Source organism: Sturnira hondurensis, unplaced genomic scaffold (assembly GCF_014824575.4).
Source record: "Sturnira hondurensis isolate 20B ecotype Veracruz unplaced genomic scaffold, ASM1482457v3 Scaffold0022201, whole genome shotgun sequence".
NCBI classification, from domain to species: domain Eukaryota; kingdom Metazoa; phylum Chordata; class Mammalia; order Chiroptera; family Phyllostomidae; genus Sturnira; species Sturnira hondurensis.
Window position 1 is genome coordinate 9,120,155 of NW_028094832.1, and position 576,716 is coordinate 9,696,870.

The 576,716-nt window shown below is 40.0% G+C and overlaps 1 protein-coding gene and 1 long non-coding RNA gene across 3 annotated transcripts; one reads left to right on the forward strand and one right to left on the reverse strand.

Annotated features, from left to right (window-relative positions):
• Positions 1 to 2,352: 2,352 nt before the first annotated feature.
• KLF12 (KLF transcription factor 12) lies at positions 2,353 to 426,790 on the reverse strand. 2 transcript variants are annotated; one of them, XM_037034842.1, is made up of 8 exons: positions 426,363 to 426,790; positions 299,499 to 299,562; positions 241,583 to 241,672; positions 153,193 to 153,739; positions 123,965 to 124,100; positions 75,141 to 75,203; positions 30,128 to 30,285; positions 2,353 to 11,988 (listed from the first exon to the last, which is right to left on the reverse strand). In XM_037034842.1, the coding sequence occupies exons 2-8, from the start codon at positions 299,529 to 299,531 to the stop codon at positions 11,807 to 11,809; spliced, it is 1,209 nt and encodes a 402-aa protein (XP_036890737.1). In that variant the 5' UTR covers positions 299,532 to 299,562; positions 426,363 to 426,790; the 3' UTR covers positions 2,353 to 11,806. The 2 variants fall into 2 exon arrangements, with proteins under 2 accessions (XP_036890737.1, XP_036890738.1); XM_037034843.1 differs by lacking the exon at positions 426,363 to 426,790 and adding an exon at positions 426,106 to 426,198.
• A 139,796-nt stretch (positions 426,791 to 566,586) lies between these two features.
• On the forward strand, positions 566,587 to 573,588 carry LOC118978982 (uncharacterized). The gene is made up of 3 exons (XR_005064819.1): positions 566,587 to 566,707; positions 566,942 to 567,044; positions 573,027 to 573,588. It is a non-coding gene; the product is annotated as an uncharacterized LOC118978982 (long non-coding RNA).
• Positions 573,589 to 576,716: the final 3,128 nt, after the last annotated feature.

The following is a 576,716-nucleotide window of genomic DNA, read 5'->3' on the forward strand; positions in this document are numbered from 1 at the left end:
TTCAGAAACAGACAATCGCTCAAGTGTATGGGCTGTGTAGGCGTTCATTGGTGAATTTAGACTAAACAGGAAGTGATGTAAATTATACTTATTACACTGCTGGGAGAGAAATGTATTAAATCCAGACAGTGCTCAGACAAAGCACAAGGAACTCATTGTGTTGAGGAGAACATGCAGCTTTGGTGGGAAGACAATGCACTATATGGTATGAAAATCATCAGTGGCCATTTGGGACTCCCTAAAATAATTTTTTTAGGGAGTATAATTTTGTTCTAGCACTGAAATATTTTCTCTGTGTGATAAAGCCCCAAGGTATTCTAATCTTAAACACATTGCTGCTTCTGTGCTTTTAACTATTTCATGCTGTTGTCTTGGACTCATTAAATCGGAGAGAATCAGAAACAATGAAGCCATCAGTAGTGAGATTAGAAATCATGACTCCAGCAAAATGCCCGGAGTAAAGGTGAGGACTGAGGAGGTTACGGAATTACGTAGCACCCACACACTTGCCTATCATTGAAGTACCTGGGAGTCAACTGGTAGGAGAAATATTGACAAGTATTCACCTGGAGAGTGAGACAGTGTTGTAACCTATCCCATGACACAGTCGCATTAGTCTGTCCTTATGACAAAACCTCTTGTGGTGAATTGGAAAAACAAACAAACAAACAAACAAACAAAACAAAGCTGGAGAGCTGGTTTGGCTACTTGTATGGCCTAAAGGGAACTGTCAGAAAATCAGGTCAAAGACATACATCTGACACCCACTTTATCATTTCGTTACAAAGTCACATCGAAAATGAAGTCATCGAATGAATTAGGTTCAGCCCTAATTCATTACCGTGAAGTAATGAATTACTTCCGTGCTCCCGAAGTAATGAAGTAACTTCCGGAGTAATGAAGTTACTACCATGCTTCACCAGAGTGTAGAACAAGAGGGACTTTAATAATTTATTGGCCTCTACCTTCAGGGGATATTTCTAAAATGGCACAAGTAAAGTCTTCACAAATAATTTAGTAAAAACGTACTGATGGTTCATTGCCTTAATTTTCAAACAATCTCATACTCTTTTAGTGAATGACTTCTTTGATCCAGTGGGCGCTGTGGGAGCCACAAAGGGAGCTCCCTCTCTCAGGGAGAGAGGAACCACTCACCAGGACCCTTTTCCTCGAGCTCCTGGAAGTCAAAGCCCCGGGCGCTGATCCTCCCGAACTGGGCGGGGCTGCGTGCTTGATGGGATGGTGCAGGGCATGCAGCCAGAGGCTCCGTCCCCACGGCGTCCTTGATGGAACAGGAGGAGTTCACGGGACTCAATATCCTTTGGATTTGACCAGTGATCGACACAGCCAAAATTACTTTCAGTCTCTGATTTTTAAGAGTTATTAAACTACACTATGGTTTGCTGGGTTGCAAATGAAGGATGGCAATTTGATTGGTTTATTTATATTTTCTTGTATATACAGAGTCAAAAGTATTTGTTGAAAATTTGTATGGTACTTGTGGCTAGGAACTCTCTCTTTCCCCTTCATCCCTGCTCCCCTCTTCCATCCTTTTTCCACCATTTAATCCATAGCCCTTTAGTGGTTAAGACACCAACACTTGAACCAGACTGACTAGGAAAGTTGCCCAAACTCAGTGCCTCACGTTCCACCTGCAACGTAACTCAAGATTTTTGTGATGAATTACAGGACAAATTCAATGCGTAGAACACATCCTGGAACCCAGGAAGCACTCAAACATTATTTTAATTACCATCTATCACGTGTCCTCATTCTCTGTGATTGTTAGTATTTACTACCATTCTCTTTGTCAGAATGGATTTTGCTAGCAGATCTTCAGTAGAAGAACAATATATAGGAAGACACTTAAACTGATTTTTCAAGTGACTATTTTAGCAACTATTTAACATTCTACTCATTAATGGTCATATTTTCAAAGGCCTCTATAATCCAGTTTTCTTTAAAAGTTAGAAATCCTCTAGCCTTGGCTTGTGCGTGATGGATTCTTCTACATTCAAATGACAACACAGCATTTGAAAAACACTGTAACTCATGGAGACCCAATTGTAGTCTGTGAAAGATGTATTTTTTATGTCACTTCATACTTCTGGACCTCTTTTTAACTGTACATTCATTAAAGTATTAAGTTAGGAATCCCTCTTTGGGTGCTGGCTGTTATGAAATAAAAACCCAGTGCCTTTTTAAATATAGAGTCTAGTTCTGTGTTTTAAATTACTACACAGAAAGGGTAAAACTTTTCATAACAAAGGTTTAATTAGGACGGTTAATCACTGTGATTTCCAAAGTGTCTGCGTCAGCCTTAATAATAATTAGGGAGTTTTGTTCCATACAAAATGCTTTATTTAACCTTCATGCCTTCATTCAGATAATTATACAAATGCATACAGGTAAAGGTTTAAACTCTATTCAGTTCACAGCTCAATTCATAGGAAAGTTGAATACAGAAAAGCAATGCACCAACAGAGTATGTCTGAGACACCATTAAAAACGATAACACTTGTTCATTTAAATCTCTGAGAATAGACTGGGATAATCACCCTCTGAGAGAATCTCATTAGGAGGGTCTCCCCTTTACATTATCATAGGGCAAAAAAAAAAATCACCATTTTACAGTAAAAGGAAAAAGGCTCTGAGTATATTTACAATACATACACTATACATAAATACAAGAACAACACTTACATAATATTAATAAACTTATAATAGGGTCTGCCTACACACTACTGAGTATATAAATGCAGAGGAAACGATTGGGAAATTAGATCTTTAGATAAGCTGGAGAAACAAATTCATTTGTAATGAAAACTCTGAACAGAAAACCAAATGAAGGTCTAAGAAACAAACACATTTGCTTGCCAGCATCCATCACTGGGGGGTTTTACTCTTTCATGTGCAGGCCCTCCTCTGGGCACTTGAACCCTCTGGGGCCAGAGACCCGAAGAGTCTTTTGGAAAACGACATCCGCCAAGTGAATCAGACGCAGCACATCTATTCAATTTGCTGCTCAAGGGCTTCAGGCCAGGAACAACTGTTTTGTAACCTAAAGGATGTTTTTGTACTTTTACACAGATAGATTTTATAATCCAATCACCATGTATAATGAGCTAAGTGTTAAGGAAAAGGAAAAAGATGCCTGCTTGATTGGGCCAAAGATGATGTTTTTCTTTATTCCCACATATTTTTTTCAAATGCGACCGATTTTTTTTTCAAAAGAATATGACATTTGAGTTGACCCCCCCCCACCCCCCTTACACACACCGAAAGCAACGTCTAGACTACTACTAATTATAACTAAGTCATTTTAAGTGGCAGGTGGGTATCTTAAAGGTGGTCTGCTCTCATTGTTGCACAACACAGAAAGTTCTGAATACATTCTTCTATGGACAAACATGAATTTGCTGGTTTCTCCTGTTTGAAAAATGAACGTGTTATGATGCACATAATTGCATTAATGATGCAGGGTGACATAATACAGAAGACGATGTTTTCAAGCTGGTTTTGTGAGTAGCTACCTCCCTTCCACAGAGGCGGTCTGCCGTGTGATGCAATGCGTCCCACAGACATGAACAAAACAAGACAGCCAACACTCCGTGGGGGGATGGGGGCTTTTACACATGAATTTTAAACACAACGAATTGTGGACAGACAAGTTGATAGGAAAGAGCCTTGAATGTAGGCACCAGTGCCCCAGTTCAACAACACCCATCCAATGTAATAAAGTTTGAGGAACAAAACATATACTAAAGCCTGGATGTAATTACAAAACTCTGCTCTGGGAAAACTAAAAGCACAAGTAGGCCAAAAGCATTTTCTATATAATGGTTTATGCTGCATCTTTGGAGCATGAAATTAGCAGAAAGGAAAGATGTTGGTAGGTCTTTAAAATATCTTACTTTGAGATTACTTGGGCACTTTTACTAGAATTTTACCCAAATACTACTACCCTTCTATTCTCCCTCATTTCTCAACAACAACACAAAACCAATCTCTGTAAAAGTCCCGGTAAGCCTGCTTTGGAGAAGCAAGATACAATAATTCATACAAAGAGTCAGTGATTCTCGCTTTACGCAAAGAGCAGGCTCTCTTGTCTCAAACATTTTGAATTTCTAGAGCTGAAGTCCAGAATGAACAAAGTACTGAAGTGACTATTTCCACTATTCGTCTCTTTTCATCTCCCTGGAAGTCGTGGTTTTGTTGTCCAGAAATTATTGCTTGTGAAACCCAATTAACTGAGAAGAGAACCCTTTTCCGAAGTGGGCTGTGTGCACAGAACACCGGCGTTCAGCACAGAAGGAATTTGTTTACGTGGGCTTGACCTCTTCTCTCAGCCAAGTAACAGGAGAAAGATCATAATTCAGGAGACTCATTTTCAGCAAAAGAAACACCATGAGGAATGATATTCTCTTAATGTTTTCTAAGTCCATTAGTACTTCTATGAATCAATACTGTCAGAGACCTTGTTCTACACAGAAAAGGAGGAGGGCATTTCATCTCTCTAATGTTGGACAGCTTCTCACCCAAAATTCAATTAAACTAACAATACTATAAACAAATTATTTATAAGATGATTTAAAACATTCCATGGCGGTGCCGTGAGGTGGGAAATCTGAAAAGGACTGATCTGTTATCTCCTTGCTCCTCGCCTGAACACTGGTGGCCGCCCCATTGACAACCGCCAGGAATGGGCTCTGTTCCTAGCGACCAGCTCCGTGGAGGTCAAAGTGTCAAATGTACTGTCAGCAGAGTCCAGCGTAAGTGGAAAGGCTTTCAGTACACCCAAAGAAATACACAGAATCACAAAAACCCACTCTGGCTAAAATGCTACGAAATAGGGAAGAGTTGTGATGACTGGATCTTCAGGCCAAACATTTAGGAGGACAGTGGTGCGAGGACACAGTGCCCAGTTCAGGGAGACACCTGCTCATTGCAAGTCCCTTGTAGTGACCCTTCACGTGTGAGTTCTGAGGAGAAGACAGGTTTCAAATACTCTGGACCACTGTCCAGTCACGTGCTACATCAGGTCCCTGTATCTTACTCGGAAACTGTGATGACTATGCATCCCCAATAAAAACTACCAACGAGTCCGTTGTGGAAAGCTGGCTGCTGGGAACACACGTGCAGCGTGGGAAGAATACAGGCTTCAGAGGCAGTGACAGGTAGCCCCACGTAGCCATTCGCTATCTCTGTGTCGGGGGACAACTCCGCCACTCTCTCTGTGCCTCAGTCTCCCAGCTGTAATAGGTAGAACTGTCGTACACCTGCGAGGTAATGTGTCTCAGAATCCCCCAGTACAGTGCTTGGCACATGGTACGCATTTGAGAACAGCCATTATTTCATGGCTTGTTGACTTTGGGACCTTTCAGGTTCCTTTCGTTCTTCCCGACAGCTCCCAGAGAGCAGCCCGGTCAGGAGACCTGACTTCAGTGAGCTGAAGGAACCCCAGGAGCTTTCCTTTGACACTTACTCGGTTCCTTCACACCCCACTCCGGCCCATGTCCTTCTCCTTTCTGAAACCTGGAGGAGGGAAGGGTGGATGGCTTTCTTGGCCTGTGGTCTGGTTCTGGAGAGCACTGTCCACCCTGATTGTCCCCACTGTCTACAGCCCGAGTGTTTAATTACCATTATACTTTCTAAATTGCTCTGACCAAATGTTTGGCTCTGAAGGAGTATAATTTTGCCGAGAGCCCTTCGTAGCTTGTTTGGGTGGGTGTTTGCTGAGGTGGCAGGGCCGGAGAAATCTCCAGGGCTCTCATCTATGCATAAACTCTCGTCATATATTTCTATTCATGACTCCAGTTTTAGCAGTAAATAATTATAAGAAAAAGCTGTTGGGTTCTAAACATGTCTCTAGAAATTTCCAGAGCTGACTGCAACCTTGGGTTAAAGGTTGGCTTACTAAATGTCAGTTACACTCCTATAGATGTCTGAGGGTTAAACGACTGTGTTGATACTCATTCCAAAATGGCTCCTAGATGAAAACAGAAAATATCAGGGACACGGGGAGCAAAGATGGATTCATGCATTTGATATGAGTGGGGAAAATAAAGACAAACAAATGTCTCTCTAGTGTTTTACTCTAAACACATTGGCTTTTGTTAACTAAGCAAAACTTTTTGAGGCCTACTCAGTGCTTCTTCCTAAGTCTTCGGCAAATCACAGTGAGGTTTCTATCTCAAAATTGTAACTGCCATACGTCCTAGTGTATGTTGAAGGTAATTTTCCTATTCAGATTGGCATCCTTACGTGCTGTACGTAGGGTTAAATTCATACATGCTCACGTATACAAGATGGGGCATACTTCCAAAGACACGAGAGTATTTTTGTGGGCGTGTGAACGGATCCAATTCACGATGTGCATATGCGCACGGGTTCCCAAATGTAGAGGAAAAACCCAGTCGGATGAGGGGTTATTGCTGTGTAAAAGTATAGGGATATCTCATTGGTCGTAATGTTCACTGACAGGCACTTTCAGCTTTCAACTCATTTCTGGAAATGGGCATTAGCTTATTACTGTTGCCAGTACAGATTCCTTTAAACACGTGGCCGTGTCCATAACACCGAATCTTGTCAACACTCAGTTACTCCTAAAACTATGCCCCCTGGAATTAGATGAGAATAAACACTGTACAGTTTTTTCTTGTTTGTTTTGTTTTTGTTTTTTTCCATCAAGAACTACTTGGCTAAGGAGGAAGATAACTGAGGAAAGAGAACAATTGCTAGATGCTTCTCTTAAGCACAAGTAAAATCCTGTGCAGTGGTTTCCGCTTCCTCCTTTTCAGGTAAAGACATTTTGAGTTTGGAATCAGCTGATTGCAACTTAAAATGACTTCACTGTGTTTTAAACCATCCTGGCTGACTTGAGACGAGTGGCCACTCCAGTCTGCCAACACACGACACGTGTGCTGCGACAGGGTGGGCCTGGGTTCCCGCGGCAATGCCGCGGACTGTGTCTGAGACAGACAAGGCATATCTGAACAGGTTTCCTTTTTTTATTGTGATGAAAACTAGAAGCTCTTTTCCCCAACATTCTTCGTCAAACTATTTACAACCTCTGAAAAATTTGTGAGTTTGAAAATACTTTTTCCATTATCACATATGTTATGAATACAGTAAAATAGCTTCACTCTATTTTTTTAAAGATGCAGTATCCTCAATTTCATTTTCTTATGAAAATCTGAATTTCTATCACAATTGCACAGTATTTAGCATATTTAAAGTACCAATGGACATGGGTTGCTAAACAGGCATTACCCGATAATGAACCTGTGAAAATATAGCATTTAAAATCTTTATGTACACTTCTGAACTATAAAATGCAGGCAAAGTCAGATACAGCATTTTAAGCTGATTCCCTAATAAGGTAAATAACTTACACTTGTAGACAGCATGGATTATTACAAATTCATTCTCTTAAAAAAGGGTGGTTGTGGATATTCAGGAGCCCTCTGGCTGCTGCATATACAGGTGTGCGTCCAGGTGAGCACGTACTGGCGGTGTCTGGGACGGCCAGTAGGCGGCAGTGTGGGGATGAGCAGAAATGCAATATGGAAGACGCCACTTACCAAACCTTGTTCTTAAACAAAACCAAATCAAAGTGAAAGATTTTTGTAATGAGATGCACTACCTCAGAAAAACTGACAGAAGAGAGCTGGTCAATGAAGTTGAAGAACACATTTACTTCCTAAATCTAAAGACATTAGATTAGTAAAAAGCAAAATCTGAGATTGGATTATGGACTATGAGTATTAAGGCTTCCTGGGCCTCTTTATGATTCGTGAGAGTTACCTCATGTTCAGTTTTTTATATGAAGGCTATAACTCAATATATCATGGATGCTGGTATTCTTAACACTGCTTAAACTCTGTCAATCCTTACTATAAATGTTAAAACACCTTTATAACAACATTATGGCTACATTTCTAAGCAGTCATAACAATATAGCAAAGGCGTATTAATACATTTGAAGGCCTCACCTCACCAGATTTATTCAACTGCAGCTTTGGTAAGTATAATAAATAAAGTACAGAATAAGGAATACTGCACCTTTATCCATATACATGTTATCATTCTAATGAACCAATTTCAAAGTGCGGAATTACACTTATGTTGAAAACACAAATGGCAATTTGAAGTTAAAAAATGTTGCATAAAAATGACCACAAGCTTTGCGTGAGCTATTCAAATTTCAACCATTGAGAGAATGGCCTTTCTAACCTGGAACTGGCACTGTAAACACTGCAGCTTTTTGTAAGATTTTCTTCCCTTGCAATCCTCTTCCTAGTTTCCACTTAAACTTTTAAGTGAAAAAAGTGCTTTTTTTCCCCCAATGTGGTTTACGTTACTGTTATCCAACTATTTAAAAAAACAAAACAAATATCCTATAGTGTTTTGCAGAAGTGATGCCAGGCAGTACAGTGTGATCTTCATGGTGAAGCCATCAGGAATTTCAGAACTCAAGACACGTTCTCCAGCAGGATTCTCCGAATGCACACACAATTGACAGGATGGGGCTGGAGGCTGACGGGAAAGTGCAAATGTTTCTCTAACACCTTCAGATCAGGCAATCTAGGTAAATCACAAAGCCTGAACCTTGTAACTTTTCAGATAATATTAACCCCCTTGAGCCCAAATCTCCACAATGCAAAGAGATAGGCCTCCTGCAGCTACTCAAGCCATTCCGCCCCATGGGCGGAAGTTCCCCAACACGCACATGTGTCCCGCTGCAACCGAAGAGCTGCAACTTTAAAAACAAAGAATGCTGCTAGTTAGGGAACATCTGACGAGTCCTCTGGATTCTCCTGCTTGGCTGTTGTTCATCATCTACTGTGCTTTTGAAAATGAGGCCACAACGGACACAGGACAAAACGGAGGGGGCTTTTCTATGCCTACAGATATTCCCACTTAAGAATCCAATTCTTTCTCTCCCAAACTACTCTCCTTTCCATGGGAAAACATCTGTAGAAAACTTGACAAAGAGCATTTGTTACGTCCCGAGACAAGCCCCAAGCAAGTTTCAGTCCTGAGGCTAGATCAGCAAGGCATTCACTCCTTGTGCTTGGGTCCCGCCTTAGAAGTAGGGACCAGTCAAAGGGGGAAACACCGACAGGATTTCTCAGCTAACAAACCGTCTCAGCCTGGTTTCCACTTTCAGAGGACGAAGTTCGAGAAAAACTCACTTTCCTGAATCTTTCCTAGGTTATTACAGAGGAGCAGCTCATGGAGTTCGGTGCTAAATTTAAATCAGGCTGCCACTCAGGAAGCTCTCACTGCCTGTCAGCTCTGTGAATTCTACAAACCTTTTCAACCTGTGACACTCTCAAGACATCTCTCAGCACAGAACTGGCCCCTCTTATGAGCAGACAGAATTAAACCAAGTCTGTAGTTCACCTGAGCAATTCCCCTACTGCCTGCCAGCTAGGTTCTGGGGCTAGCGGAGAGGGTTCCGTGGCCGTGTGCACCACCCTGTTCCATGCTGCTGACCGATAACCAATGCCGGCTTGCATCAAGAAACCTTTTTTTTTTTCATTCCCAATGGTCACAGGCCATGAGAAGTAGGAGTTCCATACAGTACAGATAAAAAAAACCTTTCCAGTTGGTAAAAAAAAAAAAAAATCCCAGTGCTTGGTGGATAGTAGATTGTGTAGCTAAAGAAGCTATTTATCAATCGAATTGCAGCCCTTGTTGGAGAAAAAATTGCCTGATGAATTTTTCAGACCTGGCAGAAAATGTAGAGCACATATTTCTGAAGACAGAATTTGACCTGAAAATTACTATGCTGTTGCTTGAATGATAAAAAAAATTTTTCTTGTAATACCATCCAACACAAATTGTCTTTGTTTCAAGGTTTATAGTTCTTGCTTCATCAGAGTAAGATTATTGAATTAGAAGATGATTCTAAAAAGGACGATTCTGCAACTGTAAATTATTTCAGAATATTCAAACGCTTAAAACTGAGCTAGTAATATTCTGAGGTTAACTTGTGCGATTCCCCAAATCAAGTGTTTATAATTAAAGTATATTGCAAAGGTCTAGCTATATGCTGGTAACATTTATATCTAAGCTATAAAAAATCTTAACAACAATAACTAAAAACCTCACCAAGCCCCTTAGCCACATAAAGCTGAAAAAAACAGCTTTTAGTGGGGAAAATAATATGATAATTTTTCTGAGAGAATGCTTGTTGGTGATGTATTGCTTTGTTTACTGTATAATTTGCTACCTGCCAAAAGGCTCTTATTTTTCGGGGGTTGACGGGACTGTAATTCCCTCTCACCCTCAGCCTGGGATGAGGGGGCTCAACATCCCTGCAGAGGCCGACACAGAACCACTGGGCCCTGGTACAGTTTAGAAAATGAAATCTGTGTAGAGGAACCTACTGTAGAGTCCGTGATCCTTGGCTCTCCAAGTGAAGAAACTAGCACCGTGTCAGGCTTTCCTCGGGGAGCACTCCCTCTCCACTGACTTGGTTCCAAGGGAGGGCTGACCCATTAACCCCCGAGTTAATTCCCTGCCCTGCCTCCCTGGCCTTTCTAGCCGCCAAATAACCATTTTCAAACAAGCAAAGGGGAGCATAATCTTTAATTGTGGTAGTCGACCAAGCAGGACAACAAACAGCAGAAAGATGACCTCAGTGCTGTAAATGTAACCAAGACATCTAAAATGTTGGGGTGTTTCTTACAATCCCTTTAGTAAGTATGAAAATTGGTAACGTGAGTCCTCAGTGAGGTTATTGTAGGAAAGTCCTTTTATTCATTATTGCTTTTCTCCTCAAGAGGCGCATTATTTCCATCTCTGCTTTGTCTGATTTTTCATGTTCACTGACTTTGCCTGGGCAGCCCCTCCTCTTCTTACCTTGGTGCCAGTGTGTCTAAGAAAGTTTTTTTTCCCCCCCCTGATTCCTTGTAATCAAATACTGGGGCCAGGAAGAGATGATGCCTAGGTGACAGAACACTGCAATTTGAAGTGGGGCAGTAGTTTTTTTAGACAGGCTCTTCCTATTCAACCACAGAACAGCTCTGTGCCAGTCCGTGCCAGGGCGGACACCGGGACTGGACTCCAAGCGAAATGTCGCTGCCCCTCTGCTCGAACAGATGGACAAAACAGAATCGAAACAAAACAGAAACAATCAACAACAAACAAATGAAAGGTTCAATGTTGGTTTTCTCCAGGGCATGGCATAATGACAAGCTGTGGGCGATACCTAGCTGCTGCCATCGCTATTGCAAAGGGCTACCCGGGTGCCCCTTTACATCAGGTAATGGAACCTCTCCGACACCTTCTTCTTTCCTACGTTCACGCTGCTTGCTGGTAACAGACTGGAGGTGCATTCTGTCTTACTCAGATGGGAACTAAAATTTCTGTAAAAAGGGGTTCGGGGGTGGGACGATGGGAGAATAATCCCAATTTACAAGGTCTTGCTCTAGCCATCAATTTGTGGTAGATGACCCTTAAAGTATCAATAACAAAATGTCTGACAGCTCAGAAAATGTACAAGCTACAAACATCTTTAAATGGCAGAGTACACAGCACGGAAAACTATGCCTGTCTCTTCAGCATTTGTGACACCGATCTCCCAGGCCAGGGTGGAGCCGATTCTCGTGGAGTCACGATGGGGTTTACCTTCAGACCGTAAGGAGAAGTGTTCCTTCGGTTTCCTGCTCTGGTTTCAGACATCGTGGGATGGTGATGCCCTTTTGCGTTAACACTGTGAAGGGGATTCAGCCCTGCTGAACTGGGTGCCGCTAAGAGATCCAGCCCTTCCACTCAGCTGGACAGGCAGCATTCCTCACACCAGCATATGCCTCCGGCGGTGCAGTGCCAAGTGATCTGACCGGGAAAAGCTGCGGTCACAGTCTGCGCACTTGAATGGCTTCACTCCCGTGTGTTTGCGGTAATGCCTGGTCAGTTCATCCGAACGAGCGAACTTCCAGGTGCAGCCCTCCCAGGTGCACTTGTAGGGTTTCTCCCCTGGAAGAAACAAAGGGACACGTGCTTTGGTGCTGCATCACTTTTCTGTAATGACCACGCCAGAACACTATGTTGGGAAGTGGCTGTTTTCAACAGGTTTTCCCTTTGGTAACCCTTTGGTAAGGGCAAGCCTTTGGTAAGCCTGACCATCCCATCAGTGCGTTTGGGGTGAGAGACACGAGGGTTTCAATCTCATCTCTCTTGCCGTGACATCTGGCAACTTAGTTAATACTTGCATCCTCACTTACAGGTATATTACTCTGCAGTCAAAGTATCAAAAGGCACAGACCCCATGGCTCCTGGAAAAAACAGGACCTCCAGTAGCCTGCAGTGGGACATTAAAGCTCTAGTCAGGTTGATTTGGCCCAATCAATAAATTAATTCATTATGTTTGGTTTTAATACTCCAAACGGGGATCACTGAGATGGTTAAGGGTATTTTAGGGTACAATGTCCATTTATCAGTCACAGCAAATATGCACACAATTTTATTAAAATGTCAAGCACCCCCCCCCAAAATGAAGTAGTGAGTACATATTATTCATAAACATCTACTTTTTGCCCATCTATTGGGAAGAAATCCGAGCTATCTGAATGGTGTAAAGTTTAAATACCTCTTCCAGCAACAGGAATTAGGGCGAGCCCTGAGGAATCAATCACTGGGTTGGTTCTAGGGGAGAAGCTTGGAGTAAAAAGCAGTCTGAAGAAGTATGTAACTTGACCGGGTCCCTCAGTTGCCTTGTAAGGACAGTAAAATATGCAAAGGCTTTGCCGGGAAAAGATACGCTACCCATTGTCCGAATGTGCTCCCCGGGGGAGCGGGACAATAGCTGACCCAGGTGAGCTTTTTCCTGGCTCCCATTCAGAATGGGGGGCCCTGTCCCCAGGCAACCCCACAAACTCTGAGCTCTTCTCCGTGCCTTCCATCCGACAATCAGCAACACGCTGCTGGGCCGCACGTGCCACCCGGTGAAAAGGGCCGGAGAAGGGAAGAGAGCTGTTTGTTGATTCGTGCTGTGAGAGCTCCAAATTGTGTATCATTCACCCCACTTGACAGATGAGAAAGCTGAGGCTCAGTGCAGTAAAGTAACTTGCCCAAGGCCAGAAAAAAGATGCATTTGGCTCCAAATCTAGTGCTTTTAACAGTGGTGACCGTTCAAGGGGCAATTCTCTCATCTAAACTTTGTCACACCTTCAGACAGTCAGTGCTCCTTTCTTAGGTACTCCCAAATTATTCACTTCCTACCTCCACTAAATCACCGATCACAACAGATCACACAGATTTTGTTTAGGTGTCTCTCTCCGCCACCAGTTTCTGAACACCGGGAGGTCAAAGGGCAGGTCTCCCCCATCAGAGTGCCTGCAATAGCTAGAATCTGTGCCGCCCATGTGCCCATGTGAGTTACTGAAACTGGAACACACACACACACAGGAAACTAACAAGCTCTGGTGAGATGGACAAGTGATGCCCACGTGCAAACACTGGACCGAACTGGACTCAACACTTTTCATGCAACCATTAAACAAATGCTGGTCGTAGCAAATGGCCCTTTCAGCAGGGAGTGAATAGTTCAGACCCATGAAACGTGAAACAATGATGCACTTCATTGTGGCCGCCAACCGACAGCTCCAGGTTACTTGGAAGCCTACTGACTGAACGATCCCCAACTCCTGACCCCCTCTGGGTGTCCTATGGAGACAAGAGTCTTTTGCAGGTATCTATTGACCAGAATCAGAAGAACAAAAAATCAGCAAAATCCCTGACTTAAAAGACTGGGAGGGCAGGACTACTTTACAGTGCATCGATGGCAACTGTTGACATGCTGTTATTTACATGTCATCCCTTTATGCTTTTTAAATTTAGATCACGAACATGGGTTCTCATAAGTTCAGCTTGGTATAAACCACGTTTTCATCCTTGGAGCACTGAGCTCAGGCAGCTGATTCTTTGTCACCAACAGGCATCTCCTGGCTTTCGCCTCTGTTACTATGGAAGCAGCTGCAGAGAGCACAAGGCCTAAGAACAGGGTTTTCTGAATCAGGAAAAGCATCTCTCAGTTGTGTGGTAGGAGGGTGGGTGTGTCTAGTGGGGCTGAGGAAGTGTCACGTGAGCTCGACCGGGGTCAGATAAACTGCTGGACCCTCACCTGACCATTCTGGGTCAAGTGCAAGGAAGAGGCTCCGTAACTAGGATGGGCCTTACTGGAAGGGCAAAGAGAAGGAGACAAGAGCTTCCTGCTACATCCCAAGAAGGGCCTTAGAGGTTGGTAGGGACCGCCATAGGGACACTTTATTGTCTCAGGTGCTCTGTGGATGTCCTTGTATACCTAGTTAGGCACTTAATATGCTCTAATTTCGTCCTCAGAAGTTACAGCAGTCTGCTTTTGTTTTGCTTGTTTAATAATGGCATATATGTCCTTTCTGCTTCAAACTCTACTGTGGCCCAGGGCAATCCAGTCTATGGCTTGGTTTTTTTTTTTTTTGGTTCAACATGCAAACCAAGAATGATCTTTTAAATTTTTAAATGGTTAAAAAAGATCAAAAGAGGACTATTCTGTGGCAGATGAAAATTACATTAATTCAAATTTCAGCATCCGTTCATTAGTTTTTTAAAGAAGATTTTTATTTATTTATTTTTAGAGAGAGGGGAAGGGAAGGAGAAAAAAGGGAGGGGAACATCAATGTGTGGTTGCCTCTGACATGGCCCATAGTGGGGACCTGGCGTGCAACCCAGGGATGTGTCCTGACTGGGAATCGAACCAGCGACCCTTTGGTTTGCAGGCAGGTGCTCAATCCACTGAGCTACAGCAGCCGGGCATAGTTTTTATCACAACAAAACCACTTCAATTTATTTACATATTGTTGATGGCAGCTTTCTAGTGGTGGCAGAATTGAGAGTTGCCATAGAGAATATACAGCCTGCAATGCCTAAAATATTTTCTGACATCTTATAGAAACTCCACTGAGCCTCTGCTTTTTGTAGTCATATTGTTAGTTTGGGATGGGTGGGTGAAGGGATATTTTGGCTACAGAACGATCACTTATTCTCACCCTAGGGCCTCCGTTAAAATTCTAACGGTCTTCTCAGAAATAAAACACACACTATTTCACACCAAATACTCTGAAATGAGAGTTCTCGGCCTCAGAAAATGAGCGATTCCTTGAGAAGGCTCACCCGAATCCATCAGAGTTGAAAAAATATTGTCACGATCTTTTCTGCTCCTTAAAAAGGGAAGGTCTTCCCTCTGAGCGTGAGGGTGAGGATGCAGGGGCGTCCAGAACACAATCGTGTTACAACAGCCCCTCTGAATGATGACAAGTTACTGTTCCACTGAGTCTGGGAAAGGGGGCACACAGAGGGAAGAGTCAGGAAGGAGGAGCTTACACGTTTGGCAATGTTTCTGAGATAGATATTTTACAGGGAAGGAGCAGGGAAGGCAACAAGTCAGGGCAAGGATTCCTGCCAAGCACACACATGCGGGCGGAGGAAATAGTGCAAAGTCTGAAATGTGTCCTGCGAGGTGGAATCAAGCGCAGTAAACGATCATGAAAGACAAAGGTGGTAAACGGGGTGAAGGTGGTCAAAGGTGTAGTGAGCCTCTCCTTATAAGGCATGGGGCTGTAACATACAGCATGGTAGGAATACAGTTAATAAGGATGCTGTCCTGTGTATCTGAAAGTTGCTGAGAGATCTTACAAGGTCTTAACACTCCTTTCCTTTAAAATCCTGCTAGACAACAGAGAGCTGAATTTAATGTTAAAAAGTCAGTGAAGCCTGGCTGGCATGGCTCAGTGGATTGAGCGCCGGCCTGTGAAGCAGGGGGTTGCAGGTTCGATTCCCAGTCAGGGCACATGCCTGGGTTGCAAGCCAGGTCCCCAGTGGGGGACACATGAGAGGCAGCCACACATTGATGTTTCCCTCCCACTCTTTCTCCTTCCCTTCCCCTCTCTCTAAAAATAAGTAAAATAAAATAAAATAATAAAATAGAAAAGAATGTTTAAAAAAAAAGTCAGTGAAAAACACAGAATGGTAGGTAAGTTTCTCATGAAAATCTTCCGATACAAAGAGTTACTTGGGCAATAAAAGGAGGCAGGCAACTTCCGGGGCCCACGCTTTAACCGCTCACGGCTGCTCTGCATCTGGCTGAATGATGGTGATAGCAACCATGCTTTCTAGTAATTTCTTCAAGAATAGTGAACTGTCCTTAAACTCATTTGAACCAGAATCCTGCAAATGTATTACTCAAAACTGTTTTCTCTAGAAATACGCAAAAAGGGGAACTAGCCTGCCCTCCTCCTTTACTCTTTCATCTAACCCACGAGTGAACTCAGAGTCCCTGTGGCTGTACCTTCGAAAATACATGTTGCATTTTCCAAAATACTTGAAAGTTTTGATTGCCCCAACAGATTGTCTTTGATTTTTCCTATATTAATCCTATGGAATAATGCAATGATAGCAAATGGCATGGTGTATGTCTTTACTGATAAGTTTTAGTGAGTGATTTTTGTTGTTTACGTTGAAACATTAAGTTGCTGCTGTTCAAGGAAAATGCAAGGTCAAGAGCGGAGTGATTGGGAGCTTAACCTGACCCCCACCCCTCCCACCAGGGGGGTGGCTATTAACTTCCCAGTCTTCAATTCTGAAGTGAAGGTCTCCATGTCCTGTGACAAATCCATAAGCCATTTCTACTTTCTGTATTTCACAAAAAGAATCTGACCATTTTGCAGCCCAATTTCTGTCCTCCTTCAGTTCCTTAAAACAAAAACCTGGGCTAAACTGTGGAAACCGCTGAAAAATAAAAAAGGTTAACTAAAACTAACAGCAAGAGTTTCTATTTACTAAAGTTAAACAGTTTTGTAAAGATTAAAATAAGAACATACCCCCCCCCCCAAAGAGGCTTTGTTCATCNTCCTGTGACAAATCCATAAGCCATTTCTACTTTCTGTATTTCACAAAAAGAATCTGACCATTTTGCAGCCCAATTTCTGTCCTCCTTCAGTTCCTTAAAACAAAAACCTGGGCTAAACTGTGGAAACCGCTGAAAAATAAAAAAGGTTAACTAAAGTTAAACAGTTTTGTAAAGATTAAAATAAGAACATACCCCCCCCCCAAAGAGGCTTTGTTCATCTTCCTTCTAAAATGTTCTTTTTAAGTCCACATTTGGGGTTTACAGTAAATATAATTCGCTCTGCATAGAAGCCTGTGTGTGCGCGCATTCACAGGCATCATTAAAACAGAATTCTAACGAAGAGTCCTGGGAAGATGAAAACTCACATCAGGGTTGTTTTTTTGAAACAGTCCACACACTGATTTATTAAGAGAACTGCTGTCTCTTTCAATTTTAGTTGAAGAAAAGGATTAAGAGTCACTAAACACATTTCCATGACATTTACCCAGCCGAAGGCATAAGAAAGTCTAAAGAAAACACCAGGCATTGAATGGATTCCCCAAACTCACGAAACAAAAATAACTTTTTCAGGTACCTCCCATCTCACCGTCTAACATGCTGAAAGGTAAATTTGTCCTGAGACAAAAGACAGGTGCCCTTTCGTATTAAAATGATGTGTGAGCAACACACGGAGGAGGAATGTGCCCTTGGGAAGAGCTCGGGTCAGCAGAACACCCATGTTCTCACACCAGCTTTGCTGTTACGTTCTCAGGCAACTGAGAAGGAACACCTTTTCCAACAGGAAACAGGCATTTTCTTTGGTTCAGAAGTACATTTCTGAAATGATTCCCTGTTTAGCTTTTATCGAAAGGGGCCCCCGACACTGACAAATGAACTTCATCACACTTGGGGCCGGACATATTTGCAGCGACAATCTGTTCCGCTTGAGGAATGGTATTTGCATATAAGGGAGAAAGAAAAAACAGAACTGAGATTCCTATCTTGTCTTCTGGTTTCTGTTGCCTTAGTTCATCAAAGTTCAAAGAATTTTAGATCTGGGGGAAAAAAATTTGGTACTTTTAAATGAGAAAACAGGAGGCCAGAGCTGAGAACACAAGGCCCCCAATGCGGCTAGGGGCGGATTGGGCTGCTTCCCCTCCCGGTGGGGTGAGGTGGCACAGAGCAGTGCCGGCTTTGCCATTAGGCAGAGTGGGTGGGTCACCACAGGCTCTGCCGATTGACAATTCGATCTCGGGCTAGGGAGGTGGGCTTTCTGAAACACAGGTCCCCCACCTGTACACAGGAACCCTATTCTGACAGCACTGTGGCCAAACTGAGAAATACAGAGGCCAGGTGCCTGGCAAATGACAGGTCCCCAAAAAGAGTATTCAATTTTAAAGTTACGACATTCAAAACTTTTGCCTTTGTGAAGGAATATAAGTAAAAACTTAAAAATAGCCCTGGCTGGCATAGCTCAATGGATTGAGCGCAGGCCTGCGAACCACACGATCGCGGTTCGATTCACAGTCAGGGCACATGCCTGGGTTGCAGGCCAGTTCCCAGCGGGGGACTCACAAGACACAACCATACATTGATACTTCTCTCCTTCCCTTCTAAAGATAAATAAATAAAATCTTTAAAAAAACTTAAAAATAGATCCTTTTTTCTATGTATAAATGAGTTATAACTATGAAATGAATTAAGGTTTTCAGGTAATTAGATGCCTATGCTAATCTCGATTTTCCTAACATTTTAAATACAAAACTACTTTGGAGGACAAAGGGAACCATCTGCTCTATAATTTGTTTGATCCACTTGGTTTTGTCAATTCAATCAAACAAATATTCAATGTTAGTTTTTGCCCCACTGAATTGTCTGGACTGAATGAATTGATCATCTTTTTTATTACGTGGGACACGGCCTTCCCCATGCAACTCTGTATAATGGATCTCTTTGATAAAAACTGCACTGCATTTGTTAAAGCAGAGAGCGCTTTCCACTCACGACACGTGTCTCGAAGTGCTTTCCGGATCTGGGCTCATTTCACTTTGACAACTTCCTGACGAAGTAGCTGGAGTAACCAGCCCCGCTTCACCTGAAGTTAGTATGTGGCAGAGGCAGGATTTGAACCCTGGGAGACTCACACCAAAGTTCACAATCTTAATACTCTATAATGCCTCTCAACACTTGAAATCACTGCTTTAGTAAATCAGGATCCCTGGTCAGAACTGAAAAAACAGACTGAGAATGTGAATTAGTTGACTATTTCAGGACAATGTGCTAACATAACACAGAGGCTTAGCTCCTCTCACCTAGAAATCAAATATAAACAGAAGTATCATATAATACACGTTATTCAAAGCAAAAAGTTCAAGGTCTAAGACAGCACTTTACTTAGCTGTTCTGAGTTTATTTCCATGTGTTAACAATATTTATTTTCCTATGTTTCTGGTTACTTTTTCCTCAGTTTCTTTTGCAGAGACCTCTTCCTTGACTTGTTACCTAAATGTCTTCCAAGATTTTGACTTTGGCTTCTCATCTGCCTAAGTTTTCCCTGGCTCCCACCACAACTTATAAGGGAAAGATTCTGAAGTATCTACGCCCCAGTATCTCTCCGAAGCACCACAGGGAACATAAGAAATTTGTAACCGACAGCCTGAAAGCAACCTCATGACAAAACTTCACGCAGCATCTACCACTTAAAAGAGATATGTTCCTCGTGCTTTTCCACCTGGGAAAAAAAAGCAACCTCATCTACTGAAGTATCAAGTCATAATTATCTCCACCTGGAGAGATATCTTGGCCTCCTTCCTATCTGTTACTCCCTACCTGCCTGAGCCTGATGATTGCATCTGTCAGTTCTGCCTTCCAAATACCTGTCTACTTCCCTCTCCGGTTCGCCCCCACTCTGGTGGTCCGCCTTCCTCTAGGCTCCGCCGTCCTCTCTCCAATACCCACTCCTAATGGTTCTGCTTCCCTGCCTTCTGTCCAGCCCTGTCCAGTTTATTATCTGCACTGCACTGAAGGACACCTCCCTGAAAGGCAGTCTGCCCATGTCTCTCGTCGGCACCCTGGCACACCTGTGTTAGAACTGTCATCACACCTCCCTGTCACTGGCGGTTTTCCGATCACGTCTGCCCGCCCCACTCAGCAGCGTGGAATGAGGTCGGTTTTGAGCTTTGTCCATCACTGTGTCCCCAGGACCTACCTTAGTGCTCTGTGCTAAGAAATGCTTACTGATGAAACTTAAATAAGCATTTAAGTTTCAATGAAACTTACACTCAAATACTTCTTATTCTTCAAAAGTAGAATACATAAGAGACAACCTGAGTAATCTGTTTTTTGAAACAAAGAGTATTGCTTTCATTCTTCCTATTCTACAATTTTATCCTATTTTAGTGAGTTAGAATTCCTATTTTTGAGGGAGGTAGGGGAGGCAGAAAAGGGAAAGGAGGTCAAATACATGGAAGGAGACTTGACTTTGGAGGGTGCACACACAGTGCGATATACAGACGATGGATTACAGAATTGTACACTGGAAACCTGTATAATTCCAGCGTCACTCTAAGAAATTAATAAAACTAAAAATAATAAAAATAGTCAAACCTAAAAAAAAGGGCTCAAACCATGGAAAGACATCGGGGAATCTTAGATGCATACTGTTAAGTGAACGACGCCAGTCGGCAAAGCCTACATACTCAATGATTCCAACTAGATGACATCCTGGAAAAGACAAAACTATGAAGACAGTGAAAAGATCAGGGTTTCCCAGTGATTTATGAGAGCGGAGGGATGGCGAAAAGATGGAGGGAGGGGTGAATAAGCTGAATTTGGGGGCCATTGGGACTATTCTGTCGTACAGGCATGGTGGGTGTGTGTCCTTATATATTGGTCAAAATCCATAGAACGTGCACCACCAAGCGTGAACCCATCGTAAACGATGGACTTCAGTGAATAACAACATGCCTTTATCGGCTCATCAGCTGTAACCGAATGGATCGCACGAACCTGGGATGTTGATAATAAAGGACACCAGGCAGCGGGGGAGGAGGGAGCATGGGGACGCGCCCTAAACTTTCTGCTCACTTTTCTGTAAACCCAAAACTGCTCAAAAAATAACATCTGCTCATTTTAAATTACATGTATATTTGTTTTCCTTCTGGATATACATGTGTTTGAAAAGGAAAATAAATTTGCAAGGCTTTTATTTAAAACTAGAGGCACTTAAAGGTCTAGCCTGCAAACAAATACCTCTATCTGTTTAACCTTTTGAAATTAGCAACACAGTGTATGATTGATATATTTACTCTACAATTATTCTTATTCTTAGTTATCAGGATTTTCACTGAATTACCTTAAGTTATAAATAAACATTACTTTTATATATTCTTTAGTGGGGAAGACATTTTCTACAAAAACAGTCCCTCGTTATTGTTAATAATTCCATTAAGACCACAGACTTTAGGTAAATAATAGTTAATGTTGCCATTCAAAATAACAGAGCCAACAAATACAACCTAGTCCCTCTTTGGCAGAGCATGAGAAAGTACAAGGGCTGGGGACATCATCACCCCGCTCCTCCTTACAACACAGTCTTGGTGACGATGTGGATAAAATAAAACCGAAAAGCAAAGGAAGAAAAAGGGGGAGCATGGTCATAACTTTAACTCGCCACCGTCACTGATGATGTACGTGCTAATGACAAACAGATTTAAGGATTGGTAGGCTGTTTTACAAGCCTTTACTTCTAAACGTATAAAAAAGATAAACTTACTTTTTAAAAAATAAATAGGGTACCTACAGCACCAGGACCTACATTCTGGTGAGTGTACATCCCAGGTTCAGTGTGTTCTAAAGAGTAACTCCCTCTGACAAATTACAATAACTCCCTGTCCATAAACGAAAACAAATGCAATACTTCCACAGCATTTTGTTGTCCATCCAGATTTTTCGGTTTCCTTTTTAGAGATGGCACTTTGGTGCTTGTGCGGTTGGGGAGGTGAGGTTCGCCAGATCCAGGTAGCCAGAACCAACGACCCGTTTGGTGCTGCTGTAGCCACGTGTATTGCGGGGCTTTCCTATTACACTCTGCATGGTGGATATTTGAGGATGTGGCTGTCTTCCGACCAGACTCAGAACTGCCGGCTGCCTTCCTCTTTACGTCACACCCATTACTGTTCCCGGAGCCGATGTCCAGCAAGCCCTCCAGAGCTGCCTGTTTGATTTAGTTATCGATGCTTCTGGCCCTGGTCTTCCCACTGGCTTTCTCACAAAGTAAAAGTGCAGTACACTGGGAAGCAAGACCGGTCCAAATGAATGAGAAGCCTTAAAAATAGACCATTAAACGTGCTTCTGTTCTATTACTTCGAAGCACTCTGATGACCAACTCTGAAGAGGTAGGCACTGCAGGCTAGACAGGCAGAGGAGTGTGGCCCTGGTGGGGAGGAGACTGGCAGGTTACGAGCAAGCGTGTCTGAGAGCAGGTGTCACGACAACAGGACTGGTTCCAGAAGCCGTGATTTGGATCTCAGCTGCCCCACCTGTCTACTGTGTGACAGGGGCTCTAGCCTTTCAAGGGATTCACAGATGCGACTCAACTGTGGAAAGCACGAGCAGAGCTGAGCACTGCACAGGGGACCTGCCTGGTTCGACGGAAGCACCTGCTGTCTCCCACCTGTGGGGTCCCTGTCTCTTCACAGCATTCCGCACTCCTGACCACACACAGCAGAGAGCTTCAAAGTTCTGCGGGTAGGGTTCCCCCCCACCTTTGTGTCCAATCTGACATCATGCCCGTTGTTTCTGCCGCTCCAGTATATCCCACATACCTTCCTTTCTAGGCACCAAACTGCTGCACCAGGGACATTTCCAAGTGCTTTAGGGTCATGGAGGATGGAATGCTGCCTGCCTAGGGGGGCGGTCAGAGACAAGGTGGCAAGGAGGCAGTTTCAAAAAAACAAATCGTTTCCCAAGGCAAGAAGAAAGGGGACACTTAGGCCATTTCAGGTAGGGGGAAGAATGCGCCCCATCCAGGGGACACACCTGGACATTTGTTCCTCTGTGTGGCTGCAGAATGGGGGGCTCTAGGCTCAGCAAATGATGCTGAACAGATGAACAGGATGAGAAGGGCTTGCACGTCCAGCTTGGGCAGGTGTCCCCAAACGCCCTGGCCATAACAGGCAGCTCCCATTGCATCATTTTGTCATTTTGCTTGTACTTCTACTAGAGTCTTTCGCACATTTGGCCTTTGTTATGACTATTTTGACAAGTCTAATTGAGTACAGTCATGGACAAGTTCATTGATGGTAGGGGCTATGCTCCTTCCTGCCTTTTCCAAGAAAAAAATCTATACTGCCTCAGGCCTGGAAAGCTCTCAACGTATATTTGTCTTGTCGAATTTGTCTATGAATGGGTCCTTTGGAAAGTTTGACTGTTTGAAATATATTCTTTAAAATATCATCAACACTCTCATTTTGTCAAAATAATGGTAAAAGGGCTTATTAAACAATGGTTACCTTTACTCCAACTTTTTCTAAATTATATAAATTCTAAATCAGTAGAGTCTGAACTAAAGAGAGAGGTGACTGTGCTAAGTACATACTGTACTATCTAAACTCTTTTCTTGAACCTACTGCTCACAATAATAACACATATCTGTATTAATACCCATCCATAGACAACTTCCATCCGACAAGTAATTATCAAGCCTCGCAATGCGTTAGTCACTGTATTTACTGGGAATATAAAAATAACATTGCCCCCTGTGATAATCATGCAACAAAACATGCTACGTTTATGTTCAAAGTTAAAACAAAAGAAGACCCGAGATTCACAGAAGAGCCTACCTTAGTTTACTGATCACTTAGGGATCAAGGACAGATTCAAACTTTTGTCTCCTGACTTTGCATTTAGTGCTATTTCTTTTACAGTTTTTTATTTCTCAACGTTTCCTGATATGGCTCATAGTTGTGAGCTGCTTCGCTAGGATTTACAACCTATACAGAGGGGATTTTTACCCGAAAAATGTCAGCTTGCTCTTACACGATTAATTATCTTGGGATCACTAAGCCCTATGCTTTACCTGACAATGACTCCAGACAGAGGGTCCAACATGGAGCTTTACATGGAACGAATGACTCAATTAACAAAGAGAGATGTGAACGTCTAGGCAGCACCCCTACCCGCCGAAGGTGAGACCCAGCAACCTCTGGGTTTGTGAATAAAAGGCCACCAAGATTCAGAGCCGTCACAAAGCCCCGGCTTTTCTTTGTAGGAGTGCTATCAAACCATTTCAGAATTTGATGCCGTAAAGTAAGATGTCAAACGGGAAGGAAGACATACAGGAAGAGCAGAGAGAAGGAATGAGGCAAGTGGAAAAGTGAAACAGGCAGTAAGCATCCCGGATTGATTCCATATGCATAATCATGATCAGGTATTAATCAGAGCACATGATATGAATTACAGAGGCTTCACTCTTTACGGGAAGAGCTAAATAATGCATCATTTCCTCCATTTGTAAAAGCAGGAAAGGACCTGTCTTAGAGACTTTTAAACTGAAATTTGTTCCTATTTTAAAAGCATCTGTATGAGTTAATCTCCTTGATGTGTAAAATTCATATATGAAAACACTTTGATCAAGCCAGACAGATGAAGTGAGTTATGTTTACTAATTTAAAAAATTTGAGTGTGCAGTTTTTAAGTGAATTAAAATGAATATTGGGTAAGACTGGTTAAAGGAGCCTCAGAGATTTATTAGACAACAGGCTATCAAGTTGGAACGTAAAATACTTCCAGATTCATTTGAAACTCAATAGTTTCATGTTGAAATTACTTTATTGAACTTCTGGTTTTAAATTCATCGTTATCTTGCCTTTTCTTTGTCCATTATTGAATTGTAAAATTCTGTGCAACACTGACAATAACTTCCTGTCGGACACACCACTAGAGGGTTCCGGCTGACTCAGACCGGCTCAGACTAAACCCACCCAACAGCTGGTTGTAGTGCGCCATCTAGTGGCTTGGGAATCACTGATGCCTGAGTGTTACTTGCTGACTGCAGTGCATTAATGGGAATTCTAAACAGCAATGCCAAACTCATAAAAACATTTTCTTCTAAAGTTCATACTTAATTAATTTAACAGTGAAATTACGATGAAAGGAGAGAAATTCACAGTACATAGTAGTTGTGGATAGCCCAGTTTAAATGACCATTAATTTACATATACTGCATATTCATTTAAATATGCTATACAATGCTTCATGGAGATGAACTGCAAACAGTTTAGACCAGTGAATAGGAACAATGTACCTGTTGATGGTCACGTGTATGTGATTGCTGAGATACATATTTCTCCTCCTTTATAACATGCTTTAAACAGTTTGCCCCTGGCATATGTTAGTAAAGGCATTTAAAATATTTGGTCAATTCTTTATGTTATTATCTAAACTGCACATTCATGAAAGTATACTTTATTTTATTATTCTTTACGAGTGGACATCCCTATATATTCCAACATTTTGCAATTCAATCACATTGTAAGGGAGCAAGGTAGACCACAGTTATAAATCTGCAAATTGTTGTTGAAATAGATAGGTCAAGGCAGCCTACTCTCAGCTCTGCTTCTCTTAGAGAAAGGGCTGTGACTCTTATCCTGACAAATAATCTTTGAGATTTAACCAAGGGCACAAGCTTGGCAGCTCTTGGAGAACAGATTTCAACAAGGCCAGGAAGATGAGCTGCTTCTGAGCAACAAGAAGTGTGTACGCAGTCTCACCAGGGTGTACTGTTTGGAAAGGGAGAATTCTGATGATCGATGTACGCTTGCTCTGGGCACACTTTTTTCAGTTCAGATGTTAAGGTGTCCTTTCTAAGCACACCTTAAGAAATGTCCTTAGACATACCCTTCTAAGGTATTTTATTGGGCCATGTGTATCCATCAGACATAGATTAAATGATATATTTTGTAAGACTCCTAAAAAAGAGGCATTTTCAGCATTTCTTTTTTTACTCTAAATTCCTTGTTAATATCTAGAAAATGTTCCTCTTTCATACTCCTATAAATATTTACTTTACTGTGTAAGTCCTAAAGAGAGGACTTGATCATGAACTAATGAAGCAAAAAAAGATTGTGTTAAAGATAAAATTACTGTGACTTTCTCCCAGAACGTTTCTCATTGCTACTTCCTTATCTCCCATAGCGTGTGTAGTTCTCATAAGTCATTTGTTACAATCCTAAACCTTGTATTACTTATTGGTCACACATACATAACTTGCTCAACATGCCTGAAGCAAAGGTAAGGCTAGGGACGTGCTTCTTAGAAGCAAAGCAAGCCAACCTGAATCCCAACAGAATGAGTGTTGATTTTGTTTTGAACACACAGTTATGAAATCTTGAAAATAATTATAAATGAGGAATCAGTATGGGCTCACTTTGAACCAGTGGCGGCCAATAAACCAAATGTCATTCTTTCTTGGAAAACGATGCCTTGCACAGCAGAGAGTAAGAATCTCTCTGCTAAGGGGATGAATGGATTTGGCACACGGTTTGGAGCAGGAATTTCACACAGACTTTTTGATGTACCTGTGGGATGGAGAAACATGGACTAGATGTGGGGCCATTAGGTGGATTTTTAATTACCCGTTAAAGAATTAAGACCCACTTGGATGGAAGGCTCTAGGATCACCTCTCAAGGCTTTTTCCTTGAATCTATCCCATGTGGTATTTGAGAAAAATGGAGGAGCTGAAGGGGAGAGATGCAGGGTGGACAGGAGGGTTCAAAGTTGTTTTAGTTTAAGAGAAAATGGGCCCAAATCAATAAAATAGCTATAGAATAATTATCTTCCAGAATTGAAAGGGCATGTGCAGCCTTCCTAACAATGATTCTGCCGTGTGTCTCCCACAAGAGATCATCAGAGCCTGTGGTCAAACGCTTCTGTGGTTCGCACACCCAGCAGGGGCATGCCTCGTTTTATTGCCCCTCACTGCATAGCACTTGACAGGTGTTGCATGCTTTAAAAATCGAAGGCAAGACTCTATCAGCAGAAAGGTCACGACCTGCTTTCCTACAAGGCGGTCTGGAGCCCAATCTGCAGGATCTCCAAGGTCTGGAGCCCAATCTGCAGGATCTCCAAGGCCCACTCGTACTCCTGAGGGAGTGAGCCATCAGGTGAAGGACAGGTCCAACTGAAAATATAACACTGCATGTTTAGGTTTAAAAAAAATGAGTTGCAGGTACAAGGGATGGACAGGACCTAGTTTTCAGCTTTTTTTTTTAACTTAGATGACCTAACAGGGTCACCTGTTAAAAAAACTTAACATTATCTTTGCTTCTGCTGAACAACACCACTAACAAGACCTGTTTCCTCCATCTGTGGTGCAGGAAACTTAAAAAGACACCTCGATAACTTGGAGCGTGTCTAGAAGAATGTGGCTGTGAGCTGAGGCTGCCGGGGGGATGGAGATGCTCATGGATCACGGTGGTGGTATGAGGGGCCCCGGGGCCAGGAGCTGAAAATCACAGCGTGATGGGCTAGCCCAGTCAACTAGAAGGGACTGGGAGCCAAACACGACTGTAAGAAACAATCGACGTGGCAAGAGGGGAGAGGTTAAAGGTGTAAACTTGCAACTAGTACACAGGTTCTGGAGATCTCATGCGCAGCATGGCGATTATAATCAACAAAAGGTATTGTGGACTTCAAAGCTGCTAAGAGACTACATCTTAATTGTTCTTACTACAAAAAAAGAAATGACCATCACAGGACATGTTCGAGGTGTTAGCTGAGCCACGGCAGTATCAATACACTGGACATCTTAAATTACACACTGTTATGTGTCAATTACATCTCAACTGAAAAAACACAAGGTATCAGTCTAGCTGTTGTCTCTTCACTGAATTTTAAACCCAAGTGTCTAACTATCTACTGTATGAAGACTCTGCCCCCCCCAATTTCACCAAACTCGTTTGCAGGAAAATAAGCTCTCTGACACCCACACTGTTTACAGAGAGGTGGGAAAACGACTGCTGTGTGAAGACGGCTTGATCAGGAACCAGACTTGCGCACACAGGAGGTCATAACAGCTACAGCCACCAGGTGTGAAGATCAAATGCACGACGTGTGACTGCAGAGCTCTGCATAGCAGTGGCTTGATCTCTGTGAGAGATGACACCCAAGGGATCCCTCTAGTCAGGAACCAAACTGGATTCTGAACCATTTGGACCCTAGGAGCCCTATGGTTTCATCTTATTAGTAAGCCAAACTAATTAACTCCACTTTAGCAAACGTGGCTCATGTTACTTTGAATTATAACGTGTACCTCATGTCTGCCCTACTCCCACAGCACGTGGGAAAACTTGCAAGATGCAGCTCTGTAACACCACGGAGTTGGATCTTTAAACAGGACCAAATTAACCCTTTCCTCTCCACCACCGTTCACCACTTCAATAAATGGAATAGAGGTGTCTGTGCGAAAATGAGGTTATTACGTATTTTTACAAAGTACAAGGAAAATAGGAATAACCCAAAATTTATGATGATTCACTGAGGAGAGGTCATTCTTTTATTTTTTAAACAGAAAGGATGCTATAAAAGTAATACGCCTCCACCATGCTCGTTACTATGAGTTGCGCTCACTATCTCCTGATAGAACGCAACATGCTTATTCAACTCTCGTGTCTATCCTAATTCTTTGCCTCCTTGATGAAGAAATGTACTCAAACATAGTGCCTAAGAAACAGAAGGAAGCTTTTCCTGGGGAAGTTCAGAATTCATGGAGAGGGAAGAAACTGGAATTAAGTGGGAAAAGGGAAGGGGCAGGGGGCAGGGAAGAAAAACGGAAGAGGCGGCTTGCAAAATGTGTTGGTGATCTTAGAAGTATCCCAATGAGAAAGCATTAAATAAGCAAAAAAGTCAACTCCAGATTCTATACAATGGTTCTCTGACTCAGGCAAGGGTTCTCCTGGGCCACAACGTCCTCACACACGCAAGACCACGCCCTGCCTCAACGTGCGGAGTCATGGGGCAGTCTTGGCCAAGCAGCTCTGGAAGGGTTCTCATGGAAGGACATGATGAAATAACGGCAAAGAATGCCAATATAAATGATTTTGCTGCCTCAGCTGGGAAACGGGAAATATCATGTGGTTACTTTTAATACCCTGGAGATGGGAGGGCTCTTTACACAGCCCTCTGGAAATAAGTTACACCTGAGGTTTTCGGTTCCGCGTGGGTGCTGGGGTCTGAATCCTGCTGAGGACGGTCACCGGACTTGGCTTGTTTCATCTGCAGCCCCTTGCTCCCCAGAATGCGTGTGAATACATTTCTCTATGATACCTGTTTCTTCGCACTTCACCTGTTACAGGCACCAGTCACTTTTCCTAGGAAAGGGAACTATGGGGTCCTCCTCCCACCTTCTTTCCCTTCTCAGAGCATCCCACTGGCAGCATGAGACAGGATCCAGAAGCCAAGGAAGCCAGAGGATGTCGGTGCAGGGACACACGGGGCAGAGGATAAATGGGGTAGATAAGGGGCTCGGTGAAGAGTCATCAGTTTATTTCCTAGGTGGGTGGGTGAGTGAATGGGTGGAGAAATGGATGGGTGGGTTGATGGGTGGGGGATGGATGGATGGATGGATAATGACAAAGGCCATGAATCACCTGTGTTCTCAGTTTTCTTCTCTGTAAACTATGAACACTTATACGCCTCTCATATACAAAAGAAAAACACCAATGAGAGTCAAATGGAATAATGTAGAAATATGTGAAACTCCCCACAAAGCTATGTATATGCCAATTTCATCATCATCACCATCATTATTATTATAACTTCCTTTCTCTGGTTACTTGGGATCACTCCCCTTGAGATCAAAGGGAGAAATGCATGATCTAAGTGGTGGTTAAAAGGCTGACTTTAAAAGTAGAGAATAATTTTGTCCAACTTGTTGCTTGATGGACATATAAAATCTGATAAAGTGGACAATGATTAAGAGGTAATGCTGCGTATGAAAAAAGACTAGCTCACTGTGTGTATACCATTTTAACTTCTAAAGACATGGAAGAATAACTTCACTGTTTGCTGACATTCAGTAAGACTTCAGCCTTTTTCAACCGAGGAGAGGAAAATCATTCTGCTCAGAAAGAAACTAAACTGAACATGTACCCTCAATGACGCCATCCCAGCACGCTCACGGCTCCGGAGTTGAGCAGCTGGCCCTTCTGGACTCTGACTGACCCTCAGGGGAGAGCCCTGCGGAGCTGTACCTGTATGTGTCCTCCGGTGAGCCTTCAGGTGAGAACTTTTCGTGTACACTTTGTTGCATCCCTCGAAATCACATCTGTGAATACGCCGTTTTCTGGAGTCTGGGGATTCAGACCGTCTCTGGCGTCTTGTGCTCTCAATACTAAATGGTGAAATTGAACTGGAAAGAGAAAAAGTGGAGTTACACAGTGAGAAACACAGCTGTCTGGTTTGGTCTCGTGGCCTGAGAACTCCGTCTCACGGCCTGTGGCTTCACACAGATGCAAGGCCCCGTGTCTCCATTTCCCAGACACCTTTCACTCTTAGCTGGAAGGCAAGCAGCTTGTTCTCTTTCTGGTGAGACACGCCTAGGGAGAGAAAGGCAGGCTTAAAATAAAAACGACAAAACAACAAGCAAATGAGCACAGTGGTAAATGAGTAGATCCTTGTTGACAAATACGAAAGAAGCTGCTGGTGTTAAAATTATCCTTCGACATTTTGAACTTCTGGATATATTTACAGAGAATATTCTGGGAAGCCCTGCTCTAAATAAGTGACAAAAATGAAAGCATTTACTAGGGAACATGAGGGCCTGAATTGCATGTGACAACACATAAAATTGTGCAAAATCACAAGGTACATTTCAAAACAAACAAGGTTGAGCTGAACGAAGCAGCATCAGTACATCCATTACATGACTCACGACAAGCTATTTCTGTTCGTTAAAATGCACCTGACATTTAACTTTTACAGTTGGTGGTTTTGCATGGGGAGGAATAAAGCTCATTGTCTTTAAAGATTAGCTGTACCACGAATGAGAGAAAGAAGTTTAACTCCGAATTTTGGCCCTGACTTGCACGTTGTTTAATCTTAATGCCACAGCAGAAAAACAGGATTAGTTTGTAACGCCAGGTAATTGATTAACATGCACGTCTTCAAATCTTAAGCTCTTGTGATTGAGACAGAAATGAAGCACATGACTCATGTTTTAGTCATTTATGAAGTTAAAGAAATTACAGCAACACATACTTAAATACTTCTCTCAATACTGTACCATACTTCTAGTAGAGAAAGTTTACTGCTATTAGTATTTTGACATGTTTTCTCCCAGCTGTCCCACATTTCGATACAAAGTAAGCACTTTGGGCCCTGGCTGGTGTGGCTCAGTGGACTGAGTGCTGGTCTCTGAGTCAATGGGTGGCCCGTTCCATCCCCAGTCAGGGCCCAGGTCTGGGTTGTGGGCCCGGTTCCCAGGGGGCGTCTTGCACAAGAGGCAACCACACATCGATGTTTCTCTCCCTTTCTTTCTCCCTCCCTCCCCCTTCCTCTGAAAATAAATACACAAAACCTTTAAAGAAATTATAGGTGAACAAACTTAAGAAAAGTATTTTGTATTAATGATTCACCTTTTAAAAAAATCTTGAACATTACAGACACAGATAATCTCTCTTTGTCTTTCATAATCACCCTGACCCTTCCTCCTCCCAGGGAAAAACTTCTGTTATCAGTTTTCTTTAAATCCTTCCAATTCTTTTAAATTATGCTTATCTATCCATATCTGCATTTATAGAAACTCGCAATATTGCTTTGTGTTTTTTAAGAGACAAAATAATATACTGTTCACATCATTCAAATTGTTTGTCACTCAACATAAGCATCTGAGATCTGTCCATGTTGATACAAACACTGTAGTCTATTCATTTGAAATGTTATGTACCACAATTAATTCTAAGATGAATTGCTTTCCTATTTTAATGTTGCTAAAATTAGGAGTCTTACAATTGATGGCTTGTCATCGTTTCATTGGCATACTACATTTTCTTTATTAGTGGTACCTAAGCTAATGGTGCATTTTACAGTAGATGGTATTTTAACTTAGACCAGAGGTTGGTGCACTTTTTCTTTACAGGGCTAGATGGTAAATATACTATTTGGACTTTTGAGAGTCATACAGTCTATAAGGTAACAAATCAACTCTGAAACTGTAGCATGAAAGTAGCGACGAAAAAAATATAAACAAATGAGTGTGCTCTGTTTCAGTGAAACTTTATTTAGGAAACAAATAGTGGGCTGTAACTGGCTGATACCTGACTTAGATGAAATATGGTGATAGTCCAATGAATATTCATCCAGAGATTTAAATGCCATTTCCTAAGTGATGGATATATAAGATATTCCTTATATTTCATTATAATATTGCTCCCACCAACTTTAAAAAATGTCTTCTCTATATATGTGCCTTTCAAGTTTCCAATGTCTCTTTTCACTTGTACAAATAAGGGTTCAGTAGCCAAACCTTTACATTACTAGGTAAGATCAAATATAAATGACATTTATCTACTTGAGTTTCAAACAGTTTCATGCAAGACCTCTGTTAGTAGAATGAAAAAAAAAAACACATGGAACATCTAAGCCACATTTCCCAACCTTCTTATCAGTCAATGTGGATTTGCGGTTTCCCACATAACTGACTCAGTTGCAGGAACTAGAGCCTGTCTTGTAAAGACTCAAGACAGTGTCCTGACCCGCCCACGAAAGAACAGCGTTAGTCAGCCCTGGAAGGGCGAGGTTCTTGGGCACACATGAGACGTGTGTGGAAACAGGGAAAGAGCAATTTATTTCTTGAGTATTCAGACATGACAATAAATATAGATCTTGGCCCTGGGGACCTCAAAAATAGAAACTTCTGTGTTGTGATATGTTTGAAGTCCTTTAAATTATGAAAATGACATGGTATTTGTTTACTTCACATTGTAACTTAAAGTCTGCAATAAGAACACTTGGTTTTGTGCAGTACTGTATCCATACGAATGTGCAGAAGTCTAAATGTAACTATACATAATCTGTGGTTGATGTTGGCTATTTATCTTGCTGTGTAGTCATGTATATAGAGAAAAGTGAACAAGAAATCCGAAGTCAAAACCAAGTAGCTACTGAGCAGGCCTTTAAGGGACCAATGAAGCAACGCAGCCACACACAGTCCATCGGCCACCGAACCACGTGGCTGGCAAAGGGAGGAACGCAAAGGCTACGGAACGGCGTGAAATTACTTCACTAACAGTTTTTAATTTACATTAAAATAAAGATGTTAGGTGGATGTCTGTAATGCCACAAAACTTTGCACCCTTGTTTTCTTCATTTTAAAGATAAATGTTTTAGGACATTATGGAGAAAAACCATTTAAAAAGTTACCAGGGCAATTAAAGTAATTTTTTTTTTAGAAAGGTGAATGCGATACAGCTGCACCCAGCAAAGCTGGCTCTGGAGTGGCATTCGATGGGTAAGAGTTCTCTTCGGCTCCCCTTTTCAAATGGCGGAGTCATCCTCAGACGTCAAAGAGACTTCGGCCAGGCTGTACCTTTTAGAACTACTTATCTGACCCCTTGGTGGAAAGGCAGGAAAGTAAATGGGGCTGAGATAAAAGGGAGTTGAAAGTGCAGAAGAACTTAAAGAACACAGGGAAGAGGAGAGGACAGTTCAAGTGCATAGAGGTGGCTGGGGCCCACAGTGGGCAGGCACGGCTGTCAGAGGACAACCATGGGTGGGGAGTTTAGCCAAGCCAGCGCCATGGCGGATAACTGACAGTCAAGGTGCTGGTACCAAGAGCCTATTGCGGACATTCAAGAAATGTTTGTTCAACAGGATGAACGAATGAATGAATGAATGGACGGAGGGGTGTATTAAGACAGACACTCCTAATTTTTAATTTAATATAATCAATTGATTAACCCCTTTGATTAACTTATTCTTACTAGGATCCTTTGATTACAAATCTTCAGATAATGGTCACTCAATTCCTTGCTCTTACTCTTTCTCATTTCCCTAAGTTTCATATTCTAAATGTTTTACAAAATAGCTACTGCATACCAGGGATTGAGAATAACCATTTAAACTACATGTATAGAAGAGCAAGAGAGCAAGGGATTCAGAACCTATTTGAAGAAATAATAACAGAAAACTTCCCTAACCTGGTGAAAGAGACATACAAGTCTAAGAAACACAGATAGTCCCAAACACGATGAACCCAAAGATGCCCACAATAATACACATTAAGTTAAAATGCCCAAGGTTAAAGACAAAGAGAGAATCTTAAAATCAGCAAGAGAAAAGCAATTAGTTACTGTGTAGAACTGGCAGCTGATTTCTCAACAGAAACTTTGCAGGCCAGCCCTGGCTGGTGTAGCTCAGTGGATTGAGCGTGGGCCTGCGAACCACACGATCGAGGTTCAATTCCCAGTCAGGGCACATGCCTGGGTTGCGGGCCAGTTCCCAGCAGGGGACTCACGAGAGGCAATCATACATTGATATTTCTTACCTTCTCTCCTTCCTTTCCTCTCTAAAGATAAATAAATAAAATCTTAAAAAAAAAGAAACTTTGCAGGCCAGAAGGAACTAGCAAGAAATATCCAAAGTGATGAAAAGGAAGGACCTACAACCAAGATTACTCTATTCAGCAAAGCTCTCATTTTGACTCTAAGAATAGTTAAGAGTATCTCAGACACGAAAAAGCTAAAGGAGTTCATCATCAACAAACCAGTATTCTAAGAAGTGATAAAAAGTCTTCTTTAAGAAGAGGGAAAAAAGATAAAAAACATGTATAATAAAATGAAAACAAGTACGTATCTATCAATAATTGCTTTAAATACAAATGGATTAAAGGCTTCAATCAGGAGACACAGGGCAACTGAATGGAGGAAAAAACAAGACGCTTACTTATGCTGCCCACAAGTGACTCACTTCAAATCAAAGACACACACAGACTAAAAGTAGAAGGATGGGAAAAGTACTTCACAAAACTGGAAACAAACAAACAAAAAAGCTGGGATAGCAATACTTAGACAAAAGAGATTTTTTAAAAAATATTTTATTGATTATGCCATTACAGTTGTCCCACTCCCCCCCTTCACTCCCCTCCACCCTGCACACCCCTCCCCCACCATTCCCCCCTTTCGTTCATGTCCATGTGACACAAGCTCTTTAGATTCTGTATTGCCCATAGTATTCCTGCCCTCCCCCCGTCTACTTTCTACCTACCGTCTATGCTACTTATTCTCTATACCTTCTCCCCCCTTCTCCTCCTCTCACTCCCCTGTTGCTAACCCTCCATGTGATCTCCATTTCTTTGGTTCCACTCCTGATCTAGCTGTCCTCTTAGTTTGCTTTTGTTTTAGGTGTGATTGTTGATAACTGTGAGTTTGCTGTCCTTTCACTGTTCATATTTTTATCTTCTTTTTCTTAGATAAGCCCCTTTAACATTTCATATAATAAGGGCTTGGTGATGATGAACTCCTTGAATTTGACCTTATCTGAGAAACACTTTATCTGCCCTTCCATTCTAAATGAAAGCTTTGCTGGACAGAGCAATCTTGGATGTAGATCTTTGGATTTCATGATTTGGAATACTTCTTTCCAGCCCCTTCTTGCCTGTATGGTCTTTTTTGAGAAATCCGGATTTTAAAATGAAGGTTATAACAGGAGACAAAGAGAACCCAGAAATTTCACTTCTGGGCATTCATCTGAAGACACCCAAAACACTGCACTGAAAAGACATCTGCATCTATATGTCCATTGCAGCAGCATTTACAATAGCCAAGATATGGATGCAGCCTAAGTGACTACCAGATGATCAATGGATAAAGAAAAAATGGTATGTATATACAATGGAATACCACTCAGGCATAACAAAGAATAAAATCTTGCCACCCGTAGCAACATGCTTGGACCTGGAGGGTATTGTGCTGAATAAGTAAGTGGGTCAGAGAAAGACAAACAGACTATGATTCCACTCATATGTGAGATTCAAAAAATAAACAAGCAGAAGAGAAACCAACTCAATGACACAGGGAATATTCTGATGGTTGCCAGATGGCAAGAGGTTTGGGTGAAAAAGATGAAGGGATTAAGAAGGACAAGCTGGTAGTGACAGAATGGTCGTGAGGATGTGAAGTACAGCACAGGGTAACAATATGGTAATAATTATGTATGGTGTGAGACGGCTTCTAGTTTTATCAAGATGATCAAGTTATATAAATATCTAATCACTGGTTTGTACACCTGAAACAAACATAATATTGTACATGTCAACGGTAATTGAAAAATAAAAATGATTATTTAAAAACCCCACATATACATAATAAGTGCCTCAGGTCTTTGCTCCAAGTTCCAGAGAAGGGCATTCTAAAGCATTGCTCACAATTAACATCCTCAGTGGATGAGATCCCACTGAACATACACAGGATGCGGGTGAATCAAATAAAAGTCTTCCCTCTCATCCTACTAAGCATCCAGTGAGTGGGAAAGGGTGAAGGAATGATCCTTACTCTCAGTAATACCATCCTGCCTTGTCTCACTCAGGCACTCATGAGTGTGGGCATTTGGTAACAACATAGCTATAATTACACGTTGGGTATTTCTATTCTGCCCAAGCTTTCTAGGCAATGTGCCGTTTGTCTAGAAGGCACATAAGATACCCACAACTGCATGGAAACTGTCTTCTGCGCTTCAAATCAGGCCTTGTTCTAAAAGCAAGGGGAAGCGTGGGGAAGTACTTCTTCCAATCATCCTTAGTAATGAGCTTGGTGGGATGAAAACAGTGGACAGTTGCTAGTGTGCTCCCAGAAAGTGTACTGAAACACATCTATCTGGTTCAAAGAAACAGCCTGTCAAGGCCCACTCCCTGCCCCAGAAGGTTAGCCCATTTGGAGTAGGGAACTGACGCCTGAGGGGGCCTCTCAGGCACCGAGGAGGTAATGATGAGATCCAGAGAGAACAAATGAGTGAATCATGACTTCAGTTGCACAAGGGTCCCAGTTGGAATGGCAAGTTAAATTGGAATTAAACCCAGAGAGGCTTGAAAAGTCACATCCAGGAACAGCTCTATTTAAATGGAAGGCACCGCATGACTGCCATGGAAGAAATTAAGGTTAACTGTAATCAGCAGGTCATGAAAGACCATTTGTCACGTGTGACCTTAGTGTGATGAGATGCCCTTCACTGAAATTGGACTTTCCACAGGAGTTAAAAAAAAAAAAGCCAGGCCATTCTTTTAAGGTTGGAAAGAGAGCACACTCATCCCCAATTTTAAAGCCAGAGCAGCAATCAGCGGCAAAGAAGGAACTCCAGCAGACTCACACCGACAATCTCACAGAATGCCAAGGGTCGTGGTGGAGGTTAACAATGACAGCTGACGTTTGCAGAATGCTCACGAGTGCCAGGCGCTGCTCTAAATGCTTTGGGCTTCAACTGACTCTCCGAGGTCATTACTACTACCCCTGGTTTACAGACGAGGAAGCTAAGGCACAGAGAAGTTAAGACCAAGGCCAAGGCCAAACCGAATTGGGGCCACACCAGCATTTATTTGAACCCAAGTGATTGACTCTACTAGACTCAATCTTAGTTATTCTATTCTGCTGACTCAGACAGGTAACACAGGAGACAAACCAACATGTGATAAAACATGACAACATAACAAAATAATCTGTATCGTTTACATGTTCCCTCTAACCCATTCTAGGAAACAGCACATAAAAGCATTTTAAATGTATCCCACTATAAGAAGGTAGACACTTTTCTCTTGGGAATTTGAAGGTAAACTCTTAAATTAATGCTGCCAGAAGAAGGAGGTGCTCAGCATAATTATTTAAACGAATCTACCTATGAAAAATACTCTCCTAAGGTTGTTGTAAACACACACATTTAATTCCAGGGTGATGTTTCCGGAAGGTGGGTCAGGCAGTGGTGTGTGGCTGTGTGTTCTTTCCCACTGAGGCTGCGGGAACCAGTTTTCTTCCCTGCGAGTCTGGCTTATTTACAATTGTGCCAAAAAGGATTTCCAGTTGGCTGTACAGCCGAAATACCTTAAGGGTAGGGGGACCATTCGGTTTTACAACTATAGTTTAAAGGGTTTTCCAAAGTTCACTTGAAAGTGATTTTGATTAAAACATCAAACATCACCTGCTGGAATTCTGGATTGGTTTCCGACCTGTAAATAAAGAACTGCTTCCTCTCTGGTAGGTCAAACACCGCACTGGGACTTCTGAATTATCAAGGGGAACAAAAGACTTTGATTTAACCAAAGGCTCCCTTCCTTTTGGATTATAATAGGGTTCTATTCACATGGCCCAGCCAGACATTTCCATCTTTTTGCAGGCGTTCTCTTAGCTAGCAGACGGTTCTCCGAAGCTGGGATCTTTGTATTTATCTTCCATACCATAACAGACTCTACTGAGCTCCCGTCAAACCATGTCAATTTCTTTCCTATGATATTAATTGGGGAAAAGGTGCCATTTAGGTACACTCACTATCTAATCCCCAGAGGCTACCTCCAAGGTCGTGTTGAGTCATCAGAATGAAGTCTGCTTTCGTAGGATGACTATTGAAAAGTAGTTTTGGAAACGACTTTGAACAGGCTGAAATGATAAGATTAGTAGCTACCAACCTTTCCAGGAGATGTGACTAAAGCACTATACCACTCCATGTTCAAATGTGGATTCAATAAAAATAAAATAATTTTCACAATATGCATAAATCAAGAACAATACAATTGCTAAAATGTGTTTAAAAGCTAATTATTAGCATATATTCAACTAGAACTTCGTACTTTTTTCATATGGACAGGCCGTGTATTTCTAATTATTGTTTTACCTTAATTAATGAAATTTCCTATTAATGAAAAGATAATGGGTTTACAACGGAGCCTTTACTGGGGGTGAGTCTGTAGGCAGATTCACAGTGTATCATGATTTTACTGAAATGTAACAGCTGCTACTAAGTATTTTCATCACTTTTAGACTATCAAAATACTCAGAATTGTCACAAAATAAAAGATTGTTTTTTCCTGCGCTGTTCTTTTTTTTTTTTTTTAAAGATTTTATTTATTTTTCTTTAGAGGGGAAGGGAAGGAGAGAACGAGAGAACTATCAATGTATGGTTGCTTCTCGTGAGTCCCCTGCTGGGAACTGGCCTGCAACCCAGGCATGTGCCCTGACTGGGAATCGAACCGCGATCGTGTGGTTCACAGGCCCGCGCTCAATCCACTAAGCTACACCAGCCAGGGCTTTCCTGCTCTGTTCTAATTCACATTTTAGCATGTAAATTCATAAGCTGTATTAAGTAAAAGGTTCAAAGACAAAACAAAAAAAAATGAATCATTACTGGCATTAGCTGCATTTGGTGTTATTATCAAACTTCATGATGGAGTTACATCACAAATCAAGAGACGTTTGTTTGCTAACAAAGAAGATTGATTTGACCTGTTTGAAGTTGTTACTTTGGGGGCAGGCACTGTATGCATTTGAAAGACCGACCCCAAAAAAGCAACGCATAAGCAAGGAGGAAACGAGGCTCCGGAATGAGTGAGGATCCCTGAGTTACACTGGACATTTAAATGGAGGGCACACAATACACTGAAATATTTAAGGTGAACTTTTCCACAGGATTTCTTCAGAAAACAGTGGGGTTTCCATTCTTATTCCAGGAGCTGTGCCTTCACGGATTGTTTGAAAAGTTTTTCTAGGTCCAAACTGGATAATTTTAATCTGGATGATATTAAGGCAGCCCCCCGCCAGGGGGGGTTGCCCCCCCGCCCCCACGCCAGGCCCACATGAGAGCTACCACCCCCCACTGCCTTAAGAGGGCAGCACTGCACCCTTATCCTACCCATGTGGCCCTGGAACCCCTGACTTTGAGACTCCATTCAACTGTGCTAAGCTAGAAAAAGAAGTTCTCCTTATGCTATTAGAGATACACTCTCAACCCCTCACGAATGAAGATCTGGTTTTATGCACGCCTCTTGAGAAATTGGCATATCTATAGCTACTTGAAAGAGTGAAGGGTAAGAAATGGAAGAAGCAGCCTGGGGAACGTCAGCCTTGTGAGGACTTACCACGTGCATTCGCTGGAGTCTTACCGCAGCACTGCACCAGGGCAGCATTGGCTACAAAGAGGTTAACTTTTCTCTGTCAGAAGGATCTTATTATACGGCAGAATTGCTAATAAGATAGTCCTATAGCTGTAACCCAGGCAAGGACAGTGCACAGTAAGACTGTGTTTTAAATATTAAAAAAATATATAAAATGTTCCAACTATGTACTTCTAATGAGATATTGTCATGTAACCATAAATAAACTTTTGAAGTGACCATCAAAACAGGCCTCTGCCTATTTTATGCTGATCATTAACCAGGTCTATGTCACACTAGAGATTTGTTTTATTAAAGAGCACTAAAATGATATCAGTTGGCTATCTGGTACTTGGGCTTACATGAATTATTGAAACAGTTTTTATTGCTTGTATGGGGCATATAAATAACAAGAGCAAGTAGAACTCACTGGTAGTGTTCCACTTTGTGCAACATGAGTTTCTGTGGGCCAGGAGAGCTATCTGGTGCCATAGATAAGCATTTCTCAAAATGTACACATATTTGAATTTTGAAGAAAAATAAAAAATCTTCCCATCTATTGGAGGAAATACCCTGTTTTTTATTTCCCTTCTTGAAAACTTGATTTAACTTTTCAAATACGCTGCCAAACTAATGTTGGGTAAGTGAGAATGCACAGTCATGTCTCCAAACTCATATTTAAAAGACATTGAGAAGATGAGGAAATTGAGGCTCAGAAAGTTAATTCAGTTCATTGCTGTGCTAAGGCGACATCACTGAGTAGCAGAGTTGAAACCAGATGCCATTCCCTGACCCCTGGAACTAGGAATCCTCTTCTCTCCAATAAGGTTGTAGAAAGGCTGTGATTTTTACTTGAAAAGAAAATCGGATTTTTTACTTATGGAAAATCTGCTTGGCAATGCAGATTTTTTTTCTTTCTTTCCTTCCTTCTTTCTCTCCTTCTTTCCTTCTTTCCTTCCTCCCTTCCTCCCTCCTTCCCTCACCCCCCTTCATCTGACAGTTAGACCCAAAATCTCTAACCTATTCCCTTTTCTGCTTTTGCGGCCAGGAAACATAGCAACAAACAGCCTGAGATTTGGTGTGTTTATTTTCCACTCAAACTCCCAACCCCAAACTATATAATTTTAATTTTAAATAGCAAGTTTTAAATGTACATTGCAGGAAATTCTTTCTGAATTAAAGGATTAATGATAAGTATGAAAAAAAAATACAAAAGCAAAAACCAGAACATGCTGCTCTTAAAAATGGAGAAAGATAATGTGAATTTTAAATCTGGGTTTGAATATGCAAACTTCTAAATTAAAGTTTGTGATTAAGAAACTCGTATTATTTTCTTGAAGGAAAAGAAACTTACGAGATTTCTATTTTTTTGTTGCTGTCCCTGAAGAAAAAGCATAGCTATAATCTGAAAATCTAGACATGAATTATGGCTCAGTGTAATTTATTAGCTATGGCATCCTAAACATTTAATCTTTGACTTCCAGATTTGTGTGTTTTAAATGTGGAGCTACAGAAGAGAGGAAGATTAGGCTAGAGGAAAGTAAACCTGACTGTGACTCAATGTCCAATACACCTCCAACACTTCTTAACCTCCGGCCCCTTCTTCCACTATTGGTTAACAACTTTATTAAGATATTCATATACCACAAAATTCACCCTGTAAACTCTACAATGCAGTAGCATACATTATGTTCACAGTGTTGTGGTACTATCACATCTATCTAGTTCCAAAACATTGTCATCACCCCAGAAGGCAACTCAATCCTTATAAGCAGTCATTCTATCTTCCCCCTAACCGTTTACAACTGCTAATCTACCTTCTGTCTCTATGAGTGTGACTAGTCTGGACAGTTACTAAAAAGAGAATCATACAAGTGTGTGGCTTTTTGTGTCTGGCTCCTTACATTTGGCATAAGGTTTTCAAGGTTAATTCATGTTATGGTGTGTATCAATAATTCATTCCATTATATACATGAATAATATTCTGTCGTGTATATATATCCATCTATTTATTCATTAGTCAACAGACATTTGGGTTATTATACTTTTTGACTATTATGGTTGATGTTGCTATAAACATTTATACAAGATTTTATGTGGACTTTTGTTTTAAATTCTCTTGGGTATACACCTGGGAGTAGAATTACTATGGTAGTTTTATGTTTAATATTTCGAGAAAATTTCAAACTGTTTTTCAAAGTGGGTACAACATTTTATGATTTCACCAGCACTGTAAGAAGTTGTCATTTCTTCTTGTCCTCACCAACACATTATGTTTTTCTGATTTGTCATCATAGTGCATGTCAAATGTCATCTCCCTGTGCTTTGTATTTGTAATTCACCTAATGACTAATGAAGTCCAGCATCCTTTAATGAGCTCAAAGACTATTTGCATGTCCTCTTCAATCATCTATTCAAACACTGTACTGATTTTTAAACTGTGTTGTTTTCATAGTCAGTTGTATACTTTTTGTATATGAGGTCTGTCCAGAAGGTATCCAGCCATATAATATAAAAATAAGACATTTATTAAAGAAGATACAAAATACAAGAAACATCATACATAGGACAGTGATGCGTCAGTCCCCTTCAAAGTAGGCACCTTGGAACCTCAACAGTTCTCTTAATCCCCATCAGCTGCCCTGTCATATTTTCCTCAATCTCATCAGTGGTCTAAAATTTCTTCCCTTTCAAAGGTGATTTTAGTTTTGGGAAAAGCCAGAAGTCACAGGGCACCAAATTTGGGCTGTAGTGGGGCTGAGTCACCTGAGTGATTTGATGTTTCACCAAAAAACTCTGCATGAGGTGTGAGTGATACATGAGCGGATGTGTTGTAGTGATGAAGCTGCCAATCACCAGTTGCCCAGGGCGTTGGCCTTCTGAATCATCCAAATAGTTTCTATGGAGTAGTGTTCAAGGTCAACACAACATTGGATGCAGATTTGTTGTTCCACTCGCTCAGTCATTTTGTTTTGTCTTTTAACCCCCCTTGATATCTCTAAAAGATTTTTATTTATTTATTTTTTAGAGAGAGGGGAAGGGGAGGAGAAAGAAAAGGAGGGAAACATCAATGTGTGGTTGCCTCTCACATGGCCCCCAGTGGGGACCTGGCCTGCAACCCAGGCATGTGCTCGGACCAGGAACCAAACTGGCAACCCTTTGGTTCACAGGCCCACGCTCAATCCATTGAGCTACACCAGCCAGGGCTTGCTTAGTCAGTTTGAATGCAACAGTTACATCTACATGTGCTCACTCAGTGGTGACCACCACCCCCACTGACCTGTTCAGTGAAGTCATCATGGTTCATGCATGCACATTCCAGTTCACTCTCTTTAGCTGCTAGGTTCTCTTTATATTAACAATGGCTGGAATTTTCTAGACAGGCCCCATATACTGGATACTCCTTATCAGATATATAAGTTCTTAAGTTTTTCCCAATATGTGGGTTGTCTTTTTATTTTCTTGATTGTGTCCATAAAGCTTTACACAGTTGTCCCAGCATTATTTGTTGAAAAAATCATTTTCTTCATTGAATTGTCTTGGTACCCTTGTGAAAAGTCAATTGACCATAAATATGAGTTTATTTCTGGACTTTCACTTTTACTCCACTGTTCTTTCTATATGTGTATACTTGTCACAGTGTCATAATGTCCTGATTTTATAGCTCTGAGGTAAATTTTGAAACTGGAAAGTGTTAGTCCTCCAGATTTGTTCCTTTTTTTTAAAATTCCCATACAAATAGAATTTCAGATCAGTCTGTAACTTTCTGCAAAGAAAAGGTAGAATTTTTGTAGGAGATGCACTGAATTTATGTACCATTTTGTGGGAATTTTTTTGGCATCTTACCAACATTAAGTCTTTAAATCCATGAATGTGGGATGTCTTTCCACTAAGAGTTCTCTCTTTCTTTCTTTCTTATTTATTTTATTTATTTTTAAATAATGATATTTTGCCCTGACTGGTGTGGCTCAGTGGATTGGGTATTGTCCTGCAAACGGAAAGGTCAGTGGTTTGATTCCCAGTCAGGGCATATGCTTGGGTTGTGGGCCAGGTTCCCAGTTGGGTCTGTGCGACGGGCATCTGACTGATGTATCCCTCACACATTGATGTTTCTCTCCCTCTCTTTCTTCCCCGCTTTCCCTCTCTCTAAATAAATAAATCAATTCTTTATAGAAAATGATGTTTTATGGTTTTCAGTGTTCACATTTTGTACTCCTTTTGTTACATGTACTCCTAGATATCTTCTCCATTTTCATGCTATTGTAAATAAAATTATTTTCTTAATTTCATCTTCAAATTGTTCATTATTAGTGGACAGAAATACAATTGATATTTGTATACTGTTCTTGTGTCCAGCAACCGTGTTTAATTCATTCATTAGTTCTAACAGTTTTTAGGGGAGAAATTTGTTAGCATTTTCTATATACATGATCATATCAACTATAAATGGAGATAATTTTACTTCTTTTTTTACAACAATTTCTTTTACTTTTTTCCTAGTTGTCCTGGTTACAATGTTGGATAAAAGTGGCGAACATGGACATTTTTGTCTTGTTCCTGATCTTAAAGAAAGTATTCAGTCTTTCATCATTAAATATGTTAGGTTTGGGGTTTTTATAGAAATTCTTTATTAGGATGAAGACATCCCCTTCTATCCCTAATTTGTTTTTTATCATACAAAGATGTTGCATTTTTCCAAATGCCTTTTCTGCATCTATTGAGATAATTAAGTGGTCTCATTTTTAGTATGCTAATATAATGTAATATATTGATTGATTTTCATGTATAGCTGAGAAATGGCTGAGGAAAAAAAGTAGCCCAGAAGGGTTAGGTACTTGAGAAATGGAACACATGGATCCTCCCTACAGAAAGATGGAAAAAATTTAAATATATCAAGATGATAATACTAAATTTTCTGTACCATATTTATTGATGATTAAATATCAGTTGCACTGCTGTTCTTTTTTAACTTGGCTTCTTCCTGCTAAGAAAATCACTACGATGAGAGAGTTAAAAGTGAGAGTAGTCAGTTGTATAAGTGTTTTTCATATTAACACTAGTGATTCAGTAAAATAAAACAGATACTTTCTGGGAGTTTATCACGGCAAAGCAAGGGGCACACAACGGCATCTTCGGAGCATTTATAGTCTGGTGGAATGTAAGATTTGGATATTGATTAACCTCAAATAGGTGAAAAAACACTGGAATCTTTGCCAATTCTATGCCGTGTGGAAATCTAGACCCCGCTGTGGAAAGATGCATGTAAATTTCTGGGAGGTGTATATTCTCAGGGCTACCCTGGGCAAGCAGCATATTCCTCGATTTCAAGAACGACCAACCCCATAAACTCATCTGAGCATTCAGTAGCCCTTTCCACCATGGCCACTGAAGGACTCCTGGAGCCTCAGCCTCCCGGCGTTCCCTGTGTCTGTGAGATGCCTTTGCCGACCTCTGAGCTGCTCCCTAGTCCAGTCCAGCCTCAGGCAGCTCTTCATCCTGCCGGAATCCTCTCTGTCCTTCATCTCTCCTCTGATTTCTTCTCCCACCCCCACTTCATCTTTATTCAGGAGAAAAAAACCAAATTCCTTCCCCTGGCACCAGCAGAGCTGCGTTCCTCTACCAAAAGCCCTGGGGCTCAGGTTGTATCCAAGCCCCTGGCTGGGAGGTGGGAGTGGGGCTCGGCTGACAGTCTACCTCCAGGCGTTTCTAAAGGTGTACTTTCCACATCAAGAGAGTTTGTTCTAAAGGAACTTGGTGCCAGCTGTTAGGATAATAAAAATTTCTCCAGCTTTTTAATGCAAATCATAATTATAGAAGCCATAAAAATGATGTGCTAAAGAGAGGAATAATAAAGTGTTATGGGAGTAAAGGGAGAGAGTATCTAACTGTTTGAGACGATCAGGACAAGCTGAACGTAGGACACCCACAAGTCCGTCTTAAAGGACACGGGTGTGCAGAAATGTGAGCGGTAAAGAGAAAGCAGAAAAAAGAGGGCCAGGGCCAGATAGCATGGACTTGGGGTGTTCCTTAATAGAAAACTTCATTTCGTAGGTCCTGGAAGTGTCATGATGTTTTTCTTTTTCTTTTTCTTTTCTTTAAGATGTAGGAGGAAAATTCTGGCTTATGTAAGTAGAACTCACTGATGAGGATGTGATTAATGTCAAGGCCTTTATCAAGTAGTGAGCTATTTATTGCCATCAGCTAAGCAGCCAATTCTGCCTGGACCAAATCTGAATCAGAGGAGACCAATTCAGGGCATTTCAGAAGTAGATCTATCAGTTCTTTGTGGCTGATTAAATAATGGTGGATAAGGGAGGGGAAGGAGTGAGAGGAGACCCGAGCATCTTAGCCTGGGTGGCCAGAATAATGGTAATGTCCTTATCCAACCTAGAGTAGCAAGATCAGAGAAGCTAATGATTACAATTCATGTCCAGATAAACAATAGATTTATGTTTAAAAGACAACAGAGTGGTACTTTCTTTTCACTTGTTAGGCAAGCAATAATTTAAAAGGGTAGTTAGAAACCAGGTAACAAAGTATTTTCAGGGATAACCTGAATGCGTTTTATAAAAGAAACCTCATAAAATAAATTTAATTTAATGGTAATGGAATTTCATTAAGTGCTATCCAGTCTGTAACTCTAAAGGCCAGGTACTTGGTAGATAACATTAGCATAAAAATGCATAGTTTTTGTTTATTCAGTCAATTAACATTCATTACATTCATTTAGGGAGATTACTAAGTTTATAGTTGGCAGTTTATGTACTTGATGACACAGGCGATTGCTTTTCCGATTGGTTTTAATTATAGGAGTTTGTTTTCCAGGACCTCAAAGAGCCCCACTTAAATGGAGGGGAGGATGAAGGGATAAAAGAAACACATTCTGAAGCACTAACTACTGCCTTAGGCAGCTTGCTGAGTGCTTTACCTATTAGAATAGCTTGAAATAAATAGTGGATGGACTGAACGATGTGAGTTCAGAACTACCAGAGTAAGAATCTTGCCCTTAAGTTTTTAGCTGTGTCTTCGAAAAAATGATTAGCTCCATTAAACCTTTTTCTATACAACAATCGTACTTATCTTGCAGAACTATACAAAGGATTAGGGTTATGAAAGTAAAATACATTGTAGGAACAGGTGGAGTTTCAGGAAATGACTGAAGTGACTGTTGCTTCTTCCCTTTGTGCTAACCTGATTATTAACCCCATTTTACAGGTCAGGAATCTGGGATTCAGTCAAGCTCAGGAGCTCGCTCAAGAGCCTAGAATTACGAAATGGGTGCTGCCTTTTTTACGGAATTGGTATCCCACTCCCCTGAAACGGAGCCAGACGAGGCAGTGCTGACTGGAAGTTTGCTGAGTAGGAATGGCAAGCACCTCACATCCAGGTTCTCTCTCTCCTCTGGATGTCTGAATGCGGGGGCAGGGTGGGGGTCCACCCACTTGGTCCTCTGAACACTCCTCTGTCTCAGCTCCTTCCCTGGGCGATCACGGTCATTCCCGTGCTTCCTCGAGTGTGCTTCATCTTTTTGTATGTTGCCATTTATAATTCGTTTTTAAGATTAATTATTTTTAAAATTTAATCTTTATTTTTTTTCCATTACCATCTAGTCCCCTTCCACCTGTTCCCCACAGCAATCCCCACACTGTTGTCCAGCCCACGAGCCCTTTTTCCTTTCGGCTCAGCCCGTTTTTACTTCTATGGCTCTTCTTCCCTGAGCCCCATGCTCACGTATCTTTTCACCTTCTACTTGGTGTTAGATGTCTCTAATTTCACATGTTGAGAGCCAAACATGTGATAGTGTCCCTCAAACGCATTCCTTTCCAAGTTTTCTCTGTCTCAGGAGATGGCCACTGCCCTCTTGGTAGCTCAGAATAAAAAAAGGGAGTCTATTGTGATTATTTTCTTCCACTTACCATCTGTCAACAGGACGCAATGGCTCCACTTTTCACAATGTATCATGATTCTGAATAGTGCTCACTACTGTCACAGTTATCCTGCTCTTTCATCTGGTTTCCTGCCAAAAGCATCTAACTGGAATTTCTGCTTCTAAACCCTTCCCCCTACCCACAGTCTTTTTGTTTTTTTGTTACAGTAAAAATACGTAACATAAAAATTTACTCCTACAATCATTTTTAAGTGTACCGTTCAGTGGCATTAAGTAAATTCACACTGTTGTGCAGCCCTTACCATGTCCACTTCCAGAACTTTCCACTGTCCTAAACAGAAACTCTGGTCCCTTACACAGTAATTCCTCACCCGCCCCTTCTCTCAGTCCCTGGTGACGTCTACCGCATGTTTCTGGTCCTCTGAACTGGACTGCTCTTGACATCTCATACAGGTGGAACCATGCAGTATTCGTCCTTTTGTGTCTGACTTATTTCATGTAGCATGATGTTTTAAAGCTTTACCCACTTTGCGGCAGGTATCAGAATTTCATTCATTTTGACAAGCCCAATGCTGTTCCATTGTGTGGAGGTGACACAATTTGTTTGTCCATTCATCCCCTGGTGCACACTTGGCTTGCTCCACCTTCCTTTGCCGTTGTGAACAACGCTGCTATGCACACTGCTGTACAAGTGTCTCTGTGTGCAATTGTTTGGGCACTTCCCCAAAGGTGGGATTGCCCCGATCACAGGATCACCCTGTGTTTAAATTTTGAGGGAGTGCTAATCCGCTTTGCACAGCAGCTTTGCCATTTTACATTCCCAAGAGCAATATACGAGGGTTCTGAAACTGCAGTGTCCTCACTAATACTTCTTATTTTCCACATTTTTAAAATCCTCACCTGAGGACTGAACCTGCCACCCAGGTACATGCCCTGGCCAGAATTGAACTTCCACCCTTTTGGTGTCTCGGACAATACTCCAACCAACTGGGCTACCGGGCCAGGGCTTTCCCACTTCTTAATAATAGCCATCTTGACAGCTGTGAAGAGGTTCCTCATTGTCTCCTGAATAAAATAAACCATGCCCCGTTAAACACCAGTGTTTCCCTTTTACTTCTAAGTCTTTATTGTCACCTACCAGGCCTGTTTTGGAACCCTCGGACCTCATCATTCTTCCTCTAGCTTACTCTGCTCCAGCCACGTGGCCACCTAGCTCTTCTTGGAATAAATCAAATGTGTTCCGATGCATAGCCTTCGATTTTGCTACCCCTTTGCCTAGAACTGCTCCTCACCACTGTCATCTGGTCTCACACTCACATATGTAGTCAAATGTCGCTTTTTCAGAGGGCACGTCCCCAGCGCCCAGTCCATGTGACGTCTCCCATCCTCTTCGTCTGCACCCTCTCTCCACCTTTTGCTTTGTTTTTCTTCATATCCTTTATCACTCCTAACATCATACAGTACATTTACTTGCTCATCATCTCTCTCTCTCAGCAGAATGTAAATTCCTGGTGGGTGGTGACTTTTCCTTATTCATTTTTTCTAATCCAAAGTTCTTAAAACTGCCAGGCAAATCAGAGATGCTAATTATTGACAGAATGCATGGCTACATGTTTATAAAGGCTTACTAGGTGGTAATATTTAAGATCTTAATTTATTATTTCATTTTCATCAGAGAGTGACAAAATGTTTAAATTTAAAACATATATATGTATGTATACTTCTCTTCTTAGTGGCTGCTACTCTCTATTGTTCAGTTAAGAAGTAGCTGAAAAAGAAAACCACCAGTAAGCATTTACTGGTGCCCAGGCACTGTTCTTGGTGTTTGACACACATCGCTACTATTTAAAAAGCATTCTATAGGATATTTTCATTTCACAGATGAGAAAATAAGGCTCAGGAAAGGTAAACTGCCTACGATCACACAGTAAGTAAGTGGCAGGCCAGGGACTCCAGCCAGGCTCTATCTGGCTCCGAACCTCACTGCTTATTCTACCACGTCACTCTGCAAGACGCACTTGGCTGTCTGGAAGCCACAGAGAATTACCTCCCACCATCTCTACCTTGAGGAACATGCTAAATATTTAGTTCTTACCACGATAAGGCGCATTTCTACACACATAATTTGAAAGGCACATAACAACAGAAGGGACGATGAACTGGTGTTTCAGTGACTGTGCGCATAGAGAAACCCATCAGAGAGGGAGAGCCCCTGGGGCGGTGGTGGTTGGGAAGTCACCCTGGACGAGGCAGGACGGAGAAGGGCCCTGACTGGGTGGGAATTAGGTAAGGGAGGTGTGTGTGTGTGGGGGGGGGGGTGTTGTGAGNTGGGGGTGGGGTGTGGAGAGGGGTGGAGAGGGTCACACTCCACCTGGGTGAATCGCCTGAGCGTGGGCCTAAGACAAAAGCGAATGAGACACTGAGTCAAAGACAGCCAACACAGCCTACTGGAAAGTCCAAGTTTGCCTCTGGTTGAGTACAGGAGGAGAGGAACAGCGTGTGCTTATTCAGCACTAAATAGAACAATGTCAAGCGCTGTGCCATATGCTATGTAAGAAATGTCTATTCAGTTTTAAGAACAACCCTATGAGATTGATACTATTATTGCCATTTAACAGAGGGAAAACTGAGACTAAGGAAAAGACAGGAATGCATGGGTAAGAAACAAGGGTGCACAGGCATCTGGGTAAAGATTTTAGATGCTGTGAGAAATTACTTGGCTTGCCCTGTGTGCACTGATTCCTGTCTCCCTGCCCCACTCTCAACTTGAGGTTTTCTAACATTGTAATAATAGACAGGGGGCCACCTAGGTATGACCTCAACACTCCTATCACCCCCCTTCCCAAGACAAGTCTACTAGCCTCCATTCATTCTGGCGTCTCACCCTTAAGCCTTAATAACTGAAATCCTTTAGTTCCTCCTAACATACTCCCTGGTTCCTCCACACAAGGACCTACCTTCCAGCCATCAAAATCTACATAATATAATTCATTTATAGGGAATATGGATGTGCAGTTTGAGAACTGATTTGTAGACTAGCGACAATAATTTAGGGTATTGTCTCCAGACATCTAGAAGTTTCTCTGATACAATTTATTCTTCCCAACTCAGAGAGCTAATCATCAATATAATAAATATTTTATTCTTCCAGCTGTCATTATAAACTACAGTACTTTAAGACTATCTAACTCCAAGAGTCAGTAAAATGATTCCGAGATTAGAAAATCCAATATTTTATGGTCTTCCCCCATTATCTTATAATTGGCACAAGTTTACACATATTAAGTGAAGTCATATCTTAATGTTAAAAATCATATTGTCAAGCAGGAGCTTCAAGTTATCACCACGCATTTGTGGGGCTTTGGTGACAGGTAACGTGCTGGTCTCCACGTGATGTGTATGATGGCTCCTGAAGAACAACACAGAGGTGGGTTGCTGCCACGAGGATTGATGAGCGACGCCGTGACCCTCTTCTCTGTTCAAGCACGGTTGACGCCACTGGTGCAAGTTGACGTTCATTCACAGAGCAGGTAGTGCAGGAAAATGAATGATCGGCGCTTATTCTGGTAGCGAGGGACCAAAAAACAAAAGGGTTGCACAGGGGAAAAACGGATACTAATAAACACCCTCCAACACACAACGTGTATCGATCATCCAGTGTCAGAGGGAGAGGGTTGGGGGGGGCGGGGTGAAGAGGTGAAAAAGGTGCAGGGATTAAGCAGCACAAACTGGTGGCTGCGGAACAGCCACAGAGACGGGAGCTGCAGCGCGGAGAGTACGGTCCACGGTGTGAGACAGCGGGGTTTGGGGCCGGGTGGGTGCCGGAGCAGCGGGGGGCGGGGGCGGCGTTGTAGACAGACTGCGCGGTTTTCTGGCCACTTCGCCATAGCATCTGAGACCGGTGTGGAAATACACTGAATGTCAACTGTGGTTGAAACATTTCTTTAGAAAGCAGCATGGCTCAGAAGTTCGAGAGCATGTTCTTGAACTGAACAGCCCTTCAATCCCCATTCCAGTATTCATTAGCTGTATGACCCTAAGGAGGTTACTGCAAGTCTCCCGGCTTCCTGTTCTGTGCAATGAAGCTAATGACAGAACCCGCCCCTGGATACGTCGGCAGAATAAGGTGAGTCAGCACATGGAGATGCTCAGGGCAGTGACTGCCATGTGAGTATCTGTCATTAGCTTTTCTTATACAATATAATCTCAAGTACTGATGTATGGAAAGAGAACTTAGAATAATCTACAATAAAATTTATCGCTAAAAATAAAAATAAATAATGTGAGAGCAGTAAATGACACATTGTTTGATTTGTAGTTCTCTCTATTATATACTGAATTCTAAAAATAAATTGATGCTTTACTCTAAGTGATTATGTACTACTGATTTCTGAGACTTTCCCCCCTATTTTCCAATCAAAGCGAGCTGTTTTTCTTTTGTCTATTATCTAGACTACCTGAGGACAACTTCTGAGGCTCTTCAAAAAAGCTGGTTTCCTCCCAAACCCAGCAAGTCAGTATGAAGCTTAATGTATTCCATGTATTACTAGCAATGATGCCAATACGAGTTACCAGAAAAGATCTGTGAATCAGATTCAAAGTCCATACTAACTACCAGTTGAACGTGGACTAGAAAGGCTTTTACTTTTTCTAATTCTCTGCAAGAATATTATGTATTTGAGAAAATACATGAAGTTTTATCTGAAATCTATTTTTTCTGCAGCAAAGAGATGAAAGAAAATGTGCACTATTCACGAGAGCTAATTAAGCATCTTCTTTAGAACAATTCCTGTATCTCACAAGATGACCAAACTGGGTTTAATTTGTTATTTGTTATTTCAAAGCAACTAGTTAGCTTTTCCTTGCCCGACCAGAGAAGGCGTTGTTGGTGGACACACCATCTGCGGGTCCGGAGGGGAGGCACGCTGCGCTCTAGCGTGTGCGGAGTGTGAGTGGCTCCGCCGCGGGGCAGCGTAGGTGGGCGCTGGTGCGTTTTCGGAAAACGCAGAAGCAGCTGAGCCCTGGGCTCTGCCAGTCAATGAGCGAATCAAAACCTCCCCTGGCGTTAGTGTGCTGTGCACGCACGTCCATAAGAGAGGCCCGAGTATTCCAGGAGGAGAAGCAACACGCAAGGACTAAAAATGGGACGGCCTCAAAGAGCTAACAGCATTTTTACGTATCCGATTTTGTAAAAAGTAACTCCTTCCATTCCTATAGCATCTTTCCTCTGAAAAGTTTAACTTCCCCTAAAAATGTTTTGCCCGTTTTTAAAGTTCCAAGTCATTCTGAAAATATTTCTACAGTACAGAAAGAAATTTTCTTGCATTTTATAGAAAACCCGAAGTCCAACTAGACAAAAGATGTCAATGTGACCACTACCAGGGAATAAGGGATCCTGCGTGCTGGGCAGCTCGCCGTGCCCCTCCAGGGATCCTTCCATGGTTGTCCCCACATCTCGGGGAGGGCTGCACCGGCAAGTCCTCCGAAGGCCCATAAAAGCTTCGGCTTGGCCATATACAGATGTGATTTCAAAGCCATAAACTCCAGCTTTGCCGCAGGACAAGAACCCTGCGTTCAGATTTATAGAGAATAACAGCAAAGACTTTTATTGCGATCCATAGGACTTCAGTTATTCATACGGTTCTCAGGCCAACAACATATTCTCTTTTAAATCCATGACAGTTGCCTTAAGCTGTGTACAATAGGTCCTTCAATACTTAAGGGTCACTACTTTTAATTAATTCAATTTAAGGTATAGCAGGCTATGATAATAAGATTATAACTCTCATCTTTGACTCCCAATTACAAATTTCATTTATCAACATCTCTATCACTCTCAATGGTTGGCTTTAAAACAATAAATTAACCTAAATATATAGAAAATATATTTATACTAATCAGATACTACTTTTAACACTTTAAATATTCCATGTAAGGTTTATTTATTTAAAGATTTTATTTATTTTTAGGGAATGGGGAAGGAAGGGAGAAAGAGAGAGAAACATCGATCAGTTGACTCTTGCACCTCCCCACCCCCCCAGTGAGGACCTGGTCCACAACCCAGGCCTGTGCCCTGACTGGGAACCAAGCAGGCAACCTTTCAGTTTGCAGACTGGCACTCAACCCACTGAGCCACACCAGCCAGGGCTATTCCATGTATGCTTTAGTTTTTAAAAAAATATCTGTTGCTTTTGAAAAATCTCAAGAAGATATTGTGAGGTCTGTCACTTATTTAGTATTTGATAAACATTTACTGAGTGCCTGGGAAGTGTGAGCACAGCACTGAGCTCTGGGGGGTCTGCAGTGAGTGTGGCAGTGACGGTCCCTGCCCACGCCTGCTCCACAAGCAATACAGGCCACCAGTGACAGGAGACTCCACGTCACTGCAGCCCCGCTGACCTCTTAGAAGAGGTTGGGAAGCCTACTGATGTGGTGCCTTTGAGGCCCAACCTGCTGAGTCTTCTCCTGTTTTGTGGCTGGTAGTAAGCAGAGCTCCCAGTCGATTTAATAAAATGCTGGGTATTTAGGGACCTAAGTAAAGAAAAAAAAACGTTGGAAGAAGAGGGCACTACTTACTATTTATTTATTTATTTTTTGTTTTTTTATTTATCTTTACAGGGGAAGGGAAGGAGAGAGGGAGAGAAGTATCAATGTATGGTTGCCTCTCATGCGTCTCCTGCTGGGGACCTGGCCTGCAATCCAGGCATGTGCCCTGACTGGGAATCGAACCACGATCCTCTGCTTCGCAGGCCCATGCTCAACCCACTGAGCTACACCAGCCAGGCCTACTTATGATTTCTGATTCTTGCTATAGGCATTAAACTTGGGGAAGATTACTGAATATTTCTGGGATTCTGTGAAACACACATGTTTCACTCGGAAAAGCAGAAAATTTTAAGCACTGAACCAAGTCTTAAACTTGATCCAAGGAGCATATTGAAAAATCATTTTGGAAATAGTCTGCTTCAGAACCACCAGTGTATTTCCAGAGTCATCACCTTATTGTAAAGTTTTATGGTGTTTGTGATAAAAGCACAGCAGGTTTCTAAGAAAGCTGTGATGTCCCCGAGAAGGAGAAAGATCACCTGACTGGCAAGTATACTGAGGATTCTTAGAATCTCTAGTTCCTGGAGGCAAGATTCCATTTCAAACATTCCAAAGATAAACTAATCTATACCTCTAAAAAGGTTTTGAAAAGCAGTTCCAAGAACCTCAGTAACCTTTCATGTTTATCTGGAAATTCTTCCTTCCCCCATCTACAAAATATTTTTCCATACTTCAAACAAAACCAAAAGTCCAGCTCTATGGCGTCTTCGTACTGAAATAAATTACAGCTCGTATGTCTGCGGTAAAATTCTCCTTCCACAAACAAGAGGTGGTGCCCGGCTTTGGGTGGCCTCGGTTCGGAGACCCCACGCTGCGTTTGGGATGAGACATTCTTCAGAGAACACATCCCTGAGTCTCTCTGTTCGCGATGTCTGACTGCATCACTGATAACGTGGGGTCAGGAACGCCTATGCTAATGTCTCAAAGGTTGGCTGGGATATTCCCAGGAGAGAATTTTTGAAAGATGGGGGTAGGGCCCTTCTACTAGGGATCTTTCCAAGACAGGTCTTTTATGGAACCCTTCTGACAAGTCAGTGGTAAGAGCAGAGAACAAGCGACAGGGGTCTTGGTGGTGGACATCCTGGATCCTGGGTCAGCTACACGGGAGCAGGACTAGGGTGAGGAGGGAGATGGCAGCAATGGCCATCTGTGCAGAGTGGGGGACACAGGAAAACCTGCTGTGGCACCCAGGGTGGCAAGAGCAGCAACAGGGTCCCCCAAGAGCAATGCAAGGAAGGCCAGCGAGCAGCAGGTGCTGCTGAGGGCAGCCTGCGGATACCATGCCACTCACCTGCGGAATCTCTATGAGGATTTTAAGGAATCAAACCACAGGGTGAGAGAGGCAGAACTATGCACACACAGGTGAGTGTCCGTGTGTGGCTGCTGTACTCCATCAGAATTCATTATTTTCTGAGTGTAGCCAGCTGGGTTGACCTTCCACGAGAGTTGGTGTTGCAGAAATGAAGACGCCACCCCAGATGCAGCTGGGTGTTAAATCCTGAAGTGATGGCTGTGCCTACAGATGTAGAACCTTCTAGCTTTAGCCAGGTATACCCTGTGGATGAAGGCTGCTTACCGAATCGGTTGTTTTTATGAGTACCTAAAATTATAGCTATTATTTATCTATTAGAATAAACAATTTATTCATTTATTACTTACGAGACGTTGTAGTTAATGTCTTCGTGTTCATTTTTAAAATAGGGCTCATCACCACGCACCATCTTCAGTGTGGGGTGACTTTTGTCCGTGTGCTCTTTGACTTCTGGGGACATACGAGAATGCGCACTGCAAATGCATGCTCATTTAAAGGGCACGCTTCATGTAGGAAAGAGGTGACGGGACTCTTACCCAGCTGGGACCAGCATCGCGAAGCTGCGAAAGGGCTCACCATGAAAGACACCATGCCAACAGCCTGGGAGCAGGCTCTGGATTTCCTCCTCTGTGCATGCTACATCATGTGGCACTTGGGTCACGTAGAATGAGAGCTGAGGGACATACGCCAACCAATACAATCCTAGCTATGGGGACTTATCGATGGTCGACGTAATTACTACGACCCACAACACGTGTCTAACAGAGGTCATGTTATACCCAGATTGTGACAAGGACTGGTTTCAGAGTTTGTGAAATACCATGTGCAAGCATCACTATATTTCACATACTAAGTCAGAGCACCTAGAAGAAGAAACAGGAAACGCACCTTGCCAACATTTGTTATTGGACAGCACAACCATACTGCCTAAACCCACTCATGAGCATCAATTTGCAAAAGCAAGGCACCATTTCAGACAGTGTTGATCACTTAGCACCATGATTGTGCCACTACGCAACGGACTCAATGATGGTGGAAAAACATTAGTGCCTTGTAGTCACGTGATAAATGATGTTCTCATTTCTGTATTTCAAGGAAAGTGATATTCTGTTAGGTAGCACATGCTGTCAACATCAGACAAAAAACTATCACTGATGCCTTCAGAATGGGTGTCTAAACCCAGAGAAAAATGCGCTTTCTAGTGACATTTCGTAGAGGCCTCGCATCAGGCTGCTCGAGACCAACCAACCAATGGCAAGACTGCATCACCACAGTTTGGAGTGTGTCTAGGTGCACGCGGCAATCAATGACCTATCACAGCATGAGGACTGTACGAGTTCAATTGTTTTTCAGGTTACACACCTGGCAAACCACTAGGGGAAGCCCTAAAGGGGCAAAGGCAATGGAACGAGACTCATTTGTTTAAAAAATGTAAATAACTTCTATTCATGAATTCCATTATCTCAAGCAATGCTAGCTCCAGGCCTATGCATGAGTTAGTGCCTAAAAACATTAAATTGGTGAGGCAGAGAAAGCCCTGCCTGTGACACAGAGGTGACATTATCTTCAGAGAGAACCATCAACACAACTTTGCCAACTCACGGAGTGCCAAAGAATACTTACATTCCCAGTATTAGCACAGTGCCTGGCAAACGGCAGGTGCTCGAAATATGCTGGACTTCCAATTAGCAAATCATTTCATTGACATAAGCTTGGGAAAAAAATGTTAGAATAGTCCAGAATTTCAGAAAAGACTGCAAAAAAAATTAGAAGACTTCAGTTTAAAGCTTTGCCCAATCCTTTTCTTCCCTCACTCTTCAAGTATTTCTTGAGTCCCTACTAAGTATGCGCCAGGCGTTCTGCAAGGTGCTGGGAACTGAGTCTAAAAGACAGAGGCCCCCACACACAGGCACACGCTCAGAGGTTGGGACAGAAATTCTTCATGAGGGCCCGGAGGAGGAGGTGATCAGCCATGCAAAAGAGTGGGGGCTTGAGCTCTGGAGAAGGCTGTTGCCTTTGAGAGAGATTATGCAAAATGGGACGGAATATTGGAGAACACGAACATGAACACGGAACAGGGAAGAAAAGAGGACAGGAGGGACACAGCAGAAATGTCAAGGTCAACAAAATCAATCATGATGCAGGATTCAGTTGACCCAGAGTCAAAACGCTCTCCAGACATTAATGAGATAATATTCCGCTATATATATTACGTATGGCCCCACAAAACTAGCTTTGTGCCCCTTTATAACAACCAACATTTACTGAGTATCCTAACACCACCCTAGGGATTTATATGTCTCAGCACATTTAATCCTCATAATAACCTTGGGACAGGAATAAACAGCAAGCCCCATTTTACAGATTAGGAAACTACGGCACGGAGATGCGGAACGATTTTCCTAAGGTTACAGAGATGATCGTTTGTGGAGAGTGGAATATGGAAATGAACACTCTATTCTGCCTCTCCTCATGTTTGAGACATCTCAGGGAATGGGTATGAGGGACAAATCATACGTATGAATCTGTGTGAAGCTATAAAAAGCTTAACGATGTCAAATGGCATTGAAAGGTGGTTCTCACAAAGTACGCTGTCCATGTCCCGAGGGGATCAGGCTTCACCGCTTCCCCCTGCAGAGAAGTGTTTAAACATGAACGGTGTGTGGGGCATCATTCTGGAGACCCCCTGTAGCACCAGAGGATAAATTATTTACAGGCAATAGAACCAGGCCTGCCCGGGGGGCCAATGATTAATTTCAGGGCCCATTTCCAAGGCTGTATCTGGTTCCCTCCGTCACCAGGTAGCACGTAACCCACACAGAGGGTAAAGTCAGACACAAACATGTTTACAGGACTGTCTTTGAGAGAGCAGATAATTGGGAGTTAGCCTTTTAATCAAAATAATAGCTAACATACACGACCCTGTTCTTCCCAGACCTTTAACCTGAATTAGCACATTTGAATTTTAATCTGAGAAGCTCCAGAAAAGAGAGGATTTTGCTGTTGCCCCAGGAAAAAAAATGGTGGTCAGGAGATAGACGCTCCCTTGAGGCCAGACAGGCAGGAAGTGCAGCAGGCGGGGTTTGAACTAGCAACCCCTGGCCTCAAGCCTGTGCTTTTCCCACAGAGTTGCTTAGACTTCAGCTTTTGCTACATATTTGCCCGGGGTCCGTTTTAAAAGTCTTAAAGAAATCACTGAGGAGTGAAAATCTACATTCAGTACTTCAGGGGCTACATCTCCCTCCGTGGCCAATCACAGCACTAGATTCGCTTTGATGGACATCTCCTTCTTGCCTTATTATCACCAGGAGACGCTTTGGGGCGTGCCCTCTGGGACCATGGACCCATAGCCGCCCTGCTCTGGGGAGGCCCGGCTTCTCCCGAGAAAGATAATGATATAACTCTCTACACCAACACGGGCTGACAGCGCACAGCGCCACTTCAAGTTCAGGACTTGTTGAGCTGGTTGATAAAGATTAAAAAGAAAAAGATGCTTATTTATTTTTTTCATCTGAGAATGCCATGGGTCTTGAGCCTGTTGAACCACAGATCCAGGTTTAAATCTTGCTCCAAATCCTGTTTCCAGAGTCGTGGTATTTGTGAGCACTTGTGTTTTTGAAGGGGTGGCACTAAAAACTAGAAGGCTGACTTTCAAATCCAAAATAAGCCATCAAATTAGCATACCCAAAAGACAAAGAATCAAAAAAAAACAACAAACAACCCCTACCCCCAGAAAGCCCATCCAGCAGGTGACTCTTTTTTACTGNCTGAGAATGCCATGGGTCTTGAGCCTGTTGAACCACAGATCCAGGTTTAAATCTTGCTCCAAATCCTGTTTCCAGAGTCGTGGTATTTGTGAGCACTTGTGTTTTTGAAGGGGTGGCACTAAAAACTAGAAGGCTGACTTTCAAATCCAAAATAAGCCATCAAATTACCATACCCAAAAGACAAAGAATCAAAAAAAAAAACACAAAAAAAACCCTACCCCCAGAAAGCCCATCCAGCAGGTGACTCTTTTTTACTGAACTAATTATAAGGAAATATAAAAGGGTAAGCTTTTATTAATCAAGCTCTTTCCACCTAGCAATGAACTGCTAGGCAGGAAGAAAGCAAAGACACAGGGTGTTGATATAAGTCTGATCATTAAATTAAGAATCAAGTGGATCAGAAGGAAAGGCATAAATAGGAGAGTCAGGGGCAGGTACGAATTGGAGTCCTAATCTTTTGTAGAAACAAGAGAAAAGGGAAGCTATCAAATATATACATTTAAAAACATCAATAGAAGAGGCTACATTTAATAGAAAGTAAACTGTGACAAATAATACCACAGAGGCATTTTGTAGCATCTTGGCTTCCTCAGAATGCAGTATATTCCTATATAATTTCCTCCGCTTCTTTTCATATCATTCCTGTGAAATACAGTATGTAGGGAAGGGTAGGCATGTGGGAATCAATCTTGCCCCAGACCACGTAATGAAGAGAGCGCCGGAACAGGCCCAGAAGCTCTGAAATTCAGGTCAATAGTCCCTCATTGTTGGATTTTGTTGTGTATAACAGCTATCAGCAGAGGAAGAGTGAGGATAATGGAACCCACGTTTCAAGATGTTTCTAACATGAAAAAACTCTTGTTGTCCTCGAGATCTGAATGTTTCTACTTTTCTTAAAATACTGAGTAAGGAATAGGGAAAACCTGAAAAAGTGGTGGGGAAACTACCAAAGTCAGGAGATTCAAGTTCTAATTCTAGCTCTAATTTGCAAACTCAGAGAAAATCATGGAACTCTCTGGGCCTTGGTTTTCCCACCACCAACATTAGAATCTTGAAAGAAGTCACTCATTTCATTGATCAACGTGCTCTGGGCTTGCTGTACCATGTGCTGTTCGAAGCCGGGAAATGACAGTTCTCACCATGAGGGTCTCCATCTGGAGGAGAGAGGGCGGGGGGAAGACCACCGCACACAGGCAAATGATGACCATAAATGGTGAGGAGGGGAATGATTTGGTTCATGGGCTCAGTGTCACTGAATCAGAGAGAAAGAAGAGGCTGATGGGACAGAGGATTGTAGGGAAGACTGCACAGAAGAGACGCCTTCCACAGAGTCCTTCAGAATCAGTTTCCTTGGCGATCAAGGTGTTTGGGAAAACATAAGTTGAGCATGGCTGGGAACGCCCGGCCCAGGGAAGATGGGAAAAACTTAAGTGAGTAGGAAAAGAGGAAAAGAATTGTCTTGAAAAGGTCTCCTGAGTTGTGCTAACGGCTCTAGACTCCTACAGGACAGCAAAGTCAGGGAGAGCTGTCAAGAGAGGAGTGATCTCATTTGCATTTTGCAAACATCCCTGTAGACAAGGTGAAGAGTGAGTGGGTGGGAGGAGCAGAAGAATTCTGCATCCTAAGAGGCCAGTGAGGAGCTGAGGCTGGTATTTCAGGGAGGAGATGATGAGGGCATGTGGAATAGAGAGGAGCCAACACTGACAAGGAACAGTTAGAAGGAATCCCACACTGAATGATCAAATGGATGCTGATTTTGACAGAGCTAAAGTCACTGCGAGGCTTCTGGCTGGGGTGGGGGCGTGGATGGGTGATAGGAAGAAAACGAGCTTGGAGGATATGAACAGACAGATCATTTTCCAGTGCTAACGTCTTTTCCTGTTAGAAAGGGGTCAGGGTACGTGGTGTTTTGGGGAAAGGTGCTTTACTGTATTAAGATCTATTTATTCAGTGTGGGTGCCAGGGCGTGTACTGGGGTAGGCAGCATCATTTTATGATGGGTTGTTGACAGTGTGCAGAGGCAGGGCAAAGAAACGGACAGACTGGTGCTCCTTTGCTCCCCGAGGACAGTCAGCCACCCCCTGGGGCACCGTCACTGCTTCCATCTGGCTGATCCACCGCTGCACTTTGGAGCTACCAGTTCACAGTCTGCAACATTTTTATTTTCGGATTTCCTTCATCTCATAAACGTTTCTGTCCCTCATCAGCAAATGCAGACACACGCCTCCCACTGAGTGAGTATTACTCATAGGCCATCAGCTCCCACTTCTGTGTCTATAGACCTGCCCCGTCCCCTAAGCTCCTGACCACAATCACAGGTTGCTCAGACTGAAACTAGGGGTCCTCCGTGATCCTTCTCTTCGTTTCTGTCCATCAGCAAACAAGCTGACACTGCCTTCAAATCATACTGTAATCCCATCCATGTCTCTTTCCACTGGAGCCACTCTGGTCTGAGCTCCCATCTTCTTTTTCCTCAACCAACACCCAGGCCTCCTCATTCATCCTCTCATTCTGCTTCCACTCTTCTAGCCCTTCCTCCACAGAGGAGCCAGACTGCGCCTTAAAGTACATGCATCTGACCACTTCCTCCTCCCACAGCTCCCGTTACCCCTAGACCGCAGCCTGGGCGCTCCAGTCCCGGCCAACCTCTCTGACTGTGCCCTGTTTCTCCCGCCCCTCACTCACTCTTTCACGTTCTGAATTTGTTGCCCTCCCATGGCCTTTGTGCGAGCTGTTCCTAGCAGCTGGAAGAACTTGCTCCACATCCTCATGCAGCTGGTTCGTGCTCCTTCAGCTCCCAACTTCTGCGTCACATCCTTTCGGGGGGTGTTTTCTGACCGGCCCCTTGGATGGCTGTGTAGTCACCTCCCATCACCCCTGTTATGTGTCCATCAGAGCTGTTATTATTAGTTGTCACTCTTAGCTTTGTGGGAGCAGGGCTTGTCTGTCTCATTAAATACAGTGTCCCCAGAAAAGGGACCAGAGCATTGTGGGTACTGTGGGTTTACCGAGTAAGGGAACAAATGAATGGACACGCAGCTTCTAGAAAAAGTGATAATGCTCTTGATTAAGAGTAAAAAATAGCCCTGGCTGGCGTAGCTCAGTGGATTGAGCACGGGCCTGCGAACCAGACGATCGCGGTTCGATTCCCAGTCAGGGCACATGCCTGGGTTGCAGGCTGGTTCCTTGCAGGCTAACTACCAGCAGGGGATGAACAAAAGGCAACCATACATTGATGTTTCTCTCCCTCTCTCCTTCCCCTCTAAAGATAAATAAATAAAATCTTTAAAAAAAAAAGAGTAAAAAATAATAATCTCTGGCAATTTCAAAAGTGACCAGGTTGCTAAGTGACACAGAATGTAAACCCTTAAATTGTAACTTAAGATTAAGTACAGGACAGGAAAAAGAACAAGAGCACAAGCAAGCGAGGCTAGGCGGGGGAAAGATTCGGCTCATGCATTCTTAAGGAAGCACTAGGGTGTCCATAGGCAAGGAACACTGTCTGCTATCCTCACTTCCTGAGAGGCATTACTGATACCTCCTGGTATGTCTGAAGTCCCTTTTCCCCAGAAAACCATCACCACAATCGACCAGGTTCCATCCATCCCGTCTCTCAGCCAGGAAGAGAAGAGGGGGGCAGACGTGTACTCTCACACTCACATCCTCTTCCTCTTTCCTCACTTGTTCACGCCAAAGTGTTTTGCTTCAGTGCCCAGTTCGTGCCCTTCAGGAGGACTACGCTGTGCACACTGCCCCCTGGGGTTGTGCATGAGGGCAGCAGTCCTGAAAGGAGAGGCCTGCAAGCCAGATGGGGCAGCACAGCGTATCTGCCTGCCAGGGCTTTTTTATGAGGGAGGCTTTGCCATCAAAACTGTCCTGGCAGGAACCACTTTAGAAATGTCAGGGCTGGGGTGAGTCAGGGCTGCATACATATGTCAGGGCTACATACGGTGAGTGAAAATGGGCCAAATGGCACATTATTCTTGGGCTGATACTGCACTGACTTCAGGTTTTTGCAGAACTCCAGTGAGTCTCAGGGACCCTCCTCCTCCTCCTTTTTGGTGGAAACAAAAAGTAATGTATTCAACATTTATACCTTCCACTGAAAGGTGTCCCCAGGACTCTCTGCTCTCACCTCACTGGTTTCCCTGCTTTCTGTGCCTCCTGTGAAACAAGAGCACCAGGCACAACGGAAGGATGTGGCCTGCAGGCACAGGGACAGCCTGGATCACGGGAAGGACGTTCTCCGTTAGCCGGAGTCACACAAACCTCCCAAATGAGCGGACTGCATTATACAAGAGGTAGATGTCCAATGGCCTAGCATGAGTTTTTCACAAGGCTGCTGGTCCACAAAAATTGAAACGCCCACCAAGGTCAGAAAATGCTCTTATGGAATATTGGCACAATACCAACATAGAAAGCGGTGGGGTAAGTCCAGTCCCACTCGGGTAGAGACTGAGTCAACAGGCTGCCCTTCGTTTTATGATGACGGGACCTCAAGGTTTCACCATCATTTCGGGACAGGACTCTCAAAATTTCTCAAGTTTTACCTCTAGGTGGCAGCAAGTTTCTTCTGTTCTCAACACGGTTGCCTTTGCTCTTTGTTTCCCACCTCCAATATAAACCCACACTTCCTTCTCTTTCCCAAATAAACACTTCTCGGCCTGTAAAGTTTGGGGAGGATCACTCTAAGCCACTTTTTACTATAAGAGAGCAGTCAGTCTCATGCTGGAGCTACCAGGTTTTTCAAAAAGCATAAAATAATTCAAGTCTAAAGTGAAAAATAATAGAAAGGTATTTTCCTTCTTTCCCTCTGCCTACTAACTGCAAAGTCTGAGGAGAGCTCTGTTTCATTTTCTTTACAGACCTCTGAGGGAAAAAGGCAATGAGTAGAGAAATGGGAAAATAGATGGCACTGGAGAGATTTCTATTTTATAGTAAGAAAAATGTAGCCCTACGGGCGATGTCAATCATCACTTTCTACAGGATGTAATCCGATACGTTCATTCATGAAGGTGTTCCAGGTAAATGACAGGACAGAAGAGAGGATTTAACCACCACAATCACGATCAAGTGGGTAACACACAGAGAGGTACCCTTCTGGCTTATTTGGTTTTCACAGAAGCTCAGGTAAACTGGCTACACCCACGTCCTAACAAGCCACCACTTCTGCTTGGCTGTAACATGTGCCCCTTTGGGAGCCTACACTTACCCAATGTGTGGCACCCCAGACCCCACACATACCCACTGGCTCAGGATTCTAAGCTGTTCGAGTTAAGAAGGACCCAAGAGAGCTGAAGGAAATGACAACTTCATTTGAGGCTACAATAAAGCTGGGTACATCAATGAGTCAGCCAGGTGGTGGTAAAGAGATTCTTTTTATGTCAAGTTAAAATTTGTGGGCTAGTACCCACAGTTTGTGAAGCATTTTCTTTCAAGGTGATATTATAAAGAGGATTATCTGTTTTGCACTCTTCCCAAGATCTAGTTTGAAGAGTTTGGGTCAGACGCCATTCATTCATTCATTTGACAGAAATGCAGAAATACAGGGAGTATAAAGACTCACTTGGTAGATGTGAAAAACTGACATCAGAATCCGAGTCTGCAGACTACAGCTTTGTGCATCTCGGAGGAGGTCCCCTGTTTTGACTATCTTGGATATACAGTTACAATTATGCATGTTTGGTTTTAAAGGCTGCATTTTAAAGTATGCGATGTAAAGTAGGAAATCTGGGAAAGGAAGGGTTTGAGGGGATTAGGATTAAAAACTGTAAGTTTAAAGGAGAATGGAGTCTATCTACCTGGACATCCTTCTTATGCTTTGGCCACTGGATAACCAAGAGTAAGAACCTCCAAGAATCCGTTTATTTTAGTCACTACTTGCAGAGCACCTTATCACCCAAAATACAAGAAATGATGGCCTCCAGGGAAACACATTAAAGCTCATTAACTAACTTTAGTGACAGTTTCTAGTTCACTGAACAGTAGGGACAACCAATGGTGCTGGTTTATGACGAGCAGTTCTTCCTACCGTTTTTTTCCGTATCAGGACTTCCTACTCCTTTGGGAAACCACCCCCTCCTCTATTTTTAAAGATTTTATTTATTTATCTTTAGAGAGGAAGGGAAGAAGAGAAGGAGAGAAATATCAATGTATGGTTGCCTCTCGTGAGTCCCCTGCTGGGAACTGGCCTGCAACCCAGGCATGTGCCCTGACTGGGAATCGAACCACGAACGTGTGGTTCGCAGACCCGCGCTCAATCCACTGAGCTACACCGGCCAGACTCTATTGAGATTTTTAAAGAGGTGACTTCAAGGAGCAGCCCTGTTCAGTAAATCCTGCTCCCTGGACCCCTCCGCCCTACTTCCTGTGTTTGCTGAGGCCCCACCCACTGTTCTCCTTTGACTCTGTAACTGGCCTCTTGTCCTTCTGCAAAACCGCCTTTAGCTAAGTCGGCCAGACTCAGTCAGTTTCCACTACTTTCAACCAAAGAACCCCACCTGCTAAAGGAGACTACAGTGAGTGAAAATGTAGAGGAGGAAATGGCTACAAGCAGACCACAGATTCCAGCAGGTCCTCAGCCCTCCAGCTACTGTGCTCACGGCGGGCTTATGCTGAGTGGCTGTAACTATGTTGAAGCCTGGGTGATAGTGGGTTGGTTTTCATTTTTGGATTGCTGTATCACACACTATCTATTGCTCTCCTAAAACAGATGAAAAGAGATGTACTAATTATGAGTATAGTTCTAAAATATACTAAATAGACTTCAGGTAATCTAGTGCTATACTAAGAAATGTAATAAATAGCCAGTTTTAAGAAAATTACTAAACCTAGGGGTCAGCTGAGAACAAATTATAGCAAGGTGAGAATATGCAATTTTAAAATTGCGAGTGCACTGTCCATGTGTACACAGACAAATCTCTCTCAGCAAGAGAGATGACAACTGCAATTATGACTGATAGATAAAAACAAAAACACAACTGCTGGTGTACCTGGCACTTTCACAGGGAAAGGGACCCCCTTCATCTGGACCCCGTTCAGCTGTATTGTCCAGAGCAGCACTCTCGGCATGTTCACAACACATTAGGACCTTTCATTGGGTCCCCACATCGGTCATTATTCTTTCAAATATATAGTATTTAGAAGACAGCTAGGATCAGCCAATTTCTCGTCCTAAACATATCCATTAAAAAGCACTATGAAACACAGGAAAGAATGCGGCTTCTCTGGGTATATGATTACACACACACATACACACACATGATCTTTTTAATTTGACTGATATGTTAATTATGACATGACTCGTGCTTCCACAGATACATATTCTTTCATAGTGGGACACAGTTTTTTCCTGCATTAGTCATTAATGACTCCCTGTATCCCCTTATTCATCATGTTTCTTTACAACATGACCATTATTTTAAAGTTCTGCACCTGACTGAATTTAACAGGGAAGGGATGTGATGGAAAAGAATGCCTACCACACAATTTATAACTCTATAAAATACTGTAGTTTAAATAGCTGTCCCAGAGTCAGTCATCAATCATGAGTCTGTAATTTTAAGTATCCTTAATTGGATAAAACCTACCTAGAAAAATAGCAATTACACAAAAAAGATCCCACGAATCCCAGAACTACCAACGATTCATTTTATTTTTTTTCTTCTGCTTACTTTGGCTTTCATTTGCGCTTCTTTTTTGTGGTTTCCTAAAGTGGAAACTAAGATTATTAGTTTGAAATCTTTTCTCTTTCCTAATATATACATTCATGCTAGAGATTTTCTTCAAAGTGCTGCTTGTGATGCATCTCACAAATTTTAGTAAGTTGTATGCAAATTTTCATCCAGCAAAAAATATTTTAACATTTCTCTTGCAATTTGTTCTTTGACCCAGGCGCTATTTGGAAGCATGTTGTTCAGCTTCCACGTGTTTTAGATTGCCCCAAACAATCCCGTTCTGAATACTGAACTGCTGTCTCTAGGTCAGGCCAAAGTTAGTCAACCCACAGCGGTGTTTTATTTCAGGAGAGTACCGCACCTAGCTGCAGCGCTGAGAAGACGCCAGGAGTCAGCAACGCATCCCCTGGACAGGCCTGCGGGTTCTTTGTCGCATTTCCAGTAAGACACTGCAGTGCTTCTGAGCGGCAGGTTGGTGGGGACAACACACTCAGGGACTTGCAATACAGAGCGTCTCAGAAGTAGTGATCTTTATAGCTCAACCTCATCTTATAGCCCCAATACTCCTAAAATTAAAGAAATAGTTGCAGAAAATAACCTGCCAACTTTCCTCCAACCATCTTTATTGTGACTGAAGCAATACTAGACACAAAAATCATGTATTGCTAATAGGAATGTGAACCATTTTTATCATGAGGTTTCTTGCTGAAATTCTGGGTAAAGAGAATTAAGGAAAATCAGACCAAAAGTCTTTACTGAGGTCAATCGGAAAGATGGTACACAATTTTAAAATCTACGTAACTGTCACCGAGCTAAATTTGAGGACACGGTGGAAGTAGTTAAAGAAGTTAATAGGGGTTGGGGGGGGGGGAGTAAAAAAAAGAAGTTAATAGCAAATCCTGGATGGCAACATTAAGAGAAAAAAAGTGAATTTGGAGAGATTTAAAGTGTAACAACATCCTGGAGGCCCAATTTCATGGTGACTCAGTGTGTATGCAGAGAACACAATTCATGGTAATGCGAATGACGCCCGTTTTCCAAATCTGTTATCAAACACTAGAGAGCGCATGCTTCCAAATGCCACCAGAAGGCAATGTGCTGTGACATGCTCATCAACACGTATGGATTAAAGAAACCATGAAGGTCAGGCAATTTGGGGTCTGGAAACTTTACGTATGCAAGTCCATACAAACTATCATAATTTTTGCCCTGTAAGTCAAAAAGCTAAGCAGTGGAATGCTCTGGTAATTAAAGTTAACATATGCAATATTATCTATAAATAATGAGTGTGTGAGACCCACACCACGATGACTAAACATGTCAGCAGGGAGTAACTGCCCCAACAGTGGCGTGGGCAGTAGTGTCTTCATTAGGCCTCTCCTTCCTCTCCCCATCCCATCAGTATCAGGAGAATTTCCCAGACAAAAGCCTTCTGCTCAGCTCCTAATGAATTAAACATCTATCTTATTTAATCTTTAGCATTTCTCCCGCAGTAGCTAATTGCTGCAAAGAGGAAAGATGACCAAACAGGTGTGCAGAGACCTGGGTTTGTGCCCTCAGCTGACATGTTGCATTTTGGAAAGGGAGGAGTTGAACTGAACCTGGTGATGCTGACATTTGTCTTAAAACTCTGAAATTGATAACTACTACATTTGGAAGTGCTCTGGCCCCCCTTCAAAGGCAAGATGTGCCTCAGCTTCCTGAGAGGTTTCCGGTATCCACAACTTCAGGGCTTTCCTTGTCTAGGGCAAAGATTTAAACAAGAATGATTGCTCTTCTCTTCCTGACAAAGATCTATACCAGCCAGATTCTCTGGAAGGGTTCTATGAAGTCGTGCCTAACATTTGCAATTGTGTGCATGTAAACATTTAGGCTTACTGTAGCTCTCTATCTCCAACAATAAAACATCAGTGTGAAAAGGCTCTTCCCGCTCTCCACAACAACGTGTGACCCAGAACTTTACCACATCCAAATGTGAAATGTGGTTCACACCCAGAATGTGTGAGAATTTGCATAGATGCTCTATCCAAAACCGGCGGCCTCTTTGTATATACAGCTGCACACCATCTCAGGCACGTGGAAGAAATAAATCGTAATTGAGACTGATGGAGGCAGCATCCAATCGGGTAGAGAAAATTACTTCAATTTTACTGACGAACTTCCTTACCAACAACACTTTATTTTCTATGTCATCATATAAATAACCCATAAAGCTTCTGTCATGTGACACCCACTAACTACCACTGTTACTTAATAGCTCTAGGTGGCTGTTTTGAGCACGAGGTATAACCACTACCACAGTCATCATCAATGAACAATAATATACGCCCAAGTCCTTGAAAACTTCAGGGGGACAGGAGAAGTGGGGAGAAGAGAAGAAAGGGTAAAAGCTAACAATGAGCCCATGCTAATGCGTATGTCCTCAGAACACTCACACGGATCCTAGAAAGTTCTGGAGCCTTATGTCACCTTCGATGTTCAGTGCAGAGGTATTCCCCACCTAGCCCCTCCCTGTCTTGCTCCCAACATGGGGTCTAGATTTCTGTGATATCTTTGGGACTAAAACAGCCAAAGATGACTTGGAAATAGCCACTTCCCATGGATTTCAACTAAAAAAGTAACAGCCTCATGCAAAAAAGGTCTGTAAAGGACACAAAGTCTACCTGCACATTCAACCCTTTGATACGGTTTGCCCCACTCCCCACAGTTTGCCCAAAATGGAGCCAAATATTTTCCTGGCATCATCCTGATACAGGGTGCAGCCAAGGGGGGCCCAGAAAAGATTTGGAATGGTGTCCAGAACTCAAAGTGTACAGGAATATTGGAGGAAATATTAAGATATCCTCACCCCACCCCAAGGTGTCAGTTGGGGGAAGGGACACATAGACCAGGAACATGCAGGGCTGTTTTGTAAAGCCACAGCCTTGCAGCTAATCCATGGCCTGGTCATTTAACATATCTATAGCCTTTGGCGGGTCACTTGGATATGTTAAATGGCTATGACCATGCTTGGAGCTAGGGGAATGAAGTCACTTCCCCCCAAGATGTGACTGGGGGGCAGATCCCCTGAGTTACAGCGCCTGCGTGGGGGCTTGGAGGAGATTGGCTCTAGGACATGGGACCATACCTGCCCAGACTAACAATGGCAGCCCAGTAAACTTATAATAATACAGAAATACTGGCAGGTGTAACTGATCGTGGGAGGAGTCGGAAATAGGGGTACAGAGGAAGATGGGCACCGGGGGATTTAAACCCAGACACGGCAGCCATTAGGGGGAGAGACATGAGGTTTCAGCAGAGTGAGGACCCCCTGTAGCCATTAGGAGAGAGAGCCACACAGGTCTCAGCAGGGTGCAGACCCCCTCTTGGCCAGGTGAAAGGGAAAACCACGCAAATTTGCCAGAATGGAGATCCCTGCAGCTAGGCGAAGAAGAAAGACGTGCGCTTTGGGTGGAGTGCGGCTTTGGTAGAAGAGGCCCACGCAGCTTTGGCGTGCTCCCTTTGGCTGAGTGGCCTGGAAAGCGGGAGAGACTTTGACTAGGACTTGGTACAAAGAACTCTTGCCAGTGAAAGGTGCTGCATGACTTTGGATTAATTGGAGATCCTGCCTGGACAGGCAGGCGACACAGCTCACAGTGCCAGCGACCTGAAAAACAGACGTGTGCTCTTTTCCTGATTTACGGTACCCGGAGTTGGGACAGTGGGAGAAGGGAGTGCTGTGTGTGTGTGTGTGTAGGTGTATACCCTTAAAGACTTTAATATTTTAAGGAAGGCATTAGGCCTGAATAGCATTAAATAAACATTTTGTTTCCTTTTCACAAATCTCTGGCATTGAGAGATGTGTTTCCAATTGGCGGCGGACAGAAGAGCCCTATAGATATTAGTGTATCGTCCTTGGGAGGGGCCCCTGTTTTCTGTAGCAGTTTTTGGCATCCCTCGGTGGGCCAAGTATTGCCCCCCCCTCGGACCCTTTGTTCGGTAATAATCCTAGGCAAGAAAGAGTGGCAAAAGTTCTAGAAAAAGTCTACATAGTTATCAGACAAAGGAAGGCGTGCTCACCTGTTACAGCCAACGGTGAAGGAAGAGGGGAGACATGACGACTCATGAAATAAAGAAGGAAGCTCATATGCTGAACTTTAAAGGCTTTATTGATACTCAAATCATCAAATATCACTATAGTGAGGTGGCCATGAGGAGAGGGCCATAGTGACCGTGTGTTCGTGTCTGGCCTGGATTGCTACCTTTGATTAATTGTAGTCATACCATGACCTCCTGTTCTTTATTGGGGTACAAGAAGTTCTTATTACCACTTTTTAATCCCTGGGAGTTAGCAGATAGTTACATGTAGCTATCTGGCTCCCTCCTAACACCTGTCACTGCACCTCTGACCTTTTCGGGCTTTCATCTTGTCCCTGGATACGCACATTTGTTACCCCATTTCCTTTCCATTCCAGAAGGTTTGTTCACCTTGAACAGAAATTCTCTTCCATACATTTCTTCATCTCAAGAGGAAATGCTGCTGCAGGAATGAGGCCAGTGGCCGCCACCTCTCATAGTAACATTATGCAAAGCAAAACACTGCTTAAAATTTTAAACCATCTTTAACTCAGCGATCAACACAGGTCTGACCGCTGCACCACGGGCACTGGCATTTATGACCCACCAATTGTCATGCGTTTTTATCCATAACTCATAAACCCCAGCCTTTGCATCTTTTACTGAGGTTTAATTGCTGCTCTGATGAACAATCTTTTTTACCTGATTGAAGCATTTGCTAACCCGACTTCACAAAACCACCCAACATCACACACATGAAGAATTCGCAGATCTAACTCACTCCTGAGCCAAGCTGGGGTTGAACTTCACATCTAATTCTATAAATTACCCCACACTTCTTCTTGGGGGAGAGCAAATATCACTTTCCCTTCATCTCCATTGCTAGCATGAGTGGTTCAACTTCCTGGATGTTCAAAGCCAATATTTCAAAAAGAAATAGTGAATGTTTATCACTTAATCAGACGTAGGTGCTGGGTGATTCACTGGGCTGCTTCTGAGCCAGGCGATTTATCTGATTTATTTCCATATACCAGCCTCACAGTGTTTACTTAAGGAAAATTCAAGGTAGTGCATACAATAAGAATTTTAACTGACTCATGACCAAATAAAGCACATGTAATAAATCCATGTACACTCCTGCTACAGTTAATTTAGCAACGTCTCCAAGTCCTTGCATATGTCTTTCAGCCTGTAAAGAAAGTACCACCACAACACTCTGCTTTTCTTACTGGTTCTGGGTCGTTACCCAAAATCCTCCTCCGCAATGGGTTCGCTGATTGTATTCTTCCTTTGTACTTTCTCGTTTCTCTACTACTTACTCTCAACTACTACTTGGTCTTAAATAGAATTGATAACATTTTCCTTTGAACATTATATTGGGTTAGCCAAAAAGTTAGTTTGGTTTTTTTTTTTTCTGTAAGATGGCTCTTGTAGTACTTACTTGTCTTTAGCTTCAGTTGAAACAATTTTATTAGACTGTGTTGCGACAGCTGTCATATTAGCGTGCATTTAAAAAATGTCAAAGTTGGTGAATTTTTGTACAGCCATTTTCACATTGAAGATGGAAGAAAATAAGTGACATTTTCGGCATATTATGTTTTATTATTTCAAGAAAGGTAAAATGCAACTGAAACACACACAAAAATATTTTATACAGGGTAGAGAAGAAAGTGGTTTGTGGAGTTTCATGCGGGAGATTTCTCGCAGGACAATGCTCCACAGTTGGGTAGACCAGTTGAAGTGGATAGAGATCAAATAGAGACATTAATTGAGAACAATCAACATTTTACCACGTGGGAGAGAGCCAATACACTGAAAATATCCAAATCAAGTTATTGGTGAAAATGGAAAGTGCATCTTTTATTTTGTGGAAAAAACTAAAGGAACTTTTTGGCCAACTCAATACTATAAATATATCTGCTTACAGTACCATCTACATTTTATATATAAGTAGTGCATATGACACTACAAATATTGTATATTATATGTACAACATCACAAAGACACACACCCCCCTTCAAGACAGTGAGCCCTTTGAGAACAGAAACTGTGTTTTATTTATCTTTCTAATCCACTGTTTTCCACAGGGCCAAGGACAGTAAATAAATAATGCTGAATAAATAAAAGTCGAATTTTGTCAAGGCTAACAGTGAAAATCCTTCTTCTTTCTCACTTCTCAAGAGATAAAAGTGGTTTAAACGTCTTAATCAAATAATGTGCAATACAGTACGTAGGAACCAGTTATTGTTACTCTACTATTCAGGAAAGGAAAAGTGAAGAAAAGGATATTTGCTATCTACTCAGTGTTGCACATTTAGCCACAGAAAAATGCGCTGCCGAAACCGGATCTCATGAACAGCATGGCTGTACTGTGCCCCTTAACTGAGGCTGCTCACTTGAGCATCTCAGCCTGCAAGGCCACTCAGTCAGGAGAGGACCTGATCACTCCCTGTCCTTTTATGCAGCGGCCGCCAGCGTTCTCATTCCCTCAGCCTTCCCGGGGTGACGGGGGCCAATATGCTTTAGTGACTAGGGGAACCATGAAGGATGCCCCAGCTTTAGACAGTGAGTTAGAAAACAGCTGTATCATCTGTACTGCATTTCCCTCTCTGAGAAAAGAGAGAAGCATAATATTTAACAACATCGCCCAGCTATTCTGAGGTAGTTAATTAGATTTAATGGGGGAAGGGAGGTGAGCTGATGAGGCACTATTCAAAATCAAAGAGTCATTATTTTGTGTCTAAAAATAACCCTGATTTAGGAACAAAATTAATTTGGAAGCCCAATCTTTGGTAATCATCTTCTCATACTTTAAAAAAAGCAATTTTTTAATCAAAATCCCATTCTAAGCACAATTCAATGAAGTAAAAATGGAGATCTGTTGATTTCCATTAACCTTGAAATAAACAGGACACAGTTCGAGTTCATCTTTTCTTCCTTTTTAAAAAAGATACAATGTGTGTAGAAAGGCTAATTTTGTGTAATGGAGTGATTAATGTAAACAAAATGGATTTTAAATGCATATTAATTATGTTTTGTTTCACATAAAACACTTATAGAACATCTTAAATTGCTTCTTTATAGAATCAATAATAAGTGTTTTGTGGTTGAACTAATTTTTTCAGGTCATTTATGATAACTTCCCATCTGTATTTTTGTTCAAGAACTAGTCAGTGAAAGAAGATATTTGTATCCCCCAAATTTAAAAATAAAATCCCTCCCTAGCTGGTGTGGCCCAGTGGACCTGCAAAGCAAAGGGTTGCTGGTCAGGGAAGGTGCCTGGGTTGTGCGCCAGGTCCCCAGTAGGGGGCGTGTGAGAGGCAACCACACTTGGATGTTTCTTTCCCTCTCCTCCCTCAGTTCCCCTCGCTCTAAAATTAAACCCATAGAACCTTACAAAAATAAAATCCCTGGATATTTACTGCTCAGTCTGAAAAAAATTGAAATAGTAAACCTCAAAATTAATATATTACTTTACTATGAAAACCCCCATGAGAAGTGGAAATTGGTACCTGAGAAAAAATCTGAATTGTTGCCTACATCTAACTAAGAAACTTCCAGTATTTAAAAAGGGGGGGGGGCATCCTTTAAAAATGTAACAGTTAACAATCCTGGGAAATATACCATATCTGTTAGCAAAAATATGTACGTGCAGGGAGTGAAGAGTTTGGGCTGTAGAGAGATCTCCCAAAGGACAGCGAGACAACATAGTTCACTGCGCAGAAACACCTTCTCTATGGAGAAGCAGGCGTGATTTTCCTTTGCTCTCACACAGCCCCATTACAACTGCCCGCAAGACTTGAACATTCTCATAATTTAGACTGGGTACTCACCAAGCAAACTTCTGGTTATTCATTCGATTTCCCCGGACCCTTGAAACTGGGGACGGATGTACCCTGTAGGTAGACGAGAGTAACCCAGTCACTGAAAAAGCATACTCCTGATTACAGATGAACATACTAAAAGGAACCTGGTTTATAAATGATCTCTTTTAGATTTGCTTAGTATAGAATTCCCTAGAACTGGAGCACCTCTTAGTAAATGAATGCAGTTAAATTCCTCTGCTTGCAAGCGCGCACAATATGTCTTTTTCCTTCTGTACCACTTGTGACGTAACAAGAGTTTGTCTCACATGCTCACTATGAAGAATGCTCACTCACCTTCCCCCCCACCCCCCAAAGCAGGACCATCAGTTTCAATCAACTGGCTTCATTCAGTCAGTCCAACAAAGAGTGTGACCTATTCCTTGCCAGGTTTAGGAGTGGTTGAAAATAATGTAAAGTGTAGTATTTGCCTTCAATGAGCCCCTTGTGCTACCTCTTCCCACTGGGGTGCATAACAGTCTAAGTGCATGCTTCCTCAGTTAACTTCCAGACTTAAAACAGCAAGATGATAAAGGGGATGGGATATGCCACCCCAAATATGCTACTCTGCATGAGGATTGTTTTGAGCTAATGGTAACTGAGAAATAGCACACACAGGGAGAGGTCTGTACCTGCTCTTCAAAGGCCCAATAGCAGGGCAGACACTTATCTTTTGTAAAGAACATTTTCACTTGTAACGGTGTCCCCCTCACTCATTCCAGGAAGGGTAACCTAATGTATAACTCTTACCACCAGAGATGGTACTGAAATGGGTCTGCATAACCGCCCCCCATTTACCATTATTTTCCCTACACATTTGCTAGTCATCTTCTGTATTTACCTTCCTAGAAGTTCAGATCCCTTTTCTTTTGACTAGTCCTTTCTCCACAGTTTATTACCCCTTGTTAAAATGGTATAGAAGCTCCCAATTCTAATCACCTTTTGAGTTACTTATCACTGGGTACTTCTGCAGGTATGCATGCCACGCACATAAATAAACTGTTTTTTTCCCTCTTGCTAATCTGTCTTTTGTCAGTTTCATTTGCAGCCTCCCCCACTCGTCTCCTCCAGACACTGAACCTGAGAGGCAAAGTTTTTCATTCCTCCCCTACAACAATTTCCTCCCAGTGTCCTGGAGCAGAATCTGCCGGCATGGAGGAGAAAGGGCAGGTGGACAGTTCCTGCCAGGAAAAAGACCTTCTCGATGTGATGCTCTGCAGCTTTGGGCTTTGAGGTAGGCAAAGTCAATTCAAAATATGAGTTAAATAATCGGGGAGTAAAGACTGTACTGTTTTTTTAAGGTTTCAGGACTGGAGTTGTCCACTGGCTATAGTTTACATTTCCTGGAACCGAAGCTATCTCCCAATCTCCAGCTAACTGCCGAACCCTCGACCTCTTGCTGGGTCACTCACTGGCAACACAATATGCCCTACTTCCTGCTTCCCTGTGGCCAGCTTCCTGCTTTGTTCGGTCTTTACTAGGACTTGTGAGATCTAGGCAGGGTTTTGGCTTGTGTGTCTGTACTCTTTCTATCCCAGACATAACTCTTATTTACAAGACAAGAAAGAAAACAGGGTTTTTGAAAACCCCTGTTAAAGCCCAGTTAGAACCCAAAGCTCCCATGTTCACTAGAACCCCAGTTCTCCAAAGGTGTCTGGCAAAGTGCAAACCATTTCAAAACAGATAATCCAGTTCTAGCCCCTCAGAAGGGCCAATTGCCGTCTCTCAGTAACTCCAGAGCCAGAAGGCTTATTTCTTCCAACATCCCTCATTAACATTCTTTTCCTCATGGCGCTTCTCAATGGCCGCTGCAGCTGAGCTGCTCAGCACAGATTTTCTGCTCGGCATGGGGGAGGGACGTTAATTATGCAGGAAAATGGAGAGAAGCCAGACAGCCCCTCTGGTGAACTGTCTCATTCAAGCAAGGCCCACTTCCTGCTGTTTTGCAGCTTCAAGGATCACCTGTTGGTCTTGGCATCTGGCCAAACTGGGGCCTAGCGGAAATGACAGACTCAGATAGAAATGAGAGCCTGCTCGCACTCCAGTAACCCAACCTGGGGGTGGGGGGGGGGGGGCGAGAAACACACGCAATAAAAGCGCAGGAGAATTTTACAAAAGGTAGGAGAGAGAACTCATTTCTTCTTCTCTTTTTCCTTTTTTCTTTCACCCTCTCTCCTTAAAATCCAATCATCAAAATGGAACTGTGAGCCAAAACCTGCCTCCCAGTTAGAGCCCCTGACCCTCCTGAACCTCGCTGACATCCCCACTGGGTGTCACGGTCATTCTGCCTCAACCAAGGCATAGTCCGAACACAGCTGTAAAAAGAAATAGTCCACAGAGTTATTTAATTCAGCCTACAGTCTTTAAATGTTTACCTCTGTTATTCCTTCCTCCTTAACTCTGATATTTCAATTTATCATGATAATTCCACCAGCTGAAGTTTGATAATAGATACATTCTCTTATTGGTGGTTCTCACTGCACACAGCAGTGGAGAAAACTAGGACTGTTTAACCTACAATTACAATATTCTGTAGATATTCAGTGATCCAGACACATATCAAATACTAGAAGCAGACAATTTCCGTTAACAGTTTGTCTTCAAAGAATTCCTGATTGTGTGTGACCCCATAATTACAAAGTTTCTTAAATTAAAACAGTAAAACAGGAAAGTTTTTTTCCTTTCCCCAAATTAGTACATTGATAAGTTAGAGTTCACATTATCTGATAAAGTATACCACAAAGATTTACATTTCAGCTGCCTCCCCAATTTTATTTCTTCAAAAGGACAGACAGTGTTTGTTTATGCAAGCTGAGTCTTTAAATGGTGACGGTTTTTGCCAAGGCCCAACTTCTTTCCACATCCAGCAGCCAGGCAGGTAGCAAAGGCAAAGCCCCAGTAGGAGGAACCAGCACCTAATCCGCATGTCATGCATTATTCATGGCCCCCTGATGCCTGCACCTGCATCCAGGCAGGAAGCTTGCAGGGAACTTTCATTATTCTCCCCTCAGCCTCACACAGGCCTGACGACTGCTAAGCCACTTCCTTCTGTAACTAAGGGTTTCAGGCCTCGGCACTAACTGCTGGATATGGAAAGAAAAAAGAATCACCGTGTGGAAGAAAAGGGCCATCCCGGTTGTTGTGTACCATGCATCGGAGCCTACAACGTGCTCTTCCGAGACGGACAGCCTGTGTCAGGTGGAAAGGCTCACATGCACAATTGGCATTACACAGAGAAGGAAGCTATATGATCGAGGACACGTATACCGACTGTTCTCTTTACCTACACTCAGCTCGAGCATCCGAGGCAGAGAGCGTGCTTATGATTTTACCCAACACTGGGTTTTGTTTTGTTTTCCTGCTAAGCATTTGAAAACTTCTTTAGCTTAATTCAGAAATGACTCTTCCTTCTTTGGATATAAGCGCAAAAAGACTTAACCTTCTAATCTTCTATTTTAATGATTAATACGTATAGTTCTGAGATGAAGATCACTGTTTTCCAAAGTTTTCACGAAGCTACCCAAATGGCTGGTGGTTGGAGGTGGGATGTGACACCTGGACACCAGGGGGCGGGGGGGGGCACACTGGCCACTGAGGGTACCTACCCATCCTGCCTTTTTACTCACCCCCCCGGAGACAAGCAGTGACAACTTAAATTCCACCCTGCAGCCCCCAGTGAATCAGGGTGAAGTGATTGCAGAGGACACACTGTGTCTCCAGCCTGCCTGGGTTGGAGTTCCAGCCCCACCAGTAACTAACAGTGTCACCCCAGGGCAAGTGGCTTAACCTCTCAGGGCCTCAGTTCTCTCGCCTGCGCAAATGGAGGCAATGACAGCGGCCACCTCCCTGAGCTGGGAGATTTCAGTGAGTTCATAGTCGTCAGGTGTTTCTCTGGAGCGGTGCGTGGTACCCAGGAAGGGGATGATACATGTTAGCTATTCTCACTAGCAGCGCTGACTACATGGGAAGGGACGGGAAGATGGAGCCAGAGTGGCCAGCTCCTTCCAGGCGACTGAGGTCACAAATGTGCTCTGACAGAGGCTGCAACCGTAACCACTCAGCTTATGTGACTTTACTGGAGACAAGGTAACAGAGAGAAATGAACACAGAGAGTAATGTGAACCAAACACTGGTTTCTAAGGCATGTCTTACTCTCCGCTACCTCATTGTTCTGCTGTGTATTAAAAGAGCCATCTTCTGTTTACCAAATTGCATAGCATCTCAGTTATACCCCATTCAAGAACAAGTCAATAATCATACAATACAAAAATCACTCCCATTTACTAAGACCTTACTATGTGCCAGACACCCTACTTAACGTTACACTATCTAATGCTATGCTTTATTACCCAATACTTATTATCCACATTCTAGCTTTGACAAAAACAGGTACAGAAGAGTTAGGTAACTTGCCAGGGTATAGAACTAGTGAAGAGCAAAATCAGCACCTGAACACAGGTATACCTGACCCGATTGACTTCAGGTCACCTTCCGTTCCTGTGAGCACCTCAACAGGGCCGGGCAAAAGTAGGTTTACAGTTGACTGTATGGGAAACACCATAATGAGTAAGTAATACGAGACTGAGCTCTGTGCTTCACATCCTCACAGCTGCAAGCCTGCTTTTGCCCACACCAACCCCTCCACACCACCCTAGAGGACGCAATAGAACAGATTAACACTAAGGGCTTCAATGAGAGATTTAGCGTTGATTTGTGCTTTCCCAGAAAGCAAGTTTTTTTAGAGTCCTATTGTGCTTTCTATAGTCTAAATAGATTCAGAGTGAAAATACAGGTTTTCTTGGCCTAAAGTTGGCACTAGACTAAATAGCAAGCTTGTGGGTACTCATTAGAAATATATTCATAGTAATACGTAATATACTGTGTTCTTCCCTGTGTTTATGAAAATTCCTTCACACTGGTATTGCCACTGAACACAAAATGCGCAGCACATGGAAGTTTTAGATGGTAGAATGAATTCTCACTGCATCCACGTCCTCGTTTCCCACTTGTTTCTAGGACACAATCCAGTGTGTGCCCACAGCCCTCTGGTGCGATCACCCTCGTCATCCTCCTCAGCGGCCTCCACGTTTTCACACCGAATGGCTCATCCTCAGTCCCGAGCTTCTTAAATTCTCAGCAGCACCTTCCGTCACTGACTACTCCATCCTTGAAAAGCTTTCTTTAACTCAGCACCCGTGACATTCTCTGGCTTGCTGCCTCTGCTTTTTCTCCTTTGCTTTGAACCTCCTTCTCTCATTCTTTTGACTTCTAAATGTTGGCATGGCCGGAGGGTCTCCTTCCCATGATCTTTCTCTCCCCAATTTCAACTTACTCCCTAGGCCACCAGCGTCTCTGACACAGCCAGACTCACACCCTCGATGTTACCATCCCAGCCAAAGGCCTTACGTACCACCCACATTCTAGTGATGCCCAAATTTCTATCTCTACCTACCCCTGTATCTTCTCTGAGTACTGGACTCAAGTTCTTCAATCCTAACTTTCCCTTCAAGAATTTTTTTAAAGCGATTCCTTTCCATATCTTCTCAGTTTAGAAAACTGGAATCATTCACCCAGTTGCACCCTTGGAATAATACTTGTCCTTTCAAGCTCATACATTAGACAGGCTGCTTAATACTGAGGAAAGTCAAAATAAACTCTAAGTCACAGACCAATAAGACACTTATTGTAAGAAATTACACAGATAATAAGATTAGAGATTTTCATTAGCAAGATCGTGAGAAATCATTATGTACAAATATTTTCTATTTTTCTTTTCTTTTGTGTTGTTTTTTTTCCATTACCATTTATTCCCCTTATACCCTACATCCCTTCAATACCACTCTGTTGTCCATGAGTCCTTTTTAATGCTTTCTATTCTTAAGTCCATTTTTATGTTGTATATTAAAATTATTACCCATACTTCCATCCATAATTTTTTTAAATTATTCCACATAATACATACTTTAGCAACTCAGTTTACTCTATTTGTGGAAGATTAATCAAGAAATACTTCCATAATTATTTTTTAAATTATTTTTTATTGATTATGCTATTATAGTTGTTTCAATTTTTTTCCCCTTTGCTCCCCTCTACCCAGCACCCTCCCCATATCCACAGTTCATGTCCATGGGTCATGCGTGTAAGTTCTTTGGCTACTCCATTTCCTATGCTGTACTTTCTATCCCCAAAGCTATTCTGTAACTCCTATTTGTACTTCTTAATTCCCTCACCTCTTCACCCATTCCCCGACACTGACAATTATTCTTAAATATAAGTATTTTCCTGTGCAGAATCACATGAAAGATACTCTTAAAGTCATTCTTGGTATTGCTTCCTTCTTACACATAGCTGCACTGAATACAAATTCTCATGATTATTCAGGTGGGCATGGATGTTTTTATAATATACATACATTATACCTGACCAAATCAAAAGTGTGATCAGTGTTTAAATTAAGTGGGACCCTTTTATTCTCTGCTTTTATCAAGCCAATGATTAGATGACCATGAGTGTCATATGCATTTTTAAAGTTCTCTCTCCTCCTTGTTATACTTGTCTTTTTTGTCTCATTCAAAGCTATTGAGGTTATTTTCAGAACAGTGGGCTGAACTGAAACATCATATAGACTTAATAAAATATTTTTTTCACTGTCTCCTCTAACAGTATACATTCTGTTAAGATAAGAACACAGTATTCTGAAGGAAGTAACATGTATTCATTCCTGCCACGCGTTATCAAAATGAGGAATTCTACAAGGAGCAAGTACATGAATCCCAGCCTCTTCTCCTAACTTCCCCTCATGCTCACTGTGTGGCAGTGACACCAAAGTCCCCTCCCTCCCTTGTCAACTGGTCAGCAGAGGCGCACCTCTAAGCAGCCTCCCTGACCTCTAGCGCTAGGTCAACTCATTCCCAGCACGGGGTGCTCAGCACTCGTTAATGGAAGATTGTATCTGTTTGCATGTTTAGTTTATTTTCTCTGTCTCTTCAGCCAGACAGCATGCCTCAAGGGGACAAGGGACCTTTTCTTAGCTCACTTTCTTATCCTCGTTACTTGCCATAAAGGGGGCATTCAGTAAGTAACTGTGGTAAGCTCGGCCCTATTTTCCTGTCACGCTGTAACTTCCAATGGCTGGATGGGTGACAATGGCTTTGCCTGAGTCACCATGTCCTCCTCAGAGATTAGCGCAATAAGCACGCAATAAACATCTGTCAAGCGATGAGATGCAGAAAAAAGACAAAAAGTTCTAGATTTAGAAATTTGCGCTATTTCACTGAAAGACTTACTGAATACCTCCAGAGCACCTACAGCTTCAGTACCAAACGACATTCATTAAACCCAACAAACTTTACTCAACAGCTACTTTCCACGAAGTCTTGCACGGAGGAGTAGGACAGAAGCTCCGTTCTCAAGAAGCTTACCGTCTAGTTGAGATACACGAGTAGCAACCACCATAAAACAGGGCAGAAAAATTAAAGGACATTTCAAGTTTTATCGGAGTGAAGGACTCAGAATGAACTCACACTGTGAAATAACAGAAAAGGTTCAAGGAAGAGACCTGTAAGCTGGGAAAAATGAAGGATAAGTGAAACTTTCAGAATCAGAAGTGAATGATGGTAGGAAGATACTTCAAGAAGAGGAGCTAAGTTAGTCATTTAAATAAGAGAGTGCACTGTGGTGTGAGGGTAAAATTCTTTAGAAACATCAGGGGGAAATGAGCTAGAATGTTAATACAGAGTTAGAATGCAGATCAACAAATAAATGTCTGAATAAGGAGTTAGTAATTGGGGCAGTCAGCCATGAGGATAATATCAATCTTCCCTATGTTGCTCAGAGAAATATATGTGTCACTTCCATCTTTAATTAAAACAACATTTATTGCATATCTGTTATTTATTAATTCATCGACTTCATTCATTAATGAAATAAATTCATAATTTATTCATTCATTATTCATAAATATTAATCAAACATCCATTGTGCCAGACACTGTCCAAGGCTCACAAGTACCAGGTGCTGTGCTGGGGGACGGAACATTACACCTGTTAAAACAGGGTTCCTGACCTCAGGAAGCCTAAGGTATGACGTGTGTTCAGGCAAACGGCTGGCCACCATGATGCAATGGGACCAATGACCATAAGAGCAGATAAAAGGAACACCTTGCTTAAGCGTTACAGTTGGCCTGAAAGTTTCTCTAGGACCACATGGAGACGTAGATGTGTCCAGTAGCAAACCTACACATTGTTCCGGGCGACTACAGTAAAAGGTCTGGCGGGCCTGGCGGGGCAGGGGATTGTGTAATAACAAGGTTCTGATCCCGGAAGATCTTGTATATTGCGCTAAGTAGTGAACTCAAAGAGAGTGAAAGGACCACCACCAACGGCTTTTTTAAGGCTGGGACTGACACAAGCAGATCTGTGAAAAATCACCCGGGCAGCAGTGTAGAGGGTGGCCTGCAGAGAATGCATAATTACACAGGGAATATCGTTAGAAGGAAATATGCTGCAGAACAGGGTCTAAAACGGCAGTAGCGGGAATGTGGAGGCATGGGGGAGGAGTACGTGGAGGATGAATACATAATAAATAAGGTGTGTGGGCAGGCAAGGCAGAGTGAAGAGAACAATTTTTGGATAACACCCGGGGTTCTGAAACGGGCGATCAGAAGAGCCAGTATAAGGAGTAAGATTGTATCTGGGACCAGAAAGAGTACCGTGGGTTTCTGACAGGTGCATACACAGATCTGGGGTTCAGCAGAGAATTTTAGGAAGAGAGCTGGAGATACGAGCATCCTTGTCACATAGTGAGCCCTGAGTTGCACAGAGTCAGAACTTAAGTGAGAAGACCTGTGGAGCGAGGCCAGGATACCCGGAATCACCCCATCCTCTGGGAGAACTTTAAAACTCTCTTCCTACCCACCCAGGGAACGCCAGAGATCCTCACTTATTAATGAGAAGTTGGAGTTTCGTGACTGAGTTTAGGCTCAGATGATCTCACGATCAATATTATTAAGAGGTAAGACAGGATCTTCTCTACCCTTCCTTTGATGCCAAAAAAGCCAAAAATAGATTAATCTGTTTTCCTTCAGTGCTGCCTTGGCAGCAAATGGCACTGATATCAAGTCTGTAAACAACCCAGAAACACAGGAAGCATCCTTCACTGAACTTCACTCTCCATATCTAACCCATTTCAGTCCCCTACTCTGTCTCCATTCTATCCACTTCCAGAGTCACTAACTTGTTTTAATTCATCCCTCTCTTTTACCTGCACTGATCCCAAAACCTTCTCCTCCAATCCAAATGCTGCCCTAGATCACAGTGTTATTTTTAAAAGGCAAATTTTGGGCATGGGCTGGTAGAAGGGGGTAAAGGGAGAAAAGCGGTGATGGAAGGAGACTTGACTTGGGATGGTAGTCCCGATCTCCTTTCAGTTTCTCTCAGCTCATTACCTTTGTATGTTATTCCTTTTTTTTGAGATTTTTAAATTTATTTTTATATAGGGGAGAGAGGAAGAGAGGGAGAGAAACATCAGTGTGTGGTTGCCTCTCACGTGCCCCCTACTGGGGACCTGGTCTGCAACCCAGGCATGCGACCTGGCTGGGAACTGACCTGACTGGGAATTGAACCGACAGCCCTTTGGTTCGCAGGCGGGTGCTCAGGTTCTGCGGACCCATGCCAGCCAGGACAATTCCTTTTCTACAGAACCCCAATAGGCCCTTTGCTCCTTCTCTTAGGTAACTTATCCCCAGCTCTCAGCTCACATATCACTTCACTCTGCACGACTCACCAAAAAGGATTCTGTCTCTATATTATAAACTCTCATTACTCTCTTCATTGTCCTCCATAAAACTCATCAGGCTTGCAGTTATATAGAGACAGGATAATTCAGTGAAGAGCAGAAACTATTTCTTCTAAGCTCTTTACTACGTGCCCAGTATTAGACCCTATGTCTGGCACAAGGTAGGCACACATTAAGCACTGCTCTGTAAACAAAAGGAGATGATAAGCACGCATAATAGTAGCCTTTTATTTTTCCTATGGTTTATTCTTGCAGTACTCTGGAAAAGTAAATCAGTAAGTATAAATAACAATTTAATACATATATTTAATATTGACTATATTTAATATATACTAAAGATAAAGTACAAAGTGGAAGAGAAGGTGAGTAAAAAGTGATGGGGCCCAGGTGCTGTCCAAGAAAAGCTTTGGCTGTACAGAGATCAATTCTGTGGACTCACATCAGCCTGCATGCCTCCCGCCCAGTCTGCACATGAGACCAGGGCACCAAAGCAGACACGCCTGCCACTTCCTCACCTCTGCAGAACTTTGTGGACAATTAGTGGCCAGTATGGAGAGATGGGTGAAATTCATATCGGGTCTGTAGTTAGATTAACAGTGTTGAACCAATGATAATTTCTTGGTTTGAAAAATTATATTATGATAATGTGTAATAGAAACATGAGGGAAAGTGAGCAAAGGGTATCCATGAACACTGTACAGTATTTTTGCAATTTTAAAATCCTATAATTATTATTTTTAAAATATATTTTTATCGATTATGCTATTATAATTGTCCCATTTCCCTTATTTATTCCCCCCTCCACCTTGCACACCTCCCACCAGCATTTCCCCCCTCTTAGTTCATGTCCATGGGTCGTACATATAAGTTCTTTGGCTTCTCCATTTCCTACACTGTAATTAACGCTCCCCCCGTCTATTTTATACCTACCATTTATGCTTCTTATTCCCTGTACCTTTACCCCTACTCTCCCCCTCTCGATTCCCTCTGATAACCCTCCATGTGATCTCCATTTCTATGATTCTGTCCCTGTTCTACTTGTTTGCTTTGTTTTTGTTTTCCTAGGTTCAGTTGTTGATAGTTGTGAGTCTATTGTCATTTTAATATTCATATTTTTAACTCCTTTTTTTAGATAAGTCCCTTTAACATTTCATATAATAAGGGTTTGGTGATGATGAACTTCTTTAGCTTTACCTTGTCAGGACGCATTTTATCTGCCCTTCCATTCTACATGCTAGCTTTGCTGGACAAAGTAATTTTGGATGTAGGTCCTTGCCTTTTGTGACTTGGAATACTTCTTTCCAGCCCCTTCTTGCCCGTAAGGTTTCTTCTGAGAAATCAGCCGATAGTCTTATGGGAACTCCTTTATAGGTAACTGTCTCCTTGTTGCTTGCTGCTTTTGAGATTCTTGGGTAACATAATTGTGATGTGTCTTGGTGTGTGCTTCCTTGGGTTCAACTTCTTTGGGACTCTCTGAGCCTCCTGGACAACTGTTTCTTTTGCCAGATTGGGGAAGTTCTCCTGTATTATTTTTTTCAAATAAGTTTTTAGTTTCTTACTCTTCCTCCTCTTTTCCTTCTGGCACCCTTAAGATTTGAATGTTGGAATGTTTATAGATGTCCTGGAGATTCCTAAGCCTCTCCTTATTTATTTGAATTCTTGTTTCTTCCTTCTGTTCAGAATGTTTACTTCTTCCTTCTGCTCCAAATTGTTGATTTAAGTCCTGGTTTCCTTCCCTTCACTGTTGGTTCCCTGTATATTTTTCTTTATCTCCCTTACCATGGCCTTCACCTTTACCTGTATTTTGCCATCATACTCAGTCATTACTATGAGCATCCTGATTACCAGTGTTTTGAACTGTGCAACTGATAGGTTGGCTATCTCTTCATTGCTCAGGTTCTATTTTTGGAGTTTTGATCTGTTCTTTCCTTTGGGCCATATTTCTTTGTCTCAGTGTGCCTGTTTAAGGGGCAGAACCTTCCCCACATACAGCACCAAAAACCTTAGGTATTTGCCAGGGTGGGGCAACGCAGGTTGCTGTGTTGTGGTGCTGTATGTAGGGAAGGTATCTGAAATGGAACAATGCCGCTTGCTTGTCTGGCTTTCAGTCACTTCTCCTCCTACGTACAAGCAATTTGGGCCTTTCTGGTGCTGAGTCTTGGTTGGGTGGGTTGGTGTATGTTCTAGGACCCTATGGGTCTTGCCAATGAACTCCTCTGTGAGGCTGGAGGTCTCTATTCTGTTGCAACCCCCACAGGTTTTTACAGCCAGAAGTTTTGAGGCTTTATTTTCCTGTGCTGGAACCCTGGGTTGTGCCATCTGTCTTGCTCCCCAGTTGTTCTTCCCTGTGTATCTGCACACAGATGTGGGACCACCGGGTCTACCAGCTGCCACCTTGCTGTGAGTCCTCCCCACCTCAGCTGCCAGTCTCTGCCCTTCCTACTGGTCTGGATGAATGTTTCTTCTCTAACTCTTTGGTTGTTGGACTTCTGTACAGTTTGACTTTATGGCAGTTCTGGTTATTTTTTGTTTTTAAATTTGTTACTGTCCTTCTTCCAGTTGTGTGAGGAGGCAAAGTATATCTACCTATGCCTCCATCTTGGCTGCAAGTAAATCCTATTATTCTATTAAAATAAAGCATTTTTAAAGTACTATACCTTAGCTGAGATAAAGAATATAAGCAATATAGTCCAGTCAAAATAGAGATGTAGGTAGACACTCTTAGCTTCCTTGTGCAACTACAAAAAGAATTACAACTAAATCTCAAAACAAATAACATGCAGAACTCTCAGAAAATTGAAGTGTATGGAAGTCTGACAACCAAGGATTTAAAGAAGCCACATTTACCCAGAAGGGCACCTTTTACAGGGAGTCAAAGCAGCTCTACCCAATGTATAGAGACAAACACAGGGAGATAGCCAAATTGAGGAGACAAAAAAATATGGGCCAAATAAAAGAACAGAACAAAACCCCACAAAAAGAACTAAATGAAATGGAGATAGTCAACCTATCAGATGCAAAGTTCAAAGTACTGGTGACCAGGATGCTCAAAGAACTCATTGAGTATGGCAACAACATAAAGGAAGAAATGAAGGCTATACTAAGTCAGTAAAGTTGGTTCCCTAAGAAAAATCCACAGGCAACCAACGTTGAAGGGAAATAAATTGGGATTCCCTGGGACATCTCCACATATGCCAACATCCAGATCATAGGGGTGCCAGAAGGAGAAGAGGAAGAGCAAGAAATTGAAAACTTATTTGAAAAAATAATGAAAGAAAATTCCCCCAATCTGGGTAAGGAAATAGAGATACAAGTCCAGAAAGCACAGAGAGTGCCAAACAAGTTGGACCCAAAGAGGACCACACCAAGACACATCATAATTAAAATGCCAAAGATTAAAGATAAAGAGACAGTCTTAAAAGCAGCAAGAGAAAAGCAGAGAGTTACCTACAAAGGAGTTCCTGTAAGGCTATCAGCTCATTTCTCAAAAGAAACTTTGCAGGCAAGAAGAGACTGGCAAGAAGGATTCAAAGTGATGAAAAGCATAGACCTACATCCAAGACAACTCTATCCAGCAAAGCTATCATTTAGAATGGAAGGGCAGATAAAGTGCTTCCCAACAAGGTAAAGCTAAAGGAGTTCATCATTACCAAGCCATTATTACATTAAATGTTAGAGAGACTTATTTAAGAAAAAGAAGAGGGTCAAACTATGAACATTAAAAAGGCAAAAATAAAACAAAACCCTAAGCAAATGACCAGAACAGGAACAGTATCTTAGGTATGGATATCATTTAAAGGGTTATCAGTTGGGAGGGGGAAGAATGAGAATGGGGGAAAGGTACAGGTTTAAAAAGCATAACTGGTAGGTACAAAATTGACATGGAGATGTTAAGAATAATACAGGAAATGGAGAATCCAAAGAACTCATATATATGAACCAGGGCGGGGGGAATGCTGGAAGGAAGGTGGGTATCGGGTGGAGGGGGTAAAGGGGGAAAAATTGGGACACTGTAATAATATAACCAATAAACATGGTTAAAAATAATAATGAAAATTATAGTGAAATCTCAAGAAAAGGATTTATGCAATATAGACTTTCTAGAAACTACTTTTTTGTTTTAATTAGTGGCATACTTTTTAATTCTATATAAATATATAGTATATTATATATTATAATTATAAATATATAGTTTATAAATATAGAGTATATAGTACATTCTCTCTAGCAAACTTTTCTTTAAGTAAATAAACTCATCAGTAAATTCTATTACTTTCACCATCATGGTTTTTTTTAAGGCACTGGGTACAGAATTACTAATAACAATATGTAGAACAGTAATAGAAAGAAAGGAGTAAAAGAAAAGAGAAAGATGTTTTGAAGGGTCAATAAAAAGCAAGGCTATGGTGAGAGTTTCTGGGGGGAAAATTTAACTCATGTCTGCAGAGCGACAACTTGTATTGTGGGACCTGACCTTTACCCAGTCAGTATGGACCCCAAATTCCTGCTCTGACCTGAGATGCTCTGGTAATTGCTTCAACTCTGCACTTCCTTTTGCATGTTTGTAAGTCTGATGTATTATTTTTATTGTTCAGTGTACAGTGCATTAAGGTACCTGTCCTTTGATACATGTACTGGAGTACTTTGATTCAGTCATTAGTGTGGACTGAGTTGGAGGAATTTCATGAATTGAGAGGCATTCTGATTGGTACTTGTTCCATTAGTCACACTGGTAATGCTTTTTATTTGGTGCGCTCGGTCGAGAAAGAATAGTAAGTCGTTGAAAAATTACCTCAAATGCTTTTATTGCCTCTGGCTGCATTAATTTTGAGATGCTTCATTTAGGTCAAAAAAAGAGGCAATGTTAAAATATGTAATACGGGCTTTCCGTCACCCCAAAATGGATCTATAACAGTACAGTATTCGCTCAAGAAGGTGTTGTAGCTCACTAGGCTGTTCCATTATTCCTCTGAGAAGGACAAAATTTTACATCATTTAGTTCAAGGCATAACGAAAATGGCAAAACTAGACTTTAAAGATGATAAGCTATATTTGAGGAGGAAATATAGCATGCATTTCACTTCAAAAAATTTTCAAATGTTAGAAAAACTCCAACCTGGTAGTTAGATGTAATGACTATCTTTAATTATTTCTAATAATGCATTTAAAATAAATGAATTTATGTATTTTGTGTGTGTGTGAATCCTGGTTTGTTTGTTTGTTAGTGGACACCATTTAAATCAAAGAGAATGGGCCCTGGTCAGTATGGCAGAATTAGCTGGACTCCTGTTGCATGGACTGAAAGGCTGCGGGTTCAATTCCTGGTGAGGGCATGTGCTAGGCTGCAGGTTCAGGTCCCAGCCGGGGTGCATGTAGAAGGCATCCAATCAATGTTTCTCTCTTCACACTGATGTTTTTCTTTCTTCCTCTTCTCTCTTTAAAATCAGTATGTGTATCCTCGAGTGACAATTAAAAATCAATGGAAGAAAAAGGCATCCAAGAGACGGATTCAGTACTGAATCACAGAGAATCTGATCAGTAGAGGGCCAGAGGCAGTCTTCTCGTTGCCCAAACTGATGGCCAAGAAGCTTGGAGGACTTCAGGGCAAAGGGGCCAGAAACTAATCTACTAGCTTATGCAGACACAGTTTATTTCAGAACTTGGCTCCTGAGCCAAGAGCTGCCAAAACAGCAGTCAGTATCCACAGAGCTAAAGGCGTTTGTGGAGAATGGCAAGGAGTATAAGAAGGATCACACACCAGTTCACCAATAGACTGGACAAACAGCAACACACCCACTGCATAAGCACTTACAAAATGCACCAGGCCCTCCACAACTGATTAACATCGTGTATGCTAGTTGGGTTCAAGTTCACCGCTCCCTCCTCTGCCCCGCTGTCAGCCCCAGGATTCCTTCTCTGCTGCACGTAGCACCAATCTAAGAAGTTATAGGTTTATCCTGTAAAAGTATATACTGCTTATTACATTAACAAAACAGGCAAATCAAAGCACAGCTGGTTTAGATATTTTGCTTATTTCTGAATTTGATACAGATAACTACACTGGTGTTCTGGTTGCTTACTAAGCACCACACCATTATTGTGATTAAAAAAAAAAAACATAAACAGAGAGAATTGGTTAAAATGTATTATGTACAAGGGGGTTGGGTGGCAAAGGTAAAGGGGTTAGGCAAAAAACTAATACATACATACAAAAAACAACTCACAGACACAGAGAACAGCATGGTGATTGCCACAAGGATAGGGGGTAGGGGAGGTGGAGGATGGTATGGGGGATAAATGGTGATGGAAGGAGATTTGACTCGGGGTGGTGAACACACAATACAATATACAGATGATGTATTACAGAACTGTTTACCTGAAACCTATACAATTTTATTAACCGATGTGACCCCAATAAACTCAATACAAAAGGAAAAAATGTATTAAGTGCTACCATGTTCCAAGCACCTGCTATCCAATGTAGGTAATATTAAAGCTACGTAATAACAATATGAGACTGAGAACACCAGTTCTCCAGATAGAAGGGTTGTCATGGGAGAGTGAATAACAAAAACATGGAAACACTATTATGTCAAGAGGCCAGAGGACACAGAGGTCACTCCAAGATAAATGGTGTGAGATTTGGGTTGTGTCCCTCGGGATACAGCTCCTGAGCAGGCATGGAGAACAGCCAGCACGCAGGTGTGCAGGTGAGGACAAAATGACAAGCAAACAGGAAGAAATGGAAAGATGAGCAGAGCATGTGGCCACCTTAGTTGGAAGGAGTTCACCAAAGGGGGTGCAGCCCCGAAAGTGGAATGTCTTTGATGACAGGCGATAGATGCTTTGAAATTTTTCTCTCAAGAGAGTACAGAGCTGCCGGGAGCTCATTTCTGAGGAGTGACGTTACCACGTAAGTATTCCTCTGCAGGCGGTGTGCAGAGGATCGGAAAAGATCATCCCGGTAACACTGCAGTAGTTCGGGTGTAAGGAGGCAAAGTATAAACAGAAGAGGTCCTGAGGGATGGGAGGGAAGAGAAGAGGCGAGATAACAAGAGGAACTGGCAAAACCTGTGGACCCTGGGTAGAGGGAAGGAAAGGGAACAGAGTCCTGAAATTCTGAAAGATTAGCACAAGGGTGGGGCACACGGATTTGATTTCAGGCAGCTGGCCACGAACGACGGCCATTCAGGAGGGAGGGCAGACTTACAGAAATGGATCTCCGTTCCTTAGACATAGAGGAGAAAGGTGCAGCTGAGAAAGCAGGTGAGGTTTCTAAAGAAAAACAGCCAAGCCAGGAGTGCAGGGGAGGTGACTATGACAGGCCTCGCAGTGGGGCCGAGGGGAACAGGATGAAGGGAGTGAAGGGGAAAGTCAGCAGCAGAAGAGGAAAAGGCATCATCAGAAGTCAACACAATCACTTTGTCAAATTTTCTAAACGGGAGGACAGTGAGAAAGAACAATTATATGTGTCCATTAGCGGCGATCCTAAGAACAGGTTTTTGGTAAAGTGACAAAAAAGCTTTACAGTGTCGCTCTTTGGAGTGGGGATGAGAGAATGCTGGGCAACAACATCTGTGTGAGAATCGTTTCCATAAAAGAAGAGAAATATTTGGAATTCCAGACAAAAGTCATTTGGTTTTTCTTTTTTCTCAAGAAAATGGAAGCTCTGATTCTGTGTGTTGGAGGGAACAGGCAACTGAAAAGAACACTTAAAATACTGGAAGGAGAAGGGAAAGCCGAGGAGCGGATCCAAGAGGGGCCAGGTAGGTGTGAAAATTTTGTCGGACATTCAGCAGCTACGTATGCCCAAATACTTTCTTAACAATGGGAGCTTACGGTGAACTTCCTACCGCGCTTAGGGTTTCACCAGAAAGTCTCTCTGATCCACACAACCATCTGTGAGGCAGGTACCGTCATTCCCACTTCGTAAATGAGAAGAGCAAGCTTTGAGAGGCTGGCACTCTTTATACCAAGCTCAAGATCACACACCGGAGCTGAGACTCAAGACCTGACAGACAACGATGCCAGTCTTAAAAAATGTCCCACTCTGATTATTTTATGAACAAAGAAGTAAACCTATATTTTTAAAAAAGAATATTAAGGGGAGATTAGCTAGAGTAGTAGAATATGTAGCAACATTTAATTACTTATACTTTCATTTTACCAAGGGATATTGATTGCAATACAGAATTATGTGTATACATTATTCCTGAACTTGTCTGAGATCTTTAAGTGACCCTCTAACTTTATACATCAAAATACTGCCTGTAATACACACACATCAATCTGCATGTCCATGGTCTAATAAAAAACATGTATTTGGTGTTTGCCCCAGGTTCCTGGTACAGAGTTCCTAAAACTCTTGGAATTGCTGAGGAATAGCAGTGTCTTTTGTTATTCATAACAAACCCGTTTCGACTGAACCTGAGTTTATGTTAGTGAGGTGACCCATGGGAAGGGCCCCTAGATAGCCACCAGGAAGACCAAGCATGTGATTGGAGGGTTTGAACATCCAGCCCCACCCCTGAGCAGGGGAGAGGGGCTGGAGATCGAGCGCCTGGGTCATGAAACTTCTCTAAACGCCCCCCGAGAAACAGGATTTGGACAGCCACTGAGTTGGTGAACATGTCGGTCGGCATGTTGGGAGGGTAGCACGCCTGGAGAGGGCATGGAGGCCCCGCATCCCTCTCCCCCAAACCTTGCCTTAGGCATCCCTTCCATTTGGCTGTTTCTGAATTGCATCCTTTATAATAAATTGGTAATTGTAAGTAAAATTTGTCCTAAATTCTGTGAGTCACTGAATTATTAAATGGGAGAAGGGGTTCATGGGAACCCTCAATTCTGTAGTTGGCCAGACAGGAGTGTGGGTACTGTGGGTGGCATCCAAAGTGAGGCATGCCTGGAGGACGCGGCCCTTGCCTATGGGGTCTGTGCTAACCGCACAGTCCATGTCTGATTTGAGGCTGAACTGTCGGACACCTGTGGGTGTCACAGGGTGGAGATCTGGCTGGTGTGTGGAAAACCAACCACATAATCTGTTACTGAAATAATTCTATATTGGGCTTTTATAATACTCCTATTGCCCCTGTGGCCTGGCCAAACACAGGAATAATGCACGTAACACCACTGTCAACAACAGAGATGATGATTTGTGATGTTTGTAAAGTTAAACCATCTTCAAAAAATTCTGCAAAGCTGTTGTTGCGACTATGTTCCCCTCAATCATCATTATTAGAAAATGTGGAAGGAATGCCCATGAAACAGAATCAACCCATAGCTAAATCTACCGATCCTGATAACTCTCTTATAAATAATCAAGACAAACTAAATTTACTAAATATGATTAGAACCATTTGAATTTGTAGTCCTTGATTAAATACAGATGTTTGCAAAACAGGCTGGGTCTGCAAATTGCCCACAAAAGCAACCTTATTATTTAGCATTGTTTTTGCTTTGGAAAAAAGTAAGACTCTTCCGAATCCCAGAAACATCTGGAAGAATCAACCTAGGAATAAACAGAATAAAAAGCCTCATATGTATTAAACAATACCACAAAGCATAGGCCTAAAAACTGCCTACTACCAAGCAGTAAAATAGACACACTGTGGTTTTTATTAAAAATTAATAAAATTAAAATAGAATCAATTGATGTTTTCTTTCTTATAAGTCCCAGAGCCCTGGAGATTTGAGAAAGAAAGCAATATGATTCAGTGGTTGTACAAGGGATAACATTACAATTCAATATCTGAAAATAATAATTAATGAATTGGAATGCTTTCTTAGTTTCTACTGTTTGCCCGGCCCGGTGCTAGACGGTGGAGATGGAAAGGTGCCTAAAATACAGTGCCCACCCTAAAGGCAAGACAAGAGAGTTCAAATGCCATACAAATTTCACGGAAGGGCTACACCATGCCTGGTTCACTCACCAGCAGGTCCACCGCTTACTGGCTGTCTTGTAAGACACTGACTCTTTATGCCTCAGTCTTCCCGTCTGTACTGTGAGGGTAGCAGTTACATCCCCTCATTCAGAGCAATGCCTGGAGCAAAAGCATGTGCTTATGAAAGTCTCAGCTGCCGTGACGATCCTGTGCTTGCCCACTTCAGTCCCACGCTGCAGTGGTGACATCTGCTCGGGGCCACCCTGTGTCTCTGGGCTGCGTTTTCCTCTCAAACAAAGGCAATAACTAAGAGGACTCTCTGTCCCTGTGTACTGAGCACAGGCTGAATGCTAAAAGGTTACAAAAAGGACCGTCATGAAATAGCCAGCACATAACCAGGGATATTCACCATGAAGAAATATAAAAGCTTAATTGTTCCAATAAAAAAGTAACCAGGGCAAGGCAACATTCTGTTAAAAAGCAAGACAAACTCATCATTGTCGCTGCAGAGGCTCCGTTCTATGAGACTAAGAGTAAGCAGCATTTTGGAAACTGAATGTTAAACTTACTACACAAGTTATGTACTGATTAGGAAGTATGACCGAGTGGTAGCAAGGTGATTTCAGTTTATTTTTAGTTTTCTATACATTTAAAAATTTGGTTTAGATTTAATACCAGATGAGTAGCTGGCATGAGAATCAAGAAAGTTTACTGGGACCATGAGTGTGGGGGCTGATTCGGGCCTGGGGGGAAAAGATGAAGAGATTAAGAAGCAGTAATGATAGTTTCAGAACACTGACAGCAATGTAAGGTAAAGCAATGGAAATACAGTCAACAGTGTTGTGATATCTATGTATGGTGCCCAGTGGGCACCTGAAATATTGGGGGGAGGGGTAATACTTTGTAAAGCGTATGATGGTCTAACCACCACGCTGTACAATTGAAACCAATAAAAAATAATGTTGCATTCAAACTGTAATTGAAACATAAAGTTTATAAATAAGCAAAACAGGGGGAGAAAGTTTCCTGTAAAGAGGTTGTCCCACCAGGGGCCCCCACCCACCCATCCGACTCCTAACCGTGGCTGTGCTCACAAACCCATCGGCTGGGCAGCGCAGAACCAGTGGGTCAGTCAGATGGACTTACCCCAGTCCGGACACAGAGCGGTACTGGACAGGGCAGAACCTGGAAATTCCATTCTGCTCATGCATGCACAGTCCCACTCAACACACGCCTGCTCCTCTCTCTGAATCCATGCAAAGCAAATCATGGGCGGATGAAATCATGGCCCTTTTAGGTAAGAGCATGACCGACATAAAGGTTCCAGGGTTTTAAGGACAAGATATGTCTGCTTTACTTCTGTGAATTACTACAGAAGGTCTGTGTGGCTTCGCAAGGGTCTGGATATTCCCTACGTTTTCACTTGGACCATGAATTTACCCACCAGTATGCAATTCAGAAATATATTTGCACAATACTAAATTTAAATTATGCCGTTCTCTTCTTCCAACTGTCTTTTATAAAAATATAACATCTTCATGAGCTTTAATATGCTTTGCTTTGTAAACCACGAAATTGTCTAACCCAGACACTGCCCGGATACCATGTTAAATTTCAACGTGCAAAGGGCCTGCTAATTCTAAACCACCTTCAAGAGCAAGCTCGCAGAACACAACTGAATTTGGAATCCCAACAGGATTTTAAAAACTGGCATCAGCATTTTTATTTTTGACAAGAAATGCCTGATTTAAATCACCCGTGTCTATTAATTTTTTTCCTGGACCCCCCCAGAATAGAAAATAGACAGAATAACCTTTTTTATTTAAAAAAAAAAGGAAAACAAATCACAATTTCTGTTGTCTCCTTCACAGCTTAACCTCTGCCATGGAAGGTCACCAACTGGCCACAGGGCCGCTCGCACCCAGTGACCGCTGAGGGCGGGTCTGTGGGGGGCGGTCTGCGCCAGGCGAGCAGAGACCACTTTCACGCTCCTGTGTCGCACACACATCGGGGTCCCTTGGTCTACATCTTAGCTTTCTAGTTTTGTTTCAAAAGATTTTGTTCCACGAAATTGTTTTTATGTCTTTTTTTGTTTCAGAACATTTCAACTTTATATGTTAAATTTCAAATTAAGTAACCAGCTGGCAAAATGGAAATTCTCTGCAATTAATTTTTCCTATAAAGTGTGAAACTTGCACCTACACATTCTGCTAATTATTACATGCGTAAAAGTCACAGCCAGTGAAAGATGGTTTTTGTGTCTCGACGGTCGATGCTACACCTACTGTCTCTGCAAACTGCCAAGTTCCTTCTAGAGAAAATTTCGCACTCTCTGCACATTTCAACATGGTTTGCTACTATTTCGGAAGGTTATTAAGACTCCATTTCCCTAGAACTGTCACAGTTTGGAGTCATTAATAAAACTCAAAACCACTGAGAAAGACTTTCATTTCACTAGGGTGAGTGAAAAACATAAAGCTCTGTGTACCACACAACGGTTTCCTATGCTGTGTATAAGGAGAAGGTTTGTGCGCCTTTGTTTTTCTACAAATATTTTCAATCACTGGCCCTTCGGGGAGATTATGCCTGGGACCACGCGATACTCTCTATTCGGGAAGTACGCAGAGGGCACAGAACACCTTCTCACGTGTCATCTCGTGGGATCCTCGTGAAAGTCCAGCAGCAGGAACAGAGGCAGGACTCGCTCTGCATTCTCTAAGAAGCACCCTAAGGGGCTGGGGGCTTGCTGGGCATCTCAACAGTACCAGTCAGACAGAAGCCAGCACCGATTCGAGACATCAACCCTGACAGAAGCCAGAGCCAGGAATAATTCTGGACACGACCTGGTGCGTGCCCTCCTCACTCCTGACCTGACAGAGGATAACACTGCTCCACTGGCCCAGCATCCCTGAGTCTGAGTTGGGCCTCCCTTGTTCCTCCAGAATGGGATGGAAAGGAAGGTTTCACAGTCAGACAGAGCGAGGTTCGGACCACAGTTCCAAAGACACTATTTATGATCTGGTGCAAGTCATAAATTCACTCAACTTTGGGTTCCTCATCCCTGGGTGGGAATATTAATACGACCAACTGCCGCTGTGAGGATGAAAAGAAATCGGGATGCAGGGTGTCTGGCTTGTGACGATTACCCAGCATGCACTGATTTTCCCCCCCTTCATTCCAAATCTCTGTTTACATGATGGTACCTAGCAGCTTCCAAATTTCATTTCATAAACTAAAAACACTTCAGCCATTCACAGTTGCTTACAAAAAGAGGTTTTAAATGGATGGTTTCTGATTTTCACAGGTACTCCTTACATTTTGTTTAATTAATTATTCCAACTTTTTATTATAAATAGTCCTGTCCACTAAAATACTAGGCCAAACAGTAAAGCTTACTATTCTTATTATAATTTAAGGTTTGAAAATGTAAGTCAAACCCACACGAGTCTGCTCTGGCCAACTCATTTGTTATATGTTTATTTTTGTAATTTCTTTTTAAAATGAGCCACTTTTGATCCAAATGGAAGTTAATCCTTCCAATTAGCAAATATTTTGAGACGTGACCCCTGCTGACACTATTTTGCGGCAATAACAGCCGATATTCTCCAGGGTGGCGGGAGGCAACATGAAGTACCAGAGACACATGTGATTAAACACTGCCTTCTCCGTACTGCAGTACAGGTGGCCATGATGCTGTGGTCACACAAAGCCCCCCGAGAGAAGTTTCATGGAGTGCCAGGGCACACTCAGGACCACCTTCACAAAGAAGCAGAACCCTCAGCTCATTCCGATGCTTCCCTCCTCCTCCCCGTCTTAACAGTGAGGGCCCAGGGGGCAATCTTGTCTCCATTTTGCTGCAGTGAGTGCTGGGGCCGGGCAACTCGCCACAACCCACAGAGCAAACAGGTGGAACCAAAATGCAAAGGACACCCAGCCCCTGGGCCTCCCCTCAATCACATTCTCTCTTCCACCAAAGTCCTTTCTCTTCTTCCAGAAAATAAAAAGAACACATTGTGTGGTTAAAGTTTTTTTTCCTATTCTGATTTGAAATTTTTGATGAAAAGGGGGAATTGCCCCTTGGAACATGCAGTCAAATTCACCAGAAATCAATTTTAAAAGAATTCATTTTCATTCTTCTCAAGGTCTTTAAAACAGCCCAATTTCACTTTGTTTTTTAAAGTTATCTGAAAATTAAATAAACACAAAATACGATCACCAGAGTGAGTAGATATGTATAAACTTTGATAAAGCCAGAGCAGAAATTTTTATTAGATTTAATTCATGCAATTGCACACTCATGTGTCTGCTCACATGTGATAGAAGTTACAATTTATTATTGCACTACTATCTAATGATGCAGTTCAAATGAAAGTATTTTTATACAAATAAGTGATATTGTAGCATTACTTCAATGTAAGTTTTCATACCTCCTCACTCAATAATTTTTTCTGCCATATTAACTGTCATTCCAAATAAGCTGGCAGGTCTAAAACATTCATAGCCTTCTTTAGGGTGATATTTTGTCGCTATTCTCCTAGAAGTTACCTTCAGGTATATACGGCTGACACAAGCATCCTGCCTCTATTTACTATGTGGAACCACAGACCCTGCATATCTAAGTATTAACAGTTTCTTAACTATATCTAATAGTTCTTGCATTATTTTTCCTTCAACGTGATTTGTTTGCCTGGTTGTTAATTTTTCAATTACACAATACTAGATACATTTATGTAAATTATCATGAAATTTCTTTTGAAATGGGAAAAGGAATAAGCAAAGAAACAAAACATTCAACCCTGCGTCAGATCCAGTGTGAAGGCTACTGTATAGCAGAGTACAGAACTGGAATTAGGACCCTTGTGGACAAGAGGACGCAATCATCAGAGCAGGCTTCACACCCCAGGTATCTTGCCGGAGCAGTGAGAAGGTGTCCCCACCATCTGCACCCCTGGGGGGTGGAAGGCACCAAGCATGGCAAGCCACTGACCCATATCAGCTGTTTCCACTTGCTTTTCTCCCCATGGTTATAGACCTGTCATCCCCAGGTGTCATACAGACACAGGCGAACAGACATAAAGAAACCCAGATTTTAAGGTCCCTCACTCACCATGGCGAAGGGACAGACAGCAGATCATATGACAGTTCCAACCCTACTCTTTCACTAGTATGATTCCAACATCCTAGTGAGCCCTAACACACCCACGTGTATCCATTTCTTAGATGAAAACTCCCAGTGCTAGGAGCCTTTTTACAATGACATTGTACATAGAATCCCAAAGTATAAAGGAGATAAAGGCAATAGTTATAAAAATTATTTTATAAATGGAAATCCTTAATAATTACTATGAAGTAAACAGGAAAAGAACAATGATGTACTTTCGTAAATATTAATCTCTGCTGGTTTCTGTATTATCAATGGTGGCATCCAAACTATCTCACACTTTGTTTCCGTTAGAGAGTACAAGAGAATCTGCGTCTACTGAAGTCCATAGTTACAGATGGTCAGAGTGTTTCATAGGCCATCTCCCACTAGAACAGTTTAGATGAGCTTTGGGAGAAGTACTAAAATAATCTGGATCATTACTGGGTGGAGCAAATAACTTTTTGAGTTATTCAAAATATTCTACATCGCAAGCTATATGAAGGTCCCATGAATGTACTCTGCTATACACGTAAGATCTCTATATGTAACAGTGTTATGGAATCCACTGTAGTAGAAAAACCATGACGCAGAGGCGTGAAAAACAGTAATGGGAATTTTTGTTTCCAAGTTCATTAATAAAAATCGATAACAAATGTATGCATTGTTTATCATTATTTTTAAAGTGAAAAAAGCAGCACCAGAAATATTTCCAATATATCATCATCTTGGCCACATACACGAAACATCCATGAGTCCTTACACAAGTGACTGTGGGGCACACGCTTCACACACGTGCCGCCTCCGCTGGCCGCCTAAGTGGGTCTGGCACGTGTGCTTTCCCTACGTGCTCAGCTGTGCGATTTTATGTGAGTGGACATCTGTGGACACACATTTGTGAAGAACCAGTGCAAAGTGACAACTTTTATATGTAATAAAAAGTGATAACAGGAAGCAGCAATGACGGACATTGATGGAGATTTTACCATATTAGAGGCACTCTGCTAAGTCCTTGCGTTCACTGCACGAATTACATTTACAGAAATTTTAAACTCATGAATGGAGATGGTTGGATCTGTTTTGTGATCTGCCCCCCAAATAAGACAATCTGCTAGTTTACATGAACACACTTAGAGGCTTCAAGTTTGTAAAAATGTCAGTAGGCAACACACTTATATGTAATTCTGAGATAACTGCCATTTAAAAAGTAATTAAAATTCATTAAAATGGACCCTGAACACTTATAACCTAGTATTCTATAGGTGCTATCTTGAAAAGACTCATTCAAAGCAACTTTTTGATACCAGATGTTATCCTCTCATTCTCGGAGTTTCTAGCTGACAAACTCCTCATTAGCCCACGGCAACAGTTAACAAGCCTGGAGCCTCGATGCAAATGACTTTCCTGGATCAGGGCTCCTTCCTGAATAACCACTCACCTCATGATCAATACTTTTCATATGTAAAGTTCCTGATACTTATTACTGTACCTCTCACAAATGGTCCATATCATTGAGTTAAATCTTCTCTGACAGTTTTATTTCTAAACTTCTAAATTCCAAACACTCGATTACTTAAATTGAAGTAACTGATTATTAAAAAACAAATACATAAATGTGGCTCAGACTGTGCTAAACCGCAATATTCCCTCTCTCCTCCTCAAGGTGAAGCTGTCATTTTAGATGTAGTTGTCATGCATCACAACAGAGAAGAAACACAAACCGGGAACCACAAGATTGAGTGGTAAAAGATAACAGAGGGTTACCGGAAGTTATATTTAGTGAAAAGGGCCTTTCGAGCACATTAGTAAATCACCAGTTTTGTACATAATAGACTCGAGAGGCAATTTAGTCCAAACTCCCTGTTTTCTGTTTGGGAGAAAAGAAAGGTCCACCAAGGTTAGGCAACTTGTTCCAGGTTCACTGCTCGGCAGGAGCAAACAGGCAGGCTCCTCGACCCACCTTCGAAAATAGAATTCTTTGTCACATGTTGGAATAATCCTTTTAAAAGTTGCAAGTACATAGCTGTACAGATCTCCGAATATATCCCAGTAAAGAAAACATACAATGTTTTTATGTGGATCTTCTTTCTTTACATTTAAACAGTTAAACTCCGCTTGTTGTCTGATGCCATTTTATTTACATGTAACTTTGAAAACACCCTTAGGTTCCCCTTTTGCTCCTGACGAAACACCTTCAAAGCTGCAACTCCACGCTGTCAGTGTGACATTCGGACTTCCCATAGTCTTCCTCAAAGGGTGTTACAAGGAGAGTGCAAGAATCACGAAGGAATGTGTTGATTCATCTGCCCTGTGCGGGGTTCACCTTCACTTTAACTAGCTCACAATGTGAAGAAACCACTAGATTAATACATTTATTAGATAAGGATAATTTACCTACCTAACTGCACTCTTCTCTTCATAATAGACATCTTTGTACTCTCCCAGCTAGACTCAGATTATTGCTGCCTGCCTCTATTTCTTTTCTTTTTTAAAACATTGATTTGAGAGAGAGAGAAAAACACAATTTCTTGTTCCACTTATTTATGGGTTCATCGGTTGCTTCTTGAACCCTCAACCTTGGCCCATCAGGATGATTCTTTAACTGCCTGCCCAACCTGGCCAGGGCCTCCTCCATTTCTTTATCTCTGGTTTCAAAATCAGCAAAGTCTGGTTTTATAAGCATCCAACTTGCTAACAAGAAAGCATGGATGCTTCTTTCCCTCCTAAATTGGGAAGACATGTGAGACAATCTCGAATCTTTCTCCCCCCGGATAAAGATTGTCTGACCCACTGCACATTCCACAATGACTGGTGACCTCTTGGCATTTAGTCAATGCTCAATAAATGTGCCTGTCCATGAACGGTGACATGCATTACTGCAATGGCGAAGCTTTAATACACTGGTGCTCTTCTTCGAATACAAGTATCCCAGGTATCACGGTGGACAGAAAACGAAATCTTTCTTGGCATGTGAAACACGATATTCTCTCCCTGTCTCCTCCTCAAAGCCTACTTAGCATGGTGTTTTACATAGGCGGGTATTCAATAAGCACTGGATGAATAAAGTGTAAGAATGAAGTAATTCCCTTCTGATGTTTGATGTGTCACTACGTAGAACAATTCAGTCACTCAAAGTGATCGGGTAGGAGTACCTGCATGAACCAGTCATTTTATCTGTGATTGGATTTTATGACCTAAGTTCCGTGCAATCTAACAAAGTAACACTGCAGTTCCCGGCCACTCGACAAGCACAGAAATCTGGAAAGAAACAAATGTTTCAGACTGTAAGATGCACCAGACTATAAGATGCACCTAGGTTTTAGAGGAGGAAAACAGGAAAAAAATGGGAAGCCAAAAATGTGGTAAATATTTAATAACCTAATAACATAGGCTGCCCCCCAGCAAGCCAGCTAAACTACTTTTGGACTGTAAGATGGACCCCCATTCTCCTCCCACATTTGCGGGGGGGTGCACCTTATAGTCTGAAAAATACAGTGCTTAAGAGATTCTTGTATCTCTAATTGATAAGAAATGGGAAGGTTAGGGTGTTATAAAGTATTACAGGGCTAGCAAATGGAAGGGCTACTACTCAAAGAAAAGAATCTTATTTTCTCATCGGAATGAACCAAGACTCAACCTACCTTTTGGGTTTAAGTTTACAAATACTTATTCATGTTTTAAGTTAAGAGATCAAAGAAGGGAAGGAGAATTTCAAAGTTCATATGGCTAAGAAGACAAAGATGTTCCTAGAATGAAAATGGAGAGAAGATAAAAATGGCCTCTGGCATATCCTGGGCCTTTAACAAGTATATTCTGAAGTACTATCTGGACACAGACAATGATTAAATAAATAAAATATAATGAAATATAAATATATAACTACATTCCTACATTTCTTTCCACAAATACAGGTTCCTAGCCTTTCAACACTCACAGTCCCTCCTAGTGACCTGCTGCGTCCAGGCTTACATGTCATTCTTACAATCCAACTAGGTCTGCACTGCCTCCACTTCATTTTCTGCTAAATTGAATAGACTTCTCATTTTTCACCCTCCTGGAACCTCAGAGGGACAGGATCTGGCTGAAAGTCACTCCTCCCTGTTTTCTTGACGTTTCTCTGAGCCCCTCTGTCCCTGACTGACTTTGTTTCATCTGCCTCCTCACTGCCGGCCTTTCTCTAAAACTGGGTCTTTGGCATCCCGTTCTTCGCTGTGAAAAATTGAATAGATCCTATTTCAAGGATTAAACAATCATTAGAATGCCTTTAAAAAAAGACTATTGGTACAAAAGGTAGTTGGGGATGAGGAGCGACCAGACCTCCGACACACGGCTGGTAGGAATGTAAACGGCTACCACTACTGAGGAAACAGTTGGGTGATTTCCTATAAAGACAGACATGCATCTACCTTTGACCCAGCACTTCCTCCCCTAGGTATGTACCTAAGAGAAATGACAACATACGTCCATGGAAGAGCTGCATGTGAATATTCATGTGGCCTTGTTTTCTCATATAACAGCCCCAAATCAGAAACAACGCATGTTCATGGAGAAGTGAATGGATAAATAAGTAGTGTTAAAACCAGACAGTGGAAGACTGCTTAGCAATGGAGCAACATGCAAGAATCCCACAAACATGCTGAGAGAAAGAAGAAAATATGATACACAGTACAATATATGACTCCATAAATGAAGGACCAGAACTGTTCTCTGGAGACACCCGAAAGTGGCCTTTTGGGGGCTGGGAGCAGGCAGTGAACTTACTGGGGTTGGTGGGGGCTGGGGAACAAGGCAACTTTCTGGGTGATGGAGATGTTCTGTATCCTCATTTGGGGAGCAGTTACATGAGTATAACAACTGTTAAACCCTTTGAACTGTACCCTTCAAACAAGTGTATGTTATTATATATAAATAAAACATTGAAAAACAAAAAGAAATAAACCTCATTAATTGTTCTTAGGCCAATGTCCCCCCCTCTACAGTACCAGTCCTCTCCAATCAGTTTCAGATCCACAAATACCACCAGGACGGTTCCATCTGGATCTTTCGCCCTGTGTCACACCCCTCTACCCACCCCTCAATTACTACAGCACTCAGTTCAAAGGCAGGACCACTCCCTCTTCCTCCACTTTTCCCTTTAGAATACAGTTAGCACTAAAACGATCAATTATTTCTTTAAAATCCAAACCATAAATCCTTTGTCTTCATGACGGCACGCAGGAAAGAGCACTTTATCACGTCGTAGAAAATTCGATTTGACTGGGCACCATTAAATCATTCCTTATTAGTTCTACAATGCCAACTAAGTCACTTAATTTCCCTGAGTCTTATTGTTCTTATCTTAAAAATGAGATAGTTCCGTCATCATTGTATTAAGGAATGTCGTGAGATACATACATAAAAATAGGCTGATAATTACAAAGCTCTCCATTTTTATTTAATGCAACACTCAGGGCTGTTGTTACTGATTCATAGTCAAAGGCGCCGCACCAGCTCTGGCCCCAGCCCAACGCGCCTCCTGCCTGAACTACTTCAATAACTTCCGACACGTTCTTCCTGAGGTTTTAGGCACATGACCAAACTGTTACTCATTTTCATGACTAATAATTTACCACGCAATCCCTTTTAAAACACTATTGTATCATCTTGATCTTTTAAAGATATATGTAGCAAGATTTATAAAAACCCACATTTGTTTCAAAGTAGCTATAAATTTAGAAACAAGGTGAAAATGTCAGAGTAAAAAGCCACAGCTATAAATACATTTAAAATATGGTTGATTTTAGTACGTAAAGACACTGCATGCTGTTAAATCAGTAACTGTTTTGCTTTCTTGAACAGTTTCTAATTTTGTTGGATATTCCCACATTGTAAAACCTTGACTGGTCCTGACTTTACTTGGATAATAAGCTTCGTGAAAAAGCTACAGTGAAAAGTAGTATTTTAACCACACAATCTAGTCTGCCCAACACAACATGACAAGGAGGTATTTTAATGTCCTGGTTACAAAAGTCATTATTTTTTAAATAAATTTTCTTCTTTGCATTCTCATATTAAATACTAGGAAGATTTTTCTAAATGTGTAATTTAAAATGTTTTACATTTGCAGTAAGAAATGGGAACCACAGAATCAATTCTATATACGCTCACATTTGTAATAGTGCTTTACACATGTGGAGCAAGGAACAGAATGGATGCAGGCGTGAAGACCAAAATACTTTTTGTTTAAAGGTCAGGAAGTTTTACCTCAAAGATTTTATTTTCCATTCACACACAATTATTTGAATACCTCTCTCAAATGTGTAATGGCTTCAATTTTACGTTTTATTTGTGTTTTGTCACTGTTATAGCCTCCAGCTATATAATTTCAGAAATCGGGGAGAAAAGGCACAAGAGCTGATGTTACTTTTTGTCAATCTGTGCACCGTAAGAGATTAATCAATGTTCATTTGAGTGTAGAGACTAAACATAACCATATTTCAAAGATTTTTTAAAATTTTTATTTATTTATCTTTAGAGGAGAAGGGAAGGGAAGGAGAGGGGGGGAGAGAGAGAGAGAGAGAGAGAGATCAATGTATGGTTGCTTCTTGTGTGTCCTCTGCTGGGAACTGGCCCCTGCTGGGAAATGGCCTGCAACCCAGGCATGTGCCCTGACTGGGAATCGAACCCCGATCTTTTGGTTCACAGGCCCGTGCTCAATCCACTGAGCTACACTAGCCAGGTCAAAGATTTTTTTATTCAGCTTGAACTGGCCTTTGGCTGGCTCTCTATATTTTAGAAATGCAAAAATATTTGGTGAAACAAAACATTTCTGACAGTAAAACCCTGGAGATAGGAATTTACACTAAGAAATTCAAATATCAAGACACAAGAAATGTACTAGTGATTACAATTTAAAAATACATCATTAAGTGAATCTAGGAGGAAGAAATTTATGAGCTCTAGCACAATCATCTAGAAATTTTATAAAAGAACATGATTAAAACCATCTAGAAATTTTATAAAAGAACATGATGAAAATTTGCTAAAACTTTGAGAAAATTAGATTTTAAAAATAGTTGTATTACATAATTTCAATTGCTTCCACAAACAACAGCCTTTCTTTTCCAAAACACTACATTGTTCACCACTTTCCTAAAGTTCCCCATCTCCCTCCCACTGGGGCAGGTCACAGGGACTTGGTCATGTGACTTGTGTTAGCCAATGGGGTGTTGGCAGATATGGCAAACACTTAAAATGTGTTTGTAGGCTCCAGCCATTGCCATGAGAAACACGTGCCCTAGGATGTCTGTTGGGTTTAGAAAAAATGAGAGACATGAACAGTACAGCCCAATAGCCTGTAGACCTGCCCTAGCCGACTAGTGGATGCATGACGAGAAGTGAGTGTTTTATGATAGTATACCACTGGTTTTGAAAGGGTTGGTTATATAGCATTACTGTGGCAGCCGATGACCGATTTTATTATTGCTATTTTTTAACTATTTTAACATTTGTTTCAAGTTTTCAGCCTCTGCGCAACCCCCCCAGCCCGCCCCCTTCCCACAGTCAACCGCCACACAGATAGATGTCCATGTCCACAGGTCATGCCGTATGCTCTCTGACTAATCCCTTCACCTGACTGCAACCTGTCCCCACCTCCCCGCTCCACAGCTGTCAGTCTGCTCCATGTTTCTGTGCCTCTCTAGTTTGCTCATTAGTGTATTTTGTTCATTAGATTCCAGTTATAAGTGAGATCATGTCGTTTTTGTCTTTTATTGACTGGCTTACTTCACTTAGCATGAAAGTCTCCAGTTCCATCCACGCTGGCAAAAAGGAAAGAATTCCGTCCTTTTTACTGCTACATAGTATCCCACTGTGTAAATATACCGCAGTTTTTTTATGCTTTCATCTACAGTTGGGCGTTTAGGCTGTTTCCAAACCTTGGCGATTGTAAACAGCACTGCTGTGAACACGGGACTGTGTATCTGCTTTTGAATTGGTGTTTCAGGATTGATGACAGATTTTAAATACCTTTGGTATTGGACTTGGGGAGATGCCATGTATTTTTTTTTAAGTTTTATTAAATTAAATTTTAATTTTGAAGCAGCTTTCATTGGTTAACTGACTTAGCTCCTGCCCATATTTTTGTTTTCCTTAGCTCTGTTCCAATAACTGGAACCACTTAAAGGACTTTGGGCCAATAAACTATATGCAAATGTCATAGGGTGGTGCTCCTGGGAAAGCTCTGTAACCATGGTGGGCCTGTCTGTCCCTCCGGCTAATGAGTTGGTTCTGCCTCTACCCCTCCCGTCCTGACTAGAATAAGGGCAAGAAACCTGGAGATAGAGCAGACTTCACATAACCCCTGGTAAGAAAGCCACACGTGAAGGACATCAAAACAGAAAGGGAAAAGAGCCTTAAGGACATTCCAAGCACCTCCACCAGCCTGTCCTGACGATGGCAGACTTTCCGTGACACTATAAAGGTCATTCTGTTTCCCCACATGCGTAATTTGGGACGAGTAGACAGGAACATTCTCCCCATTTGCTGGCATGTTATTACGCTATATGCACGTGGTTTGGGGTTTCGATTTCTGGACGGGCTGCGATCCAGATTTCTCCAGGGCGGAGGCCCTCGGGTGGGTGACTGTGAAGGCAGACGGCAAAGCATCACGGGGAGGTTCACCCTGGCCCCGGCTCTCTTTTATCGATAGCAGATTTCTCCACGTAGCAGCAGGTTCTCCAGGAAAACATATCCTTCGACCCTTTACTTCCATTTGATGCATGTAAGTAAACCTATCTGACGAGATTCGAGTGAAGGAGAATTGTGGTATGCTGGCTGTAACGTACGAAGTGTAGTGCGGAGAGAGTGTCTAGAGCATCGGACTGAAAATAAGGGATTATATCCCGGTGAACCGAGTTAATTTCAATTTTATTACAGTATGGTTTTTTATCATGTGTACTCTTTCTGACTATATTAATAAATGAAATAGTGATGAAAAGTTCCTGGAACTTGTAGAAAGCATTAATATTTCAACATGATCACTGAGTATCTATGTCAACACACATCGAAAATGCATGAGAAATGACTACCTATACTCGCTTCTTACACCCATTGAGGATATTTATGAGAAATACAAATTGCGTACATAAATTTATAATATGATTGTAAGTAGGGCATACAGCAAGAAAAAAGCTACATGACTATCTCACACAGAGAAATATGTCAAACAATTGAAACCAAATAAATACTTGCAATCAGTTTGGAATATACGGTATGACCACATGAAATACCATTATATCTAGAATTATGAGTTACCTTACAAATAACTGCCACTAGATCATTTTAAAAAATAATTTAAAAGTAGTAAAAATAAATAGCTATTCTAAAATAAAGGTGGCTCCTTAATTCTATCCATGAGGTAATTTTGGAATCCTTTACTTAGAAAAAGAAAAAGTTTGTATTTAAAATGTTTAATTTCTATTTATATGGTGATCACCAAGAAATAATCCATTCTCATGAGACTGAGGTATGGCACTTTATAAAAAACACACGAACACTCAGTTAACCCAGTAGTTCTCAAATATTTAGGGAGGCTAGAAACAGTCTGTTTACGTACCTGGGGACCCTCAGAAGAAGATGACCATTCAGTTGCGGTGGGTGCATGTCAAAATGATAGTTTAGCCTTATGCAGAGGAAAAAAATGCCCTGCACAGAGACGGCAAATGAAAACATTCTCGGAACTACAGCATCTTTGTAGTAGCTTTCATATATTATACCTTTTAATTTGTAATGATCCAAGACATTTATGCACCCAAAATTCATTCTAAGCATAAGCTCACACACAGAACTATAGTTACATCATTTTTAGGGACAAAAGTAGTCAATGCCGCTAGAAGATACAGTAATACTATGTAACACATTTTTTTCCTAGGATAATAGATATTTTTAATTTATCAGGGGATACATTTCAAGATCCCAGAGCAAAATTTAAAAAAAAAAAGTAGGTATAAAGTAAGCAAATGTTTTGGAAAAAAATTTTTTTACATGTTTGTTTTTTCATTTTTTTGTTTTGGTTAAACAACTGTTTGCAGATTCCCTTAGAGAAAGAGAATTTTTGCAACACCATAGAGGAAAAAGTACACGTGAAAACACAAATTCAGTCCTGGCTCTCTCTGTCTAGGAATGTGATACCAGAACAATTAATTGTTCTCTGTGGAGCTGTTGTCTTCTGTAACACTAAGAAATCCTAATTAGTGTTCTCTAGTTGGTCAGTAAGTTTGTTTTTTAATTTAGTCATTCCAGAACTTTCCTGCCTCAGGGTCTCGGGATTTGTTATTCCCACTGCCTGGAATGCTCTTCCTTTCGAAATCCTTGTGACTTGACGTTATACCTCTTCAGGGCCCCCTAAGGCACAGTCTCATGGGAGGTCCTCCCTGAATACCTCACACGAACTAGCAAACTCTGCCTACTACCTCGGCACTGCCGAGCACCCGAATCCTCTTTCCTGTATCTCCACAGCACTTCCCTAGAAATGTATGCTTCCAGTCCTTTTGCTCCCTCCTGCTCCCTCGAATATAGACACCACAAGATCAATGATTCTGCCTAATTTATTGAATGATTTAAAAAGTGCCTTCCCAGGCACCATGGTAGCCCTGGAGGCACGAGGATGGCAAGGACATGTTATGTGCCCTCTGTGTACCTCAACATACAGCAGGGATATATGGGTGTGTACATATATGTGTATATAGATATTCATTGGGATGTACAGTGCTCAGTCTGCACAGCCATACCCAGCCTCAAGACTGATACCAGTAAAACACAAACTGAGCATGCACTCCCCACGTACAGCCTATCGATGGCTCCCACTGTCTCCTGAATACACTCATCCTTCCTGATGGGGCGCCTCACTGCCCCTCCAAGCAGCTTCATCTCCCATCCCTCCTCCACACTCACTCAAGCACCAGTAATTAGGAACTTGCACACCCCCGCCACATGCCAATGTTCTTATCTGTTCCAGTCCGAGTTACGTGACCACCCACAATGCTCTCTCACTTCTGTCCTTCGTGTGTTTCCCCCCAGTGTGCTTTACTTTATTTCATAGATTTTGATGCTGAACTCCTTGCTGTCAAGTACTATGAATCATTCATAACCCCAGCATGTAACATAGGGCTGAATAAATAAATGAATTACTCACCACATGATTATATGAGTTAATTTGATAATTCGGTAAATAATTCAAATGCCTGAACAGTCCCAAGATGGGAAAGGAGTAGATGGAAACGACACTAACCTCCTCCCAGGACCAATATGGAATTACAATTAAACTGTAGAGAAATCACCCAGCATGACCCACTGAACACTAGCCGGGGAGAAGCCTTATAACCACAGACAGAAGAAACCACTTCACCACAGTGGCAGGGAGACGGGCAGGGAGTGTGGAGGAGGGTTGGCTGGGTTCCCAAGGGCAGCAGATGAAATCTTGGAGGATATTTCTGTGGTCAGAGAGTTCTTCCTTGTGAAGTGTGGGGTCTAAACTCCAAGCTGGGCTCCCCAGTCTCCAGCACCAGAGCAGGAAAGGAACCCAGATAACACCCAGCTGTGAAAAGCAGCAGGGTTTATGTCGGCTGGGGAGAGCGAGCCTCTTAAAGGACCAAAGCACAAAATTTTATTTGCAGTTACTTACCCTGGGCTCCAGTAGAGAGGGGGCTGAGCAGACTAGGGACTCTTGAGGAGAGTCTGGGGTTGGTGGCTCTGAGGAGAGAACTGAAGGAATAGCCACCAGGATCGCCATGCTGAGTCATTCCCCATGCTGCAGAAACCATCTGTCTCAGGCAGAGCACTCTTCCCCAAGTGGCATCCGTTTGAAGGGAAGCAGTAGCCCCGCCCACAGGAATTCCTCTGCCTCACCCTGTGGTGCATAAGTCCCACCGCTGATTACAGCTTGAGGCTATAATCACTGTTCAGTTTAACAAAAAAGGTGGAAAAAACAAACCAGCAGCCAAAATAGGAAGACAAAGAAACAGACTTCAAATGAAAGAACAAGAAAATTCTCCAGAAGAAGAACTAGATGATATGGAGCAATTTGTCAGATTCGGAGTTTCGAGTAATGACTATAAGGATACTCAACAGCATGTAAAAAAACATGGAAATAATAAAAAAGGCCCAATCAGGAATAAAGAATGCAATATCTGAAATAAATAGTACACTGGAAGGAAAAGACAGTAGGTTTGATGAAGCTGAGGGCTGAATCAGTGATTTGGAAGATAAGGTGGAAAAAAATACCCACACAGAGTGGCAAGAAGAAAAAAAAACACAAAATGAGGAGAGCTTAAGAAACATTTTGGACAACATGAAGCATAATGACATCCGTATCATGGGAATACCAGGAAAAGAGGGCAAGCAAGGGATCAAAAACATATATGAAGAAATAATGACCCCCAAATTCCCCAACCTGGTGAAGTCCAGACACAGAAGTCTAGCAAGCTAACAAAGTCCCAAACAAGTCGGACCCAAAGAGGCCTACACTGAGACACATCATAATTAAAATGACAAGGCTTAAAGATAAGGAGAAAAATCCCCAAAGCCATAAGAGAAACGTAGGTAGCTACACGCAAGGGAGCACCAATTAGACTGCCACCTGATCTTCCAACAAAACATTTCAAGCCAGAAGAAAGTGGGGCATGAAATATTCGAGGTGATGAAAAGCAAAGACCCACAACCAAGGCAACTTTAGCCAGCAAGGCTATCATTTCAAATCCAAGGAGAAATAAGGAGATTCCCAGAGAAGAAAAAGCTAAAAGAGTTTGTGAACACAAAACCAGTACTGCAACAAATGTTAAACAGCTTGGAGGGAGGAAGGAGGAGGAGGAAGGAGGGAGGAGGAGGAGGAGGAGAAGAAAAACAGAGGAAAATAGTCTAACAATAAAATGACACTAAATACGTATCTACCAATAATCAACTTAAATGGCTTAAATGCTCCAGCTGAAAGACACAGTGTAGCTGAATGGGTAAGAAATCAGGCTCCATGTGTGTGCTGCCTCTGAGAGACCCATCTCAGTTTGAAAGATACACACAGACTAAAAGTAAAGGGATTGAGAAAGACAATATATGCAAGGGGAAAGGAAGAAAAAGCTGGGTTGGCAGGACTTATATCTGACAAAATAGACTTTAAAACCTGGGCTATCCTAAGAGACAAAGAAGGACACTACATCATGATGAAGGGATCAATTCAACAAGAGGATATCAACCTAGTAAACACTTACCCGGCCAACGTAGGAGCACCTAAATATGTGAGGCAAATCTTGATGGACACAAAGGGAGAGACAGACAAAAATACTGTCATAGTCAGGGATTTTAACACCCCATTGACTTTAATGGATAGATTTTCCACACAGAAAATCAACAAGGACAGAGCAGCCTTAAATGACACACTAGATCAAATGGATTTAATTGGCATCTTCAGAGTATTTTACCCCAAAGCAGCAGAATATACATCCTTTCCAAGTGCACATGGAACATTTTTTTAGGATAGATCCCATGTTAGAACACAAAACAAGTCTCATTAAATTTAAGAATATTGAAAACATATGAAGCATCTTCTCTGAGCATAATGGTATGACCTAGAAATCAATCACAAGATGAACACTGAAAAACACACAAACACATGAAAGCTATTAAACAATAAATAACATATTATTAAACAATGAATGGGTCAACAAGAAGATCAAGGAAGAAATCAAAAGATACCTTGAAACAAATGAAAATGAGGACACAATAATCCAAAATCTGTGGAACTTTAAAAAGAACAACAAACAAAGTAAGTAGAAGAAAAGAAATAATAAAGATCACAGCAGAAATAAATGAAATAGAGTCCAAAAAATATTACAAAAGATCAATGAATCCAAGAGCGGATTCTTTGAAGAGACAAAGAAGACTGAGAAACCTTTAATCAGACCTATCAAGAAAAAAAGAGAAAGGATCCAAATAAACAAAATTAGAAATGAAAGAGGAGAAATAGCAATGGACACCAAAGAATAAAAAGGATTGTAGGAAAATATTATGATAATTATATGCCAGAAAACTGGACAACCTGGATGAAATGGATAAATTCCTAGAAACATACAATCTTCCAAAAATAAATCAGGAAGAACCAGAGAATCTGCATAGACAGATTACATCTAGTGAAACTGAAGCAGTCATGGAAAAAAACTCCCAACACACCAAAGCTCTGGACTGGATGGCTCACAGGTGAATTTTACCAACCACTCCAAGAAGAACTAACACCTTTCCTTCTACAACTATTTAATAAAATGCAAGAGAAGGGAAGGCCCCCACACTCATTTTACAAGGCCAACATTATCCTAATTCCAAAACCTGATAAAGACACTATAAAGAAACAGAATTATAGGTCAATATCCTGATAAATATGGATGCTAAAATCCTCAACAAAGTATTAGCAAACTGAATACAGCAATGCACCAAACAGATCATACACCATGATCAAGTGGGATTCATTATGGGATTGCAAGGTCTGTGCAACATTCACAAATCAATAAATGTGATATACCACATAAATAACATGAAGGATAAAAACCATATGATTCTATCAACAGATGTAGAAAAAGCATTTGATAAAATCCAGCACCAATTTATGATAAAAAAACTCTCAGCAAAGTGGGAATAGAGGGAATGTACCTCAACATAATAAAGGCCATATATGACAAATGCACTGCCTGTATCATAATCAACAGACAAAAATGACAAGCATTTCCCATAAGATCAGGACCAAGACTGGGTTGTTCCCTTTTACCCCTCTTATTCAGCACAGCACTGAAAGTGCTAGCCACAGCAAACAGACAAGAAGAAGACATAAAAGGCATCCAAATTTGAATGGATGAAGTCATGTGGTCATTATTTGCAGATGACATAATACTATACATAGAAAACCCCAAAGATTCCGCCAAGAAACTACTAGAACTGATAAATGAATTCTGTAAAGTAGCAGGATACAAAATTAATATCCAGAAATCAGTTGCATTTTTATACTCCAATAACAAACTAACAGAAAGGGAAATTAAGAAAACAAGCCCATGCACAACTGCTACCAAAAGAATAAAATACCTAGGAATAAACCTAACCAAGGAGGTGAAAGACCTGTACTCAGAAAATTATAAGTCACTGAAGAAAGAAATAAAAGACCACACAAATAAGTGAAAGCACATACAGTGTTCATGGACAGGAAGAATCAACATCATTAAAACAACCATGCTACCCAAAGCAATTATGGATTCAACAAAATTCCTATAAAAATTCCAATGATGTATTTTATAGAACTAAACTCTGCAAAAAGTTACATGGACTCACAAAGGCCCTTCATAACAACAGCAATCCTAAGAAAGTGGAACAAAATTGGAGGAATTATGCTACTTAATATCAAACTATATTATAAGGCTGTAGTAATTAAAACAGCCTGGTAATGGCATTAAAACAGACACAGAAATCAATGGAACAGAATAGGAAGCTCAGAAACAAAACTGCACCTTTATAGGTAGTTAATATCTGACAGAGGAAGCAAGCACATACAGTGGGCTAAAGGCAGTCTATTAAATAAATGGTTGGAAAAATTGGACAGATACCTGCAAAAAAAATGAAATTAGATCCCCTTCTTATACCATACACAAGAATAAGTTCAAAATGGATCAAAGATTTAAATGTTCGACCTGAAACCATACAAATCATAGAAGAAATCATAGGCAGCAAAATCTCGGACATTGTTCATAGAAATATTATATCATATTATTTATATATATATCATATATATATATATCCCCAGGCAAAGGAAACAACAGAAAAAATAAATGGGATTACATCAAATACAATTTTTTTGCACAGCAAAGGAAATTATCAACAAAATAAAAAGATGACCCACAGAATGGGAGAACATATTCACTGATACTTCTGATAAGCAGTTAATACCCCAAATTTAAAGGAACTTACAAAATTCAACAACAAAGAAACAAACTACCAAATTAAAAAATGGGCAAAGGACCTGAACAGACACTTCTCCAAAAAAAACACACAGATGGCCAATAGACGTAAGAAATGATTAGGGTCACTAATCATCAGAGAAATGCAAATTAAAACTATAATGGATATCATCTCCCACCTGTCAGAATGACTATCATCAATAAATCAACAAACAAGTGCTGGCGAGGGTGTGGAGAAGGGGGAACCCTTTCACTGTTGGTGGAAATGCAGACCGGTGCAGCCACTGTGGAAAGCAATATGAAGTTTCCTCAAAAAATTAAGAATGGATCTGCCTTTTCACCCAGCTATTCCACTTCTGGGAATATATCCAAAGGAACCCACAACACTAATTTGAAAGAACCTAAGCACCCCTATGTTCACTGCAGCATTGTTTGCAATCACCAAGATCTGAAAGCAGCCCAAATGTCCATCAGTAGATGAGTGGATAAAATAAACTATGGGACATTTACACAAGGGAATACTACTTGGCCATAAAAAAAATAAGGAAGTTTTACCCTTTGGGACAGTATAGATGGACCTAGAGAACACTGTGCTAAGTGATATAAGCCAGTAAGAGAAAGACAAGTACCATATGATTTTACTCATGTGGAATCTAATGAACAAACTGAATAAGAAAAATGGGGACAGGCTCATAGATGGAGAGCAGATGACAGCTAATGGTAGGGGGAAGGAAGGGGAGGGATTGAGCAAAAGGGGAAAAAGACTCATGCATGTGGACAACAGTGTGGTGACTGCTGGGGTGTGGGGGTTATAAGGGCACTAAATGGTAATGGAAAAAATACAATAAAGATTAAATTTAAAAATTCTAAAGAACCAACTAACAACAACAACCACCACAAAAATCCCATAAATTACTGCCCAAACTTGGTATACTTTTCTTAACTTAAAAAGAGACCACCACTGTCCACCAAAGCAGATAAGAGGAACTCTGTATAAACTACAATCTCCATTTGCTACTAAATCCAAAGACTGATTTATTCAGTTTTTGCTATTTTTAATTTCTTTTTTTTTTTGGCTTGAAAGACTGTTGGGCTAATGAAAGCTAAGCATCTATGTTAGCTTTTATATGCATCCATTCACAGTTATTCAGTAGCTTTTTCTGACCTCCTTCAAAAGAAGCGCAAACTAACAAAGTCGTAATTATTTCCCCAGGCAACACAGTGAAGCCTCTCAGATTTTATCATTCAGCCACGAGGACAGTCACTCTGAGAGAACTGGGCTTCCGTCTCAAGGTCTGAATCAAAGGTGAGACATAAAATAGGAATTTGAAGGTGTCCCAAACATGTTAGGCTTATTCAATAAAGACATAAGTTCTCTTAACAAGACACTGCTCTGGGAAGGATCTAAGAGGAGAAGTGGGAAGCACTGGACACGCTGTGTTCTCTGACGTTTTCTCTGGGCACCGTCAGCTCAGCTGGGTTTTTTCTAATCAGCAGATGAGGGGAATGACACGACATCTTTCAGTCCAGGGGTGTACAGTACGACAACACAGTGCCACTTCAGCACTTGGACAGACTTTCCTGTTTAAAGGCTGACAGTGGTTCTAACAGGGACGTTCACGCTTTGGCTTTGGGGATGTCAGCCCTCATATTTACACGGAATAGTGCCTGAAACCACATTTTCCCTGCAGTAACCACTTTAAGTGAAATAACAGTAACAGTGAGGTTGATCTAAAAAACACTGTAATCGATTTGTATTTTATTTCCTCACATTTCAATAAAAAACCTGCAGTTTGCTATGTCACTGTGAGGGAACGGTACCTATATTCAATTAGGCGTTTTGGCTGCCTATGTGCTTTCTAAGGTAACGTGCATCTATCCCAAAGCAGCCTTTTAATCAACTTCTTCAGTACAAATTACATATGTTTTTATCATTTTCCTGGGGGTATGAATGTTTTGGATTTTAAAAAGCTATCTGGGCTATTACACAGAAAACTTGCTTAACCCTTTAATTATCACTGAATTTTGGGCAGGGTTAACAGTTAAACTCCTATCAATTACTAGATTTAAGTAACTAGATTCATATTGGCCAATACCAGGGTGTATTCAATGAATGTCACTGTTTTGAATTGAGAATTAATGTTTAACATTCTCATTATGTTTAAAGTGCTTGATATAATTTATAAAACTATTTAGTTTTGATATTTCTTTAAATTTAAAATAAAGTTTATACTTAAAATGTCAAAAGAACCTGTTTATGATTTACAGAAGAGAAAGGCCTTTAAAAATTTCTCTGAAGGCATTTGAAAGAATCATTTTCTCCTAAATCAGATTATACTTAAAGTAACAATGAGTTTGAAGATAAAAGAAATCTGGAATTAGTTCCTAAATGTTCTCTTACTTTTTAAGACTCAAGAAGTTTTGCTGATTTTGGATAGTTGTTTTGGATAGGATTACAGATTTTAAAGGCACAGCATAAAAATGGGAGCTACCTCCATGCGGGAATATGGGTTTACAGTCAGACAAACTTGGGTTTAAATATGAACTCCGCTAATCACCAGTGGTAGGACCTCTGGGAACAGAATTAACCTCTCTGAGCTTCTGTCGTTTTCTCTGTAGGATCATAGGGCAAATTAAAGAAAAACTGAAAAGTTTCATAGAATCCGCCAAAAAGTAGATTCTCACAAACGACCCTTTCTTTTTTTCTCATTTCCTCGCCTCTAGTACTATTTCCTGCTGTAATTTAAAGACATTAGCACAATTGTAAATAAGGAGATTACCAGGAGGTATATGTTCAAGAAGTTTGAAATGAGAAAAATGAAGAAAATAAATAATCACCCCCTCAAGATTTCTGACTTTCTTTGGTCATTAAATGCAACTTTCTAAATTAAGAACTGTGATGTCTGATCGTTCTTAATTTTGAAGGAAACAATCCCATATCAAACTTGCTACCTATCTATTCTTTCAAAGAGCATTTAAGTGAAAATCCACTAAAGATAAGACTATCTACTTTCAGTAATTCACCATGGTTTTTCATCAAGAGACCACTTCACATGAACAACACACAGCAGACTCTTGAACAGCTGGGGGGGGGGGGGGGTGTCCTGACTCCTGTGCACTCGAAAACCTACTGTGACTTTTGACTCCCCTCCAAAATTAACTACTAATAGCCTACTGATGACTACAAGGCTCACGGATACTATGAACAGTCAATGAACACATTCTGTATGTTGTATGAATTATGAACTATATTCTTAGAATAAAGAAAACATGTTATTGAGAAAATCATAAGGGAAGTACATTTACAATATTTATTGAAAAAATCCACATATAAGTGAGCCTGGGTAAGGCAAAGGTCAACTGTAATAAAAACAGGAGGAAAACAGTGAAGTGTTTTAATTAGCTGAAATGTAATCAACAATGAACCATTTACAAATATCCTTTTAACAGGTGCAGGTATCAGAGATGCTAGCCAAAGCAAAAAGTTATTAACACTACATTTATGCTGCTTTTATTCCCCTCTGAGAGTTATAGTTAAAATCGGAGGGTAGACTGCTCAGATACGGTGTGAGTTAAACTGTAATGTGAACTTACCGATTCTGAAAGGGCCGAAACTGAGACACACAGGTGTACATCCTTAGCATTTTCATCCGCTTTCTCCACCCACCACGCTACCATTTCCCATTTCGCTCTTACTGAAAGTATTGTATCTATAGCCTTATTCTTTCAGGTTAATGCTTGCTCCTGGTGAAGCAGAAATTTCTCTGAACAGGGCCCTATCTCAGATATTATGATTCATTTACACTCTAACTTGAAGGAAGCTGATTATTCTAATCACATCAACAAATGAGGATTATGAATGTTTGGAATTAGAAAAAAAAGAAGTAAATGGGGTACAGAGATTAGAGGTTCTGGATAACAAAGCCAGACTTTGCCTATTTAAAAAATATTGTTGTTTTGCCTAGGGTAAGAGTTAATTATAATAATTTGCTCTAATCATGAGCCTGTACCTCTCTTTTCCCAAATGCTTATTTCATAATTATGTTTGTCAAGTTGTTAAGGGTAATGACCCTATTATACCATCAGGAGTAAAAAAAAAGAAAAAGAAAAACAGGTCAAAACAAAACAGATGTTCTATGAATTGCTGGGAGTTGGCTTTGTCAGAATTACTGAGCACATGGTTTCTGACTCGGACAGCATCTCTACAACTGAACTAAGAAAAGGGTAGAGCTGGTCCATGGGCCTCTCTGTGGCCATTTCTTCCAATTTATCTGAAACTCACTGATGCTGGGCTGATAAACAGGAATCACGTGAATCGATGAAAGTGGTTGAAATGATTCATCCTAGCACAGATCGGCAGCCTCATTAGATAAATCTATATAAATCGAGGTAACCTCAGGTTTCTGCTCTAGCCGGCAAGCAATGTTCTTTTTTATTTAAAGATAAGTATGTGAATATTTGTTGCGGGGCAGGGGATGCAATTCCAACCAACAACTTCTGCATTTCAAACCAAAGGAAACATTTCTTAAACTGAAGCTTTAATAACAGCTCATTTGGAAAAACCAGTAAACAGTAAAATGCATAGTATATTAGCCATTCAGAAAACATTTATTAGCATATTAACTTTTATGCCATTAAATATAATATCAATAAAGCACCAAATTAAAAATTCAAACTATAATGATTATTGCCTGTGACATGACTATGACCCTGAATGGGAAAGGAGAGCTTCAGCTGGAGAAATTCACCCTGCATACTGGCCTCCTGTTTTAAGGGCTGGTCCAGGACAAGGCAGTTACATCTCTCTCTAGTGTCAGTCTTCCCTAGCATCCTCCTTTCTCATCTTCCTCCTTCTCTTCTCTGCCACTCTCGTGGTGGCCACTGAATAAGAGGCCAGCCTTCAACCCCCTCCTAAACCATGGCTTTTTTTTGGTCTCTAGTTGGAAAGACAAAAGTGAACTGGTTGCCCGGGTCCTTTAAAATGTGTTACCACTACTGTGCACAAATCTTTCATGTCATCACCTCTCTACCTTCAAACATTCTTCTCAATCTAACTCTTTCAGGGAAGTTCAGCAAGGGCAGGAGACAGATCCGCGGACGCCTTTCAAAATCATCTCATCTCGATCATGCCAAGCTGTTGTTTCAGTTTTTTATTAGTTAATGCATTCGTTTATTGATCACAATATCTTAGAATTTTTTTTTCTGTTTGTGTGACAGCTTATGAGTTAACAGAAGACATCAGGATCTAAAGACACACAGAAGGAAAGGAAAGAGCGATTAACAATGACACAGAGATGTGCAAAAAAGGACAGAAGAGCAGACAGACGTCACGATTGTGTACACTGAAAGTTAACTTTGGGTGGACCCAGGTCCAGTTTTTATTTCTTAATTCTCTAGGAAGGATTATATACTTATTTGTGCCAGAGCAAAACTTTCTGAATAATATATTCTAGCCATATATTATTGCAAGTTTTGAAATAGAGCTACATTGAAGAGGTCTCTGAAAAACAATCTCTCTGCTTCGTCTGCTAGTACCTCCGCACTCTCCAGTGGTGGCACACACACGCTCAGGGGAAGGATGGCTGCTGAACTACTGATGGGTCCTGGCATTCGAGGGCTTCCCAGGTGACAGCTTGGTATTCTTTATTACTCGTTTAATGAAAACACTTCCATGAATAATGAATCTGGCATTTTCCTAGGTACACATGTGACTTTTGTAACAGTAATAAAGGCAGGCATGGGCACACGTATACAAAATATTGTGGCTTGAAAATGTCTTCACACAACAAATCAGGAGCATTATGTTGAAGAAGAATATCTGGTTTCTGAGGTTATTACAAGTTTCACAATAATATTCATTATTATATTATAAGAATGTAATACTGGAAGCATAAAATGGTTATGTTTAAGAAATTAATACAATTCCTTGCTATATAAGCCCCAAATGGAGTGAGCATAACTTAGATTTGAGTAATCACAGTCCCAAAATCAAAAGTTTGAATTAAAAGAAACACACGTCTATAAACATGTATACACAGATATATACATACGCATACATATATGTATGCAGGACAGCAATGTGATTAAACCATCTGTGAAATTTATTACTCATCTCAGCACTGACACCTGACATCACTTAGTCTAATTTTACAGATGAGATCATGGAATCTCCGACAATAGGACTCAGCCCACGCAAACCTGGGACCACTGTCCTGGTCTCTGAACTAGTGACGAGGTACCCTGGTGTACCATCATTCTAAGTCCAACTCCAGTAACCCCTTCGACTCAGTGCCCATCCTGGTCCATGCTGGCATTTGCTTTGGATAAACTAGGTTACTGTAACCAGTTATTTAAACAAATTTGAAGAAAATGCTTTTATAAATGTTTAAGCAGAAGGATATTATGGAAAGAGACATTAGGGGATCTTTTAGAAGACTGGCTTTCGGAGTCAGAAGTCTAAAACTTTGTCTTGTTAACATTTATTATGTGACTCTGGACAAGTCATTTAACTTCTCTGGTCCTCTTCACTTGTCCAGTCAGAACAATGGTACATCAGACACTTGTTTATTTCCTAGTTGTCATGTACTCACACCACATACTATTGCTACCATTACCACTACACATTATAACACTACTTCCACCATTACTCAAAGCTTACTATGGGCTCAAACTCTGTGACGTGCTTTTCATGCCTTTAACTGTATCATGCCTTCTCAACAGTCTGGTAAACTAAGTGTTCTGATTTTCTCACTAAGGATAAAGACACATCTGAGTCGTTAAATAACTTGCCAAAATCACACAGATATTAAGAGCCTGAATGTGAGTTGGAATCCAGAGATGGTACTTAATTTCATTTTTGATCCACTATATACTGATTTCCTCTAATATATCATATATATTTGTATATATACATATATAATGTAAATAATATATTACATAGAGATACATTACTCATTTTATACGCTCACATATATACAAATGTTTTAAATTCTAAAATGTTATACTAATTTTTTTTTCATTTCAAGGTCTAATATGTGGCACACAGTAGGTACTTGGGAAAGAAGGAATTCATATATGAGACGTAACTGAAATCATTTTGAGTAAACTGTCAATCAGCATGCATGTCAGCAATGACTGTGGCTATTAAATCCTCATCTTCTTCAAGATTATGTTATTAAAAATTACTCTAGAGAAACACATATCGACAGACTAGCCATAGGTTCGATTCTAAATACAGAATTGGCAATGGCAGAAAAACAGCTGCTTTCAATCAACAAGGGCTGGAATCTAACCCTATGGTCTGGACAAAAGGAAAGAGAAAGGATCCTTTTAAAAATTACATATGGGCCCTGGCTGGTGTAGCTCAGTAGATTGAGCGAGGGCCTGCGAACCAGATGATCGTGGTTCATTTCCCAGTCAGGGTACATTCCTGGGTTGCAGGCCAGTTCCCGGCAGGGGACACACGAGAGGCAACCATACATTGATATTTCCCTCCCTCTCTCCTTCCCTTCCCCTCTAAAGATAAATGAATCAAATCTTTATTAAAAAAATTACATATGGTTCTGATTTTTCAAGTGCTAACATATTGTCTCCCAAGTTTGAAATTTCAAAAAAGCTATACTGTGCTTTCCTATCAAATCAAAACAATAATACTTGCTATATTTATTTCTCTTTACTCTTGTACATGAGTAATAACAATGAGGATGAGAATGGGATAGTGACACTCAGAAGGAAGAAACTTTTTTTTAGAGGTAAGGAGAAGGGGCAGGAGGTGTCAGCAAAGATGCATAGAACTCTCATTTCTAATCAAAACACAAATTTTCAGCTACGTAGAACGCCCCCCGGCTGTCCCCTCGTCTCCTCCCGAAGAACAGCAGGCTGAATGGAAAGATGCTGACACGCGTGCCAGTGCAGGGCTAGAATGACAGGTCTGGGGACAGGAGATGCCGCTATTTCCATTATCCACTGAACACCTTGGCAAATCTTATTTCATCCTGAGAATGTGATACTTACTCTTGAACTGCTCTGGCTATGGAAAGGGCCGTAGATCCAGTTTCATTAACGCTATCTAAGGTCACATTTGGCAGGTCATCATCATCACTGTCACTTTTACTTTGTCTGGGAGATAGGCCTCGGGGGTCCATTTGTGCTGGGAAGAAAAGGCATATATATGAATTAAAATTAGTGCGCAGTAAGTTAACCTCGTCCTGGACCAACATCAAGCATGGAAGGTCTCTTCTGTGTATATCACACCCACTGAATTCTCTAGAAATCCCAGGGATTAGTGCAAGCAATGTAATTCATGTACTGAGTACTCACTGACTCTTCTCCCTCGTGCATTCGATTTCCCAAACCTCCACGGCTCTCAGTAGTTTCAGGGTATGACTGCAGAATAGAAACTGTAAAACCCAGGACAACTTCTCCTGAGCGGTGGGAAGCTGAGCAGGGAGCTCCTAGGTTACCGTTCGACCCTCTGGCTCCTCCTTGTTTCTGCTGCTAGAGTCCTGGCCATCCCACTGCCCTTGCGTAAGCTCTCACGATAAGCTTAAAAGAAGAGCAGGGTTCACAAAACTTAAATCAAGTTTTAGGTGGTTTTTCACACTTCAGTGAATGATGATCTTGCAGTTCATCACTGCAATCTGACAGGAGCAAAGGACAGAAGTAGTAGTAGTAGCATTTTGCCTATGTGTTTATAAGTACTCTTCAAAAAGACATTTCCAGATAAAATTCCCCGCCCACTGCGAACTTGCCAAAGCAAGAGACGGACAGCCTGATGATTGCAGCCCTGCTGACCATCAGATCCCTTCAAACAAGAGACTGGCAGTCAACATTTTACACCTGAATGAACTCGTATTTGTAAAAATCAGATTGCAGTTCCGCCTCCTTCTCTCTACGAGCAGCTCTGATAACCCCTGTGTGGGATTTCCACCGGCCCTGACGTCACGCACAGAACACACACCTTCCAAATACAAGTCCCACACTCGCTGCACAACTGTGTGGTTAGAACATGTGGCTTTGGCGCCAGCCAGCTCCAACCAGACCGCTGCTCCTCAAACCTGCCCACACAACATTTCTAAAGCTACCATGGATTGTTAAAAACAAAACAAAACAAAACAAAAAACCCCAGCAAATCCACTTAGAATCATGGTTACAATGACATCTGAGCACATTTCAATTTTCTTTTTTAATACTTCACCTTTTTTTTACCCACGAACAGATAAATGTTTATGATTCTGCCTAACATTTACAGTATGAATAGAAAAACTGTACCTGGAGAGTTTCAACATGTTTGTGATGACACTCGGTTAGGAAGGAGTGTGTACCTGTTGAACCTACTGGCCTGCTGGGTCTGCCACGCATTATTCCTGTAAGTATGCACATACTAGCATGCAGTATGAACACTGAAAGTGCTTGGTAATTGTTGGTTCCATTAAGGAGAAAATAACTCAAATAATCTAAACTAGGGGTCCTCAAACAAGAGAAAATTTTCCCCAGGAGACACTCGGCCATGTCTGGAGACAGTTGGATTTGTCACAGCTTGGGAGGGAGGTGTTACTGGCATCTTTTTAAAAAGATGTTTTCATCCTCCCCAAAGACATTTTTTCACTGCTTTTAGAGAGAGAGGAAGGGAGCCAGAGGAACATCGATGACAGAGAGATAGAGACATTGACTGGCTACTTCGCTCATGTGCCTGGACCAGGGATCAAACTCTCAATCCAGGCACGCATCCTGACTGGGAATCAAACCCGCAACCCTTTGGCTCTGGGACAGCGCTCCAACCCACTGAGCCACACCAACCAGGGCTGTTACTGGCATTTTCAGTGATACTCCTAGACATCCCACAATACCCAGGACAGCTGGTCCCCATGTCAAAGAACTAACTAGTCTAAAATGTCCAGAGTGGCAGGCTGAGAAACTCTGAGCTACATATTTTAGAGTTTGGATATAGAAAGATGTTACATCTTACGACTTTCGATTGCATAACTATGCTCTAGTTTCAGTCACTAGCAAAGAAATTAAATCATATATTAGAGATTATCTGTATTTTCTGGCCCTCAAATAAAACAGTTCGCCGTCACGTGACTCAGCCCTCACCAGTTCCTGAAATACAGCATTCACTTCCTCAAATGCGATAAGTATCAGTGTTGAATGTCTTCCTTGCCCTGCATTTGATGGGACAAAAAGACTTCCCATTTCATCTGTAGAGAAAATTTGCTAGAAGAGGGATGTCAGAGAAACTCTTTGTGGAAGAAAGGAACAAGTTCCACAACCATCTGATAACAGGGCTACTTCAGCTCAGGCACTCCAAAGGCACTGAAGGTCCCCTATCATTCAAGATTGAACAGCACGTCCTGGAAAAGACACTGACCGGCTCACAGCATGTGAGGTTAAGATGCACACACAGCACTTCTCCAGCACAGAACACGGAGATGCTACAGGCATTGCAACCAGGAATTCCCAGACAGTTTTGGGCAATCTGTTCTAGAATGATTCAGTGAACAATCAGTCAAAACTACTCAACCTCAGCCAAGAAAATGAGTAACAGATCCATCGAGGCTTCCAAATTACATATTGTGTGGTATTACGTTGCCTGTAAATGTCAACAATTGAAAGTTGTTGAAACATGATGTACTAAGACTCCCTTGCCAAGATGCCAAAATCAACAAACAGCTGAAGATAAGGGAATAATTTTGGTGATCCCATCAGGTCCAAGACAACTGGAGCTCTCACAGGTAAGTAATACAACTCAACGAAGATGTGGGCAAGGAACTATTAAGCAACCTGACTGAAAGTTCAAGTCCGGCCAAGCAAAAGACTTCAAATAACTGGGGCGAGAGTTGATCATCTAAATTATGTTATGTTTATATCTCAATGAGAGTTTAAAATATGTTAAGTATGATATTTTTGATGTACTTTTCAGGAACATTATAATTGAGGATTTCTTTCCAATATTTTCAATCAATATTATGAACTACATCTGCTCCATCCCGCTGAGAAAGTCTTTTTACCGTACCTTCAGCCAAATTGAGGAAGTAATTAGAAGGATTTTGAAAATCTGCATTGCTGATTAGGTCAGATGATTGCATACTTGCATAATTCCGCACTCCCCTTGTTCAATGGGGGATGGGGGCATCTACCCTAGTGAACCCTCGTTAGTCTTCCCGTCTCTCAGCTCATTTAGGAAGCACCCATTCTCTGGAGTGCCCCTTCGGAGGAAGTGGAACAGTAACCTGGGCACCGGAAGCAACAACGCATCACATCCCTGCACGAGAGGGCAGTAGATGATCTGTGTGCATCAATTTACATTTGAGAGTTTGTTCCTCCTAAATGAAGACGGGATCCAACCGTGCTGGGGGTGCCCGCTCACTGCCGGCCGAGGTGCCACCCCTGAGTCAGAGGTCCTGCGGAACACCGTGAACGTCACTCAGTGGGACAAACTCCCCAGGAAGATAACCGCAGAACGCCAACACCTTAAGTGGAACCTGTTCACTCTGTCTTTCAAACAAGCACCTACGGCAAGGCGCTCCTGTGAAGATCACCTCGATTAATGATGGTACATGATTTGTGACACATCTGCTGTTTTTACCACCTTGCCGCCATGTGAAGAAGCCCAGGAAGCCACAGAGCCACAGTGCTCACGGGGCAGCCAACCCCAACTGATGGAAGCAAGCCACGCTAGGCTGACCAGCCACACCGCAGCCACCTATGCCCATGTAGGTGACTATCACAGGGATTTCCTGGCTGAACTTGAACCCATTCCAAATATCTGACTAACAAAACTCTGAGCAAATAAAACAGCTGCTATTTTAATCTCCTAAGTTTTGGCGTGACTGGTTATGCAGCAATACACAATCAATGCACCATGTTACTTCTCCAGCTCCCTCCAGAGATTTTCTAGCCAAGATGTGGACAAACTGCAGCTACAGTCACAGCCAGACCATCGCACAACTTTCTACTCCCCTCCTAAGAGGAAGCCTGGCCCTGCCTGGCATACATTTAAGTGGGCTACTAATATAGGAAAAGAAAATAAGAGCCACATATTATATCCTACATTATTTCCTTCTCAAGCCAAAATATGCAAATGTATTTACAGGGGCTTTGGCTTTAGAAGCATCTTCTATGATCCTTCACTGCGCCTCTGGTAGGTTTCTACCGGAAGGGGCCAGGGGCTGGCATTGCTGCTCAGGAGAGCACACTTTCCGGCCCAAGCTCAGGGTTGACAGGGGGCTCACTCCACTGGATCCTCCAAAAGCTCCATTCCACGCCTGCCTCTCTTTCACTCCCAGAAGACACATAAACTTGACTTCTCCCCGTGTAACGGTGGGCTGACACCAACACTGTGGCATCAGTGTGCTTTCTTCCCTCCCCTTCCTAGGCACCACCAAAGGATTAAATGCCCTTCTAACTTCCTTAGAAATAAACTGGCCTATTCAGCCATACTTAAAGGAAAAGAAGTTTTCCCATCAGCCACCCTATTAAATGTGCACAAGATAACAATCTAGGAACACACTGAAACCCAGAGATGAACTTTTCCTAACCAGGATGAATCACAGAAGAAATTATTCAGGCCTTTTCACCTCCACCCATCAGGGCTGCAGGGCAGAGGAGCGAACGCAGGTGGGTAAAAGGGGGGGGGGGTGAGGCAGCCAGCAGCTGCTGCGGCTGGGGTGTCCTCAGCCTGCCCCACCCTCCTTCCCCCACGGACAGGCTGCCTGCTCCCCGCAGATGCCCTCGTTGTTTGCCCTGCCCAGGCTGAAACATGCCCCAGTGAGGAAGCCTTGGCTTCTGGGAGGCCTGCTGCTCTCCAGGAGAAGGAAGGGCGGTGGGGGAAGGAGGGAGGGCAGAGAGAATGGACACATGGGGAGAAGTCACAGCACCCAGGACTCAGAGAGTGAGTGCAAGCATCCTCCTCGGCCTGGCTCGGCTGGTGCAGGAATTGCTCCAAAAAGGACAGTCACAGCGTTTCTCTAGGATAAAACCATGGCTCTGGCTTTAGAGAACAAGAGTGTGACTTCGGCCATCACTTGCGGCCATCTGACCTCAGGCACTTGATTTCTCATTGCTCATCCTTGGTGGGTAAATGAACTAACCTACGCAAAACATTCTGGGCCCTGCCCAGCCCTTCTCGGTGGATCTTCAATCTGTCTCACCCTGACTGCGCACTTACTGCTTCTGCAGCCGTCCCTTACACGACACCATCTCCGGGTCTCTCCCCTTCTCCGGGACAAATCCAAACGAGGCAGTTTTCTTTTTAAATGTGCCTAAACCACTACAGACTATATACTGGATGACATATAAAACTGTCGCGTCCCTTGACCCAAACATTCATTTACGGATTCAGTTAACAGATATTTACCCGGCACTTGTGAGGTACCAAGCCCTCTACGGGGTGCTGGGGAGAAAGGAGAGAAGGAGGCAGATTCAAACTCCTGCTTCTGGCAAAGGCCAGAAAACAAACAGAGAAGTAAAACCACGTACTCCGTCAGGCACATGGCATGGAGAAAGACAGAACAGGGATGAGGAGTAGGGGCTGCGAGAGGCAGGCAGAGCATCTCAGAGAGGGAAGTCAGGAGAGGCCTCCCAAAGAAGACGCATCCCAGCAAGGCCTGGAGGCGCTGAGGAGGGCTTGCTGACCCGATTTAGTTTGTGGAGGTGGAGTAATGGCAGTAAACATAGGAACCAAGGCTCTGAGGTGGGGTGGGTTCCATGTGTCTGAGGCCTGCCAAGGTGGCCATACCTGTTGCCAGGAAAAGGACAGCAAAGTGGAGGGGCACAGACAGAAAGGGCTAGTGACAATGGAAGGACGTCGGGTTCTGTTCTGGTTGGGAAGGAAGGCCACCGGAGGGCACGGAGCACAAGAACGACCTGATCTGAATTGTGTCACCTGATAAGGATCACCCTGGCTATCTGAGCCAGGAGCACGGGGGTGAGGCGTCGGGGAGACCCAGCCGGAGACAGAAGCACGAGAATCATCAGTGACATGAATATTGATACTCTGTAAAAACTGCACTGGCTTTGCTCTTTGCTCACCTCAAGCTGTCTGTACATATTATAACTCAGGACTTTATTACCTGCAGGGTGATCAAGCGTGCTCTTCATAATATATTTGCACAACTGACGTTCTGATCTCATTTGGCTTCAGAATAGCAGTTGCTCAAATACGTGCCTAATTCTTCTAGCATGCTGACATACACGATGAGAGAAAAATACAGAAGTAAATAAAGCCTGACTCAAAATATGGTGAACTCTGAGATTGCAACCCGCTCTCCCAGGGTTCTATTCTGGTTACTGATGTTTCCACCATCCTCTGTTTCTTACTTTCTTTACTTCTGTTACTGCTAACGAGACTGTATGCCTCACAGTAGCAACTGTGATTGATATAACCCCAAATGAAGACTTAAAAATGCAATCAGTTATGTAAATCTCAGATGTTGCTACTGTGCAGATATAATATGCAATTTATTCATTTTTCTCCCAATTCCTATCTGCATGCTTGACAGTGTAATGGCTTCTGCTCCCATTATCTTAAAAAATAACCTCATAATGTCCTGGTAATTCCCCTGCACAAAGTCCACTTCTCAGTTATAATGCCACTGCGCCTTCCTCCAGACTGCGGTCATCTCTCACTTTCACTCCCAGCCCCTCCTTAAAACCCTCTCCTCCCCTGGTTATAGGGACTGGGCACACTAGGGCCTGTGGGCCTTGACATCGGCTTTTTGTGAATAAAGTTTTATTCAACCGTGCTCCTCTATTCTGTCTCTGGTGGCTTTAGTGCTCCAATGGCAGAGTTGAGTAGTTGTCACAGAAACTACATGGCTTGCCGTAAACTACCATCTGGCCTTCTATTTTTTTTACTGAAATTTTTTAGGTTGATAAAATTATGTAGGTTTCAAGTGTACAATTCTATGATACATCATCCATATATTGTGCTTTGTGCTCACCACCCAATGTCACATCTCCTTCTGTCACCGTGTCACCTTCTGTCTCCTTCTGACCCCTTTACCCTTTATTGTAACCCCTCCCTTCGGTGACCGCCACACTGCTGTCTGTGTCTGAGTGTGTTTGTCTTGTTTGTTCTTCGTTGCTTTGTTTTGCCTTCCCACATATGAGTATAATCATGTGGTTCTTGACTTTTTTTAAACTTTATTTTCTTTTTTTAAAGTCTATTTTACTGATTATGCCATTTTTCTCCCCTTTATCCCCCCCTGCCCTGCACCCCCTCTCCAACCAGCACTCCTTCCACCCTTAGTGCGTGTCCATGGGTTGTACGTGTAAGTTCTTTGGCTTCTCCATTTCCTATACTATTTTGAATATCCCCCTGTCTATTTTGTACCTACCATTTATGCTTCTTATTCCCTACACCTCTTCCCCATTCTTCCCCACCCACACACCAATAACCCTCCATGTGATCTCCATTTCTTTGATTCTGTTCCTGTTCTAGATGTTTGCTTAGTTTGTTTTTGTTTTTTTAGGTTCAGTTGCTGATAGTTGTGAGTTTCTTGTCATTTTAATGTTCATAGTTTTGATCTTCTTTTTCTTAGATAAATCCCTTTAACATTTCACATAGTAAGGGCTTGGTGATGATGAACTCCTTTAACTTGACCTTACCTGGGAAGCACTTTAATCTGCCCTTCCATTCTAAATGATAGCTTTGCTGTATAGAGCAATCTTGGATGTAGGTTCTTGCCTTTTGTGACTTTGAATACTTCTTTCCAGCCCCTTCTTGCCTGTAAGTTCTCTTTTGAGAAATCAGCTGATAGTCTTATGGGAACTCCTTTGTAGGTAACTGTCTCCTTTTCTCTTGCTGCTTTTAAGATTCTTCCCCTATCTTTAATCTTGGGTAATTTAATTACGACGTGTCTTGTTGTGCTCCTGTTTGGGCCCAATCTGGGGAAGGAAAGAGACTTCAAAGAAGTCCAGGAAGCTCAGAAAGTTCCAGAGAAATTGGTTCTTGACTTCTTCTGTGTGACTTATTTTACTTAGCATTTGGATTTAGTTTCGAGGAAGTATTTGTAGACTCTGTTATACATTACTTAATTTGCTTGCGTCTCTCCTTCTCACTCTATTGCTTCCCCCTCTCTCCCCCACTCCCTCTCCCTTATCCTCCCTTCCTTCCTTTTACCCCCCTCTTTATTTCTTCTCTGTGAATACACCTAAATGTTCATTTCCCTCTTCAGATTCCACTACCTACCTACCCTCTTCTTTCTGCCGTTATTGGCGAGCTTCTCAAAAATGCTACCCAATGCCACGATCTCTATAGTTTTAGCTACTCTCTCAGAGGAGAGGAATACCAAATCCCCATTTCCAGCTCCAACCTCCCCCATAAACTCTAGCCTTGTATTTTCCACATCCTTCTCCACCTGAATGTCCAAAAGTCTTTTCAAACTTGAGTCCTACTCTTTCAAGCCTCAGTTCACAGAACCATCCCTCTCCTGATTACCTATGTTCAAAACTCTCATTCATGTCATTTGTCTCACTTATTAAATCCGCTGCTAGTTTGTATTGCTTTTATATCACAATTCTTCTGGAGCTCTTCATTTCTCTTCATACTGCTTCTGAATGAACCTCCTCCAAGTACTGCTACAGACATCCATCCCATATGGGACTTCTCAGTAACTCCATGAAAGAAAAACTTCCCTCAAAAACATTACTCATTGGAAAACCTTGGATTTTTCCCACCATCTAACAAATAAGGCTTAGCAGCTCTCCCCAAGGATTCCACAATTCATTTTTTATTGGGAATTCTAATGCATCTTATCCCCAAAGCCCCTAATCCAACTGGATCTGGCTATTCCCTCCCATCTGCAATTCAGTTAAAAAAACCCCACCCTTCCTACAAAGCAGTACCTTAGTCAAGAACATTCCTTTCATTTCTAACAAAATGCAATGTCTCCTTTTCAAAAAACACCCATATACATAGGTATTCTTGCGCTTTTCCATTTTGAATTATACTTAGGCATATACTCATTATAGATCACTGATTATTCTGTCTATTCCTTGAGGAGAGACTGTATCAATTATACTCCCTTATACACAGTAAAATGTAACATTTACTGATGAAAATGATGGTAATAAATGCAGGTGTCTACTTAAAATGATCACAATGGTTCCCAGTTGGCAAAAGATTCTGCAATATAATGATAAAAGTGTCTACTTCTCATTTTATTTTAAAAACTACATTCTGGCTTATATTCTAATATTAGCATTTGTGGGGAGAAGTCACAATTATTAAATTTCTATTGCTCTATAAAGTCTTAATTATATTTTTAGCTTAAACAGCCCATGGGATTGACATGGGAAGAAAATGTTCATAATTTCTATCCATTTTTTAGATATATCACATGAAACAGGCTTTTTCTTTCAGAAAAAATACTTTAGATACTTCAACATACCTATTATTTCTATGAGTTAGTGCTCAGAGACGATAATGAAGTAATTCAGTCATTTAAAAATACAGCTTAAAAATTAATGTTTGTTGAGATTACCACAAAGGCTACTAGGATTTCATTTTTCTAAAGAGCCGTAACTAAAACTACTTTTCGTATTTGTAGAAGGAAAGCAAATAGAGATTTAGCCTTGTGTCCACTGGAAGTATATCTTCAAAGGCAAAAGGCCTTGGTAATTAAAAAAAGTTCCTAACATTTTCCTGTAATAAGTGGACTTTTACACTATGCGTGGCAACACCATACAGGGCGCTCCAGAGTCAGCCGAGAGCCCTGAACTCCAGCAGCCCTCGGAGGAGATTCAGGACACTGCTGTTTCCCGTGAGCTTCCGCTCTGTCGGTTCCTTGCAACAGCTCCAAACCCTGGCCAACCAGCTCCAACTGATTTATTCAAAACTCTATCCACTTTACATGGAGATGGTTTAAAATACTTAATGATAAAGTCATTTTGTGGTGAGTACATAGAGAGAATAATGAGATCACTGAACTAATGTTCATCTGTAATGCAAAGAGAAAAAGATTTTAGGGCATTCATTTATGGTCTTTTTATTCACTTTTTATTTCACTTAATTGGTCCTTTTGCTCCATCTATATTTTCTGGTTTGTGGACTGAGTAGAACTGAATGTTTCAAGAAATACATTGAGATTTGCTACAATAATTTTTCCCCAAGTAAGCCTTTTCATCTCAGCGCAAACCTCAGTCACACGTCCTTCACTGCACAGTCCTAACACTTCCCCTCAAGTTCCAGAGCATCAGAAGCAAAGGCCAGGATGGTGCGTGCTCCTAGAGGTAGCTTCCAAATACCTCCTCCAGACTGACCTCCAAACAGTTTAGTTCTCGTCTAACAGGGGACAAAAAAGCCCACGTGACAAAAATAATGAAGAATAACAATCAAAATTTAGTTAAGACAGTCCTGGGCTGGTGGTTTGATTTGTCGGACCATCGTCTCATTCACCAAACGGCTGTGGGTTTGATCCCCAGTCAGGGCACATGCCTAGGTTGGGGGTTTGATCCCCAGTTGGGGTGTCTATGGATGGCAACTGATTGGTGTTTCTGTCTCACACTGACATTTCTCTGTCTAGCTGTCCCTTCCTCTCTCCCGAAAACCAGTAAGCACATCCGCCGGGTGAGGATTAAACAATAACAATAATAAAGAAAGTTTAGTTAAGACACTATCCAGGTACCTATACAATTCTTTACAACTTAGCTATAAATTCTATATTTCATTGTGCATGTATGGTGAGTTGTGATTTCCCTTTGTACTTTTCAGAATTTGTTGCCTTAGCCTCCATCTTTTTTTAATATGACAATTTTATGTACCAGTGAATCATGGTCTTTGTCTTACGTGCTTTAGATATAAGAAATACTTAAGAAAGGGCAGAGGAATGTGCCTGGGACCAACAGTCCTGCTTCCATGTCAGCTATGCTATGTACAGAGGGCATGTGAGTAACTTGTCATAGGAAGGTTCTTTGCTGGTTTAGCTGTAGGAAGGTCAATGGAAACAGGAACCACTGTGGTGCATTTCCAATCAGTCCTGCCGCCGCCCTCCAACCCCTCCAAATGGTTTTGCTCTCTGTGCTCACTTACACGTACGCCTGCCGGAGTAATAGCAATTTCTGATACGTAATTGGGATTTCACTCGTCCTCTTAGACACACAACAGACCCTCCGAATTCCTGAAGACATGTTCTGAAACCGTCCACGTGATTCTGGCATGTTATTGGATTTCTCTGTGGCTTTCAGGAGTGTTGATGATCTCCTTTCAATGTCACATCTGGCCTCTTAAAACTCTGCTTCCGGAACAGGCACACTGGTCCCTACACCCCATTCATATTTCCACCAAGAATTATATGTTTCTTACGCACATCCTCGCAGAACATTTAAACAATTTTTCATAAGTTTCCTTTCCCATTGGTAATTTACAGGAATTTGTGAGAATCACTGGGTGGGCCACAAGCAGAGAGCACAGGGCACCGTGGAAACCAGCCCTACGGTGGAGGCGGCTCACTCATGAACTGATGGCCTGTGTTCACGTGACTCTAACATGAAACTCAGGAAAGCAGAAGTGGTACGTAAGACTTCTGGCGCACTTTTGTGAAAAGCAGAAAGATGTTACATCTGTGCCTGGGTCTACTGCCTTACACGTAACTTGCCTTTGTGAGGGAAACGTAGCAGCCGGCTCTTCTCTCTGCAGCGCCATGGGAGCACTGCCCTATCTGGAGCCGAACGGCTTTTCAAAGATGATCAGTGAATATCTTTGGGTCAAAACGCAAATATTGTTACATTGTTTCTTCTGTTTCGATCTAGGTCGAAGGACGTGGGGGTTCAAGTGTTCAGAGAAAAATTTACACGTAAAACTGGACATGCAGGTGTTTCTCATATTAATTCTATGAGTGGTATATTTTTATCAGAAAGGACAAGTCCATTAGTTTCCATTGAGTCAATGAGAAGCATGTACGCTATGTATTTCGGGTTGTTTTTAAAGACATTATTTTGATAATATGCCAAAAGCCCCACCTGGAGATGACACATTATCTAGCCTCCAAGGAGCCAGTGAGACCCCTGCCACCTGTAAGTGAAGTTAGGACTTCCTTCGGCTTCAGACACGACCGCTGCATTGGGGCTGCCTTACTCAGGCCCCTCCTGAGCCTCTCTGACTTGGAAAGGAAAGCAGCCCACGCAGTAGGTGCCACCGTCTCCAGAAACGACTCTGGAACAAGCAAGCCATCAAAGCTGTGATTCTGCCAAGAAGACAGGTGAGGGGAAACAGGTGTTCTGAGGACACTGCTATAATGTATGCCATATTGAGGGAGGGCAGAGAAGGCACACAGTAGTCACTTTTGGTGTCCTAACTTTAAACAGGGTTTGCACTAACTTCTTTATGAAAGCCCATCTGGGTTCTCCTAAGTTCCTGAAGGAAAATACAAGGGCTCTCTGATGGAAGCTGCGGTCTTGGGCTTTCCTAGGAAAAGTTTGGGTATATTTAGGTGTTAAATACAAAAGTTTGATAGTATTTTCTTTGAATATAAAAATAAAGATAAATGTAATTTTTACTGGTAACAACCACTAACATTTACGTTTGAATAAACTTCTGAAATTTATAGTTTGCTACTAATATGCACTCTGATCATCCTCTATTCTGGTTTCCTTAACTAAAGCTGCAGGTCCCTGCAGCACTGAGCACTGGCTGTCCCTGAGCCCATGCAGGGGTCTGGGAGGCCCTGCTGGCTCGTTACACGCCATGCATGTTCACGTGCTAGTAAAGGGCTTCTTCCTCTGTGTCCACCACACTTACGCCATCAACTAACCACATCGGGATTCCTAGTCCTGCTTCTCCTTCAACTACCCCACACTCTGAAAACGGCGGCTTCCCAGAGTCTCTCACACCCCACAATCCTGCATGAAAAAGATGGATAAAGACCAGCCATTTAACATATGAGCCAGCACTTGCTTCCACAAACTTGCTTATAAAATTCAAATCCTTTTAGAGGTTCTATAGACACGTGCGATGACCCCCTATTTATTCTCCCAAATGATCACACAACTTTAACATCTGCGGCAGTTCCTTCAGATCATTAAAAAAGTGAAACATCACAGAAATAGTTGGTTCTTTGTATTTTTTTCCTACCTTGTTTCTTGCTTCCGTATTATCCTGGTGTGTACCCTTCTGTGCACGTTTTAGGCTTTTTCTACATGTGTGTCAATGAACAACCCGCCACCGGTACAGTTTTGCTCTTTTAAAAACCACATTTAATGACAGCATATTCTATGATGTGGTTATTTTCACTTAACATTACATTTGAGACATCCTCTTCTTTTACTTTAGGTGTTGTGTCTAGTATGTCACTCTGTAAATACACCACTATTATTTATCTGTTCTTATGGTGACAGGAAATTAAGTTGTTCATCATGCACACTGTGAGAACGGCTAGTGCAAGCCTGCGTGTAGTCTGCACCTGGTCGTAGGGTTACAGGGTATGCAGATCATCGGTTCAATGAGATACTGCCAAACTGCTCCCCCAAACAGGTGAATCAATTCACACTCCCACTGACGTAGAAACGTGCCCATTTCTCCATAATATAAGGCTTCGTCCAGTCAGATTCTCAGTTTTCTCTACAGTCATCTTGCATATCTAGTCTCCTCCAAAACGCAAGAAGGATTGAGCATGCCGTAACTCCCAATGAACATTTCCACCTTCTCTAGGTTCTTTTTCCTTAGAGTCTGGAAATCTGGCTCATGGTTTAATGTTGAGTTAATTAAAATTTGTCTCTCTATATAAGTATTAATCTATATCTTAAAAATCAGCTCTAAACTCACCTTTCCTTCTGGTTCTTTTACCTCTTTCAGTAATGTATCCTTTACATCTTCCTTCTGGTTCTTTTACCTCTTTCAGTAATGTATCCTTTACATCTTTCAGCAAATTTGTGTGGGTGATAAGTTCTTATTATATCTATGTCTGGATTTTAAAAAATTGTTACTGTTGCCCTGGCTGGTAGGGCTCAATTGATTGGGCATTGTCCCACACACCGAAAGGTCACAGGTTCGATTCCTGGTCACGGCATGTAGCAAAGGCAACCAACTGATGTTTCTCTCCCTCCCTTCCCCCCTCTCTAAAATTAATAAGCATATTTTTGGATAAGGATAAAAAATTGTACTGTCAACTGAATTTACGTCAGCTGAGAACAGAATTCTGGGAAACCTCAGCCCTCTGAAGAGTCCCCTGCATTATCTGCGGCATTTGTTGCTGTGCCGGTTTTTGTCCTTCTTTAATTCTTCAGTAGATAAGCCTTTGAATTGTCTTTATGAATCATGCTTGACATTCTCACTGCTATGTGTCCTGATGTGGATTTATTTTTACATATTTGTTTATACTCTAAGGTTCACGACTTCCTTTAATTTTTCACCATTACTAGACATTTCTCTGAATATTGCACTGTATCTACTCTTATTTTATAGAAATCCTTTTAGATAAATACTGAAACGCTTCAATTGATGTCTCTTAACTTTTCCTTCATGTTTTTGTCAACTGTCCCACTTTGCATTGTTTTCTGGGTAAAATTCTCAGTATGACTTTCCAATTCATATATTCGTCCATTGACCTTTCTCAACATTTCAGTTGCCAAAACAAGAACCATCCTACATTCACTTCCGCCCCTCTCTATTTTTAGTATCTATTTGGGCAATAAGTACTGTCCGTCAGATTTCCATTCATCCTGCTCTACAGAGGCCTTTAGGGATTCTCACCTGACTTCCTAAAATAGCCTCCTAATCTTCCTCTCTTCCTTTATTTTCACTACATTCGGTCCTTCATCATCCACAGATTTGAATGTTACCAGGTTACTCCCCACCTACTTTCAACTGTTTTGTGTCTCCCTGCAGCACCAGTAAAGATAGACTCCTTAGCTTGACACACAATACTTTTGATGACGAGATTTACGAATACCCCCTGCAGCCTCATTTCCATTTCTTATCAACACCCTTTATTTCAACCAAACCAACCTATCTACTTGTACAGTCTAGCATCTAGAGGATGCACTATGCTCTTGCACGCCTCCAGAACGCCGAATCTTTTAAAATTGCCTTTCCTTTTTCATATGATATGGATATGCAACCAACACATTCCCCTGAGAAACAACTTTTCCCCAAGCCGGAACCACCCTCTCCTAACCACTGAAACCTACCTCTGTGGGTCTACACATGTCTGTATCACAGAGTTCTTCTCAGTAGAGTTGCTCTGTCCCTTTATTCACTCGACTATGAGCTCCTTGTGAGCACTGCCTGTGCATTGCTCATCTGACAGAATCGCAAATGTATTAATCAAATGAATGAGTGAATGGAAAGAAATACATCGGATAATTCCTGGGTAGGATGAGCAGTTAAAAATGGGGCTTAAAATTTTTTTAAATATAGAAGTCTTAATATTTTTCATCTGACGGTGCAAATTTTGTTTCTTTTTAAGACTAAGAAAGAAAGAAATAAAATAAATTGGTGCTATAATCATGTTCACTTAAATAATAATCATGAAGAATTTTGGCCCATTATAATGGAACAACATAAGAAACAAAATTCAGTATGTTTATAATAAGTCTGCTAACTTCATTTACTTTATAAAGTATAACAGGTTCTAGGTAGTATTTTTATTTGTTATTTTAGTATTTTTAAATCCTCACTTGAGGGTATATTAACTGATTTTTTTCAGAGAGGAAGGAAGGTAGAGAGCGCAACAGAGAGAAACATCAATGTGAAAGAGAAACACTGATTGGTTTCCTCCAGTACATGCCCCAACCGGGGATCGAACCTGTGACCTTTTTTGGTGTGCAGAATGATGCTCCAACCAACCGAGCCGCCTGTCCAGGGCTCTAGGTAGTATTTGTAAAATATGAATATACAGTACCTCTGGGTGTGTTCACGTGTTTTTGTGTGTATTATACACCATGCACACATAAGGTGCACTGCCCAGCTCCTCTGGGAGCACGTTTGAACACAGCCTAACGTGAGGCGGTCTTGGCACCCCGCACCACACAAACACACGGCCTCTCCGCGTAAACTGCCCGTGGGAGGCCTGGAAATGACGTGGCTGCGAGCCTTGTATCTGCTCTGTGATGGAGTATGGAATACGTGATGTTAACAAGTAGAGGCTGAATCTCTGATAGCTTACTCTTTGCTAACTTACTCTAATCATCAGTAAAAATGACTCTATTCTCAATGTTAATCACAGTTACAAATACAGAGCACAACACTAAAAATGGCTGCGAACCACTCAGTGGCTTATTTAGACTCATAAATGGCAAAGGCTGTAATCTTCCGCTTAAATCATATCATATGAAATTATATAGTTAAAATTGGTATTTTATAGTTAAAAGTTAAGTGTAAGGGGCTAACTATTATAATTAACACAAAAAATGATCACAACTGGTCACAAAAGGAATGAAGTGGGCCTCTTCATAGTTGTCACAGTTGCAAAATGGGTAACAAGGTAAAGCACACCCTGGAGGTCACACTACCTTGATGACTGTGGACCACACCCATGGGCACAGTGACACCGCTAAGCAGTGCCTGTGTCAGTGCTGGACTGTCGGAGGACAGATGGGCTGTGTCCCTGCACAACCGGGACTTGGAGAATGTGTGGGAAGACACTTGCGACCACACGTCAAAACACCGCTCAGTTTTGGACAGCATACAAGCTATTTTACTCTTTGATGAACTTACTAAAATAAAGGGGGCCACAAAAACAGAAAACATACTACACGAGACTGAAGAAACACGGAAATAAAACCCAGAAAATGTCAGAGCTTACTATGCAGCTATTTTCTGTGACCAAATGCACATTTTATGGAATTTAGCTTCCAATTTTGAGGAAGGCGTTTCAGAACATCTGCTTATATAAGCTAAGATAATTCCAAATCTGGAATGTTATCATCATTTGTAGCTATTGGCTACTGCTCGGAATTTTATTGAACTCATTAATCTAAGAAAAATAAATGTAATTATAACAGTAATAATACATGTTGGCTGCATTTTTATTTTGTACTTTCCCCTTTGTTTTTCAGAAAATAATCACGACCGGAATGAGGAGAGGCTGAACCGGCAGGTCTGGCCAACGGGTTCCATGCTCAAGAGCTCCAGGCAGGGGCCAGATATGTCTCAAAATGACACAGATGTCGGTCTCTGAAATTCAGTGAACCGCACTGTGACAAAATTTCTCTGAACCTTGAAATGTTAACCTACAGCTCGAGGCTGTTGTTTTTAATGTTTTGAGATGCTGGAGAAATGGGAACACTGAACATGGTACCATAATGCTAACATTTAGCAACACGGACTTCATGCAATTCATATATATATATGTATATGCAATTTTATTATACACAGTGTGGGGCAAAGTAGGTTTATACTTGTGAGTAGGAAAAACCGCTTATTCTTGTATTATTAGTTACTATATTATTTTTCACATGAACTATAAACCCACTTTTGCCCCCACCTTGTATATAGTAGATGTCACATGTAAAAAATTTTAATGTTCACAGAAAATAAATGATTTAAAAATAAATATCTTATTCAGGAAATATAGGATAGGGCTATTTAATATCAACAAATTCTCTAGAAAGCTAAAGCATACCTTACTAAGCATCAGGCCCAAGTATAGGAAAGTGGCTTGGGGGTATAAAATAGTTTTGATTTTTTTTCAAGTCGGTACCACTCATAAGCTGTGACCTTTAAGGAGTAGAGGCAGTTACATGAGTCTCAGTTTTCTTATCTGTAAAACACAGACAGGCCGTAACACCCATATACCAACACCTTACATACATAAGACTTACAGATAATACCTATAAAGCATGAACAACATACAAGTGTTCATGTAGGTTAATTACTGAAATAATTTTTAATAAATATCTATATAAGATTAGTTACATACTTTGTTGTTTACCTCAAAAGGACTGACTATAATGTACCCTTTCTTTCATTATCCTGGTCATGATTTCAAAAGCAGTTATTATGCTGTGATAAAGTACTATCTCCAGGGACTGGAGAGCTGTTTAAGCCTATTGACTCCAATCTCAAAAGACCTTGCTGTGATTTTTTCAAGTTCTTATTTTAATAACAATTTTGACACTGTCTTTGTCGGCTGCCCCCTTTCACCTCAGTGTACTTACAGATAAAAGGAGCTGATAGAAAAGAGCCTTGGAGGGCAGTAGACTGGGAAAATGCAACTCAGTAGGTCTGTTTCCCTCACTAAGGAAAGCGACAGAACGTGAAATGCTACAAAATCTTTGTGGCTCCTGGGACTATTCTACAAAATCTATTGAGAAGACCTTTTCGGAGACCCAGGTAACAAAAATAAAAATCGAGAGCTATTCCTCTCATTATTTTGTCCTTGTCCATTTGTGGTCACCGTGCCCTCTCTCTGCACAGCTGGAAAATCACATATGCCACGAAGCGAATGCCCACGCACAGTCCACGGGCCGTTCTTTCAGGGGAGAAACGCAGCTGCTCCCCTACAGGTAATCCAGAGTATCCATCAAACATGTGATACATGATTTACAACCTACCGCAACAGGTGTGCGAGTGCATTATAACCCACAGTTCAGAAAAACTATACCATTCTTTTTTTTCTTACGTGCCCTTCATTCTCTGGCCTCATTGTTAGCTCTTTGCCTGGGCTGGAGTACTGCTCCCCATGACGAGAAGCACAGCCTTATGCTTCTTTAACTCTCACCTCAAATGCCACCTACTCTACCTTCATTATAACACATGACTTCCTCCAGAGTCTAATTCATGTTCTTGGGGGATTTACAACCTAGGTCTCTAGAAGGCTTCCTCTGTTTTAAAGGGCTCTGTGTTTATAGGGACTGATTTAAAACATCCACTTCTGACAAAGGCCACACTGGAGACAACTGGGTAGTCCTTGGCTTCAGCACAGAAGAGACAAAAATTCAATCACCAAATCGACAATGCCTTCTAAACACTGAAGATTTCAAACAACTCACACAAAGCTGTTTTAGATTTGTGCTTGGGTCTGCTTAATACACCTTTAAGATTAGAGATCTGTGGAAGGAACCCAAATCCTTGTTTTATGGCGGCAACAAATGGGCCCACCACGGTAAATATGTCATTTACCGCATAGTGCATTCACTGCAAAATGCAAATAAAAGTAGCATTTTCCTTCTACTTAAGGTTCGTTAGATGAAATTTATGCTTTTAAAATGCACTGCAAACGCCAAAAACTGATTGTACCGTTATCAGCTTTTAAATCAAAACAGCCTGCTCTGTGGTAAGGACAGGGAAACTGGTCGATTTATTTCATAAAACTTTATGTACAAAGAGACAGTGTCTATGAACTTAATGGAGAGAATATAGAGTCCGGAGGGGTAATTTTTATTACAATTTATAGTGGGATTATCCATACTCTGCAGTCCTCGTATTTTACTGAGATTTTATAGCACTCGGATACTGACACAGTTACTGCAGCAGGCAGGAGGCATAATTTGTTTCCCCCCGACTGGGAAATGAAATGGGCATTCCTGTTATATAAGAGACCGAGCACACACTATTAATTGCTTGGATCCAATCAAAAGCACTATTTATCCTGGTTTCACAGGTCAAAATATTTTACCTAAGACTAGAAGAGTAAATAAGAACTGACTATAACTCATAATTTTCATACAGCAGTATCTTTTCATTATGAACATTTGGAAGCCATAAAAATAGTTTTCGCCCACAGGGGTTCAACTCCAGAAACTATTAAAACCTAAATAAACACTTGTTGTTTACTGTATGCCAGACGATGGAAAAGGCACTCATGACACAGATATCATTATAATTACATACAGTAAATATGTTAGACTTGAGCCAAATATATTGAGCTAAGAGATTATCTATATAAAATACATTGGTTTATAGTTTCTTCTTCTTTCTAGAAGAAGAAATTGGAACGAGGTCTTCACCGGAGGAAGAAGGCTTCCCAGGAAGAGGAAATTGCATGGTAACGGCAGAGGCGTCAATCTGAAAATGCACGGGCATGGGGGCTGGGACAGGGCATCTGTTGGGTGGAACGGCGACACACTGGGGTGGAATGGTGGTAGGAAGGAGCCCTGCGGGTGATCATTTTGTGGTGCTGTTTCTCCTACGTTACCCTACAAGGGACGGTTCCCTTTATGGTTAGGGTTTAGGACTGCAGACCACCACCAGCCACAGCACTCTCAGGCATCCTGAACAGAACACTGGGCCGCCATTAATCCATTCTTTGTTCACTCATCTCTTCATGTAATACATAACTATTGAGCCTTTCCTAGGATTGGGCACAATGCAATGTATTGCAGAAACAGTAGCTAATGAGGCTTAGACAGATTCTAAGAGTTACCAACCTACGTTACCCTAGGAGTGAGGGTTGATAACACGCACCTCATTGTACAAGCATCCACAGTTTTTGCAACAGAGGAGCTTATTCTTCTGGTAGGTCACTTGAGTCCCACTAGGCTTTTTTCAACCCCAGGAAACTGAGAAATCCATACACTGTGGGATTATCTTTCTAATTCTACTCTGCTTCTACTGAACTTTTCCTAAGCCCCCAGCCATTCAGAAAGCACTTCTCCGATGAATCCTCCAAGGGCTATTCCCAGTTATCTCAGCTATACCAAGGTCTCCTATTTTCTGTCTTCCTGAGTCCTTGCCATCCCAAGACATACCTCTTCCCTTTCCTTTCATACAAATATGCAGGATTGGGGAGGGGGGACAAGGAGGAAGTGATGCTTTTTCTTTCTGGACCAAGATAGTTGTCTTTTTTTTAGAGCTCTTAAACACAGTGGATAAGTTAAGTTTCAAGTTCAAGTTTTATTTTAAAAGGGTATATACACTGTACTCCCTGACTGACAACCAACCCTAAACTAACTGGAAAAATCCAGGAGCAATCACAGAATAAATTAATCTATATGGAGTTCTCTCTCAGTTCACAGTTTTTACAATTCTACCACTAGATGGCAGTACAAAGACTGTAATTTTCAATAAGGATCACCTCGTTCCATAATAATTATTTCTGGGGATAGGTGATTTGGTTAGATAGGGAAGAGAAAGAAAAATCAAGATTCAGGAAAAGGGAGCATGGTGAGAGGGGTGGAGGGAGATGGAGAAGGACAACTGGGAGAAGGAAGAGGAGAGGGGAATGGAGAGAAAATGGAAAGAGACAAGGCAGAGAAAAGAAGGTGGAATAGCCAAGGAGGCTCCCTTGAGAAGGAGATGCCAGAAAGGATGGTGCAGGTGGACCTGGAGATTATTACACTAGGTGAAAGTCAGACAGAGAAAGACAAATACCATGAGATTTCCCTTAGATGTGGAATCTAATAAAATATAAACAAACAGAATAGGAACAGACTCATAGATACAGAGAACAGACTGGCAGCTGTTCAGCTGGGTGAAAAACGGGAAGGGACTAAGCAGTCCAAATTGGTAGTCCCGCAGCAGTCACAGGGATGTAAAGCCATGGGGAATACAGCCAATGACATTGTGATAAATATGTGTGATACGAGCCAGGGGCTACTGGATGCAGAGAGGGGGCCACTCTGTGAAGCACATCATTTTCTAACCACTTTGCTGAACATCTGAAACTAATTCAGAATAATACTGAATGTAAACTGTAATTGAAAATTAAAATAAATAAATAATAAATAAATAAACAAACAAGTAAAATAAAAAGAGAGAGAGAGAAGGACAGAGGAAAGGGACTGAATTAAAGGTCGGAGAATGCCAGTGTGGTCTCCTTCCAGCATCTTGGACAGAAACCACAGTAAGACATATGAATTTCACTATGGCTCAGCACACACACACACACACATACACACACACACACACACACACACACAGAACCTGTATGCATGTATATGAATAGACTGAGGAACAGGGTTTCAGAAGGCACTCATATTTGGGTGATACTATCAAGTATTTTAAAATCTACTTCATGCTTTAATTCTCAAACTTGCTGATTATGAGCTACTAAATTAATTTCAAAATTCACCAACAGAAAAAATGAGCCACAGGGTCAACAATATCGTTTTAGTAATCTGTACAACAGAGCTGGCTTTTAAGAGGAAGTATTTTTAAATTCATCATCGTGTGGAGTAGTAGACATCCTGGCCATATAATCCACCATAAAACATTTGTTGAATAAATGAACTAATTAATTGAAGAAAAAAGATGGTGATGCCACCTGGTCATGAATAACACATTTAATTGGCCAGAGATCAAAGTAGCATTTCCCCAACATGATGGTGGCTGGAGGAAAAATAGAGTATGTGATGATTACTCTGTAAATTAGTAGCTGTTCTTTTATTTATTGGATAGACAAATGTCAACATGTTCTTTTCTAAAGAACAGAAAGCGGAATACCAGTGAACAAGTTCTCCACTAAGAGGGGAAAAACAAGCAGAGAGAAAGAGCTGAGAAAATAGTAACAGTTTAGAACAGAAAAAAATTAATATTAAGGAAATAAGAAAAATATAGGGAAGAAACCACAACCAAAGACTTGTACATAATTAAAGAACTAATAAAAACAATGGTGGCAATGATTCTAAGACCAAGTTTCCCTCCTGGATCTTACACGCTTCTTTATTTAATTAGTTCCTTCCAAGTATTAAGAGTTATTGAGCAAAATGCCCATTTACTAAATATATGTGTATGTATGTATTTCCTGTACTCCGAGGTTTTTTGTAGTGAGTATGTATGTCCAGCTGTCATCAAAGTAATCCTGTAAACGCCTATAATCTAATGTGTAAAATAATAATTTTCTAGTAGCATAACAGTTCCTTTATGCTTTGAAATTAGAGGCTTTACATTTGAGAGAGAAATTATTCTTAAAAATTAAACCACAAAAAAACAAAGACATTATATTTCAAAACCCAACACGGAATCTTCAATGAGTTAAATGTTATCAGAGAAAACTTTAAGGTGTGGTAAAAATGAAGGTTTTTACTACATTAGGATATAATATTAGTTGCATTTCTCATTTAAGCCTGCACTGATATTTATGTAAATAAAATTTTGATTTTTGAACTATAGGAGAAACTTGCCTCAACAAATTGAAATGGTATGACACATATCACTTTATAATGGAGTAAGCATAAAGTCCTTTTTTATTAACCTCTTGCTTTAGCTACTTTATCTAATAAATGGATTTGTTTCCTGTCTATATCTTCCCTTCCTGAAGTAGTATCTACCAATGAATGAAACATCGTCTCTCTCTTAATGTGATCCCTTCTGGTGTCCATACTTTCCTTTTGGCCTTTGTACTTTTATTTACTATTTAACTGTGTGGGAGGAAAGCTAATCAGACTCACTCCTTGACATTTTACAGTTTCCAAGGAGCTCACCCATTGTTCTCTCTTTTCTGCATATTCTTTTAGAAAAATATAGACAATTTCTGTCTCTGAGCCAGTGATTATTATCAGATCTTCAAACCAACCTAGTCTATGTGCAATGAAACCAAGGAATCAATAGATTCAAGGTATTTTAGAAAAACAAAAGCATAAGAAGCCAATTTTTGGTGGATTCTATTTAAATTCTTGTGCATGACCAGAAGTGAAAAAATAGAGGTAAGTTTTCACTCTATGTCGAAAATCAGGTAAAAACAAATAATGAGTGATCATTGTATCTATAAAAATACAATTTTCCAAACTATTTAAATTCAATTTTTCATAAATATTTGGCTGACTGCTTTTCTCATTATTTAACAAGTTCCTGTCTTTGTTATATAATGAAAGAAGTGAAACACTCAAGTCCTACCAAAGTCTATTTTTAAGAATAATAAACAAGACCTTGGCTGATGTGGCTCAGTGGGTTGAGTGTGGGCCTGGGAACTGAAAGGCTGCTGGTTCGATTCCCAGTCAGGGCACAAGCCTGGGTTGCAGGTTGGGGGTGTGCGAGAGGCAACCAATTGCCTCTCTCAATTGTCATCGCTCACATGACAATGTTTCTCTCCCTCTCCCCTCTCCCTTGCCCCCTCTCTTAAAAAAAAAAGAATAATAAACCAAAAGTAACCAATTCTCCAGTTTGACTTCCCAATGAGCAACATTAAAAAAATTAAAGAACATAACAAGGTGGTCTGTCAGTATCAATAAAATCTATATCTAGTAGTTAATCACACTCAGGCATCAGTATAAAGAATAAATTCACCAAAGGAAGGGGTGGTAGCTGAACACTCAGGAAGCAAAGACAACCGAACACATAAGCAAAGATCAGCTGTCCCGGACTATCTAGTCACATGGACAGACGACCCCAGGATTCCAGGGAACAAAAAGAGGCCAGTCACGTGTAAGGGAGACAGAGGAAGTGAGACAGGGACAGAATGAACTGCGATCTTAAGTAAGACATCATTAACATCCAGGGGGAAAGCTACAGGCAGAAGAAAACGTGAAACAAATTGGGTCTGCAATGGGGGTTTCCTGGGAGCAAAACTACAGCTGCACTCAGTGGTCAGAAGCCACCTCCAGCCGGCTTGGCAACGATCCCAGTGACAGCCATGTTCCCTTCACAGATGTAAGTGGCATCGGGCTAAAAATACACGGGTGGCTTCTTCCTGTCGGTGGCTGAGAAAAGCAACAGCCTGCAGGAAGAAAATAGGGTGTATCTCAAATTTGTTCCTGACCACACCCCTCTGAAAGTCCTGAATGAGTGCCATGAAAATAAGGCATATTTGTGGAGGGTTTTTCAGTTCATCTAAAGATAACAAGGAAACAACACTCTTTTAAAGGAAATAACCAAAGAAATTACATGCCCAAGGTGGGGGGGGGGGGGGTGGTTTCCGGATGGCAGTATCAACATACTCTTGTCAGATATTTTGGGAAAAAATGTAATTCATAGTCAAGGACCCTACTCTTCCATCAACGCAATAACAAAGCCAAGAACCATTTGCTTGTGATCTAAGGCCTTCTGTGCTTTTTGCTACTAAATATCTGTAAAAACTGATGAAAATCTGTAAACTCTACCCCAAACTTCCCCAGGCTGACGTGAAATTCCTTTATGAGCTAAAATAATCCCTTAGGGTCTTATTTGTAAATAACATATTTCAGGTTACCTGGGAACAAAACAGGGGCCAGTCTAGGGGTCTGGTAACAGTCTATCGGCTGTGCCTTCTGCATGGAGTCTTCTACCTTTCAGCACTATCGCTCGGAGGGACTATCTCTACTTTGTCCTTTTGGTATCAAGCAAAGAAAAGGAAAAAAAATGCCTTCCTTGGCGGAGTTTCTCTGAGATGTGTTGGTACCCTGGGCTAGCTAACAACTTGCCCTTTTTTTTCAGGGATGTCAAACTCATTTTCACTGGGGGCCACATCAGCCTTGTGGTTGCCTGCAAAGGGCCAAATGTACTTTTAGGACTATAGCCATGTAACTACTCCTTAACAGTTAAGCGACAGCTCGGTGCTGCCGCTGGGTAGAAACAAGGTGCTGGGCCAGATAAAACAAGGTGGAGGGCTGTGTTCTGCCCTTGGGCTTTGTGTTTGCCACCTGTGTTTTAGACTAATGTTTTTTAAATACTTGGATTGGCCAAAATACTGTCATTTCACATTCTTGTTGTTAGTCAAGCACACCCATGTGGAGGTTTCACCCAACATCCCCAAACTATAACCACCCCTTCTGAGCGTCACAGTAAAAACATGTCCTCCAACCATATAAACACCCTCCATGAAAATACTTTGTCAAATACTACTTTCTCTATCTGCAATTAAAGTTAAACTCTGCTCTGGGCAAGTCTATGGCTAGTTTATGGTTTCATCCAACTCTGTCTATAATTACCAGTTATTTGTACAATTTGTTGTTTAATATCCCTGTTTAATATCGCTGTTCAGATAGAAACAGCGTCTGTTTTGTTCAACACTCTATCCCTGGTGCCAGTAAAATGCCTCACACACGATAGATGGGCATGAGTGCCGGTCAACAAATGTTCAAGTCACGCACTGCGCTACCTTAGACACGATGTGCACCCTGATGGCCCTTTGTGTAACGGGACAGGTAGCGATCCACTTCTCTACCAGAGACCAGGTATGTTACACCAACTCTAATCGTCTACATTTCTATGAGTGAGTTTTCTACTTTTATTACCAGCATTTTGAAAACCCACCTCCTTTCTCGTGCTTCCTTTTGCTCAGCCAAACCAGATACTCAGGTCCTAAGTGGGAACGGAAATAGGGGCTCCCTCTATCACTCAGCCATTTCACTGCTGGCCTAGTGCCCAGCCACATGCATGCAGCACAGAGACTTGAGGAGTCACTGAAATGCTCTTTCCTGTATCCGTTCTGGGAGGTAGGCAAACCTCCTCCGCTAGACACTTTTACCGTCATCTAATCAATCAGTGAAACAATTAGAAAACTTGTAAAATGCCGTAAGCAATATTTGTAGAATATAGTGATTATAAAAACTTAATATACACTAATAAAAGTAGAAAATATGGGATGTTTCCAGGCCGTTTCTCACACTAAATTCTCATCCCTTACAATTTGTTGTAGTAACAAATTTGAGAGGCATTTCTATGTTATTGGGATCAGTTTTTCATTTTTAAATTCAGTAAGTTTATTCCCTCCAGCTTTCTGTTTTTACAAGACAGAAAAAAATTCTGAACATTATTGCTTCATGTATTTGGAGGGTAGATAATAATTCTAAATAACTGCAAATATTTATGGATAGTTAATCAACGCTAGACATTTATACATAAGCTCTTACTTAATCTTCCTAAGAATCTCCAAAGATCAGCCCGTGTTTTTAATCCCATTTTACTACTGAAGTCAACAAAGATTAGTGAGATTAAATAACTTTCCCAAATCCAAAGGGGCAAACGAAAGAACTGAACTCTAACTCACACATTCTTGATTCCAAATCTCAGGATTCTAATGGCCACATCTCAGTCCAGTATGTTCACGATTATAGGAATATTTATTTTTGATATGAAAAATGCTGAGTAAAAAACACTGCATGTAACTAATAAATATACTCATGTAGAGAACAAATAAGATCCCGAGTTTTAACAAATTCTTCTGCAAAGATGTATTTTCCAGGAAATTAAATGTTGGCGATATATTTTATATGTTACATACTTTAAATAAAAACAATCTCTCTGCCCTGGCTAGTGTGGCTCAGCAGACTGAGCACCAGCCTGGGAACCAAAGGGTCGCTGGTTCAATTCCCAGTCAGAGCACACGCCTGGACCGCGGGCTGGGTCCACCGTTGGGGGCATGCAAGAGGCAACCGACTGACGTTTGCCTCCCTATTCCTCTCTGTAAAAATAAATAAATAAAACCTTTAAAAATAATCTCTCCTATAAAAATGATAATAACAAATAAAAGGTGCATCTCTTTTTTCCTTCATTAGTGCATCAAAATTATTTTAAAAAGACATGAACAATGTTAAAATCCTTATCAATCAATTTCATGATTTTATCATGAAATCAATTTCATGATAAAAGTATTATTTCCTCCCTTAAGTGGTATTTCACAAAGACTGAATTCTATGGTATACATATATACAACATATAAAATAATGTAACATGCAAGGTTATATTCTTGCTATTTGCTAATTCCTACTTCTCGAAAAATTTATAGAAACATCTACAATTACTATGCTGCACATCTGAAACTAATACAAAATAATATTACATGTAAAAACTGTAATTTTAGACATTTTAAAAAGAAAAACAGAATAGAAGGAATTAAAGTAGAATTTTCATGGGTATGGAATACGTTGGGGGAAAATAAAGTCCAAAATGGAATATAACCAAAACATCTATAATTATAAAGAAAATAAATACCGAAGATGTCATCAGTTATGTTGTTATTCAAATCGATTAGCTCACTTTGATCAGAAGTAGTAGAATACAAAGAGAGTTCAGCTCCAGTAAAAATCTGTGAAGAGGCCCCTCCCTCCCTCTTTTTCTTCAACCTATTCACAAAGAGCGTGATGCACCAGCTCCTGGCCATCGCCCAGAACAGCACAAAAGAGAAATTGTCAGGTAAACATGGTGTCTACTTCTCAAGAGTGCAGTCTGAAATTGGACCACTGTGAGTCAAGAAACAGTTCACTCGGTAAAACTGGGAAGGTGAAATTTACTGCCTGTGCTACAAAAAAACTCATACTGCTACTCATCAACACTACTTTGTCAAATAGGAATGTGCAATTTTGTAGTATATGTTTGCAAAAATTTCTCTAAATACATAAGCAAACGTTTTTCCTTTGTGTTGAAGCAATCCTGCACTGAACCTAAATAACCATGTGTACCGGCATTCTATGAGACGGCAGTGTTTTATGTATTCACAAATCATATTTTAATTATGGGCCTCAGTAGTAACATGGTTCTCAAAGCAAAAAGTAATACAACATAAAGTCTTAACCCTTCATCATTTCTAAGGTCTCAAGACAAAAATGCATACTATGTATTCAGTTTTAAAGAGAATGAATTACCGATCATGGGATCATGGACAGTTTATATTTCTTCTATAGAAGGGGGGCTTACTTTCCAGATTCATGGGAAAGAAAGAAAACAAAACATGGTTCTGTTCCAAGTTCCTTCTAGTATATTGGGGGAAAAAAGAACTTAGAAGTAAATAAATAACTTCATGATCAACTATAAACCATCATACATAATTAACTACCTACCTAGGTATTATTAAATATTCCCTTCTAAGCCCTAGAAGAGAATATTAATATTGCATGTTGCAATATTTCCATCATACTGACCCATCCAGCTATTTAAAATAACAATTTAAAACTTATGTGAAGAACTTAAGCTACATCATATTTTTGTAGCTGAACACTTAACTTGAAAATTATTTCAATGGCCAATTAACTTACAAGTTACTTAAAAGTGAATGATCAGATTTTAAGCATTACAACTTCATGACATTTCATATCACTGTCATCCATGTAAGTTCAAATCTGAACCATTGTAAGAACAAGCATTATCAATTCACTTTTTAAAATTTCATAAGGGATCATTTCTATGAGGGATTTATGCATTTATACTTACAAGCAGTTACATTAACTATAGATTACCCTTCCCATCTGGGTATTTGAAGGTAAACATTATTTTGCAAATTTAGGTATCTGAATTCTGACATTAAATGACTTTATACATAAAATAGAGACTAAGTAATTGTGAATCATATACCTATAGTTTAGCTCCTACTTTCAATGGCTCTGTGTTGATGGGCGTAGAACCTATTTGCATGTAGTGTATTCGCACACAATTTAGGGTCCACTCACTGAATGAAAGAACAGTTACTTCTAGTGCTGAAATAAATCAAGGCTTTCCTCGTGTCTCTTACCTTTGCCATGACTTCTCCCATCCTCCAAAAGCGGCACCACAATAGTGTTGTTCACATTTCCAGGTGACCGCACAGCTGTGTAGACAACAGGCACCGACTGTACCACCACGGGGATGCGGTGAACGTGACTCAGTTTGTTAGACTGTAAATTCATGGGACTTGAAGGCGGTACAGGATGGATAATGTGCAAAAACTGCTGGCCTCCCACACCAGATGCAGAGGCAACAAGGGGCCCTGGAGTTAATACTGTCGACGAAGATGATGCTGAAGATACTGATGTTATAACAGTTGGGGATGAGGCTGGACGACTAGAAGACGATGAGGAGGTTGAAGTTGAAGAAGGTGAGGAGGCAGACGCTGTCATGGAAACCGGGGAGGATGAAACAGCGGTGGGGGATGTCCTTGCTTTGTTGATGGACAAGTCCACTGGCTCAGTTTGTGTTTGGAAGTGATCTACAGACAACGAGTCCTCCGGGGGCTCCCCTTTCACATTATTTAACAACAGAGGAACAGCTTCCATATCGGGGTAGTTGTGGACGTTTGGAGACTGTGGGGAGAAAAATGGAACACGTATTTATCTTTGTTAATATCACATCTTAATAGGCACAAGGTTTATCACTGGAACGATCATTAATTTTTCTCTTATTGCTACGAGACATTAATTTGGTCCTCAAATATGTTGAGGATTGCGGTGTGACTATCATCACGACTGAAGCTGAGAGGATGAAAGTACAAAACGGAGTGAGAAACGGCCTCTGCTCTCAAGACACACTCACCCTGTTGGGAGAGATAGGCACTGTTGTTAAAGTCCAGTGGTAAAAACCTATAAAGAGGTAAAAACCTGTAAAGCTCAGTGGTGGACAGGCACTGTTGTTAAAGTCCAGTGGTACCACTGAATGGTAATAGAAACAAATACAATGTGAAAATATTAAACCATGAAGTGAGCAACTACACCATTGAAGAGATACAATAAAACCCAGTGAAATAAGGGCACTATGAGGGAGTAAGGATGCCCCAGGAACCTAACAATGAACAGTAATTTTATAGGAAATTTTCTAGAAGTTCAGTATGTAAAGCATTATCTACTTAAAACTGTATACATGCAATCTGTTTAGTTAAAAACATTCATTTCGTGGGTTGGACTAACCCTTGATTTAGGAGTCTCACTTTCCAAAGTCACAAACTAACAAAAATTCTGATTAGATGACCTTAAACACTGTTCCAGGTCTAGGTTCTACAATTTTATACTCTGACCCTTACTCAACATCATCACAATCTGAAGGCACAATGTTACCTAGCAACGGTACTGGAAAACCTTTATATTTGGGCAAAGCGCTACCGTACAATTCTCCTGAGTATTAACAACGGAGACAGAGTTCTTGCACTTCCCACCACACCTGCCCACTATTTGTATTTATACAAATCATTTCTAATCATTGGATTGTAACTTAACTCTTAATGATGACAATTTTTTTCTCAAAATAACATACAGAACTAGCACAATATACCTTTCAGAAAAAACTTTTTTCTGGAAATTTTAAATTGCCTATGACTGTTCGGTTTACTTTAAGATGATGATAATGGTTTTGACCAAGTTCAATTTCATTCTTTTTAGTTGTAATGAGTAAAACATACTATTACTACCACTATGAACAATCAAGGTTCTACCCAGAATAATGGGTTCAGCATTTTATTACTGGGCATTAATATCAATTATTCTTAACTATTCACTTGTAAATTCAACACGTTATTTTTTGAGTGCCTACTTCCGAAGCCCAAATTGGCTCAAGAATTCACTTAGCAAGTGTCAGCCTTGACAGAAAGGGTGAGACTGTGGCAGGTCATTTTGGTTATGTCTCATTTGACCAGGCTAACAAAGACATCATTGTTCTAGTACATATAAAAACCAAAAACATTTTTTTAGCTTCGTTATGGTATCAGAACAACAATGCCTAAAATTATATTGAATTGCTACATTTTATCTTTGTTCAATAAAAAATTTTGGTTTGCTATCCCCTAAAAAAAACTGGAACATACACTTGGACAAAAACATGTCTCTCAAAATCTTTCGTTATAGAATATAAATTATAGCTCCATTCAAAACACACAATGGGCAGTAATGTAAGGGAATTTTATCCACAACAATGAGAAGAGAAAGAAACTAAGTCAACAATGGTACCAGATCAACTGAAAAGGGAAATGAGTTGATGTTTTATTGTATTTTTTGCTTCTATGATAAAATGATTACCGACCCACAAAAACATAAAATTAGAAAATATAAAAATGAATCATCCAAACATCTCCTGCAGGAAATTCTAAATAACAAGATTTCAATTATGTGCTGCAATTGAGAAACGTTTTTTAATCTTCTCAGACATTAAGAAACCCAAAAAAGAGAAACGAACACCACAACTACTTTTATAAAAAGCTGTTATCATTATCCAGTCTTGAATCTAAATAATATTTCAATTGGTTCCCAACATTATTATCTAATTTCTTTATCAAATATTTTATTAAAGGTTGCTGTCATAAATATCTCAACTGGCTTATCATCAAAACTATAAAATATGTCATTAAGCCTATGTTATCAAACACTGTTTGATGACAGATATCATCTTTATTAATTTCTCTTTGTACTTCATTAGACATGTCCAAAGTTCTAATTTTGGAAATAGTAACTACCGTATTTTTCAGACTATAAGAAGCCCCTTCCCCCCTTTTGGGAGGAATAATGGTTGTCAACGCTGCTGTTGAGTTCTGTTTACATTTAATTGGTGAAATATTATGTTATTTATATCATTAAATATTTTACCACATTTTTTGCTTCAAACTTTTTTTTCTTATTTTCTTCCTCTAAAACCTAGGTGTATCTTGTGGTCCAAAAAATACGATACTTCCATCTCAAATTTTTCTTCTCCTTTTTATACCATTCATCTGGTACACTTTGTACCTACTTCGGTACAAGTTTTCTACACAGGTTTACACCCCAAGGGCTGAGATGTAACTCACCATTGTAGAAACATTTACAATGGAACAAAAGACGACTTGAGCAGATTATGACAATACAGAAGGTGATAACTATGGAGCTTATTTGCAAAGAGGTGGCTTCTGAGGCATCAAGCTTCCCTGAGCTTTGCAACCTGCTCAGAACTCCTTAGGTTATGAACAGGAGTCCACCTTCAAGGAGGTGTCTGCTTAGGGCATCATTAAGAAAAATATTCACTCCTGAAGCAGTGAATATTTCTGTTTTACAAAAAACAGAACAGTGTTCCTCTTATAATTCTATGGCAAGAGTATATTAGTTAGCCCCTGGGAGTTTTCAGAGTATGGATAACTATAGCTTTTGCATGAGCTCACACCAAAATATACAAAGTGCTCCTAAAAATTAGGAGGGCAAACCAAGCCTTTGGACTACAGATTATCTTCTTTGGAACCATGGGCACACTATGCATGAATACATAAGCATGGACACCACAGAGGCACAGGCTGGTTCCTTTTGCATATGTAGCAGCTGAAATGCAGGCAGCAGGTCCAAAAATAACACCTTATCAGTATAAAAAGGACAAAATGCCCTTTGTACCATTCATCTGCTTATATTGTTGACATAATATCATATCCTCACAGTCCACACTAATCACTTCCGCTGTGATAACGAGGCAGGTAAAGCCACCCCTACTTCCAGCGTCAGGCCGCCCATGCACACACGTTCAGTCAGCAGTACTGCAGAAATACGGGTTCAACACAGCGACAGCACACTTTTGCCCCTCCTTGTGGGCAAGAGAAAAGATCTGAAAGGATTGGTCCTGAAACCAGCACTAAGAATCCATTGCTTCACCTTTGGAAAGTGGAACACAGCGATGCGTTGGTTCGCGAATGGGAGGCAATAGTGAGGTGATGAGCGCTCAGGAGGTAATGAGAGCCAAGGGGAGCCCAGGGCAAGCCCCAAACAGGCAAGCACTTAGCGCAGTTCCAAGTGAAATAAAAGGACTGCTGTATCTGAGAAAGTGAGAGATGATGTGGGGGTGTGACCAGGAAACTGAGGGGCAGGACGCTGAAAAGATCAGAAACAATAAAGAAAACTTGCAGGTTGTAAGCACCATGAGGAAGAGATGCTTCTGTAAAAGGAATAAAGAAAGCACTCCTTGGGGAAACTTCACCCTTTGCTACTGGCAGTGCGATTCCTCACACAACACTGATGGGTTGGCACCAGCTGAACGTTGTTGCTTGTGTTGTTGGTTTTAAATAAAAGCCCATCAAGAATTCTGCCTGGGAATGATAGCTCGAGCTGCCTTTTTGCTGTTGATTAAACACTAAATTCAACATTATCGTTTTTAAAAAAAACCACTCTTTCTAAAGATATAAAGATTGTAAGGAAACATTGGATTTTTGTCAAAGAGAATCAGAGTAATTTGATTTTCCAAGAGATTATATAGTATCACTTGAAAGGGCTGACAAGTAATTTTTTAAATAAAATATCTTAAGAAATAATTACATAAATACACAAAAGTGCCGCAAGGTAAATGATAACAATACAATTCTTAAAAATGTGTATGTGAAAACCTAAACATAAATATAAACAAGATTATTCTGTCACATTATCACTTTCTTCAAAAGTTTTAACCATAATATAAATATTATGCAAAATATTCTACTGAACATATCCCTCTCAGTGATCTTGGGATTATGCGTGAGCTTTTCTAATCACATCATCATTTTCATGAACAAACATTGAAAAATGTAACTTTACTTTTTGGCACTTACTGAATGAATGGAAAAATGAATCTAATGTTGGAGCACCCCTGTGTCCAACATGCTGTTAACTGTTAGCCCAGACTTATAAGCTTTTTGTTTTGACCTTCCCAACATCAGGGGTTTTAGAAGGTGGCGTATGTGAGCACATGCGTGTGTGCACATCATGCGCATGTGTGTGCACATCATGCGCATGCATGTGCATGTCACATACACACACACACAAACACCCCCAACTATCTACCCATCCATCTGCTTAGCTGGTATTTAAATAGATTTTGTTTAATTTGGTCTTTGTAAATTTTGAGATATAATCTCATAGCAGTTTTTAGAAAATATTATAAAGTAATGCCTAACATTACATAGCAACTGGCTCAACTGTTACAAGACTCTTTGCTTTACAGCCTGCTGTGTGGTTATTACAAAAAGAAAATTTGATTTGGACTCGAAAGACCTGAATTCATTTATCTGCTGTGCAAGCTTGGTAGCATCATTAAAATTCTCCAGGTTTGCATTTATCCACCTATAAAAGAGTGCTATTAATTCCAAACTCACACAAGTGTTGTAATGATTGAATTAAGGGTATTGAGTGCTTTTAAGCAATACAGAGATCTATGGAAGACAAGCACCTGAATTTCCCCTTTCAGAACTAGAAATTCCAAACACAACCTAATCTATTACTATAGCTCTCCGAAGTGACTTCATTTACTGAATTCAGCATAAGATATATTCTGAGGCCAGATTGCATAACTCAGCCTGTAGAGGGACGGCGTTTGCTAAACAACCAAAGAGACATGGACTATAAAAGCAGCTGATCAAGTCAGGATATTGGGAGCATATTTAGGGTCCACATATAATTTTGAACAAACGCATTTTCTCTTAAAATGTAGAAAAAATATCTGAAACGTTCATTTTTTCTCTAGTTTTAGCTTAATTAGATTGGTCTACAGAAAGACTGTGTAACATATGATGGAAAATACTTTAATTGGTCTGATTTCTTAATTCTATAATATGAATAACATATATCAACCCATAGTTCAGTTTGTGCCCATTATAATAAGATGTAAATACATTATTTACATAATTGTTATGGGATGTTGACCATTCATTAACATTCTTACCAAGGGATAAAAACAGCACAACACTATTTGTTTTTTTCGTGTGTCTCAGGAGAAAACTAGTTTTATGTAAGTTTCACTCTCTGACCTTGGGATTTTTTTAATCAAAGTTATTGGGGTGACACTGGTTAACAAAATTATACAGGTCTTAGGGGCACAATTCTACAACACATCATCTGTACACTGTATTGTGTGATCACCACCCCAGTCAAGTCTCTGTCCATCACCATTTATACCCCCATACCCTCTACCATCCTCCCCTCCCCAACAGCTGGCATTCACTGCATTGTTGTGTCCTGAGTTCTATCTCTCTGTTTTTCTTTTTTGCTCAACCCCACCACCCACTCCAGTCCCCCACATCCCTGACAGCTGTCCTCTTGCTCTCTATTCATGAGGGACTTTGTAATTAATTGTACATATGCCTTTAATGGGAGGTGCTTAAAGGAATTTGTGCACTTCATGTAAGAAAAAGGAAATAAACTAAATCTATGATTCTGTATTTGTGATCATTTGAGCATTAAAGTTTTATGGTATGATTTTAAGTGGAAGTACATTTTAATTAAAGAGCTGAATTCTTCAGTTTTTTTACAGAAAATGCATAGTAGTTATATGAATTAGTTTTCATGCCTTCCTTTCTCTCATTAGTAAATAAAATTATAAAGATATGAGCACCAGGCTAAAGCAAGCAACCTGCAACTCTGTACATTCTTGCTCTAAGTATACAAGTCACAAAAAATCCATCTGTAAATAGAGCCTGCACTTCACATTCTACTATTTTATTTTACTAAAAAAGAAAGCCTATTTTTCAAGATTTGTCTTGCATGGGCCCTCATGGTTATCATTTTCCTTGTTTTCAGAGTGGTGATGTTTCTTCTTTACATGTTCCAGGGCAATCAGTGATGTGTAAGTGTGAATTTATAAAACTAAGAAAAAATTAAAGCCAAGTATAGTAAAGAATGAGAGATAAATGATAGCTTTCCTGAAAGTACAGGTGAAAGAAGTAAAGAAAACAAGCAGAAATATCCTACACCAACAATTCTGGAACTTGCTTTCAAAAGTATTGAATGAGTTATCTACTTACTGCCTGTAATGGGAAGTTATTTGAATGAGTATTTAAGTCAATTGCTTTATATCAATTTCTCAAGCGTTAGTTTAAGAAATGTTTGATTCCTTGAGAAAATTCAGAACACATACATAACAGAAGGACTCTTTATGATTTTACACTTACGTTTTTATGCTTTCACAAGCATAAAATGTTTGTGAACTAAAAACACTAGCCTTAAATAAGGGTTCAATGCACACATGAATTTATTACAAATTTTCCCTGCTCACTAGTCGTCATGTTTTTCCACGACCTATTCAGTTCCCAGGACGGTCATGGACTATATTACTGACGCAAAGCAGGCAGAATCTACGTTGACAGTTGACTGCAGATCTGAAACTGGTCTAGCACGTGCGTGTGGGGGTAATGGGAGGTGAGATGGAGTCTCCTATATTGTGGTGGAAGATAAAAGGGGTTCTACTCATGCAGTTTGTAAATCAATAGCAGACATTCCTAACCAATGCAAATACTGACAAACACGTTTGGGTATGAACACAATGTGTTATATATCACATGTAAATATATGAATATTTAACAAATTAATATTGCATAATATCATTGGTGACTACTGAATCACACAAGAACATTGCGCTCAAGATATAAACCATTAAATTCTCCTCTACCGGTCAAATGAGATAAAGAAGTAGCATCACCAAATAAAATAAAAAGTCTAGGAAGTTAGTTTTGCTCCTGTTTTCTTACAACTGCTACCAAACTGAATCTTACAAAATATGCACAGGTGTCCTACAAATAAATTTGATGTTTCCAACTATATGACATTTTGGAAAGGCAAAACTATAGAGGCAGTAAAAATCTCAAAGGTGGCCAGGGGCTGAGGGAAGGGAGGGGGAGATGAATAATGAGCACAGGGTATTTTCAGGGCAGTGAAACTCTTGTGTGTGTTAGTGCAACGATGTTTACATGTCACAATGCATTTGTCAAAACCCACAGAACTGTACAACACAAAGAATAAGCCTTAATGTAAACCATGGACCCTATTTAATAATAATGTACCAATACAGGTTCTTGAACTCATCAGATGTAGCAAATGTGCTACACTTATGCAAGGCTTTAACAATACGGGAAACTTATTTAAAGCACTGAGGTAGGGTGAGAGTCTCAGTTACAATCTGCCAAATAATTCTGTAAGTCTACATTTGTACTAAGAGAATAAATCACTAATTGTTTTTCAAAAAATAAACTGAATTCAATATTAATGCTAGTGATGAGATCCAATTCTGTCCATTACTTTGTCTACCACTCTTTGTAAAATTAATAATCTAAAACTGTTCTGACATTTATAAATTACAAAAAAGAGGTAACTGTTATTAGCTCATCTTTTCTAACTTATGATCAAAATTTTGTTATTTTGGTTTTGTTATCATTCAGTGCCTGATAACTCAAAATACTGAAGTTTCACTGTACATGAGAGAAAAACATGCCTACAGAGATGGAGAGTTCACTCACCATAGGCCACAGACAGCCTCACTCAGTGCCTAAGGCAATGTTCTGTTCTGCTATTTCGACACATGCAATAGTGTACATCACCCGATTAATCTTTGCTACCAGATGAAACCTACTTTTGACTTCATAAAATGTTCACCATTAATAAGAGTTATCTTTATAATTATATCTCTCAGTAGTGAGGTATATAAAATTTCAGAGACAAGAACACCTAACCTCAGAGAGGCTGAGATAACCAATTTTATTGAGATACAGTGAATAAATAATATTGTATTAGTTTCAGGTGTACAATATATTGATTCGGTATTTTTATATTTTGTGAAATTGTAAGGGTTGGCACTATAAAGAAGCTTCCAAAAGATGGTGGTTCTGTGAGAAAGAACATATATTTAGTATATTTCAACCATCTCGGTATCATGCAAATAGTACTCTAGAGGACTTGGAAAAAATCCCAGGGGCAACATCATGACTGATTTAAACAAGGGTCATATCTCCAGCACATCATACAAGAATTGACATGATGTGTCCTAGAAAACTGTGAGATCACTGTAAAAAGTGACTCTAGTGAGGACACACCTGATGCTACAGCCGCACGTACAGACACTGAAGTAAGTTACATAAGATTTGAGAATAGGAAACCATTAGTATTTGAAAGCTTACACCTTACTCTGTTTTGTAAAAATTGATTTTAGAGGAGGAGGGGGGGAGGGAGGGAGGAAAGGAGTGAAGGAGAGAGGTTGAGATACAGAGAGAGAGAGACACTGATTTGTGGTTGCACTTACTTACCCATTTATTGGTTAATTCTTGCATGTGCTCAGAATGGGGATCCAACCCACAGCCTTGGCGTACTGAGACAATGCCCTGACCACCTGAGCTACCTGGCCAGTGCCTCCATTGTTTTTTTTATAAAATGTGATTCTCAATTTGTTTTGCAACTAATTTAATATATTAAAATAGTGTAACCATTAGAGTTAAATTTTCTACAAGTTCAATATTCAACTTGGCTATAAAATTTCCTCCTGGAAAGATAAGGGGCAACTGAACACAGGGACTTGCATTTGGACATATATGACAATTTGGGATTTTAACAAAGTATACACAAATATTGAACCCTGCCTATTTTAGGAATAAAAATGACAAATAACGAAGTGGGTGTAAACACAGGAGTAAGTGTAGAATGATGGTTTTGACCCCAGCTATGAACGGCAATCACCTATGACACACCTCACAGGCTTGCAGGTCAGACCCGCAGTGGAGGCTTAAAAACGTGATTTCAGGCATCAGCCCAGTTTGAAAAATAACAGTGAACAGCACAAGAAAGTACTATCTACATAATATTAAGTTTAAAATCTTAGGAGGTAAAACTGGGTATAGAGAATAAGCTTAATTTTGCCCCCTCAATACTTTTATATATATATATATATATATATATATATATATACACACATACATATATATATATAAATGGGGAAAATGGCTAGCAAAAGTATTCTAGAATTTTTAAAAATATTTTATTTATTTATTTTTAGAGAGAGGGGAAGGGAAGGAGAAAGAGAGGGAGAGAAACATCAATGTGTGGTTGCCTCTCATGTGTCACCCACCAGGGACCTGGCCTGCAACCCAGGCACGTGCCCTGACTGGGAATCGAACCAGTGACCTTTTGCTTCACAGGCCCGTGCTCAAACCACTGAGCTACACCAACCAGGGCATATTCTAGACTATTAATAGTGATTTCTGCATTTGGTGAATTTTGGAATGATCTGTATTTCCTTTTTTACTTTTTTGTAATTTTTTTCATGTTTTCTACGGTGAACCTGTGTTAGTTTTAAAGTAAGAAGAAATGTGTTGTATTTTCAGAAAGATACAAATAGGAGTAGCATCCAAGGTATATATTTTTAAAACCAACAAAAGTTACAAAGATGTTTATAATTTTTAATCCGGCTTTTCTGTTCCTAGATTCTAATGAACCATATGTTATTAGAAGAAAATTACTCCACTATGCCCAGTTAGGAGAAAACAACAAATGCTATAAAAAGCTCCATTTGCCATGGGCATTACTAATATCAGGTTTAGGTGGGTGGCATGGTTATTCTACAGGACTTAATGTATCTTTCCATATAACTTAGAACTAAACTACAGAAAAGAGCTAAACATAAATGATAATTCAAGGTAAGCAATTCCAGTTCCACCATTGGATTAAAACTATGACCTCCTCTGGAAATTCCAAGCCACTGCATTAGTTCATTGGGTAAACATTTTCATACTTGAGAAATTAATGTAAAAAATCATATCCCAATGTATGGAAACTACAAAATTTTTTGTGTTTTTGATTTAAAAAACTTTCACTCAATCAACATATATTTAAGGGACATCATTACTGAATATGTAATCAGCAATGCACTGTGATAAATCTGAGGATGCTGCAAAAAGACTTTTAATCCCTGCCCTGATCGAAGTAACTCTTCCTCTGCTCCCAGTCACCGGGGATTTAATGAGAGTCTCATCATTTTTTTAATGAACTACACTCATTCAGTAAACATGAAATGTATAAGCAATGGAAATGTTTCTACTCTGTGCTATAAAAATTGGAGGGCATTAAAAATGAATTTGAGGAAACAGAGTTGTGCCTCTTAAATCAACTTCAGAGTGTACATATACAAGTAAATACACAAATAAGTGTTACAGGTACCACTTAATTATTATATATTAATAATTAAATCACAATGATGATTAAAATGCAGAAAGTGAACATGTATACTTAACATTTACTGCAACCTTATATAGTAGAATTTCCCTCTCCTATTTTATAAATGAAGAAACACAGTCCCATAAAAGTTGAAAGAATCACCCAGGGCCACAGTGGAATGTAGATCTGTGTATAATTCTGAAGACTGAATTTACTCCCCCCACCCCCAGCTGCCCTCAGCAGCTCTGGAAGATGGAGGGAGATAATTTGCATTTATATATGAGAAACCTTTTCACATAGCTCACCTGCAGTTAGTATCTGGCACTGTCCAATGGAAGAGTGTAAAAATGACCACTGCTCAGACAGCTGTCTGGCAGGCACCAACTCACTCCTCCAATACACCTCGCACATAACAAGTTCAATGGCATGAGGCAGGCAGCACTGTAATGTACTTCTTATTTAATTCCCGTCTGTTCTCACATTAAGCTTTAGGATAACAGCAACTAGAAAAATCATTCTTAATGTAGGAATAGCATTCACGTTTCATGCCCTGGCCATGCTCTAAGTGACGTGTTTGAAAGAAACGCACACAGATGAGAGAATAAAACAGGACAACCGAAAGCCTAATTTGATTTGTAGTAGAACAATTAAAAATCTAAGTAGAAAAATCAGCTTGCTTATCATCTATTTTAAGTCAAACACTCAGAAATGACCAAAATATATACACTGTCTATTTTTGACTAATGAGGTGAATATACTCCTTGATAAAAGCAGCATAATAAAGTATAACTTTTGTAAATAGAACAATGAGCGACAGGCAATGTGGTTTTGTAAAAAGCGTACTTCCCTGAGTTCTAGTTTAGGTTCTGTTTTATAGGACCAGTTTACTCATTGCCTCATTAGTTTCTAAATGAAAGTGACCTCAATTATGCTTTAGCACAGCCAGGTGTCTATTATCAGCTCCCGCCTTACCAGATTCCACCTGTCCTGAGTTAGGTATCGCACTTCTGGGCTTCCAAAGCACTCAGGCTGGTGTGTCTTTCTCTAACGAGGCTCTCAGCCCAGCACCTACCACAGTTCTTAGTATGAAGTAAACACTTAATTAAAGCTCATTACTTAAGCTACAATTGATCCCTAAAGCCCTTATTAACTCTAAAATTGAATAACTCTGTGAAATCACTCCATGTCTGAAACTTAACAATAAATATATTTATTAACTTGATTATAGCATTAACGTTAGAGGTGAAAGTTTCCATCAGCTCATTCACTCATTAAAAAAGCTTAGTTTATTAATTGCCATTAAAATTTTCTCTCACTACAGAACTTTAAGTGACTAGTTTCCATATATTACAAGATAATTATTTAAAGAAGGGATAAAGGAACACTTCTAATGGGTCTAAAACCTAACATATAAGTCACATTTTATATATTTGTTCATTTGAAGTGTTTTGCTTTTTAAATAAATAGAAAATGCATAAATAGAATTGCTAAGTATATCTCAGTAATAAAATGTTACAAGATGTTTTCTGCTTCCAAAATTTAGTTTTAATGTCTATCAGATTTAAACTAAAGTAAGTTATGATTCTGTATTTTTTGTCTGTCATTTAGTAAATAACACATGGAAGAGATTATAAATTTTATAATTAAATATAGTGATAAACGTATGTCTGATCACTGTTAATTTTCTACTCCGGGGTAACAAAAAGAAACACTCTCTCTGCCCTCCTGTGTGGGGTGCCCTGTACCAGCATCCTGAGCTTATCCCCCGCTTTCTTCCAAACTCTACTGCATGCCTTCTGTGTACTTTACTCTACTTCCCACTCTCCTCTTATCCTATTTGCTCACTGTGCTCAGCAAATAGGATAAGAGGAGAAATTGACTAGAAATTGTGCCCCTCTACACGCCATGGTCTCCAATTTCATCTACACATCTGACATATCTGATTATCACAACTCAGAGCAAGGGTGATAAGACAGCGTCCGTAACAAAGACAAAAGATCAACAGTGCCAAACTGGAGAAACCTGGCACTACGCTAGGAGCCCTTTCCTCCTCCCTCTTTCCATCTACACTGCTTTACCCCATCTTTAAAAAAACTTTTTAGGTTTTTTTTTATTTCCTCCATGTTTTTCTCCTCGACTTCCTCCCTATTTAACTGTATCTATACAATGCAACATCAGTATGGGCATCTCTGCAGATGTGTGGTATGGCTTATGTATTGGTATGAAGGCTAGTTAGGATGGACACGTTCTTGGGACTTCTTAGCATAAAGTACTTAAAAATTACGGGAGGAATGTGTTAGTAAGAATATGCACACAAATTAACTTGTCTTTATGATCTATTTATGCAGATGTATTTGTATGTCTACGTGACCTCGTTTTGTTAGTTTTCATTCTTGTGCTTAAATGCATGAGTAGAAGGGTGCATATATTTATATATATGCATAAATATACATATATATTTAATACCAGTCAAGGTGAGCTCAGTTTAAGTTAAAGAGCTTAAGTCACAAGTAAGCATATGCCTTTCCATTAAGAATTCTGGATATTAGCCCAGAGGATGCCAAATACCAGTTAAACCCAGCATCAAACCTGAATAAACTGCACCACATAGAAAGGTGTAACAGCAGGTATACGTAATACTTATAGCCACGTGGAGATGCATATGGTATGTTCATTTAATCCTCACAGCATCCCCATATAGGAAAGTACTGTTCATCACATTTTACAGATGGAAAACAGAGACTTGGGACAAGTTAGGAAATATGCCAGTGGCCCTGCAGGTGTAAGTGGCAATGTCAAGATATAATTCCTAGTGATCTCTATTGACAAGCCCATGGCCTCAACTATAGGATGTCTACAACTGACTCCATGCTGTCTGCACCCAGTTGATGAAGAGAGACTGAAGTGACTTAACCACTCCCCAAACAATTTTTTCTTCCATTTCATGCAATTTAGGAAAGACTATAATGTTTAATGAACAGTGGGTCAAAAAGGTTACATGAAAGCTTTCATGGACTTCACAGATATATCTTAGCAGAGTCATTTTCCTCTCTTAGTTTTCTCTATAACACCTCTAAGAAAAAAACAATTGTGCATTATTCAACTATTTATTATTGAATAAATAAGAACAAGAATAGAATCAAGCACATTAATCCCTCTTTGATCCAAATAATAGAATGTTGATTCCCATGAGAAAAACAGTTTATCTGTGTTTTTTAGCTTTAAATGATCTCTGTGATGAAACCCCAAATCAAATATTAAATAAGCAAAGTCACATTTACAGAGTTCATTCTCTGCTTAGCATCAATACTTCCACAGCTGCCATAAAAATAGCCAACATTCAATTATCTACAGTCTTACAAGGGATCATAGTACAAGTAATCCCAAGTGACAGATAATCCAAAAAGCATTTATGTTGGGTTTTAAAATTCATTATATGATCCAGCAGATTTATTGCCATAATTGTATTCTTTTTCGCAGGCTCATATTGAAATGCATTTGTATTCCTTGAGTAGAAGCCAAGCAACAGCAGAGGAAAAGATCCCAGATACCTGCTGGACGCCAGAAGAAAAGCTGGTTTGCTGTTAGTGTTTTTTCCCCACAGATAATTGGTAGGAAGATAGGCAAGATTTATTGTGAAACTGCATTTCATATTTATTAAGTGCCAGATGTCATTAATTAAAAGAATATATTACAAAACTATAGCAGAGGTTGGAAGGGCCTGAACTAGGGACCCTCAGACTTAGGGTGTGACCCTGGCTCTGACCTAGTTCAGTGACCACAGCAAGTTGCTTATCTTGCTCAGTTTCAATTCCTCACTTAGATAAGGGTTCAGTTACTAGTCTCTCCATTTGAAGGCAGTTGTAAAGATTAATTAATTGAATCCTACCACCTAACACAAAGTATTAAATCAAAGTAACCTTTGGTTGTTACTTTTTTGTAGCTATTATTTCATCTATTTTACTGTGGTGCTAAAACTACAATACTAGAGTTGACAGTTTGCATGAGTTTAGCTTCCATAAAAAGACACAGCCTTTGATTCTTCAATACATTATACACTGCACCGCAGAGTCGAATGTTAAAATTTGTTTTTCATTTGCTAGAGCAGAAGACAGTTGGGCCTATTTGCAACATAACTATCAAAACAAACTAGAAAATACTAGAGATGCACGATTTTTTATATTAAACACCCGAGACCATAGTACTTTCATAATTCTAAATTTTGGGGTGTTTTGGAAGGTGGTAGCACTCGGCCGAGAGCAGGTGGAAGTGCGCACTGAGACACTTCGGTGTTTCTGCGGCAACACAACAATGAGCGTGTGCACTGAGTGTTGCAGATCGAGACCATACACACCTGCACTGGAGCTCTGCTCAGGTGTTAACTCTCCATAGGCTTTTTTAATGTTAATTTCTCAGAACTTTTAAGAACTTTAGAATTCCAGGTAAGAGATTCTGAAACTGGATTAAATGAAATGACACCACCATGAATATCAGATTCCCATTAATACTGTACTACATATCACGGAATTATGGGGTAAGATAATGAGGAAGAAAAATGTTTTCTTAGCTCACATAAAATGGTTTTGGAAAATTCCTTGTCAACTCAATTCTAAACAGTAACTCAAGCTTAAGCAATTACTCCTTAACTTAAAAAAACATGCAACAAATCTGTAGACGATGGCATGTAGTTAGCATTATTCTTCCCCCTCCCATGATCCAATTAGGTTTCTTTCTTAACTATATTTTACTGGTGAGCTGGATTAAGTTATCATATTTCACTTTTAATAAACTATTAAACTTTTGATGCTTTCACTGGTCAATAAATGAGATAGAATGTCAAACAATATGACAGAAAAAGGGGGCTGGATTCTTAGAAAAAAATACACTGATTTATACCGTATTTGCCCAGAAATACACACAAATTATACAGGTTGTAAATATTCTCCAAGATGAAGCAAAAGATAGTATTTTGATGTACACTCGTAGAAGAGTAAAGGGTGTACACCATTCACTGACACATGGATACTCTTAGTATGAGGAAAGGAAAACATTTTTCCCAATATTTTCTGTAAGTCCAATATATAAATCTAATATATCCAATCAGAAGGGTTGTAAGTTACAGAGGAGTTCATTGGTTAGTCTGACTGCCAAGGCAGAAAATTCTGTTCAACAGGACCGTCCGTCCAACAAAGTTCATCATTCAGGCTGGGCCAAATAATATCTGACATGAGATATTCACAGAGTAATGATAAAAGACTTGTGCAATAAAAGTGATATATAAAGTAAGTCCTTAAAAATAAGGATTTTGTACAAGACTTAATGGTGGCAACTCCAAATAAGAGCAATAGGATTTCAATCTAAAATCAAGGAGTAATTAAGAATGAACAGGTTTAAAAACTTCAACTACCCAAGTACATATATAGGGACAACCCTGATAGGAAGTGTATGATGAAATACATATATGCCATTACATAATAATTAAAAATAGAGAATGAAGGCAAAAGGGGGGAACCTATAAAATAAGGCAAATACTAAGGTCAACTTGATAGATGAACTTTAAACATGACTTTGTGCTTCTTCTTAGGATAAAAAACATGCGAATAACTTTTTAGATCACGACCTCAAAAAAGAACCATATATATATATATATTTTTTTTCACCACTGTTTCTAAACATGCATTAAACCGCAGGACTTTCCATAAAAGGCTTTGTGGGCAGAATCCAAAATGGTGGGAAAAAGTACAAGTCAGCTAATTTACTGCAGATAAAATGTGGAAAAAGGAAGGGCTACATTTCATCTCAGCTAAGGCACAGTCATCTGTCAGATGAACTCTCCTGCTAAGAACACCAGGAAAATGGATTAAACTTCAAAATGTGCATTTTTAAATATACTTTATTGATTATGTTACTGCAGTTGTGCCCAATTTTTTCTTTCCCCTATCCCTCCTCCACCCTGCACCCCCCAACCTCTAGTATTCTCCTTCCACTTAGTTCAAGTCCATGGGTCATACATACAAGTTCTCTGGCTTCTCTATTTCCTATACTATTCTTAACCTTCCCATCTATTTTGTGCCTACCCATTATGCTTCTTATACCCTGTGCCTCCCCCACCCCACTGATAACGCTCCATGTGATCTCCATTTCTGTGATTCTATTCCTGTTCTAGTTGTTTGCTTAGTTTTCATTTTTCAGGTGTAGTCATTGATAGTTGTGAGTTTGTTGCCATTTTACTGTTCATATTTTTGATCTTCTTCTATTTTTTGGATAAGTCCCTTATCCAAGAAACATTTCATATACTTATGAAGATCAAATATCCTTAACATTTCATATACTAATGGCTTGGTAACGATGAGCTCCTTTAACTTGACTTTACCTGGGAAGCACTTTATTTGCCCTTTCGTTCTAAATGAGAGCTTTGCTGGATAGAGAAATCTTGGATGTAGGTCCTTGCTTTTCAGGACTTTGACTATTTCTTTCCAGCACCTTCTTGCCTTTGCAATTTTAAGACACTGGGGATCAACTAAAGCAACCAAGACTTGAGGTACAAGATCCAGAAAAGAAATAAACACACTGAGAAGAGCTTTTGCTCTATAACTAATTTATTTTTTGAGGCACAATCACACTGTTTGGAATTAATTAAATATAAAAATTATTCTAGGAGACTATTTCAAATTACTTAAAACTAGGAGAGAAATAGCCAATATAGTTACCAAGTGATTCAGAATTTTTAGAATTATCAAACATGGACTTTCAAATGGCTGTAGTAACACACTTAATGAAACAGGTTAAGAGTGAAATTTTACACTAAAGCCAGAATCTACTGAAAAAAAGAGAAATATAAATCCAAAAGAAAAAAATACAAAACCTGGCATTGAAAACTTGGTACCTGTTGTGTATCATCAGAATAGACACAGCAGAAGAATGGACTAATGAACTGAAAGATGAATGAGCAGAAATTGGCCAGAATGAAGCCTGCAATGGAGGGCTGGGTAAGAAGCAAGACACTTCAAAAAGCAGGAGACAAAGGAGAAAGTCTTCTGTGCTTAGACCTGGAGGCCCACACAAAGGAAAAAAAGAGAAAAGGACATAGGGCAGAAGTAACATAAAAAATGTAATTCCCAAGAATTTTTAACCTGATGAAAGACATTAAGATGGAAATTCAAAAATCTCCATGGACCTCAAGCAATATAAATTCAAAGGGAACTACCTAGTCCAAAGCAGTCAGTGAATGAATGACCTTCAAAAGAGTTACTGTTCAATCAAAGAAACGACTCTTCAATAAAAATGGGGAAAACCAGAAGACAACAAATGAAAATTTTTCAATTGTTGAAAGAAAAAAAAATACATATATACAAAAATATTGACAACTTCAATACTTTTCTACCAAGGATCAAGACAAAATAAAGACAAAGAAGGAGAGGAATATATAAAGTTAAAATGTCCTGAGATTTTTGCATTTTTTACTTACTTACATTTTTTTTACATATATAGGGACAACCCTGATAGGAAGTGTATGATGAAATACATATATGCCATTACATAATAATTAAATAGAAAAGTTCTAATCTATGTTAGACATTAATAGTCAAAGTGGAAATACAATGTCTAGGAGAAGCCATTAAAATTAATTAAATAAAATTTATACTGAAAAACTAAAATACATTAATAAAAGGAAAAAACAGAAAAAAATATTAATATGGAAAAGCAGAGATGAGTAATAAAATACAGAACAGACTGGACAAACAAAAACATAAAGGCATTATATTTAAAATATACGCATTCTGCAATTAAGTAGTCTATATTTTACAGTTTTTAATTTTTTTAGACTTCAATTTTTAACAACTTCAAGTGGCAAATCCTGACTATAACACAAATTGAAACTCAAAACTATGAGAAAAAGTCAAATATCAAGCAAAAGAAGGATGCAATATAATAGCTATATAGAAAGGAACAGCAGAAACAGTAGACTGTTACCTAGAATAATTACCATGAATGAAGAAGGATATTTATTATGATAAAATGGCCTCTCTAATAAGGATATACACATATTTATACATATTTATGTGTATTTCTCAATCTGTATCCACCTCAAACATAGTCTTCACAAGCAATAAATAGAGAACTAAAACAAGAAAGACAAAATAAAAATTAAAACTATACTACTTTAATCGACCTATGTCAATAACTGATAGGCAAGGAGCCAAAAAGTAGTAGGGGGCTATGGAATGGGAAAACAAACCCAACACATTTATCTTAGTTAACCTATTTAGAATAACGTACTTGGTCCCTGCCCGATAAACAGAGTGTTTTAAGTACTCATGTACTCTTTATCAGAATTTGACTATAGGGAGAGCAATAAAGTCAAGTCTTAACAAGTCCAAAGAGATAAAATTATTCAGCATATATTCTCTAACCTGACTAGATATCAATTATAAAAAGATAACTAGAAAATTCCCAAATACTTAGAAATTAAGCAGTATACCTTGAAGTCAACCAAGGGATTGAAAAGTTATCAATTTAAAACAAAATTAGAAAATATTTTGAATCGAATAAGAAAATATTGTATGTGAAATGTGAACAATATAGCTCAAGGTGGAGCAGATAAAAATGTATGCCCTTAAAACATATGAGGCCTGTCCAGAAAGTATCCAGTCATGTACTATGAAAGAGACATGTTTATTTTTTAAAAAGATACAAGAAACATTGTACATAGGACAAGGACACCTCAGTACCCTTCAAAGTACGCATCTCATACAGTTTTCCCATTTGCCATCAGCTGCCCTGTTGTATTTTCCCGAATCTCACTGATGGTCTGAAATCTCTTCCCTCCCATAAGGTGATTTTAAGTTTTGGGAGAATCCAGAAGTCGCAGGGCACCAAATCTTGGTTGTAGAGCGACTGAGTCACCTGGTTATTTGATTTTTCACCAAAAAAACCTCTGCACAAGACATTATGCAAGAGCAGCAGTGTTGTTGTGATGAAGCTGCCAATCACCAGTTGCCAATAGCAGCAGCCTTCTGAATCACCTGAGTAGTTTCCACAGAGGCATGTTCAAGCTTAATCCGAAGTTCAATGCAGATTCATGGCTCCACGGACTCAGCCATTTTGAGTGAGATGGCCCCACAGTGCACACACTCACTCAACAATATCTACAGCCCCGCTGGCTAGTACAGTGAAGTGTCACTGTTTACACATGCACATTGCAGTCCATTCACCTCGGCTGCCAGGTTACATCAATGTCATGCAAATCATTCTTGCTATATTAGCAATGGCTGCAGTTTTTCTGGACAGACCTCTTATATTAAAAAAGAAAACTGATAATCTTATCTAAATATATGTCTAAAAAAGTTAGAAAAGAAAAGCCAATTAATCCTAAATTGGGATGAGAAGAAAATAATAAACATAAAGTGGAATGAATTTACAAAACAAACACAGAGAACCTCAACAAACCCTAAAACTTGTTGGACAGACTAATAAACTTGTAGCAAAACTAATAGAGAGAGAGAGAGAGAGAGAACAGCCATTACCCAATTAGGATTGAGAAGCAGGGATTTCCACCTACAGACATTAAACACATAATAAGAGAATGTGATAAACAGATTTATAACAAATTTTAAAATTCTGATAAAATAGAGGAATTGTTTAAAAAGTACTATTTCCTAAAACTTACACAAGAAAAAGTGGAAAATCTGAAGAGTCCTATATATATATCTATATAACAAATTGATTTAACCTCTTGACCAGAAAAGAAACCCCAGGCTTGGCAGAGGGCCTCAGCGGTCAGAGCCTCGCCCACACACCAAAGCCAAAAGGCTGTATCTTCCATCCCTGGTCGGGGCACACACTTAGGTTGCGGGTTTGCTCTCACATAGTTTTCTCTGTCTTTTCTGTCTGTATGTTTCTCTCTCTCTGTTTCTCTTTCTTTCTCTCTCCTTTCCTCTATCTCTAAGATCAACAAATATATCCTTGGGTAGGATTAAAAAAAAAGAAAAAAACTCTAAGCCAAGATTTGTTTCATAAATGTCTTCAAACATATTATTATGAAATAATTAAGAAACAACCTAAAGCCCACACAAAATCTTGCAGAGTATAAAAAAAGGAACACATTCTAAATGTTTTTATGAGGCTGGCATTCTTGTTATCAAAGCTTGACAAAATTCAGGACGTATCAATATACATATATGCAGTGCATTTAGCACATAACATAGCTCCCAGTACTTTGATTTTGCTGGTACCCGTGAAGCACCATTCAATGAAGGAATGCACTCAGTGATAAATCAGACAGTCTCTCAACAATTCCTCTTCCATCGAAGACGTCAATTTCCTCTTTAAAAAGTTTGGTAGTCCCCTTTTTCTAAAAGTTAAAGGACTGCTCTTTGACAGAACGAATACTGAACAGTTGTATCTCTTCTCTGTCCCTGAATAACTTACCTAATTCAAAATGTAAAAGAAAACCCTCCCATTACAGCCTCACCGTTTCATTTGATTCATTTACATGAAGCACAATTACCCAGCTAGGTAACTCCATAGAAACTCTAATTTATTTTGAACAAACAGTATTTTTTTTACTGTCTGCAGAACTATACAAAGTCGGATTTTCTAAGTCACCCTTCCACTACTAAGTCTAGCTTTTCTTCCTTTACATTTACAAACTGCAATATAAATTTCATTTCTCTCCAGGTGCCATCACCAAGATCACCAAGATCACCAAGCAGTTCTTCCTTCTTACTCAGAGCCTAATCAGAACATCATCGGTTTCACCTCATTGCTTCCTCTTTTATCTGGCAAAAAAATAAATAAATAACTGTAGCTAGCGAGATTCACCAGATAGCCAAACACTATACTCAAATACTAGTTTCATTATGTGATTAAACAGCTGTTTACACATATTTCACTGATTTTTGTAATTACATTGTAAAACACGTGTCACCACAAACTTGGTTCCACTGCATAGTTATCACTTTCTAAACGTTCCTGGTTTTGAAGTCCATAGCTTGCTCTTTGTTCTCCTATAGAGGAAACATATTCTTGAAAGTACTTCGGCACTGGCCAGAAGGCATGTGTGTATAGACAGTGATCTTAAATACATTCCTTTTTTGTCTTGTTTTTAAGCATCACCTGAGGATATGTTTTTATTAATTTCAGAGAAAGAGGAAGGGGAGAGATGTGGAAGAGAGACACAAAAAAGAGAGAGAAACATTGATGTAAGAAACACTGGTTGGTTGCCCAGCAGACATGCCTAGACTGGGGCTCGAACCCACAACCTAGATATGTGTCCTAAGAGGCAATCGGATCTGCACTATTTGGGGGTACAGGACGATGCTCAACTAACTAATCCACCCGGCCAGGACTAAATATGTTTTTGAAGTAATACTTCGTCCTCATGCCTATCTGGTCATTCAGCTTTAGAATATCCACAATGCCAGAACATTTGCCTACCGACCCTGGATGAGATTTAAGTAGAGAAAAACAGAAGGTTAGAGTGGAAATTGGTGAATTAGTGTAAAGGACTGATCATTGAAAACAACCCAAAATTTGCTACAATGATGATTTCCCTCTAAACCTTGCCATGACCTCTGTGTCCTTCTAATGTTCTATTTTTTTTTAACTCTCTGTCCCAGCTGGAGTCTCTTTATTCTCCAGACTTCTTTTCACTCATAGCAATGTCTTTTTAAAATTTCTGGTCACCTTCACATCAAAGGTAGGTTCTTTAGGGGATGGGGGAAATCATACTTAGCATTTTTCAAAATACGTAAAGAAGAATGGAGCATTCTACTAGACACAATATATAGATACAATTCCCTTTCTCCCTTGACTGGATCACATAAACATCTAATTCACTAAATAAAATTCCCGTCTGCTTGAAATTCCACTCAAATTTTTATCGTGGTTACTGTTTCCTGTATTATACTCTAACTGACATAATGGTTAGAAAGTTGGATAACAGGTCACATGAATACGCATGAGAAATGTAAAGGGGAGGAGCAAAGTGCAGTTACCCGTCACTGAGCACGTGCATTCCACAGTCTGAACCTGAACTTCCACGGCCCCACGCCCACCTCTCACACCCTCCCCCGCCTCACACTGCAGGTGGCTTCCTTACATTCTTGACCCTTCTGGGCCCCTCATACATTCTGTTACCTTTAAACAGGGGTACACAATTCACTCCCACACACTCTTCCACTTTTTCCTAACTCCTAAACATTTTAAAGGTGCACTCAGATATCCCCCCTCTCCCAGGAAGCTTTCTCTGTTACTCCAGGCCAACGAGAAGCTTTCCTCTGGAACCCCATTAATTCACTGGGTCCATACAATTTTTCTACTTCCCAGGCAGTAATAAAGTTATCTGTCCATGTTCTTAGAAAACGTGAGCTTCTTGCAATGTGAAACCATAGTCAATGAATGTGAATAAGTGAAGAAATGAGAGATGATTTTGTATTTTTTCATTGCTCCATCTGCCTGAAGACACTAATTACATTAGTTAAAAATATATATCCCCCATTTGATATGGCGGAAGGTTAGATTTTTGTAGGGTTTAGTTTTCAAAGGGACTGAAGAGAAGCTCATGGAACTGATCACACCAAGTCATGAGCCAATGTAAGATTTCCTAGAGAAACTTTTGCTTCTCCTTGTGAGCTCTTTATGGGCTTAAGTCCTGCGCCCTCTAGAAAGGAAAGTGATTCGGACACTTCCTATTCATGGTGAATGATGAGAATTTTTCGTCTGGATTTTCATTTGTGTGTGGCCTCTTACACTACAAATATATTTCAAAATTTAATCTGTATACCTATATGCCAATACCATCTACCTACACCTGGTATAAAATGACTTAGTGTCAGGTTTCTCATTTCGGTTTTCTAAACCCTTTCAATATGAAAGCAAATCTGGGAGCACCAGGAAGACACTGGCCACGACTGAACATGAACTTCTGATTAGTACAGACTTTAGTTTTTATTCATCTGGCCAGAATCCTTTCTGACTGATCGATGATGGGTCATGGTTCCACCTGCCGGTAAACAGTTTCAACACCTCACTTGGCTCAGACAGCCTCGTAAGGGGGTGTGTAAGTAAAAGTGGAACTGACGGAAGGAATCAGGTATAATCTCATGATTTTTGAAACACTCTGGCAAATGCAGTCAAGCTTTGTAGGAGTGGGGGGTCCCAAGGATCAATCAGGTTCTCTTGTTGGAGACAAGGCCGTCAGACAGAGAAGAAATAAATGAAACTTCATGAGAGTGGAGATTTTTATTTCCTCCACTGCTATACCCCCAATACTTAGCATGTTTGAGGAATAAATGACCAAAATGACGCTGGGGCTGTTATGGGACCTCTATCCTCTCCGCTTAGCTCTCTCTTGTTGATCTCCTTTGGTCATGGAATTGAGCATTGCATATACCGTACTTGTATGGTTTTAAGCCTAAAGTAAGAATTTTCATGGTCAGGTTTGTGTGTTTGTGTGCATATGCACATGCATGTGTAATGACCAGTGAAAGCGGAATCACATTTAAACTCAAAGGTGAAAAACTAATCACATAATTTAGCCAGAAAATATTCTTAATGGATTCAGCAACTGGCATAAATGAGTAATTTCATTACCCTTCACCACTTGATAATAGCCTGTTAAAACAGCCTAATCAATAATCAATTTGACCTGTTTTGCTCTCCTCTCAGGTTCTCTGATAAGTGAGAACTTCAATAAGTAGTCAGAGAAATCACTTTAGTTGATTAAACTTCCAAAAATAAACAAAAAGGAGAATGAGCCTACATGAAATGAACCCAGAGAATCATCTGTCAGATACAAGGAAGAGACCCTTCCTGACAAAGCTTCATTCAATAGACTCAGATTTCTACTGTTTTATTATTAGCCTAATTTTACACAGAGGGAAATTCTCAGAATCCCATTGGTCAAACATTTTCTTGCTTCTGTTTTGTTGTGGCGGTTGTATTTTTTTATGTTTGGAGACAAACATCAACTTACTTACAACACAGGTTATATAATAAACCAGAATTAAATGTTATAACCAAAGCACTGAGGAATTAGTTTCCAAAACCCCACTTTATATGTTTTTGTGGATTTTTCTGAAAACTCTGCAATCTTTTGCTCAGCCTGAACTCCTCAATGCACTATTTTTTTAAAAATTGTGACAGTAATAATAATAGTAATACATAAACCTGACTGTGTTTTGCTCCAAGTAAAAATATGTGGAATGAAAAGATTTAAATATACTGTTCTCAGATTAAAGAAAATGTAGGCTCATGAAGTATCAGTAATACAGGGTGTGGCAAAAGTAGGTTTGCAGTTGTTCATATAGAAAGAACACTCATTAATAAATAACAACATAGGAATGAACTTTGTGTTTCTCGTACTCACAACTGTAAACCTACTTTTACCCCACCCCGTATGTATTAATGTTTCAAAATATCTAAAAATAATTCACAGTGAAGATGTATTCCAAAGCCCTGCTACGGTGCTCTAAATTAAGAAGGCACTCAGAATTTATAATGTGAATAGTAAGCATATGGCACCACTCAAAACAAGGCACTGAAGCAAATAATTCATTAAAAATGCAAATTAACACAAGTGAACTTGGTTAGAAAAAGGAAGTCAAGGAACCAAAGGCTACTAAGGCAGAGGAAAAGGCAAGGCTGGGAGGCCTGCTCAGCTGGGAGAATTCTGATGAGGCGGATACAGTTCCCGGGGCTGTGCACCACCTCACTCAGGAGGAGGCAGTTCTGAATTTTTATTACTGGGCTTTGCTCACACTGTGATGATTTCAGATGAGGTATTTATAAACTGTGTGAATATGTGACCTTGGGACTATTTTACAGATATTAGACACTTGTTTTTTACAAGGAAAATAGGCAGTACTATAAAGGTAAATGATTCGGATTATCAGAAGAAATGGAGGGAGACATGTCCTCTGAAACATTCCATGCCTGTTCAATAAGTTAAAGCAATTACGCACTACAGTAAATTAGAACGGATTGTAAATCAGTCAATCTTACTAAAAGCTGTATAATCATCTAAAATAAGTGATGCCTTTCTTTTACAATAAAATTTAGTGCTGGTGAGTTCAGTTGTTTAAGAAAACGTCACTGCAGCAATACCAGTCCATTCTGACTTATAATCCTCTCAATAATGGGCTTTTATTTTCTTTAGCACAGAGCACCGATTATACACCAATGCAAAGCAATGCAAAGGAAGTACTTGTCCTGGCTTGGGAATCGGACAGGCTTTGTTTTTTTTGGGAAATGTTTGTTCTGCCCCAAACATTTCCTTTTATGGTTCATTGTTTGATGTATGGATAGACACAGATTTTTCTAAAATATCTCCTAAGCTCTCAACCAGGAATGACTCTAAACACTCCTTTGTTTATCCACTCCTTCATGAACTTCACCTTGGTACTCCTTATCCTGTGCCCCTGAAGGAGTCAGGGGGCCTCAGAGGGTGAGTGCAACTGTTAACTTGATATAAAATGAATGATAAATCCTTTCCTGATCTGGAGTATTTTCTCCTCAAACAGATACTTGTCAGTTAATAAATTCTTATCACCTGTAATTTAGTTGCTACTTTTTTTAGTATTTTAGCTTTCACAAAGGACTTCAGGATAAAATAGTAATAACTCTACTGGCATTTTCTCTTGACCTTCAGGTCTGAAAAGGTGTTAATGGATCTCTCTCATGAATCTCAGACTCTGCATGAATCATAACAAGTTACACTGACTTTATGCTCGGTTTTAGAAAAGCATAAACTCAAAGTAAATTTAATTAAATTACTTACTCCACAACCTCTCTATATAATTATGTTCTATATGGATAAGCACATAAAATTATACAAAGGCTAATAAAAAAAAGGGACAAATCTTTTTTCATTTTCCTATAGGCACCAAACAGACATAAAATTTAACCTTAGATATTTGATGTTTCTTAAATAAAAATAGATTTTCTCATTTGGACATGCTGTGCGAGCTCTTCTAAGTAAGCAAAATTTTAAAAGAAATGAAGAATAATAAAAACATTAAGAAGGCACAAAAATTCTATTAATTATTTTTAAATGTTCTGGCCTAAAATATCCAGAATTTGTTCTGTGCTAGACACTCCATCCTGCAGCCGAGGTTCTTGTTCTCATGTAATCCATGGTCCTTACCTGTTTCGCAGTCCAACTTCTACAGTGGCATCAAACTTAACCTTTTAAAAGGCAGCATTTCTAGCAACAATAAGTAAGGCAGGATAGGGTGCGAGGCTACTCTGGAAGAAGAGTCTATTTAGATGGGGTGTTTGTAGACGGCTTGTCTGATAACACGAGATTGGATCTGAAACCTGGATGAACTCAGGGGGCTATCCTCAAGGGGAGTGCTCCAGAGGACCAGTGAGCGCCATCAAGGGGAAGTATGATGGGTATACGTGTACTTGAGAAATTCCTGGGAGGTCCATGGAGGCAGAACAGGAAACATGGGAGAAACTGAGTTCAGACAAGGGAGTAAGAAGCCAGGTCGCCTCGAATCTTTTAGAAGGTGACAAGGATTCTTACTCTATTTTTTGAGAAGGAAAGTCCTCAAACAGAGGTGTGATATGATCTGAGGTATGTTTCAAAAGATCATTCGACTGTGATGAAGATAACAGACTCTGAAGAAGAGCAAGAACTTTCCACAGGCCGCAAGACGAATCCAAACCACTGAAAATGTCAACAAGGCACTTCAACACAGGACAAAGACCTGCGTCCTCCAGGTTTCCTGGCGTTCTAGAGTCCCTGATGTTCTGTGAGTACTGCACTGCCTTTCACATCTCTTTACTTCTGCTAATGCTATGTCTTATAGCCAAAATATCATTCCCTTTTTTTCATTGCCGGGCAAATTCTACTTATCCCTCAGAAGCGAGCTCAAATTTTACTATTTGACAAAGCCTACCTCTGTGAGCCTGGGTCGTCAATGTGCTTGCCTGCTACTCTCTACTGTGACATTCTGAATGTGAACCAAATTTGGAAGACAAAACAAAAGGGCACAAGATACGAAAGTAACGAGATATGGTAGGTAATTACTATATATACATATATGTACGTGCATATATATAAATATACCGCATTTTTTGGACCATAAGACACACCTCGGTTTTAGAGGAGGAAATAGAAAAAAAATTTTTGAAGAAAAAAATGTGGTAAAATATTTAATAATACAAATAAGATAATATTTTCCCAATGTAAATGTAAACAGAACTCAACAGCAGCATTAACAACCATTATTCCTCCCAAATTGGGGGGTGTGTGTCTTATAGTCTGAAACATAAGGTGTATATACACACACATATATAATATATATATATATGCTAATAAATGTTAAAATCTCCATAACAGAAAGCAAATATCAGATATTAAAACACACAGTAAAACTATAATACTTAAAATTCAGAAAGAAAATGTTTTGAAGAGGAGGTACATAAAAGTTTTCCATAATTCTACGTATACTATACCAATCAGATCAATCCCACAAAGACATTAACAAAAGCAACAAGAAATGTATTCAAAGCAGTAGACAGCCAAGGCGCTAACACAACCAGGGGTCTGGTAAGCTGGAGCTCCAGGCCAGATCAACAGGACAAGGTTTGTACACTGTAAGCAGGGAACACAGCCACACCCAGCATTTACATATTGTCTGTGGCTGTATTTTGTAGCACAATGGCAAAGTGGAGCCATGGCATCAGCCCATATGGTCCTTAAGGCTCTTTGCCCTTTATGGAAAAAAAATTGTTGACTCTACTCTATCTCACTTCACCAGAAACTCCTTAACCAACTGGGGCTCTTGCACTTTGTTCCTGTGATTTTCACTGCTAATGCACACCCTTCTGCCTGGGGCATGCCTGGTTCCTCCCGCCCTCTGCCCAGGTAAACCCACTCCTCCTTCAGACTCCACTCAGGCCACCTTGAATGACACTCCCTGTCCGGTGTGCTCAGAGTCCTCCTCTCAGGTGTACCTCAACTCGTGAACACCTGGAACTTCACACCTGGCTCTCAAGATTTTAATTATTTATTTCTTCACCACCCTAATTAAATGTCAGCTGGCTAAGAGAAGGAAAAGTTTTGTGGGCTTTGCACTGCTTTTCCAAATGAAGACATATTAAACTTGTCAACCTCCGAAGTCAGCATGAAAGCCAGACGAAGAAAGAGTTAATTGAGTCACAAGGAAATTCAATTTTAGTTCACCGGCTGCCTCATACTGCAAGTCAGCACGGTAAACTGTTTACACGCCATACGTTTAGGGAAGGAGTTTATAAAGAATTATTCCTATAAAATGTATCTGCAGGGTCTTTGGTTCTTCTGAGGAACTGCTTCCAACCTGTGATGAAGTTTCCTCTACCACCTCCAGCTACTTCCAGCTGCTTCCAGCCATGACTCACCATTCCCTTCCTAATTTGCTGCTTCAAAACTACTTTTAGAGCTGGAACACAGAACAAACATGTGGTAAAACTGGTGTCTAAAATTAGAATAAATAGGCATTTAAGGACCGATGGGATTTTTCTTTCACAGGTGCGTGAACAGGGCTGCTTTTCCAAAGATCTTTTTTCTGAATTCCAGATTCTTGGCCGTGTTCTTAATGGGTGTTTTTCTTGAATCAGAAACTTGGTACAATTTAGCTGAACTATTATGGAATGGAAAGCTACACTCTGACCTGTTTAAAGAAGAAAAATCTATAAAGACCTTCTGTCTTTAAAAAGAACAGACTTGATGTTAGCAAATGGATGTTATATTATTATGTTAAAAAATAAAACATGCACCCAGATTTCAACCTGCCTGATACCTTCAAATGTTAAAATAGGTTAGAGCTCTTTTATGCATTTATTTACAAGAATTAATTTCTGAGCATGCTCTCAACAGATGAGAGTCAAACTTCAGAAGTCATTACCAAGTGAATATTAAACAGAAGTTAAGGGCACACAGTTTGGGAAATAAAAGGTAAACTACAGAAAAATAATCTGTTTTATAACTCAGATATAAAATGATTTACAAATTTTTATAAATCATTTCAATAAGCAAACTATGTTTTTTCAATTTGTGCTATTTACAGATACAGCTAAAAAGTACACGCTGCATACAAGACTTACTTAATTCTGACAAACTGAAAACAATTCCTCACATTGGCTTTCCCTCTCCAAAGTCACTGATACCTTTAGAAATCTGGTCCTAGTCCCAGCCCAGGTCATGAATTTTCTTCTTCCATTTTATCTTTACAGTGGCTAACAGAGGACTGAAATGACAATAAATCTAACTCCAGTAACATGGCATTATGTTATCTATCTGACATTCATAAAATTTATTATAAGAAAAATCAGGCAACCAGGTTTCTCACTTCAGTACAACTAGAAATAAACAGTCTGAATTGTGGCTTGGCCTAAAAAGTACATAGAAATTCAAAACTAGAAGCTTGTGGAGTGCCACGTTGGATCACTAAGCCCCACCTCCACGACATTTTAAAGGACAAAGTGAGAGGGCGTTACGCTTGATAATGACCATGCCAGCTTAGCTCTCCTTGTCTTTGACCTGGTCAGCCTTTCTCATTCCTGCCCCCTACACGCCCAATCACAGGCCTTACAGATCCTGACTTCTGCAGACAAGCCCTGCAATTTAAAAACTCCTGTTCTTTAGCATATGAAAGAGGTGCTCTTTTTGGAGTTTTCAGAGTTATATTTTTTCCAGTTATACTGAAAGATGATTGACACAGAACACTATTAGACATATGGATATGTTGCAAAATCATCATCACGAAAAGGTTAGTTACCATCCATCACCTCACATAGATACCATCTTTTTTCTTGTGATGATAACTTGTAAAATCCACTCTCTTCGCAACTTGCCAGTATACAATACAGTCTTGTTAGCTATAGACACCCCGCTGAACATTACAGCCCCAGAGCTTACTTACCTTTTAACTGAAAGTTGGCACCTTTGGACCACCTTTCACCATTCTGCCCGTCTCGCACCCCCGCCTCAGGCAATCACACTCTGTTCTATGTTTCTATGTTTCGGTTTCCTAAGTTCCACACATAAGTCACGCAAGGTTTGCGTCTTTCTCTGTCTGGTATATTTCATTTAACATAATACCCTGAAACTCCATTCACATGGCAGCAATGGTAGGACTTCTTTTATGTGACATATTTTCTCAGCACTGTGTCTTTCTAAGCCATTTTCACTCTGGTCATTTTTTTACTTTCACCCAAATTATGGCCCAACAGAATATATTGACATAGAGAGAGCAATAGACTATAGTAAAATAGAGAAAGACATTTGTACTTAAATTTTAATTCATTATAGCAAATAGATATGGATTTTAAAAAAGTAAATAATTCTGAACTTCAAAAGAAGTAAATAAATTTAATGAATAAACAAAAAGATGTTTAAATCATTAATAAATAACTTTTGTTTTGAAAATGTCTATGAGACATGTTAAGTGTAAAAATGAACTGTATAGGATTTGAATTTTTGTTTTACTAAGGATATTTAAATATTCAGCTTCTACCAACCCATATTTTACTGCTACGAAATGATATAAATAAAAATTATAGTATTTGAACCATCATAGCATAATGTTTTGATTCTGAGCCAGAGCCAAAACACATACATCCAATGTTTTGATATTTTGTCTGATAATCATTTTCAAAGAACTTCCTATGTTCCTAACCAGACAGTTCATCATTTACATATCATAAATCAAATTATGGAAGATGACATGTAAGATCAAATATGGCCTGGTTTACGGAACTATCTCATGCTCAGGCAAATGAAAATTGTGTCAGGAGTCACATTCATTCCTTAATTTTCTTTTCATTCTATTGTTACATTAGGGTCTTTGTAAACTGTCTTCTGTGAAATAAAAACATCCATCCCTGAATACAAAATTTATTAATCTCGTAATTATAAGAATGACTGCTAAATTAAGACTATCTTCTCTCAATAAGCACTACAGCTAACATCAACATTATATTGTGTCCTGTTCCTTACACACTCTGAAGCTTGTCATTAGCTGTTATGTAAAGTAAAAGAGTATGCCTTATTAGACATCTTTTTATTAACAGCCAACTTTAATGAGAACAGCAGTAAGTTCATTAAAACTAACAGTCATCTGCATGAGAACAAAACGAGTGACTCTATCAAAGTCTCACAAGTCTCTGTCTGATGAAAAGGACAAAGCACCGATTCCTACCACATAAGCCTTACAAGGTGCAGCATAACACGCTAGAGGACAAATCCTTCTACCTGTCCTCACTGGATTGGTGGCTTGCCTCACAGAAGCAGAATGACATTCAGTTGGGAAGACCCACATGGTAGTATCGCTGGAATTTTATTTTTGTAAATGGGAGAGATGTGACGGGGGAGGGCACCAGAAGATCAACAGAAAAGCAAAGTAGATCATCGAGAGAGAGAGGATACTGCTCACCTGAAACTGATGCAGCAGCAGTAACACAGTAGTTACTGTAATTCAACATCCCGTCTGATCTACTCGACATCTAATTATTTGCAAAGCTGTGTGGAGGGCACTCCAGGGAAAAGCAAATATGTACCCACCTTTACCCCACAGAGCTTAGAACCCTTGTGGTGTGAAATGGCATGTACACAGTCCATTCAATGATTAGGCACAAGGTAACAAAAGGTAGGACATTTGCTTCTAATAGAGAGTTGATAAAATAACTCAGATTTCAACAAAGTGCTATTTTTTGGTAGAAAAGTTAAATTCAGCACATGTGCTCTGTGAAAATGTGTGAGATGAACCACATTCCTGTTCTACACTGAGTGGCTATTTTCCTATAAAGGACGAACGCTGCTGAAACAGAGGGGAGGCCAACTTAACTGGTGATGCAAGTTACTGGAAACAGCACCAGCCTTTCTAGAGGGCAACCTTCACCTACATTAATATTAAAATCAGTAAAAAAAAAAAAAAAACACAAAAAAACCAAAGTCCTTCTTGGGCACTATGTTAAAGCTTTAACTCCTTTTCTTGGTTTTTAGAGGTCTACAGAAAAAAATCTCAGTTTACCTGTGAGTCTCATTTGTCTAAAGAACATTGAACTATTTTTTTCACCTGGAAAATGAGGGTACTAACAGTACCTAACTGTCTAAAGTTGTTCTGAGGATTATACGTGTTGATATGTCTAAAACACAACTTTATCTGTATTTTTATTTTCCTCCAGCTGAGGGGCATGTCAATACTGTCTTGAGGATGTGAATCTTTTTTATCTTCAGTCTTGCATAAGGACACCTATTGAACAAAATTTTCCCAGGCAACGCAAACCTTTATAATCATCTCCTCCAGTATTCTTGACCTCTCAAAGATGTCACTGCACGAAACAATTTAACATTTACAGTCCATAAAAGAAAAGACCTGTGATAATCACGTTCGTGGGCTTCAAAACCAGAGTGGATGTCTCCATGTCCTCCATCTTCTGGACCACTCCAAACATGCTTTCATCCTCACTACTCTGCCAAGACAGCATCATCCCCTTTAGATCAGAGATGCGGGAGCCAGGGTCGCCAAGGGTTCTGCTCCGGTTTTCCTCTGGCCACGCCCCTCCCCACAGGGAGAAAAGTCTGCCGGGCCAAGAGAAGGTGTGGCCACTTGGAGCTACACTGACTTCTGGAATAACACTAGCCAAAGACCTTTCTGCAGTGCTAGCAATGCTCAATACCTGCACCATCCAATACAGTAGTCACCGGCCCCAGGTGGCTGTCATACATGTGAAATATGACTACTGTGACTAATACATTTTTAATATCATAATCTGAATTAACACATACTTAAACTTAAATAGCTGCATGAGATTATGCCATAATATTGGCCACTGAGAATTATCTTATTAAGGCCACCAATGACTCCCTTGCTCCCAATCCATTACTGACCTTTTTATTTTCATCTTCTTTGATGTTTCTGTAACATTCAACACTGCTGAGCAATCACTTCTTCATTACGTCCTGGCTTCTTTTGACCTTCTTTTGTACCACACCTCCCTGTTTTTTTGTCTATATCCCTGGCAGTCTCCTTGGTCTTCTCTGCTGACTCTACTCGGACTCCCCCCAGTACTGAGATGCCTCAGGGCCTGGTCCTGCATCCTCCACTCTATCCACACCCTCTTCAGTGATCTAGCATGTCAGTACGGCAATTTCTAAGAAAACCTCCATCTCCAAACACAGATTCCCATCGCCAATGGTGTATTTGAAATCTTCACTTAGTATTTAAATGTAACAAATGCATAGCCACCCTCTTAACTTCTCTCCTCTGCAAAAAGCCACCTCCTCTTAGCCTTCCTCACATCATTAGAGCATCAACATCTACCTAGTACCTCAAGGAAGAATGAAAGGGGTTATTCTTGATTCCTCTCTCTTTCATTGGCCCCCACTGTAATCCAGTCCTTAAGTGAGAACCTTGAGCTAAATCTCCAAACACATCACAAAAATTGGTTTGCATACATTATCTCCAATATCACAAACCTACTCCTAGTCACCCCCACCTGCTCTGGACCATTACCGAAGTCTCCAGACTCGTCTTCTCACGTCCATTCTTGCTCTCATCACCACTCATCTGCTGCAGAGCTTCGCCAGAGGAAGCAACCACTCTCTCCCATAGGTGGTAATGGAAGGGTTTACTGACAGTGAGCATTTCAATCAAGACTGGAAATAAGAGCGAAGTGGAAAGCTGCTGAAATGTTTTAAGTTTGGAAGAGAAACCTGCCAAGTGGAGAATGGATCGAAGAGGGTGAGAATAGAAATGAGAGTAATATGTCTGAGCCTATTAGTGTCGTTTGTGTGAACACATAGGAAGGTGGAGATTAATTTGGATAAAAGCATATTTAGAAGTTAAGAATCTGCTGTGGGAGGTGAAGGAAGGAAGGGCATCGAAGACAATGCCTATGATTTTAGCTTAAGAAACTCAGTGGAGGTTGATGCTACCTACTGAGATAAGAGGGGAACACTAAGAAACTGGCCCTTTGGATAGATGTGGAGGGAGGTTTGGGTGGGTTTCCACAAAGAAGGATTCCAAAGAGGGACAAAGGTCATCAGATAGCAATCAATGGAAGTGCTACAAAGATGAGTCTTTGAAATTCTAGTCTTCAGGTGCCATTTACTCCCAATATGCCATTGATATTCTGGATATGAGAGGTTTGTCATCCTTACTAGATAGTTAAATAGAGAGGTCTAACAGCTATACACACAGTAGGTCTGTCCAGAAAATGTCCAGTCATTGTTAATATTAGAAGGGTTTGCGCAACATCAGTGTAACCTGGCAGCCAAGGAGAGTGGACTGGAATAATGACTTCACTGTACTAGTCAGTGGGGGTGGTAGATGTCGCTGAGTGAGCATGTTTACTGTGTGGCCATCACATTCAAAATGACTGAGCGAGTAGAGCAACAAATTTGCAAAAACTTTGCATTAAGCTTGAACATTCCTCCATAGAAACCATTCAACATGATTCAGAAGACTTTCAGGGATGATGCAATGAGGGCAGTGCAGATAAGAGTGTGGCACAAACACTTCCAAGATGGTCAAAAACCCATTGAAAGTGGTCTGTGTTCTGGAAGACCTACAAGCAAAACACCTGAGAATGTTGAACATGTACCAGCTGCAATCAACGAAGATCGGTGACAGTGCAAGAACTAGAAGCTGATTGGGGATTCCGAAAACTACTCTATCCGAGATTTTGATGCAGGATCTTGGCATGAAATGTATCCTGGCAAAATTTATTCCGCAGCTTCTGTTACAGAGCAGAAGGAACATCATGCTGCAGTTGCTAATGTCTTGATGACATTACCCTCTACCAATGAACCAGATTTTCTCAAGAAGGTCCTAACTGAAGATGAATGGTGGGTCTATGGCTGTGATCTGGAAAGGAAGGCACAGTCATCCCAATGGTTCTCTGTGCCCAAACAAAGTGCAACCAAGCTCCGGCAAGATCAAGACTGTGTTAACTGTGTTGTTTGACTGGGAAGGTATTGTCCATCTTGAGTGCACCCCTCCAGGCCAAACAATTAATAAGGAGTACTACCTCTGAGTTCTTCTTCAGTTGAGAGATGCAATATGAAGAAAATGGCTGCCGCTATGAGCAAGTGGTGACTGGCAGCTTCATCATGATAACACACCTGTTCATGTATCACGTCTTGTGCAGACATTTTTGGCAAAACATCAAATCACCCAGGTGACTCAGCCCCACTACAGCCCAGATTTGGTGCCCTGTGACTTCTGGCTTTTCCAAAAACTAAAATCACCTTTGAAAGGGAAGATATTTCAGACTGTCGGTGAGATTCAGGAAAATAAAATGAGGAGGCAGCTGATGGCATTTCCAACGAAGTATTTTGCTGAATGTTTTGAACAGTGGAAGAGATGCTGGGAGAACTGTGTGAGGTCCCAGGATGCCTGTTTTGAAGGGGACTGAGGCGTCATTGTCCTATGTACAATGTTTCTTCTATCTTGTATCTTCCTCAAGCCTCTCGTATCTGTATATGTATGTGTACACACAAACACATGTATTAGAAGTATATTTCCACTTTATTACTCTATGTATTTCCTCCACAGTGATGTACGGCATCAGGAGTCTAGAGTTCAATTTCCACAAAGGAGCAGCAATAGCCCAGTCTTTGAACACCTGGGGAGGCACCTGTGCAATGGAATAGCTCAGTGCCTACGACGTGGAAGTCGTTCTGTCTGCTTCGCACATCCAGAAACTGGAAACCTGAGGTTAACTTCCTTTTAATTTCTCACCATATACACTTGGAATTCAAGCGATTATTCTTTGTTTTTCTTGATATTCAAGTGCTGGGACTTTAACACAGGATCCAGCATAAATAACGCCCCTTTATTATCACAAAATCTTCACTTACAAAATCATAAGCATGGAATTCTGTAACATAGCAATATCACATTCATGCACACCATATGACATGTTAGGTGAAATGTTCAAACTGAAACTATAAATTATTCCCATATTATTACCCTACCAGCCACACTCATGCAGGCGTTACTTCTGCCGGACTTTGCAGTTGACCGCAAAACATACTTTTAGAAAACCCAACAACAGATGTACGGTTTAAACTTTAACACCAAGGAGTGTGTTCATTTTTTTTAGGTCTCTCTCATGCATAATAAGGTATACATGTTAATAAACATGTTTGCTTTTCCTTGTTAAAAATGCAGACACATTTAAAAATTATGCTTGAGGACTACCCTTCATCCAGGAGAACCCAAAAGTATTATTATATTTCTGAGGCATTTTATATATTTAGAAAATATCAGTAAAGACAGTGTTACAGATGAAGTTAAAACAGTAAAATTATCTAAAGATGTTGTATCAAGAGAAAAAAATTTTAAATATTTACACAAAATGTTGCTGTTACTACTTTTGTTTAGACTACTGCAAGATAAAAGCAATTATAAATATAATCACACTTTTCAAATAGTAGGTTGTGAGGGAACCTTTCTAATATAAAACATTTTGCATTTTTTTGCAATAAAAATATAAAAAGTGAATTAAAATAATGAAACTCTAGTCCTACTTTTTATAGGATTTCCTCTAAATAATGGTCTATAGGACTAAATTAAGAGTATAATTATGATAAAATAAGCCGATGTATCAGACATATGTTGACTTTAAGCATATCTGAAGCAGGAACACACAAGGACTTTGTCTTTAAGCATGTCATAGTGGGGTATTATCTAGTCTTATTTGTAGCTTATTATCAGATAAGTAATGATAAATTTCCTTTGACTCATTCCCACCAACTGTTTTATCATCTGCCTCGTATACATGTCCAGGGTCAGAGACTTGACAAGCTTCACTTTGGGCTGTATTAAAAAAATTATCACCAAAAATGCCTCTTTATATCAAGCAATAAGAAGTTAACCTTATAGAATTTCTACAGGTTTGCTTAAACTTTTTGACTGTCAGCCCCAAACACACTTCGCATAAAAACAGGGAAAATATTCAGTCGATATCAGAATTTTCCCATAATTGAAAATTAACCCTTTTAACCTCTTTAAGAGTTAGTCCTGGCCAGGTAGCTCAGTTGGTTAGAGCATCGTCCTGATAGGCCAAGGTGTGGGTTTGATCCTCCGTCAGGGCACATACCAAAATCAACCCAAGACCATACAGTTAAGTAGAACAACACACCGATGTTTTGCGCTCTTTTCCTCTCCCTCTAAAAGCAAATAAATAATTAATTAAAAAATAAGTTTATATACTTTTAAGTGGAGTTGTTTTCGGTTCATTTTAAACAACGATGACTGAAAGCTTTGATTTTCTAGCGAAAGCTTTAAAAAGTAATGGACACATACTTTAATAGATTTTAACCATGTATGATCCAGCGGTTTTAATTTTAATTTTCTAGTGAAAGCTTTAGCAAATTAATGGACACTTAGTTTAATAGATTTTTAACAATGTCCCATCTAATGGTTGATCCTAAAGAACAAAATTCAAAGGAAACTAGTAATTTCACACTTTTAAAGACAATGCAAATGAAGAGCTGGTTGACAGCTAGTGGGGGGAGGGAGTTAGAGGGTGAAGGGATTCAACAAAAGGGAACAAGCACTCATGGACATGGACATGGACATCAGTGTGGTGATTCTTGGGGACAGCAGGGTATGAGGGGGCTACGTGGTAATGGAAAAAATACAATGAAGGGTACATTTTTAAGAATAAAGGCAATGTAAATGTTGAAGATGGAAATAAAGAAAATAGACATCTTTTTCGAACGTGCTCAAAATCCTTGCAACCATCTCAAAAAATTTGCATTCCAACGTTTTAGCTGCAATACCAAAATATGTAATGCATTTTCCTAGGCTATTCCAACACTTCTTTTCACATGAATAATGACAAAAAGTAAGAGGACAAAAAACAAAACTATTTCCAAAGAAAGCTGAAAGCAGAAAACACTGTGCTACGGTCTTCCACCCTTTTGAGAAATACGCACATATATTCAAATACATTTTCAAGGGTATAGGTAAGTTGGGTAAGATCACAAGAATAAACTTCAGCCAAAAGATTTACATTTTTACATTAAAAATCAAATGTTACTTAAAATATCTTTTTATGTATTTCAGAAAATGCAGATTGCCTCTCACACTGTTGCTATAGAAGGGTAGAAATCCCACTTGTGTAGAACAGCCTAGAATAAGAGCCATCTCCTCTCCTCTGAACAGCTGAATACATTAAAGTTGGGACAAATAAAGGTCATCACTTCAATGATATTTTTACATGGAAACCTGCAGCAACTGAATTGCTTCTGCCTTAAAAATGAAACTTAAAATGGAAATGAAGGTCCAGAAGTATAGCTTTCCAGAACCATGGGAAATGATGTGTTCTAGACAAGTACACTTTCAAAATAATTATAATGAAAGCTGGTTTAAGAAGAAAATGTTTCTAAGATAATTATGTATCTTACACCTTGTTCACCAGAAAGAACATACTATAGTCTTCTCCTGGATACAGCCTACCTATACGCACTGACTTCTGTCTGCTTCTAAAGATGTAGTTGCTGTTGAACATGTAGACGATGAGAAGACAGAAACTAGTAAACTCTATACTTTTCCTACAACATGTATTTCTAAAAAAGTTTTTCTTATTAGACTGCATTTTTGGATCATTTATCTCTCTTATGAGTGAGGCAGAGTAACTTTGTTCAAACTCCTAAACGATGTAATATGGTTATCTTCCAACAAAAACTTAAAATACTGATTTACTGAATTAAAATATTAAATCAAAATCCAAAGTAATAATTTATTATGTAGTTGTCAAACTTCTAGAACACGATTTCCTCAGTAAATGCTATTATGCTCCATTTCTCAATAGTATTCATCCACAATATGATATTTCTGTGTTACCAAAAGAAACAAGTCTGTGACAAGAATTTATCTTGCTGCCCAGTGTGTTGTTTTAATGGTATGAACTTATGAATTCAAATGCTTTGGATTTTGGTACTTTATAAACCTTTATTTGAAAATCTACACATTCTTCTTCTTCATCAGAAATCTCTTCTGAATTGTCTTATAATGTAAATATTACTCTGGCATTAACCTGTAAAAATCATAAGACAACAATGGAAGACAAAGAATAAAACCATTAGGAAACAGTGACGTCACTTCAGGATGAACTCAAGCTCCTTCCAGCAACAGAAAAATAGTCTTCCTCTTCTCAAGTAAGAAAACTGATTTTGAAAAGAACTTTCAGCAAAGATTTTAAAAGATGCCAGAATCCAATGCCCACATATATACTCAGGAGTATTTGAAAGCTGTACAAATTTCATAGCCACAAATGTTTTTATCTATTCCAGCAGACCAGATGTTTATATAAAAATAAGAACACTATAAACCCACGGCAAAACCCCCATGAAACAGTCAAACTCTCCTTATTTTATTTAAAGTTGTCCTCTGCTAGGACAGAGGCAATTGCCACAAACCAGTACCCATCAGAAAGAAATCTGACAAGCAAGCCAGCCAATATCCGTACCATGGAGTACTATTTAGCTATTAAAATGAATGGCATAGCACTGCAGACTGCTAGACCAATGTCTAGGTTACATACTCTCTTTAGCAACGAACAAGTGGAAATTAGTATACATTCTAAGATATAACCTCCCTATTCTTAATACACGTGCAGGCCACTGTGGGGGTACAGTGTACCATCCACCCTGGTTACATCTTTGTGGATGAGATGAGGGGGGTGAGGCCCTACTTTATAACCACGATTTTCACTGAATTAATATTCTGCTTTTGTTAAAATAAAAAACACAGAAATATCAGAAATCATTCGCTTTTGCTGACAAAATAAATAACATCTCGGTCATGCACTATGTTCAGAAGACAGAGCTTTGAAAGTAAAAACCAAGAACTCTAGTTTCCTACTTTGCCAACTGCTTATCAGCCCCAAGGCTGACTTCCTGACGCCTTATTTTGGAAAGGCACTTGTACATCACATCCACGCCCCCGCCCTCTGCTCACTCTCCCATCTGGCCTTCCAGCCTCCTTTCTAATGACTAAACACAATCCATGCGATCTAATTTAATTATGTGTGAGGCAGATCTTTAGATTCATTTTAGTTGACTGAATATAGTTTGACCAGTTAATTTTCCCTCAGCTTCATTGTTTCAGAATGCATTCAATCAACAATACTGAGTGTTTGCTCTATGCCCGATATTGTTCTATGTAACTTTTAAAAGTACATAAAAACAAAACACAATAGTGTGTTTATGTAAATCAGGGTCAAGCCAAGCAACTAGTACCATAATGGGTATTTTAAAAGGAGATTTAATTAATATGGGCGACAAGAGAGCTGAGAAGTCGAAAAGGGAACAGGAAAGTAACCCAGACAGGCAACAGCAAAAAGCCAAAAATTCACTGTTATTCTTAAAACTGGAAAAACAAAGGGTGAATAAGATGTTATAAGAATCCAGGGGAGCTTAGAACCACAGCCGGGGCTGCCTCAGGAGCTGAGTAACAAGAGCCACATCCACTGTGGAAAAATGCTACCCAAGTAAGAGACAGACTGGAGACAGAAGTGGAGATAGAACAGAGCCCTGGTTTCTCCCCTCCTTTAACCTGCCCAGCTGTCGCCCCAAACCTCCCAATGGCTGAACTTCCTGAGCAGTCAGTGGGCAAGAGAAATTTGGAAAGCGTGGCTTGCGGGAGAATGGATAATGCAAAGAGTCAATGAGATTTCTATAATGATTAATTAGCACTTAAATGTCTCAAAATCTCTAAAAATTTTCACTTCCCAGATAGATGCCTACAACACGCATTGCACACACGTGTGGTGCACACCCTGCACATAAGAGCACACCCAAGGCCAGCCACACCAGCACCGAAGTGCATGCACCTAGAGGATGCAGAAAGTAAGGTGTTTAAAACCCCCAAGGAGCTAAGAGACACACTTGACCTCTCTTTCTCATTTCCTTTCTCATTTTTAAAGTTTATTCTTAGGTCAGTTCATTAGAAGATGCCGCCATAAATGCCACTGTCCTTTGAACTTAGTTATTAATGAAGCACAGATATGCTATTTACTTCAGCACCTTTACTGAAGTGAAGTCATTTAATTCTAACCACGTATTTCTTTAGCTTGAGGCACTCAGTCCGCTGCTCCTAAAACGATACACTTTTTATCTAGGTTTGTCTAGTGCTACTCTTTGTAGTCTCTGCACACAGTGAGCAGATTCTCCAAAACACTAATATAGTTACGATCGTGCTAGCAGATTGTTTTTTTTTTTTTTAATTTTCTGATTTTAACAGAAACTTTCTTGTTAAATATTCTGCTATTGGTCAGAAGACACACCTATTCCAATATTGAATAAGTCCTAATTTTTGGTATTTTTATAGAGAATGGTTACTGCGTCCTATCAAATGTCAGAATTCATTGAAAAGAGTACAGAATTAAGAGTTTAACAAAGGATTTCCTTTCTATTCATTCTTTTCTTTCCTGTTCCTCTTAATCTCCCTACAGCTCTTTATTATAACAGAGCCAGCCAACAAAAGTCTTCCTTTCTTTGTGGTCATGTCCCTGTGTATGAACCACACAGTCACAGCCCAAGCACTATCGGGGGTTCTTCATCATTTCTCCACTAGTTTCGTCACTGCTGATACACAAAGCTGCTGCTTGTCTCTTTATTCAGTTTCCAGATTCTAGATAGCTGAGGTTAACTTAAAGCCTACATACTGTGTCATGAAGGAATTTATTTCTATAAGTCCTTGAACTGCTGGAGAACTTAGCAAAGTTTTTCTCTCATTACACAGGTAAGACAAAAATCAAATCACGAAAACCCAAAGAGTTAAGCAATATTTCCAATGGCATGCAAAAGTGTGTAGTGATCTTAGGTCAAGATCTCAGTCTGCCCACCAGGGAATATTTTTTCACACACCACAATTTTTCTCTTGTCCATTTAGTTTGGGTAATTGCACATTTCCCATATGAGATTATAGTTAAGACTTGAAACATGAGGAAAGGAAATTAGGTGCTTTAATCTATGCCAGCCATCCTAATATCCTCATAGTGGCTGGTCAGTAATGCTGATATTGAAGGGAAAGGTTACAGAGTGAGTTATGAGCCGTGTTTCAAAGAGAGGATGGCAGTAGCTGGGGCACCGGAGGAAGATGAGGGGTACTCTGGGGAGAAATGAATGGTGGGGAACAATAAAAGACCACCCTAACTGGGACGGAGGAAGCAGACAGTAAGACAGTTTGATGTTAGGTTAAAGTCTTGCTGCCCTGGATCTGAAATCCGACTATCACGAATAGGTCAAAGACAAATCACCAAAGGATTCCGTGCGTGGGAAGAATACAAAGTACCTCAGCAGATGATGAGTTTTTGAGGAATCATATTCCAGGCATTCTTCACATTAAAAAAAAGTTAACGTCAAAATTATTTGCTGTAAGACAAGAAATGCTACCTCCTTTACATTCATTATAACCCAGAGCGCAGCTTATGTTGAACAAATAGTTCCCATGAACTGATTTTACATTTTGGGGTGAGAAACAGTTTATGGAGAAATCAAACTGCCACACTGAGAAATAAATTTTTTTCAAAAGCAATGCAAATGCGTGGGAAGGAAATTAATGCTTTTTGAAAGTCTGTATGCCAAGCAATATGCTGAGCAAGACTGCTGAAACCTGCTACAGAGTCGGGGGGCCTCCAAGGCTTTGACGGAGACATCACTAAAAACGGACAGTAAAAGTGTGGTCTATTCGTCTTAATCTATGGAAGAGTAGTTCGTATAGAAAGCATTAGAGCATTTTATAGGAGTTTTCCTCCCCACCTAAAACCCACATCTTTCTTGAAGCATTTTAACATCTAATAATTTTTTTTCCCTAAATCTGGGCACTCTTCTTTAGAAGAGTTCTTTGGTTCTTTACCCTAAAACCTAAAAATGCTTTCTGTTCAGGGAGACTCATGAAACTCACATGTATGGATCCTACATACGGGACCCACACTGTCTCTTCCTGCAATACAATTGCGATTGGCTGGTTTCCTCCAAGGGAATAACAGAGTGAAGCATTTCTAATTGTGAAGATTTTCACTTTATCATTTCTGTGTTTTATCATGTTAAAAACTCTAAACTCATAATACAAAATGTTCTTTTCCTGAGCAAATGCTTTTATCATAGTTCACATCCCATCTTGAATGGCAACAGGCCTGCAAAATCAGTGATGATGTTCAGACCTAGCATATCTGGCTCTGACTTGGCAGTCACATTCATGGACACTCACATGTAGGCTCCCAATGTGTTTCCTGCAGCCAAAATTACCTTAAAATTCCTGACTTACGCAAGAATGATGGAATTGCAAATTTATAGCATATTAAAACATCTAATAAATCCTCTTTAGGGTGGGTGGAAGGAAACCGCCTCACATGAAAATGGACTTTATTAGCCCTGCAATATGTCGGTAAGAACAGTGGCCCTTTATTCTTATTTTGAATGAAGAAAGAGCTTTGGTGATGAATTCAGATTTCCAAGCACAGTCTGTCTTTGATGGCCTGTTATCTCCTCATAGCTCAAATGCCTATTTGACATCTTTGTGATTATGACCCTTGGGCACTTCAGAACCCTCATCATGTAAAACCTAATCTACCATCCTCCTAATCAGGTCTTCCTCCTTCCAGTGTTCTCCATCCCAGTACAGACCAGTATCAAATTGCCCAGCATCCCAGGGCAAAATGTGTGCCTCATTCTTTATGCCTCCCTCTCCTCTCCTTCACCCCCCCACATGCCACTGGTCTTCACACGCTGACTACCTCACCGCCCGTCCTGCTCTCTAATTTGTCTATTTTACTTACCAGCTCTACTACCTTGTCCACCATCATATCCCACGTGCATTGCTGCTGTAGCTGTTTAACCTCCCTACTTTCCACTTGCCCTCTTCAATCTATTATCTCTCAAGACACCAGCAATCATTTAAAAATACAAATCTCACGATGCCCAGCCATTACTTAACATGTTTCATCATCTTTCTAATTCTTTTAGGATAATTTTCAAACCCTTCTCATGAACTGGTTTCTGTTGACTTCTCTACAATCACAGAGAAGTTAGGATCTTATACTTAAAGACCGCGTCCATCAGCCCCTCTGCCCAAGCTCTAGCTACTTTAGACCTTCCGTTTTTCAAGGTTCCATGTTCTCTCTTCATCCTGGTGCCTTGTAAAGATCATTATTGCTGCCAGGGAACACCCTTCTCTCCTGTTCCTGTCACTTGCCCAATTTTTCCTTTGGTCAGCTACTTAGATTTCACTTCCTCCAGGAGACCTGACCTCCAACATCTGGGTTAAGCAGCCCTCTGTATTGTGCAAGGTCTGTCGGGAAAAAGTCCAACCATTGTTAACATAATGAGAATGGTTTCCACGATATTGAGGTAACCGGGCAGCCAAGGAGAGTGGCCTGGAATTGCGTATGCATGAACAACGATGACTTCACTATATTAGTCAGTGGGGACAGTAGATGCTGTTGAGTGAGCATGTGTACTGTGTAGACACCGTATTCAAAATGACTGAGTAGAGCAATAAATCTGCATCAAATTTTGCATTAAGCTTGAACATTCCTCCATGGAAACTATTTCAGTGATTCAGAAGGCCACAACTACGGGCAACTGGGGACTGGCAGCTTCACCATGACAACATGCCCACACATGCATCATGTCTCGTGCAGAATTTTTAAGGTGGAAAATCAAATCACCCAGGTGACTCAGGCCTTCTACAGCCCAGATTTAGCACCATGAGACTTCCAGCTTTTCCCCAAACTAAAATCACCTTAAAAAGGGAAGAGATTTCAGATCATTGATGAAGTTCAGGAAAATACGACAGGGCAGCTGATGGGGATTAGAAAAACTGTGTGAGGTCCCAAGGTGCTACATTGAGGGGGACTAAGGCATCACTGTCCTATGTATAATGTTTCTTGCATTTTGTATCTTCTTCAATAAATGTTTCTCTTTTCCATCGTAGGTGGCTGGATACTTTCTGGACAGACTTTGCACGCTTCCTATTAAAGCAGTTTTCTCCCACTCAATAAAAACCTCTCTCCCATTTTACATGATCCATGCTTGACACACAATAAACTCCTAAAAAATGTTCAAAGAGTGGATTACCCTGTGTTAAAAAGTGATCATCAGGTTAATAATTTGCAGGCACAAAGAGCAGCAATACATATTTTTTTCCCTGCCCTCTTCCTCTCTTCTTTCTTTCTTAAAGAAAACCTTATTATTGGATACGTCTAAGATGCTTTCTACTGCACTTGATTCGTCCACTGCCCTAAAGCTAAGGACAAAGAGAGAGAAACCACTTCCTATTTACAGAGAGTGATAAATACCTAGGGCCAGGCAGTTCCCTCAGGGCTTTCTAAAATGTGGCTGGAAAAGACCAGGGAGAAAAAGGAGAGAACCACGGAGTCATGTATACTTTGCCTGGGTTGCCAGGATAGAAAGAGGATGGGGATTTGGTGTTTTCTCTAACCAAAGGTTAGGGGACAGAGAGCAACAGCATCTATCATAAATATTGCAGTACTTGCAAGAAGAGGAAATTTTATATCTCAAACCTTGGTTGAACATGCACATAGGCAACTCACTTAGAGATTACCCTCTACCTACCCAATGACGGGGAAAAGAAATGAGAGACCAGCGAGGAACAAAGGTGGAGGCATGAGCGCATAGCCTACGTTCTACCCTTTGGTATTATAACATGTGGCAGGCCCATGAATTACAGAAGGAAGCTGAGCCCGTACCTCAAAAAAGTTATCCAGTCGTGCATGGCAACTGAGGAAAAAGAAGCCAGGAGATGTGCTTCTGATGGTAACAGCTGACAGTGATGAGGTTAAAAAGGTCATGCTCCTATCACACAACGGAGCTGCCCAGGTGACCACCAGCCGGGGTGCCCTGCCCCAAGGGGTACCAGAAGCTTGTACCAGACAGAAAGGAAACCTGGCCACCCTGCTGCAGCAGGTCTTCTGAAGAGGTGGAATAGAGCTGATCATCAGCTGGATGGAGAATAATGAAGGCATCACCGAGAGCAGCGGATGCTCTCTTGAGCAAAGCACTAGCCCAAGCCAGATGAAACCAGAGAATACCTCTCATCACCGCCTCATCTCCCTTCTTCCCCGCCACTCCCACCCATTACAAAAGGGATGAAAATGACCCAAAGGCCAACCCTGCCACCCCCTTCCCCACAGCACAGTCCAAGGTGGTGAATAAGCCAATGAAGTAAAAGAGCACAATTTACTTTCTTCCTGAGACCTGTTTGCAAAAGAAGAGCTTAAAGTAGGACGTGAAGTCTGAAAGAGAACTGAAAGCTTTCTTCTTTAAATAACCAAGTCACTAATAGTCTATAGACAACATTTGAGGTGAGATGTCAATTAAGGTATAAGGAATGAGAACCTAGGAGACAGAAAAAATATAAAATCACTTTGTGTTTATACTTTTCCAAAGTCAGATGGCTTGATAAACTGATTCGAGATCTAATCATCATAAAGGGTTTAGCACAGGCATGAGAGCAAAACTATCCGAGTAAGACAACAATTTGCCAAAGGGCTGGCACCAGCTCAGACCTCTGCATATTAAAGACAAATTTATCTATGCTATTCCACAATATTCAGTAGACAAATTGATTTCATTCCTAATGACCTCTCTTTTCAGTAAGTTTTATTAATTGCTGGTCATGATAACTCCAAAAACGGTATCCATAAAATATAAGAATACATCTTAAACCTCTTAATACATTTTTTCAGTATAACACATTAGTGCATCATTTTAAACTTCAGTGGAATTCATTTATTCATGGTTCTACATCTAATGGCATGACTACATGGTTTCTAAATAAGGTCTTATGCAATGACATCATTAGTCCTGAAAAATCTCACTCCATACACAGATTAATGATGCTGAAACTACCAGTTTCTAACTTCTAAGGAAACCCAATCATACATAGTAAGAAACTGGCTTTTGCCAACATTACAATTTAAATCTCACTTTTGTAAAAAAAATGAAGACAATTCAAGGGTGCTGCCAAAATTAGTCAAAGATCTGTATGTTCTTCTGACAGTAAGAACATTGTATGGGTCTGGTAGATGTACCATTCGTGACTACAAACGTGAGCATGCAAACCACCACTCCACATATATCTGAGTCAGAACGAACTTTTTGTTGGCCCATCTGCTTTCAATTTTATGCCAAGAACCAAGAAAAATCTTGGAAGTCTGAGACCTCGTTGTAAAAACAGAAGATAAATTCTGAATCCTAGACTTAGCCTGGAAAAACACGCCAATGACAACTTGATTCATTCAAAAGCAGTTTTGACGGAAGTCTTTTCCCATAAAAGAAGTAACAGACTTCTCTTAAACAGCCTAAGTGCATCCCACTACAATCATGTAACCGAGGCCGCTCCCTCTGTGGCTGAGTTGCCTGTTCAAAAACTGTGCATGCACTCAGCAAACACCCTGTAATTAGCTATGGCTTCACCTACAGAGACGAGCAGCACAATGATCTCAGGTTCTTAATATTTCTTTGAAATTGATTTCAAAGCTGCGCTCAACAAATCGGTCAGAAAGCTTCAGCTAAGCAGTCCACCCACGTTCAACAACCTTTCTCCACCTAATGATAATTACAGTCTGTAGAACAGGCAGCCTCTCTAATAAACAGCATCAGCTTAAGAAGACAGATATCTGTAGGGGCCTTTCTGTTGCCATAGAAATATTTTAAGGCCACCTTGTCCTCAGCATGAAACATTACCTTCACATTAACCTGCTATTAAGGGTGTTTGTGTGCGTATGTATGTGCTGGGCTCAGGTGGGGGTGGGTATTAGCCCCGATTATAGGATAACTCACTCTGTGCTGATGGTTACAAATGATATGTGGTCCTTAGTTCTAAAACATTCCCCCAAATGGAAAACACAAATCTTCTCAGTGACAGCAGCCCCTGACTAATGGGTTCTTGCTCCCTTGGCTCAATTGGAAAACTTTCCTATTGCGGCAAAGCAATAAACATCAGCAAAGAATTCTCCATATTCCTTCTCTTCATTCTGAGCAAGGGGTGTTTAGGGGTCAGTGATGTCCTGAAGTGAAGGTATCCTCCTCAGTCTTAAATAGGAAAATAAATCCCATCTCGTCAACCCAAACACGAGAAACATTTTAAGAATCATGAACTGGGGATGAGAAGCTGGAATACTCTTTTTCTTAATTATTTTAAAGGTTGTTTTTAAAAGAATTCAATGAACTTCCCTGAGGCAAGTTCATTTGTATTAGTTTCACTAAGGGCTAAAAAACACAAATTCATTTTACACATCTGTAAATCCTTTCAGGGGAAGTTCCTAGCATAGCATGTGGAACCACAGGTACCAAAGAGAACTTATCTATCGGGCATATATTTTAATGTCCTTGTTTTTAAGGCCCTTTAAGTATAAGATCCTACCTAAACAGAAAGGATAACTTAAAAAGTAAAATAACAAAAATGTAATTATTTGGACTTTTATTATTGCAAAAGCTTCCGGTATGTCAGGGAGCAGGTAAGGAGGGAAGGAATGGAGAGGAGTGTTAGAAGGCTAAGAGATTCACAAACAGGTGGGGGATAAAAATCTTTAATACTCAACTACTTTGAGATAGGTGCTGTGTTTCAGTCACTTTCGCTACCTAAAGTGTTTAATTCAAGGTTGCCAGGCCCTGTATTAGTCCCTTCGACATATGTTGTGTTAATTATTTCTAAAACACGGCCATGGGAAGAGGCAGAAGTAGAGCATCTTATCATTCCCACAGAAGCAGACACCAAAGTTCAGGAAGATGAAGTGACTTGCCCAAGTTCAGAGATGTGCTCCCAGAGCTCACAGGAAGTGAAAACAATGCTAACTCCACAGCATCTGCTCTTGTCAGGACTGCGTTATGGTATTACTTCAGGTGCCCCTTTATTCAGCATAGTAGCCCTATGTTCCATGTGGGGCTACATTGTTTGTTCTTTAAACAAACAATGAAGAAACACTCTCAACGTACGGTAAGAATTCACTGGGAAATCCAAAAACAGCAAAGCTTTCTTTTTTCTATTCTTTTCATGTTATTCTCAAAGACAATTCCTAATTGTATAAGTGATAAAAATTCACTCCCTCAATAGCCCTATGTCCCTTCGTGGAATTCTAACACAAGGACAAATCTAAAAATAACTGTTGTCCCACACTGTGACCTGAGTTTTGTTTTGGTTTTCCTTAATGCATTTCTTTTAGAGAATCTGAAGGCATCTCTCTGTATAATCTCCATTAGTTTAGTGGGATACAGCTGCTTTATTCAGATCAGATCCTCTGCATGTGCCACTGAAAAATGATTTTTATAATATTTTAAACAAAAAAGTTGGTCCATAATAAATCAAGACATTAAACTTTTTCATCCATGCTGACAAGAGTTTGTAAGTACCATGATCTAAAAGACGGTATCGTCTCACTTGGCTGAAGTCTAATTGATACATTTATTTTTAAAGCAATACAATTTTTGAAAGAGAGACACTGTCTGTATGTGGCCTTTGAGTGTGCCAGAACATGCTGAGACAGTGATGAAGTGATCTTCACGTTAAGAGACAGGCAGTAAGCACTAAAGTTAACCACAGAACCCGAAAAGTCTTATTAATTGTGGCATCGCACAATACATGATAAGCCTGGAACTAGAGCAGCACAGGAAAGTAAAAGGGAATGATAAATTTGACATAACATTTGAAAATATTCTAAAAGAATAAAAATGTGGCCATCTTTCTCAGGTTTTCACGTTAGTATGAAGAATAATAGGGCTTGTACCTAAAGTCAAATTCAAGAAAAGGACTGTGTAATTATTTTGAAAAGTTTCACCAACCACACACGCAGTCATACAATTCTCAAATAGACAGATCAATCAAATTTTTAACAACTGAGTGCGTGGGAAAGTTAATGCTCAGAAGTTTCAAAATCTACTGCTATTGGGTTCCATCTACAAGGTCAAGCTAACACTAAACATATACTAGTGAATATAAGCAAATGGTCTATAGCCAGGTATCTTTAAACAACAATGACAACGGAGGCTTTCAACAACCTTCAAGCAAACCTCTGGACATCTGCTTTAAATACAGATTCCATAAATAAAAAATAAGCGATCAGCCCTGGCTGGCGTAGCACGAGCCTGTGAAGCAAAGGGTTGCCGGTTGGATTCCCAATCAGGGCACATGCTTGGGTTGCAGGCCAGGTCCCCAGTAGGGAACACATGAGAGGCAACCACACGTTGATGTTTCTCTCCCACTCTTTCTCCTTCCCATCCCCTCTCTTTAAAAATAAATAAATACAATATTTAAAATAAATAAATAAAATCTTGAAAAAAATAAGCGATCAAAATAATCTCAACTATTGATTTCAGAAAAAAGTCCCAGTCTTGTTTAAAAGTTGTACATGTTAATTACAGCTATTAAGGATCATTGACAAAACCTGCTATCCTACAATTCCTCCTCATGCAAATGAGACAAATTTTTTTTCTGAGTTGTGCGGGTTGGTTTGTGTAACAATCACTTCCCCAAAATCTCTGAAGTTGTTCCCTTGGGTCATTCAAAAGATAGCAAATTTTCCCTGGCTGGTGTAGCTCAGTGGATTGAGCGCGGGCCTGCGAACCAGAGGATCGTGGTTCGATTCCCAGTCAGGGCACATGCCTGGGTTGCAGGCTGGTTCCCTGCAGGCCAACTCCCAGCAGGGGATGCACGAACAGCAACCATACATTGATGTTTCTCTCTCTCTCTCCTTCCCCTCTAAAGATAAATAAATAAATCTTTTTTAAAAAAATATAGCAAATTTTCATTCAGGAAGGAAGAAAAATGGGCTGTTTAAATTTATCAACCTTACTAACAGATAGAAAGGTCATTTCTCATGTGTATTTTATTTATTACTCAGTTTATTTAAGTTTGATTCCATTAGCACAATTTAAAATTTGGGCCCAAACAGGCCAAAACACACGTCAGAAATCCCAGCTATTTCTGAGAAAATTATGTCACTTCCATTTAGTGATCTTCAAAATTACTATAATTATATTCCGGATCATTTTATTACAAGACTGGCATGTGATTTCAGTACTTGCGTTTACTGTTTTGCTTGCAAGATGTTGAGATGGAACTTGAACACCCTGGGCTAATTTGGTGGGAGAAGAGTGGAGGTGGATTTAACCGTGATGCCTGGGAGCCAAGCGTAGGCCAAGGGGCAGCGCTGGGAGCATAGTGGCAGCTTCCCAGCAGTTTCAGACCGAGAATGCAGCAGGAATCCACAGCACCAGCAGGCCAGGGCTGTCAGACTCAAAAAACACCCATGCTTCTCTGCAATCAGTAGCCATTCACAGGGACAGACGTTTACACTCGGCAAACAGGCATCATCCATCACAGGCTGATATTAATCTGAATTGCGTAGATTTCTAAAATGTTGATTCTATTTAATTGGCCTATCTGTAGCTGTTTTGTTTGTGCAGCTACAGAGACCTAGTACACAATCATGTTAAGCCTGTCCTTAATATATTCTTATTTAATGCAATAGTATAATCATACACAATTTTAAAGGTATTCAAGATTTTTTCCTCTTTACAAAGAATCCATTTATTACTCATATTTAATCTGCAGTTCTGCAATTCACCATTACTCTTCTGTTATCCAGTCACCTCTGACTTTCAAATTAATTGTTTCACTTGTGCAAGTGAAAGGCTTTTGGTCTGTTCTGCCTAGCTGAAATCTGAGGCAGTGCTTAGCTTTTTCAATTTTCATGAGGCTTTGTGAAAATACGTTCTTGTCATGGCTAAACACTCCATTGCTAAATGGGTCACCTGGGTAGGTAACAGTACAATAGCTTTAGAAATACACAACTAGGAGTGAAACCAACATATGTGTCCAAGACCAAGAAGTTCTTGGTTCTACTAATGCTTGTAGAACCAAGAAATTCTACAAGCATTAGTTCCTATACTCTTGCCATTGCGAATTTATGTCAATAGGAAAATTTCAGTTCCAGGGATTTAACTGCCAGTTAATTTAGTAGCTGAACTTTTATCATATTGTCCTTTTTCATTATATCATGTAATACAGAGATGCAGGGAACATGCTAAAATACTACACTAAAGTGATATCTATGCGTGTGTGTGTGTATATATACAAATGTATATACATATATACACACACAATTACATACATACATATATTTGATTGATTTTTAATGAGGAGGGGGAGACAGACAGACAGACAGACAGACATTGACTATTGTTCCACTTCCCTATGCACTCATTGTTTGATTCTTGTATGTTCCCTGACAGGGAATCCAACCCATGACTTTGGTGTATATTTTTAACTCTAGATATATAACAAAATGGAACTTTGTGGTTGTGTAGTGCATTTTTCTTCAGACCAAACTTAAGAAAATATTTAAATGTGCACAGGGATAGGTTCTCTCGTGAACTTTTTACTTCAATATGCCTCCACGCCCCCAAATTTAATTAACCTATCTAAAAACCCAACATCTTTCCCCCATAATTATTTCATCTCAACTCTCCAGCTTTTCTCAACTCTTATGTTCTAGTCGTAAAATCCAGAATATATTTGATGTCTGAACTGCTCTTTTCCTTCACTCTCATACCAGCTCATTCATTTCTCCCATTGGATTCTGATTCAAACTGTGTACTGATCACCTCTTCATCATTACATTATATCATTAATTCAAGCCATCTTTCCACACCATAATGATGGTAATCAAACTCTTAGCTGATGTCACCAGCTCCAGGTTTTAGTGCCCAAATGCTCCCAAAATAGAAAATGAATGCATATTTTTCTTACAAATATTGCTGTATGATTATCTGCATTTACCCTACTTGGGATATTTTGTACAACCTGAGTCTTTACATTCATGTGTCTGACCAGGTTTAAAAATTATTAGCCAACATGTTTTCAAGTAGTAACTCTCCTTTATTCTCTCTCACTTTGCGAAGTCTGAGAACATGGACATTCTCCATTTAGATGTTTTTGTGTTTCTACTTCCTTTTCTCTCTGTATTGTTTTCTGACTAAGTCTTATACACATTTCCAGTTTACTCTCTTCAGCTCCGATTTACCTTACTTCTTAACTTTTCTAAACATTTTCATATTTCAACAGTGTTTTCCATTTTTAGATATCTTTCATTTAATTTTTCCACTCATTCCCAATAGTCTTTTGTTACTTCTTCACTTTTATGTTCCATCCTTCATTTCTTTAAACATATGCACAAAGCCATTCTATTTTATATATTTGATAACTCCAATATCTTAACTCCTTAAATGTTCGGTTCCATTACTTTAGCTAACTTTCACTCAGAATAGCTCGCCTGCTCATAAAGCTGGTGAGCAGTGACTGCAACCTGCTTGATCTGAACCTGCTAACATCCCACAAACCCGTACAAGGCTTGCGAGAGGACTTCTGCATCCTTCAGCTGAGAGCCAGGCTGCTAATGGCCCTGAGACGTCTTAGCCCACCTCAAAAGTCCTAATTGAACGAGCATCTCAAGCTGACAACCTCTCTCCTTATTGCCTGCACGAGTCTTGAAATGCAGATGGCACTGTTTATATACATTTGCCATCAGAGCGATCGGCATTCCAGTTCTCACGTTTGCTCCTTTGTTCGATTTCAGTAAGGGCAGTGGAAAAGAGGCCCGTGTTAGAGACTGTCCACTACTTAATCCCTTCTGATGCACCAAAAACTATAGTTATCAAGGATGTTGTTGGTTTGAAATAAAATATTTCTCCCTGGAAGCAAAATCCATATTATTTTCTGCAAATGCCGCATCAACCTGTTAGTTTTTTCTCTGAAATATTTGATGGCTCTTTACTCCTTGGAGGACATTGGTCTTCCCTGCCTGGTGTTCAATATATTCACATCCTGTATCTAACTAACAATTCCTCCAGGAGCTTCCTGCCACCCTAATCATACCAGGCTCTTTAAGGCCCCCCAAGCCTCCCAGGCCCAGCACGTGTTCTGCTTCCGGTCACACAGCGTTCTCCTCTCTGAGCTACCCTATCCTCTTTGCTCTACTGGTTTAAAATCTGCCCATCTTTAAAGGGCACCTCAGACATGCTTCCCTTCGTTAAACTTTATTTACGCTAATATTTCTCTACTCTCTTCAATTTCCACAGTCTTTTTAACTGAAAATTTAACATGGAATGCTACTTAATCAAGGAATTTTAAAAATATAAAGATCCATATATATGACTCACCTTTTTCATTTTCTTGTTTACTATCCTCACATGAGGACACATTTATTGATTTGAGAGAGACAGAAAGAGAGGAAAACATTTACATGGGGGAAACATCCATAAGTTGCTTCCCATACATGCCCTGTGCCCCAAATGGGGATCGCACAGGCAACCTAGGTTATATGCTCTGACCTGGGACTGAACCTGCAACCTTTTTGGTGTTTGGGACGACGCTCTATTCAACTGAGCCACCTGGCCAGGGCAATCTATTTCATCCTTACAATTACAATCAATCATCACAAAGAGTGGTTAAGGACACAGAGGTGCTACAAAGCAAAGACCATACGAACACCTGGTTCCTCATCACCAGTCCAGGCTCTTGCACTTGGCTGGTCTTCAATACCAAGATCACTACCTTCACGGCTCCCCCAGAGAATAAAGGCCAAAGTCATGACAGTGACCCACACAGTGTGCCCTCCCTTCCTCTGACCAACCACCAACCTCTCTAGTCACATCACTTCCCACATCTCTCTGTTTTTTCTGCCTCAGACCCGATGGCCTCTTTACTGTTCCTTGAACACAAAAGCACACGCCTTCAGACCTCTGTACTAGCTTCCAACCTGAATGGGATGGTTTTAGTCTAGAAGTCTGCTTGGCTTACTCTGCCCCACCCTTCAGGTCTTGGCACAAGTCTCCTATCAGAAAGCCCCAAGCATCTTAATTTATAATCACCCCTCCTGCCTCACTTTAACCCCCTTAAATGTTTTCATTTTTCTCTATAGAACTTCCCACCTGATATTTGGTTAGTGATAGTCTTCCCCACTCCCCAAGTAACTAAGTGTATCACTGTATGTTTACTTCACTGCTTTAATCCCACAGGCTGAAACAATGCCTAGGGTACGCTAGCAATGCAACTTAACATACTGACTAAATAAACAAATAAACAAACAGCAACAGCAGATGCTGTTGTTTAAGTTGTGTCAGCACTGTAGCCATGACAGCGTGTAAGACTGTACAGCCTTAGACAGAGCTCACCGTGCAAGGGAAAACAAACCCGTCATGAGTACTTGAGCGGTACACTCAGAATTTGTATGTGAGATCTTTCACGGAATTATAAAATCTTTGGAAGATAAACTTAAAAAATTATCTTCAACCTCCAAATAAAATTTGTGCAAAGAAAGGTTCCAAAAATATCATTGAAAGAGCGCAAAGCTCTTGTCAGAAAGAGGGTCTCATTCTTTAAACGATTCTACTATTACTACTGTTTTCTCATGTATACCAATCCTGTCCTTCTCTTAATGTCCAAAGTGTGTTCTAATACTGCCTTCTGAACTACTTATAATAAAACATAGATCATCTATGATAATCTCTCAAAAATGTGAAAATCAGTTGAGTCTGCATACGCCTGTTCCTCTGTGGTCTAAATACTCTATTATTTCATTTATGCTTAAAAGCAATAATATTCAACTCCCTCACCATCCTAACCACTTGCATCTGAACAGACCCCATTTTTTCAAAGTGTACTGCCTTAATGTGTATTTTCAAAGCAAAGTCAAGAAAGTTTAAGACTTGTCATATCCAGTCAACTGTCTGTCCTCTACCTGCAGGTAGTGACCATCCATTGGGTCCTGGACAGGACCTACTTCTGTAAAGGAAGAAAATCTTTGAACATTAAATGGTTTATGAATTTACTTAGTGTTACTCCGATTCAGTCCACATTTTCCCATCTTATCTATGTGACTTAAAGGCAAGTTTCTTTTTTTGTTTTCCTCGATGGCTTGTTGAAATCAAAAAGTCTTTTGTTTTTCTTTGATCTATTTATTTCAAGAATCTTCTCCGGTTATTTTGTATGTCATTACCCTACACTTGTACAGTTCTTTATAGTTGATAATTTTTTTAATTTAAAATTTTCAAAATGTATTCCTCTGGCTATATCCAATGGCTCAGTAACGTGAGGAGAAAAGCAGTTGTTATAAACAGATAAGAGGGAACTCACAGAGGTTACAGTGTGTTAGGTGTATGGCTGGTATCAAATATCATGTTTTTCTCTTGCCTCATTTGTACTAGGTCTCCTCCACAATGCTCGACTTCTAAGTATCCTATTTTAAAGAAAATATCCCTGTTCACTCCACATTAACACAACCTATTTAATATTATTCTAAAAAAAACTGGAGGTGGGGGTAGGGAGATTAACAACTACTACTTATACTCTGTAGTTTTTGAAATGGAATCCTTGTATTTGTCCTACAATAAAAATTAGAACATTTGATAGAACTAAAAGCAGATTTAATACTGATTTTAGTCCTCATATGTTCTAATGGACATATACCTAAATATATTGGGCCAAATTCTGTAATCAAAATACAAACGTAGTCCTGGCCTATGTGGATCAGTTGGGTGGAGCATCCCATAGACCAAAGGGTCACGGTTTGATTTCTGGCCAGGACACATTCCAAGCTGTGGTCTGATCCCTGGTCAGGGTACCAGAAGGCAGCCAACTAATGATTCTGTCTCACATTGATGTCTGTCTGTCTTTCTCCCCTTCCTCTCTCTAAAAGCAATGAAGCAAATGTCCTTGGGTGAGGGGGAAAATAATACACTAAATTTTATTTAATTAAAAACAAACAAAATACCCCACAGGTGTAACATTATTTAATAAACCACAGCTACAGATCTTTTTACTTGCATTAAGGGCAATATGAATATTAGCCACAAAACTTTTAGCTAATGGGAATATTGAACTACACAACAATGAATTCAAACTCTTGATTTAAAACATCCCTTATAATAGTTAATAAGAGACAAGAAGATAAGATATAGTGGTGTGTCGATAAATGAGAAATTTTTTAATCTCTTGGCTTACTAAAATTAAAAAGTTATATTAGGAAGCTATTTCAGCATCATAAAGTCAGTATAAGATGATAGGAAGGAAGTAATGACCACAGTCTAACCTTTAACCAGACTCATCAAGATAAAAAAGAGAGGACCCTAGTAAATAAAATCAGAAATGAAAAAGAAATAACTGACATCAAAGAAATACAAAGGATTGTAAGAAAATATTACAAGCAACTATATGCCATCAAGTTGGACAATCAAAAGAAACGGATAAATTCCTAGAAACATACAGTCTTCCAAAACTGAATCGGGAGGAATTAGAGAATTTAACAGACAGATTACAAATAGTGAAATTGAAGCAAAAAAAAAAAACCTCCCAACAAACAAATGTCCTAGACTGATGACTCCACAGGTAAATTGTACTAAACATTCAAAAGGACTGTAGCACCTTTGCTTCTCAAACTATTCCAAAATATTCAAGGGCAGGGAAGACTCCCAAGCTCATTTTAGGAGTCCAGCACCAACCTAATTCCAAAACCAGATAAAGACACAACAAAGAAAGAAAGAAAGTTATAGACCAATAACCCTGAACATAGATGTTAAAATCCTCAACAAAGTGTCAGCAAACCAGATCCAACAACACATTAAAAAGGTCATATGGCACGAGCATGTGGGTTTTTTTCTGGGGAGGCCAGGTTGGTTGGTACAATATCCACAACTCAATAAATGTGATACATCCCAGAAACAAAATGATGGCTAAAAACCACATGGTCATATCAATTGATACAGAAAAAGCATCTGATAAAATCCAGCACCTGTTATGATAAAAACTCTAAGCAAAGTGGGAACCGAGGGAACATACTTCAATGTACTAAAGACCATAAATGACAAACCCACAGGCAACATCATATTCAATGGACAAAAACTAAAACCATTTCTCTGAAGATCAGGAAAAAGACAGGGATGCCCACTTTCACCAGTCTTATTCAATATAATACTGGAAGTCCCAGCCACAGCAACCAGACAAGAATATATAAAATACACCCAAATTGGAAAGAAAGAAAGAAGTAAAATGTCATTGTTTGTAGATGACAAGATACCGTATGTTCAGAACCGTAAAGATTCTGGTTCTGTACATACTAAAGAGCACTAAAAAACTGCTCGAACTGATAAATGAATTCAGTAAAGTAGCAGGATACAAAATAAATATCTAGAAGTCAGCTGCATTTTTACTCACCAATAATAAGCTATCAGAAAGGGAAGCTAAGCAAACAATCCCATTTACAATTATTTTAGTGTTCTCTTCCTAAATTCATGAAATTGAAGTCTTCCCATTTTTCTTTGACATGGCCTGAGAGAAATTCACCATGCTAACCAACACATGAGCACAGGTTTCCACTAAGTGGCGTACTTTTAATCAAGTCCCAGGGAAAATATAAACTTAAATATTCCGTTATGGATACTGTGTTAGGTTGAACTGTGTCCCCCAAACTGGTATGTTGAAGTACATCAACACATTTTCCAGTGCCTCAGATTGTGACCTTATTTGTAACTGGGGTCATGGTAGGTGTCATTAAAGAAGTCACACTGGAGTAGAGTGGGACACCAATCCAGAATGACTAGTGTCCTTAAAAGAAGGAAGAACCTCAGAGACAAAAATACAGAAAAGACAGAGATAGGGATTAGCATAATGCATCTCACAAGCCCTGGAACATCAAAGATTCCTTCCCAGCAACCACCAGAAGCTGGGAGAAACAGGAAGGATTCTCCCGTGCAGGTTTCAGAAGGAGCATGGCCCTGCCAACCCTTGAATTTCAGACTTCCGACCTCCAGCACTGGGAGAGAATAAATCTCTGTAGTTCTAAGACACAAAGTTTGCAGTAATCCTTTAGGACCACACTAGGAAACTAACACATACCCTGACACACCACACCTTCTTCTTAACTCAATCTTTTCTCTCTTCTGTGTTTTATTGTTGTCCTCCTGTGATGGATGTCAAACTGATGGATGTCCTACTGCCCTCACCACAACATACAGCTTTGTGCTTCCTCCTCTTTGCTTGTGACATTCTTTCTCTTCAATAGCCTTCTCCTACTTCTTCACTTCATTAACTTACTTGAAACTCACGTGTTACCTTCTCCAAGAACCCTTCCCTAATCTCCTTCCCAAGCATATCCTACGCTTCTGTGACATGTTTGTCTGCCCCATCAGACTGTGCCCTCTTACACAGTGGCTGTTTCTCATCATCGTCCTCCTGGAATGAAACGTAATGTGAGGATCACAGTATTGGCTGCACGGCTGAATTGCTCCTACCTTGCATTTCCATGGACTTTTCTTTCTTCTTCATATCACCTCTTTATTTTGCCCTGATGCATCAATGAATCATTGGTTTTAAATATAACAAGAAATGTTAGGGCTTTTTTTCCTTTGAGAAAAGTCTTAGGTATGAAAAACCTAAGAATTTTTGAGAAAAACCAACTGAGGCAACACTTGAGAGCCACAGCCCAGCCAGTTAAGGAGCCTGGGTTGTTCCTCATATTTGCCGTAATGTCGTAATGTAACCTTCACCTGTAAATCAAGGTCTGCATTCATTCACCTAGTCTGCCTAGACGGGTGGTCAGCGAGCAGGCTAGCAGAGGCCTCATTCTGTGGGTCTGAGCATGAAGAGGAGTACCTTTTCCTTCCGCTGGTCTAAGTGATCATGAGAGAATTCTCACCCTCTGACTCTCACAGAGAAAAAAAAAGGGGTGGGGGGGACACCCAACTAGAGGGGTCAAGAAAGAAAAGAAAGCATTGATGTTAATGATGAGAAAAATACAAGATTTGAACTCAGGGGAGGACATACATGTTTTTCATACATTTAAAAGAAAACTGCTTAAAATGTTTATATTTAGAAAGCACTTTGATGTATAAATTAATATTACCTACAATATATTTTCACCTGATACTGTTTTAATTGTCCAATATAAGCAGCGTATGCCAAATTTCTAAACATGGCAAGTCCAACTTTTAATTGCATTTCAAACAGCTATATGAACATTTTTGCTAAAAGAAAACAGGTAAAAAAAGAGAAGGTCCTGTTCACTGTTTTGTAAGAAACCATTTACATCGAATATCTATGAATTCAGTAAATTTAATTTTAATCTTTGCCTGTCTCTGGCTGGCCCAGCCCTGAGTCTTCAAGCTGCCGGGCTTGCTTCCGCCAAGGTCATTCCCTGGCCCACAGCACCTTCCCTTTCACACCCTGTACCCCAAACTACCTCACTCTGATCTACTTCACCCCATTTCTGACCTACTTCTGACTTCTGCTTCCCATCCCTTGAATTTCCCATTTCAGGCCCTTCTCTTGCCTTATGATTTTCTGAGGCCCGCCACATAAACCCCTGGCTTGCACCTCGAACAAACCCACTCTCCCCACACAGGCGGGGCTGCAGGTCATTCTGCTGCGAGGCCCAGCAACCACGAGGGGACCAATCCACTTGTTCTCAGGGACCTCGAGTCTAATGTGGCCCCTCACTACCGGAGAGCCATGGAGTACGTCCCAGCCCCAGGAGCTGCACTAAAGAATGAGACATGCTCATGAACTTCTACCCCCACCATGCTTAGAAAAGGACACATAATAGCATACAATTAAATAGTATTTACATTGAATGAGCAGATGAATTTTTCTTCAATAAAAATGAGTATAAAGTTACAGGTATCAAAATATAAAATTATTTGGCTGGCTTTTAACAATAAAGCATGAATCTGGAAAATCAAAACAAGGTTGGAAGAAATCACTCTGAATAACCTCTTTGTGTCATTCCTCAAGGGGAAAATGCAGGAGATTCAGGGTAATCTTCAGGGTAATCTGAATCTTACACACTGTCTCATGACCTCCTCTATGCCACTTTGGGGTGACTTTTACTCTGAAATAATTTTAAAGGGACATAAAAAATGCAACAAGGTATAAAACCTCCTGTATAGCCTTTTACCTGGATTTCAAATTGTTGCCCTATTTACATGTATTTGTACATGATCACGTCCATATGCTTGATCACACATCTCTTGGTATATTTATCTAAATGCATCTGCACACATGTGAACATATAAACATGTATACACACAATTACATACATGTATAGAAACATACCCATTTTCTCTTGAATATTTCCAAGTAAATTTCAAACACATTGCCCCTTTATTCTCAATACTTCAGCACGTACACACTACACACACGTATACTCTGTCAGACCTAGTCACTTCATGCTCAGAAATCTTACTTTTAAATACCCAGTTTTTTCGTACCTGCCCATCATATACACAGATGAAAGCAACACACAGGGTTCAAGAGCCAGGCTCTTGGTTTATACCAGACACCGAGTTAAACTCCGTCACTTACTTTAGTTACTTCAATGATTGCCATGTGTTTCATGGGACTGAGTTTCTTTAAGGAAAAGGAGAATAAGAACATCTAGATTTGCCAGAACAATTAAATGAAATAATGAATGTAAAATGCTAAATCTAGCCAGTAAGGAACGAGAGCACATCAGCTAATGTCATTCCTCCTACTGCAATCTCAGGCTACCTCTGAGCATGAGCTCCTCACGTCGGAGACGATGTCTTGTGCCATTCGTGTCCCAGCACCGCACAGGACAGTGCCTGCATGTGACAGGTCATCGGAAAGCAATTTTGAAAAATAATTTAAAGCTTTTGTTGCTGTTTTACGTTATTTTTTATTTTTCTCAATTTTTCAATTACAGTTGACGTACCATATATTGTTTTCAGGTGTAAAACAGTGATTACACATTTATTCAACTTATGAAAAGATCGCCATGATAAATCTAGAACCCATTTGACATGTATGTAGTCATTAAAATATTATTGACTATATTCCCTATGACTTTATCCCTGTGACTATAATAGAAGGCATTTTTAAATGAAATTGAATAAAAAATGTTAATGGCACAACATTTATTCAGCTCTTTCATTGCCAAGTCACAGTGAAAAACAAAAAATATATCATTTCTGACCTTTCTCAGTCCTTAAGGGCTTCAGTCTAGTTAAAAAGCTTGGCTGAGTTAAAGAGTAGCTAATCCTTAAGTGCTCACAGTCTAGTTAAGAAGATATATGTACATGTGTTTTGCTCGCAGACCGAGTCTGAAGGAGCAGCACAAACGTGGTGCTGACTTGGCAAACACAAGTGTGAATGACTTAAACTTAAAGCTTATTTTCCATCCTTGACGTTTTTCCAAATACACTTTCCTCTGCAATTTCTCTTATTTCTTTTTACTCCCACTCAAATATTTGTTTCCATGGCAATATGTTTCCACCTTGAAATTCCATCACTGGAATGTCTACATTCAGTCTACAACTATTTCTCCAGCTCTCTTTCAACTTGCTCCTGCAAAATTCCAATTCTCTACTCTGTGATGTAGATGAACCACAACTTAAGGCATAGATCTCTTCTCGTCCTTCCATGCTGTACAGGAGTTCTTACAAAGGATCATTCTAAGTACATTTTCATATGTGATAATAAAAAAATAAACTCAAAAAGAATCGTGCATACTCTGTGATGTGAACTACATAGGATTCAAGCTTTTTACCCAATGCAAAGAAAACATTTGGAGAGCTACTTAACAATTAAAACCAGAAAAAGGAAGACTTCCAGTAAAAGAAAGATCCAACCAGGACTTATTTCCTACCACCTGACCCTGGGTTTGGCTAGACATTGGGTTTCTCCTGGCAGGAGAAACCTGAGACTTGTAAGGGAACCCTAACTGCCCTTGAGGTTTTCCACCAGTGCGCTCTCAGTCTTACTCCTGTCGACTCTCTGGGGTTGCTGCACTTACTCGAAATCCCTCAGATCTGAGTGGTACTGCCCAGGTCCTGAAGATCCAGAACATGCCATTACCTCCAAATCGATGGTCAACTTGACTGTTCTGACCAATCAGACTGTGGAGAACACCTGCCATACCCCACGTGCTAAATAAATAGGTGTCCTGTAAACAGACTGTTGGTACTAACACACAGAGCAGTCCTCCTCTCGGCCTCCGAGAGCCAATGGAAGTCTTTACAACTAACCCCGGGATGAAGGAGCCGGGATGAAGGAGCCGGGATGAACGAGGCCCCCAGAAGCCAAAGGATCACTTTCAGGAAAACTTCAAAGTTGACAGAGGACTCGTGGATTAAGTTCCAGTGTTTCTTCAAGAATTCTAATGTGGAAAGCTCCCAACTAAGCAAAATTTACCATTGAAATGGCCAGAATTGTTATCTACCAATAGGATTAATACCCTAGAAAAATTTCTGATCTCATGACAGAATGTTGATTGTTATGGTAAGACCTAACACTGACCATACCATGATGACCTATGTGTATGACCTCTCTAGATGGAACAGAAGCAACCTGAATTTTCTCTGTTGACACTCCTTAGCCTCTTTTTTTTTTAAAGAGAGATAAAGGGAGAGAGAGAGAGAGAGAGAGAGTGAGAGAGAAACATTAGTGTGAGAGAGAACATGGATTGGTTGACTCTTGTAGGTACTCCAACCAGGGATCAAACCCGCAACGAAGCATGTGCCCTGACAGGGAATGGAACCCACAACATTTTGATGCCTGGGACAACACTCCAACCAACTAAGTCACCCAGCCAAGGCACCATACTTATCTTGGTATTAGGAAAAAAGCTGTCTCTCTAAATCTTAAATCCAGAACAGAGTCACCAGAGAACTAAACAAACCTTTTTAAATGTAAATTCCATAAACATTTAAAATTCCCTCAGCAAATTAAAATTGGCTGTATCACTTTGTATTTTGCCCTAATGGGCCAAATGACCCGGTTTATCTTATTATTGCATTTTACTCAACTTTCGTTTATAACTACATTATTAACATAAATACTCCATACTGTCCTGAATTAATCCTTAACATTTCATTTGAAGGGATCTAGAGTCCTGGGCATCATAATCAATACACCACAAAAAGCAAAACAGCTCCCCAAAGACCTGTGACATTGGACAGCATCTGATGTCATTCCTCCCACGAGGCACCATCGGGATGCCCTCCAACAAATGTGGAAATCTCCTTTGAGTCTACACCTCTACCTAAGAGTCAGCCAAGCTGGTCGCTACGATCACTGCAAATCTTTCTCCATTAACTTTCCTCAATATGGGGCAAGAACAGGCGCCCAGCCAGCAAGAGCAGTTACCCCAGACAGCACTGAGAGTGCCCTGTCCCGACAGAACCCGTCCCCTGCCAGGGGCCCCACTGTTGGCACCTTTCTCCTCAAATTCAGAAAAAGGTAAAGTAGTTCGAAAAGCCTTTTCTTCACAATGTGGCGCTGTCAATACTGTGGATAGTATTAGTGTTGTGCAGACATACAGAATTCTTTATGCATAAAACAATGCATGTATGAATTATATGAATGTACATATGCACAAACACAACATATTCATATATCTATAGTTCCTGTTTACATATATTAATGGATATATGTAGATATATAATATGCACTTAAATAGATATAACTACATGTGTATATGCAGTGTGTGTGCATGGGTGCCTATTTACTGATTAAAACACACTGTAATCTAAGTGGAGGTGAGCTGCCTTGTGGGCCAGGCAGAACAATGTGTCACAAGGAAATTCCAGTCCAGTGTTCAATACATAAATCAGATGTTTAGTGAAGTCTCTCAAACAAACAAATGCGATTGTAACACACAAGCTTCTAAAATGCTCTTTTCCCCATTTTTCAAAATCTCAAACACTTGGCAGATCTACCCCTCCGCATCCGCCAAACTTTGTAGCTCTCCATCGAAACTTGCCAAAGGTCCCTCCAGCTCTTATGCTCAACCTCCCTACCCCATCCCTCCCTGCGCACTCCTTCAAAATCAATTATCCTCTCCCTCAGCAAACCGCTCTCCGCCCTTTCAGAACAAAGCAAAGATTTCCTGCTGTTGCACTTCTACTCCCAGCACCACTCTCCAAAGGCATCTTCCTGGTGGTTTTCCAGATTCTGTACAACAAAGGCCCACAACCGAAAGGAGCTGGCGAAACGGAGCAGCTATGAATACCTATGCAGGAACATGTCCCCCTACCTCACATGTGTACCAGAACACTCCAGATAACACTTTCCTGCCTGTGTGCAGTGGGAAGAACACAGTTGGTTAAGTTTGGGCATCAGACGGACACATGTTCTGAGGTGTAACTGCTTGACTGAAAATGTTGTAAACAGAATGAAATGTCATCCAAATGTTAAAAGACTATAACTAATCTGCTAGTAAACACAGGTCTCACCTGCCCCGTCAATTCCATAGTATCTTACATTAAGTCAGGTTTTTTAGCCTGATAAGTTTCAAAGTAACTCAAGTATTTCCAAAGTACCACCTAAATAACACACATATTGAACAGCCATGCAGCAGGATTCCTGGCCACCGTGTCTGTCACAGTCATTTCAGTTGTCCTCTCTACCCTACTCCCAGGAGGAAGGAAGTGTCCTCTTGATTTGTTAAGAATAAAAAAAAATTGAACCTCTATTATCACATCTAGATGTTGTTTTACAAAAAGGAGCTTCAGGATCTGTGAATTTCCTCCTAAGTGTTTCATAGGTCCAATAATTAGAATTCTGTTTTTAACTGGGCAACTCCTTTTATTCGTGGAGAAGTTGTATGCTTTGGGAAATGCAAAGAATCTGAGGGATTTCTACTGTTGCATAAAGTTTTTTTTTTTATACCGAGTTTTCATTTAACTGAATGGATTTGTTGCCCAGTTTCAATTGAATCATTTTCCATTTATATTGATGTAACAACCATCAAGGAGTAAAACCTTAATATTCTCCATATATCGGGAATTACTGTGTTCTTGCCACTCTCTGTCTCAACCGTTTCCCATATGAATTGAGGGTTAAAGTTGCGTCCTTTCTTCCTTCCCCCCTTCGGTGGTGTGTATGTTGGAAATCCTACGGATACTCTCCTGGTGCCATAAATAGATCAGTTGTGTATTTCAACTACACTATAGGACAGAAGGTGAGCTAACTTCTCTGTAACCACAGAGAAGACCAGCCAAACCCAGAGGTTAGCCTACTGTAAACACGGTTTGCAGTGTTTGATTAACAAAGATGTTGCCAAGTTTTTTCCTCAGTGATTCTAACTTCCTAAAACAATGGAGACCACAGAATTACTACCCACCTTGAGATGGTTTCAGCCCGCCATAACACCACCAGTGACAGAAATCACAAGCAATTTTTGCTAATTCTCAAACAAGGTAAACAGTTCACCAGTTTTCCCATACCTCCAGAGATTTCACAAGTTCGGTTTGTGGCTAAACGTAAAGGTACTTGCCAGGGATAAAAAGAAAAAGTAAAGTAGAGAACTAAGTTATTGTTGATATTATTTCTATTTTAGAAAACTTAAGTTAAAACTATCTTCTACCCTGGCTGGTGTAGCTCAGTGGATTGAGCACAGGCCTGTGAACCAGAGGATCGCGGTTTGATTCCCAGTCAGGGCACATGCCTGGGTTGTAAGCTGGTTCCCTGCCGGCCAACTCCCAGCAGGGGAGGTACGAAAGGCAACCATACATTGATGTTTCTCTCCGTCTCTCCTTCCCCTCTAAAGAGAAATAAATAAATAAAATCTTTTAAAAAATAAATAAAAAAATAAAACTATCATCTTCTCAGTAGTTCGGACAGAAACATATATTTTTTAAAAAACATTACTTAAATATTTAAATAAATATTACTCTTTTAGTTAGACTCCTTCTCTTTCTCCCTCTCACACACGCACACATTTATGAGACAATTTTTTCCATCTTAAAAAAATAAAATGTCACCTAAAGAAATTACTCCCTGGAGTCTTTGCCTTGATTCTTAGCTAACATTCTAACATTCACTTTCACACTCAGCTCTGATTGCTAAGGAGCGACAATGGCAGAGAAATGGTGCAGCGGAGGGAAATTAGACATGGGTTAGAAAAACGAGGGGGGAACTGGGCGAGAGAATAGTGCTACGTGGGTCTCGGAAGATTTGATGGAATTTGCTCGTTTTTTGTTTGGTTTGGTTTGGTTTGGTTTGGTTTGGTTCAGGGTGGGGAGAGGCAATCCATCTTTCGTTACAGCCAGGAGAAAGCAGGACTCTTCGCTCCATCGGCGTCAGAGGTCAAAGCACTGGGGTTCTACAGAGCAACTTCTTGATACTATGCTATGGGAATATAAACAAAGAATCTCAGATTTCTATCAGGTTGAATAAATGTTTAAAAAATAAACATTTGTTGAGAACCCACTTTATGCACTGTCATAGAAACTGTGTAGACTTCAGCTCACCCAAAAGGCCTCTGTTAAAACTGAAAAAAAAAAAAAAAAGACACCTCTTTCAGTGAGTAATTAGGGCTCCTGATGGGCCAGGAGAGCAGAGAGACTATTGAACCCAGTTCCCCTCTGCAGGGGGACACTCTGTGTGGCTCAGCAGCCTGCTGACAGGCTTGCAGAGGTGAATCAGAATCCAACATCACAGTTTCACTGCAGTAACGAGTATCATTCTGTACAAAAAAAGAGGAATCTTTGGAGACATCATTTAAATACCAATTTCCATGCCTCCTCTTCTGAGTTATGGCACTTACAACATCAATATTTTAAAACAGTTCAAGTTTTTTTTTAACTTCTAAATGAGTCACTTGTGCTCTTAGCAGAGAAGAGGTAAAATAAAATGTCAATGACCAAAATGTGAACTACTTCAAAGACAAGAGGTAAGTACATTTCTCAGGATTCGGTGGTAATTGGCTTAGAACTTGCAAACACGAAGCTGCAGCTGACAGTGGAAATTCGGTGGGCTCCATGGGATTCAAAGGCTTCTGGGAAAGCGGGCCCACCATTAGCAGCATCACACTAACTCCGCTAGTTCTGCGATTTCCTCCTGACTCTCACTGAGCTGTTAAAGGAATTATTCGTACCCCTCAGAATTTGCACGCATCTGCTCATCAATTCAGGTACTAAAAATTCCTAAGGTGCCCCCAGACTGCCCACTGACTCCTCTGACAAGCTCAGCACCACAGCCAGTACAGACTTCCCATGAGCGCCACAGCAGCTGTGGGCGACCTGCCATCGCCCCACCACAGGAGTGGGGCCCCGTGATTTAGATGGTAGCACCTTAGAAGTCGAAGTCACAGGAGCCAAACAAACCAGAGCCCCTATTACCTCACTCGGAATCAGCTTCTCCAAAAGGCTGTGGGCATGAGAGTGGCAAAGGAAATTTGCTGAACGCCCAGGTTATTTTTTCCTCTTCCCAGAGATTCTGATTTGGCGGGTCTGGTCAAAAACCCAAGAGATTTTACGACCATGGTCAGCAGACCACAACGGGGGAAATGCTGCTTTCCACGCCCCAGGTTCCCACGTCCTGAAATGAACATTCCGTCACACCAATTCCATGTCGCTCCCACCTGTCACCACTGTCGTGCTAGAACACCTGCACTCCCTGGCCATCCCTTAGGAACAATTAGCAAACTAAGTCACACTTAAGTAAGACTTGATTACTCAGTTTTCCAATGTGAAAAATGAAAAATCACTATACCTGTTCTGTTGCATCTAACTCATTGAACTGATACAAACATCAAATCATAATGCACAGGAAGGCTCTGAAGCATGCCAAGGATGTCTACAGGTGTACAGTGGAACTCAGGTACAGATAACATGGCCAACTCTTCAAATAATAAAGCACATCAGTATACAGCAAAGTGTAATATCCTTAAAGTTGAATAATGCACATCATTTCATCTATTCAGGGTTCTCCCATGTATATCTGTTCAACACCCCTCCCCTTCATTTTTTTAAATGGCCAAATAAATAAATGAATACCTGAGAACTAAAAAGGTGTTCTAGAAGGATAACTTATTTTGCAAAACTAATCAGACTAAGTCATTCTAACTAATGAAAGACAGAAAATAAATGGTTTGGTTTTAGCTCATGTGCTTTCTCAGCTTGAATTTCCCAAGTCATTGGAGCTATGCAGAACCAGGCTACATTCACAGCACACCTGTAGGACTCATGATTTCAGGAAAATGGAGAGTGTTGAGAATCACAATCACACCACAGTAAGACTCTAACTGAGAATATGACAGAGCAGCACTCAAATAATTCTCCAGGTCTTTAGAAACAACGGCCCCAATGTAATCCATGGATTATGCTCACAGTCTTACACACACCGTAATGAATTTATATTAGACAAATGAAACGGCACACAACATTGGAAAGGGCGTGAAGCATGAAACTCAAATGTCTAACCACTTTCATTTAACACAGCTTTCATTTGTTAACAAATATCAAGAATTCCAAATTTACCTAAATGATGCTGGAACAGCCCAACAGGCTTGAAAATTCAGCACCGCAGAAAGAACTGAGGAATGACACAACCGAGGAGGGGAACGCAAGGAGAGAAGTCTGTCATATTCCAAGCAGAAGAGTTCCACTGTCCAAACAAAAGGCTGACTTACGCCATCTTTTATTCTGAAAAATCTGCTCTCAGATGGCAGCCTAGGTAACAGTAAGCCCCATTCCCACCAAGGTTTTTCTACACCACCTCCGATGACCCAAGAACATCCTTTCATGTTCTTTATACTTCCCCTCCAAACTCAGACACCAAGATTTGGTCTCATCTGCTTCTACATCCGGTCAGTACTTCCTGGGACCGACACTCACATACACTGCTTACATCCACGATGCCTTCTGGGGATCTTGTCTGTCCCCAGTTCCACTGGAAATCCTGACCTATATACATATTGGCGGTTGAAATATGTGGACTGTGAAAGTGTTAGAAGTCTTGGATAATACTCTCATGAGCAACTGCTACTTACTATCTCTAGGATTTAGACAAGTGACTGCATTATTATGTCCCCAATTTTTCATATGAAAAATGGTGATCACAGCATGCGGTTCTCACTGAATTTACGTAAGCACTGAATAGCACATAAGGAGGAACTCTGAATTATGCAAGGGATACGCAACGAGCAAGGCAGTACTGTTGCTATCATTTTCTTCAGACTTCAAACTCTGAAAAAGCCAGAAGTACATATCCAACACCTGGAAAATGCAAGGCTAGATTATCCAGAAAGAGATTATTTCAATAAATATTTTTTCAGAGGCAGTGATAATAAAATGATGAGGATGATTCTTTTTTTATTTATTTATTTTCATTTAACTTTTGTTCAAGTACAGTTTTCTTTCTTGTATTCCCAGCCCTGGCCCCCCCAGTGCTCCCCACCCCCCTCCCATCCCCGCCCCCCGTCTTAGTTATTGTCCATGTGTCCTTCACACTTATCCATGTGAGTCAAGGATGATTCTTCTAGACCTGTAATATCAATGATTTTCCATGATTCTTTTATTTAAAGTATTTCTAGCATTTATTCAACAGCGGCTTACTATCACAGAAAACTTTTTTTTTTTTTTAGTTCAAACACAACTGGTTCTAACCCTGAGAAGCTGTGTGACCTTGGGAATTTACTTAACCACTGTTACTCACAACTGTCCTCATGGTGAAGCAGAGAGGATCATCACAGGATTACCAGGAATGTTAGATGCGATGATGATATAAATGACCAGGCATGTGAAAGTGTCCATACATGGTATACTTCATGCTGTTCTTATTGGGAAATTTACCATTATGATCATCTTCCAAATTAACTGTGAGGCCCCTTCAAGTAAGAATATTGCCTATCTTGATCCCTAACAACCTGCACAATAAATTGTTCTTTTGAGACTAAATTAACAAATGAATTTACTGGAAACCAAGCTGAGAGTTAACACACATAATGCAATTTGAGCTCAAGTAAGTGCTAAATTGGGTGGGTAGTGATTATACATAGATTCAATAAAAGTGCAGAGAAGAGAGGGATCAATCAGAATGCTTTCTAGATGAGTGATTTCTGTCCTGGGACTTGCAGGATAACCATGACCTTGGAGGTAAACAAACTATAGGAGGAGGCAGGAAGACAGAGGGCGTTAGGAGGAAGCAACAGCCAGCAACCAATAAATATTATACACATATATTCCTTTATCTTCATGAGGTAGGTACTATTATAATCCCCTTTTTTACAGATAAAGAAACAGACAGAGAGAGATGAAGTAGCTTGCTCAGGTCATAGAAAAAAAAGCTGGAGCCAGGACATAAATACAGTTTAGCTCCAGGATTCATAATGCTTAACTACAGAGAGTCATCAAGGTGAGTATGGCTATAGCCTGAATATATTTAAGCAGTACACTGAGTATATACCACTGTGTCCATTGTAAACAACAGAATCTTCTCACTAGTTTAAGAGGATATATACATATACACCTAATTTTTAAATACCCGTTCAGAGAATCTTTTGGTAGGTCAGAGAACCAAGCTTGAATACCACTTAGCCAGAAAATATATGGGTGGAAGAAAGCCAAATCACACCACAGATATCTTCCTACAAAAATGCCACTACTACTATCTTCCAGTGTTTGTTGCCACAAAAACTGTCACAACCTCTTCTCAAGAGTCAGAAGTTGCTGATACTGCACTTAACTGAAGAGCAGACTTTTCATGAGCAAGCAGCTTTGCACTGCTCCCTTTTCCTCACCCTAGTGCTAAGTGCAACTGACTGGCAACAAGTCCATACCCTAGCTGCAAGAGAGTCTATAAAATGTAGGGGGTTTTTGTTTGGTTTGCTTTTTTTAAAAGATTTTATCTACAGGAGATTGGAATCACAATATGGAAAGCTAACACAAAGTCAGAATGATAAAAGATCACGAAGTCCACTACACACACAGATTAATAGGTAGGCTGAGAAGTTTGGGTGAATAATACCATCCACATAAAGTAGGAGCAGATCATGTTGGTACAACCTCACTTCACTTGGAAATAATTTATTCTATTTAACAAAGGCCATAGTTATAACACTGAGACATTTTCAAGCATAAAGATGCTAATTAATGTAATTCAAAAACTAAGAATATCAATTACTTGGTGACTTTTCCCCCTACTTCAAAATATTATAGCATAGCAAGATGCATTGTTTTTCCTGTAAGAACAAGCAAAAGATATTCATTTAGGATGCTGGCCATATGTTGGGTTGGTTTTTTCCATCAAATAAAAGACACGTTTTTAATTTTCACCAAAAACTTAATTAATTTGGATATTTTGAGTATGTTGGCTATCTCCGAATATTGGCTTCTCGTGGGTAGAGGCCAGGAGTGCTGCTAAACATCTTCCAGTGCATAAGACAGCCCCACAGCAAACAATAATTTGGCAAAAATGTCAATAGTACCAAGAAATTTTGCAAACCACTCTTGACATGTTCAATCAGTCACAGTACCTACTCCACAAATCTTTTTTTTTTGCATTTCAGTTGCATTTTTACCTTTCTTGAAATAATAAAGCACAATATGCCAAAATCATTGTGTGCCTTCTTCCACCTTCAATATTAAAATGGCTGCACAAATATTCAACAATTCCGTTAGTTTTTTTTTAATGCATGCTGATAGGACAGCTGTCACAATACAATTAAAAATCATTTTGAATAAAGTTAAAGTAACATGTCTATTGGACATCTATATGTCCTCTTTGGAGAACTGTCTACTGTATTCAGGTTCTTTACCCATTTTTAAATTGGGCTCGGGTTATTTTTTGGGGTGGGGTGGGGTTGGTGCTGAGTTTGCAAGTTCTTTATAAATTGTGGATATTAACCCGTTATCAGATGCATTGGCAAATATATTCTCCCATTCTGTGGGTTGTATTTTTATTTTGTTGATGATTTCCTCTCCTGTGCAAAAACTTTTTAGTTTGATGTAGTCCCATATGTTTATTGCTTTCTTTTGTTTCCCTTGCGTAGGGAGATATATCCAATAAAATATTGCCACAAACAATGTCCAAGACTTTTCTGCCAGTGTTTCTTCTATGATTTTTACTGTTTGGGGTCAAACATTTAAGGCTTTGATCCATTTTGAATTTATCCTTGTGTGTGGCATAAGAAGATGGTCTAGTTTCATTTTTCTACACCTATCTGTCCAATTTTCCCAACACCATGTATTGAATAAACTGTATTTAGCCCATTGTTGGTGCTTGCTTACTTTATCAAATATTAATTGACTACAGAGTTGTAGGTTGAAACTTTTGAATGGTGGCAATATATGTTTGTGGTAATAAAATGCAAAATAAAGTGTTTTTGTTTCTAGATCCTTATGTTTTAGGAAATTAGCTACATATGATAGAATACAAGTGTTTCTGAATAAAGTCTAAGAATACAGACATAAAGACACATTTCTAAATGTGAATTATGGGTAAAACAGGTATATTATAATAGAATATTAATACATACTATTTCTAGTGTGGAACCATAGACTGACAGAACCATTTTAAAACTGAGAGTAGAATCATATGGAATAGCATAATTTTGGAGCATCATTAATGCTCAACTTTTTTTTCAAGACCTATGTGAATTTACTGTAATTTACATACACATAATATTTTATGTTATGAAATAAGGAAAATTCAGATCAATAATAACAAAAGAGCAGGTGCTTTTTATTGGTTGCTTAATACACAGCACACTATGCTAAGCATTATATATATCACTTATTCTAGGTGAATTCTATACCCTTTACTTACCTGAATTTAAATACGGAAAAATATTTCACATCCTCCTCAGAAACGTTTCTGTAGTTCCAAAATGCTGCATAAAAATGTGAGCATACCCCAAGGATAATAATCCCAAGAGGATAAAGGTAAAATCCCCGCTTATGTGTATTCATGAAACCTCAGTGTGGAAATCAGAAGGTGGGTGGCAGAGGAACCTGGGTGGACAATGACCGCAAACAGTCACGCCATGTGAATGGACAGAGAGAATGTCCTCCTTATCTATTTCATGACTAAATAACACTGTGGACATTCAGGGTTCTGCTGTATTGTTGATATTTATTTACCATTTAATAATCATGACAGTTATGAAAACTATTTCTTTTGCAAGATAGTTGATTGTAAAACACTGAAATTTTCAGCAAGATCTGTAAGCTTTTAATGAGTACAATATTGACTGGGGAAAATACATGGATGATCTTGTGTTGGAAGGAGGCCCTATATATGGGGCTAAAAATAATGCCCAGACTCTCCTTAAAACACACCAGTATCCACTGCATTGCTCACAGAAAACACTTGGCCACTTTATTGGTTTTAATAAATAAAATAATATACTGATGATCCATTTTTAAATGGCTGAATATTCATCTTTCTACAAGGCCAAACTTGAAGGGACCCCGGAGACTTGGTCTACCACCTGTTACAGCTCTCTTAGCAAAGGGAGCGGGAGGTTTAAACCCACAGTTGCATTAATTTCTTTCGAGTTGAAAATTAAAGGAGAATATAAGTAAAGTTTAAAAAAACCTTAAAAAATTACATTTTTATCTTGCTTTTAAATAATAAGATTGCCTTATTTACCAGACATAAGCTTTAAGACGGAAAAATAGTCACCATCATGGCTTTATTGAAAAAGACATAATTAGTTATGACAAGAACATAGCAATGGAATTAAAGTTTGAGAGTTGGAAACTGTATTGGTCATGGGAACTATGAGTCACCTGAACATCCAAGTTCATTAACAATTGCTGAGAAGTACATAGTTCTTCACTAAGAATATCTCTGACAATACTTCCTTAAAAGAAAAAGGGCTGACCAGTGGATCAGAGACAGATTCATTTTCCTCCCCAGGTCACAGAAATGACCACTCGGCGAGACATCAAACTGACCCACCTTGCCTCCAGCTTGAAGGTACCTTGCTAACAAGTGATGCATTTTCCTCAGTGATAATGCTGACATAATTTGTAAAGCAATAAAAAAAAGCAATTTTTGGCATCTTCATGTTATTACATATTTATGAAATTCTTGGTCTCAAAATACTGTGGCAGAGAGACAGGGAAGTTTCCTAGAAGGTGAATCTAACACGTCGCTGTCAACTTTGCTCCATCTGTTGATGCCCGAAATTGATAGACACAGAGTAAAATAAAATTTTCTCTATGTGACCTCCAGGGAATATCTTTGCACATTTTTACCTATTTTTAAATAATTTAAAACATTGTATATTAAACAAACATATCTTATGTAATAAGATGTTTTTTAAACACGCCATGTACTTTGGATAGAAGAGAGGTTTTTGCAAAGTTCTCACTGCAGGCTAGAGTGGGCAACAGCCCCTCTACTTCTACAGGTAAAGTTGCATTTATTGGAATACTGAACTTAAAAATCTTCATATGATCTGCTTAAATCCTTCTTAAACATTCGCATTTTAGTGGGATCTCATTTGATACTAGATCGTTTCCAGTGTGATCATCAATTATAATAACTACCCTAAATGAGCAACAAAGAGAGTCATTCGATCGCAGTTGCAATAGCAAAAAGATTCGGATTTGGAATGGAACCCAGCTCTGTCCGTTACTTACCGGTGGCGTGATACTGGAAGTGCAATTTCTCTGCAATTTTCTTTACTAATGGAAATAAAATTACACCTCCTCAAGAGTATACGAAGGTACAAAAGCATTTAGGACTCTTCCATCATCTTAATGAATTGACCCTTACCACAGGAACTGTTCCATTTTAATCTCTGGTTATACTTCTTTTTCTAAAGTCTTTTTTTGGTCAACTATTATTAATGCAAGCGCCACAGTTTTGTTTTTGTTGTTATTTCGTGTATACATGATACACCTTCTTCTATCCTTTCCCTTTTTGTATGAAAGAATGTTCATTACAGATTTATTATGTTCCTGAAAGAGAATATTCTTTTCTTTTTTTTTTCTGAAAGAGAATTTTCTAAACCAGTAACAGCTTTTAGTACAAAGTAATACGAGCGTGCCTTTTATTCTCTACTTGGCGAGTTTTTAAAATATATTTAAACTTTTTAATAACAATGATTTTATCAAGTATAAGAACCCCAGTTTCTGATCTGGATGAGGACAAGCCTTGTGCACAGGCAGTCGACAGGATTAGAATGACTACACACAAATAACCTCATCTTTTGTACCACACCCCTTCCTCCAGAGTGAGAGGAAGAGTACTGTCAAAGTCAACGTTCATTTAAGAAATGTCCACAGTATGTAAAAATCAGGGCCACTGACCGACACACGGTTGCTGCTGTAACCACCTTCTTCCCATGGGAACTATCTGAAGCAGCTTCTGCTGAAGTTATACTAATCTACACAAGCCTTCTAGTACAGTTATAAGTCATCAGTTTCCTGGTTTTCTTTTTTTTAAACTGTGGTAATGAATATATAATCTAAAAGTCATCCCCTTAACCATTTTATACGGGCAGTTCAGTAGTGTCGGCTCTACTTACAATCTCTACAATGGCTTCTTCTTGTAAAACTGCAACTGAATAGCCACTAGAGAACTCAACATTTCCTTATCCATTTCATGATTTTGACTACTCTTGATTCTATATTTTGGCTTTTAACCTACCGGTACTTTTATATTTAAAGGAAGTTTCTTATGGATAGAGTTTAGTTTTGCTTTTATTTCCAATCTGATAATCTGTCTTTTAATCAAAGTGCTTACACCATCTGCATTTCACATAAATCAACACATTGTGTCTAAGTGCACTATCTTGCTTGGTTTTCTATTTCTCCTGTTCACTGTTCATTTTGCCTGCCTTCCTTCAGGCAAAATTGGAGTGTTTTTAAAAAATGATTTCAGTTCATTTCCACAGTTGGTTTATGAACTATATCTGTTTTTTTATTTTGTGTGTGGTTGCTATAGGATTTACAATATACACCTTTCACTTAACACAGTCTACCTTCAATTAACACCATACCTCATGGTGTTCACAGCAGTAGTCTTTGTCCATTCCCCTGCCTCTGCTTCATGGTTTCTCATTTCATTCAATACATGCTATAAACGCCATAATATAAGTTATTATGTTTGCTTTGAGCAATTTTCTTTAAAACCATTTTAATCTTTTTATTTATTTATTTTTATAGTATTTTTCTTGATTATACTATTACAGTTTTCCCAAGTTTTCCTCCTTTAACCCCCCTCTGCCCTGCCCCCTCCAGCATTCCCCGCCTTAGTTCATGTGCATGGCTTGTACATTTAAATTCTGTTTCCTATACCATTTTTTTAAAAGATTTTATTTATTTATTTTTAGAGGAGAAGGGAAGGAGAGAGGGAGAGAAATATCAATGTATGGTTGCTTCTTGTGGGTCCCCTGCTAGGAACTGGCCTGCAACCCAGGCATGTGCCCTGACTGGAATCAAACCACGGTTATTTGGTCCACAGGCCTGTGCTCAATCCACTGAGCTACACATGCCAGGGCTGTTTCCTATACCATTTTTACCTCTCCCCATCTATTTTATGCCACTAATTATGCTTCTTCTTCCCTGTACCTTTCCCCCCGTTCCTCCCTTCTCCCTCCCCACTGAAATCCCTCCATGTGAGGTCCATTTCTCTAATTCTGTTCCTGTTCTAGTTGCTTGCTTAGTTTTTGTTTTGTTTTTCTTTTCTTTTAGGTTCATTTGTTGACAATTGTTTGTTGTCATTTTACTGTTTATATTTTTAAATATATTTTGATTATACCATTACAGTTGTTCTATTCCCTCCTTCATTCCCCTCTACCCTGCACACCCCCCCCCACCATTCCCCCTTAGTTTATAACCACGTGTCTCAAGTTCTTTAGATTCTATATTTCCCCTACTATTCTTGCCCTCCCCCCTATCTATTTTCTACCTACTCTCTATGCTATTTTCTGTACCTTCTCCCCCCTTCTCCTCCTCCCACTCCCCTGTTGCTAACCCTCTATGTGTTCTTCATTTCTATGGTTCCACTCCTGATCTAGCTGTCCTCTTGGTTTGCTTTTGTTTTAGGTGTGGTTGTTAATAACTGTGAGTTTGCTGTCCTTTCACTATTCATATTTTTCATCTTCTTTTTCTTATATAAGTCCCTTTAACATTTCCTATAATAAGTGCTTGGTGATGATGAACTCCTTGAATTTGATCTTATCTGAGAAGCACTTTATCTGTCCTTCCATTCTAAATGAAAGTTTTGCGGGATAAAGCAATCTTGGATGTAGGTCTTTGGATTTCATGACTGGTTAATTATAGTCACAAATTAGAGGAACATATGAAGGCTAAACTAATTAAAATGAAGGGAAATGCACAGGAAACCAATAGTGATGGAAAGGAAACTGGGACTCAAATCAATCGAGTGGACCAGAAGGAAGAACGAAACATCCAACCAGAAAAGAATGAACAAGAATTCAAAAAAATGAGGAGAGGCTTAGGAACCTCCAGGACATCTTTAAGCATTCCAACATCTGAATTATAGGGGTACCAGAAGGGGAAAAGCAACAGCCACGAGTGGAAAACTTATTTGAACAAATAATAAAGGAGAACTTCCCCAGTCTGGCAAAGGAAATAGACTTCCAGGAAATCCAGGAAGCTCAGAGAGTCCCAAAGAAGTTGGACCCAAGAAGGAACACACCAAGGCACATCACAATTACATTAGCCAAGATTAAAATGAAGGACAGAATCCTAGAAGCAGCAAGAGATAAGGGGACAGTCACCTACAAAGGAGTTCCCATCAGACTGTCAGCGGATTTCTCAAAAGAGACCTTATTGTTTATATTTTTGACCATCTTCTTTTTCTTAGTAAGTCCCTTTAACATTTCATATAATAAGGGCTTGGTGATGATGAACTACTTCAACTTGACCTTATCTGGAAGCACTTTATCTACCCTTCCATTCTAAATGAAAGCTTTAGATAGATTAATCTTGGATGTAGGTTCTGGCCTTTCATGACTTCAGATACTTCTTTCCAGCCCTTCTTGACTGCAAGGTTTCTTTTGAGAAATCAGCTGATAGCCTTATGGGAACTCTTTTGTAAGTAACTCTTTCCTCTTGCTGCTTTTAAGATTCTCTCCTTATCTTTACTCTTGGGTAACTTAATGATGTTGTGCCTTGGTGTGTTCCTCTTTGGGTCCAACTTTTTTGGAACTCTCTGCGCTTCCTGGACTTCCTGGAAATCTACTTCCTTCACCAGTTTGGGGAAGTTTTCCTTCATTATTTGTTCAAATAAGTTTTCAATTTCTTGCTGTTGTTCTCCTTCTGGTACCCCTATAATTCAAATATTGGAATATTTCAGGTTGTCCCAGAGGTTTGTAAGAGTCTCTTTACTTTTTCAAATTCTTGTTTCTTCATTTGATCTGGATGGATGTTTATTTTTTCCTTTTGTTCCAGAACATTGCTTTGAGTCCTGGTTTTCTTCCTGTCACTGTTGGTTCCCTGAACATTCAGCTTTATTTTCCTTTGAGTATCCTTCATTTGTTCTTTCATTTTTTGGCCAAGCTCAATCAGATCTGTGAGCATTTTGATTACAGGGCTTTAAAGTCTCCATCAGATAGGTTGGCAATCTCCTCCTCACTTAGTTCTCTTTCTGGAGTTTTGCTCTGTTCTTTCCTTTGGGCCACATAATCTTTTATATTTGCCTAGATATTTACCATTTTGAGTGCTCTTCATTTCCTATGATGCAAATTTCTAGTGTCCTTTTTCTTCTACCTAAAGAAGTTCTTTCCCAGATTGTGTCTGATATCAAGTGTGAACCCTGTCCCTCCATGTGTCAGGTGCGCCCCCCTTCTCCCCAGGCTGCTTTTAAATCTACTCTTCATTACTGGTTTTTGGTAATTTGATTATTATATGCGTTGATGTGGTTTCTTCTGCCTGGGACTTAGTGAACATCTCGAATTTGTGGGCTTAGACCTTTGGATCATGCCTAGCCATGAAGAATTCAAATGCTTTTTCTGACCTCCCGCAATATTTCTGAGAGTCCAACTGTGCGTGTATTCGATGACTGGAGATACAGGTTGCTGAGGCTCTGTTCATTTTTTCTAGTTTTTTTCCTCTGTCTGATCAATTTGATCAATTTTGATCAATGGCCAGACATTGTGACTTATATTACTGAGGGCCAAATCTTGCTGCCTTCCTTTAGGCTGTGGGTTTTAGTCCTGGCACGATGACGTGACTTATAGATCAGTTTAACTGTTTCCGGGCTTGCTCCTCCAGCCTGTCACAGGGAAGGCCACATGAGACTGCTCTGGTACAACCACAGCCCCTGACTGAGCCCTGACTCTTCTGAGACCTCCACCAAATGCCCCGGGTATGAAGTCCGTTCTCCATCGTGGTTTGTGCGAGCTTTATGTGAACTTGAAGAATTGTTCAGCCTATCACATTCCTTGTTCCTTCTTTGCCTTTCTCCACACACAGGCAGATCACGACACAGCCAAGCCCTTAAGGGGACTACTCTAACAATTTACAAGAGCCCTCTCTTGTACAACCCCTTCCTCTCTGTTACGGTTCCCCTTAAACTTAGTTGCCTTACCTACTCCAAATGCTAGTCCCTGTCCACTTAACTCCTTGGCTTCTCCCTCCCTGCTCTGCCTTCAAGCAATAGTCTCAGGTCAGCATGAAGTTTACCTCCTTTTTTTGTCCTACTCCCAGGAATCATAGTCCTTAACCGACTATTGCACAAAATGTTAAAAACATTCCGTATATTTTGTCTGGTTTCAAATTGTTTATGTTGGAAATGTCAATTCCCATAGCAGTTAATCCCTTGTGATTAGAAGCAAAAGTCCTCTAAGGGTTAAATAAGATATTTTTCTGAGGTAACTTATAAACTGTGAATCACTACCCAAATATTAGCACATAAAAACACATCTTGATAGACAGAACCATATGCCTCAAGGTCCAAATTCTTTTGTATTCTCCTGCAGAGACTAGTAAATGAAGGAGAACACGACTGTGCATAAGCTAAAATATTCTGGAAAGGTTAATTTCCCCCAAATCAAAATTTCCAAATTACTTGGCACATGAAGTTTCTCTGAGAAGTGTTCCTTTCTACAAAGTACTGACCCTATAAAAATGCAAATCCATAACTCTTGGAAAGAATAGCATTTTATATTCCCAATGAACGAGACTGCAGCTAGAACTGCTAATTTATTGGTCCCGTGAACCATTACAGCCCCGAGGGTCAGGTGTCTGAATAGTGGGTGGAGGAGAATGAAGTTGAAGAAGAAAGTACATTACTAATGGGAAAGAAGGAGGGCAGAATTATTGACTTCAGAGCTTGGCTCAGGGCAGGCCCTGAGGGAAAGGATTTGTCTGTCTGCCGTATTTCCCTGGGGTACTATCTGTAATTACTATCACAGCTCATTGATTTTCAATTCTTTCTATTAATACATTTATTGGCCATTCTGACATTATTACAATCCGTCCAGCTCTGCTTCTTTGGTGGAGAATATCTCTTCTAAAATATGACTTTTGCAAGTGCAGCTATTTTTTGCCTGCATTAAAAAAATGGTCTTCTCGTATTAGCAATAACACAGATTCTGCATATGTTCTTCTCTGAAGCCAGGTAGTGACATGCCAACATTTCACCACAGATCAAAAGATCTGAAATAGTGGGTCATCAGAGAAGATTCAATGATAAGCAAGTTTGTACGAATAAGATGATTCTACCACTAATTTGCCTCCTGTCCCACAGTAGGGGAGGGAGTAATGAGGATCTGGTTCAGCCTAATCAAATGGCATTTTTATAATGCCTTTTCTTTTCCTCTGATAAACTCATTACAGTTACACTATCTTACTATAAGCTTTCACACACAGATGTATATTAAATCTTTGCTAAATTAAACAGAAAGGTTTCCTGAGGAACAGAAAAAGTCAGGTTCGCTGTTGTTTTTCCCCCCTAAAGCTACAAATTTTAATGTAATTGCCTTACATAAGCTTTGCATAGCGTATATCTAGTATCAGCAACAAAACTTACACCCGTCCCTACTTTCTGTAATTAAAGCCTAAGGATTGAGGTCTTTTCCAAATAAGTACCTACCTCAAAATCCTACTTACTGTGATGCTGGTGTCACAATAAGTAACACCCGAATTAATCCCTATTTATTGAGCTTTGTCTCTCTATGAACTCTTTGTGCTGGGATGATAAGAAATAAGCAGACACATAAAGTATAAGCTCTGCTCATAAGGAAGTTCCAACAGAGTCGGTTTAATGGTGCTGGTCGGTTCTTTGTAATATAAAAGTATCCACCTCACCTTGTCATGAATGTCCTGCGGAACGGTTTGCAGAAGTTACTATACGCTGTCTGGGGGGGTGCGGGGGGGAGGCCATCATTCTCTTCTGCCCTACCTCTAAGTTAGGGCGCTCAGGGGGATCTTTGGTCTGAGCAGGGCTGATATTTTCTGCTAAGGAGCCACAGAGAATACAAATGAACCTATGCTGTCTGCTCCCTACCTGTACGCTTCCCAGCTACAAGGTTGTGGCACGGATGCTGGGCTCTCTCCCCACAATGAACACTGAGGGGTCTTATGCCACATAATTACTGACTGCTTGAAGCACTTAAAGTCATAAAATACTCAACATCTATATGTCCATCCATCCATCCATCTCTCCCCCACCCCCGCCCCACTATTGCCACCACTCTCTACCTGTCCATCCAAGGATCAGAGGTGTACTGCCTCTTCAAGAGGAGAGAGACTAAGTGACCAAGGGCGGCAGCACTGCTGTGATTGGTGGAAGGATTCAGGCCAGCTCCTTCCCTGGGGCGGAGTCTCCGGGTCTCAGAAAACAGTGAGGGTCACTGAGAAATGTTACCTTCTTGTCTCCCTCTGACAACTCTGCACCTATGTTTCTTTTCGAAATACATATTTTTATTTAGAGAGCTCTCCTTTTCTTTTAAGACATGTTTCTGTAAAGAATTTCAAACACACAACAATCAAGCAAAAACAGTTCAACCAGCCACTTCGCACCCATCACCCAGCTTCAGTGGTGGGGAGATCCTGACCAGTCTTGCTGCTGCTCGTGCCCAGTCTTCCCTCCACGTCATGCTGCAGCTCATCCCAGACATGGGAACATTCATCTGTAAGTAGACCAAGGACCACCCTGCAAGTGTGGGAACTCAGAGCTCCTCTGTAAAGAAAGTCGTCACCAAATGCCATCATCGCACTAAAATCTCAGGTCACTTTTATGTTAATTTAATAATTCATTTCTGGCGGCATTATTCTATTTTTTACAAGACATAAAATCTAACCAGAATTTAAAACATATCTCCAGATATATTTAAATAAAAGTTCAAGTAAAAAAAAGGGCTTCAATTTGAGATTTGCCTTAAATCTACTTTTACAATTATAAATTAGCATCTCTGTAATCTGTTCTTTACTAAACGCCTTATGAAAGTACATCAGTAGAAACTAAAACAATGGAACCCTTTTTATTCCTGTTTTTCTTCAAAAGGGGACACTTTTCAGCATCCACTTTAGGCAGAGGGCTCTTGGGAGGCTGGGTGGCTCACTTAACTTCCTAGGTAAGGAGAAACAAGCAGATGAAGACCTACCGTGACCCACACCTCTGGAACCTGGCTGAGCAAGCACCTGAAGTCAATTCTCACTTTAAAGTCTGTCTACGCATTTCCACTTCCACACACAGGTAGCTTCACTGTAGCAGGGTCGTTAAACTCATAATTAGAAATGCTTTCTCCCACTCCTTGCCCCTTACCAGGACCACAGACTGCCAGGCTGAACCTGGGAAGGCATCATTCCTCTCTGACATCCCCACTGTACAGAGGAGGGCCTACAGGTCCAGAGCTCTGAAGTAACTTCCCAAAGTCATTCAAGATGGCAAAAGGCAGGGCCAGGACCACAATCAGGTTTCCTCTCCTTGGGGCAGTGCCCTTTCTCTGCGTCCTGGAGTTCTAGAGTTCTTCCACCTGCTTTCGTCCTTTGCTTGATAACCGGTCAGAGCATCCAATGGCTGACCGTATTTGGGAAGCCCTGGTAGCAGCAACGACACAAGCCCCAAAGGTCAAAAAGCTATTCCAACACTCCTCACAGCACCCCAGAGTGTATCCCGGGACTACATGCCTTTCCCACGGGCTGCTTAACAGCAGGCACTATGTTACCAACAAGCCAGAAGAAAACCAAAGTCACATTTCTGGAGACTGCAGTCATTATCTACTTAGTTATCACAAAACTAAGGATGCAAGCACCAGGGAATGCCAAACAGAAGGAAGGTACACAGAATTGGTGTCAATAGGCCAGCCTATCCATCCAGGTCACACAGGTACAAGATAAAGACCTTGGCCACCAATAAGAATGTGTATTTCCACTTTTTTATTTCCATGTTCACAACAACCCTATGAGGAAGATGGAACAGGTTTATAACGAACTATTGAATGGTTTCATGTTTTTCACCTGTCAGTTATAATGCCTGAATGATGAGTTCAATAAAGTGAGTATTCACTGAGCACTTATCGTATGCCAGGAGCTATCAGAAGAATAAAAGAAATAGTTCTTGCCCTCTGAGAACTTACAACCTGATTCAAGAAACACAAGCACATCCACGGGCAGAATGGCTGTCTTCGGCTTATTCGCAGTCTTTTTTTTTGGCTCTAAAATACGCCCATAAGGTCCTGACTCCCCTGAAGGTGTGGGGGGACTGTAAAGACCAGCTGACAGGAACAGACCTCAGGGACTATTTATAGCAAAAAGGAGAGGACACGGTCCACGGAGAGTAGCACATTCTTGCAATGCTGCCTGTAGCCTGAAATGCAGACTAACTTTTCTTTCCTCAAAGACTGGAGGTTAATGCCTGTGTCTTGTAAACTGAATCTCAGAACTAAGTTCTCCAGAGTAATTTCAGAGTCCAGCCAATTCACCAATTTCAGGCTTTCTCATTCACTGTCGTGACACACAGATGCACTCCTATCATCTTTTGTTCATTGTAACCAACAGGTCTCATCTTTTGAAAAAAGTTACAATCACACATGTGATTAATCTCATCACTATGTTTACACCTTCTTTTGAAGACTCAAACTTCAGCCTTAATAATAAATGTGGAAAGAGTCCCATAAGACTGAAATAAAAAATAACCTTCAGAATTCTAGCACCTCTTATCTAAAAATAGTTCTGACACTTTGCAATTATGTAGTATGTTATCCATCCCATTAACACCCAAGAACGCTAGCACAGTGACCGAAATGAAGTCACTAAAATTTTATCTCCAATTCTAAAGAAGAGCTGATTTAAAGTATTACAAATTACTAAACACAAATTACTGTATTCAGCAAATAGTTGTCATAATTCATTTCATTAAACAGTGCTGACTGCTTCTCCTGAAGCTTTACTGTAAAAGAAAATGAAGTGCACCTGTTACATATTTTAAACTTACACACAAAAAAACTGAGAAAAAGAATAAAATCAAGGTTCTACTCCCCTCCAAATTAGGGTTAAAATACCAACATCAGCTCTATTCGCAAGGAGGAAGAGAACTAATTTTAATGAACCAGCATTAAGTAAAACCTATGAACCTACAATTTTTCCTTCCCCTGTTTGGGGACAGAAAAAACACTTCTATAAATCTTTGTGCTGTAAAACCTCTAGGAATATTGGGGTTTTTCTGTACCTAAACTGTTTATGCAAACTTTAGAACTGAAAAATAACAGTAATGGGAGGGCAGTGTTGAGATACCATGAGAGATTCCCAGGACCAGTGACAATCATACACTGTCCTGGCTCTGACTAGTGGCCCAGGTAGCATTTTCTGTTTTCCTGTTCTATTTTGCCCTCCTCCAACATGATGACTTCAGTGGATGTACTGTATTCAGGTTGAAGGATACATGTATTGTGCAATAAAAACCAACACTGTGAAACGTACTGCTGATTCACTTTCCCAGCAGCACAAGGAAGAAGCCTACCCTCTGTGAATGAGTCCATATCACTTGTTACATTTAAGCATGGGTTGTGCAGAAATGGATTCCATTCAACTGATGCTAATACATTTAGACTAAAAAATACAGAACTCCAAATAATAAAACAAATCTTCCCGTGGTTAGGTTAAACCAAAAAGGTAAGAAGGAGTTAATTCGGAACTTGATAAGGCAGGTTAGAAAATCCAGGTGGAACAATAACTTTCTCTGAAGATTTGGCCACACTGAACAAATAATATTAATAGCTGCCGCCCAGGCTTTTCTTCCATGATGCTCTATTGCCTACGTCTTGAGCTGAAACTATGCCATCAGTCACTGTGTCAGGTACAGAACCGTGGAGTTGTGGCATGGCTTGACCTGGTCCACAAAGTTCATTTCAGAGCTATGAACAGCAACCCTGAACATGAAAGTGACATGGTATCCTCCACGTGACAAGGGTGTTTCAGACACAGGCTTACAAAGAAGTAGAGAAATACGCACTGAGGCGTCCCCCACCCTGCCACACAGTGCCTTAGGATGAGGACGGTATTGGAGAAAGCCCGCCCAGGCTGCCACCCAGACCCAGGAGAAATCCTTTTGGAACGACAGTATTTAAGACCTTGAACGTCAGCCCACGTGAATTTATACACCCTGATTTTCATAACAGTGGTTTTATTCACATTTAAGTTTTATTCTGATTATTCAATTACAAAATTATGCTAATGTTTAGTTTTGATTTTTTGAATAGGAGATACATTAATCAAATTAAGGCGAAGTATTTATGTAATTTAGGACATTTCCCCAGGCATCTGTACTGCCATGGGGGTAGTGGTTTGGTAAGACAGGTAGGGAGCATGCACTCCTGCGCACTTCAATTCAAAACATGGTTAGATGACGCTGCGAGCGACCACACTGCCCTTACAATGATTGTAATTGGTGAAGCTGTAATTGTTAATAATTATAAAGTCTCTGATATCCTCTATAAGAAATCTAGCTGTGCTCTTAAACCTTTATATTTTTAGTAGCCATAAATTAATTCGTCAATTTGGCTATGCACTGTGAAATATAATTTCTTCTGCTTTTATGCTCAAACTCAGTGACCTCAATTTTCCCAACTGTCCCCTCTCCTCATGGCATGAAAAAAGATAAACACAAATGTCCAAAGAGCCATCTTCTAAAAAAAACAGTAACATTTCCATACCTGGACATTGTAATTTCCTAAGAAAGAACAAGGATATCTTGACACTGAGTTTATATTCGCATTCTATTTTTTTTTTACTACTTCCTCTTTGCTTTGGATTTTTATTCGCTTTTCAAACATTCACCAATTTAAATAAAGCCATACGGTTCTTATAAGGTCACTAAACCTTCCTAATTACAGGGAGTTATCTTTTCCAAGTTAGTAATATCTGAGGTTGCAAATGGGCGAGAATCAACCACAGGCTCAGATGATTTTACTCAAGAGAATGAAGCTGAGGCCAGTGAGCAACCCTGCCAACCTGAGGATGCTCTGGGAATGATGGCCGCTAGCAGGAAGGGTGCGGCGATGTCAGAAGCTCCTGCTTACCCCTTGTTCAGATTCCAAAAGCTCTGTTTTGACTCTGACTGCCGGCATCCCATCAAGCATTAGCATTCTGTTGCCACAGGGGTTGATATTCTGAGAATGAAGAAGAGAGAGAGGGCAATTCAGCGTTAAAGCATTCAAAGGGAGACACATCTGGTCCAGCCTGCCTTTGCTGCAGAACACTTAGTACCGCTAACCTAATTCTTTAACAATGAAGTGTAATTAAATGAGAGTATCAGCATAACCAATTATCTCCTCATTCCGAACTTTCATTGGAAATAATGACCAAGAAGTTGAATTAATCAGTCTGATTCTCTGACCTCGGGGTTGGAGGTCAGACTGTAATAAACCAGAGTAAGGAAACATTACATTAATTTATATGAGGCTGGGACAATTCATCACACTTCTGCCATAGTAGAAGGAAATCTAAGGCAAGTTTCTTTCTTCTTTAGTTATGAAGGCTGCACTGCATCTAGAAATCCATAAATAGAAAACAGACAAAAAAGATTTATATGTTCTCAAATTATTGGCTCAAATTCTTAAAAAGCAGATAATATAGTTCTAGACACTGAATTTTGGCACCAGGGCCATTCTGATCAAACGTAAATTTTTACATATCAACCCCAAACATCTTTAAAAACAACTAACCCAAGTCTTGGATTAAGAGTGCATTTTTAAGCGGAAGTCATAACCAAAGAATAAATAATGTGTGTTTTTTTGTTCTGGCGTATTCATTCTAGTCTCAATTGGCCTCCTCTTGAAAAGGAAAACCTTATTTCTATTGTGGCTTAATGGGATTTCAACCTATACTTACGGAAAGACTAAATCAAGGTTATTTTCTGCTAATTGTCATTGCTTTGGGGGTTTTCTGAAGTCAATAACCTATGAAGGGAGTCAGAAAACCTCATATCAGTGCTTGCTTAAGGCCAGAATCTGGATCATGTTTTAAAACACGTTGAGAATACCAACTTTCGCCTAGCATATTAACTAAACCAAAAAACTGAAATGACTAAATCCAACTGAGTTTTCAGAATGGTTCCTTTGCTCCATTACAGAATGTAACTACATGACACTAACGCGATCTTATTAAAAGAAAGAGGTCTGTTGCTATAATATTTTGTCTACCTGGTAACGAAGGTTAATACCATTTCTAAACCTCAGGTTTTTAGCCTTTCTTTCAGTACAGTTAAATGAGAACAACTCCCACTTCAATAAATCACAAGTTAAATGTTTTTATTACCAAATAATACCAACAGAGTGCAGTATAGTGAAGCTCCAATTATTTCTATTTCTTGACTCCTCTTTTTGTTTGAGAAAAATACTCTAAGAAATAAAATTTATAGGGTCTCTTATTACAGTTATTTGCTGCAAAACATCAACAAGAAGGAAAAGCAAATTTATTCTACAATTAACAAATGAACATTTACAAATTTCACGGTACCTCGTCTATTTGGTAATGAAAAGAAGAAAATAAATGACTGTCATGTTCTTTTCTTAGAAATGCACATTATTATTAAAATTGACAGTGTACTGTTTTTAATCTTTGCTTTTAACTTGTCCATATTTGGGAGGGGGGTGGGGGCGTTGCATCCTAATCGATGGCTCAGAGCAGCAGGAACTTTCCTGGCAAGCTCAGTTCATTTGTTCCAAGCTTAACATCCTTTCATGGAGGCCGGCGAGTTGTTTACACATCAAGCATGGATCTCACATCCCAGTGTGTCATTTGCTTCCCTGGTTGGAAGCAGCCAGCTTGGCTCGCCACCATCCAGCCTCAGGAAAGCCTTCTAGCAGGGACCAGCCCTCAGCACTCCCCGCCTGGCACAGCAGCCTGGAATCTACTGTAACAAAGCATCCCGTGGGCTGCTTAGTTGGTAGACAATGAAGGATGAGTTGATACTGCTTCCTACCCCAGAGGAGGTCTTGTTCAGAGGAAAAGGGAAGATGCTCTGCAAAGGAGGGGGAAAGACAAAGAGCGATCCTGGGAAGGCAAGTTTAATGAACTGTTAGAATCTGATTAGAGGCTAATGTCCCTTTTAGTGCTTTGTACCAATTTACAGCTGATATACTTTAACCATTTTCCTCACTGGCTGTGATAAACTCGTTAGTTTAAAAAATGCAAGCTAACCAGAGCCTTTGAGGTTAAAAACTAATAAATCATGAAAACCTGACTGGGATCATGTTCCACTGAGCACATTTAATATCAATGTATGTTCAGGGTGGTTTTTATTGTTGTTCTTGAACAATTCTTCATGTGTGAAAGAAGGGTGTGAGTTGCGGTTTCATGTAAAAGTGGAAAAACTAAAACACATTTTCAAAATATTTTTAAGATGGTAAGTTTTCCCTGGGAATATTTCTCCTTCCCTTATTTCCCAGGATCCACTACCACCCCCATCACAAACACCCTAAATGACAATGTTCATGGCTAAGGAAGCAGTCCTTAATTATTAAACTCTTTCAACTGGCGCAGATCCAATCTGTATGTGTGCCCGAAAGTTATACTGTAAGCATATACGAAGCACGCTGACCTCTGCATTCATGATTCTAACCCCATTTAGCAGAACATGAGCACTGAGCATCACAGCACCTCCCAAAGTATCGAGAAAGGGGTATAGTTTTTACAGAGTTCTTGGTGACCGCACAGCACTGAATACAGTCCTGGGGAAAAACACTGATAGATTTATCTCTGTAAGCTGAAACCAAATATATACAATCTCAGGTGACTGCAGACTTTCAATATGTAATAAACTCTAATAACTTAAAATTGCTGTCAAACATATCTTGCCACGATATTAATCAAAACACATTTGCTGTGGAATCAATAGCCCCATTGATTCCCAGAGGTAAATAAAATCACACAGTCATCAACTGTAGTAACATGGTTCTCTTTGTATATTTTTGTAACATTTTGATATTACACAATTCTACATAATTTATACATGTGTGAATACATTCATGCATACATGTACATACACACATGTGTGCATCTCAGTTATTTTGTCCGAGTAAATTTTGTCAATTACAGCAAAAGCTACCATCAGATGTATTAGCTGGCTGCCGGTCAATTACACGTGAATGAATGAGAATGGTACCCTGGATATTCCTATTTGGCAAATGATCTTTGGCACTACCACTGCCCAGCTGATCGAGCTCCCCTAGTCAAAAGCTTTAGAAACGCAACCATCATTGGTTTTCCCAAATCAAAGTATTATGAGTGGGATGTGCAGGAAGGAAAGAGACTGACACTCAATGATTGTGTCTCAGAAGAACATAGAACGGAGTGTGACTTGCCAGGCTGGCCACTCCGATCTGCCCTCCTACTCCCCTCCTGATGATGGGTCATCTACTTTGCACAACTGTAGCAAGGAAGAGTCGGCCAGTCAATATTCAATAGACCTAATTTTAAACAGAGCTTTCCTTCATCGGCCAAAAATATCTACTGGTGTGTTGATTTCTCAAGGTATAGGGCAAAGTCACTTACATACGTATCCATCGTAAATTTTCTTTTTTGGCTACAGGTGATGAGAAATATGAATAGCCTCCAGCCATACCCACATTATGTTAAACATTGTAGCAAGTCAGAATTTACTGCACCACACTGATTTTCATAGAAGATTCTTAAAGCTTTCATTTTCATAGAAGATTCTTAAAGCTTTATTACTAAGTGTTCCAACTGGTTAAAAGTATCATCCTTCAGTACACTTTTCCATAGAAAAAGCAAAAGAATCAGATTATAAGAAAATTAGATTTTTGCTAAAAAATTTATAGAAGTCAACCTCTCCCCCTTTTTTATTGTTCATTCTATTATAGTTGTCCCAACTTTTTTTCCCTCTCGCCCTGCTCTAGCCAGCCCACCCCTCCAGCCCACAGTCAATCCCCCTCCCTTGTTCGGAGTCCAGGCATCATTCATACATGTTTTTGGGTTAGTCCCTTCCCCTTCCTTCCACCGTTCCCCACCCCGCTCCTCCCCTCCTACAACTATCAATCTGTGCCACGTTTCCATGTCTCTGGTTCTATTTTTCTCATTCATTTATTCTGTTCATTAGATCCCAGCTATAAGTGAGGTCATATGGTATTTGTCTTTCACTGACTGGCTTATTTCACTTAGCATAATAGTCTCCAGTTCCATCCTTGCTGTTACAAAAGGTAGGATTTACTTCTTTCTTTCTATTGCATAGTATTCCATTGTGTAGATGTACCAGTTTTTTAATTCATTCATCTACTGATGGGCTCTTGCACTGCTTCCAACACTTAGATATTGGAAATAGTGTTGCTATGAACATAAGGGTGCATAAGTTCTTTTGAATTGGTATTTCAGGATTCTTAGGGTATACTCCTAGCAGTGAAATCACTGGGCCATAAGGCAGCTTCATTTTTAGTTTTTTGAGGAAATTCAATACCGTTTCCACAATGGCTGCACCAGTCTGCAATCCCACCAACAGTGCACCAGGGTTCCCTTTTCTCCACACCCTAGCCAGCACTTGTTTGTTGATTAGTTTATGGTGGTCATTCTGACCTGTGTGAGGTGGCATTTCAATGTGGTTTTAATTTGCATCTCTCTGATGACTAATGATGTTGAGCATTTTCGTATGTCTATGGGCCATCTGTATGTCCTCCTTAGAGAAGTGTCTATTCAGGTCCTTTGCCCATTTTTTAATTGGACTGTTTGTCTTCCTGGTGTTGAGCCATACGAGTTCTTTATATATTTTGGAGAGGAAACCCTTGTCTGATGCATCCTTGATAAACATATTCTCCCATATAGTTGGTTCCCTTTTCATTTTGATGATCTATCTGTGCATAAATTTTTAATTTGATGTCATCCCATTTGTTTATTTTTTTATTTCCCTTGCCCTAGGAGATGTATCAGCAAAAATACTGCCACATGGAATGTTTGAAATTTTACTGCCTATGTTTTCTGCTAGAACTTTTATGGCATTATGACTTATATTTAAATCCTTTATCCATTTTGAGTATCTCCTGGTGTATGGTGTAGGTTGGTGGTCTAGTTTCATTTTTTTGCATGTACCAGGCCAATTCTCCTAACAGCATTTATTGGAAAGACCGTTTTGATACCATTATATGCTTGTGCCCCATTTGTTGAATATTAATTGACCAGAGACATGAGCTTATTTCTGGGCTCTCTATTCCGTTGCATTGAGCTATGTGTCTGTTCTTGTGCCAGGACCAGACTGCCTTCACCACAATGGACGTGTAATGTAGTTTGATATGTGATCCCTCCAACTTCGTTCTTTCTCAGGATTGCTGAGGATATCCAGGGTCTTTTGTGGTTCCATATAAATTTTTGGAATATTTGTTCTAGATACATTCATATGTGAAGAATGCTACTGGTTTCGGCAAAGTAGTGGGATACAAAGTCAATACTCAGAAATCGAGGGTATTTTTGTACACCAACAATGAATTATCAGAAAGAGAAACTAAGAAAAAAAAATCCCATTTCCTATAGCAACAAGAAAAACAAAGTACCCAGGAATAAATTTAACCAAGGATGTAAAAGACCTGTACTCAGAAATCTATAGAACACTGAAGAAAGAAATTAAGGAAGACACAAACAAATGGAAGCATATACGGAGCTAATGGATTGGAAGAATTAACATCACTAAAAGGTGCATACTACCCAAAGCAATCTTCAGATTCAGTGCAATTCCTATTAAAATACCAATGACATACTTCACAGGTCTCCCCTTCTGGAGTCATCTCTACCATAACAATACATTAGAATTATACTCAGCCAATGGTGTCAATTATCTCTTATTATGCAAAAAGAACACATGGTAGGATAAAACAACAACCATTTTATTATTCTTGCTAACAAACATAAAACCTACTACATGCATATTTACTATGGACCAAATCCTGTGCTTACAGTAGTAACCCAAGAGGCCAACGCTGTATTGTCTGGAGATGAGGCACCTCCTACACACAGGACAGGAGGTTATGCTGCCCAAGGTCACGAGACTGGTTAAGTGCATCACTCTGCTGCAAACCAAGTGAGTCTGAACCCAAGATGAGCTACTAACCACCTCTTGTTCTCTCTCTCCCCCCTCCCCTTCTCTGTCCCCTCTTCCTCCTTAAATATCTCATAATTAATTTAGGAAATAAATCCCATCCTGATTCAATATCCAGAAAAATCTATGGTATTCACACTTGCTACCCAGTGTTTTGAAGGTATTCTTATCCTCTGTGACCCATTCAGTATTTTCATTATCATTTTGTGGACATGGATGACATAGGAACTTAATCTTGTACTCATGAGAGGTACATGTGGACACCACATTTCACTTATTACCACTTAGAGTAATGTAAAAGCATATTTTTCTCTGCTTACATGTCCTCCAACTAAGTCAGTTTTGTAAAAGGCATGTACCCCACGTTACCAAAAAATCATCGTCTCACATACGGACTTTGCCTTTCCAGCCCAGCCATTTCTCTTTCATTGCTTTGCAGCACGGGAGAAGAGAGGTCACACTGAGGACTGCATTTTAATGACAGAACTAAGAGACAAACTACAGAGCCACTGGGACTCTCAGCTGAAATCCCCTTCAGTGGTTTCAATGATCCATATACGCATCATTCCCAAATATCTATCTTCAGTGTCAAAAACCAAAACCCTCCCATGAATGCCTGACACTGAAACATGGGACTGAAGCTCTCCTAAGACTGGTAAAACTCCATGTGCAACGCAGTAGCTTATATTTTCCTGATAGCAAATATTTTATTTCCTATGTTGGCCAAGTGCTAAATGACCACAACAATGGATAGTTGATGTGAATATTTTAGAAATGTGATCTGAGCTTCTAAGTAACACTTTCAGCCCCAGAATTAATACAAATTGTAATAGATTATTCTTTTTGTCACACTCTAAAGCACTGTAAGCACTTGTGGATTGTGACTTGGCCAGATCTCTCCAGAAACATACACTGAGGATCACTGCTAATCCTAAATCATCTTATTATCATTCTATCTACATCACATTCATGAACATAAGGCACAGTGTGAGGTAATGGGCAAGCCAGAGACTGGAGAACAGGTATGGCTGGAACAGAATGCTCATTGGAGAAGAAACTGGAGATGAGACCAGACAGGTAAGTTGGAGTTAGATAACAATGGGTCTTGCATGTTATGGTAATTCACTTATTCATTCAAAAATACTTCTTTAATGCCTGCTGTGCGCTAGTTGTTAGGGGTACAAGTGCAAGATAGAAAGGCTTGAGGTACATGCAGAAGGAATGTGATCTGGCATCACCCAACAGGCAGCAACAGGGGGTCCCGAAGGCTTCCTAAGCAAAAGCNAATGCTCATTGGAGAAGAAACTGGAGATGAGACCAGACAGGTAAGTTGGAGTTAGATAACAATGGGTCTTGCATGTTATGGTAATTCACTTATTCATTCAAAAATACTTCTTTAATGCCTGCTGTGCGCTAGTTGTTAGGGGTACAAGTGCAAGATAGAAAGGCTTGAGGTACATGCAGAAGGAATGTGATCTGGCATCACCCAACAGGCAGCAACAGGGAGTCCCGAAGGTTTCCTAAGCAAAAGTATAATGTGTTTAAGATTTGTGTTTAGAAAGACAGCACTTGAATTAGTTTGGAAGATGGCTTAACATACAGAATTCGATGCAGATGGGAGAGCAACCAGTTCAGAGGCTATCACAATACCCCAGTGGAAAGGTGGTAAGAGCTCAAACTGAGGCAGTCGGGAGAGAATCCTAGAGAGTTTATAGGAAGCATGAACAGCCTTTGATGAATGACAAGGAAGAGGGTGTGTGGTCTTTAAGGGATGTGAGGAGTGTCAAAGGAGGCGCTGCTTTTTCCAGATGGTACATGAAGGCTGAGACAGGAAGTCTAGAAAGAAAAGTCAACCATGTTATGATATATTCCTCCAACATCCTGTAAAGGACCTACCCCACACCCGAGAATACATGAATAGTGGGGTATATTGTTTAATTCCAATATATTTTTGCTTATATACAGAGGAAGATGTCTCTTAAACTGAGGATGTTCCAATCCTATAATAGATATATCAAGTCAAATCTATCGAAACTTGGAATCCTACAAGTTTGATTGAAATAAAGGAAGAAACAACACAAAACAAAAAACCACGATATAAATCAGTCAATTTATTGGCTACGTATTCAAGAGAATTAACTCTGCTCTTTATCAACACTCTCTCCAGGATTTATCAGTTCTACAGACTTTCATGGTTATCAAAACTTAAAAAAGCACAGAATAGATATTTATCAAAGTACAAGTTTAAGAGCACTGAACATTAGCATATTCATCGGTCATTTCCCTTTATGAAAATCACGCGGATAGGAATGAAAAACCCCATAACACTGCACAGAGTGTATAATGAAAGAACACCGCTGGTCCTCTGTGCCCGGAGAGAATGAAGATTACTATCAAGTATGAAGCCATTTGTTTTCTGTGGGAAACAGAGGAAATGACTATTGACCTACATTGCCACCCTTCTTGCTCTATGATCATGTCAAGTGGCTGCTCATCGAATCCAAAATGAATTACTACCTTATTAAAGCACGGGCTGTAGCGTGTTTGCCTGCTGCCCAGCCTGAAGAAATAGTACTGAAGGATGGGGAGCAAGTAAAAGAATTTGGAGGAAAAATAAAAATCCAAGAGCATTCTTTTAAATTGCAACTATTCTAATGAAAACAAAAATGGGGCAGATCAACCTTACATTCTCCTCTGTGGTCAGAAAACTGTGTCAACTGTTAAACACACAGACCAGGTTTCCCCTTCCTCCAAGAATCTATATTCACTTCCCTTCTTGTTTCATACTGTAAACACTCATTTAGTTCAGGCTTGGTACCAAGTAGAATATCATATTGCTTGAAAACCCTAGGCACGATATTGATTTTTAATGTAGGTTGCAGAAAAGTAGAAAATAAACTTTGCAGTTTCTTTCATCCCAGAAATACTGTCGAAGCATCTGAAAGTATTATATACATGGGTCTGTCATGTCAAAGGTGTAAAAAAAGTCATTGCTTTTAAAAGATTATTATATCAACAGCTGTCTGGCCACCCACAAACATGGCACACAAAATGGCCATGCAGTTCCTCTCTCTGTCCCCAAACTCCGTACCCAGGGGACGCAGTGGGGAAGGACATTCCTAGTTGCTTACCAATGGCCAAACGTGCAGGCTCCACCCAAAATGAACTGTCAATTTCCAAGTACTGTACATCCACCTCTAGCTTTGGTTTTTTCCAGATTTCATAAATGATGGTCTTTCATTAGAATAATTCATGTTGATGTATAATCCAAATCCTAAACTGATCTCACATTTTTTTTGGCAATGCTCTTCCATATGTACTTCCACTTGATCTCAGTATCACTGGCAAGAATTCAGATGACCTTAGTGTTACCCTTTCTAAAGCATTCTATCTCCCACGTCTAGGCCTTTTCTGTACGCTTTTCTGATTGTGGACACGTGTGACTTGGAGTGTTGTCCAGAACATGGGACCAATGAACAGACGCTGGGGTTGGACAGAACAAGCCATTTGGTGTACATTTGGTGTACTGGTGTGTTCGGACAGAACAAATGCTTGTTCGGACAGAACAAGCCATTTGGTGTACTGGTGTACAGCACTGTCATGGTTTAAATTTTCTTATCTGTAAAATGCAGATAACTTTCTACCTCACAGAACAGTTTTAAGGATACAGCGAGACAATGCATATAAAGTTGCTTTAGCACATTACAAGTATTTTAAGTTAATGGTTAATATTTAAAATTTTAAATTATTAACAGTACCAGTAATACTATTTTATGCATTCTTCTAAAACTTACTTTTAGAAATGGATGTCTTACTCTAATTTTTGTTTGATTCTCTCCACAACCTATGGAATTTTATGTGTTAGATTCTCTAGATGAACTATTATATAACTGAAGTGAAAACAATAGAGTTGTTACAAATACTGATGATGGAAGACTGATCTGCACAATTAACATATATTCTCACGATGGATGGCAACAGTGAACTATTGTATCTGTTTAAAGCTGCAAAGGCGTACACCAATCACATAGAGCCCCAACCTGCCTCTGCACAGACATCCTAAGGAGGACATTTCATAGTCTCTACCTACCAGACACAACCACGAAGTGACCGGTAAACCTGTGCCTTTGAGGCAGTGTTAGAAAGCCCTGCCTTAGGGTTCCATGTCACACGACTGCCCAGAAATATACTGTTTTAGAGAACGATATTTACTACTCAATATACTGTTTTAGAGAACGATATTTACTACTCAATCCATTTCACATATGTTACTTACTGAAGAAGATACCTACAGAGTGGCCTGTAACTGAACTGTGGAAAACTTGCGAAATTATTTGATGAAAACAGAACTACATAGGAGATAAAATACGAGGCCGAAGGTTTGAAGTCTGCCTGTGTTTAGGACAAGAGGAAGCCATAATTATTAGCACCTCTACGCCCTTACCCAGCTGCAGGACATCTCAAAAGTTCTCCCCCATCTCTGCATTTTCTCATTGACCAGCCATCACCATCTCAACTCAGAAAGGCCACAGGGTGTGAGTGTAAATCAATTAAATCCAGGGCGGTTGTTTCCCTTGTGTGGGTACTTTTAATGTCCATCTCACAGCACGCATAAACGAATTACTGAAATTCTGTGGAACGCCAAAATATACACTATATTTTTTGCTGCTCTGCCAAAAATGTAAGGGTCATTTTGATTCACACTCTTGGAATGGCTATTGTTGTGTGGGCCATTGTCACTGTTTTTATTTGACCCTCTCAGGGAAAAGAGGTCAGTGTTCCTGACTGAATTGTCAGGTATTGCATGTTTTAAAAATTCTTGCAGCACACCGGTTAAAAATTACTGGTCTGACAAAATAAAATTCAGAAAAGAAACAAAATTCATTGAGCAGAAATCTGAACCATACTTTTTTATGAGGGACTTATAACTGCAAGGTATTACTCAGGTCTTGCTTCTTCCTGCCGGCCTCTTAATAAAACTGCCCCATGAAAACACAAAGAGTGTAATTTTGAACCTGTATAATTTATTGTACCCAGAAAGTTTCTATTACCTTTCCCTGCTATTTGATACTGACTCTGGCTAAAATAAATGTTGCTCAGAGAGAGAGTAAATACTTAGGAAGTCCACTGCCATAACTCAGGTAGTCCTTCAGACCAGGGCTTTTCAACACCTACAATGCAGACGTGTAGACCAGTCTCTCCTTGCTGTGGGGCTGTCCTGTACACTGCGGGCCGTTCAGCGGCGTCCCTGCACGATGCCACCGTAGACCGGCAGCGCTCCCTCACCACCATAGCTGCAGCAGTTCAGAATGCCCTCAGAAACAGCCAAACACCAAGGGCGAGGAGGTAGGGGGCAGAAAGGGCCCCGCTGAAGAAACAGTTTTATAATTACTAACACAGTGAACTCATTCGAAAAGAATCTTACTCTTATTGCCCTATAGTATAAATATGACCTCAATATTTTTAAAAAAGGCCTGACATAAATTTATAGTCTGCATTAGAATATACTTGCTGAGAGACGGGCAACCTTTTATGAGACGGTTTTATGGTTTTATGGTTTTCTTTCAATTCCTTCTCCCCTGTCTACATATCCAGATTTTCCCACAAGTGCAAAGATTCCAGAAAGGAGCTGCAAATTTGCTCACTGGTTCAAGCTCCTGGGGTGACCTCTAGACCTAAGATGTGGCCAGTGAGAATCGACCAACTGAGCCTCAAAAAAGTCCTAAAATAAGAGACTGTAATTACCCACATGGACACGGTGACTTAACTTTGAACAAGAAACTAGAAGACAGAGTTTTCCTTCCTGCTTCTACATCAGATCTGCTGGATGATATAACCTTTTTAGGATTTTATTCACTAATTTTCAGAGACTGGGGGGGGGGAGGGAGAAAAAGGAGAAAACCATCCACCTGAGAGAGAAACATGGATGAGCTCCCTCTCACGTACCCCCCACCTTTGTTTTTCTTTATAGAGAACAGGATAAGCCAGGCAGTGAAAAACAAATACCATATGGTCTCACCTATAAGTGGAACCTAATCAACAAAACAAACAAGGAAGCAAAATAGAACGAGAGACACTGAAAAGAAGCACCAACTGACAGTAACTGTATAAAGGGCTCAGGGACGAAGACAAAGGGGGCTAGGACTGAGGGTGGGGGGGATGGGGGTGATGGGGGCGGTGGAAGTGGCAGGGGAAAATGGGGACAATTGTACTTGAAAAACAATTAAAAACAGAGAAAAATAAAATAAGCCAGGGCCAACTCCTCTATCAAGAACAAAGTATTTCACAATAGGAACTGAAACACAAGCCTGTCTATATATGATTAATTTTGTTAGGAATGCTGTCTTGTAAGTACCATGAAATGCTATACATCCTAGTGGTGACAACACATCCCCGTGGAAATGGAGGAGTCATTTCTGTCCATGTACAGTGGCCAAAGAACAAACAAAAATCACCACCGGTTATGTGAGTCAAACTGCTGGAATTTTCTTTGCTAAAGAAGAAGAGGAAGAGCCTGGCTGGTGTAGCTCAGTGGATTGAGTGCTGGCCTGAGAACCAAAGGGTTGCTGGTTCAATTCCCAGTCAGGGTTGCAGGCCAGGTCCCCAGTGGGGGCCATGTAAGGGGCAACCGCACACTGACATTTCTCTCTCTTTTTCCCTCCCTTCCCACCTCTAAAAATAAATAAATAAAATATTTAAAAAGAAGAAGAGGAGGAAGAGAAAAAAGAGGAAGAAGAAGAAGAAGAGTGCTTTCCAACAAAAACAAATTAAGAATGTGAGGGTTACTAGATCTCTAGGACAACTACTGCCAATTCAAAGAAACAAAGAGAAGAAGGAAATGCTTTTGGAAGATGGGAGACCTGCCTGAAAGGCAAACAACAAACTCACCTCCCTTAGTGTACGCATGGCCTCTGTCTACAGTGCCAGGGGGTCCGCCAGCTATCAGGCAGCTGAAATGTGATTAGTGCAAATTTGGGTGTGCTTGACACATAAAGTGCACACCGGATCTTGAAGATATTATATGGAAAAATATAGAATATCCCATTAATTTTTAACTGACTCATGTCAAAACAATATTTTGGTTATACTCACTTAAATAAAATATAATACTAAAGTTAGTTTGCTTTTAACTTTCAGTGTATCACTAGAAAATTTAAAACTACACATAGGGCCCTGGCTGGGTGGCTCGGTTGGTTGGAGCAGTGCCCTGTACACCAAAAGGCTGCAGGTTTGATCCCCAGTCTGGGCACACAGCGAAGGCAAACAATTGAAGTCTCTCTCTCATATTGATGGCTCTCATCTCTGTCTCTCACTCAAAGCAATAAAAACATATCCTCAGGTAAGGATTAAAAAGAAAAAAACTACACATATGGCCTTCTAATATTCTGTGCTATCATTTCAGTAGACCTCAATCTGTATTGGTATTACGATCTTCCCTCCAGCTTCTACCCAATTCTTTTGAAAATATGGGGGGTTAGGGGAATGAGGAGTGAGAAGTTTTGAATGTCATAAAATCAGAAGAGGCCAATGGCCTTTAATGCCCGGGAAACAGGGCAGCTAAAAGTCCTCAGTACAAGAGTCAGTCCCCCTGGCTGGCGTAGCTCAGTGGATTGAGTGCGGGCCTATGAACCACACGATCACAGTTCGATTCCCAGTCAGGGCACATGCCTAGGTTGCAGGCCAGTTCCAGGCAGGGGACTCACAAGCACAAGAGGCAACCATACATTGATACTTCTCTCCCTCTCTCCTTCCCTTCCCTTCTAAAGATAAGTAAATAAAATCTTTTAAAAAAAAAAAGAGTCAGTCCCATACAATGAAGAATTGCCCCATCCACAACATCAGTTGTATCTCCACAAAAAACAGGCAGGTGAGGTTAACAGCCAGCGGGACTTCAGAAACTAACTGCTAGAACCCAACTTTGTATTTTCAGCCCCAAACCTCTTGCTCTCAAGATCCAGAAATATATTCCAAATGACTGGTTGACATCTCCAAAGAAACACTCCATGGGCCTGGCACAATTTACAAATCCAAACCAAATTCAGTTTCTCCAACCTCTATACAAGGATGGAGGGAAGAAAGGGAGAGGGGGAGGGGAGGGGGGAGGGGAAGGGAGGGGAACCGGTTCTTTCACTAACTCACATGACATATTTACTGGAGTCCTTGGCCACTCACAGCCAGCCTTTCCTCTCAATTCCCATCAGTCCTTTGTCTCCTAAGTGACAGTCTTGTTACCACTCTCCCTCCGCTCTGCTGCCAAAGACACTTTGGAACAGAGGGAAACCCTTCCCTAACTAGGTCTAAGTCTTAACTAACTTAAACCAGTCAGGAGGATAATCTCCCTGATCTTTGATGTCAGCTAAAATTTAAGGAAATAAGGAAAGCTTAGAAAATTTGACTGCATTTTAAGCAATAAGAGTCAGATAAAGGAAAGAAAAGTATCATATATGGTTACATATTATATGTGGCCATATATAATATAGGTGTATGGTTACATGCTGTAAACGTAATATTCTAATATCATGTAATATATTTACATATTATATAATTAGTATGCATGGCTGTTTAAATTGAGTATTAAGAGATTTAGTTTAGAAGCATTACTCTTCAACCCAGTAGCAGATACATGCTCTTGAAAACCACATTGTATTGCTACTGGATTTTAAAAGGGCAAAGCATGGTCAAGTTCATCTTGCTCAGAAGAACATGGTTTGGTTGTCCGGATCAGCACACTGTGTGGCAGCACCACTCTGCACGTGTCCACCTGCAGGGACAGCAGCCTCGAATGCTGCAAAGTGCCACTGTGTCCATCCAACACGTACTTGACAGCTCACTACGCACTGGAAAAAAGCTGGAGATGCACAAATGAACGAGAAACATCAAGACATACTCGTATCACAGTAAAACAATGAAGCTAATTACAAAGGCTAGTCTAAGAAAATGACGGAGCAAGCACGCACGTTAAGTGCGCGTAACACTGGAAAGCTGACAGCATTAAAAATGGAATCAATCTAAATGCCGAACAATAGGAAAGTGGCTGAATGGATTACGGAATATACAAACAACGGAATAATATTTACTCATGAAATTTATGATACGTAGCTTTCTGTTTTTAACTGAATGAGTGCAATTAAGTGAGGAAGAGTAGTACCACTCCATATTAACAGAAGAATGAGTTTCCATAACTTTAAAAACAATGCTAATAACATAGGGAGGGAGGGAGAGAGAAGTAGAGACAGAAAGAGCTAAAAACATGTGGAGTGGTATTTTTCATTTTCGCCCTGACAAATTTTCTCACATTTTATGATTTTCCTATCTATCTGTGTAATTAAAAGAAATACTTGGATGTTCAACATTTCAGGTAAAAAAAAAAAAAAAGAGCCAAACAGGTGGAGATACAAACAGGAAGAGAAATCAAATGAGGGAACTCAGTTTTTATCCAGGAGAGCGTATGCACACACACAGAGTTGCATGCATATTCATGTTACAGTTACGATTTAATGACTACTAATCTAAAAATAAAGCAGGTGACACTCAAAGGAACTTATTGTCTAAGTTCCTTATCTTATTTGTGACTGATGCACTGAATTGGTAAATTGCAAGTNGTAAAAAAAAAAAAAAAGAGCCAAACAGGTGGAGATACAAACAGGAAGAGAAATCAAATGAGGGAACTCAGTTTTTATCCAGGAGAGCGTATGCACACACACAGAGTTGCATGCATATTCATGTTACAGTTACAATTTAATGACTACTAATCTAAAAATAAAGTAGGTGACACTCAAAGGAACTTATTGTCTAAGTTCCTTATCTTATTTGTGACTGATGCACTGAATTGGTAAATTGCAAGTGGGCTATCAATTGATGTTTGCAACTATATCCGCTAGGCAGAAACCTATGATATGTTGCTATCTAATCTGCAAATGCTATCATTTTTTAAGTTCTAGGCATTTTCACAACAATGGAAAATGGATGCATTATTCTGTTACCTTGTACTAAAAATTTAGCATCCCATAAAAAGAAACTATAGGCCAAATACTTTTTTTTTGCGGGGGGGGGGGGGGGGGNGAGGTTGGGGTACAAAGAATAGCCAGTGAGTAAATGTTAAAAGGTTTTAGTCTTATGAAAAATCCATCTTTTCTGTCCTTATCTGGAAAAGTCTAGAAGTGAAGAGATTTACACTGTCATATTTTTAAACAAAATATATGCTCTGATAACAACCACAGACAATTACGCTTCCTGCCCTTTGTGCCGACCCCCTACCTCCCTGGGGCCTTTTACTGCAAAGGCCACGGTCTCTGGTCACATGACAACATTGGAATTATTTGAGAAAATTCCTAGAGAGTTAAGAGGAAACAACTGGGTTCTCAAGGATGTATTTTTGGAAGAACTAAAAATATCCTCAGGGACTTTCAGTTTCTGGTCCCCCATGTAAGAAGCTTAAAGTAGCCAGTCCACAGGAACAACATGTAAAAAGCTGAATAAACAGAAACCCACAACTTCTGTTAGATCGATCAGCAAAGAAAGGTCTTAGGACAAACTGCTGCCTCCCAAACTGGAGAGAAAAACAGGAGAATGAAGAAAACCACAACTCACCCGAGCAAATCCCCTCGCCCCCAAACCAGAAACCTCCATGTGAACAGTGCCAGGGTAGAGAACTATGACCTGTAATTGGAGAATTAGTGGAGGCTCAGGGTGGACAAGCCCGAGGGTTAAAAACTCCAAGGTAATGAAGTTATAGAGGATACCCTCACTTTTGGGAGTTTTACCTCCAGGAGCTGTGCCACATCCTTACAGTGAATATTGGAGGAAAAAATCCCCCCTACTTCCATCCGGGGGGGGAGAGTTTCCACTTGAAAACTGCCAGAACATCAAGGTCTTCTAACAAGGTCAGCCCTCGGGAGCATCTTACTCAAGCTCAATCTGCTGGGGTCTTATCAGCACCTGAACTGCCTGTGGGAAGGAAACTATACAACCTGAGCCCCATCCGGCCATCCTGTCGCCCTTAACCAGGGTGGGGCTGAGAAGCACTGATGAGTGCACAGTTGACAGGCACAAGCTCACCCAAACTATAGAAAAACTTCTTCCCCTATACCTTACCATTAAATTACTTCAAGAAACACAAATTCAAAACACAAATTCTAAAGAATATATGCACCACTATGTTTACTGCAGCATCATTGACAGTAGCCAAAAGGTGGAAGCAGCCCAAGTGCCCATCAGTAGATGAGTGGATAAAAAACCTGTGGTATATTTACACAATGGAATACTATGCAGCAGTAAAAAAAGAAGGGAATCTTACCATTTGTAACAGCATGGATGGACCTAGAGAGGAATTAGCTAGCTGAAATAAGCCAGTCAGAAAAAGATAAGTGCCTTGTGATTTCATTTACATGAGTAATCTAATGAACAAAACAAACTAACAAAATCGAGAGAGACTCATGGATACAGAGAACAGACTGACAGCTGTCAGAGGAAAGGGGGTGGAGAGCTGGGTGAAGGGATTAAGCAATGAAAGAACAGAAAGACTCATCATGGACACAGACCACAGTATGGTGACAGCCAGAGGGTACAGGGGGAGGGGAGGGGGAGGTAGACGATGGTAAAGGGGATTGATGGTGATGGAAGGAGATTTGACTTGGGTTCATAAATACACAATACAGTACACAGATGATGCATGGTGGAAATGTACGCCTAAAACCTAAAAAATTTTATTAACCACTGTCACCCCAACAAATTCATTTAAAAAAAAGAAATGCAAGCAATCTAAAACACTGTAACAAATGAAAAATGCCTTTGATGGGCTGACACAAGGAACAGGAAAAAGGAATTATAAATATTTTGTCATTACAAGTTGCTCACATTATCCATGAAAACAGGACAGTGTTGTTTAGCAGTGGACTTGAATTAGTTATAATGGAAATTGCAAACTCTATGGCAACCACTGAAACAGTAAAAAAGTATATAGTTGTTATGCTAAGAAAGAAAATGAAATCATTTCAAATGTTCAATTAGACCTTGAGGCTACTGCAGTCTTTGAGTTTTAAGGTGTCCAGCTTACTGGGAACCTCGCGGTTCATCATTCTGTGGAGACGTGGGGTTCGAAGCTGTGTGTGACCGTGTGTGGCTTGGTAAAGACCTTGCCAGGTCATTTGGCCCGGGAGAGACAGGCCGTCCAAGGAATTCACTGGTGTAAGCCCCGAAGCAGGCCGGGGACACAGTGCTCCCAACTAATGTCTCTGTTAACATGGAAGCTATATTCTAGGCAGGGGTTACTTGGGAAATGAAAACTGTAGTTTTTGTATGAGAAAATGAAACTGTTTGGAATAGTAAAAAAAATAATAAAATGTTCAATTAAAATTACAAAGGGTAGAAAAAGTATGGAAGAATAAAACAAAAAAAAACCAACTGCAAAATAGAAACTAGTAGCAAATACTGTGGATAGTAATCCAATTACATATACAATTACTTAACACATCAATAGTCTAAATACACCAACTAAAAGGCAGAGGTGGTTAGAGTGGATCAAAAAAGTCTCAACTGTATGTTGTCTAGAGGAAACACAGTTTAAATAGAAAGACACATATAGATTCAAAGTGACGCAATGGAGGAAGGTATAGCATATTAAAATTAATCAAAAGAAAGCATAAGTAGCTATAGTATTTCAAGCAGCTCAAACTTGAAAAAAAAAAGGAAAGTCATCAAGGATAAAGAGGGACATTACACAATGATAAAGAGGTCAATATTCTAAGAAGACACAACTACCTTTAACATGTATGTATCCCAACAAAATATGTAAAGAAAAAACATTCAAGTTCAAGGAGAAAGACAGGAATCCATGATTAGAGTTGGAGATTTCCACACCCCTCCATCAGAAATGGACAGACCCAGTAGACAGAAAATTAGTAAGGACTCAGTTGAACTCAACAGCACCATTAATCAACAGGATATAATTCTATGTACACCCTACTTCATCCAACACAGTAGATTACACATTCTTTTCAAGATTAAATGGAATATTCACGATGTTAGAACACTGTCTAGACCATAAAACACATCTTAATGAATTTAAAAGAACAGAAATCATATAATGTCTGCTTTCAGACTACACTGGGGCTAAATTAGGAATCGGTAACAGAAAGAGAACTGGAAAATGCCAAATACTTGGAGATAAGCAAAACACTTTTAAACAACAAATGGGTCCAAAAAAGAACTCTCAAGAGAAATTTAAAAATACATTGAACTTAATGAAATATAAATACAGATTATCAAAATCTGTAGGTGGCAACAAAGTAAGTACCTAGAGGGAATTTATAACACTGAGTGCATACATTATTAAAGGAAAAGTATCTCAAAACCAACAATCTAACATTCCACATTAGAAAACTAGAAAAGAAAGCAAATTAAATTCAAAGTAAGCTTAAGAAAAGAAATAATAAGGTTTAGAGGAGAAATCAATGAGATTGGAACAAGAAAATCAATTGAGAAAATCAGCAAAACCAAAAGGTGGTTCTTTGAAACGATCAATAAAGTTGATAAGCTTCTAACAAGAGAGAAGATACAAATTAACATCAGAAATTAAAGAAGGGACATCACTACATATCTCATGACCAGTAAAAGGATAATAAAAATATTATAAACAACTTTATGCTCACAAATTTGATAAAGTAGATGAAATCTACCACTACCATCAAAGGTGTAATATCTGCCAAAACCCACAAAAGAAGAAACACACAATATAAATACACTTATATCTATTGAAGAAACTGAGTTAAGAATTATTAACTTTCCAAAACAAAATGCTTCAGGGCCCACTGGCTTCATGGGTGAATTCTACCAAACACTTAAAGAAGAAATTATAACAACTTCCTACCATCTCTTTCAGAGGAAACACTTCCTAACTGAATATATAAGGCCAGTGTTATGGCCAAAACCAAATAAATACATTTCAAGATGGAAAATAGACTCTCTCATAAACATAGCTGCAAAAAAATTCTCCATGAAATATTACCAAAAGGTAGGCAAAATGTATAAAAACAGTCACATAGTATAGCCAAGTGGGATTTATCCAAAGTGTGTACGGATGGTTTAATACCAGAAAGTCAGTTAAATTAATCCCTCATACCAACAAGCTAAAGTAGAAAAAATTACATGATCACATCAAAATACAAGCAAAAAATGCATCTGACAGAAATCCAACACCCATTCATGATAAAAATCCCTCTGTAACCTAAGATTAAAGGGGAAATGCCTCAACTTGACAAAGAACACTGTGATGGTTCATTTTTTATGTCCATCTTGACTTGTCTAAAACTCACCCAGATGGCTAGTAAAAAAATTATCTCTGCTCATGTCTGTGAGTTGGTTTCCAGAAGAGATTACAACCTTTGACTTAGGACATTGTGTGAAGACCCACCCTCACCCACTAGTGCAGGCAGCAACCGATCCGCTGCGGGCCCAATCAGACCAGGAGGGCAGAACAGGGGCACATACTCTATTTCGCCCCTTGAGTTGGGATATCTACCTTCTCCTGCGGTCAGACATCCCAGCTCCTGGTTATCTAGCCTTTGAACTCCAGCACTAACATCATCAGCTCCACTGGTTCTCAGGCCTTTGGACTTAGACTGAACTACAGCACCATCCTTCCTCATTCTCCAGCTTGCAGCCAGCACATTGTAGCATCTCAACCTCTATAATGATGTGAGCCAATTCTCATAATAAATCTTATATATCTATCTATCTCTATATATCCTACTGTCTCAGTTTCTCTGGAGAACCCTGACTAATACAAACATCTACAAAAGACCTACAGCTTAAATAGTAGAGGAAATGTAGAAGGCAAAGAAGTTATACATATGACCCATGGACACAAACTAAGGAGAGGAATGCGGGTGGGAGCAGGGAGCAGGACAGAGGGGAATAGAGGAAAAATGGGACAACTGTAATAGCATAATCAATAAAATACATTTTTTAAAAAAGACCTAAAGCTAACATGATATCTCATCGTTAAGAAATCAAACGCTTTCCAGTACGATCAAGGCATGGATGTCAGTCCTCACTGTTGCTTTTCAACCTCAGACTGGCGGGCATAGCTAGTGCACTAGGACAGGAAAAGGAAATAAAAGGTATACAGGTTAGAAAATCACAATAAAACTGTCTTTCTTTTTTTTGCAACTGACATGATCTTCTACGTAGAAAATCTAAAGAATCAACCAAAAAACTCCCAGCACTAAAAATGATTATTACAAGGTTGCAAGAGACAAGGCAATATACAAAAGTCAACCACTTTCCTATATACCAGCAATAAATAAGTGAATTTGAATTTTAAAACATTATCATTTACATTAGCACCTGCCCCCAAATTAAATACTTACATAGAAATTAAAATAGTCACATAGTGTATCTGAAGAAAACTATAACATTTTAAAGAAAGCAAGCAAAAAAAGAATAAATGGATAAATACTACATGTTCATGGATACAATGCCAACACTGTCGAGATGTCAGTTTTTTCCCCACTTGGCCTTTAGATTCAATGCAATCACAATCAAAATCATAGCGAATTATTTTTTTTGGATATCAACACTGATTATACATTTATATGGATAGGCAAGAGACTGAGAATAGCTAACTCAATGTTGAAGACAGAGAATGAAGTCAGAGGACTTAACAATACCCATTTTAAGATCTACAGGAATCAAGAAAGTGTGGTATTGGCAAAAAAACAAACAGTCCAATGAAACAGACTAGAAGCCCGGGCTGGCGTAGCTTAGTGGATTGAGCACGGGCCTGCAAACCAGACGATCGCGGTTCGATTCCCAGTCATGGCACATGTCTGGGTTGCAGGCTGGTTCCTTGCAGGCTAACTACCAGCAGGGGATGCACAAAAGGCAACCATACATTGATGTTTCTCTCCCTCTCTCCTTCCCCTCTAAAGATAAATAAATAAATAAAATCTTTTTTAAAAATAAATAAATAAAGTAACAGCCTCACCCACCATTTAAAAAAAAAAAAGAAACAGACTAGAGAGGCTAGAAATAGACCCATAAATACAGTTAACTGCTCTTTTACAAAGGAGCAAAGGAAATACAATGAAGCAAAGACAGACTTTTTAACAAGCTCTACTTGGATACACACACACACACACACACAAAATGAATATAGAAATACACCTTATATCCTTCACAAAAATTAACTTAAAGCGATCACAGACCTAAATGGAAAATATGTAACTATAAAACTCATAGAAGATAAGATAGGAAAAACCTAGAAAAAGCTGGATACATATACAACACCACAGGCATAACCCATAAAAGAAATAATCATAAATTGGTCTGATTCAAGAGAATGAGAGAGAAGCCACAGACCAGACTTTTTTTTGTTGTTGCAAAAAAACACTTCTGATTTAGGACTGTTACCCAAAGTAATATGCAAAGAGTTCTTAAATCTCAATAATAACAAAAACAGACAACCTGATTTAAAAAACAGGCTAAAGTCTTCACAAACCAGACACCTCACCAAAGATATATAAGGTCTGTACAGAAAATCTCCAGCGACATGCTATATGAAAAATAGAGAAATTTATTGGAGAAGATACAAGATACAAGAAACACTGCACACAGGACAATGATGCTCCAGTCCCCTTCAAAGTAGGCACCTCAGACCTCACAGATTTCCCAGTATTTCTTCCACTATTCAACATAATCTGCAAAATATTTTTTTGGGATTGCCATCAGCCGCCCCACTGTATTCTCCTGAATCTTGTCTATGGCCTGAAATCTCTTCCCTTGCAAAAGTGATTTTAGTTTTGGGAAAACCCAGAAGTCACAGGGCACAAAATCTGGGCTGTAGGGGGCTGAGTCACTTCGGTGATTTGATGTTTCCCCTAAACACTCCACACAAAAAGTGATGCATGAGCAGGCACATTGTCGTGATGAAGCTGTCAATTCCCAGTTGCGTATAGCTGTGGCCATCTCTCAACAGACAAGAATATTAAGGACTCCTTATTAATTGTTTGGCCTGGAGTGGCATACTTGTGATGGACAACACCTTTCCAACTGAAAAACACAGTTGGCATTGTCATAATCTTGCTGTGACTTTGCCACACCTTCTTTGGGCCTGGAGAACCAGGAGACTTTCATTGGGATGACTGGCCCTCCATTTCTGGACCGTGGCTGTAGACGCACCATTCATTTCCAGTTATGACCTTCCTGAGGAAATCTGGTTCATTGGTAGCGGTTTGAATCAAGTCATTAGCAACTGCAACATGATTTTCCTTCTGCTCTGGTAGCAGAAAACACAGAACTAATTTTGCGATGACATTTCATGCCAAGATCCTGCATCAAAATCTCAGATACGGTAGTTTTAGGAATCCTCTGATCAGCTTCTAGCTCCTGCATTGTCAGTCACGGGTCTTCATTATTGCAGCTGGCGCACGTTCAATATTCTCATTTGTTCTGCTTGTTGCAGGCCTTCCAGAACGTGGATCACTTTCAATAGATTCTCAACCATCTTTGATGTGTTTGTGCCACACTTTTATGTGTGCTGCACTCAATGCATCATCCCCTAAAGCCTTCTGAATCACCTGAATAGTTTCCACAGAGGAATGTCAACCTAAATGCAAAATCTGATGCAGATTCATTGCCCTACTCTCTGCTCTACGCTCTGTCATTTTGAATGTGACAGCCACACAGTACACATGCTTACCCAACAGCATCTACCACCTCCACTGACTAGTGCAGTGAAGTGGTCATTGTTTATGCAAATACATCCAGTCCACTCTCCTTGGCTGCCAGGTTACTTTGATGTTGCACAAAACATTCTTGTTATGTTAACAATGGCTGGACTTTTTCTGGACAGACCTTTTATACATTTGAGTGTGTTTGTATATAAGTTATATTTGTTACATGTTATATTTGTTATATATGTGTATATATGTGTGTGTATATGTTACATGTATATATGTAGCATGTCTCTGAAAATTTTCTAGTGGGAAAAACAATTGCAGGTTTTGAGACATAGAACTCTGCCTTGACTGACCTTAATCTCTCAATCAATTCCGATTTTAGAATGCATTACGTGAACATTAAAAAATAGTTTTATGTAGTAAAATTTACTGCTTTTCCTAACAAGTAGGACAAGTCATCCAACAATGTTTTGTAGAATGTTTCCTTCTACCAATCATCCTTCTAAGTTAAAAAAAGTGTTCAACAAAATAATTTGATTTCCCTAAAGGAAATCTCTTGAGATGATTTAGTACTTGTTATGATGCAATAACACTAAGAGATAAATTTTTCACTTTATAATACAAGGCTGAACACACTTTAATATTTTGATATAAAGCGAGCTGTCAAGGAGAAGCAATATACAAATGCTAATATAGTTATCTACATGTTAGTACTCAAATAACATTCTACACTTACATTTCTTTAAGCTATTCATTTTTAAAATAAGAAGCCATATACAACTCGAATGCTAAGCTCTGGTTGGTAAAATGCAAAAATCTAGGAGAACTGGCAAAAGATTCCATCCTCTGAATGACAGAGAGGAGGAATCCAAGCACTCTGTGATTCCGAAAGGTAACCTAACCAAAAAGGCACCTGAGGCTCAACTCATGGACCTGTTTTTATCATTTACTACCAGTGAAGCAAACAGATGGAAATTAACTGGAAAAAGCTCACAGATCCTTCCTAAAGTATTGTTACAAATATTTCATGTCTGATTTTATACCATTCACAATCTTCCTCCAGACTTTAGACAATGGGAAAGTGACCTGTGCTGTGGTCTAACTTTCAAGAAGAAGCCCAGGTACTCAGTCATTTTGTTCACCTACATGGACTGCAGCCAAGGATACATAGATACAGAGTCAGTAAGAAAAAACAAATATTAATAAGCAGGTCCATGGTACAGTAAGCTCCTTAGTACCTCTTCTCTATGACTGATTATCTCTACATCTCCCACTCTTTATGACACAGCTTTACAGAACACAGGAGTGCAAATCAAGCCCAGCTAAGTCTCTTTTCCAAGGCAGAGGGCACTGAAGATAGCAAAACTACCCATGAATTTTAGAATCACTGTACAAGAATCTTAGGTAACTCTAGTGCTAGTGAATGCCCTGAAACTTTTGGCTATCTCACTCATTAATAGTGTCATAGTAACCTCTAGGAGGCTGAGTCCGGATGCTCAGACACATTAATGTTGACGTGAACCTAGCATACAATATTCCAAGGAAGCCAGAGTCCAAAACAGGTCTAGAAGCAGTGCTATGCAACTGTCTTTTCATACAGAATGGACTGAGCAGGTAATGGCTCCACTGCACAGGGGAGTCATCAGACAAAGCTGGCCCTGGCAGACAGTCCCAAAGGCTCAAGAAAGAAGGATCTCAGGCACACCAGTAACCCGCCTGGGGGGAAGCACTGTGACCTGATACCACACCAGTTGACTGAAAGGCTTTGCCTTAGGATCAAGTGCCTTCCACACAGCGAGGTTACAAACAAAACAACAAAAAGCAGTGCTGTGGATCGAAGCACCATCAGTATCTTCAGACTTCAATACATAAATGCTTCCGCCATTAAGGAAGCATTTTCCTAAGGCAATAAATTTCTCACATATTTACTTCAGATGAAGGACTCTTCAGGGGAAAATATTTTAATCAAGTCCCCATAAGAAATACCATATTTCAACAGCACAATTTATGTTTGGTGGCTGATATCTCCATTTTTTTTGGATAAAATTTGGAAGTTGTATTAGCCTGATTTTTCTCACTAACTTATACGGGGCTTCTAGCCTCTAATTACCTCTGTACACTCCTATAAAGAGAGAGACCAACCAGGGTCACAGACTGGAACGGGTAAATGGGAAAACCAGTTGTCACCTGCTCAGAGCTCTTGCGCTCACATATATATGGCTGTTTATGGACTCTGTGGCGCACAATCCCCAAGGAAACATAACAGAAGCAGATTCAGTGCCCTGCGGGGTATGGGAAAGGCAGAAAACATTTGCATGCATGACTACCCACTGCTCCAAAACTCCTATGCCCTTCCTCACCATTCATCTTTTCTTCTCCAAAGAGAATAAGTATATTAAAATTTGTCACTCTGACCAAAGGCATGAGGTAACAGGAATTTCACTAGAAGGAAGGGATGACGGATAGTCACCCTTTATTACAGCACATTCTTCACACGCAGAAAAGACCGTCTCATGCCAGTGAGCTGTCTTTTCCAAGGTCTTTTGACGTAGCTGTAATGTAAATTAATTAAGAGCAAGCCACTCAGACTGTAATGGGTGGGACTATAAACTGCAGAGCAATTTGGCAAGAAATATTCAAAGCCATAAAATGCACATGCCTTTCGCTCTAGCAATTCTAGCTCTTGGAACTTTTCCTAAGGTAATAATTAAGAATGTACAGAAGAATATTCATTCCTCTACTGTTTCTAATTCCTCAATCTTGGAAACAAATCTCAATGTCCAAAAGTAGGGTAGTGGTTAAATAAATTATCACAGAGCCATAAAATTAAAGACTGCAAAGGGTCATTTCAAAAAATGTAGAATTATGTCCACTGATATACACAGGTTTGCACTACATATTTTTAAGTATAAAATCACAATACAAATGGCATATAGGAAGTTATCTCATTGTTCTGGGTGTCATTAAAATTACGGTAGATTTATGTTTCTTATATCTGATTTCTCTTCATGTTTTCTGATATTTCTCTGAGTACATAATAAGTATGAGTTGTTTTGATAAACTAAAAGGGGAGAAAATAATAAAAGTTAAAAAAAAATAAGCCCAGAGAAAAGAAACTAACTGAAAGAGAAAGGATTAGGAATGAGTTTTAGAAAGAACTCCTTACAAGCGTCATTGTGAAGCTCTGAAATGTGCTGTCAACCGGGGTCACAGAACCTCTTTTCCTGGGGGATTTGGAAGAAAAGGGTAGCCAACTCTCATTTGAGGAGAGCTTGAATGTAGTCCTAACCTCCGTGGCCTCTTGTGGCTCCATGTGCAAAAGGACTGAGTCAAAATACGATTTTCACTCAGCGACAGAGAAAGCAGCCAGTTCCGTGCATCGCCCTGGATCCTCCACAACCCCTCACCCCATTCAAGAGAAAGTGAACCCCAAGGCCTTATACCCAGCACTGAAACACAATAACCTTGAACTTATATGCTAGCACTCAATTTGCTAGCACTTTACTCAAGAAATACAGTGGAATGTTAGTTAATATTCTGCAATGCACAAATAATGCCTATCTGACTCTTCCATCACAAAAAAAAAAATTCTAACTAATGTCAGCCACTTAAATATCGCAAGCTGAGAGAAAGAAAAGGATGGTGACTTTATAAAATCTTATGCATGTTTACCTCTGTTTCATAGAAAAAAGCGTTACAAATAGTGACCAAAATAAATAGTATGACATGGTTGAAGGGCACCAACGGGAAGCGCATTATGGAAGATCAAGTAGAGCAAAGACGTGTCATTAGAAACCAAGGCTTAGAGCATCCTTACCCTTGTGTTCCTGATGACTAGGAATGTGAACACTGAACCGTGGAGAAGGCTGATGGGCTAAAACATAGTCGTTTGACCTATGATATTGAGGGAGAGTGCTATGGATAACCAGGACCACCAGAAAAATGAGTAAGTGGGTCCTAGAGAAAATTAAGCCTGAAATACAGCTGGAGGCCAAAATTACAAAATTAAAGCTATCCTGTTTCAGGCCTATAAAGAGAAAGCTGGGTTCTTTGGAAGACAACAATGCTGGGAAAATAGAAGGCAGCAGGAAAAGAGGAAGATCAAATCTGAGATGGACTGATTCCACATAGCAGCTAGCGTCATGAGTTCACAGGAGCTGAGCAGGGCTATTGAGGACAGGACATTGTGGACGTCCCTCATGCAGAGTCACCAAGAGTCATGCCACCTCAATGGCACATAACACACACATACAAATAAAGAAGAAAAAAAGCTCAATTCTGACTTCTTTTCCTCTACAAAGGTCAAAACTAATTTTTATAACTTTCTACAAATACAAATGTAACATTTCCAAGTCCATAATTAAATGCATTTTTTAAATTTGGGAACCAGTTTCCTGGTCTAGTTAAGGTGTTAAAGTGGAGAGGCTTAGAGCCAAACAGGTTGAACTAAGAATGACAGTTTAAAATAAGGTTATGCCAGACACCAAAACTACGAAGATGAGTTTGAATCAGTGCAGAGAGCCACAGAAAGACCAAGACGAAGGAATCAGGGCTAAGGCTCTATTACATAGTCAGAACGCATAATACATACAGAGTATATACATACTCAATCTACATGTATTACATAACAGAACTCAAGCCTGGTGGTGTTCAAAGATAGAAGAGTGAGGTAAATAATGGCAGAATGTGAATTTAAGAGGCTAGGTTTTAAGACCAAGTCAAGTGAAAACAAACAAATAAACAACACCAAGAAACAAACCAACAACCCCCCTCCCCCACTTTCCTGAGGTTCTGACGCCTTCCACCAAGAATGAGCTTTAAGTCATTAGCTTTGCAAACAAGGTATCAGATATAGGTCTCTCCTTCCTCTAAACATTTATGAGGGCTTCAGTTCTAAATAAGGTCACGCAACCTCTAAGATATATTACTTTCTGTATCAAATGTCTACGTCTCATCATTTTAATGAAAGAGTGAGCAGGTCACAAGAGATGTCTTTTCTTTCCCCAGTAAGCTTCACTTATTACAGCATTCTCGGAATAGTGTGTTCTGAAGAGTCTACTTTTCTGGGTGGGTGAGGGTTTACATCTTTTAACTTCAAATTCAAAAGAAAAAATGGATGGAAATTTTTCATATATTTTATATAGAATATAAATTGGGTGGAAATATTCCTAATATATTTTATATAAAAGGTTTAAGAGATATTAGTTAACATTTACCTGATGACCCAAATCAATAATTATGATCCTCAATGACTATGCAATGCTGCATACATAGATAACTTTAGGGTCCACTTTGTTTTTTGTATTTAAACTTTATTGTATTTTTTCCATTATCATTTAATCCCCTCATACCCCCTGCTACCCCCAGCAATCACCACACTCTTTTCCATGCCCACCCATCAGTCCTTTGTCCTTGCTGCTCATAGGGTCTACTTTAGTGTCTCTCCACTAAATGACCTGAAACAGGCATCCTCTTAAGTTCTTGAATCTGCATTTCATAGTGTGCCAGGCTTTTATTTCATGATACTGCGAACATTCTTTTTATAGAGACTCCTTCTGCCTTATGGTGGAATACAAGGAACATTGGACTGAGTCGAGTTGACTTAAGTTACGGTTCCAGCTAAATGACCTTGGATAAATCATGGAATGTCTTTGGGCCTAAGTAGGAGGAGGAGATTCAACTAGAAAACTCAGAAGGTCCTTTTCTTTGCTGCCTCTTTAACTCAAATTTGCTGCCTCTCAACAGTTACATATATTTTAAAAGTAAGCCAGCTGTACTTGCATGGAAAGTAATACATAGATTTAAGCATGCAACATGCTCTCGTGTAAGTGAAGTAAATATACCTTATAATGTCTGGTTGTCTTCTCAGAGGTCTTGACTCTACAATTCCCAGTGACCAATGGGGTCTCAGATATCTATGGTTTCTGGGTAAATAAGACTCTATTAGTGATATGTCACTATACTTCTATGTGCCTCTATCTTACCCAATATTCTCAATGCAAAGAACTGATTATATGATACGACTCTAGGTCAGGCCACCCAAAAGCACAATCCTTGTAAGTCATCACTCATGCCCATCAGTAAATCGATTGCAAAATGAGTGCTCTAATTTTGAGGCTTTCTTTGCCTTACTAAATACTCATTTAGATAGACGAACTGCTTAAAATTTTTCTAAAGAAATGTTTTGTGAAAATACTAGGCAAAATGTCAAGAATATTCCTGAAAACTCTCGAGGAGAATGGACTTTATTCACCTGTTATTTTTCAGGAGTCCCTAGCACACGATTTCCATCTACTATTACATCCAGTATCACCATCAGGAGCCTGAAGAGCCCACACCTCCGTCTACATCTCTTCCCCCTTCTACACAGCTTCCCTAGAAATCCAAGTCGCGCTCATTTCCATAAGTTCCTCTCTACACAAATCACCCATCTCCAGCTCCCACCTCTCTTGTGAGTTCAAGATCTCTATTCCTTATCACAACCTCTACTTAGATTTCCTGTAAGTTAAAAAGCATCCAAAAAAGCTTATAAATGCCTGCTCTTCTGACTTCTCTCCCTACCTCATACTTCCAAAAATCTGCTTTCTTTTCTTTTCCATTTTCTCTACTCATGTTAATATCATTATTACCAAATACGAAGTCTAGGAGTTCCCTTGATTCTTCTCACTGGCTGATCAGTTACAAAGTCATATTCGTGCCACTTCGAAATCTCTCCCCAAACCACCCATGTTTACTCTCTCCGCTGCTCCAGCCTGATCATCACATCCTAATTGATTCTTAAATAGCCCCTAACTGATTTCCCAGCTGCCAACAATTTCCCTTCCAGTTTAAATTAGCATCAGCGATGAATTCTCTTTCCATAATATATTACCTTGCATCAGCAGTGAATCGTATTTCTACAAAACATATAAATGGATGGTTCTTCCCTATGTATTTATGTTTACATATATATTTACATTTTAAGTCCTCCTATTGCTTATGGCAGCTATTCCTTTTTTTTTTTTTTACCTGCAGTATCGGAGCTGGAAGATACTAATCCTAAAAAATACCGGGCTCCTGCTGATTCAGGACTCCCACGGTGCGTCAGCATGCACAAATGTGTACGCATGGCAGGGGGGAGCACAGGAGATGATGCAGGGAACGAGAGATATGGGTCCAAATTGATGAAGGATCAAGATGCAAACCCTATCTTCTCAGAGATTCTAAGGCACATCCTAGACAACAACTGTGAATGATGAAAATGTATACTGACTATAATAAGTTGAACATACGAAGATACTGAATTGAAAAAAAATTTTAAAGCCACTGAACTGGGTACAGGTGCAATTCCCTCCAATATTCTCTATATTGGAGAGGAGTTCGGGCAAACAGGCCCCAGATTAGCTTCTAACCACTTCTCCAATGCCCCCAACAATGTACAATCACTAAAATCCTTTGCATTCAATCTTACGAATTAGGGTATGCCCACCTCAACTTTATCTCTGGAGAAACACCCTTTCTCCTTCTTTGGTGACACAACTCCTACTCATCCTTCAAGCCCTTGCACAAATATGGGTCTGTGAAAATTCCTCTGTCTCCACCGTATTAGTCAGCTCAAGCTGCTATAACAAAATATCATCAACTGGGTGGCTTCAAATGACAGAAATTTCTTAGCATTTGGGTGGCTGAGCGGTGTAAGATCAAGGTGTTGGTTTGTTTAGTTCCTGCTAAGGCATCTCATGCTGTGTTCTCGGAGGAGGGTGGGGGAGACAGGGATCTCTCATCTCTTCTTGTACAGGTACTAGTCTCACCGAGGTTCCACCTTCGTGATCTCATGATCTCCTAAAGGCCCCGCCTGCAAGAAGGTAGGGCTTCCACACCTGAATTTTGGGGATGCTCTGCCCACAGCATCCACCAAACTGAAAAAGTCATTCCCTTTAGTGTGTTAAGGGTTCTCTACTAGATTATAAATCCCTCCTCAGGGCTGAACACTGTGTCTTAACAACCTTGTATCGCCAGTTCCCAGCACATTGCCTGGCATGAGCACATCTGCCGCCAGCACTCAGTGCGCATGTGCAACGGAAGCCCTCCCGCTGATCTCAGCTAACTAATGAGAAACCACTCCCCAAATCTTCCTCACCGGGAAACCACCCAGTCTTCCTCCTAGTGCAGTGTACACTCACCCACAGAGAAAACATTATACATGTCTATCTGTTAGATAACGTACAAGTGGGCATCTTCACTTACCCATTTTTTTCTCATCGTGTAGAGACCGTTTATAGTTTGGGGGCTCATATAAGCAAAACTTTACAAACCCCATATGCTTAGTGAGGATGAACAAATGCTTGCTGACTGACCTCCTGATGCTGGTGGTACAGCAGAGTTTGGAGTCCTTATTCAACACACAGGGTCCAGCAGAAGTAACGCCTGCCTGAGAGTAGTTGGTAGGGTAATAACATGGGTATAAAAATGTACCGTTTTAATTAGAACATTTCACCTAAAATGTCTTATGGTGTGATGTTGTCATGTTATAGAACTTCATGCTTACAGTTTTGTAGTAAAAGAGTTCGTAATAAAAAAGGGGGGCATTATTTGTCCCTCTATATTCTAATCCACTTTGGGTTACACGAGGTCAGTCCGTCTCCCGCTGGCCGTGGCTGACTTCCTGGGTGGCACAGTGAGACAGAACACTGACACCGGAATCCAATGATGGGGATTTAAAGCTACAGCATCAACATGCTCAGTTCATCTAGCTGATTTCTTAACTCCAAAGTGGATATAGCACTACCTACCTGATAAGAACTTTTTTGTTTGACTAATCAAATGAGAAAACCATACAGTGCATTTCATAAACCGTGAAGCAGTGCACAAGTAGTTATCTTAACCATAATATACCTTTTTACAACCACAACACAGTAGATCTCAGTTGTACCCAACGTCTTAATCACCTTTTGTCCAGCTTGACTGAATAAAGTGCCCTATGTATTCTGATTCCCTTGGAAAAATGTCACAGGGGATCTGAGTGGGCTTCCTCAAGCCGCTTTGCACAGACTGAGGAAGCTCCAAGCACCTATGCTTCCAGGTCGATGGGGTCAACTTCTGCCAGTTCTACCACAGGCCAACTGGCTACACACAGGAGCACTGTGGGGTGACCAACTCTCCACACACACACCCACTTCCACTCCCCGGGAGGGACCAGGCTGTCCGACAACTTGGCTGCTAGCCTACACAAATGTGGCAATGCTGTAGAAACATTAGGCAATAAGGCACATACTGGCAGCTAAAAAAATATTTAGGCTCTTTGATGTACCCCAATAAATCATTTGTGTGTTCTAACAAATGTTTTATTTGGAAAGCACTTCCCAGTGCAGATGCTGGCAAAAGTACCCATTTTTAGGGGGTTAAAGCAAGGTTTGAAAGTAGCAGGAGGGTGGAGAATGTTTTTTAAACAAAATTGCAAAAACTGCAAAAAATGGAAATACCAACTGTGGGAGGGCATCTTTGAAAAGCCAAAGAGCTGTTAGTGGTTTTCAATGTTAAATTTGTACCAATGGTAAGTGTTAAAAAATTATAAACATGAATACCACAAAATGATAAAGTTATCAAGCCTTGGCAAGGGATTAAAAAATTGGACTATTTTTAAAAATACATACTATATCAATACAAATACATGCCAAAAAGCAAAACACTGCAATCATACAAGGAGTCAAGAAGGTAAGCATTCTAAATTAAACACTTCACTTGCCAATCAAGCCCAGATGCATGTGAAGGGTTTTATACTGAGGTCAATAATTTGGGGGAGAGACAGAAAGCAATTCAAATTTGTGACCTTCCTTAAGAAAATAAATGGAGGGACCAAATGCCAGACAGAGCGTCTGATAAGCTTCCAGCCTCTAATGCAGCCCAGTAAGATACTGTAAAAGACCAGGAAATCTACTGACCCCTGTTCTTAGACAACGATGTAATGTACATGTAATTTGTCTGGGCTGCATCACCCTTTTCTACTTTAGTTCCACCCCCATGACAACATTCTCCAATGCAGAAAAAGTTACTAAACTGTGAACTATAAAGTTGATTACTTTAAGGCCCTGGATTACAAAATGCATGATGAATATCTCTCCTGAGGCTCAAAACAAGGAAAGTCCTTAATTCACAGAGAATAGATGGGTTTTATCACGACCACTTATCCAGGAGATCTGGTATGTAAGTACTAATGGCAGTAAGAGTGTGATATTCGTTGTGGCAATATAACCTATGACAAGAGGGAATAGATTTTTTTTTTTACCTGAACTGAACAGATACACAAAAAGGGAAAAAAGTTTTAAAAGTTTCTGTTTGAAGCCCTGGCTAGTGTATCTCAGTGGATTGAGCACAAGCTGTGAATACAAGTATCACCGGTTCAATTCCCAGTCAGGACATATGCCTGGGTTGCAGGCCAGGTCTCCATTGGGCCATGCGAGAGGCAACCACACATTGATATTTGTCTCCTTCTCATTCTCCCTTCCTTCCCCTCTCTCTAAAAATAAATGAATAAGAATAAAAAGTCTTTTTAAAAAGTTCCTACTTCTTCGCTACTTTGTTTTCCATTCACAAATTAACTGGTTGCAGAAAGACACTGGCCAAATCAATCATATTTTAGTGTTATTTAATCAATCAAATTGAATACTACAGAAATACTCTCAGGAAAAGAAATACCCAGGTGTAATGCCAAAGAAAACCTTAAAATTCTGGAATGCTTCACCTCGGGGCGGAAAAAAAGAAAAGGAACTTAATATGCATGAGTATGTAAAATCATACTCACGTTGAAGATAGCATGATAATTGGATGAGAATTTTAAGCATCTTCTGACATTTTGAGTTTTGATTTAGCAGGATAAAGAAACACTGACAATAGCCCTGGCTGGTGTAGCTCAGTGGATTGAGTGAAGGCCTGCGAACCACATGATTGTGGTTCGATTCCCAGTCAGGGCACATGTGTGGGTTGCAGGCCAGTTCCCGGCAGGGGACACACCAGAGGCAACCATACATTGATATTTATCTCCCTCTCTCCTTCCCTTCCCCCCTTACCCTCTAACAGATAAATAAAATCTTTAAAAAAAAAAAGAAACACTAAAAACAAATTAAACTTCCCTCATTATCTTGGTACCTTTTCTTTGTGAATGTTCCATTAAAGAAACATGGAAAATTGCCAAAAACAACCAAGACTACAACTACAACAGGGGGGTGCATACAACCCACTCGGGAGGCGCACCTAGCGTGCCCATCTTGGGTGATCAGAGAGGCTGTACCACTGGATCCTACAAGACACCTACTACATACCTAATACATAGAAACAAACACAGGGAAGCAGCCAAAGTGAGGAAGCAAAGAAACATGTCCCAATGAAAGAACAGAACAAAACTCCAGAAAAGGAACTACACAAGATAAAGCCAAGCAATCTACCACATGCAGCGTTCAAAACACTGGTTATAAGGATGCTCAGTGAATTTAGAGAGTAAATAAATTTAGTGAGAACTTCATCAAAGAGATAGGAAACATAAAAATGAAGATGAAAAACCAGTCAAAAATGAAGAATACATTAACTGAAATAAATAAAAATTTACAGGGAATCAGCAGTAGATGAAGTATAAGGGCCAATCAAAGATTTGGAAGTTGTGGAAGTAGAAAATGTGCAATCAGAACAGCAGAAAGAAAAAAGAATCCCCCCCAAATAATGAGGATAATATAAGTAGCCTCTGGAACAACTTCAAGCATACCAACATTTGCATCATGGGGGTGTCAGAAGCAAAAGAGAGGAAGTAAGGACTTTAAAACCTATGTTAAAAAATAGTAATAAAAAACTTCCCTTACCTGGCAAAGGAAACAGTCATACAAGTCAAGAAGCACAGGGTCCCAAACAAGATGAGTCCAAAGAGGCCCACACCCAGACACATCATAATTAAAATGCCAAAGGTTAAAGACAAAAAGAGAATCTTAAAAGTAGCAAAAGAAAGTTAGTCATGTATCAGAAAGCTCCCATAAGACTATTAGCTGATTTCTCAATAAAAACTTTGCAGGCCAGAAGGGATTGGCAAGAAATATTCAAAGTCATGAAAAGCAACAATTGCTTGGTTGTAGGCAACCACGATTACTCTTCCCATAAAAGCTGCCATTTAAAAGTAAAGGACAAATAAAAACAGCTTCCCAGATAAGAACAAGCTAATGGAGTTCATCACCACCAAATCATGGTTAAATGAAATGTTATGGGTTCTTTTAGAAGAAGAAGAAGAAAAAAATGAGATAAAAATAGGAATAATAAAATGGCAATAAATACACATTTACCAACAATTACTTNGAAGTATAAGGGCCAATCAAAGATTTGGAAGTTGTGGAAGTAGAAAATGTGCAATCAGAACAGCAGAAAGAAAAAAGAATCCCCCCCAAATAATGAGGATAATATAAGTAGCCTCTGGAACAACTTCAAGCATACCAACATTTGCATCATGGGGGTGTCAGAAGCAAAAGAGAGGAAGTAAGGACTTTAAAACCTATGTTAAAAAATAGTAATAAAAAACTTCCCTTACCTGGCAAAGGAAACAGTCATACAAGTCAAGAAGCACAGGGTCCCAAACAAGATGAGTCCAAAGAGGCCCACACCCAGACACATCATAATTAAAATGCCAAAGGTTAAAGACAAAAAGAGAATCTTAAAAGTAGCAAAAGAAAGTTAGTCATGTATCAGAAAGCTCCTATAAGACTGTTAGCTGATTTCTCAATAAAAACTTTGCAGGCCAGAAGGGATTAGCAAGAAATATTCAAAGTCATGAAAAGCAACAATTGCTTGGTTGTAGGCAACCACGATTACTCTTCCCATAAAAGCTGCCATTTAAAATTAAAGGACAGATAAAAACAGCTTCCCAGATAAGAACAAGCTAATGGAGTTCATCACCACCAAATCATGGTTATATGAAATGTTAAGGGTTCTTTTATAAGAAGAAGAAGAAAAAAAATGAGATAAAAATAGGAATAATAAAATGGCAATAAATACACATTTACCAACAATTACTTTATTTTTTAAAATATATTTTATTGATTATACCATTACAGTTGTTCTATTCCCCCCTTCATTCCCTTCCACCCTGCACACCCCCTCCCCCACCATTCCCCCCTTTAGTTTATGAGCACGTGTCTCAAGTTCTTTAGATTCTATATTTCCCCTACTATTCTTGCCCTCCCCCTATCTATTTTTTACCTACTGTCTATGCTACTTATTTACTGTATCTTCTCCACCCTTCTCCTCCTCCCACTCCCCTGTTGCTAACCCTCCATGTGTTCTTCATTTCTATGGTTCCACTCCTGATCTAGCTGTCCTCTTGGGTTTGCTTTTGTTTTAGTGTGGTTGTTAATAACTGTGAGCTTGCTGTCCTTTCACTGTTCATATTTTTTATCTTCTTTTTCTTAGATAAGTCCCTTTAGCATTTCATATAATAAGGGCTTGGTGATGATGAACTCCTTGAACTTGACCTTATCTGAGAAGCACTTTATCTACCAACAATTACTTTAAATGCAAATAAATACTTGAATCAAAAGATGCAGAGGCTGGCCCTGGCTGGTGTAGCTCAGTGGATTGAGTGCGGGCCTATGAACCAGAGGATCGCAGTTCAATTCCCAGTCAGGGCACATGCCTGGGTTGCAGGCCAGTTCCCAGCAGGGGATGCACAAGAGGCAACCATACATTGATATTTATCTCCCTCTCTCCTTCCCTTCCCCTCTAACGATAAATAAATAAAATCTTTTTAAAAAAAGATGCAGAGGCTGAATGGATAAAAAATTAGACCCTTACATATGCTGCCTACAAGGTACTCACTTTAGATCGAAAGATACCCATAGACTGAAGGTAAATGAAAAAAAGACATTTCATAAAAATGGAAACAAACAAAAAGCTGGGGTAGTAACATTTATACCAGGCAAAACAGACTTTAAACAAAAGCTATATAATGACAGGCAAAGGAGGCCATATAGCAAGTAATTGCCTGACAATAAAATGTACTTCTAGGTATATTTATCCAATAAAATCCAAAACACTAAATCAAAAGACACACACCACTGCAGCATTATTTAAAGTAGCCAACATATGGAAGCTACTTAAGTGTCCAACAATAGATTAGTGGATAGAGAAGAAATGGTGATACATACAATGGAATATGACTCAGTCATTAAAAAGAATGAAAACCTGCAACAACATACATGAACCTAGAGGGTATTGTGCTGAGGGAAATAAGATAAATGCCATATGAATTTATTTTATGTGGAATCTAAAAAACAGAGTAAATGAACAAGCAGAACAGAAACAGAATCATAGCTACAGAGATCAGACTGATGGATGCCGGAGGGGAGTTGGGAGACTGTGAAAAAGGAGATGGGATTAAGAAGTATAAATTGATTATTATTACAAATAATCACAGATGTAAAGTATGGCATAGGGAATACAGTCAATAATATTGTAATAACTACCCATGGTGTCAGATGGGTACTAGATTTATTGGGGTGATCACTTAGTCACGTAAGGTCTAATTGCTGCATTGCATACCTAAAACTAATATTGGGTTGGCCAAAAAGTCCATTTAGTTTTTTCCATAAAATAAAAGACACATTTTTCATTTTCTCCAATAACTTTATTGATTTGGATATTCTGAGTATGTCAGCTACCTCCTGTTGGCTATTGGGTAGAGGCCAGGGGTGCTGCTGACTATCTTCCAATGCATAAGAGAGCCTCACAGCAAAGAATTATTTGGCAAAATGTCAATAGTTCCAAGAAACTTCGCAAACCATTTCTGATATGTTTGATCAGTCACAGCACCTTCTCCATACCCTGTGCAAACTTTTGTTTCAGTTGCATTTTTACCTTTCTTGAAGTAAGAGCATAATATACTGAAAATCTGCATATTTTCTTCTATCTTTAATATTAAAATAGCTGCACAAAAATTGACCAATTTTGACACTTTTTAAAAAATGAATGCTGATATGATAGCTGTCACAATAGAATCTAACAAAGTTGTTTTGAATGACGTTAAAGACAACTAAGCACTACTAGAGCTATTGTATTGAAAAAAACACACTGGACTTTTTGGCCAATCCAATATAGCATTGTATGTCAACTATAATTTAAAAATTAAGAATTATTTAAAATCGGAAAAGAAAAAATCAATACCACTAATATTCCTTAATATTCAAATAATCAAAGATTCTAATTTTAGAAAATAACAATCCAGTCAGTCAGTGTGATATCGGCATACTTTAAAATAAATATAACACAACACAAATACAATCCTATAAGTTGTGGTCCAAAAGATGTTTTAAACATAAGAAACTTGGGAAGTCTTTAAAATAGTCTTCAAAGTTTAAGTCCTTGTAATTAATCTTATCAATAAAATTATCAATACAATTGCTAATAATCCTTTCGAACAGCACAGTTGTTCCTTAGTCAACCACAGTTGTACCTTTCCGTCACAATCTTTAAACCGAATGACAAATAATTTCATCATGGACAATCTCAACAGGAGTGAGTCCTAGAGCAATTGTGCTTACATATAAACAACACACTGGAGGTGATGGTTGATTTCGGGATATTTTTGTAAACTTTGTAAGTTTCAGTCTATGTTTTATCATCTTAAATGCCTCAGACAGAATCCACAGTCATCACAGCTCCAGTGGAGCAACGTCAGACATAAATGAAACAAACAGCTGGTAGATCAATACGCGGTGACATACTGCTGGCTAAAACCCTGCCCCAGCTCGGCCTGCCACTGCCCTTCTGCACTCGAAGGACTTAATGAATCACTAGGAACACACTGAAGACTGTGTATGCTTTTCCCGGGCGGGAACTGGATTTATACCAGTAACAAAAGATGAATCATTCCCCTTCCATGAGAGGAACACAGTGAAGTGAAGAGTATGTTTCTACAAGGTACTGGACATAATGATTTCATGCAGCTTATGTATCTGTTTTATAAATACTTCCTCACTTTAAAGTGAAACACCAAAACGACAGAAAATCAGGTTGCCTAATGAGACAGTAATTTAAAATGATACGCACTTTATAGTAAATTGTTTCTATGGTGGCAACAGAAAATGGTGCAATAGAAATACACAAAAAGGAGAAATGTGAAATACAGCCCATTTAGTATTTTTAAATATATTTTGCTCAAGAGAATGTGTAAAATGACCTTGTTGTTTAATGCTGAAAATGCTTCTGCTGGCCCCAAAGTAATTTTAAATACTTGAAATAATTATCCAGTGGAGAAATGTCAGTTCTTTAATAAAGGTCCATGCGACCAGGCTCACGCATGTAAAGAGGGAAGCCACAGTATGAGACATCACCACGATCCCTAAGGAGTAGCTTCATGACATTGAGCTGAAAGGTGCAGAAATACTTTGCATGCCTTTATAAGGACGTTTATACCTGTGTGGTCCTTTGAAAGGGGCATCACTGTCCATGCCTGGCAAAATGGGGAGAGAAGAGACAGCACCTGACACAGTTTGCACACAATCCAGCCGAGCCCTCTCCCTCCATTTCCTTGGAATATCCCCTTGAATTACAGCAAAACAAAAGACACAAAAATTAATTCTCAAGATGTAGCGCCCAAGGGAAAATTTCAACAGATAGGTCTCAACTACAGTGTAAAAGAAGGGGAAGAAAGATGAGCCAACAATATACCCTAGCAAATAGAATATCTGCTCACGTGAACAGAAGAGATGGACAGAGAGATGTCACAGGATAAGAAGGAAATAAATAAGGGAGGAATACAAGAGAGACAGGAAAGGAAGGAGACAGGCACACAGATGAGAAGAAAGCACTCGTTCTTAAAACACAACCTGAAACACAGTTTTGCATAAAGAAGGGCTTCAAAAAAATGATTATCAGGACACATGTGCTTGAAGATGAAATGACAAAAAAACATTAGACATTGTAAAAATACTGCAGAGCCATCAAAACATACTGAAGACCAAAAGTATACCAACTCAGTACTAATAAATAAAATAAAAATAGCAAGAGAATGGAGAGATAATGGCTAAAATGAGAAGACATGGCTAAATATTAAATTATTGATGTAAAAAAGCATATTTTAACTTCAGTTAATACATAGACACAAATAAGAGGCATGATAGAAGCTGAAAATTGCTGATCCTATAAGGAAAAAAACTAGTTAGGAAAATATATGAAGTGATTACTAATAAAAATTTTCCCCAATATGAAGAAAGAAGAGATTGAAATAACAATCTTCAAAAATTAATACAGAATCATCCAAAATAAGTTACATGTTTACATCATTGAACTTCAAGATTTAAAAAAATTCTGCAGGTGTTCGGGCAGAAAAGCACAATTCACTCACAATGGGGATGGATGGAGTGCGGAGCCAGACTAGCACATTGCATGAGGAGCATTCAACTCCGGACGTTCTTTGGCAACAAATCACTACACAGTTCTGAGTAAAAGTGTGATCCAGTTATCTTATTAAATCAGCCTGACTTTAGAGCCTAAAAGTAGCTGATTCATATGCTCGAATATAAAGTACCTAGGGAATATAGATATAGGATATTTTCTCAAAATTCCTTCACAATGAAATGTAGTTGACCAAGACATACACACACACACACACACACACAAAACACTCAGAATGAAGAGGCCACAAAAAAGAACCAGAATAAGGAGCAAACATTTAACTGATGAACATTAAACTGGTTTATTACATCTTTTGCAGCTTGACAGTTAATAAACTTGAAGAACACAATTCAAGTTGCCTGCCTTTCTGGCGGACCAGGTAGGGAGTTCTATACAGACCATAAATTTGCTAATTGCTCAATAAGTCAGTATAAAAAAATCTCAAAACTTAGAAACTGAAATTTAAACTGTACCATTATCTTTGCATGCTTGTTTAAAAAACATAATTCTTTCATTAATGAATCAAGTAGTTTCATCTAAAAATATACAAGTCCAACAACTGCACAGATAGTATGTAATACAAAAGTCACTTTATAACTCTAGAAGCCCCTTTATCCTAATAAAACACATAGAAAGTTTGGCAGGACTTTCTACATAAAAATGTTTACCACATTTATTCACCTTCAAGATTTCGTTAATATCTGAGACCTGCCAAGTGTAAACACAGTACAATACGTCTGAAAATACCGGCCATCATTTCAACCACCTTTTCCCCTAAACTCAAGAATTTAATAATTCATGCATTCTTACTTTAATATGAGTGAAATCAGATGAGTGAATTCAGTGTTAATAAATTACCTTAAATACTCCCTGAAATAAATAGTTCTTTAAAAAAACATTTCCAAAAGCACCTCAGAGTATTATTCAATTAATAATATCAAGGGGAAATACATCAAAAACAAAAAATACCTACAAACTGCTAACTGTGGCTTTATGGTTAATAAATACATTTTCAATGTTTTTACAAGGTATGCTAACAGAATTAATTCCAGTACCTTGAACTGTACATACCGTAATATTACAATGCATTAGGTCCTTTGTAAAACGGCCCCAAACAGACCTTTCTGCCCTGTCCTAAACTACTCAGTCAATTTAAACACTAAAGATTTGCTCTACTTTTTTCCTTCTATGCAATTGTTTGTATTATTTCTTTTCCTTGGATCATTCTCTTTGACCGCTGTTAATTTCCCATAGAAATGGGAAAAAATAGATCAAGTATATACACAACAAGACTAAAAATACAATCAATGGACAACTGTGAACATTCTTATTACAAGCTCAACTGTGCCCCTTGGCTACTAGGGGAACATGTAACATGAGTGGGCCCTAATCTAACAGGACTGTCTGCCTTTGTAAGAAGAAGAGGTCAGAACACAGAGGTACACAGAGAAGGGTTATGTGAGAGCACAGAGAAAACAGAAGGCCATCTATGAGCCAAGGTAAAAATCCTCAGAAGAAACCATCTCTGTTGACACCTTGTCTGCCCCTGACCATTGTGGCTCTGTTGGCTGGGCACCACCCACAAGCAAAAGACCACAGGTTCAACCTAGGCATGGTCAGGGCACATGCCTAGGTTGCTGTAACCAGTCAGGGTAATACAAGAGACAACCAATCAATGTTTCTTTCTCCCATCCTTCTTTCTCCTTCCCTTTGCCTCTATTTAAAAATAAATAAACAATGTTGAAAAGAAAGATACCTTATCTGGAACTTCAAGCTTCCTCGGTGTAAGAAAGTAAATTTTTATTACTTAAGCCACTGAAGTTTGTGGTACTTTCTGATTACAGCCTATAAAACTAATACAATTTTCATGCCAATAAATCTGAAAACTTACAATAAATGTAGATATTTATAGAAATATAAAATTTACCAAACTGACTCAAGAAGAAACTGAAAACCTAAACAGTCTATTGCCATTGAAGACATTAGATTTCTAGTTTAAATTTTACCCACAAAGCAAAAACTAGTCTCGAATAGTTTTACTAGTCTCAAATATGTAAGGAGTAAATTACCGTATTTATTCACATGCTTTCAAAGAACAGAAAGAAGATTCTAACATTGATACCAAAACCCAGCCAGATTATAAGAAAATTTCAATCTCACTAAGCAAAGTAGATGCAAATACCCTATAGAAAACGTTGCAAGCAGCATTCAGTAGGTCATAAAATACAATCATAACAAACTGGATAGAAAAAGCACTAACCAAATAACAAATATACACTCAACAACATTAAAATATAAAACAATATAAAGAAAATAAAATGAAAGTCCATAATCTTAGAAAAAACATTTTGAACATATTTAATCAACCCTGAATAAATACCCCATTGGGGAGGAGGCTGGGAAGAACACTATTCCTTTGGGGGCAAAAAGGCAAAAGATATGAAAAGGATTTTCGTGGAGGAAGAAATACAAATAACCAGTAAACATATAAACAATTAGTGACAGAGAGTGCAATTAAGGCCCAAGGAGACACTATTTAACACACATCAGACTAAAAAAACTTTAAATGTCAGCAGACACCACAAGTTGGTAAGGCTGTAAAGAAATGAAACTATTAATCAGTGCTCCTTAGATATATTCATAGATATAAGAAAATTCACTGTATGTATTTTCTTATATCTATGAAATACTTCATAACCTGAAGAAAGCATCTACCCCTATATTTTAACTCAAAAATATTCTTTTAATTGAATAAGAATTTTCAAAATTACTAATGTTGTTCAAAAACACTAAGATTTGCTTAATGACTACAGAGTCATCACACAACACAAGCAACCATTTTAATACAAGAATCAAAACTTAATTTTGTGCAAACTCAACTTTGCAATGCCAAAGCATAAGGAAACGAGGGTAGAGGGGATATCCTTACAGAATTCAATTTATTAAAGTATTATACATTATCTATTTTTTTAAAGTCACGTTGCTGGATGCCTCCATATAAAATAGTTGGGCTCTCACAAATGTGGAGAGTAGTAATTAGAAATGCACTTCGTACAGGAAAGTACTGTCTTCACGTTTGTTACCAGACTGCACTACAGCCTGAGCATTCCGGCCTTCTCATCCGCATTTCTGCGTAGGTTAACTGTTCAGGAAAATCCTTCCCCTGCCATTGTCCACGTACTTAAAGGCCTGTAAACCAGGCCTTTTCCCTAAACTACTACTTACTGAAAAAGCCGACCTCAATAAGAGAAATTTTCAGTATTTCAGGTTTCATGTGATCCATTTGTCAATTTTTCCGTCTTCTCTTTCTTTCTCTTCAGTCACACATGGTCACTACACTTTTTTCCAAAGAAAGAAAAAGTAACAAAGAGCTTGTTTTCTTTCTTTTGTTTTCATCCATGGTTCCTCCATCCATTTATTAAAATATTCATTAAAAAGCTATCTGGTACCTTTTGCTTTAAATCCAGAAATAGGCAGAAGTTCATCTTCCTTGCTTAACTTGGATGTTAAAACCTGTGAAAGGCAAAAAACCCAATTCCCCTAGCACTGTTCTTCCTCCCAAACCTCCCAGTCTAGAACATACTGGGTAACCTTGAGCAAGCAAGCTTCATTGGCATTGATCCTTTTCCTCCCACTTACATTATCCAGGTGAAGTCGATAATTCTTATACTACACCACCCAGCTCCAAATTTCTACATTTCTAAGATAAATCTTGGCAATTTTCCGCACTGCTTGATATGAATATCCAGAAAGAAGCTGCTCTTGATGCCAACAATAGCGTCATCTCTTTGAGGCACAGACTTTGCATCCTGGACTGTTGAACAAAATTGAGCCAAAAAAATAATGACAATTAGCTACCCCCACTGCTCCCATTCAGCTTAACCCCTCTCACTCTGACAACACATGTCAATGTGGAGAGAGTGGACTGTTGTCACCAGCAATTTCTGCTGGCATTTTAACAGTGTCTCGGTTTTGCAGTTAGAGCAAAGCAAGATTGAGATTCCACTTCTCATGTGAAAGCACTGGACACTTGTCCATGTAATTAAGTCCTTACGTGACAACAACATACTTGTAAACTGTTTCTGGCAGAACAAAAAATAAGCATCTCTTGTATAACTGATTAGAACCAGGAGAAAGGAGTCCATTCTCACTGCTAGTTGTAACACAGAAATCTCTTAGCTTTTTCTCTCTGCGCCAAGCCGGCCAGCCATGGGCAGTGCACTGCTAATTGGCCAGCCAGGTCCGCCTTGGAATATCTGCCATCTCAAACTCTACAGGGAGAGTTAAGAGAGAAGTTGGGGCTGCAATAATTATCTAGCTAGATAAGTAAGCATTTAAGATGCGCTTAAGTCCTAGTGTAGAACCAGAAATTATAAATGTAAATCTATCATTGAGTTGCTTTAAAAATAAATTTTGCCCTACCTGTCATCACTCAGTCTCTCCCCTTCTTCCCACACACATATTTTCACAAGCCCCATCTCCACACTAATTTCTCTACTGGGGCATTTTATTCTGACTAAAATTTTTAGAAATGGTGCACAAATAAATGTTACAAAATACAGAAGAGACGTGTGCAGTTCTGTGACTAACTACTGTGCAGCCTTAGGCAAGTCCCTTCATATTTCAGGAAGTGAGAAAGGCTGTCACAGATGGACACAGAAATCTGGCGCAGCAGCTGGAATCCACCTGTTTCCTCCACTCTCTCTTTTTTAAAATGGGCACACTGTTAAGGAAAGTGTACAAGCAGAAATATGATAAATCCTTCAGATAACATTTTCTGTCCTTCCTATCCAGGGTCTGGCAACATTAAACCCCATGAGAAGTCATCAACACTTGAGAAAAACTGAGCTTACAAAGGGAATAATGAGGTGTCTTAATTCATAGGATCCTGGTGTTTAAGAAATGTTAATTGCATTTGCAATTCAGTTTAAAAGTAATTGAGTAATTATATAAGAAACTTAATGAAAGCTCAGAAAAATCTAGCAAGCATTTACCCATAAACCAGGAAAATCTCCCCCAACCCCCACACACAAAATATAAATGTATAAATACACACTGGTAAAGTCTACCAGTAATTGATTTTTTTTTAGGAATCTAACTGTCCTCATGATACAGGGTGCAGCCAAAAGGGGCCTTCCAAAAAAGGGATTTGGAATGAGATCCAGAACTCAAGGTGTCTAGGAAATATTAGAAAGACATATAAGATGTCTTCACCCCTTTCCCCTAAGGTGTAAGTTGGGGGAAGGGATACCTGGAGCAGGAACATGCAGGGCTGTTTTGTACAGCAACAGCTTTGCAGCTAGACCATGGCACGGTCATTTAACATATCTACAACCTTCGGCGGGTCGCTTAGGTATGTTAAATAGCGGTGGCCATGTTCTGAGCCAGGGGGATGGAAAGGATCTCCCTCCAAGAGGTAACTGGGGGGCAGGTCCCCCAAGTTACAGTGCCTGCATGGGAGCTTGTACAAGACTGGCTCCATGACATGGGGCCACACCTGCCCAGACACACGATGGCAGCCCAGTAAGCTTAGAATCATACAGAAATGCTGGCATGCGTAGCTGACTGTGGGAGGAGTCAGAGATGGGGCTGCAGAGGAGGACTGGCACGGGGATTTAACCCAGACTCCGCAGCCATGTGAGAGGGAGAGATCCAGGCGCTTTCTGCCAGACTGCAGACCCCCGCAGTCATGTCAGTAGAGAGCCATGCGCAGCTTTGGTAGGGGAGAGGACCCCGCGGCTGTGGAGGACCCCAGGGCAGAAGGGGGCCTCCTGCCTTTGGCCATGGTGGGGACCCCCATGGTTTGGGTGAAGAGAATCACCATGCAGCTTTAGCAGAGAACCAGCACTTGGCCAAATGGCAGAGTGGCGACCACCCCACCACGTCTCCACCCCCCTCAGCTTTGCCGAAAAGGCCCATGATGTTTAGGCTAGAGTGGGGACCCCTGCAGCTTTGGTAGAAGAGGACCACACGACTTTGTGATGCTCCCTTTGGCCAGGTGGCCTGGGAAGCAGGAGAGACTTTGCCTAGAAGAAGGGTGAAGGAACTCTTGCCAGTAGACCATGAGAAGATGCCTTATGGCTTTGGATTAATTAGAGATCCTGCCTGGATGGCGACACAGCTGATGGTGCCAGTGACCTGAAACATGGATGTGGGCTTCTTTTCCTGAGTTATGGTACCCCAAATTAGGGCAGGCGGAGAAGGAAGCGCTGTGGGCATCTGAGGGTATGAAAAAAAGGACTTTGATGTTGTAATGAAGACATTAGGTCATACTTTAAGTGTGTATAGCATTAAAGGAACATTTCCTTTCCTTTTCACGAATCTCTGGCATTGAGAGATGTCTTTCCTATCTGGCAGCGGACATAACGAACGTGCGTGCGTGTGTGTGTGTGTGTGTGTGTGTGTGTGTGTGTTCTGTAACAGTTTTTGGTGTCCCTGGGTGGGCCCAATGATTGCCCCCTGGTCTCTGTTTCTGTAACACTCATTCTTTTCCCAATTGGAATTCTACTTCTGAATTTACTCTAAATCACAAACTAAAGTCGTATCCTTTCCAGGGTTATGAATAGAATTCTGGCAATTTAAACAAAACTGTTTTCAAAAGCTTTCCTTTTTCTCCTCCTAGAATCCAGGAAGAGGCTAGCACCCTCTCTCCGGCTACCTTCACTTACCTGCCCAGGGGCTCCCTTTATCTCTGTCCCAGGATGACCCAACTGGACGGGATCTGTCCCTAGTCCTGTACCAGAGCTCAACACAGACCTCCAGGAGACCTCGCCAAGATGGAAGGGCAGACATGTGAGATGAGAAGCCACTTGCCATCTCAGCCCTGTTGCGGAGAAGCTGCCCTGTGGCCCCACCTCTCTTGGTGCAGCAGGCTTCCACTCTGGAAGGGCTGCTGCTGCTGCCCTTTGCCCTCTAACCACCCACCCTACCCCTCCCTCCTGCATTAGTGCCTCCTGGTTCTTGAGCCCAGTCTGAGCTATATCCTGCCTCCTTATTACCTGTCCTCCAGTTACTGCCTGTCCACTTCATCTCTAACCTGTTATACCTGATAGCATTCACTCATACTCTTTTTTCTTTTACCCTCCCCCAAGGTCATTTTTTTACTGCTTTTAGAGAGAGAGGAAAGGAGAGAGACAAACATCGGTGTAAGAGAAAAACATCAATCGGCTGCCTCCCGTATGCGCCCAGACCAGGGATCACGTGCACCTGAACCAGGGATCAAACCTGCAACCCTTCGGCAATGGGTAAGCTCCAACCGTCTGGGCCGCATCAGCCAGGGTTTATTCATTCATATTCTTAATATAAGCCTTTGATCTCCTTCTCACTCATAATTTTGCTCCGAAGTGCACTACCTGGACCAAGACAACTCACGCATTTCCACCATGGACAAAATCAGAATCCATCCTTGTTCTCATGCTGTCTGCCTTTCCTGTGCTTTCAAATGCAGCTCCCTGCAACCACATGGTCCTGGCCTGAGCCTCATCCATCTACAGCATTAAGATACACGAAATCCAGGAACAGAATGGGCTTAGCCACTGATGACACCAGTAATGGAATCAAGAACCACCCAGGGCCACAAATGATCGTTCCATTTCTCAAGAGATGAGCAGAGCTCAGAAACAGTGAATCCAGGCAGGTGGTTTTCCAGAACACATGAGCAGCCTTCTCTGTGTGGGCCCTTGTCTCCACTGCAAGGCTGGGCCCTGGGGCTGTGCTTCAGGTCTGCAGACAGGGCTTAGCAGGATTCAGGCAAGAAAGCAGGGCTCCGTAAAGGCACGTGATCTATGATATTCACGTGGAAGGAAGAGTGGGGCAAGAGACCTGTTTGTAAGAAGGGAGAGAATAGGCAGTGTGGGACTCCGTGGTAGATAGGAATCGCCACAACTTAGCTGAGCTCAATCTGCACTTCCCAGCACTGTTTCCCCTGCCGAGGCCCATTGCTTCTGGCTTCTAAGACACATTTTGGTAAGATTCAGAAGGCAGAAGTGCAGCAGCAGTCCCGTTCATTTCACACTCAGAAGGTCAACACAGGGCTCTAAATGCAAGCATAGCTCTCACGTGTTGTCGCTGATGTGCTGGTTCATCTGGCTGGCGCAGGCCCACAGCTCCTGCAGTCTCTTCGAACCTCCATCAGTACGTGATTGCCAGGCTATGGTGTGTTTGACCAAGAGAAGGGCGCCAGCTGCCGCTGTACCTGCCAGCATCTCTGAGGTCGGAGGCTTGTAGGTAGAGAGAACCTGTGTGGAGCCCAGTTCATCCTCATAGTTCTGGTTTCTCCCTGCTCCCCCGCCCCCACTTCCTCCTCATCCTTGGTTCCTGGCTGCCTGACCTACAACATCAAGCCTAGCATCAAATACATGGAAGCAACTTGCTTAAACTAGCTTCTACAATTAAATGAGGCCCAATCCTCTTAGTAAATTCCATATGCTACACCATCCCCGCAGTCCTGTTTCTCTGATTATAAGTGAAGAGAAACTTGAGGTCTTTAATATGACATCTTCTCCTTTCTTTCCTTTTGATTCAAACTGGCCTCCTCTACCACCCCAACCCACCTGCCTCCTTCTCCCTTGCACGACCATTTCCTTAATCATTAAGCCCTCAATACAGTGAGGTTCTGATCAGCATCAAATGATCCAGGAACAAAGCCTCAGGTCTGTTGATTCCAGAGACACAGTGTAGGTCAACCTAGATAGAGATAACAACTAGCTCTCTCGGCTGTATTTCAGTACCATGCCCAGAAAAGCAGGGAAGCCACAGTGACGCTATGGCTGACTTCAGGAACACATGTACTGATCAACTACCTCCTGTCCTAGCCCCGACCAATCCATAGAGACCATAACCCTACTTAGACCTTGGTTCCCTTTTTCGCCATGATTAATGATTTTTCCCCATATAACCTACCCCCTGGAAGCCATCAGGGAGCCAGATCTCCGAGCATTAGCTCACCCGTATCTCCAGGTGTGGGCCACTTCCTGAAAATTAACCCTTACTTTCTATGCTAGAAGCGCCTATTCATGCCTTATGGGCTTTGATGCCTAGAGGCAAATAGACCCCTTTAGTCTGGTAACAGGATCAGACTGATCCAGAATTTACTACCAATACTAATTCTAGGGAAACAAAGCATGCCGAATATTAATAATCAATTGACTCTTACATTGGATTATTTGTGAATCTTACCTCCATTAGGCTATAAAGTATACTGAAGGACTAAATTATGTATAAGAAAAAGATTTTCACTCATTGTTGAATCAATATATTATTCATGATTTTATTAAACAAAAGTGTCTTTAGAGAATAGGAAGAAATTAATTCTCAGAGAACATAGCTGAGGACAGGGGAAAGAGGTTACTATTCCTTCCTAATGTACAAATGTTGACACATAAAATTAACTAGAGAGATAGAGTCCTTTAACAAATGTTTTTAATAATCAATTACTATGTTGATTTAATACTATAATGTTCTCATTAAATCAAAATGTTAAGCGAAATGGTTGCACTTAAAACATGCTCATCATTTTTATGATCACTCAAAGTTTCCGGGTAGAAGGTACATTACACAAACTACTGTGATAATGTACTCTAAATATGATGCCCTAAAGCTTAGCTCATGACCCACTATAATCAAGTGGCCAGAGAACGAAAACGCGTGAGCAAGGAAGAGTGTAAGAGCTTAAGCGCACACGAGCAAGGGAGACACCGGGAGTGACAGACAGTGGGGCGGCCGCGGGGAGGAAGGACAGGGAGGAGGGCAGAAGTCACTGGAGCACATAAACGAGCCTCAGAAGATTCCAGATGAAATATTTAAAGATATCGCCAAATATCATATTTACCCCGAACTCCGAGGGGACGGTTTTTCAGGGCACTTTTGTGTCTAGTCAAAGGGAAAAAAATGATAACTTTCTATTTTTAAGATAATTTTTTAAGCTATAAATGAACCCAATTGACAAAACAAACAAGGGAGCAAAACAGAACCAGAGACTTGGAAATAAAGAACAAACTGGCAGTGACCAGAGGGCAGGGGGGAGGGAGTACTGGGAGGGGAAGGGAAGAAGGAAGGGGAAGGGTCAAGTCGAGGAACATGTGTAAAGGACCCTGGGCAAAGATAAAGGGCAGGAGGGTGAGGACCGAAGGTGGGAGTAGGGGTGGCTAAGACAGGGGAGAGTAATGGGGGGAAACAGGGACAACTGCAATTGAACAACAATGAAACAATTTTTTAAAAATTTAAAACAAAAGATCGTAACTTTTCACGGTTGCTCCCATTTCTTCCAGTCAATGTGATACCATCATTCAAGGCTCAGGTCAAATGTCACTGCGTACGTGAAGCTGTCCGTGGCCCACGCCAACTCTCTAGGTTTCATTAAATATATTGTAGCCCTAATGACATCAAACTGCAGTAGGGTATTTGCCTGTCCCTGAGATGTGGAAATGCTGAAGACCAGGTCTAAATATAATTTCTCTCTGTAGCCCAGTGCCTAACAAATAATAAACACTAAATATATGACTGCTAGATTTCATTACAGTACAGGACAGATGGGATGGTTGATTTTATCTGTCACCTTGACTGGGCGGGCCTCAGGGCACCCACGTTAAACCCGACATCTGGGGATGTCTGTGTGGGTGCTTCGGGATGAGCCTGGCATCTGAATCAGCGGACTCCTCAAACGCACTGCCCTCCCCAAGGTGAGCAGGCATCGGCTAATCCGCTGAGGGCCTGAAGAGAACAAAAGTGGACAAAGGGACAGAATTCAGCCCCTGCTTGCCTCCTTAACCCGGGACTCATCAGCCTTCTCCTGCTCTTGGGCTGTGACGTACACAGTTGCCATCCCTAGTCCTCAGGCCTTGGCACTACACCAGGGGCGGGACTTCTCGGTCTCCATCATCTTATGAGCCGATTCCTTATAATAAAGCATTTAAATCATCCGGGATACAGATAGAAGTCTTCTGTCGGTTCTGTTTCTCTGAAGAACCCTGACTAATTCAACAGAAGTTGTCGACAATCTGTGAGTGAACCCGGTACCATGTCTACCAACCACCCCAGCATATCCAGTATCTTCAAGAATTCCATTTCTTCCATTGATTACTCTTTATTATTCTTAAGTAACAAGAGAAAGCCAGATGTGTCTCTTCCTCATAAACACAGAGTCACCATTTGGAAGTCCCAGTCAGACCCTAAAATAAGAAGCTGACAGATTAAACGGGACAGCTGGTCCCCCCAAGCGTGCTGCTCCATCCATCCCAGCACATACGTCTCCAAAGGAAAAAACACAGACAAATGCTGGCCTGAGCAGCAAATTCTCCTAAAACCAAACTTCATTATAAACACAATTAGCATGGCTTAACATAATAAAAACGGCCATTTTAAGGAGCACTTAGTAACTGCCAGGCAATATAGTAAAGGCTTGGGCATTTTTTTTTCATTTAATCTTCATAACAACTTTATACAGTGGGCATCTTCATCATCGTTATCATCCCCATACCGCACAGGTAAAAATGAGATGGAGANAATACAATTAGCATGGCTTAACATAATAAAAACGGCCATTTTAAGGAGCACTTAGTAACTGCCAGGCAATATAGTAAATGCTTGGGCATTTTTTTTTTCATTTAATCTTCACAATAACTTTATACAGTGGGCATCTTCATCATCGTTATCATCCCCATACCGCACAGGTAAAAATGAGATGGAGAAGCCGGTGAAGCCCTGGCTGAGCCAGGATTGAAACCCAGGAGGCCAAGCTCTTAAACAGCACAGTATGCTCAGTACTCCCCACGGGCCCCTTAAATGCCTCTAAAATATTTCTTATTAAAAAGCAGCACTGTGAAGGCATTTTTATAACCTTCCTTTGAAACTCAAAGCATAACTGTCAAAGCCTGAGGAATCTCGGAGGCTCCTGGAAGCTGACACACACCTCCTAAGACCTCAGTCAAGACACAGAACTTCCTAAAAGTAAAACCGTGCAGTTATGAAAGGCTTATCCATTGAGAGCAGAGAAAGTGGCACTAAAGGAGCAAACACAGAGCATCTTACAGGCTGTCTCCATCATCAGGGGGTCTACTGGAGCGGCAGAAGGAAGCTAAGCGGGAGCCTCCGTCTCAGGAGCCTTGCTCTACAGTGGACATGGAGGAAAACTCTGGGAACGACACCTTTATTTAGAGAGTATCTGAAATGAGCTCAAATCAAAGACTGGGAATCATCTAGTTCGTAGCCTAACTGTCTGTGCCCCACCCACAGCATTGCCTGCAACATGAGAAACGACTGGCCCCATTGAAAGATGCGTAACAATCAGAGAGAGGCCATAGGGGACCGTGCAGAAAAGTGGCAAATACCAAAAGCAAAAGTCCAGTGAAGAAAAAACATCACAAGGAGAAATTACCCAAGGAATCAGAGGAAGAATTGAGACAACACACTTCATGGACTCAAAAGAAAATAACAAACAAAAAGGTCTTTTTTAGGAAAAAAAAAAAGTTCAAGGAAGAAGTAGAAAGAAGGGTTCAAATGGTATAGGACAAGATAATTGAAAGAGATTATAAAATAAGCTGACAGAGCTATAAAATACTACGGAGATGAAAAGCCACTTCAGGAAGTAAAAAAACAACAAAGAATTTGACTGCAAACAAAGAAAAAATGTTTCATGGAAAAGCAAAGTATGGAGAAAAAAGGTAAAGATGAAAATCATAAATATGGAAAGCCAAGGACAAACATTTATTTTCAGGATTACTAAAGAAGAGAACAAAACAAATGGATAATATACTTTAATTATAATTTAAAAATCTGAAGACATAAAAACAGACTCTACTTCTCAGACTTTAAAGACAGATGCCAAGAAAACCAATACAGAATGATAAAAACCAGACAAAAATCAATGAATTTACTGAACTCTGAGCTTACTAAAATTAGTCTATGGATATCTGAAGAAAAGCAAAACAGGAACAAATGAAAGACCGGCTGGCTTCAACCTTCACAGGAACGCAGGATACCAGTAAAGCCAGTTTCCCCAGTAAAGCCAGTTTCCATATTTCTGAGAAAAATAAGACCAGATGAAGTACCTTTCATAATTACAATGAATAATCAGAAACAAAGGGAAATAACACCAATTGTAAAAAGGTGGTAAAACAAGAGGAGGGAAAGTTAGTTAGAAAGAAACATCTCCAACTTTCCTGTCTTTCTTAGAAAAAAGTCAAAAGATGCTGTTTAAATTCAGTCATTTAAAAAAAGCAGAATTACCAGAACTCATAAAGTTGGGATTTTTCCTCTTTACTCTTAAGTAACAACCTCACTTTGGTGAAAGGACATCAACTAGAAATTAATATATTCCTTCGTTTTTAATTCAGTTTCTATTTCTCCCATTATATTGAAAGAAAAGTGAAACATAACACTTCTTTAGAAATAGAAAGTATAAATGCAATCCTGTTTTTGTAAAAATGCCCCTATTACTTGTATATGCACATACAGAGATGCTGTCAATAATTCACCAATGGGTGTGAGGTGGGCAGGTGACAGGGCTTTGCACGCTTTAATGTTTTTTAAATGAGCAATGCATCATCTTTTCAAATGATGAACCCACTATTCTACTTCAATAATTGCATAATCTTTCTCAGCTCCCTGTATATTATTATTTTGTCCTAATTTCCCAGATGGAAATGAGATACTCAAGGTGGACAGAAGCGTGATCTGATGCAGGAAGAGATACTAACAAACGCAGTACACTTCCTGGGTCTGCAGCATCATACCGCCTCCTGATTTGGCTCAGTAAGAGGAAGGACTTTTAATATAATACAGGCGCCTAAAGTGGGATGAACTGCCACACGCAGTGGGACATTCCTAAGGAGGTCTCAACATCATGCTGAAGTGACCAACTCTTCTAGGAGGCCACCACACACCAAGCACGTGTTAAGAGTCAGGGAACTTGGAGGGTACCTCCAACTCTCAAAGTGCTTGACTTTATGACAAAAAGTCATACAAGAGTCGTGAATCTGTCTTAGGCCTTAAAAATAAGGTTCAATACCACACACACCTTCAGAATTTTACAGCTTTACACTGTTCTCACAAATATGTTGTATTTTCTTCCACCCCCCAAAACAACTTCTGAAATAGGCAGGACAGTTGTTACTAGTTTCAATTTGCGCCTGAGAAAAGAAGTCACCAGCCCAAGGCCACACAGACAGGGAACTGCAGAGCCAGGACTTGACAGTTTTTGATGTTTTTGATTCAATATTTACTTCCTAGGCAGCTATCTACATAAATGTTTACCGACAACAGGTTTCATTTCCACCAGCGGGGCTTTCTGAGCAATTGTGCCCACCTACCTAGTTCAAAGGGAGAGAAAGGCTGGATGCTGTTACAATCTTTCTATCCTGTATGAAGGAGGAAGACTTGGAACCTCATGGAAAAGAAATTTAAAGAAACCACACTGTGCGTATCCATCACTATGAAATAACTTTCTTTGTAAGAAATGAAAGCTTTCACAGAAAAGCTTGCCATGGTCCTCTTACATTCCAAATACCAGACGGAGAAGTCACCCACCGCTCTGCACCATGGCTCCTCTGGGGTCGTCACAGAGCAGGAGTGTTCACGTGAACTCCTCTCACGAGCAGCTGCACGAATGTGTGTGTGTGTGTGTGTGTGTGTGTGTGTGTGTCCTGGACGCCTGCTCTAAACTGGCTTTGGGGAAGCACTGGAAAACAAGGGAGGGGAGCCAGACCCACACACAAGCCACCGCACTCACAACGACAGCCACTGCTGAAATGCATCTAACCATGCACAGACCAGCTTTATGCAGACATTTGTGAGCGAGAAATAATGGATACATACTCACATTCAGTGCAATACCCACTGCTGCCTCCTCTCTAAACACTTAGGGACTCATGAGTTACAAGCTATGAGGCGCAATCATTTAGGATGAATCACATATAATGTATTATAGTCATTTACGATCACGTTTTCAGAGTTTATCCTCAGGGGAAGTAGTATCACAATGATTCTCTTTGCCATCACCTTTAGTTATCGTGAAATTAGTTACAGAACAATGACACTGTCAAAATGTATACACTTGCAAGGCTAACACTAACCCATTCAAACATAAAAATTTAGTAACAACTGAACAAAAACATAAAATGACATTATGTCAACACCATCCATAAGGAAAGGGATAAATACACTTTACATGACCATCAGTGAAGAAGGTTTCCATATTTACACAGGGATGAGCCAGAAAAATTTAAATTTACCAACTTTGCCCTGTTTGTCTCAAACAGTTTGTGCAATTGTTTCACTATGTAAATGAAATTATTAAAGGTGTGCTAGGTAAAGCCAGCTTAACAAGAGCTCATGAGAGCCAATGGCTAAACTTTAAGGATTTTTGCAAGCTACTTGTGAAACCTTTGAAACCAGCCATAGGAGTTTTACCCCTGAGAAGTGACAAACACTTCAGGTCCCGCCTCCCAGCCCCGCCCCTCGAGCTGGTTCACAAGCACACCACTGATCCACGTACAAATGCGGACACAGCACAATTAATTCTCACGAAGTGCACCCACACGGGCAGCATTGGGTTCATGAAAAAGAACATTACGGTTACACCCAGAAGTCATCCTGGTGTCACCTCTGAATCAATACTCTCTCTACAGGTCTGAAAACTGTCCGGGTATAAGCATGGACTGGGAAGGAGCAATTTTAGCAATGAGATGGCAGGAAGGCAGTTTTAAGTGAAAAATAGGACCTGCAAAAGCATTTGTAAATAACTGTGAAAGTAAAGGCTGGCAGAAAAAAAAAAAGTGGCATGATGTACATTTGTTTAAAAGTAGCAGGAGTAGCCCTGACTGGTGTGGCTACGTAGCTTGGGCATCATCCCACAAAGCAATATATCACAGGTTCAATTCCTGGTCAGGGCACATAATTGGGTTGTGGGTTTGGACCCTGGTTGGGTTGTGTAGGAGAGGCAGCCCATCAATGTCTCTCTCCCTCTCTTTCTCCCTCCCTTTTCCTCTCTCTAAAAATAAAGAAATAAATAAATGAATTTTTAAAAAGTAGCAGATAATTGGAGTAGGAAACTATGAAATTTTATGTTTTGTGCAGCTAAATAAAGAGTTACAAGGCAAGGCACATGCATGTATTCCAGACCAGTGAAGTGTATAAACCTTACGCAATGAAGGCGGTTTAATATATTATAAAAACATGACCTATGATGTGTATACTAACATCAGTAAGCTGTTAATGCAAGAAAGGAAATTTCAAATAACTACCGCAAATAAAGTAATACCCAGCATTTGGTTACTGCTGATATTCACAGGACTTCTCCTCTAATTCATCCTGGTACATGTCTGTGAGGAACCAAAGTTAAAATCCTTTCAAAACCATCCTATTTCTCAAATGAAAGCTGGGACTGTGGGCACAAAGAGAACAGCTTTTCACAGCAGTCATATACCATATGGTGTTGGTATTAGGACTATGCTTGTAGGAACTGATATATATTAAACAAAATCTGGCCAAGTTTTTTTTTTTTTTGGTCTCATCCCCACGATCAGCTGTATCAACTGGTTCGCCACTGTCTGACATCCATCTAAAAGTTGATTCTCAAAATTCCAACGTAAGTTCTGGAAAATAAAGACAGGCAGACTTGCACAAAACAGTTTCTTACCCTCATAAATTTCTTTATATTTAGGGGATTAAAAACAAAAATTACACTTTACAGATAGATGAGTGTGTCTAAGACTTGTGAAGTCTGTCTCGTATACAGACCAGGAATGCTCTAACGAGAATACCTGCCAGTCACCAGGGGCAAAATAGGGTTTTCTCTGCAATTACGCAGTTTGATTAACCAACCTTTATTGTTTTCCTCTTCATATAGATACTCATTCATCCATTGGTGTCTGGAGTCACATTGATCCTGCAAGAAAAGCAGACAGAAACAAACAATGAGAAAAAGTCCCATGTGTTGATAACATCTTTTCACTGGGGCCGGGGCTGGGGAAGAAACACAGACAATCCTCATTCTACAATCCTTTACACTCTTAATTATTGGAGTGACATAAATATAATAGCTGAGGGATATTTTTTCTTTCGTTTTGTTTTTTTGCTTGCTCTCTGGTAGCCATTCAAAGGGCAAAATTGAGAAATGAGGGGAGAGAGGCAGAAAGACCAGCTATGACAAACTGAGACAGATCTGGACACAAGATCATATAAATCTGGACAAACTCAGGGAGGGAAGAAGGAAAAAGGGATGCACCAGAGAGAGAAGCCTGAGGAGAAAATGGCAGAAAGTGATTTAGAAGTAAATTGAATATATGAAAGAGGACTCACAAATACTCCAAATGAAAGCACCATTATCCTTAGCAACTAGGAGATTTCTAGCCATGCTGTTTCCCAAAGTGTTTTTTTTAGAGTTACTAACATAATACTTTCTAGTGACTCCATGGTGGCCAATAACCAACTCAAACTTTTAAAAACTGATGTAAGTTAATACATGTCACCTTTTAAAAATTAAACAAATATAAAGTAAATATTTATATGGTTTCTAAAAGCTTCCTTATTCCCCAGGACCATGTGGATCTTCCCAAATATAATTAAATATCGCTAGACTGGAGAATTCAGATTAAAATGGACTTTCTGCCCCTTTTGGATATATCTTGAAAGCCCTTCTATTTGTTTTTTTCTCAGCATTATGTAACTTGCTTCAGAATTTCCATTTCATGAGGCGAATTTTCTTTGGCATTCACTTAAGCCGGCTTATTAGATGCAGTTGATTTCTTATTTTTTTTCCATTTGGAATTACATTCGAGAGGGGACACGCCCAGATCCCCGCAGACAGCTGGTGCCCATGTGAGTGGGACCAACCACTCACTGGTCCACGCCCCTGACCAACCACCACCGAGGCTCACGCTCTCCCTCATTAGGCCCTAAGGAACGTGTGGGAACTCACCAGGTCCACTGGTTCTGCCTGTGAGGGGAACTGCCTCTAACTTTACTGCAATTTTAATATTTGTTTCTGTCTTTGTCTGTCTCTATCTCTCTCTTATGTATGTTTCCTATGTCTCAGAACACACCTCCTGATGTATACTACAGATTTTACTACTAGAAATGCTACTACAAGGCAATAAAATATAAAGGTAGTATTTTAATAACTATAGTGGCAGATTACAAGTATTCTCTTGAAATCGGGAGTATAAGTCTGTTTTTACATTCTAAAGCCATAAAATGGAATCCCTTGAAAGAATTTAAAAGTCTTTCAAACCAACACGTTCTTACCAAACACATATTGTCCTTTCTAGTCTTCAAAATATATATAAACCAATCAGTTTCAACTTCTTGGCAGAATGTACCCGGTACTTCAAAGCTGGCTTCAATCTTACATTCTGGCTCCTTATATCTCAAAATGTGGTTGTGCAGTTTTTTTCACATTTTGATATTTCATGAGCATTTTCATATATATTAAAATGTGAAAAAAACCCTGCACGACTAGGAAGAATGTCCTCTTTAGAAAAGCTCTACTCAGAAGGTGGGAACTTCGATGGGGGCCCAGGACAGGCTCCGCCTCCACTGTTCCCGGCCAGTCATCCTGCATTTAGCTGCTCTGGGGGGGGTACTGCTAGTTATTTCCTTAAAATGTCATTATATAATAACTGGGTCAAAATAACGTATTTTTTTAAGGCTGTCAAAATACAACACCCAATTGTTTTTTAAACAGGCTATACAAATTTATGTTCCCACCAAGAGTAAACCCATGTGCCATTCACCGGGCCATTCCCAAGGCTGTTTCCCAGCTTGCAGCACAGGGCCCAGCAAAATCGGGGAGACTGACACGTATTTGTGGAAAAAGTAAAGCTAATAATGAGAAATGAAAGAAAAAAAAACAAATAAAGGAAACTCTCTGTGTGTCAAAGGTGGATTGTTCTTACCCAAGCCAACTAGGACCTAATTATATAATTATATAATTTGTCTTTTTTTAGGTACAATTAATCCACAAGACTAAAATAAACATTATTTTATTTGAACACAATATTGCACATTTCCACAGCATCTGGGGGTTTACAAAGTAACCTAATGGTATCATTTGCTCTGAAAGCAGTTCCAGGAGTTGAGCACATGAACTATTTTGAGATCCATTTGACAGTGAAGACCAGAGGTTAATGTCATACTAAGGTAACAAGTTAGATGATGTCAGGGTTCTTCTAAACCCCTTTAGTCCCCAAATCTTACTGCACGGCTCTTTGTGGTTTAACTTAAAGGGATACCCCTGTAAGTTGTAAACCTGGCACAAGCCTGTTCCAATGCTCGCTATTGTTTCCATTCGTTTCAAGTGCCCCGAAGTGCACTGAAGAGCATCTCTACCCCTGCAGCACCCAGCCTGTAGAGCATCTCTACCCCTGCAGCACCCGGCCTGTAGAGCATCTCTACCCCTGCAGCACCCGGCCTGTAGAGCATCTCTACCCCTGCAGCACCCGGCCTGTAGAGCATCTCTACCCCTACAGCACCCGGCCTGTAGAGCATCTCTACCCCTGCAGCACCCACCCAGCTCCTACACTGTAAAGAACACCAAGGAGAGCAAATGGAGACGGTTCACAGTTGAGGAGACCTCGTCATCCACTGGCTGTGTGACCTTAAGTGACTCACTTAACCTCTCTAAGGCCCAATTTCCTTCTCCAGAGTAGCAGGGATAATAATAATAGCACATGTTTTATCCATCACCCCCACACTCTAATGGAAGCAATGTCTTCATAGCAGTCTACGCTATCATATGGGTAAAAATAATCACTCTTCAATGGACAGCTCAAGTATTAAATGGGGAAAAATATTTTCCTAAATTAAGACCACAAGACAGAACAGATGGATCTGGAATTTTCTTCACGCTAAGGAGTCTTTGTGTTGGTACCCAAACCCACACCCACATCAGGCCATGATACAAAAAACAGGAAAGTGACACATTTCCAGTAACAGGTAACACCTCACCAATTTCCTAATTAAAAGATCACTTAGCTTCGCCAAGCAGGTTTGTGAAATTATCCAGTAAACCTTCCTAAAGCACAGAAGTTTTAAAGGTCACTGTCCTCATCAAAAACTCATCACAAATGGTTTTGGTCCTCCCTTTCCTGGCTTCAAAAATAATTCTCAACTGTCAGGTGAAGAAGAACACAGGGTCGGTCACTTACTTCAATCAGAAAAACATGACAAACCAGAAAAAGTATAAATTATCACATTTTGGAAAGAAGTTTGGGTATACTTTTAAACCAAAATACTGCGGCCTAGAACCACTGATGAACGCTCATGTTTTAGTGGAGAGTCTGGAGAAATTTTGGCTACACCTGTTTTTCTCTTTACCAGCTATGGTACAGAAACAGAGAACACTTTTCTAAGGTCTTAATTTTCTACCGGCTGCTCCTTTTCCTGTAGAATTCCCACACATGGTCAGCCAGCTTTCTTTAGAATTTAGAAAGAGTTCCCTGGAGACAGAAACGAGCTTGGCCAGAATGAACGTAGATGCTCCCCACCTTAATGAATAAGGAGTCACTCTGGAATAATGACCTCAGAGTACAGGCATTGCATCACCCTGCAGGAACAGGGCGCTGGCTCTTCATCACATCTTACACGATCTGTTATTTCTCAATCACGAAAGGTCAGTGTCTAATATACTCCAAATACTTCAGGACCCATGGGTTTCATCAGTTGTGAGTTCCCCTGAGAATCCTGTATCTACCTTTAAATGGAGATGGAGAAACACGTTTCGAAGGTGCTTACAGACATCTGACGAGTCAGGGTTCTCCACTCTCTGCACAAATGCAATGTCGTTGCTCTTTTTCAACCAAATTGAATTCGGGTGCTGACACAGCAAGTCCATTTGGAATTCTGTCGTCTAGACTTAGCTTTACAAATCACTGCTTCATTAGAACGATCTTGTGTTTTCAAATACAGATTTTTTAAAAGGCAAGTAATAAAGTTTTATACACACGTTCATTTCAGTTACCATAATTTTTAAAGCCGATGAGGGAACTCAACAGGCACTTAAGTCTGAGATAGTCTATATAACAGATCCATGTTGGCCTTGCTCTGTATCAAGGTTTCTGACATACAAGTTACCTTTTTTTATTTCCTTGTAAAGTTATCTCTGTTTTATCTGCCCTGGTGAGTTCTCTTGGGAACTAAAGACATTTGAAGGCTAATCTAAATATTTCTGTACGCAAATGCAAATCTAAGCACTGTGTTTTCACCCTACTTTGACTTCAAATGAACAGACACAAAACAGAAAGCTTCTTGCTAGGTGACAGGTGACACTTCCATCTCTCTCCCCAACTGGAACAGCGTGAGACATCTTACTCCTGAGAAAAGAAACACAGAATTCCGTGGCACACACATCATCCTCTATTGAAAAGCAACCTTGTGTTCACAGAGTTTTTAGTACAGGCCATAGGTGGACAGCAAATCATGTCTATAAGACTATCCGATTTTAGACACGCTTCTCACATTGAATAGGAAAGAAAAGATAGTTTCTGATTTGGAGTACAAAACACAGTATTCTAAGTAACCTCTACATATAAAATACACATGATTTCATGAATTACAATTACAGAGTGATAATTTCTAAGGATATTCAAACTTTTAATAGATATCACTTCGATTGGGGTAGGTAGAGTCCATATAGAGACCATTATTTTTATAGTAATTAATCTAATATCCATTAAATGTATTGACACAAGACCATCATAGCAATGATCTGAGGAATTAAAAAAAGGAAAGCATAGAAAACTTCAATGCAGATTATTACCTGGACATATTTTACAATGACACGCTTTCTAGTATGACTTCCCTTCTTCAAGAGAAAAACCCAGGCACACAGTTCCACCCTCTTCCTTTGACTTATTCGGCAATCCAGGTGACAATGATAAAACACAGAGAACACTTTTCTCCCCCGAATTGCAGCATCTGCCCAGAATGAATGACAAGCTCCATTCCACAGGAGAAGGCTGTGTGCTGTCATGGAAAAGACCCAGGTGTGAATGACCACCAGCTCTAACAGCTGGGGGAACCTGGCTTGGGACAAGAGTTCAATCTTCACATGTCCCCCCTTCCTCTCTATTAAACTGGAATAATACACCGTATTTTGTGCAGAGGGGAGGGAGCCTAGGAATACTGAAAAGCAGAATGCATACAATATGCATACCAGACTATCTGGCACATATTAGGTATTCCACAAATGTCAGTCCTACTCTTACTCCCTACATTTATATCACTTAGAAAATCACACATATACACAATGATTTACATGCATTTATATCAACTGTCCGGACTCCTTTCCACTCACACTTTGCTGAGAACTAGCAACAAGTGATGACTTACCCTTGCCACGTCGCACTTCCATAATACAGCCCCTAACAATGGTTGCATGTTTCCTACAGGAAGATGCTGGGATACACAGTAACAGCATCTCCCCCCACGGTCTCACAACACGGTGCCTGTAATTCTTCCATTAAGAGAGTTCGATAACCAAGTAACTAACAGAAACAGGAATGCAGAGGTCAATAAGAACCCAAATTCAATAATGAACCTCTTGGAATTCTGTATTCCATGAACTCATTGAAAATTCTTTACTTATTCAATTGTTTTCCGCTATTTCCAGGTTGTTTCCCGGAAAAATATGCTTCCACCCAAGAAATCCTGCACTATTAAAAACAAACAAACAAGCAGACAAACAGACAATGGCACAATAGGAGCAAACTTCAAGGTCCCATTTGGGGGAAGGTTCGCCCAGAAGCTCGAGAAATCACGTAAGAAAGAAGTTCACTGAATAAACGGCCCATTTTCAAATACAGGAGGCAAGGCAAACGCATGCTGACCTGGAAACTACTCTTGTAATCTGTTTGCAGCTTCCCTTACGCTGCATCATACTTCGCAGAAAACAAAAGGAACCACAGCACATGAGTCAACATTTCTTTTATATGTACTGTGCTCAGTGTAACTCTTTGAAACGTAGTTTATGCTACATTTACATTCAAGTGCGACTGCCATTCTATCGGGACCGCACAAAAATCTAACTTGTCTTGCAAAGGACCAAAAAGATGATCAAATTCTGTCTTCACATGCCTAATTCCTGTGGTTTGCATTGCAACATAAATAGGGACGCGTGCAAACTGCGCTCCATGTAAAACCACTTGACACAACTACCTTCTCTGGAAGTAACTCAGCCGCACTCAAGTCCACATTCCCACAGGAACACTGGTATCGTCTCTCAATCCTCTCTGCCATGAAATGTTTTAAACATCATGCTTAAACATTAAAATCTTTGGGGTGTTTAAAAAGCTGGTGGGAGAGAAGGAATAATAGAGTGCTTAGCTATGTCCGGATCTCCATTTCACTCCCTAGCATTTTATGTAAGTTTAATGTGATCGTATGATTTATACACAGAGGAGCAAACAACTCAAAATAAAATCATCATAAACATCTATTTGGCACCCATTAAAAATGCATAATTCACAGAGCCTAAGAATTTCTTTACTACCTTACTTCACTGGGTGCTATCAAAACACAGCTAGATATATATTTTAGGGTAATTACAAATTTTATAACATTAAAGATCTACAACACATTGAAGAAAAATGACTTGCCCTATTTATTATGCAGCATACATAGCTGGCTTTCTTATTAATTGTTGACTTCCATGTTTAGCTTGCCAATGCTAAGCAAGATAAATCCCATTCAAATGCATAATAAAGAGTTTGCTTAGGAAGTAAATTTATTTTCTAGTCCATCACAACAATAATTGATTAAAATATGTTGCTTTTACCCAGTTTTGAATTAATTCATGGGAAATAAAACAAATATTTATTGAATTGTGGGGAAACATTCCATCAAACTGTGAAACCTGAGCAGAAGAGCAAATGGCGCACATTTAATTATGGCTGACATTTAAATGAAATTTGCATCCTCAAAATATTTAACAACAATTAGAAAATATCAGACTTCATGTATTTTTAGGACACTCTTAGTTTTAATCTCTTTATACAGCTGAACCAAAAGAAGCATTAACACAGGCAGATTTTAAAGTATTACCGGAAGACAGGTCAGAGAACTACCGACATTTTGACACAGTGGTGCCAATACAAGAGAATTCATTTGATATTTTTAAGGAATACTTTACGGGCTGCTGAGTGCCTCACTCAACAATAGTTTTGACCGGCTGAATTCATCAATCCCATTTGCACATTCAGACATTGTAACCAGCACTCCACGTAGCTCGTAATCTAGTCCACAGTAGAATACTCAATTAGTATTCTCAGTGATGAGTAAATTAGTAGACTGTCAAATGGATTGTATAACCATATGCTTCTCTCATAACTAAATTATACTGAAAATCAAAATATTGTTAAGAATGCTAAATGATAGGTCAATTATTGTGTACAAGGGAAAAAAGCAAAAAACTTAAAAAACTGAAAAGTACCAAAACCCCAAATTAGAGGTTAACTCTAATAGAATACATGGAATTGCTAGCCAGTGATGAAGGCCCACGAATTTACAATAGTGATATTTATTACTTGGTACATACTCTGTTACTAATTTACTAGTTTACAATAGTAATATTTATTACTCGGTATATACTTTGTTACTAATTTACTAAATTACAATAGTGATATTTACTAAATATCAGTATTTAGTAAATACTGATATTTACTAATAGCAGCATTTACAATAGTGATATTTATTACTAATAATTTACAATAGTGATATTTTACAATAATTTACAATAGTGATATTTATTACTCGGTACATACTCTGTTACTAATTCACTCATTTACAATAGTGATATTTATTACTCGGTACATACTCTGTTACTAATTCACTAATTTACAATAGTAATATTTATTACTCGGTACATACTCTGTTACTAATTTACTAATTTACAATAGTGGTATTTATCACACGGTACATACTCTGTTACTCATTTACTAATTTACAATAGTGGTATTTATCACTCGGTACATATTCTGTTACTAATTTACTAATTCACAATAGTGGTATTTATCACTCGGTACATACTCTGTTACTCATGCATCCATGAATTGCCCACATCTCCCAGGAAGGGACGATGTCAGAAGTCATATGTCACAGTATCTGATTTGAAGAAGCTCACAGACAACAAAGGTATGACACGTATAAGTAAGTAACTGCAACAAGAACAGGTACCACCCACTGAATCTGAACCACATGTTTCACACTGACATACAGGGCTTGGCACAAATAACGCCCCTTTTTTATTACAAAATCTTTTATTACAAAACCCATAAGCATGTAATTCTCTAACATAACAATATCACACTTAAGCACACTGTAGGATACTTTAGGTGAAATGTTCAAATTAAAACTATAAATTACTATACCAATATTACGACCCTACCAACTACTCTCAAGCAGGCCTTACTTCTGCCAGGCCCTGCATATTATCTAATAAATTCATGTAAAACGCAGCCATTCCAATGACCTAGAATTAAAACCCACATTTTACCATGAAAATAACTATGACCAAAACCCACATTCCCCAATGTCAAGCTGACACTCCTGATGAGTCACAGGGGCGCTGGTGAAAGAACAAGGAACAGCAGCAAGTTGAGGGGACCCACGGAGGCTTCACAGCGGAGGGGAAACAAAGCTGAGTCCTGGAAGGTGGGCAAGAGAAGACACTGCAGGCGGCAGGGATGCCTTAGGGATTTGTGCATTTAAATCTGAGTCTGAGGACATTCACACACGTGTGTAAGTCATACAAATACAAATATGTGCATCCAGTGCACCCAGATATGAATACATCACTAAGAACAAGACACACACACACACGTGTGTATACACACACACTTATGTAAATGAGCATCCTAGGACCAGCATATTCACACCAGCCAGCCTGTGCCATAAAGCAGGGCTCTGACATGGAAAAACCTCATCTCAAGTACATATTAAAAACAATCCCGGAAGTATAACCGCTAGTGTCTTAGGCGCCCATTTGTCTTACAATGTAAAGGGACTGGTCTTCTGTATGCAAAATCAGGAATGCTAAAATATGATTTCAAAACGTTACTTCTATGAAAACATGACTTTAAGAGACCTTTGTCATGCACTGTGTTATGTTCCATAAGTTAAGATTATCTCTGACGTCTCTGGCCCTCACCGATCAAAATATTTTTCAAACATGAAATACTCCCACAGATAGTACATATGGGTGTGCCAGCATGCTCACGCACACACGTGCAGGCACGACACCGTGGAAACCCTCACTAGTAAGAAATTCCCGAAGTAAGGGGGAGGGGAGTAGAAGGGGACTAAATGGCAATGAGAAAAACTGCAATAAAAAATAAAACATACATTAAAAAAAGAAATTCCTGAAGTGTATGAAACTTACATAAACTTATCTTTTAAAAAAATCCCAGAAAATTCAAATGTCTTTGAAAAATAATAATGTAACAGCCAACAAGTGTCAAAAGTGTTTTGATACATAATCTCAGAACAAAAATTATGCCCTGGCTGGTGTAGCTCAGTGGACTGAGCGCAGGCTGCAAACCAAAGGGTCGCCAGTTTGATTCTCAGTCAGGGCACATGCCTGAGTTGCAGGCCAGGTCTGCAGTGGAGACACATGAGAGGCAACCACACATTGATGTTTCTCTCCCACTCTTTCTCCTTCCCTTCCCCTCTCTCTAAAAATAAATTTAAAAAATATTTTTAAAAAATTACCCAACTGCAGGCTTAGAAATCTACTCAGAGACACACATAAAACTAAAATAGTCAAATCAAGATTAGTTCTATAAATAAATATGCCCTGGCTGGTGTAGCTTAGTGGATTGAGCGCGGGCCTGCGAATCAGATGGTCGCGGTTCGATTCCCAGTCAGGGCACATGCCTGGGTTGCAGGCCAGTTCCCAGCAGGGGATGCACGAGAAGCAACCATACATTGATATTTCTCTTCCCCTCTCCTTCCCTTCCCCTCTAAAGATAAATAAATAAAATATTTAAAAAAATAAAAAAATAATATATGGATTTATCTCTATTCTAATTTTTAAGAAATGTTTGTGAATAAAACACTATCAAATAACTATCCAGAGTAAGCAGGTTAAGTGCTTACATGTATTTCTCCCACATACGTGGGGAATGTATTTTTACATTTTAATTTAAATATAGTATTCAAAAAACACCTGACTTTAAAAGGACAGTCCTCAAATTCTGTAAATTTATTCCTGAAGGTGACTAAATACATATTGGGTGATACAACATGGCAAAGCTGCTGGCCCAAGAAATGAATTCAACTTGCTCTCAGTAGAGTGGTGTCAATTCTCAGCAGCCCCGGCAGGAGGAGGAGGAGTAACCATAGTTACAGCATCAGCACATCCCCAGACTTACCTGTGCCAGGCACTGCTCAAACTGCTAACTACTAACTACCATACTCAAATATTCCTCAAAACCCATGCATAAGTAGTACTAATCCTCTCATTTTACAGGTGTGGAAACACAGATTATACAAATTGTAGAGAGGTGTCCAGTATATGCATAACCTCAAAGTTAGCTTTGGCCCATGGACCAATAAATTATCAAGTGGGGCCGACAAGGGCCACTCTTGGTCAGAGAAAGGCAAGCAACTTGAAACAAACCTGGTACTTCAAGTCTCTGGAATAACCCCTATACCTTGCAGCAGTTTTAACCACACAATTATATGATGCACTTTTTAAATCCTAACCCCAGGATATGTTTATTGATTTTTAAAAAGAGAGGAAGAGAAAGAGAAACATCATTTCACCACCTACTGAATGTGCCCTAACAAGGGATTGAACCCACAACCTAGGTACGTGCCCTGACCAGGGTAGTGACAGAACCTGCAACCTTTTGGTGTACGGGATGATGCTCCAACCAATGGAGCCACCTGGCCAGGGCTACATGATGCATTTCATTTGGAGTCTTTATTGCCCTTAGCAACATGCTGAATTCTTGCAGCTGACCACGAAATACTATTTGGAGAGATTTGCGTCAAATTACATGGAGAAAGCAATGCAATTCATCCTTCCTTTACTGTTTTACAACCCTGCCGTTAACTACTGTGTCCCCATTGGTAAATTCACTAACCTGTCTGGGCCTCAGCTTCTTTATCTACAAAATTAAGGGACTGAAAGATCATCAATTCTCTTTCCACTTACAAAGCTGTGGATCCTATGAATCTTAGGTTTTAAAATGCACAGTGCTGCAAGGCATCTGCTATGAACTAGAATAAATTAAAGTCAGTTAGGAGAGTTCAAGTTCTAACTCTGAATTAGTGAACTCAGGAAATTTAACCAAACTTCTCACTCCTAGTGGCTCCTAAACTGCTTTGGGTAAGAATATAATGGATAACGGGTACCACGATTTCACCTCAATTGTAATTTAGCATGCCACCTATCTTTAACAAATGACTGAGTGAGTAGAGCAATGAATCTGCATCAGATTTCGTGTTAAGTTTGAACATTCCTCTGCAGACACGATTCAGAGGATGCAGAAGGCTGTAGCTCTGGGCAACTGGTGATTGGCAGCTTCACTGAAGCTTCATTGGCACTCTAAAGGGAGTGTTTGGGAAATAAACCAATACAATGAGGTGAAACATTTTCACTACTTCCAAAGCTGAGCCTGTGGACACACCAGTGGCCAGACCATCCTTTGGAGGTGGCCTTGGAGAATCCTGAAGGCAAATGGGGAGGACTTCTCAGCACAATTCCACAGAGCACTGCATTACAACAGAGTTTATCTGTGACTGTACATAATGTCTTTTCCAACAGTTTTACCACAGCCCCTTGGAATGCTCAGAAATGTGTCTGTCACTTTGTCTTGTATAATTTAAAGGAGTGTATTATTTTGATGGTATCTCAGCAGTAAAAAGATAATCCACCCATCAGGCATGTGCCAAGCAGTGTGGCAGGTACTTTACACACATTATCTCGGGTAATCCTCGCTGTGAGGAGGAGATAATAACCTGCACTTCACAAGTGAAGAAATAGTCTGACGGCTGTTGAACTGCACAGCCAGGATTCCAACACACGCTGATCCTGAAGTCCGTCCTCCTGTCTTTGAGCCACAGTGCCTCTCGTTGGGAGCTCCGGCCTGTGAGCTAGATGGAAGTGCTTTGCCAGAACCAGTTTTTACAGTGACAGATGTGGCCAGATTTCAGGAGTGCCACCAAGCACCGAAAGGGCACAGACTGTCCCTGCAGCACGCCCTTTGTGGCTCCAAGCAGCCACTGAAGAAGAGACTGGCGTTCTCATTCTCAGTTCTGCCTCGGAGCCACGGAAACTCTGAAGCTTGCTATTTGCTACCGTTTCGGTAGCATTTCTCCAGGTACGTTCTGGGGACTGAAGGGGTTTACACTCAACAAAGTATAGGAAGAGGTCTTCTTTGCCAGCACTTCGTTTTTAATGTAGGTTTTCCCAGAGATGCAAGAAGATTCCTGCATAACCCCAGAAGTCCCAGGAGCCTCGGAAGTTACTGAAAAGTAACCCTCTCATTTTTGTAATACCGTGAACATTAACCGTAGAGCTTATCCCAGACCACTATGCTTCCTTAAATTACTTTATTCAGCTCCAGATGCTAAATGAGATTTAGCATCCCAAAGCCCGGAATTCGAATCTCAGCTTCTCCATTTCCAAGTTATATGGCCATGGCCTACTCTGAATCTCTCTAAAATTCAGTTTTTCAACATTCACAAAAATGGCTAAAAGAAGGCCTATCTTGCAGAATGTTTGTCTTGTCTGGAGAATCTAAGAAATGCAGAAGGCACTCAATAAAAGTAGTAGTTATTAAAGTACTAGTTTTCTTATTGATAACAGCTACTCTGGTCTTTAACACACAGAACGAGGTGATACTACCAGGCTGTGGAATCTGCCAGAAGCCAAAGGAGATCAGAAAAAAAGCCACATGGACCTCTCTGGGTATCCTGTACTATTAAATTATGATTTTTAATAAAACAGAAATAGTTACTAAAGGCAAACATTTCCAGAAAATATATATACACACACACATACATATACAAGTCTGTCCAGAAGGTATCTAGCCATCGACTCTGGAAAATAGAGACAGTTTTTTGAACAAGACACAAGAAACACTGAACATAGGACAATGACGCATCAATCCCCTTCAAAGTAGGTACCTTGGGACCTCACACAGTTCTCCCAGTCACCATCAGCTGCCCTATAGTATTTTCCTGAATCTCATCAACAGTCTAAAATCTCTTCCCTTTCAAAAGAGATTTTAGTTTTGGAAAAAGCCAGAAGTTTCGAGGTACCAAATCTGGGCTATAAGGGGGGCTGGTCACCTGGGTGACTTGATGTTTCCTCAAAAAAACTCGGCACTAGATGTATGATGCATGAGTAGATGCACTGTCGTGATGAAGCTGCCAATCACCAGTTGCCCAGAGCTGTAGCCTTCTGCATCCTCTGAATCGTGTCTGCAGAGGAATGTTCAAACTTAACACGAAATCTGATGCAGATTCATTGCCCTACTCACTCAGTCATTTTGAATGCGACGGCCACACAGTACACAGGCTCACTCAGCAGCATCTACTGCCCCCACTGACTAGTACAGTGAAGTGTCATTGTTCACGCATGCGCATTCCAGTCCACTCTCCTTGGCTGCCAGGTTACATCGATGCCATGCAAACTGTTGTTTCTATATTAACAATGGTTGGACTTTTTCCAGAGAGACCTTACATGTGTGTATACATGCATGTATATATATGAGTATGTCATACATCCTTTTACACAGAAGGAGGGACAACAGAAGATGGGTTTATAATTTCTCATGGTAATATGATCCAAATAAACTAAAATCCACAAAGGTACAGATCATCCTGAAAATCCATCACCCAGAATTCTTGTTTACAGAGATAATTTAGCTCTATTTTTTCATCTCTTTTTCTTGTTGTTCAAGTATAGTTGTCTCCATTTCCCCCCATCCCCCTACCCCACCCAGTTATTTATATCACATCTATTCCAGAATGAATCAGACTTTGATTTTCAATAACTCCCACAGCCCCTCTGTTACTGCCTCTTCCCTGTCACCGGTCCTACTCCCTCAACCATTAGGAAGTCCACACTTCGATCTCTTTTACTACGAACTTTGATCAGCCATCTTCTGAGTCAGCGAGTGCTCACCCTCCCTCATCCTCTTTCCAACTAAATGTCTAGTATAGTTAGGAACACAGACGGGCTCAAGGTTTCAGAAAGCACAGATTTCAGCATAATGAAGAAATTACCGAGGAATTGGAACCGTGTGAAGTCTCTGCTCTCAGTGCTAAAGAGACAAAAGGCCAAGAACCACCAGCAGCTTCTCCCACAGCCGTCAGGCAGGTGTCCCCGGGGCACGGGAAATGTGGCTGGTCAAACTCATTGGTTCTGCGAGTGTGACATCCTCGCAAGACTGGGAAGACCTTTTACCAAGAAATAAGTTCACTTGTCGTTTACATGTTAAATTAGTAATATTTTGGACATACTGGGCTAAATAATATATGGTTTAATCACTTTAAGAACTCTAAAGTTGCCCTGGCTGGTGTGGCTCAGTGGATTGAGCACGGGCCTGCGAACCAGAGTATCGCGGTTCGGTTCCCAGTCGGGGCACATGCCTGGGTTGCAGGCCAGCTACTTCCCAGCAGGGAACACATGAGAGGCAACCATACATTGATGTTTCTCTCCCTCTCTCCTTCCCTTCCTCTCTAAAGATAAATAAATAAAATCTTAAAAAAAAAAAAGAACTCTAAAGTTACTTAAGCTGCTTGCATTACATTTAGCAGGTCAAGGTTCCACATTTCAAAGCCTTGGACAACACACTGGGAATTCCTGGCCTCTAACTGTATTTTATATAGACCTTAATGACATGTTTACTGTTCACTGAACTCCAAAGGATATGGTTTCTTGTTTAATCTAGCATTTAATGTATCTGGATATAAACGCATCATGACATGTACTGTTAATTGAGCACAATCATACAGAATGTATCTGATGGTTGCCAGTACCGGATTTTTATCTCACTAGATTATCAATCTTCAGTTCTTTGAAAATTCTGCAAAGTGATCTCGAAAGTGTCGTGCGTGCCTTCCAAAAGCACAGTCACTCGCCCACAGCCCTGCCTGAACTCCAGTGTCAAGGGCTTTCCATAATCCTCACAGGCTATTAAAACTAAAAGACTCTCAGAGGACCAGAAATATAACCCAACATTCACATTATGTCTGGAAGCACAGCTGCATTTAAATTGATAAAATAAAATGTAACTTATTCTGCATCACACATCCACTCCAATGCTGATGGGAAATGCATTAGACAATACATAACATCATTAAAGTAAACACAGCCAGTATATTATGTTATAGCACCATTTGGAAACTCAGGCAAACAATCCAATCCGCCTAAATTTCTAAATGTCAAACCTCCTCACAATAACATTTTCATCTACTCTGTGTCTTACTGTTGCTCCTTATAAATTTCTCCTTGGGCATTCTTTTGATTACACATATTTGATGAACAGAGTTCATAATTTTCACAATACATGAACGTGGTGAAAGAATGCACTGTGCATCTAAGGAATTCTGCAGCTCCTTGATAAACCAGCTGTACCCCTGAGAAACAATCACGTAATATAATCTACATTAACCCCCACTTTTTCATGGATTTACACGTCAAAACAATGTTTTCCATCACATGATCTCTCCCAAATACCCGGCCCTGCTGGGTTCCCGGCCCTGCTGGGTTCCCGTCAGAGGTCCCTGTGAACGAGAACGCGGCCCACCAGCCTGGGATCCACCCCTATCGGGCACCATGGGCAGGGAGGGCTACCCTCAACAGACACTGGCTTGCTGTCATCAGAGAGAGGATCCACTGGTTAAAGAGCAGGTGGATTTAAGTCTGCAGAAGGCCTTTAAGAGTTAATGGTTCTCCGCATGCCAGGCCATGCACAGAGTTACCAAAAGGCTATGTGGGTGCTTTCCCATCTTTATCACACACCCGCAGATGTCTGAGGAAATCAGTACCATCTTGGCACAGCTACTTACTACCAACCCCTACATGGGAAGCTCTGGGCCCATTGACTTAGGAAGCTTCAAGTCTAACTGCTGCCCTGAACCATGACGTTGGAATAGGCAGCAACCAAAATCAGACCGGAAGTCACAGAGATGATTCATGCCCACCCCGGGGGGCCCAGGCTACTCCGCTTCCCACAGCAGTCCTGTGGTCATATTCGAGTGAAATGCAGAATCTGTATCCATTTGTGGAATCTCCTAGTTTTAGGAGTACCCATCAGACTGTCAGTGGATTTCTCAAAAGAGACCTTACAGGCAAGAAGGGGCTGGAAAGAAGTATTCCAAGTCATGAAATCCAAAGACCTACAGCCAAGATTGCTTTATCCAGCAAAACTTTCATTTAGAATGGAAGGACAGATAAAGTGCTTCTCAGATAAGGTCAAGTTCAAGGAGTTCATCATCACCAAGCCCTTATTATATGAAATGCTAAAGGGACTTATATAAGAAAAAGAAGATGAAAAATATGAACAGTGAAAGGACAGCAAACTCACAGTTATTAACAACCACACCTAAAACAAAAGCAAACCAAGAGGACAGCTAGATCAGGAGTGGAACCATAGAAATGAAGAACACATGGAGGGTTAGAAACAGGGGAGTGGGAGGAGGAGAAGGGGGGAGAAGGTACAGAAAATAGCATAGCTGGTAGGTAGAAAATAGATAGGGGGGAGGGCAAGAATAGTAGGGGAAATAGAGAATCTAAAGAACTTGAGACACGTGGTCATAAACTAAGAGGGGGAGAATGGTGGGGGAGGGAGTTTGCAGGTGGAGGGGAATGAAGGGGGGGAATAGAACTGTAATGGTATAAACAATAAAAATTATAATAAGTAAATAAATAAAAATATTGGCTATGACCAAAAAAAGGAGAAAAAACACACCAGCCTGTTCATGATATGTGTTACCTTCAGATTTAAAATAACTAGGAGGACAAGAAAATTAGAAACTTCAGAAGGACTAGATTTACTGGGGTCCTTCCAACAGTGTGCCAGGGGGACCCTAAATTCAAGTAATAAAACAGTTTCCTATGGACACATAAATCTTATGTGCAGTTTTCTGGGGGGAACCTGTATTAAAACAAGCAGTATGTTATGAATACAGTTCAAAAATCACTGGATTTAAAGTAAAACAAGAGGGTCAGAATAAATTTACTACAGTCTGCTTTCAACCACACACCTGGAATCAGTATCCTTTTCTGACCAAAAGTGTGAACAGTAAGCTCCTGGGCGACCTCTTGAAAGGCTCTGACCCTCTTGAACGGCTCTCAGTGAAATCAGGTTTCCAAGGACTCTTCCGTAGTTTGGAGTTCTTCACAGCTCCGGTCACTCAGACTGCTCATTCAAACATAATCTGCATTGTCGGAATGTTCCAGAAGGCTCCTGGAACACCGAATTGCAGCGGCGCAGCCCCAGATAGAGGGGACCCCACTAACGCAGCAATAGATTTGCCCGTTCTACACAAATACGCAGCTTCCTTGGAGTGTCCTGCATTTGCTTACTGTTAATGAATAAAACATTCAAATTGCTATTTGGAATATAAAGCACTGTAGTTCTTGCAAATGGTAGAGCTATGCTGGCTGTAGTTTAGAGTACGAAGGCTGTTATTTATAGAATATAACTCATTATCACTATTCAAATATTGAAAAAGAATAGTTTGTGTTCAAAGATAAAACTGTCACAGGGGACTATTGATATAGAAAATATGGCTGGAGAGATATGCAATGCATATTAAAATTTATATACTGAAAATATAAAATGTATTTAATGATATATTTAATATTCCAACAGCATCAACTAGAATTGTAGAAGTTATATTTGCTGACATTTCAATTATAACCTTCTATTTTCAGTACCTTCGGTTCAATTCAAAAATTTTCTGCAGGCCCAAAAGTAATATACTTTACAAGGTCTCAGTCTGCAAATAATAATAACTATTATTATTATTATTACTGTTATTATTATTTGGGTTAGTGTTCATTCAGCACATTGAAACTTTCAGGAAAAAGACCAAAAGCAAATTTGGATGTTTTTCCTCACAGGATCATCAAATTTTGACTCAATATAGTAAAAATTTAAGACAACTCTTTGTCACATGAAGGCTGGAGGTTAAGAGTGTGCCATGGGTTGTTAAGTAATAAATGGTAGAGTCAGGAGTCAAACCCAAGGATTCTGACACCAATTTGTGCTTTTAACTACTGTATTTTATTTCCTTTTCATTATCATAAGGGGATAGAAGTATTTCAATGTATACTTCTTATATACTGTATTTGTACAGTATCTGTAATGTACATACTATTTTATTAATTGCCTATAACTTTAAAAGTGTTAGGAAATGTTTATTCTTCTAATCTATTTCAGTCTCTTACAACTCTCACTGATACACAGAACCGTACTGAACTGCATACCTAACTTAATGCTAGTGTAACCCTTGATGCAATTATAATTGTTATGTGTAGTTCTTTGCACAATTTCTGAAGTCTCCAATAAATTAAATCTTCAGTGGGCACAGAGGTCCCCTGGGGCTGACTGAAGTTACTTAGCCTTCTAGGACCCAGTTTTCTCAAATACAAAACAGTGATCATAGCAGTGCCAAGGTCATGGCAAAGCTGTGGGAATTCAATGAAGTAAAGTGAGTGAAGTGCTTAGCACAGTGCCCAGCACACCAGAGATCCTCAGCACAGATTAACTGTCATTACTGTTGCTGTTAATAATTTTATCCACCCTTGTGTCCTTGTGATTTCCATGAAGTTTGGCACATTAAATGAATTAATGAGTGCTTTAGGACTTTTTACCCCTGTCCCCCATATACATGCAAACAGGTCCTTTTTCTCCACAGGCACTCCCATCTCTCATACACAACCCTGCTTCCTCTGCCTCACACACTATTCTCCATCCTACTCTTCATCTGGTTAATACGTACTTTTCATCCCATTTTTGGCACCCTTTCTTCTTTTACGGGAAGTCTTCCCTTAAACTCAGGGCTCTTACACACGCCTGGTTGTGCTTTTCCACTGGGCTTTCTCCTTGTTAAAGCACATATTACCTAGTCTTCTTTTAAGGTCATTTCATTTGCCTAACACCCCACTAGCTTGCAAAACTCTTTAAGGCAGACACTATCTTTTACCACTATTGGGTATAGAACGTGAGATGCTCAATACACATGTGTTAAATGAATGAGCAAGGACATAAGTCTATTTTCTAATTTTCATAATTCTCATCTTCCTTACCCAATGAAACATGGGATTTGGAATCTGGTTGAATTTTAGAAATGAACAAAAAGGGAAAAGGCAGACAAACCAGTTTTTATTGTCATGTACCCAAAAAATCTTGGACAATTTCCTCCCCAATGATAGCCAAATGGCCATTAACATGTACGAAAGGTACGAATCAACATCAGTCTTTAGGAAAATTCAAATTAAAGGCACCATGAGACACCAATACACAGCCACGGGGATGGTGAAAAGAAAGCAAGAAAACACAGAGACAGCAACAACACAGGGCATCTGCAACTTTCACAGGCTAGTGATAAACACCTAAATTAGTACAGTCACTTTAAAACTATTCCGCAGTACCTCCTAAAATGAAACTGTATTCCACAAGACTCAGCATTTTTACTTCTAGGAATATGGCACAAAGAAATATGGCACATGTATCCTGGCTGGTGTGGCTCAGTGGATTGAGTGATGGCCTGTGAATCAAAGGATTGCTGGTTCAATTCCCAGTCAGGGCACATGCCTGGGTTGCAGGCCAGGTCTCCAGTAGAGGACACATGAGAGGCAACCACACACTGATGTGTCTCTGCCTCTCTCCCTCCCTTCCCCTCTCTAAAAAATAAATAAAATGTTAAAAAAAAAAAAAGAAACATGACACACGTACACCAAAAGCCATTTACAAAGAATCTTCACAGTTGCTAAGTATTAGAAACAACAGAAATGTCCATCAATGCTAAAATGGACAAATAACTCTGTGGAAGCTTTTTGATGAATTCATACAGTAAAATATTACATAGCAACAAAAAGAACAATATGGGTGAATCTCAAGCACATAATGTTCAATGACAAAAATCAGACACGAGTGCCTGCTGTCCTCCTGAGGGGCTGAGGGACAGAAAGTCGTCCATGGTGACAGAGTAGCTAACTCTTGTGTGTGGCTGCTGGTAACACTTTATGACTAAATCTGGGTGGTTGTGGGGTACATACATTCACTTTGTGGGGGTTCATCTATTTCTGCATTTGTAATATGTGATCCTCCTGCGTGTGAATTGCACTCTGGTGAAAAGGTGAACTAAAAATAAGTGAATAAATAAATGCGCTTACCCGAAAAAATTAAGTCAACAGAGATGATTCACACAACTCCAGGAAGTCTGAAATCCTCTGACCCTGACTAGTCACTTGATTCTACTTGAGATTGCACCTTGATTTTATTTCTAACCCTTCTCTTTATTGGGACACTCTATTTTAATCTGTTTGCTAAATACACTATATATACACAGGTTTATTACTACTGCCATAAAAAGCGACGAGTCAGCAGAAAGGGGCTTATTATATTTTTCTTATAAATAGAAGATAAAGAGTTTCTCCTGAGATAAGCTAACAACGGTCTAAAGAGCTGGAAATGATAAACACCATGTATGTATAGTTATAGTTACACACGTATCTCCAACACGTCATCTGGGTTGGACTTGGAATGAATAGGCTCAAGAGCATTGAAAGACGTGGAAAAGCAAAGGCCCTGGCATGTCAGACTGTCCTCCCTCCAAGGAGAAACGAGGAGGGGTAGGAGAGCACCGGGCCAGGCAGCTCCAGAGCAGTCTGTCACCAAGGGGCGGGGCCGAACTGCTACACAGGAGGAGGGTGTGGGGTGAGGTGGGGTTGGGGGGGGGGGTAAAGGGGGCGGTGAACCGGATTTTTGCACGCCAGCTCCGTGCTACCTTCCAGAGCAGTGTCATAGACGAATGTGAGAAATCCAGGTTGGAACAACCAAGGCCATGCGAAAACTTTTAAAGGTCTTTACACAGAGGCAACATCCTCAGTCAAGGAAACTTCAGGGGCAGTTTACCAATTTCAAATTAGTAATTTTGTTGCTACACTATGAGTTCATTTCCAAGCTCCTGTTCACTAGAAATTTTTCAGCATCTCCTTCCGTCTACAGCCCCTCCCTCCTGTTATTCTGCTTTCTTATGCGTAATATATGGCTAATTATCTCCTGCAAAAGTGACTGAACAGGCAGAAATGCCCTAAAGGGGAGGGCACCACTGTCAAAAAGGTATGCGAAATAAATCCACACATAATTTCACTGAGAGGGCAAAAATCACTTTGGGAGTGGGTCCTGGTTCGAAACGTGCACAAATGTAGTTTTCATCAGACATCTCACTTCTGTCTCACTGGAAATTATGTTTCTCTCCAGAACATTCAAATATTTAGGCAACATCCTAGTCTTGTCATACGTGATCCATCAAGACCTATCACTTTGGAGAGGCATATTGTGCTTTTATCTTTTACTGATGAAAACAAACTATCAATGTCAGGCATGCTTTACTCGCCTAATCGAAATTACAGAACGTGTACATATTTTTATTGTCATTCTATTACCTCTCCATATGATGGCTATAAAGTAATTGAATTTAATTCCATTTCATGGTAACTCTTTTTGGATAGCAGATATAGGCACCATAAATCAGTATTATTTTAGAACCATCATGGAGAGAGAGCAGTTTCCATTTACATTGTTCATACTGAAAATTAGATTTTTCTGTCAAGAAGCTTCCTCATTATAGGGCCTTTTTAAGTTACAAGTCCCTTGTAATCAAAGATCTGTGTGTTTAAATAAAAGTAGGAAACAGAGCAATATAATTTTGCGATTCTCCTTGTAATGAGACTGAGAAATAAAATTTCTCTTTTATGGGAAATTTATGTTTCTTGTGGAAAATGCTTCCAATTTTAACGTTTTAAGAAGATAAAATCTACTTCTCCACTCCTTTAACTATTTCTCAACAGAAGCAAAATAGAACTGTCTAGACTGCAAGCCACACTGAACCCCCTTGGCGTTTTCTTTCCGCTTCCTCAGTGACAGTCACATAAACTCCGTCTCTGGCCCTGCCCCATCTGCTCTCATTACGCAGCGTCATGGCCTGTGCGTTACATGTAAGTGTCAGGCAGTCATAAAAACTCAACAATTCCATACTCTTTGGGAAGCAAACACAAAGCGACACTCTGTTGTGAGGGGAACCCCGGGGCCTGTGGCCATGTCTGAAAGGGATTGACACGCTGCCAAAGGAGAGTGTGGCCTGCCTTCCAAACAAGGTCATCCTCGCACGGCATTTGGTGGTAAAGGAGACTACAATCGTCACATTTATAGTTGCCAAAATGTCCATTCATGACTATATATAGTTCAAGGAGCAATTTCAGAAATCTTACATAATAATTTTTTTTAATGGCACAGCACACACGGACCAAAGCAGCCTCTCTACAGTCAAAGAAATGCAGAAAAGGCGAGCAGTCCGTGCTGGTGATGGACTGGAGTTCTCTGTCCCAACCCCCCTGCCCCCTCCCCCCTGCCCCGCCCATCAGCCTATCACCACTCTAAGAAGGTGGGCATCCTAACAACTTTGGGGCAATCCCACAAAGATGGTAGCAGCACGTAACAGGCGCCAAATGCATCACACTCAAGTTCTTGGCAAGGGCAGGACATTGACAAGTGCGATGACCTAGAATGCAGTCCCATTTTAAGGAAGGCAACATTACAGCCAGGAACATCGTGAATGAAACCTCAAGACACGTGCTTTTGGAGATTTATAATTAGGTAGAAACAGAGAAGAAAGAGGAGGTTAACTAGTGTTTAGATTCTTCCACCAAAGTATGGAACGGGAAAGAGATTTTGCAACTTGCCACTCGCTGCACAATTGCGAAGACAGATGACGGACAAATCTCATGGTTTTTCATTATCAGGATCCAGAACTCTCCCAAGTCCGCTGTTAACAGAGCAGTGCCCAGCAAAACCTACCTTGGAGAAAGGCAATTTCAGGTACAGGGTACACAGAGAAAAAGGAGGCATGGAAAGAAAAAGGCATTGTGAATAAAACTTTAAAAAAATACCCAGCTGGTGTCCTAAGTAAAATCCGTTTAATTTCTTACTAATGACCTCATAAAACTGCTACTCACATTTGAATGATTAGGCATTTGGCGTGATAGCACCCTCACACTCTTCTTATTAAGAATAAAAAAGAGACGACTTCATATAATAAATCCTATTCTACTAAAGGTACTTCAGTTTAAGACAATAAGGGTCGTTCGTGAAAGCTGACAATTGATAATTCCATGTCTCTAAAAAACTTCCAACAGAGCCCTGGCTGGTGTAGCTCAGTGGATTGAGCGCGGGCCTGGGAACCAGAGGATCGTGGTTCGATGCCCAGTCAGGGCACATGTCTGGGTTGCAGGCCGGTTCCCTGCAGGTCAACTCCCAGCAGGGGATGCACGAAAGGCAACCATACATTGATGTTTCTCTCCCTCTCCTTCCCCTCTAAAGATAAATAAATAAATAAAATCTTTAAAAATAAAAGTTTTTTTTAAAAAAAACTTCCAATAGAAGAGGCTATGAACAGGACATGATACTCTTTAGATAGGGATGCAGGGGATTCTGTTGAATGAATTCCTGGAGGGAGAAGGAGGAAAGGGAAGGAATGCAGGCAGGAAAGCAGGCAGGGAGGGCGGGAAGGAGGGGGAAGCCGGGGGAAGTCAGGGAGGAAAATAAACAGCAACATTAGCTTGGTGTAGATTCAGAGTAGAGTTGGAGCTGACTAGTACAGGCATGTATGAGCTGACTATGTTCATCTCTACATAACCCCATAGCTACACTTCTGTAGCTTGAAATGCATCATAGTCTCTGTATTCATTCATATCAAGGAAATCAGCACACACAACACATCATGGCTTTTTATTCAGAAAGCTATTTATCAGTCTGCCACTGGTTATATTTAAATTACAATGCTCAGTCCCCAACCAATAAACCCATGGTGCTATCCACTACCTCAAAAGATTTATATGAAAATTAAATACAGCACAACAAGAGTACTTAGTAGACCTACAAGAACTTCAGAGAGTCGTGACTATGACTTTCACAAATTAGCCCTCAAGCAGAAATCACCCACAGAGTTTCACCTCGCCGATAATGAGGTCTCCTTAAAGGTCGCCCTAGCTAGATCACAGGATTCAAAGAGTTGAACAGTAGCAGCTGATCAGGAGTGGGGTTTAGAAACAAAAATAAAAACGAGCACACAAAAAGGTAGCTGCAGTCAACAGCAGGCTAGCAAACATACAACCCTGACAGTTACACCTGCATAGAATGAAAAATTGATGTTGTGGCATTCATTCCAAGCCCCTCCGTGAAACAAACTGGCATTAAATCGGATGTTCTTATGTCATCTTAGGTGTTTTAAATACACTGTCATTACGTAAGGAACGGCAATAACGAAATACTAGAAAGAAGACACTAGGAAATCACAGTATTAAAAACAACCTCACTCTCAGTCAACAGCACAATAGGCACAACCCAAGTGTCAAGTCTACATAGAAAAAGGTGTATCGGGACACCTGAGCAAAGAACCCATTACATACATGATACAATGGTGACATTCACTACAGAAAAGAATTTCAGAAAAAGAATTTAATTTATTACTTGATGTATGTATTTCTATTTGCAAAGCAAAATTTTCTCTTGGCTGGCAAAACTTTCTCTTGGATATTTCATTTGCACACATGTGAAGTGTCCTCTCTACAGACTCAACGAGCATGCTTCACTCTCATTCCCGAACATCCACCAGGCACCACGGCCCCTCTGCGCCTGCCCCCCTCTACAGGCACAGCCTTTTCCCTGTTCTGTTCCTTCTCACTGCCGATCTGTTCCCCTTCTACACTTTTTCAACTTCATACTTTCATGCTCATCTCCTTAATGTGGTCCCACAACAAGTCTTTCAGAAACAGAAAAGGCAATGGTACACAGAAAAGGAGGGAGGGAGTAATTCTAAAATACCCACCAACCCACATCCTGGCGCAGATAACAACCACGGGTGACCACTCACTATTCCAATCCCCCCAACGCACAAATAACTTATTGGCCCCCCTTCTCAAAGACGTTGGGGGAAAGCCTTATATTGTGAAATGAAGAGAATCAGATAATGAATTTGTTTTTGCATTGCTGAACCTACCACTAGTCTAAATCTATCCATTACATACTAAAAAAAGTCTCAAAAAAAGTTGAAACTTGTTAAGTATCTCAGCTATCTACTGGAATATAAATACCTTAGACCAGTATTTCTCAACTTTGGCTGCACATCAGAATTCTTAGGAGCTTTTAAAACTCCCTCTGAGCCCTGGCTGACTTGGCTCAGTGGATTGGGTGCCAGCCTGGTGACCAATTGAAAGGGTGGCCAGTTCAATTCCCAGTCATGGCACATGCCAGGTCCCCAGTAGAGGGCGCAGGAGAGGGAGGGAAATTGATGTTTCCCTCCTTCTTTCTCTGTCCCCTCCCCTCTCTCTAAAAATAAATAAAATCTTTAAAAAAATAAATAAAAAATAAAAATACATAAGCCATCTGAGCCTCTAAGCTCCCTCTAAGCCATCTGAGTCTCTGACCAATGACACATAAACCTCTGGGGACAGCATGTAGGCACCAGAAGGTTCTTAAGTCACCCAGGTGATTCCAACGTGCAGCCGGGGCTGAGAAGCACTGCTCCCGACCCTGTGGTTCTACTCCTTGTTCTATACCAGTGAGTCTCAACCTTAACTCCACAGTACCCCCGATTCCCATCGAAAGCTTTTAAACATACAGATACCCAGGCCCCACCCTACCCCAAGTAACTCAGAATCTCTGGCAATAGGGCTGGGGAATGAAAACCCTTTCCCACAAGTTACTCTCCCGAAGCTATGGTTGGCAGTTACTGTTCTTCAACTAAAGATCCACACTTACGTTCTTGGAAGTCTTTATCATAACTGTCTCTATTTTACATTCCACCTTGGTACCATTTTTAATGGTATTAACCCTTGAGGAACCTTAAAATTATTAAAGTGCTTGCTCCAAGAAGACTACTAGAAAGAAACTCAGGACTCTTATTTACTGGCATGAGGATCTGCTATGATCCGGGCTGCTATGCCAAAGCACCACAGCTTAAAACAGCAGATCTTGTTCTGTCACAGCTCTGGTGGTCAGAAGTCCAAAATCAAGTGTCGGCCGAGCCACTCTCTCTGTAAGGGCCGCAAAGGAGAACGTGTTCCATGCCTCCCCTTACTTTCTAATGTTGCCAACAATCCTTGGAATTTCTTGGCTTGAAGACACAGCACTTCAATCTTCCCCTCCATCGTTACGTGGTGTTCTCCCTGTGTGTCTGTGTCTCTTTTCTTAAAAGGACAAAAGTCCAGTAGGGCCCACCATGTTCCCGTGTGACCTCGTCTTAACCAATTACATCTTCCACAACCCTATTCCCAAATAAGGTCACATTCTGAGCTTCCAAGGAGGACATGAATTTTAGGGGGACACCACTCAGCCCACTACAGTAGGAAAAGGGGGGGAAAGTCCCAGCAACTATGGTTAGAAGCATCAGATGTTGTGAACAAATAGTAGAATAGCCAAGTTTCTAGGGACCTCAAAGACAACGAAGGGGAATGTACAAAATAAAGCTAGGGTTAAGAGTGTCCCTAAAAGGTAACATGGGAAGAGATTTCAAGCCCAAACAGTTTGTCAACGGACCCTTCCAGATATGGACTCTGAAATATCAAGCTGCCTATGTACTGAGCTTTCGGATCCTTCTATCTGTTGTCGGTGCTAAAACAATACTCCTAAAAGTTCATATGAAAACTCAAGCAGTTCCCAATAGACACACTGTCGAATGTAGGATTATAATGCTAGAACCATAATCTAATGGGGCGGGGCATTACAGGGGAAAAGTGCTTTGTAGAATTAACCACCTCTAACGAGCACATACTGCAGGGAATTATATTTCAGGGAAAATACTTCCTGACGTCCAAATTCACATAGTCAGCAAAGTAATAAATGCTCCATGATTTAGCACACTGGTTATCTATCAGATGTTTATATACTTAACGAATCTCAAGAGGGATGGTTAGCAGAGAATTTTATTTTCCGATAACCAAATAAGAGCACCTGAGTCACATTGCCACACTCAAAAGCTTCTTTGATATTCTAAAGGCATGATGCTGATTGCAGTGTCCTTGATGACAGACGAGGGAGAAGGAGAGATAACACATCAATACATGCAATGCAAAAACTTTTTGACCAAAATCATAATCCCACTGGTAAAAATTAGTTGCTCCCAATATATTTCATCTTCTGTGGCCTTAAGTATCCTATAAAGAAGTATTCTTCATTTAAATGCTATTTTAAGGGAGATGGGCAGAATCATTCATTGCAGCCAAATTTTGTTTTAATGAACAAAAATGCATTAAGGAAGAAAGAAAAAAAAACTCTCTAAAACATTGAAAATTAGGAGAAATTCCAAGTAACCAAAGAGATTTTTATCAATTAAATTACTTTGGCTTCAATTGACTATAAATATTTGAAATGCCACAAAAAACAGCACCCACCTCCTCTCGGACACTTTTCTAATTTTAATAACTCACTGTATTCCCAACTGCAGTAAGATAAGGCAGAAGTAAATAAGGCAGAAGTCTCCCTGCACAACACAGCTCAGGGAGGAAACAATCTCTTCCACTTCCGCGGCTGGCATTTAATTTGATCTCTGACAAACACTTTCAGGTAACAATGTATGTACAATAGAGTTTAAAGCGAGCAATGTCCCTCGGGTATTTAAAATACCTTAGGAGTCATGACAAATGCAAGGGAGCTGCGTCTCTATTGCTTGCCTTGCTTACTTTGTTTGATGGAGGTGGTTCCGAGTACAGGTGAGGAAATAAATCCTTCGGTTTGGCTGCAATACTTGGAAAGAAGCTTAAAGCAGTTCAATAACGGGAGTAAGATTAAACCATACTTCTGAAAAGGAAAAAAAGAAAAAAACAAAGGTGGCAAAAGGAAGTGCCTTTATGCAAATGCCATTCCTTCCCAGTTACTTCTACTTTCCAATTAAAGAAACCTGTGCTGCTAACTCCACTCAGAGGAAGTGTCCAAATACATTCCATGCCCCATTTACTGTTGTGTCTTCAAAGTGATTTTGAAGGTTCATAATCGTGCCAGTAATTGGCTATGAACGTTAGTAAGTTACACATACTGGACATTTTGGTTTTTTCATAGTTTAAAATATCAACCAATAGTCTAAATAGGCGCAAAGGTCTGGTACTTCGCCATAGGCCTGTCGAGCCCATAGTAATAGCTTTCTGACATATAACTAAGCCTGAAAGATACACAAGGGAATACAGATATGAAGATTATGTTCTGCCTTTTTATAAATAGTCACTGTCATAAATACAAAATAATGCAGACTGTATCATCAATCAATGAAGCAAAATGAAATGAATTAGACTGATCTGATGAGTAACCAGATGACGGCAGACATATCTAAATGAAGAGACCGAGCAGATATATCAGGCATCTAATTTGATTACAGCCATATATAATCAGTCCTTTAGAGTCCCTGCAATAGAAAGAAATACTATTTGGAAAAATACAAACATTACTTCCTTAAACAATTTAGATTTGTTAAAAATTTTCCAATAATGCAGATGAATTTTAGGTACCCTTACTCACAACTTGATGGTACTAATAATCACAATTCATGACAACTGAAAGATATCCACAACTGTCAATTTCTTATCTGTATTTTTATAAATTATTACAAATGATTGCACAGAGACTGCAAATAAAACCCATGAAAAAAACCATCTTTGCTTTAAGACCTGGAGAAAAATAAAAAGGTCTCTATCTATAGCAGAGGAAAATCAGGTTTAAAAGAATCTGTCCGTAGCTCAACTACCAAAATACACATAAAAAAAGGCGAAGGGGACAGAAATCAGTTATGTTAATTCAAAAAAGGGAAAGAGTTGCAAATCAATTTCTTTTTTAGCTTCATTCTTCTTTAATAAAATTTTACATAATCCCCTTTGAAGCTTAAATTACGCAGTGAATAAAAATCACCTTAAATTGTATGTGTAAAAAATGGCCGAAAGGTCAATTTTATGTCATATGTACCTTCCAAATAACAAAAGGAAGATGAAGTGATATTTACACTTTTATTCATAAAATAAGAAAGGAATGGTGTTTGTACATACATATGCACATGGGTACAAATGCACAAATGTACACACATATGCACCTATTTCAAAGTTAGAGGCAGTTATGTAAAAATATGAGAATTAAACTGTACTGTTTTTGTTTGAAGCCAAGAATCAGGACCTGTTTATCTCTGAATTTCCATTATTTAGAAAAATACTTTGTGCAGGGTGAAAAGCTACAACTTCGTCAAATAAATAAGTAAAACATGGTTAAAATGATGAACTTTATGTCATGTGTATTTTACTACAATAAAAAAATAAACCACCTGACTTGGAATCAAATATCAGTATTATTCACCCTGATTTCAATCCAGCTGACTCTGAACCTCAATTCTAATTGTGTGTAATTTGTGGCTGGAATATGGTTACAACAATTTTTTAATTTTCTAGCCATTCTAATCTCAGACCTTTGGGAGGTCAAAAGGTAAAGAAGGAAGGGACCCCCGCCCCCGCCTGTGTGCACCGAGGTGGCCAGCTGGTCCCACAAGGAAGTCACGTGGCCCTGAAACTTTTCAGGTTCTTTCCTGTGTGAATCTGGACATGTCCGGGGCCTGCCTCTGGTTTCAGGCAGGAAGTGGTGCCGCTGAAGTGCACACTCATGCCGAGAAGCTGCAGGCTTGGGGCTGCTGGGCTCAACAGCAGGACAGAAAAAACCAGCAAGTCAGACCGTTTTTTTTTTTCTTAAAAACAAAATAAAAAACAAAGAAAAAGAGATGCAGAGTTAGTCTGACCAAAAATACAAATCAAGTGGATGCCAATAACCTACAGGACAGGCTATTTTACCATTTACAGAAGAATCTGCAAAGAAATTTGAAGGCAGTGAAAAACCAACGTACATTCCCTTCCATACTTCTGTATGTTTCTCCCTAATCTGCTTCTTCTTATTTACTTTTCTCTCTAGTTCTCACACTTTTCTGCTTTTTGAAAAAATCTAATGACACATCTCAAGTACATTCCTTTACTCCTTTATGTCTATTCATCCAACACGACTACATTTTGTCTTGGGGGAAAGGAGTGTCAGTAAATACTGAGATCTGTCCTGCAAATTAGGGAAAACAGAGGGCAAGCTAAGGAGAAGTTTTCCGTGTAGTTTGCCCTAATAGTAAAACTAAACATAAAGATCCCCTACAGCTATTTTTAGATGCTCATAAAACAAAAACAGTGGTTTCCAATTCTGTATTTGGTAGCTGGGGCTTCAGACAGAAATGAGTTTAATGCAAATCTTACATTAAGTCAAATAATCAGTAATTGGATCTATAAGCAGGAGATATTTTTAAAGGTATTTTTAACTTCAAAGACCTTAAAATTTTCCTATAAGTAGTTTCAACTGCATGCATACAAATTCATCACATAAAAAGTCAACAGGTAGCCCTGGCTGGTGTAGCTCAGTAGATTGAGCACAGGCCTGTGAACCAGAGGATTGCAGTTCAATTCCCAGTCAGGGCACATGCCTGGGTTGCAGGCCGGTTCCCTGCAGGCCACTCCCAGCAGGGGAAGCACAAAAGGCAACCATACATTGATGTTTCTCTCCCTCTCCCCTTCCCCTCTAAAGGTAAATAAATAAATAAACTCTTTAAAAAAATAAATAAAAATAAAAAGTCAACAAGTAGCACTAAAGAGTTTTTCTTTAAATTACTTCTAACTATGTGTGCTTTATTATAACTACAACTAATTCAGAAAATCACAAAATGTAACCATCTGGTTCAACCAGAAACTAAGTATGCCTCAGCAAGTTCATTTCCATCCCTAGCAAAAAAAAAAAAAAAAAAAAAAACTAACAAAAGGTCACATAAACATCACCTCAATAAATTAGCCAGTTTAAAACAAATACCCATTATCTCCATGGCTAGGGAGTGATCAAAATGACCTCACTCATACATTGCCTCTGACAATACCACCTACCAAAACCCAACCGAAAGGCACTAATGTGTCATACCAAAAGGCACTAGTGTGTCATGCTGGAAAATAGTCCATAGTCTCTGACCCAGTAATAACATTTCTTAATTGACTCTATTTTTTTGAAAAATACAGAAAAGAAAAAATTATAAGTATAAAAAACTCATTGAAATACCATTTGCAACCTAAAAGCTCACACCAGTTCACCACAAGGAAATGCCCAATTTCATTATAGTAAAACAACATAATGGACTATTATGCTGCCATTATAAACTGCATTTAAGAAAAATGGCAGGGGAGAACAATATTAAGTAAAAATGACCTGCGTATGAGGAAGCATTAGTAAAACACACAAAAACATTTAATAAGCGTGGTGTGATGCTCTGAGTAAGGTTTGTTTTCTCCTCGGCCTTAATCTGCCTTACTGACATCACTGCATAATGCTTCTGTAAGAAACAGATATTTCTTAATATTAGTTTAAGACACTAATATCAATAAACAGATTTCAAATGGCAATGTTCATTGAAAAACTATAAAGATTAATAGGATTTAATAGTAAATATTATTAACAAAGATTTATTCAATGACTGTGGTTAATAAATAACAAATAATATGTGTTTATCAAGTAAGATTAATAAAGATTAATCATCACTCTTAGAATTTGTCTCTATTAATAAATAATACAATAAACATGGTCCTTATGGGGGAAATGCTTCAAGATTTAAAATGTCCAATTAGTTTTTATGTTAACAGAACTTTAAAAAGCATTTTACTATGTGCTGCAGAGAATTACAGTAAGCGGAAAAAGATAAAAGCATCATATCATTACGAGAGAAATACATGAGAAAATGGAAAAATAAAATTAAAAAGCATTTTCCAAATATTGTTAAGAGCTACATATAGGACCAATTATGAAATGGACATGCTTGAGCAACTACAAACCTCTAGAGAAAAACCAGCAATAATGTATAATGTATAAAAAAGTTTGCAATCATCACTATTATTATTATTATTATTATTATTACTAATAGTTAACATTTAGGGGAGTGGGAGGATGGGCAAAAAAGGTGAAGGGAACTAAGGAGTACAAATGGCCATTAACAGAACAAGCCACGGGGCTGTAGTTTCATCACAAGCACGGGGATGTTTACTAGAAGTACTGTGGTAATCAGTTCACAGGCACATAAACATCTAATCACTATATTGTGCACTAAAAATAATACAACAGTGTGTCAACTATAATTTTAAAATAAATTTTAAAAATGTGTTAATGTTGTTCAAGTACAATTGTCTTCACCACCCCTGCACTCCCTCCCCACACCCATATCCACTTCCCCCAGCTTCAATCCTACCCACCTTTGGCCTTGACCATGTGTCCTTTAAACATGTTCCTTGATGATCCTTCCTCCCTGCTTTTTAAAAAAATAGTTAACATTCATCTGAGTACTAATATGCCTAGGCACCCTGACAGATGTCTTATATAGTTATCATTTCACATTCAGTACAAAACTATCAACCAGGCAATTTTAGTAACTGCATGTTATAGATGAGGACACTGAAGCTCCAGCTGGAAATCTAACTTGTCCAAAGGTTTATGTGGAGACCATGCACTCACTCCCTAGTAAATGGTGGAACTAGGACTTGAACCAAGTTCTGATCCTTTAGTACATACGTGCTCCAAAACTTCAGAAAGTAAACATTTATACACCATATAAAACCAACACATATACTTCTTTATATAGTCGCCCTAGATTTGCTTTTCCTCAGCTGTTTTTTCTGTTCTTCGGGAAAAGGAAGAACTGCTCAACTATATGACAAGAAAATTCATCATGATTGGCCATCTCTATTTTCAACATATTTCCTATGAAATGGGTCCCACTGGGTATTTTATCTTTAAGATCATGAAATTAACACAGGCATGTTTCCTGATCCATTTACCCTTTATGTTGGACTAGCTACCCCAGGAAAATTTTCCCAGAATATACTGGATCAGACATGTTTTCCCTTTTTGCTTTGGTATATAAGCCACTTGTGACTTCTAAGGTAAGTACTGTGCGCCTGAGAGGAAAGATACATCTGATGTGAACCCTGTGAGAAGGACTTTAGTGGTTGAGGTGGTTAACAAAAGGTCGACAAAAGGCCCAAATTTTATAAATAATAAAAGCCCAAGGGCCCATTTGCTGCTGGGCTTCTCCTATAATCTGTGCACTGGGAAGAATCCTAGACTGAAAACTTGGCTCCCCACACTACGCTCTGCTTGTTGCTGACATCTGAGTCGGTCAATGCAGGGAAACCCTGGCTTGGTCTTTCTACCATCGGACTGAGACCTGCCCGACCAGTCACAACTGCAGGTTGGATGCCCCATGCCCATAAAAGGAACCCAGCTGGGAACCTGGCCGGAAGTTTCGCTAAAAAGACGGCCTCCCCTCTGTCTCGGTGGAACCCAGTTTAGGTCGCTGCACTGCTGTGCACTGCGCCTCCTGCCTCGCAGCTGCAGCTCAGATAAAAGCTTCTACTTCTTTATTACAGCCTAGAAGTAATTTTGTTTCACAGTATTTAGGAAAATCGATGAGTCAATTTGGGCATCTTGTGCACCCAGTATTACTCTTAACTATTTGTTCTCACATATTTTTCTAAGCATGCCTCATTCCACACAGAAGGTAAGTCTCAGCCTCTCGAAAGAGCCTGTTTTTAATCAGCTCCTGCACAGTTAGCTCCCTTCCTAAACAAAATCACTGCTTTCCTATGTGAGTTAAGTTCTGTAACTTAATCTCCCAATAGTATAACTTACTAAATTTTACCTCTAAAAGAGACCACAGTGAAGTGCAGAATCAGGGCCAAGTGCAAGGCCGTGGAAGAGAAGTGTGGGAAGGAAACAGAGTGGCTACTTTAGGCTCACCCACAGATAAGTCTAAGTTCTTTGTAATTCTGCATTTTCTTATAAACAAACGTGAATTTTGCCCATGTAACTCCATGGTAGATGTTTTTACATCACATTTAAAATGTCTTCAGTCAATATTTGTCTTGAATTACCTGAGTAAATTGATGGCCAAACATAAGCAGTCAGGACGCTCGCCAAGATTCCTACATCTGGACCTAGAATGAAGCTGAGCCAGGGCTGAAAGGTGGGGAAAGGGGCATGTTTTGGTTTGTGGTAGAGGGCTGGCGGGCAAACAGGAAACCAAGGAGAAGATGACCAACAATGCAGTCCACTGAGGATGGAAGGGCTACTTCTTAGGATAAAGCTGAAAAAAATCAGGAAGGAGCCACTGGAGAAAGCCGGGCCGGATGGACAGTACTCTGCCCAGCACTGTGTGATTTCCGTCCTGCGGCCCCACCTCTCTGTCCCTCTGGCTGAATCAACCCGGGGCTTCACCCACACCAATCTCAGGTCCATGAAACACCAATGCTTTTCACCAGCAAAGGGCTATCTCACCTTACCTAAAGATGGATTTTAAGAAAATTTTAAATTACCTACATATGGAAGGGACAAAAAAAAAAAAAAAAAAAAAACCCTCTGAAAGCTCCACTGTTCCAGAACAAAAACCTGGCTGTCTTTCACTTACCTCCCACACCCTCCCCGACCCTCACCCACTTCTAGTCAATATAATTTATAGAGAAAATGATTGTATTCTATAGATAATATTCAAGCCACTTAATATCACACAGTGGAAGCTTATGGCAGACCATAAAGAAAACATTTATATGCTAATGCAGACCACAAAAGCAGCATTCTGCCACAGCTCTATGTCTCTTTTGCTTAAAGGTAACATTTAAGCTAACAGTGCTGAAGGCTTGGCAAGATTTATCTCATGAAAATTGCAAGTTTGGATATTTTTCTTCCTATAGGTACTCCTCCTATAGCACTTAACAAATGAGGAAATGTTAACAAGGTAAAGACCTTGCCTAACATCACAGAGATGAAAGCAAGTGATCAAGGTAGGACTCAACGTCATGCTCTCCAAGTTCAAACTGAATTTTGAACCACTACACTATACTGTAAATTGTTAAAATCTACTTTCTAGAATTTTTGACATCTGAAAGGCACCATATGGAATAAAAATAGGAGGCAGAGGAGGAAGTGTGCACCAATAAGTACAAGGCATTATTATGCAATACCCCAGATCTACAAGGATTAGGTTAAACAGTCCTGGTCTTGATGGGTTCACAGACAATTCACCCTTCCTTCTAGACAGAAACCTCCCTTTGCCCACCGATCCCCATCCTCACGCTCTTTGGAAATGTTCCCTTTCTCCATACTGCCTTCCTTAACTAAGTCTCCCTTTGTATTGACTCAGTCTAGCTTTGTATCTGATATTGTATGTGATTTAAATTCCATTCCTGCAACTTCTTTTGTTCCTATGGCTTTGTGCATTAAATCTACATTCAACAAACACAGAGATGGTGTCTTGTCCTTTGTTCTGAATGACCAGTTGTGCCAACAATACACTGTATGTTGAATACCAAGTATATAACTCAGTTTGATAGGAGAAAATCTCAGGTGCAGAGAACTGCATTAATCTTAACTCTAGGTTTATGAGAAACTGTCATCATAGGTCTCTTTCGCTTAGAGTATATGTGTGTTCCTGGTAATGATCTAGTTTTTGTATGAGGCACAAAACTGTTCATTATTTTACTAATAAAAACAATCAACTTGACTGAAGTAATTACTATGAAAGAGATGTGATCTTTCACCAAGCCAAAATTTATGACTTTTCTATATGCCCTTAATATGCTACCTGTTAAGTCACAGATCACTTTATTTTCATATATAAAGAGTACATTACAAAACAATTACATAAAATAGTCAACAGAACATAAACATATTACTTCACAGTTGCTATGTTATTTTTATAGTCACAGCAAAAGATCAAGTGACAGCTTATTTACCTTACTTAAGAAAGTGAACTGAAATATTTATACAGTCACTGACAAAAATCAATATTCAATTTGCCAAATTAAGAGTCTTTCATGTTGCAATAAAAGATTAAGAATATTTTTTAAAAAGTATTTTAAAGATTAAATTACCTAACTGGTAATTTACTATTCCACACGATCTTTTCCCAGTAAATTCATATCTTCTTAAAAACACGTGTGTGCTTTTACTTTTTTATTCAGTTATTCATACATACAGGATGGGACAAAAGTACCTTTTTAGCTGTTCATATGTAAAATAATACAATTAGTAAATAACACGAGAATAAACTCTTGTGTTTCTCATACTCACAACTATAAACCTGCTTTTGCTCCACCCTATGTTTCAAGAGATAAAACAGGCTACTTAAGATGTTGGGTGAAGCAACAAAACTGTTTCTCTTTCTCTTTCTATTCATTATTCTAGGCAAGTAGTAGGAAATAATCCCCTTCAGGAATTATTATAGAAAAAATCTTTTGACTTGAGGTGGCAAGTCAAACTAAATGAGTGCGAAGCGCTAGCCAAACCCGAGTTTTGGGATGAAGCACTCTGTTCACAGCACGCAGAGCACCAATCAGACTGGGCAGCTTTAGCATCTCTCATGTCAAATCCACTAAATACTCTTAATGTTATCAGAATAGTTTGAAAACTGAGAATAAAACCCAGTAATGTGTAACAGGTACTTCCAAATGTGTCAGGCAAGGGCTCTTCTTGATTAAAGGACTTTTCCCTCAATATATAAAACTAAAGAGAAACTTCTAGAAAACAAATACAATTAAGCTTTGTCAAAGGCCTTGAAAAACTTGTTTCATGTATATGTCAAGCTTTCCACATGAATGCTTCCCCGTGGAATCTCGCCATAACCCACCTCACCTGACTTCCCACAGCCCTGACTGCGCACTCCTGAGCTGCAGGCTGGCCCCTAGGCTGCTCGCCCTTGCTTCTGCCACTTGCTCAGCTACTAACCTGTCCAAGTTCAGTGTCAGCCCCATGCTTCCTTTCTCCGTACACCTTCCCAAGTACCCATGAGTATTAGTCAACATTATCCACTTTACATACAACCCTACCTTCACAAGTAGGACCCATTTCTGGATTTTCTTCTGAAGTTGACAACTCACCGCCTGATTATATACTGTCTTAAGTAGGGACTCCCCATTTCTTACGTTTTCTTCCCACCACTAGATTGTTAAGTCTGCACTTTACATTCTTCTTTATCCCTAGAAAATCTTGGTATTCAGTAAATACTTGATGGCTTAGTAAAAAAATTAAATTACTGATAGGACTTTTTAAAATTTTTTTCAAGAAAAGTTATTTACCTTCTAAAACTGATATATGTGTTTAATGTTCAACTGTTTTTTCTTTAACCCTCAGTTTTTGGGTATCTACCCTAAAAAGTATCTCAGAAAACATCAATTACTAATTCCTAATGTCCAACACCTCATGAATGTTATTAAAAATGCCACCTGTACATGCTAATCATTAACACACTTTTCTTCATCTCTTATGAAGTAACACTTGACAAACATACAAATGAAAACTGGCGCTGCCTGCCCTTCTAAAAATCACTCTTGTTGTTTAATACAAACGTATAAAAATAGCTTTGCTTTTTTTCTGATTCGAAAAGTTCTAGATGCATGCATACCCCCAAACCCTCAGATAATGCCTATGAGTATAAATAGGAAGGTTTAAAATCACTTGAAGTACCAGTAGCAAATAGGGAACACCAGCACTGTTACCACATTCGGTGCCTGCCCTTTCAGAGACGCACACACACGCACAGAGGTACAGATCGTGCAAGCTGCTCATTAAATCCTGGATCCCCTCTTCCTACAGCTCTTTAGCCTCCTGAGGATTCTGTTTACTAATCTGTAAAGTGGGCTAATATTTACTCGGAGGAACTGTAAATGGGATCATTAACTAAGATAAGAAAGGAAGGCAGTTAGCAAAGTAGATAACATATAGCAAATTTTCTAAGTCCCTCTATGTCCCTGATATGAATGCCTTTTCAATATGCGTTCCTCAGTTGCAAGTACCTGGTAGACAAACTTCCTGGTTGATAAATTCAAAAATATTTCAATACCAGCGTAGTGCTCCTTATATCAGGGAACCATATTTATTCCACTAGGCGCTGGGCATTTTGACTGCTTCCCAATTTTTAATAATTACAACTCTGGTGAACATAACTGTAGCCAAATCTTTGCACCTATTCATAATTACACTTTCAGAGTACATTTCCAGAAGTAAAATTTGGGGTCCGAATTTTTAAATGTTTATTCTTCCTTCCCCAGGAAGGTAAGTGCATGCCTGCGCCATCAGCGCTTATACACACGCGTCGACCATGGCACCCTCCGTATTTGGTAGGGCCATCTTTTTATCTTACCCAATTGGAAAGCAGGCAAAACGATTCTACACTGCACTACCAGTGAGGTAAAACATTAGCCCTGGCTGGTGTGGCTCAGTGGATTGAGAACAGGCTGAGAACCATAGGGTCGTCAGTTCGATTCCCAGTCAGGGCACATGCCTGGGTTGTGGGCCAGGTCCCCAGTGGGGGCCACATGAGAGGCAGCCACACATTCACGTTTCTCTCTCTCTTTCTCCCTCCCTTCCCCTCTCTCTACAAATAAATAAATAAAATCTTTAAAAAAAACATTAGTTCATCAGTTCACTACTCTTTGTCTTCTTTTGGGAAATCCCTGTTCAAATCTTCTCCCATCTTTATTTCGGAGCAGCTGCCTCATTCTGGCTAACAGTTTTCTTCCTTAAAAATATTAAATTTTCACTGTCACACATTACAGATAGTTTTTTCCAGTTCATGGGTTGGCACTTACATTTACAAAGTTTTTTATTGCGGAGATGTGTTTAATTTTTCAGTCAAGCATATCAATCTATTCAGGGTTTCTGGATTTGGTGTCTCTCTAGAAATATCTTCTTCATCCAGATTTGTAAGAGTACTTGCCTAAATCTTACCTTAGGACCTTTTGCGCCTTCCTCTGATTCCGTTTTTATGAAGCAGAGCGTTAGGGAGATGTATTTGACATCTAGAGTGTCATTCTGAAAATATCTCGTTTGCACAAAGCCTAAGGCCTCGGCAGATCACTGTATTAAGGATAATATAGCAGCAGCTTGATCTAAGCTTCCAGAGTAGAATACCTAACACGGCACATTATATACACAGGCTTCATATTTTTATCCTGGTCCACATGCCTCTGTGGCGCTTTGCAGGTCTATCTATCCCACAGCTCACTTCACATCTGTAGGCAAACAGGACTTGTTCGTGGAAAATGGTCTCACGAGGTCCCTGGTACAAAGTGCTAAGGCTTTTCCCCTTTATTCTATAGCAGATCTCAGTTGGAAGGGATGCATTTATTTTTATTAATTTGATGAAAAGTGTTGACCTCCAAAGTAGTAGCTGACATACAGACGGTCCAGGGAGGGAGGGAAAGTCCAGACACAGCTTTTGTTTCTTGTTTGTTCCCATTGGTTTATTTTGCTTAGAAAAGAAAGTCAGGTTGAAGCCAAACATAATGCTTGGCTTATAGTCCTTCTTTGGAAGTAATCAATATATCCCGCACACAATTTCAGAAGAGCTAAAGAGGGTCATAATCATTCTCAAAATTCATTCCTGATGGCTCGAAAGAGGACTACACATTTCACCCTAAATCAGCTGAAAGAGGACTATATATTTCACTCTACAGTGATCGGCTGAATGGTGTTATTTCAGTATCATTTCATGCTCTTAAAACTACATAAATACCAGCAGCCTTTCAGGCTCTTTCCAGTTTTAAATTACTGTACACAGAAGAAATAAAAAACACTTGATTTGTACGATGGGTAATCCAACAACAATAACTCAAATCTGTATAGAGTCTTTTTATTCTGTACAGCTTTTTTTATAAACACTGTTTTATTCAGTATTAGCAACTTTAGTGCAAGACAGGGATTTTAGTTGGGGAAGGAATTCAAACTGAATTAACTGATCTAGTGAGTGGAAGGACTTGAACCCAGGACACCTCACCACCCCTCAAATCGAGGGCATACACTGGCCACCCAGCACATAGCCGAATCCCCACCTCCTGCCTCTCTCAATGCTTCCTTCTTTAACCCCATCATCCCTCAACTTCTTATGAACCATCTTGAAATTCATGTTCACTGAGTCTTCACAGATTGCTCACAGGCCACTCTACCCTGCCAGCAATGTATTCCCTCAGTGCTTAAACATCCCAGAGCCTTCGGTTTGGTATATTCCTGGCTAATCACTTCCTCTCCCACTTACACTTAAATCCTCTGAAGAGACGACCAGTTCTTCAAAGATAAAGGCTTTTGAAACTTCCCACAGTACCAAATGTAAGAGTTAGAAATTGATTGTTAATAAACTGGAACAGGGAGGTTATGTTCCAAAAAATGAAAAACAAGCTATTTTTAAAAGCCTCGCCTGACACCAGCCCAGACGTGGCGTCCCTGCGCCCACCAGCAGGCTCCCAGATCCACTCCAAGTGCACACACAGGCACACACCCCGCCAGGACACTGTGTTCTCAAGATAGATAGAAGGTTTTTAAAAAACCGGAGGAGGTGGCAATATTTTTCTATCCCAAGGCCCAGGGAGTGCTGCCTGGAGGCTTCTCTTTACAAAACAGGTTTTCCATGCTCAGTTCTGCCCAGCAGGAGCTCCAGGGTGGGGCAAACAGAGGCTGGAAGGAAGAAAAGTAAGAAGCGGAGTCAGCCGGAGAAGGTCCTTTCACTCCCCAAGGAGAAATTCCAAGGATACTTCCGTTGCTTCCTTTAGGAGCGTAGTAAAATGGGAAAGAAGAAGCAGGTGAGGGAAGAAAGAGGGAGAGCCTGTTCCTTCTCTGTCATGCCAACACAGGTCTCACGGTAATGTATTTACAGCCCAAGCGTCATGCTGTCTATTTTTACCTTTCTGAGGACAGTAGAAGATGTTCGTTTTCAGAACTCCCAACTATTTCCTAAACAAAAGCCTTTTTCATAGCACCTGGTTTTCTCCCATCTACATCAAAATGTCCTCCTTCCCTGCAGAAACATGGTGGTTGCGTCTTCCCCGCAGCCTGCCAGGTTCACTCCAAGGGACAGATTCCCTTTGGCCACAAGCATCACACACAGGCACCCTTGGCCTGCTGCGGGAATCCATCTTTACAGCTTCGGTTACCCACTAGGCAGAGGCATGGGACTCACAGCAGTTAGAATCCACTGGATTCCCCAATTCACTGCCCAGGAGACTGCACCAATTGTCTGCTCATGAGATCACTTTCCAAGATGTCCGTGTCAATATTGAACTCATTAACGCCGTGGAGCCCCGTTATTAGCATTCTGTTAATGTGTTGCCGCATCATCATTTTCTGGATAATGTGAACCCATCCTGGGGTCTGTAAGTTCTGATTGATGGAAGTGAACTCCCATTATGATAAGGTTGGCACTTCGACCTTTGGGGAAACCAAATTTAAGATAATGTTCCTTTAAAGCAGAAAATATTTAAACTAGTCCTGCATGAGGGGATGACTTACAGACTGAAAAATAGCCAGTCACGCTAACCTTTTCTTGAACAAAAACAGAATTCTTTCACAAGCCGAAGTTAATGCACAAATGCAAAGCACAAAATCAGCAGTAGTAAAAAACTGAGGGTGGGAAAAGAGCGGGGTGGGGGGACACCCAACAAAAGGGAGCACAGGAAAGCCTCGTGGGGTGGAATGGTTCCGGGTGTTGACTGCGGCAGTGGTTATATGAATCTACACATATTAAAAAACTGTACAGAACTAAACACACGTGTACACGCACATGAGGGCCCGCAGAGGTGGTGCTGTCTACACCATGCTGCTGTCACGGCTTTGACACTGTACCACACAGTCCTGCGGGAAAATATTACCGCCGAGGGGAAAGTGGGAGAAGGGACACAGGTTTATGAAATCTCCCTGTATTGGACCTTTGGGGGTTCCTGTGAACCTATAATTACTTAAATGTAAGTTTTTCAAAAAGAAAACCTGTCAGTTACAAAAACTGTTGGCTATGCACACATATGTGCATACATGTGTACATACGTGTAGTCAGTCAGCATTTAGTAAGTTCGTGGTGCTGCCTGGCACTGCTCTGCATGCTGGGGCTATAGACAGAAAATGATTACATATGTATCTTTGACCTTGAGGAGCTCAGCCTCGTCACCCACCGCAAAGTGGGGGATGGAGGGGAGGGGAGGTAGGTACAACCACACTTTCTGTGGAGACGACCTGAGACCATCTGCTGTTGGTCCAGGTCAGAGTTTAGCTTCACGTGAAAACAAATGTATTCCTAATCACCATTCTATTCAAAAATAAATGAGTATGTGTGACAAGTATAAAATGGTCATATTCACCTAAGATTCGTGTCATTAAAAACCTCAAGCCTGGAGAGAAGTCTTTGCTGAACGTACTTCTAACTTAAGGGCAGAGAAACGTTCTGTCAACATGCGTTGGCTTCTTTCACAAGAAAGGGGGCCATGGTGTTTGACTTAAAAATCTCAAGGTTTCTTTAATTGCTTTCTGAGATATGTTTTTGGAAATGTTACTCAAAATTACTCAAATTGTTCAAGCTAAATTTACAGCTTACTTTAAAACATATAGAACTGAGGGGCGATACCCTCCAGGGGAAAAAACAGTGCCTACTCTTAGAACCTAAACATAGATAACTAATGAAAGAAGATTAATCTGTAATAAAGATTAGTATTTTTCAAAATACAGCCATACATTCATTTGCATGTTATGTACTTTCCTAGGAAAGTTTTATAAAAGAAATAAGTTCATTTTAACTTCATGTAGTCTTTTATAAGAGATAATTTCTCCTTGATTCTGCTCAATTTTCAATTAACAGTATCTCAAAACTTTCATTTTAATTTATCAGTCTCTCTGTCAAGTTGGTTTAAACGGATCTTTGGGTTCCCTCAGATTTCTAACAACGTATCTGGAAAATGTTACACAAGAAAACATAATTCTGTAAAATTTAAAATAAAGAAATAATGCTAGTATTATACTTCGGCCTTAATAAAGATTTATTACAAAAATGTGCTTTGGAAATAGAAAATAAATAAAGGACCAATTTGAGATTTCAGAATGAACTACAGTTAAATAAAGATAGAAATTCTACATAGATCTTAAATCTCATCTTGGATGATGGCTGGATTCCAAAGGGCAGAGGTGAGGACAGCAGTGCTGGCCACACACAACTGCTGATTTACACACAGCGACACCCTGTGACACCCCGACCTTCCGCACGTGACCTATCGCCTCAAAACTCAATGTGAAATAGTGCCTTGCAGCTGTCAGTGCATAAATTACGTACTACAGCTTGTTTAGAAACCAAACTCATGAGAGTAAATCCTAAGAGTTCTCATGACAAGTAAAAAACATTTTTTTCCTTTCTTTTCTCTGCTATTTTTACTCTTTCTGTATAAGATGGTGGGCACTAATTAAACTTAGAGAACTTAAAGCAGTGATCATTTATTTCACAATATAAGGAGGTCAAGCCATTACAGTGCAAGTCAATTACATCTCAATAAAACTAGAAAAAAATGGATATTTAGGCAAACTTACCATAATTTACTATGTTACATAATTTTTCTTGTTTTCCTGTTAAATAAAATGTGCTTGACCTAAAAAGTCTAAAATATATTCATAAGTCTAATGGGCCAAGAAAAGCTTTTTCCTGCATGGAGGAAAAAAACCATGCATGTCAAAAAGTTGGTGTGTTGTTAAACAGGCATTCTGCATAAAAGAATTCGACTCCAGATATCACATATTAAAATATACAAATGGTAAGCCAGACATGTAAGTTCCTTACTTCGAATCTTCCTTAATAATCAGCAAGCAGACTATCATGCATCTAAAAACTTAATCTGCCACAGACTATGGGAAATAATCATCACTTCACTTTTTTTTTTGAGTCTGTCGTGTGTGTACCAGGCACAGTGTCAAGCGCAAACATTCAACAGTCACTTGGAGCAGACAGCATTCATGCCACCATGGAGAGCATGGACCAGGAAGAGAGGAAGATGTGCCCCGTGCTGCCTAGATGTGGAATACAGGACTGTGCGACACATACCAGCCACTACTCCTGAAAAAACAACTGAGACCCTGGGGGACGCGCTGAACACCTGCAGACCTGGACTGGGGCTCAGAAATCCAAAGGCCTAGGGGCCTCCCTCAGGCCAAGAACAGTTTCAGGAATAACATGGACTTCCGGCACTACAGACTCAAGTGCCAACATGCTTACAACTTTCTCCCTTATTTTCACACGACTTCAGATTGAGTAAGAGGTTTGTAAGAATACCTCACTGAGACACACACACAAATGTACTACACAACAAAGCTGTTATTAGTGATTGGCATTTTCTCCACAATTCCTTTAGGGAGTGGTCCCCTCTCCTTAAACACACACCCTGTGCATAATATTGTCATGCGGTCCAGGTTCTTCAATAGCTGAGGTACTCAAAAATGTTTTTACCTGCCTTAACAAAGCAGTGAGAATGAAAACCAGCCCCTTTGATTTCCATCAGCAATACCTTGTACCTTTGCACCGTCTCCTGGACTGAAAAGCTTGACATCATTCTTGACCCCTCCTCCTCCACCCAGACTTTTCTCTTTCTTTTGGTTACCAAGTCCTATAGGTTCTCCGAACGACTCCCAAATTGAGCTCTTTTCCATTTGCAGTACCACAATCATCTAGGAATAAATAGAATTCACACTTCCAGTAACAAACCACATCTTGAAAATGACTCTCCACCATGAACGCATCTTACCCACAATCGACTGCTGTGCACACCTTTGCACCTCGGTGCCTTTGCTCACAGCACTCCCTTCACCTCAAATACCTCTGGCAGAAATTCCACCTTCACAACTTAGCTGTAAAGCAACTTCCTCAAAGAAACTGTGCCCTAATTTTCTACTATCTCTGAACCCCCACAGCATCTTGTGCCGTTCACAGGCCTTGTGGTGTAGTTACTTACAGAAGTACTTAGGCAAGGATAAGACTTGCCCTGTTCCGACCCGTTCCAAGATGTACCATACTTGCCTTTTTGTGACCACTGTGCCTCAGATGGGACACTGCACACAGGAGACGATGATTAGTGAATATTAATTAAATAGAACTGACCTTGAACTGATACTCTCACATGCAAGCATTTTGCAAATGGGCTAAAAGTTTGATGAATGGGAAGATAAAAACTTCAACAGTTCAATTGATTCTGTGTAACTGTTATTTCCTAAACTCATCGAAATCACCAACATGAGCTCAACTGAGTAAAAAAGGAATCCAAAATCAAAGATATGGCAATGAAATTTCCCCAGATTGCTGATGTACAACTAAACCACACACACACACACACACACACACACACACACGCCGAAAATCAACAGGGGGTCAGGAGAAGATAGTGAAGTTTTTACAGCAGTCTTTTTAGTCAGAATGCCTTGGGCCAGTCTTGCCTCCACACCTGTTACTGTGTAGAATGCATTCAAGGTCCATAAATTCTACGCATCTTAATTTCATCATCCACAAAATGAAGATTACAACATTGTTCATCCTTCATCTAAAACATGCATATGCTAAACACACATAGGTGCTATGTGTTTGCTACTGTTATTACTTTCTTTAATGTGTATGGTTCATTCACAACTTAATTGTCTAGAATGAGGTTATCTACTAATTCTTAACAGACAGGGTCTCAAGTACAATTAGCAGCATGGAGACCAATCCTGAAGATGAGGTGGCCTGGGAGCATCTCTCCCTGCCAGACGACGCTCCATGGTTTCACTGTAACCATGCTATCAAAGGTCAGTGGGTCCCAAACACTGCTTAAAGAAGCAAAGCCAGAAGAGGTGCTCTGTTTTGTTTAGGCTGTGTTAGACAGACACTGTGGGAGTTAGGGCAGTGAGGATACTAGTTACCGCCTAAACTGGAATGGACTGAAAGACTTAATGGATTGCTGAGTCTTAACATCAATTAAGACCTGGTAAATATGTCCAAAGGGGTAATAAAATAATTCAGAAGGTCCTCGTAGATATGTAACATTAAATATTTGCAATGTGTCATTCAAACAGGTAAGATCTACGCTTCAGAGAAAGGAACTCATAAAGCATTTCAATGGATATGAGAAAAGCAGTAACTGAGGCACAAATTAAAGCTGAGACAGCACAACGATCTCCTCCAAAAAGACTTCCTAGTACCTGGATATCCCAGGAGATGGAGCAAAGTGAGAAGAAACAGAGCAAGACAGAAATCAGACATTCAAGAAGCAACAATGATGAGTGAGGATCTTTCTCAAGAGTATCCAAATATAAGAAAAAAAGAAGAGGAAGAAGAAAAGGAAGCAAGAAGAAAGAAAAAGGAAAAAGAAAGCAGGAGGAAAAAGGTAAATAAGATTCCATGCAATTTAAATAGAGTCTGACTAATCGACTGAAAAACCTCCTCACAAGGTTAAAACTGAAACTTCCTTCATGAAATACTATTTTTTCATTAAGGCTGTAAACTTGAAAGATTGGATGAAACAAGGATCCAGTGCTGCTCAAGCTTCTAATTATCCTGCTAATGGAAAGATGAAAAAAAATTAAGACCCTCGTCCTTCGGCAGATTAAACCATCTCAAACATCAAAAATTAATGCACTCAAAAGGATATACTACATAGTTTTACACCAAGTGCAATATGAGTTGGATTATACAAGAAGAGTAAGTTCCACGGGCCTGTGCTGTGACATAGTGCCTATTATTAACTACTACTATGGCGGTCTACTACTGTACACCGCCTACTATGGCGGTGTACACATAGATATGTTAACAGGGTAAATTTCATTTTCAGTGTTCTCACCACACAGAAAAGCAAAGGGGCTCAAACTCTTTTGAGGTGATGGATATATTTATGACCCTGACTACAGTGATGGAATCATGGGTATATGCACATGTTCAAGCTCACCAAATTATATACATTAAATATGTACAATTTTTATATATCATACCCCAATAAAGCTTTAAAAAGTTTATAGAAGTACTTAATTTGTTCATAGGCTACAACACTTTTTAAAGTGGATTAAAAATAAGTATACTTTTCCATTGTTTTGCAAAAGAAAACAGATTATTTCACTGATTCTGAGGGGTTCTTAGAGATTTGTATTTTCCGTTTGAAAAAAACCTGGGGTCAACTATCACATGGGGTAGGACCTTCAGAGAGGCTCACAGGAGACAGAGGAGAGTTACTCTCAAGACATTACAAATCAGAAATGAATCCTACAAGGCTGCTAGATTCTAGACTAGAGTGGAGAAGGTCTGCTCAGGTACACTGTAACCCACTCTAGTAAGGACGTATCACTAACAGAATGATCTCTATTTAGAAACAGAGCTTTTTTTTAACCTCGGATATTTTCATCTGATCATCTTACTACTGTGTTCTCTCCACAGGCATAGAGTACTCTGTACTTTCTTACTACACCATTAGATATATTAGCTTTATTTCTTATCTCTTAACTGTCATGGGTTCTCTTGGAATTACTCATTTTAACATTCATGGGAATTCATGGCTTTCTTGGGAAACAAAAGCAGGATAGTTATATACATATTTAAATATATATTAGATATTACATAATATACAACATACTAAATATATAACATATATACATAAATATGTATATGTATACACATGCATACATTATATGTATACACACATACATTATAACAATGTGAAGCTCTGTTGTATACACTGCAGCTGGACACGTGCGTGCATTTATCTCCCAGGCATCTTCTCGGAACCAGCCATTCTCCATCCCACAGCAATTCTGCTTAGTCCTTGGGTTTGACTAAGAACATCTCGTCCCCTCCAGCCCAGGAGTGGGCTTATGACCTCGACCTGACCAATCTGGGCATTCTCCACAGAAGCCGCCTTGATTGGTGTGGGGAATGGGTAACCAGGCCAAATGTGAAGTTATTGGAAAAAGTGTCTGCAGTTTCTCTGAGACTATAAACTGTCCTATGTAGATGCAGCCGTGCCACGGCCGCATTTTACTAGCCTGAGAATAAAGCAAGCGGAAACAACAAAGCTTGAAAGTAAACAGAGAGAGTACTAATGACATAATTTAAACGGCTGCATGGGGCTGGTACTTATAAACAGCTTTACCTCTGGGATGAACCTGTTCCGTAAGTCAATAAACCATAAAACTGTTTTTGAGTAAGCGAATTTGAGTAATTCGAATTTGAATTTGAATTTGAGAAGTAACAGCAACAGAGGTATGACTTACCAAGCACTGGGTGAAAGCTGTACACAAATGAGTTTGATGGCACAAAACTCTTTTATCAAGTGAAGCACACACACTCACAATCACCACCAACAATTCTGCAAGGACTCTTGCACATCCAGAAACATATTCTGGCACACTGGAAAGTGCACTTGGCTGCTGGAGAGCAGCGGAACATGAGGAAGAGGAGTAGCGGTGGGGACAGAAGATAAGGAGAGGGAAATGAGTGAAACAGGAGAGGAGACTTCCAGCACTAAGATGGAGGAGCACGAACCAAGGAGTAGGACAAACACGACCATCTACATAGAGGATGGAAGACCCCATCACCACTTCCCACCCAACTCCATCTCCCAACAAGAGAAAGACAGACAGAATTAGGATCAAGTAAAGATCAAAGAAGATTTGGAATCAGAAGACAAGGACTGCATGTCTGGCTCCCAAGCCTTCTAGGCATAGGCCCCAAAAAATTATTTTATCTTTCTCTGTTGCAATTTCCCTGTCTATAAAAAAAAAAAAAGGAAAGATACCAAGGCTGAAAACCACCAGGCTAGTCAACACAACAGGACCATTTAAGAAGGTAAGACATAGTGACTGACTCAGAGTGATCATCTACCTTCTAGATGCTCTGGGCAGAAGTCATTTGTACATGATAACAGAGCGCACAAAAGCCATTGAGGGCCCTGCCATTTCTCACCAGCCACCTAAGTCCCACAGAGAGTCAGCTCACTGAGGTCTGCAGCAACTGCCTGGCATCGAGCTAAGCCCAGCCCCTGACACTGACCCGTGAGGCTGGCAACCAAGGGCAGGAAGGTGATACTCGGTTTTAAGATGATAGAACACGAGGGAACTCTGGGATTAACAAGTTCAAACAACTCACTTTACAAATGAGAAAACAGCACCTGGCTTACAGGAGCACACGGCTAATGAGAGATCGCTTCCTGGATTCAAGATCGGAGTCCAGGTACGCTTGTCGGGGCCATTATCATCACGTGCTGCCTCTCTGTTCATGTAATGTTTCATGTTTTTAACATATCGGTGTGCCTATGTAACTCTACTGCCTCTGTTAACATCAGGGCTTTTAGGCACGGGACCATGTTCATTCCACTGTGGATGGAATTGCTTGTTCCTCATTTTCCAAATAAAAACAAAAGGGATAAATCTATGATCTTATTAAGAAAAATGACTCACGAGCTTAACCATCTTCAGTGCACATCTACCCTAATTTTCAATTAGTAAGCAGAGGTTTGACACTTGAAAAAAAATAATAAAGTTCCATTATTTCATTGTACACAGGACATTTATTCCAAAACATCACAGTAGAGCCTCATGACATCTCTACAAAGAAAGCGGGGAATAATTACAAGTCTTAACATCTCTGAACAGGGAGATTAAAGCAAAGAGAAGTCCAAGTCCTTGCTCAAGAGCATCCAGCAGGATGTGCAACAGTGAATAGAACTTCTGAAGTCCGAGGATACCAGCCATTGACAAAACTACCAAAATTTTAAAAAGCACCAGAAACATCAGGTCACGTAAAACTACCAAACAAAGTTAACTTGAAACTTTAGTAAGTCAAACTCTGCCCCCTACTCACTCAGCAGAGTGCCTCATAGATTAGAATCAAATAAGCTGGAAGTTTATACTTCGATTCTCAAGTCCATTTCATTCACTTAAACATCTTTGAAACACAAAACCCTAGCTAAAGAACAATTTATTAAAAGGCAAAAATGCTTCTTGTATTGATGGGTCATGATAATATAAAATCAATGCAAGGCATTTACTTCGCCATCAAACTATCTGAAGAGACCCATAAATTGTATTTTCTTGGTTCTTTACAAGATGTAACAAAGCAACAAAGCTTGCCCCAGCAGGCCTCCTCCTCCTATATCACTGTGCACAGAGGATGCTCATCACCAGAGTATGGAAATGAATTACAAGCACAGTCGACACCTTGGACCTGCTTCCTGGGTGACATAACCTGGCTCTCCTACTTGTGAGCTGGTCTCAACCTCTCTGCGGGCACAGCTCCTTGTGGCTCGGCCCATGAAATAGTTAAGAAGTGCCTGTGGAGATTTTTTTAAAAATCTCATCCAATGATATATTTATTTACTGATTTTCAAGAGAGGGAAGGAGAGGAGAGGGAGAGAGATACTGATGTGAGAGAGAAATATCAATGGGTTGACTCCCAAACGTACACACTCGACCAGGATTCGAACCTGCGAACTAGGTCTGTGCCCTGATGGGGGTTAGAACCCACAACCTTTTGGTGTATGGGACAGTGCTCCAACCAACTGAGGCCACCTGGCCACAGCCACAGAAGGTTTTCCATTCTGCACAGAGAGTACAAATATGTAATGTAGGCAGAGGAAAACAACAGCATCAGTTTACCCTAAACCACAATTGTTACAGACAGCAGGTGGGCGGTAAGCAATAGATATAAACCACCAAGCCCAGGAATACAAGGATACAAGGACCCATGATAAGGCCCAGGTTGAGACTGAGGAGCAACTGGCTGAGCAGGTAACAGATAATAATGATAGTTAAAACCCCAGGGGAGCAACAGGGGACTGTAGAGATGGGCAAGAAAGGCCAAGGAACCGGCGGGGACAAGAAATGTAAGCAGTGCCAACCCCCTTCAAAGACTATTTCTCAATGCAGTTCAGAGAAAGACGGGTGTGCTTCGGACCAAAGACACAGACAAACGCAACATCTGCCTGAAAAGCAGAAAGGAAGGAGAGAGTGAAGTGCCTCCCACCCACAGAAGGTGTTCTAATAGGATTTAGGAGGCACGAGGGAGGGAGGGAGGAAGGGAAAGTGGAGGGAGAGGAGAAAAGAATGAAGCTCAAAGACCAAGGACCACACGGAGCGTAAACACTGACTCACCAGTTATGCAATATACATTTAACCCAAATTTCACTGTCACCTCTTTCTGAAGAGAAAGAGAAAGAGAAATTCACCTGTTGGGGGATTTTTTTTTTCCTGTCTATTTGTTGGTACTTTCTTAAGGCCCTGCTTTAGTTGCTCACTTGTTATTCTACTTACAGTAAAGATTAATGACACTGCATATGGTGTGTGATGGCTAAGAAATTCAACTCACATTGCACTTGGTGTAAAACTATGTAGTATATCCTTTTGAGTGGCAAGAGTCCTACTTAACATGAAGAGTTTCCTACACCAAGGAGAGAGGCGAAACTGATTCAAGTATTTGCCATGTTCTGGTCTACACACAAGCTTAGAAAAGTAATCCGTGAAAATAAAAACTGTGTTACCCAATCACATTGTCAAACTAAAAAATGTTATTCTAAAGCTACAGTAAACTCCAAGTCATCCAAAACCTACTCAACCAAGAAGCCAAGAGAACCATCATTTGTTTTGGCTTTCTTTCTACATGTAAAAGGTAAGTGGAAAATATTTAGAAGCTGTATCTGCCTTCTGTGGGAGGGGACGGGAGCGAAATTCTTCTCAGTGGAAAAATAAACCTGCATATTTCCCCCTCCATTGTGAGGTCCCGTAGAAAAGGGGAAAGGAGAAGTCTTGGAATGAGAAAAATATTAATGAGTCCTCAGGTAAGTAAAATGAGATCCAGAACTGGTCCGGGCACAAGAGCGGAGAAAGTCGTCATGCTCTGCATAACGAAAGAACACAGAATTATTCTTTGAATTTGCTGGGAGCCTTTAATGAGAGAGAGAAAGAGTCACAGACCATGATGAGCGGCCAAGCCCAAGCTGCTGGATGCCGAGGGGGAGAATTCTAAAAACATGGCCTAGTGTTCAATGTCAGCCTTTTTTGTTTCTGAACCTTTCACTTTTCAGGGTCTCTTGTCTTCATAAAGCTAACTCACCGTGGTCTTTTTCACTTCGAAAGAAAAGGCAAGGTAAAGGGGCTGCATGCATGTGTGCGAGGAGGTACAAAGTTCAAGGGCACAGCCAGGGCAGACGGGGAAACTGAAAGACTCGGGCCTGAGCAGCCGGCTGCCCACAGCCGCCTCCACCTCCTCCCCTGCAGCCAGGAGGGAGCTCTGGCTCCTCCCGGTACTTTTGAAAGGGTCTGATTCATTTCACGGAACCCCCAATGAACAAGTTACAGCAAGTTCTGTACTCCAAAGACACAAATTTACAGCGATCAGAACAGCAGCGACTATGATGACTTTTAAAACCAGAACATTCAGTAAGTGTAAGGTGAAATGTCCAGCAATGGAAAAGATAATTTTCAAGATATACATCAATGAGTCACTTACCTTCGTGTCCTAGACAAGATAAAACAAATTGCTTTTCCTATAGCAGGGGAGCTGAACTGAATCAACCGGCCACCAATTCAGCTCGATTCAACACTTTTAAAAGAAAATGCACATGCTTTTAAAATTGGTAAAAAATTCAAAAATTATCAGAGACAACTTCCTCAAAGTTATTTTTGTTCGACATAAGGGAAATGAGGGGAAAGACGAGAACAGCGGCGTGCACGGGGAGAAGAGAAAGATGAAGGATGAAAACGGGAGGCCAAGGAGGGAAGAAGCAGATGAACAGAAAGACAGAAACCCAAGGACCAGAAAAACAAAAACTGAGGCAGAGTTAATTCAACCACGTTTTAACTATATAATTTTGGATACGTTTCTCAGAGCCTGAGTCTCATCTGTAAAACAGTTATAAAGAAATTTATCTCATAATTATATCATCACGTAGATAATGTACATAAAAGTAACATATAAAAATGTACCCCCATATCCAGCCAAGAGTATAAACTAGAAGAAAGGGATCTTTTTTTTTAATCCTCACTGCCCAAGGACATTTTTTCATTGCTTTCAGAGACAGATGAAGAGAGAAAGAATGAGGAACATTAACTGGTTCCCTTCTCGTGCCCAACTCAACCAGGGATCCAACCTACAACCCTTCAGTCTATGGGACAACTCTCCAACCAACTGAGCCACACCAGCCAGGGCCAAAAAGAGGAGATCTTACTATACAAAATGACCACGAAGAAAACCTGCTATTGTGAAGCTGGCATTGTTATTCCTAATACCTACTCTCCATGAGATGTTTACTGATCTCTACTCACAGGATAGAACTTCCTAAACTTTACTCCTGATACAGCATTTATTTCAGCCCACCAGAAGGAAAATTAGTTTCTAGTGTACAAGTGTGAGGTCAGACTGCTAAATCTAGACCTTGCTACCTGAGGTACTTCGTGTGGTCCCATACTTTGACACAAACATACACAGATCTTTCCAATGAGGGTGTTGAGCAATTGAACAACAAAATAACTTTATCGGTCATCATAATAGCAGTCCACATTTATTCTGATCTCTCTCTCTCTCCATCCCAGGCACCACTAGGCATTTCAGATTTACTCTTTCAAAATGTCACAACAATCCTTGTAGGTAGGTTCTATATTAAACTCATTTTAGAAATTAAGAAATTAAGACCCAAATATGTTAAGTAACTTGCCCAAGGTCCCACAACGACAAGCAGGGAGTTAGCTTTCAAACACAGCTTTTAAAAAATTACATCAAATTCCATGATCCTTCAGAACCTTCTAAGTATTAGAGAAAAAATAAATTATGTCCAGAAAAGCTTAATAAGTCTATTTCAGTTTGTCTTAATTCACCCCCCAACAAAATTAGACTCATTCATCTAATTTCCACAATACTTCCCAGATGGTGAGACAGGTAGGAAAGACACTTTCGGATTTCAGTTTCTTCATCTGTAATTGAAAATGTTCCAAATGTTGGCCCAAATGATATAAAATAATTAAAAGATTACTCTGCAACCTTCCCCACTCCTTCCCAACAACCCCAAGGAGATTCTGATCTTTTCTGCTGATGCATGGTGGAAATCTCTGAATAAATGTCTTTTGGAAGAGTTTGCAGGGCACAGCCACCTAAACTAAAGTTATACTATTCTGAAATCCTAAAGTACTGCAGAAGTCAAGGCTATGCACTCATCCATACCTTGACTTTATATGAGAGCTTTGTTAAACCTTTAGTTGTTACCAAATAAGAAATGTCATGAGTTGTACTTTTTACTAAAGGTTTTAAGAAGCAAACAGGAAAACTATAAGGTTTAGTAATCTATCAACACCTATAGCAAGTAGGGTTTTGTTTTGGGGGGGATTTTTTTGCATTAGGCCTTGCTATTCAGAATGAAAGTGACAGCAGAATCTTCCTGTCGTCTGAGACTGTGGTTAGCCCACTTCTAATAAACAAGACAGTTTCCTGTCTCAGCTTCCCATTGCTCAGCCGGGTTGAAACGTGGCAGCTTTCACAGTCGTGACCCCTGAGTGCACTCATGCTAAAGAGCGTTCGCCTTGATTCACTCCCTACTGTCGGCAGCTACTTGTCAGAGAGGACGTCTTGCTTTTGAATTTAAAATATTGCATCAGTGAAGCTGAAAAAGAGAAGTTTTTATGCTCAAAACTTAGTAGCCCATCTCTAAATTTATCACCCTATGGTTGGTATATGTGGATTTTTTTTCTAAGTCCCTGAAGGGATGAAGCTCTGTGCACACTTTTAGATCGTTTCGGAAGTGGTCAAAACAGTATCCGGTAGGTGGTACTCTGATCACATAGTCATTTATGCTTTTCTGAAGGATCTTTATTGACAGAGCCCACAAAGCAGAGTTCATAATCAGGAAACTAAAATAAATTTCAGATTACAAAAAAAAATGTTCACAAGTGACAGATTTCTTTTAAGTTTAAGAATTTCCATTTAACAGTATTTCCTTCCACACTGAGGCTGTTCTAGACAACCTACTGTTCAATATGACTTTCAATTTGTTGTCAATATGCTGATAATTACACATGCTGTATGTCCCACTTCCTTTATTTTGCTCAGAATCCCCTACAAGACTGTCAGCAAAAGGGCGGCCTTCGCATTTCCGACTTTTTTGAGTAAAAGAAAAAAAAGAAGACTAATCTGCCTCGCTATAGAAGCAGAAGAGCTCATCTCTGGTTTTCCACCATCACCATTTCCCTACTCACAGCACCCTGCTCTCTCTGCTAATCCTGGCATCGTAATACAGAGACATGGTGTCAGATAACCTGCACAGGACAGAAATCCTCTTCCCCATCCTCCTGCCTGGCCCATTACACAAACCCTCACACTTCCTGCTGTTGTCAGAGTCCCTGCCAATTCGACAGGGTGATGCTGTCTGTCAGTCGGCAGGGAAATTTTCTGCTCCTGAACACCTCTCTTGGAGCTCCCTCCGCACAGCACCTCCAGCTGCCTTGGAGCACCGTGTCAGGGAATGAAAATAGCTCTGGCCTGATGACTTCACTAGCTCTCACCAACAGGCCAGCTGGCAGGACTCTCATGCGCTCTGCTCCTGTGGGGGAGAGTTTTCTGTTTTTCCTTTCCCCACCACAATCGACTATGATTCTATATGAACATTCAATTTCATTTTGAATCTGGAAGAAGTCTCCTTTCAGAGGTAAGATTCAGCAAAACCTAATGCAAAAAGGTCAAAACACTCTAAGAAGGCCCTGGACCAAAAGGGCCAACCTGATCAGCCATACCAAGCATCCAGAGCTAAATAAACTTCATCGACATCAAAACTGCTGGGTAAACCAACCTTACACAACATGTTCTTAATTCATTCATTTCAGAGCCAAATATCTTCCTGAATAACTGTGACAACTGAGCATCCAATTGTTTAAAGTCCCATTTCTCATTTTAATTCATTTTCCATGAGTAACAAGGCATCAAAGGACTTAATTACTACCACTACACCTAATCAGCCTAAAATGACAGAGGGCCTTTAAAGGTGTTTTTTGCCCACACAGTGAGCTTCAGTGATTAATGCTCAAATGGATTTTGAAAAAATAATCTAATTGTGCAACGTGTGTACACTTCAATTTTTAAGTGTGTAAAAAGTGCACAACTTCTATTGCATTTCCTGCAGTAAAAAATGGTGTTAGATTCCATAGTACCAAATTTTTTAAAAAATATTTGGGATTGTCCCTTACAGAGTTTTTCACTTCCTTTTACAGTTACCACATGCTAATCAAGAGAATACTCGATGCGAAAAGGAGGACCCTGTGACGGTCCGGCATCATAACTCAGTGCTGTGCCTACCCTGCACTTTGATTCCAAAAGAGAGCATTTAGATTCACTGCTTCAGTGCCCTGTGGACAGAAGATTTATGCCCAGAGAAAAAGCTCCCATATGATCCTCTGGACACAGAGCTAATGAAATAATTTGGTTCACTGGTTTAAGATGGCTCTTCTGAAAGGGGTACAGTCACTGCTCCCAAAAGGGAGAAAAGCACTAACGTTCCACTGCCACCACCCCTCGGTTCCTCTCGCCATCTGCCACAGTGGCGGCAGCATCTAACAGCACTGCCGGCTGCCACCAAGAAGGTGGGGAACCACCGCTCCCCACCCTTCGCGAAGAAATCTCCAGAGAGCACGTGGGCAAAACGCACGGCAGTAAATTTTAAAACTGCATTTCATCATGCAATCTCTTCACTCCACAGTTATTTGCTGCATACCTAACATGTGACAAGTATTATCTTCATACTGCCTATGATACTGAATAATACTTCTAGGATTCCACCAATCATTTTAGTTAGGTATTATGTGGCCACGTAGCTTTAATAAGATGAAACACAGATTGCTGCAATGCTTTCTTTGTGTTAATCCAACAACTGAGAAAATTTGGTCTTGATAGTACACTCAGAGGTATTAGGAGTCCCTTAATCATTATAACCAGGCCTGGTTTGGGCATAGTTCACAAAAAAATCACCAAGAAATTCGAGTCATGTCTCTCCCCTGCAGAGGATAATAAACAATCACACAATGGGGATTCCAAATGCTGAAAGGTCAATTATAAATGACATTACAAATGCAATCATTCACATAGTGATGGAATAAACGAAGTAGTTGGTATAATGACTGCAATAACCATCAAACTCAGAACCCTAAAGGGCCTGAGTCAGATCCAGTAACAATCTTCCATTCTCCTAATGGTGTTAGGAAGGTTCTGTGATCACACAAAGTCATGCAGGCGTTCTCATTTCAAAATCAGCACAAGGTTCTTCATATTGTGTTCCTCCAGTTATACTATCCTGAGCCTGATTCACATACAAACACAAAAACACATACATTATACTACTCTGTGTTTGAATCATACACAAACACACACAGGCACACAAATACATCATACAACCTCCCTTTGATTCTCACCTACACACACACATTACAGCGCTCTGTGCCTATTCACATATACACACAAACACATTACACTAAAAACTGTGTCGGGCTTGTGCGCACACACATACGCACATTTACACGTATATGCTGTTCACTATATTGCCCTAATTCATAAGCATATACTACTTTCTTTTGATTCTTTTATGCATATACACACATACACACGTGCATCACACCACTGTTTGATTCACACACACCACTTACTCGTGTATCTTATTACTTTGCTTCAAATGCACACATTTTATACGACTGTGTATGATTTATACGCTCTTACCTACATATCAGCATATATATACACACTAAACTTATAATAGTAAATGTTGTTTGTATTCAAAATACATTTTTTCAAAGTAAGAAATTCAAATGTAAAGTAGCTACTCATGTAACTATCTTAAAATTATTTATATTATCTAGGAAAGTATCTGGACCCTCATTTACATCTATAGAGTCCCCTAGACTTGAAAGGAAATGAGACATGTCTAGGTATGTCCGATGGCCCGGAAATTTGGTGAGCCCATAGGTACCCATTTGCACAAAGACTTTTGTTTCTTAGCTTGAGAATGAGGATATTAATATGGTGTGCTATACTGTTTCTCATACTATGAGTTTTGGCAGTGAACATACACAGCAACCAGGGATGGGGGGTAAGTCCTGTCTTGCCTCAAAGCCTTGTAGGAGTGATGCACAGAAAGTACAAGAGCAACACGGCTTCATACCCCAGCCACCGAGTATGACCTGAAGGAACATTCTCCCTTCTGCTCAAGGGCTAACAATACAGAAAGCTCTGAATGATCGGTCGCGCTATACAAAATGAAAGTTCTTTCTTCCCCAAGTATTTTACTAGATGTAACTCCTAAATTAGGAGTGAGAATTAGCGATGATGAGGCCCTCGTGGGGTTTTATCAAAATGAGGAATAAGTAAGCAAGAGACCAAAATAGAAAAGACTCCTCATACTAACAAGCTGATGGAATGACTCGGCAGCACACAGAAGCTGTCCAAGGACGAGGGGGGCATTCTAGGGGGCTGGGAGTCCAGCAGGATGCAGGTAGGTGAGCTGTTGTGCATGATACGGTGCATTTGCACCCACAGTCTAGGACGGGCCGTGGGACTACAGGCAATGCTAAGATGAGACTCTGAAGAGGAAGTGCAGGTGCCTGTGTGTATGGGTTTCAGACTATACTGTGCTATTCTCAAAGCGTCTACTGCAGCACGTTGTGAGTATTCTGAACACTTGCTTTCCTAAGCCAGTTGTTCTAATAATCTAGTGTGCTTTTCTTTTTCCATAAATAATTTCCCTTTACTATGAAATACAGCCATTATCAACTCATACATACATTATATTGAAAGAGTCCATATTGTCAAACTATGAGGCAGTGCTTTTAAGATCTTTCTAAATAAGAGCCTCATAGTTTTCATGGAAAGAGTGAAAAGAAAACACCAATAATAATGGCAATACAATATGAGTATATGCCTTTGGGTGTCACAGAGAAGACCTTCATCTGACATTGAAAATTACAAGAAGGCTGCTAAAAAGAGGAGATAAAGAAACATGGCCCAAATGAATGAGCAGATCAAAAATCCAGAAAAACAGCTACACAAAATGGAGATAACAATCTATCAGATACAGATAGATTGAAACAAGTTGAAACACTTGTTACAAGGATGTTCAAGGGGCTTAGTGAGGGCCTCAACAGCATAAAAAAGATCCAGTCAGAAATGAAGGATACACCAATTGAAATAAAGAACAATTTACAGGAAAACAACAGTAGAGTGAATGAAGCTGAAAATCAAATCAATGATTTGAAACATAAGGAAGGAAAAAACAACCAAGTAGAACCACTAAGAAAAAGGAATTCAAAAAAATGAGGATAGTGTAAGGAGCCACTGGGACAAATTCAAGTGCTCCACATGCACACCATAGGGGTACCAGGAGGAAAAAGAGAAAGCAAGACATTGGAAATCTATTTTTAAAAAATAACACTTTGCCCTGGCGGGTGTAGCTCAGTGGATTGAGCACGGGCCTGCAAACCAGAGTATCGCGGTTTGATTCCCAGTCAGGGCACATGCCTGGGTTGCAGGCCAATTCCCAGCAGGGGACTCATGAGAGGCAACCATACATTGACATTTCTCTCCTTCTCTCCTTCCCTTCCTCTCTAAAGATAAATAAATTAAAAAATATATTAAAAAAAATAACACTTTGATAATTTGGTGAAGGAAATAAACATGCAAGTCGAGGAAGCACAGAGTCCTAAACAAGATGGACTTCTAGAAAGAGGCCCATTCTAAGACACACCATAGTTAAAATGCCAAAGATTAAATAAAGAGAAATCTTAAAAGCAGCAAGAGAAAAGAAGTTAGTTACTTACAGGGGAGTTCCCATAAGATTGTCAGCTGATTTCTCAAAAGAAACTTTGCAGGCCAGAAAGAACTGGCAAGAAATATTCAAAGTCATGAAAAAGCAGGGACCTACACTGGACTGGAGACTGCTTACCCAGGAAAGCTATCATTTAGAATGGAAGGGCAGATAAAGAACGTCCCTGACCAGAAAAAACTAAAGGAGTTCATCATCACCAAACCCTTATTATATAAAATGTGAAAGGGACTTATTTAAGAAAAAGAAGATCAAAACAAGGAACAATAAAATGGTAATAAATACATATCTATCAACAACTGAATCTAAAAAAACAGACTAAGCAAATAAAAAACAGAGACAGATTATGGATATGGAGAGTGTTTTGATGGTTGCCAGATGGAAGGAGGTTTGGGGGAAAGGTGAGGAGATGAGGGGATTAAGAAACTCAAACAGGTGGTTCCAGAATAGCCACCAGGATGCGAAGTACAGTACAGGAAATGGAGTAGCCAAAAAACTTAGATGCACGACCCAGGGACATGAAAAATGGTGTCCTGAGGTATTGGGTGGGAGAGGGTAAAAGGGGGGAAATTGGGACAATGGTAATAGCATAATCGATAAAATATAATTTAAAAAGAAAAGTCAAAGACAGCTGCTCACTGGAACACAGTCTTGCCAAACCAGAGTACACTATCAATCCAGCCCTAGAAGATGGCTGTAACAGGTCACTAGTCAATGCTTAAAAAACGAGGCTTCATTCCTGAAAAGGAAACACGCAGCTTTAAGAAAATAAACCATGGGTCCTTTGAAGATCATTATAGAGACCTTACCCATTGCCCAAGATAAACATCTGCCAAGGATCAAAATGATCAGACCCTGGCTAGAGGCGTAGAGGGCAGGGTAGGAGGAAAAATAAATAGCCCAGTGCTTTTCAAAAACTGGGATGACAGTCCTAGTAAGGACTATAGGAAAATGCTCAAAGATTAGCAGGTCAAGAACAAACTAATAGTCAGGCCTGCCAAAAAAGAATCTGAGAGTAACCTTGCAAAGTGTTCCAAAGCTAATAAAAATATTGCTTAAAAGGATAAAGTCCTCTTTTTCAGCAAAGTACCATTTTTCAGCAAAGCATGGACTTAGGATGAGAGACGGAAGGGTGGGGACAGAGGGAGAGAAAAAGAGAGAGAGGGAGAAACTGAAAGACTGTTTGCTTGCTACTTATTAGGGAAAGCACTAAGAATACTGCAAATACCACCTTATCTTTTGAAACAGGTTGCAGGCACTAAATCAAACAGTGATTAATTTAAGGGATTGTCTAAACTTAATTATTAAAGTAGGCATAACAAAAACCTGACTAGCATTATCACACAGTATGAGACTCAGGTGGAGTCTGCAAATGGGTGGCTCAAATGTAAAATTCTAACGACCAGGCACTATACAGAAGGTTGCAGTTGCTAACAGGATGTCCAACCACAGTATTTTCAAAATGAAGGCTTTTCCAATACTGAATAAAGCAACATACAGTGGGAAAAATCAAACAGGAATTAATGACAAGATATGGGTGAGCACCCACTCTACTTGACAGCAATGAACAGACTGGAACCAACCAAAGGCCAATGTTAAAACTACATTTTTCCGTGATTAAAGCAGGAGACAAATGACGGAGCATGAAACATATAAGCATGGGGACTTCAAGGGACAGGGGCTCAAAGTGGTCTTATTTAACATTTTTATAAATGGTGTGGGAAACAGAATGCACAGGGAAGCAGACAAGTTTGTATTAAACCCTTTTAGTTACCAAAATGCCAAGTACTAGAGATAACCATCCTTTTAGCATCAATCTGAGGAATATGGTGGAAAGCTTTTAACCAACTTCCACTTAACCAACTGTCCAGATTAACCGATGATCTCCATTCCCTTTGTAAATCACACTGACTGATGCACCGGAATTTTCCCAACAAGTCCGCTCTGTCCTGGGCAGGGCCAAGTTACCCTGCTGACATCAGCTGAGCTATATTTCTACCTAGTAATAGTTTTTATCCTAAACCTGTATAGGTGGTGACACTTTATTATAATAACATGACTTGATTAAATAATGTATTACTTTAAAAAGTAGGGATAAAAAGGCAGCACAATAACAGTTTCTGTGAAAAAGTAACTGAGTACTTTGAACTTTTGCAAAGATGATTCCATAACAAAACAGTAATTTTAAAAAACTGCCACTGAATACAGTATGGGCATCATAAATGTACAATAATAGAGAAAATAAAACATAAATGTCTTCAAACGTGTTTCCAAGTTTTTACTCCAAAAAAAAAAAACTGGAAATAACAGACAAACCACTTTGGGTATGATCTTGGTGAGAAAGATAACAATGAGACCATCTGCAGATCCACGCTGAAGGCAAAGTCTAGATTTGCCTCAAAGGGTTGCCAGAAATTGTATGAGTTTTATGTTTGAATAAAATATTTGAAGTATGCAGACATCATTTTATATTCCTCTACTTGAATAACTTTTTTAAGAAATATTTTTAAAAGGTTTTATGTATATACTTTTTGAGAAAGAGGAAGGGAGGGAGAAAGAGAAGAAGAGAAACATTAATGTGTGAGATACCTCGATCAGTTGCCTCTCACACGCCCCCAACTGGGGACCTGGCCCACAACCCAGGCATATGCCCTGACTAGGAATCAAACTGGTAACTTTTTGGTTCAGGCCAGTGCTCAATCCACTGAGCCACACTCACCAGGGCAACAGCTTTTTTATTAACTGACCAACTACTGACTGCTATTTCTTTTGTCAAGAAGGTTCCTCTCTATTTAACATCACGCCTACAATGTGCCAGGTACTAATAGAGACTGTGAATACACAGAAAAAGGTTTTAGACCTCCAGGAAGTCAAAATTTAAGGGGATAGATGGATACACTACCAAATAATAGCTATCCATTATACTAAGCATTATAAGTAAATGTTAAATGTCAAGAAGAAAATAATGAACTTGATCTGGAGAGCAGCAGGGCAAGCTGACAGTGTCAAGGAGGTTTACACGAGGCCTGAAGTGTGAGCTCAGGTGACCTTGACAGAGCACAGATGCACAAGTAGGTCAGGACCAAGAAGTGCCACAGGCACCAGATACCAAAACTTCCCATGTTGTGGAGTTCAAGTGGTAGGGTGGGGTGGGAGTCGCACCAAGAGGGACGGAGTTGACTTTCTGACCATAAATTAAAAGGAGTAATTATATTTTAAACAAAAGAATGACTCAATCATGCCAATATTTTAACTTGTTATCTTTCCAAACAGTTCAGAAAATGAATGGAGGTAATACAGGAAGTAGAGATCAGCTATGAGATTATGAAAGTGGTCCACTAAATATAAATAGTAGAAGAACAATACAGAGTAGGCAAAATAAATCCGACGTGGTGACTGATAACAGATATAAGGAACGAGGCATAACAATGAGTGAAGGATGATTCCCAGGTCTACGGACTTAGTACCTGAAGGTCAAAGATTCACTACTAAATAAGGAAATAAAGGCATTTTAAAGGAACATACAAATAACATAGTTGTGGACATGTTGAGTTTGAAATGCTATTATAAATCCCGAAGAAGATATTTAATGGAATGTGGGCTATTGAGATGTAGAAACAACAAAGGATGACGGTGTCTACTTAGAAGACATTACCACACAGGCAGAATTTGAAGATGCAGAAATAAACGGGCACACTAAGGAAGAACAAATATGGAAAAGAGGGAGAAAGATGAAACTCTTCCAGACACCAACTTGAGGAGCAAGAACGAAAAAAGAAACCCATACAGGAGACTAAAAAGTAACAAAAAGGAATGAAAATGAAGTAGGAGCCCAGAGAAGGAAATTAAAGAAGTAATGCTTCTTTCGTTTGAAATGCAAAAGCAAGGTCAAATAAGATCACTAACGAAAGCATCAGTTTAGCTTTTAAAAGACCACTTAGCAAAAGAACTCTGTGCATGGTGGCAAGTGCACAAACTCAGGTGCACTTGCCAGGTGCACAAACTCAGGTGCACTTGCCAGGTGCACTACCTCAGGTGCACAAACTCAGGTGCGCAAACCCAGTTGGAGTGTAGGCTGAAAGACGAAGAAGCAGAAGTAAGCTCTTTTAAGAAGCTCTCCTTCAACTAAAGGGAAAGAAAAAGTAAGGGTATTTCCTAGAGAATGGAACAAAGTAAAGAAGTTTGGTGGTGGTTGTTTTTTTTACGATGACACAGCTTTCAAGATTTTCACAAGCTGAGGAGGAGTCGGTGGAGATGGACTCGGACATGGGAAACACAGGGAGAGCACGGGCCTCAGTAAAACCAGGACAGAGCCAGAGGCTAAGAGGGCCAGTGTCAGGAAAGCCCCAATCCAAAGGAACCCGCTCCAGACTGAGAGGGAAGGAGGGGGACGGAACTAGGCAGTGATAGGTCCACAAATTGGTCAAGTGAGTACTTGAGGAAGTCCTTGACTTGACAGGTCCATGTTTCTGGGTGGCACAGACGTGAATCTGTGAGAGTGAGTGAGAACGACATTGTTTAGGAAGAAATAATGGCAATGGCAATGAAGTCCCACAACGCCCCTTCTAGGCAATGCAGGTACCTCTTGAGACTCTGGGAGTGGGTCTAACACTCCCCTTGCGGATCACAAAGTAAAAGAATTCATTTCACGATGAAAAAATATCAGTTTGTAGGTTTACTGAATCATGGGTGACAAGTTAGTAAGAAAATTAGGAAATGGGCCCAAAGGTCACTATGAACAACTCATACGAGATAACTCTCTAACACACTCTTAACATACATAAAAATAAAAACATTACCCAAATAGAACTGAAATAAAACATACATTACCTTTACAGAGTATGATGCTCTTCACAGTATTAACCAACCAGACCTTAATAAATAATGCATGTTAAAAATGATACCCACTTACATTTTAATGATGAGAATGGAGGATGGCTATATAAAAATAATAAAGTGTGCTGGTCTAGAGACATAAACCAAATAATCTATAGAACTATAGTTGCCATGGATTTTATAACACAATTTATCCACCTAATTCTGTCAGCAGTACACTCAGATACAACTCATTAAAACCTGAGAGAAATATAAATAAAATAAAGAAAAGGAAAAGTCACTTTCATATGGCAGCTGATAAATCCATGTAAAAATAATTCTTCAATCTGTGAGATTAAATATTTTAACGTTCTACAGAGGTTTTAGAAGTTAGGCAAACTAGAATGGACTCAACAGAAAGGAGTCACTGACAGAAATTAAGGGGTTAACGGACTACGTTAGAGAGACCACCACATCACAGCAGTGCCCGAGACAGGCCTCTCCCTGCAAGGCCATGGATCTGATCCCGTATGGTGATTTTTATTACTGCAAATTAATAACAATGGAAAAATGAGAAATTCCTCGTGCGTTAACAGAGGATGGCTAACGATGTAATCTAATAAACCAGGAACTCCTATATTTTCCTTCCCCTTAGAATAACGGACAATCGACCACAGAAACTAGGACTACAGAATGCAGGGACTGTTCAAACCTCCTTAGGAACACTCAAGTTTTCCTCAGTTATCTTTCCATCAAATTACACTGCACCTGTGTTAGCACTTACCTTTGCATGTCATTGAGATTGTCTTTTGTGCCTGTCAACACTCAACAGAGTATCGGGCATACGTAGATGCTCACGAAAAAGAAAAATGAGGCAGGGAGCAGGGATTAGCAAAGTGAATGAAGGCGGTCAAAGGTACAAACTCCTAGTTATGGATCAATTAGGTTCTGGCAATGTAATGGGCAGCATGACACTTATAGTTAATAAAACCATGCTGCAGATTTGCAAGTTGTTCGGAGTAAATTTTAAAAGTTCTCATCACGCAAAAAAATTATCATTATGTGTGGTAATGAATGTTATCTATACTTTTTGTGATGATCATTTTCACAATAATTATATACAAATATGTGGCTTCTCAGGTACACCTGAAACTAATATAATTTTATATGTCAATTATATCCCGATAAAATTTTAAGAAAAACTGAAAAAAGCATGAGTATAACAAAAACTAATGAAAGCATGATTATTATGAAGAAATACATAAGTGGATTCTGGCCAACACCTGATCTCTACCATTTCCAAAATCTTTAGAGAAGTCATACAAATTTCTATAAAAGATTACTCTCCTTAACTACCTACAAGAAATGAAATAGCATGTACAAATAGCACACACTCATTACAACGTAAGTTACAATTTTTGAAACTTTGTCTTAAATGAGCCAGCATTTGTGTTACCACAAGGCTCTGACACTCCAAACAATTACCCAGAAGTAGCCGATATGAACATGTACTTCACTGGTTCTTCCTTGGTTTTTTGTTTGTATTTTTTTGCTTAGAGATTCTGATAATGCGATTTTATGATGTTAAAAATCAAGGTTGTTAAACTGAGTCAATTACCAGGGATTGGAGGCAGAGGAGTCACAGGCAGTAATGTTGACTTTGCACTTCCACGAACCTTTCTAAGACTTTTTGGAGGCAGAGGAAGTTCCAAATCCTGCTTGACACTGTTGAAGGAAACGCTTTGTTCCGGCTGTTTTTAGAGAAAACAGTCAGTGACTCTGCTTGCTCCTTTGAATTCAGCTGCACCAGCTGCTTACTTAATGACACTGAAATTAGGAAGCTTTCTTCCAACAGGGGCCACACTGAAGCTCCTCTGGTATACTTAAGAGTTCCCAAACAAAGTCCTTTAAAAGACACACACCAATACACACATGTACAAAGAATAAACGATTTGCCAAACAAAATGGCCCAAATAAAAAGTTCAAAAATGGAGTGTGGATGAATAAACCTCAATAGCTAAACTTTAATTACTTCATTTACAAACTAAAAGCACAACAATGTATTTCTTAAAATATTTTCCTAAGACATGGGACATGCATTGACTGGTTAGTATTATTCACCATTATTCATTATTGCATATATAAATTTAACAAAGCCAATAGTGGCATTGGAGACTCAACCAGAAGGAATGTCTTATTAAACCTTGCACCCAGTCTTCCCCCCATTTTATATTTTCATTAGAAGAACCACAGAAGAGACAAAATCCAGCAACACATACTTGTTTACTCTTATTCAGAAGCTATTTTCTTCATAGTTAGGAGCTGGAAAATCAAAGAATAAGTAAAAAAAAATACTGACTAAACACTAAAACAAAATACTCCTTCTGCTACTGTTTTCTCACTCTTAAATGTGTGTGCGCGCACATGCACAGGACACACATGAACATTTTGCTACTACTTCTAAGCCCTCTTTTTTTCTCTCCCCTTCGATAAGTAAAGCCAACTCTGAAATATCCAAGCAACTATTGGGGAGGCCCAGCAGAGGTGATCAACCCCGTGAGAATTTATAAACGAGAACAGCGTCACCCCCTGCCTCCTCCTCTGCTCCCAGAAAAGAAAATGTGCGATCGGGCTGAGCAGAAGGCTGGCCTCCGAGACCTTCAGGTCGGACTGTGCAAGTCCTCCTGGGACAGCCTTCTGACTTACACGTCAAGGTGTCTGAATTACCACCAAGCTCACCCAAACTCCCAGGTGCATTTGTGATACACGCAGAGGTGAGACCTAAGTGACTGCGCGAACCAACTTCATCCTGATGGGGTAAGCCTGGCTAGATGAGGGGTGTCCCTCAGTATAAAAAAAGAAGTGAGCAGACAATGGGGAAGTGACAGACAATGCTTGGAATGTTCCTGGATATCAAAAAGGCATAATTTCTACAAAGGATCTGAGGCACAACGCAGCAGTACGCCAAAAGGGCTCAGCTGTGATTTTATTCAATTCAACAAATATTTATCATGCATCTTTTGCCAACTCAAATGTAAGAACTCCAAAGTTTATTTATATCCTCCGGGTATAAAACAGTACTGAACAGACAGTGGGCACTTAATAAATGTAGAAGGAAGGAAGGGAAGAAAAGCAGAGAAAATAAAAAGGAAGGAACCTTTCCAGATCAGGTAGTTGCTAGCTACGGCATCTGGGCCCCATGCCTGGTTAACTTACCAATTACATTACAATCTCTGAAGAGCAGGGAAAGGCACTAGTGTGTTTAAATACTCACGTGATTCTAGCCTGCATCAAATCATGAGGACCACTGCTCAATAAGCAATACGTTTTCTTCCCAGCCTCCACGTGAACTTGATAAACTAAAGCAGAAACCTAACCTCCGTTTAATAACCACATGTATGTTTATGGCCCTTACAATAACAGAGGACACTGATCTGTCTAAGCAAACATCACCCACTTCACTTCCCGAATAAAAACTTTTAAAAACAAGAATAGACAAACACTAAGACACTCAAACAAACAAAAAAAAGGATTTTACATTTAGTGACGTTTTCCAGACCAGCACACTTGCACAAAATATCTCTAAATAGCTGAGAAATAATTACAGTATAATTAGAGGTTTTCAAACACATGAATCTGACATTAATTTGAAGATTAGCTATTTTGTTATACTCACATATGCTTTTTTTTTAGGCAGCTCTATTGGTAACATCCAAAACTGAGAACAACCCCGATGTCCTTGAATACCTTCTCCTTTTAAAAGTAGGTTTTCTTATGAAGTGTGGTAATCACCACACAGCTTTGTGAATGTACTAAAAACCACAGAACTGCATTCTTTAAATAGCTGAATTACATGGCATGTGAATATATCTCAATAAAATTGTTACATGTGATTTTAAAGTAGATTTTTAAACTATAATGACTTCATAACTATACACAGACTAGTGTAGTTCACAAAATATTAATAGTGACATTTAACATTAAATCTCATTGTCTTTTTTCACACCCTCCTAAAATCAAGGGTGCTTTCCATATGAAAGAATTTGGTTTCAACAGCTTTTAAGGATTACAGCCTGGAGCAAAAATTTGAAACTGTAAAAATTAATGTTAAAATACTGAAATGAATGATATCATAATTGGGAAGCAGGGGATGAAATGTGCTTATTAGTGAATCGCCAACTGTGATGCAGTTAAAATAAAATGGGCCTAATAATCAGAATTCCCAGACCCTACATGTGACAAATTACTCAAAATTTCAATGAGAACGATAAATCAGAAGTTCACTCTAAGAATCAGCTGAAGCAAAGTTTTAAAAATCATCTGAAAATGGTTTGGTGCTTGAAAAAAACAGGATTGAAATCACTTTGGCTTTTCCACAAAAGAGAGAGGACAGAGTTCAGAGAGAGACCATGACTATCTCCAAGAACCTCTAACACTTTGTTCTCCACCCACTTTTCCCCGTAGCATCACTTAAACTGCTGCAATTTCTCTTGTCTCTATATTTTCTCATCTATAAAAAAGGGACATATTTTGTCTCTCTCTTAAAAAGTTACTGAACTGCAAATTGAGTCCTCTACTTTATTCTGAATGAAAGTACAGGTGAGCCCTGGCTGGTGTGGCTCTGGACTGAGCGCTGGCCTAAGAACCAAAGGGCCGCCAGTTCGATTCCCGGGCAGGGCACAAGCCTGGGTTGCGGGACAGGTCCCCAGTTGAGGGCGTGCAAGAGACGACCACACATTGACGTTTCTCTCCCTCTCTTTCTCTCTCCCTTCCCCTCTCTCTAAAAATTAATTAATTAATTGATTTTAAAAAGTACAATTGAGGAAACAAACTGGTGGCTGGCTAACTTCTGCCTTTTGGACTTAGCCAGACATGCTGTGTTTTTATACTGTTGCAATCACACACTGCAAACGGGTTTTGTTTGTTCATTTGTTCCGTCGTCTTCTGACAAGAGTCCAGCTGGCTAATGGAAAGAGAAAGGGCTAAAAAGAACATTCCTGAGGGGCATTCTGCTAACCAGAAGAGCAATCTGAGAGTTATTCAAATCAGGAAGGGTCCACAGTCACAGGAAAAGGACGAATCCATCACTCCGTGCCCGGAACTGTAACTGTATTTGGAGTAACTAGATCTTTTCCAGAAACCCTATCACAGCAAAGCTCTGCAAATGAATCGATCGCATTTCAAAACATAGTCATACTTTTCTCCAAAGTATGCCACTATTATGTCCCAAAGATCAAAACCCTATCATTAAAAATTATGTGCATTTATGAAGAGAAGACACAGAAATATGGAAATGTTTCTCCAAACTTTTCAAGCATTATTTAAAACTGTTGTAAGGCACAATTACAAATGGCTATGAATTTAATATCATTATTTAATTAAATCTTCAATTCTTTTATAAGGATTCTTATACTAAATTTCCCTCATTGTGTGATGATATGGAAATACACACACCCACACATGTATGAGCTGCTCAAGTGTAATTAATGATGCAATTTTATTCTCTATTATTGTGTGGAAAACATTCTGACACAAATAAATGAAGCATAATCATTCAGCATAATGATTTAAATGTACTGATTAATGATACCAAATAGCTTTTCTGTTCTTTAGTTAAATTAAAACATTTACAGTCTGGGAACAGTAAGGGCATCCCTAAATGAATGTTTTCTAGGTAATCATTTTCCCTTACCGAAATCACCTACCTTACCATCATTGAAAATAAGTTCCCATCAATTATAAAATGCACCACATCATTTTCTGGGCAAGAAACAAAACTCTTGTCAATGAAACTATTACGCAATGCTGAGGTGCCTTCAAACATGTTAAAAAGTGTATGAGGAGAGCATATACATTCTAGACTCAAGGATATATGGCATTCTATTCCAAAAGCCCTCAGTACATATTAAACATGTTTTCAATGTTACACAAAATATTTTCAAATGTGTTCTTAGAATAAGCCTGTCCCGAAAGACTATGATTTCACTTTTATGACACAGAATGATTTCATGTTGAAATATCAAATTCATGGACAGAAAGTAGAAGGCTAGTTGCCAGGAGCTGGGAGGAAGAGAGGATAGGGAATTGTCGTCCAACTGTTGTCTGGAGTTTCAGTTTTGCAAAACGGGAAGGAGCTCTGGAGATGGATGGTGCTGATGGCTACACACCACACGAGTGCACTTTGTGCCACTGAACTGTACACTTAAAATGTACGCTTAAGATGATCGGTTTTATGTTAGACGTATTTTATCACAAATAAAAACTATAATTAAAAATATTTCCACAGGGAAAAATACTGTGTAAACTAGAATCACAAAATGAGTAATTTTGAGCTAGAAAGAACCTGAATTCAATGTAACTAGTTGGTTAACTCAGTAAGGCAGCTTTCCCACAGAAACCTCTATCTTTGTGGAAACACTGGACTGGAGAGTTTTGTTCCCTCACTGATGCCCAAAGCGAACACAGTCACGGGCTCTGAAACACAGAGATTGGCTAAGATAGTGGGTCACACACCTGACCCACCTCAGCATCACCAGTGGGCCTTTACACGATTTCCTGACTCCCCCGTGCATGGGGCTGGCTACCATCCGCAAAGTCAGAAAACAGAAAAGTAACAAGTTTTGACAAGATGGTGGAGAAAATGCAATCCTTGTGCACCATTAGTGGGAATGTAAAATAATGAACTGCTAAGAAAAACACTGTGGCATTTCTTCAACATATTTAAAATGGAACTACCATGATCTAAAGATCCTACTTCTCAAAGATTTGAAAGCAGTGTTTCTAAGATATGTTTGCACACACAAGTTCATGGCAACACTTCACAGCAGTCACTTAGTAGAATAGTGGAAACAACCCACAAATCCACTGACGAATAGATACACAAAATGGGGTGTGTGCCTGCAGTGGATCATTCAGCCTTAAAAAGGAAGGAAATCCTATCCCATGCTACAAACGGACAGGCATTATGTTACATGAAATAAGCCAATGGCAAACAGGCAAACACTGTATGCTTTCACTAATAAAAAGTATTGAATATGGCAAATTCATATGAACAAAAAATAGAACGATTACTTTGGGGTGGGAGGAAGGAGAAATGAGGAGTTGTTTAGTGGGTTTAGCGTTTCAGTTTTGCAAAGTGAAGAAGTTCTGGTTATCTGTCGCATGACAATGTGAATACACGCTACCGAACTTGCATGCTTAAAAAGGGTTGGATGTTTTTTTACATTCATGTTAAATAAATACAAATAAATAAATATCTCCTGAGCCCCACCACAAACCTACTGACTATGAATTTTTGGCGACTGGGATAAAATACTAATCTTTGTAAACCATCCCCCCCAACCCCCCCCGCAGGTGATGGACCTAAAAGCAGCAGACAGATACCTGTCAAAGTCACCAGTTCCCAAGTTGAATTAACTCAAACACAACGCCAGTCATGTTTAACACTTCATTTTGTTTTTAAAAACTGTTTATAGTTGTACGTAAAATAGTTCCTACAGTGGAAATTGATCAGCTTGAAAAGATCACTAAAAAATAGTAATCCTGTTGAGGGCAGGGACACAGGAACTCTCTTCAAGATGCTCGACGGTATTTCCTCTTCCTGCCACTAAACCGGTATGATGGGCGGAGCCCAGACCCCAGCCCCGGACAGCAGCATCTGCATGACACTCCTGGTTTAGGAAGCCTTCCAAGTCTTCTGTTGGGTCTGTGGGGGCCCAGATAGCCCGTGATACCCAACGACTGTCCTGGGCCACTCCTGAGAAAGACAGTTGTAGAAAACTAGAAGAACAATTAAGCAGCAAAGTAGTAAAAAAGGCAGACAGAATAGGTCTCATGACCCAGCACTGCCACTTAATTTCTAGATGATCTTGAGAGAAAACAGGGACAATGACCATGATTCGCCATGAAGATTCACTGAGAAAACATGTGTAAAGCAGCACAATAAATGGTCCAAAGTAGGTATTCAGTAATTAGAAAATGACATTACCACATTGCTGTCTTTCATCTGTCTCCTTTTTGTTAAAATTGTACTTTACTATGGAGTTCAGTTCTAATCATTGTCTATTAACATGCATGGATTTTTGTTCTCTACTTCTAATTTACCACCTCAAGGAAGTTTAATATGATGTTTCTCCTATGTTCTTCAGAGCTTACCATATGGTACTAAACAACTAGCAGATATTTGACTTATCGAATCAACAGATAACAATTACAGACTTATCACGTACAAGGCCCCATCCCAGGCACAGGGAACACTCTGATCCCTACCCCTGGGATACAATCCATGCTCATAAGAGCTCGTATGATTTCTTGAACTATTCATTGGAATAAGCAGAAACACTATGTTATAGCATTGCATACAGGTGTGGCAATTATCTTTCCACAGATTTACAGTAACTTGTTCCCCTGCTCCACTTCTGCCAGAAAAATATTAGCAAATAATTCCCCTTACTTAATTATTAAAACTACCAATTTCAACTGTCCAGACTACAGAGTCTCAGGTTTATCACCCTCAATCAATGGGGTCTATCTAAAAACGAACAGTACCTATACAGACCTGATAGCTTATGAAAAAGCCAATCAAGTTTTTACCTACAGTATTATGCTGCAAAATTGTTGATTCAAGCACAAAAGGAATTCACAAAAACAGAAACACAATTATATGTGAGGCTGCAATATATTTCCACATATTCACAGACTGAGCTTTCTCTCCAATTCCAAAATCTCCTTTTCTCTTGTAAAATTCCTTCCAGTTAGAAAAAAGTGTGAGGGAGCTTAAAAAGAAAATTCTTGAGGAAATTAGCTGTACTGTAAGTAGCTAAGACTGAGATTATATGGCACTAAAATAAGAAATCTGTCAATAAAGAAAAAGCACAATTTGCTCCCTTTGTTCAGCACCGCACTTTGTCTCCCTCCCACCCCACCTCATCCCCCCCCCACACCCCAGATTCCACACTGTGAACTGACTCCAACTGCCACTCCTGGACCAATACAAGACGTTTCAGATGAACAAGCACATATTTCTGTACAAGATGAGTATCTACTTTGCTATTTCTGGCAGAGAACAGAGAATGTCCAAGGTTGTCAGTACAACTTTTATCTCCTATGATTTAACTGGTCCTTCAGCAAACACAGAGTATCACTTCAAAAGAAGGAAAGCATTTTTTTTCCCATGATTAAACAAAGAAAGTCAGGAGAGATTTTCCAGGGCGGCACTAATACCGATAGACTTTCAGCCAAGAGTTAAGTTGGTAAAAAATTTTGAGGGCAATTAGAACATTTTTTTATGTTATTACTTTGGCATTCAGTAAAGCCAAATAAGACAACTGTAGGCAAAGAAAACTGTTTCAACAAAGGTAATACAGTATAGAAAAACACAGATTCATTTGAAATACGGTGTTGGAGGAGAGCTCCAGACCGCCAGGCAAAGAAACAAAGGGGCCTAGGGCCACTTAGGCCTGACACCTGGCTGCGGACAAAACGACAAGGCTGAAACGGCCCCGCTTCGGGCACATCAGGAGAAAACAGGGTTCTCTGGAAAAGGCAGCAATGCTGGAAAAAAGAGAAGGCAGCAGGAAACGAGGAAGACCAAATCTGAGATAGAATGACTTTACCAAAGGAGTCATGGCCTGGAGCCCTGGCTGGTGTGGCTCAGTGGATTGAGCACAACCTGCAAATGCAAATCGCTGGTTCGATTCCAGTCAGAGCACAGGCCTGGGTTCTGGGCTCTGGAAAAAAGAAGTCGTAGACACAAGCCCTACAGGTGCCGAGCGGGGTTGTTGAGGACAGGACAGTGTGGACATCAGCCAATGCAACGGCATGTAAACACAATACACTACAGAGCTAAAACATGAGGAACAGTGTCTCTGAGACAACTTCAGTTACCTGACATACTGCACTGGGCGGGGCAAAGTGCACACAGTGAACTCACACCTGCTGGCTTTACAAGGCAGTGGCTCACAGAAAGGCAGTATTTCTAGAGCATCAATTATTAGCCATCTTATAAAGAATAATAATAAACAGTCCAAATGATTTCGTTTCAACAAACGGTTTCCTGAATACATCTGTCATGGACAAAATTTTATAAGTGTTCTAGTATAGAAGCATATATAAATCCAAGTTCCAAATGAGTTTTAAGTAACTCAGACCATAATTTATTTTCAAAAATTTACGCAGTCAATGTTGAAAAACTGGGTTCAGCCACAGGAACTTACTATCTTTTAATGCTCCAAAGTAATTGAAAAATGGTAATTTCATATGGTTCAGCCTGATATATAGTACCAGACATCGAAAACTAATGAAATAACTGTGATGCAGAAGTCTGGGCAAAATGTCTCCAAGAGTACAGAAATTAAAATGCAAAAAAGGATTCATTTGCTTTGACTTTGGAAAGCAGGACAGCTTCTTGGAGCAGATGGCATAGGAACCAGGAACGAGGTTTTGCGAGTTGGAATAGTTAGAAGAGGGAGTAGAGTGGAGAGGAAGTGGCAGATGGGAATTTGGGGGGGAAAGCAAGAACATAAGCACAGGCTCATAAAGCGTAACAGCATAATTCAAATGACAAAATCATCTGTTTCCATGCCATAGAACAAGTGTGTGAAGTTCATTAATAAACATTAACTTAAAGTCAATTCACTTGATGAAGTTGATGTTATGCCTCATAAGCCAATAAAAATCTAGGGTAATAAAACAAATATCAAGTTTTTCTGGTAAACAACAAAAGGAAAATGAAATAAGAAAGTCAAGTCAACCACTCCCCATAAAAGGGCTACAAACATTCTCAAGTTCACAGAAGTCTCAAGTTCACAGAAGTCTACACTGAAAGCTCCTCACTGCACCACGGATGCATCAAAACCATGGATTAGGTGATACCGTTCTGTTCAGTGACCACCGTCCTTATGGGTGCCTCTGCCTCCGCCCCTGTATGGAGGTTTCAGAAAGGCCTCCTTGGATTTAAAGGTCAAGTGCTTCTCAGCACTTCACTTACAAATCACTACAAGTAACCATTATAAATTTACCACAGTACTGGCAAAAAACCTTAATCACTGGAACTTACTGTTTTGTAGGAATAAAGGTTTCAGCGTAGTTATGAGGATAGTAATGAATTTTAATCCACTGCTCCATTACACATATTACTCTTAGCCATAATAACAGTGTTCCACTTAAGCTTTAAGACAGTATTTAAATAGATGGTTTAGGAAACAATAAAGCCTAAAAGAATACTGTACATGTATTCCAAATTTAGAGTGAGTAGGAAATGTCAGGGGAATTTTATCACTTCATCAAACAATCGAATACTCTGAGCCAACAACACAGAGAGTCCAAGAAAACACGAGACAGGAATTTTGTTTCCTCCTTATTGGACAGTCAGCAAGCTAATAAATATATTAATCAAAGGACACATACAAAGATTTTTAATTATTTTTGGCAGGAAGCTTTCTTTTAAGAAAAATGTTAAATGTTGTGCTAGTTTTAATGTATAAACACTGGGCCCAAGGGATACACATCACCAGCTAAAGCAGCAAGATAAGGGGCAAATGAAGTCAGGGGACCAAGTGAAGGAGGAATCAGACAGGCATGCTGAGAAAAACACAAGACACCTCAGAAAAAAAGAAATACAAAGAGAAAAGCACCCACAAACAAAGCTGCATGAACACAGAACAGCCATCTAACTGTTCAAACTCTCCAAACATTTTTATGAAAACTAATAGATGTCTCTCGTGTTTTCATTTGTAAGTGCAAAAATGGGTAGAGTGCATCAGTTGCCCCCAGGGACACAGGAAATTATGTTAGGGACTGAATATAAAACCCACAGTCCACAGGTTCTTTCCCAAGTAAAGTCCATGGCAATGGTAGAGCCTCATGCAAGAAGGATGTAAGTAGTATTTTTGGAATGAGATATTCCTGTTAAAAGTTAGAAAATATCAAAATGTTATAAGGCAACTGTTGCTTATATACTTGAGCATGGTACAAAGCTTGTTGACATAAGTTCTAGGAGTTGACCTTAACTGTGCCCTGTAAGCACAAATTTCATCAAGCACATCTTCAGGAGATAGTTTTAGGTTTAGAGAATTAGATGGTGCTCTTGTTCACAAGATCCTTCCACAACTTCCTGTCAATTTTGTTTTTTCTGGTCTATCAGTTGGGTTTGATTTGGGTCCTTAATTTGATAACCTAGATTCAATGTGAATTCAAGTTTGGCAGTAAGGAAGCCCACCTAGGCATATAACTAGGTCTGTGTACATGTTCTCCATATACTATTTCCCTTTCCCGTGTTATGATTTGAGTTACTACAGAGTCTCCAAAGCATCCACCCAGCCGGCTTCCCAGATGGGAAGATGGTACAGAACCCTGTTGCTGATTTTAAGGTGAAACAAGAAGGCAGTGGTAGAGAGGCCCAGTGAAGGGCTGGTCCTTCTTAAAGACCTGAAGCAGGAGGTGTGGTAGGAACACTGGAGCCAAGTGCAAGAAAACTGGATACCTCTGTACCATGAATTAATATGGATAAAGCTTTCACCCAAAATTCACATTGAGCCCTAGCTGGTGTAGCTCAGTGGATTGAGCATGGGGCCTATGAACCACACCATCGCGGTTCGATTCCCAGTCAGCGCACATGCCTGGGTTGCAGGCCAGTTCCCAGCAAGGGACTCATGAGAAGCAACCATACTTGATATTTCTCTCCTCCTCTCCTTCCCTTCCCCTCTAAAGATAAATAAATAAAATCTTTTAAAAAGTTCACATTGGCATAGAGCAGGAGTTAGAAAACTGTTCCTATCTAGAGCCAGGGAGTAAATATTTTCAGCTTTGTGGACCAAACAGTCCAAAGCAGGCACAGGCAACACTTATACAAATGGGAGACTGTGTACCAATAAAACTTTATTTATAAAAACAGGCTGCAGGCCAATAGTTTGGCAATGTCTGGCACTGATTTCATAACCCTCAGAAGTTATTTTTCTGTTAACAGTCACACATTGATGTTTTCAGGGAATTATGAGTCCTGTCAACTACTACATCATTTGGATAGAACGACCGTAGTGGCGACAAGCATCTCTGAGACTGTCCCCCAACCCCGCTACCCAATCACATCCCTTGAGTACTTGCTAGGTACTAGACACTGCACTAATTAGATTACACATAATTCACTGAATCCTCACACCTCTTTGAAGTGATCACTGTTATTATCATCCTTATTTCCAGATACAAATATCAAAGCAACCTTAAATAGTTGCGACGTTAATTCTGAAATGGTTGTGACTCTAATTCTTAGCTGCTATTTACTAGCCAGTGGGCTTCTAACTTGACAGTCCACCACAGCCAACGGGGAGCTTGTAAAAATGCCAATTCCTGGGCCCCGCCTTAAAAAGCTCTGACTTAAGTCATCGGGGGTTGACTAAAGGGACTCTGCCTTTTAACACATACTTCCAGGAAATCTGATGCAAACTGTCAATGGAACAATAAGATATACTGCAATATTATTCATTTTTGCAGCAAAAAGCCTAGTATCTGTATGGGAGTAGGGACTGCTGGTGCCTGCTAAAACCGTAATTTAAGCAACGATTACACTCACAGAGGATACAAATTTTAGGATCAATTTTACTTTCAGCCTGGTTTCTATTTTACGGATTAAAATGATATAAAAATACACTGCTATTAATATTTTATGTAAATATTAAAGGGGTTTAAATTTTAAAAACAAATTTTTGTTTTTAATTGATTAGTTGCTAAAGAAATCAGTGTTATTTTTAAGCATGGCGACAGGCTGAGTACCACCTGCTGCCATTTTTTGTTTAAAAGACATTAATCTAGTACACCTCTTTCCTTGTATCTTCCAAAATATATACTATCTAGAACCTATCACTTACATGCTACTGAAGATGCTAAAGAAGAACTATGACATTGTTTGACAACAATTTCATTTGCAGTTAACGCCGACAATCCAACTTGTTCAATGAGGAGTAGAAAGCATAGCCAAGGACAGAAGTTCAGACACAAAGCAGCAGCTATTTGAATTCCGCCAGCAAAAGTGCACGGAGCTCAGGCAAGTGCCCATGACGTGAACGTTCACACAGGTCCTCTGTCAGAAGTTATGCAGGTGGGGGTGGGGGGGAACAGCAGAATGGTTTCAAAATAAAAATCTTAGCAGGATTTTCTCACCTCTCAGAGAAGCTGATGCCCCAGGCCCTAAGAACAAAGCCTCAGGTTTCCTATGTCTAGAATCTTCCGGGTAGCAATCTCACAAGGGCAGAATCAGGGAGGCAGCCACAAGGGATGGAGTAGAGAATCAACATTCACAGAACACACGTCAGGGCTCCAACGGTGGGCCAGGATATGTGCTAAGTGCTGGGACTAAACCAGTAATTAAAATGTACTCCTGTTCTCAAGGAGTTTATATAAACTGCTAGAAGTCAGGTTTCTGGCCCCAGTGGGTGCCAGCTTCTAGTCATGTCATTAAAGTTCCTGAGCCTCAGGGGGTTTTTTTATTTGTAAATTAGAAATAGTAAGTTCTTCAGTTGTTAGCATCAAATGAGAATCTCTGTATACAGTAAGTTCCTAATGGATAATTAATTGGAGTTTCTCAGAGCACTGTGCAGAGGAAGCCAGAAGTAGGGTATCAACAAACCCCCACCAAATGCGCAAACAGTTAATGAGCAGAAAGGAAGGGATGCCAGTTACTGCGTCCAGGTGCATTCTTCACAAGGACACCACTAATGAGGACACAATCCAGGACAGTTTTACTGATATCCTCTTATTCTTAGAAATTTCACAAGGATGAATAATTGGAGGAGGGAGTGGCATCCTACAGGCTGGGACAAAAAGTATGGTCCCACTTTCTTAACATTGTGAGATCCTAAGCGGTAGGAGTCGGCTAAAAACTCCAGGAAAGCTCAGGCCCAACGGCCAAGCAATTCTACTACTCAGCGAACTTATTGGAACATTCCACTAAGGATAAACACCCTCTTTCAGATGAATTCAATCTACCATAGAAATAACTGTGCTGGTGACCACGTTGCCCGCTGCTTTCTTTCCACCCTGGGACAAAAAGAAAAAGACTTGGGCCATTCAGGATTCAAACTATGGTCAACAGATGATACATTTATGGGCATAATTTGACTTATAAAAATCATATGGCTGGGACTCTGACCATCTAGGTAACTATCTTTCCAGTGCCACCATACAGATTTGAGGTCTTTCAATGACTGAATTTGTTTGTCTAACAAAGTAAGTTCATATTAATTCTACCATTTTTTACAAGGCTTTGATGATGGCCAGATTAGATTACAAATGAGAAAGCACTCTCAAGTGTTACTATCACTCATAAGTAATCATGATTAAACATACAAACTTCAAGTGCATCTCCATGGGGATGTTACAAGACAATTGGCTTTCATTTTTTAGACTATATTGTAAACTGTACTATGGAAAAATAAGAAACCCGTGTAACAAATTATTCTACTACCCCTCTGGAACTGCGCAATTATCCTTTGTAAAAATTCACATGTTCAAATCATCAAAAAAGGTAATCAAACCCTAGATACAAATCCAAGCTTAATCTCCATATAATTCTCTTTACTTTATTCATACCATAATAAAGTCAATACTTTTCAGATAAATTATGGGGTAAATGAGTCAGGAAATGCTTTACAAACACATACACGCACACAAAGATTGAGAGCAGAAAACACGCTAGGTTCATGAATACAGTAGATTTTGTCACCCATTGTACAAATCGGTGTCACTATGATCTCTTTCCAATCCTTAAAAAACCCTTCAAAATTTGACGATAGATTGTCAATTCCCATGCCACTGTATTTAGTCACTGATAACATGTTGAAAACCCCAATTAATCTAAACATCTAGGCATTTAAAAATGAATTACTTGCAACTGAAACATCACAAGAAAACTCACTGTAGATTGTTGTCTTATGAATAGAGATATAAAAATCCTTAACAAAACACCAGTAAGCCAAAACTAGAAAAATACTTAAAATTACATAGCACAACCAAGCGGGATCTGTCTGAGGTATACAAAGGTGGTTTAACATCTGAAAATCAATTAATGTAATCCACCATATCAACAGATTAAAAAACAAAAACCATATAATTATACCAAGAGATGCAGTAAAAGCATTTGACAAAATCCAAATCACTTTCACAATGAAAACATTCAACAAACTACAAATAGAAGGAAACTTTTTTAATATGATAAAGGACATTTACAAAAAAACATTCCATCATGTATAATGGTTTAAGATGAGAAGCTTTCCCCACTGGGATCAGGAAGCAGTAAAGAATGGACTGGACTCAAAGTTCTAGCTAGGGCAATTAGTCAAGAAAAAGAAATAAGAGCTATTCGCATTGGAAAGGGAGAATTCAAATGAACTCTATTCACAGACAACATGATCCTGAACATAGAGATTACTAAGGAATTCATTTTAAACATTAGAACTAATATAAATGAGTTCAGCAGGGTTGTAGGATGTAAGACCAATATACAAAAATCCACTGTGTTTCTACATCTTTGCATGAATCCAAAAATAAAATCAAGAAAACAATTCTACCTGTAGTTAATGGTACTGTATTGCATATATGAAAGGTTTTTTTTTAAGATTTTATTTATTTATCTTTAGAGAGGAGGGGAAGGAGAGAAATATCAATGTATGGTTGCCTCTTGTGAGTCCCCTGCTGGGAACGGGCCTGCAACCCAGGCATGTGCCCTGACTGGGAATCGAACTGGCGACCCTTTGCTTCACAGGCCCATGCTCAATCAACTGAGCTACACCAGCCAGGGCTCACATATGAAAGTTTTGAAGAGAGTATCTTAAAAGTTCTCATCATAAAAAAAATTGTAACTTTATATAGTAACCGGACTTAACTATGGTGACCACTTCACAATATATACAAATATCAAATAATTACAGTGCATGTGTGAAACTAATGTTATATGTCAATTATTCCTCAATAAAAGAGAAAACAACTCCATTTATAATAGCATGAAAAATAATAAAATACTTAAGAATGAACTTAACAAGAGAAATATAAAACCTATAGTCTGAAAACTACAAAACATTGCTGAAAGGAAGTTCAAAAGAGTCAAATAAATGGAAAAACATCCCACAGTCATGGTTAATTGTGGTGTCTTCATCAAAGTGGCACTTGAGAAATAAGCTTCATCTTCTGAGAGAGCTTCCAGAAACCACCTTCTCACACTGCAGGTGAAAACCAGATACCCTCCTTCTCACTCCCGCTCACTCGTGGAAGAGCCAGCCTGACGTTAAAACTGACACAGAGACAGAAACCGGATCCGTCCGTGATGATAATGTGGAGATGTTAAATCAAACTAATCCTGAAGACTCACCCACCTCTGGACTCTCCATTATCAGGCAACCTAAGTTCCCTTTTCATTATTAAAACCAGTTTGAGTTCACTTTCTTTACTCATAATCAAACACACTTTAGCTTGGCCAAATGACATACTTTGAAAATGCTAATAAAGAGTGAAGCATGAATACAATCTTGGAGGCAGGTGTTGAAATGGCAATGCTTGAGGGAAGGTAAACAATGTTACCACACGGGGTATTGAATTATGCTCAAAACTTTTTCTAGCTCAAAGATCTTTCCTGAGCTCCAGAATTCCAGAATTCCACTCAAAGGAGGTACTCGTTAAGTGTCATATGACCAAGATTGAGCTCAATTCTAACCCCAAATCAACTCTCTTGCAACATCCCTATGTGAATAGCATCACCTATTCTCACATTTCACCCAGTACTAAAACTTCAGAATCCTTTCTCTCTCCGTTTCTCCACATTAATATTCTCAGGAGCCAAAATACTATTCAGCCCTGGCTGGTGTGGCTCAGTTGGTCGGAGTGTCGTCTCATAAACCAAAAGGTCACAGGTTCAATTCCCTGTCAGGGCACATGCCTAGGTTGTAGATTTGGTCCCTGGTCAGGGCGTGCACAAGAGGCAACCCATCCATGTTTCTCTCCCTCCTTCTTTCTCTAAAATCAATAAGCATGTACTCAGGTGAGAAGAAAAAAATAGTTTTCATAAAATACTCTGAATTGTATCTATTTCTTGTTCTTAAAGACTTCCTTATTTTAGGCTAGACCAGTTTCTACTTTCCACCTAGTCTCCTTGACTGCAGTTTCTCCTCATTAAATTCATTCCAAATGCTGCTCAGACTAAGCTTTTCCCATTCATATTTCCCCCATGCCACCGCCATACTCAGAAAGTCCCCCTCACTGACTGCAAAGGACTGCCCCACCACCTGCCACCAGCCCAGGTTTCGTGCCTACGAAAGGTTAAACTGGGCAGTGGTATTACAATAGTGGTGGGTTGTTTCATTTGCTCTAATGAGGTACAAAAAAGTCACCACGGGCATCTTTAGGAGGCTAAATCATCTTTTAGGGATCAGTACACCCAAAACTTGGGAAAGAAAGGCAACTTTGTAGTTTTACACAGTGCCTCCTGCTTCCTCATTAGCACAAAACATTCCGTTACTTTCCTCACCTTTCCCATGCTTGTGTTCTTGCCTCATCAAAAACAGGTCAGTCCCCTTTCCCTTAACCACCTCTGTGAAGAAATCCTACCTGTGTCTCTTAGTTCTTACAAGGACTTCCCATTTATTAATCAATATACTTGACAGAGCTGCAAATCTAAAAAGTCCCCCTGTTCCCATGGAGATCCCGTTGTTCCTTTTGAGTTGCCTCTGTTAACATTAATGTCCAAGCTAACATGACACGTTAAATGAAGAAATTAAAATTTAGAGGTCACAGATATGAGCAAAGCTGGAATTCCATCTAATGAAGAACGAACTTAGTAAGTAAAGTGTAAATAACCATAATACAGTCATTATCATTAGCTTATAAATAACATGAAGAAATTAGACTAAATCAATTTTTAAAGAATATTCCAGCTCTTCAATTCTAATCCTAAAGTTTTCCAAAATGTATCATCACATACAAAAAAGAAAATAAAGTCAAAAATTTAATTTAAAAATTAAATTTAGATCTTAGATTAAATTAAATTTAGTTAGAAGGACTATAATCAATACATTATACATCTCGGGCCAATTTCCCTTGGTGGGTAAAATAAAAAGAAACACAAATCAACGCAAATGAGCATTATTTTGGTTTAAATAGCAATCCACTTTTTTAAAAATTTTATTTATTTATCTTTTAGAGGGGAAGAAGAGAGGGAGACAAACATCAATGTATGGTTGCCTTTCGTGCATCCCCTGCTGGGAGTTGGCCTGCAGGGAACTGGCCTGCAACCCAGGCATGTGCCCTGACTGGGAATTGAACCGTGATCTTCTGGTTCGCAGGCCTGTGCTCAATCCACTGAGCTACACCAGCCAGGGCAGCAATCCACTTTTTAAACCACTCCAATTTCAACATAAGTTACTAACTACAAAAATATGAAAGTCATTCCTTCCTTAGGGAAGGTCAATTTTCCCAAATATTTCAGAGTTCACCTGGTGTATTTGTGAAAACAATGAGAAAATAACTAGGAGATATTCTATATTTAAATTACATAAATATGTATTTAAGACTTTAAATCAGTATATTTTATGGATTCTGATATATGTAATTTTACATATTGTAAACACATCTTTATATATGTATACCACACTTATAAATACTCATCATACACACAAATACATGCAAACACAGCTGAAAAAGTTTAAAATTTATTCATTCAAATTATCTATAATCCCTTGGCAAATGAGAAAGCAAGGATAGTAGTTTTATTATTAATAGCTATAAGATATATGTTCTGCAGGTATTGAGAAAACAATAACTCTGGCTTGACAAAGCAGATACAGCCCTGGCCAGGTAGCTCAGTTGGTTATACAGCACCATCCCAATATACGAAGGTTGTGGGTTCAATCCCCAGTCAGGGCACACACAAGAAGCAATTAGTAAATGCAAAAGTAATTGGGATAATAAACCGATGTCTGCCTCTATCTGTGTGTATGTGTCTCTTTCTCCCCTTCTTCTCCCTAAAATCAATAAAAAAATTTTAAGCATATGTACATGGTCTTCACGGAGAAGAAATGACCTGACTATGACAGGCTTCCATGGCACCTCTCTTTCGATACCACCTGGTCGTCCCCTCCCACCATCCCATGCATTTCTCTGGGGAAAGGACTACGCAAGGAATCCCCGCAACAAAGCACAATGCCTGGCATTTCGGAGGGACCCAGTAATTTTTTTTCCACAGCCAGAAAAGCCTTTAGTTCTACTGTTCTATTGACTTGACTAATTTTGAAAGCATGTTTGAAGCTACACATTTCCAGGATAAAACACCTCACATAAGTAACATGTTCTCTAATTATTCCACTCGTGTTATGCAATGTTATTTCCTTTCTGTTGTTTTGTACTTTCAGATTTCAGAAGAAAACTCAGTTCTGATTTCCGTTTCTAAGAACTGGTCAATAAAGTCAACATTTTGGAGACTCTGATCATATACCCTGCAGCCCACAAAGGCCACACTTTTCAAATATCCAGGTAGAACAATGACCAGCTCCCTTCTCTTTCTTCGGGTCCATGTCTTTTTTGAGATGTGACTGAAAACCGCACGTGGGATTTCAGACTAGAAATGCCAGGGGGTAACAACAATAAAACTGTATTCGGTGAAACCTCAATTATCTAGAGTCCTCAAGGAATAAGTCCTCCAAGATGGCTGAGCTCTTGTTACAGTACACACTTGCAAGGCCATACTTTTTACTCTAATTCTTAAAGGCCACGTTTACAAATTGTGTTACAGTAGAATGTCCTGAAGACTTAAGCAATTCTTAGTGGCTTGAAGGTACCAATTTGAACACTGGTTACAGTGAGGAGTGACCTCTGCCAAGTCCTGTATCTGATTGCAGAATTGCACGGGTGTGTCGGGTTATGTTCGGCATGGTATTGTGATACCATCAGGGACACACAGTTCCCCCCCAACACACAGACACACCCTGTATCTCTTACACCTTCATGGACTCCTCTGAGGAAAGCAGCGTTTTCCCCACCCAAATTCCTACCATCTTCCATCATGTCATGAGCTAGCTCTTCTACTCTGAAGAGGCTCGTCCTCTTTAGACTGAGAACGCTGAGCAGTCCCTCTCGGTTTTATGTTACTTTGCCGACTAGTACTCAGAGGTTGTTTCTGGAGGTCCTCTTCTTCCCCTGTTAGTTATAAAAATCAGCACGCTTTCATCTGAATCGGTGATACTGAAAGGCACCGGGTTCCAACAACTCTGAAATTATTTTCCCACAAAATAATCCTAACTAATCTCTAAGGTCTATCTTAATTTGTTTATCTTCCTTTGCATCTATCCACTGTCCCTTTCACTAACACTCAGCACAACACAGTGCTCAAAAAATCAAAATGTGACTGACTAGACTACACCCAGCCACAAGGAAAAAAAAAGTCCCCCTTCCTCCTAGCACAGAAACACAAGGCAGCACGGAGTGTTACAATCATAATGAGCCTCGCTCCCGATGCCACGGAATCTCCTAATAAGCAAGATGTAGTCTAAATAAAATGAGGTTACTAAAGATTCAATGACTTCACTTGATCTCTTCAGAAAAACTCTTGGAAACAATGGCCTAGGATTTCCTTCAAGCGATTTCAAATCAGTATTTGTAAATCATGTTTCTGTTTCCAAGGAAACTAAGTAGGTTATACCTACAGCAAGAAAACTCTACCCATGTCATTTTCCTTTTATCCTTGCTTACACACGTGGTTACTGCTTATGAGAAGGGTAGAAAAGTCCCTTCCCTATCACGGATATCACCACAAAATGAGAAGGAGGCTAGCGCACCAGGTCCTCAGCCTGTAGCTCCTCCCGGGAAGACTAGAATAAAAGCCTGCCCAGAGAGCTCCAGAAAGCTGGGAAGTAATTTATGACCTAGTTCAGTAAGTAACTCTCACATTCTGTAGCATTTAGCTTAATTCATTACATGAAAGCTGAAACAAAAAGAGTTAAAAATCTGGACTTACTAGAAACATCAGGTCAGGCATTTTCTGGGTTCAAATTCCAAATCTCTTTCCTTGGCTAAGTTACTTCACTTCTGTTTCTAACTCTTAAAAAAAGAAAAAATACCTAGCTCAGGCTGTGCTAATATGAATTCAGTTAAAAATGAATATAAAGTACCAAGGTCAGAACAAGTTTGTCTCTGAAAAGTCTCCAAGAGCCATGTTCAAAGATGGTAAAAAAAACTGTTATTCAAGAATTTTACATGATGTGTGGAATAAGGATTTTTTTGTTGCACTCTCATCTTAGGGAGTTTACATGGAATCGTGGCATTTTCAGAAAGTACAGGAGAGTATTCTTTCTCCAAACATCTGCCAATAAACTTTTAACTCTGAGAACGTGGACTCATCTCTGCTGGGTCCGCAAATACCAAAGCTTGCTCTGACTTTTTCTTCAACCAACAACCTTGATCTCCTCTAATAAAATAGAAAAACTGAGGCACAAATCACAGCATGGATGAGTTCTAAACAGAACGGCAGAGTCTGGTTAAACAGCTTCAAATTCCTAAAACTCATGATTAAGTCTCCGGAACCTGTGAGGCATGAAAACCGCGACCCAAAGACCCAAATGTTGCAGCTGAGTGACAAGACTCAGACACTACCTCTCTGCATTTTGAACACACTTTTAAGTTTTAAGTATTTTCACAAACATTTAACCACACAGTAGACTTTAAAATATAAGTATGTGATACATATATTGATGTACTTTCATGATTTAAATGTGTACAATTGCAATGCAACTTTTATCTAAAGCAGTAACTCATTGTTTTCCCCTACTACAGGCCTCAGCTCCATAAACTGCTCCTCCAAACACTTTTCAAAAATTCTCCTTTTGAATGATCGGTGCATCTATTGGCCCAACATGCAAATACTCAGAATTCAATTTTCTATTCTCTTTGCTTTATAATACATATAAATCAAAAAAAGGAAGAAACTGAGAAATGTCATCAGCCAACCTGCTAAACTCATTTTACAGGCCACAGTCAGCCTAGAGCACCAAATGGACTTTAGACACCGCTGCGCTAAATTCCCCTCTGTTCCATTCACCTCTTCATAAAATCCCAGGAATCCTGGTCCCGGGAATGTGACCATTCCAGCCATCCTACTAAAGGCAACCCATATTTTCAGTTTATCATACAAGGCTAATGCTGAACTCACTGCTCAAAATCTTGAAGTTACACACTGATGAGAAGACACTGAGCCCATTTTAATTAAGTGCTAAAATTGGTCCAGGTGAATGCTAACCATCAGTATCTGCTTATCCCCTGACAAAAGCTCGGTGTTATAAACTATTCTTCTTATTATTACCACTACTGCTACCACCAAATTCAGAAGCACTAGGGTCTTAGGTGTAACTTCTGACTGAGCCCTGAGAGATAAAGCCCTATCTCAGCCTCTGACTTTATTGCACTCAAACTCTGTAACCTAGTGCAAGTCACGGTACATTTATCTACAGAACATAGATGATCTCTAGAGCTCCTTCAAGTTCCCAGTATTCTTTAGGCCTAACACCTTAGAGATCCTAGCTACTGAATAATGAACAGCTGTCTCAAACTTCGTACATGGCTGTGGGTTTTGCCACAAGACTGAATGCACACTCCCCAGATATTAGTCAATGCCACGGCAAAGCACCACTGTAGTGGTAACCAAGCACCAAAGGCCTTGGTAACCTTTTTTTTTTTCAAATAAATTTTTGTGCAAAGAGTCTTCATCACAGGCTTAACATTTTTTAGAAAAAAGTTTGCTAGTCACTTATGTAGCACTAAAGTATAACTAAGCAATTATAGTCAAAACATTAAAAGGTATTGTATTTAAGAAAAGAAGTAAACAAGTCCACATGCAAAACTGTATTTCCAAAACCCCAGAGTGGCCTATGTTCGGAGGCCTGGTTTTATAACATTAACTCGTGTTTACCTTCTGAAGGTTAGGAAAAGCTATTTTTATGACTAATTTTTTACTACTCAACTTAGATTGCTAATATCATTATATAAACGGTTTCAAAGAAATCCTTTTGCCCTATATCAACCCCCATAAGTATTTAAGCCCTTCACAATGTAAATCTTACTTTGCTCGGAAATGTAAGCTAGAACCCTCCTCCGATCAGGAGAGAAAGACGACATGAGACCATCAAATCAAAGCGTCGGTCTTACATCACATGCTGTAACTCTCAGCGTGACCACCTTTAGCATGGCTGCATATGTTTTCCCACAGCACACATACCAAATAATTCATTTAGTAGATCTTGCAAAACAAAGCAGATACTAAATGCAGGGTACTAGGGAAGCACTTCCAACGGACATCTGTAACATTCTTGTCCTTTTGTAAAATTCCTCACTTGTAATGCAGCCATTTCCGCTGCATGTCATTTGTCACATGGTGCCACGTGGGTGAAGACTGTCCACCTTCCTCACCCCAGGACACCAAGTCCTGAGGGGAAAGAGGATAGCACGTACAATCAGGGTGAAATGCTAACAACAGTGCTACTCACGCAACATGCTCTAAATTTAAAATTATTCCTAAGTGAAATGTTTTTAATGATCATTTTTAAAATTGTATTTTAAAAATCCTACAACACTGCACAATTTTGTTCTGGCTGTAGAAAAAATTTTCAGTTCAACTTTTTTAGGATTACTAATAGGAATACCCTTTCAGTGATACGATAGCCTTTCATAGCTGATCACAGGAGGGTTTTTTTTTCATAATGTCAAGTTAAAACCACAACTTGATTTAAAGATGTTGTGATTTCAAAGACAGCAGTCTAGGTGCCAAGAGATACCATCAACAGTACAACAGAAAATGCCTGTTCAGAGGCCCGACTTCCTCTACACCTGTGTGGCTGCAGGGCGGAGGGGGTGGGTGGAGGAAGAAAGAGGGATTCAGGGGAATAAATGGCAATGGAAAAAAGTACAATAAAAATCAACTGTTTTAAAAAGGGGGACTCTCCCTGTAAAATAGCACCACAGGGGTACGCCGGCTAAGCGTGGTCAGTGACAAGCAGACAATCTCCTCCATTGTTTAAGGACAGCCCACGGAGAATTTTAAAGAATCAAGTCCACATATTCAATTAGAGGCACTTGGCTAATTTAGAACGCTTTACTTTTATTTGACTTCACAGATCTTTCTGAGGAAAAAAAAACAATCAAAATTAAGAAAACATTACCTTTTCCTTGAAATGATCTGAAACAAAAGACCACTTCAAAATCACTATGAATATGTATGAGTGAGCCACAATTCATTTCAGCCTAATTTCAAAAGCCTTCCTCTATGATGAGGCTATCAAATAAAGTACAGTGATTACACAAACAACCGGGCATCCCAACATGAGACCTATTCAATACTCTATCACAGCATCACGGTTTACAGCATGATTCAGAGACAAATGAGTAGAGTGTTGGAAGTAGATGGAGTTATAGCTGAAATGTGACACCGGCGTAGATCCTGAGAAGTGAACTTCATATGAGAAAGATGAGAACAATTTTTCCCACTGGACTAATCACCTATTCAAAACCAGGTACTAAAACTTATTTTATCCTGTTATTAAATACACACATGCACTATACACACACACACACTATACAAAAATAAAGAAGCACATACAGGTAACAAAATTTCCCAGAGGAGGTGTTTTCTGGGCTGTGAGTCATCTTAGACGCACACATTGTACTTTATTTGAATGATTTGTACATTTTGTTTCTAGACAGTTCTGAGTACTGCATCATTGTTCCTCCGTGGGCGGGCAAAGCTATTGGGTGAGTGATCAAACTCATCTCTGTTATCCAGCGTGTGTTCAACCACAATGTTACAGCCTGAGACCGCTGCACGGTCACATACTCTGAGACTCCTAAAGATGAATATGGTACCGAAATGTCTTGACTTGTGTCTCCTCTGAATCGTTCCAAACTACATACTACTCAATCACATACGGTCTCAGCGAATCTACATGCTGGAAGTTTTGAATGCCCCGGACCCTACTTTCTTGGTCAGAGCAGATTTGACTTTTACTCTATTTGTCTCCAGCTCCCCCTACATTTTGCTCAACCCCTTACTTTCTGTTCCTGGCACCACCATTTCCCAGTGCCAAGGGCTGGAAATACAATACAGCTAGAGCTGGCCCCCAGTTTCAGAAGTCTATCATTTTCTGTCAAGAAACCATTTTCCTAGTTTAGTATATAAGTTCATGAACATACTACAGTTTTACTAACTAAATCCATCAACTCCTAAATTCATTAGATTTATTTTAAGAAGCAATAGATGACCAGACCACAGGAAACCAATAAACAATGGTGGCGGTGAGATAAAATACAGAGTAGCTAGGCTCTCGTACTTTAAACTGCATAGTAAACATCCCTGAAGTGGGTTAGTTTGCCCTTTCTGCCCTGTGCAGATTCCACAGCACTGTGTACCTTTCCTTTGTACACTTTACCCACTTTTGTTAATTTAATTAATTTCTGAAATTATCTGCTGGGCATTTGTCTTTTCTTTCAGACAGTAAGCTGCACAGTTCACAGCGGGTTGCATCCCCATTAAACTCAGTACACCACCAGGTCCACGTACAGTGGGGGCCACTGACTGTTTTCACGTCGGTAAGATATCTGTTCGTCGACTAAATAAACACAATGTTTATTGGATGGCAGTGTCCATAAATCTCTAAAAACAAGTTGGAGACACAATTATGCATCTCAGATGAGCTTATTTAAGACAGGTCAGGAGACAGACCGCCCAAGAAAACAGGGACTTACTGAGCCATTTCAGAATTCTGAAAATACAAGTGTTTTCTAGAAATACAATGATATATATGGGTTTTGTAATCCCCAAAACAGAATTGGGTTTTGTCCCTACTTCTAACTTTATTGTACACTATTTGTTTAAATTTAAAAAAAATACCAATCTGATTAATTAAGAAGTGAAGCACAGGAAATAAAGCTAAGAACAATAAAATCTCGCCACTATCATATTTGAATCGGTCTAATTGGAAGCATCACAGAATACACAGTGGAATAATCTGATATTACTGTAGGTTTATGCATAACACAAAAAATTTACTGAGAAGGCGAGGGAGGGGAAGGAAAGGTAGAGGAAAGAGGGGAAGGGTCTTTGGTAAGAGAGTAAATTCATAAATACATATGGAACAGGATGCACAGACTGAATTCCTGGCTTCTCTCACCAGATGCACAGGTGGAGGAGACAGCATTACTTGGCTTCCAACCAGAACATGTTCACAGAAAGAGAGCTTCCAAAAGGGAACCTTTTTTCATAAAAGTATGAAGTGCTTGTTCAACGAATACACAAGCCCTGAAAATAAAAGGATAAAAAGTAATATACATTGTGCTTAGGTACCTCCAAAGGTTGAAAGAGGAAGAAGGCTCTGTAATGTGAGAAGGAAAGTTTCACACCACACCACGTGTCAGGACACAATGTGCCCAGGAAAAAAAAGAGGGAGAGAGAGGGAGGGAGGGGGAGGGGGGAGGGAAAGGGAGAGGGAGGGACAGAGGGAGAGAAAGAGAGGGAGGGAGGGAGGGAGGGAGAGAGAGGGAGGGAGAGAGATTCAAAGCGAGACACTGATGCTCCAGGCATCATATCTTACTGTAGGATAAAATTAACATAGTTATGAGACAGCAATTTCTTGTCAGTCTGGAAAAGAAAAAGTACAACTGAATTTCACATACCTGTTGAGCCTTTATTCTATACAGTTTGGACCACCGTAATTGGGAATTCAAGGCTATTTATAAAATATCGTCATGTCCTCAAGGCACTCACAGTCAATTATATTTTGTGATCATATTTTTTGCTTCCTGCTGTTGAAGGCTTCGTGTGTTTACTTGTACATAGAAAAATGCTTGCAGAGCTGTAAACGAGTAACTATCTGAACTGATATCTGAGATTGTTTTGATAACTACAGGTATTTCAACAACGACCTTTATCATTTTTTTAACTGGACATCTTAGATATTGATGTTGACTTCAAATATTTAACACAAAATTTTCATTTCATGATGTGAAAAGTTTATTTATTATTTTAAATATTGGTAAAATCATAATATACTTCATCACAAAATTAATGGTGTCTAACACAACAAAAGGGAGACTACATTAGCATACTTTGTAATTGAATTCCCATTTCTTTTACTCGATACTACATTTCAAAACAAAGTTTTTTCCAATTTTTAAAGGTTCATTTTTTTTCAAAAGGTACATGGTATCGATTAGCAATAATGACATTTTCTACAGATGAAATCACTGCATACTAACAAAAGTGCTCACAGGAATTCTGAATGTTTTGCTACGTTATCAAGATAATAAATTAAATCGAATCCGAAAATATGACTTCCTAGAAAATAGGTGAATGCATTATGCTAAATAAACCATTATTAGACATCTGCGTTAACACAAGTATACATTGTTAATGATTTTTTCTCTGCCTCTAAAGACACGAAGGTGTTTAGCAACTCAAAGCTGTTTCCCTGTGGACCATACAGGGTGAAGCAAAAGTTGATTTACCATTGTTTGCACAGAAAATAATACAGTAATTAATACATAACAATACAAAAATAAACTGTGTTTCACATACTGACAAATTTACATTTACTTTTGCCCCACTGTATATAATACAGCCAAGCTAAGCCAAACAATTCAAGAAAGACTCACTTATTCTTCCTCTGTATTATGATAGTGTAGTCTTGGTAATAGATTTAGTTCCAACTCAAAACAGCTCAAAGGAGAAAAGCATAAAGATGCCTCTACGGGACACAAGTGTATTTGGGATTCAATTTCTAAGAGCCAAGTATTCTGGATAGAGTTGCTATGTAATTCTTCTCCAAACTTTCCAATCAAAACTTGCCAGCATGGTATCGCTAAGGTAAAATAAAACAAATAAGTTGAATTTAAAGATGATTCTAACTCCATAGCTATAAGAGTCAATAGAAATGTTAAGTCATCACTTTTTAAATCATATTATGTTCTACTCATGAAAGTGTGAGGTATACATATCAGTTTAAAGGAGAAAAGAACATCTTAGAAAAATAAACCAGACACATATTAGAAAAGAGAAATCAGGAAAAGCCCAGCAAAACCAGTCAAGGCCTGCCCTGCACTCCAGGGTGGTGCTCCTTGGTCCGAGAACGACCTGATGAGAGGCCGGGGGAAGGAACCGAAGTGAAAATGTCCATGCTTGGGCCTTTGGATTTTAGAGTCGACAATGGTCACAACAATTGCACCCTACGAAGTTTCAGAAGAAATAATAAGCAAGTGTTAAGACGAAAAATATTTAGTCACAGGTTTCTTTAGACAATATGTCTCAGTAACAGAGTTTAGGCTCCTACACACGTGGTCCTTTAGTTTTCATTCCATGAACATTGCTATCTTAATCTTCAATCTACAGTTCAGGCACATTTATTTCAATACTCGCCTTCTTCACTCGCAATTATTCATCTAAGGAACTAAATGTATCACAGACACTTAACACTCAATAGAGATCATAAAAGGGCTCTTTCTAAATTATTTTCAAGTATGTCTCTCATCTCCTTGAATGAACACGTGCTTACGTTCTCTGCAATAGCAAAACTAATTGCTTGGGGTCAAGGTCATTCTGGCGTTGTTAGAATCTCTTCAGCTCAACTTTTCAACACTAACAGGAAATCAGAGGGCCACTGAATCTCAACCGACTCCAGCTACTCGAAACTCTTTGGCAAACTCTAAATGTTCATCTACATGTTACCTTTCTTCAAGAAGCCATGGAGAACTCCTTTAAGAGCAAGTGACGAAAAGTTAACACATTCTCATCGAATTTTATAGTGAGAGGTAATACACGCTGCTTTTAAATATACGTGGAAATTTTACCTAAAGTACTCATGTTGCACGACAAAAAATTTTCAGTAAATTCTAAAATGCGGCATCTACGGATCAGATTCTAACTAAAAATGAGTAACAAATGTAAAATCCAATCACTCTGAAATAACCATTAGAACATGTAAGAGAAGAAAGTATTAAATTTGAGCATTTTTAATAAGTCACACAATATTTTTCCTTTTTATTGAATTGACTGGGGTGGCACTGGCTAAGAAAATTATACGGGTTTCAAGTACACAATTCCACAACACATCAGCTGTATACTGTACTGTGCGCTCACCGCCCCAAGTCAAGTCTCACTGCATCACCTTTATCCCTCCTCATACCTCCCCATCCATCCCCCCTTCCTTCCCCAACCAGCCCTGGAAGCTTATGAGCAAAACGAACTAACAAGCAAAACAGAGACAGACTCATAGATGAAACTAGTCTATTTTTAAAGCTATAAAGTACAAAAATCATGAAATTGAGAACTGCTTTATCACCGAATGGACAATTTAAAAAGACATTGTTTAAATGTATGCTACTAAACTTGAAAAGAGTCACAAAATTCTTTTGGAAGTAACCATAAATATCAATCAATATTGACTTAAAAGAAGCAAGAAATCTGACTGGATCAGTCACCACAAAGCAGACTGCGTGGGGTGTGATGTGGGATGTGATGTGGCGGAGGACAAATAATTATTTTTTTAAAAAGATGGATACAAAGTTTCTCAACATTTAAAAAACAAGTAAGTTATTCTGAAAGAACTTTTAAAAGATTATTCTGATGCTGTAGGAATTACTCCAAAGCAAAATAAAACATAGAAAACGTACTAATTTATTACTGAAAAGTAACTTTGACAATAACAAAGCATCAATATGTCAAAGAGGAAGATTATAACATGCTCAAAAGCTCTGATAAAATTCAAAATCTGTTTTTAGCCATAATTCTTAGTGGAGGAGGGGAAGAAACTATACTTCTTTAACATACAAATCCAAGCCAATGGAGATCTCGTACAAAAACACACCAGCAATGACTAATTAGAATACATAAATGGTCAAAGGGGACATTCACAAAAGCAAGTACATAATGTGAAATATCTATAGAACCTGACTTAAAAATTGCTACATTTTACTGAAAAACAATATAAAATAAGGTTTGAATTAACTGTAAATACGTATCATATTTCTAGAGAAATAAAATTATAAATATCACATGGAAGAATAAAGTGGCAATAATAATAGCTAAGACACTTTTAAAAATTAATGGAAGATTTGAACTAAACTATATTAAAATATCTAAAATATGGTAATTAAAATACAGCGAGACTAAGGAAAAGTGGTAAGCTTCAACCAATGGTTGTGAGACCTCAGCTGTTTCAAAAGATATTGGAAATCTAGAATTTTTCGGTGCAACTCCTCATGTTTCCCCATTGGCTCAAATCTAGGAAAGCATTGTATATTTCCCAAAAAAGCACTTTCGAGGGCTGACCCAGCCACAGTAGACCTCAGCCCTACCCACACCCAGAACTTCCTGCCTCACCCTGAGCTCAAGCTGCTTCCTGTGTCTGACAGCCTTTCCTCTCCCTCCGCCCATTCAAAAGCAACCCACCCAACAATGCGAAGCTCATAGGCCATCCCTCCAGGGAGCAGTCTTACAGCCTCTAGGAGGAATCACCATAACTCTCCCTCTACTGTGAGGATTACGGTTCTTATCGCAGCTTCACTTGAGAAGTCATCCAATGTGCTCTGTCTTTTCCTCTACATTGGAAAGCAGGAACGATGTCCGATAAGACCTGCTCCGATCTGTTAGCCAGGCAGTGATGATGCTTCGCACACAGCTTCTGTAATCCTCTCCACAAATGCAAAAGATGCTATTCCCAGTTTAGAGGTATGCAGTGCAGTTCAATAACTAAACGGGCCCGGGAAGGAACAGGATTCTGATTCTTTTTGCCAGATTTCACCAAGCATATCACAGTTAGTTTCAAACAAAAATGACTTGGGATCTTCCTTGGAAAGGAGGTTAGTAGAGTGAGCGATATGGCTACGACTGAGAAAAATAAGTCAGAGGGTAAAGATTTAGGCACTTGTGGTCTAGAAATAGGATGTAAGTACCACACGAAGCATAGCAGTCTAGGAAGCATTCTAATGCTGGACCTGAGATTTACTTCTGAACGATAATTTGTATGCAATATAATCTAATGAAACACAGTTTAACTTAGCAAATGCTATTGATTCATTTGAACTCTATTTACTCCGTGGGGAAAAAGAAACACATTGAAACTGTACTATAGTATGAAAGAAAATTTGAGTTGTAAGACACACTTTGAAATATCCTTCATATTATTTTCATTTTAAGTGCCGTGTCAAGTTTTTATAATACCTACTTTGTCACTGTTCCATGGTAACTAAAAATAAGTCATCTTTGAGATAACTATACTAGCTTACCTTAAGAGAACTGAAAATAATCCTAAAATAATTTGTTGAAAATTTCTTCAGTGACAATCACTTTGTTTGAGGCATTTCAGGAGCTATGAGTGAAAAAAGAAAAGATGATCTAATAACAAAGCTCTTTCAAGAGATGATGCAAAATGTCCAATTAATCATTCACCCTAAAGAGCACAATTTTTTTTGCAGTGTCTTTAAAAGTACAATATATTTTGCATAGGGAAACATCTGTGCTGAGGAAAAATGAATGATCTTTTTAAAATGGTACTAGCGCCCTGGCTGGGTAGCTCAGTTGGATGGAGCATCATCCCCCACACCAGTGTCGCAGGTTCCATCCCTGGTCAGGGTGTGTTCGGGAGGCAGCCATCACTGTTCCTCGATTGCACCAATGTTTCTCTCTCTCTCCCTCTCTCTCTATCCCCCTCTATCCCCCCTCTCTCTCTCTATTCCTCCCTCTCTCTCCCCACCAACCCCCTGCCCCCTAAAATCATTTGGTGAGGATTAAAAAAAGTGTTATTAGTTACTCAACTAGAAATATAGTTTTCTAAAATGTAGTATTCTACTAGAAAAATAGAATGGCATGCTTCCTCTTTCTTTTTAGATTTTTAAAAGATATGACTTTTTAAGTTCCATTTATGAAAAAGGATAAGATGTGAAGAAAAGTTAAGCATTTTTCTGGTCATTTGTAAACTTGTTTAATATTTGTTCAAGCTTAGAAAGCCATAAATTTCAATCAATCAATCATACCTTGGCTCAGATTTTAAGTTATTCATTATTTAATACTTGTTTTTATAGCCAAAAATACTTCACTCTCCTTTCGAAAGGAAAAGGGATGCCAAAGTTAATGTATCATCATGTCATGAACAGGGGTCAGAGGCACAGTGACGGTTTGCCTTCTGAACACACCCTGACCGGCGATGTAGACTGCAGAGCCTGTGGCCTGCTAAACAAAGCCTGCTCTCCAAGAATAACGTGTACATTTTGTAAATTTATTTATTTACTTATTTGTTTATTTTTAGGGAAAGGGGAAGGGGGGGGAAGAGAGGGAGAGAAACATCAATGTGTGATTGCCTCTTGCAGTCTTGTGGTTCGCAGGCCCATGCCTTCCAGCGTACTCTTACTCCTCATTCAGCTCAGGTCAAAAGTTTCTTCCTCGATCCATCCTCCAAATTAACAAACAGTTGCACTCTTCGACACTGTCAGAATACTCTGTGCAAACTTTTATTACACAATTTATTGTAACATTTAATTTTTTTTTTAATTTTCAAAAACAAATTGAATTCCTTCCCTGGCTGGTGTGGTTCAATGGACTGAGTGCCAGCCTGTGAACCAAAAGGTTTCTGGTTCTATTCCCAGTCATGGCACATGCCTGGATTGCAGGCCAGGTCCCCAGTGGGGGCTTGCAAGAGCCAACCACACATTGATGTTTCTATCCTGCTCTTTCTCCTCCCCTTCCCCTCTCTCTCTAAAAATAAGTAAATAAAATCTTTTAAAAAATTGAATTCCTAGAACTCTAACCTTGTCTTGCTCAACTCCGCACCCCTAGCATTTAGCAGAATGCCTTCTCAATTGTGAAGGAGGCTAGTTTCCTGTTCCTGTGGCTGACCTAACAAATCACTACAATGTGGTGGCTAACAACAGAAATAATTCTGTTCCCACTCTGAAAGCCAGAAGTCCAAAGTCAAGGCGATGACAGGGCCACACTCTCCCCACAGGCCCTAGGAGAGAGCCCATCCTTGTCTCTTCCAGCCTCTGGTGGCTGCTGGCACTCCTTGGTGTTCCTTGGCTTGTAGCCACATCTCTCCACTCTCTCCCTCTATCTTCATGTGGTCTTCTACTCTTCTGACTCTCATAAAGACATTTGTTGGATCTAAGGCCCACTGAGGCAGTACAGGATGCCCTCGAGATCCTGCGTTACAACTGCAAAAGACCCCTTTCCCAATAAGGAGGTTTTTACCTGTTCTCAGGAGTTAGAGATGGACACATCTTTTTGAGAGCTACTATCGAACCCACTACACTGTGCATTCAAAACTGTGTTCATTTTTCTCACCTTATCTCCAAAAAAATGTTTTTCCCCTAGATAACACCCCAGAAGAAAAACACAAAGTAAAGCCCCTATTTCCTTCTCTTCTCTGCTACTTCCCATTTGAAAAGCAATCACTGAGACAGCCAGAATCTTTAGAATTCCTCTACACAGTGCCCAATGACAAAACTTCAGAGGTTATTATTTCTTTGCTCTTAGGGGACAAAAAGCCCAAAGTTAGATGCCCTTGCTCCCACCCAACATTTTTTTAAAGATTTTATTTATTTATCTTAGAGGGGAAGGGAAGGAGAGAGGGAAAGAAATATCAATGTACAGTTGCCTCTTGTGCGTCCCGTGCTGGGAACTAGCCTGCAACCCAGGCATGTGCTCTGACTGGGAATCAAACCACAATCCTTTGGTTCGCAGGCCCGCGCTCATCCACTGAGCTACACCAGCCAGGGCTTCAACATTTTTTTTGTTCATACGGTAATTTCGAAAAGACTCTCTGGATGAGGTTTCGATCTCTCAAATTCTTTATTACATAGCCATGACTGTTTTATGGCATGGGTCATTTAACTTGAGTGGTAGAAAGTCAAACTATGAAGAACACCCTTAACACAGAAAACTTAACAGTGAGTTGAAACTTTATTTCTCAAGAAGCTAGGCTTTGGATCTCTGATGGACTCACGTTCACATGCACCCAACAAACGTATACATTGAAGACCTAACACCCAATGTGACTATATGGAGAGACTGGGCCTCAGAGGTAAATACAGGTTAAATGAAGTCATATGCACGTCCCCTTGGCCTCTCCCCCTACCTCCTCCTCCTTCTGGCTCCCCGACTCTGCCAAGTGAAGACCCAGCAAGAAGGTAGCTATCTGCAAGCCAGGAAGAAAGACCTCACTAGGAACCTACCCTGCTGGACGCTGCTCTGCGACTTCTAGTCCCCACAACTGCGAGTAAATAAATTTCTGTTGTTTTACTCACCCAGGCTGTGGCATTTGGTATGGCAGCCCACGCAGGCTAAGACAGGACCTAAACGTAACCCCATGCACGTTACAAATACTCAATGGGAATGAGTTTATGCCCATGACTGTGATAGTGCGCTTGTTCCCACTCTGCAGTGTAAGATTTTGTAACTTTCAAAAAGACTTTTCAGAAAGTATTTTACCCATACGGAGATCAAAGATTGCTCTGATTTTTAAATTAGGGTTAGAAACTGGGATAACAATTTCAAAATTTCTTTAAACTATAATCAGGGCTAAAGTAACTTTCCGGTCCAAGGTTTGCACTATCAACGAAAGAGACCAATGAACTAGTATTAATGTAGAAACCTCTAGTGAATTAATAAATAGTGCTAAAAGGACACTGTATCCACAGACTCGTGTTCTCTGAAAATAAACCATCCCTCATACCCCACCACACCAGGGCACCCACCTAATGAAAACTCACAAAGGAGATGGCAATAGTCTTACAATAAGATACAGCAAAAAATCTATTTTTCCTATCCTTACTAGAGCAAGCTCTGTCCAACCAAGGGCATGAAGGGCCCTTTGCATCGCAGGCATCAGCACTACATAAGCTGATGGTGGCTATAAACACGAAGCTGGGGAAGGAGTCCTGACCATGAGTCGCATGGCACGGTACGGTGTATCTTCCGAGTAGGCGGGGGTCCCATAGAAAATAGACAGAAACAAGTATCATTTTGATAAAATTCACAAAAGTAAGGAAAAGTACGCAGAAGAAAGAACTAAAATATTGTAACTGGGTAACATGGCACCACTGTTACGTGAAACGTAGCTACTAAAAAGCAGAGGTAATAAGTTAAAAGAAAAACCTAGATACTAAAAAGTCACTATGTATATTAAAAACAAATTAAAAAGGGAATGTGAATACAGGATTAGTGAACTGGGATAGTGAAATCAGGTACAAACTCTTCCTCAGAAAGAAAATAGTCATGACAATATTAATATCAGCCTCGGGTAAATTTCATTTTAAAGGCATTCAGTAGAAAAAGAAGGAATAAGTTTACAAAGAGTCGTGGGGTTCCTTCAATGTACCGAAGAATACATAGCTTACAAGCAAAGCTATCAAAAATTTAATGAAGACATCAAAATATAAGCTTAAAACAAAGGTAAAAAGCTCCACGCTAATGGGTTTGGCAATGATTTATTGGCTATGACATGAAAAACACAAGCAACAACAATAACAAAAATAGATAAACTGCACTAAAGCAAAATTAAAAGCTTTTGTGTAGCAAGAGATATTATCAACTGAGCAGAAAAGCAATCCACAAAACGGAAGAAAAACATTTGCAAATCATATCTGATAGAGGGTTAACATCTAGAACACAGTAACAATTCCTACAATTCAAAAACAAAAACCCAATCTAAAAATGGGCCAAGGATTGAAATATACATTTCTCCAAAGAAGATATACAATAAGCACATGAACAAATGTTCAACATCACTAATTATTAGGAAAATGCAAAATCAAAACGAAATTGAGATACCATCCCGCACCCATTTGAATGGCTATTGTTGTTTTGGTTTGTTGTTTTTTTAATTGAAAAAATAGCAAGCATTAGTGAGGACGTGGAGAAATCAGAACCCCTGTGAATGGCTGGTAAGAATGTACAATGCTGCAGCTGTTCTGGCCAACTGTATAACAACTCTTCAAAAACAAGACACTTCATGACTTCAATATACAGAAGTGCCATTTCTGGTTGTAGAACTAAAAAGAATTTAAAGCAGGGACGTGAGAGACATTTGTACACCCATATTCATGTGGGATATAAATACAATGTAACATTACCCATAAAAAGAAGGAAATCTGACACATTCTACAACATGAATGAAATTTGAGGTCATTATACTAAGTGAAACAAGCCAGACACAGAAAGGCAAGATATGATTCCACTTAGACTAGGTTTCTAAAATAGTCAAACTCAGAAACAGAAAGTAGCATGGTGGTTGCCTGAGGGTAGGATAAGGGGACAGGGAGATACGTGTGTGCAGAGTTTCCGTTTTGCGAGATGAAAAGTTCTGGACATTTGTGGCACAACAAGTGAATATACTGGGTTGGCCAGAAAAGTCCATGTAGTTTTTTCCTGTGAAATAAGACACGTTTTCCATTTTCACCAAAAGCTTTATTGATTTGGATATTTTGAGTATGTCGGCTATCTCCAGCTATTGGCTTCTAGTGGGTAGAGGCCAGGGGTGCTGCTAAACATCTTCTGATGCGTAAGACAGCTCCATAGCACAGAATTATTTGGCCAAAGTGTCAACAGAACCAAGGAACTTTGCAAACCACTTTTGACACATTTGGTCACTCATAGCACCATCTCCATATACTGCACAAATCCTTTTCTGAGTTTCAGTTGCATTTTTACCTTTCTTGAAGTAATAAAGCATAATGTGCCAAAAATGTTGCATATCTTCTTCTACCTTCAACATTAAAGATGTGAAAAATTCACCGATTTTCAAGTTTTTTTAAGTGCACACTGATATGACAACTGTCACAATACAATCTAACAATATTGTTTCCAATAATATTAAAGACAACTAAGCACTATCAGAGCCATTGTACAAAAAAACTAAACAAACATTTTGGCCAACCCAAAACTTAATACTATTGAACTGTATGTTCAAAAATGAGTAAGATAGTAAATTTTGTGATACTTACATTATGCAATTAAAATAAATAAATAAATAAAATTTAAAAATTTAATAGACAAAAATATGATTAGAATGCAGAATTCAATATACATCTTTACCAAGTTAACAGAAATGGTGTTCGAACATAACATAATTTAGAGCAAATCAATAGTTAGTTCATAAGATTAAAAATAAAATATCGTATTACTCAACAGAGAAAATATTTTATTCAAATATCTACAGAATATTTGTAAAATTAAACCATATACTTAGATATAAAAATCATAGTGATTTAAAAATTAGAATGTTCTACAAGTTATGGTCTCCTAATAGAAACTGAAATTTAAATGTAAATACAAAATTGAAGACCTAAAATAGTTAACACTCAGAAATTTAAAAATGTATAACTAGAAATCCTTGACTTAAAGAAAACAATAAGAAAGTCACAAACTAAATGATAATAATATATTAAAGTAAAATTATAAAAAATAGAAATAATGAAAAGGAGAATAATTCCTCCTTAAAAACATACAGAATATAGCAAAGAACATATTCAGAACAATACTTCTAACTTCAATGTCTTCATAGTCAAATATTTTTTAAAACTAAGAAAGAAAGAGAACAGAGAATTGACAAAATATAAGCAGAAGTCCTGGAAGGAAAACATAGTACAGAAATAATTTTAAAATTCTAAAAGCTTTTTATGAAAAAATAATAAAATGAATGGAATAGCCAACTGACTTATAAAACATAAGAAGCAACAGTAAAAAAAATAATACTGGAAAAAAAAGAACTTTCACATGTGTTATACTAGAAATACACTTACACAGGAGAGAATATGGCATGTTATCCTGAGGTGACAAATTTAAAACTGTAAAGCAAATGGGGAGATACAGAGAGGCAGAGTTACAGATACCTGGTGGTTGCCACAGCGGGGTGGGGAGCAGAGCGCAAAGAATTTCCCATTTTAGGATTAAGTCCTGGGCATGTAACGTATAGCACTGTTACTACATTACCAGTGCTGCATCGTATATTTGAAAGCTGCTGAAATAATAAATATTTTTCTTAAAGATTTTATGTTATTCATTTTTAGAAAGAGAGGAAGGAAGGGAAGAAAAAGTAGGAGAGAAACATCATTACGCGGTTGCCTCTCACAGGTACCCTAGTGGGGACCTGGCCCGAAACCCCGGCATGTGTCCTGACTGGGAACCAAACCAGTGACTTTTTTGTTTGTGGGATGATGGCCAATGCACTGAGCTACATCAGTCAAGGCAAGAAAGTAAATCTTGAAAGTTCTCATCGCAAGAAAAAGAAGCAACCATAATTATGTGTGGTAATGGGTGATAACTAAGCTCATTATGGTAATCATTTTGCAATACACACATATATCAAATCATTACATTATACATCTAAAAGTAGCACAATATTGTATTTCAATTCTATCTCAATAAATTTATTTTTTAAATTTCAAACCAAACAGGTAATTTCTCAGCCAAAATTTGATACAAAAAAAAAAAAGAAAACTTGAATGGACAAATATACAGAGGAAAGTGAGAAAAAGATCACATATCAACCCGGGAGGCGGGGGTGCAGGGTAGAGCCACAATCCAACGGCTGGCACCTGAGTGTTATATCCTCTGAGGAAAAATTCCAATTAAGTTCATGAAAAGACATGACTATTTTCTTAATTAATTTATGCATCCCCTAACATGCTTACTAAAAACTGATTCAATACCAAGAAAAATATTATAGCCCAATTCCACTTGTCACTATAGAGGTATATACTCTACATTTTCTTCCAGTGTATCAAACAGAATCAAGCAAAGTTGTGCAGTAATAATACATTATGAAAAAGCAAGCATTCTTCCCTAATGCAAGGATAGTCCAATATTAACAAATCCTCCAAAACAGTGATTTATAAAATTCACCTAAAGTAGGAAAAGATTAACAGTGGATGATTCAAAAAAATTCAACTGTATTTTAAAAAAAGAAGTCTAAGCACATTGAAGCTAAACAGGTGCAGAAAGAAAACACATAAGCTGAATACCCTGCAAAATCATACATATCTTTTTTAGATGGAAGAGGGGACAAAGTCACAAGACACCCAGGTGATCCAGATTCCTGTGGGTAAACAGCCTCTTCACAAAGAAATAGGACATTGCTTTTGGCCATGACCATGGAAAAAGAGTGGAGAGGCATAAACGCAGGTAAGAAACAGAAAGCAGAATGGTGGCAACTGCCCGAGGCTCCCAGGAGGAGAGATGGGGAGAGCTGTTATTCAAAGGACAGAGGATTCCGGTTGTGCGAGATGAAAAAGGTTGAGGCCTGCTGTGCAACAATACGGATACACCTGACATTACTGAACTGCAGGTTTAAAAGTAATTAAGATAGTACATCTGTGTTAGGTGGTTTTTGCTGCAATGGAATGTTTTAAATTTCTAAGCAGATTTTTAAAAAACACTAAAATGTTAACAAATTCTTAAAAGCTGAATGTCACTTAGTACCCCAGGAGGGCACTCCACAGCCACTGGCCTGCTCTTTGGCACAAGCCTCCTCCAAGGGCCAAGACAAAGACTGTAGAAAGAACGGGAAACCTAAGAGGGCCTCCTTGGAAAGTGCTGACATACAGCTAGGGATCAGCTAACATCCCAGACTCCACTATCAAATGAAGCAAAAGCTATCTGCCACGGGGACAGGGGCAGCACATATTCCTGCCCCACCCAGGTAAAGGTGGACTGCTGCTGGAGAGAAAAGAGATATCTGCATTTACAAATGAGGGAGGGAGGGAGATAGGAAAGAGGGGGAGAGAGAGAGACCCTGTGCCTATGCTATGCCTCTTCTGAAGTTCAAGTAATAGCAGCTGCTGGGTGGGCACCAGGAACCACACACATCTGGCCCCACACAGAACACTAGGAAAATTACTCATCTGCCTCCGGGGTAAGGTAGGAAACTCATGCAGGACCAGAATTCTGTAGCAACACAAACAAGAGAATGGCCACACTGATGGACAGACAGGAAGCTCACTGAAACAAAAGCCTGCCGTAGCTATCACAAGAAGAAGGGACAGGCATCCTGACAGATTCCCAATGGAGGCTTGAGTGCACCTGCCTAAGACTGCAGCTGATGTGATGAACTAAAACCCCACGCACTCTCCATCCACAACTCCTCCCAGATTGGGATAGAGACAAAAGCACAGAAAGAGGTACTTCGTGTCAGCAAAGTCGAAGGCTGGCTGGACGTTGAGGGTACAACAAGAACACTGGGAAGAAACGCTGGGGAGCACTCTGAGTCTCACGGAAGTCCCAAGGGAAGCAATGCATTCCCAAGGGAATATGAAGCCTCTAGTGATGTGATGGTTCAACAGAAATCAGTAACTCAGCACAGCTTCTGACCAGATCGAGCTACCCCGCCCTCCACAGACACTAACACCATGCAGAATAAGAAGCACGTCCATTTCTTACATAATTATTATTTACTTAAGCTCTACTATTGCATTATATATATAATCTCATGCATTCAATAAAAAGTTACAAGTCACCAAAACAAGGCAAGAAGTTACCCACTGTCAAGGGATAAAGCTATCAACATAAGCAGACCCTGAGATGGCAGAAATGTTGAAACTACCAAATTAAGGCTTAAAACTAATTGTGATTAAAATGTAAAAGAATCTAAAAAATAGATAACAGTCATCAACAGAAATTCAGAAAAGCAATAGATGTTTTTAAAAAGAGATGAAAATGCAAGATAGGTGAATTCTTTCACTGTATTTATTAAAGACTGGACACATTATGGAGAATTAGTAAACTTGTGGAGAGATCAATAGCACTATTTAAACTGAGAACTAAATGGGGCTGTGGGGGGGGGGGTTGCCTAGGATCCAGGACCTATGGGACAATATCAAGCAGACTAGTGTACTTGTCCAAATAGTCCAGAAGGAAAAGAGAGAAATGGGGGCAGAAGATGGATGTAAACTTATGAAAAGCTGGGAAGAACAATAAACTACAAATTAAAACAGCTTAGAGAACCCCTTGCATAATAATTACAGATGAAAACACCCTCGTGCAAATCATAGCCAAATTGTTAAAAACCCACATTAAAGAAAAAAACCCAAGGGCAGCCAGAGAAAGGGACATACATTGCATATGAGGAACAAAATATCAGAATGCCAAAAGATATATCACATCTCTTCAGGAACTATGTAAGTTAAAACATAACATAGCAACACCTTTATGTGGGGAGAAAACCGTCCATGTAGCATTCAAAATTCAGACAAAACACTTCAGAAACAAAGACAAGTAGACTTTTCCAGATAAGCAAGGGCTGGGAGAAGACATTGCCCTTAGACCTGCATGACAGAAAACATTAAAGAACTGTCTTTAGGCAAAAGTAATGTGACTGAAATTTAGAACAATGAAAGAGAACCCTCCAACTAGAAAAAAATCAAGAAATACAAAAAAGGATGATTTTTTCCACATGTAATCCTTATTAAAGATAATTGTCTCTTTAAAAAAAAACAGTGACTAGGGAATGCGTGGCTTATAACATGTGTAACAAACTATATTAAGAAAATAGCACAAACAACGGAAGAGAAAAACAGTATTACACTGTTGTAAGATTCTGACATCATAAAATAGTGTAATAGCATTTGAAGATAGACTCTGAAAAGTTAATGATGTATAGTGCAAACCCTAGAGTAACCACTAAAAATATAAAACAAAGAGATGTAATTTATAAGGCAATAGTGGAGATATAATTGAATGCTGAAAAATAATCAATCCCAGCACTGGCTGGTGTGGCTCAGTGGACTGAGCGCTAACCTGCAGCAAACCAAAAGGTCTCCAGTTCGATTCCCAGCTGGGGCACATGCCTGGGTTGTTGACCAGGTCCTCAGTAGGGGGCGTACAAGAGGAAACCTACACATTGATGTTTCTTTCCTTTTCCTTCTCCCTCCCTTCCCCTCTCTAAAAAATAAATAAAATCTCTTTTTAAAAAAGAAAAATAATCAAGCCCAGAGAACATAAGAAATAGGAAAATAAGAGGAAAGAACACATGAGTCAAAAAGAAAACAAATGGCAAGTTAGTAGACACAAACCCAAAATGATCAAATCATTCCAAATAAAAGTTAGAGACAATAGATTGGATTAAAAAATAACACCCAATTATATGCTATCTAATAGGGGAAAAGGGATGTTATATAATTAAAAAGGAGTCAGTTCATCAAGGAAACATAACAATCCTAAATGAGAATGTACCTAATAACAGAACTTCAAAATACATAAAGCAAAAACTGATAAAACTGAAAAGAGAATTAGACTAATTCACAATTGTATTTAAATGCTTAAACTCTTACCTCCCTAATTCTGACTGAACAAGAAGACAAAAAAATCCATTAACAATATAGATAACTTAAAGAATATTACTAACCAAATTGGTTAATTGACACTTATAATATAGACCAAACTGGCATTTACAGAATGTTCCACTCACCAATGGCAGAATACACTGTTTTCAATTGTACATGTAACATTCACTAATACAGACCATATTCCGAGCAATAAAAAAATCTCAGCAAATTTTTCAAAAATCATGCATCCTTGGAAAACCATGGAATTGAACTGAAAAATAATGTAGGAAAGATATGCAAAATAATATTAAACAACATAATTCTAAATAATTAAAGGTCAAGAAGATATACAACAGAAATTAGAAAATATTTTCAATTGAACAAAAATGTAAAAGAACAGTACTCACAGTAAACTTTATAGTAAAAATTACATCCTTACCCAGGATTTCAAATCAGTATTCTAAGCTTCGATCTTAAGAAACTAGAGGAAAAACAAATTAAACCTGTGACCAACAAGAGGAAGGTAATAATAAAGATCACAAACCAATAAATTATTAAAAAGTAAAATATTAGAGAAAAGAAATTAATGAAACCAAAAGCTCGTTCTTTCAAAACATGGATAAAATTGCTAAATCTCTAGTTAGAGTGATCAAGACAAAAACAAAAAGGTTGCAAGCCACCAACTTCAGAAATTATCAGCACCAATCTATAAACATTAAAAGAACATGAAAACGTGACAATTTTATGCCAATAAATTCAATAACTTAGATTAAAATGACAATTCCTTCAAAAACACAAACTAAGAAGTCTCATTTAAAAATGAATATGTAATCTGAATAGCCCTATGGGTATTAAATAAATTAAATTTATCATTTAAAACCTTCCCACACAAAAAATCAGCCTCTAAACACAGATGTATTCTCCAGTAAATTCTTCCACACTTTTAAAGAAGAAATAATATCAATTCTACACAAATTATTCTAAAAAAAAAAGAAGAGAATCTAACACCTCCCAAGTCATTTTAGAAGGTCTGGGATACCCTGAAAGCAAAATCAGATAAAGACATTAAAGATAAAAAATAAAAACTACAGACCACACTTCCAGTCAAGATGGCCGCATAGGCAGATCTGGCTCACCTCCTCGCACAACCACATCAAAATGACAACTAAAATATAGAACAACCATCACTCAGAACCTCCAGAAAGCTAGCTGAGTGAAATTCTGACAACCACAGAATAATGGAAACCACACCCATCCAGACTGGTAGGAGGGGAGGGGATGCAGAACATGCTGGTCCCACTTCCACGTGTGGTTGATAAAAACTCGGGAGGTACATATTGGGAGCGAAGACTTGCAGCCCCACACTGGGCCCCTCAACCCCGGATTCCAGTGCCAGAAAGTTAAGCCCCAATAACTTCTGGCTGCAAACATCCGCAGGGATCAAGTCAGTAGAAGAAACTTCAGGAGTCCCAAGAAGTTCCCCTTAAAGAACCCCCACACGGACTTAATCAGAATCGTAATCTCACTCCCTCTGGGCTCCAGCACCAGGGTAGTAGCTTGAAAGGCACCAGTGGCGTACAGGGAGGAACTGAAGTGTCTGGCATCAAGGTGAGAGCTCGGGGACAGTTTCATCTCAGAGAGAAAGGCCACTGTCCCCTTCTGAATCCTCCCCTCACAGAGCAACAGAACAAGCAGGCAGGTACCATATCTGAGACTCCACCAACCTGGCTAACACTGTGTGATTCACCCTGACGTTCCCCTGAGACTCCAACCCACCCAATTTATGGACCAACCCAAAATGTTAACCAAGACCTTTCCATGTATTTGGCTGGTCTTGGTTCATGCTTCACTACTTCCTAAATCCTAAATCCTAAATCCAAAGAAGTAACAGCCAGCCTCAGTGAACCCCCAATTCCCCTACCTTTTGCTAAGTGGCCCCAGGCAAGGCACTAGCAGCAGCCAGCTTAGATTCACAGTTTGGCTTCACCAAGGAATCTCCAAGCCCAGCGCAAGTAGCAGAAATCTCAAACTGCTTTATAGCCTGTTCTGCCCTAGCTTCATGCAGCGTGGTTTGGGCAGAACAGAGGTGGGGGCTGACCTTGACCTGTACCACCCCAGAAATCCTAGAGCCTGCACACCCGGTGGACAGCTCTAGACCAAATCAGAGCACCACCACCCAGCCCCGGTATAGCTGAGCCTCCAGAAGGCTGAGGTTGGTAGTCAGTGGTCACAGCCAGTGTCTACACCTGACTGGCTTGGATAAAGCCCTCCCATTTACCCATGAACAGCAACCAAGCCTCAACTACCACAGGAGTTTGCACTCAGAGAACATGAAGGATGCTTCTCGAGTACCCAGCTTGGGTGACAGGAGAGGCTGGGAGGCTGCAACACTGAACTCCACAGGATGCCTACTACCTTGGGCCACGCAACCAAAACAGGGAGTCATAGCAGCTCTACTTAATACATAGCAGCAAACACAGGGAGGCTGCCAAAATGAAGAGATAAAGAAACATGGCCCAAATGAAAGAACAGAACAAAACTCCAGAAAAAGAGCTAAACAAAATGGAAATAAGCGATCTACCAGATGCAGAGTTCAGAACACTGGTTATAAGGATGCTTAAGGGACTTAGGGAGGACCTCAGCAGCATAAAAAAGATCCAATCAGAAACAAAGGATACACTAATTGAAATAAAGAACAATTTCCAGGGAAACAATAGTAGAGTGGAAAAAGCCAAGAATCAAATCAATGATTTGGAATGTAAGGGAGCAAAAACAATCAGAAAAAGAAAAAAGAATCCAAAATAAACAAGAATAGTATAAGCAGCCTCTGGAATAACTTCAAGCACTGCAACATTTGCATCATAGGGGTCCCAGAAGGAGAAGAGAAAGAACAAGAAATTAGAAATCTATTTGAAAAAATAATGAAAGAAAACTTCCCTAATTTGGTGAAGGAAGTAGATGTGCAAGTCCAGTAAGCATGGAGTCCAAAACAAGACAGATGCAAAGAGGCCCACATCAGGATACATCATCATTAAAATGCCAAAGGTTAAAGAAAAAGAGAGAATCATTAAAGCAGCAAGAGAAAAGCTGTTAGTTACCTATAAGATCATCTCCAAAGAAACTTTACAGGCTAGAAGGGATTAGCAGAAATATTCAAAGCCAAGAAAAGCCGGAACCAACCAAGATTGCTCTACCCAGCAAAGCTATCTTTTAGAATCGAAAAACAGATAAAGTACTTCCCAGACAAGAAAAAACTAAAGAACTTCATCATCACCAAGCCAGTATTATATGAAATGTTAATGGGACTTATTTAAGAAAAAGAAGGTCAAAACTAGGAACAAGAAAATGGCAATAATACATATCTATCAACAAGTAAATCTAAAAAACAAGCTAAGCAAACAAAAGGAACAGAGACAATCATGAATTCAAGAGTGTTTTGATGGGTACCTGTTGGAAGGGGGTGTCAGGGAATGGGTGAAGAGGTGAGGGACTGAGCACAAAGTCATAGTTACAGAACAGCCATGCAGATGGAAAGCATAGTACAGGAAATGGAGAAGGCAAAGAACTTACATGCATGACCCATGAACATTAACAATGGTGTGGGGATTGCCTGAGGGAATGGAGAATGCTGGGAGAAGGGAGACAAAGGGAGGAAAATTAAAACAACGGTACCAGCATAACCAATAAGATATAATTTTAAAAATGAACACAGATATATAGTTTTTAATTCTTAACAAAATATTAGAAAATCAAGCAGACATAAACATAGTAACAATATATCAAGACCAAGTAAGACTTCTACAAGGAATAGAAGTCTGATAGGACAGTCAAAAATCAAACGATGCTATTCATTCAGTATTATTAACAAACTATACACAAAAAAACATGTTATCTCAATAGATATAAAAGAGCCCAAAAACCTATAAAGTATTTAGAACTAAATTAGAGATAAAACAATAAAAATAAAGTATTAACATATTTTTAAGCATAGTCTGGGAGGGTAGGTCAGTTGGTTGGAGCATCATCCCATACACTCAAAGGTCATGGTTTTATTCCAGGTCAGGACATGAACCTGGGTCGAGGGTTGATCCTTGGTCTGTGCAAGCAGAGGTGACAACCAATCAAAATTTTTCTTTCTTTCGTTCTCTCTCCCTCTCTCTTCCTCCCTCCCTTCCTCTCTCTCTCTCTCTCTCTAAAACCAATGAAAAACACATCCTCCAGTTAAGAAACAATATTCCTTATACAATACTATATTGTATTATAAATAATAATAATAATACACAATCAAATAGAAAGACATTTCTATTTGAAGACATTCCAGGAACTTGAACTGGAATGGTATAATGCACTAAAAACAACATTATAATGTTCCCTTTCTCCAGATTATATACAACAATGCAATTCTAATTAAAACCACAACAGGGTTTTCATGTATTCTGGCACCAGGAAAGGTAGTATGATGGATAAAAATATTTATTAAAATTGTAGTTTATTTACCTGTCTGAAAGTGTCTAAGAAAATTATTTTAAAAACAAAAAAAAATAGTACTGCCATAAGATTTAAAAGAATGTAAGACATGACAACTGTGGAATTATATTTACTGGGAAAACAATAGTATATAAAAGTGGCACTAATATTAATGGATTAGTTACGCAACTGAAAGTAAATAAAAGCCGAACCCCTGACTTACTCCACATGTAACTAATTGTTCCAAATGGATTAAAGACCAAAATGGAAGGAGAAATTAAGTCTAAGTGTAAGAGATTACATGTCTATTTTATCAGTGGAGAAAACCTTAAAAAAACAGACAAAGAAAAAGAATCAATAATATAAAAACTAAAAACATTCTATGTCAAAAGCTATCCTTTGAACAGATATGAGAGAAAAGATCAGTTTTGGAAACATTATTTGCAATAATATCAAACATTATACGATATTATTGCAAACATTATTTGCAATAATATCATTTGACAGATATTAGTCAAATGATTCATAGCTGTACTATATAAAGAATTCCCACAAAAGGACAACCACCAAATAAAAAAATGGGCAAAGAATATGAAGGGCAATTCTTAAGAAGAACAATTTCAATTAAGCAACAAACAAAGAAAAAGATGTTCAAGGTCACCAGCAGTCAGGAAATACTAACTTATAGTAGCAATGAGCTACCACTGCATACAAGAATCAGACTAGAAAAGTGTCAACTACTGATGATGGGGTTTCAAGGAAAGGGTCACTGCCTGTGTTACTGGTAAAAACAGAAACTGCTGTAGCCTTTTTTAAAAGCCATGTGGGAACATTTTGAAATGGTAATTCCACCCTAGGAATCTATTCCATAGGTCCTCGGGGTACAGATATAAGTACATCTATTACAATATTGGTTTTAGTGGCAAAAACTGGATACAAAGTATTACCCACCAATCAATTAAAGGTGAAACAGACTAGGATATAACCATACCTTGGAATATTATACAACAGCTGTTGTTTTTTGTGTTGTTTTTTTTTTAATGGATTAGAGCTATAGCAGCTGGGTGTAAAGATTTCCCTTAGGCAGTACTGAATGAAAAAACTAACTTGAAAATAGTTTCTGAAAAATAATGAACAAACTGAACTAACAAGCAAAACAGAGAGAGAAAGAGCAGGCTGACAGCTTTTGGCAGAGGTCAGGGGGACGGTAGTGGTGCAGGGATTAAGCCAAAAAGAAATGAGAGAAAACTCATGGGCACCAACAACAGTGTGGTGATGGGGGAATAAAGGTGGAAGAGGGTACGGGGAGAAATGGTCACGGAAAACATACAATATAATTAATAAACAAATTCACAGAGAGAGAAAGAAAACTAAGTTGAAAATACTTTCCCCAAATAATCCAATTTTTATAAGCAGTGATGAGAAAACCTGGTGTGCATGTGTGTGACTACACTTCCGACACGAAGGAAAACGTGAAGGAGAACACTGTAGTTCTGATGGCATGGGCCTTGGGGCACAGGATGCTACTCTGCTGGCTACAGGAAGAGGTGGAGCCAAGAGAAAAATGAGTTTCCTAAATAATAAAGTTTAAAGTCTGCACACATGGACACCTACTTTTATCAGAGAGATATATTTGCAAATTCTACCCCGTGAGTTTACAGAGAAGAGAGCTTATTCCCTACAGATTGTAAACTGTTCATTCAAAACACAGAGACATAAAAGGAATACTAAAGTCACATTTAAATACCATAAGTGGAAGCACCCTTGTAAGTTGAGAATTTCAAAAAAAATCAAAATCAAAAATAAACACCATAAATGCCTAGCTTTGGGCTGATTGTAAACATGAAAAGAGTTAATGCCTCTAAAACGTATGATACACACTCCAAATACAATAAATGTGCAATATACATTTTCTGAAAGAGGAAGAAACTATAAAAAAATACATGCTTACAGGGAAAAAGTTTTTCTGGTAAGAAATAAGTACTTAAAAGAGACATAAATCTGGAAATACCTAGGGCATTATTTTTAGGGACATTAAGGATCCAAATGAAGAAAGTGCACTAATCCAGAATACCGTTGCTGGGGACCCTGCCTTGCCACTTCTTCTGGGATCTGCCTATACCTCAGGACACAGTGCAGGTTTCACTCACCTATGTATTCTCAGCACAAGCCCAGGCACACAGTAAGAGATGAACCACCTCCCTTATTTTCCTCAAAGAATTCTGGATGCCTCTAATTGCCCAGTCTGTTCCAGGATTGATCATCTTGGTGTCTCTGAGCTGATAAAAACGAGGGGCTTTTTAACGTCCTTTTAAAGTGCATTTGGGAAGGGGATAAGAATTCACTCAACAATATTCACTGAACATCTGTCTCGTGTGAGCTAGACGCTAGATCGTGGACCCTCTTCCGTGCAATGTAGGTTTTGAAATTTTGGGGCTTATTAATTAAGACAAAGTAGAAGTTAGAGAGCGGTGGAATGAAATGGAAAAAAAATGAGTTTACTGGTGTTGGAAATCAAAGCTCTAGCTTTGACTCAGCTACCATCTAGTCATTTTACCTCCACGTGACTTTAAATTCCTCATTAACAAAATGGTAAGAGGTGGACTCTCCCTTACAGGATTGTTGAGATGAAACGAACATCGCTCTGTAAACCACCAGGCACTAAGCAATTTTTTACAAGCCCACACTTCTCAAGTATCCTAAACTGTCTTAATTACCACACTATTTACAAATAAAACAACTCCTTCAGCTTTGAGCCCTGGTGTAGTCTCCACACACCCAATAGAGGACTCAGTACACAATAATTCCATCAGTGTTCTTTATAGACGCATTAAGAGTTCTTTTCTTTCTCATTATATACTCTCTCAAAATAAAATGTATTGTCTAAGTGTCCTGAATTTATACCTAATGTAGAAAGCTGAGATACATTCCAGAAAATTTCACTAATACATTTCACAAATACATTCCAAATATCACCAAGATATGGAAGCAGCCCAAGTGCCCATGAACAGATGAGTAGATAAAACAACTATGGGACATTTACACAATGGAATACTACTCGGTCACAAAAAAGAAAATTTTACCCTTTGTGACAGCATAGGTGGACCTGGAGAACATTATCCTAAGTGAAACAAGCCAGTCAGAGAAAGACAAATAGCAAATAATTTCATTCACATGTGGATTCTAATGAACAAACTGAACTAACAAGCAAAACAGAGACAGACTCATAGATGGAGAGCTGGATGACAGCTGGGGGTGGTTAAAGGGGTTAGGGGGTGGAAGGGATGGAGGGGGTGGAGGGGTCTGGTCGAGCAAAAAGGAAAAAGGACTTGTGGACACAGACAACAGGAAGGTGATTGTGGGGAGGGTTAGGTAGGTATAAGAGGAACAAATGGTAACAGGAATAAAATACAATAAAAAAGCAATGAGTAAATATAAACATCCCTTCAAACAACACCTCTGATAAACTACAACGGACTCTGACCTCTTATAAAACTGATTGGTTTTTAAGTTTTCCCCTCCATGGTTCTTCTGTAAAAAAAAATACCTATTCCTATATACAAAGATTTTTGATCAAGCCTAAAATTTGCATAATTTATAAGTAATATGTTATACCTCAAATCTCTTCAGCAATATAAAATTTTGTTTGATAATATCACATAAAATGTATTTTATTTTTCTTAAAGATTTTATTCATTTATTTTTAGAGAGGGGAAGGAAGGGAGAAAGAGAGGGAGAGAAACATCAATGTGTGGTTGCCTCTCACACGCCCCCTACTGGGGATCTGGCCCACAACCTAGGAATGTGCTCTGACTGGGAATCAAAATAGCGGCCCTTTGTTTCACAGGACCCATGCTCAATACCCTGCACTATACCAGCCAGCGTAAAAGAATATTTTAAAAATTTTATTAATTATTCATTATTATTTTTGTTTTGCCCAAATATACTTTTCCTAAATTCATTATAACACTGCATGCTCTACTAGCCAAGTATATCCTAGGATTTATTTTTGGAGAAGAACATTTTTTCATGATGTGGCAAATGACAGAAGTTTAACCAAAACACCATAAAGTCATCAGCTCAAAAAGATAACAGAAAAGGAGATGTGAACACACCACAGTTGCCAGAATACCTTTTTAATCTGTTTTCTTCTACTTGCAGGTTTGCTTTGCTTTTCTATAAAAAGTAAACTATCTCCGTGAAGGATTTTTGCCAATCCCTGAAATTTTGGTCTCTGAGACAGAAGCAGTATCTTCCCCATGCATTCTGTTTAAAGGAACTTACAGCACTTGGTCCATTTATCACAAATTACTTTGTATTTTAATTATCTATATAAGTCTTGTCCCCCCTACTTGATTTTCGGCTCATTAATGATAATGTCCTACTCATTTTGGATTCCAGATACATGGTTGAAGCTATAGTTCAAATGGATAAGTAGGTATTTTTATAAAGATAAGATTTTTTATTACTTTTATTATGCCTTTGACTTAATAGCTTTACCAAATAGCAAAATGCACACCAACCAGAATTTACTGGTCTATTACCACTATGGAACATCCTGTAGAAATTGCCTATTAAATTTTTTCTAATTAGGTCTCATAATGTGTTTTAGTATTGGGTTGGCAAAAAAATCCCGTATGGTTTCTTCCCTAAATAAAACACACATTTTTCATTTACTGATTTGGATATTTTGCGTATGTTGTCTCTCTTCTGTGTGGTATGACGTTACTTGTTCTCAATGTCTCAATTCGCTCACTATGAACCTCAACTGGTCTACCCAACCATGGAGCAATGTCCAGCAAGAAACGTCAAACTTTGTAAACGTTTACAAACTTTGTAAACCACTTTGATGTGTACAATCAGTCACAGCACCTTCCGCATACACTGCACAAATCTTTTTATGTGTTTCGTTTTTACCTTTCTTGAAATAATAAAGCCTAATATGCTGGAAATGTTGCATATTTTCTTCCATCTTCAATATTAAAATGGCTACACAAAAATCCACCTAGTTTGATAAATTTTATTTAAATGCACATTGATATCACAGTTGTCACAATACTATCTAACAAAATTGTTTTGAAGGAAGTTAAAGACAACTAAGCGTGACTAGAGCAATCTTACAGAAAACAACAAATGGACTTTTTGGTCAACACAATAGATACATTAGCAAACACAGAACTGTATGGAAGTAAACATTCTAGTCAATGTATTCTAGTAAATATACTATGCCAGTATAATCTACAATAAAATAATGCACTTAATGCAACATTTATTTGCATGCACTCTCAATTTTTGCTCTATAATAAGACTAAATGGAAAATCTACTTAACCACAGAGGAAGTAAAAGCAATACAAGGGAAGTTCAAAGGCTTTTTTCCAGTGTTCACATCTCTGCTTTGAAGGTAACTGGCTATTGACCGTGATGGCATTCTTTAGGTGATAATCAGTTTCTACATCTACAAAATAGTTACCAAAACATCATACACATGTACTCAGTAAGTACTCTTTCATAAAGAAGGAAATCTCTTTTTCTTTATCCTCACCCAGGGACATTTTCCATTGCTTGTAAGAGACAGAAGAAGGGAGAGAGGATGGGAGAGAGAAGAATATCGATGTGAGAGAAAAACATCAACTGGTTGCCTCCTACCCATGCCCAGACCACGGATGGTACGCGCCCAGACCATGGATAGAATCTGCAACCTAAGGAATGCACCCCGACAGGGAACCGAACCCGCAACCTTTCGGTTATGGGACAATGCTCAAACCAACTGAGCCAGGTGGGCCAGGGCGGGAATCTCCTTTTATGTATGTATACGATGCAATTCTGAAAACATATTCACACTCAAATGTGTGTAAGTCAAGGGACCAGACATGTTTTAATTTAAAAGACCCATTCCCAGAGACAAAACATAAATTATAAAATTTGTAATCACACACAATCTATTAAATACTGTCATGGAAAACAGACGTACAGCATTTTGTGTTCTGCTATATTATTTTTCAAAGTTTATCAGCTGAACTCCATTGAGTATTTGCAGTAAAGACTCACTTTCCAGCACAGCTAATGATTTGTCTCAACTGTGTAACAGGGTAGTTAATACACCCTGCTTCTCATAACTAAAAGCAGCAGTACTTCCATTTTCCCCCGTTTCCTATTCATTTTGTTAATGAAAGACAAAAAGTAAAAATTTCAAATATTTTTTCAAATGGGGCAAAGTCACAAGAGGGTGGCATGAGAACCTTACTCGGCAGAAGCATCATCACCCAACAGCCTACAAAATACATTCATAAACTGCTGTTCATAAGCCAAAATTTGTATGTAAAAGGTACTTTGGGGCACCAACGTATTATATTCACAGTCTCAATTATTTGAAAGTCAACTACACATACCTGTTTCCTAAAGAGTACTGATAAAAATGCTAACACGTGCCCCAGCCTGTGTGGCTCAGTTGGTTGGCCTGTGTGTACTCCCGCAAACCAAAGGATTCCTGGTCAGGGCACATGTCTGGGTTGCAGGTTCAGTCCCTAGTTGGGGTGCCTGCAAGAGGCAACCAATCAATGTTTCTCTCTCACACTGATGTTTATCTTCCTTTCCTTCTCTCTCCCTTCCTCTCTCTCTAAAATCAAAAATTAAAATAAAATTTAAAAATAATCTAATGTATGAAAAATGCAGTGCCTAGTCTCTGTATTACAGTAGCTGTACAATAAAGAGTAGCAAGTTTGCCCTGGCTGGTGTGGCTCAGTGGATTGAGTGCTGGCCTGTGAACCAAAGGGTCACCAGTTTGATTCCCACTCAGGGCACATGCCTGGGTTTTAGGCCAGTCCCCAGTAGAGGTTGCGTGAGAGGCAACCACACACTGATGGTTCTCTCTCTCTCTCTGCCCCCTCTCTTTAAAAATAAATAAATAAAATCATTTTAAAAAAATAGCTATTTCATTTTGTGCTCCTATCCATTCTGAATGTCTGCTTTTAAAAGAGGCATCAATATACTGGAGCAGACTATTACCATTGAGCACTAAGTATGTACAAGGTTCTATACACTAGATGCCTTCCAAGCACTACCATAATCTGAATCCTCAAAAAAGTTCTGCAATGTTGACATTATCTGTTCTTTTTGTTTTTATTTACCAATGAGTAAACTAAGACATGGAGAAGTAACTTGCTCAGTTAGCTAACAACTGGTTAGAGGTTTCAAATCCAGCCTTGACTCCACTGCAAGGTTTCATTTTGCAAGAAGAAAACAAATTTCAAAACAATGTAGTGAATCGTGGAATGGCTAATAGGGTTGAATATATTTATAGTAGGTAGAGATAAAAAGACTTCGGTAGGAAATGAGCAGGATATTGGCATTCAGCTACTAAAGGGTTATCATGTGGACTACATTCCTCAACTTGTTCTTTCAATAAGGATTTTAGCACTATATAATCAGTCACTATATTAAGCACCGTGTTAGAAGCCAGTAAAATAACTATGAAGAAGATTCATTTCCTGCTCTCATGGGGCCTATTATTGGGAGGGGACAAGGCAAATCAAGAAGCAGTTGACATCAGAAATTGTGCTGTGGGGGCCATAGAATACAGACTGGAACCCAGCATATTCTTCAAGCAAGGGATGACAAATAAAGAGTCACACAACAAGGGATGTTTAACCATGACTGTTATAACACGAACAGGAGTCAGGCAAAGTACCCGTGTGACACATTAAGAGCCTGAAGTGAGTTACATCGATGAGCCAGTTTGTGTTTGTTCTTTGCTCTCGTAAGAAAAGAGTATTTAGGCAAAGTCTGAAGAAATACTTTTTTGTTTCTTAACTGCAGAAAATGTAGCTAGGGAGAAATTATGTAAATTAATATTGTTCTTAATTTTCTCAAATTTTTGAGAACACTGAGAAATGCACCTGGCAGAAAGCTGTGCATATAAATCAAATGTGTTCAATCATTTTTCAAATACCCATGTAAAATCTCCATCATCCACCTTCCATTATGGCACATATGTTGGGTGACAGCAATGTCCCCGTCCGACCAAGGGACACTAAGTCATAAATCAGGCATAGCCTAATCAACAGAACCTTGGCTTAACCAGACATTTGCAGTTCAATAGACTGCGCTAAATCATAGGACAACAGCACAAATTTAATGATTCTATAAAAAACCATTAAGAGCATTTTTAATGACCTGTTGATAGCAAGTTTGAGTTAACTCATTAAAGAAGAAGCCCAGAGGTTTATTATCTCCAAATAATCATTGCTGATCTTTATTTTCAATTTTCTGTAACTGATCATGGGAACTGTAATTTCATCTACTTCTTTTCTTTTAAAAAGCTCAGCTACTTCACCTGCTTTGCATAATGTTAATAGCAACTTTTATAACAGCTACATAGAAATTTTTAAGAGTGACCTTCTCAAGGTCATGGAGCAAATCTCTGGTTAGACAGGAATGGAATTCATGACCTTTGACTGCCAGAAGTTTTCTACCCACACTCGGAAATTCCTTCTCCATAAGTGTAATTTATAAGCTCACTTTGAGAGGCTGGAAAGTTCAAGTCTTTTAGGGCAGGGGGCAGGAGATAGGGAGGAGGGGGGAGGAGGGGGAGTGGGGAGGGAGTGGTTTTCCTGTCCATCAGTTGCTATACCAGGACTTTATATTTTTATGTGCATGATTTCATTTTGCCTTCACCACTGCCAAATGTATTTTCTTCCCATTTTACAGACTCAGAAAGATTAAGAAATTTAACCAAGGTCACCCAGAGTTGGTAGGCAAGAGAGTCCTTCCTGACTCAAACTGGTATTTCTGCCACTTAAATCAGTCTTGATTCCAGGACATACAATCTTCACAGAAACCTAATTGTGAAATAAACGAAGGTTTTCTTAAAGTAGTTTACTTAATTTTTTTTCATTTTTTTACAATACCCCATCTTGTCACCATTAGGTTTATTGGTTTGTTGGGGTTTTTTTCTTGGAGGGGGAGCAGTGTCCTTTCCATGTTCTGTAATGATTTTGCTTGTTAATGTAAACAACAACAAAAAAGCAGTAGTAGTATAACTAAACATAGAATTTGAAAAAAAAAACAAACTGTTTTCCCATTTTTATGTAAGTATAGGGGGGCTTTTTACTGTAATTCTTGGCCATAATATATATACAGTATGAGGGTATGTACAAATATAAAGAATATAAAAATACATTCATAAACATTATATATACACACATACATATATACATATATAAAATGGTGGATATATGGATACATAGCATATACACTATGCCAGAAATTATTTTAAAAAGCCACATACAGTGCCCCCCCCACCTATGGTATTGCTTTCCAAGGTTGCAATACTCTCAGTTAAAAATCATTACACGAACATTCCAGAAATAATGAATGTTTCAAATTGCGTGCTGTTCTGAATAGCATGATGAAATCGCACCACCCAACTCAGTCCCGCCCAGGATGTGACCCAGCCCCTGGTCCACAGTGTATGTGCTCCCCGCCCTGCCTCACTTAGTAGCCTTCTAGGTCACCAGACGGACTGGTGTGGCGTCCCAGTGCTTGTGTTCAAGTCACCCTTGTTTTTAATAGTGACCCCAAAGTACAAGAGCAGTGATGATAGTAATTCGGATATGCCAAAGGGAAGCCCTAAGTGCCTCCATTCAAGTGAAAAGATAGGAAAGAACAGTGTACCTGCTGTTCCACACAATCTACCTTTCAGGCATCCACAGGAGTCTTGAAACATACCCCCAGGTACTGGGGCGGGTACTACCGCACACCTATAAGCATGGTGAACGCAGCACTTGGAGCACAATGTCTGGGTATCTAGGCAGCAACTAGTTAATAGTGGCAGCTCCCACAGCCTCTATGGAAGTAGGAAAACTACCCCAAAGCTCTCCCATTTCCCCCTCATCTTCCCCGCAGCAATACAGCAAATTAACAGGGGCTTTCTGCTAGTCCACTTGTACCTAAATAGCGATACTGTTTGGACCAGTCCAATTATTATACTAAAAAACATTCTAAAATATATACTAAGAAATTAACAACAACAATAAAAAAAGTATGACTTTAAGTGAAGGAGGGGGAAGAGGGAAAAGAAAGACCACAACAGGGCAGAATTCTTTTGAGTGAATATCCTGTAATCGACTGCCTGACCAAAACAAATTTTTATGGAACAATATGACTACTCAAGTAGCCACTTTTATGACAATAATCACCCCAAACCGAAAAATCCTTTTGTAACATAATTACCGAGAATATATAGAGAAAGTAACCATTTAATCCACAGCATGTGTTCTCCACCACAGAACCCAAAAGCTGACATCAGATGGGGTGTGGCTGGTCTAGGCCCTGGAAATGAATTCTGGCCAGCTGAAGTCAGACAGTCCTCCGGACAGGCCTGGGACCTACAAACCACCAAGCAGGTCTCAGAGAACCTACGGCCGTTGACCTTCTGGGCACGGGGCAAGGTCCATCTGTTTACATGCATTCTGATTTTGGGAGGGGTAGTTGTGGTGGATGAGTTAAGGCTGTGGTTATAGGGTGTTGCCAGTATTTAATTTCAATATTTTTACCCTAACATTTTGTGCATACTTAACACTGAAAACTGCACAACTGGAAGACTGAAAAACAAATAAATAAGAATTTTAAAATGGAAAATAAACAAATACTGGGGAAGATATACATATCTCCACTCTACTATCAAAATGTAAGTGATTGAGATAAGCTACTGAAACTTACTTTAGGAATTATTTACAAAAATGAAAGTTGTTTTCTAAAAGAAAAATATAACCATGCTGTCCACTCTGAAACTATTTGGGGATTTTTAGCTCTGATTCATTAATCAGTATGGAAGTGCAATTTGGGAAACTTATCTAAAAAAAAAAACTTCTCAAGTAAGTTCGTGCCATTTCTAGTTTTGTAGAATAAGCTATTTTGTATTAATACATAAATCAACTACATCAAGATTTATGAATGTGACACTCTAGGATGATTTCACAATTTAAAGAAAATCATTTGAAACTTCATTTTAATATGATTATTCTAATGTAAATTTGCATAAATATGAAATTCCACATTTTGCATTTTGTCCAATGGTGAAAATGTCCAGGACCTTTACATATTCAACTGTTTAACATCACCACCTCACTGATAAGGTTACTCAATACCAGATTAACCAACACAGGCTTGAGTTCCAAATGCCCTCTGTTATAGACCTGGAGGCCTAAGCTTAGAGACATATTATAGGTCTTTGAAGAGATCTGTAAAAATAGATTTAAAAAACCCTATATCTAAGAGCAAATTATTTCATTAAGCTGCTTCTTTATATGACATCTAAAAGTCACTCTGAGTCCATGAAAGTCCACGTTTACCCTTCACAGGGGGTGGGCACCTAATCCCTAAGGAACATACTGTATATATTTTTTAATGACCACAACACTATCACTGTTAGACATGTGATGCATGCTCTTAGGAATGACCATCAAGCATCCTCATTTGTTTCTCCCTCGGCCAAGGGGAGAGTGAGCACACCAGGGTTTGCAGTCCCCTCCCTTTCTGTACACACATAGCCCTGCAGCTGTAGTAAACAACCACCAGCCAAGAGTTGCTAAGGTCAAGGTCTCAAGTGCTATATCCCAGGACCAGTTTTGTCCCAAATGACAATCAGTTGCTGAAAAGGGCTGGGTGGAGAAGAAAATATTAAGAGTTCATTAGCGCAAAAAGTTTCATTCAATAACTGGGAATACAAAGCATTCCAAAGTAAAGTTTAACTGACCAAAGGGTCTTTTAAATATGCATTAATAAATAACTGAAGCGCTTCACAAATAAACAGAAACTCCTCAAGAATGTTTTTGTTTACCAGGCACAGCTAATATCAGTTACACGGTTTTAGTTCATGAATTATGAAAATTTTATGTGAAAACATTCCAAATTTTACCAGCTTAAGTATATTTCATTATTGTTAGGAATTAGAAGGTAGAATAACAAACCTCTTTCCTAAATGTATTACAAATTTCTGCCAATCCTCACATCCTCACATTGCTCTCTCCCCAACTCAAAGCAGCTTAATACACTCCTGGTAGTCTCCACACTGAGCAAGCTGCAGCGATAAAGAATAACTTATGCAACTGAAATATTTGTCCTTCAACATCCTATCTCTACTCAGCTTCTACGGTGAAACATTTTCTAGCCTAAAAGTACACCCCTTTATCATAACCCATCCCTATGTGACTTTTTCAAAATGTAAACAACATCTGAATGAGGTTTGCAAAAAAAAAAATCTTTTTTTTTGGCGGGGGGGGGGAGGGGGGAGGACGTTACTGTTTCTATTAAACGCCAATTCCAAAGAGCATTTCTTAGAAGATAGTATACACCCAGTCTCCAAAGTGACCACTCCTATCCCCATCACAAGCTGCTGCCTGTAAAAAGCCACCAAATTTATTTCAAAGCATTTACTCATCTAAACAACTCTATCCTCCAGTAAGAAAAGGGCATGGAGGCGGCTAGGTGGATTTGCAGAATGACGTGTGTTTGATTGGCAGATGTCTACCAAAGCCACTAGATGCACATGCACTAAATGTAAATAGAGCTGCTCATCTCCCCAACACCCGTTGGGTGTTACAGAGGAACAGAGAATACTAACGCTGATTTAAAATAAAATATTCGAGTGCTCCGCGGAGAATTCTATTAGCCAGTGGAATTGCTTAAAACAATCCATATAGAACCATACTTAAACCATCCGTACAGTTAAATTAGAGAGCTGACAATATTAACCACACAAACTGTTTATCCAGATTACACATTCCGTCGTACTAATACCCTTTAACTCGACACAGTCAGCTTTCATCAACTGAATTAAGGCTATTACTATTAAAGTATGCAAAACTCAAAACGCAGGGTGAAGGGGGCTGGGAAGCTGCAGGGCATATAACAAAGGAATTGGTACTTTTCCCCAAGCATTTGCCTCAAATACACTTCGAAATAGAACTGTTGAGTGCACCCCACCCTTTTCTCCAAAGATAAAAGTTTTCAAAGTTCTAACAGGCGGTTCTCTAACCAACAAAAACAGGATTGCTTCTCCCTGTAGGGGAGCATCTAGCAAGAACACCAACTAATGTGGCTAAGGTCAAGTCCGAGTCCTCGGAGCGAGTTTCTAAGGCAAGAAGTAGCTCCTAGGCCGGCTAGGCGGGCTTCGCTTCCGGGCCAAGGTGGACGTGCAAAGTTGCCCCTTGTCAACTGCGGCCGGTTCCCCGTAATTGAAAAATAACAGCCACGGGGCAGCCCCTGGCTACTTCCACGGACGAGACGCTGTAGCAAGTGACAGTTACACATCATTAGGACCAGAGACAATAATGAATGTAGCACCAGGACCACAATTCATGCCAGCAGTCTCATCTCCGCCTTAACCCCTTCCCCTCCACTCTCCCCAGCGCACACCCACAGCCCACACGGCCCGGTGCCGCAGCTATTCACCGAACTCGCTCTGTTCTTGGGGACAAACTATCGATACTTCCGCGCGCCTCCCCCTCCCCCATTCAGCCCTGGTGTTTTATTTCTCATCCTTGGCAACTGTCAGGCAAACACTGCAACCAACAATTCCACTAGGGATAGAAAAACATTTGCTTAATTCACGTTACTTGGTAAGTTCTTTTAGAAAAAAAAATATATTAGTGAGTGTGGTTCCTTCTTTCTTCTCTACGAATCCGACGGACGCTACTTGCTTTGCAATAGCATCGCCCTCCCCGGGCCCCCTCCCGCTTCCCAACACTTTCCCCCTTTAAGAACCCAGACCAACCAAAATGATTTAACTTGAGCAGATGACAGAAGGAAAATAAAACACGTTAAGAGAATACGGTCTGATTTGGGATGGCAAAAAAAAAAAAAAAAGGAGGAGGGGGTTGTTTATTTTGATAAGAAACGGAATCGGCACAGACCTGAACAGAAGCTGCAGAGCAGGAGAAATTGTTTTCTTTCCCTCACACAGAGTCCCCCTCTCCCTTTCTCTCTTTCTCACACACACGCGCGCGGGCGCGCACACACACACTCACTCTCGCACACACACGGCGTCACCCGCGCACACTCACACGCACACTCGCACACGCACAAGCAGAGCCTCTCAGCTGCTCTCTGCAGTTCTCAGGAAATGAATGGGGGGCAACCCAGGGAACTGTTGTACTTGCAAATGACTTACCCGGATCACATGATGCGCTAAATGTAGGGTGGGCCGGTGGGTGGAGGCTGCCGAGACGCGAGCCCCGGTCTAGCGTGGGGAGCCTCGCCAGGCCCGCATCGAATTACCCCGGGGCCCAGCCGAGGGGGTTGCAAGACGCCGCTTCTCCTCCCTCGCAGCCCGCAGCTCAGGAAACCGGAGAGGCGCGGGTGGAAGGGTTGTGGGGCGGGGTGAGGCGGGGGGGTGAAAACACCAAACCCCCAAACAAAAGAGCTCCGGGTCCTCCTCCCCAGAAACAAAGCCCCGCCGCTGCGGGCGAGCCCCGGGGTGGGGCCGAGGGCGGGGGCGGCGGCGGGGAGGGGCTCGCTCAGCAGGCGCTAAGTCGCTTTATTGCCATAAAATGGGGCCCCCGAGCCGCTCCGCCCGAGGATTAGGAGGCGGGCTTTGAGTGTGATGGTTGAAATCCCCTGTGGGAAACTAACCCCTCCCAGCTCGCAGAGGTAGAAGGCAACACCCACTGCCCGGCCCTCGCCTGGCTGCCCGGGCCGCCGGGCTGGGGGGTGGGTCCGCGGAGCCTCCACCCCGCCCCACCCCGCCCCACCCTTGCCCCCGCCCCCAGCCTCCGGCCTCCAGCGCGCTTCCCTTTCACCTGCACCACCTTGCTGCGGCACCCAAAATAACCTACACATGGCCCCTGAGCTGTGGGAGCCGTCGGCCCAGGGGAGCCGGCGGGGCCTCGCAGCGGGAGGAAACCCCGGATTTCAACTCGCCGGGCGCGGGGACTCGCACTGAGCGGCGAGAAAGTCCCCTCTTTTGTGTCACAGCGTGCAAGGCAGCGTTAGGAAGAGAATTCGGAGACAAATAAAGCGCGGAGCCCGGTCGCCCCCCCACTCCGCCCCCCTCCGGATGGGGGCGAGCAGGGAGGGCCCGGGAGTCCGAACTGTCCCCTAGGCTCACCCGCCAGCTAACTTGGAAAGGTGTGGGCGGAGCCGTCTGGGGCAACTGGCCGGGGCTGCGGGGCTGGCGGCGCGGCCTCTCCTGGGGACCACCCCGGGTTTCTGGCATCGCCCGCGCGGGGCAACAATGAGGTCCGGGTAGGGGCTGCCCGCAGGGGTGCGCGCAAGGGTGGGGTGGGCGGAGGGCTGGGCGTGGAAGGAAGGGGAATCATTGTTTGGGTTACGGAGCGATAATCTTTGCGAGCGGAGCGGGGGCGTCCTTTCTCCCCGCGCTTCACCTTGGAGGGATGAATGGGGGCGAGGCTGAGCCGCTTGCCTTTCTTCGGAGCCCCGGGAGTAGGGATGCCCACTCTCGCTAGTTATTCGGGAAAGCTGGCGAACTTGCAGGAGGAGAGGGAAGCAGGAGCTGCAGACCCCTGCGGAGACCGCGAGGTGGTGGGGGCGGCGGCGGAATAGAGTCTAGCCGCGCCCCCGCCCTGCACCTCTGAAGGGTGTCCAGAGATCTGGACAACCCGGAGCCGAGTCCTTGACACCTTCACCAGCGGCCCCTCCCGCCCCGCCCCCGAGCCCAGGGGAGTGATCCACGGGATTCTGGGGCAGCGGAGAAGAGGTGGCGGCCGGGCTGTCCTCGCGGCTGCCCGGAGGGCGCGGGGTCAGCCGCTGGCCGGGGGTAGGCGGGGAGCAGACGGGGCGGAGGCGGACGAGTGGGTGGGCTGGGCGTGCGCGGCGGCCCTCAGTTGAGATTCGTGCAGCAGTTTCTTGCAAACCTAGGTGAGCGCGCTGGGGCTCCTAGGCGGGCGGAACACCCCTGCTCGGTTCCCCAGAGCCCGCCCAGCGTGGGAAACCGCCCAGTTGATGGGAAGGACACTCAGGGAAAGTTTATGTTGAGAGAGAAAGATCTGCAGTAATGTAACCTGAAGTGGGATGAGAAGAGAAACAAGGGAGAGGCCGAGAAGCAGGAAATGAGCGCGAAGGATCGAATTCTAGCCAGGAAAAAGCCGCCTGCTACATTTTGTGTGGCATTTTCCCAGCACTTCTAAAGGCCGTGTGTGCGTTACCATAAAAACAAAGGCAGCCCGGAGCTTTCTCTGCCTCCTGCCACCTTCCGCGGGTGAGGAAGGGGAGAAAGGTGGTCTGGCTTGGAAGGTGATTCCGCAGCTCACTTCCAGTCCTGTTGGGATCAATCAGTTGGTCCGTGTCTTAAATAAAACAGAATTGAGAGAAGGTGTCTCTGACCCGATCCTGGGGTTTCAGAGAACAAATTGCAGAAGTGCAAAAGTGCTGAAAACTGTGGACCACTCCTTCAGCAAAGTATCACTGGAGGAAAGAACGCAGCGGGAGCGGAAAGGCGACGGAAGCCCACACTGAAGACGTGGGTGCGGCCAGAGAATAAGGCACTGGGGAGGAAAGTGGACCGGGGAGGCCGAGGGGGTGTGTCGCCGCGCAAAACAGCTCGGAACCGCGCCCCCTGGGCTGACCCTGGGCGCCGGGTAGACAGTCCTTTAAGCTCCACCATGTCAGACAGAAACTACGTGAAAAGACAAGTTTGAAAACGGTGGAATATCAGCAAATGCACAGTATTTAAACGAAAAACTTGCCTCTACTAGAAACACTGCACGGCTTCCCTCTAGGTGGGGCACGGAGAGGCAGGGAGTGACGGAAGTGAGTTTAACTGGAAGAGTAGAAGGATGCTGTAAGAAATTACGTCATTGTGGCAGCTCTGGTACTAACAGCTCTTTCTCAGAGAGAGCCGAGTGGCGGACTGACCATAAATATATTCTATAGCAAGGGCTTCTCTGCACGTGGAAAAACATTCCAAATTGTGCTCCCTGCCTATGGCAGTGGCCACAGGCATGTAAATAGAATGATGAAAGAGGCAGTAAAGGTATAAAAGTCCATTCCAGAGGGTTAGGAAATTAGGGGGTAGGTCAAAGTTAATATGTAGGATCTGAATAGTGTGGTTAAAAGAAGGAAATGCATCAGTATCAGAAAAGAAAAACACTTTTGGATGTTTAAAAAATATAACTGTTAAGGCAACAGTCCAGGATGAAGAATAGGAGAAAGAAAAAGGATACATATTTCGAAGTGAGAATCACTTCATTGTGCCAACTGGTGGTGGGTGTGGACGGGCAAAAACAATGAAAGAATAAAGCTTGTGTGTATGGAGAGTTGGTGCACTGGAGGAAATTGGGGGGAGGTGTGCACATGCACGCATTTCCTATTCAGTTCGTATAATTCTCTCTATATAGAACTCAGATTTCAACAAGCTGAGGTATGACAGAAGGGGAGAAGGTAGGAAAAGTACACAAATACCCTGGCAAAAATAAGTGCATATCTTTGTGTTTAATTCTTTTTCCTCTCTTTGCATGTATGTGCAGGCATGTGAAGAAATCAGAAATTGGCAGTTATTTTACCAAGAATATGTCATTCTAACCGCATAAAAATGTGTTGAAATTACAGAATCGAAATTTTTGTGTCGAAAGTAGTTGTTGGATCCAATTCTATCCGATACTTACCTTCTACGTAAAACCAAGTTGATCTGGGTTAAAGATGACCAGTTTCATTCCATTATATACTTCATTTACTTAGTTGTTATTATTGCAAATACCAAAAGAATGAGCAAAGAAGACAAAGGTTGGTATTCTGAGTTTCTTGCAAAGAGTACACTTATTGGACTTCCTTTACCTAACATAATGGTAAGAAACGAGAAGAACATACACAAGCACCCGCAAAGCAAATGTCTAATCCAATATAAATGATATAGCAAAACTTCAAACTAGCCATTGTAAGTGTTAATGTAGTAGTAAGTATTACTAAAAAAACTTTTTGCCAGATCTTTGTATACTTTACCAGTGTTCATACTCTTATTGAAAAATTAGTGTCAGTGGTAGAAACATCAGTTACAGTATTAACGAGTTGTTACCTGCACCACACCCTGATTTTTCTGAGATAAAGACTCTTCAACGTTCTCAAGCCTTTGGGTTAGTGATATTTAAAATGACATGGATTACAGCCCTGGCTGGTGTAGCTCAGTGGGTTGAGCGCGGGCCTTCGAACCACACGATCGCGGTTTGATTCCCAGTCAGCGCACATGCCTGGGTTGCAGGTCAGTTCCTGGCAGGGGACTCATGAGAGGCAACTATACATTGATATTTCTCTTCCTCTCTCCTTCCTTTCCCCTCTAAAGATAAATAAATAAATATTTAAAATAAAATAAAATGGCATGGATTATTTAACAGTACTATAATTCGGGGGCGGGGGAATGGGGCCCATTTTCAGAAATAAAAGCTGTGTTGAAAGATTAGTATTGACTAGAAGTGAATATATTGGAAAACAAAGTGATTACCAGAGCTCTAAATAAATGTAAAAATATAATCCTGATTTTTTTTCCTAGGGCTAGAAATGAGTATGTTCTACTAGGTTTTCAATATCTTTTTTTTTCATGTGTCATATTTTGGCAATAATGTGGAGCAAAGGAGAATTTTCCTATTTAAGAAAGGCATGTAAAAGCTTTACTACAAAAGCCAACAGCTGGCGATATTACGTGATTGCATGGTAAACAACATGTTTTGATCTGAATGGAGAGCTGTCTGGAAATTAGGAGAAAATTATATTTCATAATTTTGTTTTATTGCAGTCAACATAGTTCTTAATCCTCCCAGGTTCAATATCTTCATCACATCCATATATGTGTCTCTTTTCCAAGTTCCTGCATAGTCACTTTCATTCAAGTCTCCTCCTTAGTCCAATACTGTGTCTCCTCCCCATTGCTGAGCTCTGAGTCCCCTGGCCCCTCCTCTCACATTTATTTCACCTCTCCTGTAGCAAAACTTTAATTATAGCATACCCACATTTAAAAACCCAAATGGCACAAATTAGTTCTAGTACAATACCATGACAGTAAGGGACCCACTCAGATTTGCATATCCCATACTTCCCCTTACAGCCTATGTGGTCACCCCATCCATCCTGGGTGACTTTACTTGGTCCTCTTCCATTTCCTCATATGGAGTCTTCCCAGTATGCTTCCATAATACTCAGACATATGTGCACATATTCATCCCCTCGCCCCAAAATATCTTTCCCTTCTTAAAGCTTCTTTTTCTATGATGGAAAGAGGGACTAAACCATCGACCATCTGGTTTTTCATCTTCTGATCCCCAATTTTTTGCACCCATTTAAATGATATCGCCCTCAGATTGAAGGATTAACATGCATTGCACACTAACTTGAGCCAATGTGTGATATATATTAATTCCCTCACTTATTTTTAAGGTACTTAACACCTTTCTGCTTTCCTTATATATTATTGGCTCCCCAGTCACAAATAATACTTTGAGAACAAGAGCTGTACCTTAAGCATTTATTTAGCCTACCTTTTACCCATCATACCCTTCTGCATGTTGTATGTGATGGATACATGCTCACTGAACAATTAAATGGTTATATACATTTGAAGGAAATTAAAGGACAATGTGGCAGAGAACCTGTTTCTTCTGTTTGGGTGCATGTGTTGAAAAGAAGAAGCAAACTCAAATGTGTCGAGAATTACCTTTGAACATTGATTTTGGCAAAGCTTTTCAAACAACTTTCTTTTACATTAGTTTTTTACATATAAGAGAGCAGTATGCTAAATGAAATAAGCCAGGCAGTGAAAGACAAATGTCATATGAGCTCACCTCTAAATGGAACCTAATCAACAAAACAAGTGAGCAAAATATAATCAGAGACATCAAAATAAAGAATAAAATGAGAGTAACCAGAGGGGAGAGGGGAAGTGGGTAACGGGGGAAAAGTGGAAAGGGTTGTCAAGGAACATGTATAAAGGACCCATGGACAAAGCCAAAGGGGAGGAGGATCAAGGGTGGGAGGTGGTGATGGGTGTTGGGGGGAGTGGTAAGTGGACAATGGAGACAACCGTACTTGAACAACAGTAAAAAAAATAATAATTCACTTTTAAGTAAGGAAATGGGAATGCATGCAACTTTAATATTTTTTACATAAAATATTTTATAGCATTATATAAAAGATGCTTGTGAATGTATGAGCATCTAGAAGGAAAATCAACTTTAAATGTTGATTTAAACTTTAAATGTTTCAAAATGAATTTTTGAAAGAAAATATGTATATCATAAAATTTGTATTAGATATTTTTATTAAATCAGCTTTGGAAAATGTTTGTGTAATTTAATCATCCCTAACATATTTAATCATTGGAGGTCATGCAATCAACAGTGTGAAGGATCCCCCCCAAATTAAAAATGGAACAGCCTTTTGACCTAACGATTCCTTTCCTGGGAATATTCTACGAATCCTGAAACACCAATTCAAAAGAACATAAGCACTTCTATGTTCATAGTAACACTGTTTACAATAGCCAAGATCTGGAAACAGCCTAAGTGCCCATCAGCACATGAGTGGATAAAAAAGGCTGTGGTACATTTACATAATGGACTACTATGCAGCAGTAAAAACAGAAATTCTTATCTTTTGTGATAGCTTGGCTGCACCTTGAGATTATGCTAAGTGAAATGAGCCAGTCAGAGAAAGATAAGATATTGTATGATCTCATACAGTATGAGAAAGACAAATACTATATGATCTCACTTATATGTGGAATCTAATGAACAAAATAAACTAATGAGCAAAAGAGAAGCTGAGGCACGGAAACATGAACAGACTGTCCCTTGCTGTAAGAGGGGACAGCGGAGGTGGGGACTGACTGAGGGAGAGGGAGTAGCTGAAAAACCTGCATGCATGACCCATGGACACGGACAATACTGTGAGGATTACCTGAAGAAGTGTGTGTGTAGGGGGGAGCCTGAGTAGAAGGGGGCAAAGGGGGGAAAACAGACAACTGTAATAGCACAAACAATAAAATGTATATTTTAAAAATTATAAATGGAATTGCATTATGACCAAGCAATTCCACTTGTGGGAACATGCCCAAAGAACTCTGAAACGCTAATTTGAAAGAATACAGAGTGGGACAAAAGTAGGGAGTAGGTTTACAGTTGCTTATATGAAATATAATACGATAATTAATAAATAGCAATACAAGAGTAAACTCTGTGGTCCGGGCATTCATAGCTATAAATCTACTTTTACACCACCCTGAATATGCACCACTATGTTCATTGCAGCATTATTTACAATCGCCAAGACTTGGAATCAACCCAAGTGCCTATCAGCAGATGAATGATTAGAAAAAAAAGCTGTGGTATATTTACAAAGAAATCTTACCTTTTGCAACAGCATGGATGGACCTAGAGGGTATTACACTAAGTGAAATAAGCCAGTCAGAGAAAGAAAAATAGCATATGGTTTCACTTAAATGTGGAATTTAATGAATACAGTAAACAAAATAGAAATAGACTCATAGAGAACAGACTAACAGCTATCAGAGGGGAGGGAGGTTGAGGGGCTGGGTGAAAAAGGTGAAGGGATTAAGCAATTAAGTGTTCTATTGCTTAATTTTTTACCATATTTTTTGAACTATAATATGCACTTTTTTGACCACATTTTTTTTTGCTTCAAATTTTTTCCCTGTTTTCCTCCTCTAAAACCTAGGTACATCTTATGATGCAGACCCCAGACGTACTTAGGTTTTACAGGAGAAAAAATGAGAAAAACTTGAAGCAAAAAAATGTGGTAAAAAAGTGCATATTATAGTCCAAAAAACATGGTAGTTGCAGAACAGCCACAGAGATGCAGATTGCAGTGTGGAGAGTATAGTTCACAATGTTGAGATAACAGGGTTTGGGGCCAGGTGGGGCTGGGGCAGCAGGGGGTCCACTCTGCAGCTCCGACCACTTTGCTATACATCTGACACTGGTACAGAATGGTATTGAATGTAACATGTGATTGAAAACTAAAAGAAAAACTATTTAAATTATTCTATCAANTGCTTCAAATTTTTTCCCTGTTTTCCTCCTCTAAAACCTAGGTACATCTTATGATGCAGACCCCAGACGTACTTAGGTTTTACAGGAGAAAAAATGAGAAAAACTTGAAGCAAAAAAATGTGGTAAAAAAGTGCATATTATAGTCCAAAAAACATGGTAGTTGCAGAACAGCCACAGAGATGCAGATTGCAGTGTGGAGAATATAGTTCACAATGTTGAGATAACAGGGTTTGGGGCCAGGTGGGGCTGGGGCAGCAGGGGGTCCACTCTGCAGTGTGCATGGTTTTCCGACCACTTTGCTATACATCTGACACTGGTACAGAATGGTATTGAATGTAACATGTGATTGAAAACTAAAAGAAAAACTATTTCAATTATTCTATCAACTACAATATGTTGCTTTCCATTCTTTTAAAACTAGAATTACATTGTAATCAATAAAACATTTCAGTACCAGAGAGAAAATTCACAGCAAATTTGTTTGTTTGTTTTTTAATGCCACTTTGCTGGTGTGGCTCAGTTGGTTGAAACATCATCCCATGCACCAAAAAGGCTGCAGGTTGGTTCCTGCAGGCAGTCAGGGCACCTACCTAGGTTGCAAATTCAATCCCCAGTCCAGGCACATACAGGAGGCAACCATTTGATATTTCTCTCTCCCTTTGCCGGCTCTCTCTCTCCCCTTCACACTGCCCGCCCCCCACTTCTTCTCTCTTTAAAAGCAAAAAAATAAAATAAAAAATTCTCAGGTGAGAATTTTTTTTAAAATGGCACTTTCCAACTTTTTAGATTATAAACTTTGGACTTAAAATATAATAAATAGACATAATCTGCATTTTAAATAGAACAAATTGAGACATATCTGATTTCAGCTATAGCTAGTCTTGCCTTTTAAATTTTTATTTTGTAAATTACAGTTTACATTTAATATTTCGTATTAATTGCAGGTCTACAGCATAGCAGTTAGGCAGTCATGCAGTGTACAAAGTGTTCCCCTTTGATTCTTCTAGTGCCCACCTGGCACCACACGTTGTCATTACCGCACTGTTGGCAATATTCCCTATGGTGTGCATGCCATCCCCACGACCGTTCTGTAACTACCAATCCGTACTTCTCAATCCCTTCACCTTTTTCACCACGTCCCCTCACCCCCCTCCTTCTTTAGTAACCACCAGTCTGCTCTCTGTATTGATGAGTGTTCCAACTTGATTTCTTAATTTTGTTATTTGAATTCCACACAAATGAAATCATATGGTATTTGTCTTTCTCTGACTGGCTACTCCACCTAGCATAAGTCTCTCGAGGTCCATCCAGACTGTTGAAAATGGTACAATTACATTTTTTTCCTGGACAAGTAATGTTCCATTGTGTAAATATGCCACAGCTTTTTTATCCACTTATCTTTTGATGAGTACTTGGGTTGCTTCCCAATTTCAGCTATTGTAAATAATGCTGGCATGACCATAGGGTGTATATTGTCTTTTGAATTAGTGTTTCCGGTTCCTTTGGATATATACTCAGAAGTGGAATTGCTGGGTCATAAACCAGTTCCATTATGAATGTTCGGAGGAAACTCCATACTGCTTCCACAGTGGCTGCACCACTCTGCATTCCCACTAACAGGGCGCGGGTTTTCCCTTTCCCCCACATCCTCACCAGCATCTGTTGTCTGTTGATTTACTGATAATAGCCATTCCGCCAGGTGTGAGGTGGTGTCTCACTGTGGTTTTAATTTGCATTTCGCTGATTAGTGACGTTGAGCATCTTTTCATGTGTGTATTGGTCATCTGTGTGTCCTCCTTGGAGAAGTGTTTATTTCAATCCTCTGTTCATTTTTAAAATAAGTTGTTTGTCTTTTTGGTGTTGAGTTTATCTTTGCATTTTTAAATATTACAAATGAAAAATTATACCCCCATGGAAATAATGTAATTCAGCTAAAGTATATGGAGTTCAAAGAATATGACTTTAATTTCATGCTTATACAAGGTACAAGTCTTAGTATTAAAAGCATATGAAGATGAGTTTAACTGAATAACTGCAACATGAGGTACAGTTACAACACTCTGGAGGAAATTATATCTTTTTGAAAACATTAAGAAAGACATTGTGAAGAAGGTTGCCCTTGAAAGTTTTTTCAAAAAGAGGGTATTTTTATTAAACCAATTTAGTGAAATATTTTTTGGTGAAGTACCTCACGCATGTAAAGTAATATCTATCATGTACATGTTAAGATATGTTTCTGTGACCTGCCACTGGAGTAAGAAATAGAATGTCCCCACTATTTGCTAAGTCGCACAGGGTGGCCATCTCAGTTGCTCCATTATCCTATCCCTCAAGGGGCAACCACTTTCTGACTTGGGGTTTATCATCTTATTCCCATTGTTATTAATATTTTTGATCATCACATAAAGTCTTCACAATCACTTTTCCTGATAGTGAATTGCCATTATTAATTTAACTTAGTATCCCCAAGTTAGAGTTCTCCCCAATTTCTGCAAGTGTACCTACATTATAGTGAACATCCTAGCTTCTTTCTTTTAAAAATTATGTCTTTTAGATAATAGCCCCTAAGTTGTGTTACTAAAACAAAGATTATGAAATTTTTACTGTTTTAGAAACATGCTGTTGGACTGTTTTTCAGAAGTATTTCATCAAGTTACCATGCCATCAACAATAGGACAAAGCCATTCCTGTGTGTTCTTGCTAAAATTGGGTGGTGCTTTGAAATTAAAAAAAACTTTAAGTTGGTAAACAAGAATGCTTGAATTTTAATTCTTTTATTAGTAGGGCTGAACTCTAGGAACATGAACTTGACATGAATCAAACGGATCCTGCCCCAGCCTGGCCTAGAGGAGGAGATTCTGGCCACAACAGGAAGTAAACATTGACACAGCTATGAAAAACATTACAAATTCAGACTCTAAAGTTCAACAACTTGTTTTCTGGGAGAAGAGGTACAGGAAAGAAAAAATGAGAAATTCTTTTTTCTCATATTTCAAGCCTTGTTAATAAGAGAAAAGAAGGGTCTCAAAAGTATGACATCAAGGCCCTGGCCAGTGTGGCTCAGTTGGTTGGAGCATCATCCAATCACCACAAGGTTGAAGATTTGATTCCCTGTCAGGGTACATACCTAGTTTGTGGGTTCAGCGCCCAGTCTGGGTGATTATGGAAGGCAACCAATCAATGTTTTTCTCTCACGTTGATGTTTCTCTATCTCCCACCCTGCCTCTCTAAAAGCAATGGAAAAAATGTCCTCAGATGAGAATTTTTTAAAAAGTATGGAAGTCAGGAATGGTAGCTCGTTTTTACTTCTGATAAATTTGGAAGTCTTCTAAATAGATAATGAGTTCTACCGTATTGGAAGCTAAAATAACAAATTAGACAGGTGACAGAGAATAGAGAGACTTAAAATGTAGTCAGAAACCTAGGAGTAAAACAACAAGAAATGAAAACAGGGAGAGAAACAGAAAAGGGGGAAAGGAAGGGAGAAAGAAAGAGCATGCTACTGACTAGGGTTTCTTTGCTTTTGTCTGCAAACAGAAAACATAATGTCTGCTTAAGATGCATTTTTTCTGTGCACTCCTTCCCACAATGAAACAAGAAATCCAAAGGTGGACAACCACAGATCAAGACTGTGCAACTGCCCCCTTCTCCCTAGGGCCCCAAGCCCATTTTCTTTGCTCCTCTTCTTACAGTGTAACTTTCCCACCCTGCTCCATAGTAGGAAGAAGGAAAAAAGACTAAAGGTAAATTAGGTCAAGTTTATTCCTGTTAGAAAGGTTTCAAGAAGCCACACCCATATCATCTGCTTGTATCTCATTGGCCAGAACTGGAACACATGGCTTCCTGAGGACCAATCACAGGGAAATGTACCTGAGGGCATCATAGGTAGAATCTGGGACAGACAACTGAGAGTTTCTGCCTTTTTGCTATGTAATTTTTAATAATGTTTTAGTCTTAAATTGCAAACCATTATATTACTGAGACGCTCAATTGAATACTTGCTGGTGGGCAGCTAGACAAAAAACATACCATAGGCTTACAAGTTATTGACACCATTATTGTAAGGGCATCCATTCATAAACAACAAAAAAAGACTTTTAAATTTTTTTTAAAAAAATTATATTTATTTACTTTTAGACAGAGGGGAAGGGAATGATAAAGAGAAGGTGAGAAATATCAGTGTGAGAGAGAAACATCTTCACTGCGCCCTGACAGGGGACTTAAGGCCACACCCTAGGCACGTGCTCTGACCAGAAATCGGACTGGTGACCTTTTGCTTTGCAGGCCAATGCCCAACCAACTGAGCCACACAGGTCAGGGCAACACTTTGTAATGTTTCTTAACATGCACTTGTCTGTAAAATTTAGAAAAAAATTCATCTAAATATCCAAACCATAATGTGGTCAGTTTTAGATGAATCCATGGGAGATTTAACGAACTCAATGTGTGAACCATATCTAAGCTTCGCCCAGTTACATAGTCTGGTTATGGCTTATTTTTCCACTCCATCAATTTTCATGTCTTTGAGAAATGAACATTAATTTTTAAAACCTGGATAAGCATACCACAATCAGAAGGTAAATATAAACAGCATTTGTATTTTATATTCAGATATTAGTGAGCCAACAATGTAAGAGCTTGCATTTGTGAAACGAAGGTCCCAAAGTTTTCCATCATTTGAAAATGTTTCCCAATCTTTCCAACATTGTTTTCCATCATTTGAAGGTGTGATCTTTGACAGCTTGTGACCTTTGACAGAAAGGAAAACCTCAGGTTCGAGTTTTCCTCCCTCTAAATGGAACGGCACCTGCTTTACAAGGACGTGAAAAACAAATGAGATCTTATACTAATGAGCTCTGTGAGACTTGGCAAGATTGTGTCTGACCACTCCTCAGTTATCCTGCCAGGATCTACATCAGCGCCCAGCACACTAGTCCTCAGAACATTCTGATGGAAAATGAAAACTTCCAAATTGCCCAGCACATTGTGGGTGCCCTACAGTTATTTTTATTTTGTGTTAGCTACAACCATTCGCTTTTTAATAGAACTAACTTATCATTTGTTCACTACAGTCACTTAATAAAATGTTAGAGCAGTTTTTTTAAAAAAATAATCTAATGAAGTACACACAATTCCTTTAGAATAACTCAATAAAATGTTTGGACCCCATTAATTCAATTAGTAAAGATTAGTATTTTCCTAGATTCGGCATGCATCTGCTTTAAGATATATTCTATCTTCCAAGTTAGAATATATATGACTTAAAGCAACTTTATACTTAAAAGACTTTTATTAAAGAATTTTTCTTTCTTTCTTCCTCCCTCCCTTCTTCCTATCCTTCTTTTCCTCTTCATCCTCCTCCTCCTCCTTTTTCTTCTTTTTTTCTCTTTTAAAGACAGGCACAAATTATAGATAATTTACCCATGAAGACGAAGGTTTGCCATTTTTAAAGGTTTTATCCAATTCACAAATTAGCTTTTGGAAGATTTTATGCAGAATTTAAAAACAATTTCATTCTCAATTCCAGGTAGATATGGCCTGGCTAATACGGGAAAGTCACTGCAGGGAAAACAAAAACCTTTCCCCAAACAACCCCAAATTTATAAACTGACATTCCACTCCCCCTTGTATAAAGTTATAATGTGACACTTTTTAACCCATTACTATGTGCCACACAGTTCAAGGTATTTCTCAAATAATTCATTCAATGTTCACAAGAATCCTATGAATCTACGATTGTTTTCACCTTCTCAGTTTGAGTCTCGCCAAACTATTACAAGTTGTAAGCTCCACAAGCACCTCTGAGGCTCCTTCACTTTAATCTTTTTCCATGTAACACTTATTTCTGTGAACCCTGAGGAGAAAAAGATAACTACTACGAAGGGCTCCCGGTGGTTAACTGGGCTCAATGCTTTTAAAAAAGAGCCTAACTGCCATTTCTGCGCAGGGGCCTCTCACACCAGCCAGTTCTGAACTGCCTCCCCGCCCTGCGTTTCTGCCATCCCGCCAGTCCTTCTAAAGGAGTTCTCAGAATCCTTTTCACCCAATAGAACTGAGGCTATCCCCATTCAATGCAGCTGCACAGCTCTGCCAATCAGACCAGCTCTGTTCTGACCGATCGGGATCGTGCCTTTGGGACCAATCAAGCTTCAAAAATCTGGACTCCTCATTTGCATGAGGACAGACCAATCGGGAACCAGGGGCAGGGACTCCTGTCCATATAAGCAAGCTCCTCTCTGGCTCTAGGAGCACACTTTCCCTTTCCACTGAAGAACGGAGACTGCCGGGCCCTGGCTTATCTGAAAGTTGGAAAATGGCATCCCAAAGCGGAGTGGAGCGGATCATTGAGGAGTAAAGCACAGCAGTCCAGCTGGAGAGGTTCCTGGTCACAAGGCTGTTCTATCTGCAGCCTACCTTCGCTAAAGGAGGATTTCCACAAGAACAGATTTTTCTCTCATGTTCGTCGCCGTAGCCCAGCGTGCAGCAAAGTGCCTAGCATGTAGCTGGTATTCAGTAAACATTTGGGACTGAGCACAGATTCCCATTGCATGAACAAGAACACTGAAACATCTGATGCTTTAATGTCACTTCATCTTCAAAAGTACGATGATAAGGATTTTGTACAATGTGTCGTTCACTGGTAAGCTATACATCACTTCCTTATTGGTGAGGAAGTGCTGAAAAACCTCAACAGACCTGGTAGATGAAGATACACTCAGAAACTCAACAAGGCATCACAAGATCATGAGTAGAGAGATGATACCTTCAAAAATGAAAATGAAACTAAGACAAGAAAAATCAAATACATGGCCATTAGCTATCACTACAACTCTAAGTCCTTACTTGAAATTGATGATGCGTTCCCAACTTTAAGCAAAACGATGTGTAATGAAACCAATATCACCATCAGCTCATTGATATTGAGTTAAATCCCTGTGAAATCTCGTTAACATGATAACTAAGTGACATTGAAAAAAATTATGCTATTTGAAGGCCTGCTGTGTATCTTCTTAACTGTATATTAGTTGTATTTAAATTAACTACTGACTTTTTAATTAAAATAGGGTCACACCTTCATATTTCTTTCAAACCAACAACTCCATATCTATTGTACATATTGTGCATGCTTTAGTCCCAGGAACTAAGCAGTGTAACACAGGGGAATAAGTATATATCCGAACACTGTCTATATTTTAGCTCACTGAGAGAGAAAATTAGATGGAATCCTTACATTTGCATCCTCATATTGCATCTGGTACTTTTCTGTCTATGCATTATGATGATAGGTGCTGCAGAAAGGGTAAGTAAATACAACGGAGGAAGTCTATTTAGTTATTTCAGAGCTGTTGTGTTGAAATACTGTCTGGCTTATAATTTCCAACTCCACAAGTCCTCATCAATTATTAAATATTTTTTTTCTCATTGAATTAAACAGAATGACTGTATTTCCTCAGGAGGAAATGTCAGGTGAAATGCAAGGCTTACTTTTAACACATAAAATTTTTCTTCTATAAATAGAATTCTATAGCTTTAAGCTACCCACCCCACACCCACACTAAGCAGAAAGTATATTTCTATTTATTTTGTAAAGGGAAAAAGAGTTTAAGTCCCGTTCTTTATTTCTTTGAAGCTGGGAGCAGTTCTCTCCTATTGCAATGACACAATAAACAAAATTTTTCGTAGACTTTAACCACTGTTTATTAGGCATGGTGCTTGGTAGTGTCCTGGTTGACTCCATTGAGGTTCCAATGAGATATGTGTAGACCAAAGTCAGGGAGACAGTGGAACTGTCACATCTCACAGTGTAAAATGCTATGCCATCCTTTGTGATAAAATAGCTTGTTTTTACACTGGGATGATTATATTAATACATCATTTATTATTAATTTATCAGAATTACTCATTTAAAAAGTTTGGTTGAGTAGTGTTTTATACGAATGCAAGTTGCTATTAGCATGCCTCTCTGTTTCATTATGAGTTATGCTGATTGTTTGTATGGCTTCCTGCCTGCAGAACTGTTGTCCACATGCATGAGTTCCCCGGGCAGCCGCCTAGACAAGAAACATATGGCTGGTTCTGCTGCGAAAGTCTAGACATGCACTATGCGTAATTCTATCTCTTTCTGTGCGTGTGTGTTGACTTGTGTCCACTCATGCACACCCACATTTGGGGGTCTGTATCTGTTACAATCATGTGCTAATAAAAATATTTATATAACTTAACCCCTACAACACTTATAAATATTACTTTTATTTAGTAACATAATCAAGGAGCAAAGAAATATTTTGCCATTTTATCTGAAAGCAGCAAAGTTAGAGAGGAGGCAGACAATCTCCATGCATTTGGCAATAAACTCTAGACTTCAGGTTTTTAGCTTCTACTTCTGAGACTAGTCTTGGATCAAGCTCTGAGGTTTATAGCAGACATACTCAAACACAGTTTAAGCCTGTTTGCCAAATGTAGTGGATTTCTTAATCTTAGCATCAAAAAGTCTAAGAATTATATTCTTATGGTAAGCAAGCAAACTTAATTCTTTGAAATTTCAAATCTAAGGGAAGGTTTTATTTTTAACTTGAACATGTTTTTTTTTAAAAAATTGCTGTAATTATCCTGGAATTTTTTCAAAGTAGAGCTGTTTGAAAATTGGTAGGTCCAGATCTTAAAGTGAGCATAAAACAAGTACTTAAAGGATATTAATAGCTAGCAAAACACATCTAAGTTAAAGGGAGAGTGGTTTAAACGGCTAGAGACCTTTGAATAACAGAGAACATTAAGCAAGCATCTTAACCACTGAGTTATGAGAGTCAGAAATACAGACGCTCCTGCTGCTCCGTGAGCAGCGTGGTTGTGCCACGTTGTTGACCTTCACTAAGCCAGTTACCCCTTTCTTGACCTTTATTTCCCCATCAGGAGTAATACCTGCTTGTAAAGGAAATGCTAGACCAAAGATATAAAGTAATGTCATTTTAACACTATTATTATCCCCAGCAGAAAAGCCATCCCTTTCTGCAATAATACAATACAAGTTTGATAAGGCTCTGAAGTAGGCCGTTATCCAAATACTAGGGATAAAACAGATTAGGGATATTGTTAAGGAGCAATAGGTCAGCTCCTTACTTTTAAGAGGCAAATTTATCTGTGCCATATGTTTTTGTTTAAGAACATTTAAACTGAATGGCCCTTGCCACGTTGTTAATAACCAATCCCGCTTTACAATTTCATAGGACTTTTAATTTAGAAAAGTGCTGCTCCCTATGTATTATTGCTTTCTCTTGTTATAATATACATGTAAAAATCAATGTGCTACGTGTGTGATGTGTTTTTCTTTCTCATTTAATCCTCACAGTAGCCAGTGAGGTAGGTGATACCTTGTTCTGTTTTTCACAAAGAAAAAAAAACCTGGGATCCATGGACTTTTACTTGTTTCCAAGGTAACACAGCGAGCAGGAGGAGATGGAGCTGAGATGTGCTCTTAGGTTGATGGACTTCAGACAAGCACCCTCAGTCACTGAGCACGCTGTACCCACATCTGGTGGAGGGGACGTGTTCCTGAACATTCAGATATGTGAGTGCTGAAGACTTGCCCAAATCGCCTGCCTGGTGCACGTCTGGTTGGAGTTCTCGGATCCCAGCACATTGTTCTTCCCTTGAGACTGAACTGTCATTGAAGGCTGTTTGTAACCTCAGTATAGCTCACGAATGAGTAACGCTGAGAAAAAATTAGTGAGCACTTCTATAATTGTTTACTTAAAGTGTTGCGTCTGGTTCAGAGGTAGCCCCTCATAGGTGGCATAGTGGCCCATGCAGAGCCCGTCTTGTGGGACAAATGGACATCTTTGGCGATGCTGGAGTTGTAGAGGTGACCTTCCAGACTGTGGTCCATGGAACATTGTTCTGGGCGAGTCTAGCAGGTGATGCTATGCAAAGAGTTCTATGCTCTCAAAAACCGGGAAAAGTTTGGTTACCACATGATAAACACGTTTCTTGGAAGAGGATTCTGAAGTAGCTGTTAACTTGCTCATTAACACTGTTACTCTGGGAACCAGGACCAACGTAGTATAAGTGGTTCCCCAAAATATTTAGGACCCAGGTTTTCCTACTCTGGAAATATTTTCCTAAACAACCCAAATTCCAAAATGCTTATTTGAGATGTGAGTACTACCCAACAATCCTAGGACATTTCCTGGCCCAACGCATGGTCTTCCATCATAGTTTCCCAGATAGCCTGAATTCTCATTTTTCTGAGCAAACGGAAGCCCCCAGGAGTAAGGTTTCACATACATGTTTCACTTCCCACCTACACAGCTCCTTATAGCTCTGCCCTCCCTCCCAACACAATGGATAAACCATAAGGCCACTATCTGAAGCCAACTCCTCCACCTTTGGCACTGAATAATTCCTTATCTTCTCATTCACTTACATATATTGCTCTAGTCATCATTTCCTCACTTTTGCATAACCAGTTTTTTCCTCCCATACTGAATCGTGCCTTTTAGCACATAATATGCTATAATGTATGCAGTCTTCAAAAATGAAATTTCAAACCTTCCTTCCGACCACCCATTCTCCTCCATCTCCTATCCCAATTCTCTGTTCTTTGCAATAATAGAAGTCTGCCAAGAAGCGCTCTATTTTTTTCTCCGTACTCAATTTCTCCTCTCCGTCTCTCTTGAAAACAATTCAATAAGACATTTATTCCCACCACTCGACTAAAGCTGCATTTGTTAAGGTCAACAACAATTACATCTAGTGTTTAAATCTATTGGTATATGCTCAGTTTTCATCTTCTTGACCTATCTGCAGTACTTGGCACAAATAGGAAGATGAAGTTTAACACTAACACTGACTGATAGTTAAAGAGATAGTTTAACTGGTTCCTCCTTGAAACATTTTCTTCCCTTGCCTTCCACAACGCCACATCCTCTCATTCTTTCTTTTCTCCCCCCGAGTTACCCAACCCTGATTTTTCCAGTGTTGAGTGCCCAAGTTCATTGTTGGATTTCTTAGCTATCTCCACCCACTCCCTTAGTGATCTCATATAGTCTGGATGGCCTGAAATGCCATTTATATGCTAAGGATTTCACGTGTGTATTTTATGGTGCCCTTAACTCCAGAATTGTATATTCTACTATTCAGTCTATAGCTGCACTTGCCTGTGTAAAGAGCACCTAACATTATTTTGTCTAAAACTGAACTCCAGATCTTATCCACACTTACCCTGACCCTCCATCTACCCCTCATAGTCTTCTTCATCTCAGTAAACCGCAATTCCGTCTTTCTCCTGACTGTTTGGATAAGAACCTTAGCGTTGTCTTTGACTCACTCTTTCATAAGCCACATATGGTCAATCAACATGTCCTGTTGACTCTGCTTACAAATTATATCCAGAACCCACTGTTCTCCCACCGCTTCCATTGTTAACACCCTTCATCTTTCACCTGAATTATTGCAGAAGTCTCTTTAATTGACCCACTGCTTCCATCCTCCACTCCTTACAGATACTTCTCAGGACATTATTCACTGGGAACCTCTAAAAACCCAAGGCAGATCTTATCTCTCCTTGGTTCAATGCCCTCACAATGGTGCCACGTCTCACTCTATATAAGTAAAGTGTTTATGAAGACTTCCAAAGCAGTTATGGCAGGGATCCCTGCCGCCTCTCCAAAGCCCACCTCTCAGCCTCCCCCGTAACAGTCTTCTACCCATTCAGACCTCCTTGTCCTTCCTGACCACACCAAGCCGCACTGCCCCAGGGCCACGCATCTGCTCCTCCTTCTGCCTCATAGGCTCTGCCTAGCTCTGCACCTGTTACACTTCCTCCCATTCTGGGGTCTGTTTACCTAGGCAGCTAGGCCTCCCAGACAACCCAACTCTTTAAAAAATAGCAACTGCTTCTCTGCTTCATCTATCTCCATTTACTGCTTTCTTTTTCTCCATTTATCAACAGCAACAGTAAACACAATTTATTTGTTTATATTTAATTTTCTACATTCCACCACTAGGTTGTAATCTCAGTAAGAACATATTTTTTTGAATGAATAATATATTCACATTGCCTAAAAGCGTGTCTGGAACATGGCGGGCCATCATTAAACATTTTCTGAATTAATTATTGCATGGATTAATCAATGACTCTCTAATATATGTTGAAGGATGTCTTCCCACCCAAAAATCATGCATGAAAAAGCTTATACTCAACCATGTAGCATTGATATTTTAAATAGGATAGCTTTGTTTCCTTGAATTAAAAAACAAAACTCTTACTATCATTGTTAAAAAGTTATATATAATAAAAATAGTAGTGATTAGTTCCTTATTACTAATTTTAGGATTTCAAGCAGTTGTTGGGTTTATTTGCAATTAGTTATATGACTATAGACCCATCCAAGTAATTAGAAGTATGGGTAGAGAATTTGCTTTAGGGTTTGAGAGGACACTGAAGACAAGATTAATAGGTCTGACAAATTGTCTTAAGACAGCATGAAAGGGACACTATTTTGGGGCACTGTCATGTTACCATTTACATTTAAAATGGTAATTCCAACTAGATAAAAAGAAAATGTGCTTAGGCATTTACAGTCAAGAGACAAAGCTCTACAAGCCCCAAACTAAGAAAAATCCCACCTCTAGGAGAAAGTCAAAGGAAACAGTAAAACAATTTGACTAGGAAATGATTGAAGCTTATAAATATGTGAATCAGGCATTGGATCTGACAAAGGTGACCTACCTGCAGTGTGATTTGGAATTATTACAGTAATGACATGAAGAATAAACATCGCTCTTTAAATATGGGTAAAAGTAACCAACCCAAAAATTTACAACCAAAAAATAATCTACAACTACTCTGCAATGTGTTAAAAATGCGTGTGGGACAGGATGGGAAGAACAAACACAAAGTAGAATGGTGGCACTCCTAGAGAATAAAAAAGGAAATTCATACGGGGAGAATGCTTCATATTTGGCAGTGCTTTCCATGAAAGGTGGTGGCCGGACTTCGGAATATAAATAGCTGCTCTGGTGCAGTCCTTTAATGGAGAGAAAAGCAGTCCACTGGGCTGCTATAACGTGATGAAAATAGCCTGCAAGACCACTCAAAGCATTTACCCTGATCCCAGATTTACCAAGACCGTTTTAAAAAATTGGTTTCTCCGTACAGTCTGGTTGGCAAGAATATTAAGCTAAGTTGCTCATTATCAATTATTTAAATGTCATCCTGGTACAAATAATTCATGTGTGACTGGGGGCCAGATGAGCTTGTTTTCCTTTCCAGGCAAAATTACAAACGAGATCAATTTTTCTAGAATGCTCCCCTCTAAATGTTAGTTTTTACCGTCACCCTTTTTGCTCCACCAAATTCCCGCAATTATTGTATATCACTTCCCTAAGAGCCACAGATTTTTATTTCCAGTACTTTTGTGCCACCCAATAAACAGGACATTTTAAAGGTGTTGCTTTTATGGAGGGCTCTTAAGATCTAAAAGTTGATGGAACCAAAGCATAAACTTCAAATAAAAGTGGAGAGATATATTAATACTTACTAGAAATAATTTGTTAAATGCTTGCTCTTTACCTGTTACTCTCAATATATATACATTGGTTTTAATTTTCATAGTCACAAAATCTGGATGTAAAAGATGAAAATGTTTTCTTTTTTGCATTATAACTGAAACTACTTAAACTTAAGAAATACCATTCTCTCTGATGGTGGAAATTTTTGTGTAGCCAATTCAAGTTTATTCAGTAATTTTCTGAATTAGATGTGGTCAGTTTAAGGTTTTAGATCAGTCAGTTCACGATTCAACTCCCGCGTACTCTCTTTAAAATCAGGGGTGGAACTGAAAGTTAGGTCAGGAAGGGGTTGAAGCAGGGACTACTAAAAACAATGTTCTAGCCTAGGATGGGTCCTCTCATACAAGTGGTATCCTCTGTACTCCTTTGGTCCAGCAACTTGTATCTGGCCCTGCCTGGACTTGTGCAACTTGTGTTTCTGCTAGTGAGTCCATGCCTTTCCAAGAGCCTCCAGTGGTGAGATCACGCTTTCTTCACCTTCCTCGTTGTTCTAAACGTGAGGTCTCCTTCAGTCCACCTGTTCTCCCAGTAAAAGCCCCCAGTGGCTGTCCCCACATCAAAACTGGGTCAGGGACCTCAAAAGTCCATGAGTCCAAAGACTTATTCAGCCGTTGTTAGTTAACAGCATTTTATTTTATGTTGGATAGAAACTGTGGGCTTCACTTGGGGACCCCAAACTATTGTTTTTCTATTCTGGGATCCCCCTGAAATTATTGCCCATCATTGTGGGTTTCTAGACATGACCCTTGTGAATTTCAACCTCTCTGTTTGCCTGCTCTGAGTTTTTAGACTTGTCCTTTCAAACTTAAAATGAAATGGTGACTTTCCATTCTAAATTGGATCTGGCCCCCTCTTAAAGCAATGACTACTGTTTATTCAGTAAATAGAGTCTTGAGACCATTAAGATCTTAGGAATGACTGCAAACATAAATTGCATTGGTTAAATTTTCAAGATTATCTTCTTTCTCTTATCTTCCTAGTAAGTATTTGCATCCTCGGGGGAAACATATTTTGCCAAGAGTACCATAGCGAGTTCCTTGTTCACATTTTGTCTATCCAAATTTACTTCTCAGGATCTCTGACCTTATAGAGTTATTAATGGGTCACAGGCAAAGTTGTCACTTGTTTCCACTGTAGAATCATCACTGTTTTCCTCAGAATGTCTCTCTTCTTTCCCCCACTAAGTGGTCAGTACGACAGAAAGGCCTTTCCTGAAGCTGAGATAATGAAGGGCAGTCTTTTCTTAAGGTCGTAGGAAATGATGTACAGGGGCCCAGTCTAAATCTCCTGTGATGTCCACTGGTTCCCAGGAGTCCTGATGGTCCCATCACTACGTCCTGGAAGTCTGGCTAAGAAGTTGATGGATATTTACCAGTTCTTGGCTCTTGCACTGTGATGGCGTCTCCACTCTCCAGAGTCTTCTCCTCACTGTTTGCACATAAGATCTTCTTTCTTCTTCCACAGTCAAACTCTTCAAATATAGGCTCATCATTACATTTGTGGTCTAAGTTAGAACCCTAGAATTATCCTTCCCTTCATGAGTATTTCTTTGGCATTTTACAGTAGAGCTGATGACCTGAAATATAACCCTATGCCACTCTCCTTTTTCCCTCTGCTGACTGCCAATATCTGCTCACGAAATTCATTTCAGTTTTGGTTCCAAACTTTGCTTTCTGTATACAGTTCCCTCACATCACAGTGGTTTTAACTTCCTCCAATTCTTGTCCAAGGTTTGAATTAGTTCATGGTGCAAGTATGTTTTGCATGAATGTTCCTGGGAATTTCAGGCAAGCCTTCGCATGTAGCAGATAAAAAATTTTAAAATCACTAACCTATGTGTGCAAAATTCTAATAGTCTTTATTTCTCTGGGAGTGAAATTAACTCCGTCCTGTAGCTCTCATGTTGGAGATGGCAGAAAGACAGTATGAGCACTTCAAGATTTTTCAGTCATTTGCAATGTATGTGCGGCCAAATCAAGTTAAATATTCGGTTAGTTGACTGTTCCCTTCCTCTTCTTCCTCCTCTTCTGCAATAATCTTCGTTGGGGAGAATGTTGTTGCTTTTGCATCATCCTGGCATTGGGTAGACATGTTTGGTCCAAGTAATGTCTTCTGAACTTGCTGACATCCAAGAAGGTTAACCCCTCTGTCTGGTCCCTGTTGTGATGCTTTGACATCTGGTACTGATGCTTATGGCTCACCTATGCCCTCTGGTCTCAGAGTCTACACGTCTCTGCATCTCTCTTGCCTGGACCACTTCTCTTGTTTGTCTATGGGTACTTTTTACATTAAAAAAACTTCCTTTGCTCCTCTTTCCCATTCTTCAGGTGCTGCATTGGATGCCTGCTCTAAAGCTCACTTTCCCAAATTACATCTTCCCAAATTACATCTGGGGAAGCTAAGCTATAGACCTTTCTGCTCTGAGATCTCCCCCAATGCGGGGTTTATGCTGCTATCCTTACTCATTTTTTTAATCTTTGAATTTTTAAAAATCTTTTTGTGCTTTACTCACAATTTAGATTCCAAGTTAGAACAGAGTTCTGGACACTTCTCAGAGGCCTGTGTATTATCTAGTCATGTTTCCTTCAAATTAATTCATCCCAGCCATCTGATTTTTCCCTTTTCTCCTTTGGGTTGAGGAAAACTGCTCTGTAATCATCACATAGCATCTTCTACAATAGAGTTTACAGTGCAAGATCTATGCTCTGAGTGAAACAACCTCTGGATCTTTGGAACCCGTAAGTCCTTTTTTTTCTCATTAAGTTAAATTCTTGTTAACAGAAAGTGCCTTGAAATGTTTGACCCGAAAAAAGCTTGCATAACTCAGGGTTTTTGCCTCTTTTCCTCAGAACAAGGCAAAAGCCCGAAGAAGAAAGCAATGAACATTGCAAACTTTATTTCTTTGTGAAATTACATATAAATAATCTACTGGCTTCAAAAATGTACAGATAGCCAAAAGCCATTGGAGCAGGTGGAGAGAAGGAGCAGTCCAGAGGAGGTCAGAGCTCAGATTGAGGGGCTCTCCCTAAAGTGCAAACCCTGCATCACTTGTTTACAGGAAAAGGTCGGGAGCTGGGGTGAGCAGGGCTATAGCAGATGCCCTCTAGATCTAAATGGTTCAGATAAACAGAGGAGGTAGTGAGAAACAGTCACGCAGATGAGCCCTAACTGCAGAGAATAGCCTACCTCTGCGCTTGTACAGGAGGAGAAAAGTCGCCCCAGGGTAGCCTTCCAGGCTGGCTGACCTCCAGCCAAAAGTCCAACAGCTACACCATCATGAAAAGATAGTCTAAGAGATAAAAATACATAAAAGAAGAGCAAACTTTCCCAGACGATAAAGAGCATGCACCAAACTGTGGACAATTTGAGCACTTGTACAATATTCATAGAGGGAAGTGTGAACCAAAGATTAAATATCTGCCAAACTATCCACATATAAAGACCGACATCTGCCCAGGTTGTTTGCAGCAGGTGGGAATGCAGGGAGCATTGCCCCCGTTAACTCTTCTCGATGACTTTGGAAACTGTGGCTGAATCACAGGAAGAGAGCACCTTCTGTTTAACTATGGGCAAAGATAAAACCAGATGTGAGGGGACATGGTGACAGAACAGATATATCTGTACATGTCCTAACAGTTTAGAAAGTATATAACTAATGAAAGCTTCGAGAGGTAGGTGAAAATGGGAGTTAGGGTGCGTTTGTTGATTGCTTCATCTATAATAGTTAAGGATCAGGAGGCACCATTTAAAGTTGACAGATCAAGTAACAAAAATATCAGCAAACGTAACTATACTATTAAACATGAAAAAGCTAAAGGCAGAGAATGAGGGAGAAGAGGAAATAAGAAACATGCTAATTTTATCATTGTTCATGATAGAAAGTTAATGGGTACTCTCTAAAGAAATGGAAAACTAAGGAATGTAATTACTAATTGTATTGTTACAATTATAAAGATTCTGCTAGTACAGGAATATAAAATTTCTACATAATTGAACTATACAAACACACAGACATGAAAAATATAAACCATAAAGTTAAGGGCCTAAATGAATAAGCTATAAAACTGAAAATATATAGTTTCCTCCCATTAGATTGCAAACTACACAGAAGTGGAAATATGGAAGTGATGCTAGATGATAGACAGACAGACAGACAGATAGAGATAGCTAGCAACCTCTTTTACTCCCTTTTCTGGTGCCTGAGATGGTGCCTCTATCTATCTACCTATCTACCTATCTCTAATCACCTACCTATGTATATATATCATAACGTCTGTACGTCCAATTATAATGCCTCAAGTAGAAGGCACTCAGTAAATACTAACTGAATAAATGGCAGAACTAAGATATCACTAAGTAATAGACACAAATATATTTCAACATCTATGAAAAGAGAAAGATTTCAGACTGAGCTCAAAGAAACCCAAAGCTGAGCTATGTGTGGCACAGGTCTAAAGCATTCTGATTTTAGAAGACTGTGAATTAAACAATGGTCAAACTTACAACAAGCAAACAAAAATTAAAGAAAGCAGGGTTCGTGATCTTAGCATAAGGTATAGTGGATTTCAGGCCAAAAAGCATTAAATAGAGCAAAGAAGGTTTATATTTCACAGTAAAGATACAGGTGTGAATATGTGTGCTCTCCCTAAAATGAACAAAGCAATAACAGAGCAGACATTTCAAAAATTACCCCAAAATAGGTAGAACCATACAAGCAGCACAATTTCTTAACTCACCTTTCTCACAGATCAAAACTAAGTGTTTACGAGAGTTGAGTATTATAATTAGTAGAGTAGATTTGATATACATATAAAGGTATATATCAAATATTGTATCTTGAAAAGAGCAAGTACACATTCAAATGCTCAAGTCACATTCACCGATATTGGTCATCTATTATGCTAAACAGAAAATTTTAATGAATTTTGAATAGTAGAAATTACATAATTATTCTGAGTCTAGTACAATAAACCCAGAAACTAATATCAAAATTTCTAAAATATTGTATGTATTTTGAAAAAAATTTAAAGTATTATTATTTTGTTTCTCTTCTTTATGAGCATTGAGATAGTGATATTATACAACAGGAACTTTTCTAGGATTTGTTCTTTGTTTTCACAGAATGTTGTTCCGGCCCTTCTTTGTGTCGCTCCAACCTCGGGGGCTTAAAGCCACAAACGCCATTCATAGCTAATGGACATTAAACAGACACCTCATGGTGTCGCTGGGATCAGGAACTCAGGAAAAGCGTGGTTGGGATGTTCTGGCTCAACGTCTTCCATGTGTTTGGAGTCACATGGCATCCAGAGCTAGATTGTCTGACATCTCTGCTCCCATGTCTGGTGCCTGGACTGGTAAGACGAGAGCTGCTGCAGACTGGAGCGAGCAGAGCTTCTCAGGACATCTGTCCTATCTCCACATGTTCTTTCCATGCGGTTTCTGCAGCTTTGAGGTCCTCAGCATCCTTATAAGGCAGCTCGGGGCTTCAAAGCCCGGCAGAAAGCATGTTGTTGCCTTTAATTACCAGCCCTCAGAACTCACAGAGCTTCTGTCCTGTGTGAGTTGGGGCAATCCCAAAGACCCACCCAAGTTCAAAGGGAGGATCGATGGACTCCACCTCTTGATGTGGGAAGTTCTGGGGAGGGCAGTGGTATAAGGTTTAGAGAGAACATTTGTGACTGGAAATACTATTGTGGTCATTTTTAGCAAAAAACCCATCTGCCACAATTACCTCACAAAGATTTCTCCATAGTATTACATATAGTTGTAGTTTATATGTTATTATCATTGTCTGAAAATACTTCATTTTATTAATCCATTCTTCTGTGTATGAACATTTGGGTTGTTTTTTTTTGTTTGTTTGTTTTTGTTCTTGTGAGCATCATGCTATCATTGTGTAGGTCTCCTGATACATGTGTGTAAGTTATGTGTCTTGGCAATATACCTAGGAGCAGAGCTGCTGTGTCCCCGAGTACTCACGCTGTAAACTTCACAGCATAATATCAAATATCTTCCACAGGAGCTGGATTCACGTAGAACGAGCATCAGCATCACATTAGTTCCAGTTACTTCACATCCCTACTCTATGCCCCCCACCCCCGGCCCATGAATGGCTGTATGATAACAATGCATGCCCTAATTTATAAAGAAAATTTTTAAAATTAAGAATTTTTATTTGTTTTCTCACTGGTACATTCCTAGTAACTAGAAAAATGGCTGAAAAATGAAACATTTGTTGACTAAATAAACGAAGTGTTGTCCCACGTGACAAGTAATTGAGAACTAGGTTTATTTAGAGATTTGTTGGGAAGTTTAAGGTTCAACTGCTTTCTTTTAAAATTAAAAGTATTTTATTTCAAGAGTAACACATCATGTGAAAACATAAAAAAAAGCATGACAAAAATTTTTTACAAAAAAACTTTGTTTTTAAGTCCTTTGTCTTTTCTAAATATCTTAATTTATTTTATAATTCAAAAACAAATGTGACTGCCCATTGCATCCACTGCATTTTTCTAACAATTTTCTTCTGACTTCCTTTTCCTGAGGTGATAAGCCTCAGCTTTTATCATCTAGTTCTCGTGGAGGAAGAGCTGTAGCACAAAAAATGGGTCAATAGAAAGATACATTGGAAACTATTTCAAAACCCTTTGCCTCTACTATCTCATTGTCCTGAAACAACCCTTCTGGTAGGCAGGCGGTCATTATAAAGGTAAAGCACAAGAGGCTCAGCGGAGTTAAATGGCTTGTCCAAGGTCACATGACTAGTAAGAGAGTTCCAGGATTTGGACCTACCACTGTCTGATTCTAAAGCCCAGACACTTTTCCTTTTCCTATTCTCAAAATAAAGATAGCTAACTAAGTTTCTTCCCCCAATCTTAAAAAAAATATTTGCTTTACTGTAGAAGATTCAAAGAATGCAGAAAAAGAGAAAGGAGAAATTTGAACTCATCGGAAATTTCGCTTTGGAAATTTGACAGGGAGAGGTCAAAATTTTGGTTAACATTTTTCTTTGTATGTGTGTGTGGGGCAGATAGGCTAGTACAAACTGGTAAATGAAATGATGTGTGTTGTTTTCTGCTTTCTTTTTGCATTTAATAGTGACTCACAACTTTACTGTGAATAAAGATACACACTTTTAGTAACTGCCTAGTGTCTTATTATATGTATGCACAATAATTTATTTTATCAACAAATTGACATATGGTTTACTCATCAAATTTTGCAAATATACAAAGTGGTGCAGTAAATACTTATGTACGTGTATCTTTATTCCCCCACTGCAATGATCTTTTTGTGACCTATTTCTAAAATGGAACTTGCAGAGCTCACTGGGTCAAACACTAGTTTACCTGATCCTGCCACTGAGAGCCTTGTAGCAGAGCTGAAGGCATCTGTGAACTCGAATCATTTTACTGATCGGAGGCTGATTAGATAGAGAAACGACTGTTGTATTTTCAAAAAAGTGTTTTCATGTAGCTGTGATTTAACTTTGGTGGGGAAGGGATGGAGCTTGACCACGCCCACCCACCCTGAGCTGCAGCAGGAGCAGGGAACGTGCACACAGATGCCACCCCAGGGCAACAGGAGGGGAGAGCTCACAGTGATTGTTGGAGATCATCAGTTTGTGGCTGTAGCTGCCTGATTCCTCAGACTTCCCAAGGATTCATTACAAAATCCTGAAGTGTACCCCAGACTTGTCATTAATCTTCATTCTGCCTCTATGATACTGGACAGATAATGTTAATATGCTGGGACAAGCAAATTGTTTGGGTCATAGAAAACTGTTAAGCACAGAATGTAGTGAGCGGAGATGCTGGTTTTTGTGGGTCTTGGTTACGTGACCAGGGGTCACAGAGAGTCTGTAGGCACTCTGCTGTCTGATCAGACAGACTCACAACCAACCCACCACCTTGCAATAGTTACAGCCCCCTTTGAGTTTTTAAAAGATATTTACTTATTTTTAGAGAGAAGGGAAGGGGGGAAAAAGAAAGGGAGAGAAACGTAGATGCGAGATGAGAGAGAGAAACATCAATCAGTCGCCTCTTCCATGCCCCCAACTGAGACTGAACCTTCAACCTGGGCATGTGCCCTGACTGGGCATCAAACCGGAGACCCTTTGCTTTGCTGGATGACGCCCAGGCAACTGAGCCACACCAGTCAGGGCAATTACAGCTCTCTTTTACAGTTTCCTCTCCCTCTGTCCTCTTCACTCTATATTCATTACTGTGTGGATTGCTGCTGCGTCTGCCGTACTTTGTTGGTTCTTACTCAAATTAAAAATGTAACATTTAAAATCATGTTTCTTTGTAAAGTCTCCTTCACATTGACGTTGATGGGAATAAGTGGAGCACAGACTGCACACATTTGGGCAGGACTGAGCGACGAGGGGGCAAGGGAGGCATGTCCAGGACTTCAGGAAGACGGGCACTGTGGGTGGTCTGGGAGGTCTGAGTGAGGGCAGTGGCCTGCGAAGGCTGCAGGGGCAGGCTGGGGTAGGACTGAACACACGTGTGACTGCAGGGTATTTGGCTGGATTCCTCCCCAGCCACCCTGTGGGGGATTTGCAGAGGGTGTAAGGTGGAGGAGAGCTGGGAGCTACTCTGAATCTTTGGAGTGATCTACCTCTAGGTTAAAAAACCCAGAGTGACCTCCCATTGTCGCAGATGTGAGCAACTCACATCCCAGCATTAGGGGAGCAGAGGGCCACTGCACTCTCCCTCCCTTGCTTTCCTCTTAGGATCTGCTTTTCCTGAACTTCTGGACTTGGATTACAAAGCAATAAACAGGCTTCTTGAGGAAGAACAGCTCAAAACAAGTGAGTCCTAGAGAGAAATAAATCTTGGGGCAATCATGGGAAAAAGAAATGTTGAGGCGGTTGGTGACAGAGAGATTATTAGATTACTAGAATGGAAAGAAGGCTGTATGTGCATAGAGTATTGAGTAGGAAAAGGAAGGACACAGGAGGAAAAAGCTTGAAATTATCAATTTCAATAAATCTTCGCGGTCACAGACCATGCCTGATACATAGTCAGTTGGCAATGAATGTTCACTGAATGAATAAGTGAAAATCCACTATTAGAGAAATACACAAATGAGTAAAATGTCATTACCAATGTGGATTTTAATTCAACAAGATTTTGTAAAAATGTTTAGAGTTAAAGGAGCTTTTGGAGACGATTCGTTGATTCAACAAGCACGAATGCCTACTACATGCTAGTCAGAGGGATCAACAAACAAGCTACCCAGTTCTCCCTCAGCTAAAGAGGAGGAAATAGGCATGAGTATCTACACCTCAGGTACCTTGAGGCAGGGCTGAGACCAGAACCCAGATATCCTGAATCTTAGTGATTAGCACATCCCACTTGGCCAGGTTCCTTCTAGGAATTAGTGCAATGAAGACCATTGTATCTGCATGTGTCCTTGAGACCTTATGTGTTATACACACAGGATGCAGACACCAAAATGGGTGTAGCCTTCAGTTTGACTGAAATAATGATAATTTAAAGAAATTAATGAGTATCACCTTTTGGAAAAGATGTTTTTTTTCCAAAAATGTAGTGGCATACTGACATGAGTCATATGAGTTTGTCACAGGTAAGATAGTGATACCTCTCTGAATTCCCACTAGGGAAACCCAAATCTAAAAATGTACTGGAAATCAAGAAAGGAGGTATGCAATCATTCTGAAAATTCTGACACTAACTACAAATTTAGTCACAGAAACTTCTGTACAATAATAAAGAACATTGAACACGGATGCACATACTCTATTATTACTTTAGGACACTCTGGGGCAACGGAGAAATATTTTATTCTGTGTGGCAAGTGTAACGCCTAAATAGAGAAGTTGCTGTATGTTGAAAGGTCATTTATTTTTTAAAAAATCTCATTCAGTAATCACATTATCCTCTAACTCCGATTTTATTTCTCAAGGAAATATTTCTATTGAGAAGGCACTGTTCCCACTAGTCAAGGGAGCAGTACAATTCACCTGCCAGTTATCTTTTCCTCAGTAAATTAATTCATTGGCATTTTGGCTTATTATTGCTTTCCAATCTGGTTAATGCCAATTAGTTTCCAGAGAGAGAATTGAAAATCCAATCTCAGAACTTAAAATTATGAGAAATATAATGTCTCTTTTAATGTTAAGACTATGGCATGATGGTATGGGTCCCCACACCCTTTGCATGTATCATATTCATCTTCCAAACACTGAAGGCAAAATGTTGGACCCATAGCAACCTCACTGATGCACAAACGTGTAAGGAACTCAGTCCACTAGCCAGCCAGTAGGTTCCTCCCACCCATCTTATTTACACCACCTTGTAACTAGATACCCCTACACATAGACAAGTGGGATGTGTCCTTGGCTATTCTCTGTTGAGGAGAGAAGAGAAGTAGGAAACTTATCTACAACAAAATTTCTGTGTTTTTACAGAAGCTCTTGGCCTAATTTGTGTACATATTCAAGCATTTCTACAGGGCAGAGGGTGCAGAGCCAATAAAATGCCTTTAAGTAAATGCCAAATGAGACTGAGCGAGAGAAAACAGTGATGAGGGACACTTAGGGTTTGGGCTAACTTCCATGCATGCCCACCTTCAGGAATCAGGACGCAGCATTCACTCCTTAGAGTCTTAGAAGCATATATACTGGAAAGGAAAAAAAACTTAGCGAGATTTGGAGAGAGAGGGTGGGGACACACTGGGCAAATTTGACTCAAGTTTTGCTCTGCTCTGAGTAACTTAAAGTGGAAGGATATGAGGCTCACTGTTATGTGAACATTTAAAAGTTCTGAAAGGCACAGGAAGGAATAGCTCCTTCTTACCCTCTTCACCGAGGCATTCGTTAGAGCCGAGCAGAGCCGCTGCCAGGATGGAACCATGGGTGGCGTTATAACTGGGAGGCCACCGTTCATGTGGGATGTGTCTGTAGGACAGACTGCAGGTGTCAGTTTGGAATTTTCAGGAATTCCGGATGCATTTTGGTGAGGCTTTACTAACCTGGACTAGCAGGGTTTGGAAAAGGTGGTTTAATTAGAGGTTTTTTTTTTGAAAAGTTTATTAGTCTGTGTTGAGCCATATTATTTTTAAAAATTTGTTGTTATTGCCTATGGTAGTTGTATAGTATCTCTCTCTCCCCCTCAATTCACATACACCTGCAACCTCAGAATTTAGCAATAAGGTCTTTGCAGATGTAATTAGTTAATATCCTAAGAGGAAATCGTCCTGGATGTAGGGTAGGCCCTAACTCCATTCCTGGTGTCTTTATAAGAGAAAGGGGAGGGAGGTTTATTAATTTATTTTTACTTAATCATTATTATATTTTTTTCATTACCATTTAGTCCCCTAGTATCCCTCTCCTCCCAGCAATCACCACAAGCTCACGCCCATAAGTTCGTTTTCTTTTTGCTCAATCCCTCCACCTGGTAACTTCACCCCCCAACCCCAGCACTTTTCCTGCTCTCCATCTTTGAGTCTGTCCCTATTTTTTTTTGTTAGTTCAGTTTGTTCATCAGATCCCACATGCTAGTGAAACTGTATGATATTTGACTTTCTCTGACTGGCTTATTTCACTTAGCATAATATTCTTAATATTCTCCAGGTCTACCCATATTGTCACAAAGGGTGACATTTTCTTGTTTTTTTTTTGTTTGTTTGCTTGCTTGTTTGTTTTCACAGCTAAGTAGTATTCCACTGCGTAACTGTCCCGTAGTTGTTTTATCCATTCACCTACTGATGGACACTTAGGCTGCTTCCATACCTTGGCAATTATAAGTAACAATGCAATGAACATGGGGGTAGTTTTGTTCTTTCAAAACAGTGTTTTGGGTTTTTTGGGATATATTCCCAGAACTGAGAAAGCTTGGTAGAAAGGCAGACCCATTTTAAATTTTCTGAGGTATCTCCATTCTGTTTTCCACAGTGACTGTACCAATCTGCATTCATTCCCACCAACAGTACAAAAGGGTCCCTATTTCTCCACATCCTTCATAGCATTTGTTGTTTGTTGATTTATTGATGATAACCATTCTGACAGGTGTGAGGTGATATCTCATTGTGGTTTTAATTTGCATTTCTCTGATGATTAGTGACATTGAGCAATTTTTCATATGTCTATTGGCCATCTGTATGTTCTCTTTGGAGAACTGACTATTCAGGTCCTTTGGCCATTTTTGAATCGGGCTGGGGTTTTTTTGTTTTTTTTTGGTGTTGAGTTTTGCAAGGTGTTTATAAATTGTGGGTATTAACCCCTTATCAGATGTATTCTTAAATATGGTCTCCCATTCTGAGGGTTGTCTTTTTATTTTGTTGATTTCTTTCCTGTGCAAAAACTTTTTAGTTTGATGTAGCCCCATTTTTTAATGTTTTCTTTTGATTCCCTTGCTTGGGGAGATATATCCAATAAAATATTACTACAAGCAATGTCCAAGATTTTGCTGCCAACGTTTCTTCTATGATTTTTGTGGTTTCAGGTCTAACATTTAAGTCTTTGATTCATCTTGAATTTATTCTTGTATGTGGTGTAAGAAGGTGGTCTAGTTTTATTTTTCTACATGTTTCTGTCCAATTTTCCCAACACCATTTATTAAAGATAGTTGAGTAAATTACCTTTAGTCCATTGTATGTGCTTGCTTCTGCTGTAGAATAATACCGGACTATAAAGTTGTAGGTTTATTTCTGGGCTTCTATTCTGTTCCATTGATGTAAGTATCTGTTTTTATGCCAGAACCATGCTGTTTCAATTAATATGGACTTATTAGTATAGTTCGATATTAAATAGTGTGATTAATCCAACTTTGTTCTTTCTCAGGGTCACTGTTCCTATGCAGGGCCTTTTTGGCTTCCATATAAATTTTTGAAATATTTGTTCTAGTTGTATGAAATACATCATTGAAATCTTGATAGGAATTGGGTTGAATCTATAGAATGCTTTCTGAAGTATGGGCATTGTAATGATGTTAGTTCTTTCTATCCATGAATATGGTATATGCTTCCACTTGTTTGTGTCTTCTATTTCTTTTTTCACTGTCTTATAATTTTCTGAATATAGGTCTCTTACTTCCTTGGTCAGATTATTCCTAGGTATTTTATTCTTTTCATAGCAATTGTGAATGAGATTATTTTCTTAATTTTCCTTTCTGTTAATTAGTTATTGGCATATAAAAATGCAACTAATTTCTGGATATTAATTTTTCATCCTGCTACTTTGCTGAATTCATTAATCAGTTCTACTAGTTTTTTTGGTGGAATCTTTGGGGTTTTCTATGTACAGTATCATGTCCTCTACAAATAATGACATTTTACTTCTTCATTTCCAACTTGGATGCCTTTTATTTCTTCTTCTTGTCTGATTGCTGGGGCAGGAATTCCGGTACTATGTTGGATAAGAGAGGTGAAAGTGGACATCCCTGTCTTGTTCCTGATCTTAATGAAAAAGCTTATAGTTTTTTCTCATTGAATATGATGCTGGTGGGTGTGTGTGTCATATGTGGCCTTTATTATGTTTAGGTACATTCCCTCTAATCTCACTTTGCTGAGAGTTTTGATTATAAATTGATGCTGGATTTTATCAAATGCTTTTTCTGCATCTGTTGATATGATCATGTGTTTTTTATCCTTCCTTTTTTTAATGTGTGAATCACTTTTATTGATTTGCTTATGCTGTACCAATCTTGCATTCCCAGAATAAATCCCACTTGATCATGGTGTATGATCTTTTTTATGCATTGCTGTATTTGGTTTGCTAATATTTTGTTGAGGAATTTAGCATGTATATTCATCAGGGATATTGGTCTATAATTTTCTTTCTTTGTAGTGTCCTCATCCGGTTTTGGAATTAAGATAATGCTGGCCTTGTAAAATGAGCTTGAGAGCCTTCCCCCTTCTTGAATTTTATGAAACAGTTTCAGAAGAAGTGTTAGTTCTTGGAATGGTTGGTAAAATTCATCTGTGAAACCATCTGGTACAGGGCTTTTGTTTGTTGAAAGTGTTTGTGATTACTGCTTCAACTTCACTAGTTGTAATCTGTCTATTCCGATTCTCTGATTCTTCCTTGATTTAGTTTTGGAATATTGCATGTTTCTAGGAATTTATCCATTTCATCCACATTGTCCAGTTTGTTGGCATGTAGTTGTTCATAACATTTTCTTACAATCCTTTGCATCTCCTTGGTGTCAGTTGTTATATCTCCTCTTTCATTTCTGATTTTATGTATTTGGGTCCTTTCTTTTTTTTCCCCTCTGGTTAAATGTTTGTCAATCTTATTTATCTTTTCAAAGACCAGCTCTTGGATTCATTGATCTTTTGTATTATTTTTAGACTCTATTTTGTTTATTTCTGATCATATGTTTATTATTTTCTTCCTTGTACTCACTTTGAGCTTTGTTTCTTGTTCTTTTTCAAGTTTTTTTAAGTGTGAAGTTAGATTATTTATTTGATTTTTTCCCTTTTTTTTAGATAGGCCTGTGATGCTATTAATTTCCCTCTGAGGGTGGCTTTCCCAGTGTCCCACAGACTTTGGATTGTTGTGTCCTCATTTTCATTTGTTCCAGGGCATTTTTTCATTTTTTCCTTGATCTTGTTATTGACCACTCATTGGTTAACAGCATGTTATTTAGCTTTCATGTCTGTGTGTCTGTGTGTTTCTCAGATTTCTTCTTGTGATTGATAGCTAGTTTCATAGCACTGTGGTCAGAGAATATGTTTGATATGATTTCAATCTTCTAAAATTTGAGAAGGAATTCTGAGACCTATTTTGTATCCTAACATGTGGTTTATCCTAAAAAATACCCCATGTGCACTTGAAAAGTATGTATATTCTGTGGCTTAGGGATGAAATGCTCTGAAGATATCAATTACATCCATTTGATCTGGTGTGCCATTTAAGGCTGCTCTGTCCTTGTTGACTTTCTGTCTGGGAGATCTATGCATTGAAGTTGATGAGGTGCTAAAATCCCCAACTATGAAAGTATTTGTATTGATCTCTCCCTTCATGTCCATCAATATTTGCCTCACATACTTAGGTGTTCTTATGTTGGGTGTGTTAATGTTTCCTAAGGTTACATCTTCTTGATGGATTGTTCTCCTTATCATTATGAAGTGTCCTTCTTTGTGTCCTATGATAGCCTTGGTTTTAAAGTCTATTTTGTCAGTTATAAGTACTGCTACCCCAGCTTTTTTTTCTTTCCTTTTGCATGAAATATCTTTCTCCATCCTTTTACTTTTAGTCTGTGAATATCTTTCAATCTGAGATGAGTCTCTTGGAGACAGCATATACATGGGTCTTTTTTTTTTTAATCCATTCAACTATCCTATGTCATTCAGTTGGGGCATTTAAGCCATTTACATCGCAAGTGATTTAGCACCATTTTATTGTTTGTCTATTTTCTTCGGGGTTTTTTTCTTTCTCTTTTTCTTCTTCTTTAAGCAAGCCCTTTAACATTTGTTGCAGTACTGGTTTGGTGTTAACAAACTCTTTTGGCTTTTTCTTGTCTGGGAAGCTCCTTTTTTTCTCCTTCATTTTTAAAGAATAGCCTTGCTAAGTAAAGTATCCTTGGTTGTAGGTCTTCACTTTTCATCACTGTGAATATTTCACATGACTCCCTTCTGACCTGAAATGTTTCTGTTGAGTAATGAGATGACAGTCTAATTGGTATTCCCTTGTACATAACTGCCTGCTTTTCACTTGTGGCTTTTAGTATTCTCTTCCTGTCTTTAAGCCTTGCCATTTTAATTTTGATGTGTCTTGCTGTAGGCCTCTTTGGGTCCAATATCTTTGGGATTCTCTGAGCTTCCTGGATTTGTGTGTCTTTTTCCTTTACCAGATCAGGGAAGTTTTCAGTCATTATTTCTTCAAAAAGGTTCTTGATCCCTTGCTTGCTCTCTTCTCCTTCTGGTATTCCTATGACGCAGATGTTGTTATGCTTCATGTTATCCAAAATGTTTCTTAAATTCTCCTCATTTTTTAAAATTCTTTTTTTTTTTTTGCTGCTCTCCCTGTGTGTTTTTTCTACCTTGTCATCCAGATCACTGATGCAGTTCTCTGCTTCATGCAACCTAGTGTTTATTCCTTTCAGTGAATTATTTATCTTAGATATTGCATTCTTTATTTCTGACTGGCCCTTTGTATTGTTTCTATGTCTTTTTCCATGCTGTTGAGTATCCTGATAATCATTACTCTAAACTCTATTGATAAATTGCTTGCCTTCATTTCATCTAGCTCTTCTTATGGAGAATTCTCTCATTCTTTCTTTGGGGGTCTGTTTCTTTGTCTTCCCATTTTGGTTGCTTCTTTGTATTTGTTTCTATGTATTTGGTAGATCTACAAAGATTCTGGTGCAGGCCTTTGTCAGATGCTGTTTGTGTCTGGTCATGGTCAACCTGTTTGGAACTATGAGTGACCCACAATGTGTGGCTCCCTCTGCTGGGCCTATTTATGTTCAGAAAGAACCAGGCTGTGCACCAAGGCCAGCTTTTATCAGTCCCAAGCCCTGGGGAGAATCAGGTGAAATCTTATAGAGCTCCCAGAGATCTGCCTTAGTTGTTAAACTAATCAATGATATAGCTTCAAGCTGCAAACAGCATCCTGGCTTAGGCACCACAGGATGGGGCAGAGTAACTCCTGCGGGTGGGGCTACTGTTTCCCCTCATGGTGATGCTATTCAGAGAGGAGTGCTCTGCAAGAGTAAGATGGTTTCTGCAGTATGGGGAAACACCTAGCACAGGGATCCTGGTGGCAATTCCTTTCGTTCTCTCCTGAGAGCCAAAGGCTTTCCTCAAGTGCCTATAGTCTACTCTGCCCTCCCTCTGCTGGAGCCCAGGGTAAGTGGCTGCAAATGAAATTTTGTGTGTTGACCCTTTAAGAAGCTCTCTGTGTCTGCAGCCATCTCTTCCTGCCAGACAGACACTCTGCTGCTTTTCATAACAGGATGTTCTTTCAGTTCCTTTCTGGCTCTGGTGCTGTAGACTGGGGAGCCCGGCTTGGGGTTTAGACCCCACACTTTTCAGGGGAAATCCCTGGGTGCTGGAGCATCCCTCCAGGACTTCACCTGCCACCCATGGGAGCCCAGCCAGCCCTCTCGCGCATCCTTTGCACTCCCTCCCAGTCTTATTGTGGTCAAGCGGTTTCTGCTGCATGTTCTTGGTGATAAGGCTTCTCTCCAGCTACTGTTCAGTTGGTTATTCAGGATGGTTTCTCTGCAATGCAGTTGTAATTCCAGACTGGTCCTGGGAAGAGGTTAGGGCAGCGTCCACTCATTCCTCCGCCATCTTGGATCTCTAAGAAAGGGGAAGGAGATTTAAACACACACACAGAGACACGGGGAGGAAGCCCATGTGTAGATGGAGAGAGAGATTGGAGTGATGCAACTACAAGCCAAGAAATGCCAAGGGTCGCCAAGAGCTACCTGAACCCAGAAGAGAGTCAGCCAAAAGCAGGAGGCTCTAATTGTCTCCCAGAGCATCTAGAAAGAACCCTATCAATACGGTGACTTGAGACTTCTGACCTCTAGACAAAGAGAGAATACATTTCTGTGCTTTGAGCCACCAGATTTACAGCCATTTGTGACAGGATCCCTAGGAAACTAACACATAAGCTATATTTCTAATTTTTAGACCAGCCAAGGGTGGCCCATTAAAATACGGACTGCATATTTATTTATTTAGCAGTTGAATAGACATTAATTTTCCTTCCTTCTCATTTCTTCCCTCCTCAAGCACTCCACATATGTAAGTGAACCACATGCCAAAACATACTCATGGATAAAGATTCAAGGGCTGGGGGAGTCATAAGAAATATTCTAAATATTTATGTTTATTTCCTCATTAATCAAAGGACAGGGTATTAAATTACTCCATTTTAAACAAATATTTTAAACTCTATTCTAAAATTTCTATTATTTTAGTAAGTTATTTTATAAAAAATTACTTTGACTATCAGGTAAAGCTCATTTTAATACAATATACAAATTCCCAGGTGGCATAGAACTCTGGAAACATGGAAGCAAAAAAAGACATTGCTTCCATTTCCAAAAGAGAGAATCACAAATTGAAAAAACCTGTAAGGTTCGGGACCACTGAACCTTTCTTATAAAGGATGTAAATTACGTGTCCAAACCAGCTGTAAATCCCACCAATTAATATTCTCCCTCTCGCTGTTGTTTGTCCCGTGTCCTCCCCTTATCAGACAGAGTGGATGAGTGACACTACAAAAGAACGCTCTCATTTCTCTGGTTGGGCAACACAGGTTGATCAAACACTGGCGAGACCTTGACCAACATCTCTTTTATCTTTAACCTTTAACTGCGGTTCTTTCAGCCCCAGCACTGACTGACCTCCTCGGGTTTGGTTCTTAAACTCAGCCAGATGCTTTTAATTTTGGAGTTTCCTATGCCTTCCTCTTTGGGTTTCCTGTGTTTTCCTTCAGTAATTGATCCTAACAACCTGGCATCTTGCCCATTTCCTTTTGTCTGTGTGTGTGAAATAATACAGTTCTGAAACAGTAGATACAATGCTGTTTATGTTCTCTTCTCTTTTATTTATCTCCTTCATTGCTCTCTTCCCTCTCTGAATTCTGTCTGCTGGCCCTACTCTCTGCCCCCGGACCCTGACCATTCGCGCACTCTTTATTTCCACCCCTGGCCGAAGTCTGCAGGTCAACTGTGGAATGCAGTGCAACTGGCAAGAGCGTCAGGCCCAGGTAATTATGAACGTGACTGCTCTACTCAGGTTGGAAAATGGCAGGATATACTGCACAAAGAAACAAATACAAAGTTCAAGTGTGTTTCTAAAAATGTGTAAGAGAAGGGGTTCAAGGAAAATAGATTGTATCAAAGAAAAAACACGTTGAAAAAAACAATCAATGAAAGTAAATGAGTTGCTAAGCTCCAATAAGTTTGTACTTAGAAGAGAAAATGGGTGAGTGGAATGGAGACTAGAAGCTGGGATTTGGTGGGAGCATGGAGATAAGAGCAAAAGGAAGTAAGGAAAATAAAAACGGGCAATGAGAAGAAGGAAGGGAAAGTTTAGGTTATTGGGATAGAGGAAGCAATTGAAATGCTGAGAAAATAAGAAATAAAAAATGAAAAAAGAATACATATTAGTATAAATCATAAGGAAAAGAACAAGAAATAACAAAGGAAGAATTGAAGACAAAAAAAGAGGTCCATTTCAGCAAAGGCCACATCCGGCCACGGCTTTTCAGTGAACAGATTTCAATAGTTACGGCAGTGTTTTTACGCCTCCTTTTGGAAGTCAGTATGATGGAGTGGAAAAGCTTTGGCCTGGAAGAAAAAAAATTATGCTCTAGTCCTACTTCTTGCCGTCTAGCTGGATGATCACTGATAGGTCATTTCCCCCTCTCTACTTTGTTCCGAAGGTAAACTAAAAGCCTATTTATGGCCTCTTTGCTCTCTGAAAAGCTGTGACGTTACTTACCCTTAAATACATTTTAGTTAAAATGATTAATCAGTAGTCAACTTGGGAATGTTAGTTCTAAATACCCATACTTATTCATATACTTAAGTTTTTATTGCAATCCACTCACATTTTAATTTTCTTGTATATTCATTTTTATATCCCCAGGGGAATGTGATAACACGTGAAAATATTGGTAGAAAGACTTGTTATGCTTACACTGTCTAAGTCTGTGACAACAAGAGGATGTGCTGAATTATTTTTACAAATGTTAGTGTGAGATGGCTCATTTCAGTAGTTCCTTGAACTACTGAACAAATGTGTCCTTTTAAGGCCTGAAAGACACAGTGAAGGCTGTAGGTTGATTGCCCAGTTCAGATACAATTGAGAGGCTCAGTGCTTTTAGGTTCAACTAACAGAAAACCCAGCTAAACAGTGGCTTACACACAGGGCATGGCTGACAGTTGGCAGTTGTTGAAATGTCCTCAGCCACAAAATTGAAGAGAGTCTGACTCTCTCCATCCTTTCACTTTGCCACCCTTTTGTACCTGTGGCCTAATGGTTGCAAGACAGCTGCTGCATCCCCGGGCATTACGTCTTTACATCACTATCACAAGCAGGAAGGGGTAAGCTGCTGTGTGCTCCATTGATGGTGAGCAGGGAAATGCCAGGGACCAAGCCACTAACGCGAGGGAATGAGAGTATTGGGAATGACCCAGAACAATCTTATCCCTGTGGCTAAGTTGGGATCCTTCATTGGCAGAAATCAGAAAAACCTCTGCCCACTGCAGAATCATGTTTCTCTTTGTAGGGAGGAAAGGAACAACAGCCATTAGCTGGGCAGACAGATTTGTGACATCTAAGAGACCTATATGGGCACAGTCTAGAGAAGGCAGAAAGGTGTTTAATTGGTGTCAGTAGTTCAAGATGTATCATTCGGATAGGATTTTGAATTAATGTATAAGCACTTTCTTTTCAAAAACTGAAAAACACTGTAGATCACAATTTGAATGTGCCATCTGAGAATGATTATGAGACTGGAAGGCCAGGTAAAACCACAGGATTGCAACTAATAAGTAATTTCTACAAAGAGAAACTAAAGGTAGGGTTAGGACTCTCCTTAAGTAACTCACTCCTGTTACAGAACAGTAGTTAAGCCCTCATTATATCAGGTTTTTACATTATTTTCCCCTCCCTACATTTTTCCAATATTTTATTTATCTTTAATCCTATTTCTGCACTGATTCTCACCACCTTTCTTTGTCTGCTAATGACCTTTCAGTTTTGTTTCATTGTTTAGATTTTCTGACTCACTATCTACTTTGTTGTAATATTAAATATGCAGAAATGCACATTTAATACTTACAACTGCTTATTGGTATTCTTCCACATCTTCTTTAACCTCTCTCATTTTCTCACTGCCTTACGTCACCCAGGCTTCCCCACCCAACACACACTTTCATGCTCTCCATTCTTTCTCTTCATGGATATTTGTGGCTGATGCTGTACCTTAATCCAGAAGTAAGTGCCACAAAAAAAAAACAAAAAAAAACAAAAAAAAACCATGTATTTTTCTTTCATCAAACCTATGTGTCACTCCTTCTCTCTGAGCACCTTGAACCCTTTCATTTTATTAAATTCCAGTCTCTTCTTCCACACTCACGCACTTAATCCTGTACCTTGGTGATTCTTTTCTCTTTATTCTTTTCCTCTTCATCTGGCTAGCTACCACACAGAGGTGCTCAAGCAAAGAATGCATTCGAGCCTGACTGAATTGGCTCCCTTGCCCACAGCATGCCCTGTGGGGAGAGGCAAGCCTTGGAACACCGGGTGCACCTCCATCCTTTGCAGACACCAGAAGGGAGAGGATGGGATTAGATGTATAGTATTAGGCACACTGGAACCAGTATAGGGTTGAGTGGAAATAGCTCCTTCTTCCAGAGGTTGTTTCTAACTGGAGTTAAGGAAATAAAATAAATAATTAAACTAGAACCTCACGGTTTTTAAAAGAAGATTATCTACTGCCTCCCAGGTCCATGCTATGAAAACAAGACTGGTAGGATTCAACTTAAAGGGAAAAGTTAGCACAAATCTGGTGAGCCCAACATGCATAAAATAGCAACCATGTCAATTTGGTGATGAAAATGAATTGCTCATTTCTCTAAAAAAATAGTATTAACTAGGTAGCCTAACATATGCCAGGTACTGCGATTTCATACTTAATCTCATGTTTAATTTAATCCTCCATTGAATCGAATCCTCCATTGCACTTCATTGTTCCTGACATCTACATAATAAAATCATAACAGATCTCCTCTTTATTATCATCAAATAGCAAGGTCTCATTAAAAGGGAGCAAACAGAGGGTATTTGTTAATTTACTTAATCAATTTATATAGTTTGTAGAAATATTCATTAAAGAAAGCAAGACACAGAAAATGCATTAAATGAATTATCTATAAAGTTACCATGAGCATGTTCTAAAAATATGAAATTGAAATGAAAGAATGCTTAGACAAATTGACCAAGCAGTGTTAAATGGTTCAAAACTGGTAACATTTTAATGACAACCTATTCAAATCTAAAATTTTCCAAAATTGGTTGGAATGGCTAACACAAAATTGGAATACATGGCCTTAACCCAGTGAGTTGTAGGTGTATTCACCTGATAACATCGAAAGGCTCTAAAATAGGTGTTCACATTCTTTGCATCCTGAGTCATCTCTGCTTTAAGTCCCATCTGTGAGACACCGCATGCCCCCGTGTACGGCACGGGGGTGTCCAGTAGGAGCAGCTTCAGCAAGGGGGTGGCAGTTTACTGCTAGGCAGCCTGTCCCTGTCCTCTGACCCCTGTCTGGACTCTGGTTCATATCTTATCTTGCTGCCTGTATTGCAACTTTCCTCTGGCACAGGCGTGCTTGGCTCTCAGTGCTTACTGGTGTACACCTATCCCTGACCCCGAGTTTTAACTCCTGCCCAGTCCTCATGCCAACCTGGGTACCATAACTTGTGAACTGGTGTCACTGGTGATATTTGACACAGAGACCACATGCCTCTCAGTGAAAAGATCAAAGCACACCCCAAGTCAGACCTAGCGCCGGCTGGAAAGGCTGGGCCGTATCAGCAAACACAGTGACCGGTTTGTGTGCTTTCTCGAGGCTGCAACTGGCAATTTAAAAATAAGCTATGCTATTAGAAATTGAAATAGCTAGTGACAAAGACTCGCACGTTAGGAGGCTGCTGAAAAATGTTTGCAGCTTGTTTTAGATAAATCACCTTTAAAGAATTTATCAGCCTGAAGAAGCTGGGCTATTTTGGCAATTATAATCTGGAAGACACCTACGGGCTAATTTGATGCCTCTGAGCTGAATCAAATAAGAAAAGGTTTTGTGCACTGATGGTTGAAGTTCCGATAGCATGAGAATATTAGGGATTAAAATCTATAGTCCTATAATATTGCGTAGCTGCCCTGCATTTACCCAGTAAGTACAGAGCCCTCAGTGGGTGGAGAGAGAAATGCTTTTTACTGGTAGCTTCATAGAAGAAGTCTTAGATTTTATTGTTTATTCTGGAGAATCAGTTTTGTGCTTGGGGACTCCTTTTTTAAACCAATATCCTCCACTAATTCAAATTACAAAGAAGTGTTACTGAGAAACTCGTATTACCTGAGAAAAGACTTTAATAGAACAGATTGTGACTTTCAATGATTTGTAACATTTTGATGTACAATTGATATTTTTTTGTGGCTGCAAGAGTTGTGTTCAGGTAACAGCATAATAATCGTTACTCTATGCCAGGCATTACGCTACGTCTGATACTGTGAAAGGAGCTCCGCGGGTATCATAACATTCAGTCTTCACCACAAGCCAATAATGTGGTTATTTCACTCCTTTTTTATAGGTGAGGTCATTGATTCATAGAAATATTAAAGAGTTTGCCTGAGCTCCCACAGCTCATAAGGAATAGAGGCTACATTCAGATCTGGGTATGTCTTACTCTATCTGCAAGAGGAAATAATAACTAAGTCACCGAGTAGTTGTGAAGATTAAATAAAACTGTGTATAAGGAGGTGTTCTGTGAGCTTTTAAACTGATATGCAACTGTTAGGTGTTGCTAATGTTGGCAGGCTTTGGAATAAGCTACCACCCTTTGCTTTTGGACAACTTCATAAAAGCACTGAAGTACAGTCCCACACACCACAGCCTCAGACTGGCTAGATGAAGTAGGAGAGGTACTAGAAGCCAACAAGAAGACACCTCTGGACCACTGAGTTCTGATACAGAAACAAAAGATAACGCTTTGCGTGGCGCTGAGCGGGAAGAGACGGGACTGTGAGGACTGTCCGGGGGACACAAACCACTTGGGAGAATGTTGCTTGCTTCACCTTTAGGCTCCCTAATTATTTTACAGAAAAGCAGCTGTGTGGCACTGCCCAGGGGGCCAACAGCTTCACATTTTTCACTCCACCCTATGACAGTCAAATTATTTAAAGGCAAATAAATATGAGTGACTTTTTTTTTTCCTAGAAAGCAAGTGTCAGACCCATTGGGGTAGTCCTTTCTATTCATCTCCATCTGCCACATTTTTTTCACATCTACATTTACAGCTATAGATACTGCAAATGACAATCACTGGTACTTTGTAATCATCAACTCTCAAATCCTTTCTAAAAGTGATATTATGCCCTGTGTGATCTGCCTGAGACGACAAGGAAGCACAGACTTTACTACTGAAATGCTTTCCACTGAAAAGAATTAAGATGTTAAAACTCTGCTTTCAAACTCAGTTTCTGGAAATATATTTAATTAGTGTTAAACAATTGTTTGCACTTGAGATTTTTATATAGACTTCATGCACTTAACAACCCTGGACATTATTATCCTTATAAGGTTTTAATTTTTTTTTTAAGAATGCAGTGCTAGAAGAGTGCTATCTATACTCAAAGGAACTGTCCTTAGTGAAAACCAAAAATATATATTTTTCTCATTTCTCTCTTTATTCCCTGGCTTCTAGGAACCTCAGATTCTAATGTGATGAATATTTATGGCCATTATATCAACCTTTATAGTTAGCATGCTTTCTCTCTTTTCTTTGTTCTAATTTTCAAGTTGTGTTTTATCAGCCTCCAGTGATGATGGCATATGTTTTTTACCCTGTTTCAAATGTTTTGAAAGAGGGTATGAGAAAATAAATGAATGAATGGTTTGGCTACTCTTCCCTTTATTTTAGAGGAGGTGAAGCTGCCTAAGCGAAGTCATAAAGCTCACGATCGGCAAGCTAAGGCTTCATCCCAAGACTCTTGATTCTAAATGATGGGTTGACTCCACAATGATGCATCCCTTGAGAATAAGGGGAGCTAAGATTTTATTGAAATAATTCCTTGCTTCGAGGAGTAGAACTACCACATTTTCTACCCAAAGTTGTGCAAATCCATGTTGTTGCCTCTACTATCTCCTTGAGAGTCCTGGCACTCTAAAAAAAAAAAAAAAAAGGGAAAACCAAAGGAAGACCACTCTTTGGCATTCCCGGATGCCTCACACATTCAGTTAGGAGATTGTCCGTGCTTAAAAAATGGGAGTGCGGTGGAATTGTGGAACGCCAATGTGGCTACTGCACACATTCCCTCCCACTTCATCGCAATAGGAGGTGAAACTGTTTCTTTCTAAACAGTTCATACATCTTTGTCTGTTGAGATATCGTAGCAGCTGCCACCTGGTTCTCCCTGCGCTCAGCATCAATTTTTCTCTTTGTTGGAAAGAAGATATAAAAAGTCAATGCATTATTTATAGTCGTTATTTTCATCATTATATATTCACAATAATTGAAAGGTGGAAGTAGAGTATAATAGAATGGGAAGAAAATCATCTGCAGTAACTTCAGAAGCATTCATAGGAAATGTTCAGCTACTAAAAAAAAACACCCCAAAACAAAAAAACAAACACTGGATCTTAAAATACCATGTAAGCCACCCACATCTGCCAAGACTTGTTTCTGCTATTTATTTGTCCAAAGCAATAGAACAAGTGTAAAATAGAACCTGCAGGAGGTTCTCAATTCCCACCATGTAACAGGGCTTCTCATGGTTATTTTCCCTCAGAGTGAGCGTAACTTCTGATGCTTAGCTCACCATCCTAATGAGGCCAAGACAAAGTGTTCTACTCTGACGTCACTTCAATCCACTTCATAACCAACACTATACCACTGACCTCAGCCAACTGGTTCTCTAGTAGGTGTTTTTAGTTACAAGGAAAACTTGCTGAGAAAATGTAGGAAGATCAAGCTACATGTATCTCCCTCATGAAACATACGTGTGTATGCATGCACACACATTCTTTACTGACATGTGTTCCTTGTACTGTCTTCGTCTACCAAGGAAAGCCCACACTTACATAATTTGTATGGCAAGAAACTAACCCCTAGGTTCCCCATGTGTGATATTAGATATTTGGGCTGGATAGCACAAAAGATCTTTATCAGTTAGGAGCCTTGCAGGTAAACGTAACAGAAAACCTGACTCAACATGTCTCAAACACTAATAACAAATATATAATTCTATATAATTAGAGGTTGAGGCTCTTATTTGGTGGCCTGAAGGCCAGTTAATTTAGTAGCCCAATGATATTATGATTGTAACTGAGGTTCTTTTCATCTGTCTGCTCAGCGGCGCTCCTGCTGCCTTGGCCTCAGCCCCGCTCCTTCCGTGCTCACAGAGTGTCGGCACAGTCCTGGATATTGTACGCACGCACAACAAAGTCAAATGGACAAAAGAGCTCTTTATTTCCTATGGATCTTTGATGGGTTGCAATAAAATCTTTTCTGAAACTATCCCGCAGATTTCCCCTAACGTTTTGTTGGCCAAAGCTGCATCGCACGCCGCTCTCTATACCACAAGCAAAGGGAATAGATGACTGTGGTTGACCCAATGAAGTCAAGGAGAGAATTGGCTACCCAAACAAAAATTGTAGCCCTATTAAAATGTAGGAAACAGGGGCATTGATGGTTCCTCAGGTTCACCCTTCGCCCAGTCAACATTTAAATATATACCCATTCACACTTGGTAAAAAGTGTTCACATCTATATGAAATACACCCACCATACCCCAAAGGGAGACAGCCCAAAGTCTCATCAGTCAATGCACCCAATTCTAAACCCAGAATTTCTGGGCTTTATCTTATTGTTATTTTTTCTCACCTGAGGACACTTTTTTCATTGCTTTTTTTAGAGAGAGAGGAAGGAAGAGAGAGAAATATTGACGTGAGAGAAGAGTGTCTATCAGTTGCCTCCTGTACATGACCAAACCAGGGATTGCATGTACCAGTATGGGGACTGCATGTGCCAGGACCAGCGATCACATGCTCTTGGACCAGGGTTAATCCACGACCTACCTATGTGCCCTGACTGGGAGTGGAACCCACAATCTTTAGGTTACTGGATGATGCCCCAAGCAACTGAGCCACATTGGCCAACTCTGGTCTTTTATTTTTAACTTCTTCCATCAGAGTTTGTGCACATACGGCTAAAAACACATGTTCATCACTAGCATATCTAACATAAAATAGACTAAATTTTCTCTTTAACCCTCAACTCCCCCCCATCAACTACAACTCTGAAAAGAAAATAATACAAACAACGGACAGCAGTCACCAGCCTGTTGCACTTACATTCCCTTAGATGAGAGTGGCAAGGACTCCTCTACTGGCAGTAGGGATAGGTACTCGGTCACCCAGTTGAACAGCCCCAGTTCTGCTCTCAGAAATGGTCATTCTTTTCTTTGCTGTGCCAGATATGCTTAGCTGCTCTCCAGTACCTGTTTCTTCTTCCTCTTAGGCACACCGCTGGGCCACTTCTCCCAGCCTTCCTTGCACTTTATTATAACCGTGTTAACTGAGTCCCAGCCCAGAGGATAATAGTGGAAGTGCCACACAGCCCTTCCAGGCTGATGAAAGGACCAGCACGTGTGTTTACAGGTCTTTTGTCCTTCTTCCAGCTCCCTGAAGTAGAGATACCTGATGAGATAAGGCTTAAAAGATTGTGCTGAATAAGCTCAAACCTCTTTCAGCCTGGATCCTTGCATTATTGCACAGATAAAGGCTATGCCATCTACCTCTTTACTTGCTTGGTCCTGTTTTGTAAATAAGAATAACAGTTCCATTTTGTTCAAGACATTTAAATATTGGGTCTATTTGTTCTGGCAGTCACCCTATCCAGACCAACATAATTCTCCTTTATTCTCCGGCAGCACTGGAGATAAACACTGGGGAGAATGCTCCTTCTGAGGGCTGGACAGTTTTCGTATTCTATATCCTGTTGGTGGGAGACTAGGAGCTCAGGGAATTGCCTTAGTGACCAAGTAGCCGCAGGCCATTGTTTATTAACCTTGGGCTTCCTTTGGTAATATAATTCCTGTAAGAACTCAGTAGGCTTCAGGTGCCTTCAGTTAACTCCATGGGCTAATAACACGGCCAATGCTCTTTTCTAGAAATAGCCTGTGAGCCTGAGAATTCCTGACTCCATGCCAGGGACTTCTACAAGATACCAGTCCTCCTAGACCTCAGATTAATGACCTCTGCCCTGAGGCAATTCAAAACAATAACCTTGGGTGGGAAGGCAATACCTGTAATCCGATCTTGCCCATCTGGGTTTTTCAATTTGTCAGGCAGAAACGACTTTATAAAAAATGTTTAAGAGGGGACTGGAAGATTAAGCTCGTCTTTTGGCTCAAATTTATCTCCTGCTGCTGAATCTCCTCTCTCCCTCTTTAAGATGGTCCCTCCTTAGTCTTAACTTGTTTCTTTCCCATGGACCCTCACTAAAAGCCATCTATTGATGTTATGACCATTTCCTGCAATACCAGAGCTTCCCTAGGCCCATGGCCTGTGTTCAAGAGCAATAGAGAGTGCAACCTATCGCTTCACAACCTCATGAAGAGAATCACTGACTCCCTAGTCAGGTTCCTCACTACCATGTACAGTACCTCCTCCATTGCCCAGCCCCTCATTTTAGGCTCTGTCACTTTCAGCACCCCACCTCTGCATCCAACATCTATATCAGTAGGATTTTTATTTGCTAGAATAAGAACCCAAATCTATCAGATTTAAGGAGAAATTGAATTTACTGAAAGGACGTTGGGAGGGATTCACCTGGGCATGAAAAACCAGGATCAGAGGGTGTGCAGTCAGGAAGAGTGGCATACTTCACACGCGGACCCCGCTGGGGGAGAGCACAGCTTGCACTGCCTCTGAGCACAAGGCTCTGCAGCTCGAACTGCTGGTGTGGCCAGTCCGAAGGACAGGGCGCTGCCATTGCCGCCTCCACTAAGACTGCTCTGAGAAATTAATCCTGCTGCGGCAGCCCCTGCCCCAAGAACTGTTGTTATGCAATTCCATACTCCAGATCCCAGCCTAAAGTCTGGGAAGTGGGCTCTCATTGGCTGAGTTTAGGACTCATGCATGCTCTTGACCTGCAAGGGAGGCTGGAAGAAAGAGGAGCTAGCCCGAGTTTCTAACTCTAACTCACAAAATGGGAACTCCCTCAGGTAGAGAATGGTTCAAACGCAGGGCGGCCTGAAAGACAATTACTCCCTGTAGTTCTTTTAAGTGGTTTGAAAAGGTGCTATCAAAACTTCTACCAGAAAGTTAAAACCTACAGTTCATATTAATTCTTCAACAATTTTTTTTTGTTTTTCCCATGTTTCAGACTGATTAGTGAATTTTTTTTATCTTTCATGGCTTGGAGAATGAGCCTCCATTTCCTGGATCCTACCTTGGAATGGTGTTGCCAAGGGCATCCTGGAGGTGAGACTCAATCTGAGACTCAATTGGGCCTTAGCATATCCCTTCAAAAGCTTAAGTCACTCCCCTTACTGGGGGTTTCTGCCAGGAGCTAAGGACCTGGAAGCTTTGTAATTTTAGTTCCGATCCACCAGGGTTAGAATTGCTTTAAAGACACAATGACTTCTCAACAATGCTCACTCATGAGCCCAGAACAAAGGCCACGGGTGGCTCGCACGCCCTGTCCTAGGACGTACTGGAAACTCAGCCTGGGACAGCCCTGAAAACGCTCGTCCCCAGAATTTCCTTAAAGTCTTGATACCTCACAACCCATCATCCTTGCTAAAATGAGAACACCTCTGGCTATCTGTTCTATTCATGCATTTTATACCCATAGCTTTCTGTGTTTCCTCTCTACCTGCCAGCTTCCTGCTGTTCAACTTACTTGCAATATTTTGTATTTTCAAGAAATCCCATTTCATAATGAAGAAAAATTCCATCATCTTAATCATCTTTACAGAAGACTTATTACAGCTTCTTGATTCGATTCGAAGCTGGTTTTCTCCCAAGAATACAATTTCTTTTAGCCCTTTCAGGGAAAACTAATCATTCCTCCTTTCAGTATTAGGCTTTGGTACCTATGTGTGAGTGATATGGAGGGGGAGAGAATCCTTCGTGATGCTCCAAAGCGCTGTTCCCCCAACCTTGTGTAAATACTGCTTGTCTTACGAGAGTTGAACTATTCATCTTGATTACCCTCCATGCCTCCCCATAGACAATCTTCTACAAACACAGAGACTCCATCATTCTGCTTACATTCTTCATCTTTCCTCCTAGAGCTTCACCTTCTAGCCTCAAGGTGCTTTGTCCTCCTCCCATCAGTAACTGGCAATCTCATTCCCCTCCATAACCCTGAGAGCTTCCGGGATGTTCTCATTTCCAGGGACTGCTCGGCCACTGAAACTTTCCACTGGTGTTTCCTGTTTCCTCATCACAGTCTCCTTCTAGCACATTTGCCTATTACATCTCCCACACTGGCTCTTGACTGCACTGAGACGTTCAGATGCTTACCCCTTGATTTTTCTTCCAGCTTTGTCAGTCTCTTCTAGTTTTCATCTTTTCCATGTCTAATCTAAACTCAGGATTCTGACAACTTATTTTCTTATCTATAGTCTCCATTCTCTTGCCCCACTTTATTTACACCCTTTCCTCCCTCTCCGCTCCCCAGGAAAACCCATGCTTTGTATCAATCTATTTTGTGAGTAATTCCACCTACATTCAGATGTTAGGTGCTTAATAAATATGAATTAATTAAGTTTAATTGATGTGTTGCAAAGTTGCACTTGCTACATTAGATGTTATTTTCACCTCAGATGACTGCAGAGCTGAATCGATTACAATCGAGTTCCCATATAGCCACTTCTAAAGCATCTTCCTTGATCTCTCCCTAACAGTACATTAATACCAATGTTCAGCTACCAAAAACCTAATTTATTTTAGGTAAATTAAGTGCACTTATAAGTAATTCAACATTTTTAGAAACTTCTCTGTTCTAGGATGTGAAAAGAATGTACAAAGCATAATAATCGAATCTCCACAGGATCAGGGGTACCGAAAGAGCTCATAGAATTGAAGTTGAGTCTTGAACTTTGAATAGATCTGATAGGTGAAGGTCACAGGGAATTTCAGGCAAAATTATACGCAAACTCAGAAGGTGTAGAAGTGTATGGTGTATTTGAGGAAGGGCTAAGGAAAGCACACCATATTTTCTAAGAGCCTATTTTTGCCAGTCTTGCATAAGGCACTTTAAATACATTACCAACCAAGCAGTTCAGTGAACTCGAAAATAGGGAACCTGGGAGGGAAAAGGTGATGGAAGTTGGTAAGAAAAGGTTGGAAAGTTAGCATATTGCAGGGTTCTGAAAGACCTTATATGAAATAAAAAGGTTTTAGTTTTATCTATAGGTAATGGAAAGTTATCTTAGGATCTGCAGTAGGAAACAGTGCACCCACAGGTGCATTTTTGGAGGATCACTGATGACAGTAGTAGAAACAATCCAAGATGTTAAATGACATGAGCCACACCTATCGACATCATTACTCTTTCTCCAGCATTCGTTGTTGTACTTGACATTCGAGAGAGTTGCTGCATGCATGAATAAATGAATGAGAGCGAGAGGGGAGAGAGTAGTGAGGAGGCTTTTGCAAATAGTTCAGGTGAGGAGAGTCTGATCTAAGGGCCCTGGGGGTGCAGGTTAAGAAAAGAAGAGAGGCTAGAAAGACTCGGGGGAAATGGAATTTGCCATTTAACAGGGGGAAGAACAAAATTCAAGAAATAAAAAGATTTGATGACAGGTAATTCACTTTGGTCTTGTAATAATAATTCCTACCCCAGAGAATTTTCTACTATCAAATATTAATGAGCTAATGTATGCAATACATTACATGAATGAACAAAATACACTTGAGGATTATGTTTGACTTCAAGTGACAGAAACTTCTAAAACTGAGGTTTAAATACATTAAAGCTTTTATTTTCAGTGTAAAAAAGTTAGAGTCAGGTGGTCCAGGACTGGTATAGGAATCTACAATCCTACCAGGGTGGTAGCTCCTTCTAGCTTTCACTCAGCCGTTTTTCTTAATGTATGTGCTGTAGGCTGAATGTCGGTGTCTCCTAAATTCATGTGTTGAATCCTAATGCCTGATGTAATAGTATTAGGAGGTGGGGCCTTTGGTAAGTGACTAACTCACAAGCACAGGGCACTCATGGATGGCGTTAGTGCCACAGAGAGCTCCTTCACCACTTCTAACATGTGAGGATACAGCAAGTTCACAGTCAGCCACCTGGAAGAGGGCTCTCAGGAGAATCTGACTGTGTTGGCACTCTGATCTTGGACTTATAGCCCTCGGAACTGTGAGCAACAAACTTCTGCTATTCAAGCGCCACCCCATCTATGGTACTTTGTGACAGCATCCTGAAAGGACCAAGACAGTTTGGCTTCCACAGCCAACAACAAGTGTTGGGTACATATTCCATGAAGGACAAAGGGGAGGACAAAAGGGTGTGCACTGTCTGATTGGGTCCCCTTGAGTGTTCTCCCCAAAGCTCTATCCAGTGGGCTGTTGCTTCATCACATTGTCCCTTGGTGCTACTATGGCTGGGAAAAATAGTTTTTTTCATTACGCACATTGCAAGCCAGGGCTCTCTCAAGAGAAAAAGAGGGCTGAGCACATATAAGCAGGCAACTAACAGCAGTGTCTGCCACTGCATGTCAAAAAAAGGTGATATGCTTCGATTGTTTTCACCATCACTGCCTTGAAAGACCAGAGGCTTTCTTTGTGGTACTCCAAGAACAGAGCATTCAAGTTGATATTAAACTTCAGAAAATTGAGTGAGGATGTCACTGAAGAAAAGGTAATCTACCTGCGAAATTGCTCATTTATTAATGGAAACTTGGTTTTGTTGTCTCATCTCCTTAGTCCTCAAAGACACCATTTTCCTGTCTCTACACACAACTCCAGCCACAGGCTGAAACGGAGCCCAGGGCAGCCATTTCGTGTGTGTGAGTTCTTCCACTTGACCCTCACCAGTACCAGACTTTTTTCTTACAGTACCTTGTTCCCTAGTAACCCAGTGGGAGTACTGATATCACATTTTGTGCCACCCCTCGTTTTACTAAGATTTTGTAATCTGCTACTCTTTAGATATCCAGTTGCTTTTTGCCTTTAAAAAAATACAACCTCTGACTTATCATTAGAAGATGAAATGATAGTTACTATGCACAGTCAGTGGGCGGTCAATAAGCGCATACTGTGTCAATACCTGCCTACTGCGTTCCCTGCACTATAAACTTCTGTAGCCTTCTAGCCTTCCTTCTTTTGGGCATTGCCCAAACCTAGGCTTCCCACCAAATCCACCAGTTTATTACCACTCAGGTCCCTTCTGCCAAAGGCTTTACATCTCATGACCCACAAACCGTTGGTTACGAGAAAGAGAGGCAAGAAAGCCTCATGTAAATAGTGAGAGCCCATTTGGACAGAAGCCAGTACAGTTGCAGAGGTTGAGATGTGTGTCTATTAGCAGAGATGAATAAAAACTGAGATGGCTCACATATACATTCAACATGATTGGTTTCGTCTGTCCTGCAGGAGAGATGGTTTCTTCTCTGAAAGTGGGTGTTAAGGAAGGTGCTCTTACCTCTATATATAACTGCCCTTTCTGAGCACCAATGTCATTTCTTACCCGTCCTCCCTTTAGCTTGAAGCAAAATGTAGAAATAAAATGATTTAAATGAGTATAGCCACACAATCTTGCCTGGAGATGTACGGAAAAAATTAGGCTACATGTCAGGGGAAAGATTTTTACCCATTCGGTCAGTAATTTAACTTCTCCCTGACCTCCACTGAAAGACATATTGATGCCGTGGTTCTTCTGCCAGCCAGTTCAATTCTGGTTTTTCAATGGTTTATGAAACACGGGTTCTTTATTAAGATGAGCACTGGAGAACAGCATATACCGTGTGGCTAGAAAACTGGCAGCTTTATCCCTCTTGCTTGTTTCAGTGAATGCCTAGAGTTTTCAACTCAAAATTGCTTTAAGATGTTCTAAGCAACAAGATTGCAGGTATGCAATCGCTCTTCTCCAAACAGACCCCCAGTCAGCATCGGGGAATGGTACATGATTACGTAATTAACTTGTACTTAAAAGGAGGAGAAAGTTTCTTACCGATGTTAGAAAGAAATGGCTTATAGGGAAACTATTCTATTAAAGGTCAGTACCACAGTTGTGACTAATCAGGAAGAAGTTGATAGAGACATCTTTACAAATCGTTTGTGTACCTATTTAAGACTTCCTGGCCCATCGCTTGGCTGTTGTAAGAGGTTTGATTAACTGGGTCGTGGAGTTATCATGCAATGTCTAGATTTCTCCGTGTAAAATAATTTCAACCTAAACATCAAACCTAAACTAATCGTCAGTGGTTGGTGTCCTTGATTAGGCCAGAAGCCTGAACAAATTGCATAGACTATGGCAACAGACAGATTGGACCAGCTTGCTGTGTGCGGGGAAATGTTGCATCTGATAGTTAATCAATTGAAATACCTGTAATTGAAAGATTGTGTTACTAATTCTCTTCGCAATTTATCTTTCTCTTCCTCATCTCTTCTCAAGAAAGGCTTAGAAATTACTGTCTTTGCTAATGAAGTGATTCATTTAATGTGTCGCTTTTCTGAAACAGAGAGGGCTAACCTGCAAAGCTCTTAAGGCGGCTGGAGCCTGCTTCTGAAAATCATCCTTAGATTTTATTTCGTAAGTTTTTTCCCAGTCATGGTCTATGAAAGATGAAATGTATCTGGGTAATGTAATGTGAATGACATCAAATAAATTAAAAGTCTAGATGGATATAGGCAAACCTTTTGAGAACACCAACTTTTGAGTCATTTAACTGTTATGGTCAAGAATCAGTCGATTTTTGATGGAGTCCTGTCCCACCTATAGGAATAATAAATTATAAATATAAAATTAGAAAATATCATTGTTACTCAGAAACCATACTTCCTGAGCTTATTTCATTTTTTTCTACAAAGAAATAGCAGAAGATAAATAAGTGGCATGCAGAACATGAAGAATAAACTGTAAGTTGACTTTGTGTGTGCTCTACCTGAATTTTAAAAGATAGTCTGCCTATTTGATTTTTTTCACGTCCTTTGGTTATATTAGAACAATAAGTCCTGAAAAATATCTTGAAGGAATGTGTAGCCTAAAAGAAAAAATGTAGAAATTAATGACAAAAGTAAAAAAAGGCAAAAGACTAAAAATTGAGAATGACACATAAAAGATAACAACCACATACATGAACATCTTTTTGCATCTTGATTTTTCTGGATTACACACACTGTGTCAATGTGTCTTTGAGATAAGTTTGAAACTATGAGTAAGAACTACATTAGAGGATTAAGGAATTATTATTAATTCTGTTAGGTGTCATAATGTCTACATATATTCCATTTGAACTGCAGATACTTGGGCATATATGTACGAGGTCTGTCCAAAAGGTATCCGGCCATATAATATGAAAATTGGAGACATTTATTGAAGAAGATACAAGATACAGGAAACATTGTACATAGGACAAGGATGTCTCAGTCCCCTTCAAAGTAGGCCCCTTGGGACCTCACACAGTTCTCCCAATTGCCACCAGCTGCCCTGTTGTGTTTTCCTGAATCTTATTGATGGTCTGAAATCTCTTACCTTTCAAAGACGATTTTAGTTCGGGGGAAAAGCCAGAAGGCAAATGGTACCAAATCCGGGCTATAGTGGGGCTGAGTCACCTGGGTGATTTAATGTTTCACCAAAAACTCTGCACGAGATGTGACGCGTGAGTGAGGGCGTTGCTGATCTGAAGCTGCCAATCACTCCTTGCCCACAGCTGCAAGCTTCTGAAGCACCCAAACGGCTTCCAAGGAATGTTCAAGCTTAATGCAAAATTTGATGCAGATTCATCATTCTACTCAGTCATTCGGAATGCAATGGCTAATCAGTACACACGCATACTCATTAGCACCCACAGCCCCCACTGACCAGTACAGTGAAGTCATCATTGTTCACACATGTGCATTCCAGTCCACAATCCTTGGCTGCCAGGTTACATCGAGGTCATGAAAACTGTTCTTGTTATATTAATAGTGGCTGGGCTTTCTTTGGACAGACTTTCTATACTTTATCAGAGATGAATAGCTGAGCAAGGAGTACAAAGATGTTTTCTTACACAATCCTTCCTGCTTCTATCTGTGTTTGAAAAATTTCCACAATAAAAATTATAATCTCAATTTATTGCCTTAGAAAGCAGTAAAAATACAAATTGAAAACTGCCTTTTCTGTATTAGTTATTAATTCAGGCATTCGTAACAAGGAATCTATTTTAGAGTCATACACATAAAACTAGAGTCACTTTTGGCTGGGAGTAATTTTTTTTCTCTGTCCACAATTGCAGAGAAGTAAAAGACAAGACGGTTGTGGCATTGTTACACAGGTTTAAATGAGTTCCCGCAGTCTCACTAACACCGCTTATCTAACATTCTGCCCTGGGCTACAACGATCCTGGGAGAGTAGCAGGATTTACTTCCTGTTCTGTTACCTCTGTGGGGGCGGGGCTGGAGCTATGAATGCCTTTCAGTTACCTTTAGTGAAAGGGAGTTTAGTGGAAGGAATGCCTGGGATCAGGAGCCCCTCCATGTCCTTACCATTCCCAGTGGAAATCGGGAACCCCCTCCACCTGCTTTGGACAGTGGGTGAGAGAAGCAAGAACAATCTTAGTTCTGCTGTTAGCAAGGTACAGGGAGAACTGTTCCTGGAACCTCATACTGACCCAAGTGATGAATTTCCTTATAGAAACCAAGACATTCCTTTCAGAAAACAGCAATAGATATCACATGGAGAAAAGCCTGAGGAACAGGCGCATGTCAGATAATTTCAAGAACTGTGTGGTTAGATATATTAAACAATTTTTTCCATGTAAAGTAATGTGTGTATAACAGCTTAATACATATGACAAATTTCAGAAGCATGTGTGGGGGACTAAATGCAGCAATTCCCTAACTGTTTTGAGCACTAACTCCTTTTTCCAAGAACACCATGTGAGACAAGCATTTCTTGGAACACACTCCGGAAAATGCTGCCCTCAATCAAACCCTTTTCAGCTCAGACCTCAAGTGTACAATGGGCTCTTAACTTCAGGATCTCTTTCTTTTCGGCTCTACCACAGCCATACTAAAGTTCTTTTGTACATTGACTTACTGAATAGCAGCGATTTATTGAGTGTCAACTACATCCCTTCTCTGCTTGGAGCTGGAGGCCGGAAGCTGAGTAAGACACACTTCCCTGCCCTCAGAAAGTTCAGACTCTACCAGAGGGGCCAGACATAATGCAAACGTAGGAGTGAAGTGTTCATGAGTCATACGAATGTGGCACTCAGCACCGATGGTACCAAGAAGGGTGACAGTGTATTCTTTTCTTTTTAAATTTATCTTTAGAGGGGAAGGGAAGGAGAGAAGTATCAATGTATGGTTGCCTCTCGTGAGTTCCCTGCTGGGAACTGACCTGCAACCCAGGCATGTGCCCTGACTGAGAATCGAACCGCGATCATGTGGTTCGCAGGCCCACTCTCAATCCACTGAGCTACACCAGCCAGGGCATGACAATGTATTCTGAGAGCAGGAAAACATCCTCTGTACAAGCTGGAGCTGCCATTCATTGACTGCCTCTCTGCTCTCTGTTCCCTACCACCCAACAGTCCCCTTATTTCTGCTTAGAAAATACTTGTGTTTCCTGAGAAGCTGCCTCTACCAGTGTTAATCTAGTCGGAACCTTCCATGCTCTGAACAAGGACAAGTTCAGAAGCGGCAAATAGCCTGAGCCAGTCCAGTGAGAATGACTCTCAGAAATTACTCCTGGACTGCTGTGACCCTTAATTCTTGCCTCCTGATATACTGCAGCCATTTCTGCTACTCTGAGAAAAACCAGCTTGAATAAAGTAGGAGGCAGAGGAGGCAGAGCTGAGAGAGCCACCAGGAAATGAGCCAAAGACTCTGGATGGAGTACATTAAAGCCTACCCTGCCCGTTCGCTTTTCAGTTCTCTGAGTGACAAATTTCTTTTATTGCTTAAGCCAATTTGTCTTAGGTTTTCTGTTTCTTGCACTTGAAATATCCTGTGATATAATCCCATGCCCATGCATTTGCCTTGTCACTCTCCCCAGTGAAAATAGCCATCTTTCCACTGACCTAGGTCCGACTCAGGTTCTACTACCACCCTGCAACCCTCCTGGGTCAGCTGAGCTCATGCTGCTCCCTCCCCTGTTTACCACTTATTTGTCTTATGTTCACTTAGCACTTAAATACCTCCGTGTTAACACACACATATATATACACACACACTCGTGCATATATCATCTCATACACTGGACTGTAAACTTTTTAAAAATGGAGGTTATATAACTTATTACATTGTGCAAAATAATGTACTCTATAAATATTGTTGACTAAATATCCAACTCACACATTGTACCTCATTTCCTGCCGTTCTCAGCACAACACCTAACGCACAGCAGCATCTCGATAGTCGTCCCCATTCCGCTCCTCAGCAGCGGTGCCTTTGTGCATCACCCTCCGTCCCTCCTGAGGGGGAGTACTCAGTCCCCCTCTTCCTCGCCCATAGCATGATCACAGCCATCACACGGCTGAGATCACTTATTTCTGAAGCTCTTCCCTGATGGACTGTAGAGATGAAGACCGCACTGTTCCATCTCTGTTTCCCTAGCACCTTATCAGTTACAGAGTGGTTACTCAATGGATCTTATTAAACATAAGAGAGAGTGAATTTGTTCATTTCTAGTTCTTGCACTGGTAGCTAAAATATCTACACAATTCCAATTGATATTATAATCCTCGTTAGTTCGAGCATATTACAGAAATACATATAGCAACCTAAGTGGTTCAATGGGCTTAAGCAGTATGTTTCTTTCATTCATTCAAAGGTAAATCATATTAGTTCAAGAATAACCTTATCAGAGAAACTACGTCAAATTTAGTACTTGATAGTAATTATTTCTATGTCTGGGTGACAACCTATACGAACACCACTTTCCTTACTGTGATAAAAGGAATTGCACTAAATCAAAGAATCTATACACAAAGTAGAAGAAAAGCAAGTATTAAAAAATCCTTTTAAAGCACCATGACCCTTTGATAAATATTGAGTGCACCCAGTGTGAAAGCCGGCATATCAAGTGCCTCGAGTGATTTGCTCTAGGAGATAACATTTCATTGAGAAAGCACAGAGGCCAAAAAGCCCAGACGTCTGGCAAGCTTTGCACCTTTTCTCCATTCCCAGGTCTTCCTGACTTGTCACAGATCTCCATCTATCCAGACACTGCATCCTGGGCCTTTCTGTCTTTAATGTTGCCCTTAAATCTCTGCCACCTGACATGTTTCTTCTCCAAACATTTCCATCTTCCCCAGCCCTGTTGCTCCTCACAAGTTTTATTTAGACCTTGCTCAGAAGAAATTTATGTGTTCTTTCTTGAATCAGAAAGCAATTTTCTTCTGCTGATCATAACCACCAAATAACGCCTATATTCCCCATTTCAGGATAATTTTAAATAAAAAAAGAAAAAATTTCCACGAAAATATATTTGGAAAAGATTTTACAAGCATGTATACTGCATTCTAATATAATGAAAGCAGCAGATATTAACATAGGGCATGATAGTCAAGGTGTGATGCATGGACCGTCAGCCTCAGTATCACCTGGGAGCTTTATAGAAATACGGATTCTCAGGCCTTGCCTTAGACACGTCAAATCAGAACCTACACTAAACGTGATCTACAGGTGACTCATGTGTGCAATAATGTTTGGAACACACTAAAAATAATTATAACAAGGATTTTAGATACAAAAACTTTTAGTGGAATTGCTGACAAATTTTTATTCTTTCAGCTTTACTTTCTAAGCTTTCTGCCAAGGAAATCTTTGACAACCGTTATTACAAAAGATAATTAAAATACAGTTTCAGTCAGCTCAGAGCTCATCAACCTATAGGGACAAACTCCGATGAAAGCCCAGAAATGGGCATGGCTAACTCACTATGGTCAACCAGGAGAGGCTCTGGTTGTCCCACACTAAATGAAAAAAAGAGTATAATATTCCCACTTATCTACCCCCCAGGGGTGCTGCAGCATTTAACACTGTTATCTATGGAACGCAGTCATATACTGTGAGAGAAAAACACACTGTGTAAAGAACATTCTGACAAGTAATCTTCTGATGAGCATTACTTCCAGCAAACACGTTCTCCACAATAAAATGTTCAACAGCAGGTGGAGATGAGCTATCACTCCTGGGACTTGATGATTCTGTATGCACACTTGGTGTGACCCTCAGCAGGCTCAGGGTCGCATCCAGAGGCCACAGTCACGGGGGGCCAAGACACCCGGTGCTCGGAAGCACAATAACCATTAAAATTCTGTTGACCAGTTGTAGGCCTACGCAGAAATAAAAAATAGTTTTATGGTTCTGTTTTAAAACAATATTTAACTTTGCAATCAGTTTTTAACATGAAAAAATGTACTGTTTGTCTAAAAATTGATTTTTTTTACTTTGGTAAAAGGACTAAAGATTGAATATTTTACAAAGTTAGCACTCATTTTACAGAATGATTTGATATAAACACTTTACCACCAAAAAGTATGTCTTCAGTGCCTCTTGAATCAACTGCCAGTGATGTAAGGCCTGCTTACTGGGAACATGTCTACTCGGCAGTATCTGTCTTTACCCTCTAGGCCAGGTGAAGTAAGATGGAGTCAGCCTTCCCAATAAAGTCTGTATGTGTGCCAATATTTTCTTTAAGCAATTTTGAAAAAAAAACTATAAAAACTATGTTTTGTTATAAATGATATTAAATTATGTTAAATTACATTAAATTGTTCTAAAATATATACATAGTTATAAAATATAACACACTCTAACACAATTAATATTTGTTCCTGTTCCATCAATAATATACTAAGACATTTTTTATAGAGGTCCTTTTCACCGCCAAATGCTTTGAAACCATCCCAGAATTTATAGCAATAAACTTTAGAAAGGACAGAGCCTCCCACCCCACAAACAACAAATGAGGTCAAGGCAAGGTGAGGCTGGCATACACAGAAATAAGCAAACCAGTAAACATTTCAGTCAGACCACAATATTTATTTCTGAATCGATCGCCAACAACTTGGGAGTGCAGTCTTAACTTCACGGGCAGGTTATCACGCGTTGTGCATTGACAGGCTTAGTGTAGGGCCGGAGAAGCCTGGGCTGTTGCACAGAACGGTGGGAAGAGGCAGCAAGGGCCAAATAACAGCCTTGGGACTTTTAGCCTCGGATGGTGCTGGCAACAGGCAGACTGGTGACTCTGACTTGTAAGACCTCGTAACTTCTCTGGGGGCCATCAGGAGTTCTGCAGCCAGAACAGTGAGGAGCTAAGATTGTTACTTAACTGAGATGAGTGAAGTACTTCAAAGTAGTGACGTTTTGATATTTTATCCTTTAAATGTGCAATCATTTAGCAATCATCAGACTCTTCCAGAAAAAGAACAGAACAAATAACTCAAACACAATCTTAATGATCGCCTTTTCAAAAAGTTTTTTAAGGATATATATATATATATATATATATATATATGGATATTTTAAGGATATTCATATATATATATATATATATATATGAAACTGCAATGTTTTAAGATTGATAATAGGTTCTTTTGTTGGTATATGCCCATTTTAATCTGTGGCGATTGTAATATATTTCACTTAAAACTTTGTAAGCTCGATTCTTCTTTCTTAGCCACCTTTCCTGTTTCCCCAATGTTTATGTAAGGCCATGACCCTAACCAAAGCCCTGTTTTCAGAAACAATAGAATGGATAGGTGAGTCCTGGGCCAAAGTTCTCCCCAGAAGACTGAGCAGTAGCCCTAGATTCTGAGACAGCTTGAGGCAGTGGCTGGAAATTCTCAGAAGGATGATGAATTGAAAACCAGAAGCATCCCGAGGCCCAGAGACACCCCATCGAATCTCCCCAGGTAACGTTGAGAGGTGAGGACACTGGCTGTATCATATCTTATGGTGTGGGATAGGCAAAGCAGTTGATTTTTGCTTTCCTCCAATCCTTCTATTGGCCTCCATGATTTTTTAAAAAAATGTTTTTAGTTGTTTATTTAAACTATGGTTTTACCTAAATTTTAAAAGAATAGTTACAACATGTAGTGCTTACTACATGCCAGCCATGGTGTTTTGTCTATATATCAACTCATTCAATAGCAACTGATTCTATAAGCTATGTACTTTCCCCTTTAACAGGTGGGGGAACTGTGGCACAGAAAAGCAAAACAAGTTGCTCAAGGAAACATCTAGTAAGTAGCAGAGCTGGGATTTGAGCCCAAGAGTTAAGGTGACTGATCAAGTATTCCTAATTCCTGCCCTCTACTGCTTCACACTGTAGCTCTATTGGCATGAACTACATACAAGAAATATAAAACATCAGACCTGTGCACAGGAGATGCTTAACAAATTTTCGCTCTCCTCATGTAACAATGTTAATGCATAGGCTTACTTTTAAGGAGGGCAGACTCCATTACTGCTCTGAGATTAAGATCGTACCCTTAGCAGTTAGTCAGGCACCTTGGGTTCAACACCGTCCATCCTTTGCTAGCTGTGTGGCCATGGTCCAGCTGCATAACTTCTGTGTGCCTGGTGCCCTCCTCTGTAGAATGTGATACCAAGAGGAGGTAGGGTTCTCAGAGTTTGCTGTGAGCTTGAATGAGATGCCATGTAAAGTTCTTGCACAACTCTCAGTATGTAGTAACCACTCATAAAATTCTGTTGTTGTTATTAGAGAGCCTATATGGACTGATTAAATACCCAGCATTCCATTGGGAACCTAGTGGACAGTAAGTAGATATTTCATGACCGAAATAGCCATATAACTTTATTTGCCCGAGTTCAATTTGCTCTGGGGATAACTGCAGGTCAGAGAGATTGTATAATATTTTGTTGTGCCCTGAAGGGTGCCAGGATGATTCAGCAAACCCTCCTACTGGCATTTGACAGTGATATGCTAAGCTGCTTTGGCACTGCCTGACTTTGATGTGATCCCAGCTCTGACACGTTTCATGGTTTTAGATGACTGACAAACTCAAGCCAGGTCAGTCCCAAGGTGCTAAGTGTTGCTGCAGATTGGGGTGCAGCCGGAAGGAAATACAGTTATTTAACATTTGCTCACTAAATGCAATACAAGTGACTCTGTAACGTCTAGACCTCACTAAATGACAATTATTCCTTTAAAAATAGTCTATATAACAAACATAATGTTTACAACACACTCTCTTTGAGGTAGCATAAATTCTGTGAGTAGTTTTGATGTTTCATATACTTAGCTCCTAGATAATTTGTGTATTACTGAGTTTATTAGTGTAGTCTCTTCATGCTGTCATTTATTCTCCTAACAAATACTTATTAACAACCTACATGCCAGGCACTGTTCTAGGAGTTGAAGACACAGCCGTAAACAAAATAGATAAAAATTGTATCAACCAACAGAACATTTACATTAGAATTATATTCTTTCAGCATAACAATACTATCCTAAAAATACCATGAGGTTGATAATCAATTTTAACAATCAGAACTTCTAATTCCCACAATCTTTACTAAGTTATAAATATAACTGAAACAAACTGTTGCTCATGTAAAAAATATGCATCTATGAAAGTGCTGCTTAATTGTTATGCCTGTCAAAACATGGTGGTAAAATCTGGGAAACTTAACAGAGACCTCTTCCTCTAAACCAGCATTTTGAATAGTATTTTCCATGAGCCATTAATAGTATTCAGCCTAAAAGCAAAGAGTAACTTTCCTACGTAAATAACTGGAAATTCGTCAGAGCATCATGAACTTGTCCTCACAGAGTGTGATGCTCGGGGCTTATCAAACCTGTCTGGTCACAGGACCCATTTTCTAGCGGATTTTTTTTGTTGGACAATTGTCTTACTGGACATATTTTGGAAAGAATATTTGCTAAGCCTTCTCTGTAATTTATTTTCATGGAATAAAGGAATTATAGGAAACAGTAGGCTCATAGAAAAGAAAATCAAAGGACCAATTTTTCATCTTGTTTTGTAAGATGAACAAAAGGACAATAAAAGGATCAATAGCTTTTTTCTAAATGACACCCATATCTGATGCATGTCCTACATGCTTCTAGATGCCTCATTTTTCCTGTTGATGGCAACGGCAAAGCAGCACCTTCCTTATTTTACACGTCTGACTTTGTATGTGGAACTGCCCCACTCAGCATCCCCCTTTGGACATCCTCCGTGGTAAGACACCCTTCTTTTGTGGGCCTTGCTCACACCAGAAACTATAGGAATGAAAAATTGTTTTTGTTTTGCAACAGGTAATACATGCATCTCTATTCCACCTCAGTTCTTCAACCACCCAGTACAACCAATGTTGCTAATTTTGGGGTATCCTAACAGCGATATTTTATTCTTATATAAGCCACATATGCATGTGTATTTTTCTCCATCCATAAATGTATATTATACCTAATATTTATACCTTCTCTTAACTAGTTACATCAGAAATTACTCTGACCAGTCCTTGAGGAGTTTCACATCTTTCTTGCTTCATGTATGCAAAGTATTCCATGCAGTAGATGAGCCATAAGTTATTTAACTGGTACACTATTGATTGACATTATTATTTTCAATATTTTTCTATGGCCAAGATTATTGCAAAGACTAGCCTTGTCATATCCATAAATTCACATACCTGAGAGTATATTTGTGTATGCATTCCTGGAGTATAGTTTTGAGTCAAAAGTATGTGCATTAGTAACTTCACAGATACTGTCGAATTCCCTTCCACAGGAGTTATACCAATACGTACACCACGGACAATATACACAAGTGCCTCTTTTGCCTATCCCCATGACAACATTGTAGCATATCACAGAATAGTTTGAATTTGAAGAAGCAATCAATTTTTTAGTTAAAAATACTTACATAGAAATCATTCAAGAATATATTGCCTACTTCCCTTGCCTTCTTGTACAACTTATATTCAAGTTAATCCTCCTAATCTTTCTTTGATGTTTGGCTGTCATCATTATGAACATAATTCTGTGCTCAGATGCAGTGGTACCTTCAGGTCTAGTGATGACTACAGGCTTTTTACTGGGAGTAGGACTGGCTTCAGGATACTATGACTCTATTGCTTTTCTGCCTACTTAATTTCTTTTAGCTGCTGCTTTTTATGTGTGTCAGTGTTCCTTTGGCTTCTATTCTATCAACTTTGCCACAGACTATAAGAAGGGAATAGAGAGGTTCCTGGTCTTCAAAATAATAGTTACCACTTACCAAAAGTCCTTCATTTTTCAAGTAGATGTTTATATGTGTTATCTTATTAAATTTTTATTGAGGTCTTACATAGTAGATATTATTTGCATCTTACTGATAAATTTTACTGATAGGTTCTTGACATTTATAAATGGGAGGTCTGGGATTCAATATTCCAAGGGCCTTATCAATTCTTTCCTTCCTTGAGAAGTGAGTGCATGAGTTTTATGACAACTGTGTTCCTCTCTGTTCAAAGACTCTCTTCTCCATTTATGTTTGGCATCTCCGATGTGTTCTTGGGGCCTGCGGTTATTCTACACATGACCTCTGGAAGCACAGGGCACTACTGCACATTACTTTACACTCAACATGCTTTTGAAGCCTGAAGCTAGGAGTATTTTAATGTGAACCAAAATAACTAAAGAGCCGGGTCAGCAATCATTTTAGCAATAAATGTCTGCTTCATTATATTGTGAGCTCTCTAATGAAATCCTTTTCAAAGGGTTTTATGTGAAGCTTGTGACAAGCAGTATATTCTGTTTTTGAATTAGCAAAGAGAGTCAAAGAGCTTGGCGTACAGGTGGCTGATTTATCATTTCTTATCTGGCTAAGCCACATCTGAAGTTCCTTTATTGTTGCTTTATCACCAGGTGGGATTTTGCCTCATCTGGAACACCTTAGTGCCACAGACTATAAATGCCCAAAGCTCCGAAATGTTGGGTTAAAGTTGTTTTCCTGCCACTTAACGTTTAATGAACTAGCTCCAAAGCATTCTGAAGCAATCCCTAAAGGGGCTCGTTTCCCCTCTACCTTCTCGGTCTCCAATGCCTGTATCCCTAAAGGTCAGGTTCCCCTCAGGTGAGAGAGAGTTACTGAGTTCTGTTTTGGCATCAGGTCTCTTGCTATGAGAGAGTTTTTCTGTGACTACCCCAAGGAAAAAATTCTCACTGGGTGACTGCACAGCCTCTGCACACACAGGCAGGTTTGAGAAATCCAGAGCCCCTGGTCTGCATGGGTGAGTCATTCCTTCACACCCTTGAGGCAAAACTTCTTAGAGTATCAGACTGGTCAGCTCAGGGGCAGGATACCTGGTGTGTAAAAGCTGTAAAATATTACCCTTCCTAACCTCCTACTCAATAACTATTTTTACCTTGACCAGTCCCACTTTAAGAACAGGAATTATTTAAATTCTGAAGGAAATTGTCAAGCTTTGGGATTTTTTATTAAGATCACCTAAGTGGGATGTCATGGCTTCTCGACTCATTGTCCATTTTGAAACCGCAACAAAATACTCAGCCTCATGAGAACTAAGTCTCTGCAAGACAGACAGTGAACACACAAGTACTTGAGGAATTCGTCCTTCCCCAAAAAGCCAAAACAACAGCAACAGCAAAAGCAACAAAAAAGAGGAGTACTTGGAATGTTTACTACATTTTATTTCTTAAAAAAGAAAGGAAAATAGAAGCAAATAGCCAACATGGGCCTGGAGTAAAAGTAAACCTAGCGATCTGTTAGTGAGTATCCTTCTGTTCCCCAAAACACCACTTTTAACTGGTTGTCCCAGTTCCGTTCCTTTTGCAAACTATACTGTATATTTAAAAACCACAGTTTGTTACACTCCCAGGAGTAGAAGGAATGGTGATTTTTCCCTTTCAAATACTACGACAGACCCTAGTTTTACTGTTAAGAAATCACTTTTTTAGAAATCTGAAAACACCCATTGGCTGTGTTAAAAAGATATTATGAATGTGTAAGGTGTTGAGGCTCTGTAATATGATTTATGAATGTTTATTATGCCTTGGTTTCACATAGTGTGAGATGTGATTACACGCTAATGAAATGGGTTTTGGTATGTGGTGTGAGAAATCAGTTTCATTACTTTATATTTCTATAGTCTGACACACTTATAAAAGTGGTCTAAGTTGTCAGTTCAATGGCAAAGCTATTACATGCATTTGGATGTCTTACATTCAAAAGGAGGCATTGTGGAGACTATGTCCGTGCCATGGGCACTTTGGGATGCTAGTGAAGTCTGTGGACTTCTTAATTTAAAATTTTTTAAGTACATAGATTTTTTTCAAAGAAAAACTTCTGTGGACGTAGCTTTTTTCCCTTCCTTTCCACTACTTGCAGTCACCTCTCCAAGTTCGTCACCACAGACCTACACGCAACAGAGGCAGGCCTGCAGGACACTCTCCTGGGGGGAGCTTTCCGGGCGCAGCCAGGATCCTGGGCCTAGACCTTGCCCCCAGCCCCAGCTCCTCCTGCTTGGCCCTCAGGATTCCTATTCTCTCCCTTCCTCCTTGTTTTTTCTGTCAGGAGGAAAATCCCAGTGATCACTAATGCATTTACATTGAGTCATTTAAAAGGCTACTTGGATTTGTAAGAGAAATATATGTGTTGTTTGGCTTTGTTCCTTCGACTTTTGCTATTGCCTTCTGAGCATTGTGGGTAAGCAGGCAGTGATCATTTTGATGGGTTCGAATACCTATGTGTTGTAAGGGAACAATTTTTTTCCTTTTTCTTTTCCTGAAGGAAACATAATTGGAGAGCTTGGGGGCAAATCTGCTAAAAAAAGAAGGGAAGAGAGGCCAAGGAAAGAGAAGACATGATGTGAGAGAGCTTCATAATATACGATATGACTCTTTTGTTGATGACAGAAAACGATTTTTGTGTGTGTGTGTGAAATGTAGAAATAACTAAAGTACCACACAAGAAAGACTAATTTAGGCACTGATGTTACATGTGTTTAACAAAATACTGTGCGGCCACTAAAAGCAATGGTGCACAGGGTCGGGCAAAAGTAGGTTTACAGTTGTGAGTACACAGAACAAAGTTTATTCTTTTTCTTTTCTTTTTTAAAAATTTAAATGATGTTCTATGGTTTATGCTACTATAATTGTCCTAATTGCCCCCCTCCATGCCCCCTCCACCAGCCTCCATACCCCCTCAGGCCAATATAACTCCTTATTGTGCCTGCAAATCTCCCTGAATTCCTATTCTCCCTGAAGTCCTTGGGCTGAGTGGGGTGGAGTGGGGTTGGAATGGCAAAAGTAGGTGAAGGAGGTGCTGTTTTGTGTGCAGAGCAGAGCAGGCCTGAATTCAGGAAGCAAAGCGGAGTGAATAGAACAGAATTTTATGTGACATTTCCCCAGTCACCTCTGGAAGAATTAATGAAGACAGCATGGCGTGTACGTTGTGCTCCAGGGGCTGGAAGGGTCTAGATGACATGTAGGTTTCACGTTGAAAGGTACTCAAGGACAGGAGAAAACGAAAGAAACTCTGATGTTTTTTATTTGAGGTAGTTGTCACTCCCAGATATCACTTTTTTTAAAAAAAAAACACTTATACATTAAAATAATCTGATTCATTTAGCCCTTTTTCATAGACGCAGTTAAATCCATAAAAGCCTTTCCACGAATCATTATCTGTCTGCCTCGGTCTTCATCAGTGTCTCTTTCCTTTGAGAGAAGTCATTGGTGCTGTGGGTGAATTGGCTAGCAGAAGAGGCAGAGAGGCTATTGCGGGGAGTGGATTTCTGTGGTCAGCCCTTTGGCCACTTACAAATTTTGAGTTCTTTACTTTTCCAAGCTTCCATTTCTTTATCGGCAAACATATCTTGTAGTGTGGTAGGCAGTGAGACAGACATAATGAGCAGAGCAAGGAGAGTGGGCAAAGACAGGAGGCCTCCAGGACGGAAAGCCCCAGGTACCTAGCAATGGGCAAAACAGCAACCTTACCCCCCGGGTAACCTTTCTCTGGTTTCTACTGTGGGAAGCAAGACTCAAAGAAAGAAACTCCATAAATTTAGCAGGGCGTTTTATGGCTGGTGGCCACAAAGCTTGACATACTTACTACACCTTGAGAATGTATGGTACCTGGCACTTAATAAAATGTGTACAGTACTGTGACCACAGGTATTATGAACAGAAAATGAGATAAATTGCATTACTCTCACATATATCCTTTCGTTAGCCCTTTCTATACTTTTTATGCACATATCAGGGGCATGAAACGTTTTAAAGAGCACACAGACAACCACGTGTAAATCGCGAGGTGACAAATTGAGTGAGTTACACGCCTTGCGTCTTCCCTCCACCTCCATTTCCCACCCTGCTCCCCCCGACTCTGGAGGGGAGAACTCTCATCTGCAGCAGCAGGCTTCCTTGGTCTCTGAATTCTGATGGAGTCGCCAAGGAGAACTCCAGGGGCAGGTCGGAGGGAGAGAGGAGAGTCAAGACCAGGCATTTACTCCCCAGGCTCTTTGCGGGGATCTCTTTAGGTTGGCCGTTTCCCTTCACACAGTCCCACAATGTTCAATATTTTCAATGAGGGGTGACAATAAGCAGTGAGTGGGAAAGGTGAAGAAACTCTATGCCATTACTTGATTTCATAACAGAAGTACAAGTCTGTGTTCTTTAGCTTGGTTTCTTCGTTTTCGGATAGAGCTTTCTGAGGGTGGTGAGTTATTAAGCTTTCTTTAAGCCTTCTTCATTGTGGCGTTCTGCTCCACTGGCTTCTTTTCACCTGAAAATGGTGACAATGCCCCTGCTGACCTGCTCCGTGGGACTGCCCTATCGTTTGCAGCTTCCCTACATTCAGAACGTAGCCTTGAAAGTCATACCTTAATCAAATTCTCCCCAAACACACAATTTGGCTGTGGTGCCTCTTCCCTATGTGGACGTCGACCGATACCCTGACCACGTGTTGTTGAAAGAAACAGTAGATATATCTAACAATTTTTGTTTACAATTTTTAGAAATTTCTGCTCTTACATCTTTTTTTATTGTTAGTTTAATTTAAAACGCACACACCTGGGGGGGGGGCAATGAAAATAGGGACAGCGACAATAGAAGGTTGAGGAAGGTGAGTTTTCACTTCCAATAATTGATTACTTGTTGCCCTGTGCAAAATTCTCGAAAAGCAAAATGAATATGAACAGAACACAGCTGTAAGTGTTAAAGAGGTAAATTCTCAGACAACGAGAATGTATTTTTTCAGCAACTTTCAAGGATACATGAATAATAGCTATGGAAATAGAAAAAAATGACTAGAATTATTCATGTGGTCATAATCCATAACTGATAATAGGAAGAAAAATGTACAAACACTGTTTTAGATTTTCTGGTTTCTTTGGAAACTTGTGAAATCATTCCGAAGTACAGGAGTATTAATAAGGAGCCATCCAGTTTTCTCCGGGCAACGCAATTTTTCAGGAGCATAAAGCAGAGGTTAACTGGTATTTGAGGTTACAGTGCCAAGAGTGTAGCATGATCACTCAGCTAACAACTAATCCTCTCACAACTGCTTGCAAACACGCGCACGTGCAAGCATGCACATGCACGCACACAAAATAAATCATACGGTTTTAACTTTATTTTACCTGATACTGCGTTGGCTTCCTGTAGGTAAAGATACACAACATCTTCAATCTTTCTGTCTCATTGTGAGAGGAATGTATAGTAAAGAAACCTATAAATGTTTGCATCTAAACCATCATTTTAAGCGATTATTAAGCATGTAGAATGTAATAGTGATGGAGGATTTTGAAATCTTTCATAATTGTTCCAATTTATATCACCCAGATGACAGTACTAGAGGTTTTATTAAATAGTTTCATATCCTGCACATTTATTTATTTATTTTTGCCTCTGAGGTTCCCCACCCATTTAGTCAATGGCAGTTGTCCTTCCAGAAGGAGGGTGGCTCCCATCGGGAACAAAGAGGGCATTGATCAGCTTCGGGTCTCAAAGCCAAGTTTCTAAATAAATTCCAGCAAGAGGGTTGAGCCTTTTAGAGAGTGAAAATAGTTTCTAAAATGCCAAAGAGAGAGAGAGAGAGAGTAAGCAAAAAGAGAAGAAGAAAAAGCAAAAGGGAAAAATTCTTTCTGTTCATATATTGAAAGCAAGGACAGAGAGCTTTGTGTATAAATTCCAAGTGAAAGAAGAATGTGGAGAGGCGTCTCCTCTGAGAGACAGACCTGAGAGAGACCAAAGCAACCAAAGAGGGGTGTCCTGGCTTACCCTCGAGGCTAAAACCCTGGGGTGTGGCAACAGCAAGTATAATTAAGTGTGGTGTTTAAAGGCTGCTAGGAAATTATAAAAGGTAGACTGCAGAACCCAGCATTGTGGGACGTAAGGCACTGCCTGGGAAGCATGCAGACCACCTCCGTAGAAGTGCTGGTTCAACGTGGCACATTCTGAGTCTACACTACTCAAAGCGTGGTCCTGGGAAGGCAGGGCACTGGCCTGCAGTCCAGACCTGGGCAAATTCCGAAATGGGAACACGCATTTAGAAACTTTTATAGCAATCTGACAGGCAAGTGTTGTGAATTGAATGTTTGTGTCCTCCCCAAATTCATACGTTGAAACTCTTTTCCCCCAGTGGGACAGTGTTGGGAGGTTAGGCCTTTGGGAAGTATTAATTAGGATGAGGTGAATTGTGAAGGTAGAGAGCTCATGAATGGGATCAGTGCCCTTATAAGAGTCAGGAGAGAGGGTGTGCCCACTCTGCCTTCCTCCACGTGAAGACGCCATGAGAAGCCGCAGTCTGTACCTGGAAGATGACTCTTGCCAGACCTTGCCACGCTGGCACCCTGATCCTGCACTCTCAGCCTCCAGAGCTGAGAGAAATAAGTGAGAATCCGAAGGCCATTCCTATCTCTGGCCATGCCCTGAGGTGCCTTCTGCCCCATAACTCGTATTCTCAAAAGTCCTTTCTGTGTCCAGGAGAAGAACAGAAGGACGGAGGATTTACTGCAAAGTGACTGCCCCACATAAATTATATAGTGTCATTCAACATCCACGTTTTCTCCCGTTACCCAGCAGTGTGATAGCTTGAGAACAAAATTAAATTAGATGCAGAAAATAAAGAAACTACATTTCTTTTATACCCGACTGGTAACGCATAAATTATTGACCCTACTATACACCCAGTAAATCATGACAAGAAAAATTATGCCTCACTTTTAGTATACTTAATAAAGACTTGCTGAAATATTAAAAGAATTTTTTAAAGTATTATATTCCAAAAAAATAGAGACATAAAGCAGAATTAGGATGCTATGGGGTCCACATAGGCAGTCTCTACTTATAGGGTGGCTTGAACACTTCCGTTCCATTGTCCAATATTTAAGTGAAATAAATAAATGATGTAAAAGGGTAATGACCATGTTTATGGACAATAAAGTTCTCAGTATTTAGATAGGAAGTTTTCCAAATCATGGGAGTACGCCTTGGGGGAGGGAGTCAAGTTTAATCCACTTTTAAAGAATGTCTCAGAAGGATGGGCTGCAACAGGTGGGGTGTGACTTGCCCCTTAACTCTAGATCCAAAGCCCCCTCTCAGCCATTGGCCCTGACCTCTGGCAACATCTAATACATAACGATCGCCAGTCATTCTTTCAATAGACATTACAACATTCTAGTGACTTTTCCAGGTGCTGGGGATTTAAAGATGATCCACAGATTTAAATGACCGTGTTTAAGTAAAATAAAGTTCTTTTCACTCTTAAGGATATTATAGGACAGTGGGAGACACAGGAGTGTAAATAAAGACACAACAACGGAGTCAGTGCCCTACCTAAGACAGCAGAGGGCTACAGCAAATAAAGGAAGGAAAATATCTTTTTCCAGGTCCAGTGAGTGAAGGGGTCCTCAAGTGAGATTCGGGGGCTGAGTCTTGTATAAGTCAGATGCACTCAGTGTGGTTGGCGGAATCCCGCAGGCCAGGAGAAGGAAGTGATCACGGGAAACAAACAATGTCTGGGTTTACCAAGGCAACAGAGGCGATACCCTTGAGGCTCTTTGGGTGGCTCTGTGACGGGGTCAACGGCACAGGCAGCAGCGTGCACATGGCAGAAACGGAAAAGTCCGCAGAACCACTCCGAGTGTCATAGATGGGTCTGAAGACAGAATAACTCGAGTGGGTTTTTGTTTTAGAAGTATTATTCAAAAGTTACATGGCAGGGAAAGTGGAGTAGGAAAAAAACTGAAGATAAAAGAATGTGAGACCTGCTTGTAAAAGAGCCAGTGAGAAATGATAGGAGATACGGTATGATTCCAATTGGAATCACTCAGGTGTCCTCGGGAAAAAGGACGTCGCTTCACAAGCAGATGGGACGTGGGAATCATCAACACTGGCTAATGTCACATCTGTCACATGAATCTCATTTTATAAAAAGTTTCTGCTTTTCTCTCAACGGAACGGCCCACTCCGTCAGTCGTCTTTATTCCAATTCCCAGGTGTTTTGCATATTAGTCTTCTCCCTGCCAAGATAATCTTTACTGGACTGCCTGTTAATTTGGTTCCATTATAGTTCTGATACCCGAAGCATACATAAGGGGGGTTAAGGCTTAATTCTATCAGCACGAGAAATGCCAGGACTACTTGGGTGCAGCTGTTTTATTTAATGCAGGTATACTTACCTAACCTATTTGTTTTTTTAACAGCTATCGGCAAATCCTGGTCAGGAAGGTAGTTTTCATACCCAAGATAGATTCTTATTAGATTATTTTTAATGATCAAGAGAAGGGTGCATCTTTCAGCCCAAACAGGAAACCTAGTTTGGAGCCATTGAGGAGAACACGCTGTCAGAGAAATGTTTTAACATTCTTTGTCCCCAGTATCATTTGTAGGCCTTTTTTTCATACTGCCTATTGGTGGTCTGATTCTTCACTGTTATGGCTGGGTCACAGCTGATCCTAGGAAACCCTGGGAACCACAGAATGCTGCTCAGGGCAGAGATCTAGCTGGAGACAATGGGTCTAGGAGTCCCTGCATTACAGACTGCAGATTCCAACCTATTCGGGAAGGGTTGTCCTTGTGGTTCCTCAATCTTCCACAACTCTACAATCAAATTGACATTTCCTGTAACGGTCTGTTGCCTACAAGCCTACTCTAGCCCTGTGTTGGTTACATCTGGTTGCAAGGTACCGTACTGTACTGCATGTGCCCGCTTGCATGAAAGCCATTGTCTCCTCCCCCTTTCTCATCTCAAGCTTGGAGTGAATTTGGCTAGATCTTCTTAAATTATGTTTTGTACTCCTTGGTTAAGCAAATGTAAAATTCATGTCTACATATTCTCATGAAGCTCTTTCCCATACTCCTGAGACAACTTCAATCATTTTCTTTCTGATGGCTTTTTTTTTCTTCCATACTTGGATTTTGCATATTACTGGATTTAATGTTGTGGTTACATCCTTATGATTAGCCTGCACCTCATTCCATTCTTGGGGGAGAGAGATGAATGCAAGAGATGTAATTCGAAGGGACCCAGGAGTCAGAAATCCAGACTGTTGTGGCTCCTCTCAGATGGTTCCAATTGCTAGTATGATGGCCTTTGCCAAGTGGGGCATTAATTTTAACCATAGAAACCTGGCAAGTCAGACAGTTCAGCTTGACATTGCAATTCAGCATTGGGAACTATTAGTTTTGGATCCGATTTTAAGTGGTCTCAGAATACCGGTTACAAACAGAAAGGTTTTCCTGAAGCCAAGTCATAGGGCGGCCCTGTGTTTCCTTATCTGCTTCCAGCCAGGCGACCTGGGAACAGGGCCTGTGATTCCCTGCTGCTTCCGTCTAATCGTATGAGAGACGGGCATCCAGCTCTGGTGCTGTTCTTTCTTTCGTCCTTTCCTTTTCCCCTTTATTTCAGTGTCCTCAAACCAGGGCATGGACACTGGGAGATGGGTGACGGTGGGGAGAAAAAAAATACAAGTAATTTGAAAGCTCTCAAAAGTCTCATATTTTCCATTTAAAAATAACCACTTTTAACAACTCGGTGCCTCCCATTTAGAAGGGCTGCTGCAGGAAGAAGATACAGGGGGAGGGAGAATGTTACCCGCAAGCCTTATTTTCTTGGAATTGTTCCAAGAAAGCAAGTTATCAAAGTCCAGCTTCGGCCAGAACAGTATCCGTTAGTCTTTGCCTCACGCACATGGACGACTTGCTCCTCCATCCTGGAAGGGGCTGTCAATCTTCCACAACCTTACAAACAAATCTGCAGCCCCCCTCAAAGGGACTGTGCCTGCAAAGCTCCGCCTGATCCCTCAATCTGTGTGGGCCACCTCCTTCTGGCTGCAAGGCATAGAGACTAATTTTCCTAATAAAAATTAACGTTCTTTTACGTGGACTTGTGTGCTGGATTTGCAATCGTCAATCTGTCTGTGATTCAGCACCTTTAAGGATGAATTTCCTTCTCTGTTTTTCTAACACAAACTTCTTGGTTTCACTCAGCATTTCTGCTCTGCTCTCCTCCTTTGGTGCATAGGTCAACCCTTCCCATGCTTCTCATCCAAATTGTGGCAGGAACTAATCCGCTAGATGCTGCTACCATTTTTGAACAGAACGATCTGAGTTAAGCGACCTCATTAATCACTGGCTAGATTCTTGGCACAGGTGTGTCTGCTCTGGTCCATTTATTGGCAGTCCTTGTTCAAGAAACAGACTAATAAGGCTTCTTGCATAAAAGAGGCAAGATGGGAAAGGTCTGGGAGGGTGTGGCAGGCAGCATGATGAGTGGGTTCTGTAACAAAGTTGCCAACAAAAGAAGTGTCAGGAGAAGGAGAAAAGGGGTTTAAATAGAAAGCTATTGAGGAGGTACAAGTGACGGGACAGACCTTAGTAACAGATTATTCAATTCTTAGATTTCTGGTTCACATGAATGGGTTAGAAGCAGTTCTAGTAAGACAGACCAGGAATACAAAAGAAGTAACTGACGTGCAAAAAAATGAAACTTGAGCAGCGACTTACACCCAAATAAATTACAGCAACATACACCAAAATAAATTCAAGGTGGATAAAAGACTTAAATATAAGCCATGACACCATTAAAATCCTAGAGGAGAACATTGGCAGGAAAATCTCAGATATTTCACGCAGCAACATTTTTACTGATATGTCCCCTAGAGCAAGGGACATAAAGGAAAGAATAAACAAATGGGATCTCATCAAAATAAAAAGCTTCTGCACGGCTAAAGAAAACAGTATTGAGATAAAAAGAGAACCAACTGTTTGGGAAAACATATTTGCCAATGATACCTCAGACGAAGGTTTAATCTCCAAAATATACAAAGAACTCACTTGACTCCACTCTAAGAAGACAAGCAACCCAATTAAAAAATGGGCAAAGGACTTTAACAGACACTTCTCTAAGGAGGACATACAGAGGGTCCAGAGACACATGAAAAGATGCTCAATATTGCCAGCTATCAGAGAGATGCAAACTAAAACCACAATGAGATACCACTTAACACCAGTCAGATTGACTATCATAAACAAAGCAACAAACCACAAATGTTGGAGAGGTGGTGGGGAAAAGGGGACCCTAGTTCACTGTTGGTGGGATTGCAGACTGATATAAACACTGTGGAAAACAGTATGGAATTTTCTTAGAAAACTAAAAATGAATATGCTTTTTGACCCAGCAATTCGACTGTAAGGAGTATATCCTAAGAACCCCGAAACACCAATCCAAAAGAACCTGTGCACCCCAATGTTCATAGTAGCACAATTTACAATAGCCAAGAGTTGGAAGCAACCTGGATGCCCAGCAGTAAATGAATGGATCAAAAAACTATGGTATATTTATACAATGGAATTCTATGCAGCAGAAAGAAAGAAGGAGCTCCTACTTTTTGCAACATCATGGATGGAACTGGAAAGCATTATGCTGAGTGAAATAAGCCAGGTGGTGAAAGACAAATACCATATGATCTCACCTTTAACAGGAACCTAAACAACAAAACAAACAAGCAAGCAAAATATGACCGAAGACACTGAAATACAGAACAGGCTGACAGGGACCAGAGAGGAGAGGGGAGAGAATTTCAGGGGAAAAGGGGAAGGATTCATAGGAACTAGTACAAAGGACATATGGACAAAAACTAAGGCTGGGGGGAAGGGGAGGGAGGTGGGGAGCAAGGGGGGGTAGACTGTGATGGGAGTATAAGACAGAAAACTGTACTTGAACAATAATTAAATAAATTTAAAAAAATAATAAAAGAGGTAGCTGATTCTGCAATCTATTTTTAAGGACTATCTAGTTTGAAGAAGGTGTGGAACATCTAGGAGATAATATCTCTTTGCAGATACTACCACAGACTAGAGCCGAGGGTACAGATCTGGCTGGAGATAATCGGCTTGGGAGACATCAAGTGTAGATTGCGGATTTCTGCCTGTTGCTTGGGACCTGTGTGCTTTCCACCCTGAAATAACACCAGATGGTGGCAAAAAGATGGTGGAAAATTGAGCTTTAAAGGGGACACTGCTACTCTTTTGTTGATGGATAAGTAAATTGCCTTATTTTCTAATTGAATTTATTGGGGTGACATTGCTATTAAAATTAAACAGGTTTCAGGTGCTCAATTCTACGACCCATCAGCCATATGTTGTATTATGTGTTTACCATCCCAAGTCAAGTCTCAATGTATTTCCCTTCTTCAGATTTATAAATTAATAGCATTGGTGGTAAAAATCAAGCACTAATGCCCCCCCAAATAGTTTTAAAAAATAATTACAATTGACTATGAGATCCTGATAGGATCTAAAACAAACCGACTTATAAGATAAAGTAATTAATGGCAATGCTGATGAACTGCATTTGCTACTCATGTATAATGGTGAAAAACAGGAAATGTTATGAATCTATGCAATGCAGAAATCTGTATTCAGCTGGGTGGAGTATAAGCAGGAAGTGACTCTTTTTAGCAAAGGGAGTTTAAAGCACCCTCCTCCTCGCCACAGGACACAGGAAATTCATTATGGCAGGGAAACGCAGCCACCGCAGTGAAGGCGGTCCCAGCTCTGAGGTTACCCGGACCGAGAGCTACAGTACCACCCAGCCACTCCCAGGGACCAACAGAGGAGGCAGGTGACAATTTGTAAAACAGCTGTATTAATATTCAGTCCCCGANCTCTTTTTAGCAAAGGGAGTTTAAAGCACCCTCCTCCTCGCCACAGGACACAGGAAATTCATTATGGCAGGGAAACGCAGCCACCGCAGTGAAGGCGGTCCCAGCTCTGAGGTTACCGGGACCGAGAGCTACAGTACCACCCAGCCACTCCCAGGGACCAACAGAGGAGGCAGGTGACAATTTGTAAAACAGCTGTATTAATATTCAGTCCCCGAAGACTCCACTTTGATCAATGTACAAGGGCAGCCTCAGAAGAAACAAAGCTTTGGGGACTGGATGCAGAAAGACCAAAAGGTGACAGGGAAACCACAGGGACGTCACTGTTTCTTAAAAGCTGGAGGCGTAAACTTCAGAAGAGCATGGAGCTATTATAGGAAGTAAAGCGGGTGTTACCTTGCCTCCCCCAGCCCCTTCCACCATCATCGCTGCTGAGTGTGGCTTTGAAATGATGCAACTGTGTTTTAAGTCCTAGTTTTGTTATTTACTATATGTGTCAACTTTGGGCAAGTTTTAAAACTTCATCTGTGGAAGAGGAATGCTGCTTAGTATTACTGTGAAAACTGAGCTAATAAATGACAACCGCCTGGGACACAGAAAGTATTGACATGTTCGCTATCATTATCTTTTAATAATACTTTCTTAATAAATACAAAAATGCCTCTAAGAACTCTTCTAAAGTCCCTCATTAAATGACTCTCCCCAATTCATTTATCCTAAGTTTCGGTCTGTCAACCACAACATCTTTCTTACTAAAATGGATTCTTAGGAATCTTTAGTAAGATTCTTAGGAATTCCACCATATTATTTGAGGTGAATTCCCTGCGGTTTTGAGGGGTAAACTGACTCTCATTTTTCTTTAAATCTTCAGTGACTTTAGGTTTTAAGACATGTTAAAGGCACTATTTCGTGTTTGCGCCTGGCTGTTTCTTAGATGAGTCAGTACCCCGGTTTCTGCGTAGCCTCTGGAGGGGTCCGTGGAATTTGTGGTGGGGCGGATGACTGCACCACCGCTGCTGCGCGTTTGGGATGTCTGGGCTACTGTGGGGCTGTGCAGCATCTTGCTCGCAACGTTTTCCAAGTTTATTGCTGCTATTACAAACTTCAAAAGATCTCCCCAGCCCTTTGGCTGTTGAGCTTTTTACGAAGCCTGAGCTCGCCTAAAATAAATCACTAGGCAGATGCTGACGACAGAAAAGGACTGTAGAGTTAGCGTCCCATTTACTCCTTGCTGTTATATTTAGATCGTGAACTTCCCTTGACCTTGACATAGCTGTCCTATATTATTTTGGTCCTTGGTTATATTTTGCTCTGTAAATATTCTGAAAGTTGTTTCCCTAGTGGTCATCTACACCAGCGAGAGGATAAATTCCTGAGGGGTGTGGACTGACGGCCAACTCGCTCCAAGTGAACACAAATCGCTAGATACATTTTGCCAAATTAAACCAACCTAATGAATTTATAATAAAAACAACCATCAGTAACTTTATTAAGTCAGAAAATGTTTTCAGATAAAGTTCTTTGTAACCAAACCTGTGGTAAAATAAAAAGGAACTTACTGTCCCAAGACACCTGGGACCTTCACTCCTGACCTTTCCTAGGCTCACTGGGGAAGCTCACATGTAGGTCAAGGTGGGTGAGATGGCCAGCCAGGTAGGTGGGCACGGAAGTGTGTGACCTTCCTACCCAGTGTCAAGAGTAAAGAAAAAGTCATCTAAAAAATGGTGTGTACTGGCTCTGACTCAGCACATATATTCTCAGACCCATGTGAACCCAGAAAGCTTTGGTAGCCATGTATGATTAAGAATTAACTTCCCTGGGCCTGTCCGCGGGACGGTTTTCCCAGCCCTCACATGGACAGGACAGGGAAGAACAGAACAGCCAACGGAAATGAACCTGGAGACTGAGCGCCTGGCTGGGCAGAGGAGGTGGGACACGCTTGGCTGAGCTTGAAGCCTACGTGAGTTAAAGGGCCAGAATTGGTGGTCAAAGGACGAATCCTTCCGCCAGACTGTAGATTTTAAGACCTTAATAGTGGGAGAGAACTGTCAAATGGGAACTCTGTCACCAATACTTAACAGCTTCTAAGTGCAGTGAGCTGGGCATTCCCTTATCCCCTAGGTAATGTCACGTATTGAGAGGACGGGAGATGCCGGTTTATTCATAGGACATCTGAGTTAATACAGCCATACGGAAGAGATCATTGTCTCTTTTTCTTTTCTTTCTGTACTTGGTTTGATCCATTTTATTAGTCAGAACTTCAAGTTTACACCACAATACCCATCCATACCCAAATCTAAGCATCTGTTAAGAATGTTTCCTCTGTTTTCATTACCCATTATAGGTTCCATCCTATTTTAAAATACATCTTACAACTTGCAATATGTGGTTTATTCAACATACCTTATAACACAAATTGCAATAATTATATTTCAAGTGTTTTTAGAAGTCATGGCTTTGTACTTCTCCAGTTATATCTTGGTTATAAAAACACTGGCTTGACTTTGAGGTTATAGCCTTTTCAAATATTTTAAAATAGTGTTAAACAACTGACTCATTCAGTTTCAAATATTACCTCAGGCTTTCATTCCCTACATTCCAGGCAACCACTTTTGAGTGGTCCATTCGTCTCTGGCTAGTCTGGTATTTTCCTTCTCTATTCTTCCCTTCTCTTTTTTGTCCCATTTAGCCACAGGAAATTGGGTAATCTATACAAATTATCTCTTCCCTTTATCCACTGATCCAAGGAATCTGAGCTGCATCGCTAATCTTCTAACAAGGAGAATGTAAAGTGTTGATTCTAGAAAGAGCGTGAATGAGCCAATGGTAAGAAGTGGTGGTTTGAGCTATACTTTGTTTTTCTTGGGAGGCAGCAGGCTCGCTGTGCACAGAATTGTGGGAAACAAAACAAAATACAACACAACCCACTGGTTCTTCACTTAACCCTGTGCCTCTCAACAAAAACCAGAACAGTTAAGTATGTAAAGCCATTATTCAGGAGGGTCTAAACACTTGGCAACTGCCTCTTTGCCAATAATAGTAAATGAATCAATACTTCTGTTCTGCTCTACAAATAACGTGTAAGCCATACACAGCACGTGGTGTGTATGGGACAGGGAAGGGCAGTAGTCGTGATTCCTCGGGATGGGCCACACAGGAAGTGGTAGGAAGAGCATTCCTTGCATTAGGTGACAGCCTGTTCACCTTCCGAACCACTAGGGCACGTGCTATTTTATTTAACTATTCCTTTCTTAGTATATGAGGATCTCAGTTCAGGGCAAATCACTTTGCCACCTGAGCCAATGGGTAAAAAAATAGAAAATAAAATTTCTGCCATGCTACTTTGTTGCTCTACAGGTAAGTAAATCACAAGTATCTTTGTAGAAAATATTTCACAGATCTTGACTCATCATTGAATTAGACATCCCCCCAATTTTACTAAGATGTAGTTGACATATATCATTGTATTAAAGTATACTACAAAATGATTTGATACATGTATGTATTATAGAATGATTATGATAAATTCAGTTAACATCCACCACCTCACAGTTACAAATTGTTTTTTCTAGTGATGAGAACTTTTTTTAAAGATTTTATTTATTTATCTTCAGAGGGGAAGGGAAGGAGAGAAGGAGAGAAATATCAATGTATGGCTGCCTCTCGTGAGTCCCCTGCTGGGAACTGGCCTGCAACCCAGGCATGTGCCCTGACTGGGAATCGAACTGTGATCGTGTGTTTCTCAGGCCCGCGCTCAATCCACTGAGCTACACCAGCCAGGGTGAGAACTTTTAATGTACTGTTTTAGCAACTTTCAAATATACAATACAGTATTGTAAACTATAGTAGCCCTGCAGTACATTAAATCCCCAAAACTTAGTTACTTTGTAACTGGAAGTTTATAGCTTTTGACTTTGACCATTTTCCCAGACACCCAACTCTGTGAATTAGACATTTTTTAAGCTTAATCCAAACAAACCAAACACACAGATGAAGAATTTACAGGATAACAAAAAAGAAAAAAAGTGCAGTTATTAGTTTAACTTTAGATAAGTTAATTCTATTTTTACAAAATTATACACACATTGAAGGCCTTCATCAGTTAGTTCAAAGGTATGAAACACTGAAAACGTACATTGTTTCACAGTAACAACATGATTCTACAAGGTTCAGTTATTAGAATTAAACACGTTAAAGATACTGCCCTCTCTTTGGAAAAATCTGTCTAAAGTATATCTTTGAAATCTTAAAGGAGAAATGAATCTCGAACCTTGTAACGCCATTTTGCAAACACTGGAGTTCAGAAGGCTGCATTTTGGTACGTCAAGGGTTTGTAGTTTGGGTGGCCAGTCTATCACTCACTGTGTAAATGGCAAAGAAGGGAAATATATCATTATCAAATTGAATGTATATTTTAATAAAGATACACATTTTTCTGAGGATTTTTCTAATATTATTATTTTGCTTGTGATCATCAATAGTAAAAAGATTCTATATCCTCTCATTAGAAGGCAGAGTCCCTAATGTTAAAACATAATCTTCAAATTTCTACTTTCCTGTCAAAATGGGTTGTCAGCAAATCTCTTGGATTAATAATTCTCAGTGTGACGTTAGAGTCCAGGAAAAGGGTCACACAAAAAGCCTCTGGAACCCTTCCTGGAGAAGGAGAGGAGGGGCAGAGCTCTGTTCTGTGTTGGGCATGAGAATTACGGGCAAACTCTAGCTTGCTTATCTTTAGAGTGGCCTAAGTGCTGTGGATGGAAGAAAAATGAGAAATTTCCCAAGTATTTTATGAAAAATGGCTCAATACTGATAGGCGATCCTATCTCGATTCAATTAAACACCATCCTGAGTGACACAACAGTGCACCAGGCTGTGTGGCAGTACAAAAGTGTAAAAGATTTTCAACACTTAAGAAACTCCCAATTTTATCACATAGGCAAATATGTTCCGCAGCCAAGGATAAGGACACAAACCCTACTGGTATTAAATAGATATTGGATTCTGTTCTTCACAACATTTGTGTTACTCTCTGTGAAATGCAGTGAGAGCCCCTTAATTTCCTTCCTGCAACATTGGAATTTCCTAGGCTAACTCTGAGGGCCAAACATCCATTCTTTATTTTTTTTCACTTAAAAAGCTGTCATTTTCATTGAAAAATATTTAATATGTACCATAAGTTTCTGAGCCCTGAGATTGATTTTTATCCATTTTCTATTCCTACTGAATACCCTGTTCCCTGGTTAATGCACTTCAATAAACTTCTGTAAATGAAAAGAAAAATTTTGTATAAAGGGATGAAGGAGAGAACACTTTAGCGTTTTTTTTTTAACACACACACACACACATACACACTGTAGTGGTTAAATGCATAACTTAAAAATTTGGGACAAGCTCTATATACTACCTGTGCGATCTTCAGCAAGTTGCTTAACCTAAATGGATCTTAGTTTCTTTATTTATAAATGACAAATATGAGTACATATTTGGTGGATATTTTTGAAGATTAGATTTAATAATGTAAGTAAAGTATNTAAACTTCTGTAAATGAAAAGAAAAATTTTGTATAAAGGGATGAAGGAGAGAACACTTTAGCGTTTTTTTTTTTAACACACACACACACACATACACACTGTAGTGGTTAAATGAATAACTTAAAAATTTGGGACAAGCTCTATATACTACCTGTGTGATCTTCAGCAAGTTGCTTAACCCAAATGGATCTTAGTTTCTTTATTTATAAATGACAAATATGAGTACATATTTGGTGGATATTTTTGAAGATTAGATTTAATAATGTAAGTAAAGTATTCAGCATAAGTTCTCTCACAGAATAAGCACTCAATAATTATTAACTACTATATTACAATTTGCCACCTGCCTGTGTTTAAAAAGATTTGCAGCATCTAACACTAAGAAACAGGTACAATAAAACAAAACATGAAGGTAAGAACAAGGCTATAGAATTGACAGTTAATTTTTTCAAAAATTTTAATTATATAAGTAAAATTGATTTCTCTCTCTGAAAACAGGCCCCAGACCAGGTAATATTTTATGAAAAAGGAAGATAGATTTTTGCTGCAGATGTAAGAATTGTGTTAAAATTTATTCTTTACAAAATCACTTGAGTTACATGACAATATTCTAAAATAGAGAATGAAAAAACTCAGAACACCAATGAAACAAATTTAGGAATAACGCCTTCAGGTGTTGAATTAATAGTTAATGAATCGGAAAAGTAGCTGACTTAGGTTTGTGTCTGGCCATAGGGAACCACACTCTCTAGAAATGTAGATACTTGGTCCTAAGACAGGCTGACTTGATAACTGACACATTTTTCTTAATTATTATAGTGAATAAAAAAGCTTCTCTAAAGGTGTGCAGCTCGACAGAATTATGCTCCCCTTCACCCAACTGCTTGCTGAAACCTGTTCTAAGATTCTACAACATGCTGTATTTCAAAACTTATTTTAGAAGACTGGCCCATTAATCTCTAGGTTAGCTACACTACAAAATTGTATTAGCCCAGTTTCTAGTTTAAGTGTTGTGTTTTTTTTTTTAACTGTGAGGCTATGTCCTTTGTCCCATCTACATCTCTCCCAAGGTCATAATATCTAGCTGGACTGATACTCCCCATGCAGGTTACAATCTAACCATTGCCTGAGCATCAGAAAATGCATAGCTTCAGTGCCTCCTTTTTTAGTTCCCCATTCTTCCTGGTTTAAAAGTCAGTCACTATTTCAGATGGGGGACCCGGTTTCCAGCTGGTCTCTTGTGCACTCATAAAAGAGTACTGTCCTGGTTGGCGTCCAGTGCCCCCTAGGCTTCTCACCATGTACCTACAATACTTCCAGGTTCTGGCTGTCTGCCAGTTCACAGGTATGTGCAATTATTTTATTCTGGCTTTTCCAATGTTCTCTACATATCAAGGTTGGCCCTGCCCAACCCAGGCTGAAAGGAGAGTGGTCTCACCTCTTGCACGGTCCCTACAGTCACGTTGAGGTTTGTGAGCTCACAACACAGCTCGAGGATGATGGCCGCCTTCTTCCCAGATTCGCGATTATATTCCTTCACCTATGATTGCATTCCAGGTGCTCTGGGCTTTTGAAAATCTTCAGTGGGCTCTTGTCTAAAACATGGTTTAATTTATAATGTTGCTAGGTACCCTGTCTTGGCTGCTCAATGGCCTTTCCAAACTTGTGCATTTAGTTCTCGGCCCAGTCAGTTCTCTCACTTCCATGTTTGGGTCCTCAGCCAGTTCCAAAATTTTCCACAGGAGCTGACTTATCGTGACTTGTACTTCAATACCAAACTACGAAAATAGCCAACCACCAAGTAGCTGGAAGGAGTTCGGGAAGCAATTTCAAAGGAGGAACACTTCACACTGAATGATTGTCTCAATTAGGCCTACAGCTGGACAGGATATTGGAACTGGTAAGAGGGCATTCCAAGTAGAAGAACCACATAAGGAGAGGCAGATAAATAGTTTCTTTTTTTCTTTTGAAGGAAGTCAAGCAAAAGAGGTTGCCAAGAGGCTTTCATTTACATTTGTGGAGTTTAATAAAATTTTCATAGGAAATTTTGAATGTAAAAATAAAGAATTTGACAGTATATTATTTATCCAAGGAAGCCCTGTTAAAAACTTTTTGGAGGCAAACATTTATTAAGTGCCCAGCAATTTCCTTAGTGCTGGAGAACAAAGAACAACAAGACCGACATATGATGTTTCTCTCCAGCAGCTAACATCCCAGTAGGGAGACAGATACACTAATAAATGATTTTTATGTTCAGTTGGAGCTCTTTTATAATGCAATTTGGTCCAGAAGTTGGTTTATTAACCAAATAAAAATTTGGTTATAGGAGGGAATTTAAAAATACCTTTTAATACTTCACTTTAAAACAAAATTATATATTCTTTCAATGTGTCACAACATTTCCCTATGTAAACCACATATGTAATACATTGCATGTGCTTAAATGTCTGTATTTTTTCTAAAATAGAAAGAAAAACTGAATAAACTTACAAAATAATGGTGTGGATCCTCTTAGAGTTGTATTAGTTTTGAAAACTAGTATTATAGTTATGTCAAGATTTAATTGGATAGTATTATTTTTTAGCACTGATGTGTATCCAGTCTTTACAATAATATTCACAAATGTTTCCACAGAAGCAACTTTTCATATAGTGTTTCATTAGTTCTAACATAAAATTTAATTACGTAATTAGGAGAGCAAAGACAACTGGTTTGGGAAGAAATGTTACCAACTTTGGGGTAAATTTAGCCCTCAACTGGCGGGGAGAGAAGTTGGTGGTTATTCTGGAGAACAGCTGAAAGCTGGGAGGTTTCAGCATGCCTTGGGCATTCGCCATAGGTCACAAAAGGAAAGGGCAGCCTTAGTTAATTCGTTAAGGTACGTTAATCAGAGTCCCATTAAAAATGCTTCTACAGTACTAAAACTGAGGTATGCACGAGATGCTATGGGCACACACCCTGAGAGCAACTGAGTAATTTATTAGATCAAGTAGAGCCCAGATCAGAACCTTGGGAGGCATCGATGTGGGGAGCATACAAGTTGTTGTTAACAACAAAGACCTTAATGAAAAATTGAATTATAATAGCTTTAGAAGAATTATAATAGCTTTTAAAATTGTAGGGAATCTAACACACCCCTGGGAAACCGCAACACAGGTAGGAGAAGCAAAAAAGGGAGTCGAGCAGCCGGTGAAAACAAATCCTTTTTTTTTAAGTAATATTTTTTCATAGAAGTGTATTATTTTCTTTTTTTTAAGATTTTATTTATTTTTTTTAGAGAGAAGGGAAGGGAGGGTGAAAGAGAGGGAAGAGACATCAATGCGCAGCTGCCTCTCACGGACCCTGTACCAGGGACCTGGCCCACAACCCAGGCCTGTGCTCTGACTGGGAGTCAAACTGAACCGGCGACCCTTTGGTTCTCAGCCCACGATCAATCCACTGAGCTACACCAGCCAGGGCAAAAAGAAATCTTTTTAATTTCACAGTTTTTCCTGAGATCAATGCTCCTCTGAAGTGCAAAACAATAATGTAAAAATAAATATTTTAATTCAATGTTATGGGTAATAATTGTAAGTTATTTATTACCAAACAGAAGGAAGAGAGAAAAGCACATGGGTTATTACCTGTTTTTCAGGAAAGTAAAAAAAAAAATTAACATTTCTGTAATCAAAATGAGGTTGGTACTAATAAAAATTGTATATGTATAAAAATTTTATGTGTAGACATTGTAGAAAATATGGAGAATTTTGCAATAGTAGAAAATTGTGTACATATGTTAGACTAAAAGAAAAGTTATATATATTCTATATTTTGTCTCATATTTTTGTATTATGTATGTATGTGTATATATATAAATGATAACATGCTAAAACTTTTTCATTTAACAATATACTGTGACCATTTATCACAGTGATACATTTAAACAATATACTGTGACCATTTATCACAAAGATACATTTATTTATGCTTTTGTTTGAGGCATTGGCTGTGGTTAAAATGCTGAATTTTAATGTTAAGAACACTAATCTTGTTTTATATTTCTTTCGTTTATATTGCAATGGGTATAGAATTTTATCAGGTTTTTTTTAGCATCCATAGATTGACTACACATGTCACCTCTTTTAACTGGTGGATATAATAAAATACATTTATGGAATCTTCCTCTCTCCCCTCCCCTTCCTTCCTTTCCTTTTTGTTAGTTTGTTTCTTCCTTCCTTCCTTCTCTCCCTCCCTCAAAGTTTCATTCATTTCTATTGTATTTAAATATTTTGATTTTTGAAACTAATATGTACATAGTTTAAAAAGTAAAATACCTTTACAAGACTGATCTTGAAAATAAGTTCCTGAGCCACAAATTTTGTACACATGTATGCTTGTTCACAACATCTATTAGCTATATCTTTTGGTATTTACTTTCCTATATTTTTCATACTATTTCTTAACCGGTCAATTTTAGTTATATATTTCATTCATATGTTTTCATGTTTATTGTTTCAATATAGTGCTATCAGTTTTGTTGGATTTTTTTACCAGTATTTATCTTACTATGACTATGTTAGTACTGTTCAGAGCTGAACTAAGTAGTATAATTATATTATCTTCTTTCTGCAACTTTTGTTTTTCCTGGAGTTAGTAATTCCTATGTTTCTATTATTTTTAATTTGCCTAGGTTTACATACCACAATCATGATATTAAGGTCCCCAGCTTCAAGAGGATCGATAAGACCTTTTGAATTCTAGTTTCAACATGGTCAAATGCATTTGGTGGTTCATCGATTTTACCCTCCTGCCCATGTAAGTATCCGTGTTTGAGTCTTCCATCATCCTACTCCAAAATGGGTAAGTTCCTCTTTTGCGCTACTGCATCGCAATCAGCCTAGAAGTTCTCACTCCTGTTCTAGGTCCCTCAATTGGAAGATTCATTGTCTTTCTCTTATTTTAGTTTATGTCTTCAGTGTACAGTAACTTCTTGAAATGGGAGATAATTTTTTTGGAGTTTGCATTTCTGAAAATGTTTAAACATGCTATCATACTTGATTGGTAGTTTGCCATTGATTCATAGTTTGGCTGAAAACAGAATTTTAGCCTGAATAAAAATTTCCCTAAAAAATTTGAAGGCTTTGCTTCTTCATGTTCTAACTTCAAATGTGGTTGTAGAGTTGTCTGGTGATATACTTATTTCAGATCCATTTTTTCCAAAATCTCTTTATTTCTCTCAGAAAATATTGTGTTCTCATTATCCCCAATGCTCTGAAATTTCAAGAAAATGTGCATTAGAATGGGTATTTTTCATATATTTTGTTGGGATTCCTTTTGCAAACTCTTATAATTCAATTTTAAAATACTTTTCTTCAAATAATTTTGGATAATATCATCCTATCTGCTGCTTCCAGTATATGTTCTTTTTTAAAAATTATTTTATTGTTGTTCAATTACAGTTGTCTGCATTTATCCCCCACCATTTCCCCCAGGCTCTTTTTTAAACCCTGATTTGTTGGGCATTTAACCTTGTGAGCTGATCTTGCAATTTCAGTATTATTCCACTCCAACATTTTATATTTTTCTCTTCATTGTGATTTCAGTGTTTGTTCTGCAGTGAGCCATTACAAAGACGGACGCACCCTGAGTGACAAGAGCAGCACCACCAAGCTTGTTCCCCTAGAACTACACTTAGCCTTGAGCTAAATGGCTTTGAACTTTGTCTGTGAGCATCTGTGTTTTTTCTTGATTTATCTTTTGGTACATCTATTAGCAAAATGTGTTCTGAGATATCAGAAAAGCCTAAGAGGATTCCTAAGAGTGTTATATCTAACATAAAACTGGACTTAAGTAGTGTTTTGATCCTGCGAACAAAATAAAGACATTGTGTATACATTGAATTTTGAATCTGGGAACACTCAAAAAATTTTCCTATCAACCAATGATAAAGGTTTCTGTGCTTTATACCATTTTGGTTTATGAAAAGTTTGGTAGGAACCCTCTACGTGTGGAGAGAAGGGAAAACATGTATGTAGGAGTACTGGGACCAGCAGAAGTACCACCACTGAGTGTGGTTGGTAAGTATGTGAATGTCCCTCATGAGATGAACAGCAATTTGAATATTTCACCTAAAATGTCATATGGTGTGCTTGAGTGTGATAATGTCATGTCACAGAATCACATCCTTATGGTTTTATAATTAAGGATTTGGTATAGATTACCAGCTCATTAAATAAAAGTATGAATAAATATATATATATATAAATATATAACTTTTAAATAAATAAATAGAAAACTTGTATCAGCACCTTTATCTCAAGTAGTTTTCTATGGAAATTTATATTTTTATATTCATTATTTAGCTAGCAATCAACATATCTGAAAAAAATATGGAGGATGATTTTTTATCCTCACCTAAGGGTATGTTTATCAATTTTAGAGAGAGAGGAAGAAAGTAGGAGAGAGAGGGGGAAGCATTGATGTGAGAGATAAACGTTGATCGGCTGCCTTGCATAAGCTCCCAGACTAGGGATCAAACTCACAGCCCAGGTATGTGCCCTAACTAGGAATCAAATCCACAACCTTTTGGTGTACAGGATGAGGCTCCAACCAATTCAGCCACCTGGCCAGGGCTGGACAATGCTTTTTAAAAAAAAAATCTCATATATACCTTCCATATTTTCCAGAAGAAAATATTCAGGAAATATCCAGGGATTTCTAAAAGAAAAACCCAAGTTGTAAATTTCTGGGAGCTTTTTTATTTTCCTTCTAGGATATCAGAATATTAAATGCTAGGAAATATAATTTTTTGTAAGAAAAAAATTCCATATAAGCACTTCTGGTAAGTATTCCTATTATAAATATGCAATATACCTTCTAAAAAACAAAAGCACTGAAAAATTACTAGTTGCTAATAACTTTTAATAAAGCTTCAGGACCGTCACTATAATGTAACATGGAGATTGATATAAGAACTCATTTCTCCTTATGACATATCCATGTGCTGGATAACTTTTCCAGTGATAAAACCAATACCCAGGATTCTGAATGATTGTTTAGAATTTTATCTCATACATCCTTTACAATGATGTACTGGAATGTATACCCTCAAGTATTCAATATAAACAACCCAACAAGCTGCTCAGAATCCTTCCACGATTCCAGCTGTAAACTGACAGTGATACATTCAGATTGGAATGAAGCTGTAGGCTTCTATGGAAGGCACCACGTTAGATAAACCTCCAGAAAATGTTACCAGGCTTTACTTGCAGCAAAAGTGAAGGATAAAACTGCAGGCCTGAGAACTGTCAGATTAAAATCCCAAAACTTTTGGTGTTCCTGACCCGGAATTGAAAAAAAATTAGAGTTCCTTTTTGAGGGAAGATAATGGTTAGGTAGTCTCTATTTCTTAAGGTCATTTGTTATGAAAACGTGCGTGGGGGAAAACAAAGGAAATCCTCCTAACCGGAGAAGGTGGGAGAAGGCAATAAGGCAAACAAAGGGAGCCCTAAGAAATGAGAGTTTCCTGCTTAACGCAGATTTGTTCTGATCTGATTTACTGTAAGCTGGAACACGTGGTGGTTGGGGAATATTAAAGGTAGGTTTTTCAAAGAGAATAAGATACGCATCATTCTTTGTGGGTGAAAGTGGTGCCAACTGCCACTGCCCTCCAGGTTCACGTGCTTTGAGGGTTGGATTTTTTTTTCATTTTCTAGGTTCTGCGACATTCACACAATGTCTCTTGCCAGGAGACTCAGGTAAATCTTTGAAATTCGGGTTCCTTGGGCTAATAGGTAATGTGCAAACGAGTCGTTTTCTTCTCTGTGCAGAGCTAATTGCCCTACACCAGAAATGGAACTTCGGGGCAGGCTCATTAACACCACGGCCTACTCAAATGAGATAACAAGTCTGGATCTAAAACATCCTGTTAGCTGCGTGCATGTAATTTTCATACTAAAGGTCTCAATAAATAGAAGATACTATTAAACAGCTTTTGTTTATCCAAATGAAAATGATGAGGATAGAAAATGCAAGTAAAACAGAAAATGTGAAAAATTCATCATACTCCACACCCCAAGAGTAATGACTATATGCATACCTTTCTAGACTTTTCTGAACATGTAAACTTATAACAAATGGATATTTAAAATTTTAATCTATGTCGGATCGTATAAAATATGCTGTTCTATAGCCTGCTTTTTACTTATTTTTTCTTTAAATTTATTTTAGAGAGAGGGGAAGGGAGGGAGAAAGAGAGGAAGAGGTACATCAATGGGCTGCCCCTCATATGCGCCCCAACCAAGGTCCTGGCCAGCAACCCAGGCATGTGCCCTGACCAGGAACCAAACCCAGGACCCTTTGCCTTGCAGAAACACACCCAACCCACTGAGCCACACCGGTGAGGGCTCTTTCTTCCTATTTATTGTATTACTTATGCTGCTTGAGTATACAAAGAACTATACAATCTTCTTAATGCAAATTATGAATGCATCATATTTTATTTCAGTAATTCCCTGCTGATATACATTTCACTTGTTTCCAAATCTTTGATAAAGTGAGCCAGCTTGTAACAATAAATGTATCATATATACATCTCTACAGGCTTGTCCTATTATTTCTTTGAAATGCACTCCTAGGATTAGAGTTAGGGGAACTATAGGTGAATACATTAAAAAATTTAATGTACTTTTCTGTCTAAAAATGTCTTTCAGTCTGATTCTGAATGATACTTTTGCTGTGTGTAGAATTCAGATTAGTCCAAGTGAAGAAAATATTCCACAGTTTTCTGATAAACTTACTGTTGGGAAGTCAGTTCCCAATCGAATTGTTATTCTTTGAAGGTAATGTATCTATTTTTCATTGGCTGCTTTTTAAGAATTCTTTGTCTTTGGTTTTTCTATAGTTATGCCCACATGTGTTCAAGTGTGGATTTCTTTTCTTTTAAACTCAATCCTAAAATCTAATGTTTCATCCGTTCTGGAAATTTCCAAGTCATCATCTTTTAAAATATTGCACCTGCCTCAACTCTTCCCTCTTCTGCAACTTTCTCACTATGACTTTTATATCTTTTTTTCGACTTTTTGCCTCTCAGGACATTGTTCTAGTGACTTCTTTTGAGGCAACTTCTAGGCTAGCAACCCTTTAATTATGACTCGGCTTCCGTTAAGCTCATTTACTCAAACAGAAAATGCAATAGGCTAAACAAAATAATAATGTTTAAAGTTAGCACTCTTTATAAAGAGGTAAAATTTGCTTGTAACACACTAAAAGGAAAACATCTACTTCAAAGGAAAAGCAATCGCATTGGTCTTGTTCCTTAAAATATTCTCAGAACCTAACCCAGTACCTGGCACAGACTGGAACCTTTATAAGAGCAGGATGAATCAACAATTGAATCTAATGAAAATTAATTTCTTTTTTAATTTTTTATTATTTTTTATTGTTTATTTTTTAAATTATTTTTCAAGTACAGTTTTCTGTCTATTACTCCCATCCCATCCCACCCCCGTGCTCCCCCCTCCCTCCCATTTCCACCCTTCTCAGTTGTTGTCCATGTATCCTTTATATATGTTTCTCTAAATCCCTCCCCTATTTTAGAAATGGCATTCTTGGTTTATAAGATTTAGGAAAGAGCCCTACTTAACAAACAAGAAAAGCATTGTAAGTCAAATAATCGAAGAAAAGAAGAAAACAGGTACTTATTACCCCACCCCTTCTCCTTCTCCAAATCCTGGATTTTTTTTTTTTGTGGTGCTTGGCAAACATTAAAATGGCTTAATTTGATTGGCTAGATGTTCCTGGTGGGAAAGGAGGAGAAAGAGTAACTCATTTTATGATGAACCAAAGTACTGTGAATAACTCAGTTTCTTACATTATTGTTGAAACAATACACAATCCGTTTCCTCTGTCACAGAGCACGATTTTATATGGAGTCAGTGGAACTGTACATGCTGCAAATAATAACCTGGGAGTTTATGGGCAGAACCATTGAAATCTGCTGAGAACAGAAACCTGATTCTTTAGGCTCTTCTGACTGTTTATGTGACCTTGCATAGTTAACAGCTCTTGTATTCATTTACTCTAGAGTCTGCTGGGAACTCCTCTGTAGATATTTCCCAACACAACAGGACAGTTTCCAAATGACAGAGAGGAATACTTGGCTATGTTAAAGGCTAAAGATCTTGCCACCGAGCTGCCTCTGGGATTCAGTAAGGCCTTCTCAGGTATGTGACCTGAATGGAATAGAAATGGAAGATAGACTTCCCTATGGTACAAAGAGATCAGAGCAGTCATTTCCCATCGCTTTTAAAAAAAATGATCTTATTTATTAATTTTTAGAGAGAGAGTTAGGGAGGGGGAAAGAGAGGGAGAGAAACATCTGTTGGTTGCCTCTCCTACCACAACTGGGGACTGAACTCACAACTCAGGCATGTGCCCTGACCGGGAATTGAACCGGTGACCTTTTGGTTGTGGGATGATGCCCAGTGAACTGAGTCACACCAGTCAGGGCTTCCCACCACTTTTGTGTGGGACAATCAAGGCTAAGTTGCATCAATCCCAGAATAGATCATTCTCCATCCGTCTTCTCCACTCTCCTTTCAGCTCTGGAGTTTTGCCGCTATTTGCTGATCCTGCCACAACAGGTCCGGCTGAATGTGACTGTTTTGCATGTCTCCATGGCCACATGGGTTTGACTGGCAGTCACCAATTCTGTATTATGCACATCCACATATTTCTCTTGTTTTCACTTTCTCATGTTTGCCCTCTGGGAATTAGAGAATAACAAACTTGCAGTGTATTGTCTCCTTAGCAAACGGATTCACTTACCATTAGAGGACCTTATATAATAAAGAACTGAAATGTCAGCTGCATCCTATGCTCATCCCAATCTGTTCTTCCTATTGTGTATCTCCCCTGAGAAGCAAAATCTTCCTCAGTAATTATGTACTTTCATCCATGATGGGGAATCCTTCATAGGTGTGGTTTTACGTTCCCATAAACACTCTCTTCCTACTTCATGGAACTCTCAGTAATTAAGAATATACATGCACTAATGACTTGAATAAGACAGTGTATTCAAGATCCTATTGATCATAAAACAGAAACATAAAAGAGGTTTAACCATTTATTTCTTTCACTCATTCGAAAAGAATTTATGCAGGCCCTGGACTACCTACTGGGAATTAAAAAAGGGACAATACAAACATGTTTGTACAAACATGTTTGTACATACAAACATGTTTCCTAGACTCTAGAATCCATGATCTCATGATTTCTGACACTGGGCTGGTCAGAGCTATAAACCTCAGGATCTTCTAACTTTTTATATGGAAGAAACCTAACACACCATTAAGTCAACCAACCAACCAACCAGCCAATGTAATTAATTGATGCTAAATGATAGAGATTAAAAAGAGGACATGTTCTTTCTTCCATATCCCTAGCATTTGAGCTCTTCTCAAATTTTCCTACGTAAAGGCCCGCAGCACATGTTAGCATGTTACTCCGTGGAACTGACTTTTAAAAATCTCTACTAGGTGATTGCAAACACAACACAGGAACTCTCCGTGAGAGTGGAAGCAATTTGCCACTTTGAGATTCTGGAATTTTTTTTCTCTCGAACGATCTTATAACCAGTTCTCCAAAATTAGTGTAATGAATGAATACTCTGAGGAACATGTTGGCTTTAGGCTGAATATTGTTATAATTTTACCAAGCATGCCAAGATATGAGTTTAACTTCATCAGGAAAACCATTTCTAGACTTGGCAGGTAATTTAAATCTGCACCGTTACACGATCAAGTAACTGGGAAAAGGAGTGCATCACAAAACAGGAAAGGCAGAACATTTTGATGCTGCCTCCAACTTTATTTTTAATTTAAATGCAATACCCAGAAAAATTGGGGTTTTTAATCAGTTCAAAGTATCCTTACTATCAGATGGCTTTTTCCTTAATTGCATATAGATTAGAGAGTATCGGTGATATAACAGAATTAAGCATAAAATAAAATACAACACTACAACCATATTCAAAACCAGAAATGTTTTGACTGTGGCATATTCAGGAAGAATCTGAACAGCAACGTGGATTATTCATGTGTTCTCTCCCTATACCCGAACCTGTGATTTCCTCATCTTATTCCAAAATTTCAGTGACCACCTTTACAAAGAAAATATCCAGAACTAGAATGAATTTCCCTAATTTCTCTTCCACCACCAGTCCTGATTTCACGCTTCCTTAAGAATGTGAGTTGATTCTATGCTATCAAAGCCAGGTTGTTAACAGGATATAGTGATGGTTTCTTCAAAAACATTTCTTGCAGATGAATATCTAACTCTGCATGAGATTTGTTTTCTACTTCTTCTCCATGAAGTACTGCGTGTAGTCCTGGTCCACATTGTGATCATTCCTAATAGCTGATTACTTATTAGTAAGGTATTCAGGAGTGATAGTGATAAATGGCCATTCCTTTGACAAACATTTGTTGAATACATGCCATTTACCAGGCTAATTTGAGACGTGGGAGATGAAAAGGCAATAAAAGCCAGCCCACACCCTTGAGAATTTTGTTGCCTGTTGGAAGAGCTCTGACATACAAACAGGCCAGGATATGATAAAATGGGAATAAATGCTAAAAAAAAAGCAGGAACAAATGAACTCTATGGATATGGGGAGAACCTAGTTTTTCAGACAGTATCAGGGAAGAAAAACAGGTTTTTGATTTGGTTCTTGAAGGTTGAAAAGATGTCCAGGCTTAGAAGAGATGAAGGGGCATTTGAGGCTGAACAAACAGCATTTGCAACGACCATAGAAGCATAATCCTCTGTTGTGGCAATTTATCAAAGACGGTGATAAGTTCAACGTGGCCGAAACTTGGGGTGTGTGGAACAGCTATTGGCAAGTTGTACTGTGGTTATATTTAACATGTCCTTCCATGACATACTCAGCAGCCTGAGTTTTGTTTTTTAGGCATGTGTAAATATCTGACATTTTAAGAGGTGAATGATGGGAGTGAATTTTTTTAAAGATACCTTTGGGAGCTTGTGGAAGATGGCTTGAAAGAACACTAATAAGATCAGATAGAAAACCAATATACAGTAATAATCCAGGTGAAGTTCACGGAGCTCTGAAACAAGGGAATGCTGTAGTTTAGGAAGGAGAAGAGGGGACCGACTTGAGCAGTTTCTGAGCAAGAACTGGCAGGATGTGCCAATGGTTTGGATATAGAATTCAAGAGTGAAAAAGGAAGAATAGATATCTTTGAAATTTTCGACTTGGAAGGCCAAGTGAATAATGAAAGACAATAGGAAAAATAGGATAGCAGAGAGGAAGGTGGGTTTGATATTGGATGTGTCCATTTAACACGTTTATGGAATATTCATTACACAGTGTGAAATAGGAATCTGTTTGACAGAAGACTAGAGTTTTCAGAACATTAGCAAATTGGTCATGATAAAAGCTGGGGGCTTCCTTTGAGAAAAGGGCCAACCCACATCTGTTCAACAGGACTGGAAGACGGAGGAAGGGGCCCTAAGTTTTGTTCCTGGGTATTCTGTGTCTGATTCTGTACCTGTCACATAGAAGTTTCACTTTTCTCCTGGGCCAGAAGGGACTGGGAAGCAAAACATGAATTTGTTATTCACAATTCCAGTAAAATAGCCTCCTGAGAGATCTGTTGCCTCCAGTTTTCCCTACTCCAAGGCTTTCTGCATATATACTTTTTGTCCTAATTAAACACTGGCCTAACTATGCCTCTTTATTCTTTTGTCCAAAAAATGTTCTAAGGCATTTCTCATTTCACACTGCACAAAGCTCTTCCTTTTCAATGGCACTCTTGCCTCCACTCTTTTCTTTCCCATGCCTCTATGCATATCACGTCACTTGCATTCCCTCCATTGGGGCTCTTTCCATAGTCTCTCAGGATGCTTCTGATCTCTCTTCCCGGAACATCCTTCCCATCTGTCCACACCTGTCACAATCCTCCTCATCTCAAGGATGGTTCACATATCAGCAACCTAGCATCCTGGACTCCCAGAGTGTTGTACCTCTATCATAACACTAAACCCCATTATGGCCTACATTCTGTTTGCGGTTTGTATCCCATAGACTGTCTGACAAAAGGGTTGCTGTGTTCATTTTTGCGCTGCTCCAGATCCAACCATGCTGCCTCCTGCAGAGTAGCTGTGCCATAACAGTAGCTATTGTTTACGTCCTTTTATATGCTTGTTTCTTAAACATGAAAAAGTCATGCGTGGCAACTCATTTCACTTGGTATATTCGTATTGATGATTTGATCAAGGTTTTCCATTTTCAGTCAAAGTGAATCCCTGCTTAAGGTTTTTTCCCCCTTTACTTCCACCCTTCACCAAGGCTAACGGTATGCAAACACTCCAGGGTTACAGAATCAACTCTCCACAATCCAAGGCTTTTCATTCTAGACTGGAAAATATCAGGAGAAAAAGCACAAGCCATGGAAATGTGTGGTTTATCCTGATAATGAAATATAGTTTCATATTTAAGAAAATAACTCCTTTAGAAGTTCCTGATTTGTTTTGGAAAAGGAATGAATTTTTAAGAAGTTCAATCAAATGAAATTTGGGCTGATATGTCAGGAAAATAGAGAATCTAATATTTTAAAAAATATGTTCAATTTTTTAGTTTTTCTCTCTGGTAGAAGGAAATCTAGTCAATTTTCTTGGACCTTAGACAGAATCAAAGATCAGTCTGCTGAAGTTAATCAGTAACTTGAAATGCCTCTTTTCGTGTGTTTGGAAGAAAGAAAAGGAGACAGATGCTGTGGAAGTATAAGATGTTATTTCTGCAAAAATACTTGTATCTCTTCCAATTTTACACGTTGGTTTTCTTCTCCTTAAGTTTATTTTACCTGTCTACTTGGATGAGATTCATAACTATCCATGTCTGTGGAGTATTATCTTTCTCTTATATATTGTTCTTTAGAGCGATTTGTCATACTTTTTTGCACTGTATGTTGAAAATTCTGAAACTACATTTAGAACAGAAACAATCTAAGGCTTAACTTGAAAAAGAGTCACCATTTGGACTGGAATGAAAATAATGTATTTTGAAAAAGCAAACCAGTAAAAACTGGACATATTATGTCCTAAAATAATGGGTTGCATTTTTAAAATCTTTGAGATAGTATTTAGGTATTGTGAACTATTTTGGAATAGGACGGGATTTTGAAGGTCATTTAGAACAATTGTATCACTTTGTGGATGAGGAAATGCTAAGCTCAGAAATGTTTGGTCCCTTTTCCTGGGACACGGAGAAATCAGTAGCAGAGCGTAAATGATAATTTAACTTGTCTGATTCCAGATACGTGTTTCTTTTTGCTCATATTATGGAATCTGTAATGTCGAATTCAAAACTAGAATGTATATTATGACAGTCTATTATGAAAATAATGGGGCAGAATATTTAAAATCAGAACTGTCCTCCCAAAGTCAGAACACTCGATAACCTGCACACAAGTTTATTTGTGTCTCTTCATTTATTCTTTCTTTTTTAAAAAAGATTTTATTTATTTATCTTTAGAGGGGAAGGGAAGGAAAGAGGGAGAGAAATATCAATGTATGGTTGCCTCTCGTGCGTCCCCTGATGGGAACTGGCCTGCAACCCAGGCATGTGCCCTGATTGGGAATCGAACCGCGATCGTGTGGTTCGCAGGCCCATGCTCAATCCACTGAGCTACACCAGCCAGGGCCATTTGTTCTTCCTAACATAAACATTATATTTTTGTGTTTTGTCAATGTTCATGGCCTTTTTTAAATTGACCAAGCAAGAAAATGGAGTAAACCAAACAACAGTGCTTCACTCTCAGTGAATAATTTTAATACCATTTGAAGCACCATCATGAAGTATTAAGTATCCTCAGAATATGAAGCCATTCAAAGTTAAGTATAGTGGATCCTTGTATTCTGGGAATTACATGCTAAATGTAGTAACGCAGAGCACCTTAAGAAGTACTACAAAGAAGGAAACAAGCCCCTTTAGAGCTGCTATTTGGGATGGCACTATGTATTGAACAAAATTAAGTTGCCCTATTCCTGGCTTCTTGACCTGGGAGTTCATCATTCAAGTTACATCCCTCCTGCATGAAGTTATAAGGGGGAGAGGCAGCAGTAAAAACAAACAAACAAACAAAACTGTGAACCAAGGTAAAAACACACAATAAGCAAGGTATCCCTAAGAAGTCTGAAAAATACATTCCCGAAGAGTGAAATCCTGGCCAAAAAATACTTCTCTGAGTCTGGATTCATGGTTTTGAATAGTCAGGGTTCACCAGTCCAACCTGTGCTTGGCAATACTTCTGTGTTTTCCTGAGCCCCGGTGTCCACAGCTGCTCGTAAAGGCAAAGAAGTGCCGGTGAAGGTGACGTGTGCTAACAACAGGTTTTATGTCTGCCAGACTTGCACGAGAGAGAATCTGGAGGAAGCAAGAGCCTATGACGATAATCTTAATTAAAGAAAATCATTCACTCCTACTAACACTTGGAAGGTGTTTGAGAATAATAACTTCTCCTTTTATATACCAATATTAACAGGTAAGTATTACTTTGCAATTGTTTTCATAGGTCCCTGAGAGCAGCCTGGAAGCCGCTGCCAACCAGGGGCTGAACCCGAGGCAGCTGCAAGGACTGACTGGAGGCTGAAAACCACAGCTGGGTGCAATTTAGTTCCATTGCCTGTAAGACTATTTTAGTCCTGTCTCCCCACTGTTCCTGATGTCGGGTTTCCAACTAATCCCAACGTTGTCAATCCCAGCCTTTTCCAAAGAGATGTGTCTCCATGGTCCTTCAAAGCCAAATGGAAAAGGAGAGAGAGAGAGATGAATCCTAGTTCTGATATTTACTGACTGTGTGAAGCTGGCTAAATGAATACATCATTTAATTGCCCTGAACCATGCTTTCCTCATCTTCAGAATGAGATGGTTACATCTATATTTTAGGTTTTTGTTTGGAGGATTAAAAGTGGCAGAAATGGAGTAGGTACTCAATTAACAGTAGGAAAAATTACGTATACCCCAATGCCTTCTCAACTATGTGGCAACTCTATTAAATGGCTAGGATTCTTTTATTTCAGACTTCTTTAGTTTCACTATGTTTATCTTAGGCCCATAGCCAAATGGATAGCAGCTGGTGTTGGATGGCAGTCACAGTAAAAACAGATTTTTTACCCAACATACCTGGACTGAGTTATATTCTGAGGCACCATACCCGCGCTGATCCAAACTCATGGACACTCTGTGTATTCATGCCTGTCAGGCCTCCATCCACTGTACCTGAAACAAGTCTCTCTGCACCTGGTGCTTTATCCCCTCTTACCCTTCCTTCTCCTATGACTTCCCTCTCACATTCTTCCAGTATGCTCTATGGAATTCTCATTCTCTTCTTTTTAAATTAAATTTGTTTTAATTTACTGGGGTGACACTCTTTAACAGAATTATATGGGTTTCAGGTGCACAGTTCCACAGTTGTAGAGTGTACACATCACCTGTACACCATATTGTGTGTGCACCATCCCAAGTCAAGTCTCCGTCCATTGCTGTTTATCTCCCCCACACCCTCTTCCTTTCCACCCTGCCGCCCCCAGCAATCTCCACACTGTTGTCCATTCTCTCTTAAGTAACCCACCCTCAGTCACCTTGCCTTGATCAAATTTTGTCTTTGCCACAAAGATACCAATTTCCCTTGTCGTGCTAAATCCAAAACTCAGTTATCAGTCCGCTGGTCGAATTCTCTGCATTTCCACTGCTACCACCCTTGTCCAAGGCTCCACATTTTTGCCTGAAATGATACAATGGTCTGTAAAACCAGGTATTTCTGATTCCACCTTCACCTCTTTATCAAGCATTTTCAAAATAGCAGCCAGATGCCCTGGCTGGCATAGCTCAGTGGATTGAGTGCAGGCCTGCGAACCACACCATCGAGGTTTGATTCCCAGTCAGGGCACATGCCTGGGTTGCTGGCCAGTTCCTGGCAGGGGACACACCAGAGGCAACCATACATTGATATTTCTCTCCTTCTCTCCTTCCCTTCCCCTCTAAAGATAAATAAATAAAATCTACAAAAAAATTTTAAAAAAATTAAAAAAAAACAAAATAGCAGCCAGAGTGATCCTGATAAATCAAACTCAAATCATGTTACTTTGTTACACGGGAGGGACCACGTCACTTTATTTGTAAATCTCTAGTACTTATCATTGGGACTTAACAGGCATTCAATACATATTTTGCTAGGCAATTAAAACGGAGGAAAGAGAAAGAAGAAATATGCCAATCACTTGTCACAGCCTTTCTTAATCTCTTAGATATCTATAACAATGCCTTATTTTGTTCTTAACGTTCCATCATTTTATTTGATAAAGAAAACCATCATCTAGAGGGGTAGGGCAGATGTGTAAACACATCTGAGTTGTTTACCCAGAATGGATAAGAGATGTGCCCAAGGTCACAACGGCAGTGAGATTGGGAGGCTGGGTTTAACCTCATCCTTCTTTCTCCACATAGCATGCTCTTTACTGGCATAACGTATTTCACATGCAAGTTTTGGGGTCTCCTGGCTTGTCTATTCCTAGGTGCAGTTTTACAATATATTTCATCTTTGGAAATATCTCCCGGGAAAGCCAAAATTTGACATTAGGAGACACTGTAAAGTGGACATGGGATCTTGGCAGCCAGCTTGGATTCCCCTACACAGAAGCCTCTTCACTGCAGACCACCTTTACCAAGCTATTACTATATGAAATATTAAAGGGACTTATTTAAGAAAAAGAAGATAGAACCCATGAACATTAAAATGGCACTAAATTCACAACTATCCACAACTGAATCTGAAGAAACAAACTAAGCAAACAAGCAGGAAATGAACAGAATCATAGATATGGAGATCATTTGGAGTGTTATCAATTGGGAGGCAGAATGCGGAGAAAAGGGGAAAAGGTGAAGGAATGAAGTACAAATTGGTAGGTCCAAAAGAGACACGGGGATTTAAGAGACTGTTCTTAAAACAGTATAGGAAATGGAATAGACAAAGAACTTGTATACATGACCTATGGACATGCATTAAGGGGGGTGGGGGAATGCTGGAGGGAATGGGGGTACGGAGTAGAGGGGAACAGAGGGAAAAAGTAGACAACTGTAATAGCATAGTCAATAAAATATATTTGAAAATATAAAAGCTGCCTAAGTCTCAAAATCTTATGTGTTCTATGCAAAATATGAAGGTTATTAAGGGAAAGGGAAAGTTATTATGCCAAAAAGGAAAAGCTATTAATTTGGCTTATACATACAATATAAGATTATTCAGTGGGTTTATTCACTTACTGCAATTCTAATAAATGCTTCAAAGACAGTGTCCCCAAATCTTTGTTCCATGCCCAAGACATATATACCTATGTAAATATAAACATAAAATAGATCTCAATACCTTGTATTTTGAATTTCAGTCGAAATACCTCTCTTTTAAAGCTGTTTGTACTAAAGTACGGTAGTTGGCATACAATATTATACTAGTTTTAGATATCTAGCATACAGTTATATATCTTACAATGTGATGACCACACTAAGTCTAGAACCCATCTGTCATCATATAATATTAATGACCATATTCCCCTTCAACTTTTTTGTTTAGAGATTGTGAAAAGGTTTATATTTACAGTATATAATGTTGGAGGCTTAGAGGCAGTTTTCCAGGCTTCTTCTGAGTATTACAGAATGTGTGTGTATACAAATATGCACATATTTGTATATATTTTAAATTGCGACATAATATAGTCCAAACACACGAGACCAGAATGGATTCAGTGACCACTTCTTCCCCAGTTTTTCTTTAAGATTTTATTTATTTATCTTTAGAGGGGAAGGGAAGGAGAGAAGGAGAGAAATATCAATGTGTGCTTGCCTCTCATGAGTCCCTTGCTGGGAACTGGCCTGCAACCCAGGCATGTGCCCTGACTGGGAATTGAGCCGCGATCATGTGGTTCGCAGGCCCGTGCTCAATCCACTGAGCTACACCAGCCAGGGCTGTCTGGTTGTTTTTAATTTATATATTGGAGATAGTAAAACTGAACATGCTTTCATTGATTGGGTATCTGAAGCATCTACTCCAGGATGTTTACCAAATGGATCATTATCACAGTTCCTGTTGTGGTAGAGTTTTTTGTTTTTAACCTCAAACCCCTAGAGTGAAAATGTCACTTATATTCCCATGGGTGAACTGCTTGGTGATTGCTAAGAATTTCATCTTTCATTCGGACCATGACCTGGAGTCTCCACTCCAGACTCGGACTCGTACACCATGTTCCAGTCCAGAGGTATCATAATGTAGTTTAGAACTTTTGTTTCTAAAAGATAAATGATCCTGTCATTGCTCTAACTCAAACTTTCAGGGGTGCTTCATGGCCTGGTAGATGAAGTCTTATTGAGGGAGACATTCCTCTTCACAAGCTGGTTCCAATTATTCTTTCCGAACTTTTGCCAAACTTGTTTCTTTCTGTTCCCAATCAGGTCCTCTAAGCTTATATCAACAAGAATTAACTCTTTGTCTTTCCATATTCTAAAGCCACGTCTGACTTATGCTATTGTGCGTGAAACAGCATCCATAGCATGTTAAGATGAAGCTAACTTTGTAACTCATGGTTTTGTGTATGAAACAGCATAGGTAAAGGTAACTTGCTATGGTTGAATCCCTGGGTGGAGTGGGGGAGCAGGAGAAGCAGCTGAGGCTGTTGAAATAACAGGTGCATACCAGATGAATTGCCCATGCTCTACTAAGATGTCTTGTCCTATTCTGCATGCATAGTACTTCTTAATCATTTTGGCTCTTCCAAAGTATTCCAAAGAGAGAAGAAGAACATCCCAGCCCTCAACATGGGTTTTGGGTGTGTAGTCGGAAGCGGGCTATCACGAGCGGTAATTTATTTGAACTCTCATACTTTTGCATTCTACTGTGTATGCTATCAGTTTTAATACCAAAATGCTATTTTACATTTGTTGCGACCAAGTAAAACTGAATTTCCAAGATGTTATCCTGGGGTCTTCAATGCCCCTAACACATTGTCATGACTCTTAGGGAATTTGTCTTCCAGATTAGAAACAAACGTGGGTGATGGGCAACAATTGGTGGATTTTAAGATGGTGGTGGCAACAACAAACTGTGGTTAAAGGTTTCAAACTTAGAGAATGAATTAATATTGTTGGAATTTGAAAAGTTCATTCTGTTGGTGACCTAAACGATAGATTGGAGGCATGAGGAAATGAAAGGGTAAGTAGATTGTTCAAGGTAACAATTGGATGGTGATATAAGCTATTGAGAAAAATTTCTAGTTTTTAGTTTCAGTATTTGAATAGATAGTATTATTATTTATTTAGAAAGAAGCAAAAAAGAGAACTTTTTTTATTTTATGTATAAAATTTGGATGTGAATTTAGGACATACAGTGGAGACATTCAGTAGAAAGCAGAATATCAGATAGATTTATCTCTTAACCTATCTATCTATCTATCTATTCATCCATCTTCTATCTATTTACAATTGGGAATCATAAGTCTATAAGTGAAAATTAAAGTCACAGGAGTAGAAAACACTTCCCAGGAGAGTAATGTAGAATCAGAAGGAGAAAGTGTTGCATACAAGAAGAAAAAAGAGATGCTCCTAAAGAGCTACTAAAAAAGAAAAAGCTAGTAAAAGAAAAGAGAGACTGTGAAGGAACATTCACACTGTAAACGAATTTAGAAACCTCTTGACATATTTTCTCATTTGATAGATTAAGAAGTTAAGACTTAATAATAACAAATGATTGCCCTGAGAACCTTTTTATTTTTTCCATTTTGGTTGCATGTTCTAACCATATTTTATCGATCATGCTTCATTGATAAAATTTGTATTTTATTAACCTCACATCTGCATGGCATGCAGCAAGGTGCTTCACAAGAGCATTCACTCAATACAGTTTTTTAAAGAGAAAAGTAACTAACAAATTGCCTCTGGGAAATAAAGGTGGATAACAACTTTACTTTGGGCAGATCAAATTAAAGTATAATGCTAATAGCAAAATTTTTCAAAACCATAGCAACTTTGACCTAAGAGCCATTGCAAAGGGAATTTTCATTAACTTCCCTTGCCGTTAGAGTTCTCTTTCCCAAACCTGCTTCCACATCTGTGCCCCAAGCTGCCTGCTTCAACACCACACCCTGGTCCACCTTCTCCAAATGCCCACACTTCAACGTTAGCCCTGGGACCCAAGATGTAGATGTCAGAAGAAACAGTCAACGATTTCAGATCTGCTTCTGTTCGAAGTGGTTGTACCTTGTTCTGAGTGGATGACAACCATGTACTTTCTAAGCAGAGCAACCTGGTACTCAGGTTTGGTCATGTTTCATTTGGGGGTTCTAAGATGAAGTAGAAATAGCACATTCTTTACTTAAGAGTGTCAGAAGGTGGGTTTGTCTCTTGGAGGAGAGCCCACTTTATACACTATTTTCCTGTCCTTCAGAAAAGAGAAGTTGAAGCATCTAGAATGGTGCCCAGGCTTATTCTTTAGGCATGAAATGCAGTGGGCTGGATTCTTTGCTCTCGTTCTCTAAGTAATGATTAGCTTGAATACGGCAGCATTTGCCTTTTCTAAAATACAGGGGAACCACTTTCTTGGCTTTTGAGAAAACTGAACATGGCCGCTTGCCAGAGATTTGTGCAGCTTGCTGGCTGGGTGGGTGGAAAAAATAGCACAGACCAAAGCGAGGGAAACATCGACTCCTCCGCTTTTCAACATGGGCACACGATGCCACCCCAGAAATGCTGGGCAGATGGCGAAAATCACCTTGGTGGCATTTCTGCCAGAAATCAGAGTCTGCGTGCAGCCTTAATGGGGGGGTGCTCAGCAGAGTCACGCACATCTACACTGAGAAGCCAGAGCGCTGCGGCCGAGATGTGCATCTGTGTGCTAAGTGTGGGAACCGCATCTGACTACTCCAAGGACAGGAGTTCACAGTGCTGAAAAGGCAGGGAGGGTCAGAGGAGTTAATTACTTACGTGAAGAAAAATAACTGTGCAGGAGAGTTAACTGGTATTCTGTAATTAATTAAAAAAAAACTGCTATAGTGGAAAATGTGAGCTTGATATAGACATCAGTAGTTTGAATTCCATCCACAGTTACTGCATTCTGCGAACATTATTTTATTGTGCTCATAATGACTTTGGAGGCAGTAAGCTACATTCTTTTGACCGGATTTCAAAAAAAATAAATTGAGGGTGCAGAAAAGACAAGGCAGAGAAAACAGTATCTTTGATATCCTGCTTATTGCACTACAGTAAAACAGATATCACAAATGTTCTTGATGATGGAGGTGGTTTAGATTCCACTGAATCAAGGAGACAAGATGATATAAAATAGTTTCCTTGTTGTTACAGATTTTCTGGGGTACAGGAATGACACGGATTAAATAGTAGCATTTCATCGTAATGATAACGGTTAGAAAAATATCGGAGGCACATGCGCCACTTGGGAGACCTTTACTACCATGAACTGAATTTTCCTGTGTAATTAGTTTACTGGCACATACCGAGATGTCCCATCCCTATGTGCAGGTGAAGAAGGGAAGTCAAATATCAGGAATATCCTGCCTGGTTTTTCTTCTCCCCCCCAGAGAGACCTCAGGTCACACTTTCCTCCTACTTATTTTGGAATCCCCCACTGGTGTTCTGTGGAGGCCGCAGAGAGCGATTCCTCAAGGATTTTGTAAATAGGCGATGTACAGCTGAATTCTGAGCCTTTCCCTACGCATGCAATGAATGAAACTCAGAGTTAGAAGAAGTTATCGTACAAAGACAGAACAGTTTTCACATCCGTGAGACTTAACAGCAACCAGATTGAATGAACTAATAATGTTAAGAGAGGAAGACGTTTGCCTTATTTGGGGTGGTGGGGGATCACTGAGGCCAGTGTGGACGTGCTCATCTCAGCACTGTGCCAGGGAAGGGGAGTGGGGGCCAGCTGAGGATCCGACACCCAGTCCTTAAGCTCTCAGTACTGCGGCACTGGATGCTAGGCTACCTTAAGGCCATGATACACTCACTTAAAGTAACTTCTCTTTTCATGATTACAAGCTCACAAGTCTAACTTTCACTTATGGTTTGGCTTTCTCTATAGGGGACCCTTTCAATGTTGGGGACTTTGTGACGGGCCTGTTTGTAGTTGGGTTTGGGTTTCGTACAAGTGTTTGCAAGTTTGGTTACTGTGAATTTACACCGAGTCCCTGAATGCATGAGAATTTGAGCCTGAGAAAGTTGAGGGCAAAAATACTGTTGATGTGAGGACGCTTGGAGGCGATCAGCCAGTTTCTCTCTGATGGCTCTTGTAGGCAACACTGTGAGCCAAGAGAAAGACTATTCACACTTCTGTCATAGCCATTTGCATTTCTCTTGCTGTTAATTCCGCCCAAGTGGGGACACTGGTTCTAAAAGGGAGTTCACATATTACCAGGAAAAACACAGAGAGCTTCAGGAAAGTACAACCGAAAAAAGAGCCTTCATCATTTGATATCACCACAGCCAGTGGTTCATAATCTATGGATAAGCTAGGCTTCATCGTGGGAAGCACTTGGGAAGCCGTGGAACTTATTCTATTCAGTGTAAGTTCTAGCCAGTCATGTAAACACATTTGTGGCAATCCTAAAAACGCTCACCATTAAGGGCTGACCTGAAGTTTATGTCTCACATGAGACCTGTCCCCTTGGTTGTGTGTTTCTCTGTAGCCTTGAACGACTGGGAGGGACCAGACACACAGGAGGCAGAATGTTGGGTTTAATCAGGGTTGGGGTTTTACCAACTAAAGGAAGCAAGCCAGGAAGAAACTGAAGGTGTCTGTGAAGGAGTACTTCTATGGTTAGCCGTGGGTTTCCTGCTGAGTAAGGAGGGAAGAAGAGGAATGGGGGAGAGTCAAAAGTGGTAGGCAGAACAGATTTTTAGTTTCCAGGAGATTTTTAGTGAAAAGAGGAGGAACTGAAAAGGCGGAATGGGGTGGTGGGGGGGATTGAGTTGCGAAAATCGAGGCCAACAGGAGTCTAGAAGCAGAACGGCTCTCTGACACTTGCTATGTGATCACGGAAATATTTCAGCCTCTCTCTGTCTCAGGTTTCATTTTTGCTTCTAAAGTGGGAATCATAAATTCTACTTTATTAAGATACCTACAAACATTAAGTGAGGTGTAATGGAGGTAAATAACCTAGCACAGTGAATAGCACACTTGATACTTTAGTAAAAGTAATGCCCTGAAAGCAGAAACATTCCCTCTCTCTCTCTCTCTCTCTCTCAGTCTCCCCTCTCCCCCCTCAATAAACGTTTGCTGAAAGAGAGCACAGAGCTGGGCCCTGATGCATCAGGAGCAGGTGAGTCTCCATCACAAGGCTTCTCAGGATGGCCGCAAACAGCTGGTCCCGGGGTGGGTTTAAACGGGGCCCCGGGGTGGGTGAGAAGAGCTTGGAAACAGCAGGTGAGCGTTGGCAGAAACAAAAAGCTTTCTTACTTTTTAAATTTGGTTTTCATCAACCATAATTATATTTGAGGAAAACATATGGATCCCGAAAGTTCTGATGAGTCGTTAAAAAAATACATAGCAAGTACTTTTTTAAAAATGGATTCCCTGCTGTTCTTTTGAGGAGTTCTTTTGATTGGGAAATACTTTATGAGTTCCTTGGAGTGTGTGTTTTGCATATGGATATCATAAGGAGGAGGGTCTTCAGTTATTCCCTGATGAGGTAGACGGAGTCCGCTGACGTTTTCTGCAAGTTCCCTGCTTGACTGCATCACTGGGGAAGGCTCTGTGAGGCGGAAGGGGGGTGGTGGCGGTGGTCCTGCCCTGTGCTGCAATTTGAAGTTCTGCCTTTGGGGATCCGGTCACTCAGTGGTCTCCAAACTTCGTAACCACAATAGCCTTGCTGGGGACATCGGATCTGGTGCTTAGTAATGAAACGTACTTGAGATATTAACGACATAGGCCTGAGGTACATTTGGAGGGAAGAGGGAGTGGTCATTCTGACACACCAAAGCAAAAGACAGGCCCAGATGAATACAAAAACCAGTAAATAAATAGATGGCTCAGACTTCCAGTTATAAAATAAGTAAGTCCTGGAGATCCAATGTATGGTATGGGGACTGTGGTGAAAAATAATGTGTTATATACTTGAAAGTTGCTAAGAAAGTAGATCATAAAAGTTATTATCATAAACACATGTGTGGTGATGGATACAAATTAGGCTCATTATGGTGATCATTTTGCAATATATAAAAATATTAAATTGTGTGATACACCTGAAACATATGACATAATGTTATATGTCAGTTACATCTCAATTTTAAAAATAAATAAATGGAGGAAGTCCTACTTTGAGAGAGAATGTTGCCTAGGTCAGAGTGGGGTTAATCTGCTGGAAATGAGGGAGATGAGGGCAAGAAGTTCCATAAACACAGAGGTCTGTGCTTGGCAAAAGGAGTAAGTCTGTTTTCTTTTTGCTTTAGGGAGCAAGAAGTTTTGATCACAGAAATGACAAATTATTCCAGAGAGGTCCTGAAATTCTGCACAGAGGTGTCTGCTGAGTCACAGGCAGTTGGGGTATAGACAGAAATCAGAAAACAAGAGGGGGAAGGTGTGCCAAAAGGGGACCCTGGAGGACTTCAGAGAAAAGGGAAGCCGAGGAGGAGGGGCATAGGAAAATGGGAAAGGTTAGAACCCTAAGCAACCGCTGAAGGAAGCGCTGAAAGATTTGATATGGAAGAGGTGGGGGCCAGAGCTGGCTTCCCTTGAAGGAGCTTAACCCCTTTTCCGAGAACAGAAACTTCGGTGATTCATTTATAGTGCTCCGCCGGTCAGGTGCTCATTATGTCTAATTACATCAGACATCAAAAAATATCAAGGCTACAACAGAAACTAACCCAGTATTGCATAGTTTTATGTTTTTCTTCTAACCATTAGGTGCCTTAGTCATCATGCAGAAAAAGTAGTGAGAAGAGCAATGTGCCAAAAGTGGTAGAGAAAATATGTCAACATGTAAAGATTAATGAAAATTGCTGCTGTTTTAACACCACAAAATTGTTCATGTCAGTCCCAATCTCACCAAGTTCTTTTTTAAGAGTCCCCAGGATCTCCATCCCCTGGATACAGCCACACCTGCTTCCTGTCTGTTTTGACCCGGCCCCAGGTACAAACACAATGCAAGCTTCTTCACTCTCGACCTGAGTTTGCTGTTTGACATACCTGGATAAATCACCAATGTTTCCAAATGCTCACTAATCTCAAGCCTTGCTATCTTCATCTTTGACTTTCTAATTTTTGTTTTGCATAGTGTGTGTGGGTTTTTACTTTCCAGATTCACTGTGACTGCATCCCTGCCTGAAACCATAGTCAGCTTGGCTAAGATTCCTGTGGGCTGCTTCCCCCTTCCTGCCTCCTTCTTTTGGGGGATTAAAATCCCTATATCCTTCCACACCTTCCACTTTTTTTTCTGCCAGGTGAGAAAGGACCAGCTGCCTGGCTGATGTTCAGAATCAGGTCCCTGATGCCCCACCTTGAGGAAGACACTCTAAAGAGAAACCAAGCCCTTCAAGCTTGAACTGAAGGCTCAGTGAGACAAGTTGGCTGTGACAGTGAGGGTTAGTCAGGGAACCCGAAATGGGATATTCTCCCTGGCACAGAGAATTCGGTTGACCTCCAAGCTCTATGACTTAAGACAGTTATGGACAGTTTCCAGACCCCACTTGCGAGTAGGCAGGGGCAAAGCTTCTAATTCTGCTAGGCTGAGTCAGTCACGGGTGCCCAGGGAGGTGTGGCTGAGAACACAGATGGCAGGTAACCGTTAGGAGAGGAGGGGATGGGGCCGGGACAGGCTGAAATGGACAGCTGTGACTCTGCTTCGCTTAGGCAGACACTCCTCCCCTCAAAGACCATGCAGTCGCACCATCGTGGTTTATGTGTGTGTCTTTTTCCCTGTTATGCCTTAGTTGTTAATAAATCATACTGAAAACTAGCATTGCCAGTGTTATTTTCCGGAGACTTAGAGATTTTGACCCAAATCTTCTTTACCTTTGAATAATTCCTATTTCTGGGCTTCCCCCTCCAAAGGGCCCCTTAGAAGGGGCAGCAAGCTAAGTCCGATGATGTTTACATGTCCTTAGATATGAGGACTTGGGCTGTTACCCTCCCTCACAGGGTCTGCCCCCAAAATGTTGTGATCTCCTTGCCTCAGGCTGTGTTTCAGACACACCTCATTTAGCCATTGTTCTTAGGCTCAACCAGGACACAGCCAACACACCTACCGATCAAAGAGCCTTCTTCAAAAATATCACACTTACGAATACCTCTCTCTCTCTCACACCTGTTCTGTATCATTTGCGTTTCCTAATTAATCATGTGAAGCCTTGAACTATCTCTTACATTAATTATTGTTCAACCTTTTATGCACTTATAATTAAATTATCTCTCTTCAGTCTAGGTCATGGAGGATTGTGGACTTTCCTGGTTTCAGCTGGTTAGGATGAGGAGAATCTGAGACAGAAATTTTGAAAAACGAGACATCACGCTTTAGGAAAATAGAGAATGACATTCATTCTGAGTTTTTCTACCTTTTTATGGCTTTTAAATAAGCAGTATTATAATGATGATACTAATGACCACGTATTATTATTACACTCTGCCGTGTGCCAAGTACTCATTATTTCTTTCAATCCCCAAAGCAACTCAATGAGAAAGGCACTATTAATGCTATTTTCTGAAACATAATAGATATTTACTGATCTAAATCTACACAGAGGTGTAGTCAAACTTGAATTTGAACTCACATATCTAGCTGACCTCAAGGCCCATGGTCATGATCATTTGGTTCATTTCCCCTGAATCCAAAGTCCTTCAGTGCGCTCCTCATGTGGCCTCTTCCCGATGGAGCGAGACTAAGAGGTAGGCAGGTAGGCAACTCCCCAGGCTAAGGAGAAATACATGTATGTTCTAAGACTCACAGTCTTTTGCTATGTTTGGTGCATGCATGTTCCTCTTTGTCACCCCTTAGCTGCTGATTCATCACATTTAAATATTCAGGCTTTATCGAGTTTAGGGCATGAATAATTAAAGAAAAGAAAAGATGACCATGATTGGGCTATCAGGTTAAGGGCGCCCACTTCTGCCACTCGTAATGGTGGCCATGATTGTTAGCAGAGATCGCCAAGGAGAAGAACATCAGGAGAGAAGCTTGGTGCCTGTGAAAGTTGGCTACCTTTGCTTCTGCTGGGATGCTGGTTTTCATGTCTAGAACTTATATTTAGAAAGTTAGCACCTTTTAATATATCTTCTTTAACAGATGTTTAGTAAACTACTTTAAAAAAGAGACCATTTTTATCATCCCTTTTAAGAACCAATAATGTTTGGCATGGTAACTTGTCTCAAGTAGATGCTCAATAAATAATAAAAGAAAAAGAAGCCTGAGAAGGGAGGGTATTTGGGCACAAAGGAAAAAACGATCACTTAGCACACTGAATGTACAAGGGTGTAATTCTGAGATTAATGATGAGGTATCACGTCATTGTTTTTGAAGTGTAGTCTCTTGTTCACCGTATACAGACTATCAAGTTTTTAGTTGCCCACCAATTACACGGCATTTAACCTTTTATGTTGTATCATTTAGCAACAGGCTACCAATCCGAATTTCATTTATCTTTCAACTGCATGATGTATCGAGAGCCAAAATGGATATAATTTCATGAAGGTGTTTTACCAAATTATTTTTGACCCGAGAAGCATATCGCCAGAGCAGTTTCTGAAGCTTCTATTATATTGAATGCTTTCTACTTAATTAAAATTCTGTCTGTAGTCAAAACACTATTTTCTAAGAAATGCTTTCTTGCTAACTAAGACTGTTACATATACAAGCAAACTAACTCTGCCCACTGAATGCTGATGCATATTGAGGAGAAAAATATCTTTCCATAAATTGCAAATAAAATCTTCTTAGGTTCCTTTACCTAAAGGAACCTAAAGAAGCCTTAGGTTCCTTAGGCTTCTTTATCTTCTTAGATAAAATCTACTGCCTTCATCTACTGAGAGGATAGCTAGCTCTCTTCCAGAATTCAAGAGTGAACAGTTTTAAGTTTAAGGTACTCTTGGCTTAAGTCTCTAATAATGACTAATACTGGCCATTGGCACGACCCAGTGAGTAAAAGCAAGAAGAAAAATAAACATACACAACAAACAAACAGACGACTTAAATAAGGATATTCCCAGCCTTGCCACTGTCCTGCTTTGTGTGTCTGGGTCCTGTGCATTACAAACCAAAAGGCTGAAATTTGCCCTTCTTACCCTGTTGGGGAAGATGAAAAGTTGAGTACCAATGTGGATCTGGGTAGGACTGGATTGAAGTTCAGTGCAGGAAATCAGTTGTGTTGAAATAACCAAGGGGTACACTCACCTCAGTAGGTAAATCACGGTGGGTGGAATTGTGAGGTTTTTGCCTACCAGGGAGTTAGTTACCTAACACTTCTGTTCATTGGTGGGCGGAGTGCGGGAGGTGGGGAGGGTTATCAGCATTAAGCTTTTCTCTCATCAACAGAAGATTCCGAGACTTTGCTGTTGCCATGCTGTCTTGGAAATGGCCTAGGAGTTGCAGAGAGACTGCCATTCATAGTCTCAATTTTAATAATACTTTAAATCTCTGTTACACATGAAAAGGCAAAATAAGAATTAAAATTTGCATCCGTGTCACTGGAGACACATTTTTCTATATTAATTGGTGATTAAGATTCACTTTTTTTGTTGTTGCAGTTATTACTTCATGACAACTTCTTTATTCAAGCAACTAATTCATGAGGCAATGAAGAACAGAGGGGAAAAAGTGAAACTTTTGACTTTGGGGATCTTCAAAGTTAAGGTCAGAACATAAGGCAACCTTTGGAAGAATTTTTAATCAGCGAGGGTTAGTTTTCCCAATTACAGACTCAAGACAGGGGAGGCGTATGTCCTGGGGAAGGCGAGAGCCTCCCATTACAGGTTGGCCTGCTCCCTGGAAACCCTGCTGCCTGTACTCCTTGGCCTGAGGCCCAGGACCTGCAAGAAGCTAGAAACCTGAGACAGTAGAGACTGGTACCATCTTTGCTGAGAGGGAGCTGGGAAAACAGCCCGGCTCAGGAACAGAAGAAACGTCAGGAGGGATGTCCAGGCAGGCGGACCTCCCAGGGTAGCAGGAGAGGTAGACCGTTTCTCCATACTGCTGACAGTGGTGTAAATATGGCACAGGAAGCCAGAAGACCTTACGTAGCTTCATGGTCAGTGTGCGACAGGTGTAGCGGGACGATGTGTGGGCTGATAACCGAGACGTAAAGCTATCCAGAGCACCCCCGATGTCCTGGTGCTCTGTCAGCGCCCCAGAAACTTGGATGCAGCCATGGCAGGAAGTCATAATCGGATGGAAATCAAATTTTGTCACCTAAGGCCTGTGACCTCAACATGGAAATTAATTTCAGCTATAGATTAATGCAAGTGACACACTCACACATCTGATTTTGTGGACCCAAGTTAGTCTTCACGGGACAACTGTACGGACATCCACCGAACCCCAGGGCAACACTGGGTGCCCCTGTGGCCTTTTGCTAGATGTGTTCAGCTCAAAAGCTTTTTTTTCTCTTCTTGATTTTCATTTCTGAATTGTGGTGGGTGGTGGTGTGATAAGTAACCAACAACTGCGGTTTATATTAGTTGAACAATCTGGTTTGTATTAAATAACAAAGGTCACTTAGATACATACCTTATCATTATCTGAGGCTACTGAACTGCTTTCTTTACACATTAACTTCTATTATCTTCCAATTCAGGAAAACAGAAAACAAGACACAACCCCAAGTGCCAAGAGGACAAGTTTTAGAATTGTATGAATCATGATTTTTATGTTTAAAACCTGTTCTTTGGTTAGCACTCTGAACCACTGCTACCACTCTGAACCTTTGAAACGATCCGAGTTCAATCCCACACACATGGTAACACAATTTTCTATTATTTTGAAGCTTTCCTTTCCCTGTGGGCAGACAGCTGTGGGGTGGGGGTGCATTTGATGGACAAAGAGACCGAGAATCTTCTTATTTGCAGGCCTCTACTCACCACCTGTGGCACTTTGCCGAGGTCATCTCTCTCCCCTGTGCCTCTGTGTCCTTACCTTTCAAACGACTGTTCTGAGGGTGTTTTAGGTCCTTACTGACGCAGAGGTGGGCCGGCCGCACAGGTGCTCATTCTCTGTGAGACGGAAACCGAAACAACCTGAGATCAGTGCGTGGCACACCACTATGGAAAGCAGTAAACACGTTTTTGTAAAGTTTTGCAAATTAAGGATCGTGTCTCTTTGTCCCTGTCAGCACTGGTGGTCCACAACTCTACACTGAATGGAAAACCAGTGCAATTTAGATCTCCCATGGTTACCAGGGAAAAACAGATTTGGCTATAGATTATGAGGACTGGCAACTGACTCATAGATTGGGTAGCCAAGAATGGACTACATCTTCATCACCATCTCCCAATGTTCCTTATTTATCCCCAGTTTGGGTTCCCCCAGAAGCAGACCATAATATAAGGATTTGATATAAGCAAGTTACTTGGAGATAAATCCCAGGAAGAGGGATGTGACAGTGAGGGAAGTAACACAAGGAAGAGAAGAAAGCCAGTATAAGGGGCTTGGCACTCCTGCAGGGAGACCGGGTGACACACGTCCCACCACTGTCCTCCTCTGCTGGGATGAGAGAACCGGGGGCACCAATGCACCAAACCTCTGTCCTTTCCTGGTTCAGGGCATTAAGTCCCCAAAATGTCTAGATAGGACAGGCATGCTCCTGTGGCCACAGAAAGTCCTAAGGCAGAGAGTTGCAACTGTCTGTGGTAGGCAGCAGGTGGTGTGTATGGAAACGGGACTGACGCTACCACAGGGGTTTGGGCAGGTCACCAACAGCATCTGCCCCACTACCCTCGAGCAGGCAATAAAGCTCACGTTGTGCCAAAGATTCCCCTTCCAGCCTCCAATTCCTCTTACTCTCATTCATTTTACACTTATCTTCTAGAACATACCTCCTTAGATAGTAGTTGCACTGACTTCCTCATCTCTGCAACTTCATTTCATTGCATTCATCAGCTTCACTTGGGTGACCAAGCCCACTCTATCATTTTGTCTTCCTTCTTTGCTAAGCTACTTCTGCCACTTGGACTATGCTTCTCAGACACTCACAACTAATCCATGTCCTTCCCAGTACACAAAAGTTTTCACAGAGAACATAGCTAGTGCTTCAAAATACTTTTTAGATTGAATTGCATGACATCTCAAGCTTTATCTCTGTCCAAAGACCCTTCCTTCACCAGCTTAAGTTTTTCTTTAGTCAGTACTCACTCAGCTCTCATATTCTATTCCTCCCCCCTTGCCTGTCTAATGTTATCCATCTTTTCAGCACAAACATCCGGAACACAAGGCAGCCCTTTCTGAGCCCCATGGACAGGCTGGGTTTCCAGGGTGCCTGCTCCGAGAACATTTCACGCGTGCCCTTCATAGTGCTCTAGCTTGTCATTTCCATTCACTTTCAGTCGACCTTCCAGGGCTTACTTCCATGGCTGTGAAGCTTGGTACCGCGATGTCCCTGCACTGCTAGAACCTGGCCTAGTGGCTGGCACTGGGTAAACTTTGCTGAATCCAGGTATGAGTAAACGGTGCCATTAGGGGCGGATTAAAATGTTTCTACAAATGATTTTACTCCTTCTGAATATTCTTCATGAGTTTATAAATATATTAAAAGTGGAAGTTGTTTCCCTTGTATCCCCTCTGGAGTGCTATATGCAATGCTCTTCGTCCAGAAGGAGCTTCAAGGTGTTTGCACCTAAATGAACTCGGTAACTTCAGGGTCCCACATTGCGTGCTTTGGTGAGAGAGAACCTGGACCCCAAGAGGTATGCCGTTTTCTCTGAGATGAAACATAGCAGCAGTTCAACTAGAACAAATTAATTGCCAGAGAAAGAATAAGTAATAAAATCATGTTTCAAATAGAAAAACAATGAAGAAATATATCCTATGGTTAAGGAAGATAATGAAGATACTGGAAATAGACACTAATTCTAAACATGTAGGGAATGCTTGGAAGGATAAAAACACTGGGGTATGTGTGCCAATTGGTCTCAATAAGACACATCAAGAAAAACAAATTAGTTTAAAGAGCAAAAGAAGCATAAGATCTGCAGTCATTAATTTAAAAAAATAGATAATTGGAGGAAAGCAAACTCAATCTTAAAAATATAGAACAAGTTAATCAGTTTATATCAATATGCTTTAAAATAGCAGAGTTGCTTTTGAAAAGACCTAGTGTTTAAGAGAGTAATATTAATAATCATTATACAAAGAAACTACTGTAAAATGTGTTGTGTTTTCCTGGTAAAAATAAAAAAATAGAGAATAAGTAGAATAGAAGATTATTATCATCTTCACATGTATACATTTTATCTGTTTCTAGACTCAAGTATATAATATTTACAGATATTTTCTAAACAGAGGCAAAGAAATTAAAAATATATCATAATAAAAATATTTTGCTTTGGCTTAAACAATCATAGTTACAACAGGAGATTTCATTTGCCCATACTAGTCAGACAAGATCGTTAGTTTTCCTTGAACATTAGCCAGAAAAAAAAAGATATAAAAAGAAGTGATAACAGGAATGTAAAACAAGTAATAGGTTATATATATATATATACATATATATATATATATAATCATATATTCTCCATCTTTAAATAACATATAAAGACTATTTATTAACAAATATATATTTACATTCTGGTCAATAAAGAGCCTGACTGTTACGGAACTTGCTTCCAGCAATGATTTACATGCACCCAATCTAAGGGAAAAGGAGGAAATCTGGGATTGTTCATTGGCACAGTTGAGTCTAAAAGCAATGAAATGTAGTACGTGTCCATGACAGAAAGGTGACAGATTGTGGTGAGTGGTGGTGAAAGAGTTCATTCTCCTGCAATCACTTGGGATCAGGCTCACACTGAAGACAAGGCTTTGGGGGTCAACTCGCTGCTCTTGCATTAAGAGAGTTCAGGAATTCAGATCCAGGTGGCAGTGTCTCTGCTTTGAGTTCCACTCGGTCGCTTTGGCAAAAGAGAATGACAAGCTTAAATATTTCATTCGCAATTCACAGCCTTAAATCCAGGGGATTCTGGTGTAGCTAGTAGAATCCTTTGCCTCCTAGAGCAGCAGAGCTGAGGTGCCCCGCCCCCCTGCCCAAAACAAGAACAGTCTCACCAGGGCTTGTCAAGTTAATACATTATTTAATATGCCCTCTCTCCAGGTATCTTCTGGGGAAGTTGACATTTTAAATGAGTCAGAGTAAGCCCCAACATATTGAAATGTGAATTATGCGAGGCTCTGCAATACCCACAAACTCCAGATTGTTTGTTTCCCCTGAGAGTCAGTGCAACCAAAGTAGCTAATGTAGATCTCACTTTTTCAGTTTGCCTTAAGGGGCTATTTCTCCCATGCTTGAGCCTGTTCTCTTTAGGTCCTCATTTATTTTAGGACCTCATTAGGTCCCTTTTCCCTATTTATCTCAAAGTGATAACCAGAGTTGGAGTTTAGCACACTCACTTATGGTGTCTACCACAGTAATAAATTATACAATAAAATAAATATATTATACATTTGTATGGTGACATATAGAGGAAAAACATGAGGAACTAAATTCTGAACATGTCCAACCAAAGAGTGAAAAACTATAGCTTTAGGTTAGTATGATTTTTTTTTCACATAGGTGCAATTTTCTGAATTTATTGAGAAGGCAAGATAGTGTTAATTATTAGGTAAGTTGACTGACAGGGAGCTATACTGAGTGGCAGTCATACTAAAGAAAGTTAAGATGCCATAAGTGATTTGCCGTAATGTACAGAAAAGAATCAAAAGGCTAGATTTATAATATAGATCTTAAGTTCTTCCTGTGTCCCCTAAATAGGCACAGAAAAATCATCCCCTTATTAAATCCTTGTGAAATACTTCAAAGAGGGGACCACTAACATGTTTTAAAAACATGATCCTGATATTTCTTGTAGGCTGGGGACATTGTCGGAAGACACTAACACTGAAATGCTTTGCCTGATTACAGTGGAGATGAGAAGATCCTAGGGTAAAGGAGGGCAGATGCATGAGCCAAGCCATGACCTTAACCTCCAGAGGCTAGATGGTTGTGCTTTCTCTAATGGAGACACATGGATATTTCACATCGTTTTATCGATTGTGGAGTCTATAGATCTGAAATGTATGGTCAACTCACAAAGTTCCTCATACATTTTATAAGAACTCCGTGTCTATTCATAGAACTTTCCATAGGGAAACACAGTGATTCCTATTTCTAGGCTTGTGGTCATTTTCTGGTGTAAATATATTCTAAGGAAAGGAATAAAGTAGACCTTTTATCAGTTTTTGGATAACGGCACCAAAATAACACATTCCTGGCAAAGAAGAAAGGCACTGTGGGTTCAGTGGGCAGAGCAGAAGCTTTTGGTGGTCAGGTGATACGTGGAGTCTTAACCTAAGACTATAACACCGTAGGCACAGAGTCACCTGAAGACATAGCCTCTTTTCCCCTCTACATTTCCTGTGTATATTCTGGGAAAAGATATCCTAGGCAACTGGCGGGATACTCACATTTGCTTTTTGACTCAGAAGGAAGAGTTATTACGAGAGAAAAGAACAGGGATGGGGTTCTTGGATCTTACCTTCTTCATTAAAAGAATAAACCAAAGGCAATAACACATTCCTGTGGAATTCCAGAGATTAATGCTACCATCAAAGACTGGGAAGATAGGGAGTGGTCACTTCTATTATAGCTCCATTTAACTCTCCAATTAGGCTGATGGGGAAGACAGATGGGTCTTGGAGAATGAGAGTGGATTATCATAAGCTTAATTAGGTGATGCCTTTAAGTGCAGCTGCTGTTCCAGATGTTGTCTCCTTACTAACTCAAATCAATATAGCCCCTGGCAATCAGTCCAGGCTGCAATGCAATCAACTTTACCAGGCAGCCCATGTGACCCAGCAGATTCAACGAAGCTTAAACAGTGAGTGGCAGATTGGAGAGTATCATGGAGCCCCAATGGTAAATTCCCAGCTAAGACCCCCTAATATTGTTCTTGAAATATTTAAGAGCTATGGACTCTTGACCAAGTAACTACTTTTATTTTGAGGAACAACTTGAATAGTTACTGGGGCTTGCAAAGATTAAATGCCTGATCTTGTGAACTGAGCTTTTCATTATGAAGTGGACTTAGCTTACTCATCAAATCATAAAGTGAGGCATACCCTACAGTACTGCATCAAGGGGAAACACATACAGGAACATACACTGTAATGAATGGATGCAAGCCCATCTGAATGCACAAGCGAAACTGCACAAGGAGAAAGCTCATCATCCCCAGGTGTGTCTTCCTGCTGTTGCTGTTCTCTCTCAATACCATAGGAACTGACTCACGGAGGAGTTACCATGACTAGTTAGTAGCTTGAAAAATCAGATAGATAGATAGATAGATGATAGATAGATAGATAGATACCTGGTTTACAGATACTTTCTTCTGATTTCCTGGGACCAAACATTAGGCTGTCCTGTGCTGGCTAACTGTGCAACTCAATTCAGTGGTGATCCTAAAAGAAGGTGCATGTTGTTGTCTAGTTTGCCTGGGAAAAGTCATGGATTGAGTTAAGTGAGAACACAAACCATGTAGGGTGGGGAAAATGGGTGAGGGTAGTCAAAATGCACACATTTTCAGTTGTAAGATAAATAATTTCTGCAGATGCAGTGTGTAATGTGGTCACTATAGTTGATAACACTGTATTTTACATTTGAAAGTTGTTAAGAGAGTAGATTTTTAAAATTCTCATCACAAGAAAAATAATGGTAACTAGGCAAGGTGATGGGTGTTAACTAAACTTACTGTGGTAACTATTTTGCAATGTATGTGTGTACCAAATAATTTTGTGTACACCTGAAACTAAAATAATATAAGATGTCAATTATATCTCAACAAAACTGGGAAAAATAAAGAGGAGAGTGCTATAAAAAAAGAATGTGAACCAATGAGTCATGGTCAATGGTTTGAGCAGGCTGTTGAAAGTCTGAATGTAACAAGACTACTTTGGTGGAGGTATGTGGATACAGCACTTGGGATGGACTGAGTGTGATAAATTATTAGTATACTCTTTCAATGCTCATTAAGAATCTTTTAAGTGTCAGAACAAGATAAGATGACCAACTTTTTGGATGTCAGTCAGCATCCTCTCTCATTTTTATCGGCACTTGCTTAATGGTCTCATGAATGATGCAGCAACGTGGGAGTAATGAAACCTATTATTGTGGGTGGAATGGTGGCCTCCAAAAGTTAGGTTCTTCTTCTAACCCCTAAAACCTGTGAATATGACTGTATTTTCAAAAGGGGCTTTGCAGGTGTAAGTAAGTTAAGGATCTTGGGATGAGATCAACCTGAATTATCTGGGTGGGTCCTGAGTCCAGTGACAAGAGAAGACAGACACAGAGGAGGCCACAAGAAGATGGAGGCAAAGATTGGAGTTTTGTGGCCACAAGCCAAAAAAACACCTGGAGTCGCCAGAGGTTGGGAGAGGCAAGAAAGGATTCTCCCCTAGAGCCTTCAAAAGGAACAGGCCCTACTAATATCTTGGTTCCAATTTCTGGCCTCTGAAGAGTGAGAGATGGAATCTCCTTTGTTTTAAAACATCAAGTTTATCATAATTTGTTATGGCAGCCACAAGAATTGGGACTTCTCTACATTTGGCTTATTTTATCATTTGAGCCACCATTACTGATGGCTCAAATTTCTGGTAGAATTAGTTTCCCCTGAGCAAAGAATCTAGGACCTAGGTGAAACTCCTGATAGACTGATTACTTTTGTGGTTTCTATCAAATATTGTAGTTGCTCCAACTAGTGGCAAAACACACAAGATATGGGTTTGCTTTTCCTGCCTATTTTCCTTCTGGAAGCATCATTGATTGTAGACTTAACAGGTGCCTTTTACTTCATCAGATTATTTTGTTCAACAAGCCTCTGGTCACACAACTGGATTTAGTGAATGAGATCGGGCACTGTGCCGCTGCTCATGGGATTATTGGTTTTGTCATATAGCCAATCATCCTAAAGCATCTCACTTATAAAACAGGTGGATGGTCCATGGAAGGATCCCCTTCAGTCCCAGCCAGGAAATCCCTCTTGTGAGGCTAGAGTACTAGGCTCTGGAGAGTAACCTATGGAGCTACTCATCTCACAGACAGAATAAATAAATCTGGGGAGGAAGGGATCATAGAAAGTTTGGTGTCTCATAGTAGACTCAAGAAAACCATGCTAACTTCAAACACTTCTGGCTTTGAGGATTTAGTAAGCCAAAGATAAATATGTCTACTAGGCATCATAACAAGGGTTTGAGTTGGAAGCTGAGACAGCCACTGACCTTTTAAGTCCCACATCGTTAAGTTAAATATATTAAAAGGAGAGATTATGGTGCTGTCCGGGTGATTCATTCTGCCACTGAAGGGAAAATGGGGTTGCTACTTCACAACAGAGGCAGAAAGGAATATGGACAGAAAATCAAAGTTGTGAAAAATATTAGTGTACTGTTTCCTTTAACTTCTATGAGCTATTACAATGCACTCATCAAACAAATTCCTACCTAATCTGCAAGTTATTTTATATTTCCACGAGTTTAACAGATGATTAAGAGATAAACACTCAATTTAGTTAAGTATTCACAGATAGACACTCAATTTAGTTAAGTATTCACATAATGGCTAAACTTAAAACGGTACAGGTTGTATGTATGATAGTGGTCATATTAACGTATTTGAGAAAGAAATATGATGATGCATAAAGGCCTAAAGATAAGATCTCACAGATTAGGTATGAAACTCTGGGAAGGAGACTCAGATGGTAACACTGGCTGAGAAAGGGACGTGAGCAGATGCCGTGGAGCATTTAGAGAATGTGAGGGTAGAGAGTTGGAAGAAACAAGAATGAATTTTTCATCCAGTTGGGAGGCAGGAATAAAGGCAATATAGCCAATCATTAAAAAGAATAAACCAAAAATTTAGAATGAGGCTGTGTTTCCGGAGAGTAAATGATCCAAATTATCAAGTTAGAGTTCAAGCAATTTGAGGGAAGGATTTGGTTCTTAGACAACAAAGACCTTGCTGTGCCAGGTACCAGGATTTCTGAGCAAGAGAAACTGGGCTGTGACCAAGGCATAGAAGTAAAAGTAAATTTTTAAAAAGATAATAAAGGATGGGACTTAGGGAAGAACTACAAATTGCTTTAAGATAAATAAAGTGAACTGGGTCAAATGGGAAACCACAAATACAGCTTCTTTAACCTTTTGGAGGGGATGTGCTCTCCTGGTATTCTTTCAAATAGTATTCGTTTTAACTTTTTCTTTCCTGCTCGGAAAAACCTAAGGACAGAAATAATCGCTAGGTAGTCATTACAGAATTCCTTATTGTGTGGCGTGTAGCTACAATAGAACTGGAGAAATGATGTCAGATTTCATTTGTTTGAAAAATGAGAATATTTGAAGTTTATTAAATATGAGCACATAATTCTTTAGGTGTAAATAATACAGTAACATTCCTTCTACTTTCCATAGAAGCAATTTATATTCTTCTCTTCTCAGGCTCATTTTTTTCCTTGGTAAGCGTATCTGCACTGCCTTGAAAAATGATTAGAATTGACTTAATGTTAATCTATTCCTGTAATACAGTTTGATATTCTTCTTGAGCATGTTCAAATATTTTTCCATATTTTTGAAATTTCCCCTTTATGTCAGCTCTTTCCAATGGCTGTGTCCAGTTTTGTTATAGTCTAATAGAGTTATGTTTAGTATTTATGATAATCTTGGTAATCAGTACTCAGCAAAACTACTCAAATAGCAATAATCAATCTAAATGAGTTATGTGAACTAAAAACTTAATCCCACCCTAACTGAAAAGTGGACTTGTAATATCTTTATCCTCTCAGTGTGTTGATAAATTGATTGCAGACTTGCAGTTTTCTGGGAGAAGCCAAAGGATTTCAAATATTACTGGGATTATGTAATGCATGGCAGCTGGTAGGTTGAAGACAGAGAACTCCATCTGAATTCTTACCCATTTCATTTGGGTAATAAGCAGAAAGTCTAAGTACTATTTTCATGAAATAAGGTGACAGTTACTTTAATATGAACCCAAACCACACAAGGAACAATGGACTAATCAATCATTGAGGTGTAATTAAAAATAGACGACTACTCATGAAGTTAGACAACAAAGCGTCTTGTTATAGGCACGGACCAAAAATCATCTTAATTTGACAAAAATCTCTTCTGCAGTAAAGTCCTCCAGGGAATGTGATTATACCACCCCCTTCTTTACTCGAGACTAATGTTTGCAAATCTTTTTGTAAGGAAATACTTTCTTATATTTAACCTAAATCCCTATGTGGACACTTAAGCCCACTACTTCCTCTCCTGGCTTTACCGAAGATGCAATAAATACAGCTGCCACTTCCAGATGGTCCTTAAAGAAAAAGAAAGACCTAAGGCTTATTTACATATAATTATCTCAGCCAAGCCCTCTCTCTCTCCCCACCAATAAGAAAAAGGAAAGACTGCATTGCCTCCTTTTTCATTCATTATTTCCTGTAAGGTTGCACATTACCATTTCATTTTATCTTTCTGGTTGAATCTTTCTGCCTGTCCCTGATTATTCCTTATGACTAATTTCCAGAAGTGGAATTCCTGGGTCAGAAGATGAGCACATTTTGAATATTTAAAAAAAATTCATATTGCCAACTTGCTCTTCAGATACAGTGTATTTATTTATGCAGCTACTGGCTGTGTAGGAAACAAAAGCCTCTTTCTTCCCACTCTTGACAATGTTGGGTATCATCATTTTTTAAAATCTTTGGCAATATGGTATCATTATCTTAATTTTCATTTACTCCTTTATCAGTGATGTTAAATATTTTTATGTTGATAATTTGTTTTTATGTGTTTAATAATTTATTTTCTACTCTTTTGTCCATTTTTATAGTGGCGTTTCTCTCATATGTATTACTTTTTTATAGAAATTAACTGTTGTTTGGCACATATTACTAACATATTTCTTCAATTTGTTGCTTGCTACTTTATTCCAACTATTATAATTAGAACAAAAATGTTTTTAATTTTTACTTAGTAAAATTTATTGATCAGTAATTTGTGAGTCTTGCTAAGGAGTCTTCTCCACCCCCAAATTATGTAAATATTCACTTACATATTCTTTCTCAGAACTTTCATAACTTCAGAGCAGGGAGAAAAGTCATCACTGAGAAGGTGACATGCAACCAAAGACCTGAGCCGATAAAGAGGCAGCCATGTGCATATTTTGGAAAAGAAGCATTTCAAGCAAAGAGAACCACAAATGCAAGAACCTTGTAATTGGAACCTTTGTGTATTGTTTGAGGACCAGCAAGGATGTCAGTATTGTTGAGGCAGCAAGATTGAAGGGGGAGAGAAATACAGGATGAAGTCTGGGGGAACATATGGGTCAAGTTACATAGGACCTTCAAGGTCACTATGAATCCTTTATTCTGGGAAAGATGGGAAATCTTTGGGGGTTTTCATCACAGAAGTCATGTGACTGACTCAGAAGTCATGTGACTGACTCATTTTTAACAGGATTACTCTGTTCTTTTATAGTGTAATCAGTTGACTTCAAAGTATTTATTAAATAATCTTATTCTTTCTAGAAATGGAAGCTTGTGGGGTTTTGGATATAATTTGTATAAATTATTAAACTCTTATGTACTCATATACTTATTATACAATTGAAACTTTCATTTTGTTCACTTTAATCTCTTGACTTTTTTCTTGCATAAACACAATATTGTTTTTTATTTGTTGTACCTTAAAGAATATTAAAAGTCTAGGTGGGTATATTTCTTTTTCTCAAAATTTTCTTGCCTTTTATGGGTATTTTTCTCTATATTAACTTTAATATTATGATCAAGTTTAAAAAAAACACATTGGCTTCGGATGTCTGAATAGACAATCTAGATTATCTGAGAAGAACTGAAAGCAGTACAATACTGTCTTTGACTAATTTAAGCCCAATTTAAGTCTTTTAGTAAAGTGTTGTAATTTACCACATTAGGTCTTGCACATTTATCTTTATATTTACATAAATATTTCAAATATTTACTTTACCTATTGGAGTCTCAGTTTCCTCAACAGTATGATGATAGTAATCTCTTATATAACTTTTAATGAGACTAAATTAGGTAAATTATGTAGAATACAGCACAAAATAGTCATTCAGTACGTTTTTATTTCTTGACTTTTCTAGTGTTTTATATTTTTTCTCCTAGCCCTGTCAAAGTCCATATTTAATCTTCACAGGGCAGATCAAGTGCAACGTGAAAAGTAGATAACATTTCCACCTGCTGCCTAAAATCTTCTGGGTTACCAGAGCCTTCACATTTAATTTTCCCTCTATCTCTCACTCCTATAAACCAGCTCTCTTTAACTCATTCTAAAATGTTCATAAATAATATCCTGAGAAATTTTCTTTTGTGAAAGAAGGCAGCTTCTAAAAAGAGGCATTCCAGTGGTCTCTCTTGTGTTACCTCATGGAAACAACTTTCTGTTTCCAGCTGGGAGGACTGGCGACACTTCCCTCCACAGATTTCAACGGTGTGAAATAACAACCTTGCCTCTCTCATATGATTCGCCAGAGCATCCCTGTCGGTAAGACACAAGAGTCAACCATTTGAATAGACAAATGGTTTATATAAACATTCATTATAACAGAGGTAGGGGATTTGGGGTGTAACTAACTGTGCATAGAATAGATAACTATCCATCTTCTTTAATTCAGTTGATTTGACCCAGCCAAAACCATCTTTGAAACTACTCTATCTCATTCTTTTCCAGCTGGTTCTTCTACAAAGTTGAACCCAGTCTTTTATTCTTATGGTTCTACCTTTACATTCTGCTGACTGGTGAGCCAATTCTCTTTTGTCTGCAAAGTTGACGATCGGAGCAGCAAAGCCCTTTCATGTTTGGAAAATAAACCCACTCTATAAACTTTAGGTAGACACCGTCCTCCTCATTGGACCTCATCGCTGATTTAGCAGCATTCTCTGGATGACGCACGTAGCTGTGCCCTTGGTGGGGGTCTCTGGTGTAGTTCCCAGTATACTCTCCTCGAATAAGCTTCACCTGTTTCTGTTTCAGGACCTGTCGGCAATCTGATGCTCTCAGTCTCTCCAATGTGATTGTGGTTCTTCTCTCACTCTCTGCTCATTTACTACAAAATGATTATACGTGTCTTCACACTGTCATCTATAGCATGGTCAACTCTTTAATTTCTGGAGACTAATTGTGTCTCTTCATCTCTATACTTTTCCTGTACTGTTACTTTTTTCTTAAACTCTGTTGGTCTAAATATGGACCTGGTAGAATGATATTAATTCTACATTGCCCATGTCATGTATGACCATGTCTGTGAATTTTTAAAAATCTAATAGGATGTGGTTCCTCCCTCACTTATACACTTTAATTCTCTTTCTCCCTTCCCAGGTAGTTGTGGTACTTTCCCTTGTATTACCTCAAAGCACTCAGTGCTAACTATGTACAGTGACTATACTAGGTACTGAAAGAAATGAACAAGACAGAGTAGCACTATTGAGGATACCAAAGGGGCCGGAGAAGCATGTATAATATTATAGTAAAGTAAAAAAAAGCTCATTGAAACAAACATGGCTCAGGGGACATAATCATAAAGTAACTGTGATTACTTCTTGGAGCCCCTTAAAATGAGCTCTGTAGGGCTGGTCCCTCCCTTTCTCCTGGGTGAAAATCAGGCAAGAACTATGACTTTAAAAATTCACTCTTAGGGCCATAAAACACTCTTAGTTTAGAATGTCCTGTCCCATAAAATGTCACAACTATCCCTCTACCTCCTTCTATTGATAGGATTTTCTTTTTACTTCCAGGTCACAGCTGGTGGAGGAGAAGAAGCAGAAAGAGAGATAGACTGGGACAAGATATTTCTTGCATGCCTATTGCTGCTACCGCCCATGCAGTCTTGTTCTCTAGTCTAGGTGGATGCTTAATACTGGCACTTTCTATTACAAGTGCTCTTGTCAGTTCATCAAAGTTTCCCACTCCCCCTCCAAATGACCACACTTCCCAGCATCCTTTTCTTTGCCTTGACAATAGCTGGTGATTTCCATTTTTATTTGGGTTGGTCATTTTCTGTCCCCTCAGCTCTAGAAATCTGGTGGTACTACTAAATTCTCTCGGATGAGTTCTCCTCCTACTTTGGATAACTTCTCGATCAGGACCCAAGATGATCCCAGAAAATTGCTTTTTCACTCATTTGACCACCTGTGGTCCAATGGAAGCTTTCATGCATTCATCGTCTACCTCTGCTCCTCCACCTCCCTATCCCGACCTCGATAAACACTGGGTCTACAGACAGATCTGAATTCAGCAATAACTATTTTATTCTTCCACAAAGGTATCTGCCAGTCTACCTCTTACACTTTGTTTCTAAGCAAGAACCAGGCACTAATCCCCCAATAGCCCAGAACACACTGAATCCTTCCAGCTGTTTCTTTAAAACTGCCTTTTGACTTGAGACAGAGGCTGAGCAGTACCCTCTCCTCCTATATATCTCTGTCCAAAATTCTCCTCAATCTATCTCACTTTTCTCAACTCCTCCTATCTTTTTAAAGTCATGCTCTCATCTTAGAGGATACACAATTAATTTTCTGCCATCCTTATTTTTACAAAATTCCCTTTGAAATGTAGCATCCGTTATTTTCATGTCTGAGCCAAAACAGAGCTAGAGAATCTCATTTTAATATCCAGTTACATAATCATATTATTGTAAAGGTAAAGTGCTTCTTATTCTCCTGGTGGGGGAAGGACTTTAGCTCCTTTCTCCAGGAAGGTGCAGTGCATATTTTCCCACTGTAGCCCAAGGTGCTCTAATGGTATCAGTCCTGGTTGGTGAAATTGGAGAAAGCACATATCCTTTGTACCACAACCCAGGTATTGGTGAGTCAGCTTACCCTGCCTAAACAGGTTCTAGACTCACTCTTTTCCTCTTGGACAAACCAGTCCTAAAATCCTCCTGGGGGAGATTCTCTTTCATCACATCACTGGGAGGTTGTGAACCTAAACCATAATGGGAGGTAGAGAGTCCATGTGCTCTTTAATTTAGTTGATATTAGACACCTGTGCCTTTTATACATACGATTCCTTTTATCCTATAAAAAACAAATGTATTTGGCTCTTCGTGTTTAGGTTCTCAGATAAAACTCTGGATGAAAGAAATGGTATCTAATGTCCCCAAATTAACTTCTGATGTTGGTAAAGTGTGGTCTAATCTTTGGTGGGTAAGAAAAACAATTTTTTTGTGTGCATGATACCTGAGTATCTCTTTTAACAATGCAAAATAAATAGAAAATTTGTGTTGACATTTTCTTTAGTCCTAAGTGTTCTTCGAGAAATATAATATAAACAAGCACAGAGATGGAAACATCGGGTCTATAACCAAGGAACAAAAAGGTGGATGACATTCAAGTCTGAGAGTTTAGCTGGAAGAAAAACACAAGGCACAAGAAAATATATCAGGGGCTGTCCCGCAGCAGGCTCAGCAGAGTAAGAGTACAGAGTACATAATGGGCATTGTCAAGTGTTGTTAAGCTTGTTTGGTCTGAAATTTTAAGGACCCTTACATTCCACATTAAGGAGCTTGGACTTACTCTCAAGAGCAAAGAGAATATAAGTACTGGACAAATACATGGGAACAGTTGCAAGTCAATGAAAGCTGAATGATGTACACACAGGTTATCTTAACCCCAGGACCCTGGAAGTGGTGAAGGCTGGCCATTGGTGTGGACAATGGGACAAGGAATGGGTCTTAGCAGAAGTGTTTCCTGCTACCATGAATTATAGGGTATTCCTAGGGTTCAAAATGAGCATGTAAACATTAAAAAAAAATTTTATCCTGCATGGTTGGTGAGCATATGAGTAACTGTGAGCATTCATTAACTCCCTACTGTGCCAGTCCTCACAAAGCTGCAAGTGATTCTCATGTTTCCTTTATAGATGTAGAAACAGGTGCTAAGAGCAGTTAAGAAAGTTTTACAAGTTTCCAGAATCATGACTACAACTTAGAATGGTCTCATATTCTTTCTGGGTAGAGTGTGATGACAGGCTTTCCTCTCTACTGCTCCCAACATTGAAGTCCCTGAAATAACTGGAAAGAGTTTTAACTTAAATCTGCCCCTCAGATTGCTGGTAAAAGGTCTGGTCAGGGAAGCAAGCTTGCACTGTTACCTGATTTACTCTTGAGCCATATAAAAACACACCCCAGAAGCTTACAAAACTGTACACAGATTATATGGTAGGGTGGTGAAAACAGACTGTACCGATTTGGGTGCATCAGGAGAGCCTAATGAAAGAGGCACAGTGGGGAAGTGGGTCTTGAGACCAAAACACAGTCTCCGGTCACGTTCGTGAGTTTTCTGCAGGTTGATGGGAGAAAGAGCCCCAGTGGTTGGGGTCAGACCTAACAGTCAAAGAGTCTTTGGTTTGCAGCCAGTCTTAGAATGATAGGAAAAGCTGGCCTGTGAACATTTCTATCCACTCTTTTCCCTCACAGACCTGTGAAAACAAATCTAGCTGTGTGCGGAAACCACACTCTCGTTTTCTGGTCAAATACTGTATCATAAAAACTGAGAAAATGGGGAAAAGTTCAAGTTCCTATTACTTTCTTTGAACCCATGAACACACAGTCCGTACAGTGGTTCCCCCTTAACCACAGGGGGTACAGTCCAAGACCCCCAAAGGTCACAGGAAATCTCAGTTAGTGCCAATCCCTATACATAGTGTCTTTTCCTATGCATATAAAGCTATGATGAAATTTAATTTCTAAATTAGGCACAGTGAGAGATGAACAAAAACTAAGAATAAAATAGGACAATTCTGACAATATACTGTAATAAAACAAATGTGGTCTTTCTGAAAATACCTTATTGTACTCACCCTTCTTGGAATGATGTGGGATAATAAACCGTCTACATAAGGAGACAAGGGGGGGGCGGCAAATGAGACTTTCTTAGGTAAAATAAAGATTACTTGAACATAAGCAATGCAACACCTCAAGGACACTGCAACAGTGAATCTGATGACCAAGGCAGCTAAGATACTAAAGGTCGAGTGGGCAAGAACAGCGCACAGCTGTGGGAGACGCTGTGGGCGGAGCCCAAGCAAACATCCCCAGGTTTCGTAAGTACTCGGAGCCGCAGCAGCAATTTAAAGCTTGTGGAGTTTTCACTTCTGGAATTTCTCCATTTAATATTCTTGAACCATGGTCGACCACAGACAACTGAAACCAGGGAGAATGAAGCCTGAGGTGAAGGGAACTACCCCACTTTTCGTATGTCTGGTACTGTCCCCTACGACTAATGGACAGTGAGTAAAACCACCTGCCTTCCAATGCTAACTGGTCTTTCTGCTCTACCGTGACTTCGACCTCCACCTTCATTTTCATACTTGGCTGTATTTTATTTCTCATGCTCCTTTTAAATCTCCTTTTGAATTTCTTTAAAGGATAATTTTTTAAGTTTCTTCTCTTTTTCCAAAAAAATAGGGTCGCCTCAAGAAGCCCCCTGCCCAGTTATGTCTCATCACACTTTATGAACTGGTTTAGTAGAAATGTCACTTACTTAAAATGCCGTTCGGCCTCCATGCTGGGCTGTAGAAGTAGTTTTGCAGTGATTGTTAACAGAGGGAAATGTAGAAAGTTATTCTCTTTCCCTCGAAACCTTGAAACAATAGGAATTAAGACATATGGAATATTAAAGCATTACGGCGTGACAAGTAGAGGTGAAAGGCATTTAAAAATTGGCTATGAGTATAGTTATTGGTCGAAGAAAATTAGTCTTTGCCTTAGATAAATAAAAATTAACCAAGTACTAGGTTATATATTTTGTTGTAAAATACATTAGATTGCTTTAGACTATATAACAATTATAAATACATTTACAAGATTAGCTAGGATCTAAGTTTAGAAGTAGACGAACATTTTCTTCTGCCAAGGTAATGGAATGTGGCTATAAAATGAATAGTGTCAAAATTTGTACAAACTCAATGGCTTACATAAATCAATTTTTGATCTATGCGCTTGGTTGCAAGACATTTTCCATTTTGGAAGATTGTCGCAATCTTCTTGGTGGGTACGGAAAACATTTTTTCCTGTGCAATAATTCAATATCTCTCACAACAGTTTGAAATTAATGGCAACTCCGTTGACGTTTTCTTCAGGTGGATGTAAAGTTGTTTCTACTAAACATTGCTGTTTTCGGCAACTGAGAGATTTCCTTGGAAATTGTTGTCGGCGAGGTCTTCTGCCTTCATAAACAATATCTTTTCCATGCACACACCTTCAGAAGCACAGCTCAGCCACGGAACACCCGGGACCATCTCAAAGTTCAGTCCAGTCAACCTTGGTAAGGTCAGTCAATTAGTGGGGAAGTTGGCGGAAGGTGGGGGTGGGACCTGCAATTTGAACCTGGAATATGGAACCTGGCAAGTATGACTCAGTCTCTAATGGCAACGAGCTCAAAGCTCCTCTGTGAGACAGCTTCATGATTAAATGTTAAAAGTGCTTTTCTATGAAGGAACACACTCTCCTTCCCAAATCCTAATTTAATATTCATCTTCAGAGCTCACAGCTTAGCAGAAAATTCATTCTTAAGATTCTGCACACTTAAGCAGGTAGTATGTGATTAAGATGCTGCCTTGGTGGCAAGACTTTTTAAATACAGTGCTCTCATTTGCTACATATACTGATTTTGAATCTGGGCAATCAGATCTCTGTATTATTCTATATTAATACCACAGATAATATTGTTAGCATTTTCTTTGGGCCCCCCTGCAAGGGTGGGGACTGAGAGAGGGAAGTGTGCTGGTGGTCTGAGATGCCCACCAGCTACAGGGGGATGGATGACGTTAAGATCTTTGTGCACCAGCCTGGCCTCCATGTGATGAGGTACCTCTCCTGAGAGGTAGTGTGATGAAAACTCAAATCTATGGGTGACTGCACAATAGTATATGCAGTAAAGAAAGCAGGAGTAACAACTTACAGGACAGGAGGAAAAAATAACAAAGAATAGAAATAAAACAAAGACTCAAAACTGAAGGGGTTAATAACATAAAGATGATCCCAGAGGTTGGACACTTTCTTTATGGTTTCGGTTCTGTTCTTGAATGCTATGTGACTTAGGGTAAGGCATTTAACTTCTCTGGGTCTGTTTCTCTCCTTGGCATGTGTCAACGATATGATTCATGTGGTACTTTGTAATTCTATCATCCTAGTAGGCTATTATCTCTACACTCATATTTTGATTTTCAATACGCTCATAGATTTTCCGACAGCAAAACACAAATGTGTCTTGATTGTTAATGGCATATTATAATGACTTAAATTGCAATGATATTAGTAAAAAGAGGCTGAAGAAGACTTACAATTCAAAGTTCCTCTACTTTAAATACTAACAATATGCATACTAGTTGCCAACCTACCCTATATACTTTAGATATACCAGAGACAATGTGGACTACAACCTGCAGAGACACGTCCCTTCTGTGTAAATGTCCTAAGCCGGTTTGAAAGTGTCTTCCAAAAATTTAAGACTATATTGTTTTAATACTCATGATCAATTTTCAATAGTTAGTTCATGAGTATTTTAATGTGATCAATATGCTTTCCTTTGGTAAATACAACTATGAGGAAGACAACGGCATAACTCAAATTTTCTATGAACATATATTGCTGTTACTGGCTGTGCCGTCACTTGAAATACAGCAAAAGAAGTAAAAATACAAGTAAGGTCAATGGAATAACCCAAGAATTTTGCATCAATAAATCAGAAAAACCAATTCACCCAGAGGAGAGGTCACACTCTGTGTCCATGTAGACATTCCTTTGCAGGTGTTTTGAGTTTTTACTAGTAAGAGAGCACATGTCAATGCATAGACCGAGTATTAGGGTAGAAGTCAGGGGAATGTGGATTTTATTTCGGATCCTTCTATTTTTTCACCCCATGACTTTTTCCACTCTCAAATTCTGTGCCTCTGTCTCCACATCGATTAAAATGGGGGTAATGATATGTACCTGACCAACGTGAGATTAAGTTATAGGCTTTAAAAGAACTGAAGTCTATGCATATCTAGAAAAAAGATGATTAGACTGAGGCTTTGGTCAAAAACATAATCTATAAGCATATATAAAAGTCTTGTAAGTGTCTCAGAGCTTGAGACAGACGCCAGGATCTTGTAACTGATGGACTCATCCTGTACGCCCTCAGGCCATCCAGCTGACCTATGTCCTTTAGTCCCACAATGAGGCGGAAGACCAGGTTAAAACATTAATGGTTGGCAAATTCTTAAAACAGACTCAGAAACAAAAGTGTTAGAAGGGCATGTGGGTGGTTGTTATGCCAGATGGAACGTGTGGAACAGCCCCCCTTTGAGAGAACAAAGGTGAAGCAGTGGGATCACTCTTGGAGAACACAGGGCTCCCCAGGATGGTGAGTAAATTGGCCTGCTCTGCTGAGGTGATCCCTTCATCAGAATGCAGAACTTCATCCTCACCTGGAAGGTAATGAGACCACAGTCAGTCTCCCTTTTCTATTTATAGAATACGGGTGTCAAAGGCCAAGGCTTTTCTTCCTCTGGCTGTACTCAAGTTGCTTCTAATTTGTCCCTTCTTAACAAAGGGACAGTGTGATCTTATGGCTCTGAGCCTGGTAGGCAGTGGCAGCCTTGGAGGCCAGGGCGGAACCTTTCAATGTGAATGTCATCAAAGGGAGGACATGTGAAAGGGGGCCTGGCCCCACTCCTGCGTGCTCGGCTCTAAAATATACTATGTGGGCCTCATAGTGTATTTACAATATGTCATAGAATTATAGTGACATTCCCACTCATCCAAAGTTCTGTATCCTCTGAGAAAGTGTAAATATGTTCGCCCCTTATGAGTATGACCTTTTAGGTAAGAATGAACTCCCTGAAATGCGAGGTAATACATTCATTCCATTGTCATGTTCATGAGATCAAAGGTGCACGAAAGTTCTTCTCAACTCATCAATTTTCTCTCCATATAGAGGCAGATAAGTTATTGTATATGTAAATCTTCATGTTTTCTTTTCTTGTAGGCATGTGAAATTCACTGAACCTTTATATCACTTTTATAAGATCAAATGTGTGTAGACAGCCCTACCTGCTATTTTTCATACCATGGAGAATTTGGCTTCTCATTTGTTGCATCTATAGTCTCAAACCTCTTTATAGAATCTTTCTTAAGTGATATTAATAGTAATGGTAGTCCTTTATTAATAATGCATAATAACAATAGCTTTCATTAAAACAGCATCAGTTAAGTGATTAGAGAAATGGTTAGAAGCGTGGTTAGAAAATGGGCCTGGAGACACCTATGCTACTAAAGCCATTTATTCTTTCCCTCATAAAACAGAAATAAATAGAATGACTGACTAAGATCTTGAAATTTTGCCACAATTATTTGCCTGAAAACTGGTGTTTTCATTTGTGGGAGAGTTTTCTTAGTGGTATTGGGTGATAGGGCATCCCCAGGAGAAAGAACAGAAAACAGAGGGTTATTTGTGTGATGTCCCTGCAGGCCCTGTGGTTTTCTGTCATTCTTACCAGGCTGGACTTATCATCTGTAGCAAAAATTCGAGCAGGCAGCTAGCTCCTCATCCTGATTCTGTTACCTATGTTACGCAATTAAATGACAACACCTCAGAGCCTCAGTTTCTTTCTCTCATGTGTTAGATGGGAAGAATTATATCTATGTGGCAGAAATTTTAGTAAGCTTGCAAGTAAAACTGCACCTTTGTAAAGTGTCTAAAAAAACTGCAAACACGTCCTGGTAATTCTCAACCAGGGCCTGCAGCCAGTGGACTTCTTTCATGCACTCACACCTCTTCTTCCAGCGTCTCCTCTCCTATACCACTGATGATGCCCATATACCACTGACGACGCCCATGGTGCTCAGGTTGTCTTCTTAGGCACAAGGCGGCCTCTCACGCACACGAAAGCTTAGCTCCTCCCTAACCACTACTGTAGCTCCCTTGTATTACCCGTGAAAGGATAACTGAAGATAAAAGGATTAATGAATTCATCATAAGAAGCTGAGTGTTGATAACCAGGTCCTGTTATCTCTTCCTTTTCTCTCTCTCTCTCTTTCTCTCTCGTTCTTTTCCTTTCTTCTCCTTCCCTTCTTTCTAAGTGGGTACATTACACGAAAATGGATGTGAGGTCATTCACACAGCAAAAAGTGCATAAGAATTAAAACTATAAAATGATGTGCAACAAGGTAGGAAGTCATTATTTAGATAATGTAAGTTCCATGGAGGGGATATTACATAAGAATATGTAAGCAAGGGAAGCTACTGAAATTCATGGCGAAATTTAATGTTGAGCTTTCAGGCACACAAGACGAAAAAAAAAGGAAACATCACAAAAGTATTCAAGAGAGACAAAATTTGCCTACTCTTAATTCTGAGAAAAAAAATTATCAGATGCGTATTCCTAGGTGCCTAAATTGGCTAATATTTTCAATGCAGTTTTTTTAAAAACTAGAGATAGTCTTCATGTGGCTTTGTTAAAAAAAAATAAACATTGATAAAATACAGCTGACATCACTTATATAGAGATTTCTGGGGCACTTGCAGTTTTTTGCAGTGAACTCTGACCTTGACCCTGAGATTACAAAATCCACATCTATGCTGTTAGGACGTGGGACTCATTTTGTACGTGGGAACCTCTGCTATAACCCTCATTTTCTTCCCTTACTTTGGTTTTGCATCTGTATTTTCTTCACTGTATTGGATTCAGTGTGCCTTTCATGAATTTTATGTGCACGTCTGGTTTTTGGAATGGGCGACTCCGAAATGGAGACAGAGTCTTAGAGGAAAAGGCCGAGAAATCATTTAAACCAAGCTGTAGCTGTCATTTTAATTTCCCTGGGAAGGAATCTCCTTGGAATTATTTCACATATAACCTCTCAAAAATATTTTAGTAAGCTCCATTAATCATTGCTTGGCTGTTTCCTAGGCCTCATCCCAAAGGTCTGGTAAGCTTTAAATCCCTAGTGACACCTGGTGGGGAGACCTCAGCTCACCACTGCCGGCTTTCCAAGCGCCTACCTCTTCTTTAACATGCAGAGATACAGGCCCCATGGTAAGGAGCTGGCTGCCAGCCTCCTCAGCTTGCAGTCAGTCTGCTTGTCTCATGCAGGTGTCCTCTGCCAGAACAACACTGATCTAGAGTCTTCCCAATACTCTCTTGGGATTTAGGAGTATTTCCAACCATTGCAGCCCCTAGGAAACAAACAGGAATCTATCAAAGGTCGGGGCTGGGGGGAGAGAGAGAGACAGAGAGATTCGACAGGATCTGCCTCCACTCCCAGCCCTAAGTTACTACACACTGCTTCTTTGTCTGAAAACTCGGAGGTGAAAGATGCTACTTGAGCCGTATGTTTTGTTCAAGCACAAACCAAATTATGCTATACTTGCTTATATCTGAACATATTGGTTTATCTTGCCTAGAGTTTAATTGATGCAAACTTGAACTTCAGTGTGTTGGATTTCAGAGAAAACACCATCCCTGTGATTTAGATTGCTGTTTTTCTTTGAACAAAACACAGAGGAGCACGGCGAATACACTTCAACTTCTATTTATTTCTTCCATTACCACCAACCATCACAAAAATATTGTTTAACCTCGTGCAGTATTATCTCTTGTGCCCTTTACTGTCCAATTGCAAAATTTCTCTCTGAGCCAACATCTGCATCCTTGGACAGATCATGAGTGTGTAAAGTCCATGTTAGCTGATCAAGCGTGGCTTTGTTTGCACTTATTCACTGCACATTGAGCACTGTGTAAGTGGTTTTGCATATTAACTAAGTGCACAGTAACCTTCCTTTACCTCCTCAGAGCTCCACCCCCTCCCATCCGGCCTCCTCCTCGGAAATCAACACTGTTACTAGCTGAGGAAGCTGCCAAGGGGTTGCCATGGCAACTGTTCTGCTTTCAGCAGCTACTTTTCTGGTTTGCAGCGGGTGGGGGGAGAAAAAAAAAACCTGGGAAGAACTAGGCGGCTTTGCGATCAGAGTTCAGATAAAGAAGGTCACAGTAATTTTCGGGCACTGCCTAAAATAACCCAGTGGATTTGAGAGTTACAGCCAAGGAAGCAAACAGGCAAACTAAAAGGTAAGTACAGTGGAAAGGCAATAATTAAATTATTTGGTAGTGGTCTTAAGCCGAAGCATTTCAAATTGGTATCAGTTACCTCATCGAGGATGCTATTTTATGAGCCGCTTCAGTTTTGTCCAGAGCCAAACAAAGATAATGGGTTTTATGAGATTATAAATGGCAAGGGGGGGGGGGGACAGCCCCAGAATGGGACTCTAACATCTGAAAGTCATTTTCAGAAATTTCATTCAGCACAGGAACAATGCAGCATTCAGGCATTATGAGCTGGGAATGCGTGGTGTGCCAGGTCAAGTCAGCAGCCTCGGAGCTGCTCTCAACAGAGTGGTGTGCCAAGGTAGGCTGCGAAACAGTCTCCTTTTCAAAGGGAAGGGCTGAGATTAGGGAAAGGTGCAAGAAGTCAAAATGTGGATTCAGGGCACAAAAGACTGGCGGATTTCGGCGACATAGAGAGCTGTGCTAAAAACTGCTCCAGATCCCTGGCTCCTGGGGTTTCAGCAGCTCCCCGTGAAAAAGCGAACAGTTCACAGTAATTTCTGGCAGAGAGCTGGCAGACAGAGTTCAGGCAGGTCCAGGTCCTGTGAGTGGCAGTGACGTACAGAGTCTGCCCCTCCTACTTCCTGCCTCTGTTCTGCCCGCGGCCCCGCCCACACCTGCTCCCCGCTGACCAACAGACGTCTCGGTGCTTCTCTGCAGCCCGCTACCCCTGGCATTATTTATTCAGCAGTGAGGGAAACGGTGCTGTGACCTTCTTCAGACAAACTGCTATTTTTTGAATCCGTATAGTTTTGTTAAGACCCTGGTAACAGTTACAACACCCAGATAAATTTAAAGGAATTGTAAGTTAGAGAAGCAAAACAAGGACAGAGAAACCAAATGGGGTTGTAACGTGGAGTATCATCCTGGAAATGGTGTCATTAGCATTTGATGACAAGATTGTAAACATTTTTAGCAGAGTAGCAAGTGAAGCACTAAGATCCCAGAGGTTAACCTCTCTTTAAGAGTAGGCACCAGTGCAGCCAGGAGCCTGGAGTCTGGGGCAAGGCGAGCGAGAGAGCTGTTTGTGTGTAGTACTTGTTTCTGACCTGAAATGCAGCTGCTTCTGCCTGCACCGTGATATGGTCTGAATATTTGTGTCCCTTCCACCCCCTGAATTCCTATGTTGAAATTGTAACCTCCCCCCCCCCCGTGATGGTAGTATTGGGCGGTGAGAATTTCTAAAGGGGCTTAAGTTATGAGGGTACAGTCCTGATGAATGAGATGAGTGATTTTACAAAAGACAACCCCATGCCATTCTCGAGCACCTCAGCCCCTCCCACCACCTGAGGATAAAAGCAGAAACCTGCACCTGGGAAGGGCCCTCAGCTGACTCTGACCTCAGACTTCTAGCCTCCAGAACCGTGAGAAATAAATTGCTCTTATTTATAAACTGCCCAGTCTGTGACATTTTGTTGTAGAAGCCCCAGCAGACTAAGAAAGCCCTTATTATGGCAGAGATAATAAGTTTATTGTCAACTTCCCACAGACTTTTGTCACTCACTTTTTAAAATTGTCTCTGGCAAGTAGAGGCACATTGAGGTAGGAAGGGAGAGGTGAAAGGAGGGAAGAAAACACAAATATGGGAAACAGAAATGACTAAAGCAAAGTTAGTCTAAAGCAGGATTCAGATTTTTTTCATGGTTTAGATCCTGATTGGTCTTTGTAGATGACAAGAGAGAGTGAAACAAGTTTGAAGACATAAAATAAGGCCAAAGACTCAAAAGCATTTTATTTAAGCAAAGTTATGCAAAGTACTAAAAGCCAGTCCAGAAGGGGAGTGGATCCATACATCTCATAGATGTATGGACTGCACCTACGTGGGAGCTCCCCTAAATTAAAGCCAAATACTGCGGGTTAGAAACAGAGTGGGCCCTCCCGTGTATGCTTGAGGTAGCTGGAGGCCCTATATGATGTAACAGTGACCCGACAGAGAGGGACACTTCCTCACAGACTGCAGCCAATGTGATTAAACTGTCTCATCAACTTCATACACTTGAGTCTTTCTAAAATGTCAGAAAACCGTGCGTTCACCTGACCGATCTGCCAGGCCCCCAGATAGCTCAGGCAAGCGGTATTAATATTCAAAGACATGCCTCCCTCGAATGGCTGATGGGAGGGATACCAAGTTTAGTCTGTGCAGCAGTCAGAGTTCAGGAATAACACACGGAGAAATAGTAAGGGGGGAAGGAATAAGAGCAAAGAGAAAAGTCAGAAATTCGCTTTAATTCTCCAACAGCTCCTAAGCCATTCCTTTTCACTGACCTGATCTAATTCAAGCAGCTATGATCCCTGTGAAACACTGCCACAGCTGAATTTATTTTTATTTTGCCTGCTCAACGGCAAAGTAAAGCAAATTTGAGAGCACATCACCTTCAGGGAAAAGACTGCAGAGTATTACTCACCACCTCCCTCCTCCCCTCTGTGTGAAAAGGTTAATTTGAATAAGGCTGCTGCTTCCACAAATAGAACAGCAACCAGCACACAGATGCACCGCCAATGAGAATGTTTTGCAGTGATGTCATACTTATACCTGCTCCTTATTATTTGCCGAGTCGTGACAATGTGTTACTTGAATCTCACGTTTTATTGGTGAAAAGCCCTGCCACTCGGAGTGCTTCTGGAGAGTTTTAGATACTGCAGTTTCCTTACAAACCCAGAATTTTTTCAGCTGCTGCATTTCAACAAACTGCTGGAAAACAGTATTGTAGACACTAGCCAATCTTGAAAACCAACAACCTTTTATAACTTACACCCGTTTAACACGGCCTTTGATACTAGGTCCATTTGTTGTGTAAAAGCAGAATTAAGACATGCCTGGTTTTTGTTAAAAATTGTTTTGTTGAACAGAACTTTATTGAGGTGTTCATAAAAAGATTTTGAATAGGGTAAAACTGTCACCACTGGCTAAATGGAAAACAGAACTGTCCCATTTATTCTAGAACAACTTACCCCATGAAACAGAGCTTCTCAAGAAATGGCCCTACGATGTATCAGTTTGCAGGACAGAAGGCTTTGGGACAAAGGAGGGCTACCTGGCTTATTTTTATTCTAAGTGGATTTTTTGGGGGGGCTCAATTAGGTTTTCGTGTCCAAAAAAAATGTATGCATCACATCACTCAGATTCTAAGAGTTTTCCAAGGAAATGCTTGCAGACAGATTTGAAAACAGGGCTACCTATAGTGAAGGTGATGATCAGTTGTGCATGAGCTCGGAATTATTCAACTAACTAAAGGATTCAAAGAAATGTAGTGGTTAGCAGAATGTAAAAATTTAGTTGAGAGTGCAGAATTCGTTGTTGATGATCAAAAAGTCCCCAAATCTATCTAAAGTCTTGTGATTTATGGTGGTGAGTGGGCCAAGGCAGGTCCACAGAGACCTTGAGGACAAAGTCAAGCTGTCTGTGGTTAGCTGGTGAAGCAGAGTGTACGTACTGAAGGTTAATCTGTTACACAGGCAGGTCAGTGTGTTAAATGCCCCAGTGAGAAGGGCAGGGTGTGAAAGGACCAGGTCGGTTTCAGTGAGCAGAGAGAGACTGGACAGGGCTCTTGTGTGGGAGACTGACACAGGAAAGGATGAGGATAATTGGAACAGACCTCCTTGAGTGGCTATATGTATTGTGAGATAAATTTAGAAAAGCAGGTGCACAAATTAGCAAAGACGATGTCAATTAGGAAGCAGTGGAAAAATACCGTTTATTATTTTCAACATCCATATCTCAAATTCCAAGTGTTTTTGAAATGAAAGTATCTCTGTAGCTGTGTATCATGGCTTATCGTCTACTGAGTCTGAGTGAGGGGTTAACTGCATGTCATAAACATCAGGTTATTTTGTATCTTAAACAAATGCTAGTACAAAATTGTGTTGTATTTGAACATTCAATGAGACTCTACTGTGTTAAGTGTATGAAAAATGTGACCAAAATAAAACTTACTGGTGCTAAAAACTAGGGAATATAACTCTCCCCTTTTATTATAGAAGTATCTAAAGCCATATTTATTGTATACTTGACTTTCTCAGAATTTCACTGGTAAGCTGCATGTAAATTTGGACTCCAGAGATATGTCTATAGTGACAGCATCGTGGAAAGTACAGTGGCCTCTGGTGATAGACCAGGGTTCAAGTCTGAGCTCTAATACTTAGTAGTTGTGAGACCTTGATCGTGTTGATGAATCCCTCGGAGCCTCAGTTTTCTGAAGGGATAATGATGATACTGAAATGCAGAATTATTGTGAAGATTAGACTGAATAATGTATGTATGTCTTACTAGTATAGTGCCTGCTCAGTAAATGAAACATGTTTGTCTGCTTTTTGTGTTCATCTTATCATTGCCTTCAAGGTCCTTCAAGGATCTCCTGATCTGGCACCAGGCTGACCATTTTCTTTCATCAACTCTGCTCCAACCAAGTTTAACTCTTGCCCCTTCCCAAATTTGCCTGCAGTGCTTTTTTGCCTTTGTTGACCCTCTCGCCTGTAACACTTCTCCTCCCAGGTCTAACGTGTGCATTATTCTGATCTCAGCTCCAACGTCGACTCCCTGGAGAAATCTGACTCAAAGCCCTGTCTAAAACAGCATCCCCCTGGCTCTGGTCCCCATTTATACGACACTGGGCTTTTTCATTGTCGTCGGTCACTATGGGACCTCACTTTTTATTTGTTCACTCTCTGTTTTGCGCACTTGAATGTCAGGTCCATGTCACGTGAGCTGTGGCAGCTTCGTTTCCCTCTGTGCCCGAGAGCCTAAATCCTGCCTGTCCGTAGTTAACTAACAGTGATGATGTTAACAAACAGTGATTTGTTAAGAAACAGTGAGGATAAAAAAGACATCCGTGGAAACTCTCCACTCAGCAGGAACGTACCGTCACAGGGAAGTGCTTGCACTGACCAGACCGGGGATGGAAACGCCTTGCATCCCACCCAAGTTTAAGATGGATGAGCCAAGGCTGGACTTTTTCCGGACAGACCTCGTACACTTACACAAACCCATGTGTTGCATGAACTGATGGAAGGTTCAGAAAAATTTTAAGATCGTTCTGTTCTGTCCCACTCTAATTAATCACGATGACACAGTAAACTCTCCTTGGGGTTTCTGTTTTCCCAGTGACTGAAGGACAATCTGAGGCAGCGGAGAGTTGTGTAAGCAGTGTCCCTGCTGACATTCCCAGCCAGCCGATCAAACGCCACCTAATCATTCGGTTGCAGCTGGATTTGGCAGGTTTTTTTTTTTTTTTATAAAGAACTGAATTGGAAGGAGCATTGGCCTTTTACATCTTGGCAATGTCAGCACCTGTGGCTGCTACTTCTTCTAGAAACTAATTAACATAATGAAAGTAATGTGAAATAAAATCATTTGCTAGCCAGAATGCTCTTGAAAGACTTTAGATTCATGGTGGAAATTCAGGGTTTAGAGCCTATTTTTTTTTCCTAAGAAAATTGCCTGTCTGATGCTTTCTTCCTTTCTTGCCCTCAATATTCGTTCACCTAGATTAGTGCTCTCCATCCCCCTGCTCCTCCTCCTCCCATCTAGAGATCTTATAAAAATGCAGACAAAGAATGTCCTGAGTGGGGTAAGAAATTTGGCATTTCCAACCATCTTTTAGGTGCAGCGACGCACTGTTGGTCTGGGACCACACTCTGCATGACATCATGCCACCTGTCTGGTTCTGCTCTTCCAAATTAGCGTGTGGCAGTTTGTAATGAAGCGCTTCCCTGCTCCTCCTGGCACATATTTGATCCTATCTGGGTTTAGAGATTTGATTTCCAGGTATGTTCACATCCAGTTGGTAACCAAGCTTCTCTGAGTCCCTCCAAGAAATGTTTCCCTCTATTTGCACAAGAGCTGGCTCATGCAGGCCTTCCTCATCATTCTCCCACAAAACTGTTAGGACCTCTAATTTACCTCCCAATCCCCAGCATAATCTCCACCCAATCCACCAGTTTACATTCTGTCACCATGCTTCCCTTTCAGAGAAGTTTTTTTTTGATGAGGTTACTTCTTTCAAGACCCCTGCTGGTGCTCCTTGCTTAAAATAGAGGTTGGCGTGGGCTCTGTCGTCTGACAAACCTGGGCTAGAGTCCAAGTTTCTTCAGTTTCTTTTTTCTGTAACTGGGGGCAACTTGCTTAACTTCTGAGAGCAACACTTTGTTCACCTGCACAACAGAGATAATGCTACTCATCTCCTAGTGTTTTTACATGATTTAGGTGCAAAACCATAGGTAAAGCACCTGCTACGATGCCAGTTGCCAGCCGTAGTGAATGTCCAGTGATCCTTTTTCTTTCCAGCCTGATCAGTTTTGACTTCTCCAGTCTCACATATGAACACTCTCATGCCCCATTCTTCTTGTCCTTCCTCTAATCCATGCGAATGCGTTCTCTGTCCCCGCTGAACATATATTCCCTGATTCATCTGCAGAGACTCTTCCCATTGTCTCCCACCCAGCAGATGTCCCCGGTTCCTCAGGGCACAGATCCTCATCTTTCTGCCTAGGAAGCCTGGGCCTGCTTACTAGGGCCGAACTTGCGGCTCCCTTCTTGTCTTCCCTCACCACGATGGTCACACGTCTCCCGTAACACACATGCTGTCGTATGCTGCTGTGATTTGCACTGTGGCTGTTGCTCAACTGGATTGTGACCATTCAGTGGTGAGCACTGCCTTATTGGGTGATCCTTAGTGACTTGAGCATCTGTTTAATTAAGGAATCTCATCAATGTGGTATGCACTTTAAAGAAATGGATGCTTCCGTATGATACTCTAGAAATTCTACATGGAGAAAAGTAATTCTGCAAGTTTTCCTGGATGAAAATAATAGCTTCGAGCAGCAACTTTCAACCCTTTCCACCTCGTGGCACACATAAACTAATTACCAAAATTCTGTGGCACACCAAAGAATATATTCTTTGCCTACATGACAGAAAAATAGATGTAAGTTTGATTCGTTCACATCGGATGGCTATTGTTATGTTGGCTGTTGTCATTTTTTTAAAAATTGACAATGTAAGGGAAAAGAAGTCCGTGCTCTTGGATGTGTTAAAAATTGGGGGGTACACTGATTGAAAAATCGCCAACTTAGGGTAGTCATGCTCATTGTCTAGCACATTTTACTATTTTCCAGGCCCTCTTTTTTAAATGCTTTCTATCCACTGTCTCATTGGATTCCCTTGGTTTGTTGTAGGTGCCATGGCACCCATTTTACAGATAGGGAGACTCAACTCAGCCAAGTTAAATGGCCCCCTTGGATACACATTTTATAATTGTTAGAGTAGGGACTGGAACATATATCTGACTCCGAAGATTTATACTGTATTATCTCAGGCAATCTTTTGCCATAGCTTGGTTTCAACTTAAATGTAAAGTACAAGCATGGATCTTTACTAGATGAGAATTTGTGGAGCAGATAACGATATTCTCTGAGAGAATCACCTATGTTAGTGGTCTGGGGACGGTAGCTGTTAGTTACATAAAACAGAACTCAACTATACGATTCTAAAATCTGGATACCTAGTAAATCCTTTCCTTTTTACTTATTTTGTTTTGAGAAGCCATTAAGCAGTCTCCTGAGGGAAAACTATTTTAATGACGCCTGTTTGACTTTCAAAGACATGTTTTCTTTTCACCACACAGTATTTTCAAAGTCAGTCTTTACACAAATATAACGAGATCATGCGGGAGAGCTCACTCCTGCTGTTTTGGAGAGATCACGCTAAATCTAAGGCAAACTGTGAAAACTTGTGTGTGTTATCTGGTTCTGAGAACTGCTAGTTGGAGCGGACCCTACAGGTACTTTCAGGAGGGGAAAGTTTGTCGGCAACAGCCTTTTAGGGAATAATCAAATAGCTAACTGCATCTTCAGTTAATGACAAATTGCTAGTTTGATGAGCAGTTGTGATCCCAAATACGTTTGAAGCATCTTGGCAAAGCAACTACAAACTGTAGGAAAAATTTTCAGTGGGGACTATAGGAATAAAAAGTGGAAATTACTTTCATTCATTTCTTCATTCACTCATTGTTCTTAGAAATGTATTGGAAACCTCAAATCGAGAATCCGTAGGATCTGTAAGGCTTCTGAATCTGTTGGTGGTTTCTAGACCTAGAATATGCAGAATATTTGGAAACCAGGAATGTCTTAACGCTGAAATAGCATTTCTCTATGTGTATTCCCTGGAAGACGAGTTCCATGGACTATTAGATGTCAGGTGAGAAAATAAAATGTTCTAAGGCCCAAGTCCCCAAGAAGCACTGAGTTTAAAAGAGTCAACAGGTGGGTTTTTTTTTTAACTAATAATAGGTCAGTGTGTATTATAACTCTTGTAGGATGGTATAGTTGCGTCTTTTCAATTTATTTTGTTCAGGGAGCATCTCAAAATTATCGATCTGTGGAATAGGCAACGTGGGCCTGTGGACAAGTGTTGTTCCCCACCAGGCTTTCAGTATATTTTGTTTGGCTATGAGCTAATGTTCTGTTCACTGATGTGGCACCATTGAGTCCACGCTGTGCAGACTTGAACTCTAGAGAATGACAAAGAAGGAGTCCCTACTCCTTTGGAAGGAGTCTATGAAATACAAAGATGCAAATATACATAAAAGTGTGATATGACCTATGATATAGGAGTTCTTTCATTATAAATATTGTAAATTTAAGAGTCAAATATATACTATATAGTTTCATAAGCATATTTTAAGTTAGTGAATTCATTTGGATAAGTTTGAAATTTTGTATTTTCTCAAGGCTAAAAACACTATCAACTTTCAACTAATGTCAAAATATTATAGCTAGTAGTAATGCATTGACAAAAGGGGAGAACTTAAATTTTATGTAATCAAACATTTGTGGCATTTCAGAAATCTGGTTTTCAAATCAGAAATCTCGATGTCACTCTTTGTCCATTCTGCATCTTACCATCTGGAAGTCATGGCCTGTACGAACCTGTACAGTGTGGTTAAGAGGGATGAACTTAAGTATATTCTACTATTTAAAAATATTATTTATTGATTTGAGAGAGAGAGAGATGGAAATGTCAATTTGTTGTTCCACTTATTTATGTATTCATTGGTTGATTATTGTATGTGCCCTGATGGGGACTGAACCTACAACCTTGGCATATCAGGACGATGCTTCAACCAATGAGTCACCCAGCTAAGGGGGTATAGTGTCCTATTGCCGTAGCAGGGTCAGTGCGCACAATTTTAAACCCAAAGTTAATGTAAATCCTGGATTCACTTTAGCTAAACATATACCCCCTCATTACAGAGACCTGAGATTTGGCTGTCAAAGTCATTTTTCAGTTTTAGTTTTTCTAAGAAATATGCTTGGAAAACATAGGGAGTAATAAAATACGTGACTAGGAAAGGAAAAGGATACAGTATTTGTAAGTGGATAGAGATGTAGCTCTAACATTGGCTGTGTGTTACCCACTCTTTCCATGTGTGGTAGGGTAAATTTATCTTAGTCAGAGATGCTCTTCTTGCATTAAAAACTCCGTCTTTCATTGGTGCTACTCGTTTTTCCAATGCTCAATAGGCACATGTGGCTACTGCTTGCTGTGTTGAACAGTGCAGGTGTAGAGCATTTTCATCATTGCAGAATCTCTACTGGACCGCAATGTTTATATGCAGATTTTAGACCCACGTGGGAGTTAGGAGTAGGAAAAAAGGATTTTATCAGCATGAGGTAGAGTTTGTGAAGTTATGAAAAAGCATGATGTTCTAAATTCTTTTAAAGTTAAGAGCTCTATAAAAAGAGTTTTATGCTTGAGTTTAAAAAAGAATAAAAAGTACAGAAACGGGGGAAAAAAGTAACCTTTAACTCTATTTAATATATTTATGTCTGTCAATGTATTACTATTAAGGAAAGGAACAAGTTAGCTTGTTTTGATGCTAATCTTTTACATGAATCATAGAACCAGGGACAACTTGGCTGGAAGAACTTTATGAGAATTCAGTGCCATGATGACTCTCAATCGAATGTGTTTGTC

What these genes read in the sequence shown, in the direction of transcription:
- KLF12 (XM_037034842.1), bottom strand. Translation starts at nt 299,531, where the DNA reads ATGAGTATCTATATGAAGAGGAAAACAATAAAG. An exon ending in TGAAGAGGAAAACAATAAAG is followed by an intron (nt 241,673 to 299,498) that starts GTTGGTTAATCA and finishes CTTCATTCTCAG; the next exon opens with AATATCAACCCCTGTGGCAA. An exon ending in AATAACCAGAAGTTTGCTTG is followed by an intron (nt 30,286 to 75,140) that starts GTGAGTACCCAG and finishes TTCTCTTTCCAG; the next exon opens with TTCAATTTCACCATTTAGTA.